This window comes from Colius striatus, chromosome 12, assembly GCF_028858725.1.
Source record: "Colius striatus isolate bColStr4 chromosome 12, bColStr4.1.hap1, whole genome shotgun sequence".
NCBI classification, from domain to species: domain Eukaryota; kingdom Metazoa; phylum Chordata; class Aves; order Coliiformes; family Coliidae; genus Colius; species Colius striatus.
The window spans coordinates 18,202,013-18,744,273 of NC_084770.1; the positions used below are offsets into that span (position 1 = coordinate 18,202,013).

Below are 542,261 nucleotides of genomic sequence, written 5' to 3' on the forward strand. Positions count from 1 at the left end.
AAATGTTTGTCATGTGGCTTGCAGGCAGTTTTGGAGGAAAGTGTTGGACCTTTTGCTTCCTGTATCATGACATACAAAAGGTAACAGATATGAATTGCAGCAGCAAAGATAACACCTTGGAAGGTCTCTACTGATGGCAAAATTCACAACATATTTGCATACCACATGTAGCCATACCAAACACTTGAAGTTTTTCCTGGCAAAATCAGCTACATATAAGGAACTGATACACTTGTCTTTCAACCAGTCTAACACATTTCGTCACCTTATTACGAGTTAATATTCAGGTTGCAGTATCTTGCATCCATTGGAGCTTTACAGAATTTTCTCAGGAAGGTCATAAAATGAAACATTAGGGTAGTATAACTTAAAGGTTACAAAAGCACGGGCTACAGAATCAGCATTAGTCTGTGACAGCATTGGCTCCAGTCCCAGTGTAGTTTATAGGAAATAAAGGCAAGAACCAACCACAGATTTAATAAAATGAACAAAAACATGTTGGAATCAACTGCTGGACAGGACTTTTTTGTTGTTTTTTCAGTGGCTCTCAGCTGCTACTGGATTTCCCTTGGCTGTCACTGCTCTTACAGATTTGTGTTGCTGCATATAAGCACGTCAAAGACCAGGTTTGCTCGCATGACCTGAATGGGAAATTTGTACCTATAGAACTTGAGCCATGTACCTTGCTATTCATCAAGGGAAGAGAGAAAAAATTTCCTCCTGTTCTTGTAGCACTTCAAGGTCAAAATTCATATTGACAAAAATAATACAGCAGAGGTAATAAACATTCACAGAGATTAAAATAATTGCCCAAAAGGGAATTTCTTCACTGGAAAATGAAGACACCAAGATAAAAGAAGAAATTAAAACCAGAAACCATACTAAGAAACTAAAAGCTGTCAAAGAACTGCCTTGAATGTTAATCTGAGCTATTTCAGCAAGTCCTTTCTCACCACCTTTTCTTTCCTGCTAACTTTTATGTTACAGCTCTATTGCTGTACAAAGTTGCTGAATTGAAGTTCTGCCTGTCAGGAGCCCTCATCTGTGTGTGCCTTAGCTCTCCGTTGTTAGTGGATTTGCTTCAGCTGCCACTATTAAACTGCTGCATGTCAAATTACAAAGCAATTAGGATGAAAACCGTAGTTGTAATATATAGGCTAACAAACCTGCTGAAACCCTAACTCTAAATTTTCTAGGTTTATAATGATGACTTTGGAAAGCATTAAGATATCATTTAATTAATATAATCCCCAAATTACTGACATGCTTCACCTGGTATCACCTGAGTTCTTTATCTTTCTGCTTTTCTCTTTTTGCTTCTTCCCAAGCTTTTTTTTTTTTTTTGCCTAGGAATATTTAAAGTTCATTACTCCACACTGTGAGAAATGGAATAAGCATAACTTGAGTACTTGCTTAAGCAGCAAGCTAGATAAACCATCCAAATGCTTTATCATATATTCTGACCCCAGGATTTTGCCTCATTCTATCTAGCATTACTGCAGAAATACCATATCTCGGGTGAAATCACTTCCAGGTATATCATTAATACAAGGTAGCTCTCATGGTGGTATGAAGAAGAGGAGCCTAGAGGATGGGTCAATGATAGCTGCCACCATTGTACTCTGAATCAGAAACTGAAGAGGGACTGAGGCACAGCTACAGCTAACTCAGTATCTCTGCTTAACATCTCCGCATCCCAGTGGGACCCATAATATTTAATTACACATCTAATGGGAAATTCAGCCTCACCCTGTGAGTTATTGTTCTTCCTCCATTTCTCTTACATTGTAGAAGCACAGCACTTCACAGAACTGGTCTTGCCATGAAAATTAATTAGTTTATGCCCGAACAGGGCTTTCAACATAGAGATCATTTGGTATGACAAAGTAGTATTAGATAACAAACTAAGTTATTCGATTGAATTATGGAGCCATAAGAAAATTATTGTCTCTTATTTTTAATCAAGCAGACTCCAAGCTAGATTAGCCCCTGATGATAATGCTTTGGCTATTTGAACAGGTTTTACTGCCACTAGAAAAGTTTCTCCCTCTTTTTGTTCCTGCACGCCCTACAATTTTCACTATTACTTGATAAAGCCAGCTCTAGGTTTAAAGTTAGCCCTTACCTTCAGTGAACAGTAATTGTTAAGAGAACTTGTTGAAGGCAAATAGAAAACCATCTTACTTGTTTTAGGTTTTTTATAAACATCCTCTTTAACCATCACTCACAGCATGGACACCTGAGTCTAGAATCAGCTCTGAAAGTATGAAAGAATTAAGCAAGAGTGCATGGCATCAGAAAAACCTCAGGTTATAGATGTGCACATGATTTCACATGCATGAATGCTTCAGTGCCCTCCCACCAGTTATCAGACTCTTCATTAGCCTCCATAACCCAAGCAGAAGAATTTCAGTACTGCCTTTAAGGGTCACTGGAGCAGAAGCTTCAATACAAATTGGACTGCGGGGGTCATAGAAATTCTGTAGCTAACTCAGCAAAAGAGAACTTGGTTTTGTTTCTTGAGGTATAGAGATACTTTTGCATGGTCTTCTTTGCAAAGATAAATTTCTGATCAGAGAGACCTGTTTGTAGTCAAAAGGTCCACCACCTTCCATCTTTCCAGACTTGCTAAAACCTTTTAGGCAGAGCGGCATTAATTTATACCAGTAGAAGATCTGGACTAGGTCTTTAAGATTTTGCATTTAGGCTGTAGTCTCCATAGAGCATCCTTATTGTGAGAACAGCAGGAGGGACTTGCCAGCACCTGCTGTTTGCTCCCTTGTTCCCTCACCCTGCATTGTACTCCACTGTTTTTTCACACTTTTTCTTCTGTTTATTACTCTTACATTGGAAATCAGATACAACAGTCATAAAGAACAATAGCACCAAAGAAATGAAAGACACAACAATAAAAGACAAGAAAAAGGAATTCTAGTAATGACATCTATCGGGGGAGATTCTCCCTACGGGGAAGTGAAGCAATATGGAAGGACATTGAGAAGGCAGATAGCCCCTCAGTCCACTAAAATTCACTTTGCATCTTGATAAAATGGCCTTTTAAAACTTTTTCTTAGTTTCTAAGAGCCCTACTTGCTGACTTCCTTTTCTTCTTTTTCCCCATTCTGATGCTTTCCTTTTCTCTCTTTTGGTCAGCTTTGATTTGGGAAGTATTTTGAGTTATTACTAGAGAAGAGAATTAGGCACATAAAGAAACAATCTGGATTTTTTTACTAAGTGTTCAACAACATTAGTGACCTAGGAAGCTTTAGCACTGATTTGCCAAGTTTCAGTACAACCCAGTTTAGTACAACGCAGCTTAATTCTAGTCACACAGCGTAACCAAACAGAAGTATGGCCACCAAAGCAGTCTTTGCTCAAATGGATGGTCCTAGTTCAGAGCTTGGATATGCAACTAACATTTTACCATATAAAACATCACAAGAGGTAGTGGTGGAGTTTTCCATCCAGTGAACAGAAACATCAGCAGCTAAAATGGAAGCTCTGATCTAACACATCTCTTTTTAATTAACACAAGCTAATGAGAAGAACTGAGGGGATTTTAAGGGGACATTCCTCCTGGGGTGATGATCAGCTGTTTGGTATAGCTAGAGCAAGAAAAGGTTCTGTATCCTCAGCCACATCTCTCATGCTATGTGTTTCATCTAAGTGCCACACAAGGTGTGAGGCACCTTCTTTGCTGTGGATCTGACAGCTGTTATGTTTTGTGTGCTGCACAATAGGCAATGGAAGTCTTTATAGGTCTGCTAACATCTCCTTTAGGTTTGGACTTTCCTAGCTACTGGTCCCATAGGAACGTGATTATTTTGCAAAGTGAAAGAGAGCTCTCTCAGTACTGTGAGCTCACATTGAATTCTTGCCTCATCCTGGAGGCAGGGCTGCCCAGAGCAGTTCTGAAATGCAGACCTCCTAATAGCATGTTGGCAGATCTAATCAAGCCCACAGCACAGTCTGCAGCAACCCTCCTAAACCAAACTTTACCCCTCTGCACTTGCTCTTTACAAGTACTCAGCTCCCACCATTTCAAAGCAATCTTTTCAGAAAATCAATAGTTCTTCATCTCCTTCGGAATGGCAGCAAGTAGGACACTTGGACGTTTGCTTTGTAATCGCTTCAAAAATTGCTTTCCTGTCTTCCCAACAGAATTAGGAAATATGGTAGCACAAAAAAAAAACCAACCCACAACAGACTACAACCCTCAAGCTTTTTCAGCTCATCATCTCAGTTGTAGGACCAATCTTTGTGGTCCTTTTCATTTAGGGATTACCGTAATCTCACTGGTCTGTTTATACCTTAGACACACACCCCCCTCCTTGTTCCTCACACAGAGGAATTATTTCTTCTCATGACTCCACTTCTCAGGAGCTTGCTGTAGAAACTTTTACCAGTTTAAGTTTTCTGTTGTCTCTGTCTCTTTCCTCTCGGTAGCCCTTTAGCTATGAAAATGAACTGCTCTGCTCCTGCAGTGCTGAGCTGCAGAGTCCAACCGAGGAAGGCTGCCCAAGCTCCACAGCCCCATCACACACAGCCTTGACCTTTTTTTCCTAATTGACAACACGGGGCTTTGTGCTAATAAGATGACATCACTACACAGAGCTGAAATGCTTTCCCTGCTGTCTCTTTTGTCTCTCAGTATTTTTCTCCCACACTTTTAGAGGAAGTGTTTCATTTGGAGGGAGTGTAAGCAAGACAGTTACGCAGTGACTAAAAAACATATGCAGAAAACATCCTCAGTTTCTCTGTCTTCATTCTTCCGTAGTCACATTGGTTACTAACTGCAGATCCTGAAGCCTCACTATGTACTGAATCTTTCTTTTCTCTCTTCCAGGTTGTGATGACTCATGCTTCTTTTCTGTATTTGCTTTGCCTTATTGTACTGTCCTGAGATATGCTGCTGAAAAGATTCTGGTTCCTCCTTGACTTTGAATGATAATTGTAGTTGTTAGCCCACTGTCCTTATGCAGCTCTAATCAAGAAGATCCTTGTGCATCTCTACAGCAATTAATAGTAATTGAATATTTTAAAATAATACTTTAAAGAGTACACAAAGGGGAAGAAGGCCCAAAGACATGGACAACATAAAGAACTTTGTTTTAGCTGTCTCACCCATTTCACCGAGTGCTATAACGTTTTAAGGTACTGCCTTAAAGCTCAAGAAAATTGCCTTAATGCTGGTCATAGATTTGCAGTTACGTGCCAAAGCATGCAGTCTTGGCTAAGCCAACAAACAGATAAATACATCTGATGACCTTTTGCTAGAGATGACAGAAAGCAGACATCTCCCACTTCTGCCAATCCCACTCTCTTTTCCCCTCTCCCATGGCTGACATTGGGTACTCCTAGCTCATGGTGTATATTTCCAGTCTGCTTCAGTGTCTAATGAAATGGATTAGCTCAGATCCCAGGTACTTCCAGGAATCTGTTCAACCTAAACGGTTTTAACTTGCACAGAAATGGACTAGGAGCTGCAGCAGTAGAAGAGAAGGGTACTATTGACCAGCTGGGAAAAGCAGCCTCTTAAATCACACAAGCTAGCTCCACAGCACTATGGCTGCTTATATCTTTACTTCAAAAAAGGCAAGCAGGAAAGAGAAGAGAGCAAAGACAGAGTGAAGGAAAAGAAAGATTCAGAGGGGTGAGGAAGCAGATCCCATTAGTATTTATGACCATCCCAAGTTGTTTGGAATAGGGATTTATCAATTTTCATTTTTTGCCCAATCAATGCTGAACTATTTCATAGGACTCTTGGATTCCTAGACCCATGACAGTGATCTTCATGCTATCTTTTCTTTCCTGCCATTAAGCACTGTTCAAGAAGGGATTGGCAACCACATTATTAAGATACACTGTGAAAATTTATCTTGATTATTTTAATTGTATTTCCTATTTCTTTTTTCACATTACCCTTAAAGACATGTAAGTATTTTAACCAGGATTTCTGACGTTCTCTTTGTCATATCTGCCTTCAACTTTAGTTAACTTCCTCAAGTTAACTAAAGTAGTAGAAAGAATTGAAGTTGTGTTACTTTAAACAACTGTAAGCCTAAGCTTACTGTCTTTGCATAAGGGTACATAGTGAACTAGCTATCTGATAGCTGTGAATCGTAATTATTAACACAGTTCAATATTTCTTACGTCTATAGCCAAATGAGATTAGTGCTTTGTTGTACTCAGCACCACATAAACAATTAATATGTGAGTTTCAGCCTCAAAGAGCAATTAGGGTAATATAGTTAAATCCCTGTGAACTACTAGGAAAAAAACCCACACGATTACCCTTGCCAAATTTCAGCCCAGAGCCCAATTTATTATTATGATTTTTATAAACAGATTGGATACACTGAGTGAAAATAGTGTTTAGAGTGGAAATGCTGACAAAACCTTTACTGCAGCAATGTGGACAATGCGGCTGTAATAATGGCAAGTGTGCCCTTATCACAGCAAGAAAAATGTAAGGAGTCCTGGTTTTGCACTGAATGAGCCATTACTTATGTCTATCACAAAGAAATAAGAGTGCTGAACAAAAAAAGATACATTAAGGGTTTTTTTTTCCCCAGAAGAAAACTAAAAATAAAAAAGATCAGATGTGACTCAGGCTTTCAAACAATAAAAATAGCAAGATGAAAGAACTAGGTTGCTTCATTGCCTAAAGAAATGGCTAGAATCTTAAAAAGTCTGAAACCTGATTGTGAGAGACTCACTTTATGGGCTGCTAAGAAGGTGCTGACCTTCGTCATCAATAGATTGTCTGAGCCTTTGTGGTATTCAGCAGTAAAGGAAGTGCTTAAAAAGTCATCCCGCTGAAAGATGGACTGGAAAAATCTCCAGTTCAGATCTCATAGCATAGCTGTTGTCGGTGCACGTGCTCATTCAGAAAGTCTGTCTGTAAATCTAATACAGATAAATCTTACTTCATTTTTAAGTGATAAAACTGGAGCATCCTCACCTTAGAGATGGATCAGGATATCTGGAATTCAATATAAGTAAAATTATTACAGAGGAGGCTAGCTAATGACCTATCTGTTGTGGGGCTTTGGAAGTGTTTTGTTATAGTACTATATTTCTCTGTATCAGAGGACACTGAAGGAGTGGAACACCACTTATAGATATACCAGTGGTAAAAATTTCTTATACTTGTTCCATAGTTTTGGATGCAGTTTTGTCTGCTCCAGCATTCACACTGAAATGAACTGTAGCAGATGACTGTCCTGTGATTTCAAATAGCTTTCTGGGGGAAAAAGACTATTTTAGATGAAAGAGTTTGCTTCCTATAACTTCCTGGAAAAGTCCCATCACTGTCTAAGTAGGATATTAATATGGCAGTTGTCATTGTATGTATCTTCTAGCAGGGTGAGTTAGCCTGGGTGACATATCAGGCTATGATAGGAGTGTATGGTTGCCAGTACGCAGGTGAGCTCACTGAAAGACAGAGCAGGGGTATCAGTGCAAAAAATACATGTGTGTTCCACGTGTGCATGTGTCATGCTCTGGCTGAAAAATGTTGTGACATTATCTTCTATAAACCATGCAGCATTGTATATTCATGGCAAACAGCACAAAATACAGATGGACCACTCATGACTGGGACAGCAGATGAGGTACAGCCAGACCATCCTGAACGAGGCAGCTTGTACCTTATGCTGCAGAGGAAGTGAAAACAAAACAGTGACAACTGAAATCTTTGCCAGTTCTGATCAGAGAGGGGGTAAGGAGAATTGTTGCTGTCTCCAGACCTGATGCCTGACTTGTCTCCTAGTTTTAGCAAGGTGTTTATGGGGGGTGTTCAGTGCCATAACGTGGCTCCACTTGGACTGATGTAGAATGATCAGCGTAAGGAACCTGCTTTAGAGTAAAATGTCATCAAGTCCCCTCTCTGCATTCTAGCTGCTGTACCGTTACCCTAGACCTCTAAACCATGCAAGGTTATGATCCAGCAGGCCAACACTGGGGACTCCCTTCTGGAATTTTTTCTTCCTCTGTAGACTGCCATAAGAGTCAACGAGGATCCTCAGAAACAATGACTTGTGCTGTCTACCAAAAGACTTTTAGCAAAATTGGAAAACAGACATTTTTTATGGAGCACAGCCCCACAGAATTACGTTCCAAAGAGCTGTTAACAGCAATGTAGTAGGCAGCTTAATGCTCTCTGAGAACTATTAGAAGAAAATCTTCTGGCCTGTCAATCCACTTAAATCAATGTTGAATGTAGTCCAGTGGTTCTGCCTTGCTATATGTAGATTGAGGAAGATTGCAGTGCAGTCTTTGGTGTTTAGAAAGGTTTTACATCACAACTGTAAGGGCAAAAGCTTTTTTAGTTGAAATCAAAGTTTAAATTCTGAAGAAAAAAGTGCTCAAAGAACTGGCAAGGAATTAAACATCTAGGTGCCAGCTGAAGTGCCAGTGTGATTTATCAGCAGGTTCTTTTCTAATCTGATGAGAGATAATAGAAGATGTTGAAAGCAGAATCAAACTAGATACAGTACAAAAAGCATAAGTAATAGGGTTCGTAAGATCATGCACATAAGGAAGTTTACATTATCCAGTAGGCAGGCCACTCTCCCCAAGAAGGTTTTGGTGGATATATTGGGAAATAACAGACAAAACCAGAACATTTTAAAAGATGAAGAATCTTATGTTCCTTTTGCATTTATCGTTTCCTTCATGCAAGCCTCACCATTTAAAGAGATGTTGTTTCCTTAGCAATAGACCCCAAAAAAATACTTGTCTGCAATAGCTGGTAGTGCCATGGACAGACATCTCTTAGCAAAGATTAACCCTTAAATATGCCGAAAGCTGAACTTGCTTATGACAGATCAGGAAGATCGTTTCTGAGAGCTCACAAATACAGAGCAGTTTCCTTCTAACTATAGAGCTAAATTGTCTATCTATATTCCTCTTCACAGTGATTCATTAGAAGCATTTTACGGTAAAGGCTTCCAAAATAAAAACCAGACATTTTAACCAAAGTCTCAGGAAAATACTTAACTGTCAGAGATAATGATTTTTCTAAAAGCTTTTCCCTGGAAGATTTGGTTTTTTTATCGAGGCAGTGATTAAAGTGAGCCTGCCTGAGTTACAACGTGCTTCCATTGCACAACACAACGTTAATCAGCTTGAAGACCGAAAAATACAATAGGAGCAATATAAACCCACTTGATACAGCAAAAGCTCATTTTGGGTGCTGGTCCACCAGAGAACTGTCCATATTGGTCTGTATTTCAGAGTTTGTGCTCTGCTTTTATTCCATGGTAAATTATTTTAAAATCCTTAAGGACAGTCTCATAGCAAACAGTCTGCTCCAGCCAATTTCACATTCACACTGATATCAGCCTCCCATCAGATATAGGGCTGTGTCTTTGTTAGCTTTCTGGTGAGAAGAGATCCACTAGTTCTCTTTGAAGACTCCTCAGTGCCGAGGGTTGCTCAGAGGAAAAATTCTGCAAACTTGTATCTGATGTATACACTTAAACCTCATTTTTCCAGAGTTCTGTAGCACCTTCAGTGAGCAGCCCAGTGAAGAGGCTGTGCAGGTCCTGTGTTTCCCCCTCCACAACATGATATAGGCGTACACTGCGGGGCCAGGTGGAGGTCCATTACAGGTCCCATACATGACAGTTATGTTGGCATGGCAGGGAACCAAGTTCATCAGGTCCATCTCCCCTCGGCTGGTGCTGAGGCTGGCTGGAGTATCTCTGCTCCACTGCACAGTGAAGATAAATCATCATTTCCTAAATTACCTAGTGCTGAAGCCAGCACTGAAAAACACAGCTTCTAATCTTTAGGCTATGCTATAGTTTGTTTTAAAAAGGAATTGAATGTCTTACAAACAGGTAAAATTGCTGCCAGATGCAAGTACATTAGCCTTTTCCAGCTGCTTTACTGCTGCCATTCAAAATAGCTTGCTATAAATATGATTCCTTTGAGCTCTATACTGACAAGTGCAGAGCACTATCTGGGAAGGGCCAGTGGTTTTCCATCCCCATTGAACTCAGTAGGAGCTGTGATTGCTCAGCACATTGCTGAAAAAAAAGTCTGCTGAAATTACCTTAAATCACACAATTATCCCCTCACCTCTCACTCCTCTTGCAGTCATGGAAAGAGGAATAAGTTTCTCCACAGGCAGTTTTGCTACAACAAAGTTTTCATTGTGGAGATTATGCACAAATGTCAAAATCAACAAGTTCCCCGCTTCAGGACTGGTGACAGGCCTGGCTAGTCTGGCTTAGCCAGGGGAGGGGGAAGATTGGAAACTCTGTTTATATTTAAATTAATTATCAGCTGCTTGTATAGCCTCAAATGCTGGAGCCTCTATCCTTTACCCCTTTCTGTAAGTTTCTGTCTGTTGCCTAATGCCCATTGCCCCAAACAGTAAAAGTTCACTGTACCACAGCATCCAGGACACGTTCCAGCAGCATCAGCAGCATAGTGCACACAGTAAGGCCCTCAATAAACCTCAGCAAGTTACTCATTGTTTAAAATTTGTTTCTGACTGAACAGAAATGCCTTTATTAGGTATCTTTGTACAATCTGTACCTGTAGTTAAGTACATTAAACTGGTGCTAAACGGATAGACATCTGTTAAAGTAGCATGAGGTTAAAGGCTAAGTGCCTATGCTTAACAAACCATTCTGAGAGATGGTCATCATTAAAGCTATTTACAATTAAACTTTTCATAACTGATGGAAAAACTTTCAAAAAATAACCCCTGCCTTCCACCTTTTCATCACTCTGAAGCCAGCAGGGGCAGATGAAAATCAACATTGCCTTTGAATCTGAGCACAATAATGAGTGTACAGTGCAAATCACAGAATCAATCACAGAATCATAGGGGTTGGAAAGGACCTCTAAAGATCATCTAGTCCAACCTCCCTGCTAAAGCAGGTGCACCTAATCAAGTCACCTTTCCTTTTGTACAGGAACTAGTGTTGAGAGGCTTATGAACTTAATTCTGCACCTTGTTGTACCAATTTAAATCCACTACTCGTTCTCTGAACTGAGAGGCTGTTCACTCCTGGGGAAGGGTTGCTTCTTTGTACCAACACTCATGTATTTTACAGATGGTTCTGTAAGAAATGGTTTTGAAACCCAAACCTGTATCTGAATTTTGCTCAAATGCAGCTGAAGCTGAGACCACACTTACAGCTTGTGTCCATCTGGAATACATCCACTCTGATTTTTGAACACCCCACTCTCACCCCAGTCACTGGGCTTACTATCTCTCCATCTGGCCACAGGGATTTTTTTGCACTCCATAAAAATGTCAAGTGAGAATCAGTCAAAGTGTTTGAGTTGTTTTTATTTTGGTTAAAAGACAGATTTTTCCCTTCTTGTTGAAGATGTAACTAATGTACAATGGCATTACTTGCATAAACAAACATCCATTATTGAGAGATATAAAAAATATTTAAGATGCCTTCAACTTTTACACAGGAAAGACAAAGCAATTACAGCAAGTCTGATATTCTATGTACTAAATATTGAAGAGTATTCTTTCATAGTGGTGCCTACAATATGCCTAGTGGTTAAAGCATTTGCATGCTTTTTTGGTCTTTGCAACGTTTGAGTATTCCTAACTTTTCTACATTTTCTCCTAGGACTCTTTCTTTGCTCAAGTTATACCATAGAAAGCAACGTTGCCTTCCAAAAAGATTTCATAAACATGTATGGCAAGAAAACCCCTTGGAAAAAGTCTAGTAGAAAGAGGAAGTCAAACGTAGCAGCAAGCAAATTGAGTGATACTCCAGATGCACTGCAAGAAGTCGAAAACCACTTTGGGAATGGAGAAGCAGAAAGTAAATTAAAGACAACAAAAATGGCAGAGATTAAAAAAAATAATTTAGACAGAGCAAGCTGTAAACAGAAACTACAAAACGATGAAGAACTAGCTGTGAAAGAAGAAACGGCATCAGCAACTGGCAATGGATTAATCCCAACAGCTCTGTCTCTCCTTTCTCAGCAAAACCTAATGGATTTAGAAGAAGAATTGGTCTATGTCAATGAGGAGAACATTTTCTTAGAGTTTGATGAGACTATACTGTCTTCAAGCACACATTCAGCATGTTGCGATCCTGAAAATGCAGGTGCTTTGATGACACTTGATGACCGTGCATCCCCCATTGTTGACAAACAGCTCCAGCTGATCCTCCAGGAAGCTAGCACTTGTTACAGACAGGAAAAATATCAAGCAGCAGTAGAGAAGCTCTCAGCAGCACTGGAGGTATGGGGTTAAAGAAGTACAATCACCATAGCAAAGTAAATGAAAGCCTATCATTTTATTGACTGGGTATAATAATACCGAAGTGAACAAGGAGAACCAACCTGGAATGCGTGTGGTTTAATAAGAACCCTGAGATATAATTTCACATCTAATCCGAAAGTTAAGAGCTATAAATAAATCATAGGAGTAGGGCCCTGGACTGAACCAAAAAATCTCAGGTGATTTTGCATTCTGAGTCTTCAACTGTATTTATGTACAGCTGAATTTTAAATTCCATAGAGTGAAAAAAGAGCAGGTCCTGTTTTCAGTCCCAGCTCCATCAGGGAAAAGTGATAGATCAATAAGCAGGGGAGTTCCCACTCTAACCCCAGCTGTCCATGTGCTACCAGGTGAAACACTTAATTCTTAAACAAAAGGCCTATTTTGGTCATTTCTTTCCTCCTGCAGCATTTCCATCATGCACTCTGTTCCCTTTTTTTTCCTCTAAAGCCAGAAGATGGCCACTGATTCTGTGTAGAAGTCCTTTTCTTTCTGCATGAGAAAGGGCTGGTCCAGTAGTGAGCAACCCATTCTGGGCACAGATGGCTTTCTCTTCAACAGCTGTCTAAAAAGCTGGGGCTTTTTGGAAAGAAAGAATTCTTGCCTGTGTAAGATAATAAAGAAATAGTATGACCTTGGCTGTGATCTTTGAAACTAATATAGGATGTTCACGATTCTGCCATTAAGTACTCAAACTTGAGCTGTCTTAAATGGATCTATTCTTCAACAAGTAGTTATTTCTATGTTTTCAAAAGCAGAGCCCTGTCCTATTCCCTCCCAAAAGGAAATATCTAAAAACCTTTGACTTTTTAAAAATCTTAGCCAGCTTTGAATTTTATCAGTGTAATTAATGTGAGATAAAAAGAGTAAAAGAGGGAGTTTCCAACGCTCTGGCAAGGTTGCAATTGCTTTGACAGGGAGAGAGAAGAGAAAGGAGGCATAGGAAACCCCAGCAGGTATGTCATGGTTGCATCCACCAGCCTCCTGTTTCCTGGAAGCCAGAGCTAGCAGCATTTACAGTAAAAACTGATTGTTCGAAGTTGTATCATTATTCCCAGATTTCTCTAGTGCTGCTAATCTCAGTTAATTATATTGAAAATCCCCTGTATTATGACCATGTAATTCATAATGTGCCAGCAGAAGTCATGGTTCATAATAATCACATAATGGGCAAGGACTTAGACGTAATCAGATTTTCGTTACCCTGTCGTGTTTCCATAATGCTGCTATAAAACCAACATAATCACAAAAAAAGCACCAGATACTTAAACATTTTTATCAGATTTATGTACAGTATCTTTCTCTCTTTTAAACAACGTAAGATAACAAAAATTGGATTACAATTGCTGGGAACAGACTATGATAAACTGTTTGCTTGTGTGCAGAATGAAATTTAATAATGGCATCAAGCCTCTCAATTTTTGGTAATGTTAAACCTGTTAAACAGTAGCACTCTACAGCTAAAGGCTGCTTTCAAAGAGGTAGCATTAGAGCATTTTGAAAACAGAATCTCCAAGAGTATAGCTGTCTTATAAACCATGAAAGATGCCCTATATCCTCACAATTAACCCAGCTGCTAACATTTACTGTGCAGATGAGGGCTTGACTTTTTCCATGATACACGATGCAAAAAACTGTTCTTAGTAGCTATAAGGATTTTAAAGGGCAGTGTCTGCTTCTCAAAATAATGTCTTTTAAAAAGACACTTTCAGTTTTGTATGGTTGGTGATTAGAATAGAGGACTTGCGAGCTGGACTCATGTTTTATCTCCACTCTGACCCCAATCACTTTAGCTACACACTTGACATTCTGAAAAGGAACTAAGACCAACTATACTTGTTTCAGCCCTGCACTATCAAACTTAATTCAAAAGCATTTATAAAACATTAGAAGTTTGTGGCTGGCAATCAAATATCATACTCCTATTTTCTTTTTACAATAGTGAAGGCATTTTATTTTAAAATAGTAAATGCTATAGGAGTGAGTAAAATTGGCAAGTTTCATCCTTTTTAGGCTTTTTTCCCCCTGCATGCAGAAATAAGCTGTGATGGGGACAAAAACACGTTGTCACTTGACAGGAAAGAGTATTTTGCTCTTCCTAAAAGGAAATGGAAAGGATAGCTAATAGACATCCCAGTGAACCAATAAGTAGAGATTAAAGAATTCCTTCCTGAGATTGTGGACAGATTGATTGGGAAATCACAGAATTGTTGGGCTGAGACTTCTCAGCAGTCTCTTAATCCAGCTCTCCTCAGAAGCAAAAGCAGAGTATCCCTGAAAGACACTTCTGTACTGTTTCTAAAAATCTCCAGTAAGAAAGGTTGTCATCTCTATTAGCAAGCTGACTGAAAGTTTTTCTACAGCTTCCATGATGTGAAAGAACATACAATTTTTGGTATCCTTATTTGACATGAAGAACAATTAACCACTCTATTCCCTCTGTACTTGCAACCTCTTAGCATATTTCTTTTCAGTCTTCTCCAAACTAAGGAAATTCTGTTATCTTCATATTCCCTCCCAGGTTGTGTTTTGTAAATTGTTTTTCTTTGCATCATCTCCACTTTGTCTATTTGTTCACACACAGACAAATTGGAGATGATGCAGAGGAAACTGGAAAACTTGAGCTGCTGAGATTAAAACTGTGGTTGTTTTGCCCGTTGCTTTCCGAAAAAATTAAAATCCCTCTGCATTTCATGCGTGTGAAGAGACGTGTGACATGTCACAAGCTGAAAGGTCAGGAAATCCAAAAGTTATAGTATCTGGTGCAAAACGTTTACAGTTTTCAGATTTAAGGAAATAAAGGCTTTAATCTAACACTACAACATTTTGAGTTAGACAACCTGAACCAGAAAAGCATGTGCATGATGTTAAAAAGGAAAGTTATTAGTCAGAAAGGAAAATTGAAAGTCTCATATAATTTAAAGACTTTATATTGGATAGCATGCTGCTGACATTGAGAAGGCAGTGTTATCAGGAGAAGAATTGGTGGCTTCTCACTATTTCTGCACTATTTAGCTGTCATTAAATTAATCAGGAGGGACTTAGCATTAGTCAGCTGCGTTACAGTTGGCCTGGGAGAGGAAAAAATAATGCTTCCTTGGAGAACTCTCACCATTAGAGCTTAAGAATTAAATACATTCCTTTTTTAGTGAGGAAAATAGCTGCAGAAATTGGAGCAATTGCCTTCTCTTCTATCTCCTAGCTCAATAATCCAGTATATTATATATACTACGTTGAGAAACATACTAAATTTCTCAAAATTTTTGGCATCCATCTGTTGGAACGTAGGGAAATAGGACTTGAACATCTGGACTGGGTTATGAAGGGTATGAGAAAACACTCTTTAGCTTAAAACCTCAGTGGAAACCATATACATATATCTGTAAAAATCTCTAGCCAATTATTAACAGCTTAGCTACAAAATAACATTAAACCTTTATGAGGATCGAAAGATCTTGTCTCAAACTAATCTGCTACTATCAGATAGCGTAAAAGTCTTCAGAAACATCAGGCTGTTTAAAATCTGCACACATTTACATTTCAGACCCTGTTGTTCTGAAAATAATCTTTCCCTGTGATTAAAAAATAAATGAGAAAGGTTCACGACTGCTGTGCGCAGAAAGAAGTGCACAGTATCTCTGCACACAGCTTTCAGCCTAGAGTATCTCAGAGACATGAAATTCATCCCACATGTGAGGTGAAGGCCTCAAACAGCGTCTGATTAATTCACCAGAGTGCTGTTGTGGTGCCTTCCACAAGCTGGAATATCTCCATTTTCCACAGATGGCTGTTTCAGGCACTGTTCCTATGGCAAGGACATAAACATTAGTGCCATCTTTTTTTTCTCTCTCTTTTTGCACACCTTGAGTTTTTAGATTAACCTTTCCTGTGGCTCATTGCCTTATGATTCACTGCTTGCAGAGAAGGCTTTGCCAAGACTACACATCCTCTTCCAGACAACTATATGTGCAAATAGATAATATTTTCAAAACATCTGTCTTGTGGTCATCATTACACACCAATGTAGAGTTATGTAGGATGATTCAGCCAAGCCTTCCATCAGTTTCATAACAGGAGAAACAACAACAACAAAAAAAGAATATTTCCTATATAAATACCAATGTGAAAAAAAGGTTCTTCTGAAGTAGACTATCAACTGGTATAGCACATTAGAAAAGCACAAGCAGCTTTCTGAGAGGCATTGCTGCAAGGGCAGTCCTGGGAGCACTATAGGATTAGGGTCTTGGAATATGTGCCCTGTTGTGACCATTTGATCAGTGCTAGCTGCTGCAGGAAGACCTAGACAAGGCCACAATTCTGCCCAGTCTTACTCCCCCAGTATTGGCTCTTTCTGCAGGTGGGTCTTGGGGTCTGGGAAGCCATCATATAACATTGTGTAATCCCTTGCTTTACAGAGCACGGAGATTGGGATTCCTGTTCATCCCCTAGAATGAAAGGGGTAGAAAGTGGGACTTAAGAGTTCTCACTATCCACTCCCAGTCAAAAGCAGCTGTGCAAGGACTAGATGCAGTTTAACACTAACTTTATGGAGCTAAAAAGAAAAAGAAATCAAAGGCATAAGTTACCTATCCTTGTCATCAGCACGGGTCCTCTGGAAGCTTCCTGGGAATATACTAGATCTTGGATAGAGAAAAATTAAAGATGACAGTCACTCATCCCCTAAAGCCTGAGTATGAGATGCTGACGTCACACTCTAGAACTGTTCTCTTAATCTCTAATAACAAAGTAGTTTTCTAAATACAGCCTACTCATTTAGCTTGCTTTAAAAAAAAAAACAACACACACAAAAATGAATCTACTACATCTACACACCAAAAATATCCCAACCTCCAAACAAACAAAAAAGGCTGTGATAATCAGCAGTTTTTCTCTCCCTATAGTCCCATCACCATATTTTTAGGCTGCCAAGCCATTGATTTTTTTTTTTCTCCTTACTGATACTTATCGTCTCTGAGGTCTGCAGAAGATTTTAAGACCAAAAATGTGAGGCTTATGGATGGCTCAGATCTGGTTTGTGGGATAGAGTGGGAATCTGTTATAATGATCCATTTGGACATACTCCCATTTTTAGATCACTGAATTTGAATCTATGAACCTTTTAGATGTTTCCAGCCTGCCCATCACCATGAAATAAAGCTGAGGAACTGCATGGACATTTGTAAGGATACATACCCTTGTTGTTGCCTGAACCGTTGTTACATATCTGGCTTCTGAAGCCCTTTTTTCCTCAAATGAATACTATGTATTGGCCATGAAACAACATATTTCCTCACTCATCTACGTAACAAGAGCAAAATCCCTATTCCAGAAAGGACAGGCCATATTTTTCAATCATTTTGGTGCCAAAGCCGATCAATCAATTTCTAATTAACTCCAATTTGCTTCCTCACATGCTATTAAGTTATTTACCTGGAGGTGACAGGTGCTCAAAAGCACCAAATATTTTCTCCATGCTTTGAAAATGTTAAGCAGTATATTTGATTAAAAATAATCACCCCCTACTTGTCACTTACAATCAAAAGCCTCATTGACCTAAACACATGCAAAACACATGTTTTACAAACACCAAGAGACAGAGGCAAGGTCCATGTAGCACATTGCTCAGCAGGTAACACAAGGGGCAAAAAAAAAAAAGAGAAAAGACTTGAGCCAGCCTTGAAGGAGTCATTGGCCCATCTTGAAAGACATTTTCAAAAGCTCAGATTTCCGCTCAGTGGTCAACATTCTGAATGGCTCAAGGCATGTCACTGCTGGATGGATCCATAAAGGGCTTCGCTGAGGTGGGCAGCTAAAAGTCTTGAGGTGCCTGAAGCCTACAGCTCCCAACATGTAGCATTGTGATACCCAATGACAGATTAAAAAAAAAAGATGCCTTGCTGCCTCTCTCAACGTGTAAAGCAGTGCCTCAGAGACTGTCTGGAAGTGGAGTTTAGTTTATATTCAGGGCCCTAAGAAACTGGAGGGGTTTATCCTCCCAGCTGCCATCTGCTTCTGAAAGGTATTGCACAGAAACAGGGAGGGCAGAGCAATTTGTGTCTCTGGGCACTTCCTGGCCAGGGCCAACACAGCACAAAAATGAAGCAGACAACCAGCTTAATTTATAGTAAGAAAATTAGTCACGTTAGGAGAAGGTCCAAACACCAAAAGCAGCTAATGCAGGCAAGTGGCAGTCACAGAGGGTGTGCTGTTCAGGCATTTACTATCTGAAATGTCTTTCAATCATACTGCTGCATACCTACAAAGACTCTGCAGAGGAGAGACAGATGCAGGCTGAAGTGGGCACCGAATTGGAAAGTGTTCATGGACTGATTTGAGTGTAGCTTTATCCATGAGGACAGTTTAGAGAAAATGTGTTATTAAAGTACTTTATTTCCATTTAGAGATTCACACAGGCATACACAGACAGTAGGTGGTGACAGCTGCTACCAGAACCATTTGTTATCTTACTCCTGTTCAGCTTTTGACAGTGTAAAATGAATATAAATGCTGAAAAGCTTTACAGAGATGAACCAAACAATAAGAAAGAGGGGAGAATGAATTCTGGTTAGGGTGCTTTAGGGAAGAGCTTTATTTCTGTTTATTCCTGAGGCATAGGTATGTGCTGACAATAATGCTGACAATACCGTTGAGAGGATTCTTGGTAGACTTTACTAAATCCACACCATCCCGAGGTAGGAGAGTAGAGAACCAGCCTTGCAGCTAACTTTAATGTCATAACCAGAAATGGCATGAAAATAAGGCTCCAGAAAATTATTGCTTTTCCCTAATAATCCTGTCCATCAAAATGGAGTGAACCTTTCACAGAGCTTGCCTTAATAAAAGTGCTGGTGAGATATCTCTGTGTTTGGACTTAGCAGTAGCAAATCTCTTGGCATCAAAGGGATTAAATTAGTTGGCCTGAAATTATATTGCTTTTTCCAAGCAATCATGACAGCTCTCAAAATCTTGCTACAATATAGTCACATCACCAAATGACAGTTGCCTCCAAAAAAACACATTCATTTTGGCCAGCTCCTCCTGTGAACACTATCAACAGACTGATGCTCCTGCTTCAAAGTCCAGTAGGCATTTTTAAAGGGAGATACAGGTATCAGTTTTGACTTCTGTCTGATTGTTGGGTTTTCACATGGAATATTTACACCATCCTCAGTTTGGTTTGATCTTGGATGGACTCACAGTGGAGAGCTGACAAATTTTGTATTGCAAGTGCAATCTATAAAGGAGATTTCAGTACATTGTGCAGAATATAAAGTTCCTCGGGAACTACTGTAGTATATTGATTCCACAATATATGTTTCATCAGAGTGCTTTGGGGTTGGTTAGGTTGGGTTTTTTGTTTCTGTGCCTACTCCTCTCACCCTGGCAATACTAATAATGGGAATACTCCATAAAATTGGGATTGGTAATGAAAGGCACAGATTTATAGTGCAACACATAGATTAAGCTGAAGTCAAACAGATGATATTTTCCTAAACCCTTTGTACTCAATTTAATGCTTCCAAATCAAATTACTTAAAATATGAGAAAGACCCCTAAGTTCGCACTGAGGGGAGGTAAAACCTTTATCTGAAGTTGGGTCAATAAACAGGAATGACTTAGGCTTAGGGAACTGCTGCAGGGAACACTGTTAGCTTCTGTGGGAGGGAAAGATTCACGTCAAGTTTATTTTTAAAAAGCAGCATCCACCTAAAAATGAGCACAAACTAAAATGTTATATTCTCTGAATTTGGTGGACACTTGTAATCTCATTTATGTAGAGAGTTCTTGTCTCAAAAAAAAAAAAAAACAACCAAAACAGTAACAAAAGGGAAAACCTCTCAGCCCCTGGGGAGCATGAAATTGAGGTTTGAACTTCTCTAACATTTTGCTTCATCTGATCACCAGATCCCTCCCACATACCTCTGATTCCTGCAGAAAGGCTGCTTACAGCAGAAGGAATTTAAGCCTAGACAGAGACAGGGTGTTAAGATAAAACCAATGGAAATGGGGAGAGAGCAGGCTCAATCCCACCTCACCAGGTCTCATGAGGAGGGCAAACAGCCTGCAAAGTTCATTTGGTAAAGTCAATACTCAGCAGATCCAGGCTTTTCTGGCAAACAGTAGTTTTCAGAACAGAGATAGGGATCATTTCTCATAAGTGAATGTGTCTGAGGTATCTTTAGCTCTCAGACAGAGGTGTGTAACAAATAATATACCCAGGATAGAACTTGTGGCCTGCATACACATTACTAGCATGTTAGAATTAAAATCCAGTGATAATTCTGCATAGAGTGGCTAATACACCAAAAATATCACATGTACGTATTTGAATTATCCATTGCAGAGCCCATTTCAGGAAGCCTAGTAAATTTAGTTCTTACTTCAAATCTGCATCCATATTTAGTGGTGAGTTATTATGTTTTCAGTATGTTTTCTATCAAGTTATTTACACAAATCTCATTAACAATAAAGACAGGGGGTTTATATACAATTCCTTCTCTGCTGACTGAAATTGCATCTCAAGATGTCAGTATGACTTTGAATAGAAGCTGGAAAGTTACGCTGCATGAAATCACATCATTGAGAGAAAATCCTCTCTTTTTATCCTCCATACTGACTTTTTTTTCCCCCCTTCTCTCCACTGAGACATAACTCATTAACCGATTCTTCATAAAGCTGGTTTCCTGAAGTATTTTTAACAGTGCCTAACAGTTGTAAGGATTGGATTACAGTGCAATACAGAAAAAGCCATTTGTTTTCAGCCCTGTGCAAGGCTTGCTATCAGGTTTTGAAAGTTATTTTCAGAAGTAACCTTCCTTAGCAGACATTTTCTGGGATGCTGTTAGCGTTCAACTTGCCAGGTGCCTGATGCACAACACAGCAATGTCACCAGGATGATTACTTGGATAGCTCTGAAGTGAAGGCATCTGGTTAGGACTGTTGGCTAGTCAGAAGAAAAGGCACTAATTAAATATTTCTTGCCTTTTCAGGTTTATCCCTCTGATAAAAAAATCACCCCAGGCAAAAGCACAAAGTTATCTTTAAAATGAAAGACATGATTAAACATTCCTCTGCTAACAAAAAAGAAAATATACATATAAAGACAAAGCAATCAGCTCCAGCAAGGCTAGCAGGTTATTGCTCCATTCAAATTCAACCATTTTATTCTGGCAGAAGAAAACATGAATGATCTCATGGAAGTCAACGAAGAATCTCATTGCCACACACCATTTGACCCAATTTACTTGTTTTCCCAGGCCACTTTCCCTATCAAATATGTATGTCCACACGCATAGATGGCTATCTGTTGGGCTGTTTCTTTGAGGCAAACTGTATTCCCGAATTTAACATACACCAAACCTACAACAGTGGTTAGTAAACTGATACCATTGCCAGTTTCCTACACTTTTCATGGGTTTTTTTTAGCGTTTTCTCTCTTTTACCAAAGCCATGGTGGGTTTGCAGGGGATCTTTTCATCTTTCTTATTAGCCAGTGTCTGGGAGGTCTTTACTTAAATTCCCTTGCTTGCTACTGCTAAAATTAAAGCCTTCATACCACAACAAGATCTATGCTAAGTTCACAGTGTCACAGACTTGTTCTGCGACCTTTGACAAAGTATTTTATCACAGCACTTACACAACTCTGGTTTCAACAATATATTTATAGGATCCTACATGTTGCAAGACAAACCTCCTTTATCAGTGAAAGTATAAGAGAATTAGTGTCAGTCCACCACTAATGCAAGAGTTGCAGGTAACATTTTCATTCCTTATATTTCATTTATATTTATAGTAACTCTTTGAGTGGGATAACTCAGTCTTCTAAAGGATGCATGCACACAAAACCTGCACAATGACCTCCAGTTGTAACAAGGGCCTCATGGAAATAAAAATATCCTTTGGCAGGATTTTTTTAATCAAATTTTATTTCTAGAAAAGCATTCCATCTGCTGATAAGTGTACTCTCAGGTAGAATAAGTGTGAAAGTAAAAAAAATACTTCTATTTTCTAGCTATGGTAAAGGACATAAAAAGGGTCTATTGCAGCTTTTTAACCCCAGATTGGCTGTAAAGCTCTCAATGTTTAAGTTGCTTGTTTCCATTTCATAGCCTCTATAATGATTAAGAGGTTAGCAAGATTTCTGCAGACCAGAAGCTCACCAAAGTCTTAGGTGAGATGAACACCAAAATCTCCCAGTTTGGAATAAAATTAAAATTCTGTAACGTAGCTCTGGGAAAAGAAACCCTCAATGGTACAAAATGTAACTGCTGCTCCGAGCCCACATTGATATTTTAGCATCCTTGAGACAACATCTTAAGGCACCTGAGAGTGAGATGGAACTACTTTTACCTTAAAGCACTCCAAAAATACCAACAGCCCTTCTGATCTTGAAAGGTAGTGTCATTGGACTGCAGACTTCAGCAAGATAAACTCAGTTCTGACAGGTGAAACACGAGAGTTGCAAACAAATGTCCTCCCTGCTCATGTCCATGCATGGCACAGCCTTTCTTCTTCCCTTGCTCTCAGTCCAGCAGAGCTTCCCCAAGTTAGATCAATCTGTAGGTAGAGGCTCCTTTGGAGCCCTAGGAAATTCCTCTTTAAAACCCAGATGTGTATTTCTGCAACTCTTCTCCACATCCCAGCCTGTGTAACAGAATCCCGGCTCCCTGTCTCCCTCTTGCCTAACTCCTTCCCAGGAACTTCCTCAAATAAGCTCTCTCAAGTGCTTTCTGGCATTGTCTTTGCCTCACCCCATAAAGGGATCACTCAGAGTCAATATTCGGTGGCAGACAGGACAACACAGGAATCAGTCCTCCTACTGCACAGCCAAGTACTTTTATCAGAAAGTAAAATACAGCAAAATACAGTAAAGAGTGATGAAGCATACAAAAGATATCTCCATCAGGGCTTGGAAAATGAGGTGCTTTTTGGGCTGCACTGAGCTGCTTTTCCCAACAGCAGCCTTTTTCAGTGGCGTCTATATTGCTACCAAAAAAATTCCTTTATACCAGCTAGTACCTTCAATTGTGCATCTCACTAATACCTGACACTAGGGCTATTTCATACATTCAGAACTTTTCTACTTAGCACAAAAGCAACCATTTCTGCAAAATTTAAAGTTGAATCTTACTTTTTGTGCATGTTGCTGTTTGTATGGGGCTAGCACAGAGGAATCTCAAGGGCATTGATCCACTGCAGAAATGCTACACAGAAGTCAGGAGGGAGTTTGGGATATAAAAAGTATACAACCTAAATGGTCCCAAGTACAAGCATCCCTTTAAAATATTACTCTGATTTTGTGAGATTAGAGATTGAGTTATGATTTGTTTCTTTGAACTCTTACTCTGAGAATGTCTTGGAGAAGACCTGGCAGACCCCAGCCTTCAGTGCATTTAAACATATTTTCTGAATACTTATCTGTTCAGGTGTGGTTTACAGTGACTCATATCTTGGTTTTTGTCAAAGATAACTGAGAGGTTACACGGGTCTAAACATAACTCTTCATATCAGCAGTAAGATTCAAGGAAACTCTAAATTGCAGCACTTCATACTGAAGGGATCCCTAAATGATTCTTTTCTTCTCACAATCATTCAAGAACTTGAAAGTTCAGGGAGTAGCCTCAAATCTTTCATTCCCATAAATTTAACAGAGGTCACAGCATGGCCAATTCAGCTGAAAAGTGTTATTACAGAAAAACTTGATGATACTTTTACATTCACTGATGTGAACATAATTCTCTGGGTCTTTTAGCTACATATAGCATGTCTTATCCATAGAGACACTTCAGCAGATATATATGTTACCATGAGCAAAGTTAAAAGTGATGAATTTTCTGATTTATAACTTCTACTGATAACAAGATGATAGAAAATCTTAAACGTATGGGTGTTATTATATGCACTGTGTAACTTTGCTCAGCAGAGATGTAAAAGAAAAAAATATTTATCACACCTGAACCAGGAAGATACTTCCTTGAATGACTCTTGTTGCCAGTAGAGAACTGAGCTGATATCTAACCAATACACAAATCTACACAGCTTTGTAGATGCTAAGCATCTTGCTTTTAAGGATCACATGCAGGAAGAAAGATGAGTATATAGAAGAGTTTTTTCTTGACAGATCGAATCTTCTAAAGAGACTTCAAATTGCCAAGTTGACATTTCACCTCCTAAAGTTGAGCCACTGGATTTTAACTACAGAGGCACAAGAAATTAATAATTAAAAGTAAACTCATTAGTGCTGAGAAGCTAGACAAACAAGCCAGATTCTCCTCCTTCCATTTCAAAGCTTTGGTGAGTGGCAAGACTGTACTCAAGTGACAGTCCCTTGGTTATAGCCCATGTAAAGCAGAGGCTGTGCTCATCTACATTAGGCTGCAGTTGCCCATTAGTGCTTTAAGGTTCCTCAGCAGCGGTCTGTGTGATGCAAATTTTAAGCACACAGCCCAGACAGATACTTCATTTGTTAATCTTCATTAGAAACCTACTTTTAAAGCTGATTCGAAGTGAAGTCACTTAGTCAGATGAAATCATTGCACACTAAAAACAATTCTGTTAGACATGTTTATCCAAGCAAACAACATTCAATTGCATTTTCATTAGTGGCACTATATGGTTATTGTCCTTAAAGACAAGGCTTTTAGACTTAATCTATTTGCTTACAGTTGAAATTTCTCAAGGAATAAAAAAAAGAAAAAAAAAAAAAAGAGAGTAGCTCTGAAGTGCTGAGGACTCTGAAATTTCTGAAACTTTAAGGAATTGTGGGTTACCTAATCCTAAAGATGCACATTATTAAATAGAACAGAACTTAATAAGAAGGTCACTGGCTGTTACGGGTAGCAGGCCATCTGTCTGTTTTTTTAAACAGTAAATATGATGGTTTCTCCCTGCTAAACTCTACACCTCTCAGGATGTTGGGGAAAAAATTTGATCTCATTCTTTTTACTTTCTATAGCAGTTTTCCTGAAGGACGTGTCCTCCCATTAAATGAGGGGGAGAGTTTCTAGTTTCCTTTTGCCTTGTTATCACCCATGAGACAAAGGCAGCAGAGCCTAAGGCAGAGTTCACTACTGGTTTACTGAAAGAAATAAACAGGTGTCTGAGACTCCTCCTTCAACCTCCATCTGAATACAGCCACAGATTCTGGGAGCTTGAAGCTGAGCCTTGATTTTTGAAAATGAGGGGGGAAACACCGTTTTTCTCCCAACAATGCTTTTTGGTTTTAGCTTATTATCTTCATTTCTGTTTTGACTATGTCTTCTGGGACGATGACGCTGCATTTATATTATATCCACATGTATTTGTACTGATTTTTGTGGTGAAAACTTCAAAGTCAGGGTCTGTTTTACTTAAAAGTCAGGTTTCTCCATTTATCAGTTACAAAAAGCATTTCTACCTGACAAAACATGTTTTCTAACATTACTAAAATTATGTTTTTGTTTCTTATACAGCTTTGTAGTGAAGGTGCTGCTACAAACAATCCCACCGAGTCATCTCCAGAAGATATTTCCAGCATCAACAGTTTTATTGAGACAAAGCTTGTAACCTGCTACTTAAAACTGAAAAAGTTTGATGAAGCTCTGAATCATTCATACAGGTAAAAATAAATGTGGATTAGATACACTGCTAAGACTGAAATTAAAAAATTAAACACAGACTATGAATAAATCCTGCACAGGAAGAATCCATTTAATAACCATTAAAAAAATTAATCCATAAACTTACACATGGCACCGATTTGACTAAATCTCACTATCTGGAATATTAAATCACAACAGTCATGTATATATTTACTGCTTTGATAATGCTTTATGTCAGGGTATGCAGGTGAGTCACATACATAGTTCAGGGCACCCTTAAAACTGAAGCTAGAGTAATATAAACATGCTCAGCGTTATATGACAGCAATGATGTTATGATCTCTTGATCTTTTTCAAGCCAGATTATGTCAGAGATGACTTCAAATTGTTTTCGTCGTAATTCCTCATGGGCTTACTTGTGATCCACATCAAAGACCAGCACCACTAGCAACTCATAAAGAAGCCAGAAACAGAACTTGCACATGGTGGAGATGAAATTCCTGTTAGTCTTAGTTGAAGTAGGTTTTTGCTGGGTTTGTGCTGCTTTTAATTAGCATCCAAGCATAATGAGTTTTGGTTAAGCCCATGCATGTCCTGCCAGCAACGCTTCATTGATGTATCTTGTTCATTTTTTCCTTGTATCAGATTTATTAAGATGGACACTGCAATTAGGGCAGGGTGAGGATTTTTTCATACAGTCACCTCAGATGAACATAGCTATAAGAGAATAGTCACAACAAAGGAGGAGGCACATGCTTAGGCCTAATGCACAGGAGATAACGTGAAAAGGTGAAAATGTGTTGGTATAGAAATGTGATGCCATCATGGCAGCAGGTTCATTTAGCTACATGCAGTCATGGGAAGCCCAGGAATCCTGACTTAATGATGAGGTCTTCGTCTCCCATCTCCATCCCTTTCACAGGCATTTTTTGTCCATAAAGCTATGCCTGCCAGGAGGGGTCACATTGTGGGGTGTACTCTTCAGACTAGTTCAAAGTACCATTCTGGGTTGACAGATTGAATGCCCATGAGTGGTTAGGGAACGAACATTAGGTGCACTCCCAGGAAAGGGACACAAAACTGTATTCCTTTCATGTGGACTATACTGTTAGGCAAACCAAAGCAGAGGAAGTCTGTGAGACCCCTCTAATAAAACCTAACCAAACCACAACTCAAAACAATCATACACACACTACACGCTAGACTCCTAGCTCCTAATATTGAATCGCTTCCTTATTCTGCGATTTGCAAGAACACTGAACTAAGAAAGCTGTTTAGACAGTGTGAACATAACTAGAACAGGAACTTTCTTTTCTTTACCTCCTTTAAATTATATTGATTTCAAAATAGTAGCATTGACCCCATTGCTACAGAAACTAAAGCTTATTCATACATGCTTTGGTTTCCAATGTCTTAAAACAGAAACCATGACCTATAGAGAAGAGAGATGCAGTCAAACTGAGATCACTGAAAAACTGAAGGAGGCAAAAACATTTTCTTTCTTACATATATTTATAGTAATTTGTTCTTTAGTTACACAGCACAAAGAAAAGTATCAATTAGTAATGCCCATTTTCAATATCATTAAATAACTGACAGAATGGGAAGAAGTCTACTGACCATAGTTGTCCCATTGTAAAATGCAGGAGTAATATACCTGAAAAAATATTCTGAAGCATAATTAACAAAAGCCAAACTTTAAATAGCATCAATAGCTATATTTTTCAAAAGGAGAAATAAATTACTCTGAGCTCTACTACTAAAAATAGCCAGCTGCCATCAGTTAACTAGTGCATATAGAATTTTTATTCCTGTTGGGTTTTTATGTCATCACCACATTGCAATGGTTTGCTAGTAATCCTTTGGCATTAATCATGAATCCAAATTAAAATATTCATTTCTGCATTTATTTGCATTTACCGAACTATTCTTTCTTTAATCTCATGTAAATTTCACAGCTCCTGCAATCATTTCTGAAGCCATATTAGCCAAAAAAAAAAACCTCTCAGCTATAATATTCTCATACATAGTTGTGTCAAATATATAGAAGTGGGTTTTGCTAGGGAAAAAATCTTACAAAAATTTCACAACTAGAGAAACAGAGAAAATAGAGGAAAAACTCCAGCAGCTCAGTTCTAAATCGTTCAAGAACAGGCATCTGCAGGGGCAGATTCTTAAGAATGGCAAAGCTAAGGGACTACAATTTATATTGTCAGCTTTAGATCCTGTATGAGAAGCCAAGTCTGGGTCTCCCTGAGAAGTGGAAACTATATTCACTGGCTTCTTAATATCAAAATATAAGACTGCCTTTAGCATCACTGGCACAATGAAGGACACTGGCTAGGTTCTAAGTATGTGTCACACCAATACAAAAGATTTATCCGTCACAATCAAACACTGTTAAAGCCACTGCTTATCAGTCACAGCTATGAACAAATGTGCCATGGATTGACCTTGCCAAGCAACATCTGTAGTAACCTACTTGACCACCACTTTTCATCATAAGATAGCCATCAAAATAACTCCTAACTTACAGTTTGAAGATATAAAATGAATCACGCAATATTTACATGCCCTGTGGTCCTTTTGGCCCAGGCACTATGGCATACCAGGGTTTAATGATCTTAACCCCATATGGCGTGCTGAGAAATTAGATTTCTCCTTTGGTTGCAGAAGGCAATTTTCAATTATAGCAGATGGCAAAACAGTGAAGGTCTGAGAAGTCAAGAACTGACTAAGAAACCTCAGATTAGTACTTAGGCCTTATGGTGCTCAGCCTCATAATGTATGTGGTTGAATTTTTGCCCCAAATGAAAACAATCTTGAAGCAGAGCACAGAATTTGAGCTGATCAGTCCCCCAATTACGCCTGCTCTTCAGAGGGCCAGGCACAACAGAAAAATCCATAAAGCTGCAGTCGCCTGTGGCAAAACAGCCCACGGTGCATCACGTACGCAGCTCAGCAACTGTTAAGATTCAATTTTGTTTGAAATTGGAGAGAGCGATGCTGAACTCCATGACAATTGAAGAAGGAGGATCCTTCAAAGCGTGCTATACACTACTTCCTCAGTGATACTCTATATCCCCTTACAGTTTCATTGTTTGTTTTGCCTTTTTCCTCCAAGCAAGTTAAAATAAATCTGCATTGGCACCACGTGACTTGCTGTTTGCACATGGGAAAAAAAATAACGCTGAAACTTTCTACAGTAAATATGCTTTTTGCCACCACACTTACACTTCCTCAGCTGCTACGGTCCTCATGGCACACAAGATTTGAAAGATGACAGACACATGGTCTGATCCAGTTGCCTAAATATAGACTGCTGCTCATAGAAATCCTACACATGGATCAAGCTCTAGAAAAATGTTGAAGAGGTTAACATCACCTACCCAGCAGCAAGTGACAAAAAAAAGCATTTTGTATCCTTTTTTTTTTTCCATTACTCCTTGCCCAGCTCGTAGTATGGCTGCTGGTTTTATAGGACTCCTCTGGAAATAAGCACCTCCAGAGGTGAAAAGTCACAGCTCTTCCCAAAGAGATTGCCCATTATGCCATAGGAAGCCCACAGCTGGTAGTGGGAAGTGCATTGGGAAATGTCATCCAAAAGCATCCCTGGGCTTTATTCCCTGCTTTCCTTCCCTCAATCTGGAAATTGTGGTCTGAGGGACAAGAAGAGGAAGAGGAATCAGACACTGGGGCATGTTTTTAACATTTTCTCTAAGCAACGCCTGAAAAATATGTTCATGATTGCGAGGATTGCTGTACAGAGCTATCCAAAATCTTTGGGGGTTAACAAAGATTTTCCTGTGTCTTTGCAGACTCTACTCTGCAGCGTACCACATTGCCAATTCTCTCCCTCCCTCCAAGAAAGGCAATGCATAGAGAATGTAATAAATCTGTACAGCTTTTTCTGCTATGCTCCGCGTTCAGTGGAAGGCAGGACTCTAATGCCTCTTGCACAATTCATAGGGAGACACATGAAGTAGAAAATAGCACCTCTCTTAAGTAGTACACAATTGCTTTAGTTATGACTTACCAGAGGGAATCTCTTGTGGAGCGACAGTGGAGAAAAATTATCTAAAACAGATGAAGCCTCACAGATTTTATACTACATCCTCTGAAAAGTCACTGGGAAAATGCAAACACTCACCAAACATTTAAAATAGTTATTAATGATCAATCTTATTGCAATATCTGTCAGGGAAAAAAAAGGCATCTCAAAAATTGGTCAGTGTATTATAGACAGGATAAATCAGGACTCTAATTCAGATTCATTCAGAATTTTCAGACTAACAACTCAATATACAGCTACTTTATCCCCTAGCTTCCTTATTTTGCCTTTAAAATATGACTATATTAAAGAAAGTTAAAGAATGGAGTTCTAGAGAGATATTAAGTCAAAAATAATGCAATGATGCTACAATACAGTGCAGTCACTGGGCATTTCAAATGGAGACAGAAGATGAGCTCAAGAGCAGCATACATTTTTAGGTGGAAGTCGAAAAATGAGAAATACAATGGCTGATGCTGCTAATCTGTGGGAAGTCCGTAGTGTAATGTATACTTTGTTCTAAACTACTTTCCTAATCTCTTTACCTCCTCAGACAAGGGAAGAAAAAGAAAGAAAAGAATTAGCAGCAGCTAATTACTTCAGCAATTGTGTCAGGCATATTGCAATATACATAATAGATGAGATATTATTAATACAAAGCTATTCCATTGAGATTCTCTGGATAATATAAAGCAGAAGTACTGTTTAAAAAAGTAATTCCTTCTCATGCAGCATTTCAAGTAGTTCTACGTAGTTCAACTTTTTATTACTTTTTAGATGAGAAATTCTCAACCTTGAACCATATGCTATTTCCAGGCAGGTATATCAGTCACATGGTTTCCATTTTACAGGCTGAGGCTTCTTCCATTGAGGTCAGAGACTATATTCTCATTTACTTTAATGATGCTATATTGCAAAAACATTCATCTATACAGTGTTTGGTGGGAAGGGGAGAGAGGGGAAAGCATAGAAGGAAAAGTCTAGTTGAGATACGTGACAGCAGTCCTAATGGCATCAGAAAACTTGGTGGTCAAGAATGAGGTGCTTGTACAGCTGGAAAGCGAGTGGGCAGTACATTATGCAAACAAGACAGGGAATGCAGTGTATCTCCACTTGTGTTCAGATGTTTTGTGAGCTTTGAAACAAGATCTTTCTAAATATCTTTTTGTTCTGGACCAAAGAACATTCTCCTTTTTCCACCTTCACAGCTGAGGAATCAAGACCTGTATAGCACATTTGTCTTATGCTTGCAATTCAAAGCAAATTGCTGCTGCAAAACCTTTTAGCATGGCAGTTATATTTCACTTTACTGACAGAGAAAAGGCGTTGTGTGAAACCTTTTTTGGGAACCCACACTTCCTCCCTTCCTGTCTGTTTAGATATGAAAACTTCATGAGATTTTTTTTTGTGCATTGAAGGTCCTTGCCCATAGGTGCCATAACTGCATTTATTTCTGATTGGTTGTACAAAAAAAAATTTTAACTGCACAAAGATGAGTCAGGTGTCCTACTTGAGTGTTGAGAGGATTTGGTCCTATTCCTTGATCCATGCAAGTCTGGTAGGAACTTTCTGCCTTTGTTTACAGCTGTTAGTTTGGTTCAGTGATGATGACTATATTTGAAGGAATTTCTAATGATTCATCAGATTAGGAAAGAGACTCATTCTGGGCTCTGCCAGATTTGACTTGATAAGCTGTATTTGGTACAGTTAATCTTGTACCTAGTGGTCTTGGGCTTTGTCCTCCCGCCTTTTTCTCTGTAACACAGATGTCACCTAATTTTGCATGTTTGTTTGTTTGTTTTTAAAAAAAGAGTGGCCAGGGCAGGGAGGGAAGATTGCTCCTTCCTTTAGGAACCAGAGCATTCACCCAGGGGAAAGAGGTCCCCAAGCATAGGGCAGGGTGGGCACAGTCACAGCCAGACATTTGGTGCTAATACAGTGAAAACTCCCCATGGACCCCATGGCTGAACATATCCAGCCACCAAAAGACCAAAACCAAGCTCAAGAAACAAAAGTCCTACACCTCCATCACATCTCACTTTGGGTGGGAATCCTCACCACAAACACCCTTCTTCTCACTTTAATTATTAATGCCCATTAGCACTGAAACCACTCCACTCTTGTCCTCTGCAAAAAGGTGCTTCTGCATGCCTGCTTTCACCAGCCTACCAAGTATTTCCACCAGCTTGTTGCAACAGGGAGGGGTTTTTTTTCCCTCTTCAGGATTTCAGCTTTGGTAAACTCTCACCTAGAGCAGGGAAGCCCACAAGCTTTTATGTATCCAGGACACATCCCCCTCAGTTGCCTGCAACAGCACCAGGAAGAGAGGTGGTTTAGAATACAAAGTTGGCTGCAAGCAAATGTACCACAATGAGGTCCTTAAATAAAACTTAAATAAGAAAATAATTATAGCTGCACATGGAAATTACAGGAAAAGAGGATGAGGTTGATTCCTGGCTACCAGAGGGTTCAGGAATTTCACTGCCTGTAGTAGAGTTGAACTCTTAAGCCAGCCCTTGGGATCACAGAACAGAGCATAGCAGAGTCAAACAGATGTAAGACTAGTACTACACTGCAGATAATAAGCTACCTGCCATATAGATGAAACAAGGAAAAAGAAGAAAGTTGAGGTTCAATGTAATTGTACAGGATTTGTCAGGTTCATCTGTAAGCATATTGGGGCTGGATCATCAGCTGTACTGATTGACAGTCTTCACTGAAGATAAAAGCATTGTATTAGTCTACAGCTACTGAATACATGGTTCTGCTGAATACTAGTTGACATATTCCTTGCACTGACATTGAATATAAAGTTGTGGTGAAGAATGCCTCAGTGAGTACATTTGTACAATCACACGGTAGCGACACACAGCCCTGCCAGCATAGCCCCCTTCCATCCCGACCTGTGCTGGCTCCACATCTCTCTGCACAGAGGCACATGTTACTTCAGCACTGAATTTTTACTTCTGATAAATCACCTAGTTCCTCTCTAATAGTCAATTATAATTGACTATTAAAATGCATTTCTACAGAAGACCACACTGTATCACAGGAAAGCATGGACAACTAATTAAAAAAAGCTTCTGCCAGTTTAATTAAAGAAAGAACTGCATGCACCTCTACCAACAAGCTAGCTTTTACTCACACTGCTAGCAAGAAAAATGAGTTTATCTGCTTTAGTGGTGAAATGTATTTTTTCACTTGTTTCATCTATAGAATCATCTCATTGACTTTTTTCTTGGCCTATAAAGGCCAAACACGAATGATGTGGTGGATAGTAGCAGAGGTACTTTTTCTTGTCAGTCAGATTAGACTTAAATCCCCATTGCATTTGGGAAGGAATTTGACAGACAACGTGAACCTTACAGAAAAGGCAATGTGACTTCTAGCAGCCAGTTTTGATGTAGCAATCTGAGTTTCTTGCCACACCAGGCAGCGAGATTGAAAGAAGAATTCAGACAGAAAACCTCAGACTAACATGTGCATCTTTGATTCGCATACTCCAATTGGTATGATGGGGAGAGAGTTGATACCTTCTTCCCCCTGCCTCCCAGTCTGAAAGAAAAAAAAAGATAATAGGACAAACAGTGTATTATTTTTAAGAGAAGATGTCAAGATGGAAAAATGAAAATGTCAAAAAAGCAGCTGATATACAGCATTACTTAAGGACTGTTTTGTTGAGAAAAACTGACCAAATGATTTACGAAAGGCTTTTAAGAGGGCAAGCTTTGGATTACAGTGAAGATGAAAAATAAATAAAAATCTATTTCAAGTTTACTTTAGCCTAGTCATTTGACAGATGAGGGCAAAACCTGGCAAGAACACAAGTTTTAATCTTCAGATTTAGTGACTTTATTTGCAGTTTCACGGATTAGAAGTTTTCTCTGTGCAAAATAAGACCTATCCATTTTCAGACATTTCCTGTTCAGACTTTTTCCTACCTGAAGCTCCTATGAGCACCACATGAGTAAAAAGACCAAAAGACCAATACTTCTGCTCATGGCACAAATCACCATGTACAGAGTGTCGCAACTGTGCGGCAGCTGATGCGTCCACCACCTTCTTCCCTTCCTAATTCTTCTTTCAAGTCTCCCTCTTGAAACACATCTCTCCTAATTAATTACTGCATTAACCAGCCTGGTATCAAGACCGCTGAAGGCTGGAGGTGGATCTTGGAGCACGGACTTTTTCTCAGTATGCACAGCCTGGCACATTTCTGCCTGTCCAGATGGGTTCCCCCATCTGCTCCTATTTGAAGGAGAACTTCCTGGAATTAGGATTTTCCTCTTAACCTTTGTTTGTGTAATTCCTTTGCTTTCTATTTTCATTCACTTTTTTTTTTCCTGTTTCATGAAAAAATCTGAAACAGAGTCACATTTAAAAGCCAAAGATAGCTCTGCACAGTTTGAGGGCACACCTGGCATTAATTTAGCACATCTCTGCCCAAAGCTACTAACTTGGAGCTTCATCAGTACAGCAAAGGACTACTTTTGGGTAGAGTAGCAATACAGAAGAAATAGTTTCTAGTTTATAGGCTACAGAGAGCCTAGTAACATCAAACAAAACTGCCAGAAGTCAAAGGTAGCTTTCCGATGTTTGTTCGAGCTATTAGGGCATGCTATAATATTCTTCAGTATGGAATTTATAGATCAAGAGAAGCAGTTGATCTTGGAGACTAGTAAAAAAAAAAAAAATCAAGATGGAAAATGGAGAGCTGATATCCAATTCTATGAAAATCTGCCGCAGTTCTATATTTATTGTAAGCCTATTGCAGCACATCCTGCTCAAAGATGTACAGAAAATGTGCCACTAACTACTAGGGATTTATTGATTTTTTTAATCTTTCCCCTCCTCATCTTTCTATTGCTGGGCTGTGGGAGAACCAATAACTTGGGGGGGGGACAAAGAAAAAAAAAAATCAATACTGCTATTATCAACTGTTGACTACAGTTTACAGCAGCAATAATCTCCTTTACAATAGCTGGCAGAAGTACCAGTTGTCATCTCTGTAAGATATTACTGTTATAGTCAACTCATATGATAGTATTTGATGTTTTGATGATTTTTTTTGTTGTTTAAATTAAGTTTTGGTGACCATCAATATTCTCCAAACTTCAGATCTGAGCCTCAGTTGGCCAAGAACAACAGTGTTTGCTGCTGGCATTGTTTTGTTTTATTTTTCAGACTAATAACACTAGTGATTCATTCCCTTCATTAACAGTTGCTAATTTTTAACATCCCATGCTGTTTTGTACATTGTGTTTCAGTTCAGTATTTAGCTGTGCCCCCAGTCACTAAGGCCTGTGCTTCCTCCAGTAATGCCTTAAGTCACACAATTTGCTACTTGTTTCCCCCCGAGACTGTCTTCCCAGAGAAGCAGTTCCTGCAGGGTAATGCATTCTCTCAATACAGTTTTCTGAGCATTTTTTTTTAATGTTGGTCTGGGAAAGCATAGTTTTGAGATGCTTCCTGTACCTGGTCTTCAGTGGAGCTGCATCTGCAGAGGATAGAGCAGCTCTGCTTATACAGAGGTAAAGCTTGACCATGCCAGAACAGAAATGTGAGTGTCAACGTGGTTCTGTGAACAATTTCAGAGAAAAGTCACCTGTACATTTTGCATGAGCTGTGCACAGAGTACAAGTAGCATGTAATGAAGGCACAGGAATCCAAACCAACAGCTGACCTTTGAGACAGCTTTGAGCAACATGCACAGGCACATTTTGTTTAAGGGAACAGACTAAGTCTAGTCTTAAGTAAAAGCCTCAGCTGTCTACAGGATAGATGTAGGGGCCTCAGCATTAGCATATCTGATCTAATGATCCAATCCTTTCATATTAAATTACTTGAAGTATAGAGCCTTAATTTTGAAATTTGGAGCTTTAAGCCTTCTTCTGTGTGCCTTGGAGAAAGTGCCTGCAGAGTTAATTTGAGTCACAAGCCTACAGCATCTTAGATACTTTTAGATTTTAACTTATTTTGAAAACTTGCTCTGAAGGCCACAGACATGCAGACCATGATTACTAAAAACACTGAGAAGAGACAGTTACCAGTCTTCCAAAATGACTGGGTGTTTCCACAAATGTCAGTTGAAAGCTGAACATGTTTACATAAATATTTATGTCACAGTTTCAATATGATGACTAAACTTTAATGAATGATTTGGTCATGAAGAAGATTAGCTCCATGGTTATGCTAAAAACTGAAATCACAAGAGTGGTAATTTTTAATGCTACTATGATAGTCATAACTTTCAATGGGGAAAAAAGCCTGTTTGCAAGTTTTCTTTGTAATGGAATGTAGTGTTGACCTTTGTTGATGTGGTAAACTACCATTAAATACTTTAGAAAACATGTATAATGATAAATATTAAGCTTTGCATCCTAGAACATGATACATGTACCTTTTCTCCAAACTCTGGGAGAACTGCTGACCAGAAAAGCCAGTCACTTAATGGAGATCTCACAAGTGGAGCTAATTAGACATAGCTTTCACTCTTGCCCTCCTCCTGCTCACATCAGAAGGCTACCCTGCCCACCAATCTAACCACTTACGCTATTTTTACTCTTCCATCTTCTTCTGATATTTACTTTGTTACATCTGGAATTGCATCTGTTAAAAAGGGTCTACAAAACTTGCCAAGGTCCACCTACATAGCACTTATCAACTTGCAAACAAAGTATTTCAAAATCTTCCAAGTTAACGTTAAAATTCATTCTAGACGCAATTTTTTACAGGTGGATGAGTCAGACAACCGCCACACACACTTGTCTAGTTGGGAGTAACAAGAAGCTGTACTGTAGCATTTTAGCTTCTGTTATCTACAAGCTAAAGGCAATATAGAATTTTACTAAGGGATTTTTTTTCTAGAACAATACACAAAACCCTAATGAAACTGCATTTATTATAATCTCAATAAATATTTAATACTGCTTGTTAATATATCACAACTGTCGAGAGAGTTTGTATTACATTTGAGGCACAGCATTTTGAGTTCTATAGACTGTATACAGTATGTGTTTTAGTCATAGTTTGACTATATCGATAGCTTTTAATGATTTAAGAAACAGAAATCTAAACTTGTCCATCTCTCTTGTCTTTTAAAGGAGCATTATTCTGAACCCATCTTATTTCCGGAATCATCTGCGCCAAGCTGCTGTGTTTCGGTGCCTGGAGAGATACTCTGAAGCTGCAAGGTACTCGTGGATTTCTAATGGTTTCTTTACATCTCTCTCATTCCAGCTTTCAGTAGCAGGGTATCATCTCATATCTAGGCTTTTCCAGAATCAGTGGGAGCTTACATGCAGCAGAGCTCCAGTCCTCCCAGTTGACATAACATGAATCATCCCAATTATATCCTTAGTTGCAGTTAGGCTTATGCAGGTAGGAGCATTTACTTGTTTTCAGGCACAGAGGTGAGCCCTGATCAGTTCCCAAGGCTGTGCTGGGGCAAAAGCTACATGCACGCAAACATCTTCCGCTGCTGGTTTCCCTGTAATCCTGTGCAGCAACTCAGGTATGCTCTGAATGGATAAGGAGGGAAGAATAAAGAAGAAATCATCCAATCAAGATCTCAGGGTACACTGTGGTGTGCTGCAAAATTTAGCCTGCATGCAGCTGATGAGATGGCTGGTGTGAATGGGAACTGCTGGCAGGAGGAAAGGCTGCAAGAGGAAGCTCTGCTTGTATGCTTCCATTAACTGCCAAAAACCCTAAAAGTTTCAACATGGAGCAGGAGACTTTAACCACTTAACATGCTTAAATGAAAGAAATGCACGAGGAAATGCAATGATGACTTGGTATGTATCACCATTACTACCAACATTAGACACTTTGAGAGGACTGTTCAGCTGAAGACCACCAAGTGTATCACAAAATATTTCACAAATCATTAGCTAACTAATGGCAGAAGAGTCAGTGCAAATTAGGCAAGAGACTGAAAGGGTCACTTTGCTCATCATTTAAGATGGATGCTAGTGGTAGAGGTCTGAAGCTATTAAAATAGCAGCAAAACATTTTGCACAGGGAGTGGAAGAAGACTTTATCCAAGCAGAGTTGCAGAGAGGATTTGGGAAGATGAACTTCAATTTTCTGTGCTGAACTTCAGCCAAAATCTCCAGGACAAGCACTTTTTCTTCTATAGGACACACACTCAGATTATGTCAAAGCACCACTAGTTTTCACATGTCAGGACAAGGAGAAGACATCAGTTCAAGGAAACCATTTTTCCCAGTTTCTTTAGAAGTGCAATTTCAGATAAACCTGGAATGTTTCACTTGACTATAAACCCACCCATTCTTTCTTTTTTAAACAAAGAAGCAAACAACACAGATCACTTTTCAAACAAAGTTGTTTCAAAGTGAAATACTTTGTTGAAAAACAATGAAATATTGTGGTAGCTCCCAGATAGCCTTTTATATCTCACTGGTAACAATCTTCCTAAAAATCTCATTGGGGTGTTGATTCAGAGAGAAATTGTCATCTACTGAATCAGCAACAGTTGAGACTCACTGATGAGCCAGACATTTTAGAGCTGTGTCAGGAGACTGGGTTGCTTTGTGACATAGGGAGAATTCTGCTCAGAATACTTTCAAACCCAAAAACTCACACATATCCCAACAAGTGATACAAGGGGAATTGTGGCTGGGGGAGTGCTATGGGATGTGTCTCTTCCCCTTGAAGAGAGACTGAAGATTTTTTTAAAATCATAACAATAACACTCAAGGAAAAAAAAATACACTTTCAGAAACTAATCTTTCCCAAGAAGCAATACATATAAATGCCCATATGTGAGAAGACAGTGTGAACAAAGATGTTCATAAATATGATTTCAAAAACAAAACAGAAATGTGGTTGGTGTTACTGCAGATAAGCAATCAGTAAGTTTACTACCTCAGCAGGCAGGAGGGAACTGTGTCAGCCTTTTTTCCCCACATTGAGTAGCTTTCAGGAAACCAGATGATTTTAAATGAGATTATGTATTTTATAAAGGAGAAGAACATTCTGACAGACTGAATCCAGAGTGGTTCCAAAAGCAGTGACTATAGCAGTATTCAGAGTTTAGCCTAGTTTAACACGGTGTTATAGCAACTGTGCCGAGCTGCTTCTGCAGATTGTGTTAAACTAAGCTTAGCACCACTTCTGTCATCACACTGGAGTCACTGGTCTTAGTCGAACCCACTAATGGTGCAGAATGTGCTCTGCTTGTTAGACAGACCATGGGACATACAGACATTCAACTGCAGCTTCTGGAAATACTTGGAGTTCTGTCACCATAAGCCATCACTTATTTCTTCTTACTTTTTGCACGCGAACAAGGTCACTCTATTCCTTTTTCTGCTTTTAAGTACCCCTTGCCCTCCCACCCCCCATGTGATTTATGAGTTATTGCATAGTCCATTAAATGCACCCAGAGCAGTGTATGGGTACGTGAACAGGACTGGCTGACGGTGAACAGTTCTGCTTGGCAGAATAATCGCATTTAACTCAGCCTACCTACCAACCTGAGATCCCCTGAGATTTTTGTCTCCCAGGACGTATTAGACCAAATTCTTCAGTTCAGAGAAAGTTACAGGTTAGAGTGGGATCAACTGTAATTCAAGCACTTCTGCATTCCTCTGTGTGTAGCTTTTACTAGTAGAGCCTAGTATGAAGGAATAAGCATACGAAGCAGCCTAAATGCAAAGACATTTGAGTTTATGTAAGGAATCAGATTGCCCACATGTGCATCCCTGCTGAACGTTGTCAGTTGCACAGCAATTCCTTCAGGACAGCACTGGGAAGGATACCACCACATTAAGTGTAGCCTGAGGCCATTTGGCATTGGGAGGCAATCCAAGAAACACCACTGTGGGGTCACAACATCTGCAAGTGATGAATTCCAAAGTGCTGCAACCACTTTCACTAAGATGTCAGCTAGTAAATATATTTCTTCTTCATTGGTATCTCTGATGTTAGAAGACTGCTCTTGACAAACACAGTAAAGATTTAAACCTCAGAAGGGAGAAAACCTATTTCAGTTGAAAGACCGTCTTGGCCCTCGAACAAATGGGGATAAATGCATTCTATATAAATTTAATCTGGAAGTTACCAGGAAGTTTTAGGCATTAGAAGGCATTTAGGCTCACGATCGACCTCCAATAGCAGCTACTGGAAGTAAGATGCCAAAGGACACTTGATCACAGCTGATCAAAAGATCACTTAAGAACCAGAACAGAAAGTTCAGGAGAGGGTCTCAGGCTCACTTTTGGCCCAAAACTGAGAAAATGTTCTTGGAAAAGGCCAAGGAAAACCCAATCTTCCTGCAATATGACTGTTACCTTAGGGACACGTATATGCAAGGAAATACGTAAGCTGCAGATGACCCTCAGAGGTCCATGCTATCTCCAAGGACAGAGCAGCCAAAGCACCTATCCCTGCTTTCAAGAGTGTAGAATGGGAGCATGCACCAAAGGATGAGACTCAAAACTCCTGAAGGAAGAGGTATCAGAGCCTGTGCATCCTTCAGGTCTCCAAGCCCTCAGCTGCCTGTTACATATCCCCAGAGGATCTAACTAGATGAGCAATAAAGCATGAAAGCAATTTTTCTTCTATACCCAGATAGTCAAGGCTATTGTTGACACCAAATAGCCTCAAATCAATAGTGAGGTGAGAATTTGTAACTTAGAGAAAAATATGGCCACCTATTTGCTTTGAAACTGGAGTTTTAAGTACAGAAGGGATTTTGCCCTTTTTCCTCATTAAGCTGCATAGCTCTCATCTTTCTGCTAATCAAAATGCTGTGCTGATTTAACAGTGTCAGTGTGTTCTGTGAAAAGCTTAAGATAGCTCTTTTATCACCAGCTAGAACACTAGTGACTTGAAATTAGTTGTATACATGTAAGGGAAAACAGACTGTCTGTCCCTCTGCCAGAACAAACAACTCATATTCATCTGACTGCATAAAGTAGGGGTAAGCAATCCTTAAGGAGGAATAAGCTTCAGGATCTTAATAGCTGTGGTATGGCTGACTCAGCTTTTTTACATTCCTATATAAAAAAAAAGTAATAATCTAGATAATCCCATCAGCAAACTAGGTCTGCAGACCTTCAGCCCTCTGTATGAGTTCAGGTCTTTGTCCCCTTTTTTACTTGAAAACATAGTGAGAGAAAGCTAAGTAAATAATTTGGCTTAGCTTGCATGTCTGGTTTTGTTTTACAAGGCACACCATTGCCCCAAAGAGAGAGGTGCAAATATTTGGGTTTGGTGGTACAGCTGAATGCCTCCAGCACATCCCAGCATCCATCCTGCCCAGGTTCTCTCTTGGGGAAACAGTAGAAAGTTTATATTCATTCTCTGCCCTAATTGTTACAGTTTTCCTAAACTGAAATTAAAAAATAACATTCTATAAAGAGATAAAAAAATAAAATCATCTGTTGTCATAGCAATGGACCCCTCTCCACAACCCACCTGGCAACACTGGGAATCCCTCTGGGCCCTGCTCTTCATCAACACTGAGAGCTTTCACAGGCAGGAGGGCTGTTTTCACACTTATTTGGGGAACTATCAGGCATCAGTACACCAACCCACCTGCCCTGCCATTCCCCACAACAGAAGGCAATGGGGCTGCCCCCCCACATGACTGCCAACACCCCACACACACCAAGTATGACTTTGCCATGGTGGTTTATGGGTCAGGGCTGCTCTGGTGTGGTGCAGCATTGCCCCTGTACCAGCAAGAGCATTGCATGGGGAGGCATGTTGCCCACAACCAGGAAAGAAACTGGATATGTGTTTTTGGGTGGTTTTTTTTTTTCCTCCCCCTGCACATGAAGGGATCTGAGAGCTTCTGCTAGCTTTGTGACCTCCTCTCCTCCCCCAAGTAACACTAGGAAAGGAGCAGTTCCTAAATTGGATCTGTGAAAGCAGCTCTGGTAAGGGAAGAGATTAGTCAAAGCCCAAAGGAAAGTCCACATGGCCTATTATTGAATGACACCCATACATGTTGGTCTGCATCTAAAATTACCAGCCATTATTTCTGTGCAATACACATATTCTTTATCACTTGAAATGGCCCAAGTGGCAAACAACAGCTTGCCCAGACAGGCATCAGAGGCAAAAGGCAGCCTCCCATACTAGTTTTTCCCCCACCTCCTGCCAGAACCAAATCCAAACATTGATAATACAAAGACATGTCCCTAACTCAGGGAGTATGAGTTACAAAGAGATACAAGAAAGCAGAGCAAGCACAGGCCAGAAACCAGAACAAGCATTAACCTGTACCTCTGGAAGTCTTACTTGCAGCTCTGTTACAAGCAGCTCATCTCAGCTATCCCATCCCTCCTCCAAACTCCTCAGCAGTGAAGCTACCATGGGCACTGGGGCCTCCCACATCTCCTGGGATTTGTACAGCACATCCCTTTTGACTACTACTTGTTTCATATCAGGTCACAGAAAGAGCAGGATCTTGCAGGGCTCAGCAACCAGTTTTCTTGAACATCCCTTGTCATTTTAAAAACTTTGCCATTTCCCTGCATGTTGCTCAGCTCACATTTGTAAAACAGCTCCTACACCCTTACAAGGCAGTTACCATTAAAGCAGAAACAGCTGTTATCACTGCATAGCAATCTCAACACAATGAAGAAGGTTGTTACCTGCATGCAATCCTGGGGCAGATAATAATAAATACAACAAATGTATTCTAAATAGAGGTACTATTTTATTTGCAGGAAACTTACTTTTTCCTAGCAATGGGCTAATGGATCCAGAAGCTCCAGCAAAGACAGCACATGTATCCAAGGGTTTTGCAGGACAAAAGAGGTGTTTTATAGCAGCTTCCCAGCACATCTAAGATTCACTGGTCAAACATTTAAAGGGAAGTTTCAGACAGTCCTCTATAGGAATTAGAAACATCAGTGTGCTACACACAGATAACAGATTTTTGCCCCATTTCTGTGGCTTGCTATTCTGGAGTTCTCTTTCTCTCTTACCATCTAATGGTTTGCAACTGCCTCCATAATGCCAAAGCAATGAGGTAACATTTACTTATGATACACAGAAATGTTTAAAAGTTAACTGTATTATTTTGTTCCCTTTTCAAATAGGATAACCGCACTAAAATTACTACCTCTTACCTATTCCAGTCATAATCACCACTTTTCTAATCTCAGAAGAAAATAAGAAAGGTCATCCAGAAGACAGCAGTAGTTTATTTTACACCTTTTACACATCACACTTGGTACTATTTTATTAAAGATCTCAAATAGTCACAAATCCACATCAGAGCTGATCTAAATAAAAATACTAAAGTTCCTGTTAAATTGAAAAAAAGAGAGCTCTACTTACCTCTTCCACACAGTAGGTCTGCACAGAACTAACATCACATGGCAATGGCTGAGGCCTTCTATTAGTACCACTTACTGCAGCTCCAGGTGAGATCACTTGAAGTGGGGAGTGAAGGTAATTTTCTGCCACTTTTCAGGCTCCTGATCTTAGCAGCAGTTGGGGCTGAATAGCATAGAAGAGTGAAAGTTACTCTAATGTGCATAGGCTGTGATTATTCCTAAGGCTCTGCCATCTGCAGAGAAATCCTCCTCTCCCCTTCAGGGCTTCTTTCCTTTCTGTGCAGCTCAAGGGGAGCAGCCAAGGCTGAAGGAGCTGACCTTGAGCCTTGCACTCATACTTTTTCCAGTATTTACAGTAGTAAATGGACACACAAGTATTTAGCAACAATGCTCCTTTCTTGTCTTCTTTGGAAATGTTACAGTGATGCATTCCAGAAAACTCTGTGTGTTTCTTATACCCGTACCATCCATTTTCTTGTCACACACTTGTGTGGCTGCTGCAAAGGATTTGCCTGCACGCTGGCTGTTAGTAGCAGCAGCTGTCATGCAGCAAAAGCTACCTTTGACTCTTTTATTACAAGTCCTATGCATATCTGGAGGTGGGCTGCGGGAGACAGTTTAGGATCTGTAGTATGCTCTTTGCTTGCATGTATAGAAATATATCTTATTATTCTGCACCACCAAGTGGCCAGATTGAGCAGATATTGCAAGACACTGTTGGATCCAGGCTTGCTACATTAACCTAGATGGGTTTGGCTGTGCCATGGAAGTTCATATTGGCCTGAACTAGCAACCAGGAAAAAAACCCAACATTTGACTATAAAACCTTATGTTTTGAGAGAAGGATGTGTCACATTTTTGTTTTCTCCAATATTCTCTGAAGATGTGTTGTCAGAATGACTTCAGTTCTTATATGAGACAGAGCTCTTTGGTAGGCTGCACACCTGAAGCTGAGACATGTTGAAAGTATTTCAGATTAGTAACTTAAAACTGGTGGATGGTTCTGTAAATAAGAGGCCAATGTTTCTGAGTATCAATTGAGTGAGAATGGAAGCTTGGCATTGTACAAATTAAAAATTATCACAAGCGAGGCTGTTTGAAAATAGAAAGGGCTCTCCAAGTAAAGAAGAAAACCTCCAGGTGGCTGTCTCATTGAAGGAAGATGGAGAGGGGGGGGTCAGCTTTGCTGAAATGCTGTTAGACATGAAGGCTTAAAAAAAGAAAGAAAAGCAAATATGATGTTTTGAGAAATGTACATGCAATAGGCTTTCACTCTGCTGAAGGAGGGAGAAGAATATGTTAATTAGTTGGACTTCTGGCTCAGGATCTTAAATAATAGTTTTGTGAACAGTATTTCCTTAAACAATATTTTACCTAAGTTTCACTTCAGAGTTTCTCAGGAGGATCATCTGTCTCTTACTGGAAGTCTTTGTTACCTGAATTTTATGGGCCACGTGGGTAGGTACTGACTGGGAGTTAGAAACCCAGCTTGATGCTGGATGCCTTAATATATTTCCATGGGAGCCAGGGTGTTAACTTACCTAAAAATCTCAGTGGGTCCTTTGGTTTCTGAATGTTTTAGTCCTTACATATTTTTTAGTGCCCAGACCTGTAATCATACTCAGGCAGCATCATTTCACCTGCATCGCCGTGTCTGGAAATTCATAGTTCCCTGTTGTGTGACTGGTTCTGTGAATTGAGCCTTGGAGGCCTTCAAAAGAAACTCTGACTTTGGGCACATCTGGACTCAAGCCATCCACAAAGAGCCTTAATATCTGTGTTTCTTTTGAATGTGGAATTTTTCAAGTCCATCTTAAGCCCCAGGGTCACAGAAGCAAACGTTGGTCCTGACCTGTCTGTGCTCCCCGGTGGCAGAGGAACTGAGAACTAAAATTGGGATGGAGGCCCTCAAAAGGGTCAGAGGGCTTTTATGTATGTGCCTCACCATTCCTGATGTAATGCACAGCAATATGGGAGAAATCTAGTGGGGATAAAAGCAGATGTTGAAAAACTAAACACGAATGCTGGAAATGTAAGTGTGCTTCTGATTATTTAAATAAGAACAAATTAAGAAGGAAGGATAAAGAGGAAAGGCATTTGTCTGGAGTGCAGCAATGCCTGGAGACCTCTACCACAATCAGAGCAACACTGTGCTGAGCACACTGCAAAGAATTAGCAAAAGATTGCACCAGGAAGACTCACACATCAAATAAATCAGGCAAATATGATCCTCTGCATTTTACAGCTGATGCTGAGAAACAGAGAAAGATTATTTGTCTTAGAATCAATTGCACATTTGTCCAGGGCTCTGTGCACATGTCCACTTTTGAAAGCAATGCCATGCTGGGAGAAGAAAGCATTAGTTGCCACCAAGAAGTGAGAGATCATGAATTGGATGTCACATTGTGGTGTCAGTGGGATGGATCCTCCCTTCACCAGGGTGGCAAAGCACACTGTGGTGTCTCTGTCTCGACCTGTGGCAGTGCTCCCGCAGCGATGGGATGATGCCTGGGGTTAAGGATTTGCTGGTTTTCATCTTCGAAATAGCAACTGGGGCATGATATATCTGCAGGATCACATGTTGTAAATGACTGCTTGCAAATGTCCTTCCACTCCAAAGAAGAGGCTTTAGTGCTTGAGAGTAGCTCTACATTTAGATTGAAAGACCCTTCTTTCTAACGAGGTGGCTGCAGGAGGCCATCACCACTCACATACACTGCTGGGGCCCAGCTATTGCCATTGCCATGGGAGCTGGAACTTTGCAAACCACCTCCAGTAGACCAAAGGTACAGAACAATGTGACACATTCATTCAAGGTCTTCCCTCAGTTTTGTGCCATGTGGTTAGTTCCCTTTTGCACATCAGGACACAGTGGAAGTCTTTCCTCAAAACCATCACCAAGTCAAGCAGGCAAAGCTGGATCCTTCACTCACCTTCTCTGCTTCATCCACAGGATCCAGATGTCATTCCTGCAATATTAAACCGTGGCACCATTTGGAGTCAATGAGAGTTTTGCCAATGATTTTCAAGGCAATGAGGATTTCATCCTTTGTTCCTTCTGTGCCGGCTGGGCTAACGATGTTCAATTAGAAACTGCTCTTTGTTCCAGTGCAGTCGAGAGGATTTTTGCCAATAATTTGAATGAGCGTTGGATGCAGCTTACAGCTAAATCCAGTTCTTATACAGACATCCAGAGATCCCACTAAATTGCTTTTCTCCCAGTGAAATTAATGGGAGCTGTATGAGAACATCTATGGGAAGATTTACTTCCTGTTTGTAAGAATATGTTACCTCTTGATACTGGGCCTGCTTTGAAATGTTTATTGTTAAATCCATGTATTTTTGGTTATATCTCATTAAGAACATAATACAGCCTTGGAAAGTACATTCTGAAAGGGTATTACAACAGGATTGGGATTTCTGTTTGTGAGACACTTTTAACTAGGGGGAAATTTCAAATTCAATTTACAGTAATGTCAAACCACAATTAATATATAGGCAATGATAAGGGAAACATGCAGAAGTACACACTGATAGCACTACATCAACAAATAAACTTTGGGTGCTAGTAATTAGGTACACAAGATTATTATATGTTTAATTGACTAAAGTGACAATTTGGAATTACATCTAGTCACATTTAATTGGATTTGGAATCTCTAGAGGAAAGGAAACAGAGAGCAGTGTGGAGAGGAAGCCATAAAAGCAAACTGATTTTCTAAAGTCTGTTAAGACTCTGCATTAATATCTATTGCACAATAGTTTTTTAATATCCCTCAGTCTAGAAAGAGTAATGCAATGATTGTCACAGACAGTGGGAGTACTAAAGCATACTCAATTAGATAGCAAGATAGCTGATTACTTTTAGTTTGGGGGTTTTTTGTAAGATGTAGTGTAATCAAAAGCGAACTATGTCAGAGTTGGCCATAGACAAGTAATGTAAAGCTACAGGATGTTGTATATGTTGATGCTGTCCTAGAAGAAATGTATTTTACATATATTTCACCCACAAATACTTTAAAGCAAAAAAGGAAAAGATAGTCATTAAATATTTGCTCAGAGTAAGATACGGAAAAGCTATTAAGAGAAAATGTAGAGTTGTTTGCTTGCAGACAGTTTAGCTAGCTAAAAAAATGTTTTCTCATGCTTGTCTTAAAGTTGGACAAAGACTGAGAGTTCTATATAATCTTTTGATACAGACTTTATGTTAAACTCTTCTAATATTACCTCCTTTAAATATTGCTATATCCATCCTTCTCTCCATGTACACTCATGTATTCTGCTTTTGTCATCAGGAGCACCATGATTGCTGACTATATATACTGGCTGACAGAAGGCACTGAGCAGCATACAAGCAAGCTCATCAAACTGTATTGGCAGGTAAAAATTGATAGCCCAATGAGGGAGGAAGTGCCTATCTCACTATTAAGACCAAAATGAAGGATTACTGCTTAAAAGACTGCCGACAAAGGTAGCTCTTGGGCATATCAATCAACAGGACACTATATAGTACTACTGTATTTATAATGAAGTAGATTTTCTTGGACTAATTTTAAGGGCAAAATTCAAGGTTGTTAACCCTTGACTCATACTTCAATTTTATGGACTGCTATAAAATTTAATTCTGGATACTGTATAGTCCCCTAAGCTATTTTTTTGTGAAGTCTTCCTACCTCAGTGACACTTCCCTTTTGCAATTTGCATGATACTAATCCTCTGACACCTTTCCAAACTCTTCAACCGGAAGGGGAGGAAAAAATGACCGTAACGAATGGTCTCAGAGGAAGCTAAAGTGTTCTGTGAAGGATGGCTTGGTAGGACCCCCGTCTACAAAGATTACTTATGTAGGGAGTAGACCATTGACTTCAATGAGACTCATCTCTTGGGTGATATCTATTTGAGATGGCAGTTCAGCCACATCAGCACAAATGTAAGTTTAAGGATACCCCCTTCTGCTCTGAGGAGAACTCTCATACAAAATGGAAGGTAAATGTATGCTAGATTTTTTTGCTGGGGAAGGCTTATCACTGCCAGGGCCTTCATCCCTCGGGTTTCAATGCCACCAAAGTGCATTTCAGAGGGGGTCTAGCACTTGGGCCTCAGGCAGTGGAAGACCCTTCTGCCTCCCAGAGTGGACCTGGTCCTCTAGGTCTCTGCGTCTGTAGAAGAAATTTAATGACACTAGGAACAATCTATGTCCCTCATGATAAAATCTTCAAGCCTGATTGTAATCCCATTTATTTTGGGTTTATTCTATGAGAACATCTGTGTCATCTGTACTTTATGCGAAGTGGTGCAAAATATGTCTGTCATAAGCAGAGTAATAACAATCAGAATCTGGTCTTTTATCTTCACTCACATGGTAAATGCTTCCTTTTAAAAACTATTATTAGTTGCATTCTTATTGGTAAAATGGAATAAATCTCAGTCCTGGGAGCTGCCGTATTTCAGTACTGCTGTGAGTGCAAAGTGCATCTCATTCAGAGAATTACCCACTGGGCTAGTGTTTGCAGTGCCTGTGAACTTTCTTATATGCTTTCCAGCAGAGAATTTCTTCTGTACAGAACAGTTTGATTTTTTTTCCCCACTGGGTCAGACTCGTTTAAAATCTGGAGTTCACAAACAGGTTTTATGAAGGGGTCATTTCTTCGAATGGAATGTCTTTTTTTGTCTCTTAGCACTGATATCCATTGAGTTCCCTTCTTGATGTCATGGACATGTAGCTTCAAAGAATAATGCTTTAAAGGAGGAGCCATCATAGCTGTCCTCTTCCCCAGGGGTTCAGGCTGTTCTGTTATTTAGCAGGGCTGAAAAAGTGGCCTGAAGGACGTGATTCATCACAGTGCCTCCTCATAGAGTCTAAACTAGAAGCTATGGTTGGGCTAAGATAGGAACAGACTGGAACAGAAGTGGAGCTGCTGATTGACTTCCAGCCATTACCATCATCTTCTAGACAGCAAGGGCCAAGGGATGTTGGCGGTGGTAGGACTCTGGTTCATCTCTGCATCACTCCAGAGCACACAGCTCATTTATCTTCCTGCGTGTTCATGCGTGGGCCTTCCTGGACTCCCGTGGTACCCAGAGGCACCACCATGCTGTTTGTACCCATTCCCACTCCTTCTCCACCTTTCTCCTGAACATGAGTCGCTGTCACCTTTGTCTGCAGAAACTTTGAAATGTCAGTAGAGATCTAACCATTTGTCGGATCCCCCACCGTGCTGGATTTTCACTGGGAGACAGAGATTGCTTTGCAATTGCGTGCCTTTTGTGTGCGTGCCTTAGCGTGGGCTGGGCTGTAGATTCAGCGGTATCTATATGCTGACACGTGCTCAGTAGAGGCAGCTGGGTGCCCAGTCCCACTCCCACTCAAGTTAATAGCTAGCATTTAAGAAATGCTGTTCATGAAGATATATCCCCAGCACCAGTAACAACCTTTTCCTTCCTGAGCTGATGAGTTCCGTGCGCTCAGCATCAGGGGTGACTTCAATGTCATTAGCACTCACAGCAACAATTATGCGGGATGATGTAGCATGTGACACTGGGACTTTCCACCACAGAGACACCAAGCAGAGGTAATATAATCTTTTTTATTAATATTCTCTCTATTTCACGGTGTAAAGCTGAAAATAACTTGTCACGACTGTACAGGCTCATGTGCCTTTGTAACCAAAGCAACAGCTATTGATGCACGCTCTTCTTGCTAACTACTCCTCTGCCCCAGAACTCGCTAGCGTTGGCTTGCCACCATGAGCAAAGTTTGCTGAGGAGAAAGGGAATAGATGGTGAAAAGGGGGGGAGGGGGAGTTGTTTTTTACTTCTGTGAAGAAAGGTTTTCTAGATTAGATCAGTCCCTCTTTGCTTTGATCAGTGGGTCACATGTATAATCTTCTGGTGTGTCATTGACTACTTTTGTTTCTTCTTTTTGTTATTCTCTTAACTGCTTGAAAAGGCTTTTCCTCCTCACAGCCTGTCTTCTGCTTCTTTCATGGCTTCAAAACAATTGTACAGACCAGTCGAATCCTTCAGCTGACATCTTTACTGCAAAAAATACAGGCCCTTAATTCACATATGCAAAGCTTTTTATTATTTATCCTACTTCTAAATCATTGGGTTTTTTCTCTCCTGATTTATTCCTTATGCTCGGAGCAGTCTTTATCTTGTATCTCCTTTGGTTTTATTTTCCTGATTTTGGTTTTATACTTCCCTTTGAACTTCTTCTATCCTTGACATCAATTGCCAGGAGTCTTCTTTCTTCAAAACTCTTCTTAAAACATCCTCAAATCGCTCTCCTCCTCATTATTAACTTTTACACACTACTCCAGCAGTAACCTGTTCCATGTGACTATGTACCTCCTCTTAGGCACTCTACAAGGTTTGCACTGTCAGATTAAGGCCAGATGGGCTCACATCCATAAATTATCTGACTTCCTGCATAAAAACACCATGGAACTGTACCCTTACCTTCCTGCATTGGTGCCAAAGCAGGAAAGCAGAGACTCGTTTTGAGGAAGTTATCCAACCTCCACTTCAACATTTTAATAATTGAATATTTACCATAACCCATCTAATAGATGATTTGTTGCATGGTTGTCCCCTGTTGTTCCCTCAGTTTACAAACTGGGATCTTACTTGTCCAGTCCAAACTTCCAGCAAATTGTACTACACTTTCATCTCTGAAAGCTTAAAGATCCTTTAGTACTTGCTACCTTCTCCCTGTAGATGTACCTATGGATCATGATCAAGGTAACTTTAAATATTCTTTTTGATTAGCTTTTTGATTAGCTTTCTTTGATTATCCCCTTTAAAGTAAATCATCTATTTCTGGATCTTCTGTACAGTGATATGTAATATCTAATGCCCTGTGTTGGTTTTGAATATTAATACCCACCTTCCATTCTACTCTGAGATAAAGGTATAATGCTGATTAGAGGTGAAAAAGTAATTTGCAATGGATAATATTATTCAGTAAGTTGGGCTTTTTCCTTTGTTCAAATATTTTATTCCGTGGATTGAAAATACATGTTCCAAGTTAACATATAATCAAATGGATGAGCTTTTTTTCATAACCCACTACAGAATATGCACTGGGTGATTTGTGTATTTGCCATTAGATTAAAAATAGGCGAGTTAAATAGAGTTCATCACAATAAATAATAATGTGAAAGTTATTAAATGCATTATGGTAGATATCTTCAGAGTTGTAGCAGCAAGACACAGTTTAAACTTATCGCTGTAGTCAGTTAAGCTCCCTGGCATTTACTGTCACCAGTGGAATTTCTCAGTTGGTAATAGGAAAACAAACAGCCTTGAAATGTTTCATCCCATAGAAACATCCCCTTCTCCAAACGGTCCCATTTTACTCAATGCATTTATAACCTATTTCCATGGGATAAAAATATAAGCTGGATGTTTCATTCTGTGAGTAAAAATGTATCACATCTATACTTCAATGTCAAAAATGCCCAATGTCAAACACGAACTTTGCAAATATCTTGAAAGTCACAACCTGATTTCGCCAATACCTGGCACAGAAATATTAGTATAAGGTGCCTTTATTGCATGGTTTATAAACATCTCAAGCTTAGCTCATTAGCACTCTACAAATTTAATTGCTTTTATTATTCCATTGTGACAACCACGTGGTCTATTTTATACTAAAGGTTCAGCTCTAGCATCCATTATGTGCTTACATCCAAAGCCACTCCCATCTAGCCAAAGCCTTACAGTAAGTGCCGCTGCACCAGCAATGTGTGTGTTACACAATCACAACCCCAGGAAGGTATTTCAAAGCTTGTAGGGTCATACTTGTACATTTCCACAACCATCTGTACAAAATGCCTTAATTCCATAATGTAGCCAATCTGTACCTGCTACAGCTCAAAGGGAGGTTTTTCATCTGCAGTGGAGTAAACTGGACTTTTAGCTTTAATTCCAGTTCAACGCCAGTGTTTTGGCCAAGGCTGTAGCTGCTCGTAGCATATTGAGAATACTGTTTCTGTGACTGCTGCACACAGAAATCACGAGCTTGTGTTTCTGGGAACAGTTCTGTCAGCTAAACTCAGCATCACAGCGAAAGCTTCCAGTAGCACATGCATTGGCTGATGTGGAGGTTTGGGTATTCACACATCTGTTTTGCTCCCTCATTGCTGTTATGAACATCAGGTGCTTCCATTTCAAAACTCTGGGCTGTTGCAAGCCCAGAGCAATACACACATCACACAATAAAGCAAATGATAACTCAGCCCTGCAAGGTGGCTGAACACCTACAGTGCAGCGATCAGCGCTGTCAGCTCCTTTAGAGCTCAGCTTTGTCTCACACCATGCGGGGTGATGATCCAAAGGCAAGAAAGTTGAAGGAAAAAGCTCTTGGTAGCCAAACCTCTTCTGCAGTCTCAGCCAGAGCCGAGGCTCGTCAGCAGTGCTGCGTGCTCATGCTTGACCCGTGTACCGCTATAAAACATGAGGTTTCCAACCTGGCAACAGCAGGGATGTTTTGCAATCCTCCTAATGGAATGACTGATAGGAGCTGACAAGCAGCCTCTCTGGCCACCATATCACTGAGAAAATGTATTTCTTGTTAATTCCTGAGGCTATTTTAGCAGATCATGCTGTGCCACACCTCGCTGCAGAAAAGACCCTTTTTTAATCCAATCTGGGGGGAAATCTCATTGAGGCCAATGACTGTTGTGTGTGCAGGCAGAAGTGCCTAAAATGCATAAGTCTGTATTGTTCCAGAGGTCTGTGAAGCTTATTGCTGCTTTAAGAATTAATTTCTAATTTTCTCATGTCAGAAAAGAAATAACCTTTCTCTTACCTTCATAAAAAACAGTAGGTCATCCTCCTCCCTCGGTATCTATGGCCATTTGGAAGGACTACACTTGCCTTGAAGCACTGGGCTTTTCATTTTCCGGTGGAAAATTGGGATGTAATGATTTTCTTCATCCCACCTGTTTAAAGAAGAAAAATACTTTTTTGGCTCATAAGCAGGAAGATTAGTTCATTCTAATGACATTGCAGTAGTATCCAGATGATCCCAGTGCAGCTTCTGAGCAGTTTGTCTGTGTTCTCATTGCAACATGGCTGAAGCAACTTGTAAAAATTACTTACGTGTTTTTCAGGACAGAATGGGCCTCTCCCCATGTATGCCATTTTAGAGATTTAGGCCAGCCTGGCTTTAGAATACACTCTTTGTAAGACATAACTGTCAGCTGCAAAAAATCAGCTTTATTCTTCTCTCAGCTACACTAGTAAAAATATGGAGTAATTGAAAACTGGATTGAGAAGGCAAATAACATAACAGAGAGTTTCTATCATGTTGATACTGATTTGGGAGCTTTTTATTGCTGTTGTTATTGCTGTTATTTCCATTCCAGAAACAATTCTACATGCACAAAACCAAGGAATTTAACATTTTTCTTGTATTCATTTTTCTTTAATAATACCTACCTCCGCATATTATCTATTTCTATTGTTCTGGTACCTGATCATTCATGGCAGAATAATTGTTGCTTGAATCATACTTATATCATAGAATGTTTTGAGTCGGAAAGGACCTCAAAGAATATCTAGTTCCAATTCTAGTTCCATAAGCAGGGTCACCTTCCACTAGCCCAGGTTACTCAGAGCCCCATCCAATCTGCCCTTGAACATTTCCAGGGATGGGGCAGCCACAGTTTCTCTGGGCGATGTGTCCTTGTGCCTCATCACCCTCACAGTAAAGAACTTCTTCCTAATACCTCATCTAAATCTCTCCTCTTTCTATGTCAAGCTATTACCCCTTTTCCCATCACTACATGCCCTTGTAAAGAGCCCCTCTCCAGCTTTCTTGTCGGTCCCTTTAGGTACTGGAAGGCTGCTCCAAGGTCTCCCTGGAGCCTCCTCACTCCAACAGGTCCGTGTCCTTCTAATGTTGAGGGCCCCAAGCTGGACCTAATACTCCAGGCTGGGTCTTGGGAGAGCAGAGCAGAGATGGAGGATCTCCTCCCTTGACCTGCTGGCCACACTTCTTTAGATACAGCCCAAGATACAGTTGGCTTTCTGGGCCGCAAATGTACATGGCTGGGTCATGTTGAACTTCTCATCAATCAACACCCCCAAAGCCTTCTCCTCAGGGTTGCTCTCAATCCCTTCTCTGCTTAGCCTGTATTTGTGTTTGGCATTGCCCCTACCTATGTGCAAGACTTTGCAGTTGGCCTTGTTGAGTGCCATGAGGTTTGCACGGGGCCACCTCTCCAGCCTGTCAAGTCCCTCTGGATGGCAACCCATCACCTCAGCGTGTCAACCACACCACACAGCTCAGTGTCATTGAGAAGCTTGCTGCAGGGAAACAATTGGTCCCATTGTCCATCTCACATATTTACATGTTGAGAGAAGTTATTAGCTTAAATGTCACAATTATTAAAACAGATGGATTAATTGTCTCAAATTTCAGGAAAGATGGATTTATTCAACACCTGAATATACGAAGCAACACACACCTTATTGTAGTTGGTAACTGTTGAAATCCCAATATGAAGCAAAATACCAACCAAATCAGGATTTTAACTGTTAACAGAGGCCCATAAATCATGTCTCAAAAACGTTCAATAGGAACAACCTGTCCAGCAAAGCTCCAGACCATTAAAAAACCCTACAGGGCAGCTCAAAAGTAATGTGCATATTTCACAAGTAGACTTTTCAATTCATTCTGGCTTTTACTGAGTCTCAAAGAAGAGCTTTAAGATTTATAAAAGAAACCTGAGAAATCAGTGTAGAAAACCAGCCATTTTGTGCTGTTGTCAGGCCCTTATTGTTCCCTCAAGTTGCAAAGGTCCTTAAGAAGTTACACATTCATTATAGTCTCCCCTTTCTTTGTATATCATCCTCTTTCTTCAGGGAGATGAAGCTACAAGCAGGAGTTTGTGCTGTTCCCAGGATCATTACTGGTTATGTGGCTTTCCATCTGCACATCTGCTCTTGAAGAACTACAGAGGACATCACACAAAAAGAGATAAAGTCACTTTTCAGAAACATCTCTATATACAGTCAACTTGTCTTCTACTAAATTAGCAGCCATTCAGCCACATAAAGTAGTTTGCTATTGCAATGACTCAGGCATGATTTTTCGCTGCCCCTTTGAACAGTGCTGTCCATTTTGCAGGCTAACCACATCAGTCACCATCCCTGGCTGTCTGATTCATCTCTTCACATTTAAGTCAAGTTCCCATGTTAAGCTCAGTGCTAGGAAGGACTGACATCTCCTTCAGTTAGTTTCTGCATTTTAGTTTCCTTTTCTAGGTTTGGGGTTTTTTTCTCTTTTTGGAGCTAAAGCCCTGAAAACTGCCTACAGCAAGTATCCTGCCTTTCTCTCAGGAGTATTTCCTTGCCAGGGTCACTCCCTGTCTCTCAAGCACTTGCGTGAATCACCAGATGGATGGAGCATCCAGGTGTTGACCAGTGGGTTCTGACTACATTCACATAAAGCATTCAGTGATGCTCAACCTTTAACTCCGCCTGTCTGAGTTAAGATATGTCTCTGAGCCCAGGCTACCAAAGCTGTTCAGCTGAACACAGTTTATAAGCCCTTTCACAAAAAAAAAAAAACCCCTCGTGCTTAAACTGTGACCCGTTCCTGACATAGCGGAGCTGACCCATCACCTGCTCAGGGCTTGTGATGACAAAAGGCTTCTCCCAGCACTAGAAGAGCCACCCTGCTGCTCAGGGCAGCCACGGTGAATTGCATCATTGGAATCAGGGTATTTCTCACCATGAAAACTTTTATCCTTAAGAAAGGGGCAATTTTAACAAAACTGGTTAAAACCTGTGGTTTTGGCCAGTAGCTTCATGTAGAGGATAACTGTCCCATTCACAGCTGGGCCAGGGTGACGGGGCCCAGGCCAGGGACCAGCTCCTCAGGGATGCACGGAGCCAGAGCTCCTGCCTTGTACAGACCTCAGGGTAGCTATCAATGGCAATAAACTATTCCAAGCAGTAACAGGGACTCACCTCCTCAATGCTCTGCATCAGCTTTGCAAAGCAAAAGTAGCCTCTGTTTCATCAGTCTTAGATTCACTTCATCATAGCAAAGAAACACTAAAATCCTTCATATTTACCCCTGTGCTGTGATGAAAGAATAAGATCCCGAGTTGGTTAGCAAGAGATACAAGAGCTGGGGACTCCTGTGGCACTCCCTATACACGAGTTTGTCAGATCAGAGGACAGGACCTTCCTTGGCTAGGCCTTCCCTAAACTAGAGTTCCATTTCCCCATTTGTGCTCAGCCCCCACTTGCCCACCTGCCAGCATCGTGGACAGGGAGTTTCAAGAGCTGCCTGCAGCCTTTTCCATACTCTATGCATAATTCCGGGGTTTTTTTTTCTTTAATGACTAGTGATCTCTTTGGAAGGATATAAAGCATGGATTTCTTTTCTCCCAAAACATAAAGAGATACTTACTAGAGTATCAAACAGATCTTGAAGCTGAAGGTAACCCATCTGCAATACCTCTGGCTCTGCCTTTCAGAAGTCAGCAGAATATACAGATCTGTCGCTGTGGTGCTCTGCAAATCCGCTTTCAAAATACACTGCACACAAAATAACTTGCAGAGACTTAAATACATTAATAACTTAAGAACCTAAATAAGCTGATATTTGATGTGACCTACATTAATGGAGAGGCATTACATGGTAGATAAGCAGAAAGTTCTCGTCTATTGTATAGTACATGATTTATTCATACCATAAACATATTGAGAAAAGAATATTCCCTGGCATTCTGTCTACTTATTTTTCCTGCAGAAAAAAAAATATATATACAAAAATTATGTAAGAAGATCATGCTGGTGAGAAGATATTCATATCACAACAGCAGCAGACTTAAACTGCCAGATACTTCTTTATGGCTGGAAAGATATAGAGAAAAGCGCATGAGTTGCACCACAGTGCACCCGTAATTCTAACTTCCAGCCTAAGAGTGGAAGCAGTTCATAGAAGAGGCTAATGGCTTTACCCTGACTGATATCATTCCATTAATAAAAAATCATCAATAAAAGCATCAATTCCTGCTGTACTGTAAATGAGACAGGGGCTGAGCGTGCACTGCAGCTGCAAGATAAGGCACTAGAAAGATAACCAAATTTTTGGCTAATTCTAGATGTCAAGATAATTGGATTTTCCAAATGAAACCTTTCTGTAGTTAAAGAGGATTAAGGTTAGGGACTGTAGCAGGGAAAGCTACTGTCACCATTACAAAGACATTTTTTCTATAGTGCTATTTTTCTTCTATGTCTGCTCTAAGTAGGCAAAATGGCAAGAGCTACATAAAAATACTGAAAAGTAGTTCTATCATTTGCCATCAGAAGTTGGCATGGGAAGGCTTTGCTTCTTGTGTATCTACCTATTCATTTTGTGAGCTCTTAACAGAATTGTAGTGGATGTTGAAGAGATAATATAAGATTGTTCAGGCTAAAAATCAAGTTGTATTAAAAGTTCTGTGAAATGTAACATTACTAGACAGAGTAGAATGTAAGGGTATTGCAGACCCAAGGTGCTCAGAGGAGTATGTGGTGTTTGGTCAAATATATATTTAAATCCTTGATCAAAACAAGTTTTGTTGCTTAGGATGTCTTTTGGCTTTTTAATTGTCATGATAGCAATGTACATCCCTCAAACCTTGTAAAAGCTCGTGTTTCATGAAGGAACTAATTGGTATTTTAATAGAAGCACTGACAATATAAATACCCCTTGAAACACACTGTCTCCAGATGGTTTCTCTGCAGACTTTCTCTGATTCCTTACACTTCCAAAACAGGGATATAAACCTCCTGACATAACAGAGCATGAGTCAGTAGCATAACTACAAAAAGAAATATTCCTTATCATCAGATTACTCTGCAGGCTCTTCTTGAGCAAGTTCTTGCATCTTTGCTGTAGCAATAGATTTTGTCCTCTGTGGAAGTGAACCACCAAATTCAGTTGACTCATGTGAATGATAGCCTTTACATCACTGTACATTGCTAGAGGAGCTCTTTCTTATAGTTTAAGGTCATCTCAAGGACTTCACCCTTTCTACCTCTGCTAGAATTGCAGGCTCAAGTGTAGCATCATATGATGAGATATTGCTGCAGAGCTCACTTGAAAGATGTGCAAAAACCATCATCTTTTATCATCTTTATCAGTTTAGCAGATGCCCCCATACTCATAAAAGAACCTGAAATTTTTTCCACTACGAAGCCAGAACAGCAACATCCTCCCCGAGGTATCCGAGAGGACATTGCAGAAAGGACCCTTCAGATGCAAAGACACCAAAACACCTGCAAATGGGAAAAAACAGTTGTCCTGTCCTCTCTGCAAGGACTCTCTTGAAAGTCTACTGAAGCCTTTGCAATCTTTCCACAGTGTGACTACACCTTCAGTAGCTCAACAACATACAGCAAGACAGATGATGTTTTGTAGGTATCTCTGTTTCCTGGACACATTGCCAGATATTAATCCATGGGTATGGACTTCAGTGCATAAAGGCTTAAGCAGAGAAATCCTTAAGGATTACATCATATAAAGTTCTCTCCTCCAAAGTTTTTATGGGTTGAAGTTTTATATCCTTAAAGACTTTACCCTATAAAAATCCATGAGGATAATAAAACAAATAGCATCTATGTCCAGGGTCAGTAGCTTCAGGGGGGGGAAAGTGCTCTTGGGTAATAATAATACCCTCAGTAGCAGTATTGACCAGAAACTACAGATCTGTTCTTTTCTCCATTGGCTGACATTTTACCACTATTGCCCTCTGAGCTAGTCACTATTTGCATGCTGTGCACAGGAGCCAGGGGTACATGGCAATGCAGAGATATTCTAAGTGTGACTGTGAGCTGTACTTGAGGAGAATAAAGCCAAAAGCAAACTTTGCAGGCAGAATGCAGAACTTCCCTGGTCCAGCCGCTCGTGTTTTCGTCTCCCTGCCTCACTCCATGTATCTTAAATCTCAACTGTATGGATACACCCCAAAACACATGCACATGCTCATATTAATCTGGATGAGGAAATGGCTGCCAAGCTATAGAAAATAAGCAGAATACCCAGCATCTCACAGAAAATAAGGCTGACCTTATTCTGTGGCTATATTTACACATGAAATTCAGTAAAACTCAAATGAGTAGGCCCTACTCTTTTAAAAATGTACCTTGGAAAGCTAAATTGGTACCATTGTTTTGCTACTGATCCTCTAAGTGCCCTGAACAACAAGATAAAGTCCATAGAAATATGAGGTCCTAAAATCACTCTCCTATAAATCTGTGCCGACCAGTAAGTATTCCCTCAGGGAGGAGTGGGCACAGATCCATTCATGGTCCCCCAAGCTCTTGGCAGAAGGACACACTTGCTATTTTCTGGTCTGATACCTCCAAATCTGTGGCACTAACCGTGGATAACACGGCTGTGCCTGTGGAAAGCTGGAACTGCTCCTCACCAGGAGGGAACATTATTACAGCCCCAGGTGGTCACAATACTATTACACACATTTGAGGCTTGCTAATTTTCTAGGGCTAAGTACTGGCCACTCCAGACTGCTGCCATCTCAGTAAATGCAGGATAATAGGCTGACTAAATACAGTGATGGAAAATATAAACAAATCCCCAGTGATGCCCTCAACACCCAGGCAGAGTATTCAGTGTGAGAGCACTCAGGATACACATGTGGCAGGCCATCCCAGTTTCTGCTCAAAACAATTAGAGCAGTCCTATGGTATTTCTGCACACCTCACACCAAAAATCAGGATGGAAATAAATTGCCGTAAGATCACAGCAGAAGACCTGTTGTCTAAGGTCATTAAACAGAAGAACATAGAAACTTAACTAATTGGCACCCTCAGCCTTCCCTTCTGGGTCGGTGGGAGCAATTGCCAGCCAAACAAATGACTCACGAAGCCACACTGTGTCTTGGATAATTTTACACGAATTGTAGAGTGGAGCACAAAAGTGAGGACTTGACAGTAAAACACCAAGCTAGTCCCATAATGATACCTCTGTGAATCACTTCAGTGTATGAGGTGATCTGGGAGATTCAGACACTATGTTAAAAGTAGATATATCTTTTCCCCTTGTGCTTTTCTGACCATCTCTATTAACTTCGTGTTACCATTGTCACTGTTAACCATGTTTACGCTTTTCCCAAGATACAGTAATGCAGCCTTGCAGTTCCACCAGTCTCCAGAAAGGACCACTCACATCAAGACAAAATCTTTGTTAGCAACAGATGCAGCCAATTCAGTGCTGGCCCATGGTCCCACCCAAACTCCAACCCAGCAGCTCAGCCTCCCTTGCACTGATTGATAAGAGCTCTGAGCAAGGCAGTTTCCAGGCTGGTAGTTCCTCCTGGCAGTTCCAGCACCAGTTCATTGGGGTCCACCGAGTGTGAAATCCAGCTCTCTGCATAAGACCAGCACAATGCATCATTTGAGTCATTTTTAAAGGATGACAAGGTTCATAAGCTTTGTGTTGCCCTGCGCACAGGAGTGAATTTTACTTAATGCAAACGGTGTTTAAATGCAATATTTTAAGACTAATATTCCGTATAGGCACAGTGTCTGATTCATGCCAACCCAAGGGGTGCTATGAATGCTTAGGATTGTTTAACCAGCTCCCAAGGACTGAATAAAACCCTCAGATGAAAGATGTGACCTTCAGAGAGCATGGTATCACTTTTTCTTTTCATCTAAAAGATAATTTATTTAATACTTCTCTCCCCATTGAAGACATAGGCTCACTGCACCGAAAACTGTTTACAAATGTTCTTTCTCCATTAAACTGATTTTCTGAGTATAGATAGGCTTTTTTTTTTCTGGAACTAATTTAAATTCCCTTCTAATTAATATTCAAGACCAAAATATGTTATCTTTGCATGACTGTGCAATTATTAAAGGGAAAATATCATCTGTGAAAGTAATTATTTTACTTCTTTTTTTTTTTAACTAGCCCTTAACCAACATGAAATGTGTCATTTCTGTGCCTTTTTCAGGCTATGATTGAAGAAGCCATCACTACAGAAGTGTCTTTTTCAGTGATGTACACACCGTTTGTGCAGGAAGTTAAGGCTGACAAAATAAACAAGATAAAGGACATGTTTGCTCAAAAGCACCCTGATTACGCGGAGTATATATATACAGGTAACGGCAGATTTCACATGCTTTTAAGCACGTGGACAACACTTCTGTGTGGCTCACTTAAAAAGGGAGTCCAGAGCTTGAGCTCAAGACATTCCTATACTTCTTGGAAGAATTCTGAGATTTGCTCTATGATTGTACATGGTTTGGGTAATCAAATCAGTACTAGGTGGAGTACGCTGCAGATCCCTATAAAGATGATTTTTCTCCATAAAGCCCCACGTTTCCCTTGTTGAATTTCACTATTGCAACTTTTTTCTAAAGGTACATCTGCAATGTCCTGTGGTGACAGCAAGACCCAAGTGCATTCCCATCACTGTGGGTTTCCATCGGTCACCAATGGTCATCCCAGCAGCAGGGCCTTTGTTTTTCAAAAATATCCTTCCTACTACCAGCACTAATGCACTGACCACAACCTTTGAGAGCACCTCAGCTTGGGAATGGGAATACATCGCCAGGGTTCCTTCAGCATGTCAGAAGACAAGTAGGATCCAGAGTGAACAAGGGCTTTGCAGAGCCATTGTCACCTGCTGGCAGAGTGAACTCAAATAACATCTCCTGGAGTAAACAGATGCTTCAGTTCTGGTGACCACAACCTTATTTCAAGAGGAATGGGCATGATGTTCAGGCAAAAGAGAGGCAGGGGGATAAAAGGCAATTCTTATTGGCATTAAAAGGAGCATAAAATAAAACTCCTTGAATCTGATTTTTAAAAAGCCATTCACATTTCACATTATCCTCTCAATTTGTTGCAAGGGTGACACTTTCAGGAGCACATATGCAGAAAAAGTGTGCCAGTCTAGACTGAACACAGTTTGTGTTCATAAATCACCGAGTCCAAAAGTGTCAGTGGTCATTTTATTACTGCTCCCAATAAAGAAAAGGAGAAAGGGGAAAAAAAAGGGGGGGTGGGGAATAAAAGATCCCAGTCCTATAGTACTTTAGTCAATTGGAAAACAGATTGAATAGACCCAGTTCTGCCTTCAAATATGTTTACAAAAATCTATCAGTTAGAAGAATTGTTTCAATTTTACACAAGTTTCTCTGGAGCTTCTGGGATCACTGAAGTTTCTGAGAATGAAATAGAATAGATAGACAAGAAAAAACTATATGGGTAGCAGTATTTTGAGAGCACAGTGGTGAGAGAGGTCTCATGCAGGCAGGATCTCCTCCGACCAACCTCCTTCCTGTCCTGGAAGCCCTCTCAGACACAGCAGAGGCAGCTCCTTTTCCTAGACTTGATGCTGAGATAACTCACAACGCTGTTAGCTGAAGCCAACCGAAGCTGTAAGGGTTGCTCAACTTATCTATTCAGATCTGACCTAAAATCACACTTCCCACCAAAAACAACCATCACAAGCAGTAAGTTTGGCTCATTGTCGGTGCGGTACCACTGAGCAGTCAACCTGCAGGTCTGTATCTCACATAGGTGAAATTAAAAATATGAGCTAAGCCCCATTTTAACAGTGGGTGTGAAATACCAGACATCTCACGAACGTGTTATTTTAAATAACCTTCCCATTCTGTAACAATCATCCATCCAATTTTAGCCCAAGTTCTGCTGGAGTGTAAGGACTGAATTGATTTCAAAGTTTTCCTCATTGCCAAGGAAAAGGAGCAGACACACATTTAAATACAAGTCCACAATGCAGTTGGTTGCAAAATTGAGAATCTATCAGAAACAGAATATGCTGCAAAGGAAGTATCTGGTCCACTCGCTTTGATTTATATAGGGGTAAGTCCGGAGAGCTCTGAGTGGGTTCTCCATTTGTCACTGTGATCACATAGCCTGGCATCTTAAAAGCAGAGCTCGCTGAAAACAGAGCACTCCTTTGTGAAAAGTGACACTGACATTCAATCTAGGTTTATTTTTTGCAGGGGAAGGCGAGGGAGGAAAGGACTGGTCTGGTTCCCTAAGCAAAGGTGGTTTATACAATTGCTCTGAGCATCTGTCCTCACTGAGGTCAGGGCAGACCGACTCAGCTGATACACAGGTTTTTTGGCAGCAGCAGTCACAAACTCTGGACAAGCCACAGAAAAGGCTGTCACATGTCAGCTGAGTGAATCAGAAAGGTCATGCAAGAAGCCTGGGATTCTGGTGATGATGATGGGAAAGCACAAATGTGTAGGATATCAAACCTAGCAAGTTCCAGGGAACAACAAAACAGCTTCTTTTGCAGTTAAAAGATGAGGATGTTATGTTTCTGCAGTGTTGAGTTATTAATGCTTTGGAGGATCATCATTGAAAAGTACATAAATGGAAAGAACATGTTTTGTCTTATGCATCAGCAAAATTCAAGCTGTTGTTGCAAAAGGTTGCAAAGTCTGGAATTTCAAAACCCAGTTGCAGCTGGCTGGGTTGGTTTGATCACCTTTGTTTTGGCAAGCTTTCTGGATTACATTTCACTCCTCCTTATACTTCCATTTTCCTCCAAAAAAGTAACTTCCCTTACAACTGAAACGTGACAGTGGAAATGTTTTTCATTTCTGTATTCCAGATCCTCATGGATTCCACATCTTGCCACAGACAACAGAGTGGCCATCTCTGTCTCCCCAGAAGTATTTACTGACTCTGGGTTTCAGAAGCAAACCTATTGGAAAAATCTTGGAAAGGTGGTCAAGCAAAAGACTGCCAATCTTTTCAGGTAGGCCAGCTTGCTTAATAGCTGGGAGAGCTCAGCAGTGGCCTCTGTGATCCTTGCAATATGAGAAAGGGCAGGGGGGTTTTCAGGACCCATTCCTCTGGGTTGGCAGCCCTGTCTTTCCAGACAGCTCTACCCATCTTCTTCTTTCCTCCAGGTTACCTGTCATCTTGCTAGATCCTCTATGGAAAATGTGTAAGAGTAAACACGGTCTGTGGGTTTGTGATTTTATTTCCTAGAGCGGACAACACCTTACAGTCCTCTCACCGACAAAGAAGCCAACACATTTTGGGATAACACTGGGAAAAAAATCATGCCAGTAATAGATTTTATAAGAAGCACCAAATTAACTGTGAGTATAAGAATCCTTTTCTGACGTGTAGTGTGTGTGGTGGTAGAAGCCTGTGCCTGTGTGAATGAGATGTGCTTTCTGGTGGGTAATTCGTTCTGCACATGCTCCTCCCGTGTCCAGAAATGCTCGCTGAAATGCATTAGGAACAGAGTTCAAATGGGTTTTAGAGACTTATTTAAAGTAGCCCTAATTATTTAACAGTGTACTCAGTATATTTAAAATCACTTTGCATGCAATTTTCTCAAATCTTTATGGCCTATTACACTATATCTCTACTTCACATCACCACCACAACTACTTCCTATATTTAACGCCCATAGTATACTACACATATCACCAGGATCACTATCGAGAGTTAATAATTGCTACTTGGAGCATTTCTAGTGATTTAGATCCTGATCCCTGTGTAGTGAAGTATGTGAAATAACCTTCAAATCTGCTAGAACCACATTGAAGGTATATTAGTTAATTCTACTCCATACCTTCTGCAATAACATACATAGCTTTTTAGCACCGTGGCTTTTGATTAGCACAAAAGGTCAAAAATCAAATTTGCATGTAGACTAGACTGTTTTAATGCAATTCTTAAATTATTCTCCTGAAAATAAGTGGAAGAAGCCTCTCCTCCCCAATTTCTAAATGCTAATGTTAACGCTTTTTCCCTAGCAATAGCAGGGTTTTTTGTTTTCTGTATGTTGAAGGAATCAGAGCCATTTCCTCATCAGGGGTTTCTTAGCAAATCACAGGATTTATATTCTTAGGTTTTGATACCAGATAGGAGGTTGACAAAAACTGGTACTTAGCAACCCCTAGCAAGAGAGAAACATTAGCTAGATATTTGGAGAAGCTATATCTCCTTCACTCTCAGAGAGCAGCTGCTGAAACAACAGTAAGTGCTTGAACTCACATGCTTAGTGGGAGGTAAAGGTGTTTAGTGCTTTGCCAAAATGGGCACTCATAAAATATCCGCACCGGTGGGAGGCAAGTGGAGCAGGCTGAGAGCAGCCATCAGCTGCCTCTTTCCAGTTCTTTCCTGAAGCCATGTGTTAGGCTTTGGATGACCAAAAGCCTGAGTTATTGACATGCAGGCTAATAGAAATGGCATCTTTGGGAAAGGGAAGTATTGGTTATTTCTGTGTTACTTATAGAAGTATAAACAGACCTTGAGTTGGTTACTGGACACAGAATAAAACCCTGGTCTTCCTGAAAGCCCAAGTTAAAGTCCAATTTTAAAAAAACCAATAATAACTGACCCCCCTAATTCTCTCTGTAGGTGTAACACACAGTTTTTAGAGGTGAGGTTCCTCTACTGCAGTTATCCAGTTTTTAAAGAGTATCAGGAAGAGAAGAAACTTTGAAATGGGGTGTCTTTTGGATTCTGTAAATGAGTCTGGGGGAACAGGAACACATTGTTCAAGCAGAGATGTGTGGCATTTGGTATCCAGAGTAGAGGGAAAATAAAGCAGACTCAATCAAAGTGGTGTTTTAGGATTTCTCAAGCCAATCACCACTCTTTATATGAATTTACACCACCTCTACAAAGTAATATTTTGTACCAGCTCTAGACTTCAGCTCATGCATTTAAATATTCTTGCTGAAACAGAGGAGGGCTCCCAAAAACTACAGGGTAAAATCCCGACACCACTGAAGGCAGCAGCAAACTTGCCTTTTTTTCAAGGAGGTCAGCATAGCATCCCTGTGGTTGAGGCAAGGTCTACCCCAGTGCTACCTCCAGCAGCAATAAGAATGGGATAACAGGTCTGAACCGTGGTCCTATAGTGCATAACCAGCTACCAGTAGGTCAGCATGGGAGCTGTAATAGAGAGGAGGACCATCACAAGGCAGAAGAAATCATCACCGAGTTGAGGCAAACAGCTGCCATCTCCACATCCGTTATCAGTGGAAACACACTCACTTTCCCTTCAGCTTTCATAGAGTTGAATGATCCAGGCAAGACAGAACCTCTGACCCAAAGAGCACATGACAAAGCCAACTGTACCCGATAATACAGATAGGCACAGAGCCAGAACTCCTCTGTCACTGGTGATTAAAACCTCCTTATGGGCCTGGCAGAAATTTGGTCACTTTTGCTTCCTTGAAAGTATTCCAAAATTTCCTTCAAGCTAGAAATAAGATCCCATCGTACTTCCATCACACACACACTGAGTTAAAAACTTCTGCAAAACAAACTTCAGATACAGACTTTAGCTTTACAATTTACTGTAAGAAGATAAAAGACTGTATTTGATTTTTTAATAGAACAAAGATTCTTTTCTGCCCTCTTCTTCATTTGCAGATGCAAAAGTACAATCTGAAATGCTTGTCCTAATCGGCTTTTTTTCACAGAAACATCTCAGTGCTAAAGCAGAGCTTATTAAGCCGTAGCAACACCTAATCTAAGTCAATTCTGACACCTCAGTTTTGCAGCTACACAACCTAGAGTTAATGATATGATTTATACACACACCGCTGTTGGTTAGATGTGAAGTTAAAGGTTGAGAAAAAAACAGTGCCATTTCTACTAGCCCCCCTCCTTCATAAAGAACAGCCAGTCCCATTTAAATCCATGGGACATTTGTGTATTGTAAGGAAAGGAACATTTGAGCAATAATGTCGCAGTCTGGTCCCCAGGCAGCAGCATCTGCTGCTGGTGGGGAAATGCCCTCGTCTACTCAGAAACACATACCCATGGCACAAAGGTTATTTTATTTGCCTTAAAAATATATATGTCAGACCTTCAGCTACTCATATTCCAGCCAAGAGCACCAGCACTGACAAGTGGTTATTCTGTCAAGTGATTTCATGGGAGTAATTTCTGCTTCTTTGTACACACCAAGTTTGCCTTTCTCCTGCTATAATCCCATGTCAATGGCACATGACGCTACTTAACAGGAGAAACAGTGGCCAGAGGGACTCATTAGACTGCTCAGACTATAAAGGTGCACAAAAGCTACCGTATGATTCACAACATGATGTGAACATTTACGGATCTCACAGCTTTGTGGTCTATTTTTTAAGTAGAGAGGAAAGGCTTTACTACATCCAGATTTCAGCATACACATTTTCTGGAGGATACCAAGGGCATTAAAGAAACATTGTGATGGATTTTTTCCACTTGGTATTGCAATATACTACAGAGCTGCTTGCAAGGCATAACTTTGTTTAGATTTTGAGCTGGAAAACAACGGTAAAGACTCCACAATAGAAAAGAACTATTGGGGGGCATTCCAGACCTTTACAAAGTGGTGCTCTTAAAGCTGATGGTTATACATATCACTCATATTGGATATGATGAATCCTGCTTTCGATGCAGGCTGACCAACCACTTTGCTTTTCTTTAGCACTCAGCAATTAAACTTCATTTATAAATAGAAGTGGCATAAGGGATGAGTCCTTTCTTGAGTATAGAAAAAAGCAAAAAGTGGGGGTATCATCCCAAAATTCTCAATACATGAAAGGGCACATGATTCACTCCTCTCACATGCTCTCCAGATCTTTTTGGCAATGAAAGCCTGTCTTATCTTTGCTGCAGTGGTTAGTGCTGGGTATTTAGCAGCAGCAGGTCAGCTCCACCCAGAACAGGCTAATCTGCTTTTTGTAGGTGCTTTTTCATCCCAAGGTCAGAGGAACGAGGATGGCACAGGGATGATCCTTAGGCGTCAAGACCTTATTTCTCTCCTAGAAGGAAGGTCTTCAACGATACCTCTGGGAATAAATAACTTTTTTAAATAATCTATTTAAAGGGAATTCATGCAGCAATAAGTTTTCTGGGCAAAGCTATCTCCGGGGAGGACCCTCACCTCAAGCAAGTCCGCCCATTTTGAATACAAGTCCTTGAGAGAAAGTCCATCAATTGCTCATTTTAATTTTAATTCTTTAAATTCTCCTTGGAATACCAGACAATAGGGGTGAGGCCCATCCAGGAAGCAACAGCATCTTCATTTCATTATTTGTTGTCTCAACAAGTTACTGTCTTGCTAAGCAGGATGCGGCTGTGACTCCATATACTGCGCTTGGTGCTTCCTTTGCTACCTGATTCCTCAAACGTGATTCCTTTTCTCTTTGTTAAAGGAGCCAGCTCTTTTCCATCTCCATTTAGTTGTGTTCTTTACTTAACCTTCACTGTGCCTACCTGAGCTGGTTTCATCTTCGCTTGGTTGCCTGGCCACTTTATTATGCTTTTTTACTGCATCTTTGTAGCCCCTTGAATTCAGCTGTAGTTCATGTAATTCTCATCATGCGGTTCAGCTCCCCGTGGAATTTCTCCTCCTGCCAGCAGCAGTTATTTACTTTCTCTTTCTGCGTTTTTCATTGTCACTGAAACACTACCTCTGACAATGTTCAACCTCCTCTAATCCCTGCAAAAAAAACCCCCACTGTTGGTTATTTATTTATTTACTTCCATCCTACGATAAACTTAAATAGCATTGCTATGTCCACAGAGTGCATGTTGGCACAGATGCCCAATTTGTTTCCCATAGCTACGTGGCATGCTCTCATATTTTTCTGGAGAGTCAAGCAGAGAAAAAAATTGTTTGCTTTTTGCCTTTACTTTCTTAATCATCAGAGAAGCCCCCAACAGACACAGTGTGATGAGAGAGGATTTTTACCTCCTTTCTTCACTGATGACTCAATACACTCATTTTTTAGTGCTTAACACAAAAAGGTTTTGGGCAGATTTCAAGTATAGCAGGAAAAAAAACCTTTTGCTGCATCTAAAATGTTGTGAGACTATTTCATGGTGATAAGAGCTCTCTTTCTCTCTCATTAACTGATTGCTTCTCTTTATTTTAGTGCACACAGCTCTACCTGGGGACACAGCTATTTGGCTTTCAAACATCGATGATCAGGTGGAGATGGGGCTCCACTGTGTTCCTTGCCTTAGTGTCACACTAATATGACTGTGTCAGACTTACAATTTCACATATCAGAGATCACATCAATCTTATTTTCTTGCTGATGTCTCACACTGACACCAGGTTAGGACACCTCAGAAAAGGACGCTTCAAGTGATAAAAATAGTTTGCAAGAAGGTTGTCCTGGTCTCCCTTCTTAGAGGTAAGTCAATGGAAGTTCATGAGAAGATAGGACTGGAAGGACTCTCCTGGCTCCTCGTGTCAAATCACCTGCTATCTGACCATCTTTGAGTCACCTAATATCCTATTCATAAATTGAGTGAAACCCAGCTTAGAGTTTGCTAGGCTTTCTGCCCTTTCTGCTCTTCAGACCTTCAACCTGAATTACAAGAAGCTTAATTTCCACCGCAGTCTTACGTGTACCTATTTATACACAACGGTCCTTCTGTTATCATTGTCTTTTATCTCTCCTTCTATTCTCAGTTGTTTGCTCTCTTTGGAATTTAGCCCTGCATTATGTTTATTGAGAAGAATAATAAGCTCTTGGCATTTTCATTAATAGACTAATCAAACCACACTTCTCTCAAAAGAGGTATCTCCTACCGTGCTGGCTTCTCTGCTCCACAATGCTTGGGTTTAAATTAACCTCTCCAAACACAGCTGACTGGAGCTATCTGCAATACTCCAGAGAACTGCTGACCAGAGCTCCTTTTCACTGTGCAGCACCTGATTCTCTCCTTTAGCTAATGGAAATACCAGTTCATTGGCTCAGCTCTTTCTTTTTCAGTTGCTTTCATATCTGGAGCTCCTAGATTAGAGCTGCATTCCTGCCATTGGCCTCCAGTGCATGGTCTTTTATTTCATACTACTTTACAATTATATTAGGTACTATATTAAAAGGGGTAAAATTAACTATGCCAGGATTACTTGTATTTTTTCTAGGGTTGAAAGAAAACTAAGCTTTTTCCCATTATAATTCTTGTAAGAGGTATAGAAAGCAAGAACAGCATTGCTGTGAAATTCTTGACTTGATAACAAGAACTATGTTGACAGTCAGTTTGATAACTCTTGATGCTCACCCAGTGTGAATTTCTGCAAAACCAAGATCGAGACCAAACCAAGTGATCCAGACCCTTTGCCAACAGATAGTTCATTTGAAAAATGGGACACCATTTATTGACAAATAAATGCATTCCAAACTTCCCTTTCACCCAGTTCAGTGTATGATTGAACCTAGAATCCCCTCCCTAGAAGTGTATGTGAATGGCATACATCAGCGTGCCACCCTATGCAAGTGCCAGAACAAAGGTCTGCTAAAAATACTGGAAGTGGGTTTGAAAATTGATGCCAATTCTTGACATTTCAGGCATTTAAAACACATTCAGAACCCTGATTAGATGAATGGAAATTTCACTCTGAAGGGCTGAGCATTCAGATACGTGATGGCTACGTCTGGTTGGGAATCTGGGCCAAATTGCTTTTGAAAATCTCAGCAGGGTGCTTATTTGCATTTTTGGCATCAGAACACTTTTGAAAATATGGTGGTAAGGCTGCCATCCATCAAACACTTCAGCAGGTGCTGAGACTTTGTGCAACTACTTGGCTGAGTTTCTGTAGTCACATGCTTTAAATTTACCATGTGCCTGGAAGATCAGAGACCACCTCTGCAGGTTTTAGTCCCTCAAGGTTATATATTTGAAAACTATGGATTTGCCTAGTCTGCAAACAAACCCTAAGCTGACACAACACACGCTTTCCTCAGCCTCTTTGCTGAAACTTTTAAAGCAATCCATAAAAATCAGGTAGTATTTAACAGAGGGGATTATGGAAAAGCCATTTCCAAATGAGAAAATTGCATTCCCTGTTTGTTATCTGCTGTCTCCCCTTCACATATATTATGACTACATATTTATTTTTCTAGTACTACTAGAGAGATTGTGGCAAGAAAATGGTTTTTTCCCCTCTATAAAGACTGTCAACAGCATTATCTTAAAGGTGCCTCATGCCATATTGCTTATGGTATTACCAGCACAAATATATATATGATGATAAACCTCAAGGCCTGGGACTCAGAGGATAAGTGTGTTTTCTGTGACTCTGCTCTAACCTTCTTGCTTTTGCTGGGAAAACAGGACAATCTCTGCCCGTGTTCACGTGGAATAGAGAAGCTGCACTATGCCAGCCTACTCAGCCATTTGCAGAGAGGCAAGGAATGGTCCCAAGTGATGAACCAAGCCATAGCTGAGCTAGCAACCCTTCCCTACCTACAGGACCTCAGCGAGAATGATGACGAACTGGTACGTATTTCCCATACTTATTTTGGCCTTTAGAGACAGGGAGCCAGAATGGGAAGGGCTTGGGCAGAGCACTGCACTGCAATTTCCTCTGGAAGTCATTTTTCCAATATGCAGACCTAAAGTAGTTTTAACATCCTACTGCAGTGCCTTGTCAGAGGAGGTGCTAATCACCTGCAAGCATGACTTTTATAGAACCAGCATGACTCATCTGTAGGCATATTTTTAAAACCTCTTCTTTTCCCCAAAACCTCCCCAAATCAGTCTGGTAAAATGATTGCAATTATTCAGATCCTGCTACTTTTAAGCTATCTAACCTCAGAAGCTACCTGCAGCAAAACAGGCCAAAGCTAGTTAAAACTGAGGAGAGAAAGGAAAGAAGAGGTTTTCTTTCCTGGCTCCATCTACAACTTGCTCTCTGTCCCTGAATAAGCCGCTCTACCTGCCATACTTTTGTTTTCCCTCTGTACGATGAGGGCAGCAATGCTAGCTGGGCTGTTGCAAGACTAGAGTCATTAATAGCTTGACAGTACATCAATAAGCTGCAATCAGAATGTAGTGTATGGTTATTATTCCACCAGGCTATGGGGTGTGCTGCTGGGGGAGGGAGCCCACATGCATGAAAAACTTGAAGCGTTTCATTCTAGAAAGAAGTCCCTCCACAGTCCCTGCATTTAAATGCAGTTTTGATAATCCAACTTCAGCTCACTAAAAACTCTTGGTTTCCCCAAAGCCGGTCCCTTGACATTTGTTTGCAGTCCTGCAAAGCTGCTAAGCTCTGTAGAATTAAAGCTTCACAGCAGCTTGCTTTAGGGAAGACGAGCAGCGGCCTGCAACTGCAGGAGGTGGTTGCCAAACTTTGAAGTCTGGGCTCGAGATAAGGGGAAACGGTACTGCAGAAAGAAACTGTTATTAAAAGACAGCCTCCTTTTGATGCAAGTTTTCTAGTATTAAACTTCAGCAGGCCCACACTGCAAGGCTGACTAAAGGGTCTTGAGTTATTGGTACATATTTTCAGTGATAGGTTTTTTCTCCAGGGTACAATATTTTCAACACATCACACGTTAGGCACAGGCTATTACACTGGTGTGTCTTGTCATGCAGTAATCATAAGCCTGACCTCCCTGGAAAGCTTTCTAGGGAAGGCTCTAGGCCACCCAGGACCAACGTCTTCAGTCTCTTAGAGGCAGGACTGGGCAGAACAAGGGTCTGTGCTGGGAGATTTAAGTGACAGATTGTACATCTTTCAACAAAACACATATGCTTTGTTTACTGAGCCCAAGATAGAAATGTTTTTTAAAGAAGAGAGGCAGCGAATGTCTACCAGCTACCCTTCCCAGAGCATTAAAATGCATTAATTCAGCATTCATTTCTTTTTCTTTGTCCTGTCATCGTTCTGTAAAATATATCTGTGTGTGCAAATGGAGGCACAGATGCTTTGTAGCTAGAATAGTTTAGTAAACTTCAGGCACCACGGCGTTAAGGCACAAGACTGCAAACGAGAACTTGCAGAGTCACTTCACCAGGAAGCTTTACCTCTCTTGGAGGCAACACCTCCCACGGCACAGACTCCTCTTATGCCAGTAGGGACCGTTTCCCTACCGTATCACAACTGCATCAAGCACAGGACTTTGAGTTGGCACACTCAAACCATCCAGGGACCATGGGAAAGTGCCTTACTTGCTCAGCCTACCCATCATCCTTCTCATTTCACTGTGGGCCAGGCAGGATGAAACAGTTGCAGGACTGGGTTATACTGGGAGTGGTTCATTGATACCACAGAGGCAGCCTTGTCCTGTCCATGGGCTCAGAACCACAGCATCCCTGCTGACTCCATGTGCTCTTTAGCAACATTTCTAAGAGCTATCAACATTTTTTCCATAAAGAAATCTGAGCTGACCAAATTCTTATCTCACTGGTACTGATAAAAAAAAAAAATAAAGTAATTCCTCTGAGGTCATTCAGACTTTACATTGATAAAAGGGAGATAAGAGTTTATGACCAAGCAAGGCAGTTAAATTGTGGATGTTAAAAAATGCTAAAGATGCCAAATGTTTATTATCACATTCAGTCTAAGTTGTACAAAGTTTAAAACACACTGAATTTATAATAGTGCCATTTGCACTGATACTGCAAGGATCCCAAAGGCATTTCAGTCATAAACCCTTCTGTGTAAATGTCTTCCTATAACCAAATAATTAGAGCACTAATCTATGGCACAGAGAACCTCCAACTGAAACCTTTTTAGGTGAGTATTTATTCACAAACCCTGGGAAAATAAAGATTTCAGTTAGGCTGAACAGTTGAAACAAAGTGGGGGAAAAACCCTGAAGAAAATCTTTCCAAACAATGCGATTTCAATGTCACCATATTTGTACATCACAAATCGAGATGAAAGCTTGTTAAAAAAGCAGAAATACATTTCAATTTCAAATCAATTGAGGACAAGATTTGTTTTAAATGCAGCTCTTTTTCTTTGGAGGGGATTTTCCAAAAAAAGATGAGCTTTGGGAGAATTAAACTGATTTGCCAACTGCCCACTCTTGTAGCATATGAACATTTTGTCTGCAAATAGAGCTGGTGAAAAGATTTGGGTGGTAAAAATTAGAACCAGAGCACATGCTGGGCACTTTTCACTGGCATATATCAACATCAGTGAAAGGTTTCTTGTTCTGACTTCTGCCCAAAGTAGCAAAATCTCCATCCTGGCTGGGCTGTTGCAGAGGCACCTTAGGGGTGACAGACCGATGTCCTGGTCCCTGCCACGGTGGCTGCTGTTCAATCAGTTCTTCAGTGGGAATTGCTCCAAGAAAAGCAATGGAGAAATCCTCCCCTTCCCCTGACCGGTTCCACCTCTGCATGGTTTGATGCAGGATTTGTGTTTTGCCCATTCTGCCCTTAATACCCTTAATCTCTGGGCTGTGTCTGTTCTGGATTTACAGAAGGAGATTATCTGTCATAAAAATATCATGATGGAAAATTTCTGACAGGTTCTTGACTCCTCTTGCATTGAAGTCAGAGGCAGAAATTTGCAGCTTTGGTTTTAGTGAATATTGATGCGTGACTTGAAAAAAAAAAAAACCCAAAAGCTTTCATCAGATCTTTGGACCAGTAAGATTCAATCTAATGGCTGCACAAGTACAGAGAAAGCAGTCTGGAGCTGACCATAGCAAATTTGGTTAGAGATTCAAAAGAAGATTCTTGCATCCTTCGTTGGGGCACAGACAAAGAGTTTTAACCTCAAAAACCCAAAGGTGAAGGTAAACCTCGAGGAAATACAGATCATCTCCATGAATCTCATGGCAGCGTTCTTCTGTCAGAAGAGCCTAGATGCTGATGTTTTGTTCCATTACCTCATGTACTCCTATGAGACTGCTGCCCATCTACATACAGAAAGACAATTTCTCTGTGAATGCTTACATTTATTCTGCCCAGTTACTTATAATGAGCAATAAATTTGAGAAGAGACACCAAAAGCTAGCGTTTGGGTTCAGTATAACCAACTAAACGCTTTGCATTAGACCTAATAGAGCACAGCAATATCACAGGTACTAAAACCAAGCTTCTCCCAGTTTGTTCCTGAACGTCCTCACGGGAGGGCGCCCTGGATCCAGCCCTTGTCTCTGTTAGTGAATTAAGAGCAACTGAAACATCTTCAAGGGTCTGGGAAGGGTGCAGGATGAGTCAAGGCTATGACTAACCTGGAAGGGTACTGGAGTGAGGCAATACCACCACTAACCCGAATTTGAGCCTTCCCTCTAACAATGAAGGGTTGATTAGCAAGTATTTTCCGACAGCTTCTTTTTATAGCTTATACTAGAAATTATCAGCCTTGTTTTTATGCTCTGTTATGTAGAAAGATGGGGAGAAGGGAAGGTTTGCCAAAGGAAAAGGCTAGTAAAAGCAGGGAAAATGAGCTAGATACTTCCAGATACAGTAAAAGCATCTCAGCTTTAGTGTTGTCCTCTTGTGAGGTTTTACATGCTGCTTTAAATTATGATACATTAGCCTTGGGAGAAAATACTAAAAAGCATTCATGTACGACACAGAATATCCCAGACAGCTAAAGAATGAAATGTGGAGCCTTTATTCTTTACAACTCAAGTCTTCCTTTACTAAGTATAAACATTTACTGCATTAAAATGTATAGGCTTAAATACAAATTTTCCAGAGGATTTTTTCCCATTGTCAAGTATTTTATATCCACAATAACACAGTGTAATGGCTGAAGCAAAGATGAGGTGGCAGTGCTCATTGTGTGAGAGATGAGTAATAAAATCATCAGCGTACAAATGATTTTTTAATTAGGTTTTAATCTGTGTATTTAGAGAAGTTATTTCTGTGTGAATTCCACACTGATAATTTTTATCTTGGTGCCACAGATGCGGTTGCTAATGGCAGATGCCATGGACATCCTTGAAGGAAGCAGTGATGAAGGACGTGTGTGGAATGAAATTCAGAAGGTAAAAAAGCCTGCAGCAAAGGGCAGGAGACTATATTGTTCCTTAGGGAGTAAATGTTCGTCTGAGACATACCTGTTCAAAAGAAAGTAGGTGCCGTTTGAAACCTGCCTGTGTGCCTTGAACTCCATTAGAGCTCAGGCACTAGCCCCAAATACATATTTATTATTTGCTTTAGCCCCTGTGGTTGATCTCTGCCCATGTTAACAGTCTCACGTGGTTATCTAATGAAAAAAAACAACCCCACAACAGAAAAAACCCCATCGCTGAATAGCTTATTTTTGGCTGATAATTCCCCTTCTCTTCCATGTTTGTCATGTGGGGCAGTGTGCTAATCGGGGACGGGAAGGGACAGTTGTTAGGGAATAAAATTCTGTCTAACAAATGAGGTGCCTTAGTGGAGCTCAAATAAGGCTTTGGTGATGTGAGAGGTAAAAGACATGTAAATGCCTTTCTGGAGTCTCTGCACAGCAACAGGTCGATTTAATTCTTAAAGGATTTGTGAAGTGCAGGAAGTCTTGTGTTGGTTCTCTGTACGGATGAATTTGACCCGATGCAATGAATGATAGGTCAGGCTGGGATGTAGTAGGAGTATCTTACATTTTTACAAAGTCTTTCAAACCACAGTAAATCACAGCTCTGGACATTCAACACCATCAACATTCAGCCACTTCTGAGGAAAAGATAGCAACGCATCACCAGGAAGGGAAAATGTTACTAATGGTTCAAAGCACTGGCCTTACCCTACGTGTCTTCTGGCTCTGACAGATCCCTGAGAGACACACACTCTGGGTGCAGTGGGAGGCTGCAGAGCAGAGGGGTTAAATTTCTGCACTGGTGGAACTTGAAATTGTCCCTCTTTAGGATTTAGGGTTTACAGCCAGATCTCAAAGAAGATACTGAAAACTCAAACCCTGGCTGCACTGAATTAGTGCAACCAGGATAAGCAAGTGAGACAGAGATGTCTGAACGTAATCACAGGGTGGAAGGTCAAGGTATTTTCAGGCTCCATATTTCCCAGGGATTTAAAATTTCAGAATGCAGCTCCTCTGAGAGAAAAGTCTGAGTAGGTGTATTGCCTCAGTGAGCTATCAGATCAGTGGCTCTTGATACAGTTTTCCAAGCACAAAGTTTTCAGAAGGGAACCAAAACCTAAATGCTCATAATTATAGACCGACTGGGTTTCATCCCTTTCAAAAGCTTGCGAGGCAAAACAAAGGAGAAGTATTTCTGGTGCTTTTATCTTGTGCCAGGGTAGTCTCCAAAGCTCTCACATGTGCCTACAGACTGTGTGAGACTCTTTTGCCACACAAATGCTACATATTCTATTAATTACATATATTCATACAATTGCACACACATTTCCTGTCATGTATGTTTATTGATATCTAGATGAATGCAATGAGTCAATGATACGTTTGCAAGTAGCCTATTCCCTGTACTTCTCTAGCGTTTGTCCTTCCCACTTTCAAGCCATAGACTTCTATACCAAAGTTTTTCCAAAGTCAAGATTTGGACCCACAGTTAGAGGCTTCACTAACCAGCCTGAGAAAGGATCAGGACTGAAAGTTATACAGAATACAGAGATATCTAAATGTTCATTAGAGGCTCATTAGAAGTTTGGTGGTGGGACCTACAAGCTTCCCACATATTTTAACAGACAGTGGTTAATACTTCACTGTAAATTCAGCAAAACAGAGTATTTTATTTTGGTGTATTCATATGTATGTGTGTGCATACTTTATTTTTCTCTGGATACTTTTACCTTCAGTGTAATAACGTAAAGCAATCTAACATTTTAAAACGGACTGGTGTCCTGTGTTATGCCACATGAATCCATGCCTAATTTAATATTTGGGAATAAAACTCAGTGAATCTGAAAATCTGCTCCCTGACATTTTAAAATTTGGTGCTTCAAAATTTGTTTGCATTCTGAACATAGTTTTGCATTTCATTTTTGACGACTCACGTAGCTATTTGATTCCAGGCATCCTACTCCAAGCAGAACTCACTTGTTTGTTCCATAACACAAAACTATTTTTCTATATTACATTAGAGAAAAGGAATGAAAAGCATCATCAAATATTTCTTTTTTACTTTATTTTCCAGAATTTCATTTCAGCTTATTCAATGTGTTCTGAGGAGACAGGAAAACAGAGAGCTTGGGGGTTTTCTGTTGGATTTTTTGTAGATTTGTTCGTTTGCTTTTTAAATCAGCCCTAATTAAGACTGTGACACTGGGTTAAAGAACTCTAACAGGTTACTTAGAAGGAGGATTAAATCTGATGATTAAAAATCGATGTGGTGGGGATTAGGACTCGTGGTAGAACCATTTTGAAAAGTTCAGTATTTCTCTGTCTGCTCTTCACGTGGCGCTGAGTGTGGAAGCCCAAAAAACCCTTCAGATAGATCTAGTTAGAAGGTAGTTGTTTGTACTTTTACTATTGAATTGATTTACATAGATTGGAAAGAAAAAAAAAAAACAAGAGAAGATGAAGGGTTTTTATACAATCAGCTATAAACACAAAACTCTGGGAAGCCGAGCAGCTCTGCTACCACCAATGAGGTTTGGATTTTGCAATAGAAACAGCTGTTGCACCTAATGAAAGCACTCAAAATTTTCCTCTAATGCAGCAGAATTATAGCAGTACCTATTTTCCAAATGGTTAAAGGGTCTGTCAGAACTGCCATTACAAACCACTGCTTTCAGAGTTTTATAGAGTCAGCCATAAAAAAATTCATTCAGGCTGAAATCTGACAGAGAAGGGCACAATGGCTGACACCCAAACACTTCTCCTTTTGTCAGGGGAGGGCACATCGAATTAGTTTGAAACTTATCTGGCCAATTGTGAATTTACAGGACTGACAAAATGGTAATATATGTGTAGCTGCAAGTGTTTTGGGTGCTGTGCTGCTCATCCAATTCACTGACAAATTTATGTTTTTAAGTGAACTAATTTATCAAATGGGCTAATTATATTTGGAGGCTTTAAATACAAAGGAATGAAAAACGACCTCATAATTAGCTGGAGAGAAGAGAACATCACTGCAGAAAAGATGCCTTTCTCGCTATTAGCAGGCTACAGACTCTCCAGCCACAAGGAGAGCTGACCCAGGAGAGCCTAGATTACCTTGGGAGATTAAGAAACATCCTCTTACAGAGGCTTTACCCATGTACTAGACGTCCCTGAAGAATGCCTCAGAGGCAGGAAAAAGGAGTCAGTTCAATCTCCCAAAATCCCTATTCTCCAGGACTTTGCCAAGAATTTTACTTGCAGTCCCCTGGGTAAAATATGAACTTTGCATTAGCAATTTGGGGAAAAAGACACCCGGGTCTAAGACCTTTCAAGCAATTAACAGAGGGACAGAGTCCCAGTCTACTCCTAAAATAATAATAATAATACCTACCCCCTTCCTTCTTTGTCTAGTTGTCAGAAACTCCCCCACTGAACCCACTGGTAGCCAGGCTGCTGGGCTTACAGAGTGTTCAAGGCACCCTGAGAGGGCTTAGGAGTTATTTTTTAGTTACTGGCATTGTCCAGACTGTGTTAGAGACAGTCATGAAGGTCATTAAATGGCACACTGGCAGCATTATGTGAGAATGGACTTGTCAGAAGCCACCCTGAGAAATGAGAAGCCGGCTCAAAGTAGTTAATAGGAAGCATTATGGGAAGGAGCATCAAACCCTCTCTTTTAAAGAGGCTACAGTTACATACAAAGTGGCATGTAACTGTGAATACTGGTAGTGATGAAGCTTGGCTCTGAGTAACTCAAGAAATCAAGTCTCTGCATGGCTACTGCAGGACTTAACAGCCGCTACAGTCAGGCAGAGGAGTTCAGAGTCTCTCAGATCCATAGAACAGCAGGGAGGCTCTCCCTTCCCTCTCTAGGACCTTTGCTTCTCTGCAGTCTTGCGAGACAGAAGATAAAGAAATAAAAAGAGATTACTTTCCCATCTCATAAGAATAAAGTCATTAATAAAGACTCACAATACTGTTACAGTGAGAGGCATTTCATTAAATAAATAGATACTTTAGGGCCTGTCAACCAGAAACATTTGACATCCAAAGACTGGAGAGTCATGTAAGTGCAAGTGCCAGTATGGCTCTGCCTCACCTATGAAGATAATAGTGTAGTTCTGCTTCTCCATTTAGCCCCTAGGCTCTCACAGCAGTTTCATAGGATCCTCTTAACATCATTTGAGCAGCCAAAGGAGAGACAGAAGTTGGCAAATAAACACTTTCCTACACTTCCACGTGTGAGAGACTTCATAAAACCTTCACATCTGAGTTTACCTCAAGGGCATCACATACTTTGCAATTTAGATAAGTTATTATGCCCACCATTTGCTGAGCTCGGTGGAATGCCTGTTTCATAAATCTGAAAGCAGAGCAAACATGGATGAGTGAATAGAAGAACAGATGTAACTTACATAAGGATAAGTATATAACAAAAGCTGTGCTAATATATGTGAATATGAAATGAAGGAAAATTAGCCCTACATGTTACACAACTTTTTAGCCAGGCACATAGATTTTCAGCCGTTGACCTCTGCTTACTACATCCTTGCCTTCTGCAACAGCAGGGGAATGCTATCTGATGAACTGTGCTCTTCTGCTGACATTATCTCTTAATTGAAAATCAAGCCATGGAAAAGGGCCATAGACTTGTTAGGCCTTGGGTCAGCCAGATGAACAGGGAGGGAGATTCATGGTACGTTGATGGAAAGAGGACGTGTTGCTGAATAGGGTTGTGCTGGTTACCACGACAGTTATGTGATGTATGTGACTCCGCAGCAATTGTTAAAGTCATGCAAGCCCATGCCACAGGAACCCAGAGCAGTGCCTGTCCTCAGAGCACGCGGCCTTCACGAGCTGTGGCATTTCACTGCCTTCTTGTGCATCACCTTTGCTGTTCCTGAGCTAACAGAACAGGAGGAAACAGGCTCAGGGGTTGTTCTCTTCTTGGGGCTGTGATGCAGCCGTGTGTTTCGCAAACACAAAGGCCCCTTGTTAAAGGGAAGGGGAAAGCAAAGGATGGGAGAGGACAGGAAAAGCACAGTTTCTGGAACAGGAGTAGAAATCTAATGTGCTATATCTAATGGGTAATGAATTCAGAAAAGTGCAAATGCAGAAAGGAAATGAAGTTAGTGGCACTGGTTCAGATGGAATGAGCCTGATGGAAACAAAGAGCAGAGCAACCAGGTAGAAAAGCAAACATTTTTGTAGGAGCTGACCAGAGATTGGCTTTGTGCTAAGATTACAGAAGAGATATTAAAACATTCTGGAAAATATAATCTCAGAATCAGCAACAGCCTTGAAAGGGACAAGAAGAAAAACTGTGGCAGAAGTTTCTAACCTGGCATTGAGTGAAGTTTTCAGCCGGGGCAGAGGTAGTTCAGAGAGGATGTGAGCAGCAGATGAGAGGCTACACTCTTTGGGTCTGCATCCAAGCAAAGAACAGATACCGCAGCAAGATGCCTTCGTACCCCTCAAGTACACTGGAAGAAGCAATTGCATCCTGCCTGTTTCCCATCCTCCAGACATCACTATCTAATATAAAGCTTAGCTACCTAGTGACCACACACGCTAAACAGCCAAACCTCCTGATCACAGATAAACCAGCAATGCAGTGTGAAACCAGACACTGTGGCTACTAAGAAACTGATCTTGCAGGCATACAAAGTTTCATTCAAGTCTGAAGCAGCAGGTTCAGGAGGCTGCAAGTTTGTTGTTCCAAACCAGAAGTTAAGTTTCTGTATATAAAAGCTGGGGGGAGGCAGGGTTCCCTCAACTAAATCAATTGGTCTAATAACAGATATTATCTATGCCCATAATGCTGAGGCCATCTCAGCTGTAGCAAAACCCTGCTAATGCTATTGGGAAGGAGCATTTTGTGATGAGAATAGCTTTGGTCTATTCCACCAAGCTATAGGGTGTGATAAGTCACTGGAATAATTTTAAAGAGCAGCAAATCAAGCAAGTGAGCTGTAAATGTCCTAAACGTCGTAATAACGTAGCTGGTTGTCGCTGCCTGGCAGTTAAATCACAAGCAGTTCTGGGCATTAGCAATCCCCACATAAGGATTTAGATAAACATTTCCCCATCCCTTGCTAATCATGCTGTCAGTTATAAATGAGCAGTATGCTTACCTGCTGCCCTCTACCAGAGAAGGTCTCCAGCCCTATAAACACTTGCTACCAGCTATTGTTACTGCTGTGAAAAATAGCACGAGTCAACAAGACCGCTCATAGAAAACACTGCCGTGCTGGAGAGTGAGAACTTGTAAAGTACAAAGGGACCTCTGAGTTGTGGGGCAGTTAATAAATGTAATTCATTACCAGTATCAATATTCTTTGAATTCGGTACCTCATCCACAAGCCCTCTTTCCTCCAAATGCCTTTAGCAACGGAGCTTTGCTAGTGTGCTAAGAGCCTACTGGCAAATGCTGGTTTCCAGTACTTCACTGAGCTCTTTCCTAGATGGAGATGCACGACAGAGCTGTCTGTCAGACTCCTTTCTTTACAGAAAGGCAGTGCATACAAACAGGGCACGTGACAGTACAGAAAGGGAGCAGGCGGGATGACACAGTTGTATTTGCATTGGCATCCCAAGGAGGGGAGTGTGGAGAGCAGGTCCCAGGCAAGAGCTGTGCACTCAGTTGGGTTCCACCACCAAACAAGTGCAAGGAAGTGACTGGCCTGCCCCAGGCAGTTCAGATCATGTGCTGCCATGCAGCCCCCTTCCAAAACCAACCGTAGCAGCTCAAAAGTGCTTCCCCTAACATACACAATAGAATCCCCCTTCCCCCCCCACCAGATACTGAGCAACCTTTGTCCTTACAGACCTCAATGGAAGGGACAGATATGGATTTTTATTAAAGCTTCTTTTTTAATCAAGCTTTTCCTCTGCACTCTCTACACTCTATATCCCTACTTACTCATAGCCCCTTCAAGTGCTGTTCCTTTGGTTATATTTGCTCCAAAGAGTGCTTCAGCAAGTAGCTCTGGGAGACAAAGGAAAATGTTGAGAGGTACTTCACGTTTAAAGACAGCTCATTTGCCTTCTATTACTAATAGCTCTCAAGCAATGAAGACAGATTCTGCATGCCAGAAGATCATTTTCACCCTTACCTGTTATAGCTCTTAAATATATTTTCAAAGGCACCTGTTTCTTACTTGAGAGTGACTCCCCTGATTTGTATGGGGATTTAGGAAGTTGGGGCTTAGAGGATGCACCCTCATGCATCCATGCCATATCCTTTCACCATTTCACAGTTTACACAGTCTCCTTGCTGCTTATCTACCTAAATAACAGCAGAGTTACTTTCCCACTGGAGTTTGTCCTTGTAGGATCCTGGCTCTCTCTCATTTCATTCTCAACTCTTTAGCAGGTACTCAAACCAATATTTTGCATTTGTATTCAAATTCATGCCAACCTTTTAGAAGGCAGAGTGCTTTCAGGGAGAGTGGCTCCCCCAGTTTTGGATAAGCCACAAAGCTTCTTTGGACAGTCAGTAAACCATTGACCATGGACATCTGTTCCTTGGAACTCCCTTGCAGTAAAGGTTGACAAGTTTCATGACACCTGTGGCCCATCAGGACAAAACTCCTCTGAATGATGGGTCGTATGGCAGGGTTCTCTCCTCATAGCTGGTACATGTCTCCTTCCGAGGGAACCCTGTGGGATGTCTTATCCCGGTGAGTGCATAGGAAGGGCAAAGGATCTACTAGCATTGTGGTGTTTTGGGGCAAAACCACACGCAAACAGGCAAGTTCAGGAGTGACTGATAGGGCATTACCAGAAATGCAGTCATTTCTTTCAGCAAAGGAGATGCAAAGTTCCCATCAAGCTCTGCTTGGAGGAGGAGGTTGGTCTAGATGACCTCCAGAGGTCCCTTACCCTAAAATCTGTCCGTGATTGTAATTCAGCTGCAGCCAGCAAGAGCTGCTCACACATCCCTCCGCAGCGCCAGCGAATCAATCAGGATGGCATCCAGAGAGCAGGGCTGAACACTCACAGCAGCAAGTCTCCCCCCTTTATCCATCACTGGACAGCATGTACAAAAGGGCAGGACTAGAGAAATTTTCATATGCTCCAAACAAGGCCTGTGCTGTTCCTTGTCTTGGAGTGGATCTGTGTAACATCATTTTCCAAAACTCCTGGGGGTCTCAATCCAATCCTTCCCGTTCATTCCTCTGGCTTTAAAAACAACCATGTCATTTCCTTCAGGTGGGACAAGCAAGATTGCTTTTCTTGTCCTGTTGCTCATTTTAATTCAGCCACCAGCCTTCAGATCTCTCTAACTTAACTCCCCTAAGCATTAGCCAGGCAGACCCATGGCTTTGGTTCCCCAGGTACCAGTTTGGACTCACGGGTATGAAACTGAGATGTCAGCGCTGTCTGGAAGTGCTCTTGCAGAAGCCCACATGTTTGCTCAGTGCTAATTCCCTCGCTTTTCATTCTGCCCCTCCCCAAATCAACAGTTTCCACCATTGATGTCTTTCACAGTATATCATCAATGCAAAAATTGGAAGCACAAAGCAGAATTCGGGGGCAACGTTAACTTAATGCAATACAAAAGTAAAGAGCACAAAAGCAACTCTACTGAGAAGATGCTTCATTTCTAAATTCCTGTCCTCAGACTGCCCTCCTCTGCTCAGCTTGATCCCCAGAGCACCTGGAGGTAGCACTCAGCTGCGCTGGCGACTAAGCATGGCATTTGATTTCAAGGCATCTATTGTTTCTGTTTCTTCCCTCTTTCCATTTGATCTCCATCCTGCTCCCTCCAGCTGATCACAGGGGCCAGACTAAAGACAAAAATTGAGTGAAAGAAATAAGGTCAGGAGCTAAAGAGGAAGAAACTGGAGGAACTTGAATGGAGGGGCAGTCATGTGCTGAAGAGACAGACTTTAGCTGGGCTAGGGCTGTAGACATCGATCCAGAGTAGAAATGAGGCCACTGCCCTGCTGGGAACAACTCAGGGGACAAGTACTCAGGATATCTTGAAAGTAAGATGTCATAGCAGCAGAGGACTAAACATAGGCTGAAGCAAATTTGTCTTCTTAAGTTCTCAGGACACCAGGCCCTTGAGAAAAAGACCATAAAGACACTGTATAGCTGGGTAGAGGGGTGAAGTGTGGTTTCATATGTTCAGGAGGATATTTAAAATACTTCAAGGGTGTCAAGCAGCAAGTTCAGCTAATGAGAGCTGGGCACAGCCCCTGCAGATGGGATGCAATGCTGCTGACCAGCTCCTGAGCACAGCCTGTGACACACATGGACACTGTGTGCATCAGGGGATTAGAGAAGTGGAAATGTAATCCACATACAAATAGTTGTTGTTCTCTGTGTGGGTTGGGACAGAGACAGAAATGAGCCTCGTGTGAATCGCTGGCAACACCAGCAGTGATTGCTCTGCTGTGAACCAAGTCCTGCAGAGCTCTTTACTCAGGCTTCAGTGCTGCTTTAGCCCTGATAGTAGCTGCAGGACTCAGCTACGTAACCCTGTGATTTGGCCTCAGCAGCAGCCTGTAGCCAGCCATTGCTCCGCTTGGGAACAAGTCACAAGTCTCTTCCAAAGTCCATTTTCCCTACAACAGCTATTGCTCCAACACTGAGCACATTTAGGCTGGCTACAAGTCACGTCCTGCTCCCTAACCCTCACCCACATGGATTCTTATTTAAACAGTTATTGTGAGGGAAAAGGGGGGAAAAAAAGAAAGGAAAGTGAAGCTATTGATTTAAAACATTTGCATTTTCCACTGAGATCCCTGAAGGTGGCTCACCACAGTCAGCCTGCAGAAGAGTGGGCACAGGGAGGTTTTAAATCAAGGCAAAAAGGCAGAGCATAATGCTTCCAAGTTACTTTCTTAAAATGAGATGTGCAAGCTAAAAAGCCATGAATAAGCACTACTGAACACTGCAGCCACCAAAAAGAGATTTCTAAGCAATTCCCCCCCCCCTCCCCCTGGCTTTATCTTGTCAAGAGCCTATCTTCTCATTGTGTTGGTATGGTAATTGAAACCATGGCAGGGCTCAGAGCATACAGTGTAATTGTAAGTCTGCAAGATTTGAATGCCATCACCACTGTGCAAATAACCTCATTAGCTCATCAACTGGGTCCCTAACACTGCAATTGTGTAAGCAACTATTATTTCCACCCCTGATATACCATATTAGAACTTACTTTGGGGGCTGGAGCTGACAGGTATTCCGTAAATATGAGAAGCACCCAACCCAGGGCTTTCTGGTGACTCTGTCAGATGGTCCTGATGGAGCTCCTGTAAAAAACTGATGCTCTTCCCATGCCCCCTTGGCCCTCACCCCACACCCTACCTATCACCTGGGACCTGTTTCCTTGCCTCTTATCACCCCCTGTGCTCACCCAAACACAAGCACTACCCCAAAACAGAGAAGATTCCTTTTAACTGCAGGAGGAAGTCAGGCAGACATTTTAATGTGGCCCTTTGCAGAAGAGCTTTGGGGGGTTGGTGGTTGTTTTTAATGTGGCTAAACCCCTGGGCTGGAGCTTGGCACTAAGTGATTAGTCTTTCTGAGACTTTCCCTGTGCTTTTGGTCAGATCAATGATTCCCTAAGCTTTTATTTTAGCTTCCTAAAAATGAGGCCAGCGTAATGATTGTGTTCCCTAATCCTCTGCATGTTGGTATGGTGAGTGTGCAACAGCAGAGCCAGCCCATGAGGCTGTCTCAGAGAGCCTCAGCCTCTCCGTCCTCCTGTTGCAATGGATCTCATGGCAACAGAGGAGCAAAAGGCCACGAGCAAGTCACAGAATCCCAGAATGGTGGGGATTTGAAGGGATCTCCAGAGCTCATCCAGCCCAACCCCTTGCTAAAGCAGGTTTCCCTCCATCAGGGGCACAGCAACTTGTTCAGGTGTGTTTGGAAACCTCCTGAGAAGGAGCCTCCACATCCTCCCTGGGCAGCCTGGGCCAGGGCTCCCTCACCTCAGCACCAAAGTCTCTGGTCATGTTCCAGTGGAACTTGCTGTGTTGCAGCTTGTGCCCAGTACCCCTTGTCCTATCACTGGCCACCACAGCAAAAAAGACTGATCCCATCCTCTTGACACTCACCCTTTGAGTATTTATCAGCATTGATAAGGTTGCCCCTCAGGTTTCTCTTCTCCAGCCTGAACAGCCCCAGGTATCTCAGCCTCTCCTCGTCAGACAGATGCTCCAGTCCCCTCATCATCTTGGTAGCCCTGCACTGGCCTCTCTCCAGCAGCTCTTTCTCTCTCATGAGCTGGGGAGCCCAGAGCTGGACACAGGTGTGCCCAGATGTGGCCTCACCAGGGCAGAGGAGAGGGGCAGAAGAACCTCTTTTGATGTACTGGCCCACACTCTTCTTGACACACTCCAGGATGCCATTGGTCTTCCTGGCCAGAAGGGCACATAGCTGCTCATTGTTTCTACAAGCAGAGTAGAAAACTCTTTTTCATGGCATCATGTACAGTACTGGGCAAAGCCAGTGCACTGCCAGTGTCACCCTGCAGCTTTGTGCGGAGGAGCAGGCAGAGCTCCTTTCCCAAACACACTCTTCGTGCCCTGGCACCCCAGGGAGTCAGATGTCCTCCAGAGACCTTCCTGCTTGCCTTGTTTTCTCTCTCACACCTGCACATCCCTCATCAAGACAACCAATGGCAGAGCACACAGCACAGCTTTGGGTTCAAGCCTGAGGAGCACTGTAGTAACAACTCAATGTGTGAATAAGTACATGAGGAAGCCACGCTCAGAGTCATCTGTTCTGTGTGCCTGGAGAAGCAGCGCTGCTGAACGCCTGGCAGGGTGATAGATTTGGACTGTTTAAAATATATAATATTTCTGCTTAAAATGCAACTGGAAGATTGATTCTTTAGATCCTCACGATACATAGGCTCTGGGCCTTCGGTGTAACTCGGTGTGAAGGGAGATGAGTTCTCATCCTCACCTCACACAAGCGCTGCATATCACAAAAGCTTTGCCCTCTGTCAGGGCATGAATGGAGGTGGGGTATGAGGAGAGAAAGCCAAACCATTATGAACGCCTGGGATTTACAGAATACCTCTACACAGCACTATTAATCTGTATTTTTGGTTGTTTTCACGTCAGCCCTGCAGGGAAGATGTGTCTATCTGAATGTACTCTTTATTAGAATAATTATGGTTTTATTTGGGGGAGGGAGACTGAAGTCACCTATTCTTCTGCTGTACCCTCTAGTGTATTATATTCATGGGAAAACATATTTATTCAGAACTTCATTTTGATTTAATAGAAAAATGGTTCTTGCCACAGCAATGTGGAGGACTCATTTTTCTCCATGTGTTGATTTCTGGGATATAAATGCCAGAAGCCTCTGTTCCCTTTGCTTATCAAGAAAAACTTGCCTGAGATTAATTTCCTCATCATCCCTTCCTTTTAAAGTGGCTGTTTTTCAATGCCATTTAAAGACAGAGTTGTGATGAATTCCTGTTTTCCATGTACAGATTTCAGCAAAAGGGTCTCTCACACAGCAGTACAGTAATTGAATCCAAACAGAAAGGGACCAAAGAAGAAAAAAAGCAAGGTTTGAAATTGGGTACCGCTGCTCCAGCCAGCTGTAGGAGAGCTGCCTTCATGTGGTTTTCTTTCCAAGGACAATTAAATTTAGAAATGAATTAATTGCAAGCCTTTTTTAAAGTTTTTGCAGAGGAGCAGGGTTGTGCTTCTGACACTACTCCTTTGTAATTGCAGACTGGACTAATTGAAGACTACATATACCAGATCGAAGACCATTACTTAAAGAACAAAAGGCAGAGAATAGCTGAAGCAGAAGGGGATGAAGACTCTGAAGCAGGAAGGGATGAAGAGTCAAAGAGCAACATTGAAGACTAGGAAATACAAAACTGCCCCTTACCAGCCCTAAAGACATAGCCACACAGTGATCAGCACAGTAGGTATTGGATAGATATGTTAATGAAAGCCACTTTTCCACTTCATGAGCCTTCCCCTTAGTATCTGCAGCGAAACACTCCTTTATTTCATTGGTCTTAATTGGTTGAGATAAATGTCTGTGAAAGCTTGTTTGAAATTGTCTCATTTCAATAGTCACACCCAGACAAAAAAGGGGGCTGTATTTTCTGCTCTGAGAATAGTCTGCGTCCAAACTCTGCGAAGTCCTACTGCCTTGATTATTGCCCAAGTACTGAAAACAGGGATCCCTCCCATCCTCAGTGAAGAATTCGGCCTCATGTGGCCTTCTTCCAGGTCAGTGCCTCACACTACAGCTACCAGTGCAATCTGTAGGTGAGAAGGGGCATCCTGCACCTTGTATGACTGCAGCAAGCAGAAGGGCAGGAAACACCACACCACACCACGAGAAAGAAAGCAAAACATCAAACCCAGCCGTTGCCCCATGATTCAGAATGTGAACTCTGTCTCTCTCTCCTCTGTGCCCTAAGAATGAATTTTTTCCTCCCTCAATTACACAGTTACTGGGGTATATTTTAAAAGCACAAACAGTGCAGGGAAGAGAAGGGCTGCACCTGCCTTCTCCAGTGCAAACCCCTGGGTTAAGGCTCAGCGACGCATCTCACGCTGCCACAGTGCCACATCTTACACAGCTTTGGTCTTCAAGGGAGCCCAGCTTCCCAAATCCCCCAAGACCTGGCATCAGTCAGCAAAGCAAGGCATCTGCTTTTCAAAAGAGATCACCTGATGGGATGATGCTTGACAGGCCTCCCCAGCTGACTGGCATTCCCTTCTTTACTGTGTTTGCTCTGCAAGAAAATAACCTCATTCTATAAAAACAGTACTCAGTTCTTTACATTTTGTCATTCAGAGATGACTTTAAAACAAAAAGACAGAAAGAAAGGAAGAAAATTCACCCCCTAGCCCTAAGATTTAATTAAAATTGAGGACCTCAAAGGCATTTAGCCACTTAATTCCTGTTATTTATTTATCACAGATAGGAGTCTAAATCCTACAGATTTTTAGCTGCTAGAGACCATCTTCCTAGGCCCTCATAAAAGACTTCTGAAAAGTAAGAAAGAGCTGGGAAAAAGCTTTGATGGTCCTTTGTTCATTGTTAACAGAGTAAGTATAAAGAAATCTTTCTGAGAAAATCTGAGCTCGCCTGAGCTCCTTAAACATGTGGGACAGGGAAACGAAAATTATTGCCCTTTGGAGACAGCATTATTTTGCTATGGAGTTGGTTTTGTCAGATGAAGTTTTATGACGCAGAGTGGCAATCATCCATCTTTGATGAGCAGACACACACTAAATCAGAAAGACGGCTCCCCACGGATCATCAAGTCACAGTCAACACACAGTTTAGTAAATCATGAGGCTCTTGAGCAAATATGCTTAATTTGATGCAAGCTGCCTTACAGTTCTGCAGTATTTAATGCAAAAATCAGGTTATTTTACCTAGCAGGATGGAAAGTAATAAAGAGTAGTGAAAACAGGTGATCCTTAGGGACAAAGAAAAGCAACAGTGCCAGTGACAATCAGCGTGTGTAACAGGAAGGAGCTGATGGGAACACATGGGGAAAGATGTCAGTCTCGCCGCAGAACTTGGCGAGAGGTCCAGGTCCCAGAAAAGATGTGACATTTCACTTCTCAGCTATCAGGCAGGGCAGAAAACCTGCCTTACACTGCAGATCAAAAGATCACAGAGAGAGAGAGGGGCCAGAGCCCAAATCAATCTGTAAGGTGTCAAAAACATGGAGGCCAGCACTGGGCTCCAGTCCCCTTCAGCCTCCAGAGAGCCACAGACTAAAGCAGTTGTCAGGAGGTGAAGTCAGCTATGAAACAACGCAAAGCGAACGTGAAGGGAGCCTGTGCCGTGGAGAGGGGCATTGCTGCTTTCCACAAACACCCACCTGTCAGGCAGAGATTCGCAGGCCCACATCTGCAGAGGACTTTCCTCAGGCAGCTTTACTCTGTGCATTTACCACATTTGGGCTGGACAATGGGGGAGAAAGTAGGGGGTGGAGGGGAATATTTCTGATGTGTGCTGCCTGCAGTATGAGCTCCTAAAGCACGAGATTCATTAGAATCACCCACAAAGATTCAAACCCAGAACAGAAATTAACTTGCCTATAATGATTCCCTGGTGATTTCTATAGGGTGAGACATACAGCACAGCTCCTCTCATTCAGGAAGCATTATTACAAGCTAGGCTTCATTCCTCATCCTCCTTTTTGTTAAGGGCACATTAAAATCAGTCTGGCTTGTGGTGGTTGTGGCTATTTTAGTCCCATACACGAGGACACATGTGAGACCGTTCCCCAAGAGTTCCACTTCCAGGTCACTTCTCTTTCCAAGATGAGTTTCCAAAAGAGTGATGGGGGTTTGTTTCCCTCCATCACAGAAATTTTCTTGCCACAAAAATGATTTATCTGTTGACAGCTAGGTTCACTGGCCCCGGGCAACTGATGTCAGTTGAAACCACTCAATGAAAAACAAAGAACACTATACCACTTTAAAGAAAGAAGCGGAAAACACCAAAACTTGGTATAAACACACTCTCCCCTAAGACTAGCTCATAACTCTTTTGCTTGCTGCTGCAATTCTTGCTTCCTTGTAAATGCCAGAACTTCTGTACTAAGCCCCGGAAGGGACAAAGAGGCAGAGTGAGCTCCTTGGGGTGTTAGGGCTATGTTTTCTGTTGGGTTACATCACTAATTATGGCTCAGAGAAGGTAGATCAGACAGCAGCTGCTCTGAAAAAAATACCTGGTTTAGCTTTCAGTATTTATGAAGCCTCTTCTGTCACAGGAGTTGGCTTAAAAACACTTGCAAAGTACAAGGTTGTGATTCAGATTGATGGAGAATGGGTCTACAGGTAAAACATGAAGCATGTCACCAGAGGACGTCCAGCCACAGGGACCAGATGAAGAGGTGAAGGGAGGCATCAGCTGCTGGGGATGGGATTGAATCAGTAATGCTGCTCCAAGCTCCCTCTGCAGCCAGGGAGAGGGACAGCGGGTGGAAAATAATTTGGAGCACCTCCTGCTTCTGCAAGTATTTCCCTCTGCCTGTTTCTCATCAAAGGTGAAGGAGAAGGGAATGGTTACATCAAGTTTTCCTTCAAATTTGACTATGGAGATTGCAGGCTCCTGGGAAGGAGGATGGTCTTACACCACTCTGGTGGCCTCTTAGGAATTCATGTGTTAAGACTTCTAAACAAATCACCACTCAAAAAGGAGGCTCGTGTGAGGAAATCTGTACTCATGAGTTTATTGACACAGAAGGCATAGGGGGGATATGAGGCACCACACAGTACTTCCAAAACAAAGTCTATGAAGCTAAAATGAGAAGAATCTGTATTCATGGACATTGTATTAAACTCAGCATTGTATTAAGCTCAGCTGAGAGGTCATAAAAATGTAGCTTATTGCTTATTCAGTGGCCAGAAGTGATCACACATCTTTAATCTCAAAAAACAGAGGAACAACAGGCCACAGTTTTACATTTTTCCATTTGAACTACAGTCATTGTCACAAGAGCCAATTTCACATCTGGCTGTTTCTTGTTCTGGTCGCAATTCATCAGGAGAGGACAGGAGATCTAAGATACCTGGGCAAGGCAGAGTCCATGAATAATACAGCACATCGCTTTGACCTTTTCAGTTTGCTTTGTAGTGCGATTGGCCAACCCTTCCTGTCCTCCCCTGTTAACCACCCCATTAACCTGGGAGGAGACGGGGGAACGGACAGACAATTAGCCAGTGGAATACTAAAAATGTTAACACGGGAGCACACGGCCCTGGCTTTCTTGTGCTTTAATGGGTATTAAGATTCTGCAATCTCTTCCTTCTTTCAAAGGCTGCAGGGAAGAAAAAAACCCCAAAACCACACCAGATGAACTCTGTTCTCATTTCAGATTATAATCATGTAGTTCCCTTCAGATGTCACACTCGGATGATTCTGGTTTCTGCATGAATAAACCAAGAAGAATGTTTATTTTTACCCCTCTCAATATGGAGAGGATTCAATTAGAGCCGTGAACTTTTTCTTTGAAGCTGGTCATTCTTGAGTAAAGGCAAATTGGAGAAAGGAGAGGCGAAGCAGCTCCATACGGCAGGCTCCTGCGAAAGGTCACGCTGCTGCGCTAACCACGCGGGCTGAGTCACGCCAGCCCTTCCCTAGGCAAAGGCAGGAACGGGGGGATTTCTGTGTCCTGTGGGCTGGCAGATGCAGAGAGCTTTACTTCGGCATTCACCACGACTTGCAGGGCAGGCAGATCTCACGTGTCTCAGGCACACGTAGAACATGAGGCACGGTGGGTTTCGCTGGAAGCTCACAAGTGCCCCATGAAACCCCGTTTCCCTGGGTTTCCACATGGCTTTGTTCAGATCCCACTGTCCTGAACCACACAGGGCCAAGCGGCAGGAAATGTTTCCTGAAGCCCTGGAGTCAAAAGGCTTGATTTCGAGACTTCATGTGAGCTTCTTTGGCTCATACAGATGTTCCAAACGTTACTCTGGTGCTTCAGTTACGATGCCCTGGGATGGTTTGTTTTTCAGATGCTGCCATATTCTTCTCCTCATACAAAAGTGTTACTCTGAGTCACTATTAATAGCAGTGACACCGAACACTCACTTTGGATGGAAGAAGTGGAGGCAAAGAGAAGGACCTTTCCATTACCCCTTAGAACACCAGGTTTTACATTTATTGCAGGTTTAGGCTGCAATAACTCAGAGTCTTCTTGAGTATCTCACAGTAATAACATCATCTCTGTCTTGCTTAAGGTGAACAGTGATATTCACACAGGAAGAATTACTAACAAAGAAGAGATAAAGCTTTAAATTATAAAAATGACTCCATGGTTTCTCTCTGTACCACAGTTGAAGTCCAGAAGGGACCATTAAGATCACCTATATGCCAAGGATTTTTACACTATGTTTTTTGATATATAGGATCTCAAGTAACATTCCATTTCTCTCGACCCTTGCTCTTGTAAAACTCCATCAGAGATAATGCTCAGACTCTGGATTGAAGTATTCACATACTTAGGGACATGCTCACAAACTGAAAGAGATTAGAGGAGCATAATTTCCTCTCAGAGTCATTCTTTTTAGGATAAAAAAGTTTATCTGTGTTCTTCTAACAATTCCAGTGAAATCAGCACAAAGAAAAGTTTATCAGGCTGCAATATCTTTAATGTGTTGATTTGAAAAGATCTGTAGCAATTTTAATGAGCTCTTATTCTTGATTTAAAGTCTGGAATAAAACTGAGTATTTCTGGCATTTAGTAAGAGCAGTTACAGCTGCCCACGACTCTGCCTGCCACCACTCAGGAGTAGAGAGACACCATCATCACCAGAAGATCTCCCAACCTCAACATCGTTACAGATCCCTAGCACAAATTGAAACACATCACAGATGAGGGCAGTAGTAATCTTGGCAGGAACCAGATGAAATTCTATGTTTGTTGAATAGAAGTGGCAAATGAAGAGAGAATCCGACCCTGCATTTGTCCTGGTGCCTGGGTGACCTGAGGAGTACCTGTGGCACTGAATGAATTGATCCTACCCCAGATAAAGGGCTACAAATCTTACTGCTCTTTGTGCTCACTAAAGGAGGGTTGAGGCATCTGAAAGAGAATGAGAGTGCCAGGAAACATGCTGAGCTGTTACACTGCCGTCAAGGGTTTCTGTCCAAAGCCTCCCTCATAAGCCACACAGCAATAACTCGATTTTGGGAACCTATTTACCCACCACTCTTGTTAAACACAGCCTGAGAATTTTTGTTTTCCGGAGGGATGCGACCATCAGCTGTTCCATATCAACCCAGGAGCACAGAGAAAGGGTGTTTTGGTTAAGATAGAGGTCCATAAACCCAAATTCTGCCCTTTAATCAGTAAGGAAGTGTCAGTCAGAGTTACTGCAATTCATGAACTGTGAAGTCAAAGCAAAAAAAATGGCAAGTAATTAGCCCATATCCATTAAAGCTTCTCTAGCACTCACTCATACAGCAAGGGTTTCAATCTGACAGAGAAATGGAAGTGTGCAACCCCTTAATATATTCAGCTTTTTAATTAGCAATCAGTGCTGATTTGTCAGCCATACCAACTCTAATGCACGAGCCATTGAAACACAGGGAAAAAAGGCACATTTTCAAAATCATTTATGCTTCTATTTACATCCCCTCCAGGCTGAAACACTGGAGAAACTACTGAAATATCATCCTTGCCATCACAGAGCAGCAGAAAGCATGTAGGAGCTTACAACCTGACACAGCCGATGAATTACTGACTGGGTAAAGACAGAAGTCGAGTATTTATGAGAGGTAATTTGTATCTCCAACCACTGAAAAACAAATATTACTGGGTTTAACTCTACATGAAACAAAATCTCCGAGAGCTCAGGTAATACAATTCATATTCCAAGCAACTCCATTTTAAAGAACCCATTAAGAAGCCGACAACGTGCTTACCAGGCTGGTGAATGTTGCTCCATCTCTGGACAGAGAAAGAGGTGTTGGAAGAGAAGAGCAGAGAGTCATCCTTCCTCGGATCCTCAGAGGGGCCAGGGAAAGCCAAGTTGGTGATGCAGCAGGATGCCTGGCCCTGGGCTGGGCTAAGCACGTGATTTCCCAGCTATGCACACACGATGGGCTCTACACTGCTCCTGATGAGCTGAAGAGCAAAGCTGGGCCCTCCAGCACTTAGGCCCAAAGCCACTTCTTTGTTCCTCAGGCCTGGAAGCAACTGAGGTGCTGTGAGGGACAGGAGAGGTATAGAGGATCTCCTTTTCCTATCCACATTAACAACAATATCAGTGCTTTAATTGCTTCATCAGTATAAGTTACCTGCACTAGATCTGCTTCTGTAGGGCAACAGTAAAAAGGTGCTTCACCCCTCTTTGTAAGCACCTTTTATTCTTTCACGACTTCACTCTGACACATCTCTCTATATGATAAGAACAGAATGTAGAGCTCATGTTATTGGCCACACTTTAAGTCAGTATATGGATCAGCTGATAAAGTCACCAAGACACCTTAAACTAATTACCAGCTGAGGGTGGGTGGTAATTGCCCCTCTAAGCTGTAAATTAGGCACACAGATGCATGGTTGCATTTGTAGAAAGGCTGAGAGAATCCTCTGTGCCAGCTGAAAATTCAGCCCTAACTAGTGGTAATGTTCTTATCTGAAACTGACTTTTGTTTGCCTACCATCTGACAGTGGTACATTTATTTCATTAGATATTTAATTAGTTTGTTTTCATGGTGCTCTCATTTCCATTTTAGCTTTCCTTACTGAAGGGAGAGAGCGGGCTTCTGGCTCTGCACTTCAAGCCAGTCCCAAGGCAAAGAGCATGGCAAGGGTTTGCCTTCACCCTTCCAGTGTCAGCTGCGTGGAGCACTCAGCCAACATTTTAAGCTCTCAATGGCTTTTGTGTTTTTAAAGTACATTCCAGCTAGCCTCTGTTTTGCCTCTGATGGCTGCCTTTCAGAGGTTGTAAACATCCATCTCACAGTGGACCTTTCAGTTCCTATTTTTGAAACAGCAACTATTTTTCTGCAAAATGCAGGTCAAGGCGTCCGGTTGAATCTACAACAGAGTCACAAACAGGTGCTCTCAAGCAGCTGTAATCTCTCCACCTTTTCTCTTTGAACAAAAACCTATAAAAGATTAATCATCTTACCCACAAATGCTTTAATAGCTTGATGTGAGCGTGTGCTTATGAATTCTAGGTGCAGGTTTGTGAATGGCTGCCCGAGCCCAGAGCAAGCAACAGGATGAAACTCACATGATGCAGATATCAGGAGTTCCACCCCAACCTGTGTCCCAGCCTTCCTCTGGTCGCTTGGCCAGCTGCTGGTTTGTTTTGTATCACAGTGGGTTTTCCTATTTCTTTTTAAACAAGCAAACTATTGTTTCCTTACATATCCCCCTGCCTCTGCTTACCCCAAAGTACCACCAATAGCTCTATGGGCTACTTAAACACCATTTATAGCATAAACTTCTTAGCACTGTTGCACGTGGTGACAAGGACAGGTTGGTAACAATACATTTGCTCCACACGTTGAAGGGCATATTTAACCCAACCCCACAGCTGCTCAGTAGGACTTTCTTCTTGGAGTGCTACTATCCAGAACTCCAAGACACACAGATTGCCAGAGGAAGTGAGTAAGTGTATTGCTGGAAAGCTGCATTCTCCTTCAGGTTTGGGCCAGAGCAGTGAGATATCCCCACCTCACACCCCCCCCACCAGGAGACCCTTTCCTCTGACAGCGATTCTATCTGCAGAGGCACCGGTTACAAATGATGGGTAAAGAGTGAGGCTGTTGTAGGAATGAGCACAAGCTCATTGAACTGTTTGACAGCCAACAACAGAAGGTCGTGGTTTAAACAAAGATCATCTTCTGACCTCTTCTTTAGAGACTTGCAGTCTTTCTCAAGGAAAACAATTCTTCTGTGTGCTGGATGCGTGCTGGTCAGCGAATGAGAGCTAGCTTAGAAAGAAATGGCTTCTTTATCTCAGAGGGTTACAGAACAGATCCTACAGGTACCAATACAGAAATTTCAGCCTAAAGATTGCAGAAATTGTGCCTCGTTCAACTAGATGCTGTGAATTGGAGTTCAAAAATTCCTCAGAAGATCTGAGTTGTCTGTATCGTGATCAAAGCTCAGGATTGTACAACAGCAGTAACTGCTGTGACTCACCAAGGTGCATCTCCTAGCAGGCAGATGGTTAAGGTGTCCTTGGTTAAAATCCCAGCTGGGAGAACTATTCTCACCTGGCATTTAAAAGAACACCAACCAAAATACCCCCCAGAATTATGCTCTTGTTCTGATGCTATGACAGGTGGATGCAGTACTGGGGAGAACAAACCTCTCTGTTGTAAACATTTCTTATTTTTTGCTTGTTTCTGTTACTCCTGAGCAACTGGCTTGGGAAGCTCAGCTCACTCCCACCTCTAATCCTCTTCTGTCACACACTCAAGTTCCTTGCTGCTGGGTGACAGGTGTTAAAGTACTGAGCTCAAGCTCCCACTCCATTATCTGCTCAGGCACTAGAAATAGAGAACAGGCCCCATGTGCTGAGACCACAGCAGACTCTCACAGGACTCCCTGGCCTGTGGGTGGGGATCAGCTGGTTTTGTGTTCCCTCACTCATCATTTTCCCTGTTAGCAACCTGCTCTTTTGCAAAACAACCTTACTAAAAGTGAGTCAGATGACTCCGACTACTTTCTCCAGCATCCAAGAGACTCACTACACTGCTCCAGGTCATTAAATTGAAACCAACTGTCAAATCTATATTAATGATGACCTGTTGGGCTTCATATTTGAATCCAAAAATCTCACTCTTTTCACTTCCCTCTCTCTCTCACCAAAAAACTTCTGGTCCTCTGACAGTCAACATCCCTGCAGCAGCCAAGGGCTTCAGTCCCATCCTAAGACACGCAGGTGTAGAGGATCCCCTGTCAATTTGGGATCAAGGGTGTCTCCACTGAAGTGCTGCTGGCGTACATTACCTTAGTGCATACACAACACCGAGTAGACAAAGCAATGAACACATTGTCCCTTGGAAATCAACTTCTTTATGAGCAGACTGAGCTGCCATTTTTCTCTGAGGCCCAACATGAGAATTTCTTTGTTCACTAACACATTTATTTTATAATTAAAAACTTGACGAAGCAATGAAGATAACACACACAGAAGGCAGGAGGGGATAAAGTCACACCAGAAGTAGGCATAGTCCTCATCCTTCTCTTTCTTCAAGAGGTAGGGAGACCAAGCAGATCTAGTTCCTCCAATCAAAGGCATATGCAATAACAGAAGGACTCCGCCCTCTCTATCATTTTCCATCCATTTAGCAACAGCAGAGCTGTGCACTAAGAGAGGGCAAGTAAGCACCAGAAGGTCACTGGGTTCCCAGTACAAGGGAACTGGATAAAGAAGATAAATACAAGTCCTTTGGACATTAAAAGAGACCAGAGGACCAATGAGAGGCTGATCTTAGCCCAAGTTTGAGTGTACTAGGCTGAAGCTGCCCCAAACTAACAAAAACTGGTGTTGATTTTTTTTTTAGCATGGTATTTATTGAGCACTTTGTTTCCTAGAGCCACTGCATTGTGTGTCAGTGCTGCTTTAGCTTAGATGTTGATTTCTAATAGATAAGGACAAAACCACCCCGTGGATAGATAGACACATCCCGGGGAAGAGGCAAGGAAGGGCAATAGATTAAAGAAAGAGGTGTCCAGGCCCATGAGGTTGTATACTTTATTAGTAATAGCTCTATTAGAGTACAGTTGTAGGCTGGAGCCCAAAACAACACTTTTTATGTGAAAAGACAAAGTTGACTCTCATAAAAGCCTGTTTAGCAAAACCATAAGCAGTGTTATTTTAAACAGTTTATTTACATCACTTGGATTGGAAAAGAGATAAAAAACACAGTTAAGGCTGACACATTCGGAAGCATCACTCGTTACATATAGACATAAGACAAGACAGTGGTGGTTAAACAGAAACCAGCAGTTCAGAACTGTGCTAATCCAGGCAGACAGCTGAACCATTACTGAAATGCAGAAATATACATATTTAGATAGTTCCTGAGATAGCATTGCATCGGAGTAACTCTTCAGAGATGGAAAAGTGAACAAATAGTTTTGAAGGAAGACAAAAATACATGAGAAAGCCAGGTAGAAGCCTTAGGAGTCCTACACCTGAAGCTTGACACATGAAAATCGGGCCCTCACATTACCACGTCACACCAAGAGTCCCATGCATTAAATAATCATTGGTTAACCAAGTATGTGGAAGGTGTGTGGCTTTGGGGGTTTGTTTAAACAGCGCTACTGAAAGGAGTGTAATTGTTTTCCTCAGTCTTCCACTTCCACAAAAGCAGTTAAAATAACAACTTCAAATCATTCACTTAACTTTTGGTGGTCAAAGCTGGTCATGGCCTTTAAACTTACTGTTCAAATAAACCCAGGTAACATATCCCTGTGTTACAGTGAGGTTACAGAAGACCATAATCCCAGAAACTCAAATTCTATTTCTTTAACAACTGCATTTATGAAATATCTGGAATAAGCAGCTGTACAACAGGTTGACTGTCATACTTGAAAGTTCAGGTACCTCATAATGCATCTCCATGTATTAAACCAGCAATTCAGACATCCGAGTGCTCCATCAATTGATGATGTTGGGCAAGCACAAGAGTCACCCAAACCAGCTGTAAGTTAGGTGAACATCACCTTCATTCCCAAATCTGACAAGCTAGTCCATTGCCTAGAGGGGAACAATTTCCACAGAAGAAAACTCTTCCATTATGTTGGTGAGAAAATAAATTAATGCAAGGGAATACTGTCTCAAATGAAGATCAAGTTACTTATCTCATTGATTAGCTGATCTCCTTCAATGCAACTAAAACCCCCCTTGTGATTAACTTAGTGTTATCTAACATTTTGCTAATCATTGCTAAGTGCTAATGACTAAGGTACCATTACTGTCAGTAACAGGTCATTGGAACAGGCAGCTGCTTGTCACTCACTGCAGCACAGCATCGGAGTTGAAACCTGCTTCATATCAAGTGGGTTGTTGATCGACTTAACGTATGACTCCTCTTTTCAAAGATTGAGGGAAGACTGACCAAGGAAGGAGAGGGAATACTCTGTTAGGGAAGAAAAATTCGAGTTAGTTATCATTTATTAGCCAATATCAGTAGAGCAGAAGTCATTTCTCAGCTGTGGTACAAAGCAAAAGGAATGTGCCTATACACAAGACAGTTAAGATCGGCAGCTTTTGAAATGCATGAGTCAGCATTCCCAGCTTTTGAACAGAAAAGTTTTAACAGCACCAAACAAGTGGCATGCAGGTATTTCAAAAAATGCAGACAAAAGATTTTTCCTTGTTAGCAGTCTTGAGATATTCAGAACACAAGATGTCTTTGAAGAGCAGTTGCTAGTCAAGCATTACCCTGCATCTTGCATGACACTTCCTGCGGTAATCATCTGCCTCCAAACTGAAGGCAAGAGACATTATCATAATGCTTTAGAGAAATACAGCTCCCTCAGATCCTACAACTTTCTGTACTCTTACGAGCTTAGAGCCCCAAATTAAATGCTGCACACATGCCTTCGTGGCTACTGAAGGCAATAGGCAGCACAATGATTTGTCAAATCATGCTTTAGCTGCGCCTGGATGGGCACAAACCAGGCAAGAAGCTGCCTTTTGTGGTGCTGAGAGCACAGGCTGCTTCTGGGACTTCAAATTACCCTGAAACCAGCACATCAATATGTAGCACTAAAGGTTAACCTCTTTGGATCAGCTGAGATTTTATATTCTTTTTACATTAGACCTCAAGATAGTTTCACAAGTAATCTTCTGTTGCTCTTTATAGCACAGCCAAGCTTTTCATCATATAAACAGGTTATGGTAGTTCGACAGCTTGCTGCACCTGCAGGCTTTGAGAAGCTTTTCAATAGGGATACTTAGAGCAGGTCAGGATACACCACCTCATAGTGAAGCTAATGCCTGTTTATGGTGCATCTTCTATTGGCAGTCATTGGCAACAGTGGTTAAACAGGAGTTCAGGATTTGAGTCTAACAAGCTGCTATACAAAGTATTTTCTACATAAATACCTACAAGATTTTTTTTTTCTATTTATCTGTAAGGGAACAAAAAGACCCCAACAATAAAGCCACAGGTCACCTAATCTGCTCAAGACTCCCCTGCACCTAAGTTACCGAAGCCTTCAGGACTCAGGCCAGTGAGCTACACGGCCACTTGGACACCTGAACTGAAGCAGTAAGAACCTCAAGTGTCTAGAAAGGATTCAGCAAAATACAAACACACAGAAAACCAGAGTTAAAAGAGTTTGTGAAATAATTAACAGCTCTGCACCCATAGCCAGAAAGAGAACCAGACCACAAGTGAGTGGCGACTCCAACTGGGTGCAACAGAACAATTCCAAGAAAAACCCAACACCATTTAAAACCCTTTGTGGATTCCAGGGGTTTTCAAAGTTGTACTGTGCTGTCTTTTAGAGGAATCAAGATTTTTTGCTCACTTGATGCAAGATGGGCATTAACAGTGAGGACTGGATGTACGGAGCTTTCCAGCATCACACTGGGTATCATCTCCAGTATCACAACAAGTGGTAATAATAACAGGGATAGGACATGATTTGTCCAAGGCACCACCCTTTAAGCTTTCCAAGCTGGAAGAGGTTTTTTCTTCTATGTCATTTGAAAGACAAATATTTGGAAGACCAGGACACAGCACAGGTTGAGGCCTGGGATCCTGACAGCTCCAATCAACGGAATTGGAGCGATGAACATTAACAGCACATTTGATAGATCCACTTAGGCTGCATGTGGAAGCTGAACGAGCAACCTACAATTAGGAAGGGGTTCAAGAGTTAGTCCAAATCAGAAAAAAAAATCCCAGACATTCAAGCTTCATTGATAATTTCACTCTGTAGTTTTTCTATGGCAAAAAGAAATCCCCACATAAGCACAGGCCAGGATTTTATCTAAGTACAACAATATGTCTGAATAACAGCTTTGACACTCTCAGACAGGCTTCCTGCAGCTTGTTTCCTACTCAAGAACTGCACTGGTATCCCAACTTGAGGTTTTGATACCAGCTCCTCTGTTTTTTTTCCCCCCTCTTCAACCTTATGACTCAACTAAAAAAGCTTTATGCAAGTTCCGTGGTGTGTGGGATTGGTTGCAAACCCACACATCACCACACACAACATATGATCTGCTGCCAAGCTGCAGCTGACTGCTTCAGAGGGCTGAGAACTCAGGGAAGAATCTGAAACAGGAAAATAGAGTTTTCACTACTGTAAGTTCCTACCATTTTGTGGAACAGACTATGTGTGTGTCTACCCCATGCAAAAAGAGAGAAGTGTACTGCTTGCATTTTCATGAGAAATGAGATACAGCACTGTATCAGAATGAAGACAGAATATTAGAATTGGAAATAGTTGCTGGTGCCATCATAACTGAAGAAAGAGAATCTCTACAGAGAACTGAGGTATAGCCACATTGGTAGATTCTGTTTCCTTTAAATCAAGGGAGTCCACTCTGACACTCCTTCTCTTATTAATTCATATTTTTCTCACACCTCTCATGTGGGAGAGCAGGTCAATATCTTTATGTTGTACAATTTCATGGCTACTCAAACACCCTGAATTGTCTCTGTATTAAGATATGACATATCAGGCAGCAGTAGAAAGATACATGGAAAAAGTTGTTCTTGGCCTTCTGTCCTACAAACTAGACCTTAAAGTAGATGTTTACTCAGCATACAGATTTACTCAAACACTAGAATAAAAGTGGATGTGATGAAAGAATTCTTCTCTGCTTTCCCAGACAGTACTAGGAAATTAAGTTTGACCTAAGGTGCCAGAAGAAAGGTGCAACAGGTAGCCAGGCACAACACAACACTTGCAGCAAGCAGAACAATGTATTATTTTCACAAGTTGATAATTCTGTTGCCTCTTTAAAAACTCTCAGGCTTCAGCATCTGTACTTCTCTACCCTTCCTTCCCACTTTGTCTCACAGGATGTCTCTCACCTCACTACTTCCACTGATACCTCCACCATACTATTTGTGTTGTATACCACATTTGTGTATTCTGTCCAAAATCAAAACCATGAACCACCATGCAAAGCTAGAAGTTTGTCACTCTCACAGGATATGATACATGTTCTCTCTCTGACAAAAGATGATGGGGTTTGATCTCCCAAAGGTCACCTGAGTATCCTGCACGGCCAAGTGACTTACCGCCAACGAGGAGGTACTGGGCATGCGGCTGCCCATGTAACTCTCATTAGCTGAGGTGGGACTTCTGCCTTCTGTTGCACTGTGAGACATCAAAGCCCTTCGAAGAGCTCTCTTTGGTGTCTTTGTGAAGGAAAATGCCCTTGTAACCTGAGGAGTGTGATAAGCAGTTAGACACTTAACAAAAATCAGGCTGTGGTAACTACTACAATATAGGCTACCATTCACATTCTGAACGTCTGTGGGACATGCATTCAACCTTAATATGACTGTATCAAAACTAGCCAGCACACACACCTACAAGGTGAGCTGATTTTTAAGGCTCCTCATCACTCCACTCTTCCCACACTGTCCAAATATAAAGACAATGTGAGGAAGAGAAAGAGTAAGAGAAAGTTTGGAGATTCAGGGAGAAGTCCAGGTAAGGTCTAGTCAATGAGGCTTCTCCACATCCCTTCGGTTCTGCAAAAAATCAGGCCCCTCTCAAGTCACTCTCAATTTAGTCTTCAGCAGCTTCCAAACTACAGCAGCCTCTACAGATTTCTTTAAGAAACAGCAGTGTCATCTTGAACATACCAAGACTGCTGGGAGGCTGCTAAGAACAGGGAACACAATCCTTTGTCACCCCTTCTCTCCCACCACCAGCTTCAGCAGAACCAAACCCAGTGCACAGCTATCACAACAGAGCACAGCCAGCCTTCCTCCTGCCACCCAGCCGGGTCCCCTCAGGCACAGCTCCCCAGTCCATTGCCTGAGAGCAGCATTTGTCATTTCAAAGTCTATTTTATCACCAGGACACACATACTCTACAGCCATCCTACTTTTAAAGATACTTGAATTTGAATAATTGCATGCAGCTTTAAAACTCCATTCAACGTGCTAAAAACAGTTCCAGCTGAGGGCTGGGGTTTTCTGTAATATATTTAAAAGATTCAATACTAAATCAGGGTAAGTTCCATAACACATTGAGAAATTACTATACAAAATTTAAGACTATATACAGATACTCCAGCACTACACACTCAAAACCTCCTCACCTTCCTTAAGGAGCTTATACTTAAGACTTTTAGTTCAGATCAAGTTTTCCCTGTCACTTCTCTAAGTTCCTCAAAACACCTGAAACAGGACTACTAGCACAATCCCTTGACTAAAATGAGTTTTAGTGTAAAGCACTATTTTTTAGCATCTTACCTTTTTTGATGTTTTCTTTATTGCCCTGGATGCTCTGCTTAAAGTACTGTCCATATCTTTAGTATTTACTTCAACTGAATCAGGATCGGCAGTATAAATGAGATTTTCCTATTGACAAAAATAGTGTTAGTAATGATCAAACATCAGTATATGTCCAGATATCATTCCCTAGTTCATTAGGTCAGATTTTAATTGCCATATTCCTTCCTTTTTAAGTCTAACATGTAGTTAAGCAGCTATTTGCTTTCATGCCATTTCATTAGATGAACTGCTGCTGTTTATGAAACCACTTCATCGGAAGTTTTACATTTGTTTTTTTTTGACTCAGTCTCAAGTTCAGGGCTGCCCCAAGCACACACAGTAGCTCTGAAGTATTCCTAGGGAGTTTCACAAAATACGTACCTCTGACACACATCTCCTTTGAAATGAAATCTTGATAGATCCAGTAGTCAAACATTAAGACATTAAGTCTTTCAGATTAAGCCAAATAGATATTTCAGAAGAGCCACAGGTTTTGGGGTCTTTTTCTTTCCCCCCCATGTCTCAAACTCTAGTGTGTGCAAAGCCATCTCTGGCTGGCTGCTTCAAGAACTTGGGGTCAGGGAGTCACGGGAATGGGAAGTGGCTGGGTTTCTAGCTGTTGTTTTGAGGTTTTATTTTAACAAGAGGCAGTTTATCTAAGACAAGTTTAAGAAATAAAAAAGAAAAAGGACACCAGGCAGCAAGCTGCATGGCTATTCCTAGTGCCTAACAGTAGTTAAAGCCTTTACTGCCACCATGTGACAAAGTCGACTAGCTCGTTCTCCCATGACACTACAATTCTTGAAAACCAGGGAAAAGGAGAAACATGCTTCAACTGAAGCTCAATTTTACATTTAAACCAGCAAGAAAGAAGTATTATTATATAGCTGTTCAACCAGTAGTTAACAGAAATTTTAACTAATGGGATTCAGCATAGTAGGTTATAATTTGTCAGCATACGATTCTGAATGTCCTGGGGTGAGAGGGAATGATATATTTATTACATTAAGATTTAGCTTCTATTAAAAAACCTGACACTGTTCCATCCCTTTGTGTTATATGTAACACAAGAGATGGAAAGTAGGCAGACAGATTAAAGTAAATTAACACTTCTGAGCCAGTACTTTCCCTACTCAGTACCTAAAAGAGAAGGAAAAGCGCAAAGCCAAGTTTCTTATGGAAAAAAAAGTCCCTAGATGACAAGCAAACCAAATAAAACTTAAGATGCTATTTTGATTACTTAACTGCCTCTCCTGAAATAAACATGTCTTTAAAACCACAGCCAGATATCGCATGGTAGGAGTACAATGCAAAGCATAAAACATTTCTAGCTTAAACCCAACTTTTCACCTACACGTACTACACATTGTCAGCAAATTTGGATGACTGATATGCATATTCTCTTACATAATTAAACCATTGGCTGAAAGTCTCTTGCCCTAATTGGAAAGGATCTACTCTTCAAATTAATAGCTTTCTGGCTGTAAAAAGCTAAACACATTGAACTTCCAAAAACGTCAGGAGGCCAGGGCATCCTTCATTCCATTGTTTTATTTCTTTGTTTTAATGTTGTGGGCTTCTGTCTGTAGAAGGAAGATGCTTCATGTCTCTTACATTATGGTGCCCATGCAGATGAGATGTAGAACAAAGAATTCAGCCTAACAGAGTTTTAAACTAGAACATATGACTCAATGCTGGGAGTGTAAACTGAGACACAGCTGTAGGAGAAGTAGTTGACAATTCTGTTTAGATCTGCAGTGTAGAGTTAAAGTTTATAACTAATATTGTGGGGGAAGGGCATGATTCTTGGTTTTTAAGTACTTCTTAGCTTCTGTAGAAGCTGACTTCCAGGCTGTTTCTTTTTCCACCTTTTAACCACTCACTTGCAGATGTTCTAGCACAAATGTTTACTGCTCTACTTCACCTCATCTTGTTAATAGTGGACATGCTTCTTTAGCTTCATGTGCTTCAAGCCAAAAAGAGAGAAATATTTTCCATCAGCAACATGGTTCCAAAGCACTTACTGCATCTGCTTTACAAATAGTGTTAGCCACGTGCCGACACAACATCTTCAGCCAGTCCTCTTTAGGAGGTTCTTCAGTCGTCATCTGGAAGCTGAGCAGCTTGTTGTTGAGTTCCGTAGGTGGCCGCACAACTAAGGCAAAAGCTTTATGGCAGTCTACAGTTTATAAAAAAGGAAACAAGGACTTAATAATAATTATTTTTCATATAATTCAGTGGGAAACATTCAGAAGAGTTAACCCTCCATCTGCCAGAAGCCAGTTAGGGACAATAAAGGATTTTATCTTTATTTACATGATAGCTGTTGTAACACTTGCAAGAGCACCGAGTTCTGTCTGCAATGTGTGTCAAGATGCTGCAATCAGCTGTTCATGCAACAGTTGTTTACTCACCAAATAATCCATATATTGTAGTCTGCAGACTAGTCATTCTTTACTAGATGTAGCAGTAAATAGCAATTTCATTCCCTAACTCATGAAGTGTTAGATCATTTATCAACAGAGAACAACTAAAACGATGTTTACCTTATTTTGTAAAGCAGGAAAAAGCAACAAAGGCATTAGTATTATATATAGCACATTAAAAAATATATAGCACATTAAAATAGTCAAGTTACAACAGTTTTACTGTTTAAAGTTGACAAAGATTGCTCACCTGATAGCAGAAAATTAGTCAAGTACTGATACTCCTGTATAGGAGACACGGGGAAAAGAACCGACAAAAAAACCCCAACCCATTGCCAATTCAGAGGAGCACCACTGGAATCCCAGTACTCTAAGAGAATGTATGTGAAACAGTAGCTGACCTCCCTCAAGATTTGCATCCTGAAGTTCTTCATGTTTGCTAAGTGGTATGCAAATAAACTTAAGTGTTGCACAGTAACTTAAATGGAATTGGTGAGAGAGAAACCCTAAAATACCTTTTAAAAATGCAGGTAGGCATCAAGTTTACTAACTACCTTCTTTGCCATTTCTGTTTTCTTATTGGGTTTCTATCTTCAGATAACAAAGCAGAACAAGTATGATGTGCATACCATCTCCTACAGTGAGGTATCAAATCTACCTTTCTATGGTATAGATCTAGAAACTAGTCTGCTTAGACTTCACACCAGTCAAGGCTGAAAATGTATTGTGACATGAGTTCTGCTGCCGTAGCGATGCATTACTTCAGTGAAACCTCTACATTCATCTAAATCTTTCTTAAGATGCTAAGCACAGCTCCTCCTCACCATCACCACCAATTAAATGAAGATCTGGTTTCACAGTAACAGCACTTTTCTCTGGTCAGTCTAATGCTCTGGACTGAAGTTTGGGGTTTTGGTTTGTACATCCTGAGCTGTCAAGTGTACTCCTCTGTTCAACTCTCACTGCCACGTGGTTGGCTTATGCTAATGCCAGCTAGTAGTTCTGCCAAATTTAGCATCTTGCAGTGATTCTTGAAAAGCCAAAAAAAGGTGTTAATGCAAGGAATTCTCAAGCTCATACAGAGCTTCAAACAGAAACTTATACCAATATCACATACTGAACATACTATACAACAAATATACCTTAGCATTCTATCCCATGACCACAGACCTTCATCCTTTATACTCTGAACCACAGTTTTCAGTACCTATCAGCACTTCTAAACATACAGACCTTCTGTCTCCGTGATGTCCAGGACTTTCTTGATCTGGGAGAGAGGCATGAGAACAACATGCTTGAGCGATGCAGGAGGCCTTGTGTGGCCATGGGGACTCTTGAAAGCACCAATAACTTTATGTCGTTTCCTTGCAATCTGCAGTTGAACAGAAGGCAAAGAGGATAAAGTTAGAAGGTCTATTGCCATTGGTTTGTTTCTCCTCTTCTCTTACCTTCTAGTATTCAAGAAGGCACAGAAGCCTTTGCTACAGAAAAAATACTCTAAGGATATTTTTACTTTATTTAATCTTCAAGGAACTTGCTTATCTCACTGTTCACTGTCTACAGTTGAAGTGGCCCAGCAGTACTTGTTATTGAGCATCAATACACTCACCTCAAAAACTCAAAAAATCTACTAGGAAGGGAAGTACCTCAATTCTATCCTGCATAAAAAGCAAGGGTCCTTTGAAACCTACCATAAAGTAGTCTAGATTTAAACAGAACAGTCAACATCTGTACACGTGGACAACTTCAGCTGTGGTGTGTTATGTCCTAGAAATACCACTTCCTGTTGCTTGTGCATGCAGCTATCAAGTGGATTTTGCCGTGAAGAATAGTCAGTCAGGTTTTACTTTATGTTAACACATAGCTATCTTACATGGTTTTTAAGTAAGGTATCTTCAGTTACTTGTATTCTGTACAAGAGATAAGCCATGAGGCTTTATTAAAAGCATTTGCATTTTCTTTTCTTTGCAAGAAGTGATGAAGCCAAGACAACTGAGCTCCCAAGAAGAGTTCCTCACTAGTCACAGCAACAGGCTTTTGTCTAAGTGCTGCTTAAGACAGCACTAATTTTGGATTAGAGTTGGTCTCCTATGAAGAAAGTGTTCTTTACTGCTGTAGACAGTAACAAGTACTTCCATAAACTGTCCTTTACAACCTCAGTTTCTTCACATGTCTCCAAAACCCAGTTAGATTACCTTTCCTTCCCAGTTTTTCCTAGCATACCGTTAGCCTAAGGCATGCAATGTGATTATTTTTTTGTAGTCTAAGCACAGACAGATCTACCCCAGAGGCCCACTATTTACTCACTTTAAATAAAACTAAACTTTAAAAGGACAAATATCATCCTGCTGAGTCAAGTACTCCAGCCTTTTTTTTGTCCTTTGGTACTCCTCAAAGTGGTATTGAGATAAACATTTATTTCTTAACATATTAAGCTGCTTACAAATTTTTTATCTGGCTGCAAGACATTAAAAGCTACATTAACACTTTGCTACCCTCCAGAAGTAGTGACAAGCTACTTGTGTTGGCTCATACAATAGCTAAAGGAAAGGCAACAGTTAGCCCACATTGAGCTATCAGCTTTCTGTAAGGCAGAATTCTACTTCAAAGTTCAAGTTTTACTTGTTTACCTTCATATGTACTGTCAAACCTTTTATAATTCAGTTCATGAGATGTACTTGTATAGTCATCTTACCTCTAGGCAATCATTGAACAGGAAGAGTGTGACCTGTTCTCCCCTGTCACAGAGGTCATCACCAAGTGCTACGGTTTCCAAACGCTGAACTAAGCTTCGGTGAGAGGACAGGAGATTGGCCTAAGTAATAGAAGCAAAAAGCTTATTAAGGATTTAGTTCAAGGGCTGGATTACTGCTTGTTTAAAGCTTAACACGGGAAATCTGTTTAAACCAGCACCACCGCATTTTAACCTCACATACTTTTACAAAGTCATTTTACAGGTCTGCAGCTTCAGAGAAATTACTTACTGGACATCCATCAACTTCATAGACGACATCAAAGAACTGCCTTTGTGCCTCTGTTTTCCTTTTGTCTTCATTAATATGTCTGAGGGAAGTGTATTATAATTATCTTCAATACGAAGCAACGGTAAATTAATGCATTGCATTTAAGACATATCAAAATAATTAAGCTAAATATTGGGATATGCAGTTTCCAAAGCAGCACTGGTCAATACAAACTACACTTGTCAGCCACGCTTCCTCACTGAGGTATCCAAATACCATATGCTAAGCACACAGGAAATTTCAGACCAGTATTCTTGTCATGTTACCAGCAGTTGACACCCCATTCAGTTAACACATAGTTCCCTTCCTCCATCTCATAAGATTTTGAACTCGAGATCAACCAAATGTGGTTCTTTACAGTCTGCATTTTATCCCTCTAAGTCAGGGCTGCAGCTCACCAAGAAGCAGATGCAAGAATCATTACAATTTAAAAGTTCTTGCTTTTGTTAAAAATCAGCCAAACATTTACCCAATTAATACAGAAGGTCTCAGTGCTGGAGACATACGCTACACTTCACAAAGAGGTGAGACTTACAATCTAAACAGCTTCAGCTTTAAGCTAATTAACTCATGGAACAGTGCCAAGAGTAACTAATCTTCCACAAATATGTCTTTCCAGTGGATATATGTATAGATGTAAGATTTAGAGACAAAACACATCTCTTCCATCCTGCAGGGAACAGATGGAAAGAAGAATTGGAACAGAACAGAGGACTCAGGTTGTTCAGCCTCATGGCGAGGCAAGGAGTGAGCAGAGGTTCAGGTGGAAATGGTGGGTAAAGCCACCACAGACTCCTTCAAGACCTCTGGCATAGAATGCCAAAGTGACAACAGTGGCCAAAGGGACACCAAAGAACACATATCTGCCTTCACAGAGACTAAACTTATTGCAACAACACACTAAGAGCAATTTAGAAGGAACAGAGAGATCTAAATGTACCGCTGGATGTTTCACAGAATAAGCATCACTTACGTCATCACTTCCTTCAATGACTCAATAGCTCTCTCTAGAGTTATTTTATCTGGGTTCTCTTCTGCAGTATGCTTCTTAATATCTACAATTAAAAATAAAACCCATACACATTACAAGTGCCTGAAAATAAATAAGTTTAAACTTGAAGTTTTCCATACAAGTCAGACGACAGAAGAAATCACAGCTATCCTGTGACACCAAATAGCCCTCATTAGCAGGCAAGTAGGCTGAGCAGTAATTGCCCACACATCTCATTAATAACCCAACTACAAAACAAAACCAAATCCTCCAACTATTAAAAAAAAATCAATAAGATTACATGCTGGTTTTGTTGTAGTGTAGAGACAAGCATAGAAGTCTTTCTAACTGAAGCAAAGGGTGCTGATGTGAGGGGTTTTGTATTATTGTTTTTATTAATGCAATCATTGCTACAGCATGTGGGTGATATCAGGTGGAACATATGAAACCATAAGCCTTGTCAATACAAATTGCTCTCTATGTTAACTGCATTTGAATCTCAATTATATCTATATTTCAAGAGACAAAACTTGTCAGAGCAAACTTTACCTGTATCCTGCAGACAAATATATGAACAAGTAAAATTTAGCTTTTCCTCAGGAATTGGCCTTGCTGTCTGCCATTAAGCATGGCTAACTCCTAGAATTAGGCTTATTTCACATGAGAAAAGGTGTTGCTAGTTGTGACAAAAAGCAGACATCATCTTGGTTATTTTACAGCTTCACAGTCAAACTAAAACACCCACATCACTGGATTACCATTTAGTAGCAGAGCAACACTAGGCAGCCTTTGCACAGGACGGATGAGGAGTTCAGCCAAGCTCTGGCGGCCACATTCAGGTTTAGCTTGGTTTATCTGGAGAAGAGAAAGGGGAGAAAGGAAATAAAACTTTTGTTTTTTTCTTTTAAAACACACACACACACAAAAGACTCCCCAAACCTCTCCCCCAAAAAAAAGTCAAACTAGGAGAAACATTGTCTTCCTTGAAACTCACATCGCAGTAGAAGTTCTAGTGTTCTTCACCACAGACATTGAGTCACTAAGAAATGGGTTTATAAAACACATTGTATTCCAACCTGTGCAATACTTATCACACAATTTATGTTCTCAAAATGTCTAGTTTTAGACTGTCCACACTATCAACTCCTCAGGCTCTGTTTCAGATGCTAATGCAGAGTTGAACAGGGGATGGCTGGTCTCTTATTCATTTCCTCATCTTTTAGATATCAACACTTGGATATAATTCCTAGTACTTTAGAAAACATGAACTGAAATTTGTCAGCTTGATAATTCCACTATTAAAAAGACACTTGTTAGATACAAAAGGCAAGTTAAAGCTACACTGCACTATTAATCAACTATATACCTTTATCTTAAGAGCTCAAGAGTTTTAAGACTCATCTACAGGTAACTCTTTCTGTGAAGATCATCTTCCTGTTAGATCTCCACTGTTAGCTCTATTCATTAGTCACAACAATGTTGAGAGATTCTACCTCCCTGGAACTTCACAGCTGCCAAAAGCGAGTTAAAAGCTGTTTCAGAAATACAAACCTTAAATACAGTGAGGGGGAACCAATAAAAAGCAGCAGCTTTAGCTACCTTTACAGAAAAGAGAAGACCTGTATTTGAGAGACAGTAATAGGAATGCACTTCTTCCAGCAACAAACACATACAAACTACCTTGAAAGCTGGATAACAGAGGAGGAGCCCAGGCCACATATGAGTATGTCTTTTGAATAGTTTGAGGGACTGAAGTTCAAATCCTTCCTATTTTTGTCTCACAGGAGACAAAAAATGCATTCCTCCCAATTTCCAAAATCTCACATTATTTCATATACTGCATTAGGTATTTTACTTAGCAATGGCCTCCATGTTCTACTCAGACTCAGTTGTGCACTTACCTTTAAGAAGGCATGAAACCTTGGCTTCTGTTTTTCACATCTAGTAATAGTCTCCTTGCTCATTTCGAAGAAATTCACAAACGGGGGGTATGTTTTCAACAAGTCTTTTGACTGAAAGAAAGAACTGTTACAGCTCTGCTTTACATATTATGTAGCATTGTGCATATGTTCATATGCCCTGAGCCATACAAAGCTGCTCAAAGACACATTTCAATACAGAATATTCAAAAATGTGTTGCAAAGCCATGCGTGTTCGCAGAGCAAGTTGGGACATTTTTGCACGCCAGATGCCCAAGATAGAGCGTTGCTGATTGAACGCAGACTGCTCTCAAATATCAAGTACACACATGACAAACTTAGAAGCTGTGGAGCAGCTTAAGCAGAAGGCAGATTATCACCTAGAAAGATACTGTTGGTGAGAATTTGGGAAATTTTAGACAGGTGTTTTCTCCAGTTACTGCAATCACCTTTAAGAGACGCTGAACCACCTCAAACTCAAAACTTTCAAATGTCAAATGCTATTCACCTAAAAATGATAAGGTCAGCAAAAGCACAAGACACTCAGCAGACTACTTATGTTAAAGATGCATTGCAGCATTTCCTGCTCTGCACATGCTGCACTTGGGAAAACAAGTTTTTTTCAGTTTTCACAGTTCAAGTTTTGGAGGAAGAACACAACTTTTCTGTGAGATGTTATTTTCCCAGTTATTTACTATGGATCAGAGGGAGCAGATAGCTAAGGTTACAGGAAGAGACCCTTTTAATACCTAAGTAAAAAGCAGGTCTGCAGCATTGGAAATTATGATTCTCATATCTATTTGGTGTTTTATCCCCTCATATAGGTGGATAGACACACCCACTTCAACTGACAGGGATTACCTACAGAAATTAGGTCATCCAACTCAACTGAAGAGCCCAAACAGAAAATGTAATGGCATAAGTTAGTGTTCTTTCTCATTCAGTAGTGCTCTGCTTGTGTTTACTAGCACCTACAAATGGGTTCTTTGTAAAGCAAGATAATAGCTCATAATTGCTTTAATGCCTAAGAAAGAGAAACTTACATATTTAAGAATGATATCACCAATACTTCTGCTTTCAGTCCAGTTCACCATAAGATCTTCCAGGTCTTCCTAGAATACATGCAGGGATGAGGGGGACAAGATGAGAATGAACTGCATGAAGCTGTAAGGTAGGATCAGTATTCTGCCAAATACATGTACCATAGCTGTGTGTTTCCATGCTGACAAAGCAGGCAATCCTAAAAGCTGTACCATTTCACATTAAACCCCTTAAGCAGCACATACACCAAAGGATTACTAAAAAAAGTATACACAGAAGATAGTTGAGCCAATTTTAATTAAGGATTCACAGCTAATATAGGACTCACATCCATAAGATTGGATTGAAATAGAACTAGCATAATTTTCCCTCACTTGCTGCATCAGCATGTCAGGGAAAGTGAGACCAAGCTGTTAAGCTTGATCCTTATCAAGCTGATAAAGGCTTATTCACTGCCAGTTAATAACAGAGGCACAGGGGCACAGGTGAAGGTTCAGGATTCACCATTAATATTGCTTTATTGCTGACAAATCTCTTAATTACTCCAAATATGAAGGTAAACACAGCCACTACACCTAAGCAACTTTGTCCACATAGCATGCTGCAGGTGAATCCTACTTGACACCAACACGTGCTCTACTTCCATCTTAGTGGGCACATATCAATATCTACCTTAATTAACAAGACTGGATACCAACAGTTGAGCAACAAAGCAAAAACACAACAAAACCAAACCATAGTTATAAGCAGTATCCAAGTCCCTCTGTTCTAAAAACCTATTGTGAAATGCAGATAGAAGCAGGCACATGCCACCACTTGAAAGAGATTTTGACTTCATATTTGAGGAAGACTTGCATCACAGTCTATTGTGAGACCCAGAGTTTGCCTGCAATCCAGATCAAAATATAGATAAAGCCTCAAGAAAACAACAATCTCATAGAGAATTCTAATCGACTCTTAGTAGGTCTCAGCATCAGAACAACTGCTTCAGAGGGTGATGTGCGAGCCAGTTTGGAGCTGATAGGGCCTGACAATTTGTTGAAAGCTATTTAAGGAGGAATTAGTTTTTCCTAACAGATGATAGGAGTCTCTTAATATGAACATTTCTGAAGGCCAGGAAAGTACCAGATTTTTTTAATAAATTCTCAGTTTTGTTGGGTTTTTTAATTCCATAGCTTTAGCTATCCCATCCAAGAGTCCCTGCTTACTGCTTTAATAGAAACACACGTTACAAGCACTTCTGAGAGTCAAGAGTACCATTTGATACCACTGGCCCTATTTAACCAGTTTTTTACCAGTTACTGAAAACTTCCTATAAGAAAAAGTATTAAAATAGAAAAAGCAGAAGCCAGCTCATGACTGGCAATATCAGTTATGTGCCCAGTTCTCAGACTTCAGATATTCATAAGTCTTCAAACTTAAAGCATACTTTGGATTTGCTCATAATTCCATAAGTTGAGCAGTAACAGCATCAGGATGGATCTACACCTATTGAGCAGGTACAACTTAAGGCATGCAGAAAACATTCAAAGTCTATATCAAAGCTTCCCCTCCAGAGGGAAAGTTGCAGCTTGCCTTGATTTTAGTATGCACATCGAGAATATCTGGAATGCTGCCAAATATGGTCTTAATCTCTTCTTGTGCAAGGATTGGTCCTCCAAGTTGTCCTTCCTTCTCCAATGGAACTTGAAATAACTGATGAATTAGACAAAACAGTTAATGCCCTTCCAACTACCAAACGTTGTGCTAAAAAGTTATGAAAGCAAGTAGTTTCCTTCCAGATCATACTTTCCTACAGTAACAAATTTGAGATGCTCTCATTTAGCAAGAGTGAATTACGGAGTGGGTTTAACATGCAAACACCAAGTTTGATACATCACTACAGCAAAATCCCTTTTCATCTTTTCTACTCACACCTTAGCTTATTCTTTAAGTAGATAATCAGATGCAATGGAAACAAACTTTCCAGAAATTAAGCTGTTCCTGCAAGCTGTTTGTCATTGTGCTCTTCTTGGAATCATTTTTTAATGTTTTTTTCCCTGCCATCTCTTTCCCAATATGTTAAATACCTGAGTCACTAAGGTCCTGATTTTCTGAAGCCCAAAATTCCCATACAAACTGCAATTCCACTGCAGATCCCAGATTAGAAAGAGTATTTCCCAACCTTTACTATTAACAGATACTAAACATTTTTATATGTCAGTAAAATTACATGAGAGTGTTTACATTATCATCTCTTTATGAACCTTTGCTGCACGTAAGCCTCCAAAAGCCTGCAGATCACAGGTTGAAAGGAGTCATGGATGTAAACACCAGATGTCTTATTACAATTGATCCACAACTTCTTTAAAACCAACTTACCTGAATGATTGTTGTTAGTATATCAACGTAGTTACTTTCTGTCTGATACAATTCCTTTGCGACCTGCCATCTTGCAGACTGCTTTTGTGGAAGAGGAGTTGAGTTTTTGGAAGGCCTTGAACAGGATTTTGGTGTTTCTGGTGAAGAAATATTCCCAAAAGAAAATAGAGCTTTGTTAAAACTGAGCTTTTTTAGGGACTCTATCTCAATGACAGGAGAAAAACCTTCAGAAATTTTAGGAGATGATAGTTTGGGTTTTTTTTCCAAGGCTATTCTGTAAGCTATTCTATAGTTATCAGAGCTGTTTCTAGAAAATGCTTTCTGTGTTACAGCCCAATTATAGAAAAACAATAATAAAGCATTCCTCAAAATTAGTCTTAAACTAGTAAGCCATTTATGGGCAGGTCAATGACTTAACCCCATTGTGTCTAGTAGGAAGTGAAGCTTAGGTTATCAACATTACAAGCACATGGTACAGAAGTAATTGTCTGTTTTCACTCTGCCAATTACCTTTCATCTGCCTGCCATTCTTGCATTAGGTATGCTCAAAAAATGAATTAATAAAAATCAGTCCTTGTGTGCAACACAATTTCAGACTATTATGGGGGAAAAAAGATAAGACAAGAAAGTCATTTCTCTTAAAGCTAAAGCCAATGTGGACCTGCAGTAGTCCATTAGCTTTAAATACTTGTTCATCTATTAGGCCTCAGAGACCTGCACTCAGTCATTCCAATGTCAAGGTTCATTACTGTGAAAGTTACTATGAAATAAGCACCTTACCTGTCATTTTCAAAATAGCACTTTCTGAAAGTGTTTGGTGATGTTGGACTAGAGGAAAATTCTGTACCAAGGGTTACAAGAGCACTAGCATGATCTAAGAAAGTTGCTCTTTGGGAGTAAGCCAATCTCTCCTCCATTCCTTCTGAATTATCACTTACAGGTTGTGCCTCACATTTCTTATTTGACTGGTATATACAGGCTTTTCAACACAGTAGTAACTCCAGATACTTTCTCTATAGGATAGAGCTGGGGCTTTTTTTCCTCAGGTATTAGCTTTAGATTCGTTTATTAGCTTTAGCAGTTTCCTCTCCATAGAAAAGCTCTTTGCCAGTTAACTCAAAACTAGTTGGTGATTTATATTCTTGTAAAACATTAGACCTGACAGTTTCCTGGCACAAATACTGTTACCTTAATAGAACACTTCAAAGACCTAGGAGTGGTCTTCTTGGGAATTTTCCCTTTAATTCCTTTACAAAAGTATCTTTGTTGTCCTTTCTCCAGGTGTCCTACTGGAGAGGTATTTAGATGATTTACTGTTAAGCATATCACATCATTTGCTGCAGATTTTCAGTATTTGAAGCATTTTGGAGTAACACTGTACTGTACTTGTTATTTATCAACTCTGTTTCTTTTTCCTTGTTTTCCTTTGGATATGAATATCCTTACTGTGACCACAAGAGGCAGCCTGGCCTCTATCTGAATTCTAATTCTGCTGTCTGCACACTTCAAAAATCAAAAGCCTTACTTGGGAAATCTGTAGCAAAACCTGTAAGAGTGTCTGAATGAAAGTTTTTAGCTCTACCTCCATTGGCAGTGCTCGACTCTGGAGTGTTAGAGATGTCCAGCAAGGAGCCAATCGAAAGCGAATGCTCGGCAGACGGCCGTTTCCGAGGAGGGAAGGGGGACATGTCAGTCTCTCTGGTCAGCTGGGCCAGAGTCTCTTTCAAACGGCGTCGTTTGCGATTGCTGTTTGGAGTATTCAGAGAAAGCAGTGACACGGACTTCTTGAGGCCAGGACTCTCTGACTGTGGTAAAAGAAAGATGAGTTTTTACCAGCTGTATCCAGCTCAGCGCAAAGGTAAGTTCATTGTAGAGATCAGCACATAACAACTCCTCTTAGGCAAGCCAAGGGAAAATAAGTAAAGCCTTTTTCTACTTTGACTGAAAAGAAGTTCCACCTTTGGACTTTTTTTTTCCAAATTAATATTATATATATACACATTTATTTATAATGGATTATCTGGAACTCAAAATGCTGCTTTAAAACATTTAATCTCTGGCTCCACACATACTACTATGCATACTAATTCTAACCCTAAAGATGTGCCATACATGGGAGGGAGCTTATCATACCTTCTCAAATAAATACATGGACTCTCCAGCTCTGGCATCCATTTGAATGCTTCCCCAGAACCACTACAGGAAAAAAAGAACACACACCTTAAGAACACATTACAGGTAAAAATATTCAAAATAGTACATTCAGTATTACAGCAGTTTGCACACAAATATTAGAGAGCAATATTCTTTCAAGAATTTGTCAGCACTAACCTCTTGCTTTACAACATAAAGTTTCTTTAAAGGTTCAAATGGAAGATCTTTTACTGTACTTTCTTCAACCACTAAATGCGTACACCTTTCGTCACCAACAGGTAAATAATGCCCTCCTAGATAAACAAGAGGCATGTTAGCAAGACTAGAAGAGTATTATTGTTAGAAATTAGTGGTTCATATGATAGTTCTGTGGCACCTAGCATTAATGAGAGAAGAAACAAAGAAAAATGAACTTTCTAGTAAGCTGATTGATACTATCAGCAGCAGCCAGCTTCTAGGAAATAAGATGTAGCATGGAACAGTGAAGTAGGCGTTGAGAAGAGTACACAGATTTCTGAGGGAATCTGAACCTGTCTGTCAATAAATGCAATATTCTTCTGGAAAGCTTTTCTTGTTTCTTGGAAGTGCAAGCCAGGAACGTTCACTCTAAAGGCATCCAACAAGCTAGAACATGGGCATGTCACAATCTTATAAGTAAGGTAAACAGGTCAGGGAAGAAAAAAAAAAACTGCAAACCCAACCAAGTTTTGTCTCTTTTGAGGAAGCCTTGCTGTTACAAGCTTGCTCCCTTCCCATTTTATAGTTCTGTTACAGCTCTAAAAACACAAAGCTGGAGACTTGTAACTGATCAGTTACATTGTTACTGTCAACGTGATTATTAATGTTGTACTACACTACTGAAAATGGAACACTTCCAATCAAAGTGTTCTACGAGTGATAATTCATATTACAGTTGTAAACATCATAGATATTTTCTGTGAATATCATGTGAAGATGTATACCACAAAAATGATGCAGAATACATGTATTACATTGCAAGTTTTCCAAGATATCTTCAAACATCCTATAATTACTTCTCTTTAAATTGCCCAGTTTCTATCAGCCTAGGAAGTCTGAAATCTTCAACAGCTATCAAAACTTCTACATGCACTGACATCAAAAATAAATGTATAGCTCTCCAAGTTGAAGAGTATTCATTAATACTTCAGGATTCACAATCCAGCATTTCAGCTTCAGTGAAGCATTTATCAGGTGTAAACCCCATTCTTTCCATAGATCAACTTGCACAAACAATAACCTTGCATTTCTGTCATTTCTTCCATGTTAGCTTTGTCATCATCAGAGAATCCAAGGAAACTTAGCATGCAATCCTGGAAGGGAGGAACCTTGAACTGATTTCTAAAGTCATCATCAGCTGCACAGAAACCACTGAAAGGAAGAAAAAAAGAGCACAAGGTAGTCACTAAATCAGTGCTATGTCACTATTTACAAAGAAGCTCACGATACTACAGATGAGCAGGATACAAGGTTAAGGCTGAAGAAAAATAAACACCTACGTTTCATTTCTTTTCTCCCAAGCCTTATAAATCCACTCAGCTTTCACTATAGGAGTGCCAAGACTTACAGCAATCTACAACACAAGAAAAACACAAGTTATACCAAGCCAAGTATTTCCATTTAAAGTCTTTCCCATGACACAAAAAATACGCAACCTTGCTTTTACTCCAAGATGGATAGTACATCCAGTGAACATATTCCTTCAAAAATCACCTCCAACTGTAACTCCCAAGAGTCAGAATGTATTAATTCTCCAGTGGCTAGGAGATCACATCAATAGCTACTTTGACACTTAAACGTGCATCATTTTGTTAGTCTGATATCCTTCATTGCTCATAAAAACAAAGACAAATCTCTGTTCCAGTGCAATATAGGATCTTTTTTCAGCTTTTGATATCTTATATGAAGACAAAGAACCCAAAGAGAAAGCAGCCATTCCAGAGGTAACTTCCATGACTGCTTGATAGAGACTGTGAAGTCTTTCTATTTTTTTCCCCTTTGAGTTGGCTGAAAGGAGTGTTTGAACAGTTAAAAATTAGGTCTTCTCTCCCAACTGGAAGATCAGAGACAGAAAAAAGCAACAGCCTACTAACAATTTAAACAAGAGACAGTGAAGGGCCACAGGCACTGCTATGTCACATTCCACGGTACAAAAAAAAAAAAAACAAAACAAAAGTGTAAATTTATTTACTTAAGTGGACATACATGTCCTGAAGGATTCCCTTTTAATCTTGTCAGAAGAAACCTCACATATTTATACATAACAGAAGACCTGAACATTTATAATAAATGACTTAAAAGCAATTTTTAAAAGCAGATGCACACAAATTGGGTACTACAGCTTTTTGCAAGTCACCTCAAAGTTCATTTGAAATCAGGCATGCTGGTGCACTAACAAACTTTCATTTATGTCTCAAGTAGTGGTAACATCACGAGGTAAGAAACTTTTTGGTTCTTGTTGTTTACTACACTTATCTATTTCAAAATGTCTACTGCAAGGCAACTTATATGACTCACATCTCTAACAGGGACAAAAACATGTCAAAGCTCAACACTTGACAGAGATGAACACACCATAACAAGTCATTGTTGTTAGTACAGGAAAAAAGCCAGCAACTTACAGGATGAAGCCTAATTTACAGACTCAAATTAAGTCTAATTCACAAGACTCAAATTCTGAAAGTTTCCATGAAGTACCATCTCAGGCTTACATACTCTGAATTTCTCTCCATGTGTTGAGTTAGCCACCAGATGTGTCACTTTTGAGCTAAAGTCCCTTCGAGTAATTCCACCCATATGATGAACCAAGGTCACAAGCTTAACCTGAACGATAAAGACTAAGTTTAGCATATCTTTTCAAGCATACAGTGCAGAGTGAGAGCAGTACAAAAACAGTTTACAAAGCAAGCTACAGGAGATTAAATTAAAAGTCTAGGAATAAAAACACTCTGATTTGTTCTTAAAACAACTTGTTCACATTTACAGGAGAAGATAATAACTATTCTAATGTATTCACTATAATTTTTTTTCAACATAACATAACAGCTTTGCCATGTAGCTTGAGGAGGACTACCCATGTCAGCACTCTTGATGATCATATATAATAATGCCTTCACCTTTTCCCACTTAACAGATTTGATGCATGTTTTCCTCATTGATTTATAGCTAATTCTACCTGAAGGTGCAATTGACAGCATTCGTAAGATTGTAACTTGCAGATCAAACCTAACTATCCCCAACACTAGACAAAGGCTTTTGCTTTGTTTTTTTTTTTTTTTCCCAGGTGAAGATATAGTTGATTCTCAGGTGTTCTAGAGTCAAAACACTTCATACCTAGATATGTCAACACTAAAGTCCTGATAGCACGTTAGCAAGAGAGCATGGCAGAAAGATAACATGTCTGCAAATGTTCTGAACAGGACTACAAAGCTTTACTTGACCACACTACTAGTTGTACATATAAGACAACACTATTGGGCAAATATTATCATATCTGAAAGCCCCAGTCTACAAATCTTTAAGCCCTACTGAATTAGGGACTTTCAATGTCACTCAACAAAAAAGTGACCAAAAATAGCATGGATTAAGTGACTTGGGCATGGAAACAGTTTCCCCCCCCCACCCCCATTCTCAATCATCACTACATCTGGATGTGCACCAAAATAAAAGAACAGATCATTAATTCATCGTTAAACCCTATGGGTGATAGAATAAAAGAGTATTTTTAAAACAAATTTAACGTAGTTTTACCAATCCAAAGGAAAAAGTCTTACTAATTCATCTTTCTTTCTGAATCCTGTAAAGCACAGTACCAAGTTCAACATACTTGCACAGTACAGTGGACGACAGGAGAAAGGTAAAGGCTGAAAGTAAGAAGCAAGCTTATTAGTCAAAAGCACAGTTCCTCCATTAAAGTTTTAACATTATCTTTAACACAGTGCTACTGGTCCTTGAATTAAAATGTATCAGACACTAGTCCAAGTGTGTACTCAGTTAAGCCTCAGCTCCATACCTTTCAGCATTCTGATAAAGTAACTGGAGGATCCTCAAGTTCCATCCACTTTTTCTTCCCCAATCCATCCCCTCTACAAGAGTCTTCAGAAATACAAAGTGTCTGCTGGACAATCACTTGGAATTGTGCCATTAGGAAAGGCAACACATAACTAGTGGGTCAACAACTCCCACAACTACTGCAATAGTTGCAGCCTTACTACTGTCTGCCTGTGCTTTCTCACCACATGCAATACTCTAACATGATACTAGAAACTTGCTTTTCTTAGAATTCTCTTGCTAAGAATATTTATGATTGATTGACAAAGCAAAATAGATTAGATTTTGAACACTTCACATTTAGAACTTGCTACACCAGAGAACTACTCATTTGATTTCAACAGAAAGCACATACCTCTCCTTTCTGTGCACAGTGCAGTACTACTGGAGGTCCGATGACACGGCAGTCTGCTTTGTAGAGGTTGTTCAAGATAGAATCTTGGAAGTCTGAGACAACGAAGACAGTCTCAAATTCTGGGGAACCAGAATCTGCAAGCTCTTCTATTGTGTCTGTCTTTATGTAGGGCACTTTAATTTCCTTGATGTAAGAGGATAAAGGGAAAAGCATTATTCAGACAACATTCTTACACTGGTGTCAAAATTCAACTGCATTTTCTTTTGGACCATTAGAAAAATGTATGATTCAGATTTCAAAGACAGATTCAGTATTTATGAAAGCTGAATGAGATGCACTGCTCTCTAGCATAAGAATAGCTATGAACTGCACCTAAAAAATGTCTTCAAAGCAATTCCTGCTTTGGAAGATTTCTAGTTACTTTAGTAGTTTACATATCAGTTCTGATAATATAGTACTGGAAATACCTACAAATAGAAAAAACAAACTAAGCACAAACTAGAAATGACATTTCAGACTGTCAGAACAGATTAAGGTACTCCTGGATGCTACTAGAAAGTAGTGTCCAGCTTGCAACAGCAAGCTCTGTGCTGCATAAGAGCAAAATAACAGAAGTCTATTTTGTTCATCGCTCGACATTTTTAAAAGCTCTAAAAAAACTGGTCTGTTCCAATTTCAATCATTAGTTCCAAATGTTATTTTCCAGGCTTTTCGCATTAAGAAATGGAGAACCACTTCTTACACTTAAGATTAAATGCAGCTTTCAATTGAAAGAGAAGTGAGTTAACTAATTACAAAGTCAGTTCATAGCAAAATCTTATGTGTTGACTGAACAGAAGCATGCAGTTGAATGTCTCCATCAATATTTCTAGCCTTCTGTTAGAAAACACCCCTAATTAAGAACTGAAGATATTACTGCCATATTTGAGAAAGTGTTTGTTAAAAAAGTGCTCATTTTGACAACCTTTAAGGGACATCATCAGAAATAGTAGCATATATTGTGACCACGACACCCAACATAAATTAAAACATGTGCATATTTTCACCCCAGTGAAGTACAACATGCTGCATGCAATCACGTGTGCTTAATTGCATGACATACCATATGAATAATACTTTTAATTAGTTTTTCTTCCGATTTACCAGGACTAGTTTCTTTTATCTTTATAACTGGTACTTCCATTATCTTAATGGTCTGTGGAAGAAGAGAACTTTAGTACAGAACCGAATTGATTACTACAAGTCCTAAAGCACACCAGCTCATTCCAGCTACTGTATTATCTTAGACTCACATACCTCTAAGGCTTTCAGAAGCTCCTCATGTTTCCCTGCTTCCTGAACCAAAACCACTCTTGTTTCTATTTGAGGCATTTTTTCTGTTTATAGAGAAACAAGGATAACACAGATTTTTCTATTAGAATATGCATATTAGGTCTAAATCAAGTGATAACGTACAGAAGATATCCTGAAAGGATGCAGTCTGCCTGTGTTCTTATCAGGAACATAAATATTACTGAAAATAAATATTACCTCAAGAAGCCTGTCCTTTAATTGAGGCATAACAAATTAACCACAGAGCCTAAACTTTCTAGTATATAGTGAAACAAGATCCTGCAATTCTTGACCAGATACCTTCCAGTCAAAGCAAGAACATGCAAGACAAGTCAGCAAATGCAAGAAGAAAAAAAAAAAAAAAAAGAGACAACTAAATTATTTACTTAATGCTTTAAGTAGAATTAGATACCAAGATAGGAAATAGATAGCTGGTATCTTTTCCAGTTTCTGCTCCTGGCTGTTCATTATCCCCTAGTAGTAACTGCTCAGTTTCACCAAGGAATATCAAAACTGAAATTAAGTATCCTGTTCTTTTACCCCACATTTTAATAAGCTTTCAAAATATTAGGAGGAAGGGACAAGAGTTGCTGCCATGTTATTTGCACCAGAAGACAGCCATTGGATTTTGGTTACAGCATTGCAGGAAAACAAAAAAAAATATGGGGTTTGCATTGTCTTTTCATTTCAAGATTTGTTCTTGAATTACTTTCAAGCTCAAGACTTCTCACCTCTCCAAGATCTACCTGTATACAACAGAGTAGCATTCTGTGGAATGATTTATTCAACAGAAGAGGTATCAAGTGGAACTGACAGCTTTCTATACATCAGCCAGTAATCTCATTGGATTTCATGTCTGTAACCCTCAATTTTTGTAACAGGATGAGTTAAAAGTTAAGGCAGTCTCTTTCTCGTTGAAAGGATACCAAGCTAATAGCTTTGTGCCTACCCTACCTAGAATTCTGCAGTTCAGCAAAGCACTTCTGGTTTTTCAAGACTACCAAATACCTACAAAGTAACCCTCTCATTACAGAAACATAGCAGTCTCAAAATAAGTTTCTCCCATTACCTTCAACATCCAAAATAGATCCGGGAAACACATTCTCTTTGGAGGTTTCTATAACTTTTGAATCAAGAACAGAAGAATCAGCCAAGAGGCTCCTCCCGGTTTCAGACACCAGTGTACTGTTTTCAGCCATCATTATGTCTTGTTTCTCTCTTCAACAGCTAGAAGATAGATGCACCAAACTAAGAGTGGTAAAAAGCTGTGTAATAAGAGTCCTATGACTAAGGCAGTCAGAAGTAACTTCAGACTTCTGAAAACAAAACGTTTAGACTCATTAAAATCCCATTCACACTAGTAAAAGAGTTCAAAAAGAGTATTAGGAGTCACACAGTCAGTATAAAGAACTGACAGTAAAACTGTTACAGAAATGGTTCTGAGCACAGAAACAATTCATTTGCACAGCAAGCTGCAGAGAGAGTACTGAGCAGCAGGGAAGCACTAACTCTAGTGCTCACTTTAAAAATCTTCATCACAAAATACCAACAACCTACAGCACTTGTTTTCTTCAGTGATAAACTGTTATAAGCGAGATTTGAGGCCAACATTAGCATTGTTAAAGTGACATATTAGCAGAATTAGGCTACACAAAGTATCTCTCTCAAATTTGATTTTCCAGGTGAACTGGCTACAGTTACTGTGGTTATGTAAAAATGACTACCCAGGCAGTAGAACCAGGCTCCTGAAAGACAAGTTTTATTGAAAGAAAAATAAGGCTTCTCAAAACGTATGAGGGTCTCTACAAAATTAATAAGGATATGTCTATCTGTATACCTAGTCTACTGTCCTATATTAACTACAACATAGCATAAGTTTCTGTTCATCATCAGATACAGAGGCCTCATCTTTCAGTCAGACAATACCTGTGCTCTCTCTGCACATCAAAAAAAAAAAACTTATCACATGCTGGAAAGGCAGAATTTTTATTCCTCTCATATTTTGTACATGTGGCTACCTGAATCTTGTATCAGAAAATCTGTTCTAAGACACTAGCCCAACATGTAGCACGTAGACTTTTGTATGTCAAGCAAGCAGTATGCATTTCCTGTGATTCATCATTCATGCAAATTTACCTATTTGCACAGTGATAGGAGAAGTTATCTAGACTAGCCACTGTATCAGAACTGCTGTAGCGCAGTAACCCTCTGTACCGCTTTAACTGAAATTGTTCTCATGAGTAAATGCTGCTTTGAAGTGGTAGCCACCCAAGTAATACATTAAAGCATTGTCTGAAAGACAACTCATGAGGTACTAAAGCCCTTGGAGAACATCACATACTATTTTTCAGGTTGAGCACTGTCTGTGCAATTACACAGCAAAGTAAAAATCAGAAGACAACAACTAACCAGTAGCATAATGGCAATATAGAAAAGAATTTATCATCCAGAGTTTAGGAGATCATGTTTGAGACTTTTGGATAGGATTCATGTCTTAACAATACATCAGGTAAGTTCCTAATACAGTGATGAGCAGTATGTCAGTACAACAAAGCTATCATAACTCCAGGCATATTCAGTCATCAAAATTGCCACCCTTGCTGCCATTTTAATGTCACACACAGCTGTGCAATTTCTATGGGATTAAGCTTCCCACCAAGTTTATATCTCAATGGCTTGAGACCTAGCAAGAGGAGAAAGCAACTTTAATCAGTCTTGAGAGATCATCTGTCCAGCAGATATCACCAGGAACCATTAGACAATTACAATTACCTCTCCTTTGACAGTAACTGTAGAGGGAAACATAATCTTGGAAGAGTCAAATCATATTGTTAATGATAATTACCACAATGTTATATATAAAAACAGACAAAAAACACTTATCTCTAAATGAAGGTACCATTACATTTATCCTACAGATTACTTTTAAACAGTCTGAGGCATCAAAATGATTCTTGTCATGCTGCTGCTGTTACACCTAATGACATGCATACAAACACGCAGAGAACTTCATTGTTTGTTTGGGAGGAGCTCATACTTTGGGCTGGGCATTGACTTTCTTTATGGCTTTTACAATGTATCTATTTGCATTTTGTGGGCATTAAAAAAATATTCCCTGTTTTAATAGTCAGATTTTAAATAATAACTAAATACTAGCCACTAGCTTTACATACAGAGGGACAAGATACACAAGAGGACACACAGTATACAGAAGATAACAAACACCATCACTTCCCTTTACGCAGAAAAAAGGCAAAAGGCAACACACCATCACTCCAGGAGTCAGACCTGAACACCCTCACAGCATTACACCTACACGTGACCTGTCAATAACTTCTAGAAAGCCTAAAGGTCACAAGACATCCACACATTAAAGCAAGAGAGTAAGGTGAAAAAAGCCTCCCTGAGTTGCCCATTTCCCTCTCGAAGAACCACTCCGGAGAGTGACCATACTGCCCTCAATGGAGGGGGCAGAGGAACCATTAGATACCTGCGGCTCTCTCACCTCGAGCGCTGGCAGGTGTCCGCGGGCCTGGACCACCGCTCTACCCAGAGACCACTAATGAGCTAGCGGCTGCCCCGAGATCCCCTCGGCCCCTCAAGTACCCCTCACACAACCCCAGCCCCCCTCAGGGCCCCGCCCCGGCTCGCCCGCACCCACCGCTGTCTTCCTGGGGCTGGGGTTCAGGCTCGGGCTCAGCCTCCCCCAGCCCACACAAGCGGCTCTGCACTCCGACACCCCGCCCGCTCCCAGCGCTCCCCTCACCGCCGCAGACACCTGCTACGAACCGCAAAGACAGCCTCCGCCATGAGCGGCCGCCGCCACCAATTCAAAAAGAGAGCCTCCGCACTAAGTACACCAGGCATTGGCTGCCGACCCCAACGCCCCTCTGTAATCCGCCACCTCATTCGGCATCTCTCCGAGATGTCCCGCCCTCCCCTCCCCTTTTTGGGCACCGCTTCACCTCCTTTCGTCTCTGATTGGATGCAGCACCTGCCTCTCACAGCTTGGCGGCCTCTCATTGGCGGTGGGCAGTTTCCTGGACCGATGACTGGGCGTTGTTGCGGTACCCGAGAGCAGGTTGCTAAATGGGTGGGGGTGCCGTGCGCTGATTGGCTGCGGGAGGGTTCGAACGCTCCCAACGGCCGCGGCGGAGAGGCCCGGATGGGGCGGCAGCGGCCTGAGGCGCCGGCGGCTGACGGGCCGGGCCGGGCTCTAGGGCTGCCCTGGCTGTGTGGAGATAGCAGGTAGCGGCCCGCAGCGGGTGCGGGAGGAGGGAGTCGCGCGGGAGGCCTGCCCGCGGCTCGGCTCTCCTCAGCACGCTGCAGCCGGCGCGTCCTGAGCCAGACTCTCCCGGGCGCGGGCTCTGCAGCGTGCCCCGCCGCCCCTCAGACCACCTTCAGGCCCTGCGTGAGAGGGAGGAAGATGAAGAATTACAGTGGCCGCCACAAAAACATGAATAGCATTAATAATTTAGTGTGATATTCGTGTGCACGCGTGATGCTGGGTTTCAGGATAATCAGTTTACAGGAAACAAGGGAAAAGAGCTGATAGGAGAAAATACGACTGCTCAGGATGAAAATCAGCCAGCTGACTCGATGGCACCAGCCCCAGAACCAAATTAATTACATCAAATGCTTTACTGCTCTTTTCTTTTTGATTTTCTCTAATACTAAAATGTACTGATCTGGACAGGAATTCTCACATGGGCTCAGCATCTCTGAAGCCTGATTTAGCGTAATGTCTCACTGGGTCAATGTAAAAAAGGAGGAGATATATATTCCATTTATAGACTTTTCCATTATATACTAAATTCTCATATGCCAAATTGAGTTCCTAGCTCTTACCCATTTTTTTATGCTACAGATTTTTATTAGTTCAGGCATTTTCATGACTGATCCAGCAGCAGTTAGTGCCAGTAAGAGTCCATTGACTTTTTATGACTTGAAAGAAAAACAATAGGAAAAAGCAAAGATGACAGCAAGTGTTGTTTGTGTGAATAAAGATCTGCTTGTGAACTACATATAAATTGGGACTATCTTGAGGAAAAGATTTTGGAATTATACTCTTGAAAACAAGCCATTTAGAATTTTGACACTCAAACCATCTAGTTACTACACAGCTCTACAATTAATGATTTCACATAGAGTAATTGCAATGGTGACTTATAATCAAAACACAGCCTAACCTGAGGTCTTTTTGTCACCTTGAAGTACCAGTTTGTGTCATCATTTTGCAATTCCAGGCCAAGCCAACATTTACCCTTCTTTCCTCCTGTTCTCTCACCTCTTTGCACTCAGTTTACCAAGTCCTTTGCAGCCAGGTCTTCATGTCCTTCCCACCCTGAGCCAGGGATCAGGTTTCTTCTAGATTCGGAACAAGTTTTGCCTTATCAAAGTCAATGTTGCTTATGCAGTATGGTTTCTGGAAAAGACATATATGATTGTACATTAATTCCCACTTCTAGAACCAAAGAAAAGCTACAGACAATGTTGTGCCTGCAAGGTCAGGAAAAGTGTATTTATCGGGGCTGAGGATTAACAGGCGATACATGCATCACCTCTCAGGTAAAGGTCTAAAAAGAACATAAGAGAGATCTTCAATGTTTAGTACACAAAGGCTTGTCGTGCATAGGGAGAGTGGCTTGGCCATTAACCATTTTTTGAATATCCCTGAAAATCCAGAATTAAATCTCATAAAGCAAGCAGGGTATTCTGATAAACCATCTTCAGCTATCCTTCCTGGAACTGACGGAACCTAGGCAAATTTTAGGGAGATGAAACGTGCCTAAGATTTGTTTTTACTCGAGTGCATTTGTTCTCACTAAAGTTTAGATCAGGACTGATGACAAAAGTAATTCCTATTCTTTATGTCTCACATGTTTCAGTGTTTTTCTTATAAAAGGCTCTGAAATAGAAACAGCTATTTTTTTTGGTTGTTGCATAAAATGTAATGCGCAGTTGAAACTTGCTGTTCCTTCCAGTTCTCCGGACAGCAGTAACCCAGGAGTACATCAGTTATTTAAGGAATAGCTCCCACTCGCAGTAACGCCCACGGGGAGAAAGTTCCAGATTAAATCATTAAATGAATCCCTTCACATCAGCTTCTCGAGAGCAGGGATTTCATAACGTGGAAAAAGACACTGAGGCCACATCAGAAGAGATGATGGGAATTCAAGAGGCCCTGTGTTGTCTCTGGAAGTTGGCTCATCTCCTACCTATCTTGCAAATGTTTTGGCAGTTAATTTTTCTCTAAGAAATCATCCTTAGACTACAGTGGTTTATTTTTTCCAACAAAGTAACTTCTTTATAAGCACCTGTATAAAAAAGTGGGGTTCCTCAAAGAGCTACTCATTTAGTTCAGCCACAGCAGTAGTTTTTCGAAACTTGGAGAAGGGGTGAGATCAAGCACAAGATGTCTGTAGGGGTCAGTGGAAGCATGAGAAAGGTCAAAAAAAATCCATCCAGCCTTTCCCTCTGTCTTTCAAAGAGCTGAGGGGATGACAGAGGACTAAACTCAGTTCTGCCTGAGGTTGGCCATGATCTTTGTTGAGACAGGTACAAATTATTATGGGCAAGGATCTTGGGTGTGGACTTGAGGGACAGATGCTTGGGGAAAGCAGGGGAGTGAGAGTTGGCAAAGCAAAGGAGGCAGGGAGCGATGTACAAGGTAACAGAGGTGTGAGCACAAAATAACACAGAAGGAACGGCTCAACCCACTATAAAAAACTCAGGAAGCTCCCCTTGCACTGCTTTCTTGGCAAAGCGTGTTTCCTAGCAGCCCTTTCACATCACTCAGAACAGTGATGATTACAGAAACTCCCATCTATGTTGCTATGAAAAAAGGTTAAAGATGTTTGAGAGTCTTTTTTTTTCCTCGCAAATTCCAGAAACTTTCTTTTACAGCCTTTAGAATCGGCGAGGTTTTACTTCAATTCCAGTAAAACTGGCTTAAAAGCTGACCTTTTACTTCTTAGAAACATATTTTTCTTTTTATTACCTTTTCATGACAATTTTTTAAAGGAAATGTGGCCTTTCCAGGACTCTATTTATATTTCTATGTGACTTTTTAGCATTATGGCTTCATTTTCAAAAGCAATGTTTTGCTAAAAGTAGTGTTCACTCTCATTTTTTCTGCATCAGATTCATGATGCATGTGAATCTGGCCATTTAAATCAATATTTCAGTTTGGTGAAGATAGGACTGTGACTATTAAGTAGTCATATGTGTCAAGGCTGAACTCTGTAGTTATTCTATTTCCTGCATGTTAGGGATCATAGAATCATAGAATGGTAGGATTGGAAGGGACTTATTTAGAAAGTGTCTTAGGCACAAGAAATGTTCTTGACTTAACCAAAATTCGATACTCACACAGGGTAAAAACCCACCAAATTCACAGCCCAAAATACTATTGCAAAAGAAACACACCTCTTTAAAAAATAAAGCTCCTTTCTGGAATTATTCTGTGGCACATTAAATTGGAAACAGAATGGTTTCTTCGGCTAAAATAAGGGTGTCCCTGAGTTCCTGCTGGAAACACACTGGATCACGGATTCTTCCACACTGACTGGAACTGATCCCCGTTACAGCCATCGCCTCACCTGCACAGCCTCTGGGCTCAAGAGAAGGGCCATCAGTGCCCTGTTCTCTGCCAGCAAAGTGCTGCTTCATCTGCTGGTGTTAGTTCCCCAAAAATGGAAACCAGTGGGGTTTGCTTCTCGATCGGGCTCGCTGCCACCTGATCTGTCCTCACACAACCACACAGCCCAAGCCAGGAGAGGAATGCGGGCCTGGAGGTGGGCAAAGGGGGGTTCGAAGGAGACGCTGCAAGACCGTCGGTGGCCTGGTGTGCGACGGCAGAGGTGTGGCAGCACAAGCCCGTGGGCAAGGCAGCCTCGTGGGGCCTGGCGGGGCGAGGCCAGGCGGGCGAGGCCAGGCACAGCCCTTTCCCCTGAGGGGCCGCCGGCCGCACCAGGGCCGCCCATCCTCGGCTCACGCTCTTCAGCCGCGGCGGCTGCCGCCTGTCCCCCACCGAGCGGCGCTCCGCGGCGGGCGGGCGGGCGCCGGGCGGGGCGGCTCTGCGCGGGCGCGGAGAAGGCCGCCGTCAGCCTGGGCTGGCGCACGGCCGGCGGGGACGGAAACGCCGCGACTTCCTCTGTGGGAGGTCGGGCCTGGGGCGGGGAGCTCCCCGCGGGGAGCCACGGCGAGGCGGCACCGCGCACCGCGGGCGGGGCGGCAGCGGCGGCGATGCGGGCCGCCTGGGTGCTGCTGACGGCGCTGGCCGCCCTGGGCGCCTACTACGTGTACCTGCCGCTGCCCGGCACCGTGTCGGACCCCTGGAAGCTGATGCTGCTGGACGCTACCTTCCGGGCGGTGCAGCAGACGGTAAGGCGTTACGGCCCCGGTCCCGGCTCTGAGGAGGCGGAACGACACCTCCTGCCGGGCTCGATGCGCGCCGCGGTATCGGAGACGTCTGGCAGCGGCGGTCGCCCCGCCGTGTCCGGCCCGGGAGAGCGAGCAGCGGGAGCGGCGACCTCGGGGGAGGCCCCGCGCAGCCCTCCCGGCCCGGCCCCGGGGTCCCCGCGGCCTCAGGAGCACCCGGCGCATCCGCGGGCAGCTGAGGGGGTGTCAGCAGCATCATCGACATCGCGGCTGCGGACGGCCGGGGCCAGTCTCCCTTGCAGTGGGTCGTTATCGCGTCTAGGAGGGGAAGATGACGTGAGGTGGAGCTGCGGGGCCCGGCTCGCTGAGGGGAAAGCAGCGGGCAGCGCCGGGAAAGGGTCGCTCGCGCTGGTCGCGGTTCGTCCTGAAGAGGAAATCAAGCGTGCGCCTTTCAGTACAGCTGGCACCCAGTCTCATTTGGGCTTCGCGGGGCAGATCTTACTAGATGTCGTTTCGTCTGGTTTCTAACTTGCAGATTTTTTGATTAAATAAAAAAGGGTTTCATTCGGATACATTAATTATGCTTTAGAGAAAGGAGACATTGGGAGGCTCTTTCTAATATTAAACTGCCTCGATTTGGAATTGTATTATTAAACAAAACTCCCCGAATGCTCGATTTTGCTGCAATAGGCCCCTTCATATCTCCCTCGTTTTCTGTCGATGTTTTTATGCTGGCGGGGGGACTGGTCTAGATGATCTTTCGAGGTCCCTTCCAGCCCTTGAGATTCTGTGATTATGTGATCACAAACTTCCTGATAATGGCTTTAGTTATGAACTTTATTTTCTTCTAGGACAGTCTGATCTTTTACAAGGACTAATCAGTCATAGTCAGGCCCATGGTACTGTAAATGCAAAAGCTGTTTTTTTGTGGGGTTGTTTTTTGTTTGGGTTTTTTTTATTTCCTAGCACCATTTCACTTTACTAAGTTCATTCAAAATGTACAAAAACTTTTAGGAGTAAAAGTTGTGCCTAAAAGGCATCAGCATATTCAAAAAGAGATTAAATGAATTAATGGACAGAGATCCTATCAACAGATACCTAAAGGACTAGATAATAATGTACCTTCCATGTTCCTAGCACAGCCACTGCAGATGCTGGAAAGCATGAGGAGAGTTGACCCCACGGTGTCCAGACTTATATGCTCTGCCTGAATACCTTCTCTGCTTGCCACTGTTGGACACAGAGGCTGGGAGTAGATAGACCACTTATCTGGGCCACTGAGGCAACTTCTCATGGCCCAAATGTATCACTGGATCAAAGCTTGTCTCTAGGATGAAAGGATAAAGCGTGTTTGCTTGCATACGCTCCCAGATGTCTGTGATGAAACTTAGGCAGACATGGTGTACAATAGCTTCATTCTGCAGTAAAATCTGTGGCTTGACATTCACTTGCTCCCTATTGTTACCTCAAGTGACTGGACAGTGAGTGCTCAGCTTGACAAAATTCATTGATATGGACAGAAGAGCTATCATGCCCCCTCAGCATGCTGCCTGCAAAACACATTGTAGCAGTTTAGCTGGGAACACCTGAATCAAGGCCACAACCTCTAGATGAAGGAGACCTATCTTTAGAAAATCATATGACTAGGTTTATGTTGTACACTGGGCATAGATGAATTCTGGTGCCCCTAGCTTGGAGGCTGAAGGGTGTCTCTTGTAGGATAGTCAAGAGGTCCTAATCCCAAGAGAAACTGACAGGACAAAGCTGGAGCAAATTGGCAGGCAGAGCTGAGGTTCCCACATCTGTCCCCACTCTCTAGAGTTCTCTGTTAGGGGAAGAGGTAAATTTCTTAGTTGTTTACATCTCCAGCCTTAGAAGTACAAACTTCTATAGGGAGAAAAATTACTGAACAAGTATAATAGAAAAGCATAAAAGAAATGTAGTGTTAGACATGCCCTGAATGACTCAACAGGTAAGCCTCGGGTCATTTGTTTCTGAAGAGAAAGCAAAGGTGCTTTCCAGGTGTACAGAAGTTTTTCCAACGCTGAGAGACAGCACAAAGCCAGGAGTAAATGACTGCCATTAAGAAGGAACTGTGTGAGCTGAAGTTAGGACTGTAAAAGTTAAGCTGAGGTATTTACTTTGTTAGACAGCTTTTGTGTGTGTGTATATAAAATAAAGTGCATGTCCTTTTGTAGAGCTCAGCTTCCCTTTTCTTCCTCTCCCAAGTATTGCAAGACCAAATGATTTAACATTCCTCTAAGTGTGACCATTGAACTTTCACCCACTTCTGAATGTATTTTCAGCTTGCTATTTATTACTTTCCTCTGCAGGTTTGATAGCAGACAGAAGTACATTTCTGACTCTACAATCTTTGAAATATACTGCAATCCCTTTTTTTCCAAGAGCAAGAAACAAGCTTCATGTGCTTCAAATACAATTGATTGTCTTTTGCTCATTTTTAAAACAGATCTGTGAAGGCTCTGACAATTAAGCATGAGAATTTCTTGTTAAGGAGACTATGTTTTTCTCAGTGCATTAACAGTCACACTAATAAAAGCAATCAAGCTGTCACTGGCTTTCAGCATACTAATGATAAGGTTTTGCATTTCCATGTAGAGTTTTGTCTCAGTCAGCTAGAAATTTTTTACAAGCTTGGAACTAACTCAATCTCCTGGCTCAGCATGAGACACTTCAATAAATATTCTAGTATAATTACATGGTTAAAAAAATGCTTATAGGGCAGTGTCTGTAATTAGTTTCAAAACATATCACAGACAGGAGACCAATACTGTTACCATCATTTGAGGGAGAAAAGAGATAGGAAGAGATGGGAGTTCCTTATCCAAGATCACAAAAATTCCAGTGTCACAGCTGGAAACTGAGCTGGGTTTTCAAAGCCTTGCTCCTGTGCTCTCTTTAATGTTCTGTGCTGCGCTGCCCTGGAATGAAAACAGAGAATCTTCAGACTTTAACAATATTAATGAGTTAATGTGGAAGTGTTTAACTGAGAGCAATTTGCCCTTCTCACCTATCTTAAAATGAGACATAACATTGTTACAGAAAACCGTGATATCATAGATATTGCCTTACTTGGAGTCTGTCAAGAAGTGTCTAAATAATTGTGCTGTTAACATCAGGACTGGTACAGGTGTCTTTCACTTCTTCCCCTAACCACTCTCCCTTATCAGTAGAGAGAGCAATGTATGTTTATTTAATAAGCCCTTTGAAATAAGTTATTTCTGAACACTATTTTCAAAATACTTGGTATTCTCTTTGCATGGCAAGGAAGAAGGGAATTTTTTGGAACAGGGACAGCTGTTGGCAGAGGTTTGAAAGGACAAATGTGTTGGTATAGAAGCCGTCAGACATAGATGGAAGAAGGTAGGCAGCTGTGCAGGGGAGAAAAATGTCTTCATATTTATACTTACCAGCCAAGTGATTCCTTCATGCTTCTTTGCCACTCGCTTTCAGAATAAAACCTAAGGCATGAGACATCAACATTCAGGATTAGAGAAACAGTAATTAGTTCTTACAGTCATTTTAATATCTGTCTACCCATATATTTTAGACTATGTGACTTCTGGACCGATGTAAATCATAGTTGTAGCCAGCCAAGTAAGTTGTTGATGTTTTTGCATGGAAGAACATGGACTTGGAATTGTTTTACAGTAAACTAACTTGTTAGTCGTGTTGAGTAGGTCTCACCACACTGGATGTCCTGATTTCAGTAGCAGCTAACTTCTGTCTCTGCCTAGTATGAAAGCAGATTCTCATGGGTGAATAAGTATGTGCACAAGACCTTACCTTAAAAAGTAATCTAGTTTCTCCTTCTAATTAATAAACTGCAAAGCAGTCTTCTTGGCTTCTTTTCTGGTTTAAAGGAAATTTGTAGAACTGAGAGCACTTGTCTTGAAGGACTGCCTTTATATAACAGAGTTAAAAATACATGTTCTCCGCTGGATGGTAATGTGTGTGCATTAAGAAATGGGTCTGTAAAATAAAAGAAAATAGACATTCACCTTTAAACAAGTTCAACTGCATGAAATACATACAAAACAACAGGTTCTGCACACAGCTCAATGTGGAAATGATGCTTGTTTATTTTTTTGCTAATATCTCATTTTTGAACAGATATTGTAGTTGGCATCTTGGACTGTAATGTTGTAGAAATGTGTTTTGCAAAGTAATGCCATGAGAATAGTACCTGCATCTTTTAAGGTAGGAAGTTTAGTCTTAGACAGTTCTGTCTCTTGAGTTCCAGCATCATTACTCATTTGAATCATGAGTGAGATTTGGCTTAGTCCCAGCTGGTGTTGTATGAAAAAAAGAGCTCTGTCTGTTTGCTTAATTCCTGATCCTGCCGAGGCCTCCAAGGTCAGTGCAGGACCTTGGGTCTGACCAGCTGCAAAGGCAGCAGAGGAAGCAGCTGATGCGTTCAGCTTGGCTTCAGAGGTGTGCTGCCTTCATGGACCAGCTGAATGCAACCCTGTTGCAATAATTCCTCGGCTAAAGGTCAGAGATGTGAAACTGGACAGTGTCAGCTATGGAGGTCATATGAGGACACAGAATCCCAATGTGCTGAGTACCGTTAAAGGTTAAAAAACGTTAGCAAGGGAAAAACTTTTGGGTCAGGTTTTTTTTCCAATACAGAACGTGTGACTAATGGAATACAGGTTCACGAGGGAGATGAGCATAATAGCAGTGAGCATCTGGGATTCTACCATGAAATTACCAGCTGAGGAGCCAATAGAAGAATCCTAATAGTTCTGGGATAGACATTGGTGATTAAAGGTGAAGTAATGGTGCCTCTGTGCAGCAGTACCTTGTTCATTCTGTCTGCTTTTTATGCCAGCCTGGACTCTTTTCTTCATTTGTTAACACTTTACTCCTATGTCAATTAAATCTTTCAATATCTGTTACTCCTCACCAAAGAATTACCAGGAGGAAGGTGACAGTCTTGAACAGCTCTTTTGGGTCACTGGGTTGTCCCTATCTGAAAACATGTTACAGTAGTGTCCTTGTAAAAGAGAGGGAGGTTGTGGCTTGTAGGAGCTTTGTCTGACTTGCTGGAAAGCTGGCAAGCATTACAGTGTGAGCGTAGGCAGCCATGGGTCACAAAATGAAAAGCTGCAGCCAGAAATGAGCAATAGCTTGTCAGTAGGACTACTGTAACGTGTCTACAGCATATCTACAGTGGTTATTGGCTGAACTGGCTCAAACAGCACGAAAACACTCATATTTGTCTCACTAGCCTAAGCCTCCTCTCCCGGGGTCCCCCTGCTCATCCAGCTCTGCCTCTTCTCCCAGCAGCTGAGCTCTCTCAGGGCGTCAGCATATTGCTCAGTCCAGCTCAGACTGCTGTGATGTTCACCAGCCACATATCCCCAGAGTTACCTGTTCAGAAAACAAGTGTTTATTCATAGGGATGCACAAAAACAGTCTGTACAGGGCAACATTTGCAGCTGTGACCCAGATTGAGTGATGTGCAGTGCCTTGGGCTGGCAGAGCAATTCTGGGCTAATTGCTCACAGGGCTTTCATCTTTATACTATCTCTTCTTGTCTGTGAGTTTGTCTCTTTTTTTTAATTGTAGTCTTAATTTCCCCCTTGTCCTTTTGCTTTATCTTCTTTTTCACTAGCTTTTATTACTACAGCACTGTCTGCTGTCCCTCCAGAGAACGTCACTGTTCCTCCCATCTCTTCCAAGTGCACTTACATTGTAATTCTCAAACATATTTAAGTGCTATATTTGATAGCCTGCAACAGTCATAGAATGGTAGGGGTTGGAAGGGACCTTTAGAGATCATCTAGTCCAACCCCCCTGCAGAAGCAGGGTCGCCTAGATCAAGTTGCATAGGAACGTGTCCAGGCGGGTCTTGAAGACCTCCAAGGAAGGAGCCTCCACAACCCCTCTGGGCAGCCTGTCCTGAGTGGTGTCACAGGGAGGGTGGTAAAAATCATGAATACCAGCAAAGTTCAAACCAATTATTGCTCACATGAGATGACCAGATGGTTTTATAATGGATTTAAGGCAATCCAACCGTGGGCTGCTACCAAAATGGCTGGTCTCATCCTTTTCCCTACTCCCTCTCTCCTGCCTTGGGTTGTCAGTAAGATGGTGACCTGGTTGAAGTTTGCTCTTGTTTCTCTGTTTTTGCTGGATTCGTGCTGAGCTCACACAGCAAGTTCATGCTGTGAGGTTTCCTGTCATGAGGCTTCCCGTTCATTAGTGCCACATAAGGAAGATGCCAGGGTAGCACAGTCAACAGGGTGGGGAGGTCTGCCCTTTGAGTGGCAACTATTAAACACATCTTCTTCTGCCAGTAGCTATATTACAGAGTGTTAAGATATATAATATCTATTTAAAGTATTTATTTGCAGAGAAAAAATATGTATAAGAATTTTATTTGTAAGAAGTTTGGACAAGACTATCTGTCTGCCAGCAAAAAGTGCAATCCTGATGCCATGTAAAGGACAAACAAATAGCCTGGTTAGATCAATGTACTTACAAAGAATCTGTCTGATAAGTGTTTGGCAAAAAAACCTGCCTGTGCCTAACAAAAAAAATTAGGACTGTTGCTGTTGTACCCTGATGTACAAAGCATCTCTTCCAGGTTTCTGGTTTTTTGGATTCTTGGAAAGAGTGGTCTTTTATAGGGGGGAAAATAACCTGAAAGAGTGTGATTAAACTGCAGAGCACCGTGGCCCTGTGCAGGTTAAGAACAGGGCAGAACACTTCCCAGTAAACAACACTAACTGGCCTTGAAAAGAAAACATCTCTGATTCCAGGGAACATGTGGTAATCTCTTCTACAGAGAATGTGAGCTGAAGTGAGAGAAAACTAAAATGGGCCATTTATTGCAGCACAGTTAGGCAAAAAAACTTACAAAACTCCTGTTTTCCTTGGCAGTAGTTCTAAAATTGCTTCCCAGAGGTTACCTTCCCCAAGACCCTCCGTGGGGCACAGAGAGGATCAGATCCTTGGCTGGCTGCATCAGTGGCAGCCCAAGAAGTTGTGTGCCAAATTATTAATAGATATACTGCTCTTCAGATTTCAAACTCAAACTGGGTTTTCCTATGGGAGTTTTGAAGTAACGATGGGAGAAAAACATGATCTGAAACTCAGATACACAAACAGCCTTGTGAATTCAGCATTTCTTCCTGTCGAGCAGATGCTTTGTGTTTCTTCTCCCAGAGAAAAGCCTTGTGGTAGGAAGAAATTATATTCCATCCAAAAAGCAGCAAATGTTTTAAAATTTGGATTCTCACCAAGGTATTAGCAGGGTGATATTACTACAAGCTAAAGCAAGACATGAAAGCCATTTCTGTAAATTCTTGTTTTGGAAATGGATTCCTCTCCCTGTTCTCATAGCAGCCCATTGTATTTAGCATAGACTTTTGGGGAAAAAATAGCAAAGCTTTTCTCTTTTCTGCAGCAATCTGCTGTGGAAGTGGGGCTCTGCAGGGCCTTTTCTATACAGTGCCTGACTGAAAGCCAGTGCTTACATTTTATTTACATTCAAACTAAGATGACAGACTAAAAAGTTACCTGTAAGGAGCTGGGGCTGTAGACCTCAGGAGGCAGATCTTTCGATGCTGCTGAATGCTTCCAAATTTGCTTTTCCTCTGGAGGTGTGGGTTTGCCTCCCTCAGCTCTTCCATTGCTCCTGGCAGAGGAGCTGAAAGTGGCTCCCAAAACTGTACTGCACAAGTACATAAAAAACTCAAGCCAAGCAAATGCAAGAGCTGTCCTTGCAAACAAACAACAGTAGCCAGAAAGAGACTCTGTAACTAACTCTTATTTGCAAAATCATCTCTGTCACAAAGAACCAGACTTGGTATCTGCTTAGTTTTTGGATAGGTTAAACTATGGCAGCTCTCTGTTCTTCGCAAAGTGAATGTGGTTAGACCGGTACCTGGGTGACCCTGCTCTTTCAGGTGTCAGTATCTGTAATTCCTACTAGCAATTTTGTACCAGTCCAGCAGTACTAGCAGAATTTAACGAGTAAAGTGGTAATTGTGTACACAAGCCCCATGGCACCGAACACTACACCTCTTATTCCAAGTATTTGTTACCTGTATGTAAAATAAAAGGCCGCTTCTGACAGCTTTCCTAACAGTAGTGGTCCTGCAGGAGTACAGTAAGTGTATGTATTAATTTTACCTCCCAACACCATTATCTTGACTAAGTTGAGCAAGAGGCTTAGCTGATTATCCAGTTCCTAGCCTTCAGCACTGGGACACTGATTAGCTTTGCAAAAGGCCAGTCTGGACATCTTAGTCCCTGCAGGCCTTTGGCTCACTCTTTGCCACCCCTTCTGCATCGTCAAGGGAATGGGAACAAGCATGTACCACAAACAGTGTGCAGGTCAGATATGGGGAGCAGGTTGTGACTGTTGAGGCTGGAGGAGTTCCTTGGATCCCAGTGCTGTGTGCTGAGAGAAACAGATTTTTAATCTGTTTGGGGCAAAGTTTAAAAAATAAACAGGAAAATACAAATCCTGGATAGCCAAAGAGGATAAAATCACCCTTTTACTATTAGAAGACAGAAAGATCTGCTCATTCTTCATTTTCATAGTGTTTTACCCCTACAAGAAAAGTAACACAATTCAGTCTCTGAGGTTGGGGAAGAAAATCACTAGCTTGCCATAGTCCCAAGATCCTTCCCAGTTCAGCAGGTAAATACAGGACAAGCCAATAAACATCCATTGTATTCCTTTAAGTGTGTTCCTATTTTTATATTTCTTTCCAGCCCCTGAGAGCTTTCTTACTTCCCAAGCGGAAAGACTTGTGCTTTGGGGTGGAACAAGAGAAATGCTTTGCATTCTTCATACCTTACCACCACAAAAACTTTGCCAGTGCGGTACTGCCCTCTGCTAGCACTGGTCTGAGGAGCTTCACAAGTCCCATAGTCAGGTCAGGTTTGTCTGCTTTTGAAGGGGCTTTCAAAGGCAAGGATACCAGTGCTCCTTCAAAGCTGTCTTGATCCACATAGTGCCATGGTTTGATTTATTTTGACAACAGAGAGTTTTTGTGGACTTGGTTTTGTTTTAATGCAGCTTTAAAAGTATTGGAGGCCTTTGATAAGTCCTTTTCCCGGTGACTATTCTAAGTACCTGTGTTCTGATTTTATATAGGACCTGCCCTTTGAAAATGGCTGAAAACAGCAATGTGGTATTGTCTGGTATGCTCTCAAGTAACAGAAACCTCCCTTTTTTCTTCTTGTTTTTCTCCTAGTGTCACCTGATTCACTATCTGAGGCTCAGCCACCACTTGATTGTTCTGAATTATTTGATTTGTACCTTTGACAAGCTGAAGTCTGTCTCCTCCGAAGACATTAACATCACAGATGCTGTTTTTGACGGTGTGGAAGTCAGAGTGTTTGAACCTCCTGCAAGGGGAGATGAAAGGCTCAAGCGCAGCGTTGTTTACATCCACGGAGGGGGCTGGGCCTTGGCAAGTGCAAGTATGTGTCTGCCAGTAATTAAATAGGATCTTGGTCTGGTTTTCTTCTAGCAGCAGAAGCCAAAAGCTGTTTTTCCTGCCAGGGGTGACAATTTTGCTAATATGCACATGAATTCAATAGTAAGTGTCTACACTCTGGTAGATCAGCTCTAAGGAGGGAAGGGGGAAAATACTGTGAACACATAGCAAAAATGCATATCTTACCCTCATGTGAGCTGTAAAAGGACCAAAAGGCTAATTTTGTTACATCCTGAGAGGACTAAATAGCTTATTGTTGACATTTCTGGGATGCCTGAATAAGCTGTTTGGGCCAGTCCCTTGTTTTCTGTGGTCACATGCAAAAGTCCATCCTTGGTGACCAGGATCCAGTGACTATGTGTAAGGGTTTTGCTCCATTTTCAGACAATAATTAGCATGAAAGAGAGCTGAAGGAGACTGCATGTAACAGCATTGCTAATGTTTGGCTTTTAAATGACACGTGCTTGGGAATACACACTGCTGATCACAGACAGTGGGCAGCATGGTGAAGCAAACGGGCTTCTGTCAAAGTTCCCATCTTGTGGTCTGGCTCCCTTCCTAAGAGGATCACTGCCACCACTAGCAGAAATTACCTTGAAAATTAGTACTGTTTACTCCAATTAATTTGGAAGCCACAAATATGGTCAGAGAAAGTAAGACATAGATAATTATAAGCTTACCACTGATCCTCCCATATAGTACAGGAGGAGAAAAGCCTTGAGAGGAGGAAGGATGTGGGGTTCTTGTGGCTGATCCAGATCCACATCTGTCAGCAGTCTTCCCACTTTTTCTTCTGTGGAAATATAATGCTCCTGTGACATATATACAGCCCTGATGCATTCTCCAGCTCCATCTATAGAAAAGAACATTAATGGAGTTTTCTGAAACAGAGACTCGATTGCATTTGGACTATGTGTGTATAAGTCACTTAAACCATGATCTGAGAGTTGGGTTCCTAAATAACTTTAACATTGGTCCTTCATGTGCCTTTAGAAATCTGTGTCTCTTTGTCCCAGAGTCTTACAGCAGTTAAAAAGTTTGCTCATCTTCCTACAAAGGATCTGTGCTTTGAGACAAATTTACTTAGGCCAACCTAAGTGATGTTTGTTAGCATCCAGCCCACCTCCTTTCGTCTGTAACAGTTTGCATGTGACTCTTGTTGTGCAAAAAGTTGATATTAAATGATGGTGCTTTGTTTGGATGACTGGAACTCAGCCTTGTCAGATGCTGTCCTCGAGTCCAAGATGCAAAAGTTAATGGCAAAAATGTTACAGCTAAATATTAAATTCAAAGAGTAGCCACTTTAGAAACCATTGAGTGCCTTAGTGTATTTTATGGTACCCAGAACCAACGATTAAGTAACTGGAAAGGAACAAAATTAAAGAAAATCGGTCCATTGATAAGTAGAATAGCTGTGATTAATCTTCCTTTAAATGAGCAGTTCAGTTGACATTAATAGGGCAACTCATTTGAATCTAAGCAGTACATGCTATAATAAAATGAACAACAGGCAGTGACTCATCCGGTGATAACTGTCTCTGGATGCTATTGCCCCCAAGCCTCTGAGTACCTTAAATTTTGTCCAACTGAGAGAATTATGATAGGTGGATGAAATGACGTCCCCCAAGTCACCAAGAAACAGACGAGAAAGAAAGCATTAGACTGCAGGACTTCTCAAGGTGTGAATTATGTCCCTTCTGCTATGTATTTGGTACTTTATCTGTTACAAGCTGATCTCATTTGCTTTGCTTGTATTTATGTTGTGTCTTTAGATTTTCTGAGAAGGCTTACGTGAAGGTTTGTGAATACTGACATAAGTGGACTCACGTATATCTAACATCATGTCCTCTCATTCCAGGAACAAGCCTTTATAACAACCTCTGCAGAATCATGGCTGAGTCTCTCAATGCTGTAGTTGTCTCAGTTGAGTGAGTAAACTAAAACTGCTTAAGTAATTGTAACATATTAAAAATATGTAATGTAGCTTTTCTGGCTTTTCCTTTGTTACTGGCTTATGTATAAGGCTTTACCTTGGACAGTAGTTCTCTACAGCAGTATGATATTTTTTTATCCTTTTAAAATTACAACAAAATCAAGCATTCATCTGAGTTATTTTAGAAGGAAGAAGTGTGGGAAAGTAGCACTGAATTCAGTTTGACAAATAACTAAAATGCAAATGTTAATACATCTTGCAGTTGTATTGGCATGTAAGGAGTGCAGCTAAAACCCAAGATCACTTGCCAACTTATGATTCTGTAAATACTTGTGACCTTTAAAAACAAACAAATAAGAAAGCCAAACACATTTGGACATGACACATACCCGAAGGAAGACTGAACCACATCTCTGTGCCTCCTCAGGTAGCAAGAGGGACTTTTCCCATCCTCTGTGGGCTCTTTCCCTGCTGCAAGGTTTATTTGTATATATATGAAAATAAAACATGTACACTGTTAAAAATATATATATTAACCTGTCTTAAAGTCTGTTTGTAAACCACAGTTTGTAAGTCATATTGAGCAACATGAAATTTATCAGATCATTTTACTCCTGCTCATTAACCAGAACACACTGTGGGGTCTGGCAGTTCCCTGCTGCTTCTTTAACTTGCTGAGCAATTCCAAGGTAAACTCACTACATGACTTAGATGACTCCAACTCGATTGGTACTTCCCGTCCTTATTGTCAAATTCAATATTTTCTTTTGCAAACTCAATCACTTGATACAGCTACTCAAGTTTCCCACCTGCAGTTGATTACATACCAAGCTCTGTAATGGAATTGCAATCTAATTATATATATATATATATATATTTGTCAAGGATTGGAACAGGCTGCCCAGGGCCTTGATGGAATCCCCAACCCTGGAGGGGTTCAGAAGCTGAGGGACGTGGATTAGTGGTGGCTATGGCAGGGCTGGGGTAGCTGTTGGACTCAGTGATCTCTTAAAGGTCCTTTCCAACCTAAGCGAGTCTATGATTCTATATGGAGTTGATATTACTCATGCAATACTTACAGCATGCTTTAAAGGGTCATTTTTTTTTTTACTTCTCTGTTGTTTCTTAGTAGAAACAATGAAATGTAGAACAGCAGCTATAGACTATTCGAGATGAGCAGCAATCACAGTATTGAGAAGTGCCTTAGGATTCTTTTTATGGTGGTATAATTCTGCCTGTTTCTCTGAGTTATTGTTTGCTTCTTCTCCTTAGCCATTATACCTTTCAATCAAGGTGTTTAAACTCAATTAGTAGAGACTAATTAGATTTCTCATTGGTTTAATTGCACAGCTCAACTTTCACAATACATGCACAGTCTGTTGCCCAGTTTTGTGAGGATTCCCAAAGGAATCTCTCATATTCCTTCATAGCTGATACAACATATAGACAGCTTTCTGAAAGCAGGTCAGGCTTGGAGTTTGAAACACTTTTTGTGTAACTTAAGTTTCAAATCTGTTCTGTGTATGAAACATTTTTTTTTTAGCTTAGGTTCTGAAGAAAATGTTTGGAATCAAAACTGGGTTTTGTTTAACTTGTTTCGCTTGGCTCTACTGAGAATATGTAAAATCTGTTGATGGAAAACCTACAAACAGAAAGACATGCTTTGTACCATAAGGTCTAGTAACAACTCTTAGAATACAAATTATTGAGTAAATATGAACAGACTTCTGCAGTGTTACTCAGAAACTGAGAAAATCTCATGAATGTGTCTCAGCAGCTGACTGTTCCTGGACAGACTGTTTGCTGTATGTGCCTCAGTCTCTCCACCTGCACAATGGGTATATTCCTGCTCCATTCCATTTAAAGGAGAGGAGAGGAATTACTGAATCTGTTGCACTGGGTATTCACTTATTGGCAGTTATTCATTTCATGGCACACAGGTCTAGCAAAGTTCATTCTCTTCTGAGCATTGGTAAAAATTCAGGAAACAGCACTGCATAGGTGGAATCTGTTGGGTGTACTACTTAAGGTGGAGATTTGGATCAAAAACATTTAATGACTCTTTTGCAAAGGGAGTTTTATTATTCAGTCATTTTTATAAGTTATCATTAAATCCTTTGTTGGGAAATCCTAGGAAAGTGTTGCACAGTTTTGTACTATGTTGGTATTGAACATACCTAGCAGATTTATGTTAACCTTTTACAATTAGAGCATTAATGGTAGGATTAAGTCTTACAGAAATATTGCACACCTCATATTTTCCCCATAATACTTATCTTAATGAAATAGTTACTTGCCATTAAGGAATACTTGATATCATCTACTGATCCTGAAAGAGAGGCACCTGGATGGTATTCATCGTGTTTCATCTCTTTTCTTTGCAGGTACCGGCTGGTACCAGAGGTGTGCTTCCCTGAGCAGTTCCACGATGCTCTTCGTGCCACTAAGCACTTTTTGCAGCCTGATGTCTTAGCTGAGTATTCAGTTGACCCCAGTCGAATTGCAATTTCTGGTGACAGTGCAGGAGGAAATTTGGCAGCTGCTGTGTGTCAGCAGGTAACATCCAGCATCCGTTCTGTGCAACAGTCCTTAATTCAGTGATCCATAGAGGTTGACAGATTCTTTGTGCTACATCATCAGAAGGTGATGTGCCAGCCCTAACAACAGAATGGTAGAAAGCCAACATCAAGTCACTTTGGAGAAGAAAAATGAGTCAATTGCAATATGAATCACATAGCTTGCAGTGTCTTACTACAGTTACTACAAGTTGTTATGGGACAGATTTTAAAGAGCAGATAGATAAATTACTTTTTTGAACCCCTGTTGCTGATGAGTTCTTTATTTTCTAAGTAGGCAGGAAGGTACACACATAATTTATCAATTTAGCTTCCTATTTGTAGATTCTGGTCTCTGAAAATATGTTCTTATTTCTTTCAAATACAAAGGAAGGACAAAGAAAACCACAATCAGTGAGCTTAATTCTTCTGCTAAATTGTCTTCCTGTAGCATTTGGCAAATTTAAGAAAATCTCTTTTGTGTATCTGCAGTTTAAATGTAATCTGAATGTAATCTAGTAAAGATTTTAAAGGCAGCCTTGGGCAAGTAGTAATGTTTTTCATGGATGAGTGAAATATTATTATTAGCTTTTTTCATACTGCCATAACCATTGGTGATAAGAGAGCAGATACTATTTCCAGACAACTAATTATCATGACAACCTTGCAATATTGAATTAGAGTGAAAAAATTAATGACACAATTACACTAAAAGTTTCAATACTGAGGACTGATAAACCTGACAGTACCATGTTTTGGGAAAAGCATTCCTAATTCTTTTTCCTGGTGCGTAATTTCATCTTTTAAACAAGACGAGATATGATAGAGGACTATGTATCTTGTGTAGAAGACAAGCAAAAATAAGTGTTTGCTGATTCTTCCAGTAAAGGAATTAGGGGGCACCAAATGTCTAAATGGTAGGCTCAAATCAAATGCAAATAGCAGGGTCAATCCAAACACAGAGGTGAGCATTTGCTAGGGAAAACTGGGGATGGCCACAATTTGCATTTGCTGAAGAAACAGTTAGATACATTCCATCCATGAAAAGCTGTTAAAGCAAGACTAGCTCCTTTAATTCAAGAGGTCCTTCAGATGCAAATAGTTAAAGTGTCACTTTACCCTGGTTTGGGTTTTTTTTTTTCTTCTTATACCCTTCAATAAGCCTCTGCCAGTGGTGTCTTTTGGAGATAGGAAACTGGGCCTGCCTGAATGGCCATCCTTGCAAGAGAAGGAAAAGATCAGGTTGCTAATATTTCATTATCTGCATAAGGGCAGAATTCAGCCTAAAAATTGTCAAATGAATTGTTGCTTGTATGGAGCTCTAGGTGGATACTGTAACCTTTCTTTTCTTTACAATCCCAATTCTATCCTGTATTTTTCCCACAGCTTAGCAAAGACGAGCATTTGACTGTCAGACCGAAACTGCAGGCTTTAATTTATCCAGTCCTTCAGGCATTTGACTTCAATACACCTTCATATCAGCAGAACATGAATATGCCCGTTCTTCCTCGTTACGTCATGATCAACTATTGGATAGATTATTTCAATGGCAATTACGACTTGGCTCACTCACTACTGATTAACAACCACACTGCTCTCGACGTTGGCCAAGCTCTGTCTTTCAGAGGACGTCTGAACTGGACATCTCTCCTGCCTTCATCGTTCAAAAAGAACTACAAGCCTGTAATACAAACCACAGGCAAAGCTGAAATCATCGAGGAGATACCAGCGCTGCTGGATGTACGAGCAGTCCCACTCCTTGCAGAAAATGAAACTCTGCAGCTGCAGCCCAAGACTTACATCCTGACGTGCGAGAACGACGTCCTGCGAGATGACGGGGTGATGTACGCCAAGCGCCTGGAGAATGCTGGCGTGGAAGTCACCCTCGACCACTTCCACGACTGCTTCCATGGCTGCATGATATTCACCATTTGGCCTACGGATTTCTCTGCTGGCATTCAGACCAGGAACAGCTATATTAGATGGCTGGATGAAAACCTCTGATGAGGCAGTCTCTCCAGCGGACACAGAGTGTACAACTCTGGTGTCTTGTTCTTACAAAAGAGCAAACAACGAAAAAGTGCACTTTCCCAACTTGTGACTTCAGCTGTTCAGCTGCAGCTGCTGGGGGTTACAGACCACTAACCATGGCATTTACTAGCTCCACTGGCCTTGACCAGAAAAGTATTTTGAGAAATAGCTTTGATTTATTTTTTTCCCCTTCTTTCAGATGACAATTTCCAACCACAAACAAAAGTGGAGCAGGGAGATCAGCATTCCTGTAGCACTCTTAACTGGCTGCAACATAGGAGCTTTGTCTCTTAATTAGGTACAAAGGCCACAATTTTCAGGTGCTGGGAAGTGAAGCCAAACACCTACATCTGCATATGTAAAAATGGGAGCTAGTTTTCAATAGCTGTGAGCATTTGATGTCAAAGTAGGTGGAGCACTCTCATCTTTGACAGCAGAGCCATGCATTTGAATGTCCAGCATGGATTTAGGTGTTGGCTTTTAGGCAAATGGTTCCTTTCATTATTCTTTTGACAAAAAGCTCTTCTAGGTAGTTAAGATGATGCTTGACAAGTGTTTTAGCTAAACATCCAATTCAGCTTTGGAATTTGATCTTTATTGCCTTTTAATTATTTATAAAAGCACAGGACTGAAGATACTTTCAATAAAAGGTATTAACGCATACTTACAAGTACATAAAATTAAATGTATGTGTAACAGCAGAATCCAGGTTGCTTATGTGAGAGGACTTCAAAGCTGACTACTTGTTTGGCTAAAGAATGTGACTCCCATCTGTATTCAAAGCCTCAGTTGTGTGACCTCCTGACAGAAAATACTGAGCTGACTAAAAATAATCTGCTGTGTGGTTTGCACTAATGTTTGTAATTAATAGCAGACATTTTTATTCATTGACTTTTCTTTTGTGCTTGTAGTGTTTACTGTATTTCATGCTTCCTGGAAGGAGGGAAGCAGGCAAACAGAAGTGGGCTCTCATCTATTATGGAAGATTTTAACCTGACCTTTGCAGGTAAACCGTCTTGTAGGCTGACCCAAAAGTCTGAGTAAGATGATCTCACTATTGTGCAACAACTCTCTACAGTTTCGGCCAGGCAGGACAGGGAAGTGAAACCACTTGTGACAGTGTATATGTATTGCCCAGATCCACACAGCTTGCAGAATTTCAGGCTGTGTCAAAATCCCTCTGTTTGTAGGCAAAAAGGAGAGAATGGCTGACCCATAACTAAAAGAATGGATTAAATTCATCCTCAGCTTTACCACAGTCTTCCTGTGGCATCCTGGGAGAACAACTTCATCTCCTGCTGCCTCAGTTTCCCTTTCTGCAAGAGGGAGTAGTAATTTCCTACCTCACAAAGGAGCTGTGAAGCTGAATTCACAGGTGTTGGTGAAGCACACAGATGTGGTGATCCTGTAGCTTTTGGGTTTCCATCCTTCTCTAACAGCCTGGCTTGTAACAGATGGTGCTGCTAAGCTGTGGGTCCTTCTGGGCAATAAGCTCAGCTCTGTCCTGGCTTCTGTCAGGGTACCATAAGGTCTGGCTTCTTGGCTGTTGGGAGAGCGTGACAAAGGCAATTTCATTAGAGCAGTTCTTACGACAGGATTCTGAAAAGTTCTTTTTATTAAAACCCCACAAGACACTGTTAGATCCACCTGTCTTCTGTCATTAAAATATACACAGATCAGTCGGCTTTCACTGGCTTTGCTGAATCATTGCTTCATAGAAACATCAGCTTGGTAATGGGGTTGTATGTATCAAGAAAAGCAGCTAATGAGACAAGGCCTCGAGGTAAACTCAGCCTTGGGGGCTTGGAACTCATTCCTGGGCATAGGTTCACACAGAGGCCACAAGGCAAAGCTTTTTCAACAGTGGCCCAAATGCTTCTTCCAATTAGTTCACTACAAAGACTCAGTGGAATTAGAGCAGCCGAGTGACAATCTGAGTCAGATCAATTTTAGTCAAGATATCTAATTAACACTGTAGAATAATTCTAGCTTTTTTTTCCTGGATTGAAAGCCTCCTTCCCCCATCACACAACTTTAGCAGATACCATTTACACTTAAACAGCAACCATTCACAAGAAAACTTACTGATCTGTTCCAGAGTCCTTTTCCCCTCTATGGAGATAGCTCTGTTTACTTGACTTTAAACTATGAGTTAGAGTGAAAAATACCCCACTGTTGCAGTGAGCTGTAACAAGAAACTTCTTCCTGAAAGAGTAAACTCATGTCAGAAAAGATGTAATTTATATCTACCCACTGTTATTGAAAGATGGTAACTGTAGTACTGGGAAAAAGTGGTTAATATTCCTATGAATTCCCTAATGATTCAGTTTGCTTGAGAGCTGTCTGCAAAGCTTTAGATCAGTTATTTGTTTATAGCTAAGTTATAAATATCTGCTAGGAAGCTATAATATCATTGCTGCTGGGTTGTTTTTTTAAATGAAATGGAGAGCTGGAATATAGATATTCACGGAGTCAGTTGTGAATTTCTTTCATGCACTGAAGCACATTAAAGTCTTGGCACAAGAAATGGTAGTAAGTATATAACTGGACTGAATGTGTTTACTAAATCATCATCAGCTTGACATGAGATCCAAGATCTCAGCACAACTTGGATGGGATGTTACAGTATTAACTGGTTCTATCAAAATACGTTGACTACTTTTATCATGCAGCTGTATGGTTTAGGTACATGACAGCTGCAAAAATCTGTGATGGATCCTGTAATATCTAAAAAGAGGTCAGAGTTCCAGCTATAAAAAGACCTTTCAGTATCTGTCTGCACGAGACACTTGATTAAAATCCAGTGTAAACCTCAAAGTGAGTGTTAGTCCAAACTCATCTTTCCTCCTCCTTGGCTTTGTTCTCCTTTGCATAGAGTCTCTGTGCCTGAAGTTGAAAGTTTGGGGTTACTTCCAGATGAGCTGCTGCAAGCTCTTAGAAACTGAGCAGCAGCTCAACTGAGCTCAGCCAGGGCTGGGCTACAGAAAGCTGATGCCTGCTAGCAAGAGTTTAAGATTAATACATGTTACAACACCTCAATTTGCTCTTGTGTTTAGTCTCCTGAAGCATTCGCTTTCCTGGTTATTTCACAAAGCAGTTTAGGGCACTTTACACATTGTAGGATCAGGTCAAGTGTTTGTAGCAGTATTTCACCTGTGCAGGTTGGTGTAGTGAAAGAAGATACTCAGTAAGTTTGTCTGCTTGTCTTTTCATTAAATCAATTAGTATGGTTAGATACTTTTTGTAGGTAGCTTTTTCTCCCCTCCTACAATAAGATTTGCAAGAATGTCTTGTTCCTGATGGCTGTCAAAATGTAAACTTCAACATAATCCCCAAACTTCACATAATGGAACCTGTAGTCAGTTGTGTTCTACTTTCATAGACCTGGGGACTGTATTAGCAGGTCCCCGGTATTCTGGCCAGTGTTTGCAGGAATGAAGAGAAGTTTTGTCTCCTTAGCTTAGGACTTCTGAAAGGATGGGTAGTCAACATTTCTGAAAGCCCAGACCTGTTTAAAGATACTTTGTGGTGCATAAAAATCCCCAAATAAATTGAATTTCCTAACCTTCGTGTAAGTAATTCCAAAACTGCATCCCCAGCCAAAGCAGAGAGGCCATTGTGGCTTTTAGGGCTTACAAACTACAAGAGAAGTGCTTTAGCCTTCAAACATTATTTTGTAGTGTGTGGGCCTCTAGATTTTTAAATTTTGTACCAAACTTTTTCAAATCAAAATAATAGAAGTAGGTTAATGTGTGTTTAAATCTTTTTAAGCTGCTATGACCCATAACAATGATGTTTAAAAAAGCTCCCAAACCAGCTGGTTTAATGTTCTCTTATTTATGATGTTCAGAACCCCAAAGTACAACACACTGGATGTGGGTGCATTCAATATCTTATGCATGACCCTTTTTTTTTCCCCCAGTGCAGGGGAAAGATCTTGTAAGACCTAATGAGCAAGTGTGATTGATATGTGCTATCAAAATGAGGAACAAATAAATGAAGTGAAATGTATCTGTGGTTCTTTTTTATTTCAGGTGTTACATTAAGATATTTAAGACAGCACTAAGGGTGTTACAGAAAACTGCCTGTCCCACAAACACTGTGGCAATATCAGGATGGGTGCAGTACACTCAGTGCTGTCGAGATGTGGGATTCAGAGTATGTGGAGGAAGAAAGAAAGGGATTTTGATGGTCAACCTGGTCATTTCATTACTGTCACATTTTAGTCTGGGGTTTTGAATGAAAAGATAATCATCCAGGCTCTAGCCAGCAGAGGGAGCGTGTGAAACAAAGACTCGTTTGAGAAGGTCTGTAAAACCGAAAGCGTTCTTGTGGGAAACAAAGCAAAACATTTGTGGCGGATCAGCCCTGACTTGTGAGTTCACACATGGACAGGGCATAAAGCTCACGCCGGTGGGGAATTACTCAGACTTGGTGCCAAAAGAACTCACTACCTCAGAATCATTCCTCAGCGTGAATCACTCAGTCCTTGGTGTGCTGTAAGGAGGGTTTTCAGGTGATCTTGTTGATTCAGCGAAGGGCTTGGGGCTGTGCTGGTGCCTGTGCCTGGCTCTCGTCAGCAGAAGAGAAAGGGTGAGGGAATGCCCCCCGGGGAAATCTGCATCACTGCACCCAGGGCACAGCCACATCCTCAGGGAGGGCTGGATTTTCAAGACTGTCCCCACTGCCTCCCTTTACATCTGTCTTTGTCAATGAGGGGTTCATAGAGGCATAGCAGCAATTCCAAACTTGGGTGAGGAGCTGGGAGTGTGCACTTCAATCCTCAAGGGTAATGCCAAGAGAAGCGTGGCTATTTCTGCCCTTGTGCCCGTGGCATTTCTGCTCTTTTAAGGATGCATAAGGCAGCTCACTGTAAGACAAAGGTGATTCGTGGACACCCTGCTCCTGGTGCTAGGAGGAGGAGAGGGCCTTTCCAAGACCCCCACTGGCAGAGCAGCCCTTACACTCTGCTTAGGTTCCTGTGCGAGCCAGTGTTACTTGCACAGTCAGCAGTTGAGCTTTGGGTTATTTTAGCATTCAGATGAGTTACCTGGGATGTCTTTCACCATCTGGCCCCACACACACACACTCCACACTGCGTTAGCTGCTGTCACATCATCTGCTCCAGTGCTCTCATTCCTGCAACACAAACATGCCATCAGTTACGACACTGCAAAGTCAGAAGGGCACAGCAAAGCAGCAGCATACACCTAGGATGATGGTATCTACTTGTGAGGGATGTTTTTCCTCCCTCCAAAAATCCCATGCTGAAAAAATACACAAAGGCAGGAGTCAGAAACGCTGTCTCACCTCCCTGCCATGGCCAGAGAGGCTGGATGTGAGGGGTCAGGGGCTGCGCCCAGCTCTGAGGCTCCAAAAACTTCTGTTTCCTTTTGCATTCCTGTTTTTCATCACAATTTCCTTTGCCAAAGGGAACAGAGCTCACCAGACTTCCAAAATACCATACCATTTCATTTCAAGTCCTGCTTTTGCTTGTCTATGTGGACAGTCAAGGATGGGAAGATGCTATTTGTTGTTTTACAGTCACTGTAATGCACTGCAGGCACAGTCCAAGCCTGGTTTTGAGCACAAAGATCCAGCTTCATAGTTCAGGTCCTGTGTGATCTGCTCAGATTCTGGGCAATTAGTCTGAGAGCACATTGGGAATTTGTATTTAATGTGAAACATTGATGGTGGAGTCCCCATCCCTGGAGATATTGCAGTATTGCAGAGCTTACTGTGTGTAGCTGAGGTGCTGAGGGTCATGGCTTAGTGATGGGCTTGACAGTGTGATGTGAGTAGTTGATGATCTTAAAGGTCTTTTCCAGCCAAAGGATCCTATGATTTGAATTGCACATCTCACCATGAACCATATGGTAAAGCTGGTGAAACAGGAGCTTTGGCCTGAGCCAATGTGTATTTTTAAGCACACTCTAAGGATCTGCTTCTATACATTATATTTGTGCATATGTATCTATACACACATACACACAGACATATATATATATGCATAGATATGTTGCAATGGTACAAACCTAGAACCACTTAGATTATAGACTGACTCCTGGCTTATAATGTTCATTTTACTCAGACTGAAATGATACTATTGGCATGAATTTGAGCTCAGAGCTTCTGTATTAATTAGTGTCATTGCCTTTATTTCTTGGGCTGGTGATCTTCTCACCTGATTGAGTTTCCAAGGGAGTGTCTGAGTTCAAGCAAGCTCTGAAAAGGTCTGCTAGCCTGTCACCTCGAGGCTGACGCAAAGGGTTACTCACATCAGCCACCCATCCCACCTCTTTGGGCCTTTACTTCAAGATGCAAGTCCCCATTTTAACTCATTTTTCTGTGTCACTTTGAAATGCAATTTAATCCTGAGTAGAGTTTACTCTCACCATGGCACCTCTCCTGTGGCTGTGCGGAACAGTACCTCCTGAGCTGTGAAAAGACGTCTACTGTTTGCATATTAACCCAGCAGAGCCAAAGCAGCTGTGTGCTCTTCCTCCTAGAACTTCCTCAGCAAGACTTGTTTACTAACCTGTAATCAGTTAAGGGCAACAGGGAGAGCTCAGCACCTCTTTGTCTTTGGTGACAGAAGTCAATAAACTTTACTTGCAGGCGTATCAAGCCTTTACTTGCAGGCATAACGAACAAGTCAGCTTGACCCAATCTCAGTTTCCAGAGCTGGAGTTGGGAGCAAAACCAACTATCTTTCAACTTCCAAATCAATCAAGGCACACAAATCATTAAAAGCTAATATGTGCCAGGATTCAAAATGAAACATTGCAGTCACTTATCTTCCAGATGAAAAACAAGTTAAAGCAGAAGGTGCTTTTCCTGTTAATACCTCATCCTTTTCTTAAGTAACGTCTCAGGAGCCAGGGGATCTTTACTGCGTGGGAAGAAGGGCATTTGAAGTGGGGAAAGTTTAAAAAGCAACCAAACCAGCAAGGGTTGGAGATCAGCTGGGCTAAACTTTCACACCTCCACTAGCCCTGGGAGCAGCAGGTCTCCAAGGGCAGATCCAGCCCTCAGCGGGGCAGGGTGGCTGCTGATTCCCAGGTAGGGCTGTGGGGAATTCCAGTGCATGGGTCACTTCTTCCTCTTCGTCTCCTGAACAGCTCCTGGGCATCTGCCAGCTTTTCATAAATGGTGATACAAAACAATGAGGGCGTTTACTCGTTTAGGTTTGCAGGAAGAGATACTGAATTTAATCAAAACAATTAGTTTTTCCAGCCTGGAGAGACTCTATCTGCTCCTGAGCAGAGCTGAAGTGGCCAAAGACCAGGATTCACACTAGCCCAAGGCTCACCTGCTTGTGCTTCACTTCAGCTGATGGTTTCTCTAGCCTGCCAGTGCGTGTCACAGTTCACCAGAGTGTCAGCAGTGTTTGTGCAGGGAAAGAGTACATAAACACATCATCGTGAGCTGGCACTAGCACTGACTGAGCAGGTTTGCTACTTTCATCCTTAACAATATGCCTACAAAACTCAAGCTGCTGCAGGCTTGGGAGCACAGAGGGTTCTCTGAAAGTACTGTACTCCTCACAGCAGCTGAGGAGACTTAGCTGTAAGTAAGGAAGAAATTAGATGACTGACACAGTGGTATTTTAGAATCCTTACTACAGCCTGCTGCAGCCAACAGAGACTCACGTTGTCCAAAGGAGCTCTGGGGCCTGTGGCTGAAAGTGGAAGGAGCCCCACGCCTCCAGTGGCAGTTTGCCACTGCCCCAGCCATTAATGTCTGTGAACACCCAGTGTCTCTTGAGCTTTGCCACAGTAAGGTTTGAACAGGGATACAACTAACTCAGATTATAAAACTTTTGCCCATGAATTTGTAGTTGCTTCATCCAGCGTGCTGGTGGAGGAGCCTCTGGCACCAGAGCAAGGAGAGCAGGAAGTGGAACAGACAAACAGGGCATCAATGGGATTGTACTATACCCTTTTGAACAGACAAACTGCAATACAGGTAAGGTCAAAACTTTCAGACTTAGTGCTTCCCTCAAAGTCAATAAATTAATCAGCCAGGGGAAGAAGAACATGGGCTCAGTGTCCCTTATCAGTCCAACCTCACCACTTGGCTGGCTTTCCATTCCCTGAAATGTTTGGAAAGAGGTGAGCAAGGGTGGTTTCAGTAAAGAGTGCCTCAATCATTAAATGAGTCTGCTGCTCATAACTCATAAGGAAGGAGGCTGGCAAAACGCCCTACGTGTTCTCTGGCTCAGGCCGAGCAGACATGCCCTTCTGGAGCTGCCATAAATGAGCTCTGTATCACTCACACACCCATGGAAAGGAAGCCTTAGAAAATGTTAGGAACTAGTGTAAATAAAAATAGTCCTGCTCTTTAGCAAAACCTTGCTAGAGGCATCCAGATTTCACCAGCCACAAACCCAAATCCCTTACAATTAAGGATAAGGGTACTCTTACAAGCTGTGAAGTATCCAATGTATCCAGAGTTTCCCCTGAGTGTGGAAAGTTTATCTTTTCTCTCTGATCCATTTTGAGCAATAATCATGAAATGAAATGAGTCCAGCTGGGCAAAGTTGCCTCACTTTATGCACTTTTACAGTTCTTATCAGGACTAAGAAGAAGGGGTGAAGTGTTGCAATCAAACCACCCATGGCCAGAGATACACCACTCCTGACACTACCATTCCTAAAAACACCGTTCTCCCACCTCGTGCCTGCAATTTCAGCTTCTTGTTATTGTTGGGATTTAACATAACAGGTAGGTAAGAGATTTGTGTGCAGCACATCACAGCATGCAGGGCTGGACATGCAGACCTTGCCTAATTAAAAACTCACCTTTTTCCAGCCTGCTCTGTTTTAACTCCACAGAGGTGACAGCCTATCTGTCTTTCACCACCTAACTGGAGATGCAGATATGTCACCACATAGCTCAACATCTCTGCATTCATCTTTCTTTCTTATCCTTTTATTTCTCCTGCATGTACCTCTCTATGCTTCAGACATTTGTTTTCTGTGGGAAGTCTTTCTTGGTAGCAGTCACAGCTAGAAAGGAGGTTTAAACTGAGGGTGACAGGGATTTCTGTGAGCTCTTTGTGACAAAGAGGCAGAAAGTCTCTCTTGCAATGGTGTGTTTGTACCAGAAGTTGAGATGTATTTTTGCAGTGTTTTGTGAGCAATTCATATGACTCTAGTATATGTTGTCACTATAAAGAAGGCCATAAAGGCTCAGTGCTCTTGGAGCTGCTAACATTAGGCATTCTTGGATTCTCATACTCACTAAGACAAGTAACTCAAGTTTGCAGGATTAATACCACTTCAGGCTTTTTAACCTTTTCTTTTTCACTGAATGTTTTCACAGGGAAATAACCAGAGGAATCTGAGTGCTGTGTTCACCAGCAGTGCCTTTCCTGGCTCTCCAACTCACTCCAACCAACAACAGTGTGTGTACAAATTTTGCTTTTCTTTGATTATTTAACTTGGGAATGAAAAGTAAAGGACATTTGCAGTTCCCTTACCTGAGTTTGCTCCTCCTAGGATATCACCACGTGGCTCACCAGCCCCTGCTCCCAGCTGAGGTGTGGAGGGAGGAAGGACCTGCCCAGATCATGGTCATCTGAGCTTCCCTTCTGCACTTTTAATCACAATTGAAGACAGCTTTGTTTATATGCAATAACTCCCATGGTGCACCAAGCCAAACACTTGTTTATCTAAAACATTATCTAACAACATTGCCTAGGCAAATGTTTTGAAGCTTGAATAATGTTTGCTCAGTTCGAGTTCAAGTTCAGACCATACTCACCAACAAAAGTCATGTGAGGTTTTCCAGTTTGGTGACATCTTCCTTCTCTTTCCTCTACCATTAGGCATGCAACTTGCTCATTCCAATTAATGTGATCTTTTGAGAAAAATAAAATCCATATATGAAATCTAATAGCACAGGTAGATCTGCAGGGATTAACAATATGAAGGAGAACATTGTCAAGCATCTAATGATATTTTGTGGTATGTTTGCTACAGCTAATGCTTTTAATTGCATTTTCCAGTTTAATTCTAGTAGCCAAAGGCTCAATGCACAAGGCAAATACAAGACAGGATAATTGGCATGCCCAAGTGCCTCTTTTCAACATAAATCAGTCAGACAGCAAATATGAGTTGAGCAAGGAGATCACTCTGTTGCAGTTTAATTCACTCAATATTTTGTCCAAATTAATTTTACACTGCAGGATGGAAAAACAGACCTGGGAAAGCACTGAAAATGTCAGGAGGGACTGGAGCCACAGAACCCCCCTTCCACATTAACATTTCACACAAATGTGAGAAGGCTTTTAAGCAGACTGATCAGGGAGGAATAGGATCAGATAGAGACATCTTGCTGAGTGCATTTCTCCATTGCCTATGTTAGTTTGAAGATGCATTACTAATTTCTGTTAGCTTTGAGTTTCAATCCTTGACTCCAGTTTCCTGCATGCAGACTGTGGTCTGACTTCCAAAAATTTGGCAGCTCTTCACCAGGTTGGGTTTTTTAAAGCACTGTTACCAACTATAAAGAAACATGTCTGTATTTGGCTTCTCCACAGACTATTTGGCCATCTAACCTAAGAAAATACTAGAGTGATGCCATGGATCACATCCAGTTTTGGAAAGCCACACTGTGCTGAGTACAGTATTTCCAGGCTGTGGGCCACAGGACAAGACTGTTTCTGCTGCTGTTCATGTGGCTTTTGCTATGATCTGGAATGAGGGCAGGAGCACATCCAGTGCATGCTCCCAAACACACTCACACATATTTCAAACCCAAAACTCATCAGCTGCAAAAACAAAACATTTGGGGAAACTCCAGTCAGGGAGTGAACTGCCAAAAAAATTAATCCTCTGTGTATGGAGTTGTTTTTAATTCCTGGTTTACTCTGTGGCCTGGCCCAGGGCAAGGACAGGTGAGTGCTGGTTCAAGGGAGACAGTGGGAGCAGGTAACTGAGCGACGGGACAGTCGCTTTTCAGCATCAATGAGCCAGCAGTTTGACTTTGCTTTAGTGGAAGGCTGCACCCTGGCACTGCAGTGCTTGTTCCAATGGATCCCTCATTGTATTACCAATGACCAGCCCCTGAAAGGAGTGACATTTCTCCTCAGCTTGAGGATAGCCACATCAGCAGGGTGAGTCTCCCAGCACCAGCCCTGCTCTGTGGTTTCTGCAGGGGTGTGGCAGGTCCTCAGTGCCGTTACCTGACTTCCTCAAGCACAGAGCATCTTGACACACTCCATACACATGGTTTACAATCTTCAGTTCACATCAGTGTTACTGTTAGCACTTCTTTACAGTCAGAACGGTGGTGATATAAGGGATGGAAGCCAGTTGTTCCATGTTTATCCAGTGTCAGTGTTTTCATAACACTTAGCTTACAAGCCATGACTAGATGGCTTCAGCTGCCAATGGCACAGCCCAAGCATCGAGCTGTGTTCCCTCTGCTCAGTGCTCTCATGACTGAACTGTCACAGGAACATTGCCATGGCTAGGAAGAAATCCTTCAAAAATTTTGCCTTTTGAAAACTGAGTTTCACAAATAGAGAACATATACCTTTCAAATGCTCCTTGGGGCACAAAAGCTCAGTCTCTGGAAGCACTCAAGTGTTGTGCTGATGAATGAGTGAAGCATGATATTGACCAGCAGCTGACCTTACTGCTGATGCTGCCTGTGTGGGGATAAAGCATGGGTCCTTCTGCAGCTACACAGCTTTGGCAGCATTGGTAATGTTAGATTAATTAATAGTGTCTTAAGCTGAAGACAACCTAAGGCTTTTATATTCACTTGAGCTAATGATTCCTGCACCTGACATATCTGTTCAGAAGACACATATCTTGTCCCTGATCACCCAACATTTACACCTTGCTTACTTTCTCTTAACTCTACAAGACTTCTGCACTCCACTGTAACCACTGAGACTCCACCAAAGAGCAGAAAGTAAGTGAGAAACTTTGGAAGCCAGGTTGAACATTATGCCTTCTACCTACATGAATCAGGGAAACAGAAAGAGGTGAATACAATAGATTTTGTAAGAATTGCAAAGTCTACAGGTCAGTGTAAAAACACATTAAACATACATCAAGCTTCTGCTCCAGGCTGTCAGAAACAGGGGAATTTAGAGAGCTACATGCTTACCAATTAGTGAACTGCATTTCCTTGATAAATACATTCCACATGCTGGGAAACTTTAATACCCAGTGTTTTACATGCAAAATAGATAACTGCTTCAACTACAGTAGTACTGTGTCTGAGTATAAATGTCATCCAGAGTATTTAAAGAACAATAAACAAAATTTTGCTAAACCAAGATCACACAGACTAGGTGAGGGTATTCAGATCTATGTGTGTTTAGACAGTAGTGCACATTCATTCACACAGCTCTGTATCTATGCACGGAGGTTTTCAGTCTGGAGCAGCACCACGTGCAAGGATTATCTGATTAGTAGAATTTTTAAGTAATCTGTTTCTCATGACATTCTTTCCCTGTGCAAAACAGCAGAGGTTTGTCAAGGCATCAATAATTCAGTCCTAAAAGTCAATTCTTACAAAGTGCTCTTCAGGCATGAATTCTTCATAATCTGCCTTCTGGGGGGGATGGGTGCTGAGATTTCCTCCACCTCCTGGTGCCCTTGAAGACAGGGACACACTGTGGTAGAAAAGCTGAACAATTTGGCTGAAATCAGAGAAGAAATCTGACAAAGAGCCTAATATAGCTCTGAGGAGCTCCGGGCTGGTAGGTCTCACTCTGAACCACACATCTCAACTAGCTTGGTGCAGTTTACTGGGGAAGAGGTGAATAATCAAGCATCATGTAATAAAAGTGTACTTGTTAAAGAAAACAAAAGGAAATTTCCAGACCTAAAAACTGTAATGAGAAGTTCAGAGCTCAGGAAAAAAAACAACCAAACCACAAAAGCAAGGAAAGGGAACACCAGATGTTTTCTCTTCAGATATTTGGGGACCTGGCAGATTGTTGCTCTGGGGAGGATGCAGCCGTTCAGCCTTCAGGCAGACCTAGCCCTGAAATCATAAGGTCTGAGAGAGGTTTTTTCTCTCTCCACACTCTCTGTCATGAGCAGTGACAAGAGCTGCCAGACTCTGGAGGCTCGCCTCAAATAACGTGTTACACCTGGACTGCCTCTAAGGAGCAGGATGAACTCAACCAGTAATTCCCAAACTTCATTCCAGTGGGATGCAGGTAAGCACCAGCAGCTTAAAGGTCAGCCTGAAGACACAACTCCCACTCTTTGTATGCTCAGAAGTCAGATCTTTACCCAGAGCATCACTGAACCGCTTTGTTTACAACTCTGGATTAAAACCATTATGGCTGTGAGGATGAGATACAGCCTAAATCAGACAGACAGCAAACCAGGATAACAAATGAAGAATGCAATTTACCCTTTAGGCACTTGTTTTGATTTACAAAGTGCAAATAAAGCAGAAGTTATTGCTTTTTCCTGCACATCTTGCCTTGGGAACGTTTATAAAATTCTGGAGGCTTCCTGGATTGCATTTTAAGAACCATAATCCAGAGCCCCTGGCAGTTGCTGGCTGGCAGTATTACCTCTCTCATTGGAGCAGAGACTTTCAAAAGAAAGAAAGAGGTCCTTAAACCTTTTCTAATGCATAACAGGTCCTTTTCTGAGTAAGGCAAAGATGTCTCTATGAATTCACTGCCTCTAAACTCCAAAAAGATTCATTGTTGAAGAGAACCGATTCACTTTGAACACAAAGAAACCTGAAATCCAAAGCAACTTGTTGAGCAGTTGCATCAAGTCCTCCCAGTTCTTTTTCCTTGTGGCAGGTTCAGGGCTAAAATTCCCAAAGGCAACAGAATTGACCCCATTCCCACAACTCTGGTGTTGCTCTTGTTCTTTCTACAGTGCCCTTTGTGGCGATGGAAATCCGGGCTATGTTTAGCAAAGATGCAACATTGCAAATCTACACTGGGGCTTGAATCTGCATCTATATTGGTCCCGTTCCAACAGAAGCCTGTTCCTAAACAACACAGAGCAGAAGGGCACTTGTTTGGTGGAGAGAAGGGGATTCCTCTGTGTGCATAATCAGATGAGGAATCAAAATCCACCTCAGAACCTGTGGCCCTGTAAATAATTGACTCAGTTCTTTCAAAACAATAGGGTCCCACATCTGCAGGCAGGAAGCAGTAATTGAAAAGGGAGTATTTTCAATGTCCTCACATCTGCTTTCCTTCTTACCAAACCTTTCCTGCCTGCCTGCTTCCATCTCCTGCTGCCATAGCCCTCCTCCATACTCAGCCCTTGCCCTGCTCTCTGTGCATATTTACATACCTTGGTATGTTGAAGTCTTTGTGGGAAACTTCAAAGGGCTTTACTGCATTGTCCTGCTAGTGATTTGTAGGCATATTATCTGCAATCTTTGCTATCCCCATCCAGCTATTGTGCTCCCTGTAGAATAAACAGCCATGTCACAAAGCAAGACAAGCACAAAACCCCCTCCAACAGATTACTACTAGAAACACCGCTCTTTCTGTTTATAGTTTTCAGGTTAGAAATACAAGCACTTAGATAACATACACAGGCTTGTACAATAGGCACGAAGGCAGCCAGGCATCTTCAGGATGTGGGGGGAGAGCTGCTGTGGATCTTCAGTTACATCCTTAAGTGACCCTAGAAAAACATTCTGAGCCAAGAAAGAGGATATGAGCACAGAAAACAGGCAGTGTATGGAATATTTATAAAATATCCCTACTTCCACCCCATGAATGTTCTCTAAAGATGAACAGATTCGGTTCAGATTCAGTCCACTTCTTGTGGGCAGTTTATCAGTTTTAACTGATATGTAATTAGAAACAGCACCTCTTCCTCATGACACAGGGACAGTGGTAGTAAACGTGTCTTAAGAAGACACATTGAAGGAAAGGACACACAGTAATGCACAGAGATGAGTGCTCTTTGGGTGTCTGCTCCCAACATCTCCAGTGTGCTCTCTCCCCTTGAGCAATCCTGATGGAGACAACCCTGATAACCCTACCATCTAGATTTGTGACAGCAACCCATTGTCTTCTGCTATCCTGTAATTGAAATAGAATCTGTATATCCATCAGCAATCAGCAGAACAGGAGCACTGGCAAACACAGTGGGCTCTATAGCAGTCTCACTGCTCAAATTAAGATTGAAACAGGAGAAAAGGAGAACAGGACACTGGGGCATGAAAGTGCACAAGTGTGAGTTGAAAGGTCCTGTGTTTCCTATTTTAAGGGCTGAACTGTAGTCTCAAGAGATCTATTTAAAATTCCCATCTACCTCACACTATCCACAGCTAAGCCATGAAGTGTGCCTCCTCGCCTCACTTTCCACCTCTCTCACTAGAATATGCTACAGAGAAGAAGGATCTGTATTTCCCTGCATAAGGGAAATGTCCCTTACACAGCTGGGAGTTGGCAGAGAGTAACAGTGTAATTTAAAGCTGGTTTGGAAGCTGTGGTAAAAGGAGAAGTGTGAATGAATGACATGTCACCCCAGCCCATCCTTTCATTAGCGGGGAGCCTAGGGTCCAGCCTTGGATGGAGGCCTCTCGCACTGCTCTGCACCACTTTGTCCCTTAAACACATCAACAAAACTCTTCATGTTACCACACCATAAACAGACTTGGGAACTGAAGATTTCCTTCAAATCTGGTCAAAAATGGACTGGGGAGCTGTCAACTGATTATGCCATTGGGACAGTCAAACCACCATCTCCAGAAGGTGTTGGTGATGTCTCTGCCTGTTGCTCATGACCGACTCCTCGCTTGGCCCTAGGTGAGATCTCCCAGAAGGGCAGTATGGCCATACTGTCCTAGTGCCTGGGGAGCACCTCAACATGTAGCTGGTGACAGAAACAGAAAGTGGGTTCAGCTGAGGCTTTCAGTTAGTTCCAGTTTCCTTCACAGAGAAGCACTGCTAAACACTGAGACTGCGGGTAACAAAGAACATGAAAGCAAAACAAACCAAAAGTCCTTCTGGAGGAAATTAGTATTGTGCTACTCATAAATAGTAGTTCTTTTCCAAAATGAATATTTCATAACAGGTAAGCATTAGGCAGATCTTTCCCACTGATCTGTTTGACAGATGAGTTTCAGCAGCCTGAAAACACTCGATAAAAGTTTATAATGGAGATGAATAGAAAGGTTTCTGTTTTTTCTCTGAGAAGTATCAAAAGAAGCCAGAGCCTGGAAACGAGCCAGACTCAACCTCTGCATTAACAAAAAGATGCTGGAATATCTATGGCTGATGCTGGATGAGCAGCTGAGGGAAGGGTCATCCTTGCCTTGGCATTGGCTGCCACCTCTCCTTGCGCTGCCCTGGGCTTGCCAGGCTCTTCACTCAGCCAGTCCTCATTGCTACCCCAGGAGAAAACCACCTGGGTTATTTTTGCCATGTTAATGAGCTGTACTGGCTCTGATGAGCACCAGAGTTGATCCAAGATCATAGGTCCAACAGCAAGAAGCAGGGCTTTTCCTTTTGAGCAGGGGTGAACTTGTCTAAAACCTCACTGAATGTCTGACAAACATCACTCACCATTTGGTATGTACACGTGGGTGTCATGCCCTACCCATTGATCACATCCCACCCCTGCCACTGACACCAGCTGCAGCTGGGTGAGAGGGAGCAGTAATTTCTGTGATGCCATATCATCATCTCCTGGTGGTTTTCTTTCACAAAACTGCATCTGCAACATTATGTCTGCTTTTTAACGCTAAGCCCTTGAGTCACTCTCTTTTGCATGAGGCCACTCCATTTCTGTGCTTCTGTCTCTACCACAACACTCTGTGTGTTGAGAATAGCTCTCTGCTGATAGATATGCTGTTATGTAGTGATATTTCTTCTCTAGGTGATTAAAGACCTAATTATCCCAAATGTATTACTGGACTGCAGCCTTAGAGAAGCTAAGGAAATCAAGTTCACCTGCCTCCAACAGTCATAGAAAAGATGACATTATTTTAAGCCAAGGCAAGTCCCTAGGTATTTGCTTTAATTAAGTCAGCCATGAAGGTAGTTTTACAATCAAATTGTGCTGAAGAACTATTTCCCTGTCTGATTGTGGTCATCAATTCTTTTCTGAGTGCCTTCAGGTGATAATTTTTCCCAGTTATAACTAAATTAATTTTGTTTAATTTTTCCATGTAAACTTTGTTGCAATGTTTCCATTCTTTTCTTATCCCAAACCCCACAAACCCTTACCCAGATTAACCCCTAGATACTCACAATCCAAAATTACTCGGGAGACCAAAGGAGTGCAGCATTTTGCCCAGTCAGGGAGCATTGACATGCAAGGTAGACTTCAAGCTGTGCTTCTCCACATCTATGTATGTGCATGTAGCTTTAATTAGGACACAAACATCCTCCACAGTGCTCTCATGCACTGAATCTGCCAACACAAGTTTTCAACACTCATCAGCAAAAAGTTTGGAAACTGTTTTACTGTTGTGAAACATTTTACAGGCAAGTCTGGATTCCTTTAATGTCTGGGTTTGTAGCTGAGACTCCGGGACATGCCTTTGCTGTGTTTCCCGTCTTTCCTCCTTTACTGTAAAATCTGAAAAGTTGTTTGTTTTTTTCTTTCCCTCATGGCATCTAAGAACCTTTATAAACTCTAGGAGGTGAGCCTTAAAAAAAGTCAACTACATCTAGATGATGTCATCACGTGCACATTTTCTTTGGCAGAAAAACTGCTTTAAGTGTTTCCTCTCATCCTTTGTTGTCCTTGTGCACTGTGCTGTGATTTCAGCTCTGTCCCTGCAATGGTTTGGTGTCCCTGCTGTGAAACAGCTCTCAAAACATCCAGAATGCACATAAAGTTCTTTAAAAGTGGGGTTTTTACCTTCTTTCGTGATTTGTCCTCACATGGTGGCCACATTGAGAGTTGCCCTGGTCAGCTCCAGCACAGCACAGGAAGGACCAGCTGAGCACTGCCGCTGCCCTGGCTGCAAAGGAAACCTTGGTAAAACAAGTAAGGGCATGGGGAGCCAGAGGGGTTACAAGGCTTGCCTGGCTCCTCTGCAGACATGGGGGCAGTGGGGATTTGCAAAGCCTCCAGACCCTACCCTTGTGGAGGTAGGACCCTTGCACACACCACCCTACATGCTGCCTCTCGCAGCCTCTCTCTCCTGTTGAATGGCCTGGTCCTCTCTCCTTTTCCCCAATTCAGAAATCGTGCCTACACTAAGGCAAGGGCAGCATTTGAGGAGTTTGTATTTCCAGCTATAGAATGACCCAACAACCCTAACTTGGAAGCACCATCCAAATTATAGGGATTCCTGAATCCTGGGCGCACTGGTCTGAGGAGACAAAGAGGGCTGAGACCTTGGTAAGACTCAAAGCACTTCTGTGGAAGCTCTTTCCTTCTAAGTGCTGGCGTCTTACACTTTGTTTTCAGATGGACTTTATTAGCATTACCCAAATAAAGCTTCTAGTTAATAAATGACTTTAACAACTCAGTGTGCCCAGGGTAGTAGCTAATCTGCTGATATTATTGTGGTGCTCAGACAAACAAGAGTAATGACCAAAGTTGAATACACAAGTTGGGAATGTTTTGCTTGCTAAGATATGAAAAAGTCTCAAGGGTTTGTTTGGTGGGCTACACCTATATTAACTCACATCTCACTGCTGGCTAAAAAGTAATGGGAACAATCAAATGCTGTGGATTGCCCAGAACAAGGTACTGGGTTGTGTGGGTAGGAATCACTGTCACTGTCACAGCTCTAAAATAGTGATTCCTTTTTTTCTAAATGCTATGTCCTCTACTTTAAGGGTTTTTTACATTAGGTATTTATTGTCAGAAATCTTTTCCAACTTCCTTCCCAAGTAAATAAGGACATCCTGCTTTGAAGAGGCTGAGGAAATGCTTGTTATATGGTTTGATTCCCAGACACTCAAGTTCTTGTTTTGCAAATCAATGTCAGCTTGAGTTTAACTTGAAAAATTGGAGCGAGGAGAAGTGAAAATCTTAGTTCCAAGAGCAAATACACTGCAGTTCACTGAAGTACACTGCAGTTTACTTTTAGTTAAATATTGTTATAAAGTTTTTTGCAGTTAAATATTACACAACTTTTGAGTAGGAGTAATGAAACTGAAATGCAAACTGGCCCAGGAGACAGCTTTGCTTTCTATTCTTCCTCAAGCCCTTTCTGTTTACCAAGATTCAGTGCTGTACAAATCCAAGAAAGCACCTTGCACCTGGCCAGATTTGCCATCTGTAAACAACTCCATAGCTCTGAACAACTCCAAGCTCTGTCTCTTTGGCAATCTGGCCACAGAGCTATTTTAATACTCCGTTTACCAGTAGGTATGGGGAAGATCTCCTCCCCACTACATAATAACCCACTTTTCAAGACAGGAGGAAAATGCCTTTGCTGCTTGTGTCACTGAAAATACAAACTGCCACTGAAGATCCAGGTACACAAAAGGGGAGTTCTGTAAGTCCATTATGGTGTTTGCATGACATTTATGCAATGGCACATATAAAAGTGTGTGTATTTTGTGTCACCGCCGTGATATTGTTGGTGTGTTCACTGAGGCCAATGTTTCCTTTCAACTTTGCTTCAACTGATAACCCAACAATCTGCAGGAGTAATTCAAGTTCTGCCAGTCTTGCACTGACTTCTCTGACACGTGTTTCCAGCTCACCAGCTTCTGGAGTTTCTCTCTAATGCTCTGACCAGTCTTGTCTAGCCCTGACTAACTGTGGTAGCCCCTGAGCTCTCATAGCTCCCCTGTTAATCTGACAAGAGCCACATTTGAGATGCTGCAGGTACCACCTTGCTGAAGAATTTTAAAGTATTTCCTAAGTGAGAGTCACTACATCCCCACTCCCAGAAAGTCCTCCATGGCCCTCACTCAAGACTAAAGAGCTACAATATTCAAGGCCACATTCTCGTCCTGTTATTGCCTATTTTTTTATCCTAATCACACAGCATGGAAGACTGTGCAGATGAGTCTTTCTGGCTACTGGCATGAAGTCTTTCAACAGGCATATCAAAATGGTAGGAAAACCTCTGTGATTAGTATCTAGACTGAAGTGTGCAGTACTCCAGCAATGACCCAGGAGCCAGACCCACTTGCCACAGATCAGAGCAGTCCACAACACTTCCCATTCTGTGTTGAGGCCAATATATGCAGTGTCTGCTTCACCTGCTACCAAAGCAGCAAACAAAGCAACCACCAAGCAGTCTCAAAACCTCCACAGCAGTAGGATACAGAGAGAATAAACCCAGAAAGCACACACACAGCAGTGGGTATCACCTTGTGTGACAGCTCTTGCTGTAGAGGCATAGATGAGCAGGTGCAAATAAAACCAAACCTATTTCCCACTTCCACCAGTATAGCTTGATGATGGCTGTGCTGCTATGAATGCAAGAACAAATCCACACATGCTCAATATGGATTAAATACCTTGTAGACCAAGCCAAACCAAGACTGCAGGAAAGCAGATTCTGAACTTCACTCCATGCTCCTTCAATCACAAGAGAAAAAACAGCCTGTCCCATTAATATAATACAAAGATACAGTCCAATCCAGTATGCCCTTTTTCACCAGTTACAGGAAGAGAGAAGAGGTTTCATATAAGTAAAAATAATGCCCATCTGCTTCTGCCCATTTCCTCTGCATTCATAGAGGGGTTTTTTTTGTCAGCAGTGCCCCATCCAACAGTACAGAGAAGTGCAAATGGCAGTGAGGGAGCAGGACTCTCATTCAGTTCTCTACATACAGCCTCATTACTGATTTTAATCTGACCAGGAGGAGACTGTGGCCTAGACAAAGACAGACAGGTAAGTGACAGACGCTTTACCATGACTAAGCCTCCAGAAAAGTCATTTATTTGCATGCATATCTGGCACCCTAAAGAGAAGTGTTTGTCTTCCATTTTCAGTGGAGGTTAAAAGCACTCACCTATGTTAAAGATAATAAAATTTCATGCTTCAAGGCTTAGGCTGATTGCTTAGCAAGGCTTTGCTAGGCACCAGGGACAATTCTTCCTCTCTCTGAAATGTTGCAGAGGCAGCTTAGGTGTGTTATGGATTTCCTCCCAGCTTCTCCTGGAGCTGAGGCTTCGATGACCCTCTTTCAACACTATCACTCTGTTAAGGTAATATAGAAAAAGACTTAAAAGCAGGTGTAAACATCCCCTTTGCTCCTTTAGCAAGGGGCTATCATCATCATCTAGTGCTTCACACCAGCGTGGTCATGCAGGAAGGTAATAGCTGCATGGCCAAATCCAGCCTTGAGATCTGCAGCTGAACTGAGTTGCCTCTACCTTAGTGCTCTGGGGGACACAGTATATCCCTATATAATTGACATAAAGGTTAAAATATATACAGGACATTAACAAGTAAAAGGTTAAGTATTTTGTCAACTAAAAATGGTAGATATAAAGTTAGATCTAGCTTGCTAATGCTACAGGATTATTGGAAATGAGTGTGGCATGCGTATGCACATCTATTCTCTGCTCTATTTATCAAATGCACTGCCTGGGGCATTGAGAGAGAGAGGGCAGGTTTGAATAAATTAATTCATAGGTGCACTTTGGGCCAGACAGACCATTGTTGTTGTTTGTGTAACACCATACGCAAAAAGAGCATTGCACTGATAAACAGATGCTCACTCTGATCCCATGACAGTATAAATCACAGCTTACTCATGAGTTTGCAATGGTTTGCAACTGAAAGCAAAATATGAGGTCCGAATCTGGCACATGGACCGCAAAGGAATGAACCAGCCACAGCAGCCAAGATGTGATCTGTCCGGCACATGTGCGAAAAGGAGGACAACTGTGCAAGGTTAACTCTGTGCTGGCTGCCACAAATAATGGGTTTGGGGCCTGCTTCAGCAGGAGGCTTCACTGGATGAGGCTGTTCATGACCCATGGCCCTGAAGCAGAGCATGGCAGTGCCCTACGTGGGCTGCAGAGGTGGGTACGGATTGCCTCTTCCCTGTGGGGAGGACAGCAGACACAGCAATCCCTTACTGTGCTCTTACAGCCAAATATTCAACAGCTTCTTGACAGGAATGAATGGCTGGAATAGCAAAGCCTAAACCTACAGCAGCATTCCTGAATGCTGGTGGGAAAGTTTTCTGGAGGGAATGGAGTACCTCAGCTAGGCATTAGCTTGTGGAGGAAGACATAAGTGGCCATAGACAGCATCTTTGGTGACAAAAAGCTCAATCTGAGCCATGCTCCCAGGAGGGGGAAAGCACAGCCATGGGGCTGCTCTGCTGTCCAGAACAGCCAAGTTCCCTCTCTGCAGCTACAGCACTGCAATTATATGCTTTGGTATCTGCAACAAATCCACAAGCTCCTTTGCTGCTCAGCAGAGAAACCAATGTCAAGAGCTGATACATACTAGAAAGTCAACTCTGCTTTCTCTGCCTTGGAAAAACCAGCACAGCTCTGATGTCCTGGGACTGGCAGGGACTGACAGCAGTGGTAGTAACTGCCACCTGCATTGCTGGGAGAAGTACACCTATAAATATAAGACCCTCTGTCCTCTGAAAACATCTTCATATCCCCCATCACCTCAATCAGTGAGGAGTTTTCAAGTCAGTCTTCCTTCATTTTCACACACTTTCAGAGCCATTACAGCTTGCTAGCAGTCACAGTATGGCAGGTCCACTGCCAGGTGTTTCTTTGACATGCCAAGTAACACAGGTCCTGAGTGCACAGGACAGATTAAGGTTTATCTCTATTTAAATGGTTCACCGGGTAAGCTTTAATAGGATGAAGGAGATGATAGGAAGAATCAGAGGTTTTGCTTTGGTCTAGCACCACACAAAGGAGCAGATCTTGCTTTGTTTAAAGGAGCACTAATGACATTTCCTCCCACACAGGTCGTGACCCCACAGTTTTACTGCAGGAAAAATTCATCAAAACAGAAAGATTATACTCTTAGAAATTTTGAGAGAAATGGTGTTCAGGATAATTTTACACCTGAGACAAAAAAACCCCCCCACGACTGCAGAAAAGTAATCCTTGAAAGTAGCAAAGGTTTTCATGTGTATCTGATGGAGAAAACCGTTGGAGTTTCACACTCTTATTACCCTACATTGGTGTGGAAACTCATAAACATTTTATCATTGTACAATGAGATTTTAAGATCTGAAAACTTCAGAAAGAGAAGTGATGTGATCGTTTTTGGAAGAAGCAGATTTGAGAGGGGTGGGGTTTTTTTTGTTCTCCTCATTGTTCTTTTCCAAGTAAACTTCACTAATATTGCCTTACAACACTGGCACTAACTCAACAAGTATTAAATCAGATGTAAGGAACATCCACGGAGATTTCAAGTAATGGCTCAGGGGGACATGGATCATGCCTGCTAGCCATTTGCAAGACGATTGTATGGTTCTTGAAAACAAATCTTTAATGGATTGATATATTTTCTCACAGAAACAGTTCTTTTACAAGTCATAGGTCAGAGGCAAATCTGTGATGAGGCTGGAAAAATACAGACTAACGACCAGCTCCTAGGTGTCAACAACAGGAGTGCTACATAGCCCTGGGCTTCCTTTCACTTTTGTTTTTATTCTCTTTGAAAGAAAACAATGAAAGCAGTTTCGTTTCTTTCAAAAGCTGTAGAACCTCCCTAAACATCTGAAATGATCTGGAATGAACCGCACAAACTGTCTTCAGCAAGCAAGAGTCTTCCTCCTCCTTTACCATCTTTTAACTGACTTTTCACACAGCTCCCTCAGAAGAAATTTCTTTCTTAAGAGCTTATGAACCATGATAAACAAGGTAGGAGGCAGGCTAGGGGTTTTTTTTTGTAAGATTCTTTTGTGCATGTGCTACAATCTGTAAGAAACTCCTGAAGCAGCTGTTGCATTAAAGTGAACAAGAGCTCCACCATCCCTGCTCAGAAAGGGGCTGGGATGCTGCAAAAGCAGAAAGAGCCCATAATGTCATGCTAACTTTGCTGAGAAGTCATAGGAGGAGGTCATGAGCTCACTTTCAAGAAAATGTTAGTCTTCTCCATCTGACACATGTGTTGGAATGACACAGATCTGAACAGTTTTGGCACACGGATTGAATGCTATGAAGAGCCAGACAAATAAACTGCCTGCTGCCACATTGAACAGGGATTTGGGGATCATTTTGTTACATTATGCTGGAAGAAAAGATTTTTTCTAGTAAATGGCTGAATACAACAGTTATCTCTTCTCAAGGTCTTCTCAATAGTCAGGAGAGATATCTTTATCTTATTTTTTTCCCCTGTAATTACACTGAGAACTCCCTCCTGCATCAGGTCACGGATGTTGGGTAGGAGCCAAAATTTTGGACTGCCCTGCAGCAATGGAGCGAAAGTGAACTAACTGAAATCTGAAGCCTGTTTTCTGTGGCTACATTGTCAGCAGAGCACACTGGTGCTGCCTCTGCTATTTTGAAGTGTCTGCAGGTAATCACAAAGTTGGTTATAACCCAGAATCTGCGTGAGGTGGCAAAAGCCCAGTGGAAGTCAATGGACAGATCCTAAATCATGCACACACCTTTAGAAAAACTTCTGTCTGGGCTCAACAATGTTGGGAACAGTTTGCAAGAAAGAATCTCAGGGGTCTGAAAACCAACCAACCAAACCCAAAAGTGACTTCAGATAAAGCAAGCCCCAAACGGAAGAGCTGGAGTTCGTGTCTAGAGTGGATGGCAGAGGCTGTCAGCCCACAGGCACCTTTCTGTGATGATCCAGCTCTAGGGGTGAAGCTGCAAAGAAGGGTAACTGATGTGTGACTCTGATAACCCATCCTGCAGCCTGGAAACGCCAGGCATCTCCATACTCTTAACCACAGCCTCAATCTCTTAGCTGCTCCCTCTCTCCCATTTTCACCATTCGCTGGTGAACACCCCTCAGGATGCTCAGAGATACTTTACAGAGTGACGACGGACAAATGCTCCCCACATTCCGGAGGGGAGAGGAGGGGGCGGGAGCCGGAGTCGTCCCGGACAGACCCGCACCCACGCCCTCGGCTCGGTGGGACGGGGCGGGACGGGGCGGGACGGGGCAAGTTCCCTCCCGCTGCCGTTGCCACCGCGGGGCCGGGGCGGGTTGCGGGGCGGGCTGCCTGCCGGGGGAAGCCGGCGGGCGAGCCGGTGGCACAGCCCAGCCCAGGCCGGCCCGTCCCCGGCCGCTCCTCCCGTGCCCCGCAGTGAGAAGCCCGCGGTGCGCGCCCGGTGCTGCCCGGCCAGGATGCTGCCCGCCGCCGGCCCCAGCCCCGGGCAGACCTGCGGGGCTGTGCTGGTGGCCGCCGTGCTCCTGCAGTCCGTCTGCGTGGCCGTCACCTTCCTCTACTTCACCAACGAGCTCAAACAGGTTGGTGAGGGGCGGGCCGGCAACCCGGGGGTGTGTGGGGAGGGACCCCTGCGCTCTCTCTCGCTTTCTCTCCCTTTTGTTTTGGGCCGAGAAAAGGAAGGACTGGGCGAAAGCCGCGCCGAGCGCAGGTTTGGGGAGCCGCAGGCAGCTGGAAAGCGTTTGTTTGGCAGGAGAGCAGAGCCATCCCCGCCGCGCTCCGCAGACAAAGAGCTCGGCTGCCTCCCTCCCGCTCCTTTGTCTGGGCTTTCCTTGGGCCCCTGGTATGCACGCAGGGACGGAGTTCAAGGCAGCAACACTTGAAGAAGTTTTTGCCTTTTTCTTTTCTGCAAAGTTTCGCGTTTCTGCACACAAGCAGCAGATGAGCTTTATAGGAGCGCGCCAGAGCCACTGCCCCATCCATTATCCCATCATCCCATTGCCGTCCCCTGCAGCAGTGCCCGGACGACAACGGCAGCCTCTGGCAGATGGATATTCATGTAGGCACAGAGAGAAAGGGCTGAGGTGCCTCTTAAGATTATGTATTTTCCCAGAGGAGACATTTAAGACAGTGACTAATCCCAAAGGAACTTCACCCAGACAACAAACACCACGGAAGTCCTCAGGACGGCTTATAAATACCCATTGTATAGTCTGGATGTTTTGGTTTCCTCGCAGCCTAGCCTGCATTGCTTTTCCCTCCTCCAGCAAAAGATCACTTGCATTCCAAGAAAACTACATCTAGATAGTCCCGTGAGCATTTCTGTGTGTGGTCCTGCTTTTCATTGACCACCTCCCTCATACTCGGGGTTTTCCCGAGTGTTTTGGCCAAAATTTACTGCTCTGAGTTGTATCAGTATGTTGTTGTCCCTGGTACAAAGGTAAACCTAACTGCAGGTAAGTGTGCTACAGTTATACAGCTTCAGAAAGTTTTGCATAAATGTAAAATGTTCCTTGTGCGTTTATTCCACACCAAATTTAATAGGTGGAGTCCTCTGAGGTGTCAAAGCCCTCTGTGAAGCAAATGTTAATGGCTATACAGTATTCTGCATGATAAGCCAAGTTCATGTTTTGAAAATGTGCAAAACAGGTTTTCCTGCAAAGTTTGTAACTGGCTGTCCCATATCTGGTGAAATGGGAGAGTCACAGAGATGTGACAGATTTTATGAAATCAGGTTACATGGTGCTAATGAAGAAAAATACAGAAATGCATTCTCTTCTCTCATACATGCAGTTTAGAGTCCTGTGCTAACAAGCTTGCCAGTCTAAATAATTAGTAACCACACTTATCTTTCCCTTCCTTTTATTCAAATATGTACACGTGGGACACAACCACATGGCATGATACTTGCCCAAGATACAACTTGGTGTTTCTGAAGAAAACCAAGCTTGCATTTGGTATGAAAAGCTGAATCTGGACACACTGCTGGGCTGGAAAGTAAGGTGCTGACTCTGGAGGGGGTACCTTAGGCATAGTCTTGCATGTGTCATCTGGTGCACAATAAACAAGGAGAAAGCTTACCTAGAAACACTGTCTGTTACCCCACAGCCACAAGGTACACGTGGAATACATCTCAGAAGATAAACTGCCATTTTTGTCTGTCCACTTTTCTTCCCTTTGTTGTTCACAATGTCTACATCTCTACACCTTCACCAAATGACTGTGGCTGCACAGACTGCAGATATTTTTGCCTTTATGAAAAGAGTAATGTGTAACTAGCAGATTTCTTTACAGCTGTAGTAATCTTGAGTAGGACTGTGACTATGACCATTTAACAGTTTTACCACAGGAGGAAGTGCTGAGATGAGCACAATAGAATTCATTATGATTCAGGATAAGGGCTGCAAGGAAAATATCCTCAGACTTCCTTCTGTTTTGAAAACAGAGTTCACACACTACTCCTAGAATAGGACAGAAGCTTTACAAGATAGCATTCCTGCAGGACCTGTGTCCTCAGAAACCTCAGGCTACAGATAAATCTCATCTGAGTAAGTCTTGCAACACCCCAGTGTCTTGCTTTCTCTACCCATGAAACAGCAATGCCAATCCTTCACTACCATACCTGTACAAGCTTACGTTCCCTGAGGATTTCGCAATGTGGCAAAATACTGCTCCAGTGCCAGGACAGTAAAGCTGTTTGTGGGAAAAGTATGCCAGAGAAAGAAAAGGCAGAAGTGCAGGACTGTTTGCTTCCAGCTTGGAGAGCAAAGCTCAGAGGTGAGCTGAGGCAGATCTGGGAAGAGAATAAACAATAACATCTCAGTTGATCACCTACTTTGTTTTAAACTCTTTGAAGTATGTTGTTCTAGAAGCTGGATAGTTAAATATGTCAGAGCCCTTAGTTTTAAGTGCCTTAATAAGCACAGAATTTTAATCACTTTGAATTCTTGAAACAAGAAACCTGATTTGAGAATGTGGCTGTACCCCTCAGCAAAGACACAGAAACCTTCCCAAACACTTACAGTGGTGGCCCCATTTCACTTCGATGCCTACAAAATACTTGCAAGTAATGGGTGAAGTCCAATAGAGACTGCTGCTGCAACCGAGAGCTTGAAAGGTTCTGATAAACCCAGCAGGACTTGCAGTGAATGCTGCTAATCCTGGAGTGGGAACTCTTTCTAAATGCCTCTGTTTTCTAGCAGGCAAGAAAAGCGGGGAGTCTGAAGGAAGAGGCATCTGTTGCTTTCCATAAGCTATTCTCAAGGACAGCTGAAACTAGTACTTGCAGAAGGAATGTATCTGTTTGGCAAACCAAACCAAACTTCTTAACATGAGTGAAATTTCAATGTTACAACCAGAAGTCCATGTGAATGCTTTGTCTGTTTGTTTAGATTACAGTTTCTCCCAAGTTCCTGTAGTACTTTGCTGGCTGGCCAAGCCTTGCCAATCTTTCTAGCTGCTGCAGCAGGAGCAGTTGGGACGGAAGAGGAGCAGGTGTGCGTAGAACCACAGCGCCAGCTGCAGCCGTGGTCCTCACCCTGCCTGGGAAGGGCTTTCTGCCCTGGGATGAGCCCTCCCAGGTACAATCCCTTGGAGTCAGCAGGAGTTTTGCCACTCTCTTCAAATCCATTTCTCTTTCTCAGAAGAAAGCCATGCTTTCTCTATGACTAGAGGCCACAGACATAGGCTGGTGTCAGAAGCATTCAGCATTATAATTTTATATGGACCCAAATGTCGTTTCTGTTGTCTGGACTTTGTTCTGGATTATTAGGTCAAATACATAGAACCATAGAAGTTTTGGTTGGAAAAGACCTTGAAGATCAAGTCCAACCACCTACCTCACCCTGCCAAATGCATCACTAACCCATGGCCCTCAGCACCTCAGCTCCACAGATCTGCAATATCTCCAGGGATGAGGACTCCCCCACCTCCCTGAGCAGCCTGGGACAGTGTCTAATAGTCCTCTCAGGGAAAAAAAGTCTTCCTAATCTGCAATCTAAGCCTCCCTTGATGCAACTTGAGGCCATTTCCTCTCATCCTGTCACTCCTTATTTGGAAAAAGAGACTGATTCCCACCTCAAAACAACCTCTTGTCAGGTAGTTGTAGAGAGTGATCATTGCCTCCTCCAGACTGAACACCCCCAGTTTCCTCAGCTGCTCTTCATCAGACTTGGTCTCCAGACCCTTCCCCAGCTCCAGTGCCCATCTCTGGATGAACTCCAGCACCTCAGTGTCTTTCTTGTAGTGAGGGGTCCAAAACAGTAACAGAGAGACCCCAAACTTAAGATGGGAAGGTTATGGTATGGATAAATGTAAGCAAAAGCCTGGACTGCAAGTAGCATTGGCTGAAAAGACAGAATGGATAGTACCTTTAAGGCCTGGTATTTGATTTCATCCTCAATAATTTGTGAAGAAAAAGAGCCCTTATGCAAAAGAAATGTTTTTAAAATGGAACTAGAGAAAGTAAAGGACTCACCCTGTTAGTGATTTGGGTATTGAGTTTTCACAAAGCTTGTTCAGTTGAATGCTGGATACCAAGTTTACATCCATGGAGTTAATGTAAGCATATTTGTGCCTATTAGGTGTGCCATTATAGTTGAATAAACACATAAAATCAGAATTAATTACTTGTGCTGTCTATATAGTTGTAACTTGCACCATACTAGCAAATGCTTTAAAGAAAGTGTGTTCCTAAGCAAAGTGAATGCAGTGACTTACCATAGCTGAGCATCTGCGAGCATATCACAGCTGAAAATCCCTGTGTCTCTTCTGCTGCAGCTCAGGGACACGTACTCCAAGAGTGGCATTGCCTGTCTCACCAGGGAGGAGATGGAAAATTTCATCCCAAACTTGGATCTAGTTGAGAGCGAAGACAGAGAGGCTGATCCCTGCTGGCAAGTGAAGTGGCACCTGGGCAAGTTAATTAAAAAGGTATTTGGGAACTGACACAGTGAAAACAACGTGCTTGGGTGATGTTACGATTCAAAGGATCCTAATAGCACAATAAATGGGAGGGCTCTTGGACTGTTCTATTGCAAAGCATAGTCCAGCCACAGCTTCAGCTGCAGAGTGCTTGCACTGAAGCCAAAAAACCCCCATGACAGCGGATTCACTATGTTCAGGAAATTATAAAGCATAGATAACCAGTTTTTACTAAGCAAATTCCAGTGATAGCTTGGCTTGTCTGAAATACCTCAGGGCAGAAGTGCTTGACTTGAGCTTGTTTTCTATCTGATACAGCTCATAGTGCTAGCAGAGGTGTCACTCCCTCCTTGGAAATAAAGGGAGACTAGCATGAGAAAATGAGATGAAGTGTAGCATGGAGAGAGGTAAAAAGGTGCCTGAGGAATGTTCTGGTCATGAGCTGTGTAGTGTATTGGGAGGAAGAAAGAGCAAATGAGCACACAGCATCAGGCACAGAGCTTTCCCAGCTCAGCATTCAGAGAACACCATCTTCTGCATGACTTACACACAATACATAGAATTTTCGCCACAGACAAGAAAGTATGCTTGGCTGAAAAATCAGAAAGGCTAAAATTTTCTGGAGTGGTTTTTAAAATCCCATCTCCAATACATAAAAACTGCTCATCTATAACAATTTAATTCTGGATGAAACTTACCTGGCAAATCTTGCAGCCCAAAATAGATCCTCTGCTTGTATTCAGAGGTCTCAGCTCCTTTGGTGGAAGTTCTGCCTCGGAAATCCCTGAACTTCTGCATAAAGAAAACATTGTTTTGTTTAGAAGACATTTCTATACACCTACTGGCTCCCTGATGGCTTAAAAAAAGGTAGCCTGGGTTCCAGAAATAATAATACATTAAGATAATGATGATGATTATGATGGTAATAGCAGTAATAATGCAGATGGATGGAGACATAGATAAATAGAAATGTGGTTGGACAGAACACATCAGTAAGTGGCAACATAGGACCCATGTCAGTCACTCAGGTAAATCAGCTCAAGCTGCACTACCCTGGTAACCACACTAGTCATTTCAGCAGCCAGCAAACAGTTACAAAGAAGGAATGCACAAAGTAGGATGCGCTGGCTGCAGAGCTTAGATAGAGAAGTAGAGGTATAACAATAAATGAAATTCAATTTCCCAGAGCTAAGATCCCACAGAAGTGCCCCCTGCCAAGTATTCTGCAAATGGAAACTGATGCTTGTAAACTGATTTGAGAAAAGCATGAGGCTGAAATTTTCTGATGGACCTAAATTCCAGCTGGCTGAGCTCTCTTGGAAATGTTTTCCCACGTGTTTCATTACATAAAAGATGTAAACGTAGAAATACCTTGTCACAACAAATTAATAGGCTTATTTTTATTTATTTGCTTGTTGATGAAACCCAGAGTACCTTTTATTCATGAGCTTGAGGAAGGAGTGTCTTGTTCCTGCACCTATCAGCTTCTGCCAACAAGCTAATTCCTTTCTCTCTGCATTTGTTGGCAGATGATGTCGAAAAGCTACGAGGAACACAGATCTGCAGTCAATGGTATTACACTAATGTTATTATCTGTGGCAAAAAGGATGTGTAGTCACTCAATTTTTTACAAGTGCAAGAAGACACTAACATCTTGTCCTGGCAGCAAGTCATCAAAAATTAGAACTTATTACTAGAAGGCAAATTTTCAGGAGCCAGAAATATGGTCAAGCAGTTAGAGCAAAGTAACCAAGGTAGATGCAGAAGATTTGGCTTCCAGACCTTATCCTGTCGTGTTATGGAGATATTTAAACAGTCTGCTCTCCGGGGAACAAGCGGTGTTAAACTGCTGCATACACAGACCAGGGAAAGAATGGCTCTGCTGAAGCTCATGCAGCTCTAAACATGTGGAGTGAAAGCATCACAACTTCCAAGTGGAGATTATGAATACTTAACCATAAAAGATACCGGTCATGAATGTGAAACTTTGGTACTGTGGGTTATTTTTAAGTTGTCTCTTGGTAATTCTGGGGCAGGAGGAGGAGAAAAAAGGAGAACAAAGAGGAATATAACAACATTTCAAGGAGAGCATGAGAGTAATTTGAGCCTTATTGACCAATGTATTGCATTCAGTCTATGATTTAGTCAATTGATGACATACCTATTCCTTAGGTCAAATGGGACAGATGAGCTTTCTTCTTGTTCCTTACGTGAGGTTCCTTGTGTTGTGTTTCCGTAGCTGAGAAAGCCCTGACGCTGCCGCACACGAACGGGCAGCAGCCGCACAGCCCCATCACCAGGATCGCAGCACATCTGACGGGCAACAGCAACAGGAGGAATTCCCCAGCCCCACGCAGTAAGGAAGAACCTTTCAAAATGGTTAAAGGTCACAGAAATTACCCTGTCTTTGCTGGCTTCCTGCTTACATCCACTTTTCAATGCTTGCATTGAGTTAATAGTAAGAAACAAGTCATTAAAAAGTCGTCTCGTCCCAGACAGTGTTTTTTTCAGCTAATTCTCACAGAACAGGGAGAAAACTCTTCCCCTCTTGGTACCCCCCTATCTTTTCTTCTGGAACCTTCATTAGGGAGAGAGAAAAAAAAATCCTTCTCCTTAATGTTACATTTTCCTCTTGCTTTTAATTTCCTTGTGTTAGTTATGAGTCCCAGCTGCTATGGTGACAGACCTATTAGAAACGTGAGACAGAGACAGGAGAGACTTGACCTTCAGGCCGTATTAACAAAGGGCTTGGTGGGGTTTCTGCAGCTTGGGAGGGTATTAGACAAATGGATGTTTCAACTTCGTTAGTAGGTAACAATGGGATGACTTTTCTCTTATTTGGGAGCACAGACATTAGAAATAAAGGTAGTTCATGTGAATTCCCACATAGAGCTAAACTGTTTACTCTGGACCTTCAAACTGTTTTGAGTTAATTGACGTAATGAACTACTGGGAAGAGCAGGTTGCTTTGCTTTGTTAGCACAAAACAGACTCCTCAACTAGCAAACTCCTGGCTTCACTAGCTACCTTTTAGCATTTTCTCTCTTCTTTCTTTTTCCTCAAGTAGATTCCTTACCCAGAAGAGGGAACGGACACAAGATAAACAACTGGGAATCATCCAGGAAAGGCCACTCCTTCCTGTACAACGTGGAGCTGAGAAATGGCGAGTTGGTGATACCCCAAACGGGCTTTTATTACATCTACTCCCAAACTTACTTCCGATTCCGCGAGAACGAGGATTCAGATTTGTTGGAACACATCAGGAACCCCAAGCAGCTTGTCCAATATGTTTACAAACTGACCAATTACCCAGAGCCCATTTTGCTCATGAAAAGCGCGAGAACAAGCTGCTGGTCTAAGAAGGCAGAGTATGGACTTTATTCCATCTACCAAGGTGGTGTGTTTCAGCTGAAAAGGGAGGACAGGATTTTTGTCTCGGTCAGTAATGGTGACATTGTTGACATGGACAAAGAAGCAAGTTTTTTTGGAGCCTTTATGGTAGGTTAAACAATGCTCCAGAGGAGATGATAGTTTTCCTAGTGGGTACCAGCTTAAAATTCTGTACAATGGGGGATGATGAGCAAAGGCTGTAGCAGTACTGACAATACCAGACCCCCCTTTCTCAGCTCACTCAGTGTGAGGGCCAATTGTGCTGAATAACTCCCCCCATGCTAGGAAGGAGCAGCAGCCACTATGGATGGCCATGCTTTCTGCAGGCACAGGCACCACAGCTCACTGCCCAGCCAGGCTGGGCCCCTGTGAGGATTTCACACGCCACAGATGATCCCTCCAGCCAGAACCCCAGGCTGGTGAGAGCTCACCGTCACCTCTGCAGACATGCCTGACACCAGCTCAGCCCTGGCAGGTGGGATGGAGGTTGCTCCATGTGCTGTTACTCAAGGCTGAGCCTGGACATCAAATTTTACTCGTGGTCTCTATTGGGACCTTGTCTTGAATCAGCTCCTGTAAGGAGCCTTTACAAGTACTGCAATCCTGGATGCCCATGGAATTACTCTGGAAGTTTTTGTTTGAATCTTGAGTTTTACAAAAGTTGAAAGGCCATCAGAGAACTCAAACTGAACGTCTTCACCTCAAAAGCACTTAGGCACCTAACTAATTTTAAGCATACAAAGAGTCTGTTTAAAGCAAGGTATTTACATGCTTGAAATTAAATATGTGCTTAAGCATTTTTCAGGATCGTGGCTTCAGTCAGCACGTTAGTCTGTCTTAATCAGGATATTGTACATAAACCCAGATGTTGAAATGGCACAGAAGAGGCTTTGAAATCAATCAGTATTTTGATCAGCACATGATAGTGCCTGTTTACTTAATTGCTGTGCTGCAAAGATTTCGCTGGGTTTCCAATAGGTTCAGTAAGGTAGCTGCTGTTAACACTTGCTGACAAGTACTTGATCCAGAGAAAAAGATGTATTTTTCTGTAAATACTGAATCCTATTAGACACTTGCCACAAATCAAGCATGACACAGTTCTTCCACGTTTATTTGTCCTGCCCTGTATGTGGTAGGACGGAGGGCAGAATAACTCCCTGATGACTAATGTTTTAAAGAAAAGAGGCACAACTATCTGTACTTTACCAAGAGCTGCACATTTAGGTAATGCTGGTCTGATCTTTTTAAGTTTTATTTTGTAGGAGTGGGTGGAAAAGGTTAATAATTTTTTTTAAAACTGGACACTATTTTTTAACTCAATGAGTAGGGTTATTGTGTATTTTAAAAGGGTGAAGGGAAAGATCCACAACTGTAAGCTGTGTGGGTTACACACAGCAAGTGTCAGGTAGCATCAATCAGCACATTGTCAGTGGAGTGATACTAGTTTGCACCCTTGTATGCATTTTGCCCAGTTTCAGGGAAAACAGCTGTGGAAAAGAGGGTGAAAGTGAAAGAAAGAAAGGAAGACAGTTCTGCAAATGTTACTTTCCATCAACAGACTGATGCCAGGAGAAGGTCTGGTTGTCTATTATTTGAAGACACTAAGGTTGCTGTGGGAACCCTCCTGTTCACCTCCACATTCTGGTAATTGAATCACTGTACAGCCCTGGTGTATGGGCCTCACGAGTAAATATGCACCCTTCATCTCCCTACTTTGTCAGCAGGAGAAAAGGAATAGACACAAGCCCAAAACACACCGTAATACACAGTGCTGTAAGCCTGCAATGGTGAGGTTTAACTTTTACCTGTTGTCATGACGTAGTGTCACGTGGACTGTTCCCAGTGGCAGTCAAATAGGTGATGCTTCAGCCTTTACTGGAACACTTTAATTGGCCTCATTCTCAGATCGTCTGTTTCAACAGAGAACAGAAAATGCAGTTGTCCTTCTGATTTCAGTATTTAATTCTGAGAGAAAAAAGCTATTCCCTATGTATCTGGTTGTCTGCTGTATTGGAAAAAGGACTTTAGTATGTTCTTGCAAATGGACTGGGCTTTCCAATCTCAGCAGAGGATTGATCCACAGTGTCAGGTTTGAGGGGGTTTTGAGCAGTTTATTATATTTAAAAGTTCTTATTTTTTAAAAGAAATGTTAACTTAGGAGCTTATTTGTAAGGAAAATTGTTTGAACTGTGAAAAAGTATTGTGGATTTACTAGTGGCAGCTTGGAGACCGAAACCCTTCCTATGGCTCGCAAGCCATCTGTGTAGCGCAGGAGTCGTGGCTGCTGGAAAGGACTGGAAGGAAACCACAGGGACTCCACAGACTTGCTGGGACAATCTATTACATGCAGATTTTTTTTGGTCCATATCCTCAACTCTTGATACATAACACAATACCTGCTGTTGCTTGGAGAATGTTCTCTGGCATTACCTTCCTTTTTTACCTAACTACTTATTCTTGGTCTCTGCATGCAGAGAGCATCACAACAGGGATCACACCAAATAATCACATTATATTTCTGAATAATCTAAAGGCATGCTTGGGGGCAGATTATCAAGCAGTATCTCACAGAACACATTTGAAGATGAACAGAAAGCTTTATCAACTTCTGTTTGTACAATTGCACCCTGAATCGTAACTTTCATCTCACTTTGTGTGGAATGGCAAATGTAGCAAATTTTTGTTTGTGGTTGTAGGTTCATGGTAACATGTAAATATTGTAATTTTTCTACGTGCATTTTATATAAAACAGTTTTAGCAAATAGTTACTTAGTCCTGAAGTGATTATTGGTGTCATCTTGTGGACTTCCACAACCCTACCTGAAATAATTTGTGTCATTGCTTGACATCAGTTATAGTCCATTAAATGCTGCAAAGGGTTGCAATGCAGGGGACATAGTGCAAACTGTTGAGCAATGCCATAGGGCTGGCTTCCATACTCTACCTGGTGAGCAGCATCTGGGAGAACTACACTGAAGCAGTCACTCAAAAGGATCTTGTGACCAGAGACTACAAAACATTGAGCATTTCCTTTGAAGTTCTTCTCACATTTCTGGGCTTTGGCAGTTATTTAAGCACTGAGAAGTCTATTTAGTAGGAAAACATCTGATCAATACCCCATTATTAAATTACAGTAGAAGATAGCAGTGAATTCAGAAGGACCAGGACCATTTGCACAGATGTTGGAAAGCAGCAGTAAACTGGAGATCCCCTAATGTTGAAAACAAATGCACTCCCTGCCCCCTCCCAAAAAACAGGATATTGTTTGGTCTATTCACTTCCAAAATTTGCCCCAACTAGAAAAAGGGTAGGAAACCCAAGCAAACCCTGGCAGCTCAACAGGACATGAATCCAGCTCAGGCAGCATCCAGCCTGATCCCCAGCCCTGAGTGGGAAAGGGGGTGTCTTTGTCCTGTGTGTGCAGAGAAGGGCTCTGGCTGGAGCAGCAGCAACATGCCACAGCAAGGAAACCAGTTGCTCCTCAGGGTCCAACCCCCAGGAACATTGTCCCCACCAGGGCCACCACCAAAGGCTATTTCACCTCTGTGCATCCTCCTGACATCACCTCAGTAGTTCCTGTATTATCTTACCCTCAGTGTACTGGGCTCTGGCACAGTACACAACGCTGTTTTACCCTCTGCACGTCTACATGACTAACAAAGGGATGCTTGCCTCCCTAATGGACTCATAATCCAAATACATTTAGCCCCGTGTTTGTGTTAGGCTGTGTTTGGAATAGCTGCACATGCCTCAAGCCTCGATCATCAGCCATGCAGGTCTGTGCCTGCAGCTCTCTGCATCCACACTGAGCCCCACTGGAACCAGTATGCCATCCCCAAGGAGAAGCAGCCCCTGTGGCCACAGCCCCAGATTGCAGTGATGCCTATAGGTTTTAAAAAGAAATTATTCCTTTCAGAAAGCCTGCTTCTATTTCAGCAGAGGGGTCTCTCTTTTCTGATGTTTCCATGGGAAAGAGGACGTGCCAGATAAGGGCCTTTTATTGTGCCTTTCATTACTTCATGGAACAGACTTCTATTTGTTGCCTCACTTCCCCTTACTAAACATAATTATTATTGTTTGTATTGCAGCAGTATTCACAGCCCAGGCAGAATCAGGGATGCATTTACAAACAGTTAAAAAGCCCAATTCAGACACAGACTTTGAGGTTCACAATTTTAGTTTTCAGATTGCATCTAAATATCAGAGTCTAAGAAAAGGCTGCCTGTAACAATCAATAGAACACAACTAAGCACACAGAGACAAGATCTCATTCATCTCTCCACACCACCTTGTGCCATTCAGTAGCATAAATGGAAGACAGATTAGGAAATTGATGGGTCTGATATAGTTTTCACACGTTGGGGTTTGTGGTTTTTTTCTGTAGGGTTGACAGCACTTTTTGTCAGAATCATCCCAAATTTGGTTCTCCATAGCTTTTCTCTGTATAAACATACTGAAATTTAATGCTATGTCACAGGGGAAAAATCATTCCTTCTCCTCTGATTACCACAGGGTACCACAGTTAACTGCCTGACCACCACAGACTCTCTGCTGCTTTGTCACACCTTTTCCTGAGACATTCATAATCCAGACCTATATAGACAATTCCGTTAATTTCTTCTGAAAGTTTTACAGGTGACATCGAGCTGGGACTCTGGGTTGTGAGAGAAATGCTCTCAAACTGCTGGTGGTCCATGGGATGGGGCTGCAGCAGGCAGAAACCTGTACCTTTAAGCAGCTTCCCATTCTTTATAGGCTGTTCTGCCAGAGTTAGTATCAACCACATTCCTTGTCCTTGATGCACGTAATGCTTCTGCACTGAACACATCACATATGTAGCATTAGCAAACGTTAAGGAATCCAAAGCTCTTCAAATCACCTTTCAGAAACCAGCAATTTAAACACAATAGAAACCAGGGCACAAATTCCTCTTCAAGACAACTTTCCATTTTGTCTGATTGTGAATTCCTCAGCTTGTATTATTCTCGGTTTGCATTGAGTTGTGAGTATTTAGCCCATGTAACTGCCAGGCTGATGACAAAGTAGATGAACTGCAGGTTTGCAGGTGAAGTGAGTCAAGTTATCACTGACAAAAGTATCAACAAGAAAGTGTGACTAGGAATAATTAACTATGCAGTCCTACCTGCATGTTCAGACACTAACATAACCCAAATCATAATGAGTATTAATAACGTGAGTCACGTGACTGTTCCCATCCAAAGCCTGGACAGCTTTGAGTCAAAAGCTGCAGATTTTCTTTAGAGAGAATGCCCAACGATAACAAAAAACCACAGAGGATACATCCACTATTCTCATGCTGGAAATTCTTTAAGAAACACAATGTGGTTTTAGGCAGAACAAACGTGCCTGCGCCCCATGACCCGTGGGCTCTCTCTCCTGGGTGAAGAGGTGGGAGAGGGACATTGATGCCCAGAACACAAGCCAAAGTGTGGCGAAAAGCTAATCCAGATGGCCCTGAACCAGTGGCCTTGGAGCACAGCTTTGCTGATTAATTACCTAGCACTGTCTTAAAGTCTATGTGCAGATGTTTGCTGCCACATAAACAACCATGAAGTCATTTGAGCTCGTTCTAGGCTTTACATTATGATATCGGATTACCGTTGTTTCCTCAGCGCCACTCGCTCATGGCAGTTGCTAAACCATAACCTTTGAAAGCATACACCAGGTGCTGCCTTCTGTTCTTACAATGCATTTATAACAAAAGTCAAAACATCTTCTGCCCCTGGATATAATAAAAAACTCCAGCATTTGCTTTTCTGCGAATTGTTGGAGGAGCATCATTTTTTAAAGGGAAGATCTCTCCCTTAAGCCTGTTCTCCAATTTCTTCATCTCTCCCCAGTAAAACTATAATCATTCAAAGCCTTCAGATACTTCCATGACAACAAACAATGATATAAGCAAGAATTAAAACTGTATTGGATGAGAAGAAAATGGAAAGAACGGATTTGAAACTCTGTAAAGAGAAATTCTCTTCTACCTTACGTCCAGTCCTCGACACAGCTTTAAAGCTTCTGGAGAGAAGCATTTTAAGTCTTTCATGAAAGGTTAATGTTCCATTATAATGCAATTGATTAAAATGATTTTGTTAATATCTGCTTTGTTCATATACTCCATTACTGGATAAAATTATTAATACAAAGTACTTCATTTCTGCCTCTTTCTTTCCATTTCTCCCATCCCAATAACACCAGTGACTTCAAGCTCTTCTGTAGTTGTTAAGGCAACATAGAAGTAGCGCTCTTGCAACTGGAGGCTAACAGATAACTTTCTGGACCCTAAAGCCATCTTCTCTCATAGCTCTTATATCTTTCACTGTCTTCACCACTGTCCCTCAGCACATGCAAAACAGAGGCAGGACTTCATTATTATGTGCAGTTTGTGGGATGTCAGCTCTCTAGATCCTATGAAAACTTGTCCTGCAATCGCCAAAGAAATCTGAAAGAATCAGAAAACTGGAGCTGATTTTCTTCTCTTTCAGCTGACGTTTTTTCTGGCCCTGACTCCAGGAAGGAAAAGCAGTCAGAGAAGCCTTTGGCTCATGATACCTTTTAAAAAAGAGGATTGACATTGCTGGATTCAAAGCTCAACTTCCATTTCTGGTCCAAGTTGTTCATCCCTCCACACATCAAACTCCCAGAGAATTAGGTGTTAATTTGTTGCATTAAGAGCTTAAGTTGTCCAGAGTATATAAATCTACCTCACTTTTGGCTACTTGATTTTGCTTCAGAGGTCTCAGTTCAAGTATTATTTTAACTACAAATAATTGGCCTTTTTTTCTGAAAAAGAAAGCCTTTCTCTCCCAGGGAAAGGGAAATGGGGATTTTTTGACAAGACATAGCTCAGGAAAAAAAAAAAAAAGGATGAATTTCATGAGAATGAAGAATCCTCTCTACACTGTAAAGTCACATTTATAGCTTCAGGCCATTTTCTCTGCCAGATATCAACATCCTTCAGCTAATGGCACTGGTCTGAGAATTTATCGGGTGGGGGGGGGAAAGGGTGAAACAATTCTTTATAATAATACAAAGTATTTGGCAGCCTAAATACAGAGGCATTTACCAGCTCCTCCATAATATAATGGAATGTTCTTTAAATTAGATTGGTCACAAAATTCTAATAGAAAATAACTGTACAGTGGTGGCATGCACCCATGATTTTTCTTCAGAAACATATAAACCAATTACATAGGCAGCTGGATAAACAAAGTGAGAAGCACATTAGGCTCTTTCTTCTTCTCAACTGCAGTTAATGTGTAGCCATACCCGATAGAATTTAGTGACTGGTGAGTAACTTGCTACAGAACTGTCTCATGGTTTGAGAGCAGGAGTGGTGAATACTGATTCCAATGAAACTGCAAAAAATACATCATCCAAATTAGGACAGGGACAAGGCACTGAGGCTACTGTTTGTATTACTACACAAAGTAAATTACAGAACACAGGTACTCGCAGAGGCACAGGCAAAGCAACACAGCATTGTGCTCTGACATGAAATAAAGCTCTGCAGCTGTGAAATCATGGAGTAATTTTGGTTAGAAAAGGCCTTTAGGATCAAGTCCAACCACTCCCCTCACACTGCCCAGCCCACCACTAAACCTTGTCCCTCAGCACCCCACCTACACAGCTTTCAAATATCTCCAGGGATGGGAGCTCCCCTACCTCCCTGGGCAGCCTGGGACAGTGTCTGACAGCCCAGGGAAAAAAGTCTTCCTAAAAATAGTGATGTTAAGAGATGGGGCACACAGGGGTGTAAGAGCACCCGAGAAAACCAGCAGAGAACTGTTTCCCAGATGAACTACACTGGATGCTGATGTAGATTCAGAACACTGGTTGTGGGGGAGCAAAGGAAGGGCTGCAGCCTCTCTAGAGCAAAAAAAGGTTGTGCCGTAGCACACGCTCTCTGACACTTTGTGTGGACAAGTTGGAAAGGAGAAGAGATTACTCCTTTGCCAGGTATGCTGGGGTCACTTTACTGCCCCCGATCTCATGCGGATTTCTCTTTGAGTACAACGTTATCCTTTGGTAGCAGGTAGGAGCCTGCAGCTGGGGAAACAGACAGTTTCAATGCCTGTGTCTGCAAAGGGCAGGGCGTAGGACAGCAGAAACCTGCTGAATCGAAATTTAATTGTAGGTAGATCATATAGAAGAGGATGATTTCTGCAGCTTCACTGAACTGGAGCCTTACCGGGCTCCTGCCAAGATTCAAGGACAGAGCGAAGACAGAAGCCGAGGAGACGGTCACTATACTTCTGCGCCCATCGCTCAGAGCCCCGCGGGACTGCGTTACCCGCCGACACCTGCAAAGCGATGGACACACAGAACCAACCGCCCGCGAAAGGGATTTGCCACCGTTCTGGGAGCCCAGCCGCCCCTCGCAACTGTCCCAGGCGGGGTCGATCGCGCCCGGCGCAGCGGGACCCGGCGCAACGCCGGCGCCCGACTGCCCCCCGCGCCCAAGTTTCGAAGATGCTGCACAGCTGATGCCGGCGCGCGCTCTGCAGCCACCTTAGTCCTTCGCCCTGCGGCAGCGGCCCCGCAGCAGAGCCTTCCCCTGGGAAAAGGAGAGGGGGGTGTGTGCAGCGCGGGGCCACTCTGCTCCCGCGGAGCCCGCGCGCCCACGTCTCCTCTGACGCGGCGGCGAGCGCCGGCCCTCGCCGGGGCCGGGGGGAGCAGCAGCGCCCGGGGCAGGGGGAGGCGGAGCGGGGCCGCCCCGTCGCTCCCCCGCCCCCCTCACCTGGCCCGGCGGCGCGGCGGAGGGCGCGAAGCGGCGCGCGGGCTGCGCGGGCGCGGGGATGCGCAGCCCGCGGCCGCAGGATGCGGGAGGGGAGCGCGGGCGGCCGCGGCGCCGAGAACCGGACGGGCGCCGAGCCCCCGCTGCACCTCTTCCCCGCGCCCGTACTCACCGGCATCACCGTCGCCTGCATCCTCCTCTTCATCATCGGGATCGTCGGCAACCTCATGACGATGCTGGTGGTGTCGCGGTTTCGGGACATGAGGACCACCACCAACTTCTACCTGTCCAGCATGGCCTTCTCCGACCTACTCATCTTCCTCTGCATGCCTCTGGACCTCTTCCGCCTCTGGCAGTACCGGCCCTGGAACTTCGGGGACCTGCTCTGCAAGCTCTTCCAGTTCATCAGCGAGAGCTGCACCTACTCCACCATCCTCAACATCACCGCCCTCAGCGTGGAGCGGTACGTGGCCATCTGCTTCCCTCTCCGAGCTAAAGTGATCATCACCAAGGGGAAGGTCAAGCTGGTCATCCTCTTCCTCTGGGCCGTCTCCTTCATCAGCGCCGGACCCATCTTCGTCCTGGTGGGGGTCGAGCACGAGAACGGCACGAACCCCCTGAACACCAACGAGTGTCGAGCCACGGAGTACGCCATCCGCTCCGGGCTCCTCACCATCATGGTCTGGACCTCCAGCATCTTCTTTTTCCTGCCCGTGTTTTGCCTGACCGTGCTGTACAGCCTCATCGGGAGGAAGCTCTGGAGAAGAAAGAGAAAGAACATCGGTCCGAACGCTGTCATCAGGGATAAGAACAACAAGCAGACTGTGAAGATGTTAGGTACGACTCTTCTTGCTCTGTTTTTCCAAGGGATGTGTAAAGGATGTGTGTCTGTTTGTGTGTGTGTTTATGTGTGTGTGTGTGAGAGAGAGCAGAAGACTGAGCACTCGCTGGTAGTTGGCTGTAGTTGCTTCCAAAGGAAAGTGTTTGTTGAAAACGTTTCATACAAAGGGCTGAACCTCAAGGTATTCATATAACTCTTTCCCTTCCTTAGATTTATAGCTAACTGTTTTGAGCTGGGGACTCTCAAGTAGTTAAACAGAGGTTAATAATAATCACCCATAAGGGAAATACTACAGTTATAATTAGTTAGTGCCCTGGAGATTTTTGGAACATTTTTGCTCTTTGGTTGTGGATACTGATGTTATTTACAGAAGGATAGTTTATTTGATTTCTAAACAAAACTAAACCCTTCTCCAACCACAAAGTTAGGCTGCAGGCTGAGCAGGCAGGGGGGGATGTGCACTTCATTTCACATGGAATTGTATCCAGGTTTTAGCAAATTGAGGCTATTTACCAGCACGGCTCCGTAAGCTTGTGAGAATTAATCTGCACTCTTGTATTAGTAAAACACCAGGACAGGGAGCACTGTGTCTCCTTTCAGGTCTGAGAGCCTGTAAATTCTCACTGACTTAGGAAGAACAGGGTGGAGATGACAGACACTGTCATTCCTCACTTTGTGTATTTGCATTGCTGAATGGTTCCAACAACAGTTACTGCGGGCACGTGGAAATACAGACCTTAACATCCTAAGTCAGTGCACGCGGTGGGAGTTTGATGCACAAACCCAAACAGTTGATCTGCAGTTTAGTGCCTGAAAACTGCAGAATCCTGCTGCTGCTGCAGACTTTTCTTCAAGCACAAAGTCCTCTGCAGTGAGAATCACCCCGTGGATTTCACTGGGGGTGAGATGCTTTGCCTGAAGAAGGTTTCACAGGCAGCAGCTGTGCTGTACTCACTCCAGCCAGCCTGATATGATGGGCTAAGGAGCTAGACTAAGAGGTAACAGTCCCTGCTAAGTACCTTCATCGCCAAATGGGAGCCTAACTGATTTTTTTGTTCATGCTCTACTTCATGACTATGCAACAGCAGGAAGAATAATAAAAAGCACGGCACTTTGTGCCCTTTCAGCTACATTTTATGATCAATAGAATTACTTTGGTCTGGTAAGTGTGACCTTGGAAGTAATTCAGCGTTTACACTTCTAGAGTTTCAGGATTATGAATCTCTGCTTACAAGAGGTAAATTGCTAGCAGATATTACCACTCTGTGTAGATTTCTGTATGCTTAACCATAAAGAAGGTTGAAATAACAACAGTTTGTTTCTGCCCTGAAGTATCACTGCAAGCATGACAACATTTCAGTGTTATTTTACAAGGTCTGAGAACAGGAAGGCAGTAGCAAGACTGCCCTCTGATAGGAGCCAATATTCTCTAAATGATAACTGCCTGATGGAGAGAAAAGAAGTTACTAAAGGCTCAGTACCAGGAGATGCTCAGTGCAGCCTGCTCTCATCACTTTTAATGTTATCCTTAACATTTAGAAGGCACTTTCTAAAGCAACTTTAGCAAGTTACAGAACAGCAAGTAAATGGGATTAGCACCAACACTTCTTTTAAGCTGTAGAGAAGGATTATGCTCCTAGGTCCATAATTAAATACCTAAATGTATGGGCTGACTTGCAAATGAGGTATCATACCCCAATCCTATTGAAATCAGCGTGACCCCACTGGCGTGAAGATCAAACTGTCAAAAGCCTGGCTAGGGTCATGCATGTTAACATGTGCAAATGTGGCCTGAGCTTCAAGTTCCATTTGTAATGACATCAAGGTACCATTCATTATGTGACCTGAGCTCTGCTGGTGAGCTAGGGGAACATTACCTGAACAAATAGGTGTAGGTGAAGATACCAAGGAAAAAAAAATGGAAGTGGTTGGGATGAAGAAGATTTAGAGCTGGAAAACTACTTTGAACCTCAGGTCTACACTTTAGAGTCCTCCATAAATCCTGCATAAGTATCCATTTTAACTTGGGAATGCTTGTTCAGAAAGCTTTTGGGGAAAGATGCCCCAAATCATCCCTCTTCTTTGAATTCTGTTATCCTCTGTGACAGGACGTGGAAAGCAGGATTGCTAACAAAAGAGATTAGCTAAGTAAAAATGCTTAAGAATGTCAAAAAAACCCGTTGCTGAAGTTTTCTGTTGTTTATGGTCTATTGAGTCACAGAACCATTTAGGTTAGAAGAGACCTTTAAGATCATTGAGTCCAACCATTAAGCAACCATTATCACAAATAATAAAGGTCAGTAACAGTCAGGAAGTGAACAGAAAAAGTTCCCCATTCTCTAGAGTGGAAATTCAAACCAGCCAGTGTTCCAAAGTGTTATTTTACATACATTATATCTACATCAAAATGCAACCCCAGTGACAATGTAACATTACAGATGTACCATATAATGCTGCAGTTAGGTATTTATATGCTTAGTTTTATTCTTCCTGGAGTAACTCACCTTCCAAAAACTGACACACAGGAGGGGTGCCCAACTCCTCTGCTCTTACCTTGGCATGTATTCTCTCCAAGTCCACGTTCTGGTGGCTTCTTTTACTTTTGGGCCTCTGCTTTAAATAATTTTGCTTTACCTTAAGCAATTTTGCTTTGTCTTCAATCATTTTGCTTCACAGTGATTACACTCTTCATTATAAACCACAGTATTGAGTCTGTAGCTCGATTAGACATAATTTGCTTTTGCTAAGCACTGCAGTTGATAGATTGTTACACATTTATCCCCATTTTGAGCCTCTAACTATTTAAGAAGAGGCAGGTTTTAAAGGCCAGAGTGTGCTACGTCAGATTCCTTGCACAATACGCAGGCAGCTTGTTCAGATATGATCAATGTGTAGTAAATGTAGCTAATTTATTCTCTCAGATAATGTATTGAGAGCCACTTATGGGATGCATTTTCACACTTTGTGATTAATTTCTTAAGGGAGTAGAATGCTAAACCAGAATTTTAACCACGCATGTTTTAATACTCCTAACTTAACACCATTTCTCTCGCTGTTTTCATTTTAGTTGTGGTGGTATTTGCTTTCATACTCTGCTGGTTGCCTTTTCACGTAGGACGATATTTATTTTCCAAATCCTTTGAAGCTGGATCCTTGGAGATCGCAGTGATCAGCCAGTACTGCAACTTGGTGTCCTTTGTCCTCTTCTACCTTAGCGCGGCCATCAACCCCATTCTCTACAACATCATGTCGAAGAAGTACCGTGTGGCCGCTTGCCGCCTGTTTGGCCTCAAACCCCTCCCAAAGAAGAGACTTTCCAGCACAAAGCAAGAGAGCTCCCGGGTTTGGACAGAAGCGAGTGTTGTCACATGACCTGGGGTTCCCAGAGAGCCACAAAGGAAGAGGGCAACAAGTGCAAAGCGAGGAGCTCAAGCTGGCCGTCTGTCACCGTCTGGATTCGCTGAAAGAGGTCGATGTCAGCAGTTAGAGATTTAAATATACCCCCCTAAACTTCGAGGCTATGAAAGGAGAGAGATGCTCACAGAATTTGGCAACACTCACGTATTCTTCTGCTGCTGCTTTTTGCCCGTGTGATTGATTGCGTAGCACTTTAGCAGGAGAGCCAGGCTTTGCCTTTCTCAACGGGCGAACACAGCCCAGTTCACTTGAGAGTTTATGTGACTTCAGTAGCAGCTCATTCCAGCTGATTTTTTCCAGAGTCAACTTTAGCTTTGCTAAGAATCTTGCTAGCATATAACCTGACCCCAGAGAGAGAACAGTGAATTGCCTTTTTGCAAAGTAGTCAACGTGGAATTTGATACACTTTTCGTAATCTTGATTTTTAGAGGAACTGACATTTCCCTCTGAATGAGGAAAATGATTTCTTAAAAAAGGAAAGGAGAAGTAAAAGGGATCATTTTTAAACAGGCTAAAAAGAATTGACCTTTGTGTCACATCCAAGTAGAAAGGAAATGAAAAAAAAATACCTTCCCAGAAGTGGCTTAGAACACGCCCAGACAGAAATAGTGTTTTTTACATATATCTCAGTGGGACAAGGATGGTGCCAACTTCAGGACTGCAGTGATGCTGTACAAAAATGGAATGCAATCTCCCACCAAAGTCATCTTCAATTTTTTCTTTTGTACCAGCTAAATCATCTGCACTTGTTCAGTTCAGCTTTGCTGTGAGTGACTCGATGTGTTTTGGGCTTGGAAGCCTTTAGCTGTTTCGATATTTGTAATGAGTCTGTGGCTACCTGTCCCTACTCTGCTCACTCCCTACCCCCAAAGTTTGCTGAGGACAGGTCTCCTACCTGTAAACCATCAGGTCTCCTACCTGTAAACTTCTAACGCCTCTCAGCACGTTACCAGCATCACCTCCCTGCACAAAGCCCCAGGAGCAGTTGTACTTGTCTGCTGCAGTATTAAACCAAGAACACTTTTTTGACCAATAAGACCTGGCAAAGGAACATAAAACCCCACATTAAAAGCCACAGGCAGATACATTCTCATACTTGATCCATAAATATCTTCAATTCAACTGATGTCATTAAGAGGCAAAGCAGAAAACTTTCCGTCTTTTACGCTAATACAATATTGGATCTGTTGTCACACCAGCACATAGGTTGTGTGGTGCAGCTGATGGAGCTCTGGAGCGTGCATGTGCAATAGCAGCTTTTATTTACTTTGTTCTAATATTTATTACCAGCTGAATCCACAACTGATCCTCTGTAAGGAATTGTCTGTCAGCAAAGGTCCTCCTGCCTCCAAGCTCCTGGTAACGGGCCACACTCTACCTGTGACACCTTTGGCTGACAGTGCTGCTCAGGTAGACCTCGAAAGAGAATTTGGCCTCTTCTGTGTATATACATCATGTCTTTTAGATCATCCAGTGCTTTGCTAAGGGTGATTGATTGCTGCTTCTTGGTGTGGCTCATGAGCCTGTCTTGCTCCCCAGCCCAGCACTCTCAGCCAGCACAGGTTTGGTGTGTGTCAATCCAGAAATGGAGAAGCGAGCAGCAGTGCTGTAGGGTCTCCTCCCCTTTCATCTCTGCCCGTGGCTGCCTTGTTATCCATTTTGTTCTCTCACTCGTTGACCGACAAACAGATCCAATGGCAGATGTCATGCAACTCAGGGAAACAAGAAATTTGGGAATCTTGAAAAGATTGTGGAGATGTGAGCTCACTAATCACATGTCTGTGTAAATGAGCCATTCACACACCAGCATCACATCAGTGCTTCAGATCTTGGCTGTGCCTGTGGTATTAAATGTGAACAGAACAAGAAATAAAGTGATGAGGCTCTTTATAACCCTGTGGAGCAGTGGTGGTGGGGGAGGCGGTGTGGTGGCAGGTGGGCTGGAGAAGCTGGAGTCTGTCAGGAGCCTTCCTCCTGCCTGGGAGCCGAGGGGCTGGTGCCAGGCAGGGCTGTCACCCTGAGATGGGACACAAAACCCATGAAGAGCGTCACGTACAGGGTGCCAGGCTTGCACCAGTACAGGCTGGGGGTGACCTGCTGGAGAGCAGCTTTACATAGAGAGACCTGAGAGGCCTGGTGGGCAGCAAATAGACATGAGCCAGCAATGTGCCCTCATGGGCAAGGAGGCCAAGGGTATCCCAGGGGGCATGAGGAAAGAGTGGGAGCAGCAGGTCAAGAGAGTTTCTCCTACCCCTCTACTCTGCCCTGGTGAGACCTCATCAGGAGTCCTGTGTCCAGTTTTGGGCTCCCCAGCTCAAGAGGGACAGAGAACTTCTGGAGACAGGTCAGCACAGGGCCACCAAGATGATCAGGGGACTGGAGCATCTTCCTTATGAAGAAAGGCTGAGGGACCTGGGGCTGTTTAGTCTGGAGAAGAGGAGACTGAGGGGGTCCTTATCAATGCTGATAAATACCCAAAGGGAACGTGTCAAGAGGATGGGATGAGTCTTTTTTATGTAGCACCCAGTGACGGGACAACAGGTAACGGGCACAAGCTGCAACACAGGAAGTTCTGCTGGAACACAAGAAACTTCTTTGCTGTTCAGGTGAGGGAGCCCTGACCCAGGCTGCCCAGGGAGGGTGTGGAGTCTCCTGTTCAGGAGGTTTCCAAACTCACCTGGACACTTTCCTGTGCCCCCTGACTGAGGGAAACACACTTTAGTAGGGGTTTGGGCTGGATCATCTTTAGAGGTCCCTTCCAACCCTCATCCTTCTGTGGTTCTGTAGGCTTGCTCTCTTCCCTGCAAGAGAAACCTGTGTCTTGGGTATAGAAAGCAATTCTACATGGTCATGCTGGCCCTGCAGAGGCTTTTACCTGTCTGAGAAGCTGTGTTGGTGGGGTTTAATTTTTATTTATGTATGGCTAACTCAGACCATGGGTTTTGTGTTTTGGGTTTTGTTTTTTAAACCAGAATAACATGAAAGCCCTATGTGTAAGAGTGTAATTTCTGCATATACACAATAAAGGTACAAATCACTTCATTTAACCCAACATTTCATCAGGAGAGACAGAAAATTTTAGCTACACCAACACAAATTGCCAAAACTTTGTGCATAGAATAGAATTGGAAACATTTAGTCTAGGGGGTCACAAAAGTTACAAAGAAAGGGACTGGCTGCTCATTGGGAGGAGTGGCAAGACTTCTCCCTCAGGAAATTGACTCGTTTCTGCAAGTCATTGAACATTTGGTCAAATCCAACAGAACACATGCATTTGCATGCCAGGAGAGCTGCCACCTTCCTGTGGCTCTTGCACAAGCAGGAAAATGTCTCAGATCTGGTAGGAAACATTAACATTGAAGCATCTAACGCACACTGTAGCTGTCATTCCTGCACTTGGTGCTACACCATCCATTAGTCTCCACTCCCCTCAGTACTAAAACACTTCTACACAAAAATGTTCAAGTCAGTGGAGCCACACTTACGGGCAATCCCCAGAGTGAGCAGGGTCTGCTGCTCCAAACATGTACCAGTGCAGAACAAACTCCTTTTAAAGGCAGCAAAAAAGAAGAAGAAAAAGAAAATTACCTGGATAACCTTTCATGAAATCAACTACTGTCAGATGAACCATTCATTAAGTGTGGCAGGAAGATTTCTTTCAGGCTCTTGAGCCACAGGCTTCATTTCTGGAACCTCTTTAGGAACAGACTTTGCCAGTTCTGTCTGAAAAAGATGTATAGGGGCTTTATGAGTCAAAATCTTGTGTTCTCACTGACTTGTACGTGAGCAGTCCATATAGGAAACAACTGTAGGCTCATTCATTAAACAGCTCAAGTTTTAAAACCTGTTCTAACTCTACATTTTGTATCACAGCTTCACAAATAAACAGGAACAATTTGCCTGCATTTTATTTCTTGGCAACATGTTAAACAGGTGGTGAAATAGGTCAAAAGCACTTTACCAGAAAGCTTCATTCATTTTAGAAAAGTACCTTTGATGGAGGCATGCACAGGCAGAAAAATCATGTCCTATTGTACTGCCTGCCAAAAATAAAATACACTGGAAATATAGCACTCAGATGGCAAAATTTGAGGTGACTGATATTCAGCAGTTACACATCCTTGCTTCAAGGGACATTTCCATAAACCCTCTGTAAAGCAGCAGCTGTTGGGTACCTCAGTATCCAGCAGAGCCTCCTCTCCATCACAGACCTGCTGCAGCAGCTCCTTCCTCATCTGCTGCTGGGTAAGGGGGAGGTGTGCGACAGCAGCCACTGATACTGAAGGCCCCTTTGCAGGTTGGAGGGCAGTTGGTCCAGCTCTGTGGCAGACACCTCAACTTGCTCTTGCTTGTGTTGATCGGTGTGTTCCCTTACAGGGCTGTCAGCAGTTCCTCTGAGCCCTTCAATGTTTCCTGATGGGCTTCCATAGAGTTTGGATCATTTGCAAAAAAAGCCCCATGGCCCTGAGGAGGTAAATTCCATCTTGAGAACTAAATTTGCCTTGCTCAAACCACATTGTCTCAGAGTGATAGGGTATGGATCTGGGAGCACTTTTCCTGGAGCTGTGGGCTGGTGCAGCAGCTCTGAGCATCATTTGTGTTTCTAAAAGCTGTACTGCCGTCGTGCCATCACTACAGCATCCTGAGGTAAGTGTCATGTGGGAAATAAGTAACCTCTGGCTGACACAGCAACCTCCAGAGAGCTTGGCCGATGGGAGCCTGAACACAAAAAACTCAGGCTGTGCTTCCAAAGCCCTGTTGCTGCATCCCTACCACTAACAGCAATCAGCCAACGTGTACAAGGGGCTGAGGCAGCACATACTCCTACAATGGGATGTGCAGCTGCCCCTGAATTCACCCCCATCCCTGAGCCTGCACAGGATGCTCCCCATGCAAGAGCCTCCCAGAAAATTCCCCAGATGGATTTATACCCAGTGAATGCAGTCCCAGGAGTTGTCATGGCTTAGGAACAGCTGGTGTGACTGGCACTGCTGTCAGGCCGAGTAACACACTGCTCCACCCTAACATGAGCAGTGCCTGGAGGAGCTGGAAGCTCATAGGACCTTAACATGAAGTCTCTTTCTTCATGGGAGCAGGTCCCTCATGCACACAGTGGTACACCCCCCTCACACCATCCCAGCCATCTCCTCCCTCCCCTACATCCTTACCTGAGGTACCATAGTAGACTCCCTCCCAGCTCTGCACAAAGATCAGGAACTTGACTAGAGCACACCCATTTCCTCACACAGACGTGTCCGCCAATGGCTTCACTCTGAAACATGATTTCTGGTGAGAAACAGGTAAAATGTCCAGGGGTCTGGCTTCACATCCCATGTCCTCGGCCAAACTTTTGCCCAAAGCAGTTTGTTAGATGATTGGGTCCAGCTTTGCCAGCTCTACCAGGTTGTGAAACCACAATTTCAGTTTCCAGAAGCCCTGGCTCCTGCTGTTTAGGAAAAAAAAAGATAAGTGAAAGTTAGATCACAATTTGTCTTTTACCTCTACACTATGATAATGCAAATACAGCGAAAGAAGACGAAGGGGACAACCAATGTCATGCATCTTGTATTAACGAAGGTTTGCAGATTTCTGCAGACACTGGTGGTTGCTGTTGAGCCTCTGTCAGTCCAGCACTCAATATAGTACATTAATGTTATAGAATCTGATGAGTAGTCTGCTAAATGCTCAACAACTGTTTCCCAGGTCTCTTCCCAGCAGAAGAGTCTCAGTTCCCTGCCAAGCCCAGTGCTGGTGTGCTACTGCCCTTCCCCATCTCAGCTGCAGACTAGTGCCTGCCACGACTTTTCAAAGGAGAGCAACACTCAGAGTCTCTCACTAACCCCACTATATAGGCCAAACCCCTACAAGCCTCTACTTCCTCTTGGAGCTGCAGGTGATGTTGCTGGCTGCATGTTTCTCTGACTCCTGAGAACATATTGACTTGCTTTTGCTCAGCAAGAGAAGCACAGGTCTGCAGCACTGAAGGCATTTTACTACTCCATGCTTGCTTCATCCCCCTTACTGGGAGCAAAACAAAGGTTTGGTAAGAAGTGTGAGCCCACAAAGTAAAACCTCTCAGCAATAAAGCACTGTGCTCTCAACTCCAGAGACTGCTCTGAGGGCATGGCAGATGCTCTACCAGCACTTTTGCCTATTTTGAATGCTACTGGATCAAAAGAGAAGAGTTGTGTCCTTTTCCCTTTTTCTCATGTTCAGATTGATTTTCACACTATTGCAACACTGTCTATGAGAAAGAAAAGGCATGGCAATTTCCAAGCCTTTATTCACATTGTTCTTCCCTGCACAGCCTCCTTCTCCAAGCAACTGGTGCTGCAAATCGTCCTTCATTAGGGCAGGCAGGCAGGGAATCTAACACCATGAGCCTGTTCTACAATGAGCCTGCAGCACCATGAGCTCCCAGGTGCAGAAATTAGAATAGCTTTAACATGTCATTATCACAAAACCCAGCACAAACTCACATTACAAATTGGCACCAGAGGCAAGGCCCACATGCAGGGTCACCCGTGGGTGTGGACTCTGCCCGCTCAGTAGCACTTTGGTATTTTTATCAAGCGGTGACAATGTGACTGATTTTTGTACAATTCGCTGTGCTGTGCCAGTGGCACCAGCGGGAGGCTGCAAAAGGTGCCATCTTCTCAACTGGTGCTCAGCAAACACAGAGTTTTGAACTCACTGAGCAATTGTTTGGGAAGAGGGAAGGGTTTCCTTGGGCCTCGGTTGGTGGAGATGCGCTAGCGTGGGGCTCGTTGCTTGGATGAGCGGCTGCCTTGGGGCACTGCCTGAGCATCTCTAGTCTAATGATGATGTATAAAGGAAACAGATCCATTTCAGACACACTCAGATCACACTAGTGGTTTCTTTCTCACTGAAAGTTCACCTGCAAGGCTCATCACTCACACCACTCACAGAGCCACTGCAGCTGCCTGCCCCAGCCTCTTATAGTCACTTGAGACCAGATACTCCTGCTGCGGTGTCAAACCCCTAAGGTTTGTATTTACCTGCTCTCTCCTCAGTCTTTGCTGTGGGCTTGTGCCCCATTTCCCAAATGGCAGCGCATTTTGGAGCCTGCCATGCTGCTAGAGGAGTGCCATTGCTGTAGGCTGTGGTGAGACCTAAATCAAACATCCCTTCCTGTAAGATGGGCTGCCAGGCACTGGAGGACAGGGCTCATACCACCACTGCCCAGGCAGTGTCTGCAGTGCTGCAGAGCCTTCCTTCCCAGCCACGACACTGCAAGCAGCTCACAAGCATTCTGTGGGAAGAAAGGGCATTTGAGCTATAAATTAATAAACACAATATTTGCACTGGATTAGGGTGACTTTCTTAACTCTATAAGTTCTTCCTTGCCAGACTTCTGCATCCCCATTTTTTGCTCCTTTTTATTTGTAGAGAGTAACAGCTTTCATATGACAGAAAGTGAGAGAGATGAGCTAATAAAATTACCAAGAAATGACATCCACCGAGCACACTGACCCAAGCAGTTATTTATTAACTATGCTAGTAGACCTAAAAATAATTTTGACTGCATGCAGTACCATCTATGCCATCAATTAGTACAATAAATGTAACTGCTCAAACTAATGAGAGCACATTCACCTAAATAACAGCAGATAGCAGGCTAACTCACCCTGTTTGAAAGCATCTTGTGAAACCTCTTATGTTTTATTTCACCCTGCCAAGAATCTTCACATTTTGAGGGAACAATTGTCAAGAGCAGAGAGAGATGCAGTGGTTTAGAACTTATTAAATATAATTCTGATGAAACAGCCCTTTCAAAGGATCTGAGCTGGCTTTTTCTGCTCAGTCTTAAAAATATTGAAACAAAATGTCCATATCATCCTCTCTACTTACCTGTGGTTCTCATTTCTGAGAAGAATAAGGGATGACATTTATATTTTCTCTCCAGGGCAGGTGAATAATGACAGAGAATATAATTCTACACCACTTCAATAAATCACAATACATCATGAACTCTGCAATAATTCAATAACTCTAGAAAAGATTAGCACAGGAAATAGAATTTGAACATCACATTTCCACCCTAACTTCTTTATAACTTTTTTCTAATGCTTTTGGGTGCAAGCAGGTCTAACAAACCTTCCTGGTTGCTGTAGGTGTCATTGGTGCTAGGGAGGAATTTCTCTAGTCCATGAATTCCTCACACCTTCCTGAGATTCTGAAGGATCCACTTAGGTTTGAGATGATGGGGTAAAGATTGAGGCAAAGAACCTGCCTCTTCTTGTAACGCTTGTTTAATCCCAAACAAGGACACGGGCAAACAGAAGAGAAAGAGGTTTCAGGTTGGGGCTGGCAGGAGCTGAGCAGTTCAGCTCCATCAGCTTCCCAAGTGGTGGATGTGGAGAGTTGAGTGGGCTGTGAGCATCAGGACCACCCCACCACTTTCTAACAGTTAAAGATTAATTCTCATGTGTCATCTGCAACCTCAAACTTCAGCAAAAGGACAAAACTACACCGGAGCTGTTGAAGAGCAGGGATTTAAATCTCCCATTAGAGATAGATACAGCCTGGAGTCACTTTCTCCTGTTTACCCATGACTCAGTTGTTTGCTTTTTTACTTGTGGGTTCAGAACAGGAGGCTCAGATGGTGCCACATCTTGCTTGGATAACACTGGTTTCTCACCCATAGAACTCCTCCAATTAAAAATGGCTCAACTCTCCTCCACCAAAACAAACGAAACTGAACCTACTCCAAACTAGCAACAGTGACTGAAGTTAAAAGCAAAACAAATTCTACCTGTTTTGTTTTTGAACTGGCTCTTTGATTACTGAGAAGAGAGTGAATTGCTGCTGCTATAGAAACAGCAGCCACCAACCTGGTGACCAGCCTTTGCCACTGGCAGACCTGGAGGCTGCTCAAATGGCAAGATGTGTCACAGTTCACATCCAATGACTGAACCACCCCAAAAGCTATTTCCAAGGCCACAAAAATGTTCACAAAACTTAAGTCTCCACTCTGTTTAAAAACTTTTCAAAGCCCATATTTTTCTCTGAACAGGTACAAGCAGACAAGAGATGCCAGTAAATATGATTTTATCCAAGTCTGGTTATAACTTGTATTTTCTTGTAAAACAGAATCCACTGGGAACTTTGTGCTGCTCACCCCACCTCTGCCTGGTCTGGGTGTGGGAAAGGGACTCAGCACCTCTGCACCAAACCTGCAAGTTACAGCATTACAAGATAACGTTCAGAGCTCAACCAGCAAATACCCAAATCCTCCATCACTCCCATGGACTTCAACCATACTCACAGTAATACTGCAAAAACCAGGGACTACTGAAACAAAAAAGATCACTTCAGATACTGATGATTGTTATTCTATAGACATAGTTAAAAGACTTTTTAAGAGAGAGATTGTTTTGGCAAGCACTGTTGAAATAAATTGCTGAGCAACCAAGTGGAACACCCCCCCCCCCCCCCCCCCCAAGTATTTCCCTTGGGAAACCCCACTCATGATGTAAACAGCAGTAATTAAAAAAGAAACTAATAAAAAGTTGTATTTATGCAGTGATTTGAAGAAAATAAGCTGTTTTAAAAAAAGCATTATTTGCCAAGAAACATGTACACATACTAGACTAGTTCTTTATAATGAGTAATTGAACTTATTGCATATAATTAACAAATAAATGAAAAGTTCCACTAATTTCAGGAGTTTAATTACAAAGAGATAACAAATCTAGGCGTACTCATACCATCCCTGAATTGTCATGCAAGCTATCTAAAAGAAGTGATTAAAACACTGCAGAAACCTGACATTTTAAGATTATCCCCATGAACTTTTGCTCAGCATAGATCAGCCCTGGCAAGTGAAGCAGACTGCAGGGCAGCAGCCAGAGTTGGGTAGATTGTGGCTTTACAGGGGGTGGATCTGTGGTGTGTTTGGCCCACTCTTAAGAAAAGATGAGGCCATAAACTGAACTGCATCAGCAAACGGTTGGGGCAGCACTTTTTCTGTTGTATCCAGAGACAGGACAAGGGGTAATGGAAAGAAACTAGAACACCAAAAGTTCCATTTAAACATAAGGAAAAACTACTTCACTGTTGAGGTGAGGGAGCCCTGGCACAGGCTGCACAGATAGGGTGACAAATCTCCTTCTCTGGAAGTTCCCAAACCCACCTGGATGTGCTCCTGTGTGACCTGATCTAGATGGATCTGCTTTCGCAGGAAGATTGGACAAGATGATCTCTAAATGTCTCTTCCAGCCCCTACCATTCTGTGATTCTATGATACACTTCATCAAAAACACAAAATTGTTCTAAACTGGAAACGTCCCGAGTTAAATTTGGGGCTGCAGCACCACCACCGCCTGCCAGAAAGCGGCTGCACAGACTGAAAGGGCTATATTCAATTAAGCAAACTTCTGGTAATATCAGAAAGAATTAAAACATTTATTGGGCATAAATATATTACATATACACTACAGATACAGTTAAGTCTTACATACATAGTGTAGTATTTGCAAAATCTATACATTAAAATTGATATGGCAGTTTTAATATAATGCATATGAAATAGTCTAAAATTTACAATACAAGAAAACGTATGATTCTTTTTTTTTCTTTAAAGTTGAAAAGCTTGGAATGTATGTTCCCATAGTGAGGTAAAAACATTTTAATTGTTTTCAATTGAAAGAACTGTGCAAGGATAAGGTTCATACACATTCAGTTAGGGCACTTCTCAATCGTGACACTCAATACTGAGCTACTGGAGCCAACAAACAGGACTAGAAAAACATTTCAAGTTCATAAAGAAAAAGGCAGACCGATATAAAAAACATCTCTTTCCTTCCTTAAGGGTTTTAAATACTTAGTGTTTAGTTCTACGTTTTTGTTTTCTGAATTTCTTTGAGAGCAGAGCGCCCAGGGCCAGGATTTCAGGCCTGCCCTTGATCAAAGGGCCTGAGGATGAAGGAAAAGGCCTCAGCACCCGCCCTGCTTTATTTCATACGTTCATATGTGAACAACAATCAGAACGTATCAACCCCAATAATGGCAAATGAGCTTCCTTAGGGCCTGGCCCAGCTCCTGCCCAACATCTCAGGCCTGGCCCAGGGCCCTCTCCTCTGCCTGATTATAGGGACACTACAAATTAGCAATGCCAGAAATGCTTCAGGCGTGACTGCTTGCTTCTCCCAGCTCGCTGCTTTTACTGTCATTTCTAGTTCAAACTTTCAAAAATCGATCAAATCACCTAAAGCAAGGTGGGGTATTTTTTTTTCTATTTATTTTTATTTAGGGTTTTTTTGTTATTTTTTTTTAAGGTTTTTTTTGTAAAAAGGTATCAAGCTTGAATTTCAATAGCAGCACTGCTGAAACGCCATTCCAAACATAAAAAACACCAGGGGATCTATCCAAATTTCTGGGTTTCCAAACTAGTGTGTCTATTTTTTGTTGTTTTAAAAAATACACTCTTTTTCCCCCTCCATCAAAAACAGCCATATATGCTTTGCTCACAAAATACAGATGTAAGGTCACAAAGTCTCATATCACAAATAAATTTAAATAAGATGAAAATAAATTTGACGAGCCATGACTTTGGCAAAACCAAAACAACAAAAAAATAATATATTTAGCTCAATGCCATTAGTTTGCAAGGCTAAATTAAACTAATTATAGTCAATAACAAAATACAGAACATATCTAATATTTGCTACATCTAGAGAGGCACACAGAATAATTCATTGATCTTAGCACTTTCTTTCCAGAGATGATTATGTTTTTGGATACATGTAAACGTTTGAATCACTGATAATGGGTATTTTTTTTTTTTTTGGCATTTAACGTACTAGATGCTCCCATCTTCAAAAACACAAGAAAATGTAAGAAGATTAATAATACTAGGAATGCTGCCAGGTAAAAAGTTGACCTAAAGTACAACGGTATAAAACAGACAAAATATAACATGCTACGGGGAGGAAGGGGGCAGGGGGATTAGTACATAAGTACACTTTTTATTTTTTTATGTTTTATTTTTTTTTACAATAAATAAAAGATTGCACTGTAATTGGTATTTAAAGTACTGTATGCAGTATATAGTATAAATAAACCTAAAACAAAAATAATGTTGTTTTTTCCCCCATTACTTTGGTTAAGGGAATATTATGCTAGTACATGACACTGAATCTTAGACGATGGAGACAGAGCACACGAGAGCGAGGACAAAAGCAAAACCAAGTAGCAAAAATATACAAAAACAAGAGGCAGGGAAATACACTGTGTCTGTTGCACCCTTTTGGAATCTATTTGCACCTCCAGCTCATTTTAAGTCCCTGAGGTACTCACACAAATGTTGACTTAATATAAATAACCCAATGACTCCAGAGTTAAAAATCTAGTATCTTGATGGAGTGAAACGTGTGTGTGGGAAGGGGCAGGCAGGAGGGGGAACACTCCTGGCAGAGCAGGGACTATTCCTCTGCAGGACTCTCGTCAGAATTTTGTCAGGTACCAAGTTATTTCCATTAGTCCTGTGGTAAGAATAGCACAGACACCCACTGAAGGGATTTCAAATAAACAGATCTAATCTCCAATACCTCCAAGAAAGTTCCATAAAACAGATACCCCTCAAAAAAATAACAACAGCAATAATAAAAAAATCAACTGACAGTAAAGTTTGCTTACATTGAGTGTAAATCTCACCTAATTCAGTAGAGGCAGTAAGCTGCCACCAGCTCTAATCATATAAATCAGGCTGAACATCATAGAACAATATCTAGTATTAGATTAGGAATAGTTATATACAGTGACAAACAGACAAGTTAAAGCAGCTTTTAAATAGCTGAAACATGGGAATAACTAACTATTGCACAATGCCCTCTTACTTAAAATTACTGCTAGGAATCAAAATGGTAAAAAAAGTCTATAATGCTTCATAATTTATACGTAGTTTGGTTATTTGATTTCTTATACAGGCAGTTTATAGTGTTGCAACTGTAAAAATAACAGATAACTAAAAAGGTTTCTCGACTGCAGGATACTGTTCCGATTTAAATGCACTAAGCGGTTAAAATAACAACTTAATGTTTTATCTTGAAAAAAAGAATGGGGCAAATGTAGTGAATAATTCATAGGCAACATTGCTAATACTGTTCAAGGAAAACCTGGTACTGTTGACTAACACTGTATTCTAGTCTTACCACTATACACATTTGTGACTAATGTTTAGAAGGAAAAAAAAAGACAGATATAAAAGTGACTCATGATTAAAATTTCCTAAATAGTAAGATAAGAGACTGTACGAACTTCAGTGAAAAACAAACCCAAAACAACATTGAAAAGGCAAATTGGTGACAATTTTGAAACTGTGAAGGAAAAAAAAACCCACAATAACCTTGCTTTTGGTATCTGGTTTGCTTGTTTCTCCAGTTTGATCACTTCCTAGTTTTGAATTTCAAAAAGGTGCATCAAAACACTGATTTATCTTTCTTCAAGCTAGAACTGTAAAAACAAGAGAAGTATATAAAATGTATGGTAGAACAAAGGATTTCAAAAAAAAAGAGGAATATCTGAATAACTGTGTGGATTATAATGCGTAGCATTAGTTAAATTTGTATCTCAAACTCCCATTGAATTCCCTACTTCATAAAGAAGTACTGTAATATACAGGCAAATACGATTGACAAACTTGCAAAGCCAAGAACAATGAGGGCTGCAAACTGTTCATCAGTAGCAATCATGCTCTTTATCTTAGGATCATCTATGCTTCCCATTTCTCCTGACAGCATGATCTCATCTCGCTGAAGCATAAAGGCAACGGATGGGCTGAAAGGTCCACTAAGTTCCTGTGAGGTATCCAAGCACCGGCGGCAGGCGCAGACGCGAAACCGATAGTCTGTGTTGACTTGAAGGCCTGAGATGTGGAATGTGGTCTCTTCTCCCTTGTACACCTTCAGAACAAAACAGCACACAGAGTCAGACACAAAGAGCAAGACAATCCTCCTTTCACGGCGTCAAACGGTTAAAAACAGTAGTAACATTATATTTTTGCAAGGATCTGAGGCAGAAAGTTAGGTCAAAGTGTGATTCTCTTAAGGAAACACTTCTGCAGCTCTCAAGGGAAGGAGCTCGCTAGGTCAGTGCAGGTTTTAGAAAAAGAGGCATGTGGAAAACAATGTAAAAGATATCTGACCTGAGAGGGCTCAATACAGAGCATTCAAGAGTAAATGCACATAAAATCAGACAAAACTTCTGACAATCAATCAACTGTAAGATGTGCTCATCCTCTGGGGCTGTGATAAACAAACATATTTCTGCATTCTTAGATGTGACTGTATGCCTAAAACATGTTTAAGACATAAGCACCCTGTCTGGCCCTGAAAGTAGAAAACCCTTCAAACAGAAGGTTATTGGCAGACATTCACTGTATAATTGTAAAATTGGCTACAAATATTGTTTTCATGTACTTTCCCTCACATTTCTCTCAAGAGTCAGCAATCATGCTAGAAATTACACTTTCAGATCTGTGGAAACAATAAAATATTATGAAGGTACAAAAACCAAGCTCCTCTTGGTTACATTGTATTTGGTTCCTCAGCAATCCAACCCCATCATGTACTTATGGTAACTAAATGCAGGTACTGCGTGGCTCTGAGGGGGAGAGTCACAATACGAGAAAGGACAGACAGAACTGAATATCTTAGAGAGTTTTGTGGCTTAAATGGGAAAAGTCCGCTGGAAACATTTACCAACTCTGAAAAGAAATAACCAGTCAGTAATTGGTGTAATGGAAGGCTGCTTAAATTGGCATTTTATGAAGTGAGTAATGTGTGACAAAGTGCCTGTATCTGCTGTAAAAAACCCAAACATCCTGAACTTTAAATAGTTCTTCCTCTGCTCATTTGGCTTGTTTCCTTCTCCTCATTCAGGGAGCAGAGGGCTGAGAGCATCTCCTCCCTCCTGGAGGTAAGAACTCAACTTAGGAAGGGGAATGGGAGACAAATTAAACCTGAACTGATAGAGGACTCTGGAATCAGGACTACAGGAGGAAAAAGAGAAGACATGGTCAGCTAAACGCCACTTCTCCAAGTCCAGCTTTCATGCCCATGTTTGCCTCAGTGCTCAGTTAAAAGGCCAGTTGCTGACTGCCTGAGAAGGTCTGGGATGTTTCATTCATTATCTCCCTTCCTTTTAGACTTTCGCAGATTCTTCCAAATATAGTTTCAATGACTGTGCCTCCAAGTATACTTAGCATTCACAGGGAGCTCACTCTAGCTCAAGTGATAGGAACACAACAGAGCTGTACCATAGATCTCTGCAACTAACCACAGCTCTGCAGGGATGGGATACAGACAATCCATCTTTGCACTGAAAAAAACTCTGCAGTTCACAGTTTTTCACTTGTTTTGTTTTGTCAGGGTGGTGAATACCAGTGTAACTGGAGGTTAAGGCTGGCTAAGACCTGTATTTCATTAGTCTGATAAATAGAGATGATGAAGTTCACTTAAGTCAGCTCCTCAACAGCACTTCTCAAGAAAAGGTCAGATAGTCAAGTGAGAGAAGAGTACACCATTAAAGAAAGTTTGAAAAGCAGCTCTAAGTCCACCAAATACACGAATTAATATTCACTCATGACAAAGACAAAACATTTCCCACACTAGAGCTAGGAAGTTAGTGGAAATTGTCCTTCTTTCGGTGGTTTGATGAGCATTTAGCATCAGTGGACGTATGACCTTTCTCAGTAACAGGTAAAAAAAATGACTGCTTAACTGTCACTCACTTCTGAGAGTAGCCTCTGCTTCCTCCACACCTGGCTGCAGTGAGCCCCAGAGACACTGCTGTCCCAGATCAGCAGTGCCTGCAGGACCAAGCAAAGCCAGGGCAGCAGGATGCCCTCGGCACAAAGATACATGCTTGGCTGTGAACACAGCTACGTGCTGTGCATGGACTTCATATACACAGAGAAATAAGTGACAGTTGTGTATCAAGTCCTTAAATTTGCTTAACAAATACGAAAGCAAATAGAACTGCATAAAGCAGTGCACCTTTTCACATGTAGCATATTATGCTTTGATGACCAACAAGGCAAAGTGGCTATCCAATTTCTCATTTTCAGTTACTAAAAACAGCTTTTCTGTTTAGGCACCTGACAATGTAATAAAACATGATGAGCTTTTTGCCTGGTTCCCTCAACGAAAATATCATCACAAACAATAAAACTCTGCTGAAGCCTCTTATGGCATTTGATCCTACTGATCAAGGTAGACAGCTCAGAGAATTCCTGTAGGCAAGTATTTCTCAATTTCAGAAATACCATTAAATAATTCCACCCCCCTCCATCTTCTCCAAACAATAAAAATGACAGCCACAATCACCCTGTAAGCAACACCCTGGAAAACAGAAGATCATCTCACCTGCTTGTTGCACTCTGCTGCAAGGACCAGTGTGACTAATAATCAATAAAATCCTATTTTGTATGGTGATAAGAATGTCAAGAATCAGAGGCAGGTTTCAATCTATTTAGAAGAAATGAAACCTTTCAAGTGGGTATGTTTTCTAAGTCATCTCACAGATTACTCTGGAGCTGAACACATTCTTCTAAGCATTCACCTGAGAGTGCAGCCCTGAGCAGGCTTCACATTGCATTGCTGGGGGATTTTTTACACACCCAGTGTATCCTACCCATGTATTTGCTTCTTTTGGTAAGCATTCAGGGATAGTTTTCTGCCAGAAGACATGTGGCAGAAGCTGATGAAACACCATTGCCTCCAAGTTCTGGTAAATTTCAAGGGTAGAACATTTTGCCTCACTAGCAAACAATTTAAGGATAAAAAAGCTTTAAAGCTCAGCTCTCTGATTTTCCTGTGGCCAGGGCTTATGAAGAGCTGCCTCCTTGGTGATTTGATCCCCAGAGCTGCTCTATGGGGAAACGAAAACTTAGGCTGCTGAGTGTTACAACCACTATCCAGAGCTTCAGCTCCTGCCAGTGCTGCACAACTCAGTCAGCTACCCAAATCCAGATTAGAACCATGCAAAGCTAGAGATGATTTTAACACACCTTAAAGCTAAGCTCTGCCTGAGTAAACTTTGCTAGATGAAAGTGTAAGAAACAGAAAAACAAATCCAGGCCACTGATTCATGGAATCTGCTGAGATTTACACCCTGATCCATCAACAAGGAAAACTTGATGTCCTAAAAGGAATTGTCATGTGCCATTGCCTTTTTTGAAGTATCTAAATAGATAAAGCTTACAAATACACATTGCTTAAGAAACAAGGAGTGTTATTTTTTAAACAGTTTTCGGGGAATCACACTGTTATAGGTTTAGCTCTTGCAAATCTAGTTCTTCAGAGTATTCTCAGCTGAGAAAGGTGTTCTCCCAGAAGAGGACAGGGATGGCTATAGTCCCAGTCTGAAAAGGGGCTTCTGAGTACTGTGATAGCACCCCTGCTAGGCCAAATCACAGGAAAACAGTGGCTTTTGGGACATGGAGGGTTTAATACGTCAGGCTATAGGGAGAGGGAGTCAGCTCAGTTGTGGTGATCTAGACAGAAGCTACAGCTTTACCCAAAAGCACGTTAGTGGGTAATGCAGCAGCAGGAAATGGTGAAGTCAGTTAGCTAATGTTATCAATTAATGAAGATGATTACTTTCTATAACTTGATTTTTTTTCTACAACATAAGCAAGGTGTAAGTCCAGAGCAATGGTCTGCTCCTAGGTGTTCTTACACCTCTCCAGAGCCTCATCTCTAGGATGGCTTACACAGCAACAGATTGGTAAGGAGTCCAAACTGGGACAATTAACAGATGGCAAAAAGACTTTGTTCTATTAATGTTTTATTTCATAATGAGTTCTCTGTGTTTATTCATGACAGATACAAAACACAGTAGGCAGGTGTTAAAGATGACACAGGCAGTTCGAAGAGCAGTGCTGTGTACTGAAGAGCTACACTGTGTGAAAAAGGGAAGCCAGACATGGCCACTTATTTCAGTGTGCACCTGACTCTGTGCAGGATAAACTGAAGCAGAATACTTCATGCTTAGTCAGAACAAAGTGTCCAAGTGGACTTTTTTCCTTCCATCAATGAAATCAATAAGGTAGAACCACATTCTGCACCTCTGAAGCACTGCTTAGCAAACAGTTGGATCGAGATCTGTACAACTTTCCCCAGAAATAGGAATTGTCACATTTGTGCTGCCTGAGTAAGGATTTCTGTGAGCTTTCTCACTGAATCCAGGGAGACTCTGTGCTTGATACAATGCCACTCTCTCTGTGCACAGCTGTTCCCCAAATAGTCACAACCACAATCAATCATCATCATTAAAAAGTTCCAGCTCAGTTTTCACAGTGATAGGATTTTTCTTTCTAACCTTTTATTTAGATGAAAAGATTAAAATCTACTACATGAAGCATCCAACGTTCTTATCAATAAAACACCATCACATCTGTCTAAAAAAGGTAACAGAGTCTGAATGCTACGCCAGTACCACAAAAGTCAAATTGGCATCTTCCTAACACATTTGTCAATATCTTTTTAAAAATCTCCTGGGGGAGAAACAGACATATCAAACATTCTCCCATTCCTTATAAAAAAAAGAAAAGATTGTCAAGGATCATCATTTTAATTTCTGCCATGCATAGTTGCTTCTACAGATGGTAATGCTTAGAAAATGTTTTACTCTTCAATTGATTTGTTCTGCTCCAGGATGTACTTGCACATGAGCTTACACTCATAAGCTTTTACTCATTTGAACACCAAAAATGAGAATTGGGGATTAAAGATGAAATGAAGAAACTGGTTTTGGGCACCTATCAGCTGCATTTATCTAAAATACATCAACTGGGAGTAGACACAAGGACATAGTTCTGTGGATTTGTGACATGTCTTCCTAGTTAAAACTGTTAATGCCTTGCCTTAAATAGCTGCCCCCTAAATTGCTGCAGTGTTCTGACAGGATTACAGCCTTCTAACAGAGAAACAGTTTCATATGTTCATTGGTTGAAAGATTTCATTTTTAAGGTGACTCTAAAAGTGGATTTTTATTCTATGAAACTCATCTGCGTTTGGGTTGGGTAACAACTGTGTCCTGGAGGGTGAGTGAAGGTGAAAGCATCTGAGGATGAGCAACCCTGTCTGTGATAAAAAATCCCACAGAGCCCACAAATAGCTTGAAATAGCTATTTGTTGCATTTATTTCCATGCCAGTGTGACACAAAATGTTACTTCACACAGCTATTTATCTCTTTCTCATCCAGCTACACTACACTACCCCTGGATCTTACACAACGCACTGGCAACTGCTATAGAAACTCCAGACGCCGTTCTTCATCATGGATGTGTTTAACAGCCTGAAAATCCACAATACTTTTCATTTGTGCAACCCTCCAAAACAATTTACAAGACTCTTCTAATATAATCTGCCCCTTGAGATACATATGCAAAATATTTTATGTCACTTGCAGGGAACAAATGTAACTTTAGGGCTTGCGCTTCAAACACATCACTAACATTACTTTTGAGCTAAAGAATAGCAAACGATCATACACATGCCACAGCAAAGGTGAAACAAATCATTAGCCAGAAAACCACTGAAAGAAATCTATGTATTTTATCTCCCACTCACATCACAGGAGTCAAGAGTACATACACAGATAGCTACTGCAGCTCAGCTAATGGACAGAGAGTCAGTGGTGTGCCCCAGTGCTGCGATGACACCCGCATTTGTGATGAAGATAAATCACTTTGGTGGGCAAAGCCGATTTCTGAGAAGGTGGAATTGTGGAACTCATCCTCTTTTCCATGGCTCTTCCAGTCATTCCCACTACAGAAGTCAGTGTCAGCTTTCAGCATCCCATCTCAGAGCTGCTTCTAGTTACTTGTGGGACCTCACAGAAAACACTTGTCATTGGGGTCATGCTTCATAAGAAATGAAGACCTTCAACACAAGATTCTGAAAGTCTTTCTTATTTCTCTTATTGCTTTTTTTATCATGCCACAACTTAAAGTGCAAAGATTCACCTTAAAGGAACATGAAGCCATGCCCAATTCTCCCCAAGGACATCCAGAACCATTTTAAGCACTGAAGCTATGCTTACTGAAGCTGTAAGCAGAGGTTATACATCAAGGCTACTTCGTACATCAGACAACAGCAAAATGAGTCCACTTATCCACTTAGTACTGACATTATGAGGTCAAAGTACACGGAGGTTTTATTACCTATACCAGCACCAAAACTGTTTCCTGACAAAAATAACAGTTAGATTATATTCTACACGAACGGTCTTTTATGTTATTTTTGATGACTATTAATTCACAGTAGCACTGAAAAACAGACTGAAGAGAAGCACAGACACAGTTGGAAAGTACTACCTTATTCATATGTTAAGCCTTCAAAGTATTTCAGTCTCTAGTTTGGCATTAAGGAATCCATATGACAATGAAAAAAAAGCAGAGGGAGAAGACAAGGCATAGATGAAGTGCACTGTAAATCACACAGTATGAGGGATGAAATCAAAGTTCTAGCTGTGAAGGAGCTGTTCCCTTTCAGGCAATCTGGAGAAATGTCCACTTGTGATCTCTAATCAAGATAGGTAAAGGAAGAAGGATCAGCTGTACTTCATCCATTATGTTTCTACAGTGCAGGAAAGGCCAGAGTTCTGTGTGGGGCAGCTAATACACAGAAGTTACACACCTGTGCATCGAGACCTTAGGCAGGAATTGGATGACTGAACAAACCAAATTGTGTACTTGACCAAAATCCCCGATGAAGAGTCTTGGAATTGGCTTAGTGAATGAGGAAGATAATCTGTACCTTCCTTATCTTCTCATCTTCAGACAACAGTTAGCTCCAGCCAGTTTAGAGAAAGCACAGGTGGACAGAATTGTAACTAGAAGCAGTGATTAACTACAGACAGACTGCAAATCACTCCAATAGATAACCATATTCTATTAATTCCCTTGGGTAGAAAACCTATTAAAGCCCTTAATTTTGACTCAGCCCTTACCAAAGTTCACCTGACACATGACCACAGGGTGTAATTCAATACAGCAGAAAGAAGCAGCACAGCAAATGTTCAAAGCCATTTCCATTATGTCATCAATTTAGCAATATTAAAACAAGACCATTTTCCTACCTGCTTGTATTCAGATTCTCTTCCAACCAGTACCTGCAGAACATAACCAACAGGATCTCCCTTCATGGGTGGGACCATTTCCCAAGTAATTTCACAGGCGTTTCCTCCCAGTTGTGTCACTCGAGGGGCTACAATAAAATGAAATGTGTTAGCACATTTAACATAAAGGCTGCACTGAAATCTTACTCATTTTATGTGCACTGTATTATATACAACAGCATTTTAAAAAGAGAACTTTGGGACATCACAGGAGTTAGGATCACACATTCTGCACTGTATTTATGTGGTCACAAAAAAATCAAATTGCCATCACCGTTGGATCAAAGTAGTAAAGCTCAAAAGTCTCATTTATTTCATAACAGTCTTGCCTGATTAAGCAGTTCAGGATTTTTGTGGTATTGAACAACAACAAACACCATCCCCAGAAAAGTAGGTGAAATTTAGAGCTGATAAACAAGCTCTTAAGAAGTTTACTGTAGGATCCAGATCGCTTCTGCAGAAGGACAGCGTGCTGTCAGAGCATCTCCTAACTGTCAGCTGTGTGAGCCACTAGAAAGGGGGAGTGGATGTGATAGAAAGCTTCAAACTTTAAAAATTCAATTGCAATGCTGTGCACTGATCTTCTCAAAGCAAAAGCCAATGCACAAATTACTCTGGCATTAATAAAAGCAGCAATTTTGTGAAGCTCTGAGCAAACATCTGTGCCAGTGGAGATGCCTGCCTGGTGCTCCTATGCCACATGTCATTGAAAGAGAGAATAATACCAAATGTTTCATTCAGGAAAAACAGGATAAGCAATGTGAGAAGTGAAGCTAAATATTCTTCTGCATTAAGTCCAGACTGGGAAACAAATGCGTAATTTTGCACTCATATCTAATCCTCAGCCTGACATCTAGATGGTCAGACTTGCTATTTCTAGCCAGGTTTGGTCTAGTGCTTTCACTAGAACTCTAGAGAAATTCCATGTGTTAGCTATTACAACAGTGCCATCCCTGGCAGAGGACCTCTCACCAGCTGAAGGTCAAAAGATGCTGTATGATGCCTGATGGCAAGTTTGTGGGTGAGATTAGCAGAGTACTGACATGCTCATGGTGTACAACTAAGCATCTGCCACTGGAAGGCATCAAAACAACTGCAACAGCATCCAGACTCCACCAACCCCTTGACCAGGCAGAGCTAGTAAGCACATGACCAAAAAGAGGAGCGCTTTACCAAGTGGTTAACATGTGCACGTGCAAGGCCATGAGCTTGTTTAAAGGCAATCTGGACTCCTAAGTCTATGAAAACAGACACCAGGAGAGTCTATCACAGAAACACACGCTGCTGCTGCATACATTACATGAATTTTGGACTAATTTGTTACCACCCAAGAGGAACATATGAACCGTATGCAGACCCAAATGTAATCAATACCCATTTGCTTCTCTCTGCACATCTGTCCATGTTGAGAGACTCATAATAGACACCTTCAACTCAGCTGACAACAACATTCTCAATTATTTTTCTTCCTCACCCTGATACAAGTAGATTTTTGTCCAACACTTACAAAACACTGCCATTAACAATAGTGCTATTTTAGGGCTGGTGTCCCTGAGTGAATAATTACGACCCTTTACAGGAGAATAAACCCGTATTTCTAGAGAATGTACTAAGTTTATCACCTCCATTCCTTTGTATTGCTCCAAGCATTGAAGAGGATCAACACCATCACTTTGCCTCCACATGTCTCTCTTCCCCATAGCATTACCTCCCCACAGCAGCGTTCACTAACACACTTTTTGTTGTGTCCTTTTCTCTGTTACAGCCACAGTTTTGTCAGCTACCTGTGGCCCAGCCCACACGACTTGGTATTTGCACTACCTTAACTGCTTGATATTTGGTTGAATGTGTGAGTCATTTAACAGAAACTAAACAGGCAGGCAGGGAGCTCAAAACAAAAACCTAGGATTTAATCAAATGGATTTCTACACAACAAAATGAAAATGTGATTACAGTGCATGCTGGCATCCTTGGGCTAGTTTTATCCACTTGGTGCAGCTAAGGGTAGCAACAGCAACATGGACTCGGCATCCCTGAGTGACATGTGCCTGTGTCCAGGCCTTCAGATAGCTGTAGATGTTGAAGATGTGAAGCACACCCTCCCTGCTGCTGCTATTAACACCAGCCTGGTTCCTCTAGGACAAAGTCCCTTGGCTTTGCTGGGCATATCTTACAGCTGCAGAATAAAGTGAATCAGGATAATTCACCCTTGGGTATATTTACCCTTAAACTTTACACCAAACACACAAGATATCTTCTTTCAGAAACAGCACTGAGGGAAATGCCAAACTCTAGGGGATATCTGGGTAGAAGTGAAGGTGGGATTCTTTCATACGCTGACATTAGTACAGTGAAACCAGTCTCTCAGCAAGTGTAGCTCTTTCTGGGGGTGATTTGGAGCAGCTAACTTAGGGATCAGGAAACTACACCCAACAGTGTTCTAACCTCTCAAAGTCTGAATGCAGTGTCAAAATCACCAAAGCCAGATTTTAAATACAGCAGAGCAAATGAAACCTAACAGTTGCTGTTTCTCACAGTAAACAGTAGTGCTTGACCAAGGAGATGTAAGCACACAAGATAGAAAGCTGCATCTGATTTCAGCTCAGTTCATCTGACAGTGAATCCACTGTCTTTGTAAGAGCTCTCCTTGGAAGGATGAAGCAAAATTACCCAGGCCAAAATTTACACACAGCAAAAGACATTTCATTATTAATCTTCATTTAATCAGGCTTTTTGTTCTTCTAGCGGAACACACACTGAGTTTTACATCTCGTGCTTTATGTATGTGAAGCATCATAATTAATTTTATACAGTAGAGGGAAAATGAACCCTGAAGCTCTACCCTGAACATCACCTACACAACTGAGAACAACATTAAACTTCACAAATGCTTCAGTTGGAATGTACAGATGTATACTACAGCTGTTCCACCCCTTAGAGAAGGGCTGTGGTAATCTGGAGCAACTCTCTGGTAAACTGCATTGCTAACAGCTTTAACAGTTTATGTATAACAACAGTGGTTGGTATAAGATTTATATTGTTTATATGATGTATTTGGTGATAATTTCCCTTCTCACCATTATGTAACTAAACAACTCGCAGAAATGTACAAGCAGCACAAACTCCTTTTTTGTACATGTGTTATTGTACATTTATGCTAACCCTTGCAAACTCACTGCCTACCTACCAATTACTTCAGTAACTAAATGTTACATAATGTATATGTAAAAAACAATAATCTGTTACATACCTTTGATTGCAGATGGGACTGACTTCGTTGTGCAGAAGGTACATATTTCTGAGAAAGGCCCCTCTCCAGCATCATTGACTGCCTGTATTCTGAATGAGTAACAGGTGGATTCTGTCAGTCTTTGTATCTTGTATGTATGACTTGGTCCCCTATAAATTGGAATAAACCTGGAAACAATAAAAATGAGAACATGTGGTTACACTGGAGTGGCACTGACAGTTCTGGCTATTACACGTATCAGCGTGAGCTACCCACACAGTGAAAACTGGCACAATGGGGTCTTCAGAGCTGCTAAAGGCAAGTATAAAAACAGCCTGTTATTAACACACTAACAACAATTAGCAGGTTAGGGAAAGCAGAAGTTCATCATCTCTTTTGCAACTAACACTTTGCAAAATGATGCAGTGAATTATCAGGAAATACATCTGTCAGTGCACTTGCTATTACCTGCTAATCAAAATGGATTCAACCTGTGTTCTGCTACAACACACTCCGTACACTGTGGGTTTAAAAGTATGATTAAAATAAGCAGTTTACTTTGAATCTTTTATTGCTTGATTTGGACTTCATTTGCACCTTAAGACCCAAAGACCACATCTTACACTCCTCTGTGTTGTCTTAAGCCAGAGTAACTCTATTAAAATCAGAATGTAACAACAGATTGTGTAATATATGACACACTCTCAGTTTTGAAGAGTTCACAGGCTGAAGATAGCCAAATAGCAGACACAAAAACAAATTCAGAGAGAACATGTGAGTGTTTTCTATGAGTGAAAAAGTACAGGGGAAGCATGGTTACTGTGAGGGTGGTGAGGAGGATGGAAAAGGATGCCAGCTTAGGAGCTTTGGGGGATGCTCATACTGACAGCTCTGCTCGAGAGCAGGCTGAGAAGAAGAAAAAGACACGACACTAAGGAAGTGACTTCCAAAATACTTCCAATTCCACTGACAAGATGAAACATCAGCACACATAAACTTGCCCAACAAGGTAATGCAGAACAAAATCCACATCACTTCATCTTAAAAAAGAAAAAAAGTACAGTTGCTACAGAGGTGTGACTTCTATTTTCAGTTGCTCTGCTCAGATAAATGCTCATACGGTTAGCCAGCAATTTCCAACTGAGATCCTGACCTCCCAGGGGGCTGAGCAGAATGAGGACAAAGGTAAACAAAGAGGAAGCAGTCAGCACCTTGCATCAATCCTCTTAGCCTCCACTGGGGAACAAGGTCTTACTTGCAATAAGTCCTGAATCGGGAGAACATAAAATTCCCTGTGTAGGATCACGCAGGTTTTTTTGATGATTTAGTACACTTATTCAACTATCTTAACCATTTCAGCGGATTTTAAATCACTAGGAGGCCAACCAAGAGATTTGTTTTGGACCTCCCTATCTAGGTGCTAGCTTTACCCTTTGGCTTTGCAGGGGACACACAGTATAAGCAATTTGCGCATTTCAAAGAAACTAGGTCTGTCATTAGCTCTCAGGGACAGAAATCAATTCATATTACATTTTGATTGAAACCCATGGAAGTACAAAGAGATCAAGAATCATCTGTAATAAAAAAGAAATGCTAAGGTAATTGAAATTGCTGGAAATGTACTCCGAGGACTAATGTGACTTACTACCCTCCCCAAGCTTTAGTGAATCCCTCACCTTGACTAGGAATCAAAGATCTATGCCCACAAGTTTTATGGGGAGATTTCAGAGCCCATTTGCAAAGATTTCTTTCCCCAACCTTACACTGACACAGTTTTAAGAACTGCCTGCTATCTCTCACTTCTGATGCTCACATAAGCAGCTATGGCACATTTCAAGAGACTGCCACAGACCTGTTCTCATAGAATGAAATTTCTTGGGATTCACTATGTGATGAACAACACACATGTATTTACAACAGCATTAAGGTTGAAGAGATAAAGACTACTGTCTCTCCATTTCTTGTAGCTCAATCAGGAGGCTCAGTCAGAAACCACTGCAGTACTCACACAAGTGTAGAGACTTGTCTCTAACCCCGATTCAAGGGCAACAGAAGGTAAAAAAAGATGCAATGCAGTACTTCAGACTAATGACCTCTTTGCAAGCATACCCATATACCCAGTTTGGGCTTATTGTACACTTGCTGGACACATTTACATGGTCAATGCCAATGACTTAGCCCTCGAATTATACTTTCACCTTTGGAATATGACTAAGGTTTGACTAATACTGAAAAAGTGATCTGGCAAAACACTTGACCTCTCCTCCTGTCACTTGGGAACTGGACTAATACTCTCATCCAGTTTCCATTTCAACCCCTTTTTACTTGTCTCTCTCAAAACCAATCTGCAATGAAAGCAAAAAACCATTATGGAAAAAGCATCCATGTTCAATACAGAAGACTGTGACGGAAGGCCACTTGAACTTCTGAGACCCAATCGTCTTTGAAGAAAGAGGGCTTCCAATTTTGGAAGATTACTGAAGTCAATCAAATTCAATTGCTGTTAGGCTTTACTATGACAATAATGCTTTGTACTTGTGTTTGAGATGCAGATCACAATGTAAGAAGCCATGAAGATGAAATATTTTCAGTTCAAAACACTGTCGAGTTTTCAATATTAATGTAGCATTTTCCTCGTGTGCACAGGAAGCACTTTCTACCCCTCCACAATGATTTCTGTTATTTTTAAAACCAGTGTAGTTACTTGATTATAGGCTTGGAGCAACATATCTTACAACCTTTTTTTAAACAATTTTCCCTTCCAAGACACACAACAGAACACAAAATATGTTGTGTCTCAGCCAAGATGTGTTCATTCCCTAACCTCTACTATCATCTAAGTCACTAAAGTGTGTTAAATAAGCACCAAGAAATTTTCAGCATTCAGAGATTTGCCCAGTTGAATTCAAAAGCGAATAGGCTTCTTATTTTAAACTAGTGCCCTGTCTTTGTGAACAGACCACCTCTGTGGGTTAATGGCATTCCCAATACAGTCACATTATTATTTGTTCAAGTCTGCACCAGCCACAAGTCAAGCTGTGTTATTCCAATTTAACATGCTGCAGCGTTGCCTCTCCTCTCCACTCAACTAACAGCAGAAACTGAAAAGAAAGCAACTTTCTCCAGGGATGGAGACCCAGAGGCTATTTCCAGCTCATCTCCAGTGATCCCACTTCTCTCCCTCCCAGACATTCTCGTGTCAGTCACGGCTTATTCATTTATCTACATGCAGTGGAGAAGAGAGAACACAATGTCCTGGAACGATTGTTTGGGAGACACCACTGCTGTTAGTTTTCATCAATATCTTTTTATTCTAAGTGAAGATCTTCTTGGAAATGCTTTACATGTTGCTGCTATTTTGTTTCCTCCTCTTCAGTCATTTCCAGTTGAGCAGAGGAATATGAATGTACTTTCTCTAGCTCTGCTCATTATTTCTCAGCACATTTTAATCAGCAGGTTCCCTTTCAAACTCTTGGGGTTGGTTCATATTTTAGTAAACTGTTTGTCCTTATAACAATATAAATTGAAAGAGAATCTACCATACAGCAGTAAATAAGTCAGTCATTGTGAGCCAAGGTACAAAGGCTGAAATAACCATCTGAATGATTCTATTCCTGCCTCCCAGAAAAATGTGATCATCTGTCACAATTTTGGCTGCAAAGTAATGAAAGTAATTAATTCAGCTCTGATCTGACCTGCTGACCTGAGGCTTCATCTCAGCATATACGGGCAACTGCATAATTAGAAAGCAAAGTACATGAATTTCACAAACCAACATCTCTTTCAATATTGTTATTGCAATGTTTCTGTTATCCACATAGTTACAGCCCCCACCTACTCCATTAGACTATTCTTCTATTTTGTCTAGAGATCATTATCAAACACTCACTGATTTACGTGATTTTCTTTCCCTACCAGCAGATCCCAACACTATGAGGTGGCACCAAGGAGAGCAAAGCTTCAAACCAAAACCATTTAATTCAATACATATCTTCTAAAAATTTCTGATATAATGTAAAACATGCACCTCAAAGAGAAGAGCTTAACACCTGCCACATTGCCCATCCCCACGTCCATCACTGCTCCTACAACCAGTACTAGACTGTCTCAATCTTTCCAGCTGTGGGTCACCTCTCCAAGCCAGCCTTTGACATCTCCTTTTGTAGATAGGTGCTGAGAGAAGGCAAACACCTGGACAAGGTCTCCCAAGAGAGTTTTGTGCTTCCACAACCTCCTCCAACACTGACTTCCTGTCCTAATGTGAGATGTGGACCAAATAGATGGGATGCTTTGGCCCATTTGATCTGTTTTCTAGAACATACCTTTTGGAAAGTTCATAATGTATGCTTGTTTACAGTAAGTTAAGAAACCAGCATCTACAATGTAACATCAATACAATGTTTGTTTATAGAAATAATACCAACAGGACCCACTGAAGGAGGCAACTTTTCCTTTCTTAGAAAAGCAGAACTTAGTGTAGAGCAGAAGATGACAGGAAGAGAAGTAGTGACAGTCAGATGGGAAGAGTTTTGTTTTCCCTGATTAATTACCTGGCACACCTGCAGGCTAAACAAAGAGTACTTGCAGCCAAAAATTGATTTTTAGCTTGCTTCTACTACATCATCTTTCACCTGTTGCTGAATTTGAGCACACAATCTCTATTTGCCCCACACAGACAGTTGTCAGAACTATGTGGAACTGAAAATGGAGATGCTTTAATCTACAGGAGCATCCCTATGGCATGAAAAATTACGTTTTTTGGAAAGAGCTTTTGGGCACATTCAAGATGAATGGAAGATCAGTAACGTGTCCGGCAGATAATACTTGTGTGCAGCCACATCAGAGGCCAAGGAACAGATAAGGAGGACAACACTGAGCACAACTTAATGTTAACTAACAGCATTTGAATGAAAGATCTGTGAGAAATTAGGGAGAGCATCCAAAGGCCTGTTGAAATGACACAACCAGGAAGAACTAGATTACTAGGCAGTTACCAATACCATTGGCTTGCAATGTCAATGTGTTAATAATTAGCAGTTGATATGAACAGGAGTGGGCTTACAGCTAAAACCAGAAGAGAACAAAGCATAGTTCAGCAGTTGGAAGCTAATGCTTTTACAGACGTATGCATTATCATCTTCCCTGTGCACCACTACAATCCACTTTCCTAGTGTGCCAGCAATTAACAGTGCCTATGAACCTTAAAATGAAACTCCTTCAGCACGTTGTGTTCAAAACCACTACTGACGGGCCAGACTCACTAATCTGTTTTGGCAAAGCTTAGTAAGGAAGCCAAGCAGAATCTCTAGTTTACCAAGTGCAAGAAAATTAAGCCGGAACCTAAAGACGTGCTCTTGGAAAACTGGCCAACATGACCTTATTGTTTTGAGCTGGGCACCATTACCACTTTCGATGTTAAACAGTCATTACTCTGATGAAGGCATTAGTTTTCTGCAGAAAATAGCTTTCACTGCAGAGACAATCTTTGGTCTAGATGCTACTCTTATTTATGATCCATCCCTGGGAATATTCAGTTACAAAGTACCTGCAGATGTACACTGATCAAAACACAAGAGAAAATTGGTTTACTGAGTTTCTGTGTTGTTAACTACTCAATTCTCCACCAAACCAGGGATTCTTTGAAAATACTTCTGGAATAGCATCTAATTCTGTATCTCTCTACCTTCCTAATAGCTGAAACAGCTCAAACATTTGACAGAGTTTCCTTATATTGCATTTGTTCTCAAAAGATGACACACACATAGTTAACTCCTATCTACTAAGAATGTTGTCTTCCTTCCCCTTCCAGGAATAAAGCTGAAACGCATTAACGAGTTCAGCTTTTTACACTTGGAACAGTTTTTCCTCTTCTTTCTCATTTGCACAGCACTTACCGCTAATCCTCTTAAAATAAACACCATTAATGTTAATAGTAATACTCATCCACACAACGTACCGATAGAAAGCCAAGGCAGACTATCTGAAAGGCTCTTCTGAATGTTAACTTCCTACTTAGCCAGGTTTGCAGGGTAAACTGTAGCATGCCATATGCCTCGCCTCTCAGTTTTAATTTCCTTTCATCATTGTTTTACCCAGTAAGAAAATGACTTTTCCTGCAGGTTTTTTTGCAAGGATATGTTAATGTACCTAATTTTATACTTTAATAGAATGTGACAAGCCTGATACATATCAGTAATTGCCACTAAAACGGGTGTAAATTGTCTTGATCAAATCCTGAGTGTAAACAATTTTCTAATTGGAACTTGCAGTAACCAGATAATGACTATGCTAGTCATCAGGCAAAGGCAGCACGTGGAGCAATCCAACTGTGTTTCTACTCTACCTTCCTTCACGTTGATGCACAGCAAACACACACGTCAAGGCTCATACATTTGACCAGTTCCTAACACACAGAGGCTGTACTTGGCCCTAATCAGTCTGCAAAGACTGGCACTTAGGCCAAGCCATCAGATCCAATACGTCACTTCTACAGCCCAGGAAACTGCACTGGACACTGCGACAGACTGTCTCCATTTCATTTGTGCCTTCTCTGCTGTTTGTTATACTCCTTCAAGGAGTGATTAGGTCACAGAAACAGTGATGGAAGGAAGGGAAAACAGTTACTACTGATATATACAACTTCTGCTTGGGGAGAATTCCAGCACTACTAGGTGAAAATGGCAGAAGGGTGGGACTGTCACTGGAAGAGCTGGGAGCTTCAAAAAACTGAGCTTGCTGCATTAAAAAATGAGTCCATCTGCATCTCTGCACTCGTTTTACTGTTTACTGTTCAGAGCATTTACAAATTTTCCTTGGAAATCACCTCCTGACAACCGCTTTTTGGTTCCTCTCCCCTTGGAAAATATTGGAATAAATTTTCATAATACGCTTGTCTCTCTTGCAGACTTTCTATAAACAGTGAAACCGGCCCACCACACAACTGAAGACAGTGTTACCGGGGTCATTACTAATATCTGAGTTAGCACTGAAATGGATGGGACAATAGATCTCTCTTGGAAACTGGGAAAATCTTGATTGTCTCCCTGTTCATATCCAGGCTCTGAAGGCTCTGTTCACAACCTACCGAACAGCAGCAAGGAAAGACAAACCCAAACCACTGAAAGGCAACTGAGAGTCCACCTAGCTTACATCTCAGATGTTCTCTGCTGCCTGCAAGAACTCCTGGGACAAAGAATGAGGGATGTGACTCCCGAAATAAATATTCCAGTCCAGGTAACATGCTCTAAGAAGAAGAAATCAATCCAAGGGACTATGTCATTTGGTTACTAATGTTATTCCTTCTTCAGAGTAACTATAAGTTTCCAGGATGACACAGATGTATGGCTGTGGCCTTGGGGACATTCACATCCTAACCAGAAAAACTGTGTGTGCACAATGACTGTGCCCAATTCATATTCGTAGTCATTAGGCAGCTTCTATTTTGTGATCAATTTTTCATTTATATTGAAGAACACCATCTTGCTAAATGGCAAGAACGTCTAGCTTAGCAAAGTATTTTAGAACAGTTTAATACTCACATAAATAATGTTTGATATGATATGAAAGGGAAATACTCCTCTTGGTTGCTCAAGTGATATGGAGTCAGAACTCATTTGTTCAGTAAATAACCATAACAAAAGTAATTACAGTTTAGAATGTCAGTAAGCACTGTCTCTTCCAGTTCACTTACAAAAAGCAGACATTAAGAATTGTAGGAGATATTTTAAAGAATATGTTTAGATTGTTTCTTAGCCAACTTTACCAATGACTCTCCCTAAAAAACAGAATTAGATATATTTTTAAATTGAGATTATTTTTATGCACACAATAGTCACAGAATTCACCTCAACTGCCACAGACACCTAGAACAAACACAAGCAACCGATAAATGATGCACTACCAACGTACTTGCTAAATCTCTTTCAGACTGGATATTGAAGTATGTTGAGACACTACAAGGTATAATTAGTTGTAGGAACAACTAAAGACTAATTACCAGTACAGGGGGGAAAAAAATCAAATGCATTACTAGGATTAGGTTCATTTGTTTCCCTTGGAAAGAAAAAATGCACAGTATACTTGAAAATAGCTCAACTTGAGCAACACGATTTTCCTGATGTCACCAGAGTTAGGAAATGAAGACACAACTGATAGTTTATTAAAGGAGGAAAATATTTTCTAGCCCTCTTTACATAAAAGTCAGCTCCTTTCAACTAATGTTCCCATGTACTGTGCTTTCTAGAAACAGGTCTTTATTTCCACTTACTGCTACACATAATTGAAAGGACAAGAGATGCTAATTTGATCTTCCTAAATGTCACAGGCTGAACAGCAAATGAGAGCTAAAGCAGGTACATTTCTGATGTGCACACCTTTTCAAGCCTCTACATTAATCAGTGTCCGGAGATTTCCAAGTATCTTGCTTCACAGGTCTTGCAGTAAATGAAACACTTAGTCTCCGACAACTGGCCTCATTAGGGCATGAGAAAGTTAAAAACAATTCTTAATGACCAGGACACATTCAAGAGCACTAGTTGACTATCACTGCATAAATACAGTGCTGGATCTTTACAAAAAGGCCATTAAAGCTATTGAGGTCAGAATTTGCCTTGCTGATGGGTTTTTTTCCCCAAAAAGAATTTGCTCATCTTAACATTTCTGTTTGTGAAACTGTTTCAATGGCATTTTAAAGCTAACTCCTATTTTAAACCTCATCAGTAAGCAAACTGCATGCTCAGATTCACTGAAGAAGGGAAAATTGTAATACTGAGTTGAGAGATTTCAATATAAAACTGTTCCAGCTAATTTCAGATCTCTCAGGGAATACAGTAACAACATTTTCTGAAATATGATATGACTGAGGACAATTTTGAGTTATCCATGTTTATGCCACAGTCTCTTCTCCCAAGTCAAGTGCTATCTCTTCTTTCAAGAGGGGACACCATGGAACCTTCCTACAACCCTTTCAAACTTCCCTTCTAGATCATTTATTTGGTGTCATTTTTTCATCAAGGACTGGCTTCCTGGAGAGGTGGTTGATGCCCTGAGCCTGCCAGTGTTTAAGAGGCATTTGGACAATGCCCGTAACATGCTTTAGCTTTTGGTCAGTGCTGAACACATCAGCCAGTTGGACTAGACGATCACTGTAGGTCCCTTCCAACCAAAATATCCTATTCAATTATTCCATTAGATGCCTACAGTTTACCTGCATTAGCCTGTTAAAGCACTGTGTAATTAAGAGGCCAGTGGAGCTCAAATAACTGTATCCAATGTTTTCTCAGGTGTACACAGGAGTGAGCAACCTCCTCAGTCACGATGGGTGACTTAATGACAATGAGCTACAAGAAGACTCCTACCTCTGTAACTAACTGTTGTTTCTACCAATTCATGGTTGGGCTGTCATTCTCTGCTCATTAGGAATGATAGCTCTTCTGAATGTACAAAACTTTGCCACTATATCCTTTCAGGAACATCTCTCATTGTGATCGATGCACACAATGAGAAGTGAAAAGGGACTGTCGGAGTGGGAACAAATAAATAGATCTTATTGCCAAGACCTGACAGCACAAGCTGTTCTCAAACACAGCACCCATTCTACTGCTCTGCTGTGCCCATGCTGGTAGGCACTTCATCAGCTGGAGGGCTCAGGGCTGCAGCTCACTTCAGGTATTATCTGAACTAATTTGGTACAAACCCAACCACCAAAGGAAGGAATCTCAGGCGAGGAATCCGAGCAGATGCTGCAACGTAGATGAGCAGTTTCTCTGCATCTTTGGGATCTCACATCAACTATAAGCCAAATTTAAAACTAAGATGACCTAGTAACCAAGTTCAAATTCCACCTAATTGGCAGCTGTAAGGAGACCATTTGGAGTGGGGAAAGTTTGTGCAAAAGCAAAGGATGATGCTAAAGCCTTGTGCAAAAGCAAAGAGGAAAAAGCTTTCCTCCTTTGCTGCCAGGTAACATAATGTTTTATATTCTTACCAAAGGAAAAAAAAATAATTATTTTCTCCAACACAAAACCAAGTTTAAAACAACTTAGAGTTCTTCCCCATCCTACCTGCAGTGCTACATGAAAGCAAACAAAAGAAGCCTGCTGAATGTTTCTTTAGAGTTGGCTCAATCACACGCTGCTGTAGGTGATGGGCTCCTGCCAAGCACTGCTGCACTCTGAAGAAACGGTTTTTATCAGTCAGACTTTCAAATGGGCATTTATATTCATTGGACACCTCCCAGCAGCGACATAGGGGAGCATGTACCCTCTCTGCATCAGTACAGTTGAGATACTGGGAGGTATTTAGGCATTATTCATGGTGGTTTTATTACTTCTAATTAGAGATTTTGGGTCAGATCTTCAGTTGGCATAAACTCAGCACAGTTCTATTTAAATTAAAGGAATCATGCTAATTTAAACCAAATTATGATCTGTATTGAGGGTCTCTAAGGATTACCTACTTGATACATCAGTTATTTTACCCTAATTAAACTAGTTGAGAGTGTTTCTTAGGAAATTATGAGCCATCTATGAGATTTATTCATTCAAGGGCTCAAACTGTTAGGCAATGTTCACATACTGTCTTCCTTTCCTTCCCTTTTGCTTATTGAACGTATCTCATCACAACTCTGGAGCTACCTTGTGAAACCTTTCCATGCAAAGCTTGCACGGGAAAGCACCTTTTGCTGAGCACTGACTGTTTAATGTTCATTTTTGTGTTTCTCACACACCAAAAGCTCTCAGGAAGAAAATTTTAGGGAAGTGAAACATGGTGGATGAGCTCTTCCATATCCTTATTTTGTAACTATTGTGTAGCTACTGAGATAATGCCAAGCTTGTACTTCCTAATGGTCCAAAACATTACAGCTGTAAAACCCTCACCACCATGCTGCCCCAAAACCCCTCGTTCTACTCAGTTTTGCCTTTCCAAGACCCTCTCATTTTGTAACCTTTTTTTGTATTAACACACAGAGCATGATGAGTGTATTATCTTCGTTGTGTATATTCCAAAGGGTAAAACATGAATCTTGGCATTAATTTTTACTGGCAGAAGGACCAGGGTTTTGCTGAAGTTTCAACAGTACAGCATCAATCTCAGATGATCTGTAACAACTTTTCTAGTTTTGGTACATGATTTGCTTGCTTAGACTACAGGCACAGAATCCCTGTTTAAATGATGTTTTGTATGTATCTGTATGTATTGAGTAACCAGGCAAACAGCATTTTTCTAACTGTGATTAGCACAACTGCATTATGATGAACCAGAATTAATTTTCATTAACAAAAGGAAAAGATTCTTAATCTCTTACCTTTTATTTCTGTCTTCTATCTGCAAGATATAGACCATGTCATCGGTAGCGTGAAGCTTGGAACTGCTCTCTCCCCATTTCAGCTTCAGGCTCTGAGGACCTGCTGCAGCACATTCCAACCGAGGAGGTAAGGGTGGTAACGGCCTGGTTTTTGCTTCAATAAAGTGGCTAAATGGTCCAGCTCCAATTTCATTGACAGCCTGGATCCTGATCCTAAAATGAACAGCAAAAAGCTAAATGTTAAGTGAAGTTCACAAGGTTCTTTGTATAAAAGAGTCTCAAGAAACAAAACAGCCCTCTGGACCTGACTGGATCCACATGAACAAGCAACAGCAGCACAGATACATGTAACACTTGGAAAACATGAAGTGTGTTAACTATGAATACATAAAATGCAGAAGTGGGTTGTGGTTGTCTAACAAAGGTCATGAACTAAGTGAAAGCATTGGTGTCACTGCCTTGAAACCCATCTCCATGTTGATAAATCTCTCTGCAGACCAAAGAACAATATTGTCTACTGTTGCAGAGCATGCAGCACCTCACAAAGCACACTATTTAAGTACATGAAACTCTACTGGCAAGAGAGAACTGAGAAGGTCAAATCCACAAACTGTGGAAATATTAACCATCAGTGAACTGTCTATTAGATCAAGTATAAGTTGTACTTGGGTCACTCTCACAAGATGTACAAAAGCTCTTGAGCTATCTGAATCACATTAAGGACATTTAAAGGAAAAGAAAGGTGGGCCATCTACCTAGTCACAGAGGTTTTGATTAGGAAATATTCTTAACACTGAGACAGTCTTCTGTTTCCTTAGCATAATGACTCCTGGCTGCTCTGTCACTTTCTCCTCCCTGTCTGCATCTTAGACTAATAATTTGCAGAGTAAGAATCTGCTTGTAAGAGTGAGTGAAGAGTAACATCAACAACAACCTCATAACAAACACACAAACTAGGCATTTCAAAGGAGGACTGTGTAAGTAGAAATATTGGTACAAATGAGCCTAAAAGATTTCAAGAGTTTGTTAAATTGAAATGAGAACAAGAGAAAACAGGATGGGCAAACAAATTGGTTTTTTAGATAGTTCAGCCGGGTTTACACGGCTGAACAGATACCATTTACTTTGGAAATCCTGTGCACAGCAGCATAGTATTTTCTCATGGAAAAAGACTCTCTAGGAGAAGCATTGCTGCTTCTCCAAACTATCAGCCACCAAAAAATCCAGAAGTCCCTGTGGAAGGTGGCAGGGGGAGAAGGAAGCAGATAGTCCCCTATGACTGCCTGCTTCAGAGGAAGCAGAAGACAGACAGAATTGTCTTTTGCTGGCACAGCTGTTTATTTTGATTGAAGTACATAAAGTGATTTGAGTTTATATAAAGAACAGCAAGTTTTCAGCTCTATCATTAGAAAAAGATTATGTAGAGTTAAAGGATATGAAAAAAACCTCTCCAGACAACAATATTCTCCATTAAAAAAACCCTCCAATATCTTCTGCAATTTCAAGAACAAAAAGGGTTAAATGATTAATAAACACAGTGCAAAATAATAGAGCTTAATATATTGATTAGACAGCTAAAGTAATTGTACACTGTAAGAATGCATTGTGTTTACAGAGTCTTGTATAAATGTGTGGTTAAACCTTTGCTTATTGACCCAGCCATTAACAACAGCAAAGTATCACTTAGTGTGGAGCTGCATTTTCCTTTTAACTTTGCCTTTGTTTTCAGGAAATGGATCCTGACCACCTTACAACACTATACACGGTCATTTCATCCTCTCCCTCCTGAAGGGTTCCTTCTATGAAGAAAGATATAGTGGGAGCCTCGTCTTCCACTGCTGCATTCGACATAAAAAGAACAAAAGGCTTTTCTACTATCTTAAGAAGTGCAATTAATATAGGTATTGATCTTGTTTCATATTATATTATTGGCTTGCTTCAAGATTGAAGAGTCATTACATTAATATTTAATGGTCTTTCCAGTAAAAAAAAGTAAAAGCAAACTGCCTGAACATTCACTGGATTCTGGCAGGTTATCCATTACCATACAGAACCAGTAACAGCTACGTAACAAAACACTACTTTTACTAGACTGATTACAGCAATCCATTGCCTCTTTTTTGGTTGTATTTTGTATTATCCAAAGTCCCTGTAACAAGGAAGCCTCTTCTGTCCTCAAGCATCCTAACTTTATCTCATGTCCAAAGGGCATCTACCCACAGTTGAAAACAAGCAGTGATTGAAACCAGCAGATGTTCCTCTTCCCTCATTTGTTGGTGCTTTATCTGCTGTATAGTGTTCTTGCTCCCACCTTCTGACGCACAGAAATATGCACCCCCCACCCACTTGTGACTTTGGAGCACAATAAGACTGATGGTAACTCTTAGGTCTTAAAATACAGACAGACATCTTTCTAGATCAATGGTGATAGCAGAGAAGCAAGAATTGATTTATTTGACTCTAACATGGCTGGATGTGGCTAGACCTTTTCTGCCAATGACACCACAATAAAACTCTCTGTAAATTGTCACTATCATTCCCAGGTCCTGAGCTTTGTCAGCTATGCACAAACAACAGGTTTTGGTTTTCTGTGCATATGGCAGTGTGATCCAGTTCCAGCTCCCACCTCCCTCTGAACCACAGCAGCATCTTCGTAACGGATATTAGGCCTTGGAAATGTCCATGAAGAAGGAAAAAGAAAGGGGAGAAAGGAGGATCATCTGGAGGAGGAGGAAAAGCATATGATGGTGGCAGAATATCTGCTACTGCAGCATCTTTACTCCAGCTCAGGTGCTTTCTCATGTTCCTGTCCCAGTCTGCAACACTCAGCTCCTCCAGCTGACTGACAGCCACAGTGGGTAGATAACTTCACAATTAAGTGGAAACTAATTACTGTTTACAGAATTGATACTGAAATAATCAATTCTTTGTGTAAGATATTTCTACATAGACATGTAAGAAATTCCTGAATTCCTTTAAATTCTTTCACTAATGGTTTATAAGTTAAGATACCCAAACCACCATCTTTGAAAGGTGAGAATCACAATTGGAACACTTTTGGGTGTTATTTTAATGTAAAGACTATATTTAGGGATGGTAATTATTTCTGTAGACTCTGGACCAATAATATTTATACTCATTCTCACATTTTCCCACTGCATCTTTTAAACATTTGGGGAAAAAAAAAATCAGGCTAGGCAAATTTAGAAACCATTAAAAGATGTTTAACAGACCATTCTCCAGCTTAGCAGATTCTTGACCCAGGAAAATAAACACACTAAACAGGATGCTATTTTCAGATTAGTCACAAATCCCTTTGTACAGTATACCAACAAAATGAGAAATCACTTTTGAATTAATCTTAGCATCTGACATGAGAAGAGTTTGATTCGCTAGTTCTCATAAATGGAACGTCACCAACTGCAATACATGTGCCTGTGGAAACCTGTGGGAGTTCAAATGCCACAGACTGCAAAAGGGAGGAGAAGCAGCAGCATGCTCCAAAGCAGCAGCAGCCTGAGCAGAGAGTATATCACACGGCCTCCAGGACAAACCAGTCCCACAGATCCCCATTCAGACTGCACCCTTCTGAGGCTGGAACAAGACCTGGTCTTACGCTCTGAAGAGTAAATTTTGGTTTATAATCCACTTAAGCATTGCTAACTTGAGCATTCATGTGCATTCTTGGGAGCTGGACTAGATGATCTCTAAAGGTCCCTTCCAACCTCTACCATTCTATGATTCTGTGATTCTTCTCCCCTCATATCTCCCCTAATATCTTTTCCTTGATACTGTTCAGACATTTTAAATGTCTAGAATTTTTATTCCTAAAGTAAACTTAAATTAGGTGTTGCTATTAAAATGTAATAAGGTCATTATTTATTTCAGCAAATTATGTAACTTCAGAAGAAAATTCACATTCTTAAAAATCAGAAGGTGCTTTCCAGTGAAGCATCCCAACAGCACAGCACACTTCACTATGGAAAGCACCAAGCAAAGCTTGGGAACAGAATGTAACAGGAAATTGGTACTTCTATTACTGTTGAATACTTACTTATTGGAGAACAGTTATTAACTCACTTCTAGTTACATCAGTTCTTAGAAAACCAGCCCCAGTATTACTACCCTGCAATCAGAGCTTCCAGAAGTTCATGGTTATGTCAAGAAGAAAGAAAGACTGCATAACTGACATATTTCTGCAGCTGCTCACCAGCACTGATGTTTACATAGTGCTTTAGTGAGGCATCTGCCTCTTGCCACAGGAGTGCTGGTCTGTGCCTGACATTGGAGAAGCCCTCGTGAAACCTGCCCTATGCTGGCCATTAGCAGCACAGCAGAGGCGTGTCCCAGTTCCACCAGTCTCCCAAGTACTTTGGGATGCAAATCTTTCCTGTGGGATGCTGGCTGGATTTGCTACTAGGACACAGAAAGCATCCAACTGGTTAGCTTTGAGCCCACCTTCTCAAATGGCCTGGAGTTTGTTCACTGTATACTTGAATTGCTTGTGTACAGCCATTCCTATACAGAAGCTGGAAGGAGCAGAGCAATGCCAGAGCTCACTTAACAAGTCCGGTTGGGTGGACACATATAGATGCACTGTTAGAATCAGATCACCATGCAAAACTACCTTCCTTTCAAATTCTGGACTTGGTGAATGACTTTGAATTTTGAGTTCCCACAAACAAAAACATTGACAGTAACATTTCAATGCAAATAAAACATATAAACCTGTTGCAGATTTACTTCAAATTCTGTTGAAACTTTGGTAAGAGAGTTCAGAGTCTCAAATCCAGTAGTGGTTTGCTTGTTTAGTCTATAAAAAACAAGGCCTTGAAGAAAACAAGTTCACTGCTTTTAAATACAGGGAGCTAACACTTGAGAGAGAGAGAAGACCAAGTTTAACTTAAAGTTGGCATGAAAAGAAAAAACATTGGTAAATAAATTTAGAGAATGAGATCAGTGATATTCTGAAATATTCCTGTGATTAAAACAGGGAAGGCAAAAAAATCCACCACGTTTTAGCATACAGCTTGATAAACCTGTTTCTTACAGACACATTTACCTGGGCACAAGTAAATGTAAGCAATCTATGTTCCTGCCATGAAATAACTTCTAGTATACATATTTCTCTGCTTGCTACAAGACGTTCTCTTTCTTCAGAACAAAATCAAATGTAAGAAATGAGCTTTTCATTTAAATTCTACAAGATCTGTAGGACTGTGACCTTGAATACAGAGGGAAAATGAAAAAACACAACACAAGGTCTGTGTCATGTCTGATTTTACAACTGTGCTATCAGATTTCAGCTTTTATTGGAATGGTACTTAAAATAGAATTTCTTTTGTCACATCTTCTGCTGTGTTGCTGCTCGTTGCCTGCATGGAACCTTACTTTTGTTTAATTATCAATTAGAGAAAAAAATACATAAGCTTGCACACTAAAACAGTAATAAAATTTTGGCAATGTCACTTTGAAATGTAGACTCTGAAGTAATATCAAGAAATTGCTTTAAAATTCAGATTATCTTTTAATTAATCTCCGTATGCTAGAGACAAAAAATAGCTGTGGCTATAAAAATGGAGGTTCATTGTGTGCAAGTTGCCATTCCCTCACAGGGATCAATACAGTTAATAATACAACCCCCTGGAACAGTACTGCTAAGCAGCTAAAAAATCATGAGATGACACATTCTAATTTTAGTTATTTACCATTAAAAAGACTTATTTCCCTACCAGCAGAAGTTACCTTAGCAGAGCAACTTAAAAAGATATCAAAAATAATGCAAGGAGAGGAGAAAGAAGAAAAAGAGTAGAAAAAAAGCAATATGTGAAGAACAAACTCCTGTAATTCATTCCATGAAGGAATTATTGGAGATTCTTGTCCTCCCTAGGTTGGTTGGAAGTAGGTTTTTCTTTTGGGCTTTTTTTGTTGATGGTGGTTTTGTTTTTTCACTCACTCTACCTGCTGTAAATATTTCCCATGTATAATTTAGCTGTGTGACCTGATCTAGGTGGATCTGCTTTAGCAGGTGGGCTGGGCTGCATGATCTTTAGAGGTTCCTTCTAACCCCTACTATTCTGTGATCCTGTGACCTCATCCTGAGTGCTCCGAACCACTTAAAAAAACAAATGGTACTCACCGGTATGAGGTTTCTGGAAGTAAATCACTGACAACGTAACTTGTAACATTCCCAACTGGGATGCAGCTGTCACCCAGGGCAATGTTGTATGCTGTAATCTCAGCTCCGTTATTGCATGGCTCTTCCCAGGTCAGTACAAGGCACACTGAGGCTGAGGGTTGACAGGCACCCATGTGCTCATCCTCCAGCACACAGAGGGTAGAGACTGCATCAGGCACAGACGCAGGGGTTCTGCAGGTTACTAGGTCACTGTAGGGTCCAGCTCCTGCCTGGTTAATTGCCTGGGTGTTAAAAAGAAAAAGTTTTACAGGAGAAATGTTGTCTTTCATATGTCTATCAAGATCATAATACTGAACTGTGCAGCCTGGAAGGGCTGCATGGATTCCTCACAGTTTGGCTTATTCTCTGAAGCGTGACTCATGTCCCCTACCTATCCTAGAGTAATTAATAACTTCATTGGTTACTCAGAAGCATCTCAGATAAACTGAAGAGTACTTCTCTTTTCCCTAATAGCTATTTAGTCAAACTTAACAGTAATCCCTCCATCAGTAGCAAACTTTCAGTAAGGGAAAATGTCACAGTCGTGCTGCCAGTGACAGGTGACATCACGTTGTTCAACAAGTTGGCTACTGGAAATTGTTGAGCCATCCTGTGTGAAATCCTCAGTACGCTGCAGAGTGTAACATCAGATGCTTTATGCAAGTATCCCTAGACTTGAGGGGCATTTGGCTTGCTGAAAGCTACACTGGTTCCTAACTCTGAGCACAAGCAGCTAATTTAATGCAAAAAGTTTCTGATATAAGAATACAAGAACTCAGTATGGTATTAAGTCTATGACTCAGATTTCTCCAGAAGTCACAAATCACTAGCAAACCACCACCAAAGCACATAGCTCAATATTTTCCACAAGACAGTAGAGCAACCAATTATTAAGCTTCTTATCTTGACTCATAGATCTAGGATACCAGTGGAAACCAAGTTTTGAAATCTGTCCCACATCTGCTCATTAAGTACAGAAGCTCTTGTCTTTGCAAACTCAACATTGCATAGTTATACAGACCTGGTTTCAATCAGTGGATGCCCCAGAGGCAAATGCTGTTATGTGTTGCACTGGGATGGCATAGGAAATGACTAATATCACCTTCTCAGGATTACTATAAGCTCCTGCACACACAATCACAGAACCATGGAGACACATCTACTCCAACTTGCTACTCCAAGCAGGGTCAAAGCTGAAGACAGAGCTTAGACTTTTGTCCAGTCAAGTCTTAAAAAATTCCAAGGATGGAGATTGCATAGCTCCTCTGGACCACTGTCACCACCCTTAATTGCCCAAACAGTGATAACTCTTATCTTTATATTTCACCTGAACATTTCTAATTCAACCTCTGCCCAGAGCGAGACTGGACACAGTACTGCAGGTTCTCCTAAATGACATATAGTAGACAGTAACTTTCTCTTGATCTGCAAACTGGATTCCTGCTGATTACAGACCAGCATGCTGTATCATACATACACATACATATACAGCACACAAAGAGTTTGTGATAATATATTACAGTACAGGCCGAGCTGAGAGCGGTCCAGAAGGTACAGTCCTTCCAAAGCAACTTGGACAGAGTCCAACATTGTCTACCATCCATATTTCCTTTGGATGGAAGTCCAGAGTCTCCCATCAAATCACAACTAACTGGAAAACCTGGGTTTACTACGTTGTCAGTAGGACTGTGATGGCAGAGAAAGGACACGTCAAATAAGTGTTTGATTTCTTACCTATGCTCAAGTGTAGTGAATAACTTATTTCTGGCTCTGCATAACGCAAACACAAAGCCATGTTCTGTTTTGCCAGAAGGCATTTTGTTCACTTGAAGAAAGAGATAATAAAGTTAGATTTGTCAAGCCTTTAAAAAGCCCTTCAAAACAAATCCTGCTCCAGGGATGTCTTTTATTTAGTGAAGCGCTTCCAGAGCTGTTAAAAGTGAGCCTTGTTTCATGTCTGCCAACGATGTTCCTTGTCTTGCCTCTAAACCAGTGCTTGGCAATCTGTATCTTGCTCCAAGCAATTTATTTTCAGCGGTGCTTTTAATTGCTTTATTGGACAATCTCATCATCATAACTGATGGGAATTTCATTCCTCTCTGCTTCCTAGATTCTTCCTCCCCTTCCCCCCCGACACTGTATTTCCCTTGCAGAAGTCACAATTATTTTTGGGAATATTCATTGCAGCAAAAAAAAAAAAAAGTTGAGCAACAGTAAAAATCAAATAGTCTGCCCTGCAGTTACATATGCCTGGTTCCTCAATTCTCTCTCTTTATTGAGAGATTCAGCTAGCAATACTGTGTGTTTATTAGAAGGCAGAGTAAATGTGGTTTGGAGAATCTTTATTTTTAAAAAGCAAAAGAAAGATGTTTCTGTTAAAACCAGTGGTTATTCTCTCATTTTTAACAGACTAAAATTTCTGAAAGCATGTTACTTTCTTTCTTTGTCTGCTATACATACTCTGAGATATCTTGTAACCAATTCTGCTCCATACAATACACAGACCAGATCTAGAGGATGAAGGTAATGCACGGGGTCACTGATGGACTTCAATAAAATATCTTAGTGCTCTTGTGCATTTTATGGAACTTCTGCCTATGGGTTAAATTATATTGGCTGTGTTAAAAACTGAGTGCAACATTTTTGTGGTAAGTAATTTCAAATGAATGCCCACTTGAAATCAAAGATGCCATACAGCTGGCCATTTCCATTTTTACCATGAAAATCCCCTCTGCACCGCTCACCGCAGGAGCCTTCTCCCCATCTCCTCCCTTCCCAGTGGATGCTCAATGTTTTCCCTCCTTCACAAAAGGCACTTTCTGGCTCAAAGTAGATGGCCAGCTCTGACCAAGTCAGAAAATACAGTTGAGTATACTCAGAGGTGTGGGGCCCAAGCTCCTTGGCTGTTGGCCAGTGGCTCCAAAGCTACTTGGCAAAAAGAAAAATATAAATAAAAAAAATCAAAGTACTGCTTAAAAAAAAACCAGATTAAGAAGGAAACACTCCACAGAAGCACGTTGTCTTTGATCAAAGTAACTACCCTGGGTGGTCCACACGTTGCCAGCTGGGAGTGTATGTGAACTTTTGGTCAGATTTACTGATGGTGTTCTGTCTTTACACATAAAGAAATCTTGTGAAAGAGTATCCTGGGCAAAAATGTGTTTTAATTCATTCCCACTTTACTCACCATGTCATTTTCAATGGACATAAAGGAGACACAAAGTGCTGTAATTTTATTTTTTTATATATATATGTATGAGAAGTATATTTTCACTGTTTCTTTCCTATTATTTTCAGTAAAAAGTAAGATCAAAGAAAAAGAAATGATACAGAGACTCTATGCGAGATCCAGTCATACAAATCTAAGAGTCAAAATGGTAAAGATGAGGACTCCAATCTGGCAGCTCCCATCTCCCATGGAAATGGGAATCCACTCCGCTGGTTTGCTTTATTTGATAAATGAAACTATTGCTGCAGTTTATTATTTAAGATAGGGGAATCTTCAACACCCAGTTGGGAGGTAGATGTTGATTCTATGATTCTACATTTTTTACATCTCCTCACCAAGAAAAAAAAGTAACTTTTTTGAAAATTGTCTAAACCACTCTCATTTTGTTTTAACAACTGAGGGGAAGGTGGCTGTTCAAGGCATTATTCATTGAAAATAAACCATGATACACAAGAGCGATGTTTTAGAGCTAAAAGTTATTCCAGCTCCCTTGTTTATGACTTTGAATGGTAAGCTCATGAAGACAGGCTTAGAGAGTTGGGGTTGTTCAGCCTAGAGAAGGCTCCAAGGAGACCATGGAGCAGTTTTCCAGTACCTAAAGGGGCTGAAGAGGAAATTGGAGAGTGGCTGTTTACAAGGGCATGTAGTGATGAGACAAGGGGTAATGGCTCTAAACTGACAGAGGAGAGATTTAAATGTGATATTAGGAACAAGTGCTTCACAGTCAAGTTCAGGGCCAGGTTTGATGGGGTTTGGAGCAACATGGGCTAGTGGAAGGTGTGTCTTCTCATAGCAGGGGGCTTGGGATAAGATGATCATTAAGGTCCTTCCATTCCAAACCCCTGAATTGTGCAGAATCTAAACTGCCTGGTTCTATAGCAACAGTTTGTATTATTTGAAATAAATGTGCATTCCTTCTGACTTACAGGGCACAGACCTTCATAGTGGCTAATGACAACAACACAAACACAGCAGAAGGAAACTATTTACACTTTAAATGGCAATCCATGCAAGACCTCATCACTTCCATACCTGTAGCCTACAGCAGTAATGTGCTGCTGCTGCCAATTCACTTATTTCAAAACAGGTATCTGTGCCATTATATGCGAGTTGTAGAGATTCCTCATCTTCTCCCCACTCTAATCTGTATTCAGAGATGTCAGCACCAGAACATTCAGGACTCTGTAAACAGAAATGTTTATGTGGTTCAATTCAGAAATGAGCACTTGAGATCTCTGCATTTCATTGGGTAAGGAATAAAATACATGGGGGGAGAAAAAAACCTCCAAACCTTATTTTTAAATTAACACACCATTACTGCTGCAAATGGGAATGCGCCGGATTAGTGTTCCCTAATAACTTACTGAAACAGGCCAATTCTGCACAAACATTAACTGATAGAAATTCAGAGAAATGAGAAAGTGTACACAGCTACTTTGCTTTTCATCAGGACACTCAGGAATAAATTGTCTCTCCACTGGCTTGGCAGAAGCACAACCGTGGAGAACACAAAAAAGCATCAATCTAGTGTAGTCTAGTCAAATGATCAAAACACAGCTCTGGAAGAGGAAGCCTTGAAGCCTGAAATAGTTACTGAGAAAGAACAACCTCAACAAGCCAGGAGTTTGTCTGAGGTTTTCACTGAAAGTCATTCACTGATGGTCCCAGAAAGGGACACGGCAGTGTGCACATGGGTACATTCACAAAAAGACTCCTACAGGGTCCACTCCTGTAGCACCATCAGGTCCAGAGGAACATGAAATAAATGCCTGATTTTGATATAGATGAGCTAGTCCAGGCATAACAGCACGGTTCCCAAAACAAAACATCTTGTGTTTTTACCAGAACTACCTAGAGCTGTACTGTGTGGGCTGAAGCAGCTCAGGGTATCACTGCTCTAGGTACAGAAGCATGGTCTGAGATATGACAAGAACTCGTGACTGTGGCATGCTAGGTGTAACTTCCAGTAAAAGGATGCAGAGCATCACTGCATGCCACAATCACCACTCTTTCACAGGGGCTTCTCTACCTCTGTCTCTGAGCTCCCAGCTACTTCAGTAGGAGGTTTCAGAACTCTAAGCCAGAGTTTTAAAACAACATGTAAAAAAAGCATCTTAGGCACCACTGTGTGCTCTGTAGCCAGACAGAGACACTCCACAGTCCTCTGCTGTTTTTTCTTCACATTCTTCATAACTTTTTTTTTTTTTAGCTAGAATAAATAAATAGATCCTGCACATAATTACAGAGCCTGCCAGAAATGCTGCTGCATTCACTGCTGGCTGGAGAGAGCAAATACCCATCCATACACTTACTTGAAAGGTTACATGTAAAGACCTACCGCAACTTGTAGTCAGCATCATAACATGTTGCAAGAAATAGTTACACTCCCAAACTACAGCAAATATACCTGTTTGGCTAGACAATGAAACTCAGGTTACTTTTGTATCTAGGTATGTTGTTAGCACAACCAATTTATTTGAGCATCTCCTGAACATTAGCACTTTCCTTCTCAACTGGGGCACCCTTTTGTGGAGAGATCCAATAGATGTAGGGCTGGAACACTAGGTTTTCTAAACAAGTCCACAGCAGAATTCCAACCCCATTGTTCCACATAACTCCATTTTTGACAACATATTTTCCTTTATGCCTTTCTTACATTTTTTTTTCTTTTTAACAACACCAATCAACCCTTCATCATCTCAGCTAAAACTTATTAGAGTCCAACATCTAAGATCCCGGAGAAGGAATGCACACCTACTGAAATAGAAGTAAATATTTGAGGAAGAGAAACAATTTGAGTACACCCCTCCCCCCCACCCCATGGTAAGCATTTGTGCAGTTACTTTCTTATCTGAGACTTCAGCTTCAGCCAAAATCAAATATTTGCCTTCACAGTTCCACCCCAACATGCTAAAAGCCTGCAGAGAGCACTTCTACCCTACCAGTGCTCTGCCATCTGACACCAGCATAGGAGGCCTTGTGACTGAATGCTGGCTTGGATAACTCATTATCAACATTATGCAATACTTTAAAAGTAGAAAAGATGATTCTCTACAATAGGAGAGTTTCTGGATATGTTTTTCTTCTTGCACAGAAAAGTAGTTCTAAGCCAGTGAGTAGCTCTCAAGCTAGCATTCAAGTTTTGTGGCGACTGTAGTGGTTTGGATAAGTGAGATGGAAATTAAACAATCAAAGCACATGACTTACCTCCCAGCTTACAAGTACACATGTGTCAGAGAGAAAGGAGAGGGAAGGTGCTCTGCACTGGCTGGGTGGTCCTGCTGCTGTGGTGACTTCTGCTGCTTCTGAATACGGTCCGTACTAGATAGGAACAAAGTGGTATTAATACTAACATTGATATATCAGAGTACACCCATCTCGCATTCCTCAAAGGCTTCCTAAGAACAGCACACAAACTTGCAGAATACAATAAACCTTCTTCAAAATAGACTGGGCTCCCACCACTTGCCACCAAACACCAGAGTTCAGTATGAGACAATGTAAATTATTGCCAAGTTAAAAAGTGGGGTAAGCTGAGGCAAGTGCACACACCAAGTACCTCCTCCTGTGCAACAAGGAGTGCCCATGACAGCATAAACCACCTCCAGTTTACCCAAGAGTGAGAACATGCACTCTGCAATGGAGTAACCGAGGAACAGTGAAGTGTCCTTCTACCTTACCTTAGAGTAATGTGTTTGTGAGTCTGTGCCGTAACTGGCTTCTTGAGGATATAAGGAGGAGCACAGCAACAATAAAGCAAATATCAAAGTCCAAATCCAGCTTCTTTTATATGAAATGTCTCCCACACATTAATTATAAAAGGAGAGCACATAGTGGAGCCTCAGCCCTAGTCCAGTGTGCAGGGCCACGAGCACACACACCATGTATGGCTCAGCTCCACAGGCAGCTAAGCCAGCTGCTCAGACAACTTTTGGGTCCTTGGTAAGTGAATAATTTAGATGAATATTAGCAAAAGAAAAGACAATTTTCAAGAATCCAGAAAACTGGTTTCAACCAGCAGTGCAAAGACAGGAGAGAGCACAGTGGAAATAGCCTTTGTGAGGCCTCTGGAGTGGGACAATGAAGTTTGTTCAGCACATCGCCAAGCTAATTCAAAATAATTCTCCAGAACAAAAGAACTTCACTGGAAGCAATTAGGGGGGGAAAAATGAGATATTTACTTATTTTGGAATGCAATACTAGCAGGTATGAAACCACATGAGCCACCAAAACAGCTGAACAACACTGAAATAATGAACCCCAGAATACCTCTCAGCAGACGTGTCAGCATCTGTGTGACCAAGAAAGGCTAATATCAATTGCTGTGCTTGAACTGCAAAGAGTGCAGACTTCAAAAAAAGAATCTCATTTATTGACTTCTGCTGTTTTCTTTATTGAATAGGAGGAAGAAAGGTGTTTGCATCTGGTAGAAAATCTGAACCAACCAAAACTAGCTGCCTCCTTTAATGAACGACAGGATCAGAAATACTTTGCAACTTTAAACACCATTTTGGCAAAAAAAGGGGCAAAAAGGGGGAAAAAAAGAGGGGGGAAAAAGGGGAAAAACAGGTAAGGCTTCATACATCCAAAGCTACCAAGCAGACAATGGCTTTCATTCCAGCAAGCAAATGCAATCTCTCCACGTGCACTTAATTTTTCACAAAACCAGTGGATATTTTAAAGACAAGACAGTCTCTCAGTTTTGCATATGCCTCTAATAGTTAATTCAGTTCTAAAAAGAACTTCTCCCTGTAAGTGCATAGCTTTAAACCTTTGTGTTGTACTTGTCACCAAGATTATCTGGGAACAAATGCATCAATATGCATGTACTGTTGCTGGGACTGCCTTGGAACGATGCTCTCAAAGACAAGCAGAGCCAACTCAAACTTCCCTGAATCAACACCATCTTCTAAGAGATTTCTGTGGACATCAGGCAGAGCTGTTGATGTTATTTGGGAAGAAACACCTTCCAAGGAAGTCATACACCATCACCAAAAGAAAAAAATCAAATCCATAAAGCATATATTTTTTCACACTAAACAAAAAATTCCCTGAAGAATGCAAGCTTTCCTCACAATATATCACTGGCCACGTGAAATCTCCGTAGATGTTTTAACATGTTAAAGACCTTAAACAAAAAGGAAGAAAGCAGCAGAAGGGGAACAGACAGATTCCTCCTTGGAGGCAGAAATAACTTCTGGAAGGGATTTTGCACATTTTGGTGCAGCTGATTTTGACCAGTCAAACCGAATTAGTACCTAAAATCTCCTTTAGGCATTTCTCACTAGATTTTCTTCTGCCTGTCTCCCCTTCACCTTCCCCATCATCAGCACTGACACAGTCACTTTCCAGGGCGGCCCACGGCAGGCCCAGGCGCAGCGAGCAGCAGCCAAAGCGCACTGCAGTGCGCTGCACGTACCCCGCCGTCGTTCAGGGCTCGCACTCGGAACCTGTACGTTGCTCCAGGCAGGAGGTTGCTGACAGTGCACTCCAGATCAGGCCCGTGGTACACTTCAGAAACAACTTCTTCGGGTTCTGTCATTTCTACACTGTACTCGGAGACAGGACAGCCACTTTCTGATGGAGGGACATCTGGAAAGAAACCACGTGGCTCATGAGGACACATACCAAGAAAATCCATTTCTTACTTCAGATGCCACAGAATCATAGAATGGTAGGGGTTGGAAGGGACCTTTAGAGATCATCTAGTCCAACCCTCATGCAGAAGCAGGGTCACCTAGATCAAGTCGCATAGGAACGTGTCCAGGTGGGTCTTGAAGACCTCCAAGGAAGGAGACTCCACAACCCCTCTGGGCAGCCTGTGCCAGGGCTCCCTCACCTCACAGTGAAATAGTTTTTCCTTATATTTAAGTGGAACTTTTAGTGTTCCAGCCTCATCACATCACCCCTTGTCCTGTTGCTAGCTACTATAGAAAAAGGGGATGTCCCAACCTCCTGACACCCACCCTTTAGATATTTATAAACGTTAATAAGATCTCCCCTCAATCTCCTCTTCTAAATATATATACATACATACTACCAACAATGATTTTCCTCTCCAATAGATGCTATACCTGCAGTATCTCACCCACACACACTATTGACATTTTTACAGTAAATGAATAAAATTATTCTCAGCCTTAAACATTCACCAGGCAAGAGCAGTCCCTACCCCAAGGCAACCATCTGCCACCCTGGGAAGCTGAGTCTGATGCCACAATGTGCCCAGCTACTTTTTAAGTAGAAACAGTAGCTATTCTCCTCTTTTGAGGATGAAAATAAAGCTACTCTGCTTCCTTCTCCGAATATCAAAGGTGGTGGTGTGCACAAAAAAATTGGTCAGCGATACAGGAAACACGGTACAGAAAGCTGCAGGAAGAATGGGATTAACACTGAACACTCTCCTGGGACAGAGAGAAACTAGAAGGCACGTGCTATCTGACTCAATCTTGACTGCTGGCTATAGCTGGATACAGGCTGAGGTGGACCACATACACTTCAAAACTACTTGTACGTGGGATTTCTGGCAAAGTCTCATTAACACCCAATAGAAGTACAAACAACTGCCACCCTTGAACTTTAGTCACACTGCTAGCATGTATGAGGCTCTAAATCTCTGTATGAGGATCTAAACCCTGCATCTCACTTGAGTAACAGCTTTCCAGGAAAGTGGATTTGATTTCTGTGCCTATATTTGTTTTGTTGTTGGCACCTTTTTTTTTGCTATGGAAACAACATACTTGATAATATTATAAACTTGATAATATTATTACTTGATTATATTATAAACCACCACCAAAGAATCAGCCTGCCTGGGGTCCTGAGCAGCACTATTCCACCATAAGGGGAACAGCCTTCCATAGCATCTTGGATTCACAGGTCAGTTTCTATACTGGTGTTGAGATGTATTGGTCAGTTAGAAATGGTACCACTCTAAAATTTAGCTTAACAAATGACGCCACAAAGAATCTTACGTGCTGCAAGATGGTCATACTAAAGAAAGAATCTCTTGGACACGGATATGTACCTTGTATTCTGAAAAATGTGGGGGTTTTGGACAGTTTAGTGCCATGGCCCATGTCATTTACAAAATTACATGTGTACAATGGATTGTGTATGTTACACTGTGGATCACGGTTTAAACGTCACCCTAAGTCCTCAACATGTTACAATTCAAATGTCTGAGAGAAGTCTTGCATTATAAAGAGCAAAACTCTTCTGATGAATCAATATCATAGAATCATAGAATGGTAGGGTTGGAAGAGACCTTTAGAGATCATCTAGTCCAACCTCCCTGCAGAGGCAGGTCAACGTAGGTCAGATAGCCAAGGAATAAAAAAGGCCTTGAATCACAGTGTTTCTGCAACAGAAGAACAGATATTCTCATACAGCTGATACTTGGTAGTCCTGACAGAGAGAGGCCCAAACTAAAAAACAAAAGGGAGCACACTATGAGGCCTAAAGGACAGTTGGGGGACAGCTGAGTTAAAAAACCCAGTACAGAGCCACAGCAGCTGATGAGAAGTTGCACTTCTGACTTGTACAGACTTCAGCAGACTTTGCTTTGTTCTTCCCTGTGAAGAGCATATGCTGCAACTTTTCACAAGGTCTAGCCTTAGAAATGAAAGCCAAGGCAAGTTCAGCAGTTAAGCATGGAGATCAAAGCTCTTCAACAGTGAGATGCTCCAATGGCTTACCCCATTGCAGCTGCACTTCTTTGTGCTTGGGCTTCCCCAGAACTCTTGGTGGCCGGCAGCAACCTGGTGCAACACTGAGCGTACGGACAGGTAAACTTTCAGAACACTGGAAGAGAACAGAAGCTGAAGTTACCTCTCTGGTACAACTACTGCCTACAAAGTGAGGCATGATTAGAGAGTGGCACAAGAAATACTTTTCGACAAAGTGACAACTTAATAGAAATTTATTTTAACAATAAAGAAGATGCTACCAAGCATGTCATTTAAAAATACCATTAATATCCTTCTTTCATTAGGCTCAAAACTGTAGCACAGGAAAGTTTGATGGCTAATGTTGTGGGGTTCTTCATTTTAATTATCTTCCTTTTAAAAATCATATCAAATCCTAAAGTACTCAATCATAAAACAACAACAACAACAAAAAAATCAAAGCAGGAGGAACAGAAGTGTAGGTACAGAAATGACTTTCAATTTAAGGAGGGAATTACATGAACCTATGGCTGGAAAATGAAATCCCTAAATGTAAAGAATTAACTCCATGAAATGTAATTGTTAAAACAAACTATCCCTACTGCATCTCCAGTCACCAGTTCGAGGTAGTCGAGGCTGATGTATATGACAGTCTGTGGCCTTTCTCAAGTAAGGAGCCAGTCCAGATAAACACCACGGTCTTTCTGAGCATTAAGTGTCAACACTTACAGATTGGTTTTGAGGAAACCAAGTTTCACTAAGTTGCAATTTGCCTGAAAAAGACCTCATCAGATACATGTACACAGAAGTTCTCAAAAACTCAGCACAAGGTTCACCTAACTGGACATAAGATTAACTGCAGTCAGTGCAGCTTTGCTGTATCACAGGGAAAATATTCATCTTTTAAAACCAGAAATCTTCTCCCAAAAATAGCATGTAAAGCTCTCAAAACCAGACAGCCAATAGTCCTTTACTATGCAATCCTACTTACCTGGCTGTGTCCACCAGTGCTGATACAGCATGCCCGAAGTTTATACAAAGTGCCTGGTTTCAAGTGAGTACAGGTATATTCCGTAGCTGATCCACTGTATGCCACTTCCCACTGATTGGCTAAGAAAAATGAGATTATTTCCAAGGTTTAGAGAAGCATCATGCAAGAATTTTACTAATGTGTCTAAAAGGAAAGCAAATCTTTAATGGGGTCTTCCACAAGTTCAGGAATGTCATTAGTGTTAAGATTGCTATGACTGTTCCTCCTGTCTAACAACATACAGACACATACACAAAATTTCACCATTCTTAGAGAAAAAAAAAAAAGATCATTTTTACTCCCCAACCCTCCCCTCAAACCACAAGAAAAACTCCCCAACACTCAAACCTCCCAGGAATCCTGCAAGTATGTAACTCAGTTTCAATCATAACTACAGCAGTAGAGCATTAATGATGATAACATCATCCCAAAGGGTCAGTATTACTTTACAGGGGCAGTAACAGATTGAAATGGAGAGAACTTGTTTCAAGTTTACCTTCTGGACTTCCTTGAGAAATCTCTAATAGGTACTTCAAGATTTCTGAACCACCATTATCCTGTGGAGGATCTGAAAACCAATAAAGTAAGTTGTTGGTAAATCAAGATTAGGAGTGAAATATAACAAGAAGATTATTACTTGTTTCTGATTCTGCTCCCCCTCCATGAACTCCCCCACACCATGGAATTCACAGCAGAAGTGGTAGACATTAGTTTTCAGCATGAGTCAGAATAAGGTGGCTGGATAATGATGCTATGGAAAAAGCATTGAAAGAGGTGCAGCATAGAGGCTTGCCCCATCTATAAAGGGAGTGGCTGGAATGAGCAACAGTACACCAAATGGAAGGTGAAAAGCCTGAAGGTGTACTTGAGTGCCAATTAATAAAACCAAGCAGTATTTTTGATTCTGAAAACATAAGAGCCTGTACACATCTTAAAATATTAAAAAAATCAAGTTGGCCAGCTTTCCAAACACATTCAACTTTGGACTGAGAAGCAGCATGAAAAATCTAACTTCTACCACAAGCTTACATAACTTTATTTGAATTTACTGTGATTCCAAAGAGCTCTGCTATGACAAACTTGAACTGACTTACCCCACTTCACACTGAAGCCATGAGACGTTATGGGCCCTTTAATAACAGGTCTGGTTGGAGGTCCTGGCCTGTCTGGGCTTGTTGTACAAACCAACACTTCACTGGGAGAACTCTTTCCTTCCACATTAGAAGCAAATAGCTGAAATAAAACCACAAGTTTATCAGTGTTTAGCATAACTGCTTTCCTGACAGTTCTGCATGAGGCTTCTTTTAGTAATTGCACAAATGCCATTAAACTGCAGAGTATGTCACATCCCACTAAAGCGTGTGGGACTCTAATCACAGTTATTAGATTGTCACATTGTTTCTTTACAAACCACATTGATTTTTCCCCTCCCTCCACTAGCTACAGATCACGACCTGTTTAAGGTAAGAGCCCTATTGTTTTTCCTTTAAAAAACCCTCTGTCATATGGCAACTTGCAGTTATTTGCTCATAAAAGACAAAAATTATGACAACCATGCTAATTTTGTTTTGGAGGTGTTTCAAAATGCTATTTAAAACAAATTAATTCAGAGTATCAGTAATCACACAACTAAAAGCTTAAGTAGCATGACACACAAACAAGCACCCTGTAATCTACAGCCACTGAAACGAGCAGGATGAACACAAAGAAAACCATCTCAGGCAAATCCTTCATCTCTACTCAAGAACACCTTCTGCTGACTTCAGGGAGAAGGTTGCTAAAGTGACAGAAGATATGAGGACCAGGTCTAGAAACTGGGTAGATCAGGATTGTACAAGAAATCCCAAATGGTCCAATGTCTGTGGTTGCTGAGAGTTCTATTAGCTCATGCTAGTCTCTGGGACAGAGATTTGCTGCCAAGGAAGTGAGTAATAAGATACGTATCATAATTACTAATTGCACGTGTAAGCTAGCAGGAACTTTTTCACTTGGGAAGCTCTGTTATTCCTCTCTGCAGTAGTCATTTCTATCCTCTTTCCTAACACAGGCATCTGAGAAAAACTATTTGCAATGTTTAAAACTAAAAATATAACTGAGGTTCTCTGGCCCGTGTGCTTGCTTTAAACAAGGCACTAGTGCCACTGTTAACTCCTGTGTACCATCTCTTGGTTCTCTTCAGGCTACTCTCTGATCAAAGACTTGCCATGAACACCAGACACATGAGCTTGACAAATATCCCAGTGACAGCTCCAGACAATCAGTCTGAGCTACAAATGCAATGCAATGATTTTGGTTGTTTTGTTTGCTTTATAGTTTCAGGGTTTCTTCCTCAAGTTGTGTAGGTAACTAGTGCTGGTCTGCACATGACAAAGGAATGTCTCAGTGAGTCGGATCAGGGTTGTAGCCTTCTATCACCAGTCACAAGCATCAGTTTGCTCTGATATCAACCCAGTTTTGTAAAACTCACGTTTATTTTGAAAGCAGTGCTGCAGAGAAGCACTGTCATCTTCCTTCAGCCAGACACAGCAGCTTTTACACTGCTAAATTAAAAAGCATCATCTCTGAGTGATACTGCAACAACTTTGTGATTCCTTGAGTAGCTCTTCATGCAACTTCTGACAGTCTTCTGTCCCACAAATATATGCAAAGCTGTCTGTAAGGACTTTGGGTAAGATTTATTTTCTGTTGCTCTTGCATACACTAAGGCCTAGAGAAGCCAAATGTTTTAGAATTGACCCAATCCTATGGCATCCTTCTCTCCCTGTGCTGTTCACAATTGTCATGAAGATGCTTCCAGGCACTGTTTCTATTTTGGCAATGTGGAAGTTGGCTTTACATGCAGCTTCTTGCTATGGCTGGAGAGACAGCAGCACTGAGTCACAGAGACAGACAACGAGGAGACTGAGTAGGGACTTTATTAATACTTGCAAGTATTTGAAAAGTGGATGTCAAGGGGATGGGGCAACACTTTTTTCTGTAGTGTTCAGTGCTAGGACAACGGGTAATGGACAAAAGCTGGAACACAAAAAGTTCCACTTAAACTTAAAAGAAAAGCTTCTTTACTGTGAGGGTGAGGGAGCCCTGGCACAGGCTGCCCAGAGAGAATGTGGAGGCTCCTTCTCTGGAGGTCTTCAAAACCTGCCTGGATGTCTTCCTGTGTGATCTGATCTAGGTGGACCTCCTTTAGCATAGGGGTTGGACTAGTTGATCTTTAGAGGTCCCTTCCAACCCCTACCAGTCTGTGACTCTGTGACAGCCACAGCACAGTGTGGCTGGAAAAAAAACCACCCCATCTGCTCCTCACTAGCAAAAAGGCTGAACAGTGAACAACTCCTGAGGTGAAAGTAAAAATATAACTAACAGTTTAACTCCTTAGGTCACAGTATGAAGTAAATTTGTATTTGAGGGCTCCATTTTGGAGACAGAACTCAATTATAGTGCCTAGAAAAAAAGAAAAAAAACACTATGCAATGACAAGAGGAAAAAGATTTTACCCTGAATTTATACTGCGTGCTTCTTCTGAGATTCTTCACAGTGCAGGCTTGCTCCTCTCCAGTGTACTTGGGGTGAAACACGCTATCCTAGAAGAAACAAACCCAAACAATCTCCTATAACTGAGAAGGTGCTCTCTGTATTACAGGCTGTAGCCAGAACACATTATAGTAAAAACGGCTTTACAGTCAAGTGCTTTATTTAATGTGACTACCACTTTTAAGCTGTGAAGCCACACTGATTTTCCTTCTACAACAACGTTTCAACTGACCTGAATGACTTAATTTTGCTGTAAAATATGCACAAACCCAATCGTGGCAGCTTAACACATTTACAAAACTAGAAGTGCCAGGTGACAAATGCGAGAACACCACACAGCAGTGAGGAGGTCACAGCAGACAGAACTGGTTAAGGAGAAGCTGTTCTACGTCTTTATAGACTCCTCTGAAGCTTTGTAATCATGGATGACAGTACAGATTTTAAGCTAAGGATCCATAATTCTGCTGTGGAGCTGAACAAATCACTCAGTTCTGTCCTGACAAGTACCCAGTACTCCTGAAAGACCCTCCAAAGCTGCAATCCACAATCTTCTCAGCGATCTTGAATCAATAAATGAAAAGGCAATCCAAATCATGCAGTATACTTTATAGCAATGTGGTACTTACATTATCCTCCTCTTGAATTTCCAGGGTGTAGGAAATCACTTCCTCTGGTGTACATCCTTCTACTTTATTCCACTGCAACGCGATCCACGTAACACCAGCTCGAACAAGCCTTGGTGCAGAAGGGGTCTGAGGGATATTACCTGCAGTGTAGCATACCACCTCCTGGCTGTACCCACTGCACAGAGAGAGAGGAATATTAAAAAAACAGCAACAAAACACAACAGTAAAAAATCAAACCTCAGTTAGGAAATGCCAGAACTGCCTCACAGTCATTTTTGCAGATCTCATCACAATGACATTGGAGAAAACAGTATTTGATTGACTAAAAATATTATCTTAACTGTGAAGTAGAGGAAAATCTCCTTTAACAAAGGGGAACTAAAACATAGAAAATAAAGGCCCAAGTGTTCAGCTTCTACATGTTGAACTTGAGATGCAGTATTCACCTTTTATAAATTCAGAATACAACTTCTATTTAAGCTACAACTTTGAAAGCCAAGCTCTTCAGCAAATCTAATCCCACTGTTTCAGCCATCCCTCTTCAACAAAAGCAGGGGAATCTTATCCAGTCGTGATCATACACCTCAGCATCACATAGGAGCTGTCTGGTGCAGGTACAGATACCTTCAAACCCTCCAGGCTGGCTCTACTCCTTTCTGACCTCCCTTGTCCAAACTTCTTTGCATTTTAAGCTGAGCATGAAGTTGCTCTTCTGCAGCTCAGGCTGCAATCAGAGAGAACATTCGTGGCAGAGGAGATGCATGCTCTCATCTCATCTAAATCCCAGCACACGATGCCTTGAGGCATAATAGGCAGTTGTGCCTATTATTGCAAATGCAGGAACAATTCTCTTAAGCCTCTATGCAGAACACATTATATACAATCAAAAATTTGAGAACAAAGCCTTAAAATTGACAGATTTTGGTGATTTTTCAGGATGATAACATCAGAACTCTCAACTGAGGGCAATGTTCTTGCAATTTTCAAATCCCCATTTCCTAAGTACAAACATGTTTTGTTCCTTCAAGTCATCACATGAATTTAATATACACAAAGAGCCACCTATCCTTTTTCTGAGTCTTCTTTCTCAAAAGTAACATATTTGTTGAAATATTCTTACAGTTCCAAAAATCCTCCTCCAACTAACATCTAAACAAGACACAAACCATCTTAAATGGTAAGTGCACATGCATTAAACCCAACCAAAACGATGTGATGACACAAAGTGTTAGATGACACTATCACATCATAAGTTTGAGTGCTGTCTATAAAAACAAGGCAAATGCTGCTGTTGGTGCTTGTCTCATAGATTATTAACACACAGCACTGGACTATAAACATAGCTCACTTCCTCCTCAGTAGCCTGAGGAAAAAAGGAGAGTGAGAAGAAGAACAATAACAACAAAAAGCAGGGGGGAAGTTGAAACATGTCCTAAGAAAACTCAAAAATCCAGAATTTGGCAAAGAAAAGAGATGCCAAAACTGGGAACTTTGCACAAAACTGGCAGTCCCCTTACAGCTACTCTCAGCAGATGCAGCTCAAGCCTCTCTCTCTCTCTCTCTCTCTCTCTCTCTCCCCAAATCAAGTATTATTTCGATAGGGAGAGAAGGATTCTTGGAAGAGGTTGGCAAAAGGGCCTCTGTGCACATGAACTGTCCCAGTGCATCATAGAGGGAAGACAGAGGAACACAAATACAGAAATTTTAAAGCTATATATCACCAAAAGGTTTGTGTTTTTGGAAGAGAGAACAATATAGGAATCTCCCTCAGCAAAATACACTGTTATATGCCACTAGTGCTTCTTCTTTTCTGTCCTTCTTGTAATAATGATTAGATCCTGTTTAGCCAAGAAGGACAATAGAAGAGTATACAAGAGCACTGTATGTTTAGCTTCTTCACAGCTACACTTTTCCTGGCTGTAAGCACAGGAGAGCACAGTCCTTGCAGCATGATGTCTCTCTGGGTACCCTCTGGTCCTGTTTAACATCATAGCCCAGCATTTCCTAGCAGCTCCTGGAGAACTGCAATAAGTGATTTCTCATCATCTTCATTTAGGTGCATCTGTTCACGTGCAAAGAAAATAAATTCATCTTGCAGGGCCCTTGGGAGTGTGTCTGTCCTCTCTTGGTTCTGGCTCTCTTACCCTTCCTTCCCACCCCATCAGTCAGCCCTGCCAGCTCTGTGTAAGAAGGAAGGGACTGTGCTGCTGAAAAAAAAAAGACAGAAGGGCTTTGCTTTAAAACCAGAAAAATAAATGTATCAAGATTCCTTCAGAATTTGTAACTTTGCTTCCTCTCCCTTGTTTTTCTTGGTTCACAGAAGTCTCCAAGGGGAATTTTACATAACAGATGTATTCTTTTTGTATTAGGAACAGACCACGAAACACCATTTAACACCTCAAAAGAAGCCTATCTTCTTAGGCTTACCTCATCCCACTGAAGGCACACTGTGATGCTCTGGGAAGTGAAGGATAGTTTGTGCAGATACTTAACTCAGACCCATAAAGAGAATAAGCGAACAAACCCCAGAAATCCCTCTTTACACTGTCACTGACAGTTGAAGTTTTCACCCCTCACTTTTTCTCAAGGAAGCGTGTACTTTGGGTAACTTACCTAGTACCGATGTCGTTCTGAGCTGCTAATCGGAAGGTGTAACCCAGAGCTGGACAAAGCTTAGTCAACTTGCAATGCTTCTGGCTTCCAAAGTAACATTCTCTGAAACCACTGTTCCTCTTTCCCTAGAAAGAGAGCAATCTGTAATCGGATAGCTATGAAACAAAGCCACGTGGTTCTGCCTTTAAAAAGAGCTGTTAAATGACATTAGAATTAGATGGTTCGTGCAGGCACTGCTCAGAGAGAGAGATGTATGCCTCTGATGGCACTGCTATACTACCTACAATAGTACACACCACCACTACCAGCCTGCTGTCAGATTCCTCCCTTTTCAGATCCTCAGCTATAGCTTCTGTCATCCTGCTTGAAGTGTGATTTTATCCTACTCATTAAGCTAAAGAGTCATACAAGTTAAGGGTGAAATTCAACCCTGGATCGACCCAGTCAGAGGAGCAGAGGAAAGCTGCAACCAACATTTCTTGCAAGCGCTACAAACATCGCTGCTTTCTCTGCAGCCTTCCCTGGTCCTTCAGAAAGAACCCCACAAGAGGGCTCTCGCTGCTCACCAGCCAGCCCCAGCCACTGTGCCCGACAGGGACGCGACTGCCTGCAACTCTGCTCAGCACCAGCCCCTCGGGGCAAAACACATCTCCTCCTCACCGAGGAATATGTAACGTGCCAGGTTCTGTACCCATCCCACTGCTCAGAGCAGGAGGCACACAATGAGCAGAGAGGATTTGCTGGAAAGCTTGCAACTGTAAGAAACTTGGGTGACAGAAGTATGATTTATGGAGCTTTGTAGCAATGCCACCCCGAGCATGATGAGCCCTGGCAAAACAGATGAGGCAGCAGCAAGAGATGGTATCAAGACACCTCTCCAGCTTTCAGATCCCTCCTGAGGTACATCAGGTACAAACCAGCACAGCTGAGGACAAGGACATCCAGAAGTTCTCTCCCTCCCTCCCTCCCTCCTTGTCATGTTTAAAACAAAACTAAAATACTGTCAATCCAACCCAACTAGGTATGCCCTGGGGTTAAAACAAAGCCAGGCTTTGGCAGGGCAAAGACAACAAAGGATTCCTAGTCTCATCAGCAAAGGATATCTGGTGTCATGTGCTTTGGAAAATTGTCAGTTTGGAATTTTTCAAGAGAAAGGGCATTCCTCAACTCTACATAAATAACATCTACCTGAGCTGAAGCAGTTGAAAGGAGTTTTAATTTCAATTAATAGACAATTAGATTACAAAGTATCCAAACTTCAGATCAGAATAGAAACCTAGCAAAGTACACCCATGAGCTCGAACTGGTGCCAGAGGTAAAGTTAAGCTCATCCCTGCAACTTCTGACCCCAGAGCTCTGCTATTTTTGCCACTTGTGTCCACAATGTTTCATTTTTATCTCAGTAAAATGACAATCTGCCCATAGACAAGGCTGCTTGTCTCACTTGATATACATTAGCTTGACAGAAGACTTCATGTTTCTGTCCCAAAGCAGACTAATAGGAACATTCTTTATACAAGTGTCCCTGACTGCAGATAACAGCCTCACCTGCTGCTGCCTCCTTCAGCTCTGTCTCTCCTCCCACACCCTGTTATTCCTCTGTGCTCAGTACATCACTCAATCATAAATGATCATAAGAAATGCCTGAGTAGGACATATCTTTCTCACTGGCTCATTCTCCAGCCCCTATCAATTTCCACTTCTATTTTTTCTTCATGGATTACAACACAGAAGGAATAACACCATGAAATGTTTGTAGTAAGTCTCCAAAATGTGTTTATCAGTCTAGAAACCATCATGCAGATCTCCAGCATGGCACAATTTGGAGGCAATGAAGGGACATCAGCACACTGGAAAGCAGCCAGAACTTATTGATATTGTGTGATACTACACTTGTTCTAGAACTTGGTTTTATACACCATCATCTTCAACTTCACCCATCTGCTGTAGCTGTAACATTACTGTATGGCTCAAGTAAATTAAGGAGTGGGATTGGAAGAGAATCATGAATCCTAAAGCAAAAGTCTTTTGCAAGTAAGGAAGCTTTTTCAGATCCCAAATCTCTAAAGATTGAGTTACATGATAAAATTTCTTTTGGACAAAAATAATAGGTCACCATACTTTTCAGTTTGGCAATAATGTACTTAAAACCCAGACTATACAAAACCTAATTAGTACTCCTATATTTTAGTAAAATACCCATTCATCAGTGCAGGACTGATAAGAAGAGAGATTTTTTCCCCTCCCAAACTCACTTTTATAGGTCCAGGTGCAATCAATTATTTTTTCTCTTACTCTTTAATGACTTCACTATTTGTAAAGCATGTGAAAATTCCTAATTTCTTTCTGATTTCTCCTTAAGATATTTAAAAAAAAATGAATCATTGTGCTATGCTTTTTCTCCAAGAGAACAAATTGACCCAGTGCTAAGCTTGCGGTGGATAAACAGGCAACCAGCGACGGCTGGCTAAAGAGGAAACTCATGGAAAACCTCACCTGCAGCACAAGGCCTGAACAGAGAGCAACAGGTCAAGGAAGCTCCAATTTGTCAAACTGGTGGCTTAGAACTTTGCAAAAAGATTGCCAAGTTATCTTCAACTTCCTAACAGTACAAATTCTGATACTGTATCTATTATTCTTTTGGAACTGGTATTGTACATTCCCCCCACACTCGCTCAGAGACCGACTGGTATTCAAATTACTCAGCCTGGCTGGTATTTTGGATTCTGTTGGCACTAATTGGAGAGGCTGGCCGATATTTCTAATTATCCTGGCATTAATAGCCTGGAAATAGTCTCTCTGCTCCTTCTCTCCCAAGATTTATGAAAGCACTAATGCTGGCATAATTATAGACAGGAACAACTGGCAGGCTGGTACTGGCTGCCACCCAGGAGTCTTACAGCTTTCCCAGAATCCTTCTCCTATTCTTTGTACACTCGGCATCCAAGTTTTAATCCTTTAAATAAGGTTTTGTAAGTTGCTTAAAATACACAGTATCATTTCCGCAAATATTTCTAATCCACACATTTCAGAGGGAGAGTATTGTCTCTCTTCACTAGCCCTGCTTTCTCCAGACTATGTACCCTCTGCTTCATGAGGACAACCCACACTGTGATGGCCACCAGGGCATGTCTGAGGAAACTAGAACAATTCAGCTCCATAAATCCATTAGAACTTGCACAATGCTATAAACACAGCATTTTAACACCATTTTTAAGAGCTCTGACTGCTATTCCAGCTATATTTCAAGCCACACACTTCAAACAGGATATTTAAGTTTCCTTTGGAGACTGTTTATTGAAACAAGGGTTTTGAGATTTTAAGTTGGTTTTGCTGACTTCATTCCCTGCAGTAGACATAGTAAATAAACACAAAAAGGAGTAATGGGCCACTGAAGGTACAGCAGATGCAGAACTAGTGAAAGGTCCTTCGGAAGACCTCAGCATCATATCTGGAATCAGGAGGTAAGGTGACAATCTGCTGCAGGCCATGCCAGCATTAACTTCTGTGTTTGGTTCATACTAGCAATAAAAAGGAACAGATTGATACTCCATCTGACACAAAGCTGTGGAGCAAACTGTCAACAATTACACCCTAATATCTCTGCAAGGCATTTATTGTGCAGGCCTTTATACAAGGGACTGAATTTTCTACATGGACAAACCCAAGACAGAACGGGACTTAGGAGACATTCCTAAAATATACACAAACACCCAATTTCATCCAAGACTCTCCTCTTGAGCATCTCACAGGAGCTGTATGGCATAGAACAGACCTAGAGGGCAGATGAGTAAACACAAGGCCTAGGTTATGGGGCAGTATGAACAAGTGTGTCTCTGTGAGCCCCAAGAAATTTAAAACAGTATGGCAGAACGAAATTATCTCCATTTATCACTCTATAAACTTAATTATTTACCATCTATCACCAAATAATTAAATACTGGGGCATTGCATCTCTCTTGAGAAAATGAAAATGAGGTGCTTACTGGAGGAGAATTAAAACTGCTTGAGATAAACACAAAATGGGGGCACAAACTGTGTGTTTCTGCCTCAGAACAGTTCTCCACATCCCTACGCAGAGTAAGATCCTCTCACTAACCCTACGCACAAGAGAAACATTTCTTTCCTACCACTTAATCACAGAACGATTATTTCACATCTAACTAGTAACTAAGGCCCAATTCTTACAGTAGTGCCAGTGGCATTTTTCAGGGCAGTTATGGCTTACCAATTTTCATGCAAGATGGTATCAGGAGAAGCATCACCTCCTTCACACTGGTGGTTTCCGTTTGGTATATTTTTAACACTGTTTTTTCCAACTGGCCTTTCGCTTATCCTGAATAATCAATCAATCCTGGCACAAAGTCATCAACTGAGTAGTTCAGGTTTGTAAGCTCCAAAGGTTCAGGTTTGTAAAGTTTATAGCAATTAAGGAAAACTGCACCTTCTGTCTCCTTATCTAACTTTAAATGATTTTATTGCCAGACTGTTATTGCCAATCCCAGCATGTGAGGTGCAAGCACATTCAGATCTTTGCAAATCTCAAAACACCCGAGAAGAGGGGCTGATCCCAACCCCTTTAAAGCCAATAGAAACTTTGCTCATGTACATCCCATGTGAAGATTGTCCTCCACAGCTCTTCAGGCATTCTGAGCTAAACTAGTTTATTATCAAGGCATTATAACTATAATTCAAATACCTCTATCAGTACTGAGACAGAAAGCTTTTCTGTTTTCTAACAGGTAGCAACAGTCACTTTACAAACCACTTAATCCAAATTGGGAAGAACAAGCTGGATTAGCAGGAATAGCTTTGTCTATCAACTCTCTTCCAGAATCTGTAGGCCAGAAAAAAAACCCCAAAACTCAGAACTGAAACAGCAGCAACTGGGGAGGGCTAACACAGTGACATATTAAGCAGTACAGTCCTCTCTTCGCCTTCTTCTTGGTGGGAGTAGGAACACAACTCGAGCTTAGGGAACACGCCAGAAGGCCTGGGACACAGTGGGATATGCCTGCCCAGCCACCCACCTCCACCTCTCCCCATATCTCCTGTGCCTGAAGCCACTTCTGCTTCTGCAGTTTGAGGTTGCAGCTTTTGCATGACAGCTTTCCAGGATCTGCATGTTGCTTCTGTCTTGCGAGGGCTTTCCACGGCTCACTCGCTCGCTATCTGTCCCTAGGAAGGGACTCAGCTTCAAGGTAGAGTCTTGAAAAAAAAACACCTTTTAGGGTGTTTTTCTAACTCTATCATTGGATAGATTTTTTGTTTTCCACTCATGCAAAGCTCCCTCTGCTTTGCAGCCCCAATTTAGTTTTATTCTGATTGTTGATTTTCCCATGTTTATATTTTATTCTGTGCCCTGTAGCTAATGAATGTTGCTCTGGCTGAGATCTGGCAGAGCACTCGCTGTCGCCTGGCAAGCGTTCTCCTCTTCCCTGATGTATTTACTCCTTGATTTCACCAGGACACAGCATGGCATTGTAACAAAGTCAGTGCTTTTGCTTACGTGGAATTTACACAAACAATTGTGAGGGAACAGGGCATTACAAGAAGTGTATTCTCTTTTGTACTCAGGTGCTGTAACTCCAGTAGCTAACTGCACTCTATGTTGGAGGCACATGGAAAAGTGAGTAGAAGAGCTTGCTGCCACAGGTAGATGAGGCTGCTGCAGATGTGAGTGCACCCACCCTATATCTTTAGACTTTTTCTTCAATAAGCCTTACTAGCAAGCTTAATTCAGCAACTCAAAATTGCATTTCTGTCTCTTATCAGAGGGGAAAAAAAATTCAGAAAAGCTACAGCTGTGGCATCAACTCTCAACAGCCAGACAACCACATTTCAGCCAGGGGTCATTGTTCTTTCATCTTTGTTGTCTAGCTGTCCACTGAGGTCTCATATGTCAGGATTGGTACTGAGAAAACAAGGAAATTTAAACAAGCAGACTAAAGGAATCAGGGTGCCTTCATTCTTCCTCATTAGTATGTGAACTAGCCCAAACCAAACTTCTTTCGACCCATGAAAAGCAGACATCATGACAATTCTTTCTGAAGACAAAACTCTAGGTATATACTCAGTATTAAAGGGTTCAAAAGAGAAGAGCATTTTAGAATTGCCTTACATCCATCCAAAATTATGACTCGGCTCCGTGTGCACAAGACTAACACAAAACCTGTTTGCCCTGTATTAATGGTCTGTTGCCTGTTTTTCTTCTGACAAGACCTTCTGTTGCTTCCCTCCCCTTTGCAGGCTGGAATCATTCACGTTTCCACCCCTTCACTGCTTGGCGCTGTTACGTTTCCATAGTAAGCCTTGCAAGAGATCACAACTGCAAAGTCAAGGTACCACAGAGTACGTAATGAGATCATCGTGACCCATCCTTTTGGAGAAATGTGTTTTTAATCTCCTCTTGCCTGACCTCACATCACTTTTTTCATCTTCACTGGCAACCTTTCCTCTTCCATTATTCAGGAGGGTCAGCAACCTATTCTGGAGTTATTGTTTCATTTTAGCTCAGTTCAGTGGGTTTCTCATCATGCAGACACTGCTTGCTGTGATACTGCATACAATAAATGTTTGCACAGTGAGTGGTTCCAAATGTCCAACATGTAGCAGAATTATCTGGGAACACATTACTACTGAAATGAAGGAAAATGATTCATAACAGAATATTCCTTTTAGGAGATTATTTTTAGACTACAAAATCCTCAAGAGATGTTTCTCAGACTGTACAATTAAACATCCCTTTACACTCTTACTTTATCGACTCATCACCTTTTCTTCTTTACATATTGCCCAAGCCTTTTCCATCACCCAACGTGTTTTTTCCTTCAGAGATTATATTCACTGATTCACTCTTTCTGCAGAAATATGGATTGCACAATGGAAAGGAGGCAGAGGGGACAGAAGATGTATAATCATAACCCACTTCCCAGCATATCTTGCTTTTGGCACTCTCTCTAACAGCATGCTGCTCACTAATGAAATAAGATCTTGGAGACAACAGAACTTTTTTCTTATTGTGTCTGGAAGGGGACTAATTGCCACTATGTATAGGATCAGAATCATTTTGGTTGGGAAAGACCTTTAAGATCGAATCCTACCACTCATCTCACCCTGCCAAGCCCACAACTAACCCATGGCCCTCAGCACCTCAGCTTCACAGCTTTGCAATATCTCCAGGGATAAGGACTCCTCCACCTCCGTGGGCAGTCTGGGACAGTGTCTAACAGTTCTCTCAGTGAAAAAAGTTCTTCCTAATACCCCATCTCAACATTCTCTGGTGCAACCTAAGGCCGTTAATAGAAAATATATCAGTGGTCAGTTGAAGTTCCAGTTGGGCTGGCTTTGGCTCTTCTAGTTTTCTCCATACATAACTTCACAACAGCCTTGTAATCTTCAAGAGTTGCATGTCCCTCCTTCCAGAGGTCATAAGCTCTTTCCCCCCCTGCCCCCCTGAGCTCCAGTAGAAGCTCATTGTTGAGCCAGAACAGTTTACTGCCCCACTGGATCATCTCTTTGCACTTGGGGAGAACTTGAGCACACGCCTTTAATACTTCCTTCTTGAATAATGTCCAGCCTTCCTGGACTCCTTTGCCCTTCAGGACTGCCTCCCAAAAGACTTTATCAACCAGTCTCCTAAAGAGATCAAAGTCTGCCCTCCGGAAGTCTAAGGCAGCAGCCGTGCTGACCACCCTCCTTGCTTCTCTGAGAATCAAGAACTCATTTCATCATTACTTTGCCCAAGATGTAAAGGACATCCTGAATACATTCTCTGTAGGAAGAGCTGCAAGATGATGCCTCTTTTCCCCTGAGGCAATAACAGTGTTTTATTCTCTGCTCAGACAGAGCCCAGGAGAAAGACATCATGAACATAACTCTAAGATATATCACAAGTAATTAAATAAGTAATGCTACTTAACAAAATGTACAGCAAACAAGCAATAAAAAGTTAAGATTTCGAGAGTATAGAAGAACAACATTGTCTCTGTATACAATACCCTGAATGCAAAGTTTTCCCCTCCTGCCCCTTTCATCTTTCCAACTTTTTACCTAATGCCATCAGGATTTAATTTGCCTAATTCTACCTTCTCCTGTGTTTAATTACTCTTCATTACTCAGCAAATCCTTGTAAAGTCTTAGTGCCATTTATTTATGTATTTATTTCATCTAGTTCCTACTTACCTCATCCCACTCCAAAAGGTAGCTTGTGATTTTTGAACCGTTATCAATGGGTGCCTACGAACAAAAACAAACAAAAGGTGATTTGGGGAGTAAGGGAAAACTACTTCCCACCCCCCCCAGGCAAATGACTACAGTCTCAATTGAAACCAAAGCTTGGGGTCTGCACATAGCTTGGCAACCTCTTAACACATACCAAGAAGAAATAGGACATAATGAAATACATACATTTGGAAAGTCAAGGCAGTGCACAGAGAGGGATTTGTCAGAGTACAGCAAGTTCAAGCTCCGTACTGAAAAACGAGCGTCTTTGCTTTCAGTTATTTCCAACCATTATGCTCACTGTCAGTAAACTGTTTTTCACTGCTTTCTCACCCGATCCAAGCATTACCTACCTTCCATTGTAAAGTTAAGGAGCTTTTGGTCCTGTGTGAGGGTTTAGGTGGGAAGGGACAGTCTGGTGCTGAGCTGGGAGTGGTGAAGCTTACTGGCTCTGAGCAGGATCCCTTTACTGAATTGTACATTGCATATACCCTGGAAGCAATATTCAAATGGGTTATAAACTTGCTGACAGTCACAAGATGAGACAGCATTGCCTCAGCCACAGTGTTTGACTAGCAAAGCATCCACCATACCACCCACTAATGACAGATTTTTCACAGACCAGTGGCTAGCATTATTCTACTTAATTTGACACAAATATGCAAAAAAAAAAAATCACAGCAGAAAAAGAATATTGTAGTGCTTTGTGCAAATACTCCCTTATACCACTGAGTGATCAACATCACCTCTTCTATCCACCACTATTTCCTTGTCTTATTGCCAGTACAACAGAATTACTGCAATACAACAGGAAGTATGAACTCATAAGAAAAGGTGTAAACTTTAATGCTCGGTTAACATGGTGCTCGTGAATCAGGAACAGAGTGGTGGTGACTGCTGGTCTCCTCCCATGGGTACAAGACTATTTATAGCTCAGATGTCAACACTTAGCCTATCTCCATGAATTAGAACTCACAGAGCTCAGGAACGTTGCTCCGATAAACTAAAAATCTTCAAAGTCAATTTGATTTCAGGCAAATCCTCTACAGATCAGCACAGAAGGGGACATACAATACCAAATAATATGGGAAAGCAAACACAATATAGTTTAGTACTTCCCCATGAGGTACTTCTCCCTGAAAAATTAATGATGTTATTTTTTTCCCCCCTTCACATTTTCCACACAGCAAAAGAGAAGTACAAATTGGAAATCTTCTACTCATTTAAACCATGACCAGACGCTGACCTCTGAGTTGGCTGTGGCCATTGTGTACTTGAATGTAGAGTTTAGGAAAGGGCAGATTCTAAATTTGTTTTCAGTAGATAAGAGCAATTTATGTACAATGGCCACCCACGTAGAATCAAACATTCTGGGAGAGGTTCAGGAGAACTGCTATAGTGCTGTTTTAGCCATCACCTGTTAGCAGTCAGGAGTGAAAACAAATTGCAATTAATTAATGGAGTCTGCATCTGGCAAGTGGTACGTACGTGTGCTGGAAATCAGCACAGGCAAGCATCAAACACATACCATCGGGGAATACAACCGTGCAAAAATGAGCTTAATGAGCATCTTCTGCAAGTCACTGAAACACTGAGCACAGGCATTTCTGAGGTACCGAAATAATACTACTTCAACTAAGGCAGGTGGTAGGTTCAGAGCAAACCAAGTTGTCCTGAGTGTCCAAGACCCAAACATGTAAGAGCAAGTGCAATCAGCTCTGTCTGTGCGGAGATGAAGCCCTGCCAAGGTTAAGGAGACCCAGGGTGATCTGCCAAGTAACTGTTGGCCCCACCAATTTCTTTACTTAACAGATTTATTTTTTTCACAGTTGTTTATATATAATGCAGTTTCAGCAAAGAAAAAAGTTGTCCTGGAAAGCAAACACACGGCCTCTTCAGGGTCGGTTTGCTTCACTACAAACAGGGGCTGCTGCTTTTCACCTCTGACTTTTATATTTAACAGTCACTTCTTTTTGAAACAGAAGTTATTGCTAACTGTTCACAAACAATTTATCATTTGGCAAACCTACTAGAAGGTGGAGGGAGTTGTAGGTAGGGAGAAGTGAACCAGGACACAGGGCAAATACCCACAACATCCCTAACAACTGCACAAGGCCTCAACGCCACGCTGTGCACGGTGACCACTCTGCTCTTTGAAGCTGGCTTTAAAAGTGATGCTCAATTGCTTACAGCAGGAAGCTCAGCAGTGTTTTACAACTTTCTCCCCCTCACTACTATCCATTTGCTGCTAGGGCTGGGACTACTGCCCAATCTGGGAGCCTGCTTCTCTTACATATTTCCAAGAAGTTATTTCTGGTCTGGTGCTTCCACTTGAAAAAGTTAATTTTAGGGCTTCAATAGAAATTAGTCCTTAAAAAAAAGCAGCTATAGTAACAGAGCAAGGCAGATGTATTTTGGTGTTGGGTATTTTGCAGCGCAGAAGTGAACTGTTTGCTCCTTAACGTTAACAAACGGGAGCAGCCTTGATGTGAAAAAGCACACCAAACCTAGCCCTTGTCTGGAAAAACAGAAGACAACAACAGACAGGAGTGAAAGAACTTTTTTGAAAAGGATATTGAACATGAGTGAACAGGAAGTGAATTTGAAGCTTTGGTCCATACGCAAAGTCTTTAAAAATGCACCGTGAGCAGATAACACAGTGTTAAAAACATCAGGGAGCAAAACTGAGAATGTGTTAACAGTTAATAAATGGGTAAAACACATTTTCAGAATCAAAGAGAAATACACTGTGAAAATATCAGTCACAGGCCAGAGTGACTCCATATTGTTTTAAAAATACACGATTAAATGACTGTGGTCAGGTTTACTTCAGGTAGCAGGTTTACTTCACAAAGCAAGGGGTATCTAGGAAGAATCTGTGCTGGAGTACTTTCAGTGCTAGCACATTTAGAAGAAACACCAGTTGCCTACATCAAATTTTTGAGAAGTTTGAGGTATCCAATTTTCATACACAAGCACTTCTAGGTCAGTTATACATAAAGAGAAATATATAGATACATAGATATATTTTATCCTCTTACTATAGCAATGACATGACAGAAAATAGATTGTTCAAAGCACTCTTGTAACCAAGGCCATGATAAAATCTATCAGAAAACACTCATAAGCCACTGAAAAAACACCCACACAGGTAACCATGAAATTCTTGAGCTACGCTGGATAATTAAAGAACTTTCAAATCTATTGTCATACAACTGAAGAATTTATATTGAAGTCATATTCACAGTCACACTAACTCACCTGACGTGATAATCTGTTGCTGGCCTAAGGTCTTTCAGGTTATATTCTAATTCTTCTCCACTGCAGGAAAAACACAGTCAAAACCCAACAAATCAATAAATTATGAGAAGCAGCATCACAGTTAGCACAGCTAGTGATTCCACAGTGACTAGCAACTCCCTCATGCTATGATTATTTCAAAGAAGAAAAAAAAAATCCCAGCACAGAAAAAGCCAGTAGTAAACAAGATATCAAATATTTGTCAAAACACTTCACATTGCTTGAAAACTAGCTATGTGGGTTTGTTTCAATGCTATCCTTACATTTTGTTGATATTTACATAAAGCTCATTGTGTTTATCAACACTCCCAGAGCTGAAAAGAGTAGAATTAATTCATTACTTCTGTACTTCCTGCACATTCACTATAAGTACTTTATATAAATGCTCATTGAACTTTAGAGGAAAAAGCAGGGTTTCTTGCACAACCTTTTCACTTATTTGCTTTCTCTTCCTAAACTACGCTCTTTGAGGACCACAGCAAGGAGACATTTAATTATTGCCCAAACAGCTGGCCTCAGATCTCTTTCAATACCAAGAAAAGTAAAAGCACAGTTTCAGACATTTTAGGGAAAAAAAAACCCCTCAGCATATAATCTATTAACTTCAAATGTAGTCAATATAGTTAGGGCGATTCTTTTACCAGCAAACAAGCCAAAAGGAAAATGAACACTAGGCTCAGTCATGTGTCACCAGTTCTGTTAAGCTTAAGGTATGGGTCAGTGCTCTGTAAGTATCAGCCACCTCATGTAAGAGCTGGGCTTATTCATGATTTTATTAAAATATGGGAAATATGAAAATTCTCAATTTAGCATAAAGAAATATTTCATAGCTAGCTGGACAAAAACACAGAGATGTCCCAAAATCAAGAGAAGAAAGTCAACCAGAAAGCAAACATCTGCCTGACTGCCAGAAATCCACCTAAAAGCCTTATTTTTTTCATACAATCCAATGCCCTTCAAATTGAGGTGTTTTTTTTTCCCTCTGAAATGAGTGCACCTCTTCGCAAAGACAATGTATTCAACATATTGCAGACTTTCTTGTGCCTATAGCAATAATGCTTGTTGCTGCTCATGACGGAGTGTCCCACATTAAGCTAACGGCTGTACTCTGGCCAGCAGCAGCAGACAGATTACTACTAGCAGCTTTAAAACAGATGCACGACGTTTCATAACCAGAAGAAAACGTGCAGCCACCACACCAGCAAGCACAAGAAGTACTAGAAAGCGTTCTTCCCATTTTAAGAGTGCAGCAGCACATTTTAACCTATAGAGATGCTTACACTGGCTCACAAATAACTAGTGTAAATACTAGAAAAAATAAAATCAGGCATTATTTCCCTGGTTAATGTGTGCTTTTTATAATACCCAAGAGAATTCACACAGCCCCGCCTCCAGCATACCAAGAGGAATACCCTAATTCACAGGATATCTTAAAAAAGGAGACGGTTTGGTCTTGAAAGGTAATTCCGTGACTGCTGTATCACCTGGATTTTATTTAATGAGATTTGGGAAGGATTAGCTCTTTCACAATAGCCAAGGTCACATCTCAAAATTTTCTTTCCTAGACGTCATTAGTGGGGAAAAAAGAAAGGCATAACACCATATGTACTTGATCACAGAATGAGCTCAGAGGATCACTTGAAGGAGAGATGGAGAAATCCCACAGAACTTTTACTGAAGACTGCTGGGAGCCAAGTATTTGGGTTTTTCTGGGAAGCCTCTATAGCCCATGGATTGGTGCACTCCCTCCCCTGCTCATCTAAGACACTACAAAGCAGTACAATCCTCAAACCTTTGCTCGTTATCTCAAAAAGCAAGTTATACAGTTCTTAATTGTTCAAGTTCACACAAATGTAGCCCCTTAGGAAGGCAGGCATCCTGCCTGCATGGTGTACACGAAAGCCTTTGACATTTAGTGTAAGAGAAAAAAATGGCCTTTTCATTGGCAATGGGAGAGACAGCAATGCATGCAAGATCTGCTGCGTGCCAGGGAGATGGGATGGCATGGTAATTATGGACCCTGTGACATGCACTCAACCAGCTCTCTCCAAGCTCCTCCAGCAAGGAGGGCTGGCAGGACAGTGAGGGAGCAATTACAAGGTGTTTAAATGTGCCTTTTTTAATGCAGCTAATGGGCATGCCAAAATACACTTCTGAAGAGTTCAAGAGAATTTATTCCTAACAAAAACTTAAGTGTAAAAATTATGCTGTTACCTGTAAATTATCTTGTATTTTCCATCTCTCCCTTTATCTGATAAGGCAACCTCGTAGGTACAGGTGTAAGGCAAACCATTGTTGTGTCTATCTGCGTTTAGAAGGCCAGCAGGAGGTGACCAGGAAAGTGAAACCGTTCTTGCTTGAATATTTGTAACCTATAAAAGAAACATCAGTTACTCTGAATTCCAAGAAAAACACTACCCTTTATTTGCTTTTTGCTTGCATCGTCACAATAAGCCTCTTGTAAAAAGGAAACTTCAGAGCTGGTCATCAACAACAAACAGAAATACAGCTTCATGGCATAATCCAAGATGAGGAACATAGAGAGATGTTCCCCTGCAGTGAACTGGCTCATCACTGTCTGAGCACCCAGCAAAGGATATCTCACACCACACTAGAGGTACCTGCTGCCATGGTCATCACCAGAAAGGAAGTGGAACTAACTGAATGAAAGGCTTTATCCTATAGACACGAAAAAAAAATGTAGAGAAAACAAAGGCTTTTGATAGTGAGATTCTCTCATAAAACTCCAATGGCTTTTTCAGCCATCCTGTTCCTTCTTGCAACTTGAAATCGCAATAATTCAACTGCAAATAAGGAAAACCACACCAATTCAATCTGCAAGGTCAAGTTGACTCAAAAGCATAAGGGGAAAAATCACAGTAGAAATCCAACTTGTCAATTAAAAATTACACTCCAAATCAAACACTCTGTGCCCTGAGAGACGGAACATATGATCCTGCAATCACCCCCGGGTATGACAGCTCAGTGGCACACAGGGGAGGATTCTCTTTTACTAAAACACGGGAAAAAATACCTCAAACCCCTGCAGTGAGACAACTTTATCACCCACCAGTGCAGCTGTTTTCTTCTGGAAAGACAGTTCCACAGAACTCTAGACTGACTGAGCTTACAGAACTAGCATCGCCTTGCTCACCAGGCAAGCCCGCTGGCACAGTGGCAGAGACATCATTCATCAGCTGCACGTCCCAAACAGCAGCTTCCCAGAGAACAGCTTTCTGTTATTAAGCCAAGAAAAAAAGAAAAAAAACCCCACCTCCTACCACCATCCCACCTCAAAAGAAATAAAATGCAATAGTTGCACTGGCTATCTTGGAAAGACAGCACACCATTTTTATTCATGCCTTCTGAAAAAAAGCCCAGGGAAGCATCCAAGGCTCCACAGCCTCAAGCTCTCTGCCACAAACTCCACTTTTTGTCATGAAAGTAACTACATTTTTTCTTTAATGGTGGTGAAAATGTAAAGAAAATGTCTTTTTTAGTTAGCCTTCATGAGGAGGAATCAAAGCACAATGTTTTATATTCTATACTCATTTCTCTTATGCATTGAATTTCACTGCTTCTATCATTTTAACAGATTTTTCCAACACACAGAGCAAAAACGTTATTTCAGAAGGTGTAAGGTGAATGATGCAGGTGCTTAGTTACACGTTTCCTATGCTTTCCTTGAGACAATTGAAAGACCTTATTCATCAATGACTTGGTAATGATATATGAGCAATCAGCTTTCTGAGACTTCTGTTTACAAACCCAGCTTCTGGATAACTTTATGTAGCAGAGAAGGTTTCATTTCTTATGTGAAAACATGTTGCTCCCAGCTGAAGAGCATTGCAACTGTTGTGTGTCATATCCATATATCAAGCAGTTTCTTTCTGAGCAAGCCATAAATCGGTTTTTAACAGACAGACAAGTAGATGACACCAGGAAATGTCTCAACTTAAAGACCAAGCTCTTAAAGGTTAAAAGACTTTAATTTACAGCAAGTACATTTAAGTCTTGAAAGAATTCTGTTCAATCTAATGAGAAAAAGAAGTTATAAGGCAACAGGTTTTTAATATCAAGTCTTTTTCATAAAAAATATGAGCATGCAAATTCTTGTGTGAGTTTTCATGAGATTTCTTGCTCTAGTCACATTTTTCTGACGCTATGAAATCAGTGTGCTTCAAAAAACTTGGGACCATTGAGCATATACTGAATTAGGTAACTCATAAGAATCTTGAATGATTCAAGTAAGATAGATACATTAAATTTTTGAGATATACGGACACATACATGTGAATGAAACTGTTGCAAAGATATTTAGAGCTCAAAGTCTGTATTTTAAACAAGACTTTCATCAGAAAACTGCACAGTAAGATCCAAATAGATATTTTCTTTCAAACATGTGTTACTGCTATGCCAGCTCAGCCCATCAACACGTAGTTTCTTTTATTACGGAAACATGCTTGCATAATTGTTTTTCATAAATTCAGACAGACTTGGAGCTGGAAGCATGATATCCTGCCAATGTTCTATTGAAATGTTTTTCTCTATGACTACTCACAAGGACACACGTATATATTCTACGTACAGCAAAAGCTGGCCCTTCGTGAACTTGAGCAATCTGTAAAGCGTTAGGTCTTTCCTATTTTCTTTAAACAAGAGAAATTATCTTACAGACCAACTGTTACAAACTCTTAGGCAATTATCCTGAAGGCAGTGAGCAGACATTTCCATGCAGAGGATACAAGTCCAAAGGCAGTTAGTTGTTAAGCTGCTCCAGCTACACCATTGACTTCTCACTGACAGAGAGTGCAGGGTGGCTGCTGGCCTGCCTTGGTGGTGTTATGTACACAGTAACTGCTGGTGGAGGCTTAAAAATAAACACCAGAAGTCACTAAATACAATTCTTAGCTTCACTGAGTACACACAGCAAGTGGAGTAAAGCAAGTGAGGGGTCACTCTCTGCATGATAAAGTAATAAAAGGCAAATCTACACCCTCTCTGGGTATAGAACGCAGCACAGTACTGTGCACGACAGCGTGAGCACTGGGAACTGATTTATTTGTATGGCTAGAGATAAATCTATCTGCTGCTCACTTACTAACAGGCTTGGTATTGTATCACAGTTACCAACTGAAGGCATATCTCTTAAATATCTGATTTCATGGCCAAAGCCACCGCTTAACTTTACCAAGGAACCCCAACCTGGAGCAGGAAGCACTGGTTTTGCTGTGAAAAAGTGTTTGTTAAACAAATGAGGTTAAGATATGCTGAGAATAAGAGCGGTCACTCAACAAAGCAGTCCAGTAGCTGTAACTCCAACTTTTCTGACTTAACACCTGAGAAAACAAGCACCTTTCAAGAGACACACAGCAGCTGAACAGAGCTGGACCAGCCCTTTCCATGCTGTAAGGAACAGCACAGCAAATATCACGATGGTGGGCTTACTGTCACTACTGAACTTGCACATAAATACTTAGCCATAAGTGAAAAAGTTTATTGTTTATTAATGGTGTCCTAATTCCACCCCACCAAAATACAAACAGCCAGACCACCTCTTCATAGGCTGGGCAGGTAAACCTTTGAGTTGCCTTCTAGTTACCCCAGCCTGTCTCATCTGTCCCCAAAACTGCTGTGTTGTTCGCTTTGAACAGGACTGGCTTGGCCTTGTAGTTGAAACCTAACAAAAGATTCTCCCACAAGGAGTTTTGTATGTATGGTGAAAAGCAGAGTTAATTAGTTTCTGAAAACTTCTCAGTTTACACAGTAAATGCCTGCTTTCTATGCTATCAAAACTCCGTGGTGTAAATAATTATTTTATAAAAGCCCCTGGGAAAGAATCCCAGCTCCTGCACTACTTTAATAAGGTTACAAGGCTGATGAATATCGGCCCTTCCCGTCTTTCAGGTAACGAACAATGTTTCTGTACAACTTTCATTATCTTTCAAATTCCGGGTTAGCATTCACAGGCATCGTGTGGTTTGGGGTTTTATTGTATGTGTGAGAACTACACTGGAAGCAACATTCATTTACTCCCTCGAGGGCAATGTTTGAAAGACTTGGAGGTCAAATGAATTCACGGTTATTACCGGGTCGAGATTTTGCTTTTAAACTATGGCTTTAATCCTGCAATTTCAGGGGAAAAAAATCCCAATGATTAAATATGAGTTTCGCTGCAGAGCAAGTCAGCGAGAGTGGGCTGCCTTTTGGAAAGTCAAACTCAGGTCTGAGCACCGACTGAGAGAAGCTGCAGTCTCCCAGAGCCGTGGGAGGCGACGGCCCCTGTGCCGTCGGACCCTGCCACGCTGCCCCCCACTTCAGAAACCTAGAATCAAGTTTCCCTTCCCTCACTGAGGTATTCACTCTACAGAATGCTTACTCAGTCTGTGATAATGCAACTTGGCAAAAAATTATTCAGTTCAAATAAAAACATGGGAAGGAAAAAGGCAAAAGTCTTCTTGTAAAACTTGTGCTGTCCAAGGGATAGAACTGCAATGAAATGCACAGTTTGGCTGCACGTCTCAACCAGGGAACAACATCTACTGTTGAAAACAGACTTCTAGAAATGCATCATTTTACAAGTGTGTATATTTTGTACTTGGAAAAGTGAGAGACACTTTATCATGGGGAGGTACCTGGACAAGCTAGACGAAGACATCTCCAAGTGATACCACCATGACAGCAGAGTCTCCTGCAGGGGCTGCTCAGAGAGATAAGCCATTCAGATAGCAGAGAGAGCTGATGCTTGGACACAGCAAAGCCATGTGCTGCGGACACAGCATCACTCCCACTGCCACTCAACTACTGCTCTGTGCCCTTTTAATTGTGTCCTTTCCTTCCACATGATTGCTTTTCTATACATTGTTTTATTTTTCATTCATATCTCCATATGGCTTGCCAAGAAATGTGACCCAGCTGACTATTTCTGCATCATGAGGTATTTGTATCAGATATAGCACCTACACATGCACATAATCACTCATAGCAATTTATGGTTTGTGAGACTCCTGTGAGTTTAATTACTCCCAAACATCAGTTAGAGACAATAATTGATAATCCCCAGCACCTTTTCACTAAATGTCATTATTACTGAATTAGCACTTATGTTTCAGCTATTCTTTTTTTCCAAACAAAATACTTCTATCTTTGAAATTAGGAGAATTATTTTTGTCTGTTTTTCAGTTCTTTCACTCTCTTCTGCTTTAAATGCTCTGGTTACCATAAATCTAATTGTACAGAGTTCAGAATCCTGCAAACTGTTCAAACAGCTTCTCATCTCACCTCTAAAGATGTAAGTATGGAATTACATATTTTTCATGTCAGCTCTGCAGGTCTGTGTAAAAGGCATCTGGCTGTGGCATTTAACAGATGCGCAACATTCAGGTAGTCCTCAGTACAAAAATGTAGACTCACTGTACAATAAACTAGCCAAATGTGCCAAGTGCACCTTCTTCCCTTCTGATCTCCCAGAAACTCTTCTCTTAAGTCTTCAGGTTAGTGCTGTCACTCGTTTCTCTACACAACGTGATGCAACTTTCCTTCTTGCTAAGAGGAACTTGGGCTGTAGCTCCCTTGTATTCATCATCCCTATAGGTCTGGTTTAGAGTCTGTCTGGCTTTGAACCCGCTCGTGTAGATGCCATGAGACTAAGATTCAAAATGTACCAACTGAGCAATTTCAGACCAAACGCCTTTTGTATTTATGCAAAACAAAAACATGCAAGAAAATAGAGTCTAAACCAAAACTCAGCCTGTGCTTAAGCCTGCCTCTCCCTGAGCTCTGCCACTTCTGCATCTACGAAACAGCCATCCCTTCATGCTCCCCCGTGCACAAGTTCTTTCTATCAGCCTCTACCAGCTACTGTTGAACCCACTCTTTAGATCAGCTTTCCAACTGCTATTTTTTAACTTGCTTATTTGTTTACCAGCTTTTCATCTGGATGAGAATGGCCTGAGCTCAGACAGAGGAGATAAAGGAGATAAAACCCCCCAAGCACAGTTGTCTGTCTCTGCCTCGTAACTGCTTCTTTCACAGGGCTTGTTTGGACCCTTCATTTAGGTCCCACAATATTCTTCTGGTTTTCACTTGACACATCAAACTAATAAAATACCACATCCAAAGGGCTTAAAACCAGATTTGTTAATAACCTTACCTGACCCAGCATTATGGTTATTTACCTAGTGATTCAATTCTGTTGCAATTTATCTGTTTTTATGGCTCAAATGTAGAATATAGTAATTGCCATTGAATAATAGAATTAGCTTAATGTAATCATGATTGCAGACATAAATTGCTCATGACAAATAAAATTAAACCCAGGGGAGAGGGGATAAGGGCTATGTAAATCATCCCAGTGCACTGGGTTCCCCATCACAGTGTGAATACTGGGAGGTGTCCCCTGGAAACAAGCAACTGGTGCAATTCCTGCAGCAGGTAGAGCCCACAAACACAAAAGGTGCTTCAAAGTTATATCCCAGCAAAATTAGTTGGATATGACAGCAATTTACTAAGGAAAAATTCAAAGGTGCTTCCCTGTGAAATCACCAGTATGTTGTCTCACAGTCTACTTATCACATTCGCCATTTTTGTGTGTATGTTTATGAATTTGGGATCACATACCTGTGGTTTCTCCATTCCAGAAAGAATGTCTTGAACTCTTTTTGTTTCTGAATCAAATTCTGTAAAATAGAGAATGTGGAAACAGGAAAAAAAAATAAATGACCAAAATGAAATTAAAATATCAGCTATATCACTCATTCTTCAGTAATTGGTAAAAAGGAGAGACATCACCTGCACATGAGCAGCAGCTGTTTTGCTCTTGTAAATTTAAGGTATGCAGTCACATCCATTAATATGAAAAAAAAATATAGAAGAGAAAACTGAGGGAATGAAAACTTCCAGTAACTACAGACACTCAGAAAGGTGGGATTATTTGTAGAGGTGTCCTCCCCAAACAGTGTTATTAACCAGGACTTGCTTTCACAGAGCAAGACCACCCTATTCCCAAAGCTCTGCTGTGGAGGAAGCCCAGGAGCTTCCATGGGTCAGTTGGTGCTCCTTGCCATAACACTGGACTACTAGAGAGGATGACCACCATTGGCCTATGCAGGAAAAGCCCCATGAGTTGTGTAGGGCACCTGACCTGAGCCCTGGAACTCATCCTACAGCTACCTGTCCTTAAATGCTATTACTGCATAATGCTCAAATCTCTTTTAACAGACACCTTTAGAAAGGACGAGGGTCAAGAGGATGGAGACAGGTTGTTTCTTTGGAACCTCTTATGTTCCAGCTTGTACCTGTTGCCCCTTGTCCTATCATTGGACATGATTAAGAAGAGCTTCCTTATGTTAAGGAAGAACTTCTCCCCTGTTCAGGTGAGGGAGCACTGGAACAGGCTGTGGAGTCTCCTTCTCTGTAGGCATTCCAAACCCAGCTGGACGAGTTCCTGTGTGACTGACTCCTGTGGTCCTGCTCTGGCAGGGGGGTTGTACCAGATGATCTTTTGAGGTCCCCTCCAACCCTTAAGATTTTGTGATTCTGTGAATTATGAAGGTAATAAACTCATACTAGGCTAATGCAGATGCCTGATTAGCAGTAATCTGTCCTCCCTGCCCAAGCTCTGTGCTCAGTACAGCAGCTTTTGCAGGGACTACACAGCACTACCAACTGGGCAGGGTGTGAAATACTTCCCCTAAATTAGGGGGATTAATTGATTGCAGAGGTGCTGCAGAGGTGATCATTTGAGCAGTGGAATCAACCTTTCCCCTCATCCTCCCCCTAAAAAAAGTCTGGAGGTAAAACATCAGCTTAGAATAATGAGGTGACACAAAGCAGCTTTATTCTTTTTGGACTGCAGCACAGAGAGGCCTCACTTTCCACTACAGTATTCTCTAATGGAAAACTAGGAACATATTTTCTTCTTACCTTTTTTCTTTAAAAAAAAAGTTTGCTCACCAAGACATTAGAATACATTGCATCTAAAGCACAGTGAGCAGGGCCTCTTTGCAAAAAACCATGGGAAGCAGAAAATATTAATCAAGAAAAACTAGTAAGATCAGATCAACAGCTTTCACAGATGATTCCCCCAAAGCCTGACCTACTTCTTGTAGCCCGAGAATGTGTCTTTATTTTTGTCTGTGACCTGCTTTCAAAAAAGTACATCTTCTTTGTAAAAATTCCATGTGCTCAGCTGCCAAAAAATAGAATTGGCTGAATGCAGATGGCAGAACTCCAGTGTAAATGCCCATCTCTCTCTACAAGAATGCACCTTGGTGCAGAGTGGGAATGTCAAATCTGCTCCATGCATTCCTAGATTCCTTTTAGTCTCAGCCACTTGGAAAAGAAAGGAGTACTAATAGTTCAGGAGAAGAGGAGGATAGCATGATTGGGTTTTTTCCACAGTAGATAACCCTCAGAGTGTATTATAAAGTGTGTAATATGATAGGAGTTAGCCAGCAGAACACAAAACTGACTTGAAAACTACACAGAAGGACTAAAATGGCTACGGAGAAAGTCGAAATGCTGATCCAAGTAAAAATGGCAAAATTTGGGGTATTTCAGAATTCAGGGTTCCCTTCAATATCAGTACAGAAACAGGACTGCACCACAAAAGCCCGGATCCAGATCTGGAAACTGCAGGGGTCCTGCAGGCTTACCTCAAAGGGATGCTAATCAGAAGCAGCTTCTGCAGCTACAGAGTGTAACAAAAATGCTGCTACTATTTTATTGAAAGTTTATGGTTATTATGTCACCCCTAATTACAGCCCCCAGAAGCTAAGCGTGAATCACTCTCAAGCTTAAATCCCAAACATGTGGGCTGAATTTTCTCTCCTCTCTCTGCTTTCTAGCAAGGACGCTATCTCTGTCACACTAAGCAGGAGAGGAAAATAAACCCCGAAGCACAAAGAAATCTCACTTCCCTCTCGGGTGAAAAATGATCGCTTTGTACAGTAACTAAGCCTTCTGACCCTTGCAGGTCAGGGCTGAAGGTTCAAACTGCTCCAAATACAGGAACTGACTTTAAGACCTAAGGGAGTTGGGCATACCCAGCAAATTGGAAAAAAAATTACATTAGACTTCTCAATGAAGAGCCCTACTACAGAAATTCATTGTGTCAGCTGCCCAAATACAGAGCTTGTTCTTGAGGAGAAGGCTCTGAGTACCAGAGTCCAGTTGTTAAGGACAAATGGATATTCACGCAGACAATGCAGACACTTATGTCACCAGGTGTTTATACAGATGAGCTGGAGGTGGAAAAAGAGAAATCTTCTTCCAGGATTTTGGAGAGAGAGGGATACACACACAGACCTAAGGTGACAACGCGAGTGCGAGAAAATTAGGGGCTGAATTTTAAGTTGGTAATACATACATGAATGGGCACTACACCATGCTTCCTAAAGAGTAACATGTATCAGATGATGTACATATGCTGACTAACTGTGTCAGATAACCCTCAAGTGTTCACACATGAGACTGGACAGGTGCAAGAGATCACTTGCACATGTGGAGCACACACCAAGTGCCTCTTATGGACAGAGCTGACGGACCCCGTGTTCATTGACTTGCTAATGCTGTGAATTGTTTTACAAGAACAACAGCAAAGAAAGACCAGTCTATAGTAAGAAGTGCTCTTTTACTGCAAGCTTTGAAACCACAGTACCATATGGAGAAGACAGTGTGTGCCTTTGAGCTCTGAATTCAAACCAAAAAACCCCATGAATAACAGGTAATGCCCTGTGAAAATAGGCTAAGAGTTAAAGACTGAAAACAATACACACACACACACACATGATGTCTAGCTGCTCAGGTTGGAAGGAGACTTCAGGAGAGGTGATCATGGCCAATCTCCATCTGAAAGCTACCAAAAAACCAGCACAAAACTGGTCCACAAAAAAAACTTAATAAAATTGAAGCAGACCTTTTTGGGAAAAGCCAAGTAGGATCACAGAATTGGCACCTTCTTACACTTAACCACACACAAAAAAAATCAGTCTTCTATGGATATCTGATCTCCTTTCAGTAATAGTTCAGTCTCCTGAGCTAGAATAAGCTACGGAGATCGAGACCTGTCCTGAATTCCTCCCTCTGTAGGAAGCTGGGCTTACCTGCCAACTTCTCACAATACATTAAATACCAAGCTCAATATCTTTCTCCCAAGCCAAAAAAAGAGCAGAAATCCTTCTGAAATAGAAAGTGATAGAGAAGAAAAAAAAACCCCTTATCTGCTGTACACTGGTAATACAGAACTGGTGAGAAGCCTTCTTTCCTAGCTCAATATTATTGTTACTCATCTGTCACTGAGGGTTGTTTTTCTAGATTAGCTCACTAAATTAGCATTTAGGGACAAGGAGCACGAGCATCTCCCAGACATCACAGATGCAGAGGTGGAAATATGAGGAAAAACAGGAGGAAGGAAAGAAGAGAACTTGGAGGCAGGAGACCAATTCAGAAAAATGAACTACAGCCACTCAGGAAAGGTGGTGGGCAGCTGACCACAATTCATCCCCCTTAACACCAGCTGTCCTTAGTTAGATGGCTGATTTGCTTTTAAATCTTTGCCTCTTCCTCAGCTGAGTACTGAGTATCTGACACAAACACACAAAAGCTCTGTCTGTCACCTCCCTGACATTAACAGTGGGGCATGCAGAAGCAGGCAGTAGACACGTGCTGCTTTCTGCCTTTGCCACCGAGAACAGAAGTTCAGTCATGTCAAGGAAGAGCCCAGCTAACACACTTCAGGTCATTGTCCCGTTATAACTTTTCCTCTCAACATCTGTTCCCCACATCTGCCATGGCAAAACTCTTCCTCCTAGGAGGAAGCTGGGGGTGGGGATGAATTCCTTGTGAATGCTCAATGGGGTCCTCTGAGGAAAGCACAAAAATCTGCATTATCCTGTATATCTTTGTGTCTGTAAGATATTATAGCTGTCCCAAGCTACAGCATTAGGTTCTCATTCCCAGGCTGTGGGTTATTTGGATCCAACATTTCAGACTAACCTTTAGTAGCAGAGAAGGCAGCTGGAAGACCTGGACCACATCTAAGTTTGTGTTCTGGTCATCTCTCTTTTTTTCAGAGTTTTGGGTTATAACCAAAGCTCCACAAGCAAGAGTAAATGCCCCTAAAAATCAAATACTTTCCCAGCAGCTGTTTGGTGCTAACAGGGTTTCAACGTGAAGTGTTGCTGAACCAAAGCCTTTTATTATACGCTTCCGTTAGCCTGAGCCTATGTTCTTTTTTGCACGTACAAGTATGATTTTCAGACTTTTCCAACCATACTTTTGAACATCAAGCACAGCTTTAAAAAACGGGGGGGGGGGGAAAAAGTTATTTCAAGGTCAGTTTGAAGCTTCCCTGAGTAGTTTTCATGTTTGCATGAACAGCAGCTCTGTATGTAAATGGTTTGAAATAGCTAAAAGCTCTAAACTAATTAAGATTTTCCCATTGCAAATCCACATTTTAGGTTTGTTCTGCATTCTTTCCTTAGCAGAGGAAAGGGTCCAGCTCAAGCCTTAGCTTCTGGCCACAGAAAGTATTTACCGTTTCAACAGCCTTTCCATTCCAAGGGAATGACATCAGCACTAGCACTTTGCAAACTTTTAGCCCAATTCTCCAGTAGAGCTCCACGCTCACAGATATGCCAGTCATAGTCATAACATGACATGCCTTCTCAGAATTTGTTCCAGATTTATTGGGGCTGCAACCAGCTTTAATGCTAGGAAAGATCTTTTATCAGTCACGAACAACACAACCTACAACCCACAAGAAAATGAACTCTTCAAAACAGAGACCAGCTCCTTTGTGAACTGCCTGGTGATGTCAAAGCTGAAGACACAAAGAAGAACACATACAGACTTTTTTATTTCAGAGAGTTGGAGAAATATACATTAAAAAACTTCTGTACAAGAATCAACCTAGAACTGCAGATGCCACGCTCAGCTGAGTCACAGAAATAAGGACCAGAGGGGATGTGACATGGTCAGACTCCATCCTCCTACACTGAAACATGACCATCTATGTTTAAATCATTCCTCAGACACGTCTACCTAGTCCATTTGAAAAAAAACCAAAACCAAAATGAATAAAAAACTATACCTCCCATCCCAGGACTGTGGCAATATCAAACCCTCCTTGTCTGGGCAATTTACCACAGTATTTAACTGTTCTCATTATTGGCATTATTATCTTCTCAACTTTCCCCACTGCACCTTAAACTTATTTGCAGGTGAGTTCATCACCACTTTCTTTATTACAACCTCTCACATACTTGAAGGCATTTTTTTTTCTGTTTAAAGAAAGCAAGCTCATTTCTTCCGTATCTGTAAGCACAACACAGATCCCACTTACTGCTGTCCTCTGGAAAATGGTCTCAATCCTTCTGAAGATGTAGGAGCAGCCTTGGCTACTCTGCTCCAGTCAAGATCCTGTAAGGACCAACTAAAGACTGCCACATGCATTTAACAGAGCTCACTTTGATGTTTCTTCTTCTCTCAAATTATAAAGTAACTTGACTCTTGTTTTTTGCAGTTTCCTCTACCTCCCAGAACAACTGTGCAGAACTATCACAGTAAAAAAGATCCAAACCCAAATAAACCAAAACCAGGTATAACTGGGACAGACTAAAATCTAGTACTTTGCTCTTGTCTTGGACCAACTTTTTCTTTCAAGGCCATCTGAGCTCTCCTCATGCCTTGTCCTCCTTCCCTCCCTATTAACCCACCAAGCACTCTCAGCCCTATCAGGGCTTGATATGGACAGTAACTTAATAAGCATCAATCCTTATTCCTTCAATTTCTTAATGAAAATATTGAATTCAATTAGACCTTGGACAGATTCTTGCCTAATCCAGTTTGATGCATCCTTTTAGTTTGTCAAGGAGGCAGTCCACTGCAGGACAGGGTCACGAACACACTGCAGGTTTGTGTGCTACCAGATGTCATACTGAGAGAGCAAACCCAATGCCACACTGAACACAGTGCTTTATATCCAACTCTTCTCAGCACCACTTGCACAATGGGCAAAATGAGGAGCCCTTCGGAATAAAGAACTTGTGAACAAAACACATATATTCAAAACAGTCAAGCACGTCATGATAAAATAGAACACACCAAGGAAGGCTATTAATTAAGCCTACAAATACCTGCATGAGATTTCTAAACATCAAGTATTTCAAATTTTGCTAATAATGTGAAACCTAATAAAAATGCCAGCAAAAAAGCCACAGTTGAAGCTCCCATGTCTAAAGGGGAGAGACTGACGTTAACTAACTTTAAGAGAAGATCCAATCATCAACATATCCTTCTAATTCTTAAAAAGTTGCTGTGCATGAGCATCTCACTAACCTTCCCACTTCTAAAAGCCTTCTCACCATTTCTGTCTTAATTCTCCTGCTGAAATGTCTTACCTGATGTCTATGTTCAGTATGTGACCTGAAAGAACAAATCATATGTAGCTGGCAAAAAAAACCCCAAATCAAATCTTTCCTGAAACAATTGAAGGCAAAACGAAACAAAAAATCTGCATAAATCCCAGAAACATACATTTTCAGATGTCAATTAAGGAAAAAAAACCCACCCTCTCCAGCTATATTGACTCACCAGGACTTTAAGTAGAGGATAACTGACACTTTTGCCTCAACACCATTTTGGTTTAGACACGAATTTGACTACATTTCAGAGATGTCCGGGTCACAATCCATATCTATTAGCCTCAGAGTTTTACCTTAACTGCTTCAGTATTACACTGTCAACAGGGCAGGACGCTCCCAAAATACCTGGACTATCAGTTCAAAAGTGGCTCTGCTTCAAACCAAAGATATCTCCTATCACATGGAGAAGCATCAGAGGTTTTCACATCAAGCAGATGTGGAAGCACTCAGATCTACGTAATGAAGTAATTTCTGCTAAAATGTGTTTTAAATGCAAATTCATTCAACTCTCCCTGTCCCTCAATGCTCTTTTGATGTGTATTTTTTGCTGGGATTAAGCAAGGAAAATAAGATCAGAAGTAATCCACAAGGGAAATGAAATGCTGGATGTAAGGGACAAACGGAGTCTAAGTGACATGTTGCGTTTGTTTTTCTCTGCTCCTTTGCCGCTACTGCTGGAAGACAGCAATAACAACTCCTACTTTATTGGCTAAAGATCTGAGTGAATTCCTACTGTGAACACGTAGTTGATCCATTAGAAGGCAGAAAAGGGCTTTCTTAGTAAAATACAGCAATGCCCCATCTCTATCACATACATTTTACATCTTAAGAAAGCGCTTTGTACATCTCAAAAAGAAGATAAGAGAGGCCACAGGCTGCATACGGCTGCAGCTGCTTGCTTCTGAAGGAACACCACATTAAACAGTGACATAACCCACAGAAACAGAGAAAGCCCAAGCTGAAACTACTGGAACAAACTGCTTATACACAGGATCTCTTTTTGGAGAGCACTCACTCTTCTGTACTTTCGACTTGCTTTAGTTTATTTGCTGTGGTAACACACTTTTCATTTGTCACTTTATGTACCAGCAGCCAGCACGCTACGTGGGTTTGAGAAGACAGCAAAAGCTTTGCAGATAACAAGGGTTGGCTAGCAAGCTGCCACATGTAGTTGCCACCTTTGTACTTTGACAGGTACACTTTGAAAATGACACAGCTGATTCCTACAAAAATAGATAACCAAGAATTTCAGATTCTGATGATTTTTATTAGCATCATTTCAACATTACAGGTTGCAGTTTCAAAGAGCTCTTCTCAGTTGTGTTGGCATAGCCAAAACCTCCTGTTTGAGCAGCCAGGCAAATATACCTGTGTGTGAGATGGGTGGAGATAATGCTATGTGGTGATGTCCCCTCCCTCTGGTAAACCTCCAGATGCATGACAGCTATTAAAAAGGCTGAATCTCTGCAGCTAAAAATCTTGAGTCTCTCCAGTCTGATCTAAGGCATTACTCTCATCAGCTCAGAGATACAGCTTTTGGCCCAGGAGAGACACACAGAGCCACTCCATGGGCTGCACACTGAATTTGAACCAGGAAGAGCAAGAGCTCATTGACACTTTTGACTTCGTACAGACAGACTTTGAAAATAGAGTTTTTCTCTTCTAGTCCCATCCCTTCTATATGAGCATTAGATATCACTACCATGTGGCCCACTGCAGTTCACCAAGCATGATACTATGAGAATGGTTAAAAAAATATATACAATCAATCCTTTCTAATTAAGGAATCATTTTCATCAATCATTGTACCTTCCTGTACTTTTCCTGCATACAATGAAGTCCTTTTCAACAGTTTCTCTGATAACTTTTAGGATGTGCAGTATTGCCTTCCCCTTATTGCTTTTCATTTATTTATGTACTGGTCCATGCTTTCCCTCTCTCAGTTCTCACTCCCTGTCCCTTTAGCCTCTGACCGCTTGTCTGTCCAGCCTTGGTTAGTATTCAAGAGCCAGAGTACAACCTGGCACAGCTGCCTCCGGCAGCCCTCCAAGCCTGACAAACTGAGCAGTCATTCAAACGGAGAAGTAACTTCTGCAAAGATCACCACCTTACTGCTATTATGACCCTCGACTGCCACAAGTGACATGGCCATAAAAGCCCCACAAGGTTTCTGCAGTCCAAGGCAGGAGGAGGAGGGGAGGGACAACTGTGCAGCCAAGATACTTACATTTAAGTGTGTGAAAGACCTCAATGGGGACTCAAAAGGATGCCTGATGCCAGTTGAGAAATGACATGATCTGGCATTTATAGAGGCAAGATTTCCTCTAGGAAAGAAAAGGTTCCCTTCAATCATGGCAACTTACTCTCAGCTGCCAGGCAGAGAGCCTGAACACCACAACCAGTGGAACAAGTCTCACGACTGCTTCTCCTTACACTGACGGAAAGCACAAATTTGACAGCACTAAAAACTACTGTCTTCTCAACCAGGTCACTAATAGCTCCCTTGGATCTAACTATCAGCTTGAGAAGCAGCAGACAGCACAGGCATGTCTCTGTCACTCTCTGCTGAGACAGCCTCCAGGTCCATCCATGGCAGTGGTGATCCTTGCACCCTCTAAGAATTGAGGTGGAAAGCATAATCCCTATCAAACACAGACTTTGACAAGTCTCCGGTGTCAACAGTCTAGGGTTTTAAACCCTGTGACTGCCAGTTAGGAAACATTTTTCTCTGAAATGCTGTCTCCCGTGCAGAGGGACAATGCCATCAATACTGAACCTGAGAAAAAGCCTTACCTTTTCCTGACCTTCAAAAGCATGACCATTAGAAAAATGGCCAAGAAAAGCCTTTGATAATCTGCCCATTAAACACAAAAATAGCATTTTCCTGTTCAAACAAAAAAACCTAGCAAAATAATCTGCAAAACTGCATATTTGCACAGAAAAACAATCAGACAGCACAGCCAAAACAGACTCCATAGGAGCTTCAAACTTGGTCAGGATTAAACAGAGCTTCTCAGCCAAAATGAACAATCTCCTTGGCAATGAACCTGTAAATTCACTGAGTTTGCTACACCACCACAAAGGCAGCAGAGCACTTACCCAATGCAAATGCATTAAGGTTTCCATTATAGTCTAAGAAACTTTAGGAAAACACCCATAAGCCACATTTTGTCTTCAGTCACAACTCTTCAGCCTTGCTTGAATATAAGAAGAAATTAATGGAGAAACGTCTGGAGATTTCATGGTGGGCACGGGAAAGTGCTTTGGGATGCTCAGCTATGGTGATAACCTGTGTCACTCTCAAACAAGAAAGTAAGCAGGGGAAACCCTTCTCTAAAACAAGAAACAAAAGTAGAAAACGTGTCATCTATTCCCTGTTCCTGATTTTGTCTTAACACTCACATTAAAGCATACATTTTATTTCTAAACACTACTTATATTATCTGCATGTTTTAAAAATATGTCAAGCTCTACTGGAACAGTCTGTTTTTAATGAGAAAAAAAAGAGAAAACACTCCAAATGATAACGCAAGGATTTCTCATGGAGCCCACACTGGGATTTTTCGCTGTCAATCTAGTTAATGGCTACAAAGTCATGGTATTTTTTGAATGAACCCCAGCCTAACTTTTCTGTTACCGACGTAAATTATTGACCTCTTTTTCCAGATGGAAACTATGAGATCATCAGATTGCAATGAGTGGGAGGGAATATTGCAGTAATCCAGGAAAAGAAAGAAGTTTTTTTCCCTTCTTCAAATCAACCCAAATACCTACAGACTGACAGCAGAACAGAAATGTTATCTTCCTCGTGACAAATGACAATCAACCTAAGTAATTCCTGCCTTCATTGCTTTGCAGACAAGTCTGAATATGAATTACTAATAAGGGAGGTAGGATTATATTAAACAGAACATTTCATAAAGTTCAGGTGCTAAATTCCTACAATGCAGAACTAAAAGAAGGCTGAGGTGATGGTATTGGTGCCCTTCTATGTCTGTGATGTGAAGAGACCACTCAAGAAAGTTTAACAAACCCCATCTATAACGCCTGTACCAACTAACTAGTGAGCTAGAAGAACTGCTCACTAGTTAAGAACTGTCCATGCAATTAGCAGTCCTATATAGGACAAAGGCAAAATACAGTCTCTGGTATTTGCACAAGCAGTTTCACCACTGAGAATCTTTCCAAATATTTGAACTATTTCACAGAAATATCCACCTGATTACAGCTCTCTGGGAAGGCTTCAACAAAGCTACAGGAATTTCAACTCGATCTGGATTTCATTCCTGAGATGAAATTCAGGCAAAAGTCACATGAATCACAGTAAATCAAAGCAGCTGCTTCTAAGCATAGCTCCTTGCAGAAGAAAAATAAACAGAAAAACCAAACTCAAGCTTCAGGACAAAAATCTTTTATAACAAACCTCAGAGAAAACTGAAATGGCTGCTTTATTTTAGAGCAGTGTCTACTTCTCCTGTTAACTGCAGAGTGATGCTTTCAGTGGCGCGTTTCTAAAAACGAAGTTGCCCCCCATAGAAGAAAATATACTGTAGATCACAACAACTTTTCAAATCAAATTCCCCCCTTCCTCAGAAAAGGAAAACTAAGTGATGGCTTTTGAAGCACAGCCAAAGAGAGCTGGGTAAACAAATCTCATTAACTTCACTGGGACATGAAATTTCACTTCACTGCCTTTGCAAATCCAGAAGAAGTTACAGATGGACGTTGTTCAGAACATCTGGGCATACAAATAAAGGTTGTTCATTAAATTATTACACTTAAAGGTGTTTTATTTTTTATACTCCAGAGGGAGGAAATGCTCTACCTCTTCCCTATAAACACCCTCTCCCTTCTGGCTCAATGTCCCAGATATTGCCAAATAAGGGAAACATGGTTCCCTCCCTTTGTCGGTGGTCCATGTTATCTCCTCTTAACTGGTGAGAATACACTGTTTATCTTGCTCTAAAACCTTTGTGCAACTCCTCTCCCCAGAGCAGAGGTTTAACCACTGAGCATTTAAGCAGGATGAAAATGTACTCGATGTGTTTTTTTCTGTTGGTAGGATTATCTATAAATAATGTAAACTCGAAGGAAGGAGACTCAGATTTCAGTCCTCTGGATTTGACTGTCAGTTGCAGCAGAAGCTGTGAATTCTTGAGATAATGAAGAACCTCTGGGGGAAGAGGCTGTGCCTTGCGTCATTCAGTGCTGCCTTCCTGATAAATCATGAAGGAGATAGTTTATCCAGCTCCCCCCGCCAAGGAGATCCTGCTGGCTATATGAGACAAGGGAGGGATGAAAGCAGATGAGAAGAAGAATATGACAGTCCACAGGGTTTGATCAGGATTGAAATAACAGCCTTGGGGAAAAAACTCTAGCCACTGTCAGAAGGATTTTTAAGTCACCAGTAACTCACTCTCATTTTTAAGTCAAATGAGAGCCCTGGACCCAGATTTCCCCACTCTTTACTAGATAAGCCCCATAGTTTCCCAAGTGGGCTTGGAGCTGTATTTCTAGCAGGCTGGCACACTTAAAATGATTAGGGAGCTTCTGTCTGAGATTCTGTGATGAGACTGAAAAATGTAACTAGAATCACTGCCATCCATTGTGTCTCAGACCCATGGATGCCCAGGAGACCAGATCTCAGAGCATCTGATAACCATGTTGGATCCATGTATCCACAGCTACCCTGATGTTTTGTTTGCATTCCCAGTTACAAAAAGTCTGGATGAAGCCAGGTTTGACACACGTTTGCATTGAAAAGTAGCTGACATGGAAGAAGGGAGAATATTGTGCAATGCTCCCATTTAGCTGATGAAGAGAATCTCTTATCAACAACTTCTGATGCCTAAGTTAGGAAGCTGGTTCTTTAATCTTTCAAGATAAGTGCATGAAAATAGACCATGAGTATCTCTCCCTGCCCCAGCCCTACCAGTTTGCAGGACTCAGTACTAAGGCAGCACAAAACAGTTTGCTGGAATGAAGCCATGTGGTGGGAAAGACAGTAGGATTGCCATGGCATTGAGGCTTCCCCTAAACCTTGTGTTTGTTCCTGCAATGGGTACAGCAGGAAAATAACTCATTGCTCCCAACATTTCACATGTAGACAAACTTTCATAGGCTTGTAAATTCCTGCAAATGATTTTGCATACGGCAGACTTCTGGGAAAGAGTTGGTCAAGATGCACTTAAAGGAACTACCCACAGGCTTCTCAAAGCAAAACACTGCTGGATTTGGGGCTCAGGGACATTAGCACTAGGTACAGACTTGCTTTTCAGTACCACTGGTCTGTTTGTGATATTTAGCTTTTACCTCTCTGCATCAAAGCCCCATCACGCAAATCAATTTTCAAGATGGCAGAGGAAACAGAGATGTGCTTCTTTCCCTCAACACAGTGTCTTTCTCAGTGATGCTGGATATACATCTTAGCAATTCTTTCTGCTGAACGAAAGCAGTAAATTAAGTCTGATCTGGACAAATTCTGGCACGTACATAGATTGACATGAGCTTGGAAATGTACTTGGCTTGAGCTCTGCATAATGTCAATATGTTCCTAATATATTTGAGTCTATAATAGAGCTTGTTTAAGTGGTTACTTTATATGACTATTAGATAAAACAACCTTTGGTTAAAAAAAAACCCCAGACCTGTGTGGCCCAGCTAATGGAGCTGACTGGTACACAAAGGTGTACTTTCAGCACATTAACATCAGAAGTATCTGAAATTCAACACCATTTTGTTTTCTAGCTGGACAAATAATTTCACAGCCTATTATTTTTAGAGAAGTTACAAAAGATAGAGAGTGTTTAAGACTTGGGCATATTTCCAAGTAGGAACAAACAAAACCACAGGCTCGGTCATGATGTGAGAGATAAGGCTGAGGCACGAGAATATCACACTGGAAATTCCCTGGTGTCGCAAATTAACTGTGGTTTCCCAAGTTCAGACTAGTGCCCTAATTAATACGTCCAATTTCCTCTCACTTATTAAAATCTTAAAGAAAAACAGTATAAATGCAACACCCAATACATGTTTCTAATCAGATATGTCTAAACAATTCAGCCAGGTAGTATCATTTGCTGAAGGTATTTTGAAAGCGTAGTAGTAACACTAATACTACTGAGATTTCCTATGGGATGCTGATCTATACTAACAAGATCCAACATGTCTCTGTTTCCAGTAACTATTATGTTTCACATTTCATTACTTGGTACCATACTAAAATTCACATAGCCTGACATATATTTGAGTCTTCAGAGTGGTTTTTTTCCCATGTTACTAATAAAATAACTGTGTTGGTTTTGATAGGTTGTCTTCAGGAGACAATCTTGTTAAATCTCCTTATTTTATGGAAGGAAATACATTTACGGAAACCAGGGAAGCTGCACTTACAGTGGATTATTTTGTATGTCGGCAGAAGACTCATTCATGACAAATTCTTCCTGCAGAACATTTTTACATTGCTGTAACAAAGGTCTTCATACAACCCAAATCACAGTTTCTGTCTAAAAGAACATAAAGGTTACATAGATGGCCACAGTGTTTCACAGCCTCTGTGCTTACAGGGACCAAAAGTGATGAAACTACTCTTTTTGGCTTTTAAATCTATAGTATATACAGTATAGGTACATATACAGCCCCATCAGCTTGCCAGACATATTCAGGACCAAACAGTAAAGAACTGACAGGATCTAGAATGAGTAAGTGGAGGAACTTTGCCCGGTTCCTGTCTGCAGTGAATCACAGCTCCCTCCATTTCCCTTCAATTCACAGGCTCAGGATTAAAAAAAGCCCTTGATACAATTAAAAACACAAAAACAGAAAAAACCCTCACACTTTTCCTAAATATATTTAAGTGTTAGAAAGAAAAGAGACAGAGAGAACAGGATAGGCTGTACCAAGAAAGTGTCAGCTGTATTTTTCCACAGGTCATCACCCAGTCGACACCACGTATCCCAGCCAGCTCAGGGATGCTTGCTGCTACTAGCTCTTCCCAGCACCAGCCCAGGCTCGCCAGAACACTCAAATTTACTTCTTCCTCTCAGAACTTCTCTTTTGCTGAGTTCAGGACTTTCAACATGTTTTCAAAGTAAAACCACCAGAGTTAAAAAGTTCGTAAGCCCATTTTCCACATGTTCCTGACACATTCACCTCAAAGAAACGCGCACACAGAACTAGCCTCATCTCCTGAGAAACGTCCATCAGTAATGCAGGCAAGAATATGAAGCACCTAAGGCAATGTTTTTCACCTTTATGAGTACCTGAAGGCTGCTTCAGTGCACAGAATCAGATTTAAAACCTCAATGATGGGAAAACACCTTTGAGTTTTTAAGCTGGTTGTACACATATGACAACAGTACCACAGAAGTTTATGATTTATCTATCATCTTCAATAACTCTTTGAACTATTAACTCCAATCTTGTTTTCTCCCTTCTCCATACGTAAAGCAGACCAACTCCATGTGCAAGAAACCAGTTGCCCTGAGAAATAAAGTGGACACCAAGTCAGCATTCAGGCATCGTTCTGGGCACCTGAAAAAGCAAGTCTGCTTTTCTGCAGCTCAGAGGCAAATGGCATCAACCAGTTCCAAAAGAGAGTTAGACAAATTCACAGACAACAGAACAAGTGAGTATCCAAGAGACTGAAACTCTGACATGCCCAGTAGATCTGGATTCTGGTGGAGGAGTAGGGACTAGGGCCCAGGACAGGGTTGGGCTTACAGGCCAGCTCCCAGCATCTCCATCACCACTGCTGAAGACAGACCACTGGGCTACATGGGCTCCTGCTCTAACCCAGTACGGCCAAATCTTCTCAAATTCCCACAAAAAATCTTCCTTATGGAATGTTTACATAAATCTGCACATGAGCCCCCCTGGAGCTGCCTTGCTGCCCAGGCTAGGTCTGTTTATTCTGGCACCCAGTTATCTACACCCACCCAGCTCCTGGACAGGATGCACAAAACAATCCATCTCCTCTTTTCTACTTTTAGCCATTTGAAGAGTTTCAGTTCTGGCTATCTTAGCTTCTTCAAACTTCAATGAGGATTTAAAAAAAACTATCTGATTCGAAGGACAAGAAAAAAGATGTTTTATTAGCAAATAGATGAAAGCACTGTAAGAACACTCAAAACTGCTTCTGTTCCCACAGTGATTGCAGCCACACACAAAACTTCTCAAACGATCAGATCACTACATGACCAAGAAGTGAACCACTGAGTGCATGATAAGGAAGTGACTCAGACTGAAATTCATGAAGGACAGCATGAATGGGACAGGATTTCCGCTTACAGCTCTCTTTACATGGCAAGGCTCCTTTGTAACAAAACCCAAAACCCTTCTTTCCCATTCAGCTTTTAAAATGGCTCTGCAGAGATGCTACAGTATGTATTTTAAATCAATCCCTATGTCACACCTCCCAGTCTTCTGCCTGTACAACACAGCATCTGTCCAGTCACAGTAAATGCTCAGAATACTTGCTAAATGTTCAGACAATTATAAGCCATCAGTTTTGGGGTGGGGTTTTTTGCCTTAAAATGGCTTATTGCCAGCATCCAGCATAACTATAAATCTTTATTTACAACTCCACCTCCTGAAATCCACAATGCTGTCAATGGAAAAGGCCAGAGGAACTGCAGTTCAATCCCCAATCTGGAGCTGCAGTGTCCCTATCAAACAGAGGTCCTGATGCTATGTTACAGGGCCAGACTGTCATCAGTGTGCACAACAGATGCACCAGAGTGTTCATGTACCATTCCATCATAGAGTGCCACTGAGGAGCACATTCTGGATCCCTACTTGAAGAGGTGACTGGACGAGAAGTACTATGGACTCACTTTATTTTAGTACTACTGATGCTGTCACCCCATTTCTTCGACCAGTGCTCAACCAGCATTTTGGAAAATCTCCTGGTTCTTTCAATATTGGAAAGAGACACTAAGTTATTGACTTATGGCAATGTCTTCCTTGACTTTCCTTACTCAAATGTCACGTTCATAACATATATGCAACAAGTGTATACTTTAATAGAAAAGTATTTGTTTACTTAATGGAAGTTAATGGAAAAACATTGTTAACTTAAATAGCATGTCTTGTGAGTTATAACTTCAACGAAAAAAGTAGCATTGTCCTTGCATTATATACTAAACATTTTCTTCAGAATTATCCTTACAGTTCTCCACAACAGCCTCCGTGCAGTCATATCACAGATTGCTTGGAGGTGCTCAGTAAGGAGAAACACATTCCTCAAAGAAATTACTACCAGGAAACAAGGAGTAGGACAAGCAGTTACTTAAACACAGGGATAGCATAACCAAGAATAGAAATGCCTGTCATTCACTTTCCTGTGCAGATCATATTCCTCCACCAATTAAAACAGGCCCTCAAATTGCCTTTCCCAGTGCCAGGCTGGGAGCAGCCGTGGCTGCCGGCACGCACTCGGCGCTGGGTGAGACGCTCGCAGCGCCTCAGCACCTTCCGGAGCTTGGCTCCCACAAAGCCCAGTCCCCAAGGAAAGCAATCGCTACATCCCGCTGTAACGCTGTGTACTGGTGCTCATTCTGCAGCAACCAGCACTGAGGCTGTGCAAGTGTCTGCTCCAGCTGTGTACAGGACTCCCAAAGCCCCGCTCCCTGGCAGGCAGCACGACTGTTTCGGTGGCAGCAGCTTGCCAAGAGCTCACTCCCTGGATTGCTCTGACAGTCAGTCACCCAAAATAAGCATGTGCCAGCTACCATTGCACAAACATGCACACACCCCAACCAGATATGAAATGATATGCTATAAAACACATCACAGTCTTAATTAAGACATTCAAGCAAATGAATCCTTCGGCTCCAGTTCTTCTTCACCTTACACTTAAGTTTTCCTCTATATTCATACATTCCTACTTGCCTCCTTTTTGGCTAAGTGGTTTTCTAAATTAAGACTCTTATGCTCCATGTATTTTTAATATCTATATTATATATATATTTTGTCTTTTTTCTAGGCCATTCCACAATTTTGGAAGCAGTCACAGAGCACCATCAAGTTTTTAACTATTAGCAGGCTTGAACTGATACACATCCACAAAACGTTCAAGTTGAAACAGTTTTGCTGCTTGTTGCTTCTGACATTCTTCTTCACTATTCTAAATACACTTAGCAGCACGGACCAAAATTATCAACTGTGCCCAAATTGCTTATAATTTTCACCCCAATTACCTGTAAGGCCACATTAGGCAGAGATCAATCAACAAATACCTAAACAATTCACACAGAAAGAAATAAAATATGAAGCAGTAGATATTATTTGAAGCTTACAAACATCAAGTGGTAGCTTATTTTAGGGTGTTGTTCTAGGAAAGCCATCACAAAACCTCTATGACAACCTTTTCTGCATAAATTTGTGTATAGGTATACACGGATGACTATCAGGACAGATCTGATGTGAAAAAGCTCCTATTCCTGCTTGGCCAGGGACTTTGCTGTCTAGCAGTCTCACAGCAACTCCTGGATTGCTGTCTCCAGGCACAAATATAGAACCCAATTTTAAAACACCAGGGAGCAGGATTTACAAGGGCATGTAGTGATGGGACAAGGGGTAATGATTTAAATCTGAAAGAGATTTAGATGAGATATCAAGAAATTCTTCCCTGTGAGGGTGGTGAGGGACTAGGGACAAAAAAGCTAAACATAAGTGTATTAAAGGTCATGTAAATCGATTGACAAGAAATAATCAAAACATCTAATGCAGTGATTCATTTTCTTGGATGAAAGCATTACCAAACACAGCTCCTTTGCACATCTGTAATCCCTCCTTCCTTACCATGCCACCAGCCTTTTTCCCCCTTCAGCTACTAATTAAGTTACTTTTCACAAGTATTTATTTCATTTACATCTCACAAGTAAAAGTGCATGGTCAAACAAATACACACAACATTCAGATCATGGAAAAAACTATCCTGTATGCAGAAATTCACACAGGAGATTTCAAAGTGTGCTACATTATAAATATCCTCAATGTGCCAGGTATAAGCCTGCTTACTAGATAAAAGTTTGCTCAGCAAGATGCAGTTGCAGCAGTCAGCAGACACACAGAGAAGAAAAAGGCCGAAAGGTGTAATGGATTATAACAGTTACTGAGCTCATTTTAGGCAGAACTGTATGTGCAGAATTGTTTGTGATAAATGAGTTTGATTAGATGAATAACCTAATGTTTTATTGTAACATTTCCATTTTTTAAATTATGTTTCTTTAACATCTTGAAAATGTTGAAGAAAATTATGTCAAATGTAGCTAAAATTATTTGACTGCTCATTCCAATGGCTGGGATTAAGCAATTTCTTTTCAAACTCCTCATGTTTCAACTACTTTTACTCATTTTGAACTTTCACATAAGCAACCTTGTTCTTTCAGTATTCATCTCTAAATGTTCCGGTAAGTTTAGTACCTAGGAGATGCAAAGCAGTGGTATCTAGTAGTCAGGTTTTGGTTCTAGCTCAGTTGTCCACATGGATTTTTGTAAGTACCACAGTAGGTAAAATAAAACCAAGAACTTTCCCATGAAATGCATTTCTGCTTCCAACAGACAAGAAGAGAATGATGCTGCATCTACCAGGGAGTAGTCAAGAAGGATGGGGAGGCAATCAGTTCATCTTACAAAACAAATACAGTAAAGCAAGCTCAACATTTCTCTTTAAGTTCACACTGTATTAACACTGTCTTCACGTGCGGGTGGTAGTGTTTTTTGGCATAGTTACTAGATCCATACAGAGGCAGTCGTTAAGCCAGAAAGGTGCAATAAAAAGGAATGAAAAATAAATAAACCTGTCTTTACCATGTGAGTCCTGTTCATTTGACTTTGGGCTGCTTCTTGCTCTGCGCTCCGGTTTCTTGACGGCAGGAGCCCCCCCGGCACCGCCACTGCTTGCTCCGTTGTGGCTCTTGGCGTAACCATTGTACACAGTCGTGCAGCCGCCTATGTGGCTTTTGTAGATGGATGAGGGAGGGCTATTGAGACGGTTTTGTCGATCAATCTGCCTGTCTTTGAGTTTCTTGTGCTGCGGTTTGCTGTATTGATCTTCCCTGGTGATGTAGCTGGACATGCCATATAGTGGTATGATTTCTGAAATGAAAGAATTCACTCATGTTAACTCAGAGTGACAAAATCACTGTATTTATTCAGAAAAAACACCCTGAATCCCTGACCATCTCTGAATTAAATGATCCCAGATTGTCCTGGAGAGGGATTTTACAAACAACTTCTTTTACTTAAGAAAGCTTTTCTGAAGGATTGATGATTTTTTTTAATGCAGTGTGCTTCTCTGCTGATAGTATTTCATAACTCTTTGGAGGTATATTTAAACACAGCAATTATGGTGATAGTTTTTCCCCTCCTTTTCAGTTTTTGATTCAGGACACAGATTTCAAGCAAAGATCCAGGGCGACTGATGTCTAGGAAAAAGCCTTCCTAAATTGATAGCAATTTAGCAGTTCCTTCCCCAGGGTCTGACTGGTCAGAACCAACTGAGATGTCCTGGTTTCAAGCTGCTGTTACTTATTACATGTAATTTCATTTCCCAGTATAAATAGACTTCACAATCATGTCAACTGTGCCTGCCTAAGGAGAGAAGTGCAGCATAAAGTGGGTAAAGAAAACTGTCTAAAAAAAGCTTGAGAAATATAGTATGTATACTTCAGATGCACTTCATTAAACACAATCCTCACTTCCCCCCTCCAGGAATAACTCCGTGTAACCTAAGGCAGCTCAGCTTGCAAGAATCGGAATATTTTCTGCTTTTCTCTGTAGTTCAATCATTTTATACTTCACTTTAAGTCTGAAGCTTGAACAAACTCATGCACAAAACAGTTTTGCCTTCGTTGGCAAAATAACAATTGATACTTGATACATTATTATTTTGTTCTGCATCCATTCAGAAGTTGTTGTACAAACTTCTGAAGCAAACAAGCATCTTATCCAGCCGTTGAAGTCTTGTCTGTAAGATTGCCATGTACATTGCATTATTTTCCAAGTTGTTTCAATTAGGCTGATTTTCTCTGATATTTCAGTGCATCTTGGCCCTTTATCTTCCTTTATGGTCCTACAAGATCCTATTTATATCCTCACAGCAAGTAGTTGCTTAAAAACAGCATGCTACAAATAAATGCAGTTTTCGCTTGAAGTGTACGCCATTGTTACAGCAAATGGGAAATGATGGATTAATACTCACCAGTCTTAATCTCTCAAACTATCTCAGTGTTACAGGCATAGGTCATTCCAGTAAGGCAACCAAGAATTAAAAAATAGATCTACTTTTAGTTGATTTAACTTATCAGTAGCCCCCAGGCTACAGAAATATTTAAATGCTAAGTAACTAGCAGCTCTGTGTTCACTCTGCACACTACCATGTTTGCATACCTGACTTGGTCAAGCAACCTGACACACTGGCCTCTTCTCTTTTAAAGGAAAAAAGTCCCTTCCCTATGTATCTGGTTGGCTATGTAGTCCTACTGGTTTCCTGAGCTTTCCACTTCCTTCCCCTCCCCAGTATAATGATGTTAAGTGTCAGCTGTAAGGGTCCATTCCTCACTAGAAAATGAGGTCTGTTGGTCAATAGAAACTTCAAGAGGCAGCTTTTCTCTCAGCCTCCCCCCTCACACTCCAGCGGAACCCTGCTTCTGGTGATATGACAAAAACATATTCTTTAGAAAGGGTTTTAAGTTCAGGTAGCTCAGCAGTAACACAAAATCATGAATCCTGAACTGATTTCCATGTTCAGCCTCTCAAGTAGCTTTGTGGATTACTTTTTTGGTTAACGCCCTCTTTCAGATTACACAAAGACTTATCTCCAGGGTGGCAGAGACACAAGAGTGCATAGTTCAGGCAGAAATATGCCCCTTTCACTCCTTTTCTTGCAATTATTTACTCATGGCCTGATTAGGGTTGCCATGCTACCTTTTGGTATTGAACAATGCTCTTCAGTGACTTACTGCACAGTCTCAACTCGAATAGCAAACAGAAAATGCCTGCTATCACTTGGAAAACCACAGCTTGGAGGCAGAAAGTGCACAGCAGCTAACAGGAAGCAGTATCTACTGAAAATGGCTGCAGCAAGCCATGCTGGATCCAGTCCACCGTATCCATCCTCATTCGCCAGCCAGGACTGACACATTTTGTCTCTTGGTTTTCTGTACAATGCTGCATTGTGATGCAGCAAGAGCAATGACTCAGGCCTTTAGTTTGGAGCGTGGGATGAAGCAATTTTTTACCACTGTATTTACCATTTAAGTTTAAAAATGCTTTTGTTTCTGCAACCTAGTGTTGCAAGGTAGGAATGCCTTGTGTAACTGTACTTTGGATGGCTACACTCCCCTGCTCTGGATGTGGAAGAAGGCAGCTCCATCTGTGTAGACAAATCCACTCTACAAGTTCTCCCATTGGTTTCCACTCCTGGTATCACTAGGCCTTAAAACTTGCTGAACACAGGTGTGAAACAGCAGTGCCTCCCTTTCAGCTCACCTTGTTCTCCGTATATTGTTGGGGGAAGATGATGCTGAGGGAAAAACTGTGGTGGCATGTCCCCAGGTCCAGTGACAGGAGGATAAAAAGCTGTATGAGAGTTGTGAATAAAATGAGGATGGTGCGTCAGGTACGGAGGTAAATGATGGGTTGGAGAGATGGCTGAAGGATAGCTTGGAGGGTAACACTCCGGAGACTGGGGGGTAACCACCACTCTCCGAACACCGGTGTTGTCTTCTATCACCTGCAAGGGAAGGCAAGGAAACCAGTGAGTTATGCAGCATCCGAACCAAACATGTTTTTAAAACAGCACTACTTACAGCTCATTCTCCCATCAGAAAATGTCTAGTCCTTAAAGTTTATCCATAAACACATTTCTAAAATTAATATCAGCAGAAGTAATCATAGTGGTGATGTGGCTTCATTGGAGACTCAGATAGCCACGCTAATCACTGGGATGCTTACTGCCACTAGTGATAAGTATGTGGGTGAGAGACAAAACAAATAACCTGTATTTAGGGAGTACAACAATTGGAAAAGGAACACAAAGCACCAAAATAAGAGTACTCATCGAGGACAATCTTACATGCTGCCCATAAAATTTCCACCACCATCACCACCACTGATTTTGACAGGGCTCTGAAAGCGTACGGAGTTAGTAACACTTGGGAATTAGCTGGCACTGCTCTTGTGGAGCAGCTGCGTGCGTGCACAGGCACATGTACTCTGCAGGAAGCCCTTGGAGAGACACAAGTTTACAAAATAATTGCTCTTTTCACAACAGGTATCTTCTCAAGACAAATCATAGGGCAGGTTTTTCCTGCTGCAGAGCTGGTCTATATATCCATTCAAATCAGCTCTGGAATATGCATAACTAGGCCCCAAATGCAACAGTCGAAGCACGTAAAAACAGATGGAGGAAGGTAGAAATGGGCTCAGCTTGAAAAAAGTTTTTCAGCTTATAATTTTTCCAGAGCTATATTTCTGGAGAACAGTCAACCATCCCAATTTCAGTCCAGACTTAGGAGCCAAGCTTTTCTTGATGTTTATTCAAAAAACTTCTGCCATTTCTGGAACTTAAAAATACAACCCTGTTAGAACAATTCCTACCCCTTGGATTCTGTATGTTGATGTGCTAAGGCAGAAAATCATGAAGGAAACAGAACTTAGTTTTACACAACAAATCTATTTTTTCTGCTGTACTAGATAAGTGAAACTGCACCCAAGGCATCTGCTGTCAGATGCTGGCAATCTCAGCTGATTACCACCATTATTAGCTGGAGTTACCTAGACCCCATGGCAGCACCAGCAGAAGAGACTGTTAGGACCCTCATGCTCACGTGACATCCATCACATCACATCACAATGTCTTTAGTCTAAACCACAAAGAACAAATTGTTTATGCTGATATATCATGAAGTGAACAACAGCACAGGCACATGGCTGCTTCTGCTGACTCTGTTGCAAAGGGAGAAGCCCAGTGAGTGGTAATGCTCCTGCAAACATGAGTCAGGCCTCAGGCATCAGCTGAGCAAGTTACCACAGGGTAAAATTCAACTAGTATTTGCTGATCCAACTCCTTTCTTAGGCCATTAAGCTATACGAATTTACACCCGTTTGCTGCAGGCTGCAACCAGACATGGACAATTTCTGTGGACTGGCCGTCCTCCTACAGAGGAATATTTTCTATAGAAGGTTCAGTCATTCAACTTGTAATTGATATTTTACATTTAAAGAAAATATGTTGCTTGCTATGCTGAGTAACCAGAAGAGGAATTGTTTATCTTAATGTACTTTATCAGAACCTCTAAATTTAGAACTTCAGCTAGCAATTTCACCTCTGCTAGCTTTGAATTTCAAAGACTTGACAGAGTCCTTAAAAGACATCTGAGCCTCAGAGATTTAGACTATCATGTCATTGTAACTGCTGCATTTTCAAGACTCCCATCTCTGCTGGTTCTGCTCAACCTCCACGACATCTCTTACCTTGACAGTGGGTCTCAAACCTGCATTCCAAAACCTGGAGGAAAAGTGGAAAATCCTTTTCCCTTTAGCACATATTTGAAAAAAAAGAGCTACTTATTTAAAACTGTGCACAGAAATGCTAGACTTGAGTCTCTTAAACTTGGATCATGATTTAATTTGAGACAGCAAATTCCTACATCCTGATGTGAAAAGTTTTCATCATGGCTTTAACTAGTTAGAGAATCATAGAATGGTGGAGGTTGGAAGAGGCCTTTAGAGCTCATCCAGTCCAGCCTCCCCCTAAAAAAGGTTCATCTTGATCAGGAGGTACAGGAACATGTCCAGGTGGCTTTGGAAATCTCCAGAGAATGAGACTCCACACCCTCCCTGGGCAGCCTGTGCCAGTGCTCACTCACCTCAACAGCAAAGTTTTCTGTTGTGTTTAAGCAGAATTTTTTGTTCCAGTTTACATTCATTACCCCTAGTCCTATAGCTGGACACTACAGAAAGATACATCACTCCACCTTCCTGACGTCCACCCTTCAGGTACTTTTAAGTGTTAATGAGATCCCCCCTCATCCTTCTTTTCTCCAGGCTGAACAGTCTCAGTTCCCGCAGCCTTTCCTCACAAGGAAGACACTCCCAGTCCCCTGCATTGGACAGCAATTCCCTGACCCTCTTGAGCTGGGAAGCCCAGAACTGGACACAGGACTCCAGACGAGGTCTCACCAGGGCAGAGTAGAGGGAGAGAAGAACCTCCCTCGACCTGCTGCTCACACTTTTCTTGATCATAGAATGGTGCATCCCAGGCTGCCATTGGCCGCCTTGCCCACAAGGGCACATTGCTGGTTCATGGTTAGTTTGCTGCCCACCAGAACTCCCAGGTCTCTAAATCTGCTCTCCTGCAAGTCACTCCCAGCCTGTACTGGTGCATGGGGTTGAAACTGGTCCTGATTTGATCCTTGTTTGATGCAGTTTAATATGGTTCTGACTGGTTCTGGGTCAGAACCGATCTTATAGAGAGCTACCTTGCCAGTAAATAGTTTATTTTAGAGATGGTGACTTAAAGTCACCTCCAAGCCCTGGCTCTATGCTTGCTCTTACTCATCCAGTACCTTAACAGGAAATTCTTCCTTGGGAAAATATGTCCTATAGCTTCAAATATTATATATAGAAATACATAGAAAAGGGGAGAGCTCAGAAAACACAAGTACCATTAATATGAATCTATTATCTGTTCAGAGGGATGGTCAGAAGTACAGAATATCATTAAATATCACTAAAACCACACCACTTGCTACTACCAAGCCTCAAAGACAACTTCAGTCTTCCAGGAGGGTATGAGCACTTATCTCTGCATCAAGACCAGATTACATCTGTATTTTGTGCTCCAGTGAGATGTGTATGTTAAGGAACAGATTTAGACAGAGAGCTTACACCCTGTAGCAGCACATAATGTAAATCATATTTAGAATTATTAGGATTCCTCTTCCTGAATAATCTTCTAGAGAGCAGGAAAGAAAGCTCCGAGTCCTGTCAAAAACTTTCTTGATGAAGTTATCCTGCTAGATGACACTACAAAATACCAGTAGTAATGTGAGAAAAGCCAGACACAAGAGGACAGAATATTTCGGTTTAAAGAAACCTACAATGCTCATCTAGTCCAATTCAAAGGATAATCCAGCCTTCCAAGTGACTTTTGTCAAAAAGCTAAGAGATTAATATCTTTCACTTCTTTCCTCCCAGGTCAAGAATGCTGACAGCAGTCTTGCTACTTCATGTGCCCCCATTTCCAACAAATGCAGCGATGCAGGGGACCTTGCAAAAGTTACTTCCTTTCCCTACCCTAGAGGGCATTTTTCTCCCTAAATTAGGAATTACAGATATATATGTAAACTTCTGAAGCTGTACATACAGTAATATGTTATTTTTCCTTAACAGATCATGAAACAGGGAATTCAATATATTACACACATTAGATAGCTATAAAAACAGCACAGGTTAAGACTGTAGAAGTCTCTCAGTTTTGCAGTTGGTAGATTGTAGTAATGTCTTTCTGAGAGACAACACGCTTCCAGTTCCTCAAAGACAGAGCAAATTAGTTTTGATCCACTAATGTAAATAACATAACTTAGCAGAAAGGTTCAACTTTGCTATTTTAAGAAATCTGCAATTCTTCCTGTCTTCTTCCTATCTTCAAGCCATTTGTTACCAAGATCATAAACTGTCTCTATTTCAGTGCCAAGAAGTAATGAAACCCTAATCCCTGTTGAGGTCTCTAGATGCAACTGGAATATTAAAAGCAATTGCTATTACTAATTTTAGCAGTTTATATTTACAGAAAACAAATATCTTTGGTCATCTGGCACCTAGATGCTCAAGTTCCATCGTTTTGTGTTTTTCAAACAGTTACCAGGTAAATTGTCTGGCTGTTATTTTCTGTGCTTGTTGGTGGAAATGGCACCCTGCCTCAATAACAGTATTATTATAGCAGAGTTCTGTGTGGGTTTTTCCACGTTTTAGGGACCTTAATTGCCAAGTGAGGTAGGTAGATGATCTTTCAGGAGAATGTGGATAAAGATTACTCATACATAATAAAATTACCTCCCCCATCAGTTGGCACACTTTGAGAGTGCAATTTTAAATGTTATTTGGTTTACATTGAAAATACCACTGCAGCAATGAAAACTCAGTCTAACTAGAGATAATTTATGTATTCAAAGTACATCATTACACCACATTCTCTCATTTTTCTCCATTGAAATTTAATAGTACCCTCTCAGGAAAAAGTAAGTCATGTTAATTTTGTAGAGGTAAACTGTAGCTATGTTTTGGGAGTCTCAGTTAAAGGAATCGCTCTCATTCTGTAACATACATTTACTGAATGAGTCTAATATGGTAACATGCAATTAATTTTACTTGCTTTAAAAAAAATAATTCTTATTTCACTTAAATTTAGCGTGCTGGAGTCATCAAGGACATTTGGAGCCCAGCCAGTGAATGGACCACAACCAATACACTTTGGGACTTTCATAAGCTAATTTGAACCTTCATTCATAAATCCATCTGCACCAGAAAAGAGTACAAAATGAGCTCATCCAAGAGGAACTTGGATGTCAACATTTTATTTATTCACTTAATTTCTTAACGATGCCAATCCAAGTTCATGCCAGCCCTGGCAAGTCTGCATCACTATCTTGGCCATCTATCACATGCAAACACTAGTACTAAATTTGTACCTTGAACCTGGAACACAGACAGATGAACATCTATAATGCTGGCAAGAATGTTGGGACATTTTAAATCTAGAATGATACAGATCTTCAGGGCCAATGCTCATGACCTTGAAAGGATCATCACTTCATGGCTTGCTCCATATGGATCAGGATCAGACTGCTCCAACGTCTTCACAGTTAACAGATGAATCTTTCTTCCAGTACCTAGGCACCTCCTCCTGCTTCTTCTCCACTGACCTTGGTGTCTGTGGATATGTTTTCACATTCTGACTCCCTGTTGCTGCTGCAGTTTAGCAGCTGCACAGCAGCTTCTTCTCCTCAAATATGTTATTCACAGAGGTATTACCTCAATCACTAATAGGCCAGGCCTTGGTCAGCTGTGGCTCCATCTTAGAACTGACTGGCATTAGCCCTGTCAGCTACACGGGAAGCTCTTTGTTTAAAGAAGTCACCCCTGTAGCCCCCTGTTACCAAACGTGTCCCAGACAAAACCACTACGAGAGCTCTAGGGAGGATCATCCTGTTAAAGGATGATTTGATTGGAGGCTACAAAACACACAGAGAAGTTCTGTGAGCATTAACTTTTATGCTTAAAAGCTTATGTCAGCCAAATACGGCTTTGGAGAACATCTCTCTTAGAGGATCCACCCAAGACCAAAATCCTGATTCCCAAGGATGTGATGGATTTTCTGCACTTTAAATGTCATGTAAAGACTTTTCTTTTCCTAGAAGTTACACTTCATTGTTTTTCAAATGCTATGTGTCCAATGCAAGAATACTGAACCCAAAGACCATAGTTTAAGTTCCATAATTCAGACTGTGACCCCAACATAACCTCCTGATAAAAGGAGTATTACCAGTCTTACTAGCACTATGCATACTTGATGCTCCAACCAGTAAATTAGTTCTTTAGCCTTAAAATATCTGTGGCAGAGATCACATATTAACAACCTTGTAAATAAAATCAAAAGTGGAATTTCATGCCAAATTTTTATGTCCCACTACCGATGAGTAATTCCTCAAACTCCGGTGGAATTGCTCCAGATTTATTTCAGAGAGGAGTCCTCAGCCAAGAGCCCTGAGCAAGCAAGTTCACAATTGTGCTTTTTGATATTTCTGTTTTCTTAGTTTTCATTAGAACACCCCAAATCTTCCTTCTTTCCTCCCAAACATACACTGTGAAAAGCAGAAACAGCCACCCATGAGGCTGTCCCCAAATTTAACAACTTAGCATCCAAATCATATTCTTTAATCTTCAGATTATGCTGACACCAGGGAGCTAGAGTGCTCTGGAAGCAAGAAGGCAGCATCGGGCCACAGATACTGATGGCAAGAAGCCTTCAGTGGACATACCAGCCAGTCTCACAGGACTTGTGCAAAAGCTCTGTCTGCACCTCAGAACTGGAAAGGGCATTAACAGCTTGTGCCCAGCTCCTGAGAAGTCATAAGAAGCTCCTTCAACAGTCAAAGCCAAAACTGTTGACGTTGCATACATTTAATACACATTACTACACCACCTTCCACAAACAACTTTTACAGTAGCAATATTGTCCACTGAGAGACAGCAAGAAACTTTTTCCTCTCTTTTATATTTAACTAAACCTTAGCCAACAAGCAATTGCAGAGACATGAACTCTCATCTGATAGTTCATATCTGAGGTGCAGAGGTTTGTCTACTAAAAAAGAAACGTAAAGTTAACTGGATGTGCAGGGGCTGAGAGGTATAAACATTTTAATAATAATAAGGTGTTAAAGGTATTTCACAAGAAGACTAAATCTTTACAACTGCCTCTGCATGATTTATGAATCAGCTGTTTACGTTAGGGGAGCCCAGGAGGAGTATTGAACAGCACTGAAAATGATGTCTCAAAGCGTACCCCAGCCACCCACCTTGGGATACTTGAGGAGCAGGAGGAAGTTGGACCACCCTGACATCTTGCGTGCTCTCTCTCCTAGGCTGGCTCACAATGTCCCCTGTACTTGAAGCATGTTCTCACTCTGTTCAGAAGTTAAAATACCACAGAGCGATTGCTGTATTTTGTGGCATTTAAGTATGACGCCATCCACAAGTTTTCAGGATTATACATGCTCACATGTTTCCTGGGGAGGGGAAAGAACTCCAGGATACCATCTATTTTCTGCTTAAAAAGCCACCAAAATATATGTCTCAAAAGTTCTTATGCTATTCATTAAGGATATTGAAATACGTTGTGTATTTTTAATTCATCTTTCAACACAGTTCAGGTCTCAAAGTGGTGAAATTATTGGATTTATTGCATTGTTCACAGCTATTCTGCCTTACATTGGCTTTTCTTTTTTCTTTTTCTTTTTTTCTTCCTTACTTCAGAGTCTAAGCTTTGCATAAGATGGAAGGAACACAAATCATCTGGCAATCCAAAGTGGCTATTTACATAGCAGAGCAGTAACTGTTCAAGAGTTCCAAAGCCTAACAGCTTTGTGAAAAGTTTTTTCCATAAATAGTTAATTAAATCACATTTATTTCTTGAAAACAAACCAAAGCTCCTAGTTCTTGATACGCTGCAGGATTTATGCTGGGAAGACACTGAGTATCAACAACATATGTTATAGCCACAGTGGCTCCTTTTCTCATATTCACCATTCTCGCACCCCTTCTGACTGCCACATTAGAACTTAAGGCATCACCTAGCAACATGGACTTCTCTCCCTCTCACTAAGGGAGAGAAATTGCACATATAGACTCAATCTATATGCACAGCTTTTACTAGTGTTAAAAAACTCACCTGGTATACACACCAGTGTGTGAGGTGCACATGCACATGCCCTTGTACAAACGTGTGTGTTTACCTTCAGTAGAGAGGAGGAGTGTGAAAAGGTGTACTGACATTTTTGTTAATATTTTTAAATTAAACTTCAACCAAGTACACTACTCCTTATGGATCAATGCTATTGCTTCTATGTACATTTTACTTCTTCAAAGAAGCATACCTGTGAGATATAACCAGGAGGCACATGAATAGGGGGAATAGATCCATTGGGTGACATCATGGGAACCTCTGCCGGTCCTAATACAGAGAGAGAAATAAGATATTAGTTTTTTCAGTTAAAAAAAAGCAAAATTGGTCAGAAAAGGCTAAGAATAGCTTCTTTTTGAAGACTGCAATAACAAAATGAGCGGTTCTACTAATTTCTGGTATATGGAAAATGCCTTGTGCCATCGTTCTGAGAATAAGATCATTGTCCAATGACTTTACCATATATTCCGTTGAAGTAATATTTTCATCATAAAATAGCTAAAACATAGACTTTATATTACCCACTGATCAACTTATGCAGCATTAAGCAGTAACACAATATGTCCTTTAGCAGCCCACAATTCCTATATTGAAATCTGGTTAACTTATTCTTCTCAAAGGCATGGGAGCAGAGAACAAAGCAGAAACTGTGCAGGCTGGAATTAGGCAGCTCCCAAGGAAAGCGTCCAATTGTAGCAAAAAAAAAAAAAAAATCACATATGTGAAAAACTATCTATCTATTTAAGAATGCACAAAGACCAAATTCATTATCTCAGCTATTCAGACTAACCTTGGAATGTGGTTATACAAGCAAGAAGCTTAGGGTTTCCACTCTGAAATCCAGCCCCGAACATTCAAGTTCCATTTTGAGACACCGAGTACAAGCATAACAAAGCAAGTGCCATAACCATTTGACTTTTGCCAACACAGCTTCACTAACTAACTAAAAGAAAACATCTAGATAAAATGGAAATAGGTCACTCAGTTCCCATTGATTCCACCATTAAAATTGAGAACACCTCAGAAAGCAGTCAATAAAATGGAACATTGGACAGATGTTTGCAATAAGAGTTTGCTGATCTGAAGAAGAAAAATTCATTTCATTACTTCCTTATTATATATTAAAATGCTCACACTGACCTATTAGTTACACCATTTGCCATGGGCTAAGAAAATAGTCATGGTCAAACTCTTGAGAAGGGCTCGGAGAGAACTGTGCTCCTCATTATTGAAAACTGAATTTTAGCTTTGACTAACAATATAAAGAGATAACTTCATAAACCTTCTCTGATGGAGATGGCATCTAACATCTCCAAACCACATCACGCTCTAGGTAAGGAGGCTAAACACCAAAACATAAGAAAGACTTCAGGTACATATGGGATGCAACGGCCTTTAGGAGTGACTGCTCTAAAAGTCCAGACGAATCTAATTAAATCCTCAACAAAGTGAGCCACAGTCTGTTGTCTGGTATCAGCAAAAACAGTCCACATTAAATTATCAAAACGTCATTCCCTATCCATCTACATTTTTCTTCTCCTCAGGCTGCTTAGTGTACAATCAGCAGGATTTCCCAGTCTCTGAAAGTCCAAGTTACACACAGGAATCTGAGTTATTTACACCTCCCATGATCCCATTTTCTCTATCTAGTTATTTTGAGACCAATCAGTTTTTACTAGTCCCACCTAGATTTGAAATATGCCAATTTATCATCAAGTGTATTAAGCACATAAAAACTCCAAAGTTAAAATTAAGATAAGTTATTTTAGACATGAGGTCTGTCACTGTTCATACTTCCCTGTACTTTACTATGCAGGGAACCTTACCTACACTAGAACTCCAATAAGAACAAAAAAGTCATTATTACTACTTCTTATTTAGCTCATAGGGTCTCCATCCTCCTCAGTCCTTATTCTATAGCCCTTTCAACAGTATTTTCTCTCTCTTGACAGTCAATAATTGTACCATGAATGGACCAAAAAAAATCAGCATGAGCAGTAAGCGATCAGAGCAAGGGAGAGTGGCCATCTGAATGGCCCTATTTAAACACATCAGACACTTCAAGTGACAACTGGTTGAGAAGGAACTTCATAGAATTTTTTTTTAATAAGTGTGTTTTCCCTATAAAAAATAATCTGTGCAAATGTGTTTTCAGTAATATGGATTTTTCTCTCTCTCTGAATCTACTTTGGTCTAGATACACTAGCAAGTTGTACTCCAGGCTACTTTGGACAGCGTATCTATACATAATGCCCAACACCAATAAACACACAATGACACTTTTCTGAGGGCTTCAATCCACACTGGATTACCAAACTCAGTTTTTGAGGACAGGACACAGTCTGACATTAGGTAAAATGGATATTTACCATTGTTACATGACTCACCTTTGCAGTGATTTCTCAGATTTGAGAAATTGCAAGCAAAAAGTTGTTATAATATTAAACGGTGAACTCAGAATTTAAGTGGCCAATAATTTAAATGTTAGACATAAACCCTGCCTCAAGAACAAAGCCTGAATGTTTAATCTGCCTCAATCCCTCACCAAAATGCTATCTACTTACAGTTGTATTAGCCCTAGTCAGTCTCTCTCAAAAATAGGTACTCTGACTTGGAAATATATTTAAAAATGGAACAGTTATGGCTTTTCTATACAGACCAGATAGTCTCTACACACAAATGAAAAACACTTCACTCAGCATGCCTCATAGCTGTCTTCTAAACCTTGTGCCAATTGCTCATATGGAGTAGCGATCTACTTGCAGGAAGAAATCAAACTCCCACACCAATGCTGTTGACTGTAACACTTCCATTCCAATAAAAAAAAAAAAAGGAGTAGAAAAAAAAATATTGTGTTTTATCATTGAAATGTGCACCATGCAAGATGATTCCTAACCTTGTATATGACCCACAAACTGTTAAAGTCATTTGGATAACAGGTTTAAGAGAATGACAGCCTAGTGATTTGCAGTTAGATTTTGTTTCCAGCACTTTGATTTCAACACTAGCCAAATGACTTTAGCATACATTATTTCATCTCTCTCCATCAAAAGTACCAAAACAACTTCAAATGTGTCTCGGTTTAGGCCCATACAGGAACAAAGGACCACTATCAGGCACTTGTTCACTCCTCCCCCTCCCAATAAGAAGGGGAAAAGTGGAAAGTGCCTTGGGAAACCCTAAGGACAGGGAGGACTCACTCGCTGCTTATGGGCCCAGGCAAAAGAGACAAGAGTACTCAACTTGGGGAAGATAAACATTAGTTTAATCCACCACCAACCAAAAAACATAAACCCCCAAATTATAACAAACAGAAAACAGAGTGGCACAATGATAAAGAACACAACCAGTCCTTTCAAACCACCTTCTCCCCACCTCTTCCCTCTTCCTGGGTTCAGAGCTCTGACCTCTGTGTTATTATCTCCTCCCCACATGAATGGCACAGAAGGGCAGGGAATGGGGGTTTCAGTCCTTTCCTGATGGCTTCTGCCACTTGTCTCAGCTCAGGACAGACTTACTCCTCCATTTTGCTGCTCCGCTGTGGGGTCCCTCACATGCCAGACAGCCCTGCACAGGCCACTGCGACATGTGTTTATTCTGAGGGCTGCAGCTCCTCTCTGCCTCCTTTTAACATGTATGCTGTCCACTGAAATAAGCTCACTTTAATACTTTTCAAATCTGTTAAAACACTGAGGCTGTCTCCTGAATCCACAATGAAACCGAGCCACAAAACGTCTGGCCACCTCTGCTGACAAAGAAAGAGGTCAAATTCCAACCTGAGCTCTGACACTGTAACTACAGAACACCTCCATCAGCTTCGGAAAGGCTGCCCCAAAATGCTGGGCTGGCTCCATCCAAAATACAGGTGTGAAGTAAACTGAAGTGAAAAGAAAAAGAGGAGCCAACAGGCTGAAGGTACAAACATCCCTCAGCCAGGCAGGTAACAGTGCACATTTGTCCCTAACTACAAGAGCACAAAGGTTTTGTATTTCTAACATGTTAATAATTAAGGGATAGTCCAAGAAGCAACTCAATCTCAGATTGTGGTAGAGATAATAAACAGCTTGACATCTCAGTAAGAGCCTGTCCTCCTCTTCCATGCCACATGATCTCTCTCTTGTTCTGTTCTCTCACTCCTCTGATGGCATGGAAGCTCATTATTTAAACCACTTCGGATGACCAAAAAGGTTTTGCAAGTCTATTGCCTTTTACAAAAACACCTGTACACACAGTCTAACAAAAGTGACATTTATTTTATCCCTTTTTGTATAACAGTTTACAGTGTGAAAGTGCAGATCAAAGCAAGCCTCTCTCTCCCATCTCTGTCTCCCATTTGCCCTCCCAAGAAGATGCTTCTGTCACAGGCGGACTGACAGTTCTTTTGGGAATCTTAGGAATCATGTCATGATGTACTTGAGAAACTTCTGTCCCGAGGTTTTCAAGGCTAATTATATCCTTGGTTGCAGCCCATAATGCTTTCAAGATTCTTGTATAAAACCAGTTAGGAATAAGTATGCTTTTTTCTTGTTCCCAAGTGACCTTTTATAGATGCAGCAAAGTCCATTTTAGTTTAATTCAGATTTTTTCCCTAAAATTATAGAAGTCAAAATCTGGCATTTCAGTTCCCCCAGCTATAGCAATGCACCCTGAAGTTCAGGAATTTCTCAAGCCCGTTTCTAACAAACACATATCAACTCACTGTTCTGCATCACAATACCTATATTAGCAGGGAAACTGTGAAATTTAGTGATTTGGGTACTTATACTTAGAAATTTAAAAACCTTGTACATCGTAGTAGCTAGTGCAGTAGTTTCTTGTTAAGTAGAAAATTAAATCCAGCCAGGTGAATGCACTATGAAGTTTAACAGTAAGAAGTAATCCATGAAAAAAATATTACTCCTGCCTCTGATTCACAACAAAACTAGTATCCCTTATTCCATTAGATAGGGTGCTTCTCTGGAAGTAATCTATGGAGCAAGAGGTGTGACTGAACAAAAAGGAAAGATAATTAAGGGGCAAATGGGCCTGCTTTGCTAAAACAAATGACCCAGGACTTGCTGACCTTGGCCAGGACCCAGGGTTTGCATTTTCACATGGATGAGCAGCTGTTCCGGAACAATTTCCTCAATAAGCACAAATAGGCCCCCTGTCACTGTCAGGCGTGTGTTTTCTCCCTCCACTCGGTTATTCTCAAATCAGCTTACAGACCAAACAAGGTGATGACAAGGAAGGCAAAAAAAAAACTTGGATCCTTCCATTCATCATCTTTCCTTTGCAGCAAAGGTGTGGTAAATGTTTTTCCCAGCCTTTCGGCCATAGCCTAAAACTGCTTGTGAGATGGTTTTATTAAAATCTTTAAAATAGGACCATTCACATATAAATATCACAATTCTGAGGTGCAATCTCTCCTAGACAAGAGCTAATTCAGATGCTACCTTAACTTTGCTCACATATAGTAGAAGGTAGAGGGACAGTCAACTCCCAGGTGTCCACTTCAGATATGAGGGACTCAGGGTCTTAAAATTAGCTGATCAAGATTCAAATGCTTTGTCCTTAGATGAGTATAAATTTGTAGGTTAAAGCAACTCGACACTAGGGCAGCTTTTACAGCATTACATGCTTGAGGGGACAAAATGACAGGTTTAAAAATACCTTTGGAGAGTTCTGAAACGTCAGAAAAAAATCCCACCTATGCTGCACTGATCTGTTCATCTGCTTGAGGGCTCTACAGAGCTGTGACGGTAAAAGGCTCTTCAGAGGGACTCTCTGGATCGATAGGCTGAGGCTATCGATAGGTATGAGGTTTAACAAGGCCAAGTGCCAGGTCCTGCATTTGGGTCACAACAACCCCATGATCCCTATGGGGATGAGCAGCTGGAGAGCTGCCCCGAGGAAAAGGACCTGGAAGTGTTGGTCAACTGCCAGTTGAATATGAACCAGCAGTATGCCCAGGTGGCCAAGACCACCAACGGCATCCTGGCCTGCATCAGAAATAGTGTGGCCAGCAGGACCAGGGCAGTCATTATCCCCCTGAACTCGGTGCTGGTGACGCTGCACCTTGAGTGCTGTGATCGGTTCTGGGCCCCTCACTACAAGAAGGACATTGAGGAGCCAGAGCATGTCCAGAGACAGGCAATGAAGCTGGTGAAGGGTCTGGAGCACAAGTCTGATGAGGAGCAGCTGAAGAATCTGGAGTGGTTTAGCTGGGAGAAAAGGAGGCTGAGGGGAGACATGAGCACTCTCTACAACAAACTACCTGAAAGCAAGTTGTAGTGAGGTGGGGGTCAGTCTCTTTTCCTAAGTTACAAGCAACAAGACAAGCAAAAAAGGCCTAAAGGTGTGCCAGGGGAGGTTTAGATTGAATATTAGGGAAAAGTTTTTCACTGAAAGGTTGTCAGGCATTGGAATACGCTGCCCAGGAAAGTGGTTGAATCACCATCCCTGGAGATGTTCACAAAACATGTCAACAAAAGCACCTACTACTTGGCCATGCCCATGGGACCAGCTCATGTCTGATGAGCGCCACATACAGAGAGCTTTATACTCATTATCCATACATATTCATCTTTTTTTTTAAGACCACCTCATATGCACAGAAGGATGTGAATGAAAGGATGCCTGCCACACACTCATTCATATTGTCTGGCGTGTTTCCTTTCTGTTCAGATCACATGTAGTATGTTTCTTGTTAAGTACAAATGTAGTATGAAATAATCTCTTCACCTTAAGCGTAATATAGAAACATTACCAACCCTTCACGTTTAATAGAAATGGCTCCATGGATCTCAAACGATCTCAGATCCCACATCAAATGACTACTTACATGCAAATAAAACATCCCTACCACCCAAAAAAATCAGCCTGAAGTCTCCTGCAGCTGCTTAACCACTGAACAGTTACCTCAATCCATACATGCAAACACACTGTTTGAAAGTGGAGATTAAGCTTCAGTGACAACTTTATGCTTTTTCAATATCCTTTCTAAATCCTGCGACTACACTGTGAGAGGTAAGAAATTACAAGTCCTTTATCCACACCCCCAGATTATTAGTAAACTAATTGTTTACTGTAAATATAACTTAAAATAAAATGTAAAAATAATAAAGGTTAAAAAAAATAGTGTCTCAGTTTCAGTGCATTGTCATTGCTAAGAATAAACTGCAAGTCATGTTCACTTGACTGAAATGTTCAGTACTTGGACTTTACAGCCACAGGCCCTACAATAATATCCAATCTAGAGTCTGGGTTTGACTGATGTTTTCAACATGTGCAGACAAACTCATTCAACCAAACATCAAATAAAAACATTCAGAAATCTGTGCCAAATGCATCAAGCAGACAGCTCCTGAAACATTCTTCTGGCTTATTTACATGACAGCACCTTTGCTGTTTACACTAGAGACTCCTGAAAACAGTTGATTTTACCTGTGTTTGCTATTGACCTGCAGCACACCACAGGAGGCTCAAGTACATTTAACTTGGATTTAAAAGACAGCACTCTACCCTTTAACATAAGAACCAAGAGACTGCTGCTCAGCAATATGCTGTTTTGCAATGTGTCTCCCAGATGTTGCATTCTGGTTTGAGGCATATTCTAGAAATACTACAGTAATCCATAAAAACAGGAAATTAACTAAAATATATCAGTTATACTGAACATGGCCTGTCCAAAGCTATCACAAAACAAGCTGCTACACAGCAGTAGCGTTGCATCTAACCCCAAAGAGGAAGTTAGGTTTAATGCTCGTTCTTATCCCCCACTGAACTATGAATTACTAAGTTTTCAAACACCAAATGTTTGATGATTGAAACGTTAGATGCACTGCATTTTGAGACACTCAGCCTGAGAGTGAAAAGGATTATCCACTCCTCACCTGCAAGACCTCACCTGCTATCCTGCACCTTGGGTTTAGGGTTCATCACATTTGACTAATTAAATAAGTCAAGGGGAGTTCGAATGAGCTGTTTCAATAGCCTGGCACACTGTCCCCTTGTGCATCAATAGCTTCTCCTGCCGTGCGGCTCAAAGGGGATGGTAAGCACCTGAGGACAAGGACCTGCTCCCACCTTGTAGGGCCCATCTATGCCAGCAACTGAGCACAAGTAACTGCAATCTGCAGCAGTGATGATTCAGCTGAGATGTTGCAAGAAACTTCGACAATATCAAGCTCACTGAATCCTTCAGAAAAGTTTAGACATACATATTTGTTCAGCCACAGAGAATGGAGACAGACAAGATAGATTCTTCTGGTTTCTTGCTGCAGATCTACATCCCAGGTGGGTTCTGTTTCCTTTTTAAACTAGGCACATATTATTTTAGAGATTCAATTTACAGGCAGTCAATTTCATGTTTTTTGAGTGGAACATTTTGTTGTTGTTGTTTTCAATAGAAATGGAGTATTTTCTTGCCCTAATCTGAACAAACAAGTTGGATTCGTTTACTAAAATAAACCTTTTCTGATGGTTGGCTCATCAGCCACTACTGCAAAAACACTTGCAAAGAGTATGTTGCAATACTTCCAAGCATTGAAAATAAGCATACTCCCATGGCAATTCACCAGATGGGCTACAGATTGTAAATCATAGATGTCTAGACTAAAACGCAAGAGACAAACATCTGTCTAAAATCAGTTGACTTGAATGGCAAATACTGTTAAATAAATTAGGACTACTTTGGAGAGAAAGAGAACCACCAACTACATTGAAAACATCTGAAATAAATCCATTAGCACACAAGCCACAACAGAATAACCTGAAACTGGAGAGACATTAATTTTGTGATGAATATTAGCCCAAGATGACACCCTGACATCTGAAGCAGGAGCACGAAAGCATTTCTATGAAAGCATTTCACCACATTACCCCACACAAGGACTCACGAATCCATCCCCAGAACATCTGGCTGGAATGGAGTTATTATTCTCCCCGCTTCACAAGTGAAACTATGGGACGAAGAAATGAAATGTCTGATGCAGGGTCACACAGGAAGCTTGTGGGAACGTAACTGGACATAAACCCAGAACAGAATCTAGGTCATAAGCAATAATTAAGCCTGAATAAATCTTCAGACTGTTAAAGAATGATAGACTATCACACAGAAAAAGACTCTATTTAAAAAAAAAAAAAGTCTTCTTCATATCTACTAGCTTTTTTCCCCCTTTGCATAATCCTTTGTTTTACAAAGAAATATGCCAGAAAGTCCATGGATGAACGGAAAGAATGGCACTCCCAAGGGAGCTGAGACAGAAGAGATGTTGCACAGACAACTGCAAGCTGTCCATTGCAGGAGGCCCCAGAAGAGACAAGGAGACCATAAAATTGAATGTAGAAATGGGAGAAACTCATCAAATAACTACTGCCAACCCATGAAAACCATGGGATATCTGTCAGCATCAGGCTTCATTCTAGAATCAAAAAACTTTACATACCAACCTTTTATACTGCTAAAGCTTTGAACAGCAATAGAAGGATTACCATCCTCCAGCTGAGCTTCCTACCAGACCTATGTAACCATCACATCAACTTTGGTCCGTACCTCAGTTTTAGGGGAAACAGATGTTACGAAATGAGAATTACTTCATTTTTGCACCAGTTATTAACAGCTTTATCAATTACTTACCCTGTGACACTATTCGCCTGATATCACTAGAGTTTATTTGTAGAAATACAAACAACCAGAGCTTCCATCTTTCAGATGTTCTACTACAGACATCACTTTGCCTTTGCAATTTTGAGACAGCTGTTTAACGCATTCTAGTGATAGAAATGCTTTTTGAGGAGCACATGTGCACATCTTAGCTTTCTGGCACATTTACAAAAAGGTATTCACTTGCAAAGTTGTGTTCTCTGCAACAGGTTTATACAAATGCTAAACAATCAGCTTTGAGCACAAATTCCATCAAAGGTAGCAATAATTATACAGCATTAGTTTTTGCAGTAGCAAAAGAAAATACTCCAATTATTCATAACATAATTATTGTATTCCCATGGCAACACCAAAAGGACTGTACAATTAGCAACAGACCCAAAACCTAGCCAACAATAAAGTTACACAGTACATTCTCTTCCACCTGCCCCAAATGAGGCAGCAATTAGGTGATGGCTATTCTTTTCCTGTCCACCCACAGCGAGAAACATCATGCAGCCAGTAAAAACTACAGCAAACTTTCAATCCTACCACCCACCTAGCACTAACACCAGTCAGAGCCACCAGTCATCATCATCAGAGGGCTGACAAGTTTTGTTCATGACATGTTTGGATCCTGGACTTCACTGAATCATCTGAAGTTCTCTATTTGAATGTGCTCATCAGAAAAATAGCAATTAACATCCACCTGCCACAAACAAGCACTCCATCATGTGGGGGTGGGGAGGGAAGGAGAGTCATGAACACCACTGGTACCTCTTGTATACACCAGGCTATTTTGTAAGGCTGTGGTAAACTGCCACCTCTCTGCTGGGTTCTTTCCAGCAACCTTTTATGAAAGCCCCCACCTGACCCTCTTCACTTTGCCCTATCACCCTTTCATTTCTCCTTAAGAAACCCATTTTCCAAGCTTTCCTCCTAGCTCCCTTTTATAGATCCTCAGTTCTTGATGTTGCTCTTCTCTGAACCTCTTGCAGTCACACCAAACTAAAACTAAGATGCTTGAATCCCACCATAGCCACGTGAAACCCAGCGAGGCACAAAAAGCTGCTTACATAGTCTTTGGTTCCTCCTCACCTCTTCTACTCCAGTAGACTCTTCTGTAGGTCTCAATTACATGGTGGCTGCACAGCAAAGGCTTTTCCAAAGCCTTTTTTCATTTATAAACACTAAAGGTAAGGAGGAAGGCTGTGACTCACCAGGTTGTTCAAAGGACCCCATCACCCTCCCCTCATTTTTACTTCATTCCTTATATTTCTAAGCTGAGCCACTGCAAGGGGCACATTAGTTGAGTTGTGTTTTAAAATAGCCCTCTTGGGTAATGACAGAATTACATCCTTCAAAATATAAACCATCCATTCTTATTTTCCCGTGTCCCTGGATAAATAATCCCATCATCACACTATGTGACAGAGCAGGGAGAATTACTCTTCTCTTTCTGTATGAATTAACTGCTGATGAGGAACAAGTATTGCATATGTAACTAAATTGTTCTAATTATTAAAACAACGCTTCTAATTTAGAAAGAATGGATCTAGTATAGTTTATCGATAGCACAACTGAAATATTCTGATTTTTCAAATGCAAGAAGTGGAGGTTCTTGGTGGCTACAGCAACTGTGAAATAAATTTACTACTCAAAACATTCATCATACAGTTTGGTAGAGATTAAAGAAACACCATCCTCCAGGGACTAAGCATTTTAACTAACCATCATTCTTCAGGTATTTATTGCTGAGGAGTTTTTAGGGGAACAACATACAGCTGGATATAACAGAGATTATTAATAAGGTTTGAAATATATAAGCAAAAAAGTTATCCTTTCAGGGGTTCCCAGATCTTCAGCGTGTCTGTCTCAGCAAAGAAAAGCCCTGTTTTGGAGAAGAGCAGTCTAGCGAGGCTCCCTCTGTTCAGGAGGCTTACATGGGTGCAGTTGCCTTGGAATAATCCCATTGCTGAGGCCCTTCCCAGGCTATGGAGGTTTCCAGAGGGATTACTCTGGCACAACAGAGCCCACCATGACAACTCCAATTGCAGGGTCTGGAATTCACAGAAGGCGAGTGGGGTGCAGGGAGAAGGAATTCAGTCACTTTGCCATGATTTCAGGAAGGTTCTTAATTTCCTCTTAACAACCTTAAGTTGAAAAATTACCATCAGGACCCACTCCCCATCCTTTCGGCTACTCCAAACCAAGCTGCTTCTGAGGTCAACTGCATCTTTGTTATTTCTAAACCATTTTCATGACACCATAGGTTGGACAGCACTGCTGCCAATGGCAGCAATGGTGAAGGGACAGGTATAACTGGAGTCAGTGCTGCTGCACATGCAACAGCATTTGCCTAATGGTAAGCAAAGTCAAATCAGTGGGTCATATGAATTTGTGCATTAGCCCTCTTAGCACACAATGTGGAAAAAAAAAAACCCAGAAAAACAAAATCAATTTGTCCTGGTGACTCAGAATCTCCACTGCTTGAATAAAGCCCTGCTTCTGTAGCACTGCATCACTCTGCCTTCAGACCTGTTCTCATGGGTCTCAGACTCGTGACTCAACCATTTTCTCCTATATTTCCTCATGCAGTTACCCATCAAGAAGTTACTGAAATCTGCTTGCATCACAGAGTCTGGCTAAAAAGCAGATAATCTAGAGAAAGTAATATCACTGGAGAACATCACAAAAATGCATGATGGGATTTTTCCTTGGAAATCTACAGAAATTACAACTCAATCTTTCTGGTTAAAGACTGTGTTGTTTATCACTAGCCCTTCTAATGCTAAGATTGCAATGATCTTCAGCAACTATTTTGGAATTATCAGAAAACAAGCATCATGGAGAAACACATCTCATGGACTAGGCTACTTTATTGGCTAGGAGTGTTTAACAGGTTAACTTCATGATGTTAAACTCAGAGCAGTTTTACTCAACTTTAACTCTTTTCTAAGACTGCAGCTTTCATTTCAAACCTAGAAATGGCTTTCTGTCCCAGAAAAAATGACATATTCAGACAAAAAAAATACTTTGTGGCACAGACATCTGTCTCAGACAACTTTCTGGTCTTTATTTGCAGCATCTCTCAGGATCTAATGCAGTGATTTTTTTTCAAAAGCAAAGAAGTCAAGTTTTGACCATGAGCTCCTCATCTCCTTTCCTGCCTGCTGAACAAAAAGGCAGTCACTTAAGTTTCTGTTCTGGACTCTGTATCACACTCACGTCCAAATTTTATGTCCAGGTTACCCCAGCCTTGGAAGGCACGTTAGACTTCAATTTACAAGCAGCAACACCATCTGCCATTATTTTTAGCCTGAGAAAATGAATTTATGACATTAAATATTTCCTATTAAACCCCAGACATGAGTTAGCAGAACAGCCCAACACAACAGAATACAGTCACCTCATTTATTTGCCAGGAGAAAGTGTAGCATTGAAAAGCATATCTCACACAAATCAGCACTGGAGAACCACTAAACCCCATTGTACATTATCTAGTAAACTATAACATCCCTTTTATAGGAGAGCACAAAGAAAAGAAACAATCAGATACTGACACATCAACAACAAGAGAAAGAATCAAGAAAAAAATCTAGTGATACTCAGCTCCAGCCATTAAAACACTCTCCTTCAACACTTAAAATTCAGTAAGTCATATAAGAAAACAACACAGAATTCTCTGGAAAATGTGGTTTATCACTTTGCAATTTGCCCTGCATCTGAGTTACATTAAGTCAATATAGTTTTCATTATGGAAATTACCTTTTCTAAAAACTTTGCTGTGTCAGCATAACAGAAATATTGTTCCACACCATGTGCTTTAAGGATTTACCTCCTTTCTCTCTTCTCTCTTTTCTATGTCTGTGCACAGATACACATGTGGTTATATACACTAACACTGGCATACATGAGAGAAAATAACTCTGAAAAATTAAGAACAGTGAAATTTTAACCCACAAATTTGTGGCCCTAAAAGATATTAATCTCTTCTGTGTGATAATGTTCTAGCCACACCTAAGTGAATCCCTTACAATGGTCCAAGTATAAAAACGTTTACAGTGATTTGGATGTACAGCAAAATTTTCAATTTCTAGCTTTTATCCAAAACAAAGGATATCATTATGCCAAAGCAGTAAGCAGCTACTTTCAAGCAAGTTGAAAGTTTTCCAAGAATGTTTTTCCTATAGAAAACAGAAGTCTGTCACAACCAAAATGCTACATGGGAAAACTCTTGATGACACCGACACTCACTATCTGTAAGTGACCAACTCAAGTGACACTCCAGCTCTCTCCCACAGGCTACCAGGAAAAGACCTAATTACTCTGCTTTAAAATTGAGCTTCTGGTGATCAAGACAGACATGACAAAAGATAGGAAATAATCTGGTAGAAAGTGCTACTGCAATTTAACTTTTCCCACTTATAAGATAAATGAAAGTTTCTTAACATCATGCACTTATGGATATTTTATACCCTAACACACTATACTGAGTTGATTAACCAAGGCCATCTACAGGTATTTCATCCATCTGTGCACCACATCAGGCTATCTGATGTAAGATCACCATCTTACAGTACAGTAGCTATGCAAACCTCAGAGTGAATCAACTTCACGTAAAATTTCTAATATACTGTGAAGAGCTTATAAACACTGAGATGTGGTTAATTTGCTTTAATTTGCTCATTATAAATGACTGCCTATAGCTTATGTCAACACTGCCTCGAGAATGAGTTGTCACTATAGAAACAGTGACAGCAGTGAAGTCCTTCCTCCCTCTCCTGCACACAAAAGGCCAGGAACAAACACTTTCTTGTTATTTCTTAGATAGCGTGTGCACACTGTGAAGTCCTGAGCGGAACTCAGCAAGTTCAAGAATGGTTTTAAAATGCTTCTCTTGCTTTTCACATCAGCTTTTCCTTCCATGTGAAAAGCTCTCTACACTTTGGAATTGCAAAATTGCTTATGAAGCATTCTGAACACAAAAATAGACGAGTAGTGCACTTAAAGGAATTATAATCCATGTTTATTTAAGTTAGACATAAATATAGTCAGGGAATGTGAGAATGTTTCTTGGGGGAGGGAAGGGAAAGAAGGTGAAATTTTACTGCAAAGAGCATCAAAGTTACTGTACTACAAACTACAGCTTTCAGACTGATTCACCGAAGTCCTGTCAAGTTAGGCACATTACACAACTGAATATCAGATGCATAGTTAAGCTTGTATAAAACCCTCTAACATCAGATGAGCTTGCACTGGTAATGGAACAGTTAATGCAAATGCTGCTGTAGAATCAGGCATTACTATGGTAATTTTCCAACACAGAAGTACGTTTGAAAACTACAACTGAAGGCTTAGAAGCTCAAAAGAATTATTTTACAGGCACTATTTGTCTCTTAGAATAAAAGAGTAAAGATGAAATTGCTAGTGATAACAAATATTTTTTCAAAATAAACCAAACAGCATGTTGAAAATGTACATTCACGGGGCTTTTTTCCCCCCCCAAGAAGCAGATACAACAGCATTTTATTGTGGGGAAAAAAAAAGTTTCAATCTAAAAATATAGCAACAAATGGTAAAAATCCTGTCCTTGAACTTCCTTCCCTTTCTGAACCCCTGCATTAAGGCAACGCTCTCATATGGTCACTAAAGGTTTTTTGACATTGCAGAAGGCTGAAAGGAATATTTCTCTCTCTTTCTTGCATTCAGAAAGCCTGAGCACAAGAGGAGCTATTCAATCCATGATGGAGTGCCTCACAGAGACTGCAATATGTTCCCAGTTGGCAAGCAGAGATCTGTTTGGACAGTGAGCCCAGCCATCCCCTCCGCAAACATCAGCATTCCTGCGACTCCACGGCAAGGAGCACTGCAGGCCCTTGTCGAGGGCTCTCGCAGCCCATCAGGTTGGGGCTCCAGAACAAACACCTCTTTGTGTTGTGCTTACAATTCAATAGGCTTTGCAAAAAAAAAAAAAAATTAAAAAAGCAAGCTGTCTCCCTCCACTCAGCATTAGGTCTGGATCCCCAAAAATATTCAAAAGCTGAAAAACTGGGGGAGGAAATACCATGGAATTATATTTAAGTGTATCTTTAGTAGCTTAAACTTTTGGACAATGTTACAAATCTCCCTTTGGATACTTATCTGGTTCTTAATGCTATGACTTTTTGAAAGTTTCCAAAGCAACAAACAGAAATCACCCAGTGACAAAGACTGGAAAGCACTAGCATAACTGAAACTTAGCAGTGGATGTTAACGACTAAATAATCCCTCTCGGCCACAGTAACAGCAAGCTGCAGGTTTTATATAGTCCATGGTGGGAGCCTTCTCTTGACCTGGCAAACGTACATGAAGCTTCTGTCTCTTCTGATCACAGGGAGCTGAGAAGTCTCTCTAATACAAGAATGACCAACAGCACCACGCCTCCAGCAATCAATGGAAGTAATTAGCTTTCTCTGTCCAATCATCTTAAATATTGCTATTTTGCACTTGTGGAATTCATTAACACAACTCTAACAGAAAGACCTTCAACTTCTATATACTTAATCCAACATCCTACCTCAAACAGTCTCATATTCTGGCATATTCAGTGAGGGAAAGACAACCAAAACTACAAAAGTACAACAGCAATATTTTAACACTCCAAGGTTATGCTACAAAGTCAAACAGTATAGTCCATGCCTTACTTCACTCCCATCTCCTGTCCCTGCTCTGATGCTCCTCCTCAGTGTTTTTAGTAGCTGGGCTGGAGGTGAGTATTTTGTTTTCTCGTTTGTCTGTTGGGAATTGAGGAAGGAAGTACAGAGATTAAGCCAGAAAAGTCTTTCTACTGTGACTTACTCCAGTTTAAGAATAATCACGAGGCTTGACACAACTATGTTTGGTCCTATGGCCAATGTCAAAACCATGAGATTAATCTATCATAATTACTCTTTTAAATATCCATGTTCCCAAATATCCAGGTTTCCTCCTCCATTCTACCTTGGCAGCATTGAATGAGACCTCTGCTTCTGCTTCCACGTCACTAGACCACCTCTGGCTTCAACCACAACAATGAAGTCCACCTGTCTTCCACAGTCTTCAGCTGGGGTACATTCAGCACACACAGTCTTTGGAGAACTGAGCTGTCAGAAGTACAAACACTTCAAGCTCAGAAATGTTTAATGTTTCCCTCAATGTCATCTTGCTGGGGTTGAGTGAGATACACCTTCTCTGCAAGGGAAAAGGGATCAAAAGGACTTGAAGGGGGAATGGAAGTAGGGTTCCACAAGGAAGGAAGGTGAAGAAGACTGGGGAGGGGAAAGCAAAGACCCATCAGAAGCAGAAAGGACTCCAAGGCACACGCACACAGTTTGGGGCACCTTCCTTGACACACTCATTCAATCAAGACAGCTAATTTCTTTCTTGAAGCTTCGAAATGCATCACATTGAGTAAGGAGAAGGAGGAAAAGGTTATGTGGGATCCCTGAAATGTGGGATTTTTAAATGTGCTTCCCAGTTTCCAAATTTGCTCAGTGGCAGTGCTGTGTCTCTCAGGTACAGCGCTCCACTCTCAGCAGAGCTTTATAACCGTTAGGAGAGCTGGTATGTATGGAAAAAGTCTATATTTACACTGCAATAATACACCACTCACCATAAGCCTAAAAATGAAGCCCAACCGAAGGGCTCTGTCTAAATGAGGGGGATGGGGGTCTCTTTAAAGTGAAATAAAATTATACCACAGAAACTCTGGGACATTATTCAAACCGTCCACATGAATAAAACATCCCACTTTTGCCAAGTTTTGTTCAAGCTGACTTCAGCTTTCTGCTTAAACAAATCTCAGGCAATACTGACATCATTTGTAGCAGAGGCAGCATTTGATTTAAGCTTGAAACCTAAGGGTGTTGGGTAGATTACCGGGTAAAGAGCTAATTTTTCATCTGAAGAATCTCAAATGACCTGACTTCAAAGGCTGGATTTGAACTTACTAAGCCAACAGAAAACAAACATCTTTAATCTCCATACTGACATTAAACTTAAACAGAAATTACCTCTGGGAAAAGCCCTTTATCATCAGACTACTACACAGAAATAGGAGAAGGGGCAGTAGGAGTGAGAAATCCAAATTATTCGACAGGAGCAGCCTGCCTCACAGGCAAGGTTACCTGGGGCCTCTCTTCTTCCTATCTTTTTCCATCCTATTTTACTCACCTCTTCTTCAAATTATGCTAGGCATTGAGCCTAGATTAACACATCTGTATACTAAGAACTTACTCTAGGGCAAGTGCTGGCATTTCAATACATATGCAAACACCTAAATTATGTGTCTTCCACATGTAGGTGCTACTGCACTTTAGAACTAAGAAGCTCTGCGCACGAAAGAAGTCTGGCAGCATCAAGTGATCATTTTTAGTCCTGAAAAGGTCAAGTAAGACCTGAAGCCTTATTTCTAGTAAGGGATTCAATATCCCGTCTTCCTTGTCTTTGAAAATACACCATGAGACTAGAAACCACATGCCTGGCTAAAAAGAGTGTGCTAATATCAGTTATCTTCTTCTTTCTCTCCAAATCAATAGCTCATGAAAGCCACCCTGAAACCCAAAATATATAATGCTCTACAAAAGAAGAGAGAGGAGAGGAATCCACATCTTTTACCCTGGGAATACTGCCACCAAAAGATGTGTGGTCCAGGCACACATAGGTGAGCATCTGCCACTGAAATGGAGCAAGCTCGGGGTTTAAAGGCAGGAGCTGATGAACAATGAACAATAGGAAAACAACATCCAAAGCAGGAAAGAGGCCATAAATTGTTTGAAATTACGAGATGAAATATATTTGGGGGAATTCCAAATCAGAGCCTAAGACTGCATATACCTTCTAGTGTCTGAATAAAGGATGTAAGTAATCTTCAGAAAGCTGTTGCAAACTCCACAACTCAAACTCATAAAAACATACCCACAAGTAATAACACGCCATGACATTTCTTCTCTAAACAACATCATTGCTTTTCTTTTGAAAAGGAATATCAAGTTTCCTGCTGAATAAATTGAGGGAGCCTCATTATTTTTATCATGCTAAGTGAGCCTGTCAATCTACTTACATAAATAGATACAATTAGTGAGATCCAGCAAGATGCTTAACACGTGTAATTCTCAGACTTTAGAAATCTGAGTGGCTCACAAGGGCGTAACGCAGTATCTCAGAAGGAGGCAGTTACACATACTGTATGTAGCTTAAGAGTCACAGATACACGGCACTAAACTGGGAAGGCCAAGTGATCCCTTTGCACACTCATCCAGATTTGGTTTTACCTTTCCACTGTTGTCGAGCTGCATACAAGTCACACTTTACATACGTTGAAGCGCAAAACTAGGTCACTCCCAAAGAGTAGAGCACAAGGCCACGTTTTAAACACTGCTTTCTACCAGTAACCTAGACCTCAAAGCAAAACTGTGTCAACAAGCCCGGTTTCACACACACAGTGAAACTATGCCTCTGCAGAAGATGTGAACAAGCCAAGTGAAGTGTCACACAGGGCTGAACTCCACCCCTAAGTCTACATCTTAGAGATGCAAACCAGAAATCAGGTCAGATTAAAAGCACAGTCCATTTTCTTGAAAAGCATCTGATGTTTAGTGAAGCTTTGGAAACTTTCTTGCCATTCGCCTTCCAACTAGACTTGCAAAGAGTACCACTGTCTGCAGGGCAGGACACCACAAAGTATGCCATTGCTTATCAAATTGAACTTGCTTCAAGTGACTCAGCAAAGCACTGGGAAAGTGCCTCAGCAGCACACAGCAAGAGCTGCTAGATTGTTACACCTCTGGGTAGATGTCGCAATTGGACTTGCCGAATTCAGAGTTTGAGAACACAAAGTACACAATGCTGTGAAGTGGAAAGCTCTTTAAATTATTATTTAATGAAATGTTTTAATATTTATGGACAGAGGTAGATCAGCTGTAACTGGAATAGAAAACCACCCACCTCCAATCCCTTCCCTCAAAACATCAAGCTGGGAAGTTGTGATGGATACCTTCAGAAAGGTCTTCAAGGAAATGCAGCCCAGCATTTAAGGACAAACTGTGCCGTTGTCTAGATGTATAAACCAGCTTTGTTAAATAAAGGAAAATCCATTATTACAGAGAATACTGCGGATACAGAGTAGACAAAGCCAGATGCTTTTCAGAGGTGCACAGCAATACAATGGGAGGACACGGCCACAAACTGAAAGATGGGAAACTGCAATAAGGAAATAGTTATTTTCCTTTTCTTTTTAATAAAATATGTCACAATTGTGATGAAATGTTAGAATAGGTTGCTCAAACTTCTTGTGGAATCTCCATCCTTGGAAGTGTTCAAGACGCAGGTGGAAAAGTCCCAGAGCAATCTGCTTTATTTGAATGGCTTTATGCAGCTGGTTGGTCTGGATGGCCTTTGGAGATGTATCTAACCTAAACCGTTTTATGATTGAACTCAGCAGTAAAAATCATTTTGTTTTAATGGTGAAAATAAGCCTTGGAAGTGCTATTTATAAAAGATTCTTGAAAACAAAAGCAAACAAAGACATCCAATTAGCATGAAATGTATAATAATACTCAAGAAAGTCTATAGAATAGGAGGTTTCTAGTCATGTCTGTGCAGTGAGTTATAGCCTGTTAATTACTGTACTTCATGGCAGCTAATTTCTTATGAATCCAACAAGCACGAAAAGAATGTGAAGAATATCAGGTAGAAAACACCTGGAAATTTCTTCTGCCACGATTTGTTTCAACACTTATTAATACTGTATTGTTTATTTCTAAAAAAAAAAAAAAGACAAATGCATGAAAGTATTAAGCAATATCTTTTAAGAATTTTTGAGACACTGCTTTTGGAAGCTTTATCCTGCTACCTATTAGTTTTCTTCTGATGTAGCAACACTTTTCTCTTAAAAGCATTGCTTTTAAATAATGTCATTAACAAGAGCTCCTAAACCTGCCAGGTCACTGTTGACATGATCAAACAGCACAGTTATTTAATGAAGTCCATTGGATAAAAACTACCTAGCCTGCATTCATCTTTAAGCAATGAAATTGGTTTTGCTTTACTAATTTGAAGACTGCCATTAAGAAAGCCTATTAAGAAAGCCCTTCTTAAGCTCTCAATAGTATAGCTGACTACTTTGTACCTCTGCTACTCATGATCAGCATTAAAATCATTATAATGAGATAATTTCAGGGCTTTAGGGAACCATGCTCTACCATGTGGGGACTGACCATGCTGGAGTAAATCAGATGCAACTCCACTGATGTTGAAGGAATTGGTATTATAAAGTTATCAAAACTAATCCTACAGGCCATATTTTACTATGCACTAATTTGAAAACACAGCACATATCTTTATTTTCAGTAATGAATAGGTGTCAAATTATGAAATAGCTCTTGACAAACAACAGATGGTAACTAGAAACAGTCTGCAGTCAGCAGTGTGCCACAACAGAAGTGGCATACACTGCCTGAACCGACCCAAAGCCTTTACCAAAGTGCCCTGCCTGTCCTGGCAGGCACTTCAGCTGTGGTCATCTTTCTGTCTCAGCACCTCTTAGAACACTCACCTGCCAGGCAGCTGTTAGAAAAAGCAGATTGCACATTTGGCAAGGAGCAGGTCTTTGCTAAGATTTACTAGTGAACTTTTATTAAGGGGTTTATGAATTCATTCCTGCAACCACCCAAAAAGGAGGGTTTTGTCCCTCTTGCCAGCTTCACACAAATATTCCTCCTTCCTCAGCAGTACTTTGCTATTTATGGAGGTCCTCACCAACCTCATCTACCAAGAAGTCTGACAATCTGTACTACAAGAAAAACGAGATTTCATGAGATGGAGACCAGACTAGTAAGTTATGGAGCATTTAAGAGTTTGAGATTACCAAGTATCTGTAAAACCAATCACTTTGAGACATATCCGAATGATGTTTGCTCAATTACTCCTGTAGATAAAGATGCAGTTTTCTATACCCAAGTTTTCTAATGCTTAAGACTGCTTCCAGCAAAAACAATGCAAGTTCATCCTAATAGAATAATGCATTAATTACCCCCAACTTCATTTTCTCAAAATTTACTTCCATGATATCACTGTGAGGACTATAACTCTAGGGGTGTTCTAGGTGATTCCAGCCTTTAAAAAAAAAACCAAACTCCAAACTTAGTGTTCTGTCTGGATTCTGGCATCTTCTGCTCAAAAGAAAAAGTTACAGTCCCAGTGGGACAAGGCACTGCATGCATACACAGGTTAAGCCAGATGAAGCAGCATGCATATGCTTCATTTGAGTATTGTGAACACTAAATAGGTCAGTGGTTACCAAATAAACAAGGCATTCAGATTTCCAGCCACACCAACAAACCAAAACCTTTCTCAAGTGTCCAGATACAAGCACAGCTCCAAAACAAATTTGAAAATCGGTCTTTGATCAGCAGTTTGTCTCCAAGATCAAGACTATCCTGGTTTGTGTCTATAGCTAGCATAAGATAACTCTTTCTTGTTAAGTGAACGCTCCATCAGTTTTAAAAGGTAATACTATTTCTTTTAATGATGCATCATAAGATTAGATGATATTATCAACACTACACTGGGTTAGCACCATTCACTGCTATCTAGATGCATCTCTATTGCAGCTAGGAGAGCCACGTAAATGAGTCACATCGCTCGGCAAGAACATTTAATGTAGGTGAAAAATACTGAAGTTCTTATAAAACACTTCTGCTAGTTTCCTGGTTTTTACTGAGACATGTGAGAGAATGATTTGCAGCCATCTTATACACATAGCAGCAGGCACGTTTCCAAATCCAACTGGCAAGGCATGCTACAAGAAGACAGGGAAATCACAGAAGCTGTGGAAGCTGTTAGACATTGGAATCATCCGAGAAAGCTGCCTGCAGCAGGCAAAACAACCTGCTGACAATCTGGCAGGTGCAGTTTTACAGCACGGTTGCAGGTGACCTCCATCCTGCCACCAGCCCCTAGGTAGGGTTGGTTTAGTAGGAGAAAGGAAAGATAAACATCACCCAAGGAGCTACCCACAGAAAAGAGTTAGAACTGATGATGTTTTTTCAAACAAAAATAATTGTATTTTCATGTAGGAAAAGTACTTAAAGCTAAATTATTACCTTAAATTCTGTTACTCTTAAAGCACTGTTTCCTTGTAAAAATGAGAACAAGCATACAAACACTTTTATAAAGATGCCACCATTTACCTTTTCACATACACACACTGAAAATTATCTACACATTTTTTAAAGTAACAAAGGGCTTCTCCTCTGCTATTTAAAAATTAATCTTGTTTATTAATTGTTGCCTTTTGAATGAGCAAAGCTTTTAGTTGTGTCGAAGCTATTAACAGTGACAGTTGTGAACGAAACAAATTAAATATTCAGCAGTCTCATTCCAATGCCCTTCTGTAACTCTGCAGAATGTTTACCAACCACCTTATCCTTCTATTTACAAAAGAGACACTTCTCATTTATTTTAAAAGGCAGCTAATTTCAGATTTCAGTCAAGTTTTCATCCACGTATTTATGATAATTATGTAAATAATCCAGAGAATTCTTGCTGTTCTGGAAAATCATTGCAAGAGTACACAGTTCCTAGGAACTGTCCCCACTCCCTATTTAGAATTCCTTGGATGCTTGAGCACCATCATTTCAGCATCAGGGCAACGGCAGCTAAAGTTCCAATTAGAGTCATCCAAAATGTCATGCAAGAATAATGTTACGTGGCGATTTTGTAGATAAAATTAAATAAGGATGGTCTGTAAAGCTTTGAAATCAAGAGATTCCATTTCACAGCATATAACAGGGAACATTAAGTGGAAAGGTCTCCTCTATTAATAAAAGCTTGAACAGACAACAGTTCTCATGTTTGCCATTAATTGTGGGGAAAGATTGCAAGCATCTTCTTTTCCACTGCGAGCAGAGACCCATCTGGAAATGAAAATGAGGAACCATTTCTCTGCCATTCACTTTCTTGCTATGGTAGGGCATTATCTCAGACCATCCACCAACTGCACCTATTTTCTTGAATAAAAGTTCTCTGAATCACTACAGAGTTGCTCCCAAGCAGGAGGAAGGTGCTACCAGCACCTTTTTCTACAATTTCTTGATTGTACCCTTGGTAAGTGAAACACTTGAGGTCAGCTCCACGCCTACAGGAACTAAGAGCTCCCATCAGCTCAGACCCACATTGCATAGACAAGTCCCCTCTCCTTTAGGTTAGTGCCCAAATATCACATGCTGATTAACACTAGGTAAAATACTTCCACTCTCTAAATTGTATTTAAAAGGTCTGTGAGACACAGAAAAATGTAAGAGAAATCAAGGGAGGGGGGCCACTCTGGGCACAACTAAAGCTCTCCTGCAGCTACAATATTTTGATTGTCTTGTGGAGAACTAAAACCAGATGATTTTCAGCCATTCTCCCTTCAACTGTGGGTGGAGATTTTAATTTTGGCCTTTTCCAGCACAGTTCAGCTGCCCAAAGATTACTCTGTGGACCTACAGACAGCCAGCACAGCCTCCTGCATTGCATCCCCAGCTAAAGCAGTCAATGGGGTGTGGTATCTAACTGGAGAGCACTGGGAATAGCCAGCCTGGTCCCAGTCTGCATTTAGTATGCACCATTTGTAAGTGAGGTTTATCGATCTGCTAAGGGGAAAATAATAATCCATAAATATACACAGGCTGTTGTAAGGCATAATGCATCATATTTTACACATTATTACTTACAGGAAGTGGTGTTTGTTGGAAGAGAAGAATCTAAGGTCTTAGGAGCTAAATAGGGGTTCAAGCTTGCTTTTATATTCATTAGCATAGCAAAATATTTTCATGACATCCTAAATACATGTTATGCATACACACACACTAAATATGTACTGTAATATATATATATTTTATTATGCATAGAGTGGGAACACTCAAAAGCATTGTCCCCAAATCAATAACACAATGAAATAAAAGCTATAGAGACAGTGCTACAAGCAGAATTACAAAGACAACATAGAAGAGCATTAAGAATTTACAATTTCAGATTGTGTTTCTGGGTTACACATTGTTACAGAAGCAGCTAAAATTATACTTCAACCTGACTTGTCTTGCAGTATTTAATAATCATCTTAAATTTCAGGTAATGTGAACCAGCCTAAGATACCTTTCCAATGTGTCATTCATGATAATACACCCACTGAAACAGGTGCAGTTAAGACATTTTTAGTTTGATTTCATGGGCTCACAAAACATGAGCTGCAAGACCAATTTTAAGCAGCCTCCAACATCTCCTACACCCGCATTGCACAGACATGCAAATCAGCGTGTTAGCATACAGAGGGGACGTGAATACTATTTTTGGAGTCATCCTAAGTAGACATAAATAAGGTTCTAAGAATTTTATAAACACTCTCCCCAGTGATCACAAGGATGAAGAGCAGATATATGCTTCATCCTCACTACTCACCCAACGAGATGGGAAAGTGAGAACACAATTCTATACAGCACTGTCACAAAACTCAAAGAACAGCCTGAGGCTGAGAGCAGATTTGAAGATTAAAAATTAACGGGATTAATACACAAAAGAAGTGGAGAAGCAGCTATTAAAACTTTTAGTACTTTTTTTTTTTACATGGAAGGATGACTATTTCTACTGCTTATTCCTCCAAGAGCTTTTATGTCAATCTAGCAACTTCTCATTCAACTACACAAATTACTGAAGATAGAAAGGTTTAATACACAAATACTGTTTGTATATCTTTCATTTCCACGAAGAAAAGATACCAAAAACTCATCCTGCTCTCTTCACCAGGAGAGTGAATCCCTGCAGGCATCAAAACCCCTCTGCATAAGTCTAGAGCAAACAAGTGATGTTTTTTAGATACAGTGGCAAAGGTCTATGACATTGAAATACTCATTAGCATAAGGCACAATATGCTTACAAGTCTGTTAGAGTGACTTGTTTAGCATAGCAAAAAAAAAGTATATGTTATCTCTTAACTGTATGTAACTGACCTTGTGGCATGCTCATCCACCTCACACACTGCATGCAAAAGATGGACATGTTGCTGTGTTCTTTCTTTTAAGCTTTTTGTCAGAAAACACAGGAAATTTTGAACCAAGAAGAGGATTAACTGAGGATCTTGCCAACAAGTTTACTTCCTACTCTGCTGGTCTAATGGTTTAGGTTGGTCTCTAAAAGTATTTGTTGGCACAGAGCTATGCATTTAAAAAAAATAAATTAAGGTTATAACAAGCTTTTGAAGGAAAATAAAGGCCAAGTTTTAAATAAAGCCACAAAGGTGAAGTGAATGTCTGGTATTCTGAAGTTGGACCTAACAAAAAGCATTTTTTCCTTCAATGCAAACTATGATATTTGATTTTAATCCTGTGTGAATCTATAGGCATTAACTTGAAACTCCCACTTTGTATTTTGAACTGATCACACAGAGATGAAGATCAATCAGGTTATACTCTCATGGTGTGAGGAGTTGTAGAAACCAAGCTCATCGAACTTTGAAAAATGAAAATAGTTTCAGGGATAAATAAAGTTATTATTAAAGTAATAAAAGCAGTTAAATGCTACAGTCTAACTTATTTTTTAATACTATGTTGCCATTAAGCTATCTTATCAGCAGCTTATGCTCCAAGTCAAGCCACTACTATTGTTTAAATTCTTGTATTATATGTCGATTTGCTAAAGTTTGGCAGAATAATAAAGTAAAATTTGAATTTCCTAGTTCCTATCTGTATATATTAAAAACACTATTTCTTCTTTAGAGTTTGTTCTAAAAACATTATTCTAGAGCAGTTAAAATGGAAATTCTAAATGATCTTATTAGTAAGGCTGAGACAAAGCACAGGTAACTGACTAAACTCTAACAAACTGTGAAAAAGCAAAAGAAAGAAACAGCTACGCTTTAAGGAAAAGTCTTAAAGCTCCCAGGTACCCTGGAGAAGAGTAAGTTAATGGTAAGACAAGCATAGCTATGCATTTATTTGCATCAGCTAGAGTCAGAAGAATCCTAGAGGATCACAGATGTGCTGCTTTCCAGTTGCATGCAATCTCCCATTATAACTTTCTATACATTCAGAATGTTTACAACACTGTCAGGGAGAGCAGCTCTAACAGAAATGCGTTAATCCCAGTGCTTCAGTGACAGCAGGATATTGCCTTCGGTGTGTCTTTACCAGGATAACTGGTACAGCTTGCTCATATTCCTTCTCGAAAACAGAGGTCTTTAAACCAAAACATGAAAGACCACCTGCAGACATTCCCTATTTTCTTCTGCTAACTTTAAAATTATTGGTTTGTTGATCATTGTCCTGTTTTAAAACAAGACATTTTTGTTTCCCCTGTCATGTTTATGAAACCTAAGTTCAGTTGTCAAGTTTAAAGGACATGTTTTTACCAACATGACTGTAGGAATGCACTAAGTTATCCTGGCAACCTGAATGCTAACAAATAACTTTAAATTAAAAAACCTGCAAGCAAGAATAACCAGAAAAGTATTTTCACATAGATTTGCTTTCAAGTATCAAGGCTGTTTTTTATTAATAAATATTTGCATAATAAAACTTTATTACCATCTGCTGAAAAAGTTCAAGGTGAGGGGAAAATGACCATGTTGAAAGATAGTCTCTCATTCTCCCTTCTGACAAAGCTTTCAGCATTCCTGTGCCAACTGCATGTCAGACTAACGATAGGTATCTTGGCTGCTGCGATGAAAGGAGGCATCGCACTTGATCTGCTGAGAGCTTTGCCCGTGTATTGTCTTATTGATCTCAGAGTCACAGAAGCCATTACCTACAGCCTTGTCCAGCATCCCACCAGTACTTTCCCATGCATGCTTTGTAGGTTGCAACATGACTCCAGCCCTCATTTGCCTGGAACTGCTGCCTTTGTAACCAGAACATTTGTGTCATCAAGAGCTGGGCTACCAAAAAATTCATGTTAGAAAGGTCTTTGGTTTTCCTCTGTTTTGCACTCTCAAGGCATCTCTAAATGGAAACAAAAGTGTTCTATACACCTTAATCGTGTTGCATCTAATGATGGAGTATCGTGGCTGTCTCTCAGCCACTCTGGGAAAGGAAGTGGCTATTTGCAAAGCAGTCAATCAGAAAACAGCAGCTGCACCTCCTTCCCAAAATACTCTCTCAAGCAGTACTCCCCACCCTGCACCAAAAGAGCTCTCATGAAAGGAGCTGAGCAAGTACCAAGCATCTCAGATTCAAAAAAAACCCAGTCTTGGTAAAGGCCAATCCTGAGCCCCCTCATCAAATTTTTGATAGTCAAAATGCCCACCAACACCCCTGTCTATGCCTCTGGTTGCCCAATTCACCGTTTGGGATGCCCTTATCATTCTGGAGGGAATCAAGGTGGCTGGTCCACACCACCTGCCTCCACTAAATGACTGAAGCTACATGAAACGTCGGAAGTCTTTGATTGTTCATCAGGTGAACCAGAACCAAAACTGTCTCACGGTTATTTCATTTTAGGTTTCCTGGAGCCCAAGGGATTTTTCTCATTCTTTGGATTTCTTACCTACTGTGCTCTTCATTTATTTCCAAGCAACACACTTGCAGTGAAACATTTAGTGACAACTAATAGTAGGCTAATACAAAAAACAGGGTTTTAAAGTTATTTACTTCTAAGACATAGAGAACAAATATCAGACAGATCTCTCCAAAAAACAGAAATCTGAGCAACTGAACAAGTCTCAGCACGTTAGTCAGCTGAGAAAAACATTACTACAGAGACACTGGAAATTAAATTGTCGCTGTGCTTTGATGTGCAGAGAGAGAAGCATCCTTTTGTCTTCTAAAAAAGTAACTATGATCACATTCTGCTATTTAATACCTTGCATTTCAACAACAAGGACTGTTTGTTACAAATAACAGAAATATTTCAAGCTCTATTTCTGAAGTGTTTGAAGAGACATGTGTCCCATCCCTGCCCCCCTCTCAGTCCCTACTGCTTTCCTTCCTCCTTTCCTCTTACTTCAAAGGGTAAATGACCTCCCCAAGGCAATATTCTTTCTGACTATTTCATGTATTTAGGTGGCCTCTATTATACACTGGTTTAATTGTAGGCAAGTTATTATAATTACAGGTGCTTCTACTGAGAACTGAAACATGGAATAACCAACTGACTTATGTAGGTGGAGAAAGAAGGGAAACAGATTCTCACCGTCCAGAAACTCACAGCACTTTGCTGTAACATGTATTTTTTCCCAAATGCAAGTAGAGCAACAGTTACAGTGTTCTGAGGGGTAGGGTGAACTGTGGATCCTTTATTGCCTGTTTAACAGCTGACAGTAAGCAAACAAGAAGGAAGTTTAAATGTGCTTGGCATGTGTTGGGAAGCTAAGATACATTTGCATGCACAAAACATTATGTACTAAGGAAGAATATGGCAGAAACGTTTTCCTACAGATTATTAAAATTTTCCAGCCAATGGATCCCAGTTAGTCACAACAAAACTATATCATCATCGGGGTAAAACCAATGCCTCCATTCTGGCAGCCTGTATGGCAACACTGCACCTAGGAGCATGACATGATGCACAGATGCTGGCAATCTGGGGAGGGGGGTGGCAGTGGACTCCACGCATCTGTTACTGTGGGAAAAATCCATGTTGGTGTTTTGTCAAGTTGCTCTATTAGTAATGAATACAGCTGTTTTGCATTGGATAATCTGTGTTGCAACACTTCACTAAGTGACTCTGTGCAGAACTATGCCCTGCTGTCCATGCTCAGCTGTAATGCTGATTATCAAGGGAGATGCCACTGTGCTTTTTTCTAAAAAAATACAATGTTGAACACAGCTGTTTCAAGGAATGTCAAAAGAAATCGTTTCTCCCCTGCCATGTATGTATTTTTCACTGTAAATCAAACTGTGTTCTGGCATTAAGGCAACAGCCCACTGCCAAAACACAAAGAGGTGCCAATTGTTTATTCAGCCTAAGCTGAGGGCAAGGCCAGTGCTGACCAAAGTTTTAGTATAAAGACTCCTGTAGGCTTTAACTTAAACCCTAGGTAAAGGAAAAGGTGATTATCCTCCCTTCCCCTCCCCTTGGTAAATCCTTACATGGAAACACATGATTATCAGTGCTCATGGCCTAACTGAAAGTCAGCAGAACATCCCAGTGCTGGAGGTTATAGTTTTTGCTTACTATCCTCTTGTCACATCCAGGAGTGATGTTACACCAATGTGTTCCCTCTTAGGAAATAATTTCAAACATACATACCAAGCCCTAAGTCTACTGAGATGATAACGACATGATAACATCTTAAAGCAGGCTGCAGGTGCACCACCGCTCCCCTTCAAAACACTCAACTTGAAATCCAAATGTGCGATTTGTGTCCCGTTTCCCCACAGAGCTCAGCTTTCAGACTCTGTAAACCTACAGACAAATCTGAGGACAGAGACCCTTTGTATGTGTGCCCAGGTGGAGAACTGGGTCCTGCTGCTGGCAGACACCTCCAAGGAGCCTCTCTTTGTCTACAGGTAACAAAACCCTCAGCTTCCAGCAGCTACAGTTCAACTGTTAGCAGGATGGGAAAGCCCGTGCACCAGTGTAATAAAGCTTGTAGGGTTATTTTATACCAAAAAACAACCCATATGTTCCAAGATGACACTTACAGGCCTACAAGAGTTCCAGTTTCCAAGCAGTAGAAGAAATGTTAAATCTGGAAAGGGGGCAACGGGAAAGGGAAAGCAATTCACAGATACGCAGTGTTTCTATTTGGATATGTATTTTTAAGGCTCTCTCATTTGAGGACAAATATAAATGTCTGATTGACAAATGAAGCTCTTGGGCAAAAATTCACACAAGCACAGATAGCATGGGTGTTTACATCACTAATTGATTTGTTTCTCTGCCTCCTGTACAGACCAAGACAAAGGCAGTTTCATGGTCTTCAAATCCACAAAGCACCATCAGCCAGGGTCAGCCTGTGAAGCTGGGAATCACCCAGCACCAGAATAGCATGGGTCCTGGATGTGGACTACAGCTGCCAGTGCAAGGCTTTAGCTTAAGCAGTGTGGCTGCATGCATTGTGTTAGGAGAGAACCTCAGTGCCACAGCCAAGTTGCCACCTCTCCTGGCTCCTCCAAGCCCAAGGACACACTAGCCCAGCCAGGCACCACTTCACTGAACAGACATTGGCATGTGAATAAATAAAGAGGCTCTAACAAGATTATCCTGCTAGCTTTAAGAAAACAGTACAAATAGGGGTGCAAACCCAGTTTTTAATGTGTCTGACAGGATACTTCAACGTAAGAAAGATTTTGTGAACAGACACACAGAGTCAACACTTGCATCAGATTGAGCCATTAACAGTCTAATAGACTAAAAACTTACTAATTAGAGATAATTCAAGTCAGCTTGCATACAGAAAATCAATGTCTTTCCTAAGATGAATCCACTAGCAAAGAATTTTTGACAGCCTTTAAAACCATGGCAACACAGGTAACACTTGTACGGTGTAATGGAAAGAATAAGTAAGGAAAAAAGTAATCTTACTCTTGCAACCTAAACATGTGGATTCCCTGCCTGAACACACAGTGACTTAGGACAGATATTTCTTTCCACCTCAGAAACGTGACCAAAGCTGAAAACAGACATACTTTGGTAAAAATTGTCTGTTTTAAGTAGCTTTGGAGGTTGTCCTGAAACAACTGTATCTTTAGGTTAAGTGGTACATGGTTAGTTGCATTTCCTTGCAACTCTATCAATCACATGGGTGCAGACAACCACATTAGAAGAAACAAAACTAATAAAAGCCCAAAAGAAAAAAAAAACCCCACACCACTCAGTATTATGGTGTCTCAGGAATCCTAAAAATGCAAAATATTTTAGTTGATCAGAAGAATTTCAGCTTGTTGAACTTCAGCCACAGCATGGTGGCTCAGAAATGAAAAACATGTCATCTGAAAGAAATTGAAGAGCTTCAGGAAGAAGTTCTTGTAAACTAATTGAGCTACTCTCAGTTACAGATACCAAAAAAAAAAAACCCCAAAACCAAAGCCCACAAAATTGACTTTTACATGGAAAAATGCTGAGATACAGAAGTCACAAGTGTTTCCCATGAGTGGATACACTGAAGTAACAAAATACAGATCAAAATGCACATCAATTTTTAAGCAAGCCAGGAAGATCTACAACAGGGCAAACTGGCACTGAAATATGATGTCCCAACATCTCAAGTCCAAACGAAGCTGTTATTCTCCTTTTATTTTGACAGAAGAACAAGATAAACAATAGAGAGGGCCCACTGTTTGTGAACCTAAGAATTTATGTCGCTCTGAAATCAAGGAGGATTTTTTCCCCAACACGGCATCTTTAGTGAAAGAGGTCCTGAGCTGCGTCTGTGGAGGAGCAGACAATCCAGGGACAGCCTCCTTGTGTGCCCCTTACCATTTACTGATGCATGACAAGTGTGTTCAATTTTCCTTGAAAAGAAATTAAATGGTTCCCAGATAACTCAAAGAAAAGGCACAGTCCTGCCAGTAGTTCTCCACAGGACCAAAGCGACAGCTGACTGCCTGGCAGCTCCTTTGCTCAAGTTCCCCTTGGGCATCTGAAGTTTCCACTTCTTTCTGGCAGTTCAGCAGATGTTCGATGGGGTTCACAGTAGAAAGAAGCCTGAGATGACCTCAAGTTTCTGAAGTCCCACAGTAAAAGCATATGCAGAAGAAACAATAAAGAGGATCTGAAAGACAGGAAGGTCCCAGACTGGTCTTTTGAGGTGCCCGTATGCTGATACCCTGTCATAGGCCAAAGCCTGCAGCACTCACACCCAAAGAGGGTAAACAGGTGCCTAAAAGCTGAACAAAATAATGCAACAAATGGTCTTCCTGAATATAAAGTTGTGTAACATACAGCTTGTACTCCTAACTTACATTGTTTTCCTACCAGGGTGCATCATGTGTGACCAGGTAAATAGGTCTGTGAGCTAGTGCTAAGTGCCAATCTTGCTCTCCTTTGTTCCTCCTTTTTACGTCCTCCTCAACCGTGGAAGCAGAGACTAAATTGAAGAAAAACTATTCACCTCTCTTTTCTTTTTCTTTTTTTTTTTTTTTAAAAAGGATCATTTTCCCCTTCCTGACCAGGCTAATGGGTCAGCCACATGTCAGTCCTGAGCAAAGGAAACAGTGGGAGATGACACATGGGGTGGAATGAATACTATAAGGTCATGTCTTTCATCAGCAACTATCCATCAGGTCAGGTCACTTGTATCAACCCACAACTTTTCCAAAGTCCAAAACAACTGCAGCTTTTATGAGTAAAGGGTTGCTCTCTTCCAGTTGTACAAAATGGACAAGGAAGAGAACTGCTTCAGAGTAGCAGGAAACAGTAATGAGCGAAAGCTGTATGAGCAGCACCACGTCCACACTCACAGCAAGACACAAGAATCATCATGCAGTTTCTGAGACAGGATGAAAAGAAAGGTTTAAATGTAGGAGAGAGAGCCTGGAAGATCAAGTAATTTGCAAGTAAAACACAGAGAAAGAACTGGAGAGGAGCAGAAAGGGCTTAGAGCTTCTTTTTACACTAAAACAGCAAACACTATTTTGACTGTTATCTCTGTTGAGAAATCCAGTACAGGAAAACATTATTAAAATTTTCAAGCAGGATCCTCTACCATCTCTTATCTTTAGAGCAAGTTACTTCAGCCAAACAGCTGAAGCTCTGTAAGATTTGTGGCATATAGTGTCACCCATTTTCCCAAAAGCACCTTTTAAAAAAAGCAGCGATTCAGAACAAGATGTTCACTTGTGTGCCCTGAAACTCTTTCACAAGGGGGTAAATTTGGACCACCCACTTTCAGAGATTTGAGGGGCATTTGGTCTCCCTGAAGTGGGCATAGGTTCTCATCCCACTGAGCCCATGACTGTTGTGGCTATGTTTCACAGGCACTTTTCACCAGGGAGAAGCATTAGCTGTCTCCAGAGGAAGTCAAAATGTCAGCTCCACACATAGCAACTACTACCATGTATGAAAAAACCACTTTTCACTGAGGGGGAGTGGGAAACATGTGAGGAGAGTAACCTCGCTATGAACTGCTGAATGCATGAACAGGGCTGATGACAGCAGTGGGGAAGTGTGCACAGCTTTAAGAGAGATCTGCCTTCCTTATCAGCAACATTGCATGTTGTCAGCTTTTAAGAGCTATCTGGTTTCAAGGGCAATTCTTCAGCCTCCAACTGCAATTGTACTTGGAAGAGAATCACTACTGCCTTAATGACTCTCATTATGCTTTTAATTATAAGAAGTTCCATTTAAAATTGTCCAGACATTTGCACAAACTCCATTTAGTGACTCACTAAACCCAGGCAGATAAGACTAACTGCTACATCTGCCTGACACATCCATCTTAAAGTCAAAATAAATCAAGAAAAGTAATGCTCTAAATCATGGAGCTTCAAAATGGTTGTTGCAATGTATCTCCTCTAAAGATGAGACAAGAGCTCTACAAAGCTGCGAGGAGAAGAGACACAGTAGCATTGAAGGAATATTGCAACTACTAGCTTAGGGTTAGAAAATAGCTATAGTTCTATTTCTGGCATAGCAGCTGGCTCAAATAACTGTCTAATTCACTTAACCCATTTTGTGCATAAGCTTTTTCGGCTATACACAGAATGGAAATAGCTATGCGAATGAGCAGCAGCTGGCAAATCATAGAATCATAGAATGGTAGGGGTTGGAAGGGACCTTTAGAGATCATCTAGTATCAGCCTGTAAACCTCTATTTCTTTTGTATATATGATGTAATACAGAACAGAGCACCCAAATGTGATGCTTAGGTATCTGGGATAGACTGAATCTTGGTTTTAAGGCTAATTCATTTAATTTGCTCTGCTTGTCAACAAAACTATTTCAGTCTTAGATTCACCCTGAGAAAATGTAAGCTTGTGCTATTTTAAAAGATATAAAAGGTCATATTTCAAATAAAGACAAGGCATGAATAAATGAACTGCAAAGCCTTTTAACACACCCTGCCTTTCTGAAAAGTTTAGCTCCACTTGCAGAGGAACTGTTCAGGCAGAGAAAAGAAAAATTCAGTTTAAGACTTTAGAAGGGTGGGGTTTTTTTCCCCCTGTGGTTTTCATGGGGTTTTGCCCTTTAAAAAAAAAGGACAAAAACCAAACCCAAACACCTGGTTTACACTGAAACAGACTCAGGATGGTTCTGCAGGACAAATATTTCTACTTGATAGGTACTACTGTAACACTATTGGCATCCACAGCCACAATTATGTCAAAAACTTCCATAGGCCTCATCATAAATGCTTCCCATTTAATATCTTATCTTCTGGGATATGACTAAATTTACAATTCTGCACTTAACAGAGTATGACTGAAAGTTCTGCTGTTGCTTGCACGCTCATCAAAAGCAGTCCACTGCAGTAAGACCCAGAACTGTACAAAGGGTCTCAGTTATGGCCCTCTGGCCATTAACAAAAAACCCCTCCTTTGCATGGTACCACCACTCACACACCAACTTTCACAGCCTCAGTTAGATAGATTACTCTTTGACATGTTTATCATCACAACTGGTTTCAAAATAGCATCAGGTTTGGTGTTTAGCATGGTTATTAGATAGGGGCTACATCTGGAAACCACAGTTTGCATTGTGCTACCAGGTAAGTAGCAAGACATAGTTAAGACAGGTTTGTTTCAATGCCATCTTAAGAGGCATACTAATTAATTCACCTGTTAAAAGCATTTGGAGAAAGCTTACCAAATACCCTACATGCAGGAAGTGGAGAACCCCTTTATGTAGTAGTAACTGCACCCACCCCAAAAGCATTTTGTAAGTCAAGACTCCTTGGCTGGGAAATCATCGGGAAAACATTTAGATCCTGTACTAAACAAAGTCACTGCTGAACAACAGGTACTGGCTCGCCAAGGAGCCTGCTAGCCAGGCTGCATGCTGCACAGACCTTTTGTAAGAAGCAAATTCCAATAAAACTCAAAGTGAACTCTACTATCTTGGCAGAGCAGACAGTTTCACAGAATCATAGAACTGTTATGATTAGAAAAGCCCTTTAAGATTGTCGAGTCCAACCACCAACCTGACACTGCCATCCCATCACTGAACTAAGCCATATTCCTCAGTACTTCATCTACATGTCTTTTGAATATCTCTAGGGATGGGGACTCCACCACCTCCATGGGCAGCCTGTTTCAATGCTTAATAACAATACCCCTCTTGGTGCAAAAGCTCTTCCTAACATCCAATCTAAACCTCCCCTTGCACAACTTGAGCACATTTCCTTGTGTTCTATCAGTCGTTACTGGAGAGATTGACTCCCATCTCACTACCATTTCCCTTCAGCTAGTTGTAGAGAGTGATCCTATCTCCTCTCAGTCTCATCTTTCTAGAAATGCACGCAATAAAGAAGATACTGAATATCCCTTACAAGTTTCCTGGGGTTGGTTATCTCTGCTGACACCTAGATAGGCAGAACCCAAGAGAGCTGTTAAAGCACTTCACTAAGTACAAAAAACCCCATCCCCTGTCACTTCTAGCCACAATGGACAGACACCCAGATGCCCATTTTCCAACTGATACATTTGTTATCTCTTTTACCTAGTCTATTCCAACACATTAGTTATTCAAGCAGCTTATAAGAACACAGAATATCCCAAAAGAGAACTTCAGGAGCAGCTTAATTAAATAACCAATTATTCTTCATGTTTACAAAATAAAATACACGCACATACACTTCCATGTGACGAGCTCCCAAGGGAAAGTTGTATAAAATAAGCATAAAGCTTTTGCTTACCTCCGAGAAGCAATTAAATCATTAGGAAGAGCTCAAAGTAAGCATTATGCTGATTATCCTTTAACTGAATGTATTCACAGCAGTGACGTGCAAACTGCAACAACAATGTCACATACTAATTTTTTTTCTCACCTGGGCACACTGCACAACACATCCACCATCTCAGCAGCAATACATATTCAACAAAAAGCTAATTTAAGAGTGCCAGTCTTTAAATAGTCAAGCTTATTCCTACCAGCATGGAGCTATCTATGATTACTACTCCTAAGACCAATTTAAACAGGCTTAATTAAATTAAGAGCTTCATCTATTTGTATCTACTTTTCATGACCTATGATGTAATGCTAACAAAGCTCTAATTGCAATGCTCATCTACTCTGTTCATCTGCCCTAATTGCAGCCACTTGTTGATGTGGCAACACCTGTCTTCTGCACTGCCCTCTCCTATACTTCTGTGTTAAAACATCTGAAGTACCATAGGATGGAGCATGGAGGTTCATGGGTGCTGTTGCAGCAGGACTAGCAGCCATCAACAGGCAAATTGCAACCTGAGGAGGTCCTTCAGTGAGACTCCAGTTAGCAACCTGAGCATTTAAGAAACACCACTGAAGTCCTCAACTCTTCATTTTCCTTAGCTTGCAGACCAAGCACCCAGCTGCACTTACCACATAGGAACATGGTCTGCAAAATTACACGTGACCACAAGCGAGTAGCTGAAATGCAGGAGTTGGAACACTTTTTCCACTCAGCAGCAGTCACATCTCCTGCATCCCACACCAGGGGTAAACAAAGTAATGCCATAATTCCCTTGGCAGCAGTGGCAGAAGGCACCGCCGACAGGAACGCGCTCAGCTCCAACCACACTCCAAGAGCAAAGCGGCTGCCAAGACACCTCGTCACCAAGAAAATTACAACATGATAGTCTTAATTATACTAATTGCGTTTCCTGGTATTGAGGCAGGATTAATATAGTATTTCTTATGCTAGATTTCATAAACACAATTGGTTTCAGCTTAACTCTTCATAATTGTATTTCACAGCTCTTGCAAACAATTAGCCACCAATTATGTTCATTCCATTTTGCAGATGACTGATAAACACTCCAAAATATCAGAACTCTCCCTCAGTGGAGGCAAATTACTTCTAACTTGTAAGTACTCTTAATGAATCCTCCAAGAAAATCCTGCAAGTAAATCACCCAACAGCACTTGCTTGCCATTACCATGCTCTTACCAAAGGCGAGAAAAAACTTCCACCAAGAGGACAGTCATGCTCAGATCAGCTTTGGAAAGCTCAGTAATGATCTTAAGGTGATGAAATAACTATCTATAAATACAAATAGTTTATGGTTTTATAAATTTGTTCACTTGTATCTATTTTATACACTTGTATATATACACACAGAGATATATGTACATGCTCATGTACAAACTCTTGTTTCAGGAATTAAATATGTTTGAGTTAATATAAGTCTCAAAGCAACAGGTGGTAGGGATGGGACAAAACAGACTTTATTCTCTTCTGACTCCCACTCTACTCGCCACAGCCCCATCATCAAACTCAAAGGCTCTGGCTCACACAATGGAGAATGAAGAGCATTGTGTTTCAGTCCCCTCTCCAGGCACAGTTCCAACATTCAAAACAATTCAGCCAGAAATATTCAAAAATATTATGATGAGATAACATCGTCTGCTGCCATAAAAATAGGGTTTGGCCGAGGTCAGCTGTAACAACCTAGCCAAGATGGCATTTGAAGAGACTGACCTTAGCAGCAGCAGGCACAATAATTAAAAGTATACAAGTTTCTAGGAATTTTAGGCTATACTTCAATAAAAAGCACAGTTAAGCCTCACTTAACGTGTACAGCATTTAAAAAGTGAAGTTTGAATACATAGGACACAGGTAGACAGTTATAGGTCAGCTATTTATGAAGCTGTGCATGAAAGTTGTATGGCAAAAAACTCCAAGTATTTTGAGCTAAAATACAATGAAGACTCCTGCTCAACCAGCACTAGCAACAGGGAAGCCTTCCCATAACATAACAAAAATATGCTGACAAAGCCTTACACCATGGTTTCTGCACAAGTTACTCTGCTTCCTCCTTCCATATCTGGGGGTTTACAAGCTCTTCACTGAGTTAATATGTTTCTGTGTTATTAAACACTTTTTAAAATCTCCTATGGAGGGTATTGGCAGAGAATTAACAGTAAGACAGAGAAAGCACTGCTTCTGACATACCATCTACACTCAAATGTTCCCCCATCCCATCACCGACAGAAACAAGAGAAATAAGCTTCCAAAAGAAACCTCCATAAGACAGCAAGCAAAAAACCACACAACACACCATCAAAATTGTTGTTAATAACAATCACCAAGGTTCACTTGTGGAACCCTGTAGCTTTATGTTATAACACACTGGGTGTACATTAATAAAAAAATGCACAAATTACACCAGAATTTAGTCTTGTGCTGAATATTGAAAAATATAAACAAAACCAACATTCATCTCCAGGAATATCTGGATTTTTAAGTAGTATGTAATGCTCTCTGATCCATCAAGAAAGGAAACTTTAAAATTATGTTTTGTGGTGTCCATATGTATAAATCAATGTAGGCTTATTTGTTTCTATTATATATGCCTTAAACATTTTAGAACACAAATTCAGATTCTAGGCTTACTTTCTAGACAACTATTACTGACTGGATAGCAGTCTATAGCCTTCAAGGTTCTCTAAAATAACACAATCTCAAACTGGATAAGTGTAGTTGAGTGGCCTTTGTTCTTCCCTTTTTGTTTTGAAGCCAGCAATACTTTCATTATAAAGCACAGTTATTTACTTCTGTTAATAACATCCATTCCTCAAACCTATACTAACAGAAACATTCATGACAGAAAAGGATCTATGGATCACAGGCACAGAACCCTCCATACTGCAGCAACTACAAGAAAATGCTGGTGCAGAAAGAAGAAACAAGACTCTTAAGGATATGATCACACATACTATATCTAAATATAGAAGAGGTTAGACTTTCAGAGAGTGAAAGCTAACCAACCAAGAAATCTGACAATAGTAGAATAAACAGCTGATTCAGACACAGCTTCCACCAATAATCACAGATTTCTGCTTTTTTTTTTATGGTGGGAATAAATACCATTTAAGTTTCAGCAAAACCAAGAAACAATCCAATTTACATTCTTTATCATCAAGATATTTAAAGTCAAATCCAAGTAAAGATTTGTTTTGAAACTACAAACAAGAATCATATCATCACTACAGGGCTGATACGATTGTTAATTAACAATGTGCTTCACCCTCATCCCTAATCCACATCTACCTTATTTTCACAATTCATTGACAGACAACCTGCCTTGCTGCCACAGTTGTGAAACACTGCATACTTTCAACCTCCCTCAGGGAGGGAATTTCATCTGCAGCTCCCTAAGTGAAGTACTTAGAAAGAAGCTTGGTAGCAATTTCCATCTCCCTCTTCATCCCTCAAACAAGCAACTCAACAATGTCTACATTTATTGAGTCTGTCACTTAATGTCTGCTTTCCTGGGTTAACAATCTGACTACACAGAAGGAAATATCCACCTTAGCCTTCTTATAAATGTCATGAAAATATTCACTATGCCAATTTCAGGAAATCACAATGGAGCACATGAAGCTAATGAAAGTTATAAAACTGGCAGGACCAGCTTGGTGGAGGAATATAGTATTTCTTTCCAGCAAGGAAATAGTTCTTGATATGCCAAAACACAGAAAGTATATTGTTAGAGAAAGAAGGAACACTGGTTTGTACAGCACAACGGTTTCCCAGACTTAGACACTTGTGTTTCAAGAACTCAGTCTGCCAAATACACATCTCAAATACTTACAAAGTAAGAGAATCTAGGAAAAAACTTGATCAAGCAGAGAAAATGTCTTCACTACTGGCAAGTATGAACTGAAGAAGAGGTTAAACATAACAAATTTCTATTGCTCCAGCTGAGGTCCTTCCTCAAAGTAATCTGAGACATTAAGTCTATTCATGTGGACAGCCAGCAATACTATGCACAAGGTTTATAAAGGGAGCCCATGGCAGAACTGATCCCGATGGTTAATTGTTCCTCTCTTTGAATAATACATTCTGCTTAAATCAAATAGTGACAATTGTCACACAAGTTACTTCTGGTTTTGGCAGAAGGAAATGGCAGGACTTCTATTACCAGAATTCATTTTTCATTCTCTGAAGAGCAGGGTCCCACATGTACCTCAAACATGCATGAAGGCTTGTCAGACCCGGTACCGGAGACAAATGTCACTCTACAATAAAGCCAGGATACTTGTACATTTGTCACCTTTCTTGGTGTCCTTCTCTCTACTTCCTTCTATTTTTTTCCTCTCCAGGAGACTCAGAAACTGGGTAAGACTTAGTTGATAAAGTTATACAAAGATCTATTGCTGGCTGTAACAGTTTGTGCTAGCTTTATTTTGAAAATGCTAACCTTTACCTAACACTGTAAGTTATATTGAACAATGAAGAGTTTTCACAGCACACTGAAATCAAACATGAATCAAAATCAAATACAATAAAAAATAAAAAGCATAGGAAGCCAAATATTTGCCCGTGAGGAAGAGTAATAGAATTTAATAAGGTTGTTGGAATAATTTCTTGACTCTTCTGGTCAACAAATATAATTGCTCCACATTAAGAAACCAGATATAATTGCTTTACTAACTTAAAACTATAGCTGCACTAATACACTTTAAAAAGACTAAAAGCACTGACTAATGTGTTTGCAATGTCTGCAATCCAAGCAGACTGGGTAAAGAGTGTGGATCTTGGATTTTAAAATCCTGACACCATTGATTTGAGTGTACTGGGTCCACACATGGGGGATTATTTGCATTTGAACAGGAGTAACACTGGCAACTCTGGCATTCTTGCAGATACCAATACTCTCACAGATGTTCTCTGTTTTGAGGGGAGATCCATAGGTATCGAGACATTTAAAAATTGACGGTATGCTGGTATAAGACATTGCTTTTCCAATGGCCCTGAAAATTAGCCTGAACATAACACACTTAGTGATCCTTTCAGACATATATGTATATGCATACACACACAGAGACACACACAAGTAAAATAAGGACAGACAGTAACCCCAAATAGACATCCTGCATATTTACAAAACCAAAAAAGGGTCTGAAATTATAGCTGCAACCATATGTTCTAACATTTGTCTTTCAAGTCTGCTGTCCTAATTCTGGAGATAAAAGCATTTCCTAGCAGCAGATCCTCAGCCATTCTGAAAAAACATACCAAAATATTCTTTTTACAAAGGATCAAACTTGAACTACTACTACTCTGTGATTCCGCTGTGAAGTGGGATGCCCCATTATTCTATACTTGCAGACTGGAATAGTTGGGAGTCTTAATTTATTCCTCATCCTGCTGATGATTCAGCCCTTGCCTCTCTTTGCCGGCAGGCCACGTCAGCAGGCCACGGCGCTGGCTGCCAGGTCACATCCCGTGCTGGCTGGAGCAGAGGCAGGCCCTGATGTGGGCTGTGCAGCACTGCTTTCCCTGGGAAGAGGCTGCAGCAAAAGGAAAGACTGCAGCCATCCCTCCCCAGCACGTGTGGATGCTGACCATTAGCAAGGCTCTTGCAATATACTTAGAGATTCCACACTTCAAAGTGTTTCAGAAATATTTTCAGGTTCAGCATTATTTGTACACTTTGTGTACTGTAAAACAGTAAAACTTTAAGATTTGGAAAGATTAAGCCAAATAAAGAAGATATCACACTAAGTGGTGTATGTTCACTAAGTGTGGTATGTTCATTAAGTCTGCTATGTTCAGACTAATTTTCAGGGCACTTGGAAAGGCCATGTCTCATTCCAGCATGTTGTCGAGTTTTAAATGTCTCAATATCTATGGATCTCTCCTCAAATTAAGCCAATTCAGTTATGTGTAAAGTTTCTTCATTTTTCTTTTGTCTTGTATCAGGGGATTTATACTAAATGACAACTATAAGTTCACTATATTGTAATCGAAAGGGAATTTAAAGGGACTAGATACTCTATACAGCAAATCCACTAGTGCAGGTACATCTCCTTCAAGATTCAACCCACATACACACAAAAATTTCCATGATTACTCTTAGAATTATCACATGTAAAATGGAGAAGCTAAAATTATTCACACAGTAATCAAAGCATCCTATTATTTACTTCTGGCTTCTTCCATGGTTTCCTATAGTTTATTGTAGCATGCTAAAAAAAAAAACTATGAGATAAAAGCAAAATAGTGCTAGTCTTACTCACAGGAAAATCCTACTCTGAGTTTGCATTCCTTTGCTCCTCTCTTAGGAAATCTCGACACCAGTTTCACAAAGGTATAGAAACATGCAAGTTATGTATAGCACACAGAAGGAATAAATGATGCACAATTAGGATATTCATTTTCTAAGGTAAATGAACACAAATACCAAAGGGCTCCACTGCAACTGCTGGTATTTTTGGTTGATAAAGGGCCCTTACTGTAGAAAACAGGGAAATCGTTCAACATATAACCAACAAAAGCTATTTAATTTAAAGCACCATCACACACAAACTGTTTTGCTCCAAACCTTAATGACCAAAACTATCTGAACTGAAACTACAGTCCCTACAGAAAGTTTTCCACAATGTGTAATCAATCTGCACACCAGCACACAGATAGGATGAGCCAAAACACCTTGGTGAAACAAGTAGAAACAAAGAGCAGACCTCATCCTTCTCTGACACAGTCAAAGCATGTTCATTCCACCCTACTCCCTGGTAGATGTGCCCCCAGGAGCTCCCTCTGTGTCCTGGGAGAGTGCCTGACCTCATGCAGACACCCAGAGAGTAGCAGACAGAAGACAGATATGTTAAAGAGGATGTTGTTTCTTCACACTTTGCAAAATTTGGTTCTGATCAATGCATTGCTTTGCAGCATATTTTGAAAACAGTCATAAATTAATCTATTTAAACTTAACCAAGGACCAAATTCTGAGAATTCAGCAGGTAATTATGGAAAGAAAACAGCTGCTGTAGCACAGCTCTGTGCTGCTGTGCCAGCCTGGGCCTCCATAGCCCCTGGCTTTCACCAGTGCACAGGCACTGACTGCCCTGAAGTCCCCAACACATCTTCCTCCTCAGATTTTACAAGCTGTGCTTTGATTCAAGTGTATTTCCAATCTTCTGGAAATTTCTCCAAAGCAACATCACTTCAGGAGCTGCTACTATTTCATGTCAGTCTGCCAACAAGCCAGGTGCACTGATGAGTAACCCATCAGCTGTCTCTGCACCTGCAGAGCAATGGAGGCAGACACTCTCAGCAGCTGATGCAACTTAAGTTTGCAGCATTACAGACAGACAGCTACCTGAACCTGTATTTTTTTGTTTCATCTCCTTGGGTTTCTTTCATCTCTGTGCTCTGATACAACATCCACAGATGGGTTGCCTCACATGTGCCCTTTGCTACTCTCACCTTGGCACCTCCATTCTCACACCAGTTAACCATCAATTTGCTTACATGATATCCCATCTATTTTCAACTCCTTCCTTCCCTCTAAGAAACTGACTCACTTCCTCATTTCCAAGCTCATACTAAAGGGAAGAAGATAAAAAAACCCTTTTCTTGGTTTGCTTTAACTACACTGATCAGCCTTATTTCACCGACACGCTGTTCCTACATAAAAAATCTACAGCTGTTCAGCTTTTAATATTATCCATTCCTTTGCATCACCACACCAAACCACACCCACCCACCAAATTAAGGGAATAATAATTCCAGGAAATCTTTCATTTGAGAAACCACTATGAGATTTTTAGCATACTTCTGGCCTTTCTCTTCAGTTACTCGCCGTTAGAGCTATGCAAAAAGCAGCACTGAAATTTAACTCTTGAATTCTTTGTTTTACAAGACAAGAATAAGCAAAGGCCCTGGAGTGCCTCAAGTTCAGCATCAATAGCAAAACACCTTAAAATATCACCTCAAACAACCAGTATTAGTAAACCATGTCTGTTTATTAGCCTGTTTTAATTTCAAAATGTAACCAGGCAGAGGCAATATAGGTCCTTGTCTAATACAGATATTCCTGCTTAAACATAGCTACAAAGCCCGTTGCACATTTCTATCTTGTCCTTGAAAACATCCCGAGTCCATTTAATGCAGAGCTTTGTTCACCTGTGCAATGCCACAATTAGAACTCTTTTTTCCATTACTCCCCAAATGTTTTTCTTCACACACAAATTTTGTGCTTCCCTATTCCAATTCTAGTGCTGCAATACTGAACAAAGACAAGAGAGAACTTTCAAGAAGACATTTTCAACAGCATGGGCTAGACAGACTATACCAGGAAATTCAATTTTTTATCACCCCAGGTATTTTTCTGCTCCTGTTATTTCTTCTACCTTTACTACAGGCCTTTTGGATGCTATATATATACATATACAGAAAATTACACAACAGAAAACAGTCTGCTTTGCTTGTGGCAGAAAATGAGACTCATCATTTAGATGCGTAGCAACAAAAAGTAAGTTTAGTGGTAATGGAGCAATCCTGTGTGATCAATGGATAGAAGTCTTCTGCACTCTGCATCCTTTGTACATAGGTATTTTCACCACGTGAGTGATAAGTTCAAGTGACACCAGAACAATAATTTTGTCTGTATTACTCATATACAGTGTGCATGTCAGCTTGGCATTATCGCCTTCCAGGATGAACAAGCACCAAACATTTTTGGGTACAGCTCCACTGCTCCAAACTATGCATAAACTTTAAAGTAATTTAGTATGTGACACGATTCTCATGCTGCAATAAAAGTTCCTATCAAAGATGTTAAAAGATAGGCTACAAACATCAGCCTTCAATCAGTCATGAGGTAAAGGTAAATTTCCTGAACACAGCAGATTGACTCAGAATCAATTCATTCTAAAATTCAGAAAGCAAAAGAATTGTCAAATCCAGGTGGGCTGTTTCAGTTCTGTTCTGCGGTTGACCACATCCACTTTCTTCCTCTTCTGGATTCCATTTAGCATGGTCATCCCAAAGCACTAGCTAGAAGCAATCTTTCATATAAAAAGGATACAAAATCTACAATCAGAGGTGAGAAATGGGTGAGCATGTGCCTTGAAAAGCAGCTGCACACAAACCCATCACACCTTGTCATTTCCTTGCAGAGCTACCAACTGTCTAGTCCCGAGTTTGTGAAAAATTAAGTGAAATGGGAAATGCAAAAAGGAAATGAAATGTTTCAAGTATTGACATATTTATGAAGTATTCATCTGTCAAAACCACATAAAAAGAGCAGCTTTTAAAATACTGATGATACAGCACATACATACACTTCATTGCTCCAAAATCATGAATCAAGATTCTAAATCCTACATCTTTTAACTACCCACAAAGGTACCCAAAAAGCAGGCCCAAAACTGAGCCTGAGTGCTTGGCAGCACAGGATGAGCAGGACTTTTTCTCTCCTGCCCCCCAGGGATGCTGTGACTTATAGAGGAAGCATATTAATACTTCAGTCACTAGTGTGCACACAGTTTAGAAAGAACAAAGACTGGCAATCCAACTGCAAACAAATATTAAGGATGTACTTGATGTTTCCACTTTGTAACACAGGCCAGGTGACCAGTCTCAACGTTCAGCAAGCACTCAAGAGCTTAACAGCCAAGGCACATGCAGCATCAGGTCCCTACCTGATGCAGCTTCCAGAAACTATTAAAAGACTCTTCTCAATTCCCAACATCTCCTTTCTTTATTTCTTTATTTGGTTGTTGTTATAAAGGTTACAAAAGACACATACCACAGCATCTCATTGCATGAGATGGAGAAATCAAACCCCTAGAAAGACAGTCAATAACACTAGTCCTGGTGGGAGCACTCAAAACTGCTCAGATGGCGTCCTAAATAAACCCATATGGAGACTGTGCCACACAGACCTGACCTTTAGGGCTGGATTTCTCAAAAAGACCAGATTTATCCATCTCTTCTAACCTGATCTCTCAATAAAACCACAGACCCTGTTCACTCCCACTGGCCAGGTAAACTCCCAGCCACCATAATTTGTGAGCTGCTTAATCCAATCCTCCACCACGATAAATCGTTTTCTTAAACAAGTTCTGTGGTTACATGCAAATAGAAAATAGGAGTTATGAGAGCACTTGCTGTAACACATTGCATATTCTACTTAAAATACACATTTATTTCAGTTTTGTAGTATTTTAGGGGGGGTTGTTTCTCAGTTGAGAGTGGAGGTATTTCTACATTTTTCAAGTTTTCATTGATTATCTTGCTGGTGAAAGCCTGAAAAATTGGCAAAAGTGTTTTTGTTCTCCACTATTTCAAAGCATGAGAGACCTTCAAATGTGCATCTATTCCTTCTTGATTTGAACAGTGATTACTCAGTTAGAATCATAGAATCGTATGTGGCCAAAGGTTCCAAAGAAAGACAAGGAAGAATTTCTTCACTGTGAGGGTGAGGCTGCCCAGATGGGTTGTAGAGTCTCCTTCTCCAGGGACATTCAAAACCCAGTTGGATGAGTTTCTATGTGACTTACTCTAGGTGATCCTGCTCTGGCAGTGGGGTTAGACTGGTTGATCTTTCAAGGTCCCTTCCAACACTTAAGATTCTGTGATCCCCAGGTAAGCCATAGGGAGCCCTGGGTACAAAGCAGTGGTAAATGTGACATCCAAAACAGGCTCCAGGAACATAAACTAAAGACTTCAAACTTTCAAAAAGCCATGTTAAAAAAAAAAAGCTTTCATTAAGATCAAAAAGGAAATAAGAAGTTACTCTACATCAGGAAAGTTAACTATTGCTGCAGAATGGATACACGCCAAAGGAAAGAGCAGCTTTTATATATCATGAAGAATTTCATGTAACACATTATGACATCTCAAGTTTTTAATAACAGTGTTCACTTCCTGGACTCAGGAGAATCACAAAGTTTATAATCAAGTAGTCCATACTGTATATACAAAGGAATCCTATTTACAAGCACATCATATGTCATAACACTGACTACGTGGCAGTAGGGAAAAAGTGAGTGTTGTCTGTTCCACAGGGAGCTACCAGCTCACAGGCATACACCCTGTCCAAAAAGAGACTTTCACGGTGCCTTAACGCATGGCTAAAATTATTCCATAGCTTGCTAATCATAGTGCAATGTGAGAGCAAAGGAAAACTCATCACTATTGTCTGCGTGCTGCCCCACATACAGGGAATACATTAACCTTTAAAGGTACAGAACGCTCTATCACATGGAAAAAAACAAACCCACACACAGTTCTGTGGAGCAAGGGAGTCTGTAACTTCCAAAAACACCACACACAAAATAAGTCTGTCTTTTACAATAACCTCTGAGCACAGCACAAACAGAACTGTCAGGAATCCCAATCTTAGTGCATTTGCTGGCTGACTACAACTTCTGCAATAGATCACCACTAACATGAAGCTCCCCCATTGCACTATGAATCCGGCCTTTACCAAAAGAAAATAAAAGCAACAATATAGTCAGGTGCACTTCCATATTTGAGATGTACTTATTCCAGAAATATGAATCATTCACAATAAAGAATTGAGTTGAAGCTTTAGCACGAAAAAGAAAATCAGTGTTTTCAGACTGAATTTGAAGAGTGTACACAAACAAACACATCTGCTTTGGTGGTCAATGCTGCAGGTCTACTAAAAAAAGGAGACAATCTGGTACTACAAATCCTAAATTAAGTTTATGGCAGATTGCAGCTGAGTACCAAACAAGTCCCATTGGCACAAACATGTTATATTACTGGGAATACAGAATTAGGAGGTTTCAAACTGTATTCATTTAAATACAGTTTGAATGATCCTTCTGAGTATGGAAAAAAAATATTAAATAGTACCACAATTATAACTGTAATAGAAGTTTTTAATGTACTAACCAATATAAGGCATTCATTTTTAATAAAAGGAGTAGCCAGCTTTATTCCTCCATTAATTGCCACAAGGACCAATTTCTTACCACACAGCATGTTGGCTATAAATCTGAACAAGCAGTTTTAAATTGCTGCTATTACTGCTCATCAAGAATAATGGTGGATGGTGGTCATGTTAGCTTCTGTAACATCTGTCTCAAGCAACTATTTATTAGTCATTTCCACAGGGATGACATTTCAAGTAACAACCACCAATTCCTCCACCATTTAAATGGGGAGGGGAGGGCACAGCAAAGATGCAAAGAGACTCCAGGATGGGAAATGTCACATATTTCAAAGGACAAACTCTTCCCTATGAAAGCAGTGCAGCCCTGAAGCAGTTTGGCCAGGAGCTTCAAGAGCTTCACAGCTCAGGTGGTGGTGGACAACCAGATCTACCTCTGACACTATCCTTGCTTTCAGCAGAAGGTTGGGTAAAGTTATCTTCAGAAGACCATTCTAATCCAAATTTTAATAAGATACACAGTAAATAGTAAGTAAATAAACAAACAGTATCAGATATCTAAGAAACCTATCTATATGTCTCTAAGAAACCATCTTTCTCAAGTAGGTTTGTAATTCAGTCAAAATACGGGGGCAATTCACTAGCTACACAATTATCACTGACTTCCCCCTCCCTCCATTACTATTACTTTTTTAGGGAAGCCATTTGAAGGAATAGCCCACTGGGACTGCTGCTTAACTGTATAAGATCCAGAAAGGACAGAGAGACAACACCACCCACCTTCCTTCTCAAAAAATAAGATAATGGCAAAAGCTTAACAATTATCTCTGGAAACGGTATTAGCAGAACAGCTACACAAACTCCATTCCCTTTGAATTTTTATTTCAGCTTTCTGTGTTACTGTAGACAGCATTACCTAGGGAAATAGCTGTTTTACTTCAAAGCTGTATTTCAGACTAGCCAGAAAACCTCTTCACAGTACTTTATACCATCTGAAAGGTCTTTTATTGCTTCTCCCTTCAGACTTGTTAAAAGATTTTGTGTGGGCTCTCTCATAAAAAAACACAAGCACTATTTATCATATTTGCACAATATTAGAGAGGTAAAGCAACAATCAAAAGACTGTTTACATGCTTTAATTTGCTACTACATAATCAACTGGCTAGGCTTCTAAAGAACCAGTCTAAAGTTCTGCTCAAACCCAATCCGACTTTTCCAGTCACCCTGAAATGTCTGTACTTCTCTGCTCATTTTCTATCCCTCCCTATGCCTGAATGAAAACAAGAGTTTCACCATAGATGTCCACTTAATTTGCTACTAGTTTTCAGCCTAACTTGAGATTTCTCATTTGATTTTACTATTTGCTTACAAGGAGATAGGCATAAATAGAAAATAAAAAAATGATTAAAAACTGAACAGAAGGAAAAATCTCGTGGACTTCCAAGAAATGTATGGTTCATGCTGAGACATTAAAGGCCCATAACATGTACAGCAGACATGTCTCCAACATCTCACTGAAGTGCTTTGCCCTATTTCCAGAACTGCACATCACATTTTTGTAGAGATGCAAACCCAAGTCTTCCATAACGCAGGCAACATTCATCCACACGTTCCTGTAATCCTCTTACCTTGGATGCACTGCAAGGTTCCATCCTCAGCCCTTATTGTAAAGGTTTCACCTGGATTAACTTGAACCAAAAAGACCTGTTGAAAGAAAAAACAACATTTGTTTCACTGTGATCGTCAAAAATTAATTTCTCCAACCCAACAATTGTCTTCTCTGCAGTTTGGAAGAAGTCTGGGGGCAGAGAGGGAACACATTCACTACATCTTTGAGTACCAGCAGGGTCCAAAAGCTAGTAGAGATTTAAAGCCTACCTACTCATCTAAACTTTCAGAGCCAAAAGAAAGCCTTAACTCACTTGTGTGCAGCTGAGAATGGTGGCTTCAGGTTCCATCACCAAACTCTGGCCAGTTCGCGTAACTTGGTCAAATGCTGATGGCTATAGACATAAATCTTCAGATGCATTGGCACATGAGAACAGACAGCAGGAACTCCAGCATGTAGCACTAGTGATCCTTTATCCCATGCTCTTGCTGCTCAGTAACTCAGATACTTTATACGTACTTCTGTTAACTTCTCACTGTCGCGAGTTCAATCAAAATCTAGATTAATCTTGGTATAAGTGAAAATTTTAGCTTTACTTCTTTTCATTAAAAGTCAAATTTTACACCTGGTCTTTATATTCTGGGACATCTGCATGTAGAATTTAACCATTCCATCTGGGAAGACAGAATTTGAATTAATGTTGTGTTCCTGAATTTCCTAAGTTGAATTTGTAAGATAATTATTACCTAGATGACCTTCAGAATTACAGTAATCCTACAGAAACCCATTATTCCAGCAACATTTTTAAAGCATAAGCTGGACATCAGAAAAGTGACATATGAAAGCCATTATTTTGTCTGCAACAATAATTTCTGGAGGAGCACTGATCAGAGTGGATCTGATCCAGCATAGAGAGCACAATAATTGGTTCAGAGAAGAGGCACAAAGCCATTCCATCCCTAATCTCCCAACAATCAGCATTTAAGTGACAGCATTTAAGTGCTCTTTCACCATGAATAGGAGTGGATTATCCACAACAGGAGACTGGCATCAGGTCAAAAGTAGAGCAGTGCAAAACACTGTCATTCAGCTTCAAAAACAACCACCAAACACAGAGGGGCAAAGAATCATAAAAATATTTTGTTAGCTCATTTGCTTACATGTTTAAACCAACAGTTCTCACGCTGGTTTATTTATTAACACACTTGATTAATGTCAATTAGATGCCCTAGAACACCATCATACCTCTTGAACTTGGTCTAGCTCTTCAAAAGACATACCCTAACTACACTGATGTCTTATACGTGGCAAGTTCCATCTTCTCCCAAGGAGCAAGAAGAGAACTCCAGGCCCTAACAAGCCATTGCATATAGCTGAAAAGGCCATCTCCAGCTACGCAGGGTTTCTCAGAACAGTGAAGAAATCAACCTCTGGCTACAGGGGTACAGAAATGCACATGCTAACACCAGTAACCATCAGTGCGCATAATGGACTGAAGTTATGTTGAAGGCAAGAACTACACTGGTCTGTACTGTAGCTGTTACTTCCTAAAATCTAAAAAGAAAATTAATTATGTTCTGAAGATATTAAAAGATACTCTTCTGCACTGATGCTCAAATTAGCCACCTTCAGAGCAGAAGACGACACTTACAGGCTCTTGCTGGGGGAAGGCAGTTGTATCAAAAGCAAACAAGAATAGCCAATGTGTAACTGATGTGGGTGAATGCTGGAGCAGGGCTAGACACAGAGGGAGGATGGCTGGCACACAAGCACAATTACCCAAGGTGGACTCAGACCCAGAAGTGGCAATTGGGCAAGAACCTCTGCTTGTCCCCTGCTGCAGGCAGACTTCTTCCCAGTACGCTGCATCTCAGTCCCAGCTTCTCCTCTTCAACCAAAGTTGGGCTGCAGGGGTTTGCCCCACAACCCAACCTCACCACCAAAAGCCCTCCAAACTCACCCTGTGCCATGCATTACCCTGAGAGCTTGCAAATGCAAGCACAGAATAAGAAGCAGCAGAGTTGTGGGTTAAATGATTCAAGCCAGTACACATGGAGCATTAGACACTGGACATTTTCCAGCCAACAGCCCCGATTTGACCCAATTGCCTGGGACAGATAATAGAAGCATACTGTGACTTCTTTTGTTTATACAGATTAATTATGTCAAACTAATTCAAAGATTTCTTTTTCCTCACATCCTCCTAAACAACAAAACCATATTTTGCAACCTTTTCTCTTTCCTTTCTACACAAAAGATCTTCATGAGAACTGCTTGTTTCTAAAGCTTTTAATTATAAGACTGAGGAAAGCAATAAAAAAAGTCTAAAGAGAACGCCTTGATTTTAATGAAAACAAACACAATCTTTAATTACCCTACAGCTCTTCCAATATTCATCATCCCAAGTATTCACATTTATGAGAAGGAAACAAGAGGAGAGACAACTTGAAAAGTCCCTTTAAGCCCTCACTGCTGCCCAGCAGCATCTCAAGGGTGCGGTCCAATGTCTGAGGACACTTCAGCTTAGTTTCAGTCCCCTGGCCTCCTCACATCCAAAAGCTGGAGCCTGTGACAGCTGCGAGCAGGGTGTCAGCAGCACAAACCCAAAGCCTTTTTCTTTTCCCTAAAAAAGTGCTCAGATGTTTGCTTTAGCAGCTTAATCTACTCTGTGTTAAAGCCCACCCCTACCTGCTGCACACTCAGAGCCAGCTTGCTATCTCCATAACACATTTGTTTAAGTAAAATACAACAATATTTTAAAATAAGTCATGTTTGTTGGGACTGCTTAATGTTACTATGTTGCATAGTTACTATAAATATTTATAACCATGCACACACCCAATTTGGCAATCATTGCTCTATGTCCAGGCTAAGCTTTCATGACCTGCTAAACACGTGTCACTTTCTGTCCCCCTCTTTCCTGCTCTCTTAACTCCTGTGCCTGCTGGGAGCAGTGGAAGAGACTAATGAACACGCCAGTAAAATCTGACACAGGCTTAAGGTTCAGAGTCAGGAATAAAACTCTATTCATTGTCTATTACAAAGACAAAAAACACCACCTGGTAAGGACTGAGGGCATATGCTATTATCTGTTTTGTATAGTATTGGTTTAATTACACTTTCGAGCTCTTACAAAGAGCACAGACTTGTCATGCTACAGGAAGGTATCAGACATTGTTCTTCATTCATACAGACTCATCTCCCTTATTCAAAGTGTGTGACCCTAAAAGCCAAGAACCAGCATACAGAGCACTATGTACAGTGTCTGGGCTCCAGCCAAAGAGTGAAAAAAAGCAAGGTTTGGTAAACATACCCTTACAAAGAGTGGGTAAGCAGAAAACATGCTACACCGCTGCAGGTGCAGTTTGTGAACCAAGCCAAAACACAGCTTCCTAAATTAATTTCCCTGGCATTCTGTACAGATGTACTATGGCACAACTAGCTGCCCCCCCTCTTCATACTCCAAGCTTTTTAGAGCTCACAGTGGAGTACCTACAAGAAACCATTGAAATTCCTGGACCAAAAGGTTAATTATCGCTCCCTGAATCCCCACAGGAGTTACAAGTGGATTAGAAGCAGAAACAGAGTAAGTGGCAGCTCTGGAAGGGACATGAAAGCATTAAATACAGCCAGCAGTAGTGGAAATTAAGTGTGGGAAACTCAAAAAAAAAAAAGGCAGTGCTAGAAATGCCATTTTGGGTAGTCTAGGGATTACTGTCAAGCAGGCAGAGACATTCCCAGCTCTGCCCTGTACAGCTCCACATCACTTATCTCCAGGAAGATAAAACAATTGAATGTTCCAATGCAACTGCCTTACAATTCAGGATTGTTTGCTAGCTGAACTGCCTTTTGCAGTGCTTCCATCTGGTTGCTGGTAAAAGCTAACATGTTTTCCCAGCTCCTGCCTGCTCTTTTTCACATGTACAAGAACCAGCCTTTTGAGAAAAGCCTTTTCTCTGAAGCTCATTCTTTCAAAGTACAGCTTCGAGCACAGCTCTACTACACTGGCATGGCTGAGGCTTCAGATAGCCAGTAACACATGAGAGTGAGCAAAGGCAAGTGCACTCAGAGCATCTCAGAGGCAAGCACTGTTAGTTCCCAAGCCTGAGGCACTAGTGATGTGTGCACTGCCCACACTGCACTCTGGAAAACTCCACATGCCTGTCTCTCACCAGTTGAGCTGTGATGCTGTCTTACCATCAGGTTCTAATAGAGACTGTAATTATACCCTGGAAAACCATGTCCTTATAAGACTAACACCTATTTTTGGACTAATATTAACCACCTTTAAGAAGTTACTCTTAGTGAATCTGATCTGAATGCTGTTCCTGCCTTACAAGTAATTAAGATAAATCTCTTTCAACAAGCACATAACATTTCTACATTACATACATTACAGCTTCTAAGTTACATACAAATCACGTTAAAGGACAACTAACACTCTATTTGCTGCTACTATATTCAAAGACCAAAGCATTTATTCCAATTTCACTCCATTTTAGCACTATACTTTTAAAATGAAGACATGAACTAAAGCTTTAGAAACAGGATGAAGATGGTAAATCATAAAGGCAGCTAAGCTCTGCAACGTATGAGGGCACATCCAGACTAGAGGCCAAAAAAAGGTCTCTCAGAAAGCTGCTAATCCAGCTACTTGAAAGAGATAAGGTGATGAGGTCTAAAAGCATCATCCAACAAATATTTATGCAGAAAAGGAACCTGGCTCTGACTCTGCTGAGTCACATCTGCACAGAACACCACACAAGTAACACACTTCCAATGCTTCAGCAATTCTCTTTTTCCCCCCCAAAAAAAAACGTTAGATGAGAAGCTGCTTTAAACTCAATGGAGACAGTCTGGCAAGCAAGACTGCAGAATCACCACTGATGGGGAATTTCAAAGACTGGACTTAAAGTCTCATCTCAAAGGATGGCTCAGAAGACTTAATTTATTCTTTCTGTAATAGAGAAGGACTCACTGGACAGTCTCACCTGATAAATGGTTTCCTGCGAGAATGAAAATGCACATTTAAGAAATAGTATCCTATCCAGTGTCAGTAAGATTGTGCCTTCAGTTAAGCATATTAATATTGGACTTTGTAAACAGAGCCATTAAAAGCTTCCTTTTCTCTCTTTTCAAGTTGAAGCTCACTGTGCAAAAATAACTTTTAAGAAGAAGTAATCACAGCAATGAAAATCTGTATCATACTGAGAACCCAGATAAGCAGGCAGACTCGGAAGCTTACAAGAAAAGTGGACATAATTTTTCCTTTCGAGGTTGGTGTAGCTGAAAACACTGCTTGGAGGGAGGAACAAATGATCAAGGGAATGAGAAGTAACAGAATGACATTCTATACTGAGTCATGAAGGACAGCTTATTTCTGCCTTGGTTAAAATATGTCGCTGAAATGTCTCAAATCAGGAGGGAAACAAACTGAGTAACACAGAAAAACTGTTACAGTACGTGTTCTACAAAGAGAAATATTAACATGAGATGACAGATTTGGGAACCTACCAATTAGAAGCTTGAACCTCCAAGCTTTATCCTGACATGAGGGCAACACTATAGTCTTGTAATCATTCTACCTACCTCTGATCCATCTCATTAGAGAATATTTCCTAAAAAATATGAAAGCAACTCTAAATTTCCTTCCTTCAGAAGCCCACTCAAAATTCATTTCTGCCCCTCTATGGTTTATAACGAAGCACAAGGGGAATACATCGGAGTGGCAGGATCAGTGCACATGGGTAAGCAGAGAATAGCAGACACCACAGGACTCATGTCTTCAGTTCTCAGTTTCTTTGCACTTTTCCGCAATCTTGGCATTTTTGGTTTAAATTGTTAAAAATGTTATCAGATATTACCGAGGTGTCTGGAAAACAGCTAGCACAAGTAAATCATGACACTAACTACCTGTAAAGCCTTCAAGTATGTAGCATTTATAGCCATTATTTCAATCCTATTCTTTTAACTCGAACACATACAATCACATAAAATGTCATGGTACACATTTACAGCATTGCTTTTAATGTTTTTCTAGTGTAAGGGCAGATTTCTAACTTCCAGGAAACACTCTGACATTTCTAGTGCTACTGAAAACAATCTTCCCCATCTTCAACATCCCTTGGTGGTCCGGAAGCAGGCAGTTCATGCAAAGCTCACTGACCTGCTGTGATCCATCGCCATTCACGATGTGAGGCATCATGGCTACCTCCCCGTTCAGCAACGGCGGCAGCTCCAGCGGAATTTGGTCGGTCATCATCATTGTGACGTACATTCATGGAGAATTTTCCTCAACGGGCTTCCTGCAAGAGAAGCATCAGTTAGAAGACCCTGGAAAACTCACTTGTACTTTAGAAGGTCACTGGCAGCTGCGTGGATTTTGTAACAGGACACATACAAGAATTTGAGGCATTGGATGGAGGTTTCAAGTGTTAGAGCAAGAGTACAGAAAATCAAGTTTTCACGCAATACTCAAGTGAGATTTTTCCTCTTCCCACAAATCAGCATCCTGCTTGCTACCACAGCACTGGCACTACATCACCCATGCTTTGCTTGATTAGCCACAGTTCAAGGCCAAACACCTCGATTTTCTTTCTAGAGACCTGTAAGCAGTGTCAACTGCCACCTATAACACAAACAGCAAGCACCTGGCTTTCATTTAATCATGAGTCAAAGGATTAAGGTTTCTGATGAAGCAGGGAGACAGCAAATCACCATGCTATGAACACCTTGTGCAACATAGAGGACAGCAGAAAATGATCTCACCTAAATACTGGAAGAATCACACATCACTTCCAGCACACCTTGGCCCTTCACAGCCAATGGCATGTGATATGTAAGCATTGCTAAAACCACGGGGAGATTGCCTTGTAAAAACAAGTCTTAAATCATTATTAAGGGTACCATCGTACTGTTCCATAGGGCAACAATCCAGTTCTTTAGTCAGATGGGTGACTTCATATCTAGACCTCTGCACAAGCACTAAGCAAAGCAAACTTACAGGCAGTGATCAGGCAGCCTCCTTAGTAACTCATGCCAGAGAATTTAAGTCCTCCTGAATAATTTTATATACCTCACAAATCCATACTGGAAAAAGAAAGATGCCGTGCCTTAGGTGGCCAGTAACTGCCAGGTAGTGAACTGGCACCAGAGTACAGAGAGGGGAATTGCAAACCTAACACTCCTGTAACCTGCTATGACCCCAGGTGCTGCCAGGCCTCAAATTTAGGTGTTTTAAGGTCTTTTTAGTTCAATAACTAAACCAATAGTTTAGTTGAAATCTGTCTCCATTTCATAAACCTCTTCTAGAACTCATCACAGTCCCATCGCCTGCAGAGTGACTTCAGCCTGACCAGGTGCTGTATTCCAGCTCCTGTAGAGGACCACTTGTATGACATGAAAGTGATAGTGATGCCCACACAGACTCAATCACATACACCCTTTCATTCTTATCACACAGATTCCCTTCACATCCAAGTAGTATTGGATGACTAAAGGTGAATTTGTTTTTCAGAAGATGTGCAAACTTATCCCCGTTATCTCCAGTCACACATCTCAAGACCAGCATTTTCATTTAACTCAGTACCAAATTTAGCACGACTCTCACAGCTCTTTCCTATATTCTTATATGTGAAAACACTACTTTTCTAATCATCACTTCACTGAGATATAAAACAGAGGCAATCTATTTTCATCCACCTTCAAATTATATCCCTCCTTTTATTTGCAACTCAATTACAGGATAGAAGTTCTCAGAAAGCTTGAGACACAGTTGTCAAGAGGATGATACACCCACAGTCAGTTTAAGTCCCATCTCCTGCCTGCATCAACTGTTTTGTCGCGGAGTCTGGCAGTGGTTTAGTCCTTCTGTCATCCTTACCCTGAATAATCTGCCCTGCAGTGCATACACCTACAGAGCAGGGAATAAGGACAGTTGCTAAACACTCCTGTAGCCCACAGTATGAAGCTATCTGGCACAGGTCTACCAGTGGCCAAAGCTTTCCTGGCTTAGTCATTCGAAGTTCTGACCCAGCCGTTATATGAGCTAAAGAAAGCTGTACAGAAGCTTTGCTCAACATTTTCACTCTAAGGTTTTGCAATATTTGGAGCTTTTTCCTAAATCTTTTGCTTCTCATTACACTTCACAGTCTCTTTGAGAAAGATCCAAATTCACAAGCAAAACTTATAGGTGTTGAGGTTTGGGGGTGGAAGGGGAAGAGAGTGGCAGTGTCATTTAGAGTTTAGAGGGGGTATGTTTGTTTAAAACTATGAAGATAATGTGAACCTGACAGTTTAATTACTTCTTAAATGCTTAAGATTAAGGAAAAGGACTGAAAAAGCCTAGTACTGAACACCAGTGAGAACAGTTAGCAGCTTTCAGTGGAAACAGACTGATTTAGTCAATAGTCAGTTGCATCTTGAACTACTCATACAGGTAGTTATGTATGGATAGGTTGTGTGTGCATACACATATAAACAAAAATATTACTTTAAAAGAAGGCAATATCCATAGGAACTATTTTAAACACATGCAAAACAATCCCCTCTCTCCCAAGTAAATGACACATTCATCTAGTCTGAATCTGAAAGCCTAAGCTTAAATGGAGTTTGTCACGCCGATGCTATTTTCTTAAGGAAGAAAAAGCCAGACTGTAGCTTGAAGCTACATATTTTCCTAGTAATATTTCCATTCCAGGCACAACCACCAATATGTTGACATTTATTTGCTTCATGTCATTATTTCAAGTTTTACAGCTGCATTCCTTTTGCTTTATTAATGGTTTGTCATTACAGTCATGTCTCCACTTGCCTCACTTTAAAGGGAAGTCAAAAAAAGAAAGAAGAAAAAGAAATAAAGAGGGCTTCCTTTATTTGTCAGGTCTGGTATGACCCTGCCAGAGGTAATGCCAGCAGCAGTACTGGCCATAAAGCACAGCTGGCCACAGGCTTTTTCTTTTTTAGCAGTATTTCACATACATGTACTCCATGCAAAGTTAGATGAGACTGGGTTAAAACATTTGCCATGAGCCTGACAGACTTCATGCCAAAGTCAAAACCTTTGGAAAGGGGCTTCACATGGATTTTTTTTTTTTTAATCTCATTTTCTCATCCATTCTACTTAAAACAGATTTATTCAGCATACATTCACACCCTTTCTAAAGTCTAGAGTTAACCCCACATCAGGGGATGCTCATATAAGCCAACTTGATTAATACAAAGAAGGTAATGTCTGAAGACAAGTATTTTCCTTTTCTTGTAAATTCAAGAACACTGATGTAAGAAAACACCAGACAAAGACTCAAAGAGCCAGGTCACATTTCAGGATATGAAAAACTCTTCCTTAGCTGAAATATGAATTGTCAAATACTAACCCACAGCTTTTTTTTTTTCAGATACTAACTCAAACTTGGAGTTCTGTCTAGAAAGCTGACAAATTTCAACATAAAAAAATGGATCTCCCATGTGCCTACATTCCCTAGGTTTGGCTGGGATGGACCACAGACAGCAATGCCAACACAGAGCAAGAGGTTTGCATCTCCCTGTCTAGCTACCTCCAGGAATACAGGAAATCACAGCTCCTCATCTTGCTGTAGAGCAAGGAAGAAGAAATAACCATCCAAGTTTGATGTTTCTCTCCCCAAACCAAACTTCCAAATCTTTTGATGTTTGCAAGTTACTGTTACAAACCTGATTTTCAATTCAGTACTGCAGGCTTCTACTCATCACCACCATGACTCTGTTTCCTTAAATTAATTCAATATGTGAATTAGTAATACATAAATTGGTTGCACATGGCACTAGAGAGAAAATTAAAACACACAGAAGAACAAAGTGTAACTATCTAAAACCCAATGTCCATGTATGGTAAATTAATATGACCCAGCCGGTTATGTCAGAGTTCTCCTCAAGTTCCAAAGGCAGTGCGAATCAGAGCAAGATGCCCAAGCCCTACTTTTCCTAGAAGGTTTTACCCATGCTATTAAAGGGATGATAAGCCAAGAACATTTTTCTTTGTGATTTTTTTTTTCCACCTTCTGTCTTTCACACAGCCAAAGAACCTCTTCCAGCTATGGCAAACAAATTCAGAGACCCTGGCAACAGCAAGAGGAGTTCTGAATATCCAGTCCTGTGACCGCTGTCTGCAAAAGCTCAGATTTTATTTCCCTGCAGCAGACCATTAAAAGCTACTGAACAAAGTGTTCTGCTTTTTCATCAGAATCATCTGGAATTACAGAAGCTGTACTACAAAAATGACAGGCAGCTGATACCTAGTAGAGCCACATATTCTGGTTTATTTAATATACAACAAAAATCCAGTACTAAATACACATCTGTGCTCGTGCAGCACGTATTTAGGGTTATTCCATCTGACCAGAACACATTCCTTATGGAGTAAGAAGCTACATCACCTTGAATACTAGTGTTACTATATAAAATACTTGAAACACACACAGTATAAAACTTGAAAAGGAAGAATTTTCTCTTTCCAGACTAAAAAAATCCACCTTGTAATTTCAATATGATGGAGTTAACACATAAGACAGTGCAAGCACATACACAAGCCTGAACAGAATATGCAGCAATTAGTAAGCAAGCAAACAAAAACTCCTCACATTTTCTACAAGATTTATCCTCAGGCATGATGAGCTGTTTGCCCATGACCCAGTCACCTCTCAAAGTGGCTGTGGCCCACAGCCTCTCCTGGCCACCAGCTGCACTATTCAATGAGCCCACTCATTTCTCAAACTGCTCAAATGCTACTCAGCAATGGCAATCATCAGGGAAAGATAGAGGCTTGTTGGTGATCAATCTTCCCTTCCTAAGTTTAGGACAAATCCAGTTGGCAGCAGCAGCAACCCTAAGCTATCCTGCCTTTTTAGCAATCCTCAGAAATTACACCGTATTGGCATCGATGGTACATACGTACCCCTGAAGAAAATGAACCTAAAGCGTCCCTTGTAAAGACAACTGAGACATCGAAAGTAACTTAAAAGATGACAGAATGTACCACACAGCAAAAAGTAGTTTTCTTGACTTAGTCATTTTCTTCATCAATTCTTTGAAATCATAAAACACATCCCATTGAGGCTGGGGAGAGGAGAGGCTTGTGACAGAACCATGTATTTTAAATATTGGGTTATAGAGTTTAATATGAGGTCCTTTCTATCTTTTTTATATATATGTGTGTGTGTATATAATATGAGCTTCTCTTCTACCATTCTCCATGTAATGGATGATCATCTCTTGCACAACGGTCGACACACTGACAAAGAAGTAAACCAACTCCATCAGGACCTTCTTTCATAGCGTACAACAATAGTAACAGCTAGCTCAGGTATAACATCAAAAATCAAAGTCTTTTGATGATGTAACCGATACAATTGTCAACGGTCACTTAAAAGGTGGCTGTTTCTCCCCGCTACCAGCTGTTTCCCCTGGCTTGTCCTGGGGCAAATCAGGTTCTGCAACAATGTCTTTCCCCTGACCACAAAAGGAAAGTATTTATGATATCTGATCTGCATCCTCCAAACCACATCCTAACAGCACAACTAGCCCAAGCCCTCCAACGTCATCAGCACAGTTAGTCTGAAAGCACAGAGGTTCCCCATCCACTGTGCTATACCAACCCTCAAATACTTGCATTGTTATAACCAGGAGAGGAGGAAGTAGGAGTTGCTCAAAATGGTTTTGTTATGGTTAGAAAATATGTATGGAATCACAGCCTCATGTCAGAGAAGTCCTACTTAGCATCACTGAGAAGTTAGACGTAGCTATAGAAACACAGGGCTGGAAAAAAAGGAAAGACTCCAATATTTCTACGAGCAATCTCAATTCTGGAAAGAAATACAGTGAAATGCAATGAGAATAAGAAAACCTTTCTGCTTTCACAGCAGCACACATTACTATTCTTCCATTAAAATAAATATTCTTACAACCATTTGCTATTTACCAGGAGTTTATATGAGGAATGGAAAAATCACAAAGTCTGGTATGTCAAGTCATGTCACTGCCCATCATGATACAGCTGAAGAAATAAGTGCTTTTTCCATAGATATTTTGAAGATATTCAGAATTAACTAGACAGAAAAGTAACTAGGAAAAAAATGCTAATATGTGCAAACAGAACATGCATACACACCCCCTACAGACTTATTTGTACACACATACTCAGACATTAAGAATTTAAAATGAGTACCTGACTCACTGAGAAGGCTCTAAATGAGAAGTGCTTGTTCTGCACATCACTGTCAATGCTGGTGTCAGCATGCAAGAGATGAAAGAGCTTACACATAGCCCTGTTTTCCTATTGTATTTTGTACAGCACAGGTTGAAATTTAAGATTAATTAAAACACACATAAAGCAATTATGTTTTCACTGAAAAGCAGAGTGGTAAATATAACTGCTTTCAAGAGATTCTTGCCATGGCTTGCCACTTGAATTCAAAAAGGAGTGGTAATAATCGTTCATGTAGAAAAGCCTCTTGAGACATGAGCAGTACCTGGAGGTATGTGCACAGATGGTTGGTCAAGGCACAAACAGTCTGGAATTTGTCTTGTCTGATGTGCGTTCGTTAGTTTAGTTAAATCACATCCGTCTGAAGAGCGATTGAAACCTGAAAGCATTCTTTCTCTGCTTAATTGCAAACACGGTAGATTAATTTGAAAGCATCCAAACAGATGGGCTCTCCGTAACAATTTTAAAGAAATACGTGCCATTTTTAAAATCTGTTATGAAAACAGGAAACATTAGAGGGAATGAAAACCTACAAAGCTCACTGGCATTTTATGCAGAGGTAATAAAATGCCCGCTGCTTGCTTTCTGTGCCATCTCACAGACAACAAGGTCACCAGTAGCTGGATCCTACTAGGCAAGCTGAAAAGCATCAACTTCCTCTTAAAACTTAACCACAGCCATCAGTCAGTGGGTTTATTGCCCTCCAGTTTATTTTTTGATTTTACAGAACAACACATTTCAATGTCCTTGGTACATTCCATCTTTAAAGGTGGAACTATCAACAGTATTGAAGAAGTTAACAGTGGTGTTCCCCACACTGGTGTGAGATTATTATGGCAGCCAACTTAAAACTCCATTATTTTGAAGAACAACAATTTTGCAATGCAACCAGCTGCATATCCCTCCTAGGAAGTGTTTGCAATTTAGGAACAGAGAAACCATTCTAAAAAGCGGTCCCCAGCTCAACCTTGGAATGAAAAAGAATAACCAAATAACTTAAAACATTAGGAGCATCCGGAACGGGGAGATCAGGTCAAACAGCATCATGCAGGAGTGTCTTATTTCACACGGCAAGTACAACTAATCAGCATGTAATACCTAAAATGAAATGGCTAATAAAGCAAGCTGATGCATACTGGAATTTTTTACCAAAGGAGAACTTCATGCTGCTACTTTTGAGGTTTTTACCCCCTGGTTTTCTGGAGGGATATCTGGTAGGAAAAGCCATCCTCCGCCCATGTCTGCACATGCCTGGGGTATGGACATGCCCCAAAGGCAGTTATATTTGGGTGAAAATATAATGGTGCTAGATTTAAAGGAATAAAATACTGATCTCAAAAAACATTATAAGGCTTACATTAGCTACAGCTGAGCAGAAAGCCACAGGCAGACACGCTAATCCAACAGCTCCACAGCATTCTCACTTCTGCAAAGAGTATTACAGCAGCAAATTCATCTGCTGCTCCAAATCTATTCTAAAGCATGCAAATTTTGTACATGCACAAAACATGTCATTCTAAAGTTTTTTTAAACAGCAACTGCTTTAAACATTTTTTAAAGGGAAATTTATTTAGATAATTCCAAAACTACAAGCAGTAATCAACATTTCCAACTAATTTGTTCCTGCACATGCACTCTCTCAAACAACTGAGTAGGAGAGTTCTGTGTGCTGAACAATCAACAGCTGTTCAGTCCATTACCAACCACACTCAGTATCTCTGTGCTTTTCTAGAAGATCACAAGCCACATCAAACAGGAGAGGCATGAAGTGGCATCTTTCTGTTTCACCGACATCCTCTTCTACCCTGGTCAGCAGGAGAAGACAGAGCTCTTCCAGCTGTGGTTCCCTAACAGCAAATAACCATTTTGTGCAACAGACAGAATATTGTGTGTTTCTTAATTAAATGAAAATCTTTTTCAGGTTCTCTACACTGTGTACTGCCTCTGCCAAAAGTAATTTGTAAATGAAACTCAAACATTACAAAAAATATTCAGTATGCTGAAATACTGTTTCAAGCAAATACCAAATTACTCCAACAATTTGCATGAGGAGGAACAAATCCCTTGAATTCAGACCTACACCTGTCTACAGTTTGTGCCCCAGTCCTGCAGTTATTTGCGCCAGGGCACATATTTATGCATTTTTCAAAGGTCTGTTAGGAGTGTACTTAAGTACAGAACTCCCTGGATCACAGCTGTGACCTCATGCACATGCCCAGAGACACAGGCAAAATCTCTACATGAAGAGAAGCTCTTGCACAAAGGTACAAGTCAGATAAGGCATATGCTTCATCTGTTTGCTTTCTTCCTCCATTTAATAGCCAAAGTACTAATCACAGTACGAGGCTGATAAGCATAGCATTTGGTGATAAATACCCTCTCCTTCAACTCTGGTCTCTCAAATAATAATCCCTCTTCAGTAACATCACAAAAGACCTTGGTTATCTCTTCTAGAGTTCCTGTGCAGTGGAGAGTCTACTGGAATCAGTGGGTGGGGGGTTTTTACCACTAATTAAACTACAAAGTTTAAAAAAGAGGGATATCTCTCATATCAATCAGCAGGGCTTGAAAAGCACACATACCAAATTCCATTCACAACGTGGTTTCAGCACACCTTTGTGCAAGACCGACTTTTTTGTTGTCGCCATTCACCGCTAACCTGACTCCGGGCTGACGCTGCACTGACAAAGTGGCTCATTGTGTTATTGTGGGAAAGCGCTCCGGAGAGATCTCCCATTCAGCCCTGGGATTCAAGAACTGGCATTCACACGGAGCGGCCACTGCAAGGGAGCACCTCTGGATGCCTGCCGGAGAAGTTTCTCACATAGAGGGAAAGTTGAACCCATTATTATCATCAGGCTCACAGAAACCAAGTGCCAAAACTGCATGATTAACAAAAAAAAAAACCCGAACAAAACACCCAACCCAAATCCCACTACTCACACCCCATCACTCTAGAACTTCTCAGCATCAGGAGAAAGAGTTCAAGGTTGTTGTCTGCACCCCTGACTTTCGTGGAACATAAAGTAATATTTGCAAGACTTTTTTACTTTTCAGAACTGCTTTATGAAAATGAAGCCAGTATGCCACCTACAAAGTTTTCTCTTTAAGATAGACAGGAATTTATTAAAAGAACAACTAAACACAAAATACCAACCTAAAACCCACAAACAAAAAAAAAAAGAAACCACATACACAAAACGATGAAATCATTGTTCTATTTTTGATTGGGTAATTTTGGTATCCAACACCTTACAGGGAAGAAGCCTCTCCTACTCCTCCAGGTATCTGATTTTTATCTCTGATGATAATAAAGCATCAAGGAATCAAAATCATCAAGTCTTCAAATGCAGAGCACTGGGGAGTTTTGTTTTGCTTTCTTATAGGTGGAAAACTATAGGGTCTCTACCTAGAAAGAAAATGCTCAGTCTCCACCATGCTGAATGTGCTAACCGATGCAGCTATAAGGCTCAAGCTTACCTATTAAATGGTTTAAGATGGAAAGTCTTGGGGGTTTGTTTCTTGTTTGAAACAGTTTGTAACAGACTGGAGGAGAAATCAAGTTCTGATGATACATCAGGAGACAGTCCAGCATTCAGGTTGTCTGTATCAATTTCATTCTGAATCAAGACCATTCAAAGTCAATTCCCACTCTGCCCGCTCATTCAGGCAACGGAAGGCTGAAAGTTATTCTCAATAAAAATCAATTGGTGGTGTTCTTTGATAATAAGCACAACAGTGAAGTACTGGAAAACTCGTATTACCAACTGAGAAACCAATATCACTTTAAAATTCCACCAAACCCATCAGTAGTGGTCAAAAGTCTGCCCATGGCAGCACCCTAACCCTGAGAGAGAGATGCTCTCCCCTGCACCTGCCCTGGTGCAATCAAAAGGCAACAGTCCAAATTATAAAACTCCTAGTTATAGGAGCTACTCATTACTAAGTTACAAGTCTGTGTTAATTAAAATTTCCTAATATTTCACCTATTAACTTTGATACTACAGTTTTCAGCATTAGCAGAACAGTACTGAAAAGTTATTAACACACCTTACACTAATTACTTTTCACATAATGAAAAATTCCTGAAGATCAATGAGAATTCTCCCAAATCCCAGAAGAAGCTGCACAGACTTTCCAGTTCACAGCACATTACTAGCCAGGTTCCGCTGGGATTAACCCCCAAAAGAGGGAATCTGAAGGCAATCTATAGTTTCTAGTTCTTTGGTTGTTTTTTAATTACAAGATATCTTACAAAGTATCCTACTTTACTGCATTTAGCTCCAAAACATTATGGCAATTTGTTGTTACTAAGAGCTTAGACTGAGAGGTAGGAAAATTAAGGGGAAAAAAAACCCAAAAAACAAAATTAAGCAAGAAAATAATGTGTTCAGATGAACTCCCAGAGATTTTTCCCTAAAAATTTGGAAGACACAACTGTGACCATCCAAGCCTACACAGGCTCCATTTAGGATAAAACAGCATTAACCTGCAGGCTCCATTAGAAATGAATCTTAAGGGAATGCTGCTCAGGTGCTTTGTGAGACACAGCTGGAGGCCCACACTGGCAGGGAGACCAGGCAACACCACTGTGTGCTGGACACAAGCCCCCACACAACTCTGGAGAAAACAAATTTTCAAGACAAATTAAGGGGCCTCACAGAGCAACACAAAGTTCTTTTGGAAGAGTCAAGAGGCACGTATACAAGATAATAAGAAACAGAAGTTGAGAGAGGTGAAAGAAGGTAAATTTTTCCACATTCAAAATGCAATTTTTTTTTTCAATACAAACTTATTATTAAATCAAAAAGGGGACAGTCATGCTTGATTGTGTTTCCCTATTGATACAACCACACACAGCTCTGAAGTCAATTAAACCCTTGAAACTCAAGTTAGCTTTCCGCATCCTTTAAATGACACAATTCTAGTCAAGCAAAAAACTTTACTCAACAGGCAGCAGAAAGCAAACTGGCTTTTGAGCTTCATGCAACACATCACTCCAATTTCATTTTCCCTTGTTACACTTGGGGAAATCCATTTCCATAGCTGCATACCAAGCTTCAGAAGCACAGGCTTCTAGAGCCTAAACTGAAATCCACAGAAAGCAAGAAGCTGCACTCCCATAGAGGTGAGCCATGAGAAGGTTAGTTGTCATCTTTATACTAGTCATCTACGTGGTTTTGATCAAGAGAACAAAAGTTATTGATTGAAGAAGCCAAATACACTTTTGTTTCTGTTTTTTTGAGATCCACAAGTATGTCTCTCCCTTCCCCTGGCTCCGTAACAGCATCTCCAGCTCCATGGACAACAAGGGACTATTCCAGTGAAACAGCAGAGAACCTGCCTGCCCTTTGCTGCTGTGTAACACCACACTCAGCGCCCTTCCAGCCACACTACCAAAAGCTAATCAAGTCCCAGGAGAGTTTCACACCACCTCTACCAACATGTGTGACTGAGGAGCAGGGACATGTCTTGCATGGGCTGAGTGAATATGCACTGATACCAACACAGCCACGCAGCAGCACAATCACCTCTTTTCCCCATTAAAGCCCAGAGCTGTGATATACAAAAATCAATGTGATTTTGTTTGATGGTCATGCATATCCACCCAATGATAAATATCTAGCAACAACCATTCACACTATCTCAGTTTTATGGAAAAAAGCATTAAAAAACCAAACCACATTATCCCCAAAATATGTAGTTTGCAGTTCTAGCTGGAATTCAAACATTAAAAAGTCTTTGGGATAGGTAGAGGAAAAAACTAACTCTGCATCTTAAAAAGATGCAAAGCTGAACCTCAAGAAATGGACTTTGTTTGCATATAGGATAGGGAAAATGGCTTTCAAAAAGGTAAGCATTTTTGGAGAGTTGGTGAAGAAGGAATAGATAAGATAGAATTCACAGAATTCCAATAAACAGATGAGAACAAAACATGCAAGTCACACAAATGTAAGAAAATCTCCCTCAAAACTCTAGTTGGATGTGTCCAAACTAGAAAGAGACTGAACATATAGGAAAGGCCAATTCTTTAAGAATCTGTTTTCTACAATATCTTGCATAAATATAAAGCACTTCCCCCATCATCACATGTTCCTGACAGTCTTCAGCTTACTCTGGACACGCACCTCACAATGCTTACTCCAAGAGAAAGTCAGACAAATTCTGATGGAACAAAGAAAGTTATATTACATTTGTGGATGGTTAAAATTAATTTCCCATCAAAATATAGAAATACAGTGGTTTTAGTCAAACAAAAATGTTTAAATGGGGGTTGACAACACCTTATCTTTGATGATGTATGCACAATCTCCAGAGTATCATTAAAACCAAGAGGCAATCTGCAGGAGTTATGCAGCCAGTTTGATGGCATTTGCACAGGAGTGAGCTTTCCCAGGGAAATTGAGTTGTGTTCTATTTTACCTGAGTGATATAACTGACGCATGACCCAACGGGATTGTATTCCCCTGCTTTAACACCCAGGGGAGCGTGATCTAGGCACGCTTAGTTTGTGTGAACAGGCTGGAACACCCAGGCGCTATCAGCGCAAGTACAGCACAATCTTGAGCCTTTAATATTTACATTCTGACCCAGTTCAGTCACATTTTGGCAGTGCACAGCAGAGCAGAGCCCATACAGATCCCCACCTTAACATTATAGTACACAGTTAATCACTGACAAAAGCCTAACCACTCGCCCCAGTTGTTCGTCCAGCAGAAAATCTCACGGGTCTCAGAGATTCAAATGAGTTGCATTTCTAGGGGGAAGGTAAATATTTTTTCATTTGACATGCTAATATCTGGTTTAAAAAAAAAAGTAGTACTAATTGATACTATTCTCTACTGACACCATAGCATATTCCTGTTTGGCCAGGGGATGAAGATGACATGTCCATGGAACAAATTAAAGATCCATGTAGATAAAAGGTCCTCCCACTCTCTCTAATGTGAACACATTCCTCCTCCCACTTCTGTTTCTAGTCCCTAATCATAACTACAGGATGGTACAGAAAAACAGTCTAACTTTTCAGAGTTGTTTTATCCTACTGATGACTATGTAAGTAACACAACACACTGCAGGGAAATCCCCAGCACCAAACAGCTGTTCAGCATCTCATCCTCCTACCCATGCTCACTAAGGATATTCTCTCATCCTTAATGAATTCTGACTAATTCTTTCCATTGTCTCAGATGAAACTTCAACTGCAAGATTTCCCTCCAATCTCATTCTGTGTTCCTAGCCATTGCTGCATCAAGCCCTGTTATGAATCATCTAAATCACAGCTTGCTGGGCATACCTCTTCACCATCCCATAGGCAACAGAAATATCTTACACTTCATAAAGCAACTGCTTAGAGCACAAAATGAGTCCTACAGCTCTACAAGAAGCAGCAGACATTGCCAATTAGTTTTAAATACTCAGAAATTAGTACTATGAAATTCAGCACGTCACTTTGCCCTTAGCATCTTCTCTGTTTGAGAAAGAGCAGAAGAGGATTTATTATCTTTTCAAGCAGAAGCTCAAGCAACCTGCTACAACTTTTGTCTTTAAATTTACAGCCGAAGAGACAGTGGACACTCTGATTTTCCTTCTTCCCATCCACATACATTAGTTGTATAGACCACAGAACTGTACTTGGTCAGAAGTAATGTAGTGGATATATATTCCCACCTAAATCTAGCAGACTATAATATATTTGTTATTAAAAATACACTGAGGAACATTAGTCTTGAAGGTTTATTTTGAACACTTCTTGAATTGACAAAATTAACAAAAGTCACTTTGTTACTAGCAATTTTCTTCTTGTGACAGATACAGGTAGGTTGAGCCTCCTATGTTGGCAAAAGTACTTATGCTAATAACAAAGAGAAAGCAGTAGCACAGTCACCAATTACATTCTGTTTGCAGCATGAATGCTGAAGCATCATCGGGTTGTAAGAGGATTAAGAATTCCTAAAGATTAACAGAAGAAAAGTTGCAGAAATATGGTGGTATCTAACAGCAGAGTTACTCAGCTCATAAACCCACAGAACTTTTAGACCAGCTAAGAGATTGGAAACCCACTCGTAAGTCACCCTTCCCTAAGAAAGATAACTATGGGAAAAATTTAGTGCAGTTGAACACTACGTAGCAGCTGCCAGATCTATAACAGTAATCTACATTTGCCATCAAGTTACTCATCTGCTGGGACACCAGTAACGTAGATCTAAAGCAGGTGAGTTCGCAATCCCAAATATAAATAGGTATAGCAGACAAAAGGATAAAGTCTTCATTTTAGACTTTATGTTAAATTTAGTAACACATAGAGAAACACAAGGCAGAGGAAAAAAAACAGATTTTTTAGACCACATTAGAAAACCCTTATCAGTTGTGAAAAGATATAAAGATGCAGAATAGGTGCATAAAATTCACTGCTGGATCCAAACTTTGCCATTTAAAGAAATGCCAGTGGCCTCAAAAAGAAGAGTTGGGTTCAGTTTAGTACAATGGTGCCAGGCCACTGTTTGTGAGTACAATACATCTGATAACTACTTTTATAGCTTCCCTTGGCAGTTTCATCTTCTGTAGGCTACATGGAGGGTCCATCTCTCCCCATATCTTATCATAGAGGTTTGAGATCATCACAGGCATCATGAGATATGTACCTACACACACACACACATATATATGTGTTCATCCATATGGGTATAATGACCTTCATTTATCTTGAGATTCTGAAAATGCTTAAACTATGTTCAGAAATAAGCAAGTTCCTCAAGCACAGCATGTCTCTATCCCAAAGCCTTACACACACTTGCTTCAAGCAAGCCACGTATCAGGGAGTGCAGTTCCTGCCACTGGCACATACCAAAGATTCCAGATCATTTTTGCACCACCACTAAAATTTCTGTTATAACATGTTACTTTGGCCTCAAAAAGTGCAACCTCAGCATGGTAAGGTTAGTGTTGTTTTAAGAAGCCTTAACTTGGGTACTGAAGATGCAGAGAAAATAGGTTAAGAAGTTGAACACACATCATATTATTTGTATTTCCAAAAACAAAGTTGAACTATAAGCCCTAAGAATGCCACACACCTACCATTTTTTCCCCTCTTATTTGCACAAGGAAGATAGGAACAAGGGTATTCTGTTAGTTCTTCACCTCTTCATTATACTGCTTTCTTTCCAAAAACTTGACTAAGTTGCTAAATATACATTGCTAATTTTGAGATATGTCTACAAGGAATAAAAATACTCATTGCTAGAAACACACAAAAAAAATCTAAAAGGAAAAATTATGGTAAACAATAAGTTCTCATTGTATTTAAAAGCTACAGGTCTTTGTTAGAGACAGCTATCCCAGAATATGCAGCCACATTCATAAGATCGAGTGAATTCTATCTTTAGTTTACAGAAGGAAGCAAATACAAACAGTCTTACAAAGGTATTTTCGTAGCAGGAAGCTACAGGAACTTACTTCTCTGCTGCTCCAGCGGCTCCTGACCCTGCCGTGCCGCAAGCGAACCCTGCAGTCAATGGGAAGCAGGCAGGAGCAATGCTAAGTACACTTTACTTTCACTACGGGATTAACCAGATCACAAATCACCAATTAAAACCTGCTTTATGATTTAGGCTTTAATTCATTACATATGCAAAGGCAAAACATGAAATAGAGCCAGGTAGAAGTCAGTTGGGAGCGCTTTGCTCCAGCTATCTGTGTCGCATGGCTCAGCTCTCCTTAGAAGTAAATGCCTTTTTAATCATGATGTTCTCAAGTCTCTTTTTAATGAACCTGGTTAATTGCTGTACAGGATTGACAGTGACAAATACAAGTCACTGAATGAACATTCAATGTGTAACTCAGCATGCTGGTGGTTGACCACTACATAAGGAGTGTGTGTTTTTCTGTTCTCCAAAGCCTTCCTACTTCTTCACTTAAAATGGGACAAATAGAAACTTCTCATCTTCTACAGTGCACAAGTTCCCTTCCCCCACTTCCATTTTGTGGATTTTTTGCCAATAATATTGTTGAGAAATAAACTCTTGTGGACAGGAAATATCATGCACAAAGGATATCCAGCTTTGTGATACTTAAAATGTTGTGCATTCCTCCTTATCTGTCACTGCACGGGCCAGTTGTCAGTGTGCGAGCGGTTAACGCCTTCGGACAGCCAGGGAGGGCCCCACACATCCCCTCGTGGGGGCTGCAGCCTCACATCTTCTGATAAACCAGCTCCTGAACACTTCCTTCAGCTTGCCTTTTTCTCCATACTCAACCTCAGCCATCACATTGTGGTCTGAAGAGACACAACTCAGCCCTTCAAGAGCTATCAAGAGCACATACTCCTCAAGCCCTCCTGATAAGGTGCTTTCAGTTATGCCCACAACCCTCATCTCAATGGCCTAATCTGATGTAGGTGTCTTGGCCTTTCAAGCTAGCCTTTCGTTTAATTTCCTCAACAACTGCACTCCACAAAAGCAAACATCCTGTCCCATTTCCAGGGCCAGATCCCAGTTGCAGTAAGCAGCTGCCAGCAGCACAGGCAAGAGGGGAGCAGGGGCAAGCAGCAGGGCTCTAGACCACACCAGGAAGCTCTGCAGGCCACTCCACTCTCCTTATAGAGACCCATTCTTCCCCTGGAATGGGCTGAAAGGTATGGTAACAGACACAAGGCCATAAAAGAAAGTTTGTCAGGTTTTTGGGCAGGGTGATGGTGCTGCAGCCCCTGGTGCCTATTCCACCCCTAAGCTGGGCTCCCTGTGCAACTGACTAAGAACTAAACAAGCATAACTGGGCTTTTGGGGGTAATAGTGACTGTACAGAAATCTTAAGCTTTTGATGTAGTCACCTAAATTAAATAATGTAGATACTGAAGGGTAGTCACATCATAACCTACTATGCAACTTGCTTGACCAGTTTCAAGCTCCATGAAACAATACTTAAGTTCAGCAGTCTCAGCAGTCAACAGCTTACACTTCTTAATCAAAAGCAGACAAATATTAAAAATCAGGATTCGATCCCTTGAATTCAATCCTTTCAGTAGCTTGCTATCTCTTCCTTTGAGGAGGACAGCAAACATCCAAAGCTAAATGCAGAGAAGCAGCTGAGAGATAAGGCCAAGGCTGCCATCTCTGGAATAAGGGCAGCTGTTCAGTGAAAGTAAGAAAGCATTTCAAGAAAGAGAAGCAAAAACTCCAGCAACACAAAACTGCAGCCAAGACATTCAGTTCTTTTTAAACCTTTAGATAAAAGGGTTTTAAATGCCATTTTTTCCTGTAGACACACAAATTAAGCCTCAGTGATTCAGTCTCTTGATGTCTTTGCTAGTCTCTTTTTAAATTTTTCTTCTAATCACTGTGGTATCACTAGAGACAACTGGGGGATAATCCTCCATTTGTAGAAGACTTCAGAATAACACCAGTTACCATTTTAGTATCCCATAAATGGTCACACTTCTCAGTGTTTTAATACAGCCATAGCCAAAGGATATTCTCATCACAGTCAATTATACTTGCAACATCCGACAAGCTTCTGGCTACAGGAGGCCCATTACAAGGTAAGGTGCCCATGCTCTGACCCTCGTATCCTGATAGCACTTACACATTAATGCACTCTCCCAACCCTGGCTGATCTAGTGCAGTGTTGAACTGCACTCCCAATGACCACCATGTCCATGTCAAGTACTTTTACACCAGCCTTAACACAAACTCACAGGAAACTATATTAGAAGGGATTTTATTAACAGAGTCCAAAAACAAACAGCTACATGAAAGAGAAAAATCACCATGTTCACAAGAGAAACCTCCTCCACCTCCTCTTGTGGCAGAGTACACCCTAAATGTATTTACTTGACTATGGCCATAGACCAAGTTTTATAAGAGTAAGTATTCCCTTTGAAAAACAGCTCTACAGAAAGAAGTATGTATCTTTGGCCAAGCACCAGATGCTTGAACACACTCAGGCTTCAGTCAGCACTGCAGAAACAAAAGTAAAATTGTAGTGTTTTTTCTGATTTCTGTGGGTTTCACCTTGTTAGCTGGCACAGGTTAGACACTGCTCAGTGCCTCACATCAGTAACTCATGTTCAGATCAAAATCTAAACTAACAATGTCTTCATCTGCACACAAATCAGACTAAGTACTTCATAATAAAGTTGTGTTTATTCCAAAGCATTCAATGCCTAGAAGAAATCTCTTCCTAGAAATATTACACTCAAACATTTTACAGCCACAGCCTTATTTCTCCAATGTTCAATACACGCAATCACAATTTACTCAAAGTAGCAAAGCAGCTAATCACGGCTGCCCACTCACCTCATGACAGCTCCCAGATGAAGCCTACTGCTTTCCAGGCATTAACTCACACCGATGGATGCATCATACCTTTGGGTCTCCACTCCCTTGAGATCATTTCACTCTCCCATCACCAATCCTCCAAACTGAACTAGTGTGTCTGAACATTTAAAAGCTAAGATCAAGCCATTTTCAAGGGTGAGTACCTATGTCAGACATAACCAACAAGCTTTGACTAGACTGCCAGAGAGAGGAAGAGAATTTGGAGAGCCCAGCATCTGCTTTGACACATCTGCCCACAGGGCAGAGAGGGAAGAGAGCCAACAATGTAAGCAAAGAATTCCTTGTCCTTAGGTGACACCAAGGCAATCTACATGCCAAAATTGTTGTGCAATTAGTATGTTCTTAATTTTGTACCCTTAGAGAAGTAAAAGCATTTAATCAACTGAAAATAAAGTAATGCAAAATAAAGCAATGCAAAATAAAAGCAACGCAAGTAACTAATTAGTTAAAAGATGTCAAATGGAAGCAAAATGAAGTGTCTAATTATATGCCATCAGTTCAAGTGTACAACACAAGACAGAACTATAAAAAACCATGCCACTTCCTAATTTAATCTAGACAATTTAACTAAACACCACTGCCGAGTAATACCAAAGAGAAAAGAAGTTAGGAAACTACGCAATGCTTTAACTCTTTCCGGTGAGGTTCAGTGAGATCTTTTCAATCCACTGAAGTTAAATGACTTCCTCCAAGACAATTTGATGCAAAAAAATTCATGTAGAGATACAGAAACCAGAAGGTTTTTTAGTTTTCCTCTAATATTCATAGAAATCGTATGCTCTCCTCAGCTTTTACTCTCAAAGCAGGATCTTCATCTGCAAAATCATTAACCTTACTGAGAAACCAGTGTAGTCAGACATTAATTCATCAGGGGAAAGCTTCTAAAACCTCCAACCCTATTATTACTATTTTTTTTGTCCCTCAAATGGTTCTTGAACACTATGGGTTGAAATTATCAGTCCTGAATATACAATCTAAATGCAAGTCATGGAAGCTCATCAGATGACTGTCATTTTAACAGCTTAAAAACTCAGCAGTTAGGGGGGACAAATATCTTGCAAATAGTGAAGCTATGATGACCTGCATCAGAGAAAAAGGCTTCTTATATGCTTGTCAAATTCACATTTTAATTCTAATCTGAATAATTACTTCCAGAAAATAAGCTCCTGTAGGAAGGTGAGAGGAAAGGGAAAAGGTAATGGAGAGTATATAAAGTCCTTCTCAGATGTTTTTCCAAATTCAGTTTCATAGAACCTCTGTGCCAAATATTATGGACACTTCTGATGTCTGTTTCTGACAAGCTGGTTTTGTTTGTTTGCTTTTTAATTAGAGATCACCATCACTACTTCACTAACAAAAACCTAGCATCCAAAATCCATCTGTGTGTCCTGGAAATAGCAGCAGTATGTTTTGCAGAGGAATGTTGGTCTAGCATTTGCAAATATTGTGGAAATATGTCTTTCCTTATAAATCAAAACAATGGCTAAGAAAAATAAAGCATTTTCAGTACAGTATACTAAACACAGTAAAATTCAGTCCTTAGGTAGGAAAGCATAAATTTAATTGAATCGGATGGAATCAAGGCTATCTTTCAGTAGGAGTAAAGAGACTTAGGTGTTCAAGTATTTGCCAAAGTATTATCAGTAGCTTCATGAAAATAAAGGTAAAAAGATAGGGCCTTTTCTTAAGTACAATTATTAGCAATTCAAACAGATTTTCAGGAAGACTTCAGAAATAATCAAGAAACCTTAAGATGCACTCAACATGTAAGTTCCCATCAAGCCACATTAGCAGTCTTCTAAACAGCAGAATTAACCAAAAAGATGCTTGGAATTCTTTCTGCATTACACAGACCTCCCCACTCCAGTCTGGCATCCCAGCTTTCTCTCATGCCTACATTTAAATCATTCAAGACAAAGCCTATTGCTGAAACCAAGTCTCCAACGATACAAGTGAAGAACAACACTAAGTGCAAATGTAGCTACAGTGTAGGTGAATCTACATAAACTCTGCTGAACTCAATTGAGTCCATTAGTTTAAGGGCAGACCTCTCTATACATACACATATACCAAACAGACTGTTAGGCATTGTTCTGTACCTCAACACGCCTCTTTTTGGATGTATCCTAGTTGATATTTCCAACCAGGATATTACTAAAACGAGATGGTGTTAATAATCTGATAGTTCTTTACACCACCAGCAATGCCACATACAACAGATACACCTCTGCTACAGATATCTTTTTGTTATTCATTCACACCTCAGTATTTCAGCGTTAGAGCTGTGCTTGTGCTTCAAAGCCTGGCATCCCTTCTCCCGTAAGGACAGAAGTCAAAGATCTGTGCACAAGCACTTCAAGTCAAACACACTCTTTGCTATTTCAGGATTTAACATAAGCAGATTACAGCTCAGTTGTAGTCTGTCTGAACTTTTGTTTATCTCTTACCAGTGCTGCACTAATTATTCCTGACAAAAGACAGACTTTAATTAACAAGCAATGACCAACCTTTATCTAGAAACTCTTTCTTCCCATATAAATTCTGCCTCTAAGTAGCTATCAAATATCAAATTTTAGCACTGAATAATTAACAGATATTCTTACCACACAGAGTTAATGTGGAATTCAAACAACACAGGAGAGATGCAGGTTGTGAGGGGCTGCCAGGGACACTCTGTCCACGGGAGAAGTCAAGATGCACCTCTGCTTGTGGGAAAGCCTTTCTGCAGATCCGGGATCTTTGTGCTCTTGCAGCACAGGCTGTTCCAGGAAGGCTAGGTGGCTGCTATTCAGTGCAATGCGCTTCGCAATGAGTAAATATAAAGAAAGAAAATCTCCGCCTCAAGCCATTTAGAGGAGAAGATTTTTCCTGACACCCTTTCGTACAGGGGACGTGAAAGCTTGTCTCTTCAAATATGAGAAACAAAGAGCAGAGGCAGTTTCAAAGTAGGAATAAATTGAAGTATTGGGATAAGCAGCTAGAATGAACACTAAAGGAGAACAAGTAATTTAAATGAAAACCAGGTAGCCATGGCCGTTTTTTTTTGCTGGCACACCACTTGCTATGGTGTACTACAGGAACTCTTTAAGAGAAAGCTGTCACATACATGCACAGCAGAGCACTGAGGAGATGCTGAAAATTTTACTAGCAGCACTTCTGCACTTTACCTTCACTCTTTTCCTTTAGGGCAGGAGGTGGTGGTTAGGGGACAAGACTGGCAGACAAGGAGAACAATCACCAACACTTTGATTTCAAATAGCAGAAGTACTAAAGGACTCAAGCCACAGTAAAATATAGTTTTTGTCTATTTAACAAGGATGTTTCCCCTCACACTGTACCCCAAGAGGAACACCCCTGCCCAGTGGGGGAAGGTGCTGTGGCAGTCAGGGAAGCAGCGTCAAACCAGGACACCATTGGGGGCACAAGCACAGCCTGCTCAGGTACACCACTGGCACAGGAAGAGGGAACAGACACCATCCTTGGTATGGCTGGAAAGTCATGTCTGGGTGGTTTGAAAGGCTGAAGAAAGCCCAATTGCCAGACCAGCAAAGCCATACCAGACCTCCCACTGCTGCCTAATCAGCACTCACCCAGCAGCAAGGCAACTCGGACCTAAGGGAAACTTCCAAATCAACCCCCGGGTCTTATGCCTTAAGTCAAAACAAGAGAATCCATAAGAATAAAAGAGCTGGATGCAGGACAGACCTTTCAGTAGCAGCACTTAGAGCTGTGTGATCAGGTCACCAACTTGCGCTTTGATGTACATCTGTAGTATGTTACCTATCAATATACACAGGCAGCTCTAACACAGCACCTCCTTTTTTAATATCGTGATGTTTAACTACTCAAATAAGGTAATCTGCCAAGTTCTGTATGGCAAACACTTGTGAAACTGTTTCCTTCTCCCACTGCCTATGATATATTTAGATAATTATTTGATTTGCACCACAAAGGAAATTCAAACTCAGCTCAAGAGCAAACAAAACTTCCCTACACAAGATTGTCCTATCCATCTGGTTTCTGCACACTCAACAACCAACAGCTGGAAGGTTCTTCTGCACTGAGGCAGTTTGGATCATCCCATGAGAGCTTTTGAATCACCACAGCAATCTAACACTATAGAGGAAGACTAATCAGAGTTAGCACATGCAGTTTAAATTTAAAACAACAAATGCTACTTTCCTAAAACTGATGAGAATTGAGAGGAAAAACTGACTTGAAAGAAAAATTTACATACAATTGCGTCTTTAAAATAAAAAAAGACAGTCAACTATGAAAGAGAAATTACAATTCCCTCATTTCAGAAAGAGGGAAAGTTCAGCTAAAAGCCTAACCTTCATCTACAGTACAAGAAAGACAACATAAACGTAATGGAGTATAAAACAGGGTAAAGGAGGGAAAGAAGAACAGACAGTGACGAAAGGGAACTAAAGCTACAATAAATTGGTAAGTGAAACGATTGAGACTGAAGTCAAGACAAGTCAGACAAAAAATAAATCATGACTTGCAGGAAAACAGAAAATTAGCTGCTTTTTAAAATAAATTAGGAAGGACTGAAATCTAATAGTGGTATAATCCCACTGCAAAACAGAAGATAGGGCTAATGGTGCGGGGCAAAAAAAGCATTTAATAAATTCTTCCACTCAGTATTTGGAAAAAGGTAAAAAAATGAACTTGTATCAAACAGACTGAAGAATTACCTCAATGTCCAAGTCAGACTCAAAATTTTGCAACAAAGTTTTCATTCGAGCCTTTAAGGAAATGTGTGACCTGCTGTCAGTGACAGGATGCAGGGATGGGGAGTGATGGAGGGTGATCCACCGTCAGTAGCTGAAGGAAGCAGGGTGACCAGTGCAATTACATCCCATTAGTAAGGCACGGCTTTCAGATAAAAATAAAAATAATCAGAAGTCCATGTAGGAGTCCAGTGATAAGGAATTCAAAGATATGAGCATAATCAGTATTGTTGTTCTCTATAAAACAGGTCCTGTCAAACAAACCCAAGTGCACTCTCCAAAGAGATTACACCTTTGGTTGGAAAGATAGCTGTGTTAGCCTGTCTATATTCTTTAGCCAGCATTTGACTTAATACCATGCAACACGGATAAAAGAGTTAGCACTGCACAATCAAAATGAGGTATCTTCAACATATTAAGAGCTGGCCAGCTAACCAACCACAGTTTAATCTTTGAGCTGATAACACTGTTTGTGAATCAACCACACCATGGGTGCAGACATACCCGGCTGCTCAATGCCTGGCACTCCAGCCGGATTTACTAGCACTATGCAAGATTTATTTCTATGTTTCCAGGGCCAAGAAGGATCAGACATTAAAGAACAGCAAGAACCAGTGAGCAGAAGCAGGAGCCAGGCAAAACCAAGTTGGGCACAACATTAAAAATAAAAACCCAAAGATTAGCTACTGGAGTAGATGGGAGCAGCCAGGGGAAGTGAACAGTATTTCCTCCTCTCACGGAAATATGACTTCATGTGCTCACCAGAGATATAAATTACAAGTAAGCCAGGATAACTTTACCCTTTCTAAAAAAGAACTATAATCTTACCAAATTAAGTATATACTGACAATTTTATTAGCTTGCAAAAACTTAACTTGGCATTTATAAGAAAACCATTTTCACCCCCCTTACCCGTAACAAGTCAGTCTTCTACAAAGATTCCTACAGATACAGTATAATATACTAAGCAGAAAGCAAACAGTTATTGCCCACTTGCCAAGCTGTCAGCAATCCTCCTCTGAGAGACTTTCAGAGGTACTCCAACTGCACAGAGACATTGCTGGGAAGTTTGTCAAGTCTTGCCTTGGGAAGGCAAACCCCCAGACACATGTAGACCACTAGTAAGACTTCTGGTGCAGCCTCAGCTGGAGAACGCCCCATCAAACAAGTACATCCAGTTATTTCACCTCTGCATCTTGTTTTCTCAGCTGTGAAACAGCAATAATGAAATGCATCACCTCTGTTCGATGCTCTGGTATCCACTCAGAGCAAAGGAACTATCACATTGGTGATTTGCCAATGTTTATTTAATGATTTCCTACTAAAACTGACCACCTGTGCTGGCCAGTAATGGTAATTATCAGTTCACAGGATCCATTTGGCTGTCCACATTAACAACCACAACCTCACACTGCGAATTTTTTCATATGGACCTTCCTAAACTAGGAAATGCTTAGCAGTTTGTGGGTGGGACTGATACTAAACCACACTGCCCAGCTACCCACACGTAGGCATTATTCATTAAAACTCTAGGGATCACCAATGCTGCCTGTGTCCCCAGTCCCATCCAGGCCCTGTCCTCCTGCTCTTCCACCAGCACTTTCACAGTTGATGTCGAGTTAGTTCCTATTGCCCACGTTAACTCTTCCCCACTCATACTGGGCTGAAATCCCATCAGGATAGTAACATCAACGCTGACACACTTTGCATCAACTCAGCCATGATTGAGTAAGTGGCCACAATGTGAGATGCTGTTCCCAGTTGTTTCATTAACTCCCCAAAGACTTTTTTTTTTCAATTTAAGAAAAAACCCAAAACCAAACACATACCCACAAAAGAAAACCAAACCCAAAAACTTTAAATGCATTGGCTTATTGTGATTTTTAATTAGTGACAGGATTTCAGATAGTGCACACCCATAGCCCCAAAAGGGGGCTGAGGGGAGTACATGTGTGTACTTGTGAAACCATTGTTCCTCCATCAATACAGCTCATCCAAGTTCTTAGCTTCCCAGTCACACAACTTTAAAAGTCAACAGCTGGGTGCTTTATAACCCTGGACAACTCACAAGCTAATCCTTACGTCCTTGGCAAGGAGTCTTGGCCAAAGCCCGAGGACCCCACAGGGACTGTTCCTGTCCCACCACACTGCTTCACCTTCTTCATTCAATTGACTGCTAACGAAGGCAAAGTCCATGCTTATAAGCCAGGCAGGCAGCTGTTTTGTAAGCAGTTAAATGATAGAGGCAGGCATACTGAATTGCTGGGCAGTGGCTGGGATCCAGTATCTGCAACCATCTGGAAGTTTGCTTGGCTTTTGTTTCAAGTCTCCAGCACTGATGGATGGAAACAAGCTCCTAGTTCTTCTGCATTAACATAAAGACAAATAAAACCACTTCCCCCCCACAAGTAGCTCTGAAATGAAAGCAACAAGCTTAAATATATTATCAACACTGTCTCATTTTAGTAAAGCCTGATTCTTTGTAACAAAAAACCCAACCCAAAACAAAAAAACTTGGTTCAATCACAGAAAACAACTTTGTCAACAAGTTCCTGTGACTCCTCCTGGTAAGAGGAAAACACTCAGATGAAAGACCACAGAGGGACTTACTGCATCGTCCTCTCTCCAAGAAACATTGACTCCTGCCCTATGAAAACACTTCTGAGGAAGAGAACACTACTGACCAGTATGAAAGCAATTTCAGTGTAGCCACTAAGCAATTATCTAGATAATACCTTCACTAAATGCTGATATTTCCTTTCCCAGAGAACTGCTTAAAGCATAACTAGTAATCTGTTGTTTGTGCAGTCACTTCTCAATTTGCAGGTGACTCAATCTATATTTTCAGTAATAAAGGAAAAAAATACTTCTACTTTGGCATTGCACATCTGTTCACTAATTTTTGTCACTTGGGTTTTTTAAAGCTTTTATGTTGCATTTCAGAATAACTTCTACCTTATATGAGCAGATATAAATTCAGACATTTTAAGTATTTAAATTCACATTTGTGAAAAAATGATTGTTATTTTTCTCCCCTAAGTGAAAGTGACAACAAAGTTTATCTTGTATTCTGATTTTGCTCTGAAGCTTGTGATTATCCTGAAGTTAACATGCCCTTTCCTAGAGATGATCATTAGCAAAGATTTGGATACAAACCTCTGGGCTTTACTTGCCTCTGAACCACCCCTTTCACAAAACAGTTTTGGAAAACACCTTTATTGTTTGACTTGATGTTCAATGCACTTTAAAAGCTACCTATCTCCTTTCCTAGAGCTCTGTTACATCAGGACCTTCCAACAACAAAAGCGAGTATCAGTAACAGGATATAGGTGTGAAATTCCACCAGGATGGAAGCTGCATTGGATTTTCAGCAGCAATACTGTATGGCTCTACAGATAGATAGCTTCAAGTGCAAGCAGACTTGGAAAAAGTCAGCTAATTAAAAAATAATGACGAGGTTTATAAATTTTGTTGTTGTAACAAATGCCCCAAGTATTTTCACCACACAATATTCCAGGGCAGAAGGTCCTTTCCTATTGTCCTGCTTCCTTGAAATCAGTCTGCCATTTCTACACTCATATGAAAATACTACAGCCACATTTTATTTTGTAGCCTCGAATAATGCTCTACACATTGAAATATGTTAGGTCTTTCCGTTTGCCATGTCTCCTGTTTTCATAGCTGGACTGGTTTTGGACTAAGCTGTTTGATCACATTTTGAAGAAGTTTGTATTTATTGACAGCTTGCATCCATGTGTTCATCTGCTGACATTAGCTTTTGGGTTAAACAGTCTTGTATGCCTTCACACTGTTCATGTCTCTGATGGATTTAGAGATAGTAAAGTTCATTGGAACTTTTTTTCCTGTTAAATATTTCTGTCTCATCTTACAAGACAGGCTCTCTACACTTCCACTCATGCTTGTAACCCTCCTGCAATTCCACCACTTCAAATCTATCCATCTTTCCCCAGTACAGGTGATCAGAATGTACACATTCTCCAAAAGAAGTTCCAGAAGTACTTGCAAAATAGTATTCATCTCACTTCCCATGCCTATCAAAAGCAAAATAAAAACCCAGTCATTCTTGCATGCCTTTTTTCATGGCTCTATCACCACTAATAGAACACACTCATACACTACAGACAAGGAGTGCAAGTAATTGCACAACAAAGTCTATGCATCTCCTTATAAAACACCCTCAATACTAATATTGATCACAAAGATCAGGAAGAGATGATGTTGGTATTTTCATACTATTTACAATTTCCCTATTTCTTCCTCCCAATTGTATATTTTGCATATTCCAAGAGAAGTGTCAGCTTCAGTTGCTTCCCCCTTCCATCTGCCAAATCCCTTTGCACTCTATTAAAAATGCAGAAGTTGTTCAATGTTGTGAAACATTTTCTGTAGAAAGTATGTTCAAAAAATGCTAAAAACAAAGATAATTTATAAAGTATACAGCCAATAGAAAACACTCTAAAAAAAAAATCAGTCAAGAGCTCTTCAAAATTTTACAGAAATCAGCTTGTAAGAGTTTCTTCATTTGAACCACCTAAATTTTGCACATAGCTCCCTGAAATTGCCTTGCACTTGTCAGGCAGTAGGATCAGGCAAACAGCAGTGCTAGCAGGCCAGCACAGACAGCACCTCACAGTTCCACCCAGGCAGCAACAACTCCTGTGCCAGGACAGCCATCCTGGGGGAGCTCTGCCTGCACGGCCAGTTGGGCACCACCAGAAGACAGACAATTCTCATTTGCTCTGTGGACCCAGGACAATGTAACCCTGATACAGAATTCAGACACTTTAAAAAATAGAAGGTTTTATATAATTAATGGGAAAATAACTCTCCTGAGGACAGAGGAGGAGAAAAGTTGATAGAAGCAATCTGCCATCACACATTTTCTAAGCTGAGTACAAAATCTCTTCTCAACCATCTCAGGCTAACCCAGGCACCAGGCCAAAGCTTTGCATTTCCCTCCTGAAGTAAAAGGACAGATCTCCCACTGCCACGTGGCTAACCCACAGACTCAAAGCTGCACCTCATCCCTACCCAGCACTGCCCAGTTTTGCAGCTGCAGTGAAACCACCTCACTGCCTGTAATAAGGGTATATGAAATTTGCCCAAAGGTGGTATTACACTGTTCAAGTCAACTCAATGACATAAGAAAGCATATTACTATATTTGCTTATACTTAATTTGGAGAACACCACAGAACCTTAAATGACAATAGGGCTGCAATAATAATATGCTCAATCTACTTGCAAACTATGCCCTTCATTATTATTTTCATTCTCTTCACATATTCATATTCCCTACCTCCCAACTCTCCCATTTCAGAAGATACTACAACCATAAATCTGCTCACTTTTGTCCCCTTACACTAACCCAACAATTCAGGATGCACTGAAATTGAAACAAGTATGATGTAGTCCAGAAAAAAAATTAAGGAAGAAGGGAAGAGAAAAATAAGGATGAATTAAGACAGAGGAAGAAGGACCCAGATTTGCTATCAGACAGATCACTGTAATAGTTTAGAAGGTCTGAGAGACTTAAAAACTTACTACAGCAACTTCTGAGAGCACAATATCATCCTGTTTGACTGTATGATCAAGAAATACCAAAAGGAAGTGAAACCGTTGATGTCTAACTTTAGCGTTGTATATCCATAAATATTGCCTTTACAGTAACATAGTGGCTCACACATTCACTGAAGCAACCTATTCAGGCACCTAGAAAGTTACAGAGTAACCGTCTTGTACATTAACTAGATTGTGGTTACAGAAGCATCTGAAAGACTTGACTCTTATGTTTTATCCAGAAGCCAGAAGTGGCTACTGTGGAAGAGATCAGAGCCCCTTCTGGTCGTGCTCACTGGGATTGCCTAATTTCCACCCCATCATCATTTCCTGCCCATTGAACAAGACAGCTGGAACATCTGGACAAGCACATCCAGTGCTGTTAATCCAGAAGGGGAAAGTGAAAGATAAAACACCACAGACACAGGGGCCTGCAGAGAGAAAACGCTTAAATTAGGTAACAAGACCATTCCTCTCCATTTCAGATATCCTAGCAGGTGTGGGCACACATTTGCAATGCACACTGACCTGGTGAATAGGCTTCAAATCAGCAACAAGAAATTTGCACTGTCTAAAAGTCACAGAGGATGTTTCTCTTTTGTGCAGTCATTAGAAGCACCAACAAACTTAATAAGCAATAATGACGATCTGTTAGAGCAGCATATGGAGTTGCAAAAATAAGTACATGCAAAGCAGAAACAAACCAGCTAATTTTGCCACTAGCTGACACATAAGAAACAAGGGTTAAGGCTCACTGTATGTAAGCATGAGCAACGTTACCAACTCAGATGACTTTTGTCCAGTTATACATCAAGATCTGTGGAACTTTTGTTTTATTGATAAGCTCAGAATTTTACTTTTTTTCCTCTTTGTCCTTAAGATTTCCTGTGTATTATCAGGTGTGGTCAGCTACCACTAATGTAACCCACGTGTTCTGAACCAAGTCCTGCAAAAGCATAGTTCTACATCTTCAAAAAGCAAAACCAGAACATGTGATATAGTAGCAAAAAAAATACAGTGAAGTTAAAGCTGCTACTTTGTTATGGCACTTGACCTTCCCAGGACAGTAGGAACATCGCAGTGTCATACAGTACTCTGCAAGAGTCATGCAACAAGCTGGGTCTCTGAAGAAATCCATAGGATACTTCTGAACATAAGACACTATTTTCTCAACAACAACTGAAGTTACCCTGAATGTGAAACATAATACATTCTGTTATCATCCTTTCAGGCTTTTGTTGGTTCATCAGGTTTCTGTTGTTGCTTTGAGGTCTTGCTGAACTAAAATGTAATTTAGTTTTCCAACAAATAAACACAGAGGACAAGATACAAATAGAAAGTGACACAATGAGGCACCCTGGGTATGAGCTACCCACCTGCTTGAGTGTAAGTGAAACACAGAAGTATCAGAAAATTACATTTCACTTTTGCTTATTTTGAGAGTTACTTTCATTGGTATTACCTAAGACCAGGAGACCATCTACAGCAATCTAAATCACTAACTTCTGATTAAGGAATACTAAGAAGGCAACTGTGTCAAGCTAGACTTATCTATGTGTCAACATTAATTGAATTGCTATAAAATGAACCCTTATCCTCAAAACATCTAACATATTTCCTGCATGTACAAAATAGGCCTGAACTTTTCAGCCTGCAGGGTCATGGTGCACAAAGTAAGCAGGGATGACTCTTTCACCAATCAAAGTTATTTTGCAGTGATACAGAATCTCAAATGTTGTTAAGACTCCACAGTTTATACAGAGGATTACTTGTGACACTGCTACCACTTTCTCTCATCCTCTACACCATATAAGGTCACTCATTTAAGAGAGGATAACATATCTGCATGCTAAGATATCAACACAAACACATCTAACGAACTGACAGACCCAAAGTTATGGCCAAATTAAAAAAAAATCTTTAAAAAATAAAGTATCTCTTTCTCTTGCCCATAACAACCATCAACCTTCCTACAGCTCAGTCTGCTTCTGGGTTAGTGTCCAAGTCTGAGCTCTCCATAGACCACTCACACTGCCGCAAGCCGCTCACAGCTTAACTCCTTCCAACATTAGATGGCTTCCAACTTCTGTGCCTTAATGTTCCCTCTCTCACATGACAGACAAAACAAGAGGCCACCTCACTGCATTTCCCAGTTCCTACTTCCTTCTCTATCACTCTTCACCCATGAATACCACTACTAAACAAGAGAGAAAACTTCTGACCCATTCCTCAAAACCGGCTTTTGAAGATCATTGTGGATTTTCCATCCCTGCATGGCTGGCTGGCAGGTACCATCAACACTGACTCAACTTAGGATGCAAATGCAGTGCCCTGTGGTCCTACCGGATCATACCACCTGCAGTCTTCTGAAGTACTCGAAAACCCTATACCACAGCCTTCCTGTGTCATTTGTATGAGCCAAAACACAGCCACTTTGGCTGTAATGCTGGGCACACCCCCACTACATATGTGGGCAAACACGTTCCTCCCATACAATAGCCTCACATCCACATGCCTGCATTTTTAGTCATGCAGAGGTCCCACGTCACACCCACTGCGTGAACAAGAGCACGAAGCAAAAGCGAAGAGGACAGAAGGGAATGCAGTGCAACACAAACACAGATCTGCAGCCCCTCCCTTGCCCACATCTGAGGCGTTCAAGAAAAGCCAACAAAAAGCAAACATTGTGCCAAATGAAGAAGTGTTGTGTGTCTAGTTGCTCAGTTCCCCAGACAAGGATTGTCAGATGGCATTGGCTGCTTAGGAGGGACACTTCTGCAACATCAAATGCTGCATCCCAAGCCTGGGTCTGGAGAGACCAGAATTAACCTTGCTGCAAAGCTGAGAATCATCTTTAACAACCATGTAACAAACAGAAAAAACACAAATCATACAGAGGCAAAATTAAAAGGAAAACCTTATCTTAGTATCAGAAACCATGGGAGGCTAGTGACTAAGCATGCTAAAGGAAGGATAGGCAAGAGGGACACTGAGAAAAGCAGAAATCCAAGGAATAAGAAAACTCAATAAAGCATAAGACAATTCTGTAAGAAATCCAGAGTAAAACAGTTGTTTACTTTCATTTGCTTTTCTTTGAGGTGCTACATTTTTCTAATGCTTTCCAGCATTAGAAAATAAAGACTTGTAGCCCTCCTCAAGGCAGGCTTTGAAAACAAATTTCCTAGTTAACCTGCCAAAGCAGAGAATCTGACAGCAGCTGAGTGTCCCTCTGCCCAGGTCAGCAAACGACTCAGTGGAAACTAGACCTCAAAAGCCATGTTGTCATCCTTCAGACTCACTGTAATAGGAACAGATTTCTCACCTTAAAAGCCATAGCTTCCAAGGTAGCCATATAGTTAAAGGCAGCATTGTATACTAGAGATGCAGCACCAACACGCTTTAGTTGAAAAAAGACAGCTTACTTTCTAGCCCATTTTTCAATTTATAATACAATTGATAAAGAGGTATCTACTGGAATTAACACTATAAAATAATTCCCTGGAAGTTTTAGAGTATTTCACAAAAGAAGAGGATATTAATATGATATTGATATGATATTATATTATGAACTGAGGAAAACAAGAACAACATTTAATCTCCTCAAGCCAATCAAACACGCAACTCAAGGCAAAACATCCACCACATAACCACACTTAATGCTACAAGAAGAATGCACACATGCACGTGTTCAGGTGGGTCTCAAACTTGCATCCAGTTAAGCCAGATCCAGAAGAATCAGGTACAAGGTATGTCCCAATTTGCCTCACTTCATCACAAAAGCAGGAAATTTTTCCACATCCCACTTGAATCCAAGCCATCATTCCTGATACTAAAACAGCAAATGAAAAGCATGCCACGCAGTACAGCAAGGTGCTTCATGAAGTCAAGCCCGAGCTGTGCTTTTGCTTTTCAACCTCAGCACTGTGGCTGCTTTTCAACCATCAGTACTTACAGACAAAAGCCACTATTCAGGCTTCTGAGTTCAGGCATTATACACCCTGAATAATCCACACCCTCTGCACTTCCGACTGTGTCAATTGTGCCCTGATATTTTATTCTAATAAAGCAACACTTCTGTTTGCCATACATTTGCTAGTAACAAGACACCGAAGGCAATTCTTTCTCTTCAGTGAGCTGACTTAACATGAGTCTGCAAGAAATACGGGCTGACCAGAAGGAAACCTATTAAATGCTCTCACTATCCACAAATGTTATCACCTTTTTTCTCCTCTGCATTATTCCACATCAATAAAAACAGAACAAGCAAAGAGCAATGCATAATACTTAATAACATACCTACATCACCTCACGTGTCAGCAAGCATAAGGTCTCATATTATATGAAGTGCCATTGAATAGGCATGTACTTCCACAATAAAAGTGACTTAAAAAGGGGAATAAATTCTAACAAATAACTAATCTTACACTAAAGGAAAGCAGAAAGGTGATCCTGAAACAAAGCAGGACAGCTCTCTGCTCCCACACTGTCTCTGCTACCAAGGTTCAAAATAATCACACCATCTTACTTCAGTGCACTGCTGGGCTCAGCTAAAGAATCATGCAGAAATATGTGGGGCAAAACATAACAGGGAGATTGAGATTATAAATATTAGCATTTTATTAGTGGGTGTGTGGGGAACACAGGGAGCAACCATGTAAAATTGACACAGCTGACAGAGGCCCAGAGAACTGGCTACGAACTAGGCAGAACACATTCAATATTTTACTACTTTAAATTAAAAGCATGGGGAAATCTGTCTAAAAAACAGCCCAAGGATCTTTGAGGGTGGCAAGAGTGACCTAAAATCGTTGCTTACTGAACTTTTTAACAACAGACTCCTGGGAGCAATTTCTTTTTTCTTAACATTCCGTATGAAACATTCCTGAAAGACATGGAGTATACATTTAAATACATAGAATGTGCCTGTGTATGTATCTATTATTAGAGTCCTTTGCAAGGACCTAATAATAGAAGTGTCCATAATTATGTGTAAGGCAATTACAAGAAACTTACACATAAGGTATGTTTAAAGGTATGTACACAGCTGCCACTGAATACATCAAGGCAGCATGGAGAAATCAGACAAGCCTATCACCTACATCTCCAGAGAATTCAAGTATTCAAAAAAAAAAAAATCAAACCCAAAACACAATAGCAGAAACTCCACTCCTGAATCCATCTTGTCACTTCACTGAGAAGTTTCTAGAGGAATCAGAAGCAGATGCCAGAGCATGCAAATGATACTTATCAGTATTAGCTGCAATTTTTGCCCTCTTCAAAAAAATACAACTTAATTACTCCAGAATTGCTTGTTGCTTCATATTATGTAAACAACATTATACATAACTGCAGTTCAATAAGCAGAGTACCCAAATGGTAACTTTCAGGATATACCACCATTATAAACTGTCACCGCTAAGAATACAAATAAAGGATGTTTCTTATACAGTTGGTGTTGTAGTTGGCATTTTGTCAGTTACCTGCTAACAAACACCACAATTTACTTGTAAACAAAGGATTTCTTAGATCAAATGAAGAAAGCATGGCACTGGAGAAGCTTATGTTTCAACCTCCAAGCTCAAGAAAAGCCATCCTTTTTCCCAGTTAAAAGCACCATGAAGATCTGTTCAAAGTCACAGTACCTGGGACCTCCAGGGAATATTCCTGCTCAGGAACTGACTTTGAACACGGACTATGCTTTTCTTGTGTACTTGCTCAACAGCACTGTCATTTATCACCCAGAGCAGAGTGCAGATTTAACATCCACAGCAGCATGTCTGAAAGGCAACTAATCTCTCCAACACTGATACAAATTCCACAATAAATCATGTTTAATTAGTTCATGCTTTTTTTCCTGGCTGTCTGCAATGCAACTTTAATTTTGCAAAGAGGTGCTTAGAATAAATCGGTAAAACTGCAAATCACTGCATTCCCAGTGGAAACTGTTTGGAAGGTTATCTGCTTGCTGCCACACCGGCATTCCTGCCTGTAGATGGCCTGTTACCGTTGTGTATCCAGCGTCTCCTATTTCCACCGCCTTGTTTGAAGAGCTTCCCTCTTCTCACATACCTTCCATCTCCAGGGACTGACCGCACTGGGACACTAAACCTCGGCCGTAAACAACATGGCTTTTGATATTCCTGTTTCCAAAGGATCCTCCACCGCTCAACTGCTGCCGTTCAGCTGCACAGAGAGGATCACCTAGGCACAAACCCTTTGGGCAACATATTTGAGAAACTCTTTGCCTCACTGGTACTTTGCACAGTTGAGATTTACAAAAGGGGCTGCTGGCTTCCTCTGTTATTTATTTGATTTGCTGTAAACTAAAGGCTATTGCAAACAAATAGGACTTTGATAGCTTGCAGTATGTTGCATAAAACCATTCCAACGCAATGGGACACTGGATTTCCACCATTAACACATGCTACCGTGGCATCCTTGGAGGAGACACAGAGATGCCCTGTGAGGGCATCCCCAACTGCCAGTCCTCCTGCTTCCCACAGGTCACTCCATTTGCCCTCACATCTTTTCTTCTGTAAAGACTGGCAAACCACATTGAGAAGAAAAGCACTGCAGAAAGTAATTTGTTTTATTCAGCTGTATACGAGCTCTGGGAGTTTTATGTAATTAAATGTCTTTTGTAGGAATGAAGATCCTCAGACTACAAACATTTATTCATCCTGTAAACTCTGCTTCTGAGCTAGCGCTCACCAGACTGACAATCTACATTTTTGAGGGAAAAAGCCAATTATACTATTAGAAAGTTCATGAAAACAACCACACACATACAGAAATTTGCTGCATCATCTGTATATATTTTCTTGCACAGATTTATGAATTGTAGAAGCTTAACTGCCCTGAACTACTTCTGGCTCTAGCAGAAGACTTAAAGGAATCTACAAAGTGAAAAGAAAAAAAGCCAAATCTCTGCTAAGAAAGGGGTACGATGCAGAAATATTTTTTTCAGCTCACTAAATACCATATGTAGGGAGGAAAAAAAGTGCCAGAAAAAACACACTTCAGATTGGCAGTTACGAATTTTTCCAAGAGTAAAGATAAAACGCTTGTGGTATGGAGTTATAGCTTCGAGCTTCTTGGCTATAGTAAAATATCAGCTTCTTTTGGATGCTAACTTTCTTCATTTCTTATCCTTTGGCCAACTATATGCTAACAGTATGAAAAACCCCTCTCATCACTGTCCCAGCAGTGACCTCAAACACAAACCAGATGAATCCCAACAGTTTCAAACAAAAACATTACAAATTTGTGAAAAATACATCAACTTCCACACAGACTCATCTCTGAGCTGCATTATGAGCATAAACTAGCTAAAAGATAGCGAGCTGGGAAGAACAACATGCAATACTTCTGGGGCAGCAGAGGTTTCTCTGCCACAGCAGGGTCCTGATACAATCACAAAGCACAACTGCTTTAAAACTAACGAGAGAGAACCACAAGATTAGGAGAAAAGTACTAACAGACCACTTCTGTGCGAGACCCGAAGTGACCCCAGGAACATCGCCAAGAATCATTTTCTTACTGGTAACACCGGCAGCATGTTCTTTTACTGCTCAGAAAGATACACAGGTGGGCAAAATCACCGATGGACCAGGTGAGAGGAACAAGATGCCTCCACTGAGGAGGCAGCCAGCCCACCATCGATTCCAGAGCTTTAGGGAGGTTCTATCTTTATCTGATTTCCAGCCAAGCACACACCACATCGTCCATGTCCAGACCAGCAGCTCCCCATCAGAAAGGTGCAGAGCCCTAGACCAGTACAGACATCCAGGCACTGCCAAGCCTAGCAGTCTCAACCTTGAATATAGTGTTCCAGACTTAAAAATGCATCCAAATTTGAAACCCCATTACCTAGCACATTGTTAAGCTCGAGTTAGACTGGTTTGGCACCTTTCAGGACCTTATTGGTTGAGCCCTGGGTTCTGCAGGGGACGCAGTTAGGGGATACAGCAAATGTGGTCAGGGCACAGGGAACTGGGATATCTGAACTCTGCTCTCAAAAATCTTAGCACCAAATTCAAATAGGAATTTTAAAGAGGCCCAACAACAACAAAGAAATTCAAAACAACAACAACCACCAAAATCCCAAACCACCAAACACGAAAACTTCAGTTTTTCCATTATCTCAGTTTCCCCATCAGTGATGGGGTAAGTACCACTTTAAGGAATCAGGCCAGTACTTTTAGTTACACAAAGAAATGCAAATGAAATACAAAACTACTAATAGGGAGAGAGGCAGGCTTGCCCCCCCCCCCGCCCCGCCCCGCCTTTTATTCTACAAATATAGATGGGATAAATGGTTCATTACATTTAACTCCAAGCCGCACTACCTTAGCCAAAACCTTATTTAAATAGACCATTTCTGAGAAGCGAGAAGGGGGGGAAGGCAGAAAGGAGGGATGCAGATGTGGTCTTAGCCTAAGTGAGGTTAAGCTTTTAGAAGACTTTTTCTTTTTTTCAGTCCGTCTCCTGGTAGCGTGCCATTTGAAAAAGGTGTCTGGCAAGCAAAATCCAAAGTTTCCAGGGTTTTCCTTCCCGAAGCCGCCTCAGCCAAGAGCCGGGCGCGGAGGACGGGGCCGGGAACATTCGCTCGCGCCCTTCTCCAGCTTCTTCTCCAACATGCCCCCTGGATCCAGACTTCGGGAGGCAGCTACGGACGAGGAGGAGACCGGGTTCCTTCACCTGCCCGGCATCCCCCGGCCGGGCAACGGGGCCGCTCTCCCCGCCGGCTCCCCGGCACGGCCCCGCATCCTCCCGCCCTACGGGCACGGCTGCTCCGGGACAAACTAAGGGCAGCCGCTTCCAGGCGCACCCCCACGCGTGGCACCGGCCCCGCACACGCAGACACGGGCGCCAGCACCCACCTCTGCCCGGATTCTTCCCCTCCCTGGAGCCGCATCAGCCGTACCCGCGGCAGGGCGGGGAGGGGGGTCGATGACAGCGGCCGGGCCGGCAGCCCCTGGGGATTACCGGGCGGTGCTGGAGGGCCTGTCCCGCCGCCAGCCTCTCGCAGGGCCGCGGCGGGGCTGGTCCCGCCTGCCTACCCGGCGCCGCCCGCCGCGGAGCTCCTCGCTGAGAGGGAAGAGCCGGCGGGGCCCCGGGGCGCCGCGACACGGGCCGGGCGGCGGGAGGAGAAGGCGGCGGGGGGCGGCAAGAGAAACTTTCCGCCAAGTGTGGCCGCGTCCCGCCACCGCCCCGTCCCGCCGCCGCCGCCCCGCGCTCCCGCCCCGCCGACGAACAAAAGAGCCGGGACCGGGAGCGGCACCTCGGGGCGGGGAACGCGGCTCCCCGGGGCTGCCCGCCGCGCCGAGATGAGTCGAGCCGAGCCGAACGACACGCTCCCCGCCCAGGACCCCCTTCCCCCGCCGCGTCCTTACCTGGCGGAGGGCTGGTGCGGAGCGGCGGGCCGGGCCGAGCCGGGCGCGGCGGTGAGTCCCGGCTAGCTGGAGCGAGTGCCAGGAGGGCTCGGCGGGGATTCCGCCATGTCAGTGATGTCGGCACCACATGGGGCCCGCGGACGGCCCACGCTACCGCGCACTCTGGAGTAGAGGCTCCCGCCGAAAAGCCGGCTGAAGCGGGCGGCGGCAGGGCGCGCCGGCCCTCCTGCCCCCGCCCCGCCGGGCGGCAGCTCCGCCTCCCCGGGGCGGCCCCGCGCCGCAGCCCCCGCCCCGGCCCCGGCCGAGAGGCGGGCGGCGGGGAAGGGCAGGGGCTGGGGCCCGGCCGCGGCTCGGGTGGCAGCGGCGCGGTGGTGGGAGCTCGGCGTCGGCTCTGCCGCCTGGAACGGAACGGAACAGGCCCGGCCGGCGCTCCACTCGTGTCGCCTCGTTTCTACCCGGTTCTTCCCAGTGAGTGATTCCCAGAAATTGTCCCTGGAACATAAATCCCACAGCGAGCCCTCCTTCTGCCCGATCCGCGGCCTCCATCGTCGGGGCAGAGATTGGTTCCTGTTGTCACAAAAATGCCTTTCGTAGCTGGGGAAGCCCTCATCCAAGTAATTTAAGGCTGGAATGTGCATACTCCTGTGCTCTTCCTTGTGTCCTTCCCCCTCGGGACAGTGAAACAGAAGCTGTCCCCTCAGAAGGTGGACCCTGGGTCCCATCAGGGGAGTCATTCCACCTTTTCCACCAGTGGGAGTTGAGGAGAAGTTTTAGGCAACGTTTTTCAGAGATAAAGAAATTAAGTTGTGTCAGCCCAAAAAAAGTGTCTCTCAAAGAGAGCCTTGAAGAGCCACAGTGGTCATTTACCTCTCAGCACTGCATCCACGCAATGTGGGAATCATGGCTAGAGCTTTAATCTGGTTACAGGAAAAACTTAAAATAGGCCTTGGTCACACCCATCCCATTGGTCACAGGGTCTTTGGACTTGACCTTAGTTCTTTGGGTAGCTAACTTTCCTCCACAAAAGCTCATCACTCCTACATCTTGTGCTCTGCTTCTCTCCATCACTGTATTATTTTTCCAACGTGACTTTTCCTTACAGCTTTTCATCAGCAATTCATCTACTTCACCCGCCAGAGCAAGGTTTGCTTTTAGAAACTAGAAAACCCCAGTGCAGTCTCAGGCAGCCCAGGTGTACTTTCATCAGCTCCCATTAAAATATCCACACAAACACTTTTCCCATAGGACTCCTTGATGCTTTACTTCTTGTTGAGACTCATATTAAGGGAAGATTTGTTTGGCATAACAGTTTGGTAAAACCAAAACATAATGCCTAATTAGGCTGGTTTTGGGGGTTTCTTTTTTAAAAGTGACCAAAACACAGGAAAAAAAAAAGAAAATAAAGTTATCTGAAACTGATAATTCCGATGAAAATAACAAATCAGCATTTTCCCATGGGAAAGGTTTTCCAACATAAAATGGTCTGCCGGCGCTAAGTATTGTTCATCGTTAATTGCAAAAACTTTTGCAATGACTAGAATCTAAAAGTAGAAAAATGGTTTGTTTTATTAGTGACCCAAAACATGCAGGCTTTTTGGTGATCCTGGATTGAGTTATAGAGTCAGATGAGATTAATTATTCACTAGGGTGGTAAAAGCCTTTACTTGGTCTCATAGACTGTCTTGTGAAGGAAAAGTCAGAGAAAAGGGACAGAGGGAGGGAGTGAAGCCTTTGGTTTTGAAAGGAAAAAAGAAATCACTGACCTGAGATGGAAAATGTGAAAAAAAAAATTGAAGAAAAAACAAAATCAAAGACAGCAAAATGAAAAGAAATAAAGAGGAGAAAGGAGGTGAAACCACAGGTCTGATTTGTAGCTTTTCTGTGCAATGGGCCACAGAACAGCTAAGTCCTCATTTGGAGAGTCAAAACAGGGGTACTCAGACACAGGACATTTCTAGTCTCACCTGGAACTGCAGAAGTAGCCAAACTCACAAAAAAGAGTAAAGCCAGCCTGGGCCTAGAGCAAATGCATACCTTCTCCTTGGACCACTTTCTATGTAGCCATACTGCCCCAATGAACTGGAAGTGTAGATATGGTTAACAGCAACTGGAAACTGGTTCAGTGGAAACCGAGCATGGCTTATAAACCAAGGGACTGGGCAAGGGAGAGTGAAGCAAGGGCTGCTTTTTCTCAGAAAGTTCCTACATAAATAGCAGATTAAACTGTTTCTTTAATGGTTTGTGCCCTGAGCCAGCTCATCTAGGACGAACATTAATCAGATCAGAAGGAAACGTCTTTTGCCCCTGAAAAAGGAAAAGGATTAGGTTAAGTGGTGACACAGCAGGGACAGACAAATTATGATGGAGAAAACAACTGACCTAAACTGTCATCCAAATAAATACAGACCAAAGCCATGAACTTAACTTTTCTGTTTTGATGAGTCTGGGGTTTTTTTCTCAATAACATGCATATTTTTCTTTTATCACAGTGAGATCTTTCTGTTTATTCAGGAAGCAAGTGGCGTCAGAAACGCAGTAGCGTGTCTCTTCCTTCCCCCTTCCCATATGCACCCCTTTGCAGATGAGTGGAATGAAAGGATGATGCTGTCTCCTTCGATGGCCTTTCTCTTGGACCCGTGTCCCCAAGACAATTATTCCTAAGCTGCAGATGCACCAGGACCAGACAGAGACCCCAAACTCCTTTCAGGCAGGAATTGTTTAGCTATCACAGTAACAATTTAGGCACTGTTGACTGAGGCTGGATCCAAACCAATTCTCAATCCTGTATTCTGCCATCATCCTCGTCAGCCATCCCCTCCTATTTGGTGACAAATCCCAGAGAGTGGCCTATGGAAACTCTGTACAATCAGGATGTGGCCTTGGAGATCAGACATCATTGTAAAGGCTGCAAAGACGGCCTTTATTCTCACAGGATACTTTCTGTCATGTTTCTGATGGGATTCGAGGCAAACTTAGACTATTCTCACAAGCTGCATTTCTGTATTCTGGAGAGCAGGCAGGCCAAGATCTTGGCATCAGTGTTGTTTGACAGGATACAGAGAATGCTTTGATTGATTTATTTGCTGAATACTGTTGTGTTTTTTTAACTTGGGGTGCGTTGCCCTCAGTTATTTTTAATGCCATGTAGCAGCAGCATTTAGGGTGGATGGTTCTGCCTAAACACTGGATGGACAGTGGCTGCAGGAGTTTTCTCTCCACATGCATTGTTACACCTCTGAGTAGCTGTGGAGTGGGCTGGCTCAGGACTCGGTGTCCAATGGATTACTTTACCCATAGCAAGAGGTCTGGGTTCAGACTCTTAATCTCAGAGACAGCAGAAACTTGGATGGAAAAAAAGAGATGTACTTGGGAAGAGGCACCTTAGGTAACCCCAGAGCAGGCAGAGAGCAGGCACTGCAGCATCCTTCACTCCCAAGGGAAGGGCTCTGCAAGGTGAGAAGGGCAGGATGCTCAAAGCAATCTGGATGATCTCCTTGTGAAAACATCCAGAAGAAAATAATGTGTCACCTTCCCTCCCACCGCCTTGTGATCATGTAACTTACTCCTTCCACAGAGTAAAGACAGGACCATAAAATTTGTGGGATTTTTCTTGTTCATAAACCCTTTTGGGGGCCCTTGTCTTTATGTTTCACAAACCATTAAAGCTAGTGTAATTTAAACACTTGGGCACTCAAATCCATACAGTACTACCTGGTCACAGTAGTCTTCCCTCACTCGTTTATCTGAAAAAATGAAAGCTAAAGGCAGATTAAATTGTACAGCTTGAAACATATTGAATTCCTTCAATCTTTACAATCTTTTATTGTCAAGATAGCGTCTGTGGAGACTGGCACAAGGAAGAAGATATGGGTAAGTGTGTGCATTTCGTGGTTCATAATGGTCACTTTTACTGCAAGGAATTCAAAATTCTGCAGGACGCTCTTTCTAAATAACTAGGGCATGTAAACATTAGCATGAACCAGGATTTCTATCTGTACCTCTCTATTTAGAGGAAATGAATGCCACTTATTCACTGAGTGTATGTTCATGGCTTTGCATTCATGAACTGACTGAGTTTGGTGAGGAGTTTGTATTCATGGTATTAATTAGCAGATTTTTTCCTTTTTAGGACACAGGTCAGTGTATTTCTCATGCTCATGCACATGCAGAAATTAGGCCCCAAAATATCTTATTCTTGGGACAAGATCAAAGGACTAAACACTTTAAGATACTGAGAGTATCTGCCTCTCTTGCTGCTGGGGTGCATGGTAACTTTGCTTTGCACATCCATCTGTGATAAAACCAGTTACCTGCTGGACATCCTTTTATTACCTTTAATGGGCAAGTCCTTAATTTGATGTTCAAATCTCTAAGACTACTAGTAAGCAGTAAATATGCCCAGTCAAACTGTAATAGAACTCACAAAAGACCCAGAGACTTCAACAGAAGCTTAGAAGCAGCTCTCGAAATGCCAGTGTTACTGTTCTAAAGATGGGATTTCTTACACATCAGAAGCCATTGTTTGCAGGGATATTATTCTATTAGTTGTTTCTTAAGGTTTACAAAAGCATAATGGAAAGAAATGGTTCCTGTTGTTCCATGAGAAGCACCATTGTCTTCATAAGTTATCTGCTTGCAAGCTGAGGACTTACACAGGGCATTTTTTACTTTTTTTTTTTTGTCTGCGTTGGTTTTATAAGTTGAAATAAGTTCCCATCTGCCAAGAGCTTCCAAAGAGCATTAGCACTTCACCAGTTCAAAAAGCTTGCCCTGAAGATTACACACTGGTTGTGCTTATTCAAAACAATAACTTCTGACCACTGCACCAGAAGAAAAAACTCTCATTTATTGTCTCATAATGACGCATCTCTGCAATGTTAGTCCCACTTTCGCCAATGAGATGGATGATCCTTTTTGATACTTTGCAAATATTTCAGCTAAATCTCCTTCACATTGTGCAGTTCTTTGGCTCCTTAGGTTTGCTTTGGTTTTGTTTTGTTGAAAGCTCCTGTTTCAGTTCAGGCTCTAAAGAAAACAAAGCAGTATTGCTTGCATTGTTAAAAGCCAAAAGTAGGGCCATGGAAAAAAAATGTTCTTCTTGGAAGATTTTGTAGATTGGTATTCATGAAACAGCTGGAGATGAAACATACAGAACTAATCCTGTCCAGTTGCTCCTGGTCATGTTGCACATTCAGGAAATTCATAATTAGGTGGTTATATCCCCAGTGTTTCCCCTGCAGCACTCTTTACAACTAGCAATTTATCTTCTTTCTTGTCGTTAAAACAAAAAAAAAAAACCAACCCAACCCAACAAAACCCACAACTACAAAGGAAGAAGTGGGGGAGACAATACAAGCTGAAATGATTTAAAATATGCTTAATAGTTTCTTCTTGCTGTAAAAAAAAAAAATGAGACGTTGTCATTTCTGCACATACCAGCAAACTTCTGCTGATCCATTGCCCTTTTCCATCACAGTACATTTTCCTCTGTGCTGTGACTCCTTCCTTTTCACAGTATTCATTTGGCCAGTTCATTTTCTCTTTTCCCTTGTCACTCACGCACTTGCTTTCCTGTTAACGGCAGCCACACCTGACAAGTTACAAATAAACTCTTTAGTAAGTAAACATTTATTTTCCTCCTTGAATGGAAGCACTATACTTGAGGGGTGCACTCCTAGCTCATAGAATCATAGAATCATAGAATGGTAGGGGTTGGAAGGGACCTTTAGAGATCATCTAGTCCAACCCCCCTGCAGACGCAGGTTCACCTAGATCAGGTCACTCAGGAACACGTCCAGGTGGGTCTTGAAGACCTCCAAGGAGGGAGACTCCACAGCCCCTCTGGGCAGCCTGTGCCAGGGCTCCCTCACCTCAACAGTGAAATAGGTTTTTCTTTTGTTCCAGTTTCATCCCATTACCCCTTGTCCTATTGCTAGCTACTATAGAAAAAAGGGATGTCCCAACCTCCTGACACCCACCCTTTAGATATTTATAAATGTTAATAAGATCACCCCTCAGTCTCCTCTTCTCCAGACTAAACAGCTCCAGTTCCTGCAGCCTTTCCTCATATGCAAGATGCTCCAGTCCCCTGATCGTTTTGGTGGCCCTGCGCTGGACTCTCTCCAGCACTATAGCTCCTTCAAACCTTTCTAGTGAATTACTAAGTAGTGCCTGCTCTTTATTTTGGCATCTCTAGTTGTATCATGAAAGCCTTTCCCTGCACACCGGGAATCTTGATACTGCAGGCTACGGTGTTTTGTCATAAATTCATCTTCATTTTCAATCAATCAAGGTACAACTTCAAGGATTTTTTTCTTCTTCTTTTCATAGCCTTTAAATAGAACAGCCCTATCTGTTGTTAATTACATACATATGCAATGTGGAGATTTTTGTGTACAGGGCAATCGATGAGAAACATTGCCAGCTTTGGAATTAAACTGTTACCGGTGACTCAGCAAGATTGCTCTGCAGCAGCAAAGCATTAAGCATAAGCTTTTTGAACAATCACTATTACTGATTTTCCCCCAAAGTAATATGTATTAAAAAAACCCCAACCCCAAAGCACACAGGAAAACCAAGAAGAAGACTGCTTAGATAACACTGCTAGTTAAAGTTCAGGAGTTTCCATGCCGGTGATTAGGAAGCTCCACCAGTGGCTCAGAAGTCTGGCTTTTCAGAGATTAAATAAACCCACAGCAATTTCACAATGCGGACAGTGAATGCACAAATAACTTTAAAACAACAAAAGAGTCATAAACCCCTCTGGTGCTGGAATGGCAGTTCCAGCCCCTGGATCAGAAGATTACCATAAATTCCAGCGAGGGGTTAGGGAAGAGCCAGCCCTCATCCCGACACTTCTTACCCATGGGAGCCTCAGCCACGTTGCTGTGCACTTGTGTTTTCCTGTTCCTTTCAAATTTTGCTAAGGGTGTTTTTAAGTCACAAAGGCAGCAGATATACCCCTAGGGAAGATAATTTTTTCCCTTTTTCTCCAAGCCATCAGTGAGCATCTCCATTTCCCCGGCAGACTGTGGAAGCAGAAGGGTCACTGCTTTTGAATGGAGATGTCCAATTGTGCCCACGTACAACTCCTCTTTGAAAACATTATGGAAAATCATGATGACTTTCAAAGAAATGAGACAGATCTCCTCAAAAGTTCTGTAGAGCTGCAATAAAACAACATCCTTTATGCCAGGTGGAAGGCCCTTACAAAAAAAATGTATCACCAAGTTTCAGTATATTATCTCAAAACCAGCATGGGAATGATCTAAGAGAACTGCACATCAGATTCTTCCCCATCAATGAATTTTCCTAGAGCTTTCCCAAAACTGCATAGAAATATACAGAGTGTTCCTTTGAAAGCAGTCACATTTTAAAGATTCTTCACTGAGTTGTAGACTTTTCCAGCCTTAAAAGGTGATGCCTGAGAGAATGCATCTATTTCATGATGATAAATAATTGAATCTGGAATGTAAGTGTATTGGTATGGCCTTGGGAAAACCTCTTTAGCTAACTGAGCCTCAGGCTAAAATGATTTAAAAAATAATGCTTATTTTACAATTCTATTACTTCTTTTATCTGCAATAAATAACCAGGCTTAGCCTCTCCATCATGCTCTGTCACACACGCTATCGCACCCCAATTCTACCCATCCCTAATGGTTTTTAATAAAGTGAAGATCTAGCAGCATGCCCTAAAGATCAACAAAAGCTAGAATGATTTTTGACTGAGGTTGGAGCAACTGCTACAACCCAGGCAAGGTGGGCAGCTCCTGCCTTATTGCATACGCCCAGGCAGAGCTCAGCTGTGATGGGGGTGATGTGAAACAGCACCCTCGTAGCTCCTGAGTCATTCAGTGGCTGACAAGTCAAAGAAGAACTTACACCTCACCTGAAGGCTGACCACAGGGCTGGTACTGAGCTGGGGGAATGATTGTAGCATGTTAAAATAAGGTGGTTGGTGGATTCTTCACAGGCTTCTACTGCTGTTTTTCTTTTTAAGCTTGAATATCTGGGTGGTTTAAACAAATCTAGAAGTGATAGGAAAGCAAATAGCATAACTTGCATTACCCACACAATGATTATATGAGGCTTAATTGATGGGTATTTATAAATATGCTTTGTGATCTCTGAATGTTTTTACAGAGAAAAGGTGCCACCAAAACATCAATTATTCCTGTTGTAATATAAATCTTATGCCATGTACAGTGAAGATTAAATAAATAGAACAGGCATTTCAGGAGGATTGACAATGCTCTCATATTTGTGTTTCAGATGTTTCTTGTTCCCCTCTCTAGACATTACTTCAGCTTTAGAAATGGAGTTGCAAAATGAAGAACAATCTGCTTTGGGTTGCAGTCTTCACCAACTCCTCACTATGGAGTGTGTATTTCTGTTTCCCTCAATTAAATAACCTGCAAGATTTACAGAGCTGCTTCCCAGTGTCCCTGCCTGCATTTGAAGTTGTGCACCATGGTCCCTCTCATCCCTGAACCCCAGCCCAGAGCCCAGGCACAGCTCACAGTCAGCAGCAGTAGACCCACCTAATGCTTCTCTCCCTTGACTCAACTCAGTGCTTCCCATGCATCAAAGTGGAAGATTTAAGTCACGTGAAGTTTCTACTCTGCCTTGTGCAAGGTCATTAAATGTCTCTGTTGAAAATAGCTTAACTATGAATGTTAGCAGGTGACAGACAAGGTATACATGTCTGGTTGACACTGCCTCACTTGTGACAGCCACACATCTCATGGGACAGTTTTGCAGCTCTGACGACTGTCAGTCCCCAGCTGAGATCCCAGTCTCACTGCAGCTAGACAGCACTACAGTGCCTGGGTTTCAGTCAGATTTTAGACCCCTAGACACTTGGAAATGCTAGTAAGACACCCAATGAAGGGATTATCTCAAGATTTCCCCAGGAGTCCAGCTTTCTCTGCATTCCCATGTCACACGGTTCTGCCTTTTTTCAAGCTGCAGTGACCTATCTCCCCACGCCTTCAGCAATCCACTTTGGTTCCCTGGTCTATTTTTACTACTGAGCCTTTTTTACTGTCCCAAATTCACAAGCATCCTCAGGCTCACCCAGTCCATTATGTTTATAGTTTCTCTGGCTTCTCCCAGCTCTGCTTCCTACTGAATGAGGATGGCAAAGGGTAAAGATGCCCCAAGAACCATACGGTGTCCCTTACCACAGACCACATCTCTCCTCAGCAGAGGTTGTAAAGCCATATTATGTGAGCAGGAATACTGGATCTGTGTACTTCCAGATTTCTCTTCAGCATATTTATCCCAGAAAGTGCACATCTGTTCAATTTGTCAGACTGCACGCTGCAGTTCAAGTCAAGGCAACACCTTGATGCTAACCCTGCAACTGCTCTGGGATTCAACGGGATGGAAGTGATGGACAGTGCCTGAACTGGCTTAAAGCCTGGCTGTCAAGAGCTTATCCATCAGAATGTTTAAAATAAACTGGAATGAGCAGAGAGAGTTTAGACCACATAAATACTTGCTCTCATATGGCAGCACTTTTTAATCCTGTCCTGGCCCTGTCCAAAAAATAAATGTATTGTGTCGGCACGGCAGAGCCTCTCAGTCCTGCAGCGTTCTGCTGCTTCTGTAACTCTAAAATAGGGGTCCCAACACTTCTGTAGTGAGATTCAGATAAATTCCTTATGAAAATGCCCACCTACTCAGAAGCAATATTGAACTGATACTGATAATTTCTTCTGAATGGCACCGAAACTGTCAGAGATTAACCCAAAAATGCATCTGTCCTTCAGAGTGCTGGAAGCATGTATTTATGTTTCAATCTACCCTGAGAGTAACACATTAAAAATAGACTTGGCAGTTCATTCTATGAGAGAGTTCTAAGAGCACTCTGAAATATTCAGAATAATCCAATAAGCACATGCAGGATCAGGGTCTAAGGTGGAGCTATTTGGAAAAAGCACAGTCGTGTCTGGCACAAACAAAATCCAGTGATGAACTGAGTGCTGATTTCAACAAATAGTCAAGATATGCCTGTATCTTACTTTACTTTTTTTGTATAACAGTACATGTGGAAAGAGAGAGAGAACTACAGTTATTCTGGCTGGGGAAAGATTTGAGCTATAGACATTTTTTTTTTTTAAGTCTTAGTAAGTCCTCTCTTTTTACAACTTTGAGCTTGATCCTGAAAACTTGCAGTCTGTAAATTATGCATCCATAACTTACAAAAACTCTGTTAATCAGGGGATGGAGGAAACAAATTTAAGGTGAGCTGATGCACATGCTACATTTTAAAGAGCCAAAGCTCTCGATACAAAAATGGGAAAAACAGATACATTTTTTTGTTTTGCAGATAAATCAATGATCAGATGTTTTTTCAACAGGGACATAGGTTAAGAGAATGAAAGCTAAGAAAGTGGGAGCATAAGACATTTTGGGCGGGTGAACTTTAAGATAAGGTTGTTAACGCCTGATTGCTTTAAAAGACAAACAGACATCATTAGTAGAGTTTCTTTAAAGAAGCTGTGTTGCTGTTACCTATAGCTAAAAATAAGAGACCATACCCAGAACAGGCAGTATGTGGGAGAGTCTCAGTAGGCCAGGAAAGAGCAGACAAATGGAGTTTGAAACCTGAGATGAAACAAAGTGATCTTTTGCGATCTCCTCATTAATTACCTTGGTGGAAACAAGCTGCTTAGTAAGATTTCTTTGGGTGAAAGATGGAAACCTCAATTCATGCCCCTTATTTCAAAGGCAGAGGTAAAAATCAGATAAACCTGTGATATTTCTGCATTGTTCAGAAGATAAATTGGGTTAGGCTGAGCTTTGTTCCCCAAAGTGTAGCTCCAGCTATAGGTTCAAGCTGCAAAGTCTTTGGAAGCAGTTCAGAGTCAAACTATTGCTACCCCTCACTGCTAGTTGGTACCTCTGTGCTGCCCTCTCACTTGTACTGGCCCTCCTAGTTTTTACATCAGTGCTGTGAATCAGGTCAGGAAACTGATGTGACTGAAGAACAACATTCCTAAAAATGCTTGGTTTTGTTTTCTCTCTTCCAATTAGGTGCCTCCATGACCAGTATCAGATGGTACAAGAAGCAGCGGATGGAAGGGGAGGACGGCTGTATATCAAGCCAGCATTACTGCCAATCATAGGCAGCAGCAGGACTTTGAGCCATATCTTTTCCAGGTACATGTCACATACCAAATTCCACCAAAAGGAGATAATTCTCCATCAGTTCAAATGCAAAGGACTTGTGGTTTAGAATAGAGAAAGCTGTACTATTTCCTCTCTCTTGCTAAATATTTCTGAGCAGCTACAGCCCTTTAACCTGTTGACAGGCAGAAACCCTGCCTGGGTACTAATCCCTTACCTGCTCCCATGGATAATTGACTGCTAAGCATAAATGTTGCCTGCAGCATTTTCTTCTGGGAGGTAGCCCAGCTTCTGCAGACTGAAGATCCAACATTGCTGATAATCCAGCAGTACTGGGGTTGTATTAGCAATCTCACACACGCCCTGAGTCATGTGTCTGCTGCCTCAGTTCCTTCTTTTTGCTTCCTTGATGAGCACATGCATGCACTCACATGCATATGTGCACAAACCACACACTGTGGTGTTCAGGAAGGCTTCCTACATTCAGGCTTATGATGCCTAAATTCCACCTAAAGGGGTTTTCTAAGACTTAAATGCTCCTGGATGCTGAGATGCAGCTAAAATGAAGCACTGAACTCGGGATCTCAGTGGAGTCTAAGGAAGAAGAATCTGGTCATGGGGCTCTAGCCTGTTGTAGGTAGACAGTAGATAAAATACTTGTTCCCTTTACACATCAGAAGTTCACATTTTTTGTGTGCTTCATATAGTTATAGAATGGTTTAGGTTGAAAGAGTCCTTTAGAGGTCATCTAGTCCGAGCCCCCTGCAATGACCAGGGACACATTCAACTAGATCCTGGGCAACCTGTTCCAGTGTTTCACCACTCATAATCTTCACTGTCTCTATCCATTATCTGTCCTTTTTTGAGAAGAACTGTGCTAGTTCCTATGCTGCCTGTTAGCCCTCTGCTCTGCTCGACTTCTTTATCCTTACAATTGGCAAATTCTCCATCTGTCCATTGTTCATCCTGTGCCCAAACTCTCCCCATTAGATGAAACTTCAGTCTAATTATGAATATCTCTTTTGATAGTGTCCATGATGCAGCTATTTTATGTTAACTGCCTTATGGTATATATGTGAACCATACTGCATCTGGTAAACTGATAGTAATCACTCCCTCAGCCAACTGCCCATGGGTATGGTTGTGACCTAAGAGGAAAAGATCCTGCTTCCACAGCTATGAGCCAGCCAGTTCTCATCCTCTCCTGTTCTGGAAGTTCTGTCTTTTGGTATTGAGTTCTTGCTATCGTGATCCTTATAACAAGGTCTTTTTAGGGTATGCAAGGAAAAATATTTGCTTTCCACTGCTGTTTTCAGGAACACTCATTTGCATTTACTTGCTTTTTCTACATGCTGACATGCAAATATCCAGAACGCCCTAACAGATCTCCATTCAGAACTGCTCATGTTAGTGTCTGTGAAGAAGCTGAGCATCCTTCACTTTGTATACAGTTCTCTTTCTTCTGCAAATAAAGCTGGAATTAATTCTTCATCAGCATAAATCCTTTGCAGGTGAAAGCTTTTCAGAACTCAAAACTTCTGAGAAAATTAATGCAACAGCTTCCTTAAACATCCCAAAGCCTTCAAAAAGAGTAAAGAGAAGAAAAAACACTGAGAACAGCCAACAACTTTGAAAGCCTGTGTGGAATGATGGAAGCATTTGGAAGGGAGACTTCCCTAGGGTGAAGAGTGTTGCTTAACTGCAAGACTATTTGAAATGACCTGTCTGTGCTTAAACTCCAAGTTCAGTTCTGTGCTGCTCACCCAGGCATGTTCATAGCCAATGTCAGTCAGAGCCAGCACACTGACTTCTCAGGAACTCTTTATTTTTTTTCTTTTCCTTTTATTTCTGGAATTAGTTCAGAATTAGTTGTGTACTCAGAGCTTAAATTGTAAATGACCAACAGTGATAAGGGACATGCCTTACTTCTCCAATACACACATCTGTTTGAGCTATTACCCTCTGGGTATTGCCCTAACGTAAGTTCTTCTTAATGTCAGTACTAAGTTATTTGTTTATATGTCTCAGAGTAGTTTCAGGGAGGGTAGAATCTGGCTATGTTAATTTTATGTGCTTTATAAGAAATCAAAGAAAGAAAGCAAAAGAAAGAAAAGAAAGAAAAGAAAGAAAAGAAAGAAAGAAAGGAAAAGAAAGGAAAAGAAATGGTAGTGCTAGTTGTAGACTAGGTCACATTTTATCTCTTCTTTGGGATCTCTAGTCTTTTGCCTTTGACTTTTGACTTTCTTGTAGCATACCTAAACTCCTTTCTAACGCACATAGACTTTCTTAAGACTCTGCTCATCTCACATGGGGGATAAAGGATGACAGGTCAGTGGTTTGGAAGTGGTTTGGAATGACCCTTCAAGGCACCCCTTGCGGACTGATAGGCTGACAGGACACACCATGCAAAGCTCAGCTTGCTATCTCTGTCAGAATTTACAGAACACAAAGTAAATCTGTGTAGCTGAGACATTGGTTTTGCAGATAACTCACTTCGTAGAATTATCAAATAGTGGATATGTTTATCAACTGGACAATAAGTTGCTTTGGTGGGCCAGGGTCAGTAAGCTTAGTTATGAAGGTAAAGAGATGGGGCAAAATTGTGTCTCTCCTTTGTTCTTATTTTGTGGAACCAGAAGCAGAAACCTTGCTGGAAACAGGAGCTTCCTCTCCCTGCTCTGGAAGTTGCTTTGACAGAGGAGGTTTCCTACCAAGGAGAGACATCTTCCTGGGCTTCCCTCCTCTCATTTTCAGCTTTTTTGACCACAAAAAAGGACATACAAAACCCTGTTTTTTGACCTTTCCTTCCAGCTTCTGCTAGCTGGGTTAATTTTGCTAAGGTTGTTTTCAGAGTGGTGTTTTCTTTCACATTTCATGGATCCTAGCAGCCCCTTTACCTGCGATATTACCGAGACTCTTATCAGGATAGTGTATACCCAGAACAGACATCTTTGATCATATCCTACCTACTACAAGGAGCTACATGCCCAAATCACTGGTCGTGTTTAGACTTCCACTGACTTGTTTGGGTGTCCCAATTCAAGGAAAATCTGCAAAAGCAACTACAGAATTAGCTTAGTTCCTCTTGACCTTCCCTTATCTGTAGACAGAGACATGGGTCCATAAACTCTGTGTTTAGTTAAAACATAACTGCTGGTACTGTGTAAGTTCATAATGAGGAAAATGAAGCAGAGATCAAAAGATTTGCTTTTGGGGGGGATCTAATTTTCTTCCTCATCTTTGCACTTTGGTCATAAACACTGCCATTCCCCCTCTGCCCTCCTGTTCCATACACTGAAGATTAAGTTGGGAAATATTTTTAGACAAGGCATGAGTATACAGAAGGGAGTATTAGACTGTGACCTTATAGCTGCTTTTGAAGTTTTTGAAGGCTACATGGCAAACATTCTCAGTATTTCCAAATTCTCAGGAAAAAAAAGGAGATTCATATATTTCTCTTCATTAATTTAAGTGTACTAATTGTCCACATGTATGTTTGTTCCCTCTCCCTCATGCATGCACACGCAGAGCAAAGCCAACACATATATTCCAAGATGCCTGAAACAAATAATGGAGCCACAGTGTAGCCTCAATAGCTACTGGCATGGAATGAAAAGTAAACAGCAAAACAGGAAAAGGAAGGCTAAAACTAGATTAAACAGATTGCTGCATTGAAGAGTGTGCAGTCATCTGGGAACTTAGTGAAAAAAAAAGGAGAGTTGAAAGGAAAAGTTAAAACAAATAGCATACAGGCCTTTCTTGTATCTTTGAAAATCCCTCACCAGCTGTGTGGTAAAATGCCTTTAACAAACCAGCGTGCAGTATAAAAATTAGATGTACAGAATTAACCTTTCATTCACTAAAGTAAGCAAAGTATCAGGTTATTCCTTATCACTGGAATTCGAATTAGGTCCAGATTGTTCCACGGGAGCTGGAAGGTAGACGTCAAGGATCAAAAAAAGGACCCTTTTTGTCCCAGTTATATGGAAAAAAAAAAAGTCATTTCTCAGGATGAAGATGTGTTACCAATAGAAATTCCTGCTGTGTATATGCAACACAGTATGGCTTCAATTATCTGTAAGACGACGTGTGCAAAAATCAAGGTGATTTAAAAACCTGGCCTATCACCAAAGCCAGATAGATCTCTCACCGTTCCTATCATTTGAAGCCAAAATCTCCTGCTGAATACTCTAGTCCTTTTTAAGCCTGATTTGGACTTGAACTTGAACCCAAGGTCCTAGAATAAATCCAACCCAGATCTTAACATGTTCTTTCCAGAGCACTCCTGATGATAACACAAAGTAACTCTATCAGAGTAACCTGGCTTTGCCTCTGCAACCATTTCCAAGAGCTACAACCAGGAATTTTGCTACTTTCCTGACTGACTTCACAGGCATATTTTTTCAGGTTAGCCAACTGAGTCAAACAGAAATTCCAGCCTCCTTCACCTCTGTTTTATGCTTCTACATTTGGAAATAAGAAAACTATCTTAGAATAAAGACTCTGTTGGGACAACCCCTCATGTCAGTTAGGCAGTACTTTTCTCTCTGTCTGATCTTCAGGAGCGAGGGTAATCAACTTGTCTGCAACATTTCTGAATTCTGCTGTAGCTCCATAAATTGAAAGAACTTTTTGGTGTGAAATGTGTTGCTGCCCACTAGGCAGAAGGCACAGAAAGAGACTTTTCAACTAAGTTAAGCAGAAATGCCTCTCTTGTTGCCCTGATGGAAACACTTGTAACTAATCCTACAGACCATTTTCAACGTGGAGTCTAAAAGCAAGATGTTCTCCTATTACGCTACCAAAGGTATTAGTTTGGGCAAGTACTGTCTTTCTGATGGATTATGTAACAGAGGGCACTTCCTCCTTAATCACAAAGTCTTCTGGTTTAGGCCAGGAAAGATCTTTTCATTCAATTAGTCCAGCCTAGGCTAGTGAATCTCACAGGCTCACCTGCAAGTAGTTATGCCTCTCATGACAAACACAGGCAGCTAAACAAACATTTCCAGTTATATATTACATAGGATATTACTTTTTTCTTTACCCTTAACCGATGCCCTTCAGAAAGGACTTGCCTCACTTGTTTCTAAAATCAACTGCATTTCCATTTCCAAGCAATTGAGATGGAGACAGAACTATATGGACTCCAGTTCTTCTAAATGAAAAGTGTTATACCCAAACACAAATAGAGCCTGAGAGGCAGTGCTGATCATTATTCATACTGCCAGCATCCATTGCCATTTATAAAGAGGAGGGATTCATGAAAGTCACTACTTCTCCTAACAAGCTAGTCTTACTGTTCTTACATAGCAAAACATTCCTTCTATAAAAGAACCTCTTGAGATATCTGTCTCTGTGAGAGGTTTTACTGTTTGCAGCGTAACTCTGGGTAGAAGATGCCACTAAAGCAGAAAGCAGGATTGAAATCTCCCTAGAGCACTGGGTTGGGCAGGACCCCCTGCTACTCCAGTAGTGCCCAGACTCCTGTGGACTACTCGTACAGGCTTTTATCAGCCCAGACTGCGTTGAATTGGATCCTGCTTGGGAGCCCTGGCAAGCTAAAGTCAATGCTAAAGTGATTTGTGCTGTGGATATCTGAACTGTGTCTGACTTGTAATCGAAGAGGAGATCTGGAGTTCCAGGACAGACATTCATCAGTACAAATGTTTCTCCTGAAACACAGATTACTTATTCTGAAAAAAAAATACATGTTATATTTCAACCTGTATGAGACAGACACTGAAGATACACACTCCTAGGTATGAAGCTATGATAACATGACAGAGGGCTTATATATAGAAATAGGGCAGTGGCTCCCTAATTACTACCATTTGATTTTATTTTTCTGAAGTTTCCAGGTACTGGTACCATAGAAACAACATTAAAATACTAAAACTCCACTATGTAATGCTCCTTGCTGTCTCTCTAAGGTTAAGACATTAGCCTTCATACTTCACTGGTAATGTGGGGAACTGTGCCTGTTTAGCCTTATCGGAGGACAAGTTTGCAGCTGGACTCGCCTCTTTCCTCCGGTTGCTCCCTCCAGTGTCTGATGGATTTTCAGCCCCTGGTTCATGGATTCCTCCACATTCTCTCCCTTAGAAATGCCTGAAGATGTGAGAGTTTGGAAGGAGGATATTTCTCCTTGCACTCACTGCTGAGCCTTTAGCTGCAATCCCTGTGACCAGTGGAATGCAGGTGGTAGACAGCAGTCTGTAATTACTTCAAGGACTGCAAATAGAGGGGAAAGAAAGAACTCAAAGAGATGAAACCCTGGTCCAAAAGGAATCTGAAGGAATTTAGCTGTTTACATGAATGGAGTCAGGATTACCGCCCTAGCCAAGATGATAAGACCCTGAAGTTTATCTATACATTTACTCTTGTTTTCTGCCAGCAATAAACACAGTAAAAAGTAAGATAAAGATGTATCAAAGAAGCTGACTGTGCTACAAGGGATGTTTCTCCTAGCTCCAGGCTGCAAGATTATCTTGCACAAAGCAGTAAGTACGAAAGCCATTGTGCAAACACTACACACCACTGTTTATTTTGTCATATCACACCTAATCATAACCCTTTCAAAATGCTGAGCAGATATTACAGAAAGCACCACACTGTCATTACTGAGGAAGGTAATCACTGCTAGATTGGAGAGTTCACTTAAACCACTTCAGCTGTGGTTTATATGCATCATTGTACAGGACTTTACAACTCATCTGCTCTTGAGAGTGAAAACGGATCACGGGCAAGAACTGTTCTGAATATGAACTTTGACATACACCAAGTCCTGAGCTATTTACTGTATTTACTGTAGCTTTGATATACTGTTTATCTGAACTTTGGCTTCTCCTGGGGGGCTTTGTCAGAAAAACTGGTGACTTTAAGACATTACTGGTCGCAGCTGCACGTCCTGCTTAGGACAAACATGCTGTCACCATCGATCAGGTGTGTCCCAGAGGGGTACAACTCACTGTATATGAGGTAATGTTCATTTTTTTGAGGCTTTCTTTTAGCTGCAATCACCTCATCTCTGACTGTCACCTAGAAATCCTCAAGAAATAACCACGTGACCTCAGACAACCGTGGGTGATTTATTGATCTGAGAAAATCAGCATGAGGAGGAGGAAGGCAGAGCTGAGGAATCACAAGGACTTGTGCTACCTTGCTGCTGAAGGACACTGCCTTCCTGTTGGACCTGGCAGCTCACCTGCTGCCCTGTACACCCCAAGGTCTGTCACCAGGACCATCAGGAACTGCACCAAGACACTACACCCTAATGCACAACAGGATGCTGGCAATGGGCAGCTGGCAACAGCGGCGTCAAGTAGGAGAGAGGAGCAGCTAGAGATTTCAGTCTGTTTTCTTTCACAAAGGAATGGGACTGGTGGGTTGGTTTTGTGCTTCTTTTCTAGAAGGATGCTGATAACAGGGTTTTTTTTCCACATTTTGGCCCCATGAAAAGTATATTGACAGGTGAGGCTTTTCAAAAACTGCCTTACAAGTTTGATTTGATTATTTGATTTGTTTCCAGTTTTGATTTCTGCTTGTTGCAAGCACCATAGGTTCAAAGGCATCAAGAACAATCATAGAGTCACTGAGGTTAGAAACGCCCTTTAAGATCATGGAGCCCAACTATAAACCTAACACTGCCAAGTGCGGAGGCTAAAAGGGCATCAGCTTTCCTGGTCCTGAAGGACCTGACCTGTAGCAGAGTTTTTCCTTCCCACCATGTGGCCTGACACAAGGGGAGGAGACAGAATTACATGGCTCTCCTCCTCCCCCCACCTCCTCCTGGGGACCTCTCCTGTGGACACTGTGCACCAGGCACAGCTTGTATGTCAGCAGGAGACAGACCCATTTCCCTTCTCCTCCTTGCAGTGGAGAATCTCCATCTCATAGCAGGCAGCAGTAGCTAAATGGAAAAATTTACCTCTTTGTTTATCCACCAGCAGTAACATAAGGTTTAATCATATATCCCCAGTCATTTATGCCCCTTGAAATTGCCAGGTGAGTTCAAGGCAGTTCTCATCAGCATCGATTCACTTTATTAATTTCAGGAGCAGCCCAGCCTGTAGAAGCAGGCAATTTTTCAGCTCTTTCACTGTTCTTGGAGTCAGTCACTGGCCTTGCTTTTACAGCCACAAGGCCAGGCACCAGTGTGTAAATCAGTCTACTTCTGTCTCACAGAGTCTGCTAGACAAACTCCCAGCAGAGGTGTGAACTTCCCCAATTAATCTTAATGAAGTGTTAACTTCAAAGCTGAGCTGCAGCCATTTATAGGTTAACAGAACCTTACAGGGTAAAAAAAAACCCTCCCGGCTTGACTTGTTAAAAAAAACAGCTCCAAGGGGACAGGATTGGTCAAATTTGGGGGTTATTCTGGGATCTGGAAGAAATCCCACTTCACTGGCAGCTTTTGCTGTGCACCACTTCCATTGCAGCTGCATTGTTAGGAGACTGAAGGGTCAGGCAGCCAGACTGGAAAAGCTGTACAGTGAATGCATGCTAAAAATATCACTGGAATGGAGCAGATGGAGCAAGATAAGAAGGGCCTGGATGATGAAGGCCATAAGGAACTGTGTGAGCTTATTGAGCCAAGTGATGACCTTGCTCATACTGTCTTTTACCTTATTCAGGTCAGTGAAGTGCAGAGCCAAATTCAAGTCCTGAGCCCAGATTTAACCTATGTATTTCCAGAATCCTCAGTTAACCAGGGATGCAGATCTTTCACCCTGAAAACAGGAGAGTGTGTGCATCACATTGGTCTGCAGATGCTTGCAGTATTGCTGTTAGCTTTGCTTTCAGACACAATTGTGCTAGTGCATTTAGAAGTGTGGATGCACATCATGGAACCTAAATGCAGGTCTCTTGGAACAAGTCCTTCTTTTGGAAAGGTCATTAACCTTATTTTCCTGACACAATGGCACAGAAGCAAAGCCTTTGCAAGGAAATCTGACATGTCTCTGCCTTATTTACAGGCAAAGAACCCACCTAAGAACTGGAGAAGAGGATGTAGTCTGGGGAACCAGGTTATGACCTGTCAGTGTGTATTCACTTCTTATTCCCAGTATGAACTGGTTGATCTTTGTGGTCATTTATTACTCTAAAAGGGGACAAATATATTGAGCTGGTGAAGTTGTAGGGACCATATAAAGAGGCTAGAAGCACCCTCCACAGGGAAAAGTGTCACCAAATCAGATTTGCATGACTTACACACTCACATACCTCATTTTTAACAGCCAAAGGCAATAGGGAAAGCAGCTCCTTTGAAACAATTGCATGGATCTGTTTGATATAGACCAAAAAGGCCAAACCGCTGTGCTGAGCAGTGCAGATCGCAGTCCAGATACAAGAACTTCAATGTAAAAGAGGAAGAGCCTCCCTGGCAGTTCATTACAAGCTCCCTTGAAGACCTCTGACTCAGCTGATTATTAATTGCCAGAACATGCCCACATTGGCCTGTGTAAGCTTTTAAAATGTAAAAAGTGAACAGTTAACTTATTTTTTCCTGTTTTGAGAAGCTGAAGAGTAAATGGATACGTTGCCATGGATGCAGCTTTGTTTATTGTATGGGGTTTTCTTCATTGTTAGCTACAATAATTAAACAGGAGCTTACTTCCAGCAGCATAACATGTGTCTGACCTCCAGTGTACTGCTGAGGACTAGTGTGTCACAAGCCTCACAAAGTTTCAGTTTGGCCTGCAGATGGGTGGAGGTCGGATGATGCAGAAGCAGGCAGTAGTTCTTCCCCAGCCACAGGAACTGCTGTAGAACACCGTAAATGCATCTATGCTCACCAGGCTTAGGAAGCAGTTACTGTCACGTTGCAAAGTTATTTCATGCCACCAGTTACTGCATGTTCTCCTTTCTCTGAAGTGTCTCACTAGAGAAGACAGGCTGATCGCCTCAGCTTGGCAACAGCAGACACAGTCAACACTGGAGCAGTCCCACTCCCTTTTAGGAGCCATGGGTCACCAATGACAGGAAGCAGTTATTTTAACTCACACAATTACAAGATAGCTGGGGAAAAAAAGGGTCTTTCAGCATCCACTGTGAGATTTGCTGAGCTGCTGTGACACTGCTCAGTCATGAAGCCAAATCTACAGCTGCCTCTGAATCCTTTCTTAACCCAGGAGGCTCTGGGGTTTCTTTCCCCACTAGAATGGGAACGTAAGTGCATATTTACTATGCCATACAAGCAGCACAGGCTGACAGAGCTCTGCACTGCCTCTCCTTGTTCTGTGCCAGCAGGAGAAGTGTTCTTGGTCTCCACCAGGAACATACTACTGATTGCTCACCCACTTCCAATAGCCTCCTCCCTGATACATGTCTTCAGGTGGAAAAGTCTGGGCTGCACAGATTACACTGCTATTCTTACTCCCCTAAGAGCAGCTCCAGAAAGAGCTAAGTGTACAGGAGATCCCCATACAGTAAGTTTTCCAACTGGTTCAGTATCCAACTTGAAAGCCTGGGCTGTGCTGCATTCTCCAAAAACTGACCTTGCTATACATATGGGAATCAAATGGAATGCCTTTTTAGTTTTCATTAGATACCTGATATGTTCTTCACTTAGAAGACTTGGTAGACCAATTAACAGCAGAAGTAATGATTATGCATTTTACAGCTCAATTATTAATGTTTAAAAACTTGGTGTTATCTCTTCTCTAAATTGTTTTCCCTTACATATTAACAGCAGACGAAAGGAACAATGCAGCTCATAACAGAGGAGTCCTGTTGACTGGGGAGAAACAGGTGCTTCCCTAAATACTGCTCTGCAGTGCTGCCAAGACATCTGTAAATGAGTTATGCTGTAGCACTTTTCTCGATCTGGTTTGCACAACAGAGCTTGTGGGAGTTAGAACCAGTACCAATGAAAATACACTTTTTAGATATCACTTTTTGGATGTCACTAGAGCCATGGAAGCACAAGCTCTTAGGCATCCCTCATTACCCTCTTAAACTTGGCACTAATAAATGGCTAAGCCTGTTTGTGTATGTAAATATGAAATAATCAGGTTAACGACAACCCTTTGGCCCCAGAAGATACAACTAAGAATTACAGTAAAAGTCTACAGTGTCTAGTTACACAGAAGGTAAAGAAAAGCTGGTCATTCACATTATACTACTTTAAAAAGTGATGGGCATCATATAAAGTTAGCAGATACCAGGTTCAAAACAAAGAGGTTGTTGTTCTTTGTATCATACATGATGTCCTTACATTACTTGCTACAGGACACTGTGGATGCTAAAGGGTTATATGAGTTCAAGGGGAGGCTTAAGACATTCCCATAAGGGAAATCCATCAGCAATTATTAACTATAAAGACACCACTGTGAGTCACTGAGCTGCCTACAGTCAGATACTACTGGAATATTTTGGGGAAATATCACTTCACCATCAGCCTACATCCACTCAACTTCTCATACACTCTTGTTGCTTTTGACTACTTGCCAGGGAGAAGCAAGAGCCTTCTGGGCCTGAAGCAATGGACACCAGGGATAACAAAGGGCAGAAGGACAAGGGAACCTTTCCAGCAACAGCCCCTTCCTACAGTACCTAAGCAAGATGAGCAGAACAGGTTCAACCAAGAGTCCACACCATAAGGCAGTGTCATGGTGATTAGTCCAAGGTCAAGAAGCCAATCCACATGTCAGAGCTAGGATCAGACCTAGCAATTGCCAGATAAGTCCATGGAAGCAAGGTAAAACTGAAACTGAATCAGAAGATCAACCCAGCTGAGATAGAGACCAATGACCTCCACAAACAGGTAGAGGCATTACCAACCTTAAAACCAGTATCCATCCCATACAGCTCAGATAAGAGCTAAGAGCACTTAGGCTGAGCTTAAATAGAGCTGCTGGGGGCATGGGTCTGGGGAAGAGGTTCCAGGTGAGGCCAATGAGGCCCACAAGGCTTACTAAAGCACTCATGCTATTGCTAGAGAGAGGCTCTCTCTATTGCTAGAGAGAGCTTAATTTAAACCAAGTAAAGCAATGCCTGAACATTCACATTCACAACTAACTGGCCGTATGAAGCATTAGCCTCATCATTTCAATTAAGACACAATGATAAGACCTTTAATAGTGAAGCACATGAACCCTGAAGATGAATACTCAGATCAATATACTGCAGTCACAGCACCTGTAGACAGGCATAGTCACTAGTTAGCACTTTTCACAGGTCCACATATTCATGCCTATGAAATCCAATACCAAGCTAATGCCTTGGCTTAAGTTGTGCTGTACAGTGTCAACCTCTTAGTGAAGAGAAAAAGGTCTGAGACCCAATATCTTCTACTCTTTTTCTCGCTGATATATTTTGTGTCACAGTAAAAAGGCAGAGAAATGTGAACAATTTTAATATAAAGATGAATGGACAGCAGTCTGAGCTACCACTTACAGAACATGTGTTCTATTAATGGTTTTCAACCTTCCGTAACGTGGCCTAGAATCTAATAGACCTGGGAGAGCCAGGCTTAATGTGAATCATGAACAAACGTGAATTATTTCCCCTTGCATCTTTTATCACACAACACACTCTGGCAGGGATAGCAACAACATTTATGGAAAAATAATGACAGTTATATCATTAATATCTTAAGCTGCTGAACATAACACCAACACTGAGCTATCCATGCTCTCTCTGTGGACTACTAATGATATATTTACCAAGGCTGCTGAGCCATGGGAACATACAGTCCTATACTTCATAACGTGAGTCATTCACATGGAAATTTTCTACCCTGAAATTTTATGGCTTTAATTAAGAGCATTAAAAAAAAATCTATTCTTGCCTCATGATTTTGTGTAACATCTTTGTTTTGAATATTACCTTTATGAGAGTTCCATTAACAGAATCATAAAGGGTAAATTAAATAATAACAGTTCTACTTGCAAGAAATGAAGGTTTATTGGCTTAAATTCATGAGTCAATATCCTACACCACATCTGAAATTAAGAAAACAAGTCTCTTTCTTTTTCCTACTAGTGAACTCCCTTCTTGATTAAAAGTGCTGTTGCCATAATGACATCCAGGGTGTTGAGGCTACTGTACTATCATTAAGTTGTGTAAGGGAAGTGCACAGAAGGGTTTGAGGAATGAGCATTCGAAGAAATGCCTGGGTTTCTGTAAAACTCAGCAGAAATGGATGACAATCATGATGCTGTGTATCCTACCATGACAAGCTGTCTGCAACAAAATGGATTTGGCCCATCAAATCCAGCACATCATCTCTGTTCTGAGAAGAGAATGGTAAAGGGAAAAATGGGAGCAATGCACTGTAATTGCCAAGCTGCAGAGGCAGCAGTGACAGGGAGTCTGAAGTATGCTACAGAAGACAGAGCTGTATTAGCACCTCCGAGATGGAAGTGGCAAGGCCAACAACTGGCTGGAAATGGAAGAGTCATCTGACTGAAAGAGAAATGAGCTGGACTTCTACCCACAATGTGATGTGCAGCCAAGTCAAAAATGTGGTTTGTGTTGTAAACAGTCAGTGCCATTACTTCATGTGGTTTGCTGGGCTCTGAGCTTTAGGTTCTAGGCTGTTGCTCTGTTTCCATAGAAAAAGCATCGTACCTCTACAGCCAGTAAAACCCATGTAAGCAGTTGCAAACAAGCACAGTCACAGGATAGCTCTCATTCAACACCATCTTGTTAACTTGCCTTTCTTGATTATTGCAGCTTCCTGTTCAGCCTGCCTTGGATCCTGGAAGAAGGCAGTGAAATGCAGTAAAGATTTTTATCCAAGGCAGTTTTTAGCCCTCATAAAAGACAGATGTGGTGGGTTAGTGAACATGGGAGCTGCAGCGCAGTTAGTGAAGGCAAGACTATGAAGATACCTCCCCATACGTATTGTGTCTTGCGTTGTGTCCAAGCCTAGTCTTTCTGTCAATCCGTAGTTCAATACCCTTTAGTACTAGTTCAGTCAATACTTCTTCTGGCAATAGTTTGTGGCTGAGGGGGGGGGGTTTAGTGAGAATTCACGGGGTTGGATGAGAAGAGACCTGTGTCAAAGGGGCAGAGGGCTGGAAACTGGCATTTGTCATGGTAAATTGTGTTGCAAACCTTGAAAAATAAAACTTCATTAGTCTTGCCATTTTCTTCCCTGTATTAGATTTTGTATAAATTAAAGACATATAATACATGGCATATATAAATATAAAAAGCTGTCATCTTGATTTATCATTTAAATATACACCCATCCAGTGCATCAAGTTCTGAAAGAGACCTCTTATTTTCCTGCTGAGAACCGAGTCCTTCTTCCAATTTAATGTCTTTTAATAGGTTAGCTGCTATGGAAGCTGGTCTACAGGAGAGCTTGTCAGTGGCACTGCCCACATAGAGCATCCAACATTTGTGCTCTTTTGGATCAATGTATTTCACTGAATACCAGACAAGGTGAGAAGTCTTTGCTTTTGCCCCTCGTTCTGTGGTTTCACCATGTTTATATGGTTTCACCAGGGCCCTGGTCGGGTCAAGAACAAGATATATCCTTTGCAGGAAAGGGAAAATTATATCCAGAAGCCTCACTTAAAGAAAATTGCTCCGAAGCTTGTCACCTGCAAAACCAGCTCAGATGCTTCTACTTCATGTACTCTTACGCTTTACAAAATTCTCTACGGAGACAACTTTGATTTCAAGGGACGATGTACCCAAAATGAGCACAAATCTGGGATGAGAGCTTTAGAAATCCTCAGTCCCAGCTCTGAGATGTGAGCAGCAGGGCTGTCTGGAGTGTGAATAACTGGAATTTGTATCAGGGTGATGGTGATGTAATTCATACAGCTGGGACATCACATGAAAGCCAAAGAAAAATAAGAGGCAACTCATCCACAAACATAGAGACACAGAGATTAGCAGGAAGTTTCACCTCAGGAAATCATTGTGGCTCTCTGTTCCTGTCAGTTATGTGTCTGCAAATGTCACCCAGCAGCAATGCATCACCCCATGAGCAGCCCCAGAACACAGAGGCCACCAGAAGGGTGACGAGAAGGAGATTGCCAAATACTTTTGAAACAAGTCAGAGATTGGACCTGTTGGGAGAAAAATTACGCAATAAAATAAACAGCTTTTGCCAAGAAAACCAAGACTCAGGGAGGAAGTTGCCTGTGCCAGTCCTGGCCACAGAGGAGAAAGCTGTTTCTCTGGGAAGGACAGTGAAGTTGGATTCAATATTTGCTTCTCCTCCTTGTCCACTTCCTTCTCTATGTCTCAGACAACTAAGTTTGTCCAAGCTGGTGGCCAGACCCAAAGCTTTCCCTCGGAAAGGTGTCTGGCTGCACACAGGCTGCACCTCTGGCTGAAACTGAATTTTAGCAGGCATACGTGGCAGAATAATTTCTCTACTCCAGAGAAGCCCCATTTTCCTCTTTGATCTCACCTTACAGCAGAGCCATTAGAAGAAAGATTTATTTTATCTTTGTTATAGACCAACAATTAAAGAAGGAAAAATCATAGGTCCAGGAAAACTGCCCCATTCTCTGCTCCCTGTGAACACACCTTCGCTGCTCACTGACACAAGGAGGAGGGTTGGTAGACCAAACCAAAGCTTGACATACATGCAACAGAAGACATAGTGAAGCACATCTCTGCTATGAGGAATGAGAGCCTACATGTACCCATCGCTGGAAGAAAGTCTCTGGAGTTTCATCTGCTAGTTTCTCACTGTTTATGTCCTGACCTGGAGCCTTCGTGCTGGGGAGCCTGCTTCACTATGGGAGTTGCTCAGCCTCAGACACTCTGCTGACATTACCAGCCAATTTACCAATCACAGTGGTAATCACAAGTCTGTGAGGAAATGAAGTCACAACAGTAACTGGAATCACTTCAGGAAAGCCTTCTGTGAGGCAGCAGTGACTGAAAACCACTACCAATGAGGGCTGAAACAGTGGAACGGTCTGTATCTTATTAGAAGTTGCCACAATATAGGGATTCAAAGGATGAATCTGGTTGGTGGTGCCATGTGCTGCTCCAGGTGGGATGAAGAAGGACTTGGCTTGGTTCAGTAGTCAGAGACTTTTAACAGGTTAATACTGGCAAGTTTATTAAATGCACTGAGCTCAGTTCCTGTTGGCTAATGTTAATGTTGGCACAATTAGGCTGATGAAAACACTGTGCAGATGTCCTCTGGTGATCCAGTCCCTCCCCAACACTTGTAATTGTCAGATAATAAACTCTTTTTCCATGGTTGCTCCGGCTGGTGATTCACTGAAGATTACTTACACTAGTTCTCTGCTTCCTTTTGTAATGTGTCTGGGCTTCTTACCTAACTCAATCCTTTCTCCTTACCCACTCTCCTTACCCACTCTCCTTACTGGCCAGTCAGGATTTCTCTGGGATGTCTTGCTGCTTGCAGTGAGCAGGGCTGAGCTCAGGGCAACATTGCTGACTGGCACATGGCTCATCTCACTAGTTTGTTTTAAATTGCTACAAATACTTCAGCTTGCTGCATTTTTTTCTCTTTTTTTCCTCTTTAGGAGCTTTTCCTCCTAATTAAACTTGTGTAACTAACTCCCTGTTAACATTTATCAAGTGTAACGTTGAAACATGATTGTAAATTCCATCTCTTGCCTTATTTAAACCTCCATTTAGAACATTCAGAGCAAATAACAGTTTTCCTGATGGAGTTTAATTAATTCCTAGTCCATTGTTTTGGCTTCTAACACCCGAGTTCTTATTCCTGAATATCTTACTCCTGATTTTGATGGTGCTCACCTCTCCTATAATCATTGCTAATGAAAAATGGTAAAATGAGAGGCAGATGTTGAAAAAACAGCGGGGCCTTACAGGTGCCTGTGGTGCAATGGTCAAGTGAAGGTATGAAAAACAATCCTTAGAACAAATGCTGGCTGCAAGAGCTTGAAGACATGAGAAACAAAGGCAAACCTTTGTTCCCTGAAGAGTAGTGGGAACACATGATGGGACACTTCTAATCCTCTTAACAGCAACCTCTAGCATCAAAATGAAGTCTAGGGCAGATTATAATTGCTCTGCTTGCTGCCATACCTGTCCTTCCCCAGCTCAGGAAGAATTTCTCATATTCTGTAACATTTCAGCATTTTATCATTGTTCTGCAAAGGCCTGTACCTACTGGGTGGGAAGGAGGCTGTAAAAACATGTGTTGGGAGCAGTTTTACTCCCCTGACTATGTCTGGAAGGAGGAATGTGAGTTTCATAGCATTCAGACAGCTCCTCAGCCTGGATGTGTTGTCTACTCAGTGCCCAAGTTCCAGGATTTTCTGTTATTTTCCTTTTATAAGAAGGAAATGTGAATATGTGGGCCAGATTAAGGTCACTGTATGGTATAATCAGATTCTGGAGCAGGATAATCAAGGACCAAGACTCTTGGATGTCAAGTGGTATATCCCCAGAGCTCAACTGAGTTGTCGCCTGGTATCAGTCCTCTTTACCCATGGGGGGATGAAGCCCTTGATGCAGAATCGAGGCTGTTCCTGTGCCGCTGACTTGTCTCTTATTTTGAGCTGCTAGAGAATATGAAATAAGCCTTTTCCCAGTATTTCTCTTCCATGCAGGGCCCTGCTTTAGTTGCCATAGGGATGACTTGTGACTGCAACTGGCAGGGATCTCAAGGCCATCTCTCTGGTGATGTGATGTCTGCTGTCAGTGAGTGAAAGCCCTCGCTCATTTGCATTTCACAGCTACAGTGATGTTTATTGCCAGCATCGGAGCAGAAGAAAAGAATCATTTGTTTCACTTAATCTATTTTTTCTTGCAGGCCAGTTACAATTCTATTTCATATTCTCTTTTGACAGAAGTCAACATGAATCAAGCCTAGAAACTCATCATCTGAGGCAAGGGAGAAAGCGTTGACCTTATCTCCGATGTAACATTCATGAAACATAAAGCCTGAGGAATGGATCTGTGCATGGAGGGAATGGGGATTGGTCTGTGCGTGGTGGGTGGCAGCGGTCAACTGCACACTTCAAAAGGCTTTCTCACAGGATGGCATTAGTCATTTATATGCAACAGAAAATGAGGGAAGCAGCCTTTCCTCCACTACATTGTTTCAGCTTGCAAAAGAGTACGTTGACAGCATTGTTTTGTAATTAAAAACCTTTTGAGCATGAGATGCAATGAATATGGACATCTAAGAAGAGAAACGTTCTAAGGTTATTCCAAACTATGTGCAATTTGTGTTTCAGCAAACAGTTCTGGGGAATTTGTTCTTATTTGTTAAACAGTGCTACAAAAGATTGAAATATAAATGAAATATCCCACTTTTCTGTAACTCTTTTCACCAGAACCAGTGCTGACTGGCACTACAAGAGCCTTGTGCTTTTCCAAGGACCTCTACTGTCTTCTCTAGCAGTAGGATGGGAAATGGGAGGCTTTGCTTTGGCAGTCTTGAGGAAGGGAATGAATTTCCCATTGATGCCTCCTCCTTGAAGCTGGCAGTTAAGGCGAATTTCCTTCTGCAGAGCCACTGCACACAGGAAGGGCAGGGACCAGGGACTAGGTTGTGAGACTGAAAAAGAAAGACCAGTGATCAACTGTTTCAGCATGTGAGACCTTTCTTCACAGAGCGAGGAAAGGACAACAGGCACATGCCTGTATGCTGTGTGTCATACCTCCAACACCAGTTTCTAGGCATTGTGAACGTGGGAGAAAGTAATAAATCTTAATAATGTCTAGACCAGGGAAGGCTGAATGAGTTCTGTGGCTGAGTGGTTCCTCTGAGCTCTTCCCAAAAGGAGTGCAAGTTCACGTGTGATTTTGATGAGGAATTTGAGAGTCTCTGAGATAACAGAGGGAACAAAGCGTAACTGGAAAGATGGGCATCATTAGTGAGCTCTGAAAACACCTTTAAAACTTCTTTCAGATTAATTCTGCATATTAGTTTGGCACAGAGGGCTTCCTTGCATTGCTTGTCCATCTGAGAGTATTTAAGGCAAGCCATGTCTAAACTACAGGGCCAGAGCTCTCACTAATTGTAGATTACACCCATGCATGCAACTTTCTGCTGGATGGAAATGAAGGAGATTACTTTCCGTTCTGGTTTTCAATTGAGCAAGACCACATGAAAAGTCTATAAAGACTATTTCACACACAGTCCACACATTAGAGAATCAGCACCACCCCATCCTTCTTGTGAGAATGGTTGTTATCGTCTCTCTTTTGCTCTCTGCTAGTCTGAATCATTGCATTTCCCTTGTATCTTTACATTGCTTTCCTACTCCCTTGCTATCTTTCCTTTTTCCTCTTCTCCATCTCATTTCACCTCCTGCTCCACCCTCCTTCTTCCCTTACTCCCCCCAGTCTTTATCAGGCTGTATTCCTCACCAGGGTGAAAAAATCCTAACTGAATGGGCAAAGTCCTGCCAAATAGCTGGGAAGGACTGACAGAGAATAACTGGACATACAGTCAACTGCGGACTCTTACAATGCTGCTTGTCAGCAAACAGCAGACAAAGAGAGGCTGCATCTCATGGCCGAGGAGAAAAATGATGTTGTACCAAAAGACCCAACGACAAGACTGCTCGGGCTGAATCGAAGGGCTTCAAAATGCTCATCCTGTCAAAATGGGTTTCACTGACTGATTTAGGAAGGTAAAAAGCTTTCAGGCTTGGCAAATCAGAATGTAACAGCTACATTTGTGAGAAATAACAGCTAGATACAGCATTTGCAACTTCTCAAGACTTGCTTATGCTGCTCCTGGTACATCTGTGTGTGTTAGATCCTTGAAACCTGAAGCCCTTATGAAGCAGGAGACATACAGTAGAATGAACATTTGTATAGTTTCTATGTGACTCACATAGAAACAAAACTGTGCTTGCAACTGAAGTCCAGGAAAGCATCCTGAACCCCCTTTGACGGAAGTATCTTAGGATACCCAGAGTACACTCGGTAACAGATGCATGGCTCCTAACCATGGGCTCCGGGCTCTTTTCTGAATCCGGTCTGCCCAGTGTTTCAATAGAAAACTTGGTGCAGGCCTTACAACGCTCAATTGAGAAGCCTTGCATCTTGCTGAGAGATCGATTTACATTTTTAACCCTCCTGACTGTTGATGTTATTGCTGTACGAGTGCTCACAGACAAACCCGGGGAGCACTGCGGCTAAGAGTGCCTACTGATTTCATGTGGATTGCTAGTGCTTTGAGCAGACATTTACCAGCAGCTGGGAGCTTGGAGATACAGCATCTATTCTTTCCTTTCACATTTGCCTACAGAGCTGTAAATGTCAAAGCCTTTCAAGTGCCCCTCAAACAAAACGAGTTAGTAAATCAGCGAATGTGGCACCGCACACACTCACGCGGTGCATGTTAAGCTACTGTACTTCATTCACTTCTTTATCCAATGGCTCCGTGAGAAAAGCGCTCGCTGAGGCGCCGAGATGCCTTAGTCATTTTGTTTGTTTTTTTTTCACATGGCTACTGTTCTTGTTTTGTTTTGTTTTGTTTTGTTTTTTTTCCCAAAAGCTGCGTCAGATGTGCTTAGCATTCAACTCAACTAGATACATTGGATGAAAAGGCTATTTTCTCCTCACTGATGAAATATAATTGAACCCACTTATAATGAACTCACATACCAAATAATGAAACTCCATTTGTGCAACCGGGGCTCTTTTCCGAACCCCACCGTTCCCATTCCCCTCAGGGAATGTTTTATGTGAGTTTACACCAGTTTCACTGAGATCACTGTTTGGCTTTGCTTGAAAATGCAAGTTCTTTGGTGTCTCTATAGCAGAGACAAGCCCATTTGTAAAATGGAAATATAAAGAGCAGGAACAGTTTAATTAGCAATCGGGGTTGTTTGCTAAAAGCCCCCGTTTGGCTTTGCTGAAGAAACCATTTCTTTAGAATCATAGAATCATAGAATGGTAGGGGTTGGAAGGGACCTTTAGAGATCATCTAGTCCAACCCTCATGCAGAAGCAGGTTCACCTAGATCAGGTCACATAGGAACATGTCCAGGTGGACCTCCAAGGAAGGAGCCTCCACAACCCCTCTGGGCAGCCTGTGCCAGGGCTCCCTCACCTCAACAGTGAAATAGTTTTTCCTTATATTTAAGTGGAACTTTTTGTGTTCCAGCTTCATCCCATTACCCCTTGTCCTATTGCTAGCTACTATAGAAAAAAGGGATGTCCCAACCTCCTGACACCCACCCTTTAGATATTTGTAAATGTTACTAAGATCTCCCCTCAGTCTCCTCTTCTCCAGACTAAACAGCCCCAGTTCCCGCAGCCTTTCCTCATATGAAAGATGTTCCAGTCCTCTGATCATCTTGGTTTAGTACACAGTTTTTCCCAGTGTTTTGTTTTATGACTCCATTTCACTGTGAGTCGTGGTTTACTGTGTGTCTTCTTTACCTTCAACCTGTTTAAAGTTATCCACTGCAAATTCTCCAGGAAGCTGCCAGTTTTGGCACAGCCCTGCAATCTATTCCCTTGAAAGCTGAGAGGGCCTTGTAAAGGACAGAAACAGCGTAAGGCAAACATTTGTATTGTGTCTTTAGGGCTCCTGCAAAGATAAAGCTCTCCCTTTGGTTCAAATATGGGCAGATGTCCCCAGCCTCCTTTACGTACGAGCATTGGGGATAATCAGGGTACTTAGCCAAAAAATCTCTGCCTGACCTCATGGGTGTATCTGGAGAGTGTCAGAAGTGCTCCCTGAAGATAAGGAGAAAGACACAGCCCCAGACATGGATGTGGAAGGAAGGGTGGGCAGCACTGCCTATGCACGCTGGGGTTTAGGAAAAATAAATGTATTGTGTGCTTATTGCAATGTGACTGCCTGAAGCCAGGCATTTGCCTGCCTCTGAGCACTGCCCCAGCAGAACCTGGTCAGTGAGAAGGTCAAACTGACTGAAGGGAGCTTAGCTTTTCAACTACCGTGCTTCTTCTGAGGAGGCATTAACCTGGGAAACTCAGCAACTCAGGAAAACAATCCCTTCCATTTGCCCACACTGCCACTGCCTGTTACCAGCCCAGCTTTCCCCTCAGCCAGCATGAGGTTTAGTCTAGGAGCAAGCTGCTCACAATCAGAGATTTGTAGTACAGTGGAGCCACGAGACATTATCAGAGGATTGAAAGGTTCTGATCTGTGGCTGTTGTCTGCTTTTGTTCTCACATCGGAATAAATTGGCATCACTTCATGCATTGTGTTTGAAACTAATATCCTCAACAAGTATATGTGTCAGGGCCTTATGCAGACTTGATGGCCCTGAGCAGCCTCACCTGCAAGTTCACCCACACCCTGCCCATGAGCCCTGGACCCTATTTAAGCTCAGCTTAGGGCTTTTAGCTCCAGGTTTGGCTAGGCTGCAGGAGTGCTGGTATGTGACCTTGTTGCTGCAAGCAGCTGCCTCTTGGATAGTTCCTCTCATGTGCGTTGCAGCTCACTGGGTGCTATCTCACTCCTGACTGGGTTCCTCGGGTAACCCGTGGACCTGCTCATCCTTTACTAGCTCTAGGGCTGTTGATGGCTCTGGCTGCAGTGCCCAGGTTCTGTGGGAGTAAGACAGTGCCTTTGCTGGTGTTGCCCTTGGTTCTCTTCCCTCCAGGAGTAGCTGGAGCCTTGGTTGTAACAAAGCTAAATGATCTGATGTGTTGCTTATGTGCATTGTCTTTTCAGGAAACAAGTGGGGGGAAAAAACCCCACCACAGCCTTTTTCTTCATGAGCTTGGAAATGAATTGCTTAAATCAGCGAGGAGGTTCCCTCAGATGTCATGTGGGTTGTAGCCCTGCCACTCGTGCAAGAGCATCTCTTCACCTATGTGAGTAAGAACCCACGAGCTGACACCATCTGACCCAGACTCCAGGGTGTGAGAAAGGTCATCAGTGGTCTGAGCTCTTCCTAAACCACAAGTAACAGAAAATGGGTTCTGACTTTTATGGTACTGCTTTCCTGCTCTGGTATGGCCGTTCTGACACAGACACAGTGTTTGAAGGCATATTTCTGTAACTATCAGCCTGCTTTTACTAACAAGTGTTTCTCACTATCAAAAAAGATGCTTCTTACAAAAATTACTGCCAGCAAATCTCTCAGGCAGGCATGGACTTGAACTTCTGGAGTGAACAAGTAATTCTAGTTCACAGGAAACTGCCATCTTCCCAACTCATTGGACAGCTCTGAGTAAATCCCAGCCACTCATCACAACTGTGCTGTGGGTCTAGCTGGTGGCACACCACACCTGCTGGGCTCAAGGAAAGGTGGCTACACCTCAGTTAAAGCAGCATGTAGGTTGAGTGCTATCGTTAGGACAGCTAGGCTAATCTGAGAATGAAGTTTAGGTAGAGGCAAAGAAAGGCTGGGGAGGTGTCTGGGAGGTCTCCACCACTGCTAGCTGCAGTCTAGGAAGGTGTATGATTGCTGGATGCTGCTTCCCAAGCAGCTGTGACCACAGGGGCAGCAGCACTGGGGAAGAGCTGTGAGACTCACCTAACTTGTTTTTCTTTGGCTCCTTGGCTTTTCTGAGGTATTAGGTTTTTGTAGGTGCTGGTGTCTAATTGACCCCTCATCACACTGAGTTTCAGATCAAGTTGAGGCAGGTCAAGTCCCTTGCTCTTGTCTTGCTTTGGAGATTGCTCAGAGGCCAGACTAGGCAAGCTAATACCTTGGTTAAATTCACCCTGCTAGGTGATTTATTACTAATATCCAGGGAAGGAGCCCTTTAGAGATCCTGCTGAGAGGATACAAATGCAAATGGTGTACAAAATAAAGATGGAAGATAGTAGCAATATCTAGCAGTAAGCTGTTACCTTGGAACAATAGTCCAGTGAGGTCTATGTCCAAGAGTTTCCCGGTTTCAGTAGTTTACTGCAGTTAAATAGAGCTTTAGTAGTAATCCTGACAGCAGCTAGCCTAGCTTCAGGCAAGAACAAGGCTTGGCTTCTTTAAATCAGTACTAAAGAAGGATGTCAGCTGCTGATAACAACCAGCAAAGAATTAAAGTGTGAGTGCAAATGAACATTGCTTGTCTTTTAAGATGAATTCACTGCAGTGTCTTGCAGTCTGCCCTCTGAAAACAGCCCTTCTGAAAACTCCCCCCACACCTCGGCAGGGGCTGGGAATCAGAGGGGCAACTCTCACTTGAGTTTCAAAGAGAACTACGTGGCACTTCAAACTGAGCCTTGCGAGAAAGGATGAGGGGCCATTAGTTATTGCTGCGATGGAGCTAATCCAGTCCTGAGGAGGATAAAGGGTTGCTTAGCAATACTTCAGCGATGCCTAACAATGCTTTACCAGCCTTTTGCTGTTTACTGAGACTTTAACACTGGCTCAGTGGGTTTTTGTAGTGGAATGTTTTTATTATTTTTGTAATGGTGTCCCCTCTTGAGAAACTGTCAAACTCATCACATATAATGGACAGGCAGCAGTCAGCAAGCATTTGATTGCTGATCATGTGTTGATTTTTGGCCTGACCTCATTAAGATTCCTTATCTCTACCTTCTCTTTCCCTAGGAGTTCTTAATTTAGCTACAGAGATTAGATTATTTAAGTCCTTTTTGCATAAATGCCTCCTGGCCTGTTTGTTTTTCCCTAAGCCAACCCTTGTCTATGTGGAAGCTCATTTCTGGTGCTTAAAGGGGAAACATAGTGGGAAGAGACTGAATCAGTCCAGAGTCACACCTGGCGGAAAACTTTATTATGGTCTTCTGTAAAGCCCTTTACCAGGGCAAAATGTTATACTCTTTAGTAGTATAACTACTTAAGAAGTCTCCTTGATGGCAAGAGGCTGCTGTGTACTGTGCAATATGTTCATGTAGTTTCCATTAAAATACATATTGAGGGCCAAGTGTTCATATTTTTAGGCATTCAACTGAGAGATCCAAGTACATCCCAAATAAGCTGATTCTTTTCTCTGAGGTGTGAGTCGTGACTGTCACTGCAGAAAATGCACAGTAATTTGTTGAGGAGAGGAAGACACATTAAAGCTGAGCACTGCATCTGGATTCTTCGAGCATTCCCCTTGGCCTTATCTGAACTTTGGAGCTGATGCTATCAGGGGCACCAGTAACAACATTGTAATCCCCAGCAAAACAGAGCTCCCATTTTAACTGTGTCTGGAGACTCCTGTGGCAGTAAGCGCTTGGGAAGGGAGGGGACTCAGCATGCCTCAGCCAGGCAGCCACAGCCTTTCTGCACCACACAGCAACAGGAATCCTGCTTCATCAGAAGTGTGAGGGGTGAAGGACTTGTGACAATACAGTGGGTTTCCATCTATTTGCAGGCAGTGCTCACAGAATAGCCAAATAACAGTTTTCACCTCAGGAGCTCTGCAGAAGAGTGCTGTGGTGTGACTGCCAGGGGCTTTAACAAACCCCTCTGGATAAGGATGTATTCCTAGGGAGGATGTGGAATTCTGTATCTTTGCAGCTTTGCATACATCCCACAGTTATAATATTGATTTCTCTGAGATGGGATGTAGCTCCAGTCTTACGCACAGCAGTACAATTTCCAGGACTCTAGAGGATGCAGTGCCCTTCAATCCTTCAGTTCCCTTATCTGTGCAAAGTGGGAATGAAGAAACTGAACAGTATCGGGAACTAGAAGCTCCTGATGCTTCCTCTGTACTGAAATTCTGGTTTGATTTGTCACAGGAATTGATGTACCTTGGAATTATTAAGCCAAGACTCTGAGTTTCTCAGCACTGCTAACTCTATTACCTTCTTAAACTGCAGCATACTTAGAAAAAGTGCTGAACTGAACTAGAAGACAGCACAGTCACTTTGGCTTGGGCTGTGAGGCACAGCCTGGTGTGCTTTTGTAGACCTGCAAGGAGGGCACACAGGGCAATACCTTCCCCTCTGTTTCTGTGAAATGTGCTGTCGGCTCAGATGCTCTCAGTATTGGGTACAATGCTGTGCCAGCTGCCCTGTCACACATTTGTCATCAACCTGGATCACCTGGGGAAGGTTTGGCAGCCAGATGCTGCAGAGCACAGTGTCACCTCCCCTCTCCGATGTTCCTAGAGGGGAAATGAAGAAAGCACGTTTCTCTGGGTTCATAAGTCTAGCTGTAATCTCAATAGCACTGACACAGAAAGGAAAAATGGAAACTGAGTTTGAAGTTAAAGATCATGTTTTAGTTGTTCACAGCTGTATTATGAATAATAGCTCAAAATCCAGTTCCAAACCTCTCCAAATTTAGCAGACATTGCTTGAAATCTGAATGTTGTGCTCTAAAACCATGACTAGACAACAAAAGCGACTTAGATGGATGTTGTCTTTGATCCTTTATCAATGCTGTCAATTAGAGCCTGGAACACAGCCAAGAATTAGTGGTGACATTTCTAGTGAGCTGCTAGTGCCTGAGTCTCCCTAAGAGTCCTTCAGGCTTCTTACAATAGGTCTTTCCGAAAGACCTCTTCCAGTTTAGATTTAAACAAGAGAATCACTTTACCACTAGCCTCACAGCACTGTTACTTAATGATGTGAGTTCAGTGCATCAACACACCCATTTCACTTGTATTTTATTGCTGCTACTTGTCTAACTATCTGTGGGAATCCTTCAACACAGAGCTATTTCTGTATGTCTGCTTTTAGAGAGTCTCAAGGAATCAGTGTTTTGGTGCCTTCTTGGTATGTGTAGACTAATAAAATCCAATACTCTTATATCTGACTGCAATCAGTCCATAATATTTATTACCCCACTGTAAGACTTCCTGAGCTTGGTAGCTGTGAGAGGAAGGGAAAGCCATACAGTAACAGCAATATGTGTGAAACTTAACACATTCCCAGCAAAAACAAACCTCCACTTGGGAAGAAAGATGGCAATGGCACACTTCATAAAATAAAACCAAATTTAAGGGAGGTTTCCTGGTATAAGCCTCCTGTTAGGCAATGAACTGTGATAATTTGGGAAGCCTCACTTGGCAGAGCTCAGTAACGGGTGTCTGCAGCTGTGTCAAGCTCAGACTCTATTTGGGATCTGGAGTTTGTTTTTCTCTTCTGTCTTTGCCCTCCCTAAAAATGTAAAGAAAAGGAAAATATCTGCACCTAAAGCACCCTAAACTTTGGTGACTTTTCTGGGTGAGGTACCCAGAGACAAAGGGTTGGAGGCTGACTGGAGTTTATGTAAGAGTGGCAGGCACTACCTGATGCTCCTCATTGAACTTCAGTGGCAAAAGGGTTGAGACTGATTTTTTAATTAAAAAGGGGATTTGTCTCAAATATTTTTTAGGAAAGGGCAGAAAATGTGTGTGGGATGTGATCTCTGCAGGTGAGAGAGACAGGAATACTCCTGCAATAAAGTGTTCCTTTTTTTACAGGGATCTCCTGCCTACACACAGAGGAACAAGCTTCAGAGCAGAGGATTAGACATGCAGGGAGGGATTTTAATCCCACAAAGGTAGGAAAATGTGCTTGAGGTATGTATTATTTGCCTAGCTTCTTCTGTTCCTCGTGCTGGCCAGGCAGCGTTTGCTTTGGAGAGGCTCCACGGGCTGTGCCCACGCCACATACCTGCATGGGCAGGGCAGGAGCCCTCCGACAGCACAGCACCGAATAGTTGGGATGGTTTAGTGTGCCCAATCACCTCACCAAGGGGTCAGACAGGGAAGGTGCAAGGAAATTGGTGGGAAGGTTTGTCCAGGACTGGCACCGCCTCTGTGGGTGATGCCGAGCTGTTAATGTGACTCAAGTGCCTCATGACACCTCCCCTGTGGACACCTCTGCTGGGGTGAGGGCGGAGGGGAAAGGCTAAGGCATCAGAGGGGCAGTTTCTGATTCAGGCCAGGAGACAGTACTTAGTCTCAAAGCCAGCAAACTTGTCAGAAAGTTATTGCATGTACCTATTTATCCAGTCACTTAAGAACTGCTCATCCCTACACAGGCTTCAGTTATAGTTAATATTTTCCCATTCCATCATGCAAGCCTTTTGGGGAAATTTACCAGTCAGTGAGGTAATCCAAGTTAAACTGTGCAATCTTCCACCCTTTTGAGGCTCTTTTTTCCTCAGGATTTTCTCAGACTGGAGCATTTCTGTATCAGTGCCACCAGCCCAGACGGCTGTGGGCTGTGGCAGAAGTCCTTAAAGTGACTTTGCACCAAAGAAAGCATTCTGTGTAATTATATTTTGGTTAGGAAAGGTAGCTAGGACAACACCACTGACGTTAACTCTGAATTCAACCAGGGCAGACGTTCCAGCCTGAGGAATTTTCTTAGAGCTTCGTGAGATCAATTCTCCCATGCCCCCAGTCAGCTGGGAGGTGGATCCTTTCAGAGGTCAGCACATCCGAATTGTGGGTAGAAATGGGATTCCTGAGGGTTTATTCAGCCTAGCTGGTCACTAGGCTGTGGGTAGGAAAACAGATATATCGCGTTAGTTCCACAGCACAAAACCTTACCCCAGGCAGGGGAGACCAACAGCAAGATAATAGCTGATGTCAGTACTGTTGTAGAAAAGCTTCTGTGTCTCTTTCCCTTTTCAAGGAGTTCTATAAGGATGCATTTAAGCCCTTGAGATGGGCCTTGAGGTATCCTCCTGTGTAAGAGCTAGTTTTATTTATACTTCTTGTTCCCCCTTGCCACCAGGCATCCCATGATAAAGGCAGTACCAAGGTTCAAGGTGGAAACTTCTCACCTTGCCCCATTCTCGTGGTGAAGATAGTCATTACTGATGCTGAAAGGAGGTTTCCAATAAGGGGAGAAGTACCAATGTCCCAAAATAACCTTTCCTCCCTACTTCATAAACAGAATTCAGCTTACGCTGATTCCTACCTCCCCTCCAAGAAACTGAAGGTATAATACTTGTGTTTCTCATCTTCTTGTCTTTGAAGTCACTAGCCTGTGGGAAACCTTGGCATCATCAGTCCCTCCCCTGATATTAGTTAAGAGTATAATCTGCTTAGTCCTCCCCAAGGGCAGCTCTAAGTATCCCCCAGGATTGGTGCTGGGCTCTGTTTTCAGCCAATGCCACCCTAAAGTCTCGGTTCAGGTCTTAAAGCCCTGGAAAAAGCCAGGATTTTTAACTTTTCCACCCTGTACCTGTTTTCTCCTCCTTTGTTCTTGCTTCTGTCTCTTGCCTAGCTCAATGCTTTGGGCCATGTATGGAGACTCCAGTAACTTGGCATTACTGGTATGGATGGGAATTCACCTAACAGCCAAGCACTTCGTTATCAACTATGTGGGCATCTCAGTGTTCTGCTGAGTCTTCTGTAAATGGACCGATCACTAGCTAAGCTGAAGTCAAAGTAGATTTCAGTAAGACTGAGAAATCTCATGGTTGGTAACTTGCAGGGAAAATAAAAAGTTATACCAGCTTTGCAATAGGATTGTGGTTTTTCGTCTGAAGAATCAGTGCATGTTTTTCTCTTTGAAGGCTATTCACACAGCAAAGAAGTCATTGTAACTAAAGTTCTCAGAAGACATTCATAGTATTGCCAGGGTTTTGACATTGTTTTGTGAGGCTGTACATGTACCTTCTTTCAAAGAAACTTTACAAGAATCAGCTTCATCAGCTGTTGCCTTCAAAGGAAAGGCTTCTTGGTGTAAGAAAAATTGGATATTAACTAATGCCTTTGCATTTCTTTGATCTTTGCCAACAAGATTTCTTCCTCGAATGTCTTCTGTAGCCTTTCTCCCACTGTGGCATGCTCATTTGTTTGCTCTTGGATTAGTTTCCAATCAATTATCAGAGCCCAATCACAATTTTTTTCTCTCCAATATGATAAAAGGCGGTTTTTGCAGAGCTGTAAAATCAGGCAAACACTGTCTCCTCTCATGTGGTTTGTTTTTAACCTAAACTGCCCCAAAGGTAAAAGATGAGATGAACTGCTCCCTTACTCCTGAGGGGCATTTGCAGTCAGGTCGGATGTGAGCACAAAGCAGGAAGCACTTTGTCAGCAATAAATCAGGTGTCCTGAGGAGGAAAAGGACAGGGAGGGAGCTTCAATGATGTTTTCTTCTCTGTTATTAGTACCTGCACGACAGGATTAATGCTTTTTGAGGCCAGTCAAACATGAAAGCTTGAACGTGGCTGGCAGTGTCAGGATCTGCTGAGGCGGTGGAGAGTGGAAGGGCCGCACGTCCCCCCGGCAGAACCAGACGTGCTGGTAGCCAGCGTTGGGGAATGTGAACTCCTGTAACCTCCCTGTGCACAAAGAAACACAGTTGCACTTCACATGCTTGAAAATAGGTCCCTTAACTGCTGGTTTGTTGAGCCCACGTTTCCAAGCCTTCAGTACAATCTGTAAGCATTGCATTTTTGCTAACCACAGCTTCCTTAGCCTTTTTTTCTGCAGAAGGATTATTTGGCTTTGCTTATTTAAATGATGTATTATCAGAGTTAAACCCCTCCATCTGTGTGAGGAGCAACGGGTCTTAGGTCAATCTTCTGCCTTGAACGTGGCAGTTGGAACCAGTCCTTCCCTTCACAAACCTTCATGCTGTTATCACCCCTCCTCCACCACTTACAGCCACACATTAGCTGGGGTATTTTAGGGGGCTGCTCTATCTCCTTTGCTCTGGCCAGAGCAAGAGTTGACAACACTTTGGTTTTGCTTTCCTGGTTGCTCCCAGCAGTGGAGCTGCAGAGGTGGCAGCAGTGAAGGTGTCCATGAAAACCTATCCAATGCAAACATCACCAAGAGACGTGAGGGCAGCCTGCTGAAAGGTGTCCTCCTGCGAATGATTTCCTCCTGACTTGGTAAACAAAGGATTTTACTGCCTAGAATGACACATCTATTGGTAAACTTTCTTTCAAACAAGCAAAATAACCTGTGTCTCAGCGTTACAACACTATTTAGATGCTTATTTTTCCTGCTAAGGAGCCGTTGTGTTTTTGAAGAGCTGGAAAAGGGTGACAGAGTGATAGTGTCACCTGGAGCTGCTGTAGAGGAATCTTACATGGCATCTTCATTAGAGCCCCTGCAGTATTAATTACTCAGAAAACTCATTTGTGGGCAATAAGGAAGCATGCTGAACTGCAATAGAAATTATAACATTCACAGAGAAAATAGCTTTTGCATGCCTGCTGCTCACATGAGCAGAACTGCTGACTGGAAACCCAAGAGATTAAGAAGGTTATCGGGCAGGGGTGTGCTGATTACCTGCCATAAAGCACTCACTTCAGCTGTGCTTCACCCACTGTAATTTTGCCTGACTAATGATTATAGGTTTAGGCTTTAATTCTGCCATCTGCTCTATGTGCAGATGGACACCTGCAACAACTGCAGCCAGATGAGAGGAGGAACTCATGCTCAGGAGTGATTTTTTTTTGTTTTCTGAAATGCCTCAAATTCTTCCTTTCTATTTCGATAGAAATGTCTCTAAGCTCTATCAAGTGAATATGGTAGTTCTAGACTGTGGTTAACCAAGACCACTGAATACAGTGTTACTGTTTCCAAACTCTAAGCAACATGAATGTTTCTGTAAATACCATATAGCATTTCCACACAGTTTAGAGACTGTGGTTGAATTATGGAAAGTGAAATTGTAACACAGGCTGACGTAGGTCATTAGCTATCAGGATTGCCAGACTTCCCTCGTCTGGAAGAGATAGTATCTTGGCTTGAACCATAGTTATTGTCTCTCTGGGCAAAAAGACTGCAGGAGGTTAGGCTGGCTGAAGCTGCAGGGAATTTTCCTTTCCATTTTTTGTTAGGAGTTAAGAGGATAAAAAAATGTAGGCAGCAGGATAAAGGTCTGAAGGATGGTGCTGACCCTGAGCCATTGGTTGAAGAGTAGAGGAAAGGACAGTGGTGGCTGTGTGGGACACAGGTGGGGAGACTGAATGAACCGAGATGGTGGGCTCTTTGATAGAAAACAAGTCAAAGCCAAATGACTCACAATCAGGAATGATGTTTGGAGCAACACAGTGAGTTGCAGACATCAAGGACACAAATCCGTGGTCTCGCGCCTGGAAGGTTGGTGGAAGCATCAAATGTGGGTTAAAGTTGGGACTCAGCTTGTGTGTCAGCCTGACACAAAGAGAAAGGTTTTCTTCTTAAAAGTAATGTAACAACTCAATCTTTTCATTTGCTTTTGTAAATTAAAGCATTTTCTGGGGTATAAAGATGAGCCAGTGTCTGAGCAGGCAATGGAAAGGCTATAGATTTCTTTGAGTGATGTACTGGCATTCACAGGTTAAACCCCCAGTTGTACAGCACAGTTGTGTTTCAGGTCCCATCCAATTTGTAATGAATCCTGATGATGGTAATACTGGTTACAGCACTTGGGTCAGGCCGAGTTCAACAGCATCCTCTGTGTGCCAGCTGCTAGGTGTACTGGAGGATTTTGTTGAGTCAGGGCCTTTATAGCTTTCTATAGCTTTTAGGTCTCATTTTAGGGAAGTGTCTTACCTTTATCTTCCACTTTTACCTTTGCATATGTGCACAATATAAGTTTGATTACTCAGTAAAATGGATGTCATCTATAGCCAAATTAATTGTAGTGAAATCAAGGCACTGCTCAGGCTTAATAGCAAAATAAACTTCTCTGAGAGCCCTTTACAAACAGGATGAGATAAGATCCTGTGTGCAGCCTCTTACCTCTGAGCAGTGGGAGAGGATTAACACATCTATTTTGCATCAAATTCAACTGGAAGGACACGTGGGACCTAGAGAGGCTTTGCTGATGGAGGACGTGGTGGAGGCAGATACCAAAGCCTGTATTTGGAGCCTGTATCAGCTAATACCACTTTGATTTGAAATTTTTCCCTTTGTCAAGGGCAGATTCCTTACCTTTATGCTCTGCAGTCAGTGCTGTCCTTGTGCAGGTGTTAGTGCTGACACTAGGCTTGGAGATTTCCTTTGTTGCTCAGCAATACATGCTCTGCCATATCTTTCTGACGCAACCATTAAATTAACAGCTTCCTTTAAGTGTGCTGGAGGTTAACAGGATGTCAAGACATAAAACAAATGCCTTAATGTCAACCTACAGCCTTTGTTATCCGTATTAGCCACAGTGCCAAAATCAGAAAGGTGTTTCTTCTCACAGGGGATCCCATCCCCAAACTGGTGTAACTGGCCAACACCCTTCCACTGATTCCCGTGGCTTTGGGGTCAGCCCTTGAGCATGGAACACTTTGACTCTCCTAGGTAATGTAGAAATCATTTGGAAAAGCTCTGTGTAGAGCTAATTCAATGGAGTTTTTTCCTAGTGTTTATAGTTATTGAACAGATTAATACTGGTAAATATTAAATAGGGTCATCTGGAAAGGGATAAGCACTCCAGCTTTTGCCAACAAACCACTTAAGCAGATGCTTAGAGATAAGCACACATATTAAAGTAAATGGAGCTGCTGATAGGCTTGGTGTTGAGCATGTGTTCAGCCTTTCCGGATTTGGAGAAACTCATTGCTTGGAATCATCACCTTTTATCCTTAAAGAATGGAAATCAGATTCTCGTATGAGAATCAAATTTCATCAAACAAAAAGTAAAAAACCACTAGGAGGTAAAAAAAGTCGGGGTGCAAAAGGCAATTATCTGATTTGAATGCCATCAAATGGAAGAAACAGAACGCCAAGAAGTAGCCCAAAATTTCTTTCCCATCTTGTAATGTAAAACTTACTCAGGCCCCCAGGTTTCCTGGCAGGGTGAGCTTGGGGCCTTGGAGAAGATTGCCATGCCTCAAGGATGGCTAATGAGAGCCATGCTCAGGCCCTGCCAGCCCAGGGAAGGGCTCTGCCCTTGCTGAACAGCTTGGAATAAGGTAAAAATAAGGTTAAAACTCCTCCACATAAATCCTTAGATCACTGCCATTTGTTAGGATGCAACCCTCTGCATGTAGTGAGCAGCTCTTGCATGTGCACTTCAGACATCTTCGTTGGAGCTTAAAATAGCCAAATTTAGAATGATAGACCTGCTTTGGATGTTACAAAACAGTGTTTGGAGAGACAACTCACATGAAAGCATATTTGACCTTCTCCTGCCAGGAATACTGCAGGAGTGTACACAAGCTGATATGAAGAGAGCTCCTGGGTTAGTGCATATGCCTGTGTCCGGAAGAGGAAGATAAATAAAATGGTAAGAGACACTCTGAAACCTTCTTTTCCCTTGAAATACCACTTGCTGCTGTGCTGAATTGTGTCAGCATGAAAGCAGAGGGAAGGATTTTCCAGAGAAGCCCACACAAACTGAGAATGCTCACTATGCTCATTGGGAAACTGTACAATAATCCTGACCCTTCCTTTGGCCAGTGCTTGACTTTGTCACCGCTGGAGTGTCCCCAGCTGGGGGGTGGGCAGTGCATGCTGGCAGTTCCCTGTCAAGCAAAACTGGTGTGAAGAGAGGGAAAAGACATTATTATTGGATCTTGGCTGTGAGTTGGTTTTAACATTAAAAATGGATAAGCTGTGCTCTTGAGAGGAAGGCAGAGAAGGGCTGACCCTGTGGTGATTCAAGAAGCGTTCCCATTAATAGCCATCTGTAGCATCAGGCTCTTAACCAACTCATTAAAAGGTTGATGTGTCCTGTGCCTGGTGAAGGAGTGAGTGCCTCCTGTTTACCTGCCTGTGGTGATGGAGAAAAAGGCCTGACCTGCTCCTCCATGCAAGTGAGCATTTATATGGCTAGAGCTGAAACATTTGGCAAGTGAGTGCATGCAATTTAAGGCTACCTGGAGGCAGCTGCTGCTCACCCTGTGGGTGTTTTACATGGCTATTTAATTGCAGGTTGCTCAGTACTAAATGAGTGTGACTTAATGTGAATAACCACAGCAACGCAAAGGCTGCTGCCTCTGAGATAAAGAACCTTATTTGAGAAACAATTGCTTAACTAATAACACCAGAGGCCTCGTGCAGTTTAAAAAGTCTGTACTTCATCTCTGATAAAAAGGAAAGAAACCCAAAAGCATTTTTAAGGCCCTTTTTTTCCCCCCTTCTTTTCTATTCTTTTCCCAGGTTGCAAAAATAACATCCAATAATGAAATGAAAACAAGCTGAATAGTTATATTCAGTGGAGGAGGGAAGAGGTAGTCACAGACAGCTGGAGCATGTCTGGGCCAGTGTCTCAGTTCCTTTCTTTCTGCTAGTTTAGTGCCACTCCAAGAATGCAGACAATGCTGGCTATGACTGTTTCATATTTGATTTCCACACTGAAATTTGTGCTTGTTAAATGAAACCCCATTGTCAGGTTGGCACACATCCACCCTGCCTCCTCGGGTCCCGCTGCAGAGCTTGCTGTCTGTATTTGGGTGCCCAGCTCATACCCCTTCAGTGAGGATCAGGTATACAAAGAGCATTTGGTTAGTGTTGTGCTGCTTGTGGCACTGCAACAAAAGCTTTTGGACTTTTCTTGTGACAGCATCTGTGGATAAGCCCCATAAATCTTGGTCTGAGGGCAGACCGAAGTGCTGTAGGGAAGGGATGGGGTTTTGGAACAGCCTCAAGAGCGGTGGATCAATTGGGCACTCAGCTGGAGCCAGTCTCTGGGCAAGGTACTGACTGTGCTGTCTGTGTACAAAATGCTTGGGCAAGCAGGGCCTGATTCTGCAAAGGGCTGGTGTCCCTGCTCAAGGAGATGATGTATCTGGGATGGTTTTGGTCTCAGTGGGGACATTTGTGTGCTTTACTGGGCCAGGACCCTGGGGTTCCAGAGTCTCAGAGCTTTGCTGAAGGGAGGCAGGAGAAGTGCTGTGTACTGGAGGTAAAGCAGTGACTCTGTGTGACAAAGGATCATTTCATACCCTCTGCAAAATGCCAGGGAGGGCATGAAAATTATGAATCTTATTAATAAAGCTTAGGGGATTACAAAATCCAACAGCTGTTCAGTCCTTTAGACTGCAGATACTTATGGCCTTCTCCCCACCCCACAAGCTGGTACCATGATCTGATACCTGCTTGTACATCACTTGTGCCACATGACTTAACATTCAGTAAATGCCAGTAATTCCTAAGCAGACAGAGCTCTGCCCAAACTTATTCGCAGCCTACTGAAGGAGAGGATGGAGAGGGGACAGGATGGGGTTGTAGTACCATGGAGTCTGGTGCTGGTGCCAGGAGGAAGCATTGGCTGTGTTTGCTGCTTCTGATGTCCCGGAGGAGTCCACTGCTGGGCTGTTGCCATGGAAACACTATGTTTTTAGGGATTCAAGCCTGGCTCCAAACAAAGGTTAGAGGGGAAAAAAAACCTGAAACCCAAGGGATGGGATGCATAGAAGGTGAGATTTTCCTCAGCACAGCAAAATCTGCAAATGTGTGAACCAGCAATGAGTCCTCCAAAGCGTGTGGACTGGAGGGACGTCAAGGCTGGAAATCCATGCTCAGTCTCATGTGGGACCCTGTCAGGAGTGTGGTGCTTGAGCGCTGGTTCTGCTCTGGGACACCTTAAGACCTGTTCCTCCTTCTGCCCTCACCTCTCATTCTCCTACACTGTTGAGGTGCTGCTGCTCAAGGCTCTGCTGGGAGCAGAGATGATCCGTGCTGGACGGTGGTTATTTTTCCACACATCTTTTCCTGTTCAGGTAACAGATCTACGTCTGCTTTTAACAGCTACTTGTATTAATGGCAGTGCAGCATTCACAGTTGTGAGGAAGAGCAGAAAAGCAAATCTTCAGATTCTGCTTTCTGTAATGTCAAAACAAATTGTATTGTTTCCATAAAATTTTGCCCAGCTGTGAAATTTGGAGGCCCAGGCTTCACGTGCTAAAGGTGTGTCCCTTTACTTGAAACAGCACCGAGATGTAGTGGGTATGAAAGGCCAAATTACTGGTTCATAAAGTGATTTAATGGAATGATGCACATGGCTTCAGGGCCAGTACTGATGCTGACATGCATTTGGGATCTGCCTGTCCTTGCAGAGCCTTTGATAGCAGTACAGGTGGCAATCCACCTTTCCCACTGTTGCTCCTGCTCAAATGTCCAAGCTGGAGCAGTCTCAATAAAGCCATCACAAAACCCAAAGAGCACAGGGCCAGTATTTTCAGGGTGAGGTGATACCAGCCATAACACAATGGGACAATGCAGAGTTTTGGGAAGTCAGTGTAGGGCACTGGGAAGAAGACTTTGTAACCCAGGTAGCTGATCCCAGTGATCCCAGCAGCTGAGGCATACTGGGGTACACACTGGGCTGGATACAGAACAGATGCAACAGGAGCAACAAATGGCTCTGAAGAGCCCGTGATGCTCAGTAAGGTAAAACCAGCTTCCCCTTGAAATGGAGACAAAAGCATTTTTATCACTTTCTGACCTGATGAGAGATTTTTATCATTTTTTTTTAAAAAACAACCCCAACTTTAAAGAGCTCAGTGGCTTTTTATTTCTTCATTTCAAACTTTGAATATGAACAATGGAGTTTGGTTTTTTTCCCCATCTCCTTTATTCCACGTCCAAACAGAGATGTGATGGTAAGGAAAATTAGTAGCTGCAGTGTCATGAACTTGGTAAAGTGAAATGTGGATGTTTCTTTTTTTTTACAGGGAACATAAAGTCACTGAAACCACATTTTACTAAAAATCCTAGAAGAATAAATTAGGACAGGTATACTTATGCCATTTGTCGTACAGCACCGTAGAGTCTCCTCAGGTTTCACCCTGACTGACAGCACCTGGTGCTGAGTTCCCTCCTGCCCCTGGCCTCAGCAGCTCCACACAGCAGGATTTTGGTGTGGATGAGCCCAGCTCAGGGGTAAGTGGGTGAGAAGCTTTGCTGCTGGAGCTGGAGCAGCCTGTCTCTGTTGGGTACTCAACCCTCGGCGCCTGCTGCCTGTCTCTCCAACCTCCTTGTCCCAGCACGTCCGTGCCCCAGAGGGGTTTGCTATAGAGCCAGCTCCATCCTTTGTGCCAGCTGAGAGGCTTTTCCAAGCTGGGGGAAGCCTTAGAAGAGTTTTTAGGAATAATTAATATTTCCTTTGATCCAACAACTCGGCAGGTAAAGAACTAATGCCATTAGAGCAAGCAATAACTAGCTGCTGCACTTGAGCCTCTCAGGGAGTGGAAAGAGCCTTTTCTGCCAGATTGGAATAACTGCCCCAGGTTTCTCCCTGGTCCAGTGCTCAGAGCACGGGTTTAAAAGGGGTTGGATCGTGCAGGACCAGGGCTTTGCCACTGTACACTCAAGGCCATTTAGGAGTATCCTAAAGGAAAAGCTAAACCTTACCTACTGTGGACTTGGACAAAACATCTCATCCTTTTTGTTCACAGCATGGTCACTGGTGCTGTTTACTCCTCGTTGCTAAATGGCCAACAAAAACTGTTCTGCACATCTCTTGTGTTTGCTATTCTCATGCTCCTGAGGCACCTCAGGACTTGGCCATCCCCAACAAGGGACATCATCCACCACAGCAGCTCTGACCATTGCCACACGGCAACTTTAATTGGGTTTCTCACACTGCGAAGCAGGAAAGAAACCCAGGACACTATGAATGGGAATGCCTGAAGGAAACCCCAGGCAATGCAAAAGGAAGCTTGTTAAAGTTATCTTAACATCTACTTCATGTTGGTTTTGTCACTTTGTGTGAGAAATGGGTTTGGGTTTGATTATTCTTCCAAAGTACTGTCAAAGGCACAGCAGACACTTGGGTTATTCAGCAGGTCCCCAGCAGGACAGGGTACATTTGGTCACTGCCCTTATTGCAGAGCTAGTTTTGACTGGGGAGAGTATTTGTGGTGTCGACGGGGAGCTGACAGACACATGCCCATTTTCACTCGTTTACATGCACCAGCAGTGACTGGATTGCAGTGAGTAATCTTTTTTCCACTATAAGCATCTTGGACCCACATGTCTCTCTGCTCCTAACTTCAGGCTGGCGAATGGAAAGAAGAGCTGAAGATGTGCTAAAGGCAAGAGTGTGTCTGAGAGTACAGAAAACAGCACGATCTGGGCTGTAATTTCTGGTGCAATGTAGGAGGCTGTATCAACACAGATCCAGAACCTTGAGCAATATTGTCCCACAGTTTGATTTCCATGCTGGCACGCCGAATGCAGCAAGGCCCAGGTTTCTCGTGGCAATTTCCATTCTCGATTTAAGGATTTTGAAAAAGACTTGTCTTCAGGCTGAGCCTGAAGTTATACTCTTGGCATAGCCATACCATAAAATTCCTGTGGATAAAAGCAGAAACATCTGGATTCATGAGTGGATGTTGGCTAAATCCACCAGGAGAAGAAGAAGAAGAAAAAAAAAAAGCCTTCAAGGGCTCTTAGAGGGTTGTAGCCAGAATAAATAATACAACAAAATAAGAGTGCTATTAAGAGTAATTGTAGTTCTGAAGCTGAATTATAAGATGAGGGCCAAGCCTTTTTCACAATCTGCTTTTTCAGCTAAGAGCCCTTCAATTTACACTTAACACACATCTGGCTGAAACAAAGAAAAATTTGAAGAAGGATGAAAGCAGTGCTGAGATTATTCAGCCTTGCTGGTTTAGCTCCAGGCACATCGTTTAAATGAGGAGATGATCAGTTTCCAGTTTGTTTTAAATTCTCTGGCAAGAAATTTTACACTCTATCCCAAAGTTGCATGTGCTTAGAACTCGGGGAGTTTTTTAAAGTCTCTGTCATTTTGTTTTATTTCTCTGAGAGTGCTCTGCAGAAGGCACCTGGGTGCTGGGATGGGAGGAGTAGACTGGCTGGTTCAGCAAGGGGCCACATCCCTCCTCCCAGCCCACAGGGACTCCAAGACTGGAAATAGTTGCTCCTTTTCTCCCTCAGCTCTGTGAGACTGAGCCCTGCCTTGCTGAGCCAGATGCTGTACCCAAGCTGAGCAACACCCAGCACTGCTTGCCTGGTTTAAGGCTAGTGAAAGGGAAAAGGCTTGTATTTCTTGCTCCTTGCCTCCCCTTTTGGTGTTTGCAGGATTGCCAGTTGCTGAGCAGCACATCTTCTCACCACTCAGCACCTTCTCCATGGGTCTCTTCCATGTGCCTTGCACCAGGTCTCCAAAGCTGCCACGAGCACCAGCCCACGCAGCAAGCCTTCCCTTGCTGCCACAGGGTGAGCTTCAACCACAGCCAGCTGGTTAAAAAGTAAGTTACATGTTGCTGAAAGTGCCCTGAACATGCCATCCCTCTCCAGCCAATGTTGTCAATGTTTTTCATAGCTTACACTTTGTCCATGCAGATCTGCCTCACTGACCCTCACTGACCCTCTCTGACCTTGCACGTTGCCCTTCCCAGTTCCCGAAAAGCCTCGGGCATTTGCCCACCCTGTAGCCTTCAGCCAACGCAGCTTGAGGTGAGTGCTTCCTCATGTAATAAAAGCCCCATCAGTCAGTCCTGGTGCTGTCTTCCTCCCGAGGGAGCTGCTCTGTTGGTACCACTTTAGTAGGTCCTCCATGGAAAGGCTTTAGGTTGTCCTCCACAGAGGTGCTTCCCATGATGTATTGACAATGCCTAGTGCTCTCTGAAGACTGCCCCTAGGCTCTGAATGGTGGGATACACATTTGGGGTGAGGCCATACTTGAGATACAACTGGAAATACCAGCGATGCACAAATGGTGATGTTGAGGTTGTGTTATGTTCCATTCAAGAAATGATCCTGTTTAAGCTGTAAGGAGTGGGAGTTTGCTTGGCCTTAAAATAGCCTCAACATGTCTGGGGAACCTGTAAAACAGATGCCCCAGCATTTCTTGGGACATTATTTTCAACAGATCTTATTTAATCTGCCATCAATATCTGTCATTTCCTCCACTGCGTGTTGCCCAGCACTCACAGCCTGGCTCAGAACCCAAAGCTGACAGGACCTAACACAAAATATTTGAAGTGCTGCTTTCCATTAGCATTGCATCTCAGTGAAGAAATGCATCTGCTCATAGATGTTACAAAATATTTGCTTTTAGATTAGCTGCTGTCACTGCCACTGTCCACGACTGCAGGCAGATTCTTCCACCCAGCTTGCAATAGGAAGGTCTGCTGAAACTGCAGGTCTCTCTCTCAGATGCAAATAATCTGAGAAGCTGAGGAATGAGAGAAGAAGCAGAGCTAAATTTAGAATCTCAGATAAGAAAAAGTCTGTATCTTCAGTGCTCTGTGGTTTTATTTTGCTCTACATAAAGCACACCTTGGTTTTGCATAGCTGTTTGCAGATTGCACTCAGTCAAAGAAGGCTGGTGGAAAAAAAAAAAGGCTTTGATGTCTTCAGTAAACAAATAGCAGTGTTAAAAGATCTTCAGTGCTTGTTAGCGTGCTGCAAACAGCTATGTTTGAAGAAAAATAAACATCCCAAGGCTGATGGAAGGGTAGCAAACCATAAAGTGCTGTAGTCAGATCCTTGGTATGAGGACATCAGAAATGAGAGTGCCATGAAAAAAACCCTTTTTCTCTGTCTTTTTGAATTAAAAAGAAAACAACAAACTGTCTGATGGTTTACCAGCCATGTGGTGGAAATACACGGGTATAAAACCCCATGACAAAATCATTGCCATCCAAATTACAAGTGTACTGTCAAGTATGCTGGAAAACCAGGGGAAGGCTCCCCTGGAGATCTTCCCCTCCAACCACTGCAGTGAAGGGGAGAAGACTCGCCCTTCCTCCAAACCCTGTTTTGCCTCAGCTTCTTCAGTGCTTCAGCTGCTGCCACTGGGCCACCAGTACCTCTTAACCCTGGACCTCATCCCAAAACCCTCATGTACACCTTTTATGATGTGCAACTAGTGGGTTTCTGTGAGGAGGCACCAGTTCCCAGTGAGGATGATGAGGATTTCATGGCCTGGTCTCTACCTGAGCTTTTACTCTGTAAAGCTTGTTGTACTTGTCTCATTGCATCACTTACAACATCCCTTTGTAAATGCAAAACCTTAGGACATGGACCAAAGAGAAGAGATAAACAATGATAATTACACCAGCATAACCCTGGGGCTGTTAATTTACACTTTTGCCCTTTTAACAATCCAAATTGGGCTCAGAATGAGAAAGTTTGGGTTTCCTCTGTAAAAGGAAATTAAAAACCAGCAGGTCATGATAACAATCAATATTCCAATATTTACTGCAAATTTAAATCTTATCAAGAGGCTCCAGGGAACCTCTGGCTTTGGTTTCACGTAATTCAAGCATTTCTCTGTTTAAAGAGTGCTCACAGGAGCTAGGAAATAAATAATTCAAGTAAGCTGATTGTTTAAAGTCTCTGTAGCATCACTAACATCTTTCCTTTGATAATGCTTCTGTTCTGCCTACTAAAGCTCCATTCCAAATAGGACAGGACAGGCAAATACTCCATCCAAAGAACCAGAGCTAATAAGAAAAAAAACTAGGGGAAAAAACCCAAACTTCCTGGGAAAAAAAAATGCTTATAATCCTAAAGGTAATAAGTATCCCTCTGGCAACTTCATAGAAGCTCTTCACTTTTCTTGTGAGCCTCTCCCTGCTGGATTCACAGGGAGGGTTTGTAGCTAAAGCCAAGGCAGAGATGGTTCATAATAAACAGAAGCTCCTTAGAGACTGTAGCCATGGCATGTGAGCTGTTTACCTGGCACAATGAAGCACTATTCTGTTTATCTTCAGATGTTCCTACAGAACCAGAACGTATTACGGTGTGGCAAATAAGGCTCCTTCACCCCCAGGAATATGTTTTTTCCAGACTCGCTGCCCTTCAGTTTCAGCTGCAGAAAGGCCATCCTGTGATTTCTGAATTACTCCTTCATCTGCCTTCCCAAGAGGACAGACTGCTTCCCGGTGCAGAGAGAGCCAGAAAGTTGCTGACAGCAACTGGGGTTGTTGTTTCCAACACTGACCTGCCCATGGCAGCTGGCAGGGAACCAGCCCCAGCCGCACCAGCAGCCTCAGCAAAGCACGGACGTGGCCTGCACAGTAGGACCACCTTCTCCCCAGGGACACTTATGGACATAACAAACATTTGTAGCAAGGAATTTGGAGGGAATGGGCTCTACCTTGTAACTTGAAACCAAGTGAATCGTACAGCTACTGCTGATGGTGTCTTCGATTGCCCCAAGTGTGAAAGATAGGGCATTGAGAGGTGCTTAGGAGGCTGGAGGTCACTTGGCCCTCATGGCCAAGAAGGCCAGTGGCGTACTGGGATGCATCAAGAAGAGTGTGAGCAGCAGATCAAGGGAGATTCTCCTCTACTCTGCCCTGGTGAGGTCTCATCTGGAGTGCTGTGCTGAGTTCTGGGCTCCCCAGTTCAAGAGAGACAGGCAACTGCTGGAGAGAGGCCAGCACAGGGTTACCAAGATGATGAGGGGACTGAAACATCTGCCTGACGAGGAAAGACTAAGAGACCTGGGGCTGTTCAGGCTGGAGAAGAGAAACCTGAGGGGGAACCTTATCAATACTGATAAATACCTAAACTGTGGTTGTCAAGAGAATGAGGCCAGTCTTATTTGCTATGATGCTCAGTGACAGGACAGGGGGTACTGGGCACAAGCTGCAACACAGCAAGTTCCACTGGAACGTGAGGAGAAACTTCTTTGGTGTTGAGGTGTGGGAGCTCTGGCCCAGGCTGCCCAGGGAGGATGTGGAGGCTCCCTTTCTGGAGGCTTCCAAACTCTCCAGGACACACTCCTGTGCTTTCTGATGGAGGGGAACCTACTTTAGCAAGGGATTGGGCTGGATAAGCTCTAGAGGTCCCTTCCAACCCCCACCATTCAAGGATTCTGTGATCCTAGGATCTGTTCCTGGGCACGATTGGGTAAAGAGCTTTGATTTCACAGGGATTAGGGCTGGGTGCCTCCCACTGCTCATCAGACTAGAGTCCCGTGTCTCCCAACCTGCCACAGCAAATATTTTGATTGCAAGAGCCAAAGCAATTGTGCTGTGTACTTTATCATATGCAATCCCCAGCACACGCATTTCAGACCTGTGACCCCCTCCACTGGAGTGCTGCCACCAGCCCAGGTGGCACTGAGGACCACCACATCCCCAGGGCATATCCTGATTCTCCTAAAAGGTGCTCAAGTGGGACAGTTGCACTTTGGGATAACCCAGCTTGCACGGTGGTGGCTCCTCAGATGACTGCAATGCCAACATCCCCTCTGCACAGCAGGGGAAAGCAGAGCAGCAAGTTTAACAAGTGGTAATTTTACCAGTAAACTTCCACCTCTGAAGAGCCTCTAATGCTCAATTCATCCCATCAAGTGGGACTCAGCACTGATGTGATTTATGGTGCAGCACAGAGGGTGTATGGAGCTTGTTTATTCAAATTACATCAGCCCTCTTTACCAAATGCTATTCCACTTCTAGTTTAATTAAAACACAATTAACAGGGATTGCAATTTTCTTAAACATACCCAATCTTCAATGAAATTAATATTAATCTCTGCTCAGTGTGCAAGTGGGTAAAGTGACACGTGGAAAATTACACATTCTTGCCTGAGGAATGCAGCTTGGAGGATGACTTCATGCTCCTGACTGAGATCGGCGTGCCAGATGCGCCCTGGGCCTGACTGACCCCTTTAAAGACTCTGCAAGAGCATGTGTAAACTTTCAAATGTCATTTCATGCATGCAGAAGGAAAGGAGAGAGCTTTATAGCTTTATGTTGCTTAGCTTTCCATTTAATTTGGTTAGAGTGGTGTGAATGTCTTAATAACATGAAGTAGAGCTCTGGTCTCTGTTCCGGCTGCATGTTTCCAATAGACACCCTAATGCCTTTCTCAGGGCCAGAGTGCTTAACAATCTGTATTTTCTGTCTATGAATTAGAAGTTGTATTTCATTTTCTGATGAAGAACAAGCCTCACAGTGTATCTGACACATTTGCAGTCCTTGCTTTCAGTCAAGCACTGAATTGGTCTGTCTGGAGAAAAAAAAAGCCACAAAAGTAAGTATAGAATTAATACCTTTTTAAAATTGCAGTTGTATTTTTAAGCCACAAGAATCACATGGTAGCCAGTCTTTCCTGCTCTTGACCTTTCCCTCTGCTATACATTTGAATCACAGAATCGTAGAATGGTAGGGGTTGGAAGGGACCTTTAGAGATCATCTAGTCCAACCCCCCTGCAGAAGCAGGTTCACCTAGATCAGGTCTCATAGGAACATGTCCTTTCTTTTTCCCTGCTCAACTGCTCGCTCCCCAGATCCTGCTGAAAAGTGTCTGGAGAATGATCCAGCTCTCTGTCTTTAATCAGACTGTCCCCATAGCAAATTATATAATAGCATTTTGTACACTTGTATGTTTCCTCTCCCCCAGTGCATTTCCACGCACCTACACAGTCATGCTAATTAGATCATGTAATAAACTTAAACGTGGCAAAAAAAATCTGTTCACAGGGTGTTGCAAGACTGAGCTGGATTTGGAAAGCAGCCATTCATGAATTTTGTTTTGTTTAAGAAAACCCAAAGGATGTTATTGTATTAAAGATGAAGCAAAGCCCATGTAATAGGAGCTGCAATCTAAGGACACTAATTATTTTAATTGCATAGTCCTCAGTGAGCCCTGATACAAGGGCTTGCTTACATGAAAAAAACACCCTGAGAGTTTAACAGAGCCATTAAAAATGATGAAACATAAACTAAACCAGTAAACTAGCATTAAGTTAAACTTGATTAGTTTAGTTAAACTTCACTATCCAATACTAAACTCAAGTTAGTTACAGTGTATACCTACAAAGGAGAGAAACAGCAAGGAACTTTGAGCATCAAAGTGTTTCTTAAATGCAAAGAAGTATCTGTGTGGGAAAGGGTGATGGATTCAAAATGCACCTCAATCAATTTTTCTATAGATGCTCTTAAACTGTGCATAATGCAGTAATCCCTGTATTTACTGGGTAATGCCAGAGAGCGAGGCCACTGCTGTCTCTGACCCACCACTTAGCGCTGCAACCTCACACTCGCCTGCTCCTTTCCAGGGAAACGAGTCATTTTGAGCACTCTTCCAATTTGACAGCAACGTTTAATTGCTCCTGGGCTGTACAATACAGTTGGTGATGTGATTGGCTGCCAGGTAGGAACTGCTTTCTGAATTTCAGCTGCTGAAAGTTCTGGCCATCACTGCAGTGAGTCTCACTTAAACCTGTGGGTCTGTTGAGTCAGCTCTTAACTACGACCACAGTAACTTTGCCAGCAGCGTAGGCAGGCCGAGCACATTGCCAGCTGACTGCCCTCCTGCAAAGCTGACCGAGGCAGTGACACTGAGCATAAAACCCAAAACGTTATGAAAAACAGGGGAGAAGGAGCCGAGGTGGTGGCTGGGCAGGGGAGTACCGCTCAGGAAAAGCCTGCCTACAGATTTTGCCGTTAGAGAAGTGTGAGGATAACCCTCAGCTATATCCCTGATCAACACTAGATGTTGCTATGCTGCTACTCATATAAGCTATACATTAGCAAAGCCTTTTAACGTGTGTGCTGCAATCTCCTCTTTCCTGGTTCTGTTCCACTCTGTATTCCGAGTGCTGGGTGAGCTGCTGCTTTTATTTACTTCTTTTTAAAGTTTCAATTTGATTTGTATCAAGTTTATAACCTCCTGGGGTGTACAAGTAAAACTTTACAAGCGACAGAGACCCTTCTAAGTGATAACATGAAGCAACTCCTATATGAATGTCAAATATTTACTTAAACTCTGCTTCTGGGTTTTTTGCAATCCAAGGGGAATGACATTGTTAGCCGGATGATTCCGGGAACAGACTGACAGCTGCAAGGACATGGAGGCAACTTTGTTTATAAGGGGAAAAAAAATATAGGGGAAAAAGAAATGTTTAGCCCTGCTGGGTTTCAGGCTTTCTACTCCCCCATGTTTGAGTGGGAGAAAGGACAAATCTTAGGACGTTGATTTCCCCATGGCAACAGAAAACGGAAATTACTTTAACCCCATCTAGTGACAGATGACTCATTGCTCAGCCTGCTGCTATTTTCCAAGCTCTAAAACAATACAGCTGCAAAGAAAAGGCCAGCCTATATTATCTCATAGGCTGAGCACTGGGGCTTGTGGGAGAGGGCAATTCTCTAGCTGCCTTTTTGTCAAAGAAAGACAGAGCCAGAGCCTTTTGGCTATTCTTTTATTGTATAAGGGAAATGTGCCCATGTGCTCTCCATCCCTTTGCCACTGGAGGGCAAATCCAGAGTGTTCCCGGGTCGGAGGTGATGCAGTGCCCATGGGATGAGCTGCTGCTGGTGGATCTCCTGTTGCTTGGTCCTCCGTACCCCACATCCAGCTGTCCAGTGGGGCACTTCCATGCTTTCAGTTTAAACACTCCCACCTCGAGTTATGTGCAATGAGCTCTGCATGCAACAGAGGAATGATCTGCTCACAAATGCAGCCCAGAGAGGAGACAGCAGGGATGAGCAGAGTTTCCAGGCCTCTCCATATAAAAAAAAAAAGCTGTCTGTTGGCAAAAGTGTATTGCTGCATTACTGGTGGAGTTGCAACAAGATCTCACAGGAAAGGCTGAAACGGAAATGTTCAGCTTTGAAAGCTTAATTATCCTTGTCGAAAAGGTAATTAGGGAGATGGTGGAACCATTATCACTTGGGGTCCTTAAGCACAGATGAGGTGTGCTGTGAAAGACAAGCTTCAGTCCAGCTTGTAGGATAAAGAGGCAAGCTGTGTGCGCAGAGTCAGCCTTAGCAGCCCCGTCTTCTTGCACCATAGACCCCTTCCAGCAGAGCTGCACAGAGCTACCAACTCTGATGAGCATCTCTGTTAAGCGTCTCTAGCAAGACAACAACTCTGTCTCAGTATCTTCTGGACATGGCAGAGGAGGGATGTTTTGGAAAGGAGCTTGTTCAAGCCCATGGATTCGAGAGTAGTTCTTCATCTGTCTCTTTCCACCAGCAGCTCAGTGCAAGAGATACCCTCTCTACAAATGTTGTTTTTTCCAAATCCTGATAAGGATTTAGTAAGGCTCAGAAGGATAGTAAAGCATACAGAGCCCCAGGTGCATTTTGCACATAAAGTATTACACCACTGAACAGGGAAGCTGTTAATACTACCACTGAGACCACACACTAAAGAATTGGTCAGTCAACATCACTTTATTCCCCACAAACTGATGGTAGACATCACAGTGTTGGGAAAATCAAGACCCCAGGAAAACTGCATAGTGGGATGGTGTCATGGGCCATGTGAAGCATTTTCTTCCTGAGAAAGACAGGCTGAACTGCTGGTACAATAGCTGAGTCTTTACTCAACCTTGTCATTTGTATGCTGGTATGATTAATTTTCTGCTTCCTAACAGCAGAAAATCAGATCTGTAAGTTTCTATTTGAATAGTACAATTAACAAAAAGAACAACTCCATTATCAGGTTGTTCTGGAAACCAGACACCGAGCTGCATCAATGGCACAAAAATTACCTTCAACGTGTACCAAGAACTGATGACGTTCTGAGCTCAAACCTAGACCTTGAACAGGATGCTTCAGGCTGCTATCTGTGCCTCAGTGTGGGTTTGTTATCTGGGAACACCCCAGGGCTGGTTACAGCCAACCCAGAGCTGTGATTTTGATAGCAACTAACTGGAATACTCAGAGCTGCTGCCCCCAACTTGCCTCACCCCCTTGCCTACCATTTCAGCCCAAAGCCTTTGTGGACAGCTCTGATTTCTGGAGAGAGGAAAGTGACAGTTCAATCAGGAGGTGCTTCTGGGCTGTGTGGCATCGTGTTGCTCGTCCTTCTCCTGATCCTTTCCTCACAGTTTTGTTCAGCACTCTCCTATAATGCAAAATGTCCCCTTTCCAAAGAATGCGAAAGCCCTACGAACCTGCGAGCTCTGGGGAAGGAGAACTAGAGATCACAACAGCTTATTCTTGAAAAAGAAAATGTGACTGTTACCTTCTACACTTATACCTGCTTGGTAGATCCAAGGAAAGGTGTGGGGAATCAGATTAAACTCCATCTTGTGAGAATCCATCCAGCAGCATTCTGGTTTAGAAGCCCACAAGTTATGACATTAAACAAAACGATTCTTCCTGTCAGACAAGAAATTGCCAAATGTCCATGTAGAAAATGAGAATAACAGTTTTAATTTGGGCAAGTATTTTTGCTTCAACGTTCTCTCTGCTTCTTTAACTAGAAAATGGCTACAGTACCTGGAAAAGATATTTTTGTATTGTGCTGCTTGAGGGGAAAAGAGCTGATTAAATTTGTAAAGGTGGAAAATAATGTCTAAGAGGTCTTGTGAGGCTGTGGTTCTGACTGGTGGTGTCAGCTTTACTGCCAATATGTGCAGATGGTAACAAATGAGCTACCATCAACCATCCTTTATTGTCCTAAGACCCCACTCAGATCATAAATGTCTTCACTGGTTATTATTATTTGCCGTTATTTAGTGCTCAGTTCGTAAGTGCAATGCTCTTATTGATGCTGTACCCCAAACCAGAAGGGCAGGGTAAGTAATGGCAGCTTCCCAAACAGCTCTGTGCCTACAAAGCCCTCTGACCAAGACCAGAGAGCTGCTGAGGACATGTGGCAGCAGCCACATGAGAATCAACGTCCGTAATGAAACCAAGACCTCTACGGCTGTGTTGCTTGCATGTCAATGTGGCTTTCCAGCAAGAGCCTGGTCTGCTGGGAGCTGTATAGCACAAGGCCAAGAGCAGGCATGAACCAAAGGGTCTGGATTTGCAGGGCTGGTGGCTCTGCAGCTGAGTTTGAACAGGGCAAAGGTGATTATTGTCCCAGTGGGCTCTGGGAGTTTTAGAGCTAAGTTAGGTTAGCATATTGTAGTACATTTTGCATAGCCAGAGGACTGCATTTCTTTTGACAAATGAGGACATAATAGGCTTTGCCAGAATAAGTATATAAACTCCATTCCCAAAATTAGTATTTGAAGCTTTGGGCAAATGTGGTGTCCGCTCTTTGATTCATCAGCCGTGTGTTCAGCTCTTCGCAGTTGTCCTTAGAAACACATCCTCCCCCCTTTCAGCTCACAAACACTGCGGTAACTTATGTAAACCACAAACAACTGCTGTACACTTTTTGTCAGCAATTCTTGGCTCACACCAACAGGTTCTTCTTTCGGCAGTATCTGTAGTTTCTGTTTTACAGCTCTGCAGCACGTGTTGTGACCAGGCCTCATCCCCAGGGAAAAGCAGCAGGTAAGGGCAGCTCTTTGCCACCAACAGGCAGGTGGAGGTTGAGGTCCAAACTCAGTACCTCCTTTACCACAATATTTTCATTCTTTTTAAGCCATGAGGGCTTAGCTGAGCCTGTGTCTCTGACCAACCATCACTCTCTCCTCAAGTAGCCTTTATACCTCCTAGTGAACCCCAAGGCTAGTTTCCTTTTGACTGCAGAGTCCAAAAATTACCATCCCTTTCCAATTCTCGTCAAGGCAGAAAGAGTTTCTTCCTTGGTGCCTAATTCTCCTAAGTGCATTCGAGTTTTCCTACTGCAGTCTGTTAATTTCCAAGCTGAGTTGCTTGGAAAAAAATATAAAACATTTCCCTCTCTTGATTTCAACACATTTTCCCTTGCACTGGAGCAACGGAAATGGCCACGGGCTGCTGGCTTTCCTGCTTGCCCTTTGAGGAAGACCACAAATTTGTGTTTCCAGGGAACTACAACTCCCAGAAGACAACTTGTCTTCCTCCAAACCAGGAGCCATGACCAGGAACTGTCACATCTTTCAAAGACTTCCTCCTCCCCACATCACGATGACTGAGGAAGGGTAGAGGGCTCCTGGGCACAGGGCAGGCAGGCTGGGCAGGAGGGCAGCGTGCTCCAGGCAAGGCAGGCACTGCTGCTGCAATTCCTCAGCCGCCTCAGCACGGCCTCTGATCATTCAAAGCTCCTTGCAAAGTGTCAGGGGGAGAGCATTGTAAGGTCCTTGTCAGAAGATACTGCTTCCACTTATATAGAACTCCAATATCCCAAGCAAAACATGATGTTTAAAGGGCCAGACAGTGTTAAATTGAGTGTTTTAGGGACTGCATGAGAATGGAAGAACCGCCCTCCCAGCAATGTGTCTCCATTGAGCATGTCTCTGTTCTTAGGAGTCCACAAAATCCTCATCTTCAGCTTCTGCTCAGACACATTTGTGGTACCCACTTGAGCAGCATGCTGTGATGCCAAATGCCCTGCCACTTTTCTCTTCCCAGGGGAACAGTCTTAAGAAGGATTTCTAAAGGAAGGACTTAACTCCATGGCCCTAAGGAGTCTCTGTACCGTTTTATGTGACGTGACTCAGTATCATCACTTGGTCACTTCACAAGCCTTAATGGTCCTAATGAAAGTCAGGCCTTGCCCAAACTATGGCTGTGTGAGTGCTACCTCAGTCAGTAAAGCCACTACTAGTGGTACCACCCTAAACAATCTCTGTGGGAGCTCTAATCTTCTGAAGTCATCTCTGGCTTTTGCAATCCAAAGTCAAAGCTGTTCCTTTACAACATCCTTCTGAAGCCTGCTTTTCAAAATGCTGTACGCTCACAGCTGCCCCTGGAGTCATGAGGAGCCTCCCAAAAATCAGATAGCAGAGAATGTCATCAGCAGCTTAGAAAGTCCAAGGCTGTTGTTTGCAGTGCTGAAAGGTTGAGCTGAGGGTCCAGCAAGCCAAGTAAATTGGGTAACAAGAAGCATCATGTCTTCAGTGCTTCAAAAATGCAGCTGGACTTGGGGTGCAAACATGAAAAGTCAGGCTGATGTCTCAAGAATAGCACACTTTTCCCCATCTACATGAGGCAGGAGGACATAGCTGCTCATTGATAGCAATAGTTTACTGAATTAAATGCTGACCTTCAAGTCAGTACTAGCATTAGTGTAAATACTAACCTAAATACAATTATACTAAGCCTTGCCTGTTTGTTGTTTTTTCCCATTGGAATGTAGTCAGTTTACAGAGGATTCTCACTCGGATCTCTCCCAGGGAATCTCAGCATCCCTTTCATCACTAAACGAAGCTTCAGGAGAGCTTCACTCTGCGGGTTCACCCCGAACCACCAGCCTGACAAAAGCTCCTGTGTCAGGAACTAGAAGATGGAAAATAAAAGTGATTCAGGGTAAAGAAGAGAAAACCTTTCAAAAACCTTGAATCAAGCACTTCTGAAGAGCTTATTGGAAATATTCCCACTGCCAAGAGTACACCTGTGACAGGTACTGCACCCACACCACTTATGACATTTATCCTGTCCCTCTCGGGGAATGCAATTGTGCAATTGTTGCAGAAAACAATTTGATAATGCTTGTTTCTAGTTGCTGCTGGCAGGGAAGCCTTGTTGTGCTCCAGTTTCGGTGAAGCAAGTTGTAGCTGCTGAAGTTCAGCCACCAACACTGCACAGGCCTTCACTGCCTCTTCCCTGTAAGGCTGTAATGATGCTGTGTACTTATATGAAATAATTGGCCATCTGGCTATAAGTAACTGTGTGCCATGGGATGTGATGGCTGGGAGAGAGGCACCCAAGGAAATGCAGGTGAGCAGTGGGTCTCCTGCCAGGAGGGGCCATGCAATTTGCCACCTGTTTGCAAGAAAATCTACTGGCCACCTAAATATGCCACTGTCTTTCTCAGCAATTGTGGGGAAGGAGTGTGCTCCTTCCCTCGTTTCTTCTTGAAAGGCCTTCAGGGGCCAGCCATGTCCCCACGGGACCCGGGTGCTGTAGGCACATAGCTCCCCTGGGACCAGATGGGCACCAGAAGCAGCAGAAGAAAAGCAGAGCTAACCTGTCAAGACATTTAGCAAATCTGAAATAACCAAGTTGAAATACCTAAAGGATGGATGTCAGGAGGATGAGATGACACTTTTTACTGTAGTGTCCAGTGATAGGACATGGAGTAATGGACATAAGCTGGAACACAAGAAGTTCCTCTTAAACACAAGGAAAAAGTTCTTTGCTGTTCAGGTGAGGGAGCCCTGGCACAGGCTGCCCAGGGAGAGTGTGGAGTCTCCTTCTCTGGAGGTTTCTAAACCCATCTGGACACATTTCTGACATGTCCCTTGACTGAGGGGAACCTACTTCAGCTGGATGATCTCTGGAGGGCCCTTCCAACCCTTACCAGTGTATGTTTCTATGAATGGTTTCATATCAGACAAGCACACTTTCTCAGGGGCTGGGTGTTTTGAGCCAGAACTAGCAATCCTGAAGCACCTTCTCCTCTGCCATCACTGTGCAGCCCCTCACTTCACCCACTTTTAAAGTAGTGGGAATACTCTCACAGCACAGATCAGTTAAAAATGTTGAAGGGGAGTGGCTGGCCAGAGTCCTAGTTTTGCCTGTTTTTTTGAAAGCTGCAGTTGATTTTCCTTTCCATTTAATACAGTTAGGTGCAGGAATGTTACACAATTTTTTCCTGGTGCTCTGAGATAAAAATAATCCCTTCTTCCTACCTTTGAAACAATATAAAATAACTACTTATTGGAAAAGAGAAAAAGAAGGCAAAAAAGGCCATGAGCTGCTTGCTTTTCAGTCTTTCAGTCTTACACTGAAGTGACATCAGAAAGAGGAAATGCCTCAGAGCCGAAGCGGCACCGGGCGATCCCGTGCTGCTGCTGTCATATCTTCACTCGCTTACCTCTTAACTTCGCCCATCTTGTGGGTCAACTGCCTTCCAGAACAGAGGCACTGCCATCCTCCCTGCAGGCTCCAGCCATAGCTGCGTGCTGGGATTTCACACCGCTGGCTGTGTCCCACAGATTAACGCCCGAGCATGGCGTGTCACATCGATTCTGGAGACTTTGCGGTGGATTTAGTTCAGACCCAGGTAAGTGCCAACTGGCTGGAGAGGGAGTTTTCCAGGGCTAGCTCAGTGGGGTACTCATTGGCACAAGATTTAAATTTGGGAATTCCACTAACAACAGGAGAAAGTGATGTGAAACTGTCCTCTCCCTCCTCAGCTTAATTCCATTCCTGACTCCAAAGCCTGGATTTGCTTTAAATGGATCAGTGCTGCCAGGAGATAAGGGTGTTTGGACCTGGGATAGGCAGTTTGCTCATGGCAGCTCTCAAGTTACTTAAGTCAATACTAAATGCAGACATGCAGCTCTGAATCACACCCAACTGCAACCTTCACTAGCATAAACCAGCCCGGAGATATTCGGTTATAGGGAGAACCCAGTGATTTGGAAACAGTTATCTTCCAAAGAAGCTTTTCAGTTCAACATTAATGCAAATTCCAAGCAAATGCTGGTGATTTGCATATGGATCTCCCTGGACAGATGCCAGGAATGATGCTGTGACCTCAAATAAATACCAGCCCTTCCTGTATGAGCACAAAAACCTCCAGCGTCTTCAGCTGGAAACTGGGGGCTGTAGCTGACCAAACACCTCACACATGTCCATCCACACATGACAGAGCCAAAACACTCCCAGCAATGACCTTCCTTCAGTTCATCTGAGATAACTGGGTATCCAGGTATCTATTAGGGACTGGCAGAAAGTTAAAAATAAGTAAAAACTAAGAGTCCCATCTCTAGGTGTGTGTTACAGGCTGCTAGATGTGCTACTCAGTGTTTAATTGCCGATTAACCAGTTCTGATTGTGGTTTATGCTCCCTCAGTAAGTGGACAGAGGGTAAAACAGGATAATTTGGCACTTCACAGCTACTTTCATTTACAGGTTTAATAGAGACTGACACCCTGAAGGCTGCAAGCCTCTGCTTGCTCAGCTTGTTAGTGTTATGTATTAGTTAGTATGTTTCAGAAGTGCATAGTGGAAACGTGATTGCCAGCTGAGAGAGGGCAAAAACTGGATGAAATGCAAACCTTTGCAATGCTTTTCCTTTAACATTTTCTCCTGTTGAAAGAGGACCTGACAGAATAGCCAGGCAAATGGGCGTTGTGCTGCACGTTGGTAAATACTGCACTGCTCAGCACCCCGATCCCCAGCCTCAGGTAAACACTTGTGTCCACTTGCTTCCTTCAAAAAGGCTTTCATGTGAAGATCCTGTGCTGTACACTTGAGTATCTTTGTCTGCTGAGCACGCTGTGATTTGTAATACTCTGTTCTTCCCACATTTATGGACAGAATGACAGGAAAGTGAGAATATCTCTGCCAGCAATGCTGTTTTGAGATCTGTGCAGCTCACGTGTTGGTGAGTATAAATATAACACAACGCCTGGACTCTGATGGGAGGTTTTGTGTTTCTTTAATTGGGTTGTGTGGATTTTCACTTGCTCTATCTTTTTCAGTTTTCATGCTATGGCAAAGCCTGATTGGCAAAGCCAAGTATGTTTTACTTGGGCTGTGCAAAATAACCAGGAGTCTGGGGAGGAAAAAAAACGAAAGAGGAAGAGAGAATTATGCAACTGGATTTAGCAGGGGGCTTGAGCAAAGTGGGAGCAGAGTACTGGGGAACTGGGACTGGTGGCAGCTTTGAGTTTGGTCTAAACTCTGGAAAGGGAGTGCACAGAGTTTCTGATTACCTTTTTGCATGTGTGCTTGTCAAAGAGTAATAGAACTTTTTTGAGGCTAGCTTTATGCTTCCTGATGGATTTTCTGAAGGAAATATAATGCCTTGTGTGCCTTCTGCTGGGGGGTGGTATCTGCTCCAGCCTGTGCTTTCCTCCTGCGTATCTGTCCATCTTTACTGTGTGGTGATCCCTCTCTAAGGGACTTGCTGTCACCTCAGACCACTGCCATGGGCTGTGCCAGCTGCTACTCCTCTGCCTCCCCTGCAGAGACCATGGGTTTTCCACCTCACAAGGTCTTGAAACTTCCATGATTCGTTCAGCCCCATTTGTTTTCCTGTTGTGATCCATTCAATGAGTCATGCCATACAGATCCTCTTCCCTCTGACCACCCTGCCCGTGGGCCACCAGTGAGATGGGTGTGCAGCAGTGCAGGGCAGTGGCAGGAGGGGCCAGAGCCATCCTGGCTGTTAAGCTGCACGGTGCCAGCACAGGGACTTCTAAGGAAGCACTCGCTACTGAGCACGTTAAGGAGCAAAGTCTAAGAGCTGGCTCTGGCTTGGCAGCGTCTCCTCTTCTCCAAGCACAGAACAAACCCCTCTGAGTGAGTCATCTTCTGATTTACATGAGTCAGAAACTGGGGAGACGCTAATGCAACAAGAACTGTGGTAAAACATTGGCTCTCTGTCGCCAGCAAGACGGAAGTGAGCTGGTATAAGATTTATTAGGCCAGTTTTCTACCAAGGTTTTGAACAGAAAAGGTTTGAAAGTTGAAACAGAGCTGAGATAAAAAGGGGAACAAGTGAAAACAGCTGCATTGGTGGTTGGTGTGGGAGAAGTGAGTGTCTCAGCAGGACTTCAGGCGAATTTGGAGCATTTAAGATGAGAAGCAGCAACTCCCTTATCTTGTCTGACCATCTCTCTACCAGATGCAGCTGCAGTTTGCACAGATATTTGGAAATGTTTGAGTATAAATGCCAGAATTAACTGTTCTGATCATCTGGTCTGATGTGCAGTGTCAGGCAAGCCACAGGATTTACAGTTTGCTCGAATGAGCATAGCTTTTGGAAGGAAAATAGCTCCAGTTTTTAATGAAGGTAGTTTCAATGCTGGTGATTCTGCTTCTCCTGATGATGGGCTATTTCACTGGCTCGACTGATGTCAAATCCAGTGTCAACTGCTTCAATTCTGCCACTCAGGTGACATCCAAGAAAGGATTTTCACTTCAGAAGAGTAAGTTTCCAGTAGTATAAACAACAGTCTGAGGAACCAGGAAACACATTGCAAAAGCATGCAAAAAAGTTGATTTCTGTGATAATCAAACATTGAGCTGATTTTGAGCATTCTGATAGTGTGAGTGTACAAAGCCAGAGTTTGTCAACCCTGACAGAGCTGGTTTAGAGGCATAGCATAACTAGAATACACAGAGCTAGCAATAATGAAAATATAGGTGAAAACACACTGTTTATAAAACTGCATCTATACAAAGATGTGTGTGCTAGAGAGAGATATTTGATGTGTTCATGCTAGAGAGAGAGATTTTGTTGTGCCCTCTCTATATAGTATCAAATGCAGTCAGAACAGCAGTAAAGAGAAAATGGTGTTTATTAAAGCTAATAAGGAAAGGAAAGTCAGGAGAAACAGTATGGAACATTGCAAAGCAGCAACCAATGGTCCAAAGGATGAGATTTTTGCTTATACTTAAAACAGACAGTTAAAAGAAACTAAAGTAGGAAAGTTGGAGCAGTGCTGGATTCAGAGACACGAGAGCAACACAGGGTTGGTGGTATGCTGGGTAGCACAGGGTATCTCAGCACTGTACAAGAAAAGAAAGTGAGATTTACAGCAGATAAGACCAACTTTAAATGCTGCATTGAGTAGCACACTTCCTATCCTCCCTTCCCTTGAAGCCTGCTTTAAAAATGAAACATTAGGAGGAACTTCAACTCAGAAAGGGCTGTTTTTAATTTAAACAAGTGAACATGTGCACTCATGGTTACAAAAGCAGGGGAAAATGATTCAGAGAGTAGGCACATATGCAGAACAATGTTATGTCTCAAACAGATAAAGAACTTGCACTAAAACTGGAAAAAATGCAGCCGCTTCAGTTAGAGCACACCTGCAGTGAGTGAAACACTTAATGCAGAGGCATCAGCCAGCCTCACCTCTGGCTGCTCCATCCTCAGCTGGGCTGAGTCATGGCTATAAATGCCAGCAAAGGGCTCAGCTGGGGAGAAGGGTGATGGTGCTTTCCTGGTTGAAGGGGTGGAGAGGGCTGCAGGAAGCTCAGAGGCTTTAGGGGAAGGAAGTCTGGGGATGAGTGACAGGCCAGGCTTTGCAAAAGTGAGAAGATGTTGCGGAAGAAGAGCTGTCCGGGACTTGGAAGTTGTTTCTGGTGAAGAAGTGGGCTGGTGAAAGGGGAAGGAGGTAGTGTCCTCGTGGTGTTGGTGTCACGAGCACTGTGAGGATCTGCTGGGGCAGCGAGGCTGATGGAGCAAGCTCTGGCTGCCTCTGGGGTGGCTGGGAGAGATATGTTGTACCCCATACAGAGCTTGGGGGTTTAAATGCAGCCCCAGAAAGGGCTCCCTGATGCTGAGCTGCGGAGTTACTTCTGTTTTGAGAGGTGCTAAACAATTCTTAAGGCTCAAGCGGTGAGTATGTGTATATGTAGCAGCTCTGTGCAGGAGCCTTGGTGAGACTGGCACGATGCAGCATGAGGGATGCCAGGGTGAAGGCCACTGCTGCTGATAGCTGCCTGCAAGGGCAGGGAAGAAATACAGAGGTGAATAGGCATTAGACAAAGTTGTGTCAGGACATAAGGCTGTGCAGAGGTGTCTGCTGCTCTCTTGAGGATGGAGACATCGCTGTGGGGACTGTCAGCAAAGGGTTTCTTTGGCTGAGGAGATGGTGACATGATCCTATTAATGACATGCAGTTATGAGATGTCAAATGATGAAAAGCACAACCCTGTTCCCCAGAGGGCATTGAGGTGATAGTGGGGCACAGACCCCTACCCCAGCAGACCAGGAAGCCTGTGCAAGAAGCAAGATGCCCAAAGCCCTCCATTATCAGGAAGCCAAACATCTTTCAGGCTTACAATCACAGAATAGTCAGGGTTGGAAGGGACCTCTAAAGATGGCCCAGCCCAACCCCTTCTGAAGCAGGTTCCCCTCGATCAGGAGGCACAGGAACATGTACAGGCGGGTTTGGAAACCTCCCAAGAAGGAGCCTCCACACCCTGCCTGGGCCAGGGCTCCCTCACCTCAACACCAAAGGATCTCCTTGTGTTCCAGCAGAACTTCTTGTGTTGCAGCTTGTGCCTGTTACCCCTTGTCCTGTCACTGGGCACCACAGAAAAAACACTCACCCCATCCTGTCAATACCTGCCCTTTAGGTATTTATAAGTGTTGATAAGGGCCCCCTCAGTGCCCTCTCTTCTCCAGGCTAAACAGCCCCAGGTCTGTATTTCCTCAAGGAAAATCCTGCATCCCAAATTTATCTGCAAGGAATTATCTTAAGATTTTCCTGAAAGTGCTGTTGTTCCCTCAGGATAATGGCAGGAAAAGCCCCTGATGGCTCAGTGAGCAGGGTATGTCTGGTGTGGGTTTGAGTCACAGGAACAGAGAGTTTTGACATGGCTAGAAAAAAAATAATAATGGTGCATCCCAATGGCTGTCACAGGAAAGACTCACTCCTTTCAGTGGCTTAGTGCTGCAAAGTGCACTTTGTACGAGACAAAGGTCTCTTCTCTGGAGTTTGAATGGCTGTTCTCAGCTATTGACAAGCCTGGAGTTTGAAAAATAAGCTCTTCTTTCTTTTCTGCAAGCATAATAAATATAAATGTACCATGATAAAGTGTGGATGGAACAGAATAAGTTCTTACACAAGTAAATGTGTTTAATTTTGTCCCCAGACAACAGCCACAAAGGGATGCTGCAGCAAATACCTCGCAGTGATAAAGTTTGAGTAGGAAGAGGAAATTAGATCCTGTTTCTGAAAGAGGAGAGAGAATGAGGCTTTGTGAATGCACAAATCTGAGAGGTGCTGTTTCTGCCCTGATTATGCTCAAATATCAATACAGGGAAGAACAGTGGAAGCTGCAGCTGGAGAGGGCACTAGGGGTCACCACTGTCTTATCAATGTCATCTGGATTTAATTCTGAAGTAGGATAAACAGCATGATAGAAACCAAAGCCAGGGTATTCTGATTTTCTTGTTCTTTTTTCTTTGTAGGCCAGACAGCTTGCATTTAATTTCTTCATTCTTCTCCTCCTGCCTGCCTTCTGTCTGTCTCTTCTTTAAAACAAACCCCCAGGAAGCCTGTGGGATGCAACCAGGGAGGATGTTCTAGAAGTAGGGGAATTGCATCAAAATTCCTTCTGTGTAGCTCCAGTTTATTTAGAGCAAAGGTTAGGCAAATCACAAATGCTAAGTCAGGCAGGCAGAATCACATAGCAGCCTTGGCATGTTTCTGCAAGTACCACAGAGCAAACTGATTACTGTAATGAATAGCACCCTTGTAGTCCAGAGAGTAACTCCTGACACGTTTTGCTCTGCCTGGCCAACAATTCTGTATCTAAAGATCTTTCTCCCCTTATTTTTCCACCCCAAACAGACAGATACGCCTGACTTCTCAAAAAACTGCATCTGATATCTGCATTAGAAGGAGGGCTGCGTGTCTGGGTTGTGAAGAGAATAGCATACCCTCTTCTCTCAGACTTTTTTTGACCTCGAGTCTAGGAAGTAACCGTTGACGTGGGCTGAATCTATTGTCTGAGTGTTGGAATACTGCATTTCAAGGTGAAATGCAAGGTGCCTAGGGAAAAAAAGTATTTCTTTACTGTGGCAGACAATTTGTCTCGAGTCAGACAGGCTTTCAGGCATACAGGAGCTGATGAAGAGATTGCATCTTTTTCATCTATGGTAGATGATCTTGAAAAATCCCCTTCTCTCTGCAGATAGATTGTTAAATTGTGGTTAGTTTTGTTGCATGATATTGTAGAGGTTGAAAGTTCACATGGACTTGAAACCTGACTGGACAATTTCTTGGAATAGGCACTGTAAAATTGCAAAGATAGCACTTCTGGCCTGGGAGGTTCCTCGCTTGCAAATCACTGGAGACAGGGAGAGCCCCAGCGAAATTTCCACATAACGATGCCCCACCTGCATACTCCTTCCTAACCATCATTCTCTTGGGATGGCACCCTGGGATCAGGTGGTGTTTAGCCTGACATGGCACACGAGACCACAAGAACGAGTATACATTACGTGATCATCACAGTGATGATAAAGCTGCTTGGAATGTGTTGCTGTACAGGTTGTTTCGGGAGAAGTGTGAGGTCAAATCCAGGCTCGTAGCCCATGCTGTGTTCAGGGCTAGTGTAAGCACACATAGGACACATCTGCCTACGCTGCTTGCTTCTGCCAGCTTCAGTCTGCCCATCAGCTGTGTGTTAGCTCAGAGGTAGTTCAGCATCAGCTCAGGTATATGTGGGCTGCAGTCACTCTACTATCCAAAGGTGAGGGAGTTCTCTGGCTCCCTATTTTAGGATTTTATGTAACATCCAGCTTATATAAGCCTTTATCTGTTCACAAAATGGGTGGAGCATGTCTTGCTTGGATTCCTTGCTAAAGAAATGCTCGTTACTTAACTCTCATTTAAGTGCTCGTTACATACTTTAAGAATATTTTGGTTAGTTCCTTTCCTGTTGCTAATAATAACACAGGGACTTGACAGCCTGTTATGGATAAATGACAAACCATGTAATTCACCATTTAATGAACTGCATCTTAGAATACATTAGAAACAGTGCTGCTGAGGTAAAGGCGGGTAAAGCAAGGCCAAACTCTGGCCCTGGATTGTGTTTTGCTTTCTTCTTGCTTCCTCCTGGTAGATGACAGTTTGGAAGTGCACGGAGGGGAGGAAGGATGGTTTGCCCTTGCCAGGATGGCTTGGTCTGCAGGACAGGACGTGGCTGGGTACCCAGTGTTGGTAGAAAACTCTTTGTCCTCAGCACAGCCAGGGCTGCACCTGGCATCAGTTCCCAGGCAGAGGGAAAGGGGAGGAGAGCAGCAGCGCTGAGCAACCTGTGGGCACATGTCCCTACTCCAAAGCTGCTTTGGACCGCAGGGAGGTCACATTGGTCTCTGTGATTAACTAAATGCCTTTCCAGATCTGGACTTCAATTCTCCAGCAGGTAAAGATGGGTTGTGTCCCACTGTGTGGGAATGGTAAGGCATTAAAAGCTGTCAGGTGCCCAGATACTGCAGTAGAGAGGGCCATGTAAATTGTTTTCAGATGGACTTGTAGAGCTCACTCAAACCTGGCATTCACGTTACTGTAGGGCTTTAAATAGAAAGACAGTGTGTGTCTTAGCTTAACACCATAAGGAGACGGTTTGCACTCTCTCCTTCCTCCAGAGACTGTGCTTGATATACTGACGTGCTTGGCATTCTTTTAAGTTTTGTGAATTGCTGAAAAAAACCTCCTTTTTTTTTTTTTCCCTGCTTATTTTTTTTCCTGCAAGCTGTGCATTGCCCTGCCCCTGCCCCTCCACTGCTGCAGGCTGCACGGGGCAGCTGCCACAGGGTGGCACCCAGCTCTCTGGGGAATGATGGTGCCAGGGAGGAAATGGGTGGGAGCAGTTGGATTTGGGGTTTTCTGCCCAAAAGCAACTTTTCGATACAAGAGATAATATGTTATTTTAGCTCTGAGGCCATTTTCTGTCCCCTAAGGTTCTTAAGGGGTGCCACAGTTCAGATATTCACTGCTGCAGGGAGGATGGAGCTAGAAGTGGCATCTCATGTTTAGTTCCATACATATATTACTTTTTTAGCTTTTCATTTAACAATTTCATTCACACCCTCCTCTCGAGAGGAGGAAAAAACCCCAACCAAACCCAAACAGCAAAAGCTTTGTTATTGTTTCCATGGGAATTCTGTGAGAGGGGATGGGTGTGAAAGAAAACTGAAATATTCTGCCCAAACCTGATAAGGTTTGGATCCTGAGCAGTCCCCTGGCCATGCAGGCAAGGAGGTCTGGGATGAGGTTGCTGCTGTGTTGTGGGGAGCATTGCTGTGCTGCAGAGCTGTGTCAGAAAAAGCAATCTGAGTGGGGGAAGATATGCCCAGGAGGCATCATGGCCAAGGGAGGCCATCATGTTTAAGTGCTTTTCATCAAGGCTTCCTCCAAAGGTAGGAGGACAGTTGCAGTCTTTGAAGGGAGGAGGAAAAAGAAAAAGTACTTGACAATGTGATTTCCACAAACACCACCACTCCTCACCTCTTCCTTTTGGAATGTTGAGTTTACCAGGCAAAACAATACACGTATGTGGCTTAATGCCAGTTGGCCCACATTAGGTGGTCTCTGGGTTACTCCTCCCTGGCAGCATCACCAGTAGCTGCCCCAATGTGGACCCCATGGAGTTTCTCTGGGGTGCCCATGGGGCTTCATCCACATGCTGTTGGTGTTGTGGCAGTCTCAGCAGTCAGAGCTGAGCACTGTTCTGCCCCTCTGTGCACCTCATGGGAGCATGTTCAGGCCCTTTCTCATTGCACTGCTTTGAAATGCCTACAGCAAAATACATTTCGAGTTGTCAGTGAGGCACTTGGGCACACAGGGTACACCAGCCCTGTTGTCCTAAAAAGCTGCAGTCAGTGTGTTTATAGGGCAAGTGAATGACCATTTGAAAACCTGGCAGAGAACTGATAGCTCCACCACCACTCACAGACCTGTTGCTCTGCAGGCTTTAGCAGAGGCCGGGGACAAGGTGCAGGAGCTGGAGGCTCAGTGGTGTCCCATGATGGAGCTTGCAAGCCCTGTGTGTTGCCAGAGCCAGCCTTCCTCTCACTGCCAGGCAATGCAGTTGGTTCCTCTCTCCCCTGGGGCTCTGCAGGCTCCTTCCCTACAGAGGAAACTACTCTCCATTTTTTCCCCAAGTTTCCCTCTAGCCCCTATGGCTTTATCACCAGAGCCATCAGTATCCCCCACATTCAGGGCAAGGAGCATCTTGTGTGGCTGAAGGGGAAATACAAGGAGGAAAAAGGTCCTGCAGGTTGTCTGCAGACATGAAAGGCAGGCAGAAAAGTGCTTAACTCAAGCAATTGATGGTTTGTTTACATCTTTTTTGGTACTTCACCTAAACAGGAATGTGTCACTTGCTCTGAACAGTGCCAGATGAAGTGCAGCAGTTCAGCATCACCAGGCTGGGGAATAGCCTGTTATTTGTGACGCTGTAAATAACACAGTGTTGGAGTTTGTACTAGTGTAGCTGTGCTGATTTAACAAGGGAAAAGCAATGTGGAGAGAAAAAACTCTCAAGGTATACCTCTGTATTTAGATGATGTCTGTGTTCAGTACATCAGACTGATTTCTACTGAGGCTCTGCTGAAACCACCAAGGGCCATCCTGTGCTCCAGCCCATAGGCAAAACTGCTTTTTGCCACTGAGTGAAAGGGGAGAGTGCTTTTCTGGGTACAGGGAAATGGTTTGAGAGGCTTGAAGAAGATGATGGCTTCTTTGTGCTGTCACATGCTTGTTCCCACCTGTTCCGGGGCCATAGTTTGGCAATTTTCTAGTGTCTAGCAGCCACTGTCTCTCTACTCCTCCCTTTTCCCCCTGTTTGTGTTTGTGTTTCCAATGAGTAACCGAGACTGAGGATGAGGTCCCTTTTTAAAATAAAGTAATCCCTTCTTCTTTGGCAGATTGGGTTGGTGTGCAGCAGCATAAACTGCCAGTCCTCAAAAACACCTTCTGCAGATGTCTCTGTGCCTCACACATCCTCACTGTATCCTCAGGTCGTCAGGTGTGGCAATGAAAAGTTTTAAAGAGAAAATAAACCATAAATGAAGTGCAATTAAATAACACATTTTTTAAAAGATTCCTAATACTAGCACCTTGGTTTTGCAGCCTGCAGTGGCATCAGTCCCTGTGTGAGTGCCACCCAGCACAGTCCTTGCAGCAGCATCTTGTGTTAAATAAGAAAACTTCACACCTCTTGTGACAGCAACAAGTGTCCTCCAAGCAAAGTGTGGAAGTTCCTGAACAACCAAAAGCAGGTGGGCACAGAGAAGCAAAGACATTTCCAACAGGTAATAGTGTATTTCTTCAGAGCCTGAGATATTTTTGAAGGTATGTGCCAACAATGAATTGTCTTTGAGACACAGACATGTAGTAAATCACTAATGGACATGGGCATAATGGGGTTCCTCCTGGAAGAGATTATAACTGAGGCTGGAGAACCTGCTCTGTTGTGTTATCTGCAGAGAGAGTTGTTCTCTCTGTCTGAGATGTCCCCTCTTGGCATCAACGTGCATGGAGGGGTGTGCAGAGATGGGAAATGGCAGAGGTCCTCTGCAGCCCACTGGCTTCCTGCCCAAAGAAACTATGAGGTTAGCAGAGGTGAGGCAGGACAGGATGACAGAGATGGAGCATTATGGGCAGGTGGGTGCCCTGAAGGCTGCTTCTCATGTCATCCTGTCCACTGATTCCCATCCCTTACATTGGCATTAGCATGAAACCTCTCTGCAGTGTGGGGTAACTTGTCCTTCTCAAGCACAGCTTTGCCTGCTCTTTGGGGTGGAAAGGTGATGCCAGTGATACAGGATGACTTTCTGTATTTCCCATTGCCCCTATTCTTTGCTGCAGAGTTCCACCTTGCTTTTCTTTATTGCTTTGTTCTCTCATGACTGTTACAAATGTCTGTGCTTTTTCCTTGCTCAATGCAGGCAGCACTGGTGAGCCACCTTGACTCACAGCTCTCCATAGATGCTGAGCATGACCTGAAGGAAGCCGTGTTGCAACACTATCAGGAACCCACCTTAGATTTCTCAATTTGATTTTAAACACGTGTCACGTAACTTGTGCTGTTTTAAGCCATAGGAAACCCAGTGTAAATGAGCTGAGGCAATGTGCTGCAGGTGTGTCCATAACCAAAGCAGGTACCGTTCCATTGCAGAACGTGGAGAGGCTTCAATGTCAGACTGCCAGAAGAGGGGTAGGGTCTGTCTCTGCATTAGCAGTGACCTCATAGGGTCTGCCTCTAATTAGCAGTTTATCTCACATAGGGTTGAGGATGATGTTTAATGCCTCAGTATTTAAAAAAAAAAAAACGCCCTCCTTTAAGGAAGACAAACATTTTAACAAGCATATTGAAATCTTGCTGTAGAGACAGAAGTGGGAATGCTGAATTAGCTGGGAAAGCCAATAAGATGTCCCGTGTACAGCTGCAGGGGTGGAAGCTGTAGCACTGCAGACAGGTTTCAGGCATTTTACTGGCATGCCAGTATGCAAGACTCTTATAGCTGCTTAATGTATGGAGGATTTTTGCTTCTCCACTTGTCAGTTCAATCCTTCTAAAAGCACAAAAAATGTCCTCTCCCTCTCAATAAAAAAAAAAAAAATCTGCTTCTTTGCATATTAAAAAAGCCATATGGAAAGCAACACCAAAAAACACAGCATGTGCAGATGAGTACTGCTCAGATACAAACAATATGTGACCGTAATTATTAGGTTGTCTTGTGCTAAAAATAACATTGCCTCTGTACTTAGTTAATTGTTAATTTGAACTGACTTTTTTTCATTTGTTCCCCTCGCCAAATGTAATTTCTTGGTGGCAGCAGGGGAAAACTGACTTATCCCTGTCGAATAAATTGGGCTTCCGAAGAAATTTGGCTTCTGCGAGAAGAAAAGGGGAAAAGCTGTGCTCGCTGCATTGGAGCACATCACTCGAGTCCCTGCGCCTGTGGGGCTGGGAAGTTGAAACGAGGAAGCAGTTAGCGGATCAGCGTTAAGGGATCACTCCTTGATGATGATGCCGTTGTTGTTATTATTATTAATAGTATTATTATTTTCTCCTCAACTGAGAAGTGCCCAAAGCAAGAATGGGGCAGGACTTCCAACCGAAGCGACCCGGCGGCTCTCAGCACCCTGCCCTGCTCCTCCACCCTTCCTGACAGCCTCCCAGTCCGCTCCTGAACTGGCGGGGAGTGGTTTCCCCTTGGTTCGCAAGTGTTCATAGGCTGGAGTGGCTGGTGGGCTGGGCCGGACTCTGCGTTTTGTGTTCGGGGAGGCAGCCTGGATGCTCGGGCCGAGGCGGTGCCGGGCTGCGGGGCGGTTCGGAGGGGCTGGGCTGAGCTCAGCTGGGCGGCTCCTCCGGCTGCGGGGCCGCGGCTTCCTTCAGGAGTGAAAACTACCGCCTGGGCGGTTCGGACAGCACCATGAGGCCCCCGCTGCGGCCGGGGCAGGAGGTGGGTGGCGGTAGGGCCCGGGGTTGCGGGGTTCCCGGCGGCGGACCGGGCGAGGCCGGCGGGGGCCGCGGCTGGGAAGGCGTGAGGGGGCGCGCGCCGGGCTTCGGGACGGCGCCCAGGGGGAAATCGGGGTTGTCTAAGCACGGGGCGCTTGCTTTCAAGTTACTTCCCCGCTCGGGCTCTTCACTGAGGCCGGGCAGCAAAGTTTGCCGGCGGGGGATGTTTCTCGGCCGCGTAGGAGGTACTCGGGGTGACACGCCGTTTCAGGCTCTGGAGGGGCAGGTTTGGGTGCAGCGAGGCCGGCGAGCCCCGTGCCCGGCTGGAGTCCGCCCGTGGGGGCTCGGCACCGCGGAATGCGGAGATGGTATCTCTACAATTGCTGTGAACATCGGTGTGTGTCCACAAAGCTGGTGAAGCCGCATCTCTGCCGTGTCTCTTTTAGCAGCTGCCGTCTCGGGACACGGCAAAAACCTGCGAGTTTTCCAACGTGCTGGCAGCGGGCTGTCACAGCCCGTTCTGCCGAGCTGCCAGCTCGAGTTCTTGCGATAAAAGCCTTTTCTGCCTGTTGCTGGTTTTCTTTATTTAAAAGCTTGATGCTCTTCTTGATATAGGAGGCTGCTCTTTGGAAACCTTCAGCCTCCAAATGCCCGAGATCAGGCCTGGGCAGGGATTCAGGCTGGTGCAAGGAGTGTTCTGGATGCACTGTCAGGGCTGACACAAGCTCTCAGTACACAGCAGGACCATGCGTATTGCATGTCAAGGTCTCTGTGGTCTTCGGATCCTTCCTTTAAGTCGGCGCGATGCCTCAAAAGTCGACAGCACTATGAAGCCGTTTGTATCAGACAAACACTCATAGTTTAATTGGGTGGGTGAAGCTCTGTTAGTTTGCGTTGGTTGAAGATGGGGTGCCACGGTGAGGCTGGTGTGTCCACAGCCCCGGGGACAAATGCTCTCTATTTGCGTATGGCGTTGTGTTTCATAGCTGCTTGTGCTTGCAGCTCAGAGGGTGGGAACTCTGGAGTGTCTTTAATTGCTCAGGTATTCATGTTTTCCTTTACCGTGCCGCCTCTGGCATTTGATAGCGTGAACTCATGTCAGAGGCTCGCAGGTATCTGAGGAACTGAATTTCTGGCTACTTAATCTCATGATGCTTACAGGAGTGTTATCTCTGTGGCTTGGGCCTCATGGCCAAATTCTCCCTAGCTTTGTCAGAAGTTGGAAAACTCTGACCTTAAGGTCCTGGGCCCTGGGCTACCCTTCCTTTTCAGCTTGCCATCAGTCTGCACTGTATTTACTGTGAATGCACAGAAAGCCTCTTACTTCGGGGTAAGCATTACCATGAGGTGCTGATCACTGACCAAGGATGATGGGATCCCTCATTACTGCTCAGGGGACGAGTGCTGAGCACTGGTGTGGGATGGTGACCGCTAGCCTGCCTTGTGCAACTGCCCAGGGCTCGCCAGCAGCTGAAAGGGGCCCTTGATCCCATCCTTTTGCTGTGAGATGCCACCAAACCTGTAAAATCTCTCAATTGTTATGTTTTTTTCAGTGGGAAAGCATGTCTGGCTTTCCCCAGAGACGGGAGTGCAGCACGTGGGAGACCTGCAGTACCTGCACTGCCACAGTGTCCCCATCGCCCATCTTTGTGCAGGCCCCTGGTGCTGCCCTGCCTTCTGGTAAGGGTCAGAGCTTCCTGGGGGAGATGGCTGAGCTTTATCAAAACAGACTGAGGAAAAACCCAGGTCCCTCTGAGAAGATGTGTGAAAATTTGCAGTGATTTCTGTAGGCTGCAGTTCAGCTGGTGAAACGAAAATTTATTGTGAGGTACATCTGTTGAATTATTTGCCAACATTTAACTTTCCTACACTGAGAACATTGAAAGGTCTCCCATTTGTGCATTTAATTTTGTCCAGATACATAACATCCTCCTGTTCAGGATTATTGAAAATTAGTGTTGAGGCTCTGGTCTTACTGGAAAAGACTTAATAAAGAGACTTCTCCAGGGAGCCTCCATGCTCTTTTTTTATTTTAAGAGGCTTGAACTCCTGCCACAAATAATGCTGGCAGGTGTCCCCTGAGCTCTTGAAGCTGAGGAAGAGTTTGCTGGAATCAAAACTGCAGTTCCTTTAAACTGAAGATACTGTTTTACATTTATGTACAAAATTATAAGCACTAGATTGGCAGTCCTTGCTGGTGAAATCTTTCTTTCATGAAGTGGATGTAAATCCCATTCTTCACCTGGGAATTTTTACTACTTTTCTTAATAGTAGCAAGGTGTAAAGGTTTGTGTCAAGTGGACACTGGTACCCCTGACATGCTCTTTAGACTGTAGGTGTGTCTGCAGTAAAGCTCCTGTGTTTTACAGTAGGTCAGCTCTCTGTCAGTGACTTGAAAAATCTCTTCCTCAATAAAACATGCAAAGACATGCAATTGTGTCTATCTCTTAGTTATGAACTGAACTGGAGTTTTTACAGTTACTCCTTCTCTGGTAATTGATTTAAAGCAAGTTAGCAAATCTTCAGGGAAAGAATGCACATAACTGCCAGTGTTGCCACAAATTTTGTTCTCTTGAAATCATAAAGAAGATATCAGTCATCAGTGTTCATACAGGCATCTAGATTTATCTTCTGTCTCTAGTCAATGAACATGCCAAAAGAGAAGCTTGGTCTCTGAAACAACCAAAGCCCTGGAGTACTGCAGCAGACTGTTAAGAGAAGCACCCTTCTGTTGCCTATATTGCAAATGAGTGGTCGTTAATTTCATATGGGAACAGCTATTTTGTCATTTAAAAAACAGTAACTAAGAGAAACTTTGAGTGGGAACAAGCCTTGTACAGTGGCCTTAAATCTGGGCGTGTTGGAGCTGGGGAAGCAATTTGATTTTCTACTGGGCGTTGAGTTGCTTGAAATGTCTGATGTCAGTGAGCACCTGCTCTTTGCTGAAGCTGAGGAGGGTGAGAGCAAACACTTCATGCCTTTTCCTTCTATTGTCTGGCTGACAAAATTGACAATGTGTTTTTAACTTGCTCTCACATGCCCTGTACCCTGGAAATTCTCCTACAGTTCCCGAGAGATGGGGTCACGGCTACGTGCCTGACGGAAATTGCAGTTGGGTTCATTTTTCTTTCCCGTCACAAAACCTTGGCCAGCCTTATATTGTTCTCCTTTTTTTTTCTTTTCTCCAGAAAGAAGGCGTTTTCAGTCCTTATTCAGGTGCTGCTTGCCATGCTTTTTCTGCACTCAGATGTGGGATGTGTGAGTAGCTGGTATGCAGCTTGGCTTCTTCACACCCAGCTATGCAGGGCCAGACCTCAGGATGGAGATACATATGTATTATTGTCAATTTAATGTTTAAATATCTATATATTTTTAAAGTTACTTTTTAAACAGATTTTTTGTCAGGTGCTCTTGCCATGCAATTCCTTCTCATTAGACTCGTGAGCATCTGCCAGATGTACATACCAGCTCCACATGTGCAGATACCCTGAAAACTTGATTGTGGTGGAGGGATGAAGGGGGAAGAAAAAGCTCTGTTTGACACCTTTTTGTTTGCAAAGTATTTGTCATGCTGCTCTCCAACCTGCTTGGCACAGGGTGTGCAGGGTGACAGGAACCAGCTGTGATGTGCACCTTTACCCTGGCTCCTGTGCTTAGGGGGAGCAAACAAGAGGGAAACCCAGGTTTGCAGATCATGAATGCTATGTTACATAGAACATATGTAATATATTCTTCACGATTTGGTTTTCTGTTTCCATGTGATATTAGTGGGAGGTTTCTAATCACTGCAGTCGGCATCGCATGCCATCGCCACTGCCCTGGGTGCTTCGCACATCCCTCGCTCCTCGTGCCCACGCGCTGTGGTGGCATTTAGTGCTTTCTAGATGCCTAAACCAGATAAACACCAAAATCTGGGGGTTTATGTAATGAAGCAGGAGTGGGGCTCATGTCTGTCAGACAGCTCGCCTGCGTCTGTGTGCCACGTCCCCCGGGCACCCATCTGCTGGCACGAGGAGTGGGAGAGAAGCCGTCTGGTGACTGCTGCTCCCACATTGGAGAGTTGGGACCCCAAAATGAGCTGGGATGGCACCAGGCATTCCCCTGGCCCATGCTGCCTCCTCACCAGGGGAGCAGAGGAAGCCACATGCCCTGGCAGGGAGGGAAATTTGGCTTTGGAGAATAAAAACTTGTAATTGAAAAACAGCTCCAGCTCACATGAGTCTAAATAGATGCCTGTGAAGGAAAAACGTGCTAAATAGGGGTCAGGGATGGAGCAATTACCAGAAAGACCTGGTGTGTGTGATGACAGCACAGCCTGTGGTCAGGGGTTATTGCCAAAAAGGGACGCAGGATTTTAGTATCAAGATAATCACCTTGAGATAGCAGTCTTACCAAGCTAATGCACTTGCTTTGTGGCCAAGAAAACGTACCCAAGAGTGGGGCTGGATAGGAATGAACCTGGCAACATCTCCTTGGCACGTGCCAAGGCACCGAAGCTGTTGGCGGCTGTGTGCAATGTTCACACCTCTGTGCTCTTTGGTTCATTGTGTTTTTACAGCTATTTTGCCTTAAAGCTTCCCCATTACACCCAGGAGATGCAGTGCTGACTGTGTTCAGCTCCAGCAAATAAAATCATGCTACATCTTTGGTAGGATTTGACAGCAAAGCAGCCAGTTTGTGTCAGTTATCTCAGTCCCTTCCTTCTCTAGCTCTTTTTTTTTTTTTATGCCCTAAGGAAGTGCCTGTATGGAGAAAGCCTGTAATAAGAAGGCAGTGTGAGGAGTGATGGTGTGAAAAGAAAGAGCTTTGCCTCATTGCCCACTCTGGGCAAACTGGGGTAGGGTATGGAAAGCCTCAGAGAAAGGAGGTGCAGACCTGAGGATGAAAAACCTCATCACTATTTGCAAGTTTACTCAACAGAATGAGACATTTCCCCTGGGTGTGGAGTCCTGTTTATGCTATCCTGACAGCAGTGAGTGTTCAGAATGCTCATGATGTTGGGAGTTATTTTTCTGGTTAATACCTCAGTTGGAGGAAGAAGAATTAAATTGTCATTTCCTTGATTTCATTTCTCATGTCAAGCTATGAGTTGGCCTGATTCCTGTCTTGGATTTTTATTTCTGCCAGTGCAATCAGCCCTGATGGGTGCAGCCCTCACATGGGGACTCTTATTTTGTGAAATAAGAGAAATCAGCTGGTGTACATCTGGTGCTTTCCTGGGCTCCTCCAGAGCTGGCAGAGGGCACAGGGGGATCCCATGACTGTTTACAGCTTCCTCCTCACGGCTGGGGAAGGTGGTGGGGGCCCAGAGGGGCCACTCTTCTCTGGGATGAGTCTTCTACCATGCCAAGACAAAAGGCAATATCAGGCACACAATGTCACACAGAGCAGTGATCTGATGGCCTCTGTCCAAGCCTGTGCAAGAGGGCGATTCACAGCCAGTTGGTGTTTCTGCTTATCTTGCAGTGCAGCAACTTGCTTCTCAGCTCTTCTCCCATCAGGGTCCTACAGGTGCCGTGCTCTGTGGCTCCTCCGTACCACCATCACCGAGCTGCTTCCCAGAAACTTCTCCCATTTTATCAGACACACTTGTGAGAGGATGATTTTTTTTTTTAAATCAGAACTCCTCATTTCTTATTTTTCCCCCACCCAGAAGAGAGCCCTCTCATGAACACACACTGCTAGCCATGAACACACACTGCTAGCCACATTGCTCTTGGATCAGATGTACCTCTCACAGCACAAGCTTCACTGACCCTCAGCTGGGCTGACTCCTGCTTGTAGCCTCCAGGGATCCTCTGAGGTAAAAATAAACCAGCAAGAGGAGTTAATTGCCCATTTCCGACACTTTCAAGTAACCTGGGGTGTTGTGGCCGGGGCACTACCAGGTTACTGCTTCCCCACTGCCTGGTTCAAGGCAACCTTACTATTTTGATTTATAATTTAAAAAAAAGTTAGATTCTCCCTCTCTCAATAAACTTTGAATGCGACACACAAGGTGTGAAACAAGTCAATGTTTTAGGCCCATGTTTTCTTGTTCAAGTACAGCACAGTTATGTGGTGCTGTTACTTTTCCCTGTGAAGATCACAAGTCTGCCTTGCTGGGTGTTCTCTTGGTTGTGGTGAAAAGCACCCATGGGTGCTGGGGTCTCCCAGGGAGCTCAGCTGTCCTCTCTGTCACAGCAAAAAGACTGATGGAACAATTTGGAAAGCAGGCATGCATCATAGTCTTCAGAAAGAACTGCTTTCGTCTCTCATTCCTTTTTTTCTAAATGCCCGTTTACGTAGGCTCCATGAGAAGGTCTGAGGTATATTTTTCCATGACCGAGGTTTCCTGAAAACTGATTTTTATTTTTTTTAAGTGTCCCACCCAGAGTTAAGCCTTACAAGAAGGAACAGTAGATGACTCACAGTGGCTTTGAAATCTCTGTGGTTAGACCTGGTCCCACTGAGTTTTGGCAGCGATTATGGCAAACGAGCCTTTTTGTTCAAGTGGGAGAAAGAACCAGCAAGATGGGAACTGCAGTCTGAGCTCCTTCAGGGTTTTTTTTTTCCTCTCCCAAAGCTTTCTTTCTGTCAGGCAGCTTTTTTTTGTACATGTAGAAAGCTGACTGCAGACATCTTTCTGAGCAGCACTGCTCCAGGAGGTCATGGCAGTTGAGGGGAAAAATATTACTTAATTTTTGGCAGCTGCCCATCTTGTGCTGAGGTCTAGGAGGGTTAAGCTTGTAAGTTGCAGCCTCAATGCTCTAATTTCCTTTAGGATTGTGTGGAAGAATGCTAAACAGGATTTTTCATAAAACGACAAAGAGCTGCGAAGGATCTCTGGCTTGTCCAGGCACCCACGTTACTTGTAAGGTGCTGGAGGTCTGGGTGTGTGGGTAAGGGAAAGGAGAGGGGAGGCAGCCGAGGCTCCATTTGAGTTCAGACATGAGCATCATCTTTCACTGCCTGCCATCAGTGTGCTTCTGTGCTGGCTTGATGGAGAGGTTTTTTTTTTTCCTCCATGGGAAAGGAAGAGAGAAAAAATATATCTGAGACATCTGTTTTGTTCTAAGGAAGCTGGCAGTATTGTCAATGTGTAAATGAACTGTTTTGCATAAGTTTGCAGGTGTTTAGTTGTATTTAAGCAAGAAGCATAGGGGAGCTATTCTGTTTCTGCAAGTTACTTCTTTGTAGTGAGCAATTTTCAGTTAATTTTGCCAGGGCTTGATCTTTGTTCATCAGATGCCAATCTGAAGCCTTAGCTATTGTTTCAGAGTTATTTGTGATATCAAAAGTGCTCTTCTGTAATTGTTTGCTCATTTTTAATTCTGATAATGAATCAAACCCTTCAAGCTATCGAAAAAATTAACTTTTCAGTAGCTTGAGTACTCTGTGTCCTGAGTGCTGCGTGGATCCTGTGCCCTGAGTGCCCTATGGAGGGTCATATGGAGATCCTCCTGGGAGAGGCTGACTCACAAAGTCTCCCGAAGCCCTCCGTGAAGTCTCAGGAACAAGGTCACCTTTGCCCTCAGAGCTCAGCTCACAACTTCTTTTACAAGACTGGGACTTCCTCAGACCAATTGTTTTCTTCTGGTAAACTAGAACTTCTCAAATATTTGTTTTAGCTGGCCAGAGAGAAGGAAAATGCAGTTCTTGGAAGGCTTAATATTATTTTAGATCCACAGGTGAAGCTGTTTGTGAACTGGTAGGAGATTTCAGGGTGTGAAAGAGGCTGAGGGAAGGTGTTTGCATCGGTGCCTTCTGTTGGTCGTGGCTGAGGATAAGCAGCTGCTTTTGGAAATGCAGAACAAGAGCAGGCTTGTACCTGCCTGACATCTCTGGCTCGTGTTGTTGCTGGCTCTTTGGGCACAATGCCTTACTGTACGATGGGTATCTGGTGCTCTTGTCCCTGCTCCATGGTGGGAGCTGAGGCCGTTGAGCACTGAAGCTTTACAGGCAGACTAAAGAACAGAAATTGACTGAGGCTGGAGGCATTAAATTCTTGTGGAGTTTAATAAACAGTACATGACACTTCTTTAAAAGCATCGCTTAAAAAAAAAAAAAGTAAAAATCAATAGGTAGCTTCTGTTTGGAAAGATGCTAAAACCAGGTTTGCAGGCAGGGATATGGGAACGTTTTGGGGTGATGTGAGTGGCTGCACTGAATCATGGAGCTTTGCACTGGTGGCTCCAGCCTGTTCCTGCCCTGGACACAGGAACAGTGAGTGACAGTGCTCTCGAAGTGGTGCAGTGTCCCATTTGGGATGGGGAGGCAGTGGGGTGCTGATCGAGGAGCTGCAATGTACCCTTTGCTTGGAGGGCTGGAAGTGCATGGTGTCTCTGAGGTGGCAGAGCTCCTCCTGCTCCCATGAACCTGCCATTCATTCTGTGCTTTGTGTTTACCAAAGTACATCCCTGACATGCTGTGCATGCAGTAAGCAAACAGCTTGGCAGAGGTTAATGTTCAGTGCGTGGCATCAGGGTTGATTCACATGCTATCAGGAAGCATCAGAGTGGTGTGGCACCATGTGGGTGCCTTCTCAGAGCTGGGGGCTGCCCGCGTGGGTGGATGCGCAGCAGCCGCTCGTGGGTCCCAGCCATGCACCCTGCACTTGGGGGCTTTATTCAAGAGGTTCAAAAGCAACAACAAAACCTAGGTGGGGTGGTCACCCTGCAGTGGTTTCTCTAAAGCTGGTAGTGCCCCAGGGAAGCTACCCTGGGAGATGAGCCTGTGTCTTGAACCCTGAGACAGGGGAGGGAGCTGGACACTGCTGCTTGCATGCAAGCGCCGAGTCCTGCACTGTGGTGCTACCTTCCTGCTCCCATCACAGCTCCTTCCAACTGGGATTTTTTTTTTTCAAATGAAAATTGATACATTCTACTAAAGCAAGCAACCAACCTCCCAAAAAAATCAAGACAACGGAAATGGCGTTTTATTAAAGCAATAAACTATTAGTAAAAATACACAGACCCAATCTACTCCTCCCTGTTGCTGTGATACCCATGGAAAAGTCTCGTTTCTTTGAGCAAGTCATGGAAAGGGTCAGCAAAAAGTTAGCACCTTCGTGTGCTTTTATGTCTGGTTTTTAACAACAAGAGGAGAAAATGTTCCCACTTAATGGAAACTTTGGCAATAAGCAGTAGGGTTGCAGCTGGAGCGATGACTTCCTGACATGTACCTGCAACCAAATCCCTTCCTGAGTGCGGGCTTCAGTGCTCTCCCTGGGTTTAGCTTGGCTGGCAGGAGTTATGTGAAGATCTATGTTTGCATTTATCAGCTGCCAGCGAGTGCTGCTGTGGGATGGAGGTGCTGGGCTGCCTTCCAGCACGCCTGCTCAGCTCCCAGCCCATGAAGCTCTCTGCAGAAACGTGGCTTTGCAGGTGGTGGCTGCTGGAGCAGACTTGGCACTGGGACATACCAGAATAGCCTTGGGTGACGTACAGGACATCAGCCACATAGACATCTATACATTTAGATCATGAAAATATGTCTTGTATTTATATGATGTGTTCAGCTATCTGTAAGAGTGATAGCAATGCTTCCTGTCCCACAAGCACCATGGTGCTCCTTGTCACTTCTGATCACTGTGGTAGATGGTTACTCCAAGAGCCCTTTGCACTATGCTGTTGCTCTGCCAAGTTCCTTGCTTTTAGGGTTTTGGATAAAGCTTTCGTGGTCTCTGCTTCATGCCAAGCTCTTTGTGTCTGTCAGCACTCTGAAGTGTTGTATCCTTTGACCTTCCTACCGTTTGTGCTCTTTGAAGCAGGTACTTTTTCCAGACCCTCTTTTCCCTTAGCCACTCCCTTGGCCATTCCCTGTGGCACCTCTGTTGTGGCGTTGCTGAATGCTGCCATGGTGCTGATATCCAAGGTGGTGTCGCCTGGTTCCCTTTGCCCGGCTGCAGCTACAGTGATAGCAGGTCTCTGGGAGTGGATAACTAGGTTCTGGAGGCTCTGGACATCCTCTGTCCTGGCTTTCAAGGTTGCTATGTGCAGTGTTCCTGGGTTTAGGGCTGCAGACTGTGGGTCATGACCACCTCAGAGAGTGGAGGGTTCACTGTGATCTGAGGGTTGAGCACAGCTCCCTAAGGATGCACAGTATGAGGTGCGAGAGCTGCACTTAACTGTCTGTGCCCAAGGAATCCAAAACATGGCAATGGGTAACTATGTGATGGGCTGGCATTAATCACTGCCAAACACCTAATGATCACCTTCCCCGGGGAGGCTGTGCTTCCTGTGGCAGCCCGGGGAGCAGGGGCTGCGCTCTGGCTGTGCTGCCGGCCAGGGGGGAGCGGGAGCTCTGTGCCGGAGCAAGCAGCACATCGGCATGAGATCAGCAGTGCTGCCCATCTGTGGATGTTTATGTTTTGCTTTTTACTGTTCTATAAAGCAAATAAAATGAGTCGTTGGGAAGGGCCTGACGCTTAGGCTGGTCCCGGGTGTGGGGTTGAAAAATGTAGCACAGAGGAGTTTTCTGACTCCAGCAGTAAGTTAGTCACGCCTGCCGTCATGACCAGTGCCTTGCCTCATTGTTTCCCTTGACCTGCCTGTTTTTTCTGTTGCCTGTTCTCTAACACTGAAGGGTCTCTGCCCCAGTACAGATAGTACAGCAAGGACTTTCATAGATTTACCTGGTATTTCCAGGCAATGCCATCTCATTCCTCACTGCAAACAGGCTGTGTGGATTCCCATGACTTTGCTTTTCCTCTGGGCAGGCTGGTGGCTTGGCAGCAAGGCAGCACTTGGCAGAAAAGGGCTATGGAAATCAATAAAGGAGACCTGTGCTGCAGTTCTTAAAGTGTGAAGTGCTAATTCATTCCTACTTTTAGACGTAGTAAATGTGCTAACTCTGTGAGGATAATTGTTTTGGAAATGGTGTTTTAAAATGTCTTGATTTTATCAAGATGGGGCCAAAGATTTTGGTCAGGATGATGTCAGAGTATGAGCATGATTATTGATTTGGATTTTTATTTCAGTTGTTTTCCAGCTCCAGATCCTTCCAGAGTAGGAGCAATGCTTTGGTTCTTATTCATGGATTGGTTTGTGTGTTTTAAAAAACAGACCCTAATCCTTCTGTGCAGTCCCTGTAGTATGAGCATCCAGAAGGGCAGGTTTTCAAGAGGCATCTCTTGCTCATCTGTCTACATGGCTTTTATGTTCTGAACTTAAGAGCAGGTTTAAGTCATTGCTGAGTATTTTTGACCCTTCTGTCTTTTAATTTCATACTTAGGGAATGTAGCATGCTACCTACAAGAGCCCATGGATCTTAATTGAGTACTACAAGACAAAATCAGTGCCTGTCTTTTGCTTTGTAAGGGTATGTAGTTTTCCTGGGCTGGAAAAGTAGGACCCTCTTTGCAGGTGCTGACAGGGACCCCCAGCCTGAGGGATGTTTCCCGTTTGCTCAGTGGAGGTCTGACATCTAAGGGCTGTGGAAGGAAGGTGTGCCAGGGCTAGTGTTGACAAGCCCAGCTCTTCCTGGAGATGCAAATAACTCCTCAAAAAGGGCTCTTGTCAGCTGACAGTATTTCTCCATGAAGAAGTGGTCTAAAGCTAATTTGAGTTTTAAAATGTGATTGATTAGGAAATATTTAAATGTAAAAGACTCATCACCACCAGGCAGGGCGAATAGCTGCTGAGGGCATCGTGTGTAGGGATTTTCTTGGCATCTCATCTGGGCTCTTGGTGCCTCTATGGTACTCATGTTCCTGGCAGCAGCTGTAGGAGGGGAAACTCATGGCTCAAATCATTTGGGCTCTGTTTCATTTTGTGGTTTAGTTTGTTTTGTTCTTTTTAATAACACCGTTGCATTTCTCTGTTTTAGCCCCAGCCTGTCTGTCTTGTGTGGGTCCCATCACCAGTGCTGCCTGCAGGACAAAACCCAAGTATGGGAACAGAGGTCACTTGTCACAGCCCTTGCCAAAAGGTCACTGTACTGGGAGACGTGTCATGAGAACTGGAATGAGAGTAATTTTCAGGAATTATAGTGTTTCTCACCATGGGGATAGGGGTTGATGTAAAGCATCAAACCCTGGGAGGCATTAGCAGGAAATGCTTGTTTTTACTGGATCTGTTTTCTCTTCCCTCCTCCATTCTCTCCCAAATGAAGGCTTTCTTGGTTTCATCACTCTGTGTGGTACTTGTTGGCATCATAACCTCATAAAGGACCAGTGATTGTCTGAGCTTGTTGCAGATCTGCCACGATATGTATGAGAGGAATTTTGGCTGACCGAATTTCAGGCAACCTGAGCTATTACCAGCTGCATACATTTTCACATCAGGACTTAAATATCTTCAAAACACAGGACTTTTCATGAATATTTACTAAACTATGTGTTTTGTGCTTTCCACTTTCAATGCCTTTAAAGTTGTGCTTTGTTGTCCTATGCCACAAGTAGAAAAACACGTTTTCTTTAGCAGAGGCTGAGATTGTCATGTGATCCCCTAAGTAATAACTTGGGGTTAAAGCATAACCAAAATGGCAAATAACAAAAATAGCTATTGGGCCTGCAAAGTTGCATGATGGAGTTAGGGGTTTGCAATACATTCACAAGGACTTAGGCATTCATGTGGTCAGTTTTCATTTTTTTATGGATGCTTTTCGTGTCGTTGAAATCTTGATTCTTGTGCAGTCACTGTTTCCAGTGTATGTCTTTTACCAGCACAGGAGGCTCGGTGCCTGCCTGCTGTGGGGACAGCATGGTGAGGGGAGGCAGAAAGCTTAAGCTGTGCTTTGAAGAGGAAATAATTAAACTGAAAACTAGGCAGGGCAAAAGGTGGGGTCAGCAGCGTTTGTGGAGGTTTTTTTAGTATGTTTTCTCCAGTTTTTTAGCATCTCTCTTTTTCCTTATTTATTTGTTTTTCCCAAAGTCTTCCTTTAGTACTGACTTTTTCTTCATTGTTTTTTCCTCCTTGCTGCATTTCCCCAGGCAGACTTGGAGCCAGATAAAGCCAGAGCAGCACCTTCCCTCTGTTAGTATAAGGTTGTTGTGCCTGCTCCTGGCTTGCCAGCAAGGCAGGCTGGGGTTTGGGAGTGCTGAGGGTTCTTTGGAGGCTGCTGGGATGGCTGTTCCTCCTCCCCTGCCCTGGGAAGGTCAATACAGGCAGCTTGCCCTTGAAGACCTCCAGCCCTGGTGACTCCACAAATCCCTCCTCCAGCAGTCCCAGCCTTTGCCATCAGATGTTTGGGTTTTTTTTCTCTCTAGTCTCTACTTTTAAATCTGCAGTTCAGAGCAATTATCACTTGTCTGTCCTTAGAGAGGCTTGTAGGCTGCTGGTTCTTGACCGACTGAAACCCGGGTCTTTAGTTTTTTAATGTTATTTACTAGACAACTGTTTATTTTCTCCCTCTATGGCAACAGCCAAATAACTGAAATGTAGCACTTGTTTCTAGTAAATTTCATCCTCTTATTTTCACCCTTCTGCAACTGTGCCAGTATCGGTTGAGTTCTCCCTGTCCTCCATGTAATTGCAGCTTCCAAAGCTGAAAATATTGGCAAGTTGTATAAGCCTTAGTGCAAGCAGTGGGTGGCACTTGGATAGACAGGGCCTTTATGATGCAGCCTTTCTGTTTTGCTGCCGAATCACAGATAACCACACTTGGCATGTGTCTGAACCCAGCTTTGCACCCTGCCTGTTGTAGGTTAACCCAGGCACGTTCCCCAGCGTGCCTTGTGGGAATATACACAGTATCTGCCTGGAAACCCTGGCCAAGAGGTTAAATAGCTCTTACTGAACAGAGCCATATAAAGCAATTTGCAGAAGCTTTCAGAGGGACATCCCATCTTTCCAGCTTCCCCCCATGCTGCTCTCCCTGCCTGGGGCTGGGTTTGCCACAGCTCTGCCAGAGAGCTCAGCCACTGCCTGGGTTCCTGGGGCTTCCCGCAGGGCCATAGGCAAGTCACGTTTTCCCTCTTCAGCCTGTAGTCTGCCTCTAACCTCAATGAGCGCAATCTTGCTGCTGGGACTGACTCAGGTCCAGCTGAGCTTGGACTGAGCTGTATGCCAGGACTTGTCAGTGCCAGCTGTGAAACCAGCTTTAGCTTTAAAATATATTTAAAAAAATAAGTCTTGAGTTATGCAGCCCCCTGTGGCAGCCCTTAACAAATAATCATTGCATACACTGGTTAATTGTTTATCCATTAACCGACTACGTCAATTAATCTGACAAGAGGAGCCTGGCTGTACCTGGCACAGCGGGGAGAGGAGGAGGAGGGAGGATGCACATCCTTTCCGTGTTGGCTCCTGTCCCTGTGCTCGTCCTCCAGCGGGGTTGGTGTGGTATTTGTCTGCTGGTTTCCTTCAAGTGTAATTGCTGGCACAGCGTGTACAAAGTGTGTTTGGGCTTGTGTTCTCTTCAACTGTGTGAACCTCTTCTTTGGGAGAGTGCATTAAGATTCCATGAAGCAAGAGCATCTCTTCAGGCTGAGGGAAAAAAAATACCAAACTATGTTTTCTTTCTAAATGTGAATACATACAGAAGAAACACAAAGCAAGATGCTGCTTTATTTCTAGCTAGAAATGGCCAACGAGTGGCTTTGAATGGATTAATGCCAATTCCCTTTTTGCTCTCCCCAGGGGAATGAGGTTCCTGGGTATGTACATGTGTGGGTTTGGGTTTGAATTACTGAAGTGGATCTCTTGAAGTGACATGCTGTCCCAGAAAGCCCCCAGTCTGACCCTAAACCTTTCTGTGCTGCGGTGGTGTTTCCAGTGGAAAGTGGCAAAGTTGCCAAGACCCTCAGAGCCTTCACTCCCGAGATTAAACTGTTAATTCTGCATTTACTTTGCTATAAGATAAGAGATTGACCCAGTTTTTTCTTGATTCAAGTCTGTGTGCAATTGGTTTTTTGCTTTTTTTCCTGAAGGCAGCTGATTTTAACACGTTTCTGGGCTTATATGATGTCAGCCTTATGTAGTCATAAAATTATGTGCTTGTTTCAAGAGGAAAGGATAATAAAGAACATTCTTTCAAAAGCAGCTAAACACGTGAATTATTAAAATGTTAAATTATTTCCAAATTACAGCATATCCAGCTCTTTCTGTGAAGCTCACTCAAGAACAATTGCACAGTGTTCTTTCCAGAATTTAACATCATAAATGTCACACTTCTGTCTCCTTTTTTTTTGGTATAATGTAAGGGCTTCCACGAGTATAAATGAGCATCCTTGTATTGCCTCCTGTAAAATGTTGCCAATTTGTCCTGCCTATATTTTTTCAGTGTAGCTGTTGAGCTGTGACATTTACTGCAAAGCAGAACAAAGATTGAAGGGCCTTTTTATCACAGGGACATGCAGGAGCTGGAGCTTGGTTGCATGCAGGGACCAGCAGCCAGGTCCACAGCCCCATGGGGAGCTGCAGAGCCTGGAGGAGAAGGAAGCAGCAGCCTTGCAAATACTCACAAGCACTAAAGACTTGTGTCAGTATTGGTGGACATGCTTCACAGCTCCATTTTCTTTTTCTTCCCCCTATTTATTTTTTACTTTTTTTCCTCCTTCCCTCTTTTTGTCCTGACCCAGGCTCCAGGCATGGTTGGGTGGGATGAAGACATCTCTGAGTGCCACTGTGCAACTGCCCTGAGCTGGCACCAGCCTTCCCACTGCTCACTGTCCCCATCATCACAAAGGGATGGTGGCCTTGTCCTTTCCAGACATCTGGGCCATGTAAGCAGGGGAAGCTCCCTGGGAGGGTGAGCACAAGGATCATAGAATCATAGAATGGTAGGGGTTGGAAGAGACTTTTAGAGGTCATCTAGTCCAACCCCCCTGCCAAAGCAGGTCCCACCTAGATCAGGTCACATAGGAACACGTCCAGGCGGGTCTTGAAGATGAGCTGCACTATCCATCCGTGTTGTTCCCAAGCTTTCTGTGGGCCTCAGGGGACCTTGCACTGCTCCCCAAACAGGAGCCTTTGTGGCAGTGGCTTTTGAGCCTGCCGAGAGGATGGAGCTGTGTGAGAATGAGACTGAGATACCACAGGCAATCATGTAAGGTGCATAGAAATAGAAGAAACCTTAATAATGCCAGGAGTTTATATCACTGATTCGATCAAAGGAAGAACACATTTACAAAAATGCCTGCTGATTTTCTGAGCAAGCTTCTCATCTGTGTAGCCTGACCTGAGGACACAGCATCATGTGAACAAAGTCTAGCATTTGGTCAGGCATTGATAGAGTTTGTGCTTTTTCTGGTGCATTGTCATTATTACAGAGATAGCTGAGATGATCAAGCGAGTTGACACAGGAGCTTCCTTGCTTTCCCTTTGAAATCAATATGTGAAGGTACTCATAAGCCACAACCATCATCCTGCAGGTTTTGTAGCTGGAAAGTAAAATACTATGTATTTTCCATTTTAAAGTACAACTGGAGTGTGTGAGTCCTGTCGTCACTGACATCAGGGAAATTTTCTTTTGCAACCTGAAGCTACCTGTGCTTTTCCACTGCTCCCAGTGCTCTGGGCATGTAGGATGGATATAGTTGGGTTGAATGTGTGTAAGGGGCTGGAGGGAAGATGGGGCCACACTGTGCTAAGGCATCACAGAGAGGGTGATGACAGCCCTGCTCCTTCCTCCTCGCCAGTGCCCCGTGGCTCCAGCGTGCAGCTCCCTGAGATGTCACTGAGAGCTGAAAGCCATGCAGCTACATCGACTCTGAAGAAGATCGCTGCAGACATGAGCAACATCATCGAGAGCCTGGACACCAGGGAGCTCCACTTTGAGGGGGATGAGGTCGATTCGGAGGTGCTAAATGATCCCAAGGGCACTGGTGAGTTGACACCCATACATCCTCACCCCTGGATTTAATAACTGCTAATCTGTTGACAGAAAGATACAACCTCAGTGATTTTACTTAGCCCAGCCATTGAAACTGGTTTAGGACCAGGAGGCATTACTTTTAGCACTTGAGCTCTTCAAGTCAAGTGCCTTCTGTGAAAGCTTGTCTTTAAGCTCCCGTAAATAAAACCTGGTATATTTTAGTGGAATTAAAGCTGCTGAGCAAATGCTCCCATGTTAAAGTATTGCAGCTATCTGCTGGCTTTCACGTTCTTGATGATGTTCTTGAACTAACGGGGTTTGTGGTCGTTCCAGTGTGCATTCCCTTCTCTGCCATCTATCACACCCATGGCTTCAAAGAACCGGGAACGCAGACATACCTCACGGGATGTCCTGTTCGAGTGCGGGTGCTGGAAGTTGAACGCTTCACTTCCACAAAGAAGGTCAGAACTTCCAGAAATTGTATTTCACTTCTGTAGAACTGGTATTAAAATGCTGTTTGTGGGTTAATTTTGTGCAAGCTTGTTTGTAGGCTGAGGAAGCTGAAGGTTTGTGTCTAAGAAAAGGTTTAAGGGAGGTTACCTGTGTGTCTATAAAACGTAATAAGGCAGAACATGAAAACATGAGACAGAATGATCCTTAAATAAAATTGAGTGAGGGCTCTTTAGATGAGCAGCTGCAGGAAAATGACTTATTCCAAAGTAATATCTCTTGTGGTGGTGGTCTCCTCTGCAGGTACCAAGCCCCAATGTTTACACCATTGAGCTGACCCATGGAGAGTTCACCTGGCAGGTGAAAAGGAAGTTCAAGCATTTCCAAGAGTTTCACAGGGAGCTGCTGAGGTACAAAGCCTTTGTGCGCATCCCCATCCCTACCAGGAGGTGAGTATGCAGCCCTGAGGGCAAGGTGGCCTTTGGGAAGATGTGACCTTCTCTTCTCTTTTAATAGCATATTGGTTCGACTTCACCAATCCCACTTATTTCCTGTGAGGAGGAAAGGGCAGAAGGATTTAGCCTCTACAAATATTTCTCAGCTATAATAAAAATATTTAATCTCTCTGTATTTAGCAGCTGTAATCTAAGTGGTGCAGCAATCTCTCTGCTGATGCAGAAAGCACTTTGGATTCTGGGTCATTAGTCTTTGAGTTGAATTTGACTTGGAGGTAGGGAAGGGCTATGCTAATGGCCATGGAAATTGTTAGTGTGCTGTGGCTTTCTGACAGCATGGGCTGGATGAGAGAGGTATGGGGGTCCCTGGCATGGGTGGTCATCCCTGCTCAGGCTGGCCTTGGTGCTCAGTGTGTCCAGAAGTCTAAGGGGAAATAGAAGAGAAAACAAGTGATAAGAGAAGAGATGTGGGTCAGCAAGACCCTTCTGATGTGGAGAAATGAGGGGAAATAGTATTAAGAAAGGTGAAATTATGATGGGTTAAGGGCTGAGGGAACATAATGTCCTAAAAATAGGATTTAGACTCCCTTGTAACAGGAAAAAGTGACCTTCAAAAATCAAATTCCTATTTCTGTATTGTAGTTTGGTTTGTGAGCATGCTGGCTTCTTAAATTAAACTAGGCTTGCTTTTTTTTTCTTCTTTCCTGCCCACCCATCTCAGTTTTTAAGAGTTTGGATAGGAAAAATAAAAGCATTGCAGAAGAAGGGTTATGTATCGGGGTCTGCACACACTCACAGTGCTTAGACTTGGTGTTGGGCTTTGTTTCCCTTCCAGTCACACGGTGAGAAGACAATCCATCAAAAGGGGCGAGCCAAGGCAGATGCCGAGCCTGCCGCACTCGGCGGAGAGCGCGGTGCGGGAGGAGCACTTCTCCAGCAGGAGGGTAAGTGCCTGCCCAGCGTGGGGATGCTCTCAGGGGGATACTGAGCTGCAGATATGCCAGGCAGGTTGCTCATGGAGCCCATCAAAGGCCTTGTTTTATTACTAGTAAAGTCTTTTGCTTGACAGACTTAGGCTTTGACGAGTCCAGCTCTACCGCCAAATTCTCCTCTGTGCAAGGAGTGGGTGGTTGCTCCTGAGGTTTACACAGGCAAAGTTTTCCTCTGCAGTTGAGGAAAACCACAGTGCCAAGAGTGGTGGTTCCCTTTCCCCTCCCTGCTCCCATTTAAAGGCAGAAGAGACAGTTCACAGAGTTGAGTTGTGTGGTAGAGGCAGCCCCCTGGCCATCAAAATCTGAGAGATTTCAGCCCTGTCCCCTCCTGAAAGACGAGATGATAGTCAGGCTCTTGATGCTGAAGTGAGTCATTTTAGCCGAGGCACACGTGTTCTGTGTAACTTCATCAGATATTAACAGATGGGCCTTTCTATGAAGAGAGTGGATATCTTCCTACCTTTTCATTGCAGCTTTGCTGTTTGGAAAAAAAGAAAGTCTGTAAACCCCCATGTTTGTTCACCCTGTCCTTATCGTTCTCTTTCTGCTGTTCACCCCCTCCCTGGACTTTCTGCCACTGACACCTCATGTCCCAAAAGGTTGTGTCTCGTGGCTGTGCAGTGCAGATAACCCTCCCTGGTGTGCACGGCTTTGGTGCTGTGCAGAAAGTTTCAGGAGAGAGCGGCTGGGTTAAAAGAGAAAGAGAAATGTTTTCTAGTTCCTTTTTCTTTTTTACCCCCCTCTTTGGTTTCCTTGTAGGAATCTCACAGCTTTCACCATGGGGATGTATATCCCCACTGCCCAGGTGGATAGCTCAGTGCTACCATGTTAACAGTGGGAAGGACAAAGGTCTCCATTGTTTCTTTACAGTTTGTTTTGTGTCCTGAAGGACTCAGCCCAGTTTCCCATGCCCAAACAGCTTAAATTTTTCTTTGCCTAGTTGCCATGAGGATGAGAAAATGCTCTCTCCTGTAAGGATCTCTTCTCCCCTCCTGTCTGGGTAGGATAGGCTCTCCAGCCACTGATGGCTTGGCCACTGCCCTTTTTTGGCTTTGGGTCAGGGTAACATTGATTTTTGTATTTAAAATTGTTCTGAAACTTGGGCTCAGTCAAGAAAGTTGACCTCTAAAATGACAGTGCCAAGGAAAACGTATGCTAGTGGAAGTTACAAACATGGATCTGTGACCAGTAAACAACCTGTGATCTGAACTGTTTATGCTACTGAGCTATGATGTTCCATAAACACATATTAATGTACTTATTTATCTATACAAGCTGAAAAGTGCCCAGTTTCTTGGTTGCTTCCTAATGCCAGACCAGGTAGATTTTGCTGGGTTTTTTTGTCTTGAAAATGCCTGTATCTTATCAAAAGATCCCGTGTTTTAATTGCAGAAGCAGCTGGAAGACTACTTGACAAAGATCCTAAAGATGCCAATGTACAGGAACTATCATGGAACTGTAAGTAGAAATTAGTTTGCTTAAATGCCTAAACTTTACAAATGTTGAATTCATTGGAAGAAGGCATGCAGGTTATATAAGAAACATCACAGCCTTTTGGCTTAGCTGACTTCTCCAACACAGGTGTAATATGATAATGGCTCAGCCTTGAAGGCTGCAGTTGTAAGACAGTGATAAGCTCCTCAAGGTAGTCCAGTCCAGAAAACTGATTGTGCATGTATGATATAGTGGGTCCTTTGTTTCATTCTGAGGAGTGTTTAAGATGATAAGTTAAAGTTTTAAATACTTAAACTGTTGGAGTCCAAACCATATTTGTAATCACTCCCTTGGTTTGGGCTTTGTGTGTGGTCTTTGGTCTCATGTTCTCAGGTTCCTTTTCTGTGCGTTTTCACTGGACGTCAGTGATTGAACCCCATTCACCTCTGCAGGTATTTTGTCACTTCCAAAGGGAGATGGTAATTGGCTTATTTCCCCAAGACAATAGCCTTTTTGAAATGAGGAGAGATGTCAACTGCAACTTCAGGCCTATTTTAAGCAAAAAATCTTTCCTTTGAGAGGCATCCTCCAGTGTTTCTTCAATAGTCCTCACCTGTCAGCCACAGCTGTAACATCTCCCTAGGATGGTAATTTATTTCCCCTTTTCTTGGCTGCATAATGACTGTGTTACTCTGCCTTTTGTGTTCTCAGCAAAACCTGATGCATGCACAGAGTAGCTGCAGAGCTTAGTGACATTTCTGAGCAAGGGATGATAACTGGGAGCACTTCATTTTCAGACAAGCCAGAAATATAGACTGAACTTAGGCTATCTGTAGCAGCCAGTTCGTCTTTTAGACTTTTGTTGTTGTTTGGTAGGTACTCTGCTCTTTTGCAGGTTTGCAGTTACGTAGAAATGTTGGGCAGCTGCTAGTTGTGCCTGAAAGCTGTGTGTGCTCTCACTGTGTAACTGCTTGTTACAATGGAGCAAAGTGCTCTGGGGTTGCAGGAAATCATCAGACTCAAGTTGAGGGAACTGTGTTCCTCACAGAGCGCTTCTTTTGGGGACAGACTATGGAGCTTAAGTCCTATATAGTCAAGAGTTTTCTTAGTCTGCACGTGAAAAATAGTCATCTTTTGTTCTAAAGGCAAGCTTGGGATAACTTGGCAATTTTGATCAGTAGCATATGCAAAGCGGGGGAGAGTTATTTTGCAGTGAAGATCTGTCTTGTCACTCTTAGGCAGGCATTGCTTTTTTCAAATGTTTTGGAGAATTTCTGCTCATGCCAGAACATTGGGTGATCTTTTGACCAGGCTGTGGTCAGAGGCTGGCTGCCATGGTGGGGGCTGGGTGAGGAGATGGGCAGCCCTGCCTTGCCAGGGCAGCTGTGGGCTCTGCCCTCCTCCTGCACTGAATCGCCCTTGTGTCTCCAGCCCCTGGAGCCAGATGTTACTTTGCACATGGGTTCTGAGCGTGTTGTTGGCTGTCACTGGGTCTGTCCCTAGCCCCTGGAGCAAGATGTCCCTTTGCACATGGGTTCTGAGCATAGTGTTGGCTGTTGCTGGGTCTGGCTGCAGCAAAGCGTTGGGTTAGCACTTTGCTGTGCTGTTTGGTGCAGCAGGTCCTGCAGGCTGGGCTGGAAGAAAACACAGGGATAAAAATGTTTCCTTGGAAAAAAACACCAAAACAACCATTCTCAGACTAGAGACTGAAGTGAAGATTTCTGGCATTTTCCTTGGAACTGTATTTGTCCATCTTAGAACAAAATGAGGGCTTTGCTCTTCCTGTGGTTGAGAAGTCTTTTGCCTGGACACTGGCAAATGCTGTAACTATCTTTAGTATTGGAGCACATTTAAACTCCTGTGTGTTCCTGTCATCAAATCCGTGCACTGAGGTGTTCTTTTAAAATCCTCAATTCTTTGTGAAGTCAGACATGGAGTTGCTATGGCAAGCTGTGACCTGCCTGGCGTGTTACCCTTGGTCCTGGCAAGGAGCCTGCTAGAGTCAATTGCAGCTCCTTGGGGATGGTTCTACATCTGACCCACACAACTTAATTCACTTGCTTTTTTACTTCTTTCATTTCACATTTGGGGTTAGTTTATGATTTATTAGTGAGATGATCACCACTTTATACGCTGTCTCTGTGAAACTTGAGCCTCAGCTCAAGTCGAGCTCGTAGCGGTTTTGCAGCCCTGAAGTCCCTGGCTGGTTGAGGATCAGGCCCATGGTGACCAGATGACATTGTAGAGGTTGTGCATCCTCTAGCCTTTATAGGTGACTCTCCTGCAGTCTGTGGAAGTAAAACCTACTGAAGCATCATCATTTAGAGATGTACCGAGTGTCCCTTGCCTTGACTGGGTAGCTGTGACTGATAAAGCTTACAGCCTTCTCCCATTTCCCTTAATCTCTCTGCATCCCTTGTAACAGAGTATTGTGTGGAGTTCATCACAGGGTTGGTTAGACACATGATATTTTGTGATCAGACCTCAGACTTCATAGCCTTCCATTATTTCTTTATTTTCCTTTTATCTGTGTAACTTACGATTAAATCTCATGTCTTCTAGTCCTTTCTAAAACATTTTTACAGTGCTTCTGGGTTGAAGTGCTTCAAGACAATGAGTTTTAAAATGAACATATGTTAATTATCCACACTTTTTTTTCCCTGGGAAATGGAAATTGAGGAACTATAGCCCCAAAACATTAGGAGATGGGGTCTGTGGGCTTGATTGTGTTCCATATAAAAATTGTATTAATTGGACCTTTGCATCATTTTTTGTTATGAGCTGCAGGAGTTGAAAGATGCTTAAGCAAAATAAAAGATAATATTCAGTGGAACCAGGGAGTGTGTGTGTGAGCTTTACTGAATGTGAAAACCTCATCTTCAGTGAAAGCAGCACAAGTAAGAACTTGTGTATATGAGAGTGGCAGCTGTTTTGCTTGTGATATGGCACTTGGATCTGCTGGCCATTGCAGAGTTCCCCTCTCAACTCTTCAGGATTTTTAGTTATTGCACTTGAGCTTTAGCACGTTGAATACTTTCTAACATTTGGGTTTAGTGTAAGCCAGTTTTTGTGTGTGCTTGAGAAATAGCTGGAATCTTGTGCTGAACAATATTATTCTGAGGAGTGGTGTAATTCTGTTTTACTGCTAGCCACAGCTGCTAATCAACTCTCTATGGGTTTTTTAACCCACTAAATTAAAAACCAGTCAAAATGAAAACACAGTGTGGAGCTGCAGAGTTCTTTCTCAAATATGGCTGCTCTGTGAAATTTTTGCCTACATAAATCATCCATGCTCAGCATTGCTGGCAGAAGGAGATGCTTTAAAGCCGTGACTCGTGCACCTTGCAGTTGGTTCATAGCTTGCCTTTCTGCAGCTGATCACTGCTGTCTGTTTGGGTCGGGGTTTTTTTCTTTTCATTGCTACAACAGTGTCATTGAAACTGCATTCTCTAGGCCTGTATCATAGTTAAAATAGTGTGCTGCGGCTGGCTGTGAAACCAGAGCAGGCTGCTGGGCTCTCTGGGGAGGCAGCTGGCCAGGGCAGGAGTTCAGATGTGAAGGGGATGAAAGTGTCGCGCTGCTCCACGTTCCCCTCTCCGTTTGCCTGCGAGTGAAGAGCCCCTTGGATGAAAGGCACTGCAACAGTAAAAATAGCTAATGCAGCAATAATAGTAACAAAAATCCTTCTATCAGGTACTTTCCACTGCTCTGACTTATAACTGGTGGAATTTATTTATGGCTTTTTTGGGCTTAATTTCTCTACAAAGCAACGCTCCTGCTTGGCGCTGCTTGATGTTGGATGGGCTTCTGTCATTGCCATTTCAAAGGCTCCTTGGCTGGAGAGCAGGTTGCTGTACTGCCAGACAGTCCTCCTTTCGTTTTTATGGAGTAGTAGTTCTGTTCCTGTAAGGATGTTTTTTCCTCTTGGTTTTTCTTTTTGCTTCTTTGAGGACAGTTATTTCTCTGCGTGTGGTGTTCCTCAAGTTGCTGCCAGTTTTCTGGTTGCAGCCATTGTCAAGGGGCTGAAGATATGAAAATGAGATCCAGGGCAAAGAACTGACCTGAAACTTTGCTCTGATAAAAGCTTGTAGGGTAGGCTGGGTTTTCAGGTGCTCCCCGTCCTGCTCCAAGTGTCACCGCAGAACCAGCTGAAACAGCTGTAGATGACACCTGGTACTTTTGCAGGAGCAAGATTATTAGTAAAAGCGTGGCATAACTTGCTTTAGCTGCTTTCTGAAGACAGGCTGAAATCATCCAAAGCCAAAGGCATTAAATTTGTCTCCATGAATAGAGGTTACTTTAGGTCCTTGATCTACTCAGAGATGAACAACAGGCCTTTTGTTCTCCTCCTTGCTCTTATTGATGTAAGAAGTTTGGGAAGGGCCTAGGAGCAGCAGAGCATGAGGAAGAGGAAGGATCTTCTGTCCTACTGTCACAAAAATGATGGTGTTGGGAAGGGAACCTGAGCCAGCTTCATTGTAACTGTAAAATGGACTTTTGCCCAAATGTACTGGTGTTCTTTATTATACTTAGTGTTTGAAAATACAGTCTGAAGTTGGTCCTGAGGCTGCCTCATGCCCTGATTGTGTTCAGGAATGTGGGTTGAGTCCTGGGCTTCTGTCCCAGCTGGCTTGATTGCCAAAAGGTGGTTAGAGGGTTCCCTCCAGCTTGCTACCTGACCAAAGGGGAGAGCAGCTGCTGCCCTCACCCTGCCCTGAGCACCTTTCTGTACTTGGACAACTTTTTGTGATAATAAATTAAAAGTGCCTGGATGCAGACAAGTCTGTTTCATGCAGGGCTCTCCTGCCTGAGCCCTGTCTGCACAAGACATCCAGGGCAGGCATTTTTCCCTCCTAATGGGGCCCAGGGCTAATAACCAGCAGACTGTCAGGAATGTCCTGCTGTGCCAAGAAAAGCCTGCTTGGTTGAAATCGCCTGGTGTCCTATTTTTAGAGGTGAATGTAGTCATGCTGTGCTTTCCCCCTGGCTTTGCCTGTGACCACGTTCCTCTGCAATGTCTGCTGAAGCAGGAGGAGCCACGAGGAAGCAGGTTGCTTGAATTGGAGATTTCCTGGTAAAGCTATCAGTCTGGCACATGGGTTCGCCAGGCTGTGCTTGCTGTGGAGATCTGTGCAGACCAGCAGAAGTCTCAGAGGCTGTGCTGGATTTTGCTCTCCTCCTGCCTCACTGTGCCCCATTTGGCCCCAGGAAGGCCAGTGGTGTGTTTACAGTGCTCTGTGGGAGTGACCTGCTAGAGTGGTTTTGGAGGATGCTGGTGGGTTGAGAACCCTGATGTGGTGTATGTCCATGGGGTAGAGTCTCAAAAGGGACAGAGTGCTCCTAGCCCTGGAGATGTGTGGTCATTCCCTTTCCAGCCTCTCTGTGAGAGTTAGTGCAGGAAGGAAGGATTCAGGGCAGCCAACTAAGTCCACACGGACCCTCAAATAGTGTCAAACTCGAGTCCTCATTTCAGGCAGTGATCCAGGAGGGAGGATACCAATGAGTCCTTATGATATGTTTGATGTTGATTGTCTTGGTTGCCTGAAAAGTGTTCGCCAAAACATGTTTAAAACAAACAAGGAATCATACTTTTCTTGGTCTTCTTGAAGATGCTTAAACAATGGTGGATAACTTCTGCTCAGGATTTTCTGTAGGTTGTATCTCTATGCCATGTATCTGTATGCTCACTTTGGTGAAGCAAGAGTATTTTAAGGATTTCAGAGTATGAAAGATGGAGAAATCTTCTTCTCTTTTCCCAGATGGAGTTTGTTGGAGTAAGCCAGCTGTCATTCATCCACGACTTGGGACCAAAGGGCATGTGAGTTATGATTCACAAAGAACAGTTCTTTATAAGTAAATATTGTTCAAATTATTAGCTTTCCTTTCTTGCCAGTAACTAACTGGGCAATATTTTGCCATTTGGATGGAAAACAATATTAACATTCACACAGGAATGCTACAACCTTGGGAAATAATTCTAAGAGCAGGCTACAAGATGTGGGCTGCAGTTTATGGACTGGCTTGCAGGATTTCTCCCTTTCCTCTGCAACCTGTAGATCCACTTTTTCTTGTGCTATAAAGCAAGTCCCCCTGCACCTCCAGCCAAGCCATGCCACCCATCCTCACCATGTTTGTGTCCTTGCAGAGAAGGGTTCATCATGAAGCGCTCCGGGGGCCACCGCATACCCGGCCTTAACTGCTGCGGCCAAGGGAGGATGTGCTACCGATGGTCCAAAAGGTACTGCTGGGCTGGGAAAGGTGGCCTTGCTGTGTGCTCCTTAGGCACACACAGAAAAGTCCTCAGTTGTCTTCTTTGCCCAAAACAAAAACTACAAAAAACAGCTTCTGCCCAAAAAAACACGAGGGATATTTCCTGGAGCTTGCTCTTCCTGGGCAGATCTTTCCTTTTGAAAGTCCAAATAGCACATACATGCCTTAGAGCAACAACTTCTTGTGCATAAGAGCTTCCTCAAGCATTATCCACCTTTGGATTTTAGCATTGCCAATGGGATGTTAGTTTTATCCCATAAAATAATCTGGTTCCCAACATAGTCTTTCCACATTCTTGTGAAGAAAAGATCCTGTTTCTTCATAGTCTTTCCAACATTTTTAAATGTACTTTTACAGTAGATTTCTGTAATGAGTGCACCAGGAGGTGAAAATGTGCCTTACTTCAGGTCAAATAATTACATGGACTCATATTCTTTTGTCTCTTTTATGGAAAAAAAGTGCCTTTTCCCCTTCATACCCTCAGTTAACTTTTCCCTGTGTTACGCAGAGCTCAAGCTTTAGTGGGGACAGTAGCACATTCAACTCTGATGGATCTTGATTTTCCTTTAGAACCTCAAAAGAGGATAGAGAAGTGTTTGACTGGGATTGTATGCAGAGGGGCACCAAATCCCTGCCATAGCCTGTTGGGACTGACAGCATATGCATCAATAAATAAGCAAATAACTAGTATTTCCCAGAGAAGGTTATATAGGTGAAGGATTTTGGGACATGTCAGCCTGCAAGCAGAGTACCCCTTGAGCATGGGACAGACTGCAGACAGCCTTTTCCCATAATAGCTTTGCTGCAGGCATTGGTTTTCTGTACAAGTCCATTCCACTTATTGTAGTAGGTTGGGTGTGTTGTGGCCATGAGGTCTATGGAGGACAGTGGGATGATGCTGTGAACAAACTTGGGCAGGACTACTCAGGCATGCAGAGGCGCCTGGGATGCCTGGAAATACCCTGTGGGATGTTTGGGTCTGAAATTATAGGACAAATAGGGAAGGGGGGCATTTTGTCACCAAATGAGAGGTGATGTTGGGATAACTCTTTCAGGACCCTGAAAGAAAAATCCAGACAGGATCTGTAAGTGGATGAGGAGCTGAGACTGTTACTAAAGATACAATGTGAACAGATTTCTGCAGTGTTTTTCTGTTGCTTTGTGTATTTCTGAGTGTGCAGAAGAACGAGGCGAAGGTCTGGTGGTGAGCCCTGTGTGGGACAGAGGGGGCTGGTTACCCCAGCTACACTGCAGGGGAGAAAAAATTAGAAATGCCATTCACAGGAAAAAGTGTGGGATTTTTTTCCTCAGAGTTGCCTTCAGGCTCCAGTATTTATGTAAAACCTGCCGGTCATCTCTCATCACGTGTTTATAACAGGTTGCTTGTTGCTTGGCAATAAAATCTATCCAAGATGCCTCGTTCATATATTTTGATAGGAGTGAAAATGATCTTAGCATCATAAGTAATGTTAGAAATGTGAAGAAACTCCCATGTAAGCACGCAAGCTGAAGAAAAACCTAAGATTGAGCAATCTTCCTGGTCGTACCTTGCACTGTGCTGGGGCACCTGACTGCGAGGTTTATGGGCAGGGAGGTTCTCACTGATTTTGCTAAACAAGGAAACCTAATTTTCAAAGGTGTATTTAAAAAGGAGTCATGCAAATAACTCCCAAGTTTCCTATTGACTTCAAAGTCCTTACACAAGTTCATAAAATAGGGACTTTTCTGCTCAGAAAGGCCATACCCTGGACTAGCCTCTGAAAAGCAATTCCAGTCATTATCTGAACACTTTCACTAAGAAATTATTTGCACTGGTTTTGAAGGAAACACTTTTCCATTTTATTAGCATTTTTTTATGCCTCACGTTTTGAAGAGTGGGATAGGTGAAATACAGGTTCCCTGGTTGCTGTGCCCACACAGGTGGCTGGTGGTGAAGGACTCCTTCCTGCTGTACATGAAGCCAGACTCGGGGGCCATTTCCTTTGTCTTGCTGGCGGATAAGGAATTCAACATCAAGATAGGCCAGAGAGAAACAGAAACTAAATATGGGCTGCAGATTGACAATCTCTCTAGGTAAGAAATACAGACTTTATGTGGAGTCTTTGTAGATTGCTTTTGTCTTTTTTTTAAGGAAGAATGGATCCTGCTCTCCAGGAGGGGTTAATTAGAAGTGCTGGGCTGGTTGGTGCAGCTCCCCTCCTGCAGGGCTCAGCACCAGGGCACTGCTGGTGTGCTTATACCTGCTGGAGATTTAGCCTGTCGTGCTGATCATTTCTCATGTCTTAATGAGGCATTTGGACCCTTGGGCTGGTTGTCCATCTTTGCTGTGCTGCTGGGGTCTGGGGGTTCGTGTTGGGTTGCACTGTCTGGTTTTGTCTAAGCACCATGTTCCTCTTTAACACTACAAGTAGGGGTGTGCTCTTCCACACAATTACCCAAAAAACATGCTGTTGGTATAAAGAGATATTTAATATTTTTATGGTAACATACAATATAAATCCACCTAATAAGAAATGCAGCAGTAGCTAGGCCCAGCTCTCCTCCGAGCCAAGCTGATGCTGTTAATTTAAACCCAGGGTGTTTTTATTTTTGTGCTTGGCAGTACAGTACTGTGTTAGTCACTTGGAGCAGCTCAGTGCTGATACGTTCTTCTGCAAACAAATCAACAAAGCAAAGTCCTTCCTATTTGCTATAATAAAATGTAACTGATTCAGGTGCTTTTATCAACGTCTCTGCACAGCGGGGCGCAGCCCAGCTAAACATGCACGGCTTCCGCAGCCCGCTCCAGGTGCCCTCTGCTTTACAGGTCGCTGATCCTGAAGTGTAACAGCTACAGACATGCCCAGTGGTGGAGGCAGGGCATAGACGAGTTCATCCGGAAGCACGGCAAGGACTTCCTCACCGAGCACCGCTTCGGCTCCTACGCGGCCGTGCAGGAGAACACTCTGGCCAAGTGGTGAGGGCCGCGGCGAGGCTGCGCCCGCGGGGCTGGGGCCTTCAGCAGCCACAGGGGCTGGGGATAAGTAGAGAAGTTGCAAAAAAACAAAGCTTTCTTCAGCAGGAATGGAATAGCAGTGCTGGTGACAGGAGTGCTTTGATCCCGTGACATCTTTGCACCACAGCTAGTGGCATTCTGAGACGTTGCATTTGAATTTGCACACGTTGGGTATTTATTATCGTAATGGTAAAGTGATAGTTCAGTAAGAGTTTAAACCAGAGCTGCTCTTCCATCAAGATAGTCCTGGCTTCAATTTTATCCTAGCTTCTGACTCTGGAAATGCTGTTTCCTAAGTGTTTAGATCTGTGGGCTCTGGGTTGTAAGCCCAGGGTAACCCAGGTGCTGTTGAAAACGTCTGCCTCTTTGGCTGCTCCTTTCTCCTCAGCTCCTTCCCAAAGCAGCTGCTTTGTCCTGCACATGCTCTTCTGTGAGGGATGGTCTGGACAAATCCTACATGTTTTGAAATGCAAGATATGTCTTGCTCACCACATTTGCAAGGCCGATTCTCATGCTATGAGGTAGCATTGCCTTTCTAGGTACCATGGATGGGTTGAGGTGCAGATGTCACTCATTGAGTTGAAGAGCAGCGTCAGGTTCAGGCCTCGCAGATGGACTTTGCAAATTTGGGTGTAGACTAAGGGTGACTGGGCTTTATGCACAGAGCAGTCCTACCAGAAATCCTCTGTCCATAACGTAACCTGATTGCACTAACTCATTCCCAGAAGCACCTCAAGAAATTGCTTCTAGCTGGAAGCAAATCCTCACAGTGCTCTCGCTGAAGCCTCTGCCTTGCAGCAACTGCTGCCCAAATAGTTTCCATAAATCAAAGCAAACATCCCTTTGCCATCCTCTCCTTAGAGCCAAGCCTAGCTCACATTAAGCAAAGCCCAAGAATATTCTGTGTACTTGGTAGAAGTACCAAGTGGCACTTAATAATCTCTTATTGTGCTGTTTCAATTAACTACTAACAGCAGCGTGACATTTTCCCTGTGTGTTGTCCTAATTCTTGAAATTAGGCTTGTGTTTGTTTTAGAGAAGAGAACACAAATGTCAGTAATGCAGAATCCCCTCAGTCTTTGTTTAACGAAGGAGGGGAACTTGGGAGACTTAGATGTGTGCACTGTGTTTGCTTTTACAGGTATGTAAATGCTAAGTGGTACTTTGAAGATGTTGCAAACGCCATGGAAGCCGCTAAGGAGGAGATTTTCATCACAGATTGGTGGTTGGTATTGCGTGTTTGGCTGTTGATGATCCGTCTCTCTCGGGATGTTCCCGACAATGCGGCACTGTTGGGAGGCCCTACGCTATGGCAGCTAGCCCTGTGGCCAGATGGTTTGGCAGCACACCCAAACATCTCCTTGTGTTGGATTCAAAGGCCTTTTCAGGAGGGTTGGCAGCAAAAGCACATGCTTGAAATCAACAGCTTGGTTGTCTCCTTCTAAGGAAGGGCCTGAAATGACATGAAGGCAGCACCTGAATTGCAAATGTCATGGCTTGTGTTGCTCATCTGGAGTGTAAATTGCTGCAAACCCAAAAGTCATGATTGTCTTTGGGTGTTTAAGGGAACATGGGCACCCAGAAACCTCCAACAGTGCTCTTACCATGGGATCCTCCTTTCAGATCCTCCTTTCAGCTCCTCCTCATTGTTTTGGGAAGCCTCATGCCAACAATGAGAGCATCTTGAGGGGTTATAATTTTGCTCTGCTCTGCTCTTAAATGGGCCAGACAATGGAGCAGAGGGAGTGTTGTCACCCTTTCCAAGCTGTGTGGCTGCCAAAGGACTTAGCTCTGCCCACTTCTTAGTGAGTAATTCAGTATGTGTATGCCGTGTTCTGGTTCCTGTTTGAGGCAGAAAAAGGGATGGTCACACAGACTAGAGACAGAGTTAGTTGGCTGGCTGATGGATGTGGCTGCCAATGTCTTGCCTTTGCAGAAGTTAATCTGGCTGAACCAGCCTGGGCCTTTGGGACAGTTGGGCAGGCTCTTGAGCCACGGCTCAGATGTCCTCCTTAACCTCAGGCATCTCTCTGTGCTCCTCTTTCTGCATCTGTAAAGTTAACCTCTTGCTTCAAATCCACTGCCCACAGGAACAGAGAGAATTAGTTCTCAGGTGGCAATTATGAGAAAGCTAAATACTATGTTAATATTTATTGAGGTAAACCTGTTTCCTAATATGAGCACAGTTAAACCAAATGCTCCTGGATCTCTACCTGCAACATCAGGTAGCAATGCAACAGCATCACGTTTCAGACCTCTTGTCTCTCAGTTAATGTTTTATTCATACAGCTGTTAATGTATCTGGGAATTCCAACACTTGTCAAAAGTATGTTTTTAGGATATAGCCATGTATTAGATCCAAGCATGAGTTCCCATTGCCAAGTACAAAAGTAAAGGAATGAAATTCTGTCCCCTTCGTTGCAGGAGTTAGATGAGATTGCTTAATTATTCCTTGTAATCCTTAAAGCTGTGAATCAATAAAATTTCCTGTTGAGAGATCATACTGCTTTGTCTTTAGGCAGCAAGGAGAATTCAGCACAAATGTGTGCTGTTCTGCCTGAGTACCAGGAGAACTGAAATCCCACTCATAAATCCCACTTTATTTTTTGTGTCTAAACATTTCTTTCAAGTCTACCATGGGGTTTTCTTTTGTTGTGTCTTTCTTTCATAGACAGAGTCCAAGTTTCCGCTTTTACACATCACTGTTAAACTTGGTCTCATGGGCTGCTGAATAATACTAAGATGAATGTGCTGGAAATGTCCCCTGCCCTCTGTATTGCTCTGTTATTAAAAGACAAAGAGCATGACATTGGAGAATGCCTCGCTCCGGGACACGAGCCTTCACAACCTCTTTGTATAAACCTTGATTTCTTTGCTTCCCAAGATGATTATGTAGGGCCAATGCTTTGTTTGCAGACTTACATATGCTGTGTGTTTTCCATCCCTTTATTTTCTTAGGCTGAGCCCAGAGATCTTCATGAAGCGGCCTGTTGTGGAGGGCAATCGCTGGCGACTAGACTGCATCCTCAAGCGGAAGGCAGTAAGTGAGCTCCAGCTGCAACCTTTGCCCTGCAGGAAAACCCTGTGCCCACCCAGTTACAGGGGCAGACTGAGACCAGAGCATTTTCACTGTTTATTTTGGTAGGGATGAGAGGCAAAGCTGGCCCAGCCCTGCTTCAGATGGCCTCGGAAAGCTACAGTGTTTTGATTTGCTCCCCCCATTTGGGTTTGGAAGAGCTCAGAAGCAGAAGGGTAGATCCTCTGATCTCCCCTTCGAGTCCTCACATTTGAGTCATTTCATCTTTGCTGGTGAGGTCAAGGAGCAGTTGTCTCCACTGCTCTCCTGTGGCAGATGTAGTTTAGAGGTATGGGAAGAGCTAAGCACTTTGTTTTGGCTCTCAGTGGGTGGTTTCTACGTTACTGTGTCATGCAGATCCTGACTGTCATTACTATGTGTTGTATGTCTGCTGCAGCTTTCAGAGCTGAAGTTGTGAATGATATCATCAGTCTGCCAAGAAAATCAGAATGTTATTAGGAAAAGTCATGTGGTCTCATCCAGAGGTTCATACTATCTCACAAGAGCCTCATTGGGCTTTCCCTATTTGATATGTTGCATAGATCCTTACTGCAACTGAACACTGAAGAACTGATGTCCTTGTTGCTCACCCAGCATTACTTGTTGTAGTAAATAAGTGCCTTTTGACATTAAACATCTTCCTAGTAGCCCCTCAGCCCCATTATCACTGGAGCCCCACTTGCCCTCACCCCACCTGGGCCATGGTGCCCAAAGCTCTTCATGCCATAGCTCTTTTGCAGCTGTTGCTGCTGGTGATGATAAATGTTAGTGCTTTGTACAAGAAAAGCCAAAGTCAGAAAGGTTTTTAGGTTTTCTTCTTACTATTTTTATTTCCAGAGATAATTTACAGATTTCAAAAGGTGTAAGTTTTTTGTAGCTGGCTGTTACTACTGGTATGTCTCCTGGCTTTTCTTGTTCCTACACTTTCTGTATTATCATGGCTCTTGTGACGTCTAAGAGGATCAGCTGTGTCCTCCTTGCCTGTCCTTTCTCAAGTGGAGGTTCTGGTTGTGATGGTTCTGGTGCATTGCTGTGGGAAAAGGGCTTCAGCAAAGCATGAAAACAAAAAAGTGTACAAGCACAAGCAGCATCCCATTCTCCAGAGCTGGACTGTGGTGTTCAACTTGTTTACAAGGCAGTGATAAACATGACTCGAGGACTTGGACTCCTGTTTGCATTGCCATGTTATCTGAGTTAATGAGTGCTCAAGTTCAGTAAGCAAATGCTGCATAAACTTGATAAGGCTTTTTTCCCCTCTGTTTTAATTTCTATTTCTCTGCTGTTCCTCCTGAACAGAAGAGCTCAGACCTGCTGTTGACCTGGTGCCCTTCCTGGCACTCCCGGTCAGGGTTCCTGAGCAGGGCTCTGTGCTGTTACATGCTCTTCTCTCTTGTGCAGCACTTTGATATCTAAGCAAGCAACTGCAACTGCTATCTCTAGTTCTCTTTAAGCATTTTCTTCTCAGAAAACAGTTTATTTTGTTGCTAGTTGTACTCTGCTTTCCAGTAAGATGTCTGGATCCAGACTGTAGAGGTGTTTCATGGAGCCAAGTGAGGCAGAGAAACTGAGCATGAACTGTTTATGAATGTGAACTGTACTTCAATTGTTCACCCAGCCTGTGGTAACACCAGGGCTAGAAATGGTAGTTTGCCCTATGTGAGTCAGGAAGGGAAGCACAGTCGGAAAGTCTCTTCAACTCTTGGTGTGGTAGCAGGGCAGGAGTCCAGGTGAACATGCTGAACTCCGTCCCCCATCTAAACCAGTTGTCATCACAGGCCTCAGCCCTCTGCATGCCTAGAAAAAAAATAAAGGTTTTTGTGTCTCATTGTTGTGGATTTGGAAGGAGCTATATTTTCTGGCAAATGAAACGTTGCCACAGGGCATCCTCACTGAATGGAAGAATTTGGCTTTTTTTGTCATGTCGACTTGGTTTTTCCTATGGCTATAAATACCTTTTGTAAGAGTTAGGAGTGTTTTAAGGTTAGTTCCTGGAAATACTTGCCTGCTTTTTCACATATGGCATTTCTTTGATTCAACAGGGCAATCAAAAAGCTGATGTCTAGGTATAGGGATAAGACTGTCCTTCATGTATGTGCAGTGCTGCCTTGTACTTCTCTGTGTGGAGAAGCAGTGGAGAGCAGAATGTCATCTACAGTTTGGAGACTGCCTAAAGTCTCAGTAGCAGCTTTATGGGAATATGAACTTAAAGGGCTATGGAAAGTTTAGGTCCCAAGTTTAAGCTGGCAAGCTCCCCTGCAAGGCTTTAAACCATACAGATTTATGGCAGCTGAAGATGTCCTCATCTGTGACCAGCATGTCGTGAGGTTTAGCAAGTACTTGGCAGTTTTGAAAGTGCCTTAACAAGTGTCCTTAGAAGGTTTCCTGTGGACTGCATTCTGGTCACGACAAGCACCATCCTTTGAGCACTGCTCATTGTACTCCAGGAGCTTGTTTAGCTCTACCAGCACAAAGAACTTGTTTGCTGGTGTTGAATTGGTTGCATCTGCTTTAGGACAGGGATGTCTGTATGACCACACTGATATCCTTGTCCTGCAGAGGGCTGTAGGCAAACCTCAGGGCAACACGAAGCAGCAGCAAACTCAACTTGCAACATGGTTATATGTGGAGTGAATCATGTTTGTCAAATCATACCTCAAAGGATGTTAAAAGGGGGCTACTGTAACAATGACCTGTTGTTTGGCTTTGGCCTAGCTCAGCTCTTCAGGAATGCAGGTACTGAGCCCTTCTCTGGAAGCTGAAGAGCTTTCCTGAGCAGTGTGGGGTCACCATGGCAGATCTGGATGAGCAAGAACAAATCACCTCAGCATGCATTTCTGTCTGCCGACACAGCGTGCTTACTGCCTCTTAGCTTTTCCTTGCTTTAGGAATGGACTCTATCCATTGACATACCTGCATCCCTTGTGTTTCTTTTTATTTCTGACAGCAACAAGGAGTGAGAATTTTTGTTATGCTGTACAAAGAGGTGGAGCTTGCCCTAGGGATCAACAGTGAATACAGCAAGCGGACGCTCATGCGCCTCCATCCAAACATTAAGGTAACTGTGCCCTGTGCAGCAGCGGGAAGGATGTTTGCCTTTGTTTGTTCTCCATAGCCAGTGCTGACCCTCTGTATTGAGGTGTGAACTAGAAGAACAGCAGTTCCCACCATTGCAGTGGGAATAGTCTGAGAACATGAGAATCACCCATACAGTGATTACCACATCTGGAAATGTCATGTCTTTAGGTTATAATTGAGCATAAAATTGCTTAGTTTAGACTTACCAAAGCAACTATTCATCCAATTCACAAGAAGCATACTTCCTGGGACAAGTTAATGGGGTTGCATCAAATAGAAAATGATGATTTGAAAATGCTTTCTCATTTCAGCAGTTCTGTTCAAACGTAGATGAGGAGTGTCAACACTGGATGTTTGTGTTCCAGTGGTGAATGAACAGCGTTGTGCTTTCCTGTGCTGTTACACTTCTGCTCTGCCACTGAGCAGAAAAGGAGTTGTGCTGGATGAACCAGTAGATAAGACTAGATCCAATCTCTTGAAATTAGAGACACAGACATTTTAAGGAGCAATAGCCAAATGTTATGCATGAGAGGAAGTAACAAACTGCTAGAGTAATAGATCTATTGTCACTTGGTCAGTTGTCACAGTGAAGGAAAGCATCCATTCACTATCTTTGCAGCAAGACTAGAAGGTGTAAGTAGCAGATCCATGCTGGTTGTGTAACAGGTCTGAGGAGCAGCCAGCTGCGTCTGTAGCTTTTCCTCCAGGAAAATGGTCTAATGACTCTGCTCTAGAATTAAAGAATAAAACTATGTGCTATATGCTTAGACATAGAAGTTACTTTTCCATAAACACATATCAAAAAACATCTCAAACAAATGCTGAACAACTTGCTGGTTTTAAATGAAATAAAAACCCACCAGCTTTTCACTCAACAGCTTGTTTCACTTCCGCAGTGGCGACAACCGAAGGAGTGAGTCAGATCACCAATATGTTGTGTTGCTTTAGAGCAGGCTCTGTGTTTGAAAGCTCAGCTATCATAACTCTACTGAAAGCACGATTTTATTTGTTGGAACAGTTTCCTTGACTGTCCTCTTATGAACACTTGTTGTAAGTGTGACCTGACCCAACGTCAGTAACGGTTGGTGCTCAGCAATCCCCTCATTGTGGGGAAGCACCTTGGAGCCCAACTTGGGGGAATTCATGTCACTTCAGTAGTCACAGCAGTCTGCATGGAGGCATCTTCTAAAACCTCCAATATTTCCCCATTGTCCTGAGCAGCCCAAAACTAAGGCTGGGCAGCTCTCTGGCTGGAGGGATACGTGCTGGGCCATGATGCTGAGCTGGAGTGCTGGTTTTCTCCCCAGGTGATGAGACACCCAGACCACGTGTCCTCCTCTGTGTACCTCTGGGCCCACCATGAGAAGCTGGTCATTGTTGACCAGTCGGTGGCATTCATGGGTGGCATCGACTTGGCGTACGGGCGGTGGGATGACGACGAGCACCGCCTGACCGACGTGGGCAGTGTCAAGCGCGTGCCCGCGCTGAAGGCTGCCTCGGCCCCCAACCTAGCAGTAAGTCAGCTTGCCCCAGCTGGTAGCCACATTCAGCAGCCACACAGTGGGGACAAACAAGCTGTGCCCGCTTCGAAGTACAGGGTTGGATTTAGGAGGTTTGAAGAGGAAGAGGAATGGGAAGGAGGAACTATCTGAACATTGAATAACTCTTCAGGGCTGGATCCTGAGCAGCCCTTGCTAGGACATGCAGACAGAGAGCTGGGCTTCCCCTGAAGCTTGGAGCAGCTGTCACAGTTTGGGGGCTACATTCTTAATAGAATAGTTTCTTAATAGAAATACACAGTAGACACTTGCAGAGTGCTCCCAGCTTCTGGATACTCGGGCCCACAGCAGGTGCCTTGCTTGCTGACCTTTCTGCTAACCTGAGTCTGTATGCAATTGTGTGTAAGTCCAAATTTAGAGACATCTGTGTTTATGAGAATTTCGAGGGGAGTAATAATCCAGAGCAAACATATGGAACCAAATACTGCGGGTATTACTGGGTTTTGTTCTCAAGTGCCTCCTCAGTAGACTCCCTGGAAACAACTCCTAGTTCCCACCAAAGTGTGTCATTGTCACAGGGGAAAATTTGCCTCGTCGTTGTTTCCAAGCATGATAATCTTTAATTAAAGGGGAACCTGTCCATACATCATCTGCAGCAGCATCCTGTATCTTTTTAGTCTGCAGCAGAATCATCTGAACACGTCCACCTGCAGTCTCAAGCTCCGTCCCCAGAAAGCCACTTGTTCCAGAGAAACTCCGACGATGCCCCAGACACATCAAGAATGAAAGGAGTAGGAAAGCCCAAAAAGTTTTCAAGGTTCAGTATTTACAAGCACCTCCATAAGCACGGCATGCACCATGCTGACAGCGTCAGCAGCATAGACAGCGAATCAAGTAAGTCATGTTCTGCAACTAAACAACATACATAAAGCTTGTGTGGAGGTGGGTGGGTGGGTGGGTGTTCATGCAGAGTCACAGAATGTCTAGGGTAATGTGTTCTGTGTAAGGAAGGAAAGCTGGTGAATTCCTTAACTATCAGAACAGTATGTGTAATCAGTGTGTAGACTTGTGTCACTGCAAAACCTGCAAGAGAAGTTTGAAGTGGATTTGTACGTAGTGAACTGGCAATTGTCTTCAGCCATCAGGTGACGTGATACAGTGGACGTGATACCTGATGTTTACGTTATTGGAATCTTTTTGTTCCTGCAAGGGAGAATTGAGTCTCTTCACTTTCCAGTTTCTATTTATTATAAGAAGTTGAACAGTTTCTGAATGTGATTATCCCTCTCACCTAGTGTCACCTAGGTTTAATTAGTACACTTAAATGGAAATGTTCCAAATTTACCCACTTATTAGAGAGGAGAGAACGTTCAACAGCTGAATATTTGAATGAAGCTTTGAATTCCTCACATGAACAAAAAAAAAAAAAAGAACCAAACAAAACCAAACCAATCAAAGCTAAAATTACAAGGAACAGTTTGATGTTTGTTCTAGCATGGAGTACTTCCTCAAGTCCTCAGCTTCTGAAGCTGTATATTGCTTGATAGGAACTTACTTGAGTTCCATCACTCCCTGCAGATCTTACTCCTGCCTCTGGCCAGGGGAAGCCCTGCTGGAGCATCGTTTGCATTGGTTGCAGTCAGCTCAGGACATAGCCATGGCTTTGCTACTTCAACACAACTGTTTGGTTTAAAACCAGCTGGGTCTTGAATTTGGTCCCTTGCCTGTTGGTCACTTGTGGTTTCAGCGAGTTGCTGTCTCGTTTGAGCTCCTGTCACATAAGGTGCCTGCAGAGAGGATCGGGCATCAGTGTAGAAGTAGATGTGCACTTCTGCCATGAATAGAGCATCTTGACTTTCTGCAGGTTACTGTAACCCCACTAGAAGTCAACCGAATATAATCCAGAGTTTAAAGCCCCATCTGAAAATGTTCCATCACCACAGTGCATCGAAGCAGGGGCTCACTGAGCCTCAGGAGGGTAAGTGGAGGAAGGCAGAGGTGCAGACCCCTTCAGGCTTTAGCTGCCCTTTTGTTTTGATTTTGCTTCATAACTATGGTGAGAGTTAGGCTGGGTGCCCGGATCAGCCTTGCTGCTGCTTGTTCTCCCAGCATCCTTAACACCCTGTGAGGGCATCCTGGCAGAAGAGTCCTCTCCAGAAGTTACAAAAGCTGCAGCAGAAATGAATAATAATTTTTAAAATGCCACATCAAAGCAACAAAAACCCCAATCAAATTTGCGGTAATGACAGCAGGGAGCAATTGAGGAAATAGCTCTGATTCTGGTATATGATGATTTCAGCAGCTCTCATTCTGTAACAGAAGGGGCTTATTGCTGGAATTGGGAACTTCTGCACTGGCTATTTTAAAGTAAGCCTGATGCAGGAAGACATGCAAACAGAGAGAAGAAACAGCAATCACTGCTGCCAGACCTGCATTTGGATGAAGACTTTGGATGGGCCCTCCCTTTTGCCCCCTGTAAATCACTGAGAGTATACTCAGTTGAGAAACTATTTGGGTGGCTATGAGATCTGAGCTGTGCTGGTTTCTGGACTGATTTGAAAGGGCCTGTTTCAGAATGGTGCCTCATAAAGATGCCTTTGAGTTCCGTGAGCAATCCCCCAGCTCCTCCTGGACCCTCACTGCAGACTCCTGGACCCTCACTGCGGACTCCAGCTTCCCCAGGCAGCTCTGCTGCATGGCATTTTCAGCATGGCTTGGCTCAGCTCGGCTCAGCGAGGTTGCAGCAGCACTGGCAGGGCTTGCTCCAATGCAAAATGGCCTTATTGCACTGCTGCTGATGTGTATTTTGTTGACTGTTGGAAGGGGAGGGGTTTGTGCTAGGGAGTTCTCATGGTTGCCCAGTGATGTGGTTGGGTTAGGAGAAGGTACCTGCTGTTGGCATGTAACTGTGAGATTATCACAGCGGGAGTTGGTGCCGTAGATGGAGGCTACTGCCAGGGTCAGGAAATAGGTGTGTTTATGGTCTAGGCCAACAATTTTGTGTTTCCTAGGAGAGAGGAAAGAGAGTTCACTTTGCACTCAAAATATAGAACTAGAAAAGAGATCCTGTTAAGAGGAAATACCCCAGCCTCCAACATTTGAAACCTTTTAATCGCCAGCAATGTGGAATGCGGGATACATTTGTTCAACGTGTAGAACCATATCAAAGGACAACACTGTTATTTGGAAGAACAAACCTACAATACTTATTGAGCAAACATGAGCTTTTTAATGATCTCATTCTGGTTAATAAAGACTAGCTTTTGTCAGAGGAGATACACCCTGCTAGAGAGGCAAAATCATAAAACCTTCAAGCCAGAGAAGCTGGAAGTAGTTCATTAGTATTGGAGAATATATTCAGTAGATGATGTATGTGATGTTCCTGTACATATACCCACTACAGGCAGTGTCACAGCTGGGAGTGCCACTTGGTGATATTTAGGTGTCATAGGACTGGGAAGACAAATGGTTATAGGGTGATTTTTTTCAGTCTGATGTAGAGAGAATTCAGCACCATAACAGGCTCCTGGATATTACCTGTCCTGATTGTATAACAATGTTAAAATAGGAAAGAGAAAATACTGATGGGCATTCTCTGAAAGCAAGAAGACTAGGGAGAAAACAGCTTCAGGCAGCTTAGATGGGCAAGTCCCACCACTGCCTTTCCGTGGCAGTGAGTCTCTGGCCAGTGTGTGCTGTGGGCAGACAGGACACTGGTGTTTCTCACCTTGTTTGCTTCTGACAGATGAAGGATCCATCCGCAGCTTGAAGACAGGTGTTGGTGAGCTACTTGGGGAAACCAGATTCTGGCATGGAAAAGACTATTGCAACTTTGTCTTTAAAGACTGGGTTCAACTGGATAAACCTTTTGCTGGTAAGTGCCTTTGCACTCTGGAAGTGATCACACTTCCCCAGACCCTCTTCTGTATCTTTTCAGTCTCAAATTGTATTTTTTCCCTGCTTCTGAGCCAGAGATAGTGAAGGCATTTTGATTTGCCTGCTAGGAGGAAGCAGCAAATTTCCCTGTGGAAGTTCTAGGGCCAATTAGACTGTTACAGTCCATGGACTTGCACTGTGGCACGATAAGTCTAAATCCATCTGCATGGGCCTTGGTGCCATGTCCCAAACACTTCTATTTGAGGAGGGGTTTTCCATGTTCGTGTCCTTTGTCTGAGGAGGTCCAAACGTGCTTTTCCTGTCCCACAGACTTCATTGACAGATACACCACGCCACGGATGCCCTGGCACGACATCGCCTCCGTGGTGCACGGCAAGGCGGCGCGGGATGTCGCCCGGCACTTCATCCAGCGCTGGAATTTCACCAAGGTGGGGTGAGGGCACAAGAAGAGATGCAGCCCCCTTCCTAGGCATGCATGCTGTTAGGTTTGTGTTATTCTGCTGGCTTGGAATCAATCTGAAGGGTTTTAATTTTGCTTTTTCCCCCTGAGCAGATTATGAAGCCCAAATACCGATCCCTGTCCTACCCGTTCCTGTTGCCAAAATCTCAGCAAACTGCCAATGAATTGAAGTATCAGGTGCCTGAGGCTGTTCGTGCCACAGTCCAGGTGGGTGTTGATGGTCTCCTGCTCACCTACTCCAAAGAGAGCTTGTTTTGTATCTTTCCAGTAGAAAACATCAATCAATGCCTGACAGACCCTCTGTACAACTTGAAAGTATAAAATGGGAAACTCTGATTTCGTTTAACTTACAGCACAGGTGGTCAGATCCTCAATTACTATAAAATAATGCAGCTCTTTTAATAGAGAGACATGAATTTCCACTTAGGACCAGGCAGAAATTCATGTTACAGAATTGCTGTGTCATTTTTCTGTCTTGTTTTCTGCTGCTCTCTTCTTCTGCCTAAGGTTTGTGTCTTGGGAAGGCCTGATGGGTTGGGGTTGCCCACTGAGTATTTATCCCAGCTCTTAGAGCAGTCCAGCAGGCCCCCAACGCCTTGCTCAGACGGGCAGTGGTCAGCTGAAGCTCAGGGAGTCTCGGGGCTGTTGCTTTCTGCGTTGAACTTCACTGTATTTTATTATGCAGCTACTCAGCCCTGTGGGTCCTCTGCAGTTCTGCACACCAGCCCATGGCCTCACTGTGACAATCATCCTCAGAGTCGTAATTGCCAAGATACCTGTATTTAAAACCCTGTTAGCTGCATTGAGTGAACACTGCTGCTATCCAGCAGAAACATGGACTTGTTGAAGAACACCAAAGTCAAAAGAGTTGTGCTGAAGCAGAAAAACAATTGTGTGTCTCTGTGGATGAAAGATGTATACAATAACTGATTAGACCCAAACGAGGAAAAGTACATGCCTTGGCTCTTGGTAAGGCAAGATCCACCCCAATGACAGCAACACTTGGGGAAGTTTAGTGTAATGAGATGCATTCCTCTGGGTTTGTGGCTTGCCAGGGCATTGTCTGCTCCTTCCCACATGGTGTGAGGGATGGCCAGCATGGGGATCTTGTCATGGATCCTGAGTGGTTTATATCAGCCTCTAAAACAATGCTCTCAGCTCACTGAGAAATAGTCTTGCCTCAGGCACCATCATGTTCCCTGTGGCTGTCAGTGCCTCCCCAGCTGCAACTGTGACATCAGCTTTTTGGGAAGTGTTGTGGTCCAGGTGAAGGGGCTTATGTCCCCTGAGTGCATTCAAACTGCAAGCTAAGCCTCAACTTCTAAACCACAGGGTTTGCTGTAGCAAAAAGTTAAGCTCTGCTGATTACAGAACTGGAAGCAGTTCCCAAAGGAGAAACTAAACTGAGCTCAGTCCAGGTCCAGCTTTCCAGCAGTGCATCCTTCAGAGCTGCTGGCTCAGAGCACCAGCAAATGGAGAAGAGGCTGAAGCTCACACAGTGACTGCTGAATGCCACGTACATGGATGCTGAGTGATGGGTGAGCTGTTTGGAAACTGGCTGTGTCACAACATTGTTGGGGCATTGCAAAGAAGTGCTGCATTCCAGGAAATGAGGGGCTGTTCTCAGTGATGCCATAGACAGCAAAAAGAGAGGAGGTTTGTCCTATAAATTATTCATTTAAAATTGTCTTGCTCATTTCTAATTTATGTCAAATTGCAGCTTTTGGAGACCTGTCAGGTTTGCCCAACCCTGCATATAGCCAGATAAATGAAACAATGTGATATTAGGCTGAAAACACGTTGCCCCCAGTCTTCCTGGTAGGAGAGGGAAGAGCATCTGCAGCACCAAGCATGGTGGAAGCTGTGAGGGTGGTTGCTCTGCACAGGCTGATGCACGCTGCCTGGATGCAAGGCCCTTGACCTCGGGCTGCAGGCAGCTGGGTTCTGATCTCTGGATGATCTCCTTGAGTTCCAAGGCATAGGTTTGCATACACATGCTGTAATTTTGACTGTCCCCTCCACAATGCTCACACTGGCCTGCTCTCCGCTGATCTCTGAACAGCACAAGTGCCCTGAGCATCTCTGAAGTCCCAGCAATGGGTCATGGCTTCTCCTTCCCTGCAGTCACAGGAATATCAGCCTCTTGCCTGTCCAATATATTAGTTTCAGGCCAGAGGGCTGGAGATGCTCATGTCTCCTTTCAGTGGTGCAGTCCAGTGCAGAAATATGCAGATACTGAAAAGTCTTTTGCCAACTTTTTTATCTAGAAAAACTAGAGGAATATTGTTCTTGATATTCAATCCTTTGGCTGGTTAACAGCCAAACTCATGTTGTCCCTGTTTTGGTTCTGTTTAGGTACTTTATAGGCAGAAGTTACTGCCCCAAGTTAAAATCCAGCATCCTGGGCTGTGTGGGGTGATTGAGGAAAGCCTGGTTGCCAGTTTTCTTGTTTCTGAGCTTGTTTGCAAATCTGTCTTCAATTGTGGGAAGATCAGAGGAAGGGCAAACACAAAGGGTCTGTGAGGACTGTAGTGTTGCTGCAAGCCTGAGCCACTGACCTTGTCAGCAAGAGATTTTAACCTCATTGTACCATCTGGTTTTGCTCTCCTTTGTCGGGGAGGAGCAGGAGTGTTTTCAGAAGGGTGGGGAGACCAGGAGAGGTGCTGGCAGGGGCTTTGCCCTGAGCAGGGAGGATGAATGCAGTGTGCATGGGAAATGATATGGAGGTGCAGCCTGGGCAGGAGGAAAGGAGCCTCTTGGCTCCACGAGTTAGTCAGATGTGGACTCTCCTCCTGTCATGTTGGAACTTCTGGGCTTTGCTCGCAATAGCCATGTGACTGCACAGGGACTTTTGCAAGAGTCCAACAGCCATCTGCCACAGGCAGTGCCAGGTTTTTTTCAATCTCTGTTTCCATTCCAGAGTTTGCAGTTATCAGCCAAAGCTAGTACTGCAAAAGATGTGACATGGTGAGGCAATACCCAGCTCCTGATGTAAACGCAATGAGAATTGAATGCTCTGGCAGTGACTAATGCCGTTACCTCTTTGAAGTCTGTGTGAGAGCTTGCATTGTTCAGCATTTAGGCACTAGCCCACAAATTTATTACTGTTCTATCAGAGAAGTTAAACGGATGACAAGCCCAGCACAGCAGTGCTATTGAGAGGGAGGAGAGGAGAGGAGAGGAGAGGAGAGGAGAGGAGAGGAGAGGAGAGGAGAGGAGAGGAGAGGAGAGGAGAGGAGAGGAGAGGAGAGGAGAGGAGAGGAGAGGAGAGGAGATTGCAGGCACAAACTCTGGTTGGCAGAGGTCATACTGCCTTTTCTCCCTAAGAAAACAGGTTGGGGTTTGATCCAGCTCACTTGAAACACCTTGACAGGAGAGGGGAGATGTCCAGAAGTGCAAGACGAAATATCAGTGATAAGGTAAGGCCAGTGCAGGAAACTTCAAAGTGTGTTTGTCTTTTGAGTGCCACATCCCTCACTTTGTTCCCTCAGGAGGTGTGCTGCATCCACACGATGCTGTTGGTGCTGGCCACCCAGCCACCCACAGCAGTGGCCTTGTCTTCCTCAGCTGTGGCTGTGGAGCTGTGCTGGGATCCAGGTTAGAAATAGCTTTGTTTTGAAGAAGTCCAAACTGTTCTGCTGCCCCAGCCAGCCTCTTCTGACACCTCTTCTTCCCTCTGCCTGTGAATTCAAGGTTGTACCTGATGTAAGCCCTTTGGCTGATGCTGAAGTAGCTTTTTGAGATGAGCCATGATACGTTGTTCTGGGGTGAGGGCAGGGTGATGCTGATGCTGTGACAGCAGGCAGCCTGGAGCTGGGCTGTCAGTGTAGGGAGGGGTACAGAGGAGGGCAGGCAAGGGCATGGGCGTGATGCACTGGGAAGCCATGGTGCTGGGAAGAGAAGGGCTTGAGTGATGGTTGTGTTGTGGCAGGCAGTGTCCCAGCTTTGGAATAAACTTTTCTCCCACCAGTGAAGTTGCCTTTCAAAGCAAGGGGCTTTGGTGCTGTCAAGCTTCCAATTCAGAAAGGGACATTTATTCTTCATCCCCAGCAGTTCCAGCTATTGCTGCTGTAAATAAGGATGTGGAAATTATTCAGTGCAGGACTCAGCAATTTGTCTTGAAAAGAGAAGCAGCTCTTTGGAATATGGACAAAGTTAACTAGCAAAAGACAAAAAAAAAAGGATTAAATGTCAGTACTTTGTACACTAGGAAGCTACAATCTGAAAGACGATTCCAGGTTGTGTTTCCTGGAGATCCCCAGCCCACAGCAGACTCATGGTCAGAGTATCAGGGATGTGAGTAACATGGAGCAAAGCAGAAGCTGGACACAGAGAATTAAAAGAAATCCACAAGAGGGATTTACAGTGAAAAATGTTGTTGAGCCTTGAAAGAGATCAGGATTTTGCACATACTGACACACACAGTTCTCGGATCTTCAGCATTTGGATCTTGTCCTGAGTGTCTGGTCCTGAGTCCTGGTATAAAGGCTGCACTGAGATATTTTAGGGCTCTCATTTTAGTGGTTTTGTCTTGACAACGTTTAAAGACAGAGGCTAATCACCAGTAATGTTTTTTTTCCCCAAGCATGTACTCTGGCAACACTTAATTAAAAAGAGCATTTCCATTTAGGAAAATGTCACTTGAGGCAGAGTGTGGTCACTTCTTGACTGGAAGCAGAGGAGTGGGAGATGCTGCAGCATCCCTACCTGCCCCAGGGCCAGCTCAGCAGGACCAAGAGCATCAACAAAGGTTGTTTCTCAGATGGCTTTGGCTGTCTTGCACAAGAACTACAGGAGGCAGGGGCAGAACGTGCCCCAGAGGTCTCACAGTATCTGCTTTAAAAGTGGATTTCCAGTAAGAACTAATAAATAAGTGTGTGCAGCTGGACTGCTACAGATTTCAAAGGCCATGTCATCACAAATTGGATGACTTATGCAAGAATTTGGCAGGAGGAATAAATGACCTGGAGTGCTCAGGGCAGAAACATGGCCTGTGTTACCAGACTGCCTGTGTAATTCTCTGCTGCCTGTTTGTGGGAAGAACGCATTGGTTGCCCCAGCTGGAGACCAGCTTTCAGTCCTGCAAGAGGGGACAGCACTCACTGCATGTGCACCCCGAAAGCTCCAGGTGTTTTAAAAGTAGTTGATCAGACCTTAAGCAAGAACTTCTGTGCTGCTTCTGTCCCATCTAAGACTGCTAGGATGAGAGAGGTAATGCAGCACCAGCATAGGGCACTTAAGGTTTGAATCCAAACAGGATTAAATATTGGTACTCCTTCCTACAAATGGTGAATGCTGCACTTCATTACATTATTTAGTGAAACCCTGACAGGAAAACCATGCAAGGGATGAGCACTGCCCTAAATGATTGTGTTGCCATCCCGGAGGGGAGCGAGCTGAAGGTGTTGGCCTCTCACCCCTAGGTGATCCGCTCTGCTGCTGACTGGTCGGCTGGCATCAAGTACCACGAGGAGTCCATCCACAGTGCCTACATCAGCGTCATCCAGAACAGCAAGCACTACATCTACATCGAAGTGAGTGCCACTGAGGGGCCTGATGCTCAGCATGGCTCACAGCCATCAGGAGGGTAATTCTGCTTCTTGGGGAGTTGCTCTTAATTTGGCACAAGTTTAGACACACGTCGATGTTAATGCAGCATTTGGGGCTGTTTCCATTGACTTCAGTGCTCTTTGAACCAGGCTGACGGGTATGTACCCTGACAGTCTTCAGGGTGAAAAAAGGTAGACTTCTCCTTCATAAGCCTCTTAGCAAAATTGCCAGCAACTCTCATAGCCTGTGCAATAGTCTTCCTGTCCCCTCCATGGCTTTGCAATGGCCCTGTGCATGCCCAATCTTCCCACCCCCAGGGCTGTCCTTGCATCCCTACAGTCTGGAGCAGCAGGAATCTCCTGTGTTGAAGTGACTCTCAGTGCTGGCTGGACATGCTTATTCTTCTTTTTTTTTTTTTTTAGCCTCTTGTTAGGATGTTCTTTATGTGAACTTTCTAAGGAGAGTAATTAATAAGGACTAATTAATTTCCTAAGTGAGCACCTTTAAAATTAGTAATAATAAAAGAAGCATTCTTTGTAATGGCACACAAACCCAGCTATCTCTAGTTGCTATTGAAATGAAACATGCAAGTATTTCTTTTTTGGTGGCTGGCAGTGTCTGACAGTGGCTTTGCTTGCTTTTCCTGCAGAACCAGTTTTTTATTAGCTGTGCTGATGACAAAGTTGTCTGGAACAAGATCGGGGATGCGATTGCTCAGAGGATTCTTAAAGCTCACAGGTAACCTGTTCTTAACAAGGCAAGGAAAGTCTTCCAGGTGCATTTATACAGTGTGGTGTAAAATAACATCTTAATGGACATGACTGTGCAATAGCTCTTCCAGCCCTGAGCCAAGGAGGTCAAACATCTGCTTGTGTTTGCAGCCCTGAGACTCTTCTGTGGTTTCTTTGTAGCCAGAAGGTGATTTTTTTTCTTAGACTTGCCCTGATGCAAATGTATTTATAACTATGGAGCTTGGTTAAAAGCAAGTCCTTCATGCTCTGGGGCAGGGAGACCTTTGCTCCAGAGACAACCAGTCCTGAAGTGTGTGGTAAGGCAAGTTAATGGGTCAGAGAGGTGAACTGGGATTGGTGACTTATTCAAATTATGCATAGAGAGGTTTGTCTTCAAATAAAGGAAGCAAACACCTTTCGAGGATTTGACTGCATGGTTCAGCTGTTGTTTGAACAACTTCTCTGTAAGTGCTCAGGGGACCATCATCTGTTCCTGGATGGATCAAATCCAGCCTGTTTTAGACACTCCTTTGACTTCAGCACACATGACCCCACGTTAACGTTAATACCACAGGCAGTGACTTGTCTTTGCTTTGATCCTGTACAGCCTTGCTTAAGGTTGCTCCCCTGGAGCCTGTCTTTAAGATACATATATGCCCTAGTCTAAAACTGTATCCTAGTCTTGCTGGGTTGGTGTACAGACGACTTTCTAAACTTCTTCCTTTCATCTCTCATGTGCTTTTTCACCACACACAGAGATGTTTCTTGCAAGGAGTATTTTTTTCATACTGTAGTTGTCCTGAGCTGTGTCCAGACCTGTCCCAGAGGTCTCTCCAGAGTCCCAGAAACCTCTCTCTTTGGCTCTCGACCCTGGAAATGCCTGCTTGGGTAAAGGCAAGCTGGAACAGACAGGCAGACAGACACTAGGGTGTGGGCAGGATCTGAGAGGCCACAGGAGCTGCCAGGAGATGGGCTTTGTTCAGAGGCACAGAGGAGCACTGTTCATACTGGGTGTTACTGCTCAGAGCAGAGCCACAGGGTGCCGCTGCTTGCCAGGAGTGAGCTGCCACACATGGCCCAAACCATGGAAATCACCTCAAGGTGAAAAGGTGGGGTGGATTTCCTCACCCAGGGTGAGTGAGGGGTGGTGCCAGTGCTGCTGGTGGTGTCTGTGTTGGAACCTGAGGGTCACCGGCAGGCAGCCACGGCCTCTCTGTGGGTTGCCCTCGCAGAGCCACTCCGCAGTGCCCTTCCTGCCAGGGGGTCTGATTGCCAAGGGGCCCTTTGCACCAGTTGCAACACTGCTGAGTTAGCAGCAAATTCTCCAGGTAATCTGCTAAGATTTTTTCCCCTTATATGTAAAATTTATATAAAGGATGTCATTCTGTTCAGGCAGCAAAAAGTCTGGTACGAAAGGGACTCACAGCAATTCTTCAGTGACCCATTTTCAGACACAATACTTGTGTATTACTCCAATTTTATGCCGATATTGTGCCAGATGAATGTTGGTGGCTACTAAGTGAATGTAAGATGCAAATTCTGCACACTCTGGAGAGCCTGGCATTGTGAATTCAGATTGAGGTGGTTTGTATCATAATATTCACATTCCAAACTGTCCCGGGGAAGACAGCACAGGGAACACGCAGGTGTTTCATTGGAAATTGAGCTCTTTAGTTAAGCTTGAACACTCCTCACTCCTCTAGACTGTTTTCTACTGATGTAATTAGAATGTTCTTGGTTTCTTCTTTTTTTCATGGGTGGCTGCCTTAACTAGTTAAACAAACACTGGACTTAGACAAAAAAAAGCTGCTTTGTTTGGGGAATGTTTCTGTTGGTATATCTTTTTCATGATACAGACAGGCTGTGTTTCAAAGTCTCTTGTCATATATGGGTAAGACCTCAGTAACTGGGAAGTTCAGTTCCTCTGGGAAGGAACAATTCCATGCACTAGTACAGGCTGGGGGTCGAACTGCTGAAGAGCAGCTCTGCAGAGAGAGACCTGGGAGTCCTGATTGATAATAAACTAACCCTGAGCAGCAATGTGCCCCCGTGGCCAAGAAGGCCAATGGCAGCCTGGGATGCATCAAGAAGAGTGTAGCCAGCAGGTCAAGGGAGGTTCTTCTCCCTCTCTACTCTGCCCTGGTGAGGCCTCATCTGGAGTCTTGTGTCCAGTTCTGGGCTCCTCAGCTCAAGAGGGACAGGGAACTGCTGGAGAGAGTCCAGTGCAGGGCCACCAAGATGATCAGGGGACTGGAGCATCTTTCATATGAGGAAGGGCTGCAGGAACTGGGGCTGTTTCGTCTGGAGAAGAGGAGGGATGATTTTATTAACATTTACAAATATCTAAAGGGTGGGTGTCAGGAGGTTGGGGCATCCCTTTTTTCTATAGTAGCTAACAACAGGACAAGGGGTGATGGGATGAAACTGGAACACAAGAAGTTCCACTTACATATAAGGAAAAACTATTTCACTGTGAGGTGAGGGAGCCCTGGCACAGGCTGCCCAGAGGGGTTGTGGAGGCTCCTTGCTTGGAGGTCTTCAAGACCCGCCTGGACATGTCCTATGTGACCTGATCTAGGTGACCCTGCTTCTGCAGGGGGGTTGGACTAGATGATCTCTAAAGGTCCCTTCCAACCCCTACCATTCTATAATTCTATGATTCTAACTGTTCCTAAGATCTGCTGACAAACTAAGGCTAGGTTACTGTGCATAGCACTGCTCTAAGGAAACATTGGTGAAAATTAAACATAGGTCCTCAACTGTTTCCCTCCCAGCTCAGATGAGACCCCAGTGCTTCCCAGTTCCCGTGCCCTTAAATTCTCAGGCAGGACTTGCCCGAGGAAGGAATACTTTTAACTAAAACTGCAGCCTGTCTCATCCTCAGGCAGCTCCCAAAATGCTTTTGCCCTGATTAAGCCGTGCTTGCCATCTAGTGGCAACACCCTTCAATGGAGCAGCATCCTCCTTCTCCAGGGTGCAGGGTGGGAGATTGCCAACACCCAGGGGTGCCTGGAAAGTGCTGGCAGGGCAGATGCATCCGGCTTTGGTCAGCAAAGAAAACCCAAAGGTGGGCTGTAAGAGAAGCCTCAGGCAGAGCTGTGGTGGTTCCTCTGGTAGTCTGATCAGATCACGATTTGATTTGTGGGTGTCCAGTGGAACAGGTTTTGTAGGATGTGATGTATCGGACACTCACCTTCCTGAACAATTGTTTTGCTTCTGCCTGGAGCTTTTTCCACCTTTTTATGATCTTTCTGACTTGTGAAAACCAGGATGTAGTGGGACTGTCAGATTGCCAGGTTAGATTTTGGTCTTCTGCCTGCAGTAGCTCTGTAATCATTGCAGTGCCCTGCCAAGCAGCCATACACACCAGTCTGCACCAGTAGCCCTGTCACTGGGCTGTCGGGGTGCTCAAGTGAGCTTTTGTAGTGGCAGACAAATCTGCAAAATAATTCACCTGTCCTTGAGCTTCAGTGAAAATGTGTTTATTTCCTTCAGCTTCTTTTGTTGTCTGCTGAGAGTAAATTATTCCTTCTCCTCCTGAAGGTCAGAGCACTTGCTGAAGTCCTGATGATGGGTGATAAAGACCTGAAACTGCAAATACATCTCACATTTTGCTCCCTTAGAATTTGTGTAGTAGCCTCAGATGGAAACCAACTCAGTCAGCACAGGGCAAGTGAAACCAAGTGTAGGAGCTGCAACATTGCAGGCTAACATTGCCCCAAACTGTCATTCCAGGGAAAACAAGCGTTTCCGGGTGTACGTGGTGATCCCGCTGCTGCCCGGCTTCGAGGGAGACATCTCCACTGGCGGGGGGAACGCGCTGCAGGCCATCATGCACTTCAACTACAGGTAGGCTGCTAGGCCTCTGCTCCCCTGGGCCTGCTGCCAGGGCTCCGGCTGCCAGCAGCGAGGGGTCACGCCTGCTCTTGTCCACACGAGCACATGGTGTTTGGAAAAGGAAGAGGAGACTGTCTGTGGTGCTTGCACTGAGCGCTGTAACTCGGATATCTGCTATCCGGGGGTTGCAGCGGGGGCTCTGAACCTGCCCTTTCGGCTCACACTGCTCCTGCCTCTGCCTGCCAGCCCCTCGAAGACAAGAGCATCTTCTCTGATGCTGTTCTAGGGGAACTTGGAACACAGGAGGCCTTGTGGGAAGGACTGAGATGCAGTGGTGCCAGCTAGCCCCGTGCTGGGAATGAGGCCTAGAGGAAGGCAAAACGGCCCAAGACAAGCTGGTTTTACTGCTAAGCTGCTGTGTTATGGTATGGCCAGGGCACAGTTGGTCTGCAGAGACTGCTGCTGCCTCCCAAGTGGGATCTCCCCTGTCTGCTGGTCCACGGATGCCCTAGCACATCCCCCTAAGAGCAAGCAGGGCAGGAGACCTAAGCAGAAGGAGTAGCACATCTCTCTGGTGAGCTTTATTCTGCAAGGGCAACCGTAGGTCTTGTGGAGTTGCCCACGGCTTGGGTTTTTTTGAATGAGATGCCAGCTGTGACGTTTCCAGCCCAGCCATAACCACACAGGCTCCCTGACCTGGCATTCTGCACCTCTTCATTATGGTTTTTTTCTTGTTGTGATTTCATGCCCAAACCTGTGGCACAGACAGTAGCAGCCCTGTTTGTAACATGTTTATCATCACTGTGGTGAGCTCTAGAAGGCAAAAACGCTCACTAGCTCCTACATGGAATGGCATGAGCTCCTTTAGGAAATGAGCAGTCCTTCATAGATCAACAGTCTTGGGGAAAATGTGTGCTCTGGAAGCACTGTGTTACTGCTGCTTGCACAGGGTATTTCAGAGGCATCTGTGTTTGCAATTTACCTCACCCAGTTCTGCTTCAGCATATGCTGGAGTGGCAGTGGTGCTGATAGCTGTCTACCTTCTTTCCAGGACCATGTGCCGAGGAGAAAACTCAATCCTGGGCCAGCTGAAGACAGAGGGTAAGAGCCCTATTCCTCTCCTCTGTGTCGCTTTGTCTTGGGATGCTGCAGTTCAATGGGTACATCTACAACAGCAATCGGATTATCCAGCTTCTTGTTATCTTGGGCATGCTGGGGCAGGGGTGGGGGCACCTCCTGGCAGCGGCTGCTCTGGGCTCACAGGGCTGGCTAGTGACCACCTTCTCTGCTGGCAGCCTGAGGCCAGGCCCATGGGCTCACGGGAGCCGTGGTCAGGCCCATGGAGTCACGCGGGCCGTGGCCAGGACTGTAGGGGCCGTGTGAGCCATGGCCAGCTGTCAGCCTTTGTACTTGGCTGCAGCCCTGCTCCGGAGGAGGGGAGGGCCCCGGGGAGGACACTGCACGGCCACAGCTGCTCAGGATTGTGTTGTTTGGAAAATGTCCTGAGCGGGGTCACGCTTCTGGGAGCAACGAGCCCTCTGCCTCCCCCGTGAATCCCACCCTGGGTGCCTTCCTGGCACTTGGAGAACACAAGAGAGGAAAAACCTGTGCAAGCAGGAGGCTGTTTCTGAGTTGCTTCCTCACCATGAAGATGCCAGCCTGAATTTGCTCTGCTGGGACTGGAGCACCGTGAAACCTCATGGATCACAAATTCTAGGAGCATGCATAATGCCTCATTCGTTCTGGGCCTTTGTGTGAATCCCAGCCGCAGACAAGCACATTAGGACATGTTTTGGGACAAAGCACCTGCTCCCAGGCTCCTGTCTGCAGCATCTGCAGAGGAACAGTCACATGGTCTGGTTATTTTAAGAAGTTTAGATCAGTTGTGAGCACTCGTGTGCAGCACAAGGGAAATGGGGGTCATTTCTCACCACCAAAGTGGAGGTGTCTGAGCAGGCCGCTGAGCAGAGCAGCACAGGGAGCCCACAGGCAGCTTTGCAAGTCTGTTTTGAGAGAAACTCATTTCCATTATCTGTTTGTTGGGTTGTTTTTCTAAAGTCAAAAGTGGACTGTTATATGTGTCTCTCTGTAAAGATGGTCTTTTCTCCTTCTTCTCTTTTCTACCTTCCTCATCCCATCGGTTTTGCTCGCTTTGAATCCTCAGTTGGAGACAAGTGGATAAACTACATCTCATTCTGCGGGCTTCGGACGTTTGCAGAGCTGGAAGGGAAGCTGGTCACCGAGCTCATCTACGTGCACAGCAAACTGCTTATTGCTGACGACAACACGGTTATCATCGGTGAGCAGGGGCTCGTGGGAGGGCAGTGCACCACTCCATTCTATCCACATTACTCCACTTCTCTGCCCCATACTCAGTGCAGCCCACAGCTCTGTCTCCTTCTCTATGTTGAGATTTCTCTCTTGTGAAAGATGTTGCTGTTCCATAAAAACCCAAACCCCAAACCAAGGTCATCAATTCACCAGGAGGTTGGTTGGAGGGACGAAGGGATTTGGAGGACTTGTCATTTCATTTGTTTTTTCTAAAGTGGTTCTGAATCTCTGTGTAGCAGTGAAGAGAATCCCAGTGCAGGGAATATTGTCCATCTGTCTTGTATCAAACTCTAGTAGGAAGACTTGTGAGACTTGTCATCTGTTCCTTAAAGAACAGAATGTGCTGTAAAATTTGGAAGGTTTGGACAACATGTGTCATTCATCAGCTCCGCTTCCTAAGAATGGGGAGATATGTTACAAGGGGTAATACATATTGTTTCATGCACTTCTCTAACTGTATTTGTTACGAGATCACGAGGCAAAGACAAGAGACTTCAGGCTCAGAGTTCTACGTGGCAGCAGAAAGGCATAATTTTATCCTCTTTCTCTAAAGAAACTCTTTTTGACCTGTTATATCAGCAATGAAAACTCTGCCAAAGAATAACTTCATACCAGATTTTGCAAGACTTGGAGTACTGCTCTCCTTCAAAGCAGCTTCTGAGCTGCAGTCTGAGATGACTTGTGGAGAGGTTTGTGCCTGTTACACTCTCAGGGGTCAGATCCTGTCTCCAGTAGGCAGAGCAGCCCAGAGGTGGTTTTACTATTACAACAGGAGCAGTGTTGTTGTAACTGTGATGGTCTGAGGACCAGAGGCACCTCTTTAATTTCTTTTTTCTGTACCTGTAAGCCCGAGGATGGATCTTTATCCAGCATGTGCATCTGTGCCAGGTGGCGAGGTGACAGGGAGCCAGTGTCATCCCTGTTCCACTCAAGAGACAGTGTGTGGAAATAAAATGCTGATGGGGCCACTGTGCAGGAGAGGAAGGTTAAAGGATGGAGAGGGGCCTAACTCATGTTTCTTCTGGAGGTGTTATCTCCCCCAAGTTAACTCAGGTGCTGGGAAGGCTAAATGGGGAACTAGTGCCTGGAGGAGATCTCTTACAGAGCTGGGGGCTGTGTCTGGAGATTTGTTTTTTTAGTAGTTTGGTAATTTCTGTGGATTCATGACCAGATGAATCCTGTTGCCAACTCAATCTTGCTGTGTGGTGTCCCCCAGCCCTCACATGCTGATAGCTGCAGGGGACAGAAGCCCCTGTTTGGGGGATAAAGCCTCAGCTGGAGCAATGCTGTGGGTTCAGGTCCTGCCTGGCACAGGTGGGCTTGGGAGCTCCCGCCAGAGTGCAGTCTGGGCTGGAGCCACTGCCTGAGCCCAGCACCCAACCGTAATGCACAGGGAGGTGCCTGTTGGAGAGGGGCCCCCCTGAAAGGCACAATCACAGCCATGCAGTAGAAATGCAACAGAGGGAAGTGCCCACTGCCCTGCAGCAGTTTTGCTGGGGACTGGAGTGGTTACTTCCCAGGGTGAAAGTGGGGAGCTGTGCAGAGGACAAACGTGGGTGGATACCACCCTGCAGATATCCACCCTGCATTCCTCCAGAAAGTAGCCCTCTGGGGTTTGGGTAATGCTGCAGCAGGCACAGGGTAAGGAGTATAGAAAAAACATCTCCTGTGGTCAGCAGGTCCCCCAGAGCGAGCTACTGCCTGGCTGTGTTAGCAGAGATGGTGCCTGAGCTCTTAAATTTGAGAAAAGCAGGACAGGAGGGTCTGGGTGTTGGTTACCCACAGCAAGGGGGTGACATCCTTTTTCCTACATCCCCCTCCTGAAAACCCCTGCCTTCCAAATGCATGTGAAAAACTTCCCCTCTTTACACTTGTAAAGGTAAGGGTGGATCTCCCCATGGAGCCCATCCTGCATCAGGTAACTTGGTATTCAAACCAAATGCAGTGAAGACTTTGGAAAGCTGTGCCATCCTTCAGCTAAAACATCTGAGAAGTCACAGAGAGAGTGAGCTTTTGAAAACATTGGCCTGGGCTTGCCTGTGATTTAAACTTTGTCCGAGCCTGGAGCTTTTGAAGCCTGCAAAAATCCCCTCCCCCAAATCCTGCCTGTCAGGGTCTGTGTGTCCATAGGGAAACCCCCTGGTTGGGGCTTTGCCAAGTGAAGCCACAGATGGTCCCTCATGGAGCTGAGGGCGGTGGGTAGTGAAGAAGGGCGTGGGAGCATCACGTGCGGCAGATGCTGCATCGCGGTGCTTCGCCGTCCCGTCCCCAGGCTCTGCCAACATCAACGACCGCAGCATGCTGGGCAAGAGGGACAGTGAGATGGCCATCATCGTGCAGGACACCGAGACCCTGCCCTCCGTCATGGACGGGGAGGCCTACAGCGCCGGGAGGTTCGCACAGTCCCTGCGCCTGCGCTGCTTCAGGTGAGGCTGGCGGGGCTGTGGGGTGGGGGGATGTGGATGCAGGCAGGAAGGCAGTCAGGAGATGTGGGTGCGGGTGGGGATGCAGGATGTAGGAGATGGGGATGCAGGCAGGGAGCAGGATGTAGGAGATGTGGATGCAGGCAGGGAGCAGGATGTAGGAGATGTGGATGCGGGTGGGGATGCAGGCAGCAGGTGGCAATGTGAGTGGGATGTGAGTGGGATGCAGGCAGCTAGCTGCAATGTGAGCGAGGATGAAGGATGCGGGAGGGGATGTGGTCAGGGATGTGGTGGTGCAGCCGGGCATGAGAATGGCAATGCAGCAATGTGAGTGAGGATGGGGGCATGTGGGCAGCGATGCAGGATGCGAGCAGGGTGTGAACAGGGATGGAAACTGAGCAGCATTACGGCTGGCAGACGTTTGCAGGGGACAAGAGTGGGAGGGTGCTGGGAGCACACAGGGTCTGGTGAGTCCCAAGACAGCTTTTCCTCTCCTGGCATTTCTCCAGAGGAGTGCCTCGTGCTTCAGCTGCCATCAGCATTGATCCCATTGTCTTCTTAGGGTTGTCCTTGGTGGCTCTGATCTCAGTCCAGAACACCAGGATCCCGTCTGTGACAAGTTCTTCAAGGAGGTGTGGATTTCCACGGCAGCTCGCAACGCCACCATCTTTGACAAGGTGAGCAACACAGTGCCTTTCCTCTCCCATGTGGCAGCAGCAGATGCCAGCAGGAGGAGCAACACGGGGAGGGCAAGGACAGCAAGGCCCACTCCTGGGGCTGGACCTTCAGAGATGCTTTGAAGGAACAAGTAGTGTCAGATGCAAGAGCTGTGAAAAAGAAACTGGAGTTTGTTCATGCTCAAAGTGTAGCTGCCAAGGAGGCAGCAGTTCCCATCCCTCCTTTTATTCATCTCAGCCATATCTCCAGCCAGTGGCTGTGGTGTACTTACTGCTTCTAACTGGAGGAGTGGCAGGTTTTACTCCTGGCTTCTAATGAGCTTTTGTAGTGATCAGAAAAGGCCCTGGAGCTTCCTCTCTGCCTGCACCAGCCATATCACAGACATGCACGTGCCTCTCCCCTCCCTGTTCTCCAGGCAGTTCATTAAGTCACTCCCATCCCGGGGAATTTGTGGTAGATGTTTTGGTCTTTCTCAGGAGCTCTGCATTGCAGTATTTCCCCTGCACTGACATGCCACTTCTCTCTGTTTTGCTCAGGTTTTTCGCTGTCTCCCCAGTGACCAGGTGACTAATCTGACCCAGCTGCGTGATTTCATCAACAAGCCCAAATTAGCCACTGACGATCCTGCCAAAGCAGCAGAAGAGTTGAAAAAGATTCGTGGGTTTTTAGTACAATTCCCCTTTCGTTTTCTGGAGGAAGAGTACTTGCTCCCCTCCGTCGGAACAAAGGAGTCCATGGTACCCATGGAGGTTTGGACTTAAGAAGATGCAGATTGCTTTATGTTTTAAAGTCTGGATCCCTAGAGACAAGCTGAAGAAGAAAATGGGATCTCGGAAAGCTTTTATTGCTGAGGGAGGTAAGAAAGAGCTCCACCAAGCTAATGTGCCTTTCTTTAGGGTTTTGGTGGAGGAACTTGAAGCAAATTGATGCCAGCAAAGACTTGGAAATGACAGCAAAGGAGAAGTTTAACCTCTTGAGGAGTTACTTCTTACGGCACATTCTGAGCACTAAAGGATTCAGGCCACTTCCTAGGACAAGAAACAAATTGCCATTGCTGTAGCTACCCCTGCCCAGCTGTATATTGTGGCTGCAGACATACTGTGGCCCTGCTGTGGCTTTGCAGGAGGCATGGGCTGCCTATGCTGCTGAAGCTTTTGGGTACCTGCACCGTTGCAACCTGGAGCCTCCCGTCTCACCCTCCTGTACAGAGTCAGAGCACGTCACACAGCTCAGCACTGGCAGAAGCACTGCCAAGGTGTTTCGCTTCTTAAATGGAAACAGACCAACAATCTTATACCAGAATCAGCATTTTGGTCTCTTCTCCCCTGTGAATGGGGTGGAAGACCCCTGTTTCTCCCACAGCTAAAGCAATCAGTAGTTCTCATGGAGCATGGCACTGTCTATAAAGGTCTTGGCAAAGGGCAGCCTCTGTGGTGCTGGAAGTCACTGGAATTTGCTGGCTTTTACAGAAACACAGTGTGGCAGTATGTTCAAACTATCCATGGAGGCTTTCTGCAGGAAAGGATCAAAGTTTAAACTCGAGCCTTGGATCTCCAGAGCGCAAGGAATGTGAGGCACTGCGTGTGACGAGACAGATACTCAAGAGTCAGCGTGGGCTGAACTAAGACTTGTGATCTGGGTCTTCCATTCCTGCATTTCTATTGCAGTACATAGGTAGACCTCTCTTCCCGTCTTTTTCCTCCCTGTTTAAAGGAAGAGAGAGGCCACTAAGCCAGAGCTGACACCATGTTCAGACTGAGCTGACGTGTTGCTTTGTAGCTGGGGTGAGTGCCATGGGGAAGGGGAGCAGGTAGCAAAGCCTTGTCTCTGGTCTGCTTGGTTATTAGACCAGCCACAATCTTGAGCCCAGTCATGTAGGACGTGTGTTCCCAAGCATGGGTGAAACTCAGTATGCCCACTCTTGTTTCCCATTTCTGTAAGTCAGTTTCCAAAGCTATTTTGCACCTCTCTGTGCAGTGAAGCAGCAGTTGGATTTGGCATCCCTGGGCAAAATGCTCCCACTGCTGGGTCAGGGCTTCATGCCATGGATGCCCTCCTGGGCCTTCATCCTACATCCTGCTATGCAGGGTGGGCTGTGTCTCCCCAACTCATGTCCAGCTGCAGCCCCAGGAGAGATGTTCCTGCCGGGCAGCAGTGCTGTGAACACTAAGAGACCAGACCCTTCGAAGCGCCTGACAAGAGATGCATCAGGAGAAGTGGGAGGCAGAGCTCCTCTGCTGCCCCTGCAGCTGGGGGATCCCTTTGCTACCTGGGCCCAACTCTGTGCCCTGCCCTCCTGAGTCAGAAGACCAGGTGAACTGGCACTTTAGCTCACAGGCAAGTTTATTTTTACATTTTCTGGCTCTTAACAGACTCATCTGTTTTTACCTGAAAAGGAATCCCACCAGTGTCCTGGCTATCCCCCAGACATAGCTGGCACCACATTCTAGCTGAATGCCTTCTACGTTTTCAAACCTGTACATAGGCACCAGGGAATTCCCTACCTGCTGTAACACCTGAGTAAGTAACAACCCCGAGATGTTCCTCCAGGGCAGCCTGAGGCTCAGGCCGTTCCTACAGCCTCTGGTGCTTTGCACTCACGTTTGGCAGGTGTATTTGCCAGTTGCACTCTGTTCTGGTCGGTGCCTCAGTGGTCTGGTGAGCCTGTTGGAAGTGCATGTGCAGCGGTTTGTGTTGTGATCTTTGGTCCAGGGGGCTGATGCTTTTAGCTCACACGCTGTGAGCAGACAAGAATGTTCCCTTGAACAATGTTTCTCTTAAAAAAAAAATGACCTGGGGTCACCCCCTGTAGAGCCAGAGCAATATGTGGCTCTGCCATTTGCAATCAAGGTAAGATCAAAGGTCTCTTGTTATTTCATGTCAGTGCTAGTTCAGAGCTTTTCTCTCCTGGTACATTTTAGCTGTGTTAGTTGGAACAAAGCTGCTAACTTTAAACAATTACAGCCTGTCAGAGAATCATTATAAGTCACACAGAGTTGAAAAGGAAGCATTCAACCTCACCACCCCTACACATGAACCTTGAAGAAGTGCAAGACTCTTGTCATCTTCCAAGTGCTCTTATTGTCCCCATCCTCATATTAGCAACAATTCTTGTGATGATATATTGTGTTTTTGAAGTGGTAGGTAGCTAACCTATGGGGCTCCATAACTTCAGTGGCATTAAGTGCCCCTCTGCCAGGCTGCTTTGGGGAGAAGCCACCGGGTTCTGCACCACTCAGCCCACCCTCTGATGGCTGCCAGTCCCAAGTGACACAGCAGAGCCATAGAGGAAAGTTGCCATTGACTGGTTCTGTGTGAAAAGGTGCTGATTAAGAAGGTCTTTGGTTATTAAAGTATCAGAGGAGCCTCACTGCCTCTGTCTGGGAGGAGGTTTCTCTTGGTGGGAACAGAGAAGCCACACTGAACATCCTTGCCTTGGTGCTACATTTGTGATACCAGGAATTTAATAGCATACAGATGCAAGCAAGAGCCTCAGCACAGGGAGCCCTGCATCCCCAGGGATTTGTGGGCACCCCCATGGGTACACCCCCCCCAGGGGCTGGAGCCATTCCCAGTGAAGGCACACATCTGCTTTGCGCTGGTGGGCTGTGCAGTTTGAAGCTGGCTCCTTGGGTCCTGTCCAATGGAGGCTTATTTCTTACATTAAGAAGCCGGTGAGGTTGAACACCTTGAGAAGAGTTAATTTCTGCACATAAACAATCACCAGCATGGGTTTTAATGCCTTCCAAGTGGAGAAGGTGGCTGGCAAATGTGCAGTGCTGCAACAAGTGACGTGGAGTCGGGCACCAGCACACCCGGAAACGTGAGCTGTTTCCTGTGGCATTTATTTGTTAGAACTCTGGGAAATGAGAACTCCTCCCAGGCTCAGACTTTATTTTGTAGTTCAAAATGAGCAGAACACTTTCCCCCCCCCCTCTTTAATTTATTCCTTAACACACACCACTTGGAGAATTCACACTCCTTACCAGAGCTTTTTGGTAGTCTGATGCTTTAAAATGCGTGTGTTATTGTGTAGCTGTTGGACTGGATCAGTGTTTCATTGTAAAGGTAATGCATGGTTTAAAAAATGAGGGATGAAACTTCATCATCTGTAAGAACTCTACTAAAAAGTAATTTGTAGGAGGACTACTCTAGTGCCTCCTGGCTGATGCAAAGCACTCAGCTCAGCTTCTGCTCTATCGCTCTGTTGCCTGCCTCAATGTGACTGTTGCTGGATTAACTCCAAACACCCCATTTTCCTTTCTCTTCATCAGGTTTCACAACATGATTTTGCGATCCTGGTGCTGTCCCTGGGAGAGACTTTCAGTGCAGGGTTTGCCTAGCTGGGACCCTGCCATGAATCATGTATGATGTCTTTTTTCCTTCCAGGGAAGCAGCCAGGTACAATCATGCTCAGGCATGGTTTGCTGTTACTGTTTCAGTGTAACAACTCTTCTGTGCACTTGTTAGGACAGTCAGGGGATTGTGACCTGAGCACAGAGGCTGCATTTATGGGGACATTGAAATAAAATGGTCCTTTAGGTGACAGCCATCTCCTTCTGCCAAGTGCAAGGACCCAAATCTATGCTGGTCTAAACTGACAGAGCTCCCTCCATTCACTCAGGGCTGCTGCACTGGTGTTCTGGCAGGAAGAGCTTGATCTGGAGGCCACAGTGGTGACTGAGGTGGTCTCCAGGGTAGGTGGATGGGTAGAGGTTGGCATCTCTGAGGTGTTCCACAGGATGGGAATACACTCTCCCATTACGTGGTGCTCGTTCTGCAGATGGTTTCAAACAAGCCATCCCTGCAAGAGCTTTGCAGGGTGGAGCTTTTACCAGGGAGCATAAGGCCATGGCAGTGAATCAAGTTCACCGTGCAAAACGAAGGGGTGTCTGTGTGGAGCAGACCCACAGACTGTACACTGACCACTGAATGCAATGATCCTCTCGAGCCTTCTCTTCTTGGTATTTTTTTATTTCCCTGCCTGCTTTTCTCTTGTATTTTTCCATATTTGTGATGATTCTATTTTTAACCTCCCAATGTGTCTTCATAAGGTCTCCTCCATGTAAATAATTCCACCTTACCTCTTTCCTGACACTTGGGAAATGAGAAGAAGAGTCAAAACACAGTTCAGGAATGTGGGGGGGGTTTATCAGAATCATGTCTCTAGCTGAACTAATCAACAAAAGAAGAGCTTCCACTTTGGGTGGGAGCACGAGGCTCCCTGCACCTCTGCCTTGCGATGGTGCAGTTGTGAACACTGACTATCCCTTCTGTGAAGGCTGCTGGAAATGAGTTTTGTATCCTTGTTTCTGCTAATGATCGCTTTCCTTTCCACTCTCTTTGTACCTGGTAAATGAATGTGTGTTAATGGACTGAAAATACAACTGAGCATCATGTCAAAAGTTTGGGCTTTGGCCTCATCTCTGCCTGTTCTGAAGACTTTGGCCACATCCTGCTTGTGGACAGAGTTCTGCCCATGTCTTGCATTGGCGGTGCCACCCCAGCAGCTGAGATGTGATGGGGAGAGGCCCAGACACACAGTGAAAAGGGTGAGACTTGTGTCATTTGGGTTTATCCTGGGAGAGAGAAAATTGCTGGAGTGAAATAGCATGGAAAGAGAAAATTGGACTTCTTAAATACATTTCTTTCAATCCTGTTTTAAAGGTGTTTTCATAATCCAAAAGCAATATGAAAGGCACAGACAGAGTGGTCTGTCTCCGAAATAGAATTAACTTGCCACTGTCCGTTTTAACTTTCAGGAAAGGAAAGTGAGGAGAAAGCAGATTACTGTTGGCCTGCAGGGCTAGAAGAGATGAATAAAGCATCAGGGGCATTTCCAAGCCCTCATGCAAACTGAAAACAGATTAACTTCTCTGTTTCTTATGTTTCATCTCCTCCTTCGAATGCCAGAGGGCTCTCTGTATCTTTCAAACTTCCACATCCTGTCTGTGCCCTTGATAAACGCAATAAACTGAGATGAGGGAGCCAGAGCTGCAGGGGGGTGTGTTGGGAAAGCAGGCAGCTGCTGACTGACACGGTCGGCCTCTGCCACCGCTCCGCCATCTCACAGCTGAGGCCATGCTCGCTGCATCGCGCTTCCCGGGGCTGGCCCGCAGAGATGAGCGGCCGGGGAGGCTGCCGGGGCTGGGCCATGCGAGGCCTGGCGTGTGGTGGGGCAGGCAGCAGTGCCGCCTCCCTTTTGCTGGCCGTGCCTGGCTTCTGTGCCAGTAGCACAGGAGCGCCGCGGGGTCTCCAGACCAGCCTGCCTCGGTGCGAAGCAGACGTGAAGTCAGAAGCGGCCCTGAATCAAGAGGATTCAGGTACCAGTTTGTAGGAAGGATTCTTTCCCGTTCCTACATCGTGTAAGGGCCCCAGGGGCTTGAAGGAGCTTGTGGGCACTGTTGCTGCTTTTGCTGTTTTCTCTCTCCTACACATAGGTACGTGGTGCTGTTACTGGGCACAGCTCCATCCATCACTGTTAAAAGCAGCCATGGCCGTCAGCTGTGGGGCTGCAGCTGGCCCAAGCCATGCAGGCAAGGCAGGGCTGTGGTGATGCTCTGGCTGACTGCCGCAGCCAGGCCCTCACTGCACAGAGGACTCGCAAAGCCTCTCCTCTGACAGCTCCTCACTGAGCAGAAAGCAGCCCACGCTCACCCTGAACACAAACCAATGTCACCAGGATGTCTAACAGACCTGTTCTTTGCAGGACACATTTCTGCAGCCCTTTTTGTCCCAAGGCCATTCCCAGGTGAGCATCTCCAGCACTGATGTCTGCAGGCATCCCAAGCCAGAGGCTGAACAAATCCTCTCCTCCACCCCAGGGCCAAGCAGATCTGCTCTTTGGGCCTTTGTTAGGTATATATTTATGCACTGAGCTCTCAATAAGGTGTCAACTCTTTAATTATCCTTTTGCATGCATTAAATAGCTAATACTCTAGCTATTTGTGTGGAGAAGGAAAGTAAAGAAGAAAGAAAAGGTTTTGTGAGAGGAGTCTGAAGGCACATGAGGAAACGGGTTTCCTCTCGCTGAAAATCAATCTGGTTTAGTTTCTCTGCAATTGTTCGGCTCTTCAGATTTTCAAGTACATATTTGAAGTGCTGGTGTGGTGGAGCAAAGGTTTTAAGGGCTTGAATCACAGCAGCACTGTGAGTGAAACGCTCAATTCTTTTTTTAATTGGAAAAAGCAAAAGTGACGGTTTCAGAATTGGTTCCACTGCTTTGATTGATTACTCTGAATATTTAGTTCAAAATGATTAGGGTGAGATTTTCTACTGAGGCTCATGGCTGGGATGGAAATTAATTTGGAGAAAGGGGAGGGGAGGGAAGTTCTTAAAAAGAAGAAATTATTCAGCAAAGTGTTTACACCCAGAATCAGTGATGAGTAATCTCTCCATATTCAGCCTGATCTCGATAATTAAAGATCCTGTGGGTTGCTGCTTCAGGACAAAGGAGAGGAGGCCAGGGAGACAGTGCTAGCATGGCTTCACAGGTTTTTGTTATCTCTGGCTCGGTGGTGCTGTGGGAAGCAGGGGAGCTGTGGGAAGCAGGGGAACCGTCTGCTGCTCAGGAGCTCTGCGAGGAGCCTGTTGTACCATACGTCCCCATGGGGAAAGTGGCCCTGGGCCAAGGGCTATGTGCTTAACGAGGCAGAGGAGAGCTGCAGCCCTGCTGGGGCATGTGTGCCAGACTCACCCATCAGGGAGGGAAGCTGAGGA

General features: G+C 42.4%; 7 protein-coding genes across 13 annotated transcripts; 5 read left to right on the top strand and 2 right to left on the bottom strand.

The window, feature by feature from the left end:
* Nucleotides 1-7,397: 7,397 nt before the first annotated feature.
* SPATA16 (spermatogenesis associated 16) lies at nt 7,398-88,828 on the top strand. Its single transcript, XM_062005291.1, is given in 14 exon segments — nt 7,398-7,428; nt 8,001-8,145; nt 9,429-9,474; nt 11,613-11,637; nt 11,640-12,235; nt 25,726-25,871; nt 37,009-37,098; nt 47,520-47,604; nt 61,212-61,359; nt 63,855-64,001; nt 64,238-64,350; nt 71,339-71,503; nt 75,883-75,963; nt 88,688-88,828. Coding segments are annotated over 14 exon segments (1,959 nt in total).
* Nucleotides 88,829-100,015: 11,187 nt separating this feature from the next.
* ECT2 (epithelial cell transforming 2) lies at nt 100,016-128,588 on the bottom strand. Of its 2 annotated transcripts, XM_062005480.1 has the most exons (25): nt 128,562-128,588; nt 125,637-125,794; nt 124,532-124,611; nt 124,338-124,430; nt 123,236-123,418; nt 122,604-122,693; nt 121,546-121,653; nt 120,330-120,403; nt 120,071-120,201; nt 118,990-119,105; nt 118,792-118,854; nt 118,241-118,463; nt 116,659-116,795; nt 115,873-115,992; nt 114,300-114,368; nt 113,239-113,349; nt 112,096-112,192; nt 111,320-111,401; nt 110,308-110,386; nt 110,019-110,138; nt 108,557-108,695; nt 106,922-107,076; nt 104,877-104,984; nt 103,689-103,835; nt 100,016-100,562 (listed from the first exon to the last, which is right to left on the bottom strand). In XM_062005480.1, the coding sequence occupies exons 2-25, from the start codon at nt 125,767-125,769 to the stop codon at nt 100,473-100,475; spliced, it is 2,748 nt and encodes a 915-aa protein (XP_061861464.1). In that variant the 5' UTR covers nt 125,770-125,794; nt 128,562-128,588; the 3' UTR covers nt 100,016-100,472. The 2 variants fall into 2 exon arrangements, with proteins under 2 accessions (XP_061861464.1, XP_061861463.1); XM_062005479.1 differs by lacking the exon at nt 124,338-124,430.
* Nucleotides 128,589-132,744: 4,156 nt separating this feature from the next.
* NCEH1 (neutral cholesterol ester hydrolase 1) lies at nt 132,745-152,964 on the top strand. Its single transcript, XM_062005889.1, has 5 exons — nt 132,745-132,952; nt 142,189-142,417; nt 144,293-144,362; nt 146,752-146,923; nt 148,309-152,964. Exons 1-5 carry the CDS (start codon nt 132,815-132,817, stop codon nt 148,924-148,926), a joined length of 1,227 nt encoding a protein of 408 aa, XP_061861873.1. The 5' UTR covers nt 132,745-132,814; the 3' UTR covers nt 148,927-152,964.
* A 21,008-nt stretch (nt 152,965-173,972) lies between these two features.
* TNFSF10 (TNF superfamily member 10) lies at nt 173,973-184,753 on the top strand. 2 transcript variants are annotated; one of them, XM_062005906.1, is made up of 5 exons: nt 173,973-174,260; nt 178,456-178,608; nt 180,129-180,171; nt 180,839-180,955; nt 181,664-184,753. In XM_062005906.1, the coding sequence occupies exons 1-5, from the start codon at nt 174,138-174,140 to the stop codon at nt 182,104-182,106; spliced, it is 879 nt and encodes a 292-aa protein (XP_061861890.1). In that variant the 5' UTR covers nt 173,973-174,137; the 3' UTR covers nt 182,107-184,753. The 2 variants fall into 2 exon arrangements, with proteins under 2 accessions (XP_061861890.1, XP_061861891.1); XM_062005907.1 differs by having other exon boundaries at nt 173,974-174,260; nt 181,667-184,753.
* A 6,071-nt stretch (nt 184,754-190,824) lies between these two features.
* On the top strand, nt 190,825-195,039 carry GHSR (growth hormone secretagogue receptor). Its single transcript, XM_010210612.2, has 2 exons — nt 190,825-191,578; nt 194,650-195,039. Exons 1-2 carry the CDS (start codon nt 190,825-190,827, stop codon nt 194,952-194,954), a joined length of 1,059 nt encoding a protein of 352 aa, XP_010208914.2. The 3' UTR covers nt 194,955-195,039.
* Nucleotides 195,040-205,403: 10,364 nt separating this feature from the next.
* FNDC3B (fibronectin type III domain containing 3B) lies at nt 205,404-400,394 on the bottom strand. Of its 2 annotated transcripts, none has more exons than XM_062005877.1 (26): nt 400,223-400,394; nt 362,106-362,240; nt 355,959-356,034; nt 306,167-306,243; nt 297,999-298,242; nt 295,317-295,604; nt 275,698-275,756; nt 269,293-269,450; nt 267,040-267,099; nt 264,132-264,270; nt 263,740-263,793; nt 255,556-255,680; nt 252,943-253,117; nt 252,280-252,366; nt 249,880-250,018; nt 249,282-249,353; nt 248,747-248,865; nt 247,786-247,891; nt 245,508-245,680; nt 243,296-243,409; nt 241,121-241,270; nt 236,821-237,101; nt 230,682-230,894; nt 219,398-219,564; nt 216,109-216,236; nt 205,404-208,924 (listed from the first exon to the last, which is right to left on the bottom strand). In XM_062005877.1, exons 2-26 carry the CDS (start codon nt 362,214-362,216, stop codon nt 208,613-208,615), a joined length of 3,627 nt encoding a protein of 1,208 aa, XP_061861861.1. In that variant the 5' UTR covers nt 362,217-362,240; nt 400,223-400,394; the 3' UTR covers nt 205,404-208,612. The 2 variants fall into 2 exon arrangements, with proteins under 2 accessions (XP_061861861.1, XP_061861860.1); XM_062005876.1 differs by having other exon boundaries at nt 362,106-362,244.
* Nucleotides 400,395-464,638: 64,244 nt separating this feature from the next.
* PLD1 (phospholipase D1) lies at nt 464,639-539,947 on the top strand. Of its 4 annotated transcripts, XM_062005544.1 has the most exons (29): nt 464,639-464,765; nt 466,028-466,094; nt 475,318-475,539; nt 494,214-494,399; nt 494,723-494,850; nt 495,143-495,288; nt 496,130-496,238; nt 497,679-497,744; nt 503,480-503,538; nt 503,866-503,958; nt 505,911-506,063; nt 506,797-506,946; nt 508,127-508,210; nt 509,944-510,025; nt 513,006-513,116; nt 514,444-514,650; nt 515,313-515,529; nt 516,500-516,613; nt 518,381-518,509; nt 518,842-518,960; nt 519,086-519,199; nt 524,416-524,526; nt 525,192-525,280; nt 529,009-529,122; nt 530,162-530,211; nt 531,275-531,409; nt 533,714-533,867; nt 534,427-534,541; nt 535,079-539,947. In XM_062005544.1, exons 4-29 carry the CDS (start codon nt 494,246-494,248, stop codon nt 535,301-535,303), a joined length of 3,228 nt encoding a protein of 1,075 aa, XP_061861528.1. In that variant the 5' UTR covers nt 464,639-464,765; nt 466,028-466,094; nt 475,318-475,539; nt 494,214-494,245; the 3' UTR covers nt 535,304-539,947. The 4 variants fall into 4 exon arrangements, with proteins under 4 accessions (XP_061861528.1, XP_061861526.1, XP_061861529.1 ...); XM_062005542.1 differs by lacking the exons at nt 464,639-464,765; nt 466,028-466,094; nt 475,318-475,539 and adding an exon at nt 477,479-477,656; XM_062005545.1 differs by lacking the exons at nt 464,639-464,765; nt 466,028-466,094; nt 475,318-475,539; nt 516,500-516,613 and adding an exon at nt 477,479-477,656.
* Nucleotides 539,948-542,261: the final 2,314 nt, after the last annotated feature.

Bases quoted from the DNA above. Each gene is read 5' to 3' on its own strand.
- ECT2 (XM_062005480.1), bottom strand. From the start codon at position 125,769: ATGATGGCTGAAAACAGTACACTGGTGTCTGAAACCGGGAGGAGCCTC. The intron at 121,654-122,603 runs GTAAGACTTTTT...TTTATCGTTCAG, and splicing joins TCAGAAAGAAAGATGAATTA to GTTAAGCTTGTGACCTTGGT. The intron at 114,369-115,872 runs GCAAGCTGCAAC...CATGTATTCTAG, and splicing joins ATGTGCATACTAAAATCAAG to GAAGACCTGGAAGATCTTAT.
- NCEH1 (XM_062005889.1), top strand. From the start codon at position 132,815: ATGCGGGCCGCCTGGGTGCTGCTGACGGCGCTGGCCGCCCTGGGCGCC. The intron at 132,953-142,188 runs GTAAGGCGTTAC...TTTTTCTCCTAG, and splicing joins TCCGGGCGGTGCAGCAGACG to TGTCACCTGATTCACTATCT. The intron at 142,418-144,292 runs GTATGTGTCTGC...CTCTCATTCCAG, and splicing joins CTGGGCCTTGGCAAGTGCAA to GAACAAGCCTTTATAACAAC.
- TNFSF10 (XM_062005906.1), top strand. From the start codon at position 174,138: ATGCTGCCCGCCGCCGGCCCCAGCCCCGGGCAGACCTGCGGGGCTGTG. The intron at 174,261-178,455 runs GTTGGTGAGGGG...CTTCTGCTGCAG, and splicing joins TCACCAACGAGCTCAAACAG to CTCAGGGACACGTACTCCAA. The intron at 180,956-181,663 runs GTAAGGAAGAAC...TTTTTCCTCAAG, and splicing joins GAATTCCCCAGCCCCACGCA to TAGATTCCTTACCCAGAAGA.
- GHSR (XM_010210612.2), top strand. From the start codon at position 190,825: ATGCGGGAGGGGAGCGCGGGCGGCCGCGGCGCCGAGAACCGGACGGGC. The intron at 191,579-194,649 runs GTACGACTCTTC...TTTTCATTTTAG, and splicing joins GCAGACTGTGAAGATGTTAG to TTGTGGTGGTATTTGCTTTC.
- FNDC3B (XM_062005877.1), bottom strand. From the start codon at position 362,216: ATGTACGTCACAATGATGATGACCGACCAAATTCCGCTGGAGCTGCCG. The intron at 248,866-249,281 runs GTAAACTTGAAA...CATTTTTCTTAG, and splicing joins TTCTCAAGGAAGTCCAGAAG to CCAATCAGTGGGAAGTGGCA. The intron at 243,410-245,507 runs GTACGTGCAGCG...GTTCCTATCTAG, and splicing joins GAGCCCTGAACGACGGCGGG to TACGGACCGTATTCAGAAGC.
- PLD1 (XM_062005544.1), top strand. From the start codon at position 494,246: ATGTCACTGAGAGCTGAAAGCCATGCAGCTACATCGACTCTGAAGAAG. The intron at 497,745-503,479 runs GTAAGTAGAAAT...CTCTTTTCCCAG, and splicing joins ACAGGAACTATCATGGAACT to ATGGAGTTTGTTGGAGTAAG. The intron at 525,281-529,008 runs GTAACCTGTTCT...CTGTCATTCCAG, and splicing joins AGGATTCTTAAAGCTCACAG to GGAAAACAAGCGTTTCCGGG.